The sequence below is a fragment of the Cupressus sempervirens genome, chromosome 4 (genome assembly GCF_028749045.1).
Source record: "Cupressus sempervirens isolate cs-2001-9-10 chromosome 4, ASM2874904v1, whole genome shotgun sequence".
Lineage (NCBI taxonomy): Eukaryota > Viridiplantae > Streptophyta > Pinopsida > Cupressales > Cupressaceae > Cupressus > Cupressus sempervirens.
The window spans coordinates 836,600,629-837,177,344 of NC_143121.1; the positions used below are offsets into that span (position 1 = coordinate 836,600,629).

At 34.9% G+C, this 576,716-nt stretch overlaps 1 long non-coding RNA gene across 1 annotated transcript; it reads right to left on the minus strand.

The window, feature by feature from the left end:
* Positions 1-270,453: 270,453 nt before the first annotated feature.
* LOC149563993 (uncharacterized) lies at positions 270,454-272,344 on the minus strand. Its single transcript, XR_016363584.1, has 2 exons — positions 271,036-272,344; positions 270,454-270,684 (listed from the first exon to the last, which is right to left on the minus strand). It is a non-coding gene; the product is annotated as an uncharacterized LOC149563993 (long non-coding RNA).
* Positions 272,345-576,716: the final 304,372 nt, after the last annotated feature.

Below are 576,716 nucleotides of genomic sequence, written 5' to 3' on the forward strand. Positions count from 1 at the left end.
AACTTGTTCATTGTGTTGTCACTCAGTAAATATTACATTTATAATTACATTAATATTGTCTTTCTTCAATAGCATTGTGTTTTTCTTCCTTTGCTAATCATTAGGGTAATGCTATAGTCACTCAGTGAATACAATGTCCCTTTATTAACCTTGTGATTCAATTAACCTTGTAATCTCTAATTCATTGCAATAATACATGATTGTAAAATAATTAAACTAATATTACATAATCATTGTCCAACTCATTCAAGTACCCATTGAATACTTTGCATATCAACTTTTTCTTCATCAAACATTCTTCAAATCCTCTTCATCAATCTAATGATATGGTACTTTCCTGAGTTAGCATAGTGTTTAGCCAACATAGGGCTTTGAAATCAATGACAATATAACAATTGATATTAATCTTTTACATAAATTCATATTATGATTACCTAACAATATCCCACTATCAATTACAATATCAGTTGGGCCTAATAACCTCTCCTTTGTAATTTATGGCAACACATAACATAATATAATAAAATGAATTCTTTGTCAATAATATAACTATTCAATTATGGTTCTTCAAACCATTACTCAATTTGTATCTTCAGCAATAGAAAAATAATTTAATATCTTCTACATTACTCCTCCTTTGTTTATGATCTCTTATTTCCATTTCAGTCTTATGTCATCTTCATCTATAGCTTCATCTTTACAACACTCCCCCTTAAGGTAGACTCTCTTCTTTAACATAATTATCTTACATAATACAATACTCTCCCCATTTAGTCACACTTCTTCCCCTTTAACAACAATGCCAAAGGTCATTATAAATTCCAACATGAAACTTATAAAACCTTGTAGTTATCCTTGTATCTTGCATGTACAAATTATATCAAATTTATCTTCACAACTTTATAAGTGATCCTAAAGTGTGAACACTTTTGCTTCAAATCCATAAATATATTACAATTCATTCAGGAATCAATGCATAATGTATCTTCACCTAGTAAATTTTGGATAGGGGTAGGACCCCTAGTTTACCTCTTAGATACTCAAAAGTATCCTTAGTCAATGACTTGGTAAACACATCATCAATTTTCTCTGTGGACTTCACATACTCAAGCCTAACTTGCTACTCTTGAACTTGATCCTTCAAGTAATGATACTTAATTAATATGTTTTTTGTATTTTCATGCATCACCATTTTTTGATATATTTATAGAAATTTTTTTATCATATTAAATAGTAATAGGATTAATTACGTCTTCTTGAATTCTTTCCAATAGTTGTTTCATCCATACAATATTTGAACAATTGATTGTAGTAGAAATGTATTCAACTTTAGCAATAGATTATGAAATACAACTTTGTTTCTTACTTATCCATGTGATCAACCTTTCTCCTAAAAATAAAAATTCTCCACTTTTTCTATTTATTTCATCAAAATTTCCATACAAATTAGCATCAGTTTAGACTTTAAGATTAAAGTCATTCTCTTATTTATACCATAAGCCATAATCTTCAGTTCCCTTTAGACATTTGAATATCTTTTTTCACAACATTCATATGTGTTTCCCTTGGATCATATGAAAACCTTGCAACAATTCCAATAGCTAGGGAAATATATGATCTACTATGTACAACATATTTTAGCTTCCCAATCATCTATCTATATTTTGTTTGATCAACTTCACCTATAGTGTCTTCCTTTGGAAATTTCACTCCAGTTATCATAGGTGTATTGATTGGTTTAGACTCATCCATCCCAAAAAAATCAAGATTTCCTTCACATACTTGGATTACCTTTCTATGCTTGATAGAATTCCAAACCAATAAAAAAATTAATCTCTCCAAACATTGACAATTCAAATTTAGTACTCATTTGATCAAAAATTTGCTTATGCAACATATCATTTCCTCCAAATATTATGTCATCAATAAATATTTCAGCAATAAACACCATATCTTGTGATTAATTCTTCAAATACAAATTATTGTTCTCACTTGTTCTAGAAAACCCAATCTTAATCAAATAATAGTAAATTATTTCATACCATGCTCTTAGGGCTTGCTTCAGCTCATATAGTGTTTTTCAACTTGTAGACCATGTCCTTCTTTCCCCGTTCAACAAATCTTTCAGGTTGTTCAATGTAGACTTCCTCTTCTAGTATTCCATTCTTGAAAAAGTAGATTTAAGATCCATTTGATATAACTTGAATTTCTTGTATGTATTGTAAGCCAATAGTGTTCTTATACCTTGAAAACTTGCCATGGGTGCAAAAGTTTCACCATAGTCAATATCGTCTTTTTGTGCATAACCTTTGAAAACCAATATATCCTTGTTTCTTACCACTTCTCCATTCTCATTCAATTTTTTTTCTAAAAATTCACTTTGTTACAATCACATCATTGTTAGCAGGTCTTGGTACAAGTGTCCAAGTATTTTTCTTCTTAATTTGATCAATCTCCTCATTCATAGCATTAAGACAAAACATGTCATCCAAAACAATTTTTACTATTCTAGGTTCAAAATTAGTTATTAAACATGTACCTTCTCTTATTTCTCTTATTATTTTTACTCCAATACTTTTACCTCCAATTATTTGTTCGAGTGAATGCTTTTTCGTCACATATTTGGCCAATACAGGTTTTGTTCTCTGATTCTTAGTGTTTCCTCCACATAATAGAAGTTTAGCTACCTATTTACAAGAGCACTGGGTGTAAGAGCAATCTTGCATCACCCAAAAATATTTTCTTTTTTAGTCTTTTCCATTTTAATAAGGACTAGTGGACAGGGTGGTTACTATTTATGAAAACTTGCTATTTTTAGTAAGTTTTTCATATGCGCTTAGAATGTTCTTGTTTTCCACAAGAAGGTTCATTTTAGAGTTATATGCCTACCATAAAAATCTCATTGCTCCAACTTAATTATCAAAGAATTTATTGCAGATTTTTGGTGGAAAAATTTGTAGAAAAATCTTCAAGCTCACTATTGGAGGCCTTAGAGTGCCTGGATGAGGTTCAAAAACTCAACAGAAAGGCACTTACATCATTCTAAGCCTGTAGATCAAGAGGTGGTGTTTCCAAAAAGTGGTTATAATAGCCAATTGGAGCAACGATTTGAGAGTTATGGCCTTCCAAAATTGGGCTACCTAAAATATCTAAAATAATAGTCAAAGATGTATCTAGATAACTCTATATGTTTTGTTAGGGTCTATCAGCCCTAGGTATTAAGTTTTGATGTCTAGAACCTTTCCAATGGCATAAAATTGCCTATTTAAGAAGGCACCTATGTGGGTTAACATATTGTATTTGTGAATTATGTAATTCTACATTTGTGACTTATGAGTTATATTGTTTGGTGCTTAGGTGTAACTATATGTGACTCGACTATGGTATTCTCTAACTTAATTGCAAGTTTCTAGTGCTTTGTGGCTCTATGTTCTAACTTGGGTAGTCAGGTGCCTCATCATATACATAAAAAAAACTTGTTGTAGTCTCTAGGTTCCTTTTTTCTTTCCAAATCATTTCCCTTTGAAAACTCATCAAATCTTACATTTTCACTTTCAACCATCTTGTTAGTAGCCTTGTTCAAACATTTATAAACTTTTCTCTTAGGTGAATATCCTAGGAAAATTCCTTCATCTCCTTTACCATTAAGTTTACCATTCCTAACATATTTTTGAATACAACACCTACTTATAAAGATTTTGAAATAACTTACATTTGGTGTATGACCATATCATAGCTCATAGGGTGTCTTATTTGTTCCTTTCTTCAATTGAACTTGGTTGAGAGTGTATATAGTAGTATTGTTTGCTTCTCTCTAGAATATCTAAGAAACCTTCTTCTCAATCATTAGCCTTGCAGAATCCATGATAGATCTATTTCTCCTTTTATAAATTTCATTCTCTTGTGGTATCTTTAGTATAGATAATTGTCTTTGGATATCATTCTCAGTACAAAAATTAGTGAGGTCACCAAACACAAATTCACAACCTCTATTAGATCTCAAACATTTAAATGATTTACCAGTTTCTTTTTCAACTCTTTCTTACCATTTGAACATATCAAAATCATGTGACTTCACTTTCATGAATATTACAATAATCATCCACAAACAATATGAATCTATCACCATAGTAACTATCAATTCCAATTGGACCATATAAGTCAATATGCACTAATTCTAGAATATCATTTGAAGTGTGTGCCTTACAAGAAAAACTTGACTTTGTCATCTTACTAAGTTGACATTCTCTAAACATAGCATTTTTAGGTTTTTAAAGATTCGCTAAACCTCTTACTCTTTTATTTCTACTAACTTTCATCGTATTTTCAAAGTTTACATGACACAAGCTTTTATGCAGTAACCACACATCTTCAACCATAGAAAATAAACATATCTCAAATTTAGGATCTTGACCTTCCTTCAAACCTATTATTTTGCAAACCTATTCCTATTAGATTTCCTTCATCATCAAAGATATTGACCTTCCTTTCTCAAATTCCATCTTGTAACCTTACTTATTCAACTAAGCAACACTCAGAAGATTATATTTAAGTCCTTCAACCCAATATGCACCATTACATATGATCTTATCATTTAGAATTAAGGATCCTTTACGTTATTAAATATGGAACTAATAGTTTCACCATCATCAATTTCTTCAAATTTGTCAAACTCACTTAGATCACTAGTCATGTGATGTGAAAAATAACTATCAATTATTCATGAGTCCCTTTTAGTAACATGTGAGATAAGGGAAGTTTCAATCTCATATCTTTCAACATTTGTATCTTTCTTTATTGTAACATAGACCATCTCAACTACTTCCTTTTCATCATTGGAACTTGTTTCGGTTGTCTCTTCTTAAGTATTGTAACATAACTTCTTGAATTTGTCTTTATAATCTTTTTTCTTCTTTTATTTGTAATATTTCTTGTCATTTCTATTGTTTCTATAATACTTTCTTTTGTTAGGAAATTTAGAAACAAAGTGAACAATCTCATTACATTTGAAATAGATCAAGGTAAATTTACCTTTGTATTTACCCTTACCTCTTGCTAACCTTATTGCAAACAATGCTTTAATCTCATCTAGATCATATTCAATTTCATACACACTTTCTTCTTTTGCCAAATTAAAACTCTTTTCTGCCAGCAATCATTTTTCTTTTGCAGAAAAATGTGGAGGAGTTTTTCCAGTATTTAGATAGTTGGCAATCTCAGCATACCAAGGGTTTTGTGCGAGCAAAAGGAAGAGATGTTCATTGGGAAAGCTATCTTCTATGGTTGTAGGATCATCAGGTGTTTGAAGATGAGACAAGAAATCAGCTACAACATTTGCTTTACCGGGCTTGTTAATAATGGTAATGTCAAATTCTTGCATTAGTAACAACCATCAAGCCAATCATCTAGAGATTTTTGGCTTGTTCATCAGATATTTGATAGCAGAGTGATCTGTATGTACAAATATTTGGTATCTTGTAATGTAATGTCTGAATTTATTCAAAGCATAAATTATAGCAAGTAGTTCTTTCTTTGTCACAGTGTAGTTATACTTGGCTCCTTGAAGATTTTTGTTGATATAGTAAATTGCATGTTCTACTGAATCTATCTTTTGGCCAAGTATCGCTCCAATGGCATGATCTGAAGCATCTGTGTGTATGTGAAAAGGTAACTCCCAATTTGGTCCTTAGAGCACTAGTGCTATTGAGAGGACTACCTTAAGTTGTAGGAAAGCTTTTGTACACTCTAAATCCCATACAAATTTTGCATTTTTTCGAAGTAATTTATATAAAGGTGTTGCAATTTGACTGAAATCTTTCATAAAATGCTCATAATATCCTGCATGTCCTAGAAAACTCATGACTTCTTTCAATTTGGCTGGTACAACCAATGTATGTATGACTTCTATTTTTGCTAGATCTGCTTCAATTCCTTTAGGGGAAATAAAGTTTCCCCACACCACTCCTTCTTACATCATCATAAAGCACTTTTCACTGTTTAAAGACAAATTTTAGTCTTTGCATCTTTGTAAAACCTTGTCCAAGTTTTCCTTGGCTTCTTCAAATGTCTATCCATATGTGGTGAAGTCATCCATATACACTTCCAAACAATCTGCAAATATGTTAGAAAAAATGCTAATAATAGCTCTTTGGAAAGTTGTAGGTGCATTGCATAAACCAAATGGTAGGACAACATAAGAAAATTTTCCCCATGGACACATGAATTTGGTCTTTTCCTGATCCTCTGGTGCTATCTGGATTTGATTGTAGCCACTAAAGCCATCCAAGAATGGAAAGTAATTTTTTCCTATAAGATTGTCAAGAACTTGATCGACAAAAGGCAATGGAAAATGATCCTTTTTAGTAGCCAAGTTAAGTTCTCTTTAATCTATGTAGAAACACCATTTTCCCCCCTTTTGGGAACAATAACCAATGGTGACATGCAATTTCTATCTAAAATATGATATATGAAGCCGACATTGAGTAGCTTTTGCAATTCATTTTTGACAATATCCCTTAATGTTGGGTTTGTCTCGTAGGTTTACAATCTAGACAGATATAAATTCTATGGGTATAGAGTACAGGATCCAAACCTTTCATATCTATATATTTCCAAGAAAAAGCATCCTGGTGCTTTTGTAGCAGCTGCAGGGTATTATGATATTGTGCTTGAGATAAGGACTTGCTTATATTTAATTCTCTTCCTAGAATGATTGCTATTTTGACTACTTCTTCAGCCATTGAAATTTGCACAATTGGTTGTGAATCTATCTCATGTGGTAGGAGTGAATGCATAGGCTGTGTAGACTCAGAATAATGAAGTTCAATAGATAAAGGCAGAATGCTTTCTAAGACACACTTTTGTTTAGAAGATGTCTTAGGTTGTGTTCCATATTCATTTAGTATGATAGAAGAAATACTATCATCTTCTTATTTAATGTTTATAAATGAGTCCCATGAGATTATCATCAATTGTTAAATAGAATTTATGTCCATATCAGAGTCATCCATATTTGGCCAGACAACTTGATCATCTGACAGCAAAGGCTGAGTAGGTGAATATAAGGTTAAATTTTTAGTGTTCATTCTATCTAAAATAGTCATTTTCCCTAATCAGCATGCAATATAAGCATCTGATGTGGCTAACCATGGTTGTCCTAAAATGATAGGGTATCCCCCAATACTTGTTTTTGGAGAGAGTATGACAAAATCAACTAGATACTCCCATGAATGTAATGTGATAGTGACATCTTCTAGCATACCATCAAGAAGGATGGTAGAACTATCTGGTAGTTACAAGATTGTTTGTGTTTTCTTGAGACCAATGATGCTTAATTTGGACACTACTTCCTTGGTCATTACATTGATGGATGCTCTTAGGTCTATTAATACATTATACACTTGCACTCCTTAAATGGTGAGGGTCACTACTGGGCTTCCAGGGTTTGCATACTTAGGCATTTTGTAGTTATCAAGCATAAGATCATAAAGTTGCCCAAGGACATGGATAGTCTTTGGGTATTTCTTTTTCCTTCCTATCTTTTTAACACAGGCTTCTCTGATGGCTTTTGAATATATAGGTACTTCCTTTATTGCATCAAGCAAGGGAATTTTTACCGTCATTTTCTTGAGTTGCTCAAGTAAGTCTAGTGTAACTTGATTTTTGCTTGGCAGGATTTGCTCTATTAGCCTACTAGGAAATGGTGGTGTCTTGGCTGTAGGAGAAATAATGGTAGCAGGTTCTTGAACTGACTCAGCATTTGCATCATCTATTTCTATTATAATGGGCTGCTAAGGTGAGGCAAGCATTGTTCCAGATCGTAGATGGATAGCATTTAGGGTGATGGAATAACTTTGTTGCTGGGTTGAAGGTTTTGCACTATTAGGATTAGGTGCAAGTTGTGCAGGTAACTATGGCTATTTTGGAGGGGTTGTATTGGCTATAGGAGGCATTAAGGCTTGTTGTTGAGGAGGTTGAGTCAAGGCTAGTTGATGCTGGTGCTACTGCCAGTTTTGGGTTTGCTACCAACCCTACTAAGGTTGTTGCCAATTCTAGGTTTTTTGCCAACCCTATAGAAGTTGTTGTCAACCCTACTAAGGTTGGTGCCAACCTTGGTTAGGTTGCTGCCACCCTTGGTTGGGCTACTGCCAACCTTGGTTTGGTTGCTGCCAACCTTGGTTGGTTTGTTGCCAATTATTATAATTACCATGTTGTTGTTGCCATTGACTATTACCACCATTATTATGGAGTGGTTCTTAAGGAATACCTGATCTTGGAGCCCACGACCTTCTTTGAGCAACATAGAGGACTTCCCCATCTTCATCAATTTCCTTGAACTCAGTAGGCACATGCTGTGATTCCAAGCTAGCAATAGGTTTACATTGGCAGTTGCGTTTGTTTTCTCTGCAATGGGGCCAATATTTCGCCAACAGACTATCATCATCCTCCTTCTTCCTTCATGCTTGCATGGTATCCAATTGTGTAGCAACATCATTAATGATGTCTTTCTTGAAATTTGACAAGAGGTTTGACAGTTCTATCTTAGATACTCTCGCCCCAAGAGTTTTTTGGAGTAAGTCCCTCAAACCTCATCCTTTTTTTGCTATTTCTCTAGAATAGTTCAAACAAATACTCCAAATTTCAGCCCATGTCACCTCCAGCCATTAAGTCTAAAGCTTCCATACTCCTTTCATGCACTCCTTTTAGAAAGAGATGCTTTTGGGACTCCTTGTTCAACTGATGTTGTGTGTTGCACTGTAGGTTAAACATGAACTAGGCAACATAGTCCTCCAAAGTCTCATCCTCCTTTTGTGACATTTTAAAATGTCATCTCCTTTCAAATCATGGCCTCTGCAATATTCCTTATATTTATTAAGGAATAGGTTACTCGTAGTTAGCCAATTTTTCATAGCATTGGCACCTAGACTCATGAACCATCTCAAAGAGACTTCTTTGAGAGTTGATGGAAACAATTTTAGGTTATGGGAATCAGTTGTGTAGTTATAACTTTGACGAAGGATGTCAAATTTTAAGAGGAAAGTTTCTAGATCTTCAGTAATAATGCCATAGAATTTAGGTAGGGCAGCTTAAGGTATATTTTTCAGATTTTAATTACCCTATTGAGGAGGAATTGGAAAGGGAAAGGTAGGCTGAGCTGCTTCCATTTGTGGATGTCCTAGTGGTGGCTGATAAATAACTAGAGCTAATAGATTATCTTGATATTCTAGCTCAGCAAAAAGATTATTCAAATGGAAGGATTCTTCATATGTGGTCAGTGATTTTACTTGTTCTCAAGACTTCTCAAGACTTTACTTACAATTTCATAATCATGCACTACTACATTTGGACCTGAATTGCAACGACATGTTGTTGCAAATGTGATGGCCAATTTTTGCCTAAGTGACACAACCAAGAATTGGCTCCCATTAGCTGAGCATTAAAATTTTGACATAACACATTATGATAGAAAGATCTTCCATCGCAATTTAGCAAACAATAATTCCAATAGGTCATCACCACATTGTCATAATTGTGATAGGTAGGCATCTCAATTATGACACCTGATAGTTCCATTATGTCGTCACCATAGAAACACTCGTGGTGTATGGTTGATAATCATCTATCAACTTATATGTCACAAGTGCAATAGTGTGTGATAGTAGTGTCATGGATGTGACATAAATCCATTGGATTTATCCATCACTAGTGAGATAGACATGTGATGACACTATTGTTGGTTTATTGGCATTCCATTGTGCTCATATTAAAAATATATATTCCTCATGCTATAAATGCATTCCTTTAACAAGGTATATTACACAAGTATTTCTTATTGGTTTTGGTTTTTTTCATCTGCCCATTAGAAAATTAATATCCAATCTTGACGAGATCAAAAGAGTCTATGAATTTATAGATGAGAATATTGATGGGGTTGTGACTATTGGTGAAATCAGTGGCTTCTTATCCAAACTTGAACTATTTGAATAATTTGTTCAATTATATCAGTCAATCTTCATTAATGAAGATGAAGAGACAAAAATGAGTCAAAGGATATGAGGGAAGCATTCAGAGCATTTGATAGGAATGAAGATGGATACATATCTTTGAATGAGTTGCAACAGGTGTTGTCTTCACTTGGTTTGATCACGCAGGGTCAACAGTGTGAGAATATGATTTGCAAATTTAATTTAGATTCCAAATGGTCCAATAAGTGTGTGTTATTGATAGTCAATCATATGTAAACTTTTCTTCTTTTGGTGGCTTTACACCACATGATATCGAGAATGGTTTTCCATTGTAAGACTGCATGCTGGCAAAAAATCCAAAGATGTCATAAATGAATGATTAAAGTGGAATTTCGGGTCAGAGTGATGATTTTAACTTAGAATGTTGGATTTGAGGCTTGAAATATCTTTACATTATTAATAAAAAAATATGTGGCTTGTAATTCAAATGAATTTTGTAGATATAGCAAAAAAGAACACATATATAAGATAATTCTAATAAAAATATTTGAAAACCTCATTAATCCGAATATAAATAATGAATGACTATTATGTACAAACTAGTTTCTAAACACTTTTCACAATAATGAAAACACATATTCAAGAAATTTTTGATAAAATTATTTCAAAATCTCATTAATCAGAATAGAAATAATTAAGGACCTAATTTAGAATAGTATTCACAATATATATCATGCCCCATTTATGATAAAACCAATAAGTAACCTTTTCAAGAATCACCCCATGAATTTAGAAATGACTACAATTCTCTACAAGAATATTTTTGAGAATGTTGTGCCTTTACGAGAATGCCATGAATGAATTTAGACCAAAAGAATGGTTGGTGTCTAATCAATATAACACCTTTTTAGTTGCAGGATTGGACATCCCTTACTACCAAAGTACTTTGTTGATTTTCATTAAATGTGAATCCGAGAGCATGAACTGGAGATGATGTCTACAAAGTATATGCTCTAGTTTTTGCTAAAAGTCACTACTACCTTGAATGCAATAACCATTAAGGAAATGTAGTTTATCCAAAGGAAAGACAACTATAAATACTTGGAAGGAAATTCTATTTATTTAACCATACATCTATGCACCTACTACTACAGGAACAATGACTGGTTATATTTCCAGTGGCTGCAGGAATAGTAGTTCTAATCTTAACTTAGAAAACTGAGTCTAACTCCTACTTACTAAAGTGAACTCCACCTTTCGTGTGGGCCCCCACAGAAGAATGAATTGAATACAAGCTCTGATAAAAGTGTAGAAACTCAGCAAAGGCACGTATTCATTCAAATATGCAGTTCTACAATAACTCAGGGAGAACAACAAGATGTCTCTCAACTCTATCTATCTACTCACTACTTAACCTCATAGATATAGATGAGGTCTTATTTAAAAGGAAGGAAGAACAAAAAACTCCTAAAACTACAACTTCCTCATGAAGGAAAGTTAGTTACAACTTAAGACTGCAAACATGCAATTTGTAAAGACATTAATTATCCCTTAAATTCCCCACAAATATAGATCATAGCAAATACTAGATCTACTCTTTTATATGTCTTTAAATAGCTTCCAAGAATCTAGGTATCGTACGTTGCATGTTTAACTGATCGCTTTGATGCTTTCTTCTTTGCTCAACTACTTTATCAGGTCCCACTTTGTTATTCATTAAAACAAGTTCCTTCTGACTTTGTTGCCAGGTCTTCTAGCTACAACGATGTCATAATGCTTCTCTTTAATACCATCAATGCCTTAGTGCTATTCCCTTGTATTTTGTTTTTTATTAACTCCCACTTAGCTTGTATCCTTGCGATCAACATTTAATACACACAAGACTTCCCGCAAACATTTATTTTCATTTATTAATTTATAAAGAAAAGGTATTAATTATTCAACTAACAATTTTTGCAATCTCTTCAGCTATAGGAAGACCTACCCATATCAAACATTCATGGAAAAATATTTTTACCACAAAATGAACCCCTTTTTAGATATAATTCCTATTATCATTTTATGCCCTATGTCCATACTTTATACATCAAAAGTTCAAAAACATTTATACTAAAAGATGATAACGTTCAGTATGTTATAGACAAATGTTCACAAAAAGGGCTAATAAGACTTCCATTTCTTCATCAATTTTTATCTAAAACATGTAGAAAATTTCTTTGTCATGTAAAGAAACATTTTATAGAATTGAGGAATCGGAAAAGAATCCTAATTCGGCAATAAATAATATCAATTTAGTGATAAAGAATCATGAGAAGCTCCTATTTTCTAGCATGTGGAGCCTCAATGAGTTGATCACTATAAAAAGCCTAATCAGAGAGATGATAATCACACAAGGAATATTTGGGATATGGCCAAGGAATATACACCCTCAAGAAACATGTCCTCTGGAATGCCATCATAGTGTACCACATCACCAAGAAGAGAGTCTCTAAAGGGAATCACATATTGGATGAAGGTTTGTGTGAGATCAAAGACACAATTTTTTTTTACAATGGCAACAACAAAAGGAGTTGTTTCTTGTTCTTGTAAACATATTACTCCACAAAATACAAATCCTTTTTCTAACAAGTGATTCCACCCTATGCCAAAAGGATGCATTCGAGATGAGAACAAATAGACAATTGGGTAGAAACAAAGAAAAATGATGTGAAAACACTCGAAGAAAATTGGAAAATATAATGTTGAACAATCAATAGAAAACTAAAAATAAGTCCCAATGAGAATGTAAATATAAGATGAAGAATCCAATGATCTATTTATATCATAAGTTAATGGAAGTTGGACCATATTATAAGTATATTAGTAAAAATTATTTGATAACACTTTTCCTTATGTCATACAACATAATATAAAGGTTTTGACCAACAATGAAAACATATAAAAATCATACCATCAAGGGTATAGGATTTTGTCCTTAGTAACAGAGATGTCCAGTGAATATTTTCAATAGTAACTTATAGAGCGAGTTGGTCCTAAATCTGCAAATTAGGCCTAATCTTGGTCAATCTAGGTGAAGGGAGTTAGAGGGAAAAAAATTTCCCATTCTTTGATACTATTTCATAGCCGAAAATAGTTTCTAAATATGCAATTAAATTTGGGGGACATTTAGGATTTGTAGGAGAAAAAATCCAAATACCTCATTAGGAGGGCTAATTTTATCATGTCTCTTTTAGCCCTTACTACAACAAATTGGTTTGTGGGTTTTTTTGTGGAAAAGAACCAAAGTATCTATGGTTATATGCTAATTCTAAGTAACCTATAAACACATTCATTCTATATGAGAAATTATAATTTGATTATATCCTAATTAGTAAAGTGCTTGTGAAAAAGTAGTCCTTGTGAATGAATATGATTCAAGGATTATTTGGTTGGAGAGTTTGTATCTCTACCAAGAATTGTTGGATTGTCTTGTTAGATACCTTAGGAAGGCCACTAATGAGTAGACTATTGGATGGTCATTAAGACCTTTTTAAGAAAAAAATATGTTTGGTTAGTTAAACCACAATCCCCTCTGCATCATATTGGCATCAAATCCATTATTTTTGTGATCGGTTTGGTATATGTTAGTCATGAAAGAATCATTATTTCTAGAAATATTAGAGGGTAGCACAATGACTAAATATTAGAATGAAGTACTCTTATTTCAATTTTAATAGATTTGTGTTTTGTTATATAATTATTTGTGTATTTTGTGTTTAAGATTCTTTCCTATTCTAATAGAGCTTCAACCACATTTATTTTTCAGACAAGTCCCATAAATGAAGTTTGGGAGGGGATCAAAATATTACTAATTTTTATCATTTATTTGTAACAGATCAAGTAATGATCTGATATTCATACATAGAATCATTCAAGAAAGGATCAAATACAATAATGTTGATACATGAAAGGGATTGGGTATATTATCCATTCTTCTTCTATGCATATCAACAACCTGAGATTATAATAATATTAGTTAAAGTTAAATAATTTGATATGGACCATTGTTATGATTTGATTAGTTAATAGTGAAGCCATGCCATGAATGGACATGGCTCCACATCATGGAGATATCTTCTTTCATGATATGTATCCTTCATAACATACATATACCAATTTCTCAAAGCTAAGAGAGATATCTAAATCTATTAATATTCTCTCATTTGGTGTTTGGTGATTTCAAACTTGATGAATAATTATAATTCTGATCTTAAATGGGATCTTAAACATGGGATCAGTGCCTAGTTAAGAGAAATATCATATTCATTCAAAGAGATACCTCTTCTATGGTGGTAGATTCTATGGAGTTTTAAATCATGTTTATTTATGTTTGTCGATACAAGCTTAGCTATCTCAAGAGTTTTCTACTCTTTCTTGAGACAATGACTATACTCTAAAATTAGACAACATTACACAAGATCACAAAGTAACCTAGGCACATGATGGATAACTGTGAGGTTGGGATATATACAAATAAACCCTTCTATGAAGCGTGTATGAATTAATTAATATAAGGAATGTTAAAATGTCTAGTTCTTTCTTCACAAATAAGGTAATCAATGAGTCTATTATATGATGAAGGAAGAATCAAACTCAACCTTATTCATAAAGTTACATTCATGTTGTTGAGTAACCATCACTAGATAAGATGCCATTCTTGCGTAGAAGCATGTCAATTATCGAGTTCCAAAGAAATATGGTAATGTTCGTCTTCCAATGTACTAAATAATAATAGGTCATTACATAAGCACTAACAAGTAAATATTTATGAGTCTCTAAAGCATTCTAATATTATTCTTGGCTAAGAACCAATCCAATGAGGACTTTGCCACAATCCCTACAAATATCTGAGAATTTGAGGTTTCAAAATTGGCCAAATTTTCTAAAAACATTCATTAGTGTTACAAAAATCTTGTGATCAAGATGTTTAATGAGCATGGACAATAGTAAATGACTAGTATGGCTTGCAAATTGAAATATTGACATATAAATTATAATTTAACCAAAGTATTTTGAAAGTGAAATTGAAAATTCAAATAAGTAGATATCATATATAAACCTAGCTAGAGATGTAACCAATGAAGTTTGACTTTTGCATATTGTAATTTGCAATAAGGAGTATAAATTGTCAAATTATAAATGTTATGTGCTTTCTCTATTAAGCATTGCATTTTCATATAGAACACATAGTCTGAGTCAATTCTCAAGGGACTAGTGTTTCCCACTATCAAGAAAATGAAACATAGGTTCAAGTAAAATTTGCATTGTGGTCACCTCCTTTGTTAATTTGGCCATGTTTTGAAGACAAATCTTTTATCTAACTTAATAATTCTCTACTTCCTCCCTATAATATTATTTAGCATATCACCACTCTCAAAGGAAATAATGAGAATAGTTCATGAATCATTCTATACCTTAGAGAGGAATAATTTGAGGCAATCTCATAGTAAGCCATTCTTTAAAATACTTCATACAATACAACTAAATTCCATAAATAAATAAATTTGACTATGGCATCCTTCTACATTGCCTAAAACCAAGAGATTCACGTAGTTAGTTGTCATGCAATCATAGGTTAATGTTGAGCTTCACTTGGTTTCAAGAATAGTTAAATATTCTCTACTAATCACAGCCAATCATGTGAAGGTGGAAGCTCATTTCCCCCCCCACCCCCCCCCAAAACATCTAAATTCCCCATTAACATCTAAAATTCATTGATTTATTTAATAAAATTTAATTTTCATGAATTATCACAAGATAACATTCAATAGAACATAAATAAAACTATTGGAATTAAAAATGGGGAACATATACTTCTGAGAGGGGGGTGAATCAAAAGTAAAAACTTCAACAATTAAAACTTTCAACATCCATTAGAAACATTCAATATATAAACTGAAATAGTATGTAAATAAAATACATGTAAAACATGTAATCACACACACAAACTTAACACCTGATATGATTACCCATAAACCCTCCAAATGAGAAGGTAAACTTGGGGTGGGGATGACATCCACAATTCTTTACTCCTAAAGCAATAAAGTCTAGCCAATTAAAGTTACAATAGGTTGACCATGAAACATGATCTTCCTTATGAAAGGCCTGCCCTATTAAAGGCTTACAAAGACTGTTAAATTTCACCTTATTAAAGGATTTTAACACCCTGTTAGAAGTGTGCCTTGTTAAAGAAATTTAGAACATTCACTTGGAATGTCACCATATTAAAAGATTTGGCTCAACCTGTTAGGGCTACTTTGCCTAGGAGATTTTACTAAAATCACCTATTATAATGTCTCAGCATAGATCTTATGAATAATACTATATTGTCTAATCAAAGATGAAATCCATATAGTGTCCTTCTTGATCCTCTATGATTTGATATAACAATGTTGTGTCCTCTATCCTCTATTCTTCACTTAACTAATTTTGTAATTATTTCACACTACTAAGTCACCTTGAATGCTCTCTGAACAATTTGGTCATTCACCACTTCATATCTTCCTATTATTACTGCTCTCTTGATACAAAATGTTTGGGGCTTCATCTTCATTATAAAGACTGTAGTGGCTTAGGGTTAGGTATGAATCTATGGCTGAGATTTGTCCATTTTGTCACTTAACTCTTCCTATTTTCTAATTGGTTGCATGTAGTTGCATAGGGAACTCAAATAGATTCATCCTTATCTTTAAAATATTGAGATCTATCCAATCTTTGTTACTTAGCACTTGAGGTTACTAATGCTTGGCACATACTATAATTCTGCTTTTGGCTCAACACCTGAACTACTCAGTATCAACTATTTTACTCAGCATTTGAATCACTCAGTATGGTCTATCTACTCGGCACTTGAGTGACTTGGCACATGAGTGATATGCAACTCATTTCAACTCGACATCGTCTAAATACACATGTTGTACTCAGCATGTATTACTAGTTCAACATGAACTGAGTAAATGATTTAAGTGTGTTGACACTTGATTGTCAAAACCAATCTAAGATTGACAATCTTCCCCTTTTGACATGAGTGTCAAAAACACTTAACTATACATAATCATACTAATCTTCTCAAGTATAACATATCTAAGACTTGGCTTATATACAAAACTGCAAAATTCCAAAATTTTGTAATAACCTATATACCTCAAAATTTTTGACTCCCCCTGAGTTAATGTGTCTATCCTATATCCAAAATTTGTTCTCCATTCTGAGTAAATTTGCCTCTATTGATATTCTTTGGCTTCAATGTGCTTATATTCTTTCATCTGATATGCTATTTTTGATGTTCTTAGGTATCTCCCCCTTTATTTTATATATCTTTATCTCCCCCTTTCCTTTATTTCTCCCTTTTGACACTTATGTCAAATGGGCTTTACATTGATTGTGTATTTATCCAAAAATCTTTTGTGGACTTCCATTATTATTTTTAGATCTACATCCCAATTGTCACATGTGACTTCCAATGATTTGAGTTAAATTTCTAGCTTGGCTACTAGGTGAACTAGTCCATTTAATGTAGAAATATTAGGATTTTTATTCAACAAAGTTTTTGCATATCCTAGTTCTTTATGGAGTATTTCTATATGGCGGGTAAGGGGGGCTTGAATATTAGTCAAATTGGCTCTTATATTAGCCTTTTTTGTTGTTAACATAGCTAGTTGACTCTATGATTGAAGCAATGTATACAAATGTGTCTCACTCTGAGCTAGGTTCTATGGTAGTTGCTTACCTAACACATTGAGATTTCTCTCTAGACTCAAAATTGTATGTCTTGTGTCTTGAGTGAAGAGTGTGGGATCATATAGTTTAGTGTATAATGAGAATATGTTCTCAAGTACCTTCTTCACTTCCTCAACCTTAGTTGTCAGTGCAACTTGTGTAAGTGCTATCTCACTAGATATCTTCTCATTGACTTTATCTTGAAATTTTCTTTCAGAACATTCTAACAGTTTAGCAGTTGTATCTAGGTCTTTACTATTTACCTTTTCAATTATATCTATCAACTATTCCAATAGTGGCTTTGTTTCTTCTAGTGTTTGCAAGCTGAAAGCATCTAAGAAGATGTATTTAATTTCTTTCAATGTCTTCCTTTGTCTATACTCCTTCCTAAGTATTTCCTAATTTTTCTTCTTCTCTAAGGCTTGTTACATAATGCATATCCATTCTAATGTTATGGTTGCATAATCATACTTAGGTATCACTATCTCTTCATATAAAGTGACATCTCCATAGTGAACTACCTTAGCAACCTTATAAGAACTTAAGCCTAGTGTTGAAATCTTCAGGGTACAACTTCAGTGCTTAGCTTTTGAAGGATCTTTGTAGGACTGCATGATGTTGGTAATGTTACCAATGCTTGAATGGCTTCTTTATCCTTTTCCTTTGGTGTATCCTTGATCTCTTTAGATATTCTCTTATCAATCACAATTATTTGAGTTGCACCTTGTTCATGTGCTTTAGGTATAAATGCATCTATCTATCCTATTTGTTCTTTTATTGTCTTCTCTTCTTCTATTTGCCTTTGTTCAACTATATTAACTCTAACAGCTGCATCAACCTTTGTAGATTTTTCTACTAATGTTTGAATTAAAGGTTGAACACTAGTAGCCACAAGGATGGTAGAAGGTTATTCTTTTCTATTCACCTTATCCCTTGTGATCTTAGCTATTTCCTTCTAAAGTTCATCTACATTGACCAATACTAAATTTTCACACAATCTAGCTTGTAGTCTGGATTGGTCAAGAATCTTCTTCAAATTTTCTATAGTCAAAGGACTAACATTCTAAGTAGAACTATCTAAAACATCCTTAATAGTTATGGTCTTTTTAGTTTCATTAGTGTCACGTGGAGGGCTCATACTTGGCATTTGTGTGTCTTGCACACTCTATTCTTCCTATTGCTCTTTAGTTGTATACATGTCATCTATTTTATTTTGTATCTCCTCCATAGTAGTATTTTCCTTTTATTTTTCTACCTCCTTGTCTTCATCTACATCTCCTTAATTTTTTCCTTTAAATGGATCTTCCTCTCCTTCTTTGATAGTTGTTAATCCATAGATCAATTTCCACATTAGGGTGTATTTCTTGACAACATCTTCAATTTTATTTAGAATAATGTTGAATTCCCTATATTTTGGTGAAAATCTTCCGCCATATTTCATGTTGGCTTCAATAATCTTCCCTTTTGTTAATTCTAGCATTACCTAAACTAATGTAGATTCTCTTTTTTTTTTTCCCAAGTTCAAGCAATAATGCCATTTCTATTCAATGATGTCATATAAGCTTTTGGGTATGGTGTTATCTAATTCAAGTGCAGTGTTCTTGAATTTTGACATCATTATGTATACTAACTCTTGAACTAGATTCTTTTCCTCTCTACTAAGTTTATCAAAATCAATATTTTTAAGACCAGATAGATCTGCATTATTCTTGACATTTTCACAAAAAAATTCAAGATCAAATTGTGGTGTATTACTTACCACTCTAAATTGAATTGTGTCTTTTGATTCTATCCTTTCATCATCTGTGTCTGGTTGTGCAATGTATTTCCTTCATTATTTCTTCTGCATTGGGCCTTTTTGTCCTATAGCCTTAGCTTTTTATTTGGCTAGCTCCTTGGCCTTTTGTGTAGTGACTTGTGTGCTTCCCTTGGTGGTTGGTGCTATTGGTTTTTCTAGTTTTGGCTTGAAAACCTTCTTTTCCCTTATCTTTGCCACAAGTTGTGCCTTCACCTTTCTCTTCTTTGGTTCTACTTGTACTAATGCTTCCTCGACTTCTTCTTCCTTGACATCTTCTACCTCTTCTTCATCTCTATCTTCTCACATACCTTGGGTTAATGCAAGAGGTTCTTGGGCTTGTTCCTATTCTTCCTCTTCATCCTCTTCATCATCATCATCTTCTTCTTCTCCAACACCTTCACCAAATTTGGTGTTGAGCTTTTTCAGTAGCTTATTCTTCTTATTCAATGTGGAAGTAGTCTATAGTTCCATCTCAACTTTGGATTTCATTACTTCATAATAGCCAAATATTTTAGTAGTTTTATCAACTTCTTTAGCCAAAAGTGTTGTTATTTCCATAGATGCTTCATCAACGTTGATTTGATAGCCTATAGGTCTTAACCATCTCACCCTACATGTAGCAGCATGTATGTATGTATAATCAATATCTACAAGAAAGAATATGTCATTATAATGTTTCTCAACCAATGAGATAGGTATCCTCATTCTTTGTTTCATAGACTTCCTGAAGTCTTCAAATAGCTGGTAATGATAGTTTCAAAGTTATCTCCCATTTTCTCAATATATCCATTGATCTATACAGCTATTGATCTATTTTTCTTCCAACTTATCTTGCCAAAAGATGGGAATGTGTTGTGAACATAGAAAAATATACAAATAAGTATTGATCCAAACTTACCCTATGCACTCTTGATTTTTTTGATTGCTCCAAGATTTTCCATCAACTATTGTAATTGAAGCTCGAAAAGATCATAGGTATAATCTTTCTTTACAATTTTATAGCCCACATCAACTGCAATGTTGGGTGCACTGTTTAACCTAATAGGTTGATAAAATTTATGAGGAATTAACCTAATAGAAAAATCAAGTGGTGGTTCTATGATGGTGTCTTTAGTCATTCCTCTTTTGTTCCACTTGGCTCAAGTGTTCTTCTCTATAACCTCTTTAGAGTCACTTCACAGAGTCTTTGGTTGATCTAGGGTTGGGTATCTAGTTACCCTATGAAATATTATTTTTGAAATCTTGATTGGTCCTCCTTCTAACCATAAAGATCCATCATGATTTTTTCTTAAAACTATTCTTATCCACTTTGTTTTGAACACCTTGGGAAATTTGAGGGCACTGGTTAAACCCTTTCTTTCAACAATCTTAAATCCTCCCTTCAAAATGTCATTCTCGCATAGTCTATCATAGGATTTCCTTACTTTCATATTTCCTATACCTCCTATCTTGTAGTTATATCACTTTTTGACATCTTGGACCATTATGACATTTGGGAGAATAATGGAGAGTGCACTTGATGGGTCTTGTTTGTATGCTATATCTAAGATAGCTTTGAAATATGGTTGCTTGACCTTCTTACTAACTAATTGAACATTTAAAACTTCTCTTCCCTTTATGTTTCTTGAACTAGATGACATTTTACAAGCTAGGGTTTAACAAATTTCAAACTGTGTAACTCAGTTTATGAAGAATACCTTAGAAATTCAAAGAAATAGAGTGTAATCATTGCTATGATCTTTGTGAATAATTTGAGTAGGTTTCTAAATCACTTTGTTGCTCTGCTTTCTCTTGCTTGATTTTTTTATGATGAAAAATGAGTGAAAATTGACCTTATAGCCTTCAAAATTCTGCATTTAATGTTTAATGCTTTTATAGTTGTAAACTCAATAGTTGTTGATATTACCCTTACTTGGCAAATACTATGAACTTAGAAACAACTAACTTTGACTAGAAACCCAACACTAACTAGCATTTCACTCAACATCTATAGAAGACTTTCCATACTCAATAATAACATGAAAATTTGAAGATTTAACCTTGAACTTTTTTCATCATCTTGCATCTTTATTCATGCTAATTTATTATATTCAGTGCTATGTCCTTTTGGAACTGATTTATGATATAATACTTAAATATCAGTCCCTCATTATTTTCTTAGTTTGATGAGGTGTAACCACTTGACCTATTAAGTGAAGTGATCCCTCCATTTTATGTGTTGCTTCCATCTCTCTTTTTCCATGTCTTTTTCATCTCTCCTTTGATGTGCTTAGCATTTACATTAGTTTTTCTTTTGTCAAACTCAGAATTGGGGCCTTTGACCTTGTTGGATAATGTTTACTGATGTGGCTAGTCTTTAAATAGCTAAAGCATGTAGTTTGACTTAACCATCTATTATAGTTACCACTAAAGTGTGTCCTAATGTAGTTCTTAGGGATATGTCCATATTCTTGACAATAGTGATAACTTTGTCTTGTGTTGTAATCACAATTGTAAAAGTGTCCATGGGTTCTTTCTTTGGCTGACTTATTTGGTGACCACATGGATTTGGATCCACATTCAAAGGCTCTATGTCCATATTTATGACAATTGTAGTAGTAACCTTCAAATCTTGGTGCATGCATGGTTTTGGTTTTGCATTCATGTCCATGATGACCTTTCTTATTCCATTGATGATAGTGAGTCATGTTCTTAGGTTTGACATGTTGATTTGCATTCTTACTCCTGTACACATTAGCAATATGTGATTTCTTACCATAAGAATGATAAGTGGGTTTGGAGTTCTTACATATATTATTCCTTTCTTCAACAACTTTGGATGATTCTCCTTCTTCAGTGCTTGTGTAGCCTAGTTCTAATGTATCATTTTTAGATCTAGGGGAGTTCAGTAATTGCTCAAAGTAACTGATGGCTTCATTTGGCTTGTTGAAACTTTCAACAATCTCTCTTTTTCTTATTAGGTCATTTTTTAATTGTTCATTCTACAACTTCAATGTAGTTATCTCAATGTCTTTGACATTCAACTCATGGTGAGCATTCATCATCTGGCTTGGGGTATCCAGTTGCATGTTGGAGATTCTAATAAGCTCTATTGACTTCTCTTCTAGTCTTTTTTTCAAGATCCTTTTGTCTTCTTCAATCATGGTCTTGTCTTCTATGGCTCTCTTCATTTTTTTTAGTTACTTTGCATAGCATCATGGCTTGAGATTCTTGTTATATCTTGAGATTTTTGATCTCATCTACTTGTACTCTATTCTTTTCCATCAAATCTACAATTACTGCATCAAATTCATTAGAGTCTCCATTTGCAAATAGATTGGTGGCATCAATCTCCTTGTATTGCATGTCATTCTCTGTAATGGTTATCTCTTTCCTTCTCTTTAAGGATTTCCTTAACTCCTCTATGGCCTCCTCCAGCGAATGTAGAATGAGTTGTATCTCGATTCCTTGGTTCTCAATAATTTTTCCCAATTTGTAGACTTCTATTTCAAGATATTTTCTCTAAGATGCAAAGCTTCTCCTTCTAGGAACTCAGCTCTGATACCAATTGTTGGAATTAAAAATTTGAAACATATACTTCTAAAAGGGGGGGGATGAATTAGAAGTACAAACTTCAGCAATTAAACTTTTCAACATTCATTAGATGCATTCAATATATAAACTAAAATAGTATGTAAATAAAATACATCTAAAACATGCAATCACACACACACACACACACACACACACTTAACACCTAATATGATTACCCAGACACCCTCCAAATGAGAAGGTAAAATTGGGGTGGGGATGAAACCCACAAATATTTACTCCTATAGTAATAAAGTGTATCCAATTAAGGTTACAATAGGTTGACCATGAAACATGATCTTCCCTATGAAAGGCCTTCCTTGCTAAAGGCTTACAAAGACTATTAAATCTCACCTTATTAAAGGATTTTAAAACCTTGTTAGAAGTGTGTCTGGTTAAAAAAATTTAGAACATTTACTTGGAATTTCACCCTATTAAAGGATTTGGCTTAGCCTATTAGGACTACTCCACCTAGGAGATTTTACTGAAATCACCTATTAAAATGTCTCAGTATAGATCTTATGAATGGCACTGGATTGCCTGATCAAAGATCAAATCTGTATAGTTTCCTTCTTGATCCTCTCTAATGTAATCCAACAATGGTGTGTCCTCTATCCTATGTTTTTCACTTAACTAATTTTACAATTCTTTCACAGTACTAAGTCACCTTGGATGCTCTCTAAACAATTTGGTCATTCGCCCCTTGATATCTTCTTACTATTACTACTCTCTTGATATAAAATGTTTGGGGCTTCATTTTCCTTATAAAGACTATGGTGTCTTATGGTTAGGTATGACTCTACAGCTAAGATTCATCCATTTTGTTTCTTAACTCTTCATATTTTCTGATTGATTGCATGTAGTTGCATAGGGAACTCAAATAGATTCATCGTTATCTTTAAAAGATCAAGATCTATCCATAAGTTAGTATAAAAATGGTTTGCATATTTGTTTGTGCCATCACAAACAAATATGTCCAATCTATGTTATTTAGCACTTGAGGTTATTGATGCTCGACACACTATAATTCTACTTTCGGCTCGATGCTTGAACTACTCAACATCAACTATTTTACTCAGCACTTGAATCACTCAACATGGTCTATTTTCTCAACACTTGAGTGACTCATAACATGAGTGGCTCAGCTCTAATTACAACTTAGGATGTATTACTAGTTCAGGATTGACACAGGAAAAGGGTGAATAACTAGGGCCAAAGGCTCACCTAGCTATCCAAACCATCCTACAAGAGTTAACACAATGGAAATGAACACAAAGAATAAAAGCCAAAGGAGCAAGAAGAGTGAATTACTTTTATTGATTCATCAAAATATCTTCATACATGCCTAGCTATAAGGCCTTTTTGGTTATGGCCAATTACAAATACATTCACATTCAAAGATCCAACTGCAAATTCACACTTTTAGTTCTGCTCTCTAATCTTCTTCCCAAAAGGTTACCTAACTCTAAGCCTAAATAATCTATTTATACTTGCCAAATGGCTTACAGATTATTTTAGAACATTACATAAGAGGAAGGTTGACCGAAAAATGGTCTAGATGCATCCCAAGAAAATATCTTAACATAAATGTTGCAAAACAAAATAAATCGCACACGTCGGCTCACAAAAATCATGTTCAAACGCTGATGCTCAACATACACTTGATGGGGACACAACCCAAGAATAGAATGGACACAATAGAAAAGGGGAAAATGATATTGAATGAGAAAATAAGCTAGTACAAATAGTATAGAGAAAATAATCTTCAAAACATGCCCGAAGGGCTTACAGTAGCATAGATCTGGAGATAATTTCTCCTTTCAGTATCTCCTCTCAAACTCCACTTCGAACTGCCTTTTACAATGCCAGAAATCTCCTTAAATAGACCCTGGAGGGTTAAGAACTAGGAGTACATTCTAGAAAGTGCTAGTAGGCATCCACCAACCAAATAGAAGGCTCCAAAAGTGCATTGGAAGTCGGTGCAAATCTAGAAGAATCCAAAAATGGTAATCAAACTTCTGGGAGGCATAACTGTTGAACCGTAGCTCTGATTGACAAACTGTTTACATTTTTGAAAAGCTCTTGAAGTTCTCTATAGCCCTATGGACAAGCTTTGCTTGTCCCCCATTTTTTGACCCTTTTCAAGGTCATTTAATTCCCCTAACTTGACTTTGAAGCATTCTTAGGAGGTCTCCAAAACTCAAAAAATTACAATAACTTTCAAATCGTGGGGCCTTTTGACTTGATTCTTTTTCTAGAATGCTCTAAATCAAAATTACATTCATCTAGCCAATTCACACCTTCTAGGTCACCAAAATGATGGCCAAATTGCATGTTCCTATTTTTTTGAGATTTTCTAACACACTGATAGTGGAACTATGAGAGTTGGAACCTTTATTTGGCCCAAAAGGGTATCCAAAAATGAAAATACATTAAACGAAAACTAAGTCTAAGTACATTTTTTTGGGTGACATAGGATTGCCTTTATACCTCTGGATGCTCCTGCATTAGACACCCAAGGTAGATTGAAAAGTGACCCTATCACTTTATGAATGGTAGAGGAAATCCCAAATGGGAAACCTCAGCTGCTGAAATCCAAGTTGAGTCCTCGATCAGCTGTCCTTTCCACTTCACCAAATACTCTTCATATTGCCTATTTTTGGTACTCCTACCCACACGATGATCTAGAATGTCTTCTATCTCCTCCTTCTTAGAAGTAGGAATCGGACATGGCTCTAACACCTCATCTGCACCATCATCATGATACTCTATTAAATCTGCAATGTTGAAAATGGGAAAAATGTGAATACCATCTGGCAGCTCCACCTCATATGCATTTCCTGACTCATGTTTCTTCAAAATTTTGCATGGGCCAAATTTTTCCATTTTCAACTTGTTGTAAGTACCGGCTGGAAATCTTTCTTTTCGTAAGTGCGCCATGACTAGATCCCCTACTTGGAATTCCTTATGTCTTCTCCTTTGATAAGCCCTAGCTTTATACTCTTGATTCATCTTGGTAATGTGTGCCTGAACCTCCTCATGTAGACACTTGATATGTTCAACAAATTCTTCCGCTTCAGCACTTGTCCTCTCCCCTTGCTCTATCTTCCTCAATTCTGGTGCAGTCCTTGGGCTATTCCCATATACAATTTGGAATGGTGATTTTCCAGTACTCCTATTTATAGAGTTATTGTAAGCAAACTTTGCTTGTGGTAGAATCAAATCCCACCCCTTGGGCTTATCCCCAACTAAACATCTCAGCAAATTGCCTAGACTTCTATTTACCACTTTTGTTTGGCCATCAGTTTGTGGGTGATGTGTGGAACTGAATTTTAAGTTTGTTCTCAACTTTTTCCACAATGTCCTCTAGAAATACCCCACAAATTTAGTATCTCTATCAGAAACTATGCTCCTTGGAAGACTATGTAGTCTTACCACCTCTTTGAAAAACAAGTCTGCAATATGGACAACATCATGAGTTTTGTGGCATGGAATGAAATGTTCCATTTTGGAGAACCTATCAATCACCACGAATACTTAGTCATTACCCCTTGGTTTCCTTGGCAATCCAAGAACAAAATCCATACTTATGTCCTCCCATGGCCTTGATGGAACAGACAATGGCTGATATAGGCCAGTATTGTGACTAAACCCCTTGGCAACTTGACAAACCTAGCAACTCTGTACAAACTTCTTCACATCCTATGAAATTTGAGGCGAAAAATAATGCTCTCTAAGAATGGCAATGGTCTTATCTCAACCAAAATGTCCTACCATCCCTCCACTATGTTTCTCCTTAATAAGATTTTCCCTCATGGAACTTCTTGGAATGTACAATTGACTACCCTTGAACAACATGCCATCCTGAATCAAATAGTCTAACCACTTGGTTCTATCTACAACAACAGGTTCTTTACAAGCTTTCCATGCTTCAGCAAAATCAGGATCCTCAGGGTACAAATTCTTGAGTTCATCAAACCCAACTACTTCAACTTGCATTACTGTAAGCAACAACTATCTCCTACTTAGTGCATCTACAACCCTGTTAGATTTTCCACTTCTATGCTTCAACACAAATGTATAACTCTGCAAGAACTCTACCCACTTCATATGCCTCTGATTCAATTTACCTTGGCTATTTAGGTACTGTAATGCCTAATGATCAGTATACAAAACAAATTCCTTCGAAAATAAATAATGCCTCCATTTCTTTAAGGCCTGAACTATTGCATAGAACTCTTGATCATAAATAGAATACTTCTTCTTTGCATCATTAAATTTTTCACTAAAATATGCAATAGGCTTACCTTCTTGGCTTAATACAGCCCCAATAGCACTACCACTAGCACCACAATCCACTTGGAAAACCTTTCTAAAATCTAGAAGTGCCAACACAGGCTATTCTGTCACCTTCTTCTTCAACAATTCAAAACTTCTCGCAGCTGCTGCAGTCCATTTGAATTCTTTTCTATCCCCTCTTATTGTATCAGTTAGGGGTGCACATATGCCACTGAAATTCTTAATAAACTTCTTGTAAAAACTATCTAGACCATGAAATGATATTACCTCAGTAGAAGACCTTGGAGTAGGCCATTTGAAGATGGCTTTTACCTTCTCTAGATCCATTTTGAGACCTTTAGGTGATATAACAAACCCCAAATAGACTAGCGTCTTTAGATTAATTAACAGTTTCTCTTCCCTTAGCCTTTCAAGGACACTACGAATATGTAGTAAATGTTCTTCCAAAATCTTGCTGAAAATTAAAATATCATCCAAATAGACAATAAAAAATTTTCCCAAGAACTTCTTAAGTACCTCATTCATGAGCCGCATGAAGGTTCTTGGGGCATTCATCAATCCAAAGGGCATGACTAACCACTCATAAAGACCCTTCTTGGTCTTGAAGGTTGTTTTCCACTCATCTCCTTCTTGAATCCATATCTGATGATAACCACTCTTCAGATCTATCTTTGTGAAGTACTGAGCTCCACTCAAGTAGTCCATGAGGTCATCCATCCTTGGCAAAGGAAATTGGTACTTGATGGTTATCCTATTTATAGCTCGAGAATCTGTACACATCCTCCACTCTCCATCCTTCTTTGGTGCAAGTACTACAGGTACTGCACATGGACTTAGGCTCTCTCGAATCAAGCCCTTCCTCAATGGCTCCTGAACCTATCTATTTAGCTCCTCTATTTTAGTAGGAGTCATCCTATGAGCAGCCTTGTTAGGCAAACTAGCTCCTAGAATCAGATCTATCTGATGACTGATTTTCCTTATTGGTGGCAATCCATCTGGAACATTATCAGAGATAATATCTCCAAACTCCCCTAGTAAATTTAAAACTTCAAGTGGTATTTCACTACTATCTTCTTTATCTTTCCTAGGAATCAAAGCATAGCACATATGCTGATGTTTCATGCCATCTAAAAACTTCCTTCCATCAAAAAGACAAATCCTAGCACTGCTACATGCCTTTTCACCTTCCTTTTTCATGGGCTTCAATTTGTGGCAAACTCCATCCTTTGTTAGAGAGTATGTGTTTGCATGTCCATCATGCACTGCATGTCTATCAAACTGTCATGGTCTACCCAACAATAGATGGCAAACATCCATCGAAATAACATCACAGAGAACTTCATCATGGTAACTTCCAATTTTGAATTTTACTAAACATTGTTCACTTACCAGGACCTTATGATCATCTTTTACCCAAGCAATCTGATAGGGTTGGGGATGTTTCTCCCTCTTGAGCTTCATCTTAGAGATCATCTCTTCTGATACCAAGTTATCAGTGCTACCACTATCAATGATCACGTCACAACATTTATCCTCACACTTGCATCTAGTACAGAATAAACTCCTCCATTGTCCTGGTTCAATCTCACCACTTAGTAGGACTCTTTCATTTACCAAGGTCTCTCCTCTTTCTGCATCCTCTGAATGTGATGATTATACATCCTCATCCACATGAGCAACCCTAACTTGGCCCTCAGCTCTCCTATCTATCCTTCCTTGTCGTTGAGGGCATTCAAAGGCATAATGACCTTCTTCATTGCAATGGAAACAGGTACCATAGAAACCTCCTCTTCCTTGTCCACATCCTCTACCTCTTCCTCTCTGATTTCCAAAGTCTTGGTCACGGGAGCAGTTGTAACCCTCATTCCTCTGGTTCCTGCTAGTACCCTCATCTTCATTTTTCTTTTGGGTTTCATTGTGACCTCTAGATGACCTACCTCTTTGCCTTCCTCCTTGACCACACCCTCTTTGTCTTCCTTCAAACCTTTTATTTAGCTTCTCTTCAATTCGTAGGGCAAACTGGTATGCCTCTACCACACTGGTCATTCTTACTAGACTTAATTCCTCCTAGATGCTAGGTCGCAACCCACTGATATAACGAGCAACCTTCTTCTTATTTTCTTCTGCATGCCTTGCTCTAATCAAGAGTTGGTAAAATTCCTCTATATATTCTTGGACTGATCTTCCTGCTTTCTTTAACCCATGCATCTTCTTAAACAAACCAAGCTCGTAATCCACAAGAATGAACTACTTCAATTTGTCCACCATGTGATCCCATCTTGTGATCTTCTCCTTTCCTCTTTTGTTTCTTTCCAATTAAACCTCTTGCCACCAGATTTTGGCATGGCCTTTTAGTTTGGCCTTTGCAAACTTAACCCTATCTAGGTCCCTAATATCCTCATACTCAAAGTATTCTTCCAATTCATTGATCGAATCGATCAACTCATCTGGTTTCAGATTTCCTGAAAATACACCCACTTCAATTGTAGGTCTTTTCCCAAACTTAGTAATGGCCCTAAAAAGCCTTTCCTCTACATGATTCAGAACTTCCCTGTCAAATTCCCCTTCTAGTTCCATTACTTCTTCTTCATTGTCATCTTCACTGTTGTCACCTGCGACAACATTTTCTCCTCTACAAAGCTCCTCTTGCAATGCCTGCACCTGCCTTTGGAGGGCTCTAACCTCCTTAGGATTAATAGCTTTGGCCCTTCCACCACACTCTCTTCATGGAGGCATCTTCTTAACTCAAACCCACAACCACATAGTCCTTGTGCAAACTGCCTCATAGTCGACATTCTATCTACACACTCAGGAGAACCAGCTCTGATACCACTTGATGAGGACACAATCCAAGAATAGAATGGACACAACAGAATAGGGGAAAATTATATTGATTGAGAAAATAAGCTAGTACAAAAAATACAAAGAAAATAATCTTCAAAACATGCCCTAAGGGCTTACAATGGCATAAATCTAGAGATAATTTCTCCTTTCAATACCTCCTCTCAAACTCCACTCTGAAGTGCCTTTTACAATGCCAAAAATCTCCTTAAATAGACCCCAGAGGGTTAAGGACTAGGAGTACATTCTAGAAAGTGCTAGTAGGCATCCACTGACCAAATAGAAGGTACCAGAAGCTACATTGGAAGTTGGTGCAAATCTAGAAGAATCTAGAAATGGTAACCAAACTTTCGGGAGGCATAACTTTTGAACTGTAGCTCTGATTGACGAATCATTTACATTTTCAGAAAGCTCTTGAAGCGTTCTATAGCCCTACAGACAAGATTTACTTGTCCCTCATTTTTTTTTCCCTTTTTGAGGTCATTTAATGCCCCTAACTTGACTTTGAAGCATTCTTAGGAGGTCTCCAAAACCTGAAAAATTGCAATAACTTTCAAACCGTGGGGCCTTTTGACCTGATTCTTTTTTTGAAATGCTCTAAATCACAATTACATTCATTTGGCCAATTCACACCTTCTAGGTCACCAAAATGATGGCCAAATTGCATGTTCCTATTTTTTTGAGATTTTCTAACACACTGATAGTGGAACTGTGAGAGTTGGAACCTTTCTTGGGCCCAAAAGGGTATCCAAAAATGAAAACACATGAAACAGAAACTAATTCTACGTACATTTTTTTGGGTGACATAGGATTGCCTTTATACCTCTGGATGCTCTTGCATCAACACTGGGTAACTCGGTGAATGAAGAGTTGCTTGGCGTACACCAAGTAACTCAATTGATGAAGAGTCACTTGGCATACACTAGCTAACTTGGTGAATGAAGAATCACTTGGCGTACACTGGGTAACTCGGTTAATGAAGAGTTACTTGGAAAACACTGGGTAACTAGGTTAATGAAGAGTCACTTGGAATACACTGGGTAACTTCTTTAATGAAGAGTCACTTGGCATACATTGGGTAACTTGATTAATGAAGAGTCACTTGGCATACATTGGTTAACTCAATTAACGAAGAGTCACTTGGCAAACACTAGGTAACTTGATTAATGAAGAGTCACTTGGTGAACACTAGGTAACTAGGTTAATGAAGAGTTACTTGGTGAACACTGGGTAACTAGTTTAATGAAGAGTCACTTGGTGAACATTGGGTAACTATGTTAATGAAGAGTCACTTGGAAAACACTGAGTAACTAGGTTAATGAAGAGTCACTTGGCAAACACTGGGTAACTCAGTTAATGAAGAGTCACTTGTTGAACACTAGGTAACTAGGTTAATGAAGAGTCATTTGGTGAACACTAGGTAACTAGGTTAATGAAGAGTCACTTGGCAAACACTAGGTAACTAGGTTAATGAAGAGTCACTTAACTAGGTACCAACATGCAAAAAGAACAAAATGAGTAGGATAACAAGGCAACCCAGGATGCTCCTACATCAAACAACTGGAGTTGAAAGGAATGATTCTCCTAAATCATTGAGATGTCACAATCTGAGTGAAATCCAACTCAGATTGTGAAATCCATGAAGCATCTTCAATAGGCCTGTTCTTCCACTTTACCAAATATTCATAGTAATATTTTCCTCCTATGCTCCTACCAACTCTCTAATCCAATATATGTTCAACTTCTTCAATATTTTTCTTAGGATAATCTACTAATACAAAAACTTCGTCACCTAACTCATGATACTTATACAAATCAGCAATATTGAATATAGGAGATATATCCATGTCATCAGGTAACTCAACTTCATAAGCATTACCACTATCAAACTTCTTCAAGATCTTACAAGGTCCAAATTTCTTCATCTTCAGCTTACTATATGTTTCGACTGGGAATCTTACTTTATTTAGATGAACCATCACCTTATTACCAACTTGAAAATCATGGTGACTTATAGACTGATTAGCATTCTCCTTATACTTTTGATAGCTTTGTTCCAACCTCAACTTCACTTCCTTATGCAAGGACTCCATAAAATCAGCAAATTCTTCTCTTGCAGTGCTTTTCTTTTCTTCACCAGCAACATCTCTCAAATCTGATATGCTTCTAGGATGCATTTTGGTAGAAATCCCAAAAGGTGTCTTCCCTATACTCTTATTCACAGAATTATTATATGCAAATTCAGCTTACACTAATACCATCTCCCAATTACTTGGCTTATTCCCAACTAAACATCTCAACAAATTTCCCAAGCTTCTATTCACAACCTCTATCTATCCATCTGTTTGTGGGTGGAATGTAGAACTGAACTTCAGCTTAGTACCCATCTTCTTCCAAAAAGCCTTCCAAAAATAACTAATAAATTTACTATCTCTATCTGAAATAATACTTCTTGGTAATCCATGCAATCTCACAATCTCTTTAAGGAAAAGTTCAACAACATGCTCAACATCTGATGTCTTCTTACATGGTATGAAATGAGCCATCTTAGAAAATCTGTCCACTACAACAAATGTAGAATCATACCCCTTCACTGTTTTAGGCAATCCAAGAATAAAATCCATACTAATTTCAGTCCAAGGATTCTTAGGAACAGTAATAGGTGTATACAAACTAGTATTTTGACTCACTCCCTTTGCAACTTGACAAACTCCACAACTCTTTACAAATTTCTGAACATCCTTATGCATTTGTGGCCAATAATACTTCTCTTTCAGCAAACTCAATGTCTTATCAATTCCAAAATGTCCAGCTAATCCACCACTATTCTTTTCCTTAATCAAATTCAACTCATACCTTCTTGAATGAAATATTCATTGTACTTACTTATGTGGTCTATCAAATTTGGTGCTCTGCACTCTCTCCACACCTCAGAAAAATCAGGATCAGCATTATACAATTTTTTTCATTTCATCAAAACCAAGGACTTCAACCTTCATTTTAGTCAACAAAGAACATCTACTACTCAATGCATCAGAAACTCTATTAGGAACTCCACTCTTATGCGTGATCATGAATGTAAAACTCTGCAAGTACTCAACCCACTTCATATGGCTTTGATTCAATTTATGTTGACTTCCCAAGTATTATAAAGCTTTATGATCAGTATATAACCCAAACTCCTTAGGAATCAAATAATGTCTCCATTTCTTCAATGCTTGAACAATGGCATAAAATTCTTGATCATACATAGAATACTTCCTTTTAGCATCATTCAGCTTTTCACTAAAGAAAGCAACAGGCTTACCTTCTTGACTTAATACAGCTCCTATTGCATTACTATTTGAATCACATTCAACTTGAAATACTTTGTTGAAATTAGGTAAAGCCAATACAGGTAATTCAGCAACCTTTTATTTCAAAGTTTCAAAACTCTTATCAACTGCATGTGTCCACTTGAAGTCCTTTTTATCTCCCCTCATTGTTTCAGTCATAGCATTACAAATAGTACTGAAATTCTTTATAAACTTTATATAAAAACTAGGCAAGCCATGAAATGATCTTACCTCGCCCACATTCTTAGGTGTAGGCAATTCCAAATTACTTTAACCTTCTTGGGATCTATCCTCAATCCATCAGCTGAAATTGCAAATCCCAAATACACGATCTCCTCTTGCATAAAAGAACACTTTTTTAGATTAATCAGCAACTTTTCCTCTTTCAACCTATACAATACTTGTCTGATATGCTCAAGATGATCTTCCTTATTCTTGTTGAATATTAGAATATCATCCAAATAAACAATCATAAACTTACCTAAGAATCTTTTTAGAACTTCATTCATCAACCTCATGAAAGTAATAGGTGCATTAGTCAAACCAAAAGGCATAACCAACCAATAATACAAACCATCTTTTGTCTTGAAAGTAGTCTTCTATTCATCACCTTCTCTGATTTTGATCTGATGATAGCCACTCTTCAAATCAATCTTGGTAAAATACTTTGCTCCACTCAAACAATCCAATATGTCATCCATACTTGACATAGGAAACCTATATTTCATTGTTATCTTTTTAATGGCTCTAGAATCAATACACTTTCTCCATTCTCCATTATTTTTAGGTGCTAATACAATAGTGACAGCACATGGACTCAAGCTTTCTTTGATCAAACTTTTCTGCAACAACTCATGCACTTGTCTATTAAGTTCTTCATTCTCTACAGGTGTCAATCTATACGGTGCTTTGTTTGGAAAACTAGCTCCAAGGATCATATCCATACAATAACTTATACTTCTTACTGGAGGCAAACCATTAGGAATGTCATCAGCAATAATTTCTTTATACTCATTCAACAACTCTGCAATTTCTTTTGGCACTCAATCAATACTACCATCTATCATTCGATCACCACTGACTAGCACACGGTTAACACTATTTTCTTGCACTCGGTCTCCATTTACAAAACTCAGTTCTCTTGGAATTATAGAAAAATAGACTTGATTCTTTTTCATTTCCTTTTCAAATTGTTTTCCATTAACCATGCAAACTTTTACAATAGTACAATTAACCTCATCTAGACTTTCGATCAAAGGCAACAATGTTTATTTCTTCCCATTTACCCAAAGAGTATATTGATTCAATCTTTCGTCATGTATAGAATATCTATCATATTTCCAAGGTCTACCCAACAAAATATGACAACAATCCATGGGCATAATATCACACAAAACTTCATTAGAGTAATGTCCAATTTTGAACTTCACAAGGCATTGCTCACTTACCAATATCTTATGCTCATCTTTGATCCATGAAACATGATAAGGTTTGGGATGTTTCAGCCTCTGCAACTGCAACTTTGTAACCAACTCTTCTGATGCCAGATTTGTAGAACCTCCATTGTCAATTATCACTTTATAGCATTTTCTAGCAATCTTACATCTTGTCTTGAAAAGGCTTCTCCTTAAAATAGGTTCCTCATCACCTCCCTTATTACATAAGGTTCTTCTCACCATCAAATTTTCTCAAACCTTGGGTCCACTTGGTCAACCCTAATCATCTTCTTGAATCACAACAATTATGTTACCTTGCCTACTTTCAGATGATCTACATTCAAAATATCTATGTCCCTCTTTACCACATCTAAAACAATTACCATGAAATCCACCTCTAGAATAGGAATTAACTCTTCCTTGATAAGAACTAGTGCCTCCTCAGTAAGAATTACCACTTTTCCATTCGGTCTTTCCTTTTTCATCATTTTTCCATTCAGATTTTCCTTTATCCTACACAAAAATTTTAGATCAGCCACCTTAACCATAATCTCTACATCTACCTCTCTAGAATCAACCACCTCTACCTCTTTGTCTTTGTTCATGCTTCTTTGTCAAGATATCCTTAGCCTTCAAGGAATACTGGTATATTTCTTCCACACTTTCCAACTTCACAAAACTTATCTCATCTTGTATTCTAGATCTCAATCCATTAATGTACCTTGCAATTTTTTCAACATCATCATCTACATGTCCAAATCTGATGTCCACTCTATAGAATTCCTCAGTATAGTCTTTAATAGTCATGTCTTTTTATTCAAATTTTGCATATTTCTCAATAAGCTAACTTGGTGAATTTGTTCTTTACCTTTTTCACCATCTTTGGCCAAGTTCTAATCTTCTCCTTTCCTCTCCTTTGTCTATTAGTTTGCAAGTGCTCCCACCATACTGATGCATGACCTTTCAACCTAGTGACTGCAATCTTCACCTTTCTATTATCAGGAGTGTTTTCATACTCAAAGAACTTCTCCATATTAGAGATCCAATCCAACACAACATTGGTATCCAATTTTCCATCATAAGAAACAACTTCTACAACAAGCTTTGAATTTTCCCTAGACAATATTTGCAACAATCTTTCCTCATCTTGATCTTCTTCAAGTTTTGGATTATGGTTTGGTGTTGTTGCTTCGTAATCACTTACATCATCAAGATGTGCTCCTCTCCTCTGGGCTATCTCCACAGCATCTAATTTGGCTGCAATTTGTCTCGACTAATCTAATATAGCATTATCAACATTATCTCCTCTACCACGAACCATCTTTACAAATCAGGTTCCTGCAAGATCGTAACCCTCTACAAGTTATAGGTCAAATCCACAGATTTGCCACCCTACAACCAAATCCAAATCAAGGTTCTACATGATCCAGTCTCCAAAAGGATGAACCTCAAGCTCTGATACCAACTAACATAGGAAAAGAGTGAATAACTAGGGCGAAAGGCTCACCCAACTATCCAAACCATCCTGCAAGAGTTAACACAATGGAAATGAACACAAAGAATAGCATCCAAAGGAGGAAGAAGAGTGAATTAATTTTATTGATTCATCAAAATATCTTCATACATGCCCAGCTATAGGCCTTCTAGGTTACGACCAATTACAAATACATTCACATTAAAAGATCCAACTGCAAATTCGCACTTTCAGTTCTGCTCTCTAATCTTCTTCCCAAAAGCTTGCCTAACTCTAATCCTAAACACTCTATATATACTTGCCAAAATGGCTTACAGATTATTCTATAACATTACATAAGAGGAAGGCCAACCCAACAATAGTTTGGATGCATTCCAAGAAAATATCTTAACATAAATGTCATGAACAAAATAAATCCTGCAAGTCAGCTCGCAAAAATCATGTTCAAATTCTGACACTTGACATACATTGGGTAACTCAATGAATGAAGAGTCACTTGGTGTACACTGGGTAACTTAGTTGATGAAGAGTCACTTGGCATACACTAGGTAACTCTGAGAATGAAGAATCACTTGGCATACACTAGGTAACTCAATTGATGAAGAGTCACTTGGCATACACTAGGTAACTTAGAGAATGAAGAATCACTTGGCGTACACTAGGTAACTCAGTTAATGAAGAGTCACTTGGTGAACACTGGGTAACTAGGTTAATGAAGAGTCACTTGGCATACACTGGGTAACTCAATTAATGAAGAGTTACTTGGCATACACTAGGTAACTCGATTAATGAAGAGTCACTTGGAAAACATTGGGTAACTCGATTAATGAAGAGTCACTTGACAAACACAGGGCAACTCGGTTAATGAAGAGTCACTTGGCAAACACTGGGTAACTCAGTTAATGAAGAGTCACTTGGCGAACACTCAGTAACTAGGTTAATGAAGAGTCACTTGGCAAACACTAGGTAACTTGATTAATGAAGAGTCACTTGGTGAACACTAAGTGACTAGGTTAATGAAGAGTCACTTGGCGAACACTGGGTAACTCAGTTAATGAAGAGTCACTTGGCAAACACTGGGTAACTAGGTTAATGAAGAGTCACTAGGTGAACACTGGGTAACTAGGTTAATGAAGAGTCACTTGGAAAACACTGGATAACTAGGTTAATGAAGAGTCACTTGGCATACACTGAGTAACTAGGTAAAAACATTTAGAATGAACAAAATGAGCAAGATAACAAGGCAACCTAGGATGCTCCTACATTAGGGATGAACTAAGTAAATTATTTCAGTGTGTTGACACTTGATTGTCAAACCAATCTGAGATCAAAAAAAACATCTATACATAAACATCAATAATTATGAAATAACTTACGTAAATAAGTTGCATAAGTTACATGAATCATTTCTTTTCTTTTCTTTTTGTTTTTTATCCTTCCCTATATTGTTACAAAGGCATATCCATGTCATCATCAATATTTCTTCTCACCTATGAATGTGCACTCACTGTCCTTTCAAAGGAAATTCCTCTTAAATAACAAATAAAAGGGTTAAATTTTATTTAAAAATGAGACTTAAAAGATTTAAAAGAACATTGTAGCACTCTTTACCTTGTCCAACTACATCTTATTGTTCATTGGCTTGGACCTCATCATGCTCCCCTACAATTGTAATACAATATTTTTTTTAATCCCAACACATATTATAGTTAAATTTATATACTATGCCAAATTTGATTTAAAATTTTTACTTGTATTAATAATTGAGAAACCAAAAATTGAATAGAAAATATACCTTGACGACTAGGATCCACATTCGAATCATTGCATCCATAGTGCTCGGCTAATGTATCAAGATTTGCAAGCTACAATCCAATGTAAATAATTATTGCATTTATATCAATTGACTAATGTATTCAATTTGAAATAAAAATCAATTGAATTATTTACCTCATTAACTGATCTAGTAGAAGAACTTTGTGCACTCATTGCTCAGAGTCGTTTAGCCATAGTATAGCCTTTTGTGTAGCTTAATTTCTTGTCATCTTCAGAGATTATTTTTTAAAACTCCATGGTCTACATTTTTGCTTGGTATTGTGAATTTCTTTTGTAATCAATTTTATCAAAGATTAAATTGTTTATAATTTATAAATATTTGCATATGATTCTTCATTTACTTTTACTTATAGCTAGTGTGGCAAGTTTTGAATATCCACCTGAGTCGAGCTTGTACTACCCATGCTTCTATTTTCTTGCTCGATTGTCTTTGATGTGTTAAGAAACCTATGCTAATTTTGAAACATGTTAGATCACATAATTGGAAAGATTAATTATTACATAATTTCATTCTTAATAATATGACATACCTTCTTTCCTTGGGTGGTACTAGTTGTCCATCTTCTCTTGCTTTTATCTCAATGGCATCCTTTATAAGATTGTCTCACTCAATAATCGAAATATAAGGGGGTTGCTGATGAAAAATGGTTTTTTCTTTTCATTTGGGTCCTATAGTTGAACCTAATATACTGAAGGTTACTCACCTTCTCAAACTCCAATGAGAATTGAGGAAGAGCAGCTCACCAATGAGCAATTTGAACAAATGGGGTCACAAAGAGAAATTTTTGTTACACAAGCAGAAATTGATGAAGGGAACCCCCAGGAACCTCCTATGCCAAGTTTTGAATTAATTGTAGCAGATTTCAGAGGAAGGGAATTGGAACCTATTTTGGAACAAGCCAGTCAGCAATTTTTGTCTGATAACAGTTTTGTAAGATCTAGGGCTTTCCATCAGTTTGCATGGAAGGTAAACATGCACATTTTTGAGCAAAGGTGTAAGAATATGAAAACAGAGCATCCAGAAATGGATGAGGCCTCCATTCAAAATCAAATAATGGAACAAATGATGCAAGAGTTCCAGATTATAACCCTTGATGAGGGTAGACAGATGGTAAAAATTGCAAATATTTTATTATTGCCCAATTGGGATATTGCTGATGCATTAATTTTTAATTCTATATCAAATAATTTAGGACTAAAGGATCCAAATAAAGAGGAATTCTTGGGTACAACATTCAGCAATGATCAAGCTACCCTTGTTATGTGGTCCCTGAGAAGAGGATCCAGGACTACTTCATCATAGCCTGATGATTTAGGACTAACAGGGAGTATCATTGTAAGGAGAGTTGCTGATACTTCAAATGTACAGGCAGCCCACATGAATGTGGATTATTCTAAATTTGCCTTGGCCACTGTAGAAAGAGAAGAGAAGGAAATGATTGATATGCACAGTAAATATGAAATAGTGGTGGATGCTTATAATCAAGAGGTAAAAAGGAGAATTGAGCTCGAAAACAGGGTATCTCAATTGGAGAAGATACTTGGAAAAAGGAAGGTGGGAGAATCTAGTACACTGAGAATTGCATATCCTCCACAGTCATCTGTTGGATTAAACCCTATCATTGAAATACCTAACACCCCTGAAAGACCCCAATTCTATACTGCAGAGGAATTTGAAACAGAAAAAACCAAATTACATGAGTGGCAGATAGAATTTAGAAATCAGAAGGAAGAAAAATGGAAGCAGGGTGTGACATATTTGAGGCATAAAATACAATGGTCAACTTTTTATGATCAGTTGACAAGGATTGTAACCCTCATGGATGAGTTGAATAAAGAAAAGGATGGACTAAATTCTCTTGCATAGAAATGGAGACAGAGAAATAATGATATTACAATTATATGTATATCTGCAGTCCAAATGCCTTATCATCAAATTGAAAAGATTTTTTATTTATTGAATAAGTTAGAAAATTTTGAAAATGAAAGAGATTCTTTACAAAGAAGATTGATACTCTGTTTTTCAAAATATATTGCTGAAAAATTCACCCTATTTCCTTGTGCTTTAGAATCTGTTGATACAGTAAAGGAAAAAGAAAAATGGAAAAAGGAAATGGATGAATTATTCGATAATAGAATAATAAACATCATCAGTGAGACTGGCCATTGGTTTTGGGCAAAGACAAACGAGGAGCTGGTAAAAGTGCAATTGTATTATACTGCTATGAGAAAAGAATCTGATGATTTAGAGGAAAATACAAATTCTTTAATGAAGATACAAAGAGAAACTCTAAGTTTTGATTGGCCAGATGATGATACTTTTAATAAGTGGAAAAATCAGTTTAGTGAACAGATGTCAGGAGAAAATGAGGAAGAAGATGCAAAAGTAATAGTTACCCTTGTAATCAGCAATGATGACATGGAAAATCCCCAGGTTAAAGTGAGTTTGCAGGTAATAGAAGATGATACATCACTTACAGACCTCATGGGTATGTACTCCGAAAGTGAAGAATGACTGCAAGGTCAAATCGTGCTCTTGTCTCAACAATTCAGAAGCATAACAGAAAGGGACCCGCCAAGAAATGTTGTTAATCTTTTTGTTATTTTATTTTTGTTTTTGTCTTTCTTTTGAAAGGACACCTGTCACCTTCTTTAGCCTGAAGCTTGTTGCATCTCACACTATTTAAGTGAGATCCCAAGGCTAAAGAATGGTCCAAATTTTGTTTTTACTAAGTATTGTGCTTAGTCCTGTTTTTGGTCCAAACATTTGGAAAGCAAGTTTGTAGTATACTTTTCTATCAAAAATTCTGAGAATACATGAATGTAGAAAGAACTGTGCTTCTTTTCTAAAGGTATTTCTAGGTCTATTGTAAAGGATATACCATTTTCAAAAGAAATGAATACAAATTATGAACTATCCCCATATCAGTTCTTTCTGAATTTTGTCTCCTTTTAAATACTTAGCTACCTTGATGTTGTGTGAGTAAAAGCTTATGCAATTGATTGCAATCTAGTAGGGTTGTACATCCATTTGTAATTGCTGTTAATTCAATGGATTAAATAAGGGCTCTGATGAATGTGATGAGATTTCTTAGGTATTGAAAAGGATTTTTGAATGATAAATTCTGATAAGAATTGCTGATAAGAATTTGTTGCAAAGCAACAAATTAGATCTAAGAATTTACTATAGACTCTGAACCCCAATGGATTAGGCACTGATCGAAAGTATTTCACCCAAAAGAGAAGTATATTATGACTGGTTTTTTCAAATACATCATAAAATCAAATTTTACTTTTATTTCCTGTAAGATATTCAAAGTTGGCCAGCACTTTCCTGCATGGAATGTTTTAGCTTCATTTAGCCATTGCTGTTGAAAACATCTGCAGATCTATAGAAGATTTCTTGGCCATATCTGTTCAAGGGATGTGTTTACCAATTTGGTAAGAGTTATGTATATGTTTGAGGATTTAGAAATGAGAATCAAAATGAAACTAAGAATAATTCTCATACAATTGTTCCATTTTTGAACCATCCCTAGGTACACCCACCCTGGTTTTTACAGAGCCAAAAGAGTAGAAAACCGTCTGAGGTTTTGTTGAAGTTGGGTCCTAGTACTTTGCATATGCAAGTGACAATGAGAATTGGCTATTCTTTAGGTTGTGTATGTACTGATATCTAGGTATTAAGCCTTTTGTCACTTAGTAGTTTTAGCACTGTTTTAACATCTAAAAAAAAACACCAACAAAATTGCGACTCCGCTGGGGATTGTCTAACACATCTGTAAAAAGTACTGTAGTTGTCTTTAGTCCTACTGTGTACGTGTGTGTCGTGTGATCTTTATTTTTCCCGTGGCTATAAGGGAATCTTTAGTATCAAATATTTAGGATTTAAAGAAGATATAACCCAAATACCATTGCTACACACTGACACATCCAGCTTATCCAAGTGTCTTATCTAACAAGCAAGAGTTGCAGTCTTACAACATCAGTGATTGGTCTGTCTGTGCCGTATTTTTTTCCTACTTGTGTATTGTTTTCTTTCTGTCAGTAAAAGTGTTATTATTTTTAATTCCCGAAAGAGGGTGGCAACTCAGTCAAGGTTTTGAAGCTAGTGCTTATTGTAACAAAAGAAGAATATGGCTGACAAGAGAAAAAACACAAGGGCTTACATGAGAGCCAATCCTGATATATCAATGTATACTGATCTACCCCAAGGTGGTAGGAAGAACCAAAATAAGAAAAGAGCAGATCCAAATCCTACTTGGAAGCCTAGAGGTAATGCCTCTGTAAATTCCCATTATCAACCAATAATAGGAAGAGAGTCATCTTCGCTTAGCTCTGAATCTAAAACTACAAGACTCTTAGGAGGTATTTTCAGTACCCCATTACTTGATGAGAGATTTTTTCTAGACAAGGATGTATCTACTATGGGAATTGCTTCATTAAGACCAGAGCCTATAGCAGATATAAATTGTAGGCTAGGATTTAGGAGTTCATCTGATAATCCTTTTAATCCTAGAGTAGCCCCTTATATGGAACCAAACCTTATAGATCTGGATGACCCTGCTAATTCTGAGGCAACCTCTATAGACTCTAAAGAAGTGTAATCTGAAATAGGATTTTTGAAGAAATGGATTGTTGAGGAAGAAGCTAAATGCATTCGTCTTGAAAAGGAGAGGGAGCGAGCCACTTTGGATGCAATAATAGAAAGAGATACTCTACTAAGAAGGATGGCTGCTTTGAAAGAGCAAAATAAAAAATTAGAAGAGAATACTATCTCTCCATAAGGATGTCTTTGGAGATGTTGATAATCTAAGAGCTAAAGTTCAACAATAGGAGAAATGTCTAAATCAAAGGCAAGAACCAATTATTGCTCAAGTTCAAGCTTATAAACCCATTCAAGTTGATCCGGTAGTGCCCACTAGAATAGTTCTAGATAAAGGGAAAGGCAAGGCTATAGGAATCCAAATAAATGAGCCTCAAGCTATACCAAGAAAACCTATACAACCCTCCATATCTAAATTAGATCTAGATCTAGAGAAGGCTCAAAAAGAGATGGAATACCTTGCAAAAGAACTTGAGAAGGTTGAGAATGAAGCTCAGGTTGTAGAAACCAGAAGGAAAATCCAAGTCATAAAGTCTAATTCTGCATTGAATTCATGGCCTAGTTTGTCTATCCCACCTACAAATCCTGCACCAGTTAGTGGTCCCATAATCCTGACTTAGAAAGTACCCCAATTTGCTCCTACCTCATCTTCCAATATTGGCACTCAAGTCCCATTTGTCCTACCACAGTTGTCCCAAGCTGCTCCCCTGAGTCAAGTTAATACAGCTAGTACTTCTAATGTTCTTGGTTTCCAGAAAAAACCTATATACCTCAAAAAATATAGACAAATATCATTTGCCGATATTCTTGGTGCTCCCCATCCCATATCTTTTGATTTAAGGGATAAAGTGGTTAAGTTTTCTAGAAATAATGTTGTTACTGGTGAAGAACATTTGAGGATTTTCATTGACATGCTGAATGATTATGAAGTTCAACATGAGGACATGGTGATGAAATTATTTGAGCATTCACTAACAGAGGATGCAAGGGATTGGTTCAGGAGGTTGCCTGATGATAGTATTACTTCATGGAGTGATTTGGAGAAATTGTTCAAAGAGAAATATGGGGACAATACTAATGTAGGATTCATGTTGAATGAGTTCAACAATATCAAGAAGAATCCAAATGAATCCACATTTGATTTCAATGTGAGATTTCAAAAGGGGATGTACAAACTTTTTCAGTTTATGAGGTTAAATGAAGACGTCTGTCTCACAACCTATTTCAATGCTTTTGATAGAAAAATGGCCTATCAACTGAGAGATAAGGATCCTAAAACTTTAAGAGATGCCTATAGAGTTGCAGTGAATATAGAAAATAATAGAAAGGCGTCTGGCAAACTAGGGAGGAGGGATGATCCTAAGCTTTTTAATCCTAAGAATAATAATAAAAGGGAGGGTGACAAAACTCCCATAGGAAAAAAGCCTGAAGAACCTACTATAGGCCAAGTTTTAGAAATGCTCAAGAAGATGAATCCCACTAGTTTCAATAAGCCAAATGTTGCTGAAAGAACCCCTGTGAATAACAACAATTTCAATAGACAGCCTAGGATGTAGAATTACCCTTACACCACTCAGTGGAAAGATGGTAAACTAGTTCCCAACCAGACCCAAAATATGAAAGATAAGGGTACTCCAGACCCCCTGCAAAGGAACACTATAAATATGAATGATGATGTACCATGGTGCATTATATGCCAATCACCTCATTCTACTAATTATTGTGTTGTTGCCCAGTCGTTCGCCCAAGCTCAAGGAGTGCAAGCAGAAGAAGAAACTAAAGAGAAAAACCATGATGATATAAGCTGCAATATGGTGAACACATGTGATGATTTGATAGATTCTGATTCAGAAGAACCTGAGAATGATGTTACTAGCTAGAGAATTGCTTACCAGTTACATCATCAGTAAATATTTTTAGATGATGAAGAGAATGATACAGATAAGGTATGCAATACATTTTCTGACATAGGTCTCACAAATTTAAGAATCCCCTCCAAGGAGGAAATTGATAGAATTACAGCCGAAATGATTTCACAAGTCCATAGTAATTATAATTTGAGAAATAGAGCAATAAGTAATGATGCAAGAAGGCCATCTAGTGTGTTCATCAAAGACACCACTCATAAGATGAATGATCAACACAAGAAAGTCAGTATAGATGTGCCTAAGATCAAGGAGAACAAGGGTCAGAAATGGGAACCAAAGAAGAAGGTTCAATTTCAAATAGGTGAAGCAACAAAAATAGTACTGCAACCAGAGAAATCAGAACCAAATGTTGTCAAGAAAAAAGTGGTGCTTACTACTCAAAAGATTTCAATTCCAAGTAGTATTGTAAAACCTACTATGGTTGAACCTATTGATATGATTTCCATGTTATCTCAAATTACTGTAAAAGTGCCCTTGTCTGAGCTTTTTAGAATTGAAGAGCATAAGAATAAGGCTTTGTCATGGTCGGGTGGAATAGAAAACAACAATATTATTGATGATCAAGCTGTAGCCCAACAGACCCCATTAATAATAGAGGACAGTGGTATTATATCCCAGATTCCTCAGATGTTTTTAGATGATTCATCAATTGCATTCATAGAAGATATTGATCCTTTTTTCCTTAGTCTAATCATAAAAGGGAAAACCTTAAAAAATTGTATGATAGACTCTGGAGCTTCCAACACTATAATGCCTTTCAAAGTAATGGAAGCCCTAGGATTGAAGGTGGATACTAAGCAAGGCAGATGCCGAGGGATGGATGTTAGAGAGGTTCCAGTAATAGGTACTATAAATGCCTTACCATTCAAACTGGCTGCATTTCCTGAGGTAGAATTAACCATGTCTATCCTTGTGGTAGATATACCTCCACACTACGGGATGCTACTCTCCAGAAAATGGAGTGCTGCCATGGGGGGGAACCTACAATGTGACCTTACTTATGCCACCTTCCATATAGGGGACAAAGTTGTCAGGGTAAATAGGGAACCAAGGGTTAACCACATCTTAGGTGAAGAAATTGACAAAGATACCACTTGTTTCCTAGACACTGGGATTAATGCTTTCAGGGCTAAATTAATTATTCAGGAAGTGGAAAACTTGCCTGCTATCATTGAAAATGAGGTTGAATGTTGCATGAATTCACCAAAATTATGGACAATGTTATTTGATGGGGCTAGTCCTAAAGAGGGTGTAGGGGCAGGTGTAGTCTTTGTGTCCCCTGAAAATAACACCTTCAGGTATTCATTCACCTTGAAGTTTTCCTGCACTAATAACATCGCTGAATATGAAGCATTGCTGCTAGGACTCAAAGTGGCCACACACCACAAAATTAAGAAATTGTGTGTCATAGGGGATTCTAAACTAATCATCTCTCAGATCAAAGGAACCTACTCCTCAAAAAATAGGAGATTAAAACAATATAGAAATGCAGTCTGGGATCAAATAGAATTCTTTGATACATTTGGGATCTCATGGAGAGATAGGACCCAAAATAAGATGGCTGATCTTTTGGCAAATGTAGCCATCAAACCAAAAGAAATATCATTTGCAAGAATCTCCCAGATTGAGGTCCAAAACAGACCTTCTATACCTGACAACATTAAAAATTGGCAGGTGTTTGAAGATGACAAAGATATTACAAATTTTTTGCTAAATGAAGACAAGTACCATGGTCAGGAGATGGACTGCAATGGATTGATTGAAACTATAAATGGGAAAGAAACCATTTTTGGTCAAGAAATAATGCAATTAAAAACAAATAAGATGCCGAAGGGGTTGGTAGTCTTGGAAAATATTTTTGATAGCCAAGATAGAATAAAATCGGGAGTAAATGACCCCAAACCCCAGGAGCTAGAAGAAATAAATTTGGGTACGGATGAAGTTCCTAAAAGGGTTTACATTGGCCAAGATCTGCCTGTTGAAATTAGAAAAGCATTGATTGACCTACTTAGAAAGTATAGGCATGTTTTTGCTTGGTCATATGATGACCTTAAGGTTTATAGGGAGGATCTTTTCCAGCATGTCATACCGTTGAAGGAAAATGTAAGACCTTTTAGGAAAAAAAAGAGGCCAATCAATCCTACCCTTGCCCCAAAAATGCAGGAAGAACTGACAAAACTGAGAGATGGTGGAATAATCAAACCAATTAGGCATTCCACTTAGGTTTCAAACCTAGTTCCTGTGAGAAAAAAGAATGGAGATATTAGGCTTTGTGTTGATTTTAGAAATCTAAACATTGCATCTCTAAAAGATAATTATGGCTTACCTAATATGGAAGCCATGTTACAACAAGTGACCAGCTCTGAATTGATGTCAATGATGGATGGCTTTTTTGGATATAATCAAGTTCTAGTATAAGAAAGTGAACAGTTCAAAATAGCCTTCACAACCCCTTGGGGAACATATGTGTATGTGAGGATGTCTTTTGGCTTGATTAATGCAGGAGCTACTTTCCAAAGAGCCATGGATGTAGCATTTCATGAGTATATTGAAAAATTTATGGTTGTGTACCAGGATGATCTTACAGTGTATTCTAACAAGGCTGAAGATCACTGCAAACACTTGGAATTTTTTTTTATAAAAGCCCTGGAATATGGGGTATCTTTAAACCCAAAGAAATGCTCATTTGGGGTCACAGAAGGAAAGTTATTAGGACACATAGTGTCTAAGGATGGGTTAAAAATAGACCCAGAAAGGGTAATAGCTATTGATAAAATCCCCAAACCTAAAAATGTGAAAGGTATACAGTCCTTTTTTGGCCAGGTTAATTTTCTGAGGAGGTTTGTTACCAATTTCACTGAAATAGTAGACCCATTTCAAAAATGCTCAAGAAAGGAGATGTCATAGATTGGAATGGTGAACCTTCACAGGCATTCCAGGATATAAAAACTGCAATAAAGAATGCTCTAGTGTTGACGACCCCAGATTATGCAAAACCCATGCATATTTTTTCTTTTGCATCATTCCTTACTGTAGCTGCAGTTTTATTATAGAAAAATCAAGAAGGATATGAGAAGCCTATTGCCTTTTTCAAAAAATCCCTACAACCTGCTGAGCTGAAGTATGAAATAAATGAAAAGCAAGCATATGCTTTGGTAAAGGCTGTAAAAGCATTCATAATTTATTTGGTAGGTGCTACTATTATTGCATTTGTACCTAGCACTGCAGTTAAGGATATATTCTCTCAGTAGGAAGTGTTAGGAAGGAGATGTAGATGGATCAATAGAATCCAAGAATTTAACATTGATATGCAGATAACTAAGTTAGTAAGAGGTCAAGGTTTGGCCAAACTCATGGCCAAAACTAACCTAGAAGCTAATCAGATAAACCTAGTAAATGATGATCTCAGAGCTGACTTCTACGACATGGACCAGTGTGACTGGTACACCAATGTTATACATTACTTGCAACATATGGAAGTTCCTCCCCATCTGCCTGACAATGAAAAAAGGAATACTAAATTGCAAGCCATCAGGTATGTAATTGTTCAAAATAACTTATGGTGGAGAAACTTTGAGGGAGTTCTGTTGAAATGTTTTGACAAAGAAAGGGCAAAAGAGATTTTGAAAGAAATGCATGCTAGAGTATGTGGAGGACATTACATGGCCAAAACTACTATGCATAAGATAATGAGGGCTGGATTCTAGTGGCCTTCTTTGTTCAAGGATGCTCAAGTTATGGTTAAGAAATGTGATCCTTGTCAGAGGTTTGATGGAAAGCTGATTTTCTCAGGAAATACTCCACTGAAGCCAGTTGAAACTCAAGCACCTTTTCAACAATGGGGTCTAGACTTCATAGGAGAAATTTTCCCCAAGTCTAGCACTGGCTATTCTTGGATTTTAGTTGCTACTGACTACTTTACAAAATGGGTAGAGGCTATCCCTACTAGAAATGCAACAAGTAAAGTGGTAAATAATTTCCTATTGAATAATATTATTTCTAGATTTGGATGTCCACAAAGAATTGTCACAGATAATGCTATGTGTTTTAGGTCTGAGGAGTTCATCAAGTTTTGTGATAAATATGGAATGACAAGATCATCATCTGCTCCATATCATCCACAAGGGAATGGACAAGCTGAGTCCACAAATAAAAGCCTGTTGAAAATCATTAAGAGAACCTTGGATGATAATAAAAGGGCATGGGATTCCAAGTTACAGTTGGAAATATGGGCTGATAGAGTAACTGTAAAGAAGGCAATTGGGGTAGCTCCATTTGATTTAGTGTATGGAATTCAAGCTAGAATGCCCCAGAACAACTTGATGGGACTATACAATTACATTAAGTCATATGATGAAGATATTACTGATGAAATGAAAGAAAGAATGGATGAATTGGTAGGATTGACCGAAGCCAGAAGAGAAGCATCTCTGAGGAACCAAAAGTTGCAGTTGCAAGTCAAAACACTCTATGATAAAAGAACTGTAAACAAAAAATTTGAAAATGGAGACCTAGTCTTAATGAGGAATGCCAGAATTGAAGATAAAGGAAAACATGGCAAATTTGATCCCATTTGGTTAGGCCCATATCTCATTGAGAATGCTTGGGGTGAAGATTCTTACATAATCAAAGATATATTTGATAATATTCTTGAATTGCCAGTTCATGGACAGTTCTTGAAGAGGAATTTTTCTTGAAAAAATACTTATTTTCTTCCATGAATAGTAGCTTTAGGGTTTCCTGTCGCCTTGTTTTCTATAAATCCTTGTACAATCTGGATCTTTGTTTTTGTGTGTTGCCTTGTGCTCTCTGAAAAAGTTGTCACCTTACCGGATGTGTGGTGTGCTCTCCCATAGATTCTAAATTCTTGCATAGACTCAAGTAGTCTATCATCTCCAGACAAAGCCACTATTGGTCTGACTTTTTGTTTAGTAGAAGTTTTCTGTTAAATCATAGAAAAGTCAAATATTCTATTCCTAAGTGAAGCATAGGGTTTTGGATAATCCATCCATAAGAAATAATCATCATGTAAACCCTATATCATCTCTATTCATAAATTTTCAGGCGCGAAATTTTGAATTTTCAAAAGAGATGAATATGCTGTCATATTCCTTTTCCTTTCTCCCGGGTTACCTTTCTTCCTATTTGTCCCAACCGTCAGATCCGACTAGATCTACCGTTGTCATTACCTCGCTATGACAAGTTGCATGCTTATTAAGTATGATGAGGTAATGAGTGTTGAGTATTTTAAGAGGTGGGACCGTAAAGTGAAGATACGGTGATCAAAGATTTGCTTATTAAATGATTTATTGTGCAGGTACACTTTGCAACTTACCGTCCAAAAAGGATAGGGACCCACTAGAATATCTGACATCAGAGTCGGAATGATGGTTTTTCTGGATGTTCTGCCACCTCGCTATCGGAAAAATTAGGCACTTCACCATTAGCAAAGTAGCGAGGCCACGTGAAAATCTGAAGATGATGACATTGCATCTTGCTTGTATCATAATTACACCAGGTGGCATGACCAGTCATAAATACCATTGTCAGAATCAATTTTAATTGACAGAAGTGATTACTGGGTAACCCTTGCATTTTCTGACACAAAATCCTTTTAAGTGCCGGAGCTCACTACCTCGCTATTAGAAAATTTAGGTGCTTCACCATTAGCGAGTTAGTGAGGCCCCATAAAATGGTAAAAGATCGGCAAGATCTTTGGTGACGTGGAATGATAAATGACTATGGTAAATTTTGACATGTGCCAACTATGCAGAGATTCGATTCTCATTAATGCCTATCTGATTGAATGTACAAAAAATCTTGAACGTTAGCTTGAAGTGGATCAAAGGAGCTCGCTACCTCACTATGACAAGTTGCATGCTTGTTAAGCCATGCGACATAGCAAATATAAATCAGGAGATCCTGTGCTTTTTCCTCACCTTTGATTTGGTAAGTAATCAATGGCTTTCATCTCCTCGCTGTGAAGAGTTGCAAGGGAGATAATTATAGAGACATAGTGAGTTGGGCCCACCACCTTCCTTCTTAAGAAGCCTTGTAGCATATCTTTTGATCATTTTTGGATCAGATCAACGATTGTCGCCGCTTTGCTATGGCAAGGTGCTCGTTCTTTATGCATAATGAAGTAGCGACATGCTGACACGTGTTCTCAGTTGTCAGTGGGTCCAAATATAAGCGCCATCAAAGAAAGAATTTTGTATGTGGCAAGTTCTCATTGGGTAAAATAACTGACATGGAAAATACAACTCCTAGTTGTTCTCTCTGCACCACATGATCATAGGATCTTTGAAGATCGACGACGCAGTTTTAAATGAAAAATGTAGTGCCACTCTCTGTATTAATTAGACAAGAAAGCTTAGTCTGTGAGGAAAAATAGAGTATAATACAGAGAGATTTCATTAGTTTCATCTCACGTGAGCAAAGATTTGGATCCATTCTTGTGCAGAAGCCATTACTAAAAGAAAAGCGTGCCAAGGTTTGATAAAAATTGTCAAGTTGTCTGTTCGCGGAAAATTTGCAGGAATATAGAGGAAAATAGAGACAGAATTCAAGTAAGTAATACTACCATAATCTTTGTAAGCTTTTAAGTTCTAAAAAGATAGCCCAAGATGCCTCCGAAGAAGGGATTTTCACGTGCAATAAACTACTTGGATAGAAATGTCCATGATGATTTGCTTGAGTTGCTTCCTGAGTCTACTGTAGAAATAGTGCAAGTTAAGAGGTTAACCTCACTGAACCCTAGGCTAAGGATAGCTGATGGATTGTATGATAAGGGTAATTGGGTTCAGGATGCTCCAACTTCTCAAACTGGTTTGAGTTTATTCAAAAAATGGTTTGCAGAAAGGAAGTTATATGCCCCTCATGCCAATATATGGAATTTTGATCTTGGAAAGCTTGTTGTCCCTAGTGTGTTTATGGATTTTGACCTACTTGAAGCTATAGCAAAAAATTATGACCAAGCCACTAAGGTAGTGAGAAGAATGGATGGTGAGGCTTTAGTTACCATCAGTCTCAAGGAGATTAGGAAGGTTTTCAGTCTGGGACCTTTCACTATGTATCATGTGCCCATTAATTTGATAGAGTTAGAAAAAGAATATATGTCCAGAAGGGATGTAGTTAGACAAGGTGCACTGAAATCCCACATAGGCCAGATTGGAGGCCTCCCAACCATAACATCGTCTTCTAAAGAACCATTCAAGAAATCATGCTTTAATGCCAGGGAAATAGAGAGGGCGAAGAAGATTTTATTCTGGTGAGCTTCATGTATATGATCACCCAAATCTCCTTTTTTGGTGTGGAAATAATTTTTGATTTTGCATCTTACTTGGCTAATGAGATTCACCAAGGATTGGTGGGATTGCAAAGGGCAAGGTGGAAAAGGTTTGGGGTCAGTACTCCCTATTGATGCATATGTTTATTTTTAAAGGGGCCACTTATTTTGGTAAAGAAATGGTTTTAAATAGGGAACAAGAGGGGGACGCACTGCCAGTCCAATTATGGAGTGCAGACATGACTTGGGAAGCAGAAAATGCTAGCTTTGTTAGATTTGATAGGCACTTTGCCTCCAAACTAAGATACCTCATATTGAGTGATAATCCCAGAATTCCTAAGGCACTAATGCATCTTGTTAGGCCTATGGACAAACCCCATAGTCTAAAAGTTTCACATAATTGGGGAGATATTATCCCATATTCAGTCTCAACTGTCATTAGGGTCTATGGATTCAAAGGAACACCCCATGTACTACCCTATCAGGTACCTTTAAAGGTAGGGATAGCTGAATTTTTGTGGCAGTTGGGAGGAGTGGAGGAGGCCTTTTTGCACAAAAGGGGAACAGGATCATTTTTTCCTATTTGCACTATAGCCCACCAATTTGTGATAACTAAAGAAGGGTGGATCTTTCTCCACAAAATTTTGGATCAATATAAGATGGCAGTGTCTCATGCTCATTTTTGTGATACAGAAGGTTTCTTTAACTCTGCTCTTAGACTTACAATCAAGCTTCGTCCAGTTCAGCATCAATTCTATTTTCTTGAAGATATAATAAGAAATGAATATTCTCTCCATGAGCAAGAAATAAAGAAAGAAAAATGGAGAGTCTATTCAAAAATTTTGGAGTTTATTAATTGTTTTGACAAAGATTACAGTCCTCTTAGTAATGCTACAACCAATGCAGATAAGATAAATAAGCTCATGAGTACTTTCTCTGAGATAATGGAAGTAATGAATGAGAAGAAACAACATTTTATTGATTCTTTTCTAGATAAAGCCAGAGAGGTTATGAGAAAATTGGGTTTCACCCCCAACATTGGAATGGGTCCACTGGTGGTACGAAAGAAGACAGGATATACTATTGTTCGGTAGCAGATGCCCATTGTACACAAAGAAAAATAGGTAGTTGAATCTACCAGTACTGTCCTAGAGGAAAGACCCCCTGAACCTTCTCCCAAAAGAAGAAAAATAATAAGGGAAGAAGAATCCCCTGATGAAGGTTATTCACCTTCTCAAAATCCAATGAGAATTGAGGAAGAGCAGCTCACTAATGAGCAATTTGAACAAATGGGGTCACAAGGAGAAATTTTTGTTACACAAGCAGAAATTGGTGAAGGGAACCCCCAGGAACCTCCTGTGCAAAGTTTTGAATTAAGTGTAGCAGATTTCAGAGGAAGGGAATTGGACCCTGTTTTGGAACAAGCCAGTCAGCAATTTTTGTCTGATAACAGTTTTGTAAGATCTAGGGCTTTCCATCAGTTTGCATGGAGGGTAAACATGCACATTTTTGAGCAAAGATGTAAGAATATGAAAACAGAGCATCCAGAAATGGATGAGGCCTCCATTCAAAATCAAATAAAGGACCAAATGAAGAGGAATTCTTGGGTACAAAATTCAGTAATGATCAAGCTGCCCTTGTTATGTGGTCCCTGAGAAGAGGATCCAGGACTACTTCATCACAGCCTAATGATTTAGGACTAACAGGGAGTATCATTGTAAGGAGAGTTGCTGATACTTCAAATGTACAGGCAGCCCACATGAATGTGGATTATTCTAAATTTTCCTTGGCCACTATAGAAAGAGAAGAGAAGGAAATGATTGATATGCACAGTAAATATGAAATAGTGGTGGATGCTTATAATCAAGAGGTAAAAAGGAGAATTGAGCTCGAAAACAGGGTATCTCAATTGGAGAAGATACTTGGAAAAAGGAAGGTGGGAGAATCTAGTACACTGAGAATTGAATATCCTCCACAGTCATCTATTGGATTAACCCCTATCATTGAAATACCTAACACCCCTGAAAGACCCCAATTCTATACTGCAGAGGAATTTGAAGTAGAAAAAACCAAATTACATGAGTGGCAGATAGAATTTAGAAATCAGCAGGAAGAAAAATGGAAGCAGGGTGTGACATATTTGAGGGATAAAATACAATGGTCAACTTTTTATGATCAGTTGACAAGGATTGTAACCCTCATGGATGAGTTGAATAAAGAAAAGGATGAACTAAATTCTCTTGCACAGAAATGGAGATAGAGAAATAATGATATTACAATTATATGTATATCTGTAGTCCAAATGCCTTATCATCAAATTGAAAAGATTTTTAATTTATTGAATAAGTTAGAAAATTTTGAGAATGAAAGAGATTCTTTACAGAGAAGATTGATACTCTGTTTTTCAAAATATCTTGCTGAAAAATTCACCCTATTTCCTTGTGCTTTAGAATCTGTTGATACAGTAAAGGAAAAAGAAAAATGGAAAAAGGAAATGGATGAATTATTCGATAACAGAATAATAAACATCATCAGTGAGATTGGCCATTGGTTTTGGGCAAAGACAAACGAGGAGCTGGTAAAAGTACAATTGTATTATACTGCTATGAGAAAAGAATTTGATGATTTAGAGGAAAATACAAATTCTTTAATAAAGATACAAAGAGAAACTCTAAGTTTTGATTGGCCAGATGATGATACTTTTAATAAGTGGAAAAATCAGTTTAGTGAACAGATGTTAGGAGACAATGAGGAAGAAGATGCAAAAGTAATAGTTACCCTTGTAATCAGAAATGATGACATGGAAAATCCCCGGGTTAAAGTGAGTTTGCAAGTAACAGAAGATGATACATCACTTACAGATCTCATGGGTATGTACTCTGAAAGTGAAGAATGACTACAAGGTCAGATCATGCTCTTGTCTCAACAATTCAGAAGCATAACAGAAAGGGACCTGCCAAGAAATGTTGTTAATCTTTCTGTTATTTTGGTTTTGTCTTTCTTTTGAAAGGACACCTGTCACCTTCTTTAGCCTAAAGCTTGTTGCATCTCACACTATTTAAGTGAGATCCCAAGGCTAAAGAATGGTCCAAATTCTATTTTTACTAAGTATTGTGCTTAGTCCTATTTTTGGTCCAAACATTTGGAAAGCAAGTTTTTAGTATACTTTTCTGTCAAAATTTCTGAGAATACATGAATGTAGAAAGAATTGTGCTTCTTTTCTGAAGGTCTTTCTAGGTCTATTGTAAAGGATATACCATTTTCAAAAGAAATGAATACAAATTATGAACTGTCCCCATATTAGTTCTTTCTTAATTTTGTCTCCTTTTAAATACTTAGATACCTTGATGTTGTGTGAGTAAAAGCTTATGCAATTGATTGCAATCTAGTAGGGTTGTACATCCATTTGTAATTGTTGTTAATTCAATGGATTAAATAAGGGCTCTGATGAATGTGATGAGATTGCTTAGGTATTGAAAAGGATTTTTGAATGATAAATTCTGATAAGAATTTGTTGCAAAGCAACAAATTAGATCTAAGAATTTACTATAGACTTTGAACCCCAATGGATTAGGCACTGATCGAAAGTATTTCAGCCAAAAGAGAAGTATATTATGACTGGTTTTTTCAAATATATCGTAAAATCAAATTTTACTTTTATTTCCTGTAAGATATTCAAAGTTGGCCAGCACTTTCCTACATGGAATGTTTTAGCTTCATTTAGCCATTGCTGTTGAAAACATCTGCAGATCTATAGAAGATTTCTTGGTCATATCTGTTCAAGGGATGTGTTTACCAATTTGGTAAGAGTTATGTATATGTTTGAGGATTTAGAAATGAGAATCAAAATGAAACTAAGAATAATTCTCATACAATTGTTCCATTTTTGAAACATCCCTGGGTAGACCCATCCTGGTTTTTACAGAGCCAAAAAAGTAGAAAACTGTCTGAGGTTTTATTGAAGTTGGGTCCTAGTACTTTGCATATGCAAGTGACAATGAGAATTGGCTATTCTTTAGGTTGTGTATGTACTGATATCTAGGTATTAAGCCTTTTGTCGCTTAGTAGTTTTAGCACTGTTTTAACATCTAAAAAAAAACACCAATAGGTACCACAAAATTCATGCTTATCTAAAAAATAGTATAATATCTCCTCATCTCACATGGACCCAACACCAAAAACTCATTTGTAAAGCATTCCACTACACTATCATAGCCAACACCCTATATGTTGAGGTTATCATGATACTCTGTCTCTCTCTAACATACACAATGTCTAGACCAAAATGATGCCACAATGACTCTCAAATAAGTACATGCCAGACTTTGTGGTGCTCACATGAGCGGTATAGTTCTAGCTAGAGAAATACTCAAAGCTAGATAATATTGGCCTACTATTAAACATGATGCTTGGCAATTTGTCCAAAGGTTTCTACCTTTTTAGCAACACACAAATTTAATATGAGCTCTAACTCAAGATCTTCAACCCATTACACTACCATGGTTGTTTGCATGCTAGGGGTTTGACCTTATTGGTGTTATTTCACCTCTATCTTTACAAGGTCACAAATAGATAATCATTGCAACATATTATTTCACCAAATGGCTAGAAGCGATCCCACTTTTCATTGCCATAGGAGTTCAAGTATCTAAATTCATCCTTTATCACATCATATGCCACTTCAGTACCCCTACTACAATTTTCATAGACCATGGAGGTAACTTTGAAAACCTCAATATGGAAGAGTTGTGCACCTCCCTCCACATTCATCACCATTTTCCAGCCCATACTTTCCAAAAGATAATGGTTAGGTTGAGGCAATTGTTGACCATTCCCTCCCTTATTTTCTCCAAATTTTCCACCTTCATAGGGCTCAAGATGATAGCCATGTCTATATTCATTAGATTAATCATGTATTGTCATGCAAGTGTATTAGGGATATGTAAAACTTTGACTCTTTCTTTATATCCCTAAGTCTTTTCCCCCCTTCACATTGAATGTGAGATTTTAGGTTGCAACAATGTGATTCTTCCTTCATCTCTCTATTACTCCATTTCATGAATTAACTACCATAGAGGCTGCAAAGGTGTGATATGGTCAATTCCATAGTCAGCATGACCTCACAACTGTTAGAATAGCATTCAAATTCAAGTTGCAAAGATGGAACTAGCTATGGATCACATGATTGTGGGGAGCTTTAGGCTGAAGTGGATTTAAGTTGTGATGACATGAATTTAACCACAATAATCCATTTATATGCTTTTGCATCATTGCAAGTGGTCAAAGATTATCCAGAGTCAAGGTGATGAGGTTGGAAAATACATTGCATTTGCACTATCACGGGAGGTTTAGAGTAAACTAGGGTTAAGGTTGTGAAGCAACCCAGGTCATTTATTGCACCATTGTGGGTTAAAACTAAGGTTATAAAATTAAGTTGTGATGGTGCAATGGTTGTCAGTTTGAAGGCTAGTCATCAATTTACAATGATTAGTTGAAAGGAGCAACAAATAGTCATGATGGAGCAATCAATAGTAATTAAAGGGTTGTTTTTGCAGCCTTGCAGGGTCTAATTTGTGATTAAGATAAATGGTTGCAAAGTTTCAAGGGGTATCAAATAGTTATATTTATGTGGCTTTGCATTATCATAGGTGTCTGAGCTATATTCAAGTTTTAAGTTGTGATAATGCCAATGGTAATGCTAACAATTGAGTTCATGGCAATCACAATATCACACACATTTTATGTCAACTTGGGAGTAAAGTCATGAAGAAGTGACACAAGTAATATGGATGGATTCACATCATTGTGCAGTTAAAGGGTTGTTAAGTCCGAACCTTGATGAGGGTGCAAAAAGGCCAATTCTATGATGTTCACAAGATTACAATGATCAGAGATCTAAGGTGATAAAGAACTATGAAGAAATGATAAAACATAAAATGATGAGGTCAAAGTTTTGCAAGACTAAATAGTTGATGTAGATAATAAGTTGTGAAGCCATGAATAAAGGTGGGCGTAGGTCAACAGGATGGTTAGAATGTTGAGTGAGGTAGCAGAGTATTTCAAGGGTACAAGGCCATGTGGAAGATGAAATGGTTGAATTTAGTTGACTTGCTGATGTAGATGATCTAGCATGACATAAATATAATCCATGTAGTAATTGGAAAGATTAAGGAGAAATGATTTGTTTATCTGCAACCATTTTTGGGTGTCCTCAACTCCATCTCACTCCATGCTTCTTAAATGCATATCATGATTGATTTTTCTTTGATTTGATCTCTTACGGCTGAGTGCACTCTTTTCTTTATTCTTTCTATCATTTCTTATGGGATTTTCTTTTGATTCTTAGTTATTTCTCTCATTTGTAATCTATTCCCATGGTCATGTAAGTTTAAACTCAAGGTTGAATTTGGGTTATGCCTACACCCTACGAAGCCAAGTTTTGTTGTTGTTCAAAGGATCTCTCTCTTTTATGGTCTTCTACAAATTTTCTTGCATTTTATTCAATAGAAATCTTAGCTATCATCTCCATTCTCAACCAGTTGAATTATTTTATCTTGATTATACCTCATCTCTCTGAATGTATTTTGGCAATCATAATACTATATGATTATGTTCATTTTGTTAACTAATCTATTAAGTGAATTTGTTGCATTCCTTTTATGGTTATGTTATCTTCTTGACTTCTCCATGGTATTAAGATTGAAAGAATATAGACAATGGTATGTTTTACAAAGTTTATTGGGTTATAGTACAGTTATTAGGAATAGGTAGATCAACATACTATTTGGTGTATCACCCCTCTAGGTTAGGATAGGTATTTAATTTTCATGCATCTTCTTCTCCCTTTTCCTCTTAAGAAGTAGTTAGGTGTATCCTGATAGTAAGGAAACTAGACTTCTCTGGAGACTCGTTCTCACTATTCAAGTCCCATAGTGTGGAGATTGTTTCCATGTTACATGAGGCCACTTAAGGGTCATACCTTAAGCAAGGGTGTATACTTATGTGTCAATAGTTTTTGACATGCTCGGTGGGATAACATTGAAGCATTTATTAAGTCTATTCATTCACTCGTGTCAAAGGAAAAAAACTTCAAACTTATGCTGAGAAGATAGTGCTACTCTTAGCATTTTAGCCTTTAGGAGGTTCCCATTCAAGCACTTGGTGACTTTATCTCCACATCTTAGTTTCTAGACCATAATTGTTGTAATTCATGCACAAGGCTCAAACAAGGGCATCTTCTAGAGGTACTTTTCAATATATTGAACTTTCATTTTCAAATCCTAGAAGAAAGAGAAGCAGACTCTCTCTATCACCAATTAGGAGTTTAGAAGTAGCACATAAACCTTCTAGATCTCTTTCTACTCCTCTAGTTGATAGGTTATAGCCTAGGGTACCATCTCTTCATTTGAATAGATCACTATTTGACATTGCTCTCCATAGAAATTAGGTTTTTTCAACCTTCAATGGTGGGAGTCCTCTTATTTTAGCCCAAAGACACGATATCCTAGTAGTTGCTCTAAAAATTCTACCATATTTTACCAGTGAAACTTCAATCTCCCCAATAGAACACATTTAGGAGATTTCAAACATCTACAATATACATGGTATTAAAGAAGATGATATTGCTATTAGACTTTTAGCTTTATCTCTAAAAGGAAAAGCCTTACAATGGTATAAAGGATTGCTACATAACTCTATCAATAACTAGGATGAGCTAGGAGAAAGATTATACAAACACTTCAAAGATAAGAGTGATCATCTATCACTTTTGAAATAGCTAACTATAGTCAAAAGGGAACCTCATGAGTCTATGATAGATTTCAATTATAGATTCCAAAAAACTTGGGATAGAATCCCTACTGCAATGAAGCCTACTTCTAGTAATTCTTTCTTACATTATCTTAGAGCTTTTAATAGTGATATTGCTACCACACTCCAAACCATGGGAGGGGACACCTTGCTAGCTTCTTATGAAATTTATATAAAGGTAGAGAACACTATGATTCAAGGAGGAAATCTAGCTCCAAGGTCTCCAATGCTACTATTTCCTTAACATGCCTACACACCATCCTACAGTGGCTCACATCTCAACTGCAACTACATGTCAACCTCTTGTTACTACCCCTTCAAATTCTACATCTTTGAATGGGATAGATGAAGTTAAGACTATGATGAAAAATATGGATAAATTCAAAGATCATAACTCTGATATATATAAAAGATTCCATGATGCAAATTTAGTGATGCAAAAAATGAACAATGAATTGGTGACTCTAAAGAGACAACAAGCTCAAGGTAGCAGGCCTTTTCGGACCAACTATCAGAATCCTCCATTCAATAGGTAGCCAAATTATGGTCAAGGCCCATTTAATGAAAATAGACTTATGGGTAATGTTTCCCTTGCAAATGCAAGTGCAAATGCAATAAGGACTGTAGTTGCTCAAAATAACTTGGCTCAAGAATAAGAGTGTTGTTTAGATTGTAATTCTTTATATGAGCAATGCATCTATCATAGAATTGAACCTTCTCAAACCTTGACTATACAAGAACAAACAACAGGGCACCAATATGATGCTAATCAACCCACTATTGGTTTTCAATCCCAACAATAAGGGGGCTACACTTTCATGAATTATCAACCTAAGGATTACTGCCATGTAAATCATGGTGGTAATGATGGAATAACTCATAACAATAGAAGAAAAAGGAGAGCTATAGAGGAAGCTCCATCCTCTCCATCAAGTCAAGCTACAACTTCAAGGATTATTCGACAAGCCACAAGTGTAAATGTACAAAAGAGTGTTGTTGCTTCATTGCAAAATTAGAACAACAAAAGGACCAAAGAGCCACATGTTTCTCCCATTCATATATTAGACCATGTGGTCACCAAGGTTCCAGCCAAGTCAAAATACACTCCTCTCAACATTGTAGATCAAATGAAGAGGACTAATATCAGTGTACCTATGTGGGATGTTCTTGAAATTCCATCTCAATTAGAATTGTTGCAACAAGAATTAAAAATATCAAGGTACAGGATAGACCAACCACCATGGAAGGAGCAAAAATATGTGTGCAACCTATAAGGGAGGAAGAAAAAAGAAAGAAGAATAAGCCTTCTCTTTTTTTATCTCTCCTTGATTATAGGAGATAAGTTACTTCACAATTGCATGATATACCAAAGTGTGTGGCTGATGAACTTGGTATTCAATATGAACCAATGGCTAAAGGGGTCCTTTAGTTTGATGTTAATTATATCACAATAGTAGGAGTTTTTAAAAATATGGATATGGAATTACACACATGTCTTGGTTGTACTATCACACAAGACATATTAGTTGTTGAGCTCCCTCCACATTTTGCTATTTCCTATCTAGGAACTTTACCACACAAATTAGTGGCTATATTGCATCTAATTGGTCCTACATGTTCTTTAGGAAAAGATATGGAACAACGGTTTCTATAAAGTCTGAGCCATTGGCCCTCAATCATATAGAAGCTTATACTCTCAACCCCTTGAATATAAATTGCACAATCTGAGAAGAAGATGAGGAATGCGTAACTCCTAAACATGATACACTATTAATGGGGGTTTGACTATCTTTTAGATGAATGGTGTAATGATTTCTAACTTTCCCAATACAAGAAGCTAAGGAGATAGGTCTTGGGACTTATTGTATATTTTAGGAGGGCACTCCTATTCCAAATCTCATGAAAGTAAAATAAGATACCAATGGAGTGTGAAATATGTTCTTTGATGGCCCAAGGATGGTTCAGGTGTTGGTCTAATGCTTGTTTCACCTAACTTGGAGAAATATTACTTTTAATATAGACTCCAATTCAGCTACACTAATAATGTGGCAGAATATGAAGCCCTGATCTAAGGTTTCCAACTTGCACAAAGGTGAGGCATTAAGCTCTTGAAAGTATTTGGGGACAATGCAATGGTTATAAATCAAATCAAAAATCAAAAAGTCATGTAGAACAACCTTCTCAAGTCATACAAGCAAAGAATTTAGGATCTTCTTGAAGGCTTCCAAGAATTCAAAATTCAAAGTATTCCTAGGAATAAAAAGAAGCAAGCTGATAGGCTTGCAATAATTGGCACCCATTACTACATACCAGAGCATGTGGCTGATGTAAAGGAACAACAAATTAGACTTGCTATAAGGCACGTTGTCCCAGAAAATTGCTCAAATTGGCAAGCATTTGATTCTAATTTGCAAATTGTTAATTTCTTGCAAAATGAGATAAATTTCCTTGCTAAAACTCAATCCAAGCTGCAAAGTCAACCTGGAGATCAAATTATGAATCTTAACTCAAATAAATTGCCTAAAGGTATAGTCACTTTAGAGGGCATATTCAAGTCTGATGATCAACCAAGAAGCAAGGGTTTGAACTTGACTACAAAGAGGGATGACTACATGCCTACCACCATTGCTGATGGAAGGAATCTTAACTTGGGAAAGGTATGCACTGAGACTAAAGAAGAAGTTTTCATTAATTTATATCAACAAAATTTAGTGATGTTATTGCTTAGACATATGAAGACTTAGAGGGTTTGACCCAAGTTTATTTCAACATATTATAGATTTAAACCATGATGCAAAGCCTATCAGATAAAAAAAAGGCCAATCAACCCTAAGATTGAACCATTAATGAGAGAGGATTTGTCTATACTTATAGAGGCTAATATCATTTTTCCTATTAATCACTCTTCTTGGGTAGCCAATCTTGTTCTAATTAGAAAGAAGAATGGAGAAATTAGGTTATGTGTAGATTTTAGGGACCTTAATAAGGCTTCTCTTAAAGATCACCATCCCCTTCCTTCTATGGAACAAATTTTGTCCAAGTTTAGTAGTTCATGAGGTTTTCCTTCTTAGATGTTTTTTTAGGTTATAATTAAGTTTTAGTCCAAGAGTCAGACTGATACAAGACAAAATTCACTACTAAATGAGGCACCTATGCTTATTGTAAAATGTCATTTCAACTAATCAATGTAGGTGCTACATTTCAAAAGGAAATGGAGATGGCCTTCAAAGGAATATTGGAGAATTTTGTGCTAGTTAATCTTGATGATATAACTATCCTTTCAAAACATGCAACACATCACTTTGATCACTTGAGGCCCATGTTCATTAGATGCAGAGAGTATGGTGTGTCCCTAAATCCAAAAAAGTATCTTTTCCACTGATCAAGGAAAGCTCCTAGGACACATTGTATCAAAAAATGGAATAGCAATAGATTTAGATAGTGTAGAAGATATTCTCTCTCTCTCCCACTTCCCAACCATAAGAAAGGATTGCAAAGTTTTCTTGGTAGGATCAACTTCATGAGAAGGTTCATCCATGAACTTACTTCCATGACAGGGTCATGGCCTCATTGAAGAAAAATATGACGTTCACTTGGACTAAAGAAGGGAAGGCTAGTTTTGAGGAGATCAAGAAATTAGTTGTGTCAGCTCCACTCTTGTCAATCCTACATTTGTTAGAGATTCCATCCTTTACTCTCTTAGAGGAGATTCAAGTATATCAGTTGTTCTAACACAACTAAATAAAGATAATTTGGAATATCCCATTTCCCTTTTTAATGGACTTAAAGATTATGAGGGCATATATAGCTATGTAGAAAAGTGAGTTCTTGCTGTTGTAAGGGCTCTCAAAAGTTTAGAAATCTCTTATCTCACAACAAGGTCTAGCTCTTGGTTCCACATGCAAGTGTAAAGGAGTTCCTTTTGAACAAGGATATTAATGAAAAGAGAGCTAGGTCGATCACCAAGGTTATGAAGTATGACATAGATATCAAGATCACCAATCTTGTAAGAGGCAAGGGATTGTGTGAGAAAATGGCCTCATCTTTTGAGACAATTGAAGAAATTGCCCTCTTAAAACAAGGTGAGCAACTGGTAGGTAATGACAATTAGAATGATTGGTTGCATGATATGACTACCTTCTTAGTAGAGGGAAGATACCCTCAAGGTCTAGATAGAGCCAAGAGGAGACAATTTAGGCTACAATCTATTCCTTATGTCTTGGTGGATGGAATATTGTTTAGGAAGGATTTCAGTGGAGTCCTATTGAGGTGTATTAGAACTAATTAGATCAACATGTTGTTAAAGTAGTTCCATGATGGCCCTGCTAGTGGTAATTTCTTAGCTAAGATTACAACAATGAAGATAATTAGGGCTGGTTATAATTAGTCGACCTTGTTCAATGATTCTCATATTTGGGTGAGAAAATGTGAATTCTTCTCAGGGAAAAAAAGGTCGATCACCCTTCTCTTCATCCTATTCAAGTAGATCAATCCTTGGCTCAGTGGGGTTTGGATTTCATTGGTCCAATAAATCCACCTTCTAGCTTTGGTCACAAGTGGATATTGGTAGCCATAGATTACTTCACAAGATGGACAAAAGTAGTAGCTCTAAGAGATGCAATAAAGGCTTCAGTGGTAGAATTCCTTGATGGAATTGTTGCCAAGTTTGGTGTTCCTTCAACTATCATATAAGATAATGCCATGTCTTTTTTTGGAACTCATATATGCGCTTAGGCTCTTGAATATGGAATATATTTGAGCACTTCCTCAAATTATTATCCCTAAGGGAATGGTTTGGTCAAATCCTGCAACAAGAACCCCATCATAATAATGAAGAGAACAATTGAAAATAATCAAAGGTATTGGCATGCTAAATTGAAGACTTCCCTTTGGGCTAATAGAATTACACCCAAAAGAGAAACTGGTAACTCACCTTTTGTATTAGTATATGGACTAGAATCAAGGCTTTCTATTTTGCTTGAATTCCCCTCTCTTGAGTTGGCTCATCAATTGGAGCTAGCTGAGAGTGGTACAATGATAGTCAGGTTGGAAAAATTGAAAGAAAAAAGACATGCTGTTCATACACTAGAAGCATGTTAGCAATAGGTCAAAAGAAGTTTTAACAAGAAAGCTATAGCCAAAATTTTCAAAGAAGGAGACCTTATTCTCAAGTGGGATGTAGACAGGGCTAAACCAGGTAGACACTCCAAATTTGATACTAGGTGGAGTGGCCCATATGTTATCACCAACTATAAAGTGGCCAATAATTTTTATTTATCTAGGCCTAATGGTGATATTATACCAATTATAGTTATTGGAATTTACCTTAAGCCTTGCTTCTAGAGAAGGTTAAGGTAATATGTACATAATAGCATAGTTTTTTTATTTTCAGGAAGTGCACAAGAAAAGGCTATTTCTAGTGTGATAGTGATGTTTTTGAAGTTTTTTATTGAAAAGATAGATTTTGTGAGGTTATAGGTGGAATGACAGGACCCAATTTTGTGATTCCAACCCAATGGATTGCTCAAGGCCCCTTGTCCATGCTTAGCAAGAAATCATTCTCTCTGAGTCACCAAGAATGTTGACCATTTCCCTCCCTTATTTACTCCAATGTTTTCACCTTAATAGGGCCCAAAATGATAGCCATGTCTACATTCATTAGATTATTCATTTATTTTCATGCAAGCATTTTAGGGATATGTAAAACTTTGACTCTTCATTTAATTTCCTATGTATTTTTTCTCGTTCACATCGAATGAGAGAGTTTAGGTTATGATGATGCAATTCTTCCTTCATAACTCTATCACTCCATTTTGTGACTTAACTATCATAGGGGTTGCGAAGGTGTGATATGGTTAATTTCATAGTCAGTGTAGCCTCACACCTATTAGACTAGCATTCAGATTCAAGTCGTGAAGATGTGACTAGCTATGGATGGCATGATCATGGGGAGCTTTAGGCTTAAGTGGATTTAAGTTGTAATGGTGTGAAGTTAACCACAAAAATCCATTCATATGTTTTCACATCATTGAAAGTGGTCAAATATTATCCAAAGTCAAGGTTGTGAGGTTTTGAAATACACTGTATTTTCACTATCACATGAGGTTTAGAGTAAACTAGAGTTAAGGCTGCAAAGCTATGCAAGTCATTGATCACACCATTGTGCGTTAAAATTGAGGCTATAAAATTAAGTTAAAATGGTGCGATGCCAATCAATTCGAAGGCTAGTCATCATTTTGCAATGGTTAGTTGAAAGGAGCAATGCATAGTTGTAATGGAGAGATCAATAGTAAAGGGTTATTTTTGTAGCCTGATAGGGTTTGATCTGCACTTAAGATAAATGGTTGTGAAGTTGCAAGGGGTTCAAATAGTCAGATTTATGTGGCTTCACACTATCATAGGTGTTTGAGTTCTAGTCAAGTTTTAAGTTGCGATGGTGTGAATGGCAATGCTGAGAGTTAAGTTTATGGAAATCAAAGTATCACACACATTTTATGTCAACTTCATAGTGAAGTCATGAAGAGGTGACATGAGTAATATGGATGGCTTCACATCATCATGCGATTAGAGGGTTATTAAGTCCAAACCCTGACAAGGATGGGAGAAGGCAAATTATATGATGTTTGGAAGATTGTAGTGATCAAAGAGTTAAGGTATAAAGAGTTGCAAAGAAACAATAAAACATAAAATGGGGAGGTCGCAGTTTCACAAGACTAAATAGTTGATGAAGATAATAATTGCAAAGCCACAAACAAAGGTGGGTGTAGGTCAATAGGATGGTTAGAATGTTGAGTGAGGTGGCAAATTATTTCAAGGGTATGAGGCCATGTGGCAAATGAAATGGTTGAATTCAGTGACTTGTTGATGTATTTGATTTGGCACGACATAAATATAATCCATGCAAAAATTAGAAAGAATAAGGAGAAATGATATGTTCATCTGCAACCATTTTTGGGTGTCCTCAATGCCATCAAACTCCATGCTTCTTAAATGCATATCATGATCAATTCTACCTACACCCTATAAAGGAAAGTTTTGTTTTTGTTCAAAGGATCTCTCTCTCTCTCTCTCTCTCTCTCTCTCTCTCTCTCTTTTGGTCTTTTCAAAATATTCTCTCTAAATTTTCTTTCCTTTTATTCAATAGAAATCACATCTATCATCCCCATTCTCAGCCAATTGAATTTTTTTAGCCTCATTATACCTCATCTTTCTAGATGTATTTTGGAAATCATAATACTATATGATTATGTTCAATCCAGTTAACTAATATGTTAAGTGAATCTGTTGCATTCCTTGTATGGTTATGTTATCTTCTTGACTTCTGTCTGGTATTAAGATTGAAAGAATATAAATAGTGGTATGTTTTGTGAAGTCTATTGGATTATAGTGTAGTTATCAAGAAGAAGTAGATCAACATACTATTTGGTGTATCACCCCCTCTAGGTTAGGATAGGTAGTTGATTTTCGTGCATCTTCTTCCCCCTTTTCCTCTCTAGAAGTAGTTAGGTGCATCCTAATAGTAAGGAAACCAACCTTCTCTGGAGACTCAATCTCATAGTTCAAGTCCCATAGCTTGGAGATTATTTCCATGTTAAATGAGGTCACTTAAGGGTCATATCTTAAGAAAGGGTGCAGACTTACGTGTCAACAAAAACTAACAAAACCTTACTCAAAATCCTCAATAAAGTTATCAATGATTCTAGTTGTGATTGGCATCTGCAAATCAACCTAGCCTTATGGGCTTACTACACCTCATTCTATACATACACATGCACAACTCCATACTACATGTCCTATGGTGTTGAGGCAGTCCTACCTAATAAGGTTGAATTCCCATCCTTGTGCATCTCTTTACAAGGACAAATATTAAATGATGATTACATAGTCACCAAACTCACATAACTAGATCTACTTTATGAAAATGACAACAAGTCGATTGATGAGACAAATTAATGTCTCAAATTTGATATAGTTTTTATATAGTCTGAACTTACTCTTTGAGCCATGTGAAAAAAACATTTCCAAATACTTTTTAAAAATGTCTTATGCTAAATATAGCTAGAACCTATTAAACCTATGGATAGTAGATATGCCATACCTTGCTTAATATTATATATAAAGTGCAGTATTTCATATAAATTTTTTAAGCTATGTTTTTAATATTTGAATGAGAGTAGAAATGTTGTTGTATATGTTTTAATGTTTCTAATTTGTAGGAAATTAGGAAGTGGCACAAAGAGTGGAAAACATTGCATTAAAGAAGGAGTAATGAAGATTGGTCATGGCATAAGAAGTGCAGATCAGTTCTAGGTGATAAGCCACGTCTACAAAAGGAGTTATTTTAGATAGCTAACTTGTTACATTATCTGCAGGCCATTATTATATTACTCAATCAATGTTCTAAATTCAAGGTTGACATACCGCCCTTTTTCTACTGATGATGTTTGCTTATGAGTTTTATGTTATGTTTTTGTAATAAGTTCCGAACTTCTATGTATATGGAAAGTTATAGTTAGTGAGGGGATTTGAAGATTCTGAACTTCTTTTCTCTATTCCTTACAAATTGTTTAGTCGTGTAACAAAAATAGAATTCTAATGAGAAAGTGATTTTGGATTACCTATTGTGTTCTTAGTTAGTTGAAGCCAACCAAGGGGGCCCACTTGGGAGGTGGAATAGATTTAGGTAGAGTAGATTTGTTTCTTCTAATTTCTTGTTTAAGATAGATTTACTGTATTAGTCCTGCAACATAGTTATCATGAAAGTTCATGCAACACTTGTGGAAAACTGTCATAGTGAATATTTGAACTATTAACTAGTTTAGAATTCCCTTTTCTGTAGTTTCTAAAATTCTCTATTGATAATCCAAGTATGCTTACTATTTTGTATTAGTAGTATAGGTTCCTTTCATGCATTTTACTTTCCTACAACATAGGTATTAAGACTCTTTAAGGAACTTGGTGCACATATTGTGCTAATCCATTTCAAGCTCTACATCCCTGGGTTGAAAATTCAAATGTATTTTCATAGTAGAATAGATAGTTATCAAGATGGATAGAGTACCCCTTGTTAGAGGAATTGTAGTGTGATTATCTTGACCTATTATGAACCTTGCATTTTTGGCATCATTTTTAGGGATGATGTCAAACTAGGTACCTTCATAAGTCCTCTATTTCTAGATTAGTATGTTAGTTAGAAACCATAAGATTGAGTGCTTGATCCACAAGTAACCAGTTCAATTGCATGCATTGAAGAGGAAGACCACGAGATGAATATCAAAGATTTCTTCTACAGGAGCTTGTTAATTTGAATGAAGACATTGAAGAAGAAGTTGAGTTGCCTTTTTCAGATGCAAGCCCTATTTTCCCTATCAAATCATCCTCAAGGGCAGAACCTCTGGATACAAGTGGCCTTCAACCTTTTGCTGAAATTTTGGTCAGTTTTCTTGATAGTACTGCTCCAAATCCACTAGTTGTTAACAATCTAGTGCCCAATATCCCTTTTCAACAACAACTCATAATCAAATACCTCTAGTAATGGCACAGCCTACTTTTCCATTTCCTCTCCCAAGCCATGTAACCAATTCTAATCTCAAAAATATACCTCCAAATGCTTTTCCAAAGTTTTATGGCCTCACAACTAAAGATCTTGATACTTTCTTGTTTGAGTTTGACATACTTTGTCATAGCTTTGACTACAAAATTGATGTCCACAAGCTCAAATTATTTCCAGCAATAGTAAAAGAGTCAGCTTTATGATGGTTCATGGGTTTAGGAGCCAATGCTACGAGTACTTGGGATGAAATACAAACTCTATTTCTAGACAAGTACAAAGAGTATTGCAAAGGAAATGATTCAAGAGGAGATGACATTTTTAGAATATCACAAAAGGAGGAAGAAACATTAAAAGACTATGTTTCATGTTTCTTGTATACATTATAGAAGAACCCTCAACATGTGTTGTCTAAGGATTCATGAAAGCTAGTCTTTTTGAGAGGTGTGAATGATAGTTGTCCAGAAGCATTAGACTTGATGGCTAGAGGAGATGTGTATCAATCTTCTTGGGATGACCTCAAGAAAATTTGTCTTAATTACTCAAGATCAACCATGAAGAAAGGAAAAGGACACTGGACTACAACTATTAAAGGAATTAGTCAAGATATTTCAAAGCCCAATATATCTAATCTACTCTCATATTTTAAGCAGGACATTATAAATGATGTTGCCACACATCTCAACACAATGACTGCAAAGAAGAAACATGTAGAAGCTAAAGTACAACTAGCTAAGTACTACCCCAATTACTAGAAGCAAAAAAAATATTGCCAATGTAAACTAGTCATTGACATGGAAAACCAACATTTTCCAATTGAGTATATCAAGATAGATGGAGATGATGAGCAATTATTCTTTATTTCTCAATGTCGGCCATGGGCCCAATGTCAAGGTATTCCTTAGGACCCTTTGCAAAATTCAAATCTTTATTGTAATCAATGAAAAAACTATAATACCCAAGGTCCTCCACAATATAGTCAACCTAATTGAAATAATGCTTGGAAAAATAATCCACAATAGCCCTAATGGCCTCAGAATTCCCAACCTTCTTGGCCAAACCAATAGAATAATCAATGGCAGAACTAGTAGAACCAATGGCAACCACCCCAAGGGAATTGGCAACCTACAAATCAATGGAGAGGACCTCAACAATGGTCTAACCAAAATACTAGTACTCCACAATGACCACCTCAAGTCCAACAACCTGCACTAATGCCACCACCTAGGACTCCTGGACTTCAAGAGAAAACTCAGTTACCTGCAAACCTTAGCCAAATTTGAATAATCAATAGTCACAAAAACCCATGTACTCTACTGATGCTTAGTAATATCCAACTTATGCTTTGAATGTTGCAAATATACATTTGAGATCTGGTACAACCAAACCAATGCCTAAATTGCCTCTTATAACTGAAATACCAGATACTCCTGCAACATCAAAACCCCTACTTGATGTAGAGCCACACCTTGGAAAGCTCAGGAGGAATCCTCACTCAACTGAGTTACTTCAAGGGACACGACATCAATCAGCCGAGATCGAACTCAAACCAAACTCAATATTGGATTAATTAGAATATATAAATCTCCATAGTTTATCTTCACCCACACACCAAGATCTTTAACTCAAAATGTCCTCAAAGAAAATATATTTGCACTTTGACAAGAGAGACCAAGATCAAATTGCTGCCAAACTCCATAGTCAATTATCTATATCCTTTCTAAGGCAAAAACTAAAACTTTCTCTATTACCAAAATTTGAATGCCTCTCTTCCATAGCCAACCAACTTATTTAAAACTGACTCTCCTTTTCTAATAAAAGGATGAGAAACATTTTTTTCGTCTTCTATCCAAGAAAAGGATAAGAATTCGAAACTGCCTACTACCTATTATTGTAATCTGACAATCATGCAGTAGGCCACATTTTAAATATCCACATTTTTTTCGTCTTCTATCCAAGAAAAGGATAAGAATCCGAAACTGCCTACTACCTATTATTGGAATCTGACAATCATTATCTATGAATTAAAACTATTGTAATTTAAAAAACCTATACCTGGTCCTAGGTGGCTATATCTGGAGAGCTCATCGAACTGCTACTCTAGGTATGCCACCACATGTAGGATGTTTGTTGAAAACATTAAATTTAAATATTGAAAACATAAAACATTTCTTATTTTATTTCCCGCTCTACTACTGCAGCATACTCCCCTGTAGAAAGAATCTCAAGTCTGCTTGAGATGAGATCGTGAACTGATGAACCATGTTTGCTAATTTGTTGCTCATCCATCCAAATAGCCTCTGTCACTGGTTTGTTCTTCCATTCGACTAGATACAGAGTGTATTGTCATCTGCGAGTTTTCTTTATTTTTGTATCTAGGATTTTCTCCAACTGAGGTGGTGCTGGTTTAGGTAGTTGTTGCAGATCTTCTGTTACTGAATCTTCATGTATGACTTGTGTTTCAAAACCTCTATATTGTGTGAGATCACAAACATTGAATATGGGTGAAATACCAATGTCTATGGGTAACTGAATTTTGTAAGCATTATGTCCATATTTTTCCAGAATTTGACAAGGACCAACCTTCTTAGGTAGTAACTTTGTATTCTTCCTTTGAGGTAACCTCTCTTTCTTCAAATACACCCATACTAAATCACCAACTTTGAATTGTACTTCTCTTCTTTTTTGATCAACAACTTCCTTGTACTTTTGATTTGAATTCTGTAGCTGCAACTTGACTTGATGTGGGACCTCTTTAATAGCTTCAGCATGTGAACTACTTGGAAAAGTATTTGGAAGTTCCCTCAGCTCGAGAATTCCTCTTGGATGTGTACCATACACAATCTAAAATGGAGATTTCCCTGTACTTCTATTCACTATATCATTGTATGAGAATTCAGCTTGAGCAAGTATAGAATCCCACTTTTCTCCATGTTGTTTTGTAAGGCATCTTAATAGATTTCCCAAAGATCTGTTGACAACTTCTATTTGACCATCGGTCTGTGGATGATATGCAGATGAAAATGATAAATTTGTGCCTAGTTTCTTCCAAAGAGTCCTCCAAAAATGACCCATAAATCTGCCATCTCTATCTAAAGCAATATTTAGTGGTGGTCCATGAATTCGCACTATCTCCTTGAAAAATAAATCTGCAATGTATGATGCATCTTTGGTGGATTTACATGGTAAGAAATGTGACATTTTACTAAATCTATCCACAACAACAAAAATGCTATCATACCCCTTCTGAGTTCTTGGTAATCCCATTACAAAATCCATACTAATACTTTCCCATGGTCATGAAGGAATAGGTAAGGGCTGATACAATCCTGCATTGGTACTTTTACCTTTACCTTTCTGACAAATGGTGCATTCTTCCACAAAGTTCTGCACATCCTTTTGTAACTTTGGCCAAAAATAGTGTCTACAAACCAGCTCTAAAGTCTTATCCAGTCCAAAATGACCAGATAATGCCCCACTATGTTTCTCCTGTATGATATTATCTATCATTGAACACTTTGAGATGCAAAGTTGTCCTCCTTTGAACAATAATCCTTCTTGAACCAAAAAATCAGAATATTCCCTATTGTACCTTTCATCTAGATTAATACATGCTTGATAAATGTCTTTGAAATCAGCATCATCAACATACATACCTTTCAGATTTGAAATGCCTGTAGTTTCCAACTGAATTTGTGACGTAGTCAAAGTTCTTCTGCTTAATGCATTAGGAACCTTATTTGTTACTCCCTTCTTGTGCTTGATAGAAAATGTGAATGCTTGCAATGTCTCCACCCATTTTGTGTGCCTATGATTCAATTTCTCTTGACTATTTATGAAACTAAGTGCCTGGTTATCTGTGTATACAATGAATTCCCTGGGTAGCAAATAATGTCTCTATTTCTTCAAGGATTGAACATGTGCATACATTTCCAAATCGTATGATGAATATCTCTATTTGGCTTCATTGAGCTTCTCGCTGAAAAAGGCTACTGGTATGTCCTCTTGACTAAGAACACCTCCTATGGCTATGTTGCTTGAATCACATTCTATCTGAAAGACTTTATTGAAATCAGGAAATGCCAGGACTGGTTGTCGGGCCACTTTTTGCTTAAGAAGTTCAAAGGCTTTATTGGCTTCTTCTGTCCAAACAAATTTACACTTTTGGCCTCCTTTTATGGTGTTCAAAATAGGTGCACAAATCAAGCCAAAATTTTTGATAAACTTTCTGTAGAAAGTGGCTAAACCATGAAAACTTCTAACTGCTACAATAGTTCTAGGAGTTGGCCAAGAAAGAATTGCACTTACCTTATCTTGATCCATCTTGAGTGTTCCCTTTGAGATCACAAAGCCAAGGTATGTCAATTCCTCTCGCATAAAACTACACTTCTCAATATTGATCATTAGCTTTTCCTCTTGTAACCTTCTCAACACCAAATCTATGTGTTTTAGATGCTCCTCTTTTGTTTTGCTGAAAACCAAAATGTCATCTAGACATACTATCACAAACTTCCTTGTAAAATCCTTCAAAACCTCATTCATAAGCCTCATAAACATACTAGGAGCGTTAGACAATCCAAATGGCATTACCTTCCATTCATACAATCCCTCATTTGTCTTAAATGTCATTTTCCATTTATCTCCTGGCCTAATTCTTATCTGATGATACCTGCTTTTCAAATCAATCTTTGAAAAATATCTTGCTTTCCCTAAACACACCATTAAATCTTCTATTCTAGGCATTGGAAATCTGTACCTTATAGTGATCTTGTTTAGTGCTCTTGAATCTGTGCATAATCTCCATGTTCCTTCTTTCTTTGGTGCTAGGACTACAGGTATGGCGCATGGGCTTAGACTTTTACCAATCAAACCAACCTCTAGCAACTCTCCAATTTGTCTTGCCATTTCTTCATTTTGTTATGGTGTTAGTTTATATGCCGCCTTGTTGGGTAATGTTGATCTTGGTATGAGATCAATGCAATGACTGATTTCTCACACTGGTGGGAGACTTTTTGGTATTCCATCAGCTATAATTTCTGTGTACTTGTCGAGAATTGGTTCCACTTCATCAGGTACCTTTTCCTTGTTCTTTTCTATCACTTCTAGCTTCAAGTTTGAAGACTCCATCTCTGAATTTTCTTCCTCAGTCTAATTTTCAGCATCATTCTACAATTTTTCCTTGAGTACAGGAATCAGTGCAAAGAGTGGGCTCTTCTTTTCTTTCACTTCTTTCAGTAATTCTTTCTTACCCATCACCATAACTTTGGCTTCTGCGGCTTTTGCTTCTTCTTGACTTGGCTCAACTAAAGGTATCAGTTCAATGATCTTTCCATTCTTTGTAATGGTATATGTATTCTTCACTCCATCATGATGTGCCTTGAGATCATATTGCCAGGGTCTATCGAAATGTAAATGGCATGCATCCATGTTAACAATATCAAACAATAATCTGTCCTTATAGGCTCCAATCTGAAATTCCACCCAAGCTTGTTCTTCCACTATATTATGCTACCCTTTATTCAACCAAGATATTTTGTAAGGGTATGGGTGTTGTATTCTTGGTAGCTTTAACTTTTCCACCATTTCAAGAGACACAAAATTTTCTATAGAACCCGAGTCTACTAGTACCTTACAAACTTTTCCTCCAGATTTATAGGTAGTTCTGAAAATGGACTTCCTTTGTGGTGGTTCTTCTCTGATAGGCCTTTTCAACAGTGTTCTTCTCATCATAAGTGCTTCCCCTTTTTCTAGATAACCATGGTTGTTTGAATCTTCTTGTAAATCTGCTTCTTGTGCCAGATGTATTCTTCTTTTGCCATGAGTACTAGAGCTTGCTTTTGCTAGACATTTGTGTGCCATATGACCTTCTTGATTACAGTTGTAACATCTTATTGGTCCATTCATCCTTCCTGGTGATCTTCCTCTAAAATTTGGCCTTCTACCTCTAAAACTTCCTCTAAAATTATCAAACTTATTAACTTCATTATGCATCTCCATTTGTGGCTGAAAATTTGGACTCCTTCCTGCAAATGTACCTCTTCCTCTGAATGGTTGTCTTCCTTTGCCTCTGTTATTATTTTCTTCTCTCCTTTTGATTTTCTCTTCCACCTTCAAAGCCAGCTGATAGCATTTAGCTATCGTGTTAGGACTTAGCAACTGTAACTCTTCTTGTATGTTCATCCTCAAACCATTTAGGTATCTTGCTACCTTGATACTCTTAGGTTTTGCAAATTTTGACCTTAGACTTAACTTCTAAAACTCTTCTGTATAAGTACAGACATCCATATCCCTTTGTCTAAGATTCTGCCTCTTCTGATGCAACTGTACCTCATAGTCTTCAGGGAGATACATCTCTCTTATCATTGACACCATCTTCTTCCACAAATAGATCTTCCTCTTATCTTCCTTTACCCTTTCTTCTTGCACGAAATTCCACCATTTAAGGGCTGCTCCCTTCATTCTAGATTTGGCCAATTTAACTTGCTGTGATTTTGAAACTTTCTCACATTCAAAATGATTCTCTAAGGCTTCAATCCATTCCAACACTAATTCAGCGTCCATCTTTCCTATGAACATAGGTAAATCAACGGGTTTTCCTCCCAAAGCCTTTAAAGCTTTAAAAAATGGCCTCTCATTCTCAGCTATTCTATCTTCTTCACTGTCAGGTACATCTTCCTCTTCTTCCATTTCTTCTTTCATTTCTTTCTTCTCAACTACACTATGCATATATTCCAACTTACTGGCTAGTTCTACCACTATCCCCTTCAACTCTCTATTCTGGTTCTGGAGAAGTTCTTCTTGCTTCTCAACCTTCTTCACTAACTCTGTATTGGTCACCATCTTGCTTGACCCTACTGAAGAATCTTGATCAGGGGTGTTCAACATATAACTTCACAACCTGCAACTCTCAAGCTCTGATACCAAAAATGATGCAAAGCCACACCTTGGAAAGCTTAGGAGGAATACTCACTCAACTGAGTTACTTCAAGGGACACGACATCAATCAGTTGGGATCAAACTCGAACCAAACTCAAGATTGGATTAATCAGAATATATAAATCTCCATAGTTTATCTTCACCCGCACACCAAGATCTTTAACCCTAAATGTCCTCAAAGAAAATATATTTTCACTTTGACAAGAGAGACCAAGATTGAATTTCTGCCAAACTCCATAGTCGATTATCTATATCCTTTCTAAGGCAAAAACTGAAACTTTCTCTATTACCCAAATTTGAATGCCTCTCTTCCATAGCCAACCGGCTTATTTAAAACTCACTCTCCTTTTCTAATAAAAGGATGAGAAACATTTTTTTCATCTTCTATCCAAGAAAAGGATAAGAATCTGAAACTGCCTACTACGTATTATTGGAATCTGACAATAACGCAGTAGGCCACATTTTAAATATCCACTTTTTTTTTGTCTTCTATCCAAGAAAGGGATAAGAATCCAAAACTGCCTACTACCTATTATTAGAATCTGACAATCATTATCTACAAATTAAAACTATTCTAATTAAAAAAACCTATACCTGGTCCTAGGTGGCTATATCTAGAGAGCTCATCAAACTACTACTCTAGGTATGCCACCACATGTAGGAAGTTTATTGAAAACATTAAATTTAAATATTGAAAACATAAAACATTTCTTATTTTATTTCCCACTTTGCTACTGGAGCACCACTTTCTAAAGAGGTTGACCCAAATAATGTCACTATTTTAGCTCAAGCCCAAATAGTGGTTGAACCTCCTTTTCTAGAAAAGCTCATACAAAGTAAACCTGTCTAAACAAAGGAATAGTCTTGTGATATTGTTGATCAATTAAGGAACATGCATGTCCAAATACTCATATTCCAAGCTATTAAAGATGTTCCCATCTATGGAAAAGCTATTAGAGAAGCCTACTTGAAGAAGCCTGGGAGGAAGAAAAAGGACCGAACTAGAGTCCATGTGCTAGGACAATCAGATGACATTATGTTAGGAAAATTGATCACTCCTAAATATTTTGATCCAGGTAGTCCAGTAGTGAATGTGGTTATAAATAGTCAGTCTACTAAAAATGCTTTAATTGATCTTGGTGCCACTAGAAACATCATGACCAAGGATACTATGAAGAAGTTGAAAATAGAAGGATTAAGGGCTACTCTAATAATTCTGCAACTTATAGATAGTTCTACTATCACTCCTGATGGGGTGATAGATAATATAGTTGTAACCCTAGACTCTTTAGAGTACCCTATAAATTTCATTACTTTGTCTCCCAAAGTCAATTTATCTAGTTACCCTATCATTCTAGGATGACCATGGTTAGCTATAGCTAATGCAAATATAAGTTGTAGGTGAGGGAATATGACCATATCTAATGGTCAAGCAACAAAGAAATTTGATTTATATCCTGCAGCCCAACCACAACTAGATTTAAGCACATATGTTTGGCTAGATTTAGGGGATGAAGAAGAAGAGTTAAACTCTATAGAACACTTATGATGTTAGATAGACAATCTTTCCTAAAGCTATAGGAAGAGGATTTAGTAATTTAGAGTATCCTTACTAATAATTGTGTGGTAGAAAAAGATGTATCTAATAGTTTCGTGTTAGAGTTAACCACATATGAAGAATGTAATGAGAATTGTATTCTACTCAAAGAACTAGTCATTATTCATAAACTCTTACCATGTGAATTAGCTACAAGTCCAATCTCTGAGGCTGCTATAATTGAGTCTACCACTACTATTGAGCTATCAAAAGGTCATAATCTTCATGTCAATCCTAAATTATCTTCCACATATAAGAACCAATTAACATAGTTGCTTCAAAAACATGAAAAGGCTTTTGTATGGGACTATGGAGATATGAAGGGGTTGAGTCCTACATTATGTACCATAGAATATACATTAATGAAGGGTGCCTACCACTTTGTCAACCCTAGAGAAGGATTAATCCATCCCTTAGAGAAATAGTTAAAACTAAATTGCAAAAATTACTTGATGTTGGTTTTATCTATCCTATATCTGATAGTAGATGGGTGTCACCCCTAGTCATAGTACATAAAAAGGGAGGTAAATGGAAGGTTTTTGTAGATTACAGAGAATTGAATAAAGCAATAAAAAAGGATCACTTTCCTTTACCATTCATAGATCAAGTTCTGAACACTATGACTAGAAAGACGTATTTCTCTTTTCTAGATAGGTATAGTAGTTATAATCAAATAAGTATTGCTCCTGAAGACCAATACAAAACCACATTTACATGGCCATGGGGTACTTTTGCATATTTTGTTTTTCCATTTGGCCTATTTAATGCTTTTGCAACATTCCAACGAGCTATCATCAACATTTATGCTAATACATCACATGATTGTATGGAAATATATATGGATGATTTCACAACATTTGGAGTGACCTTTGAAGAAGCCATGATGAATCTTAAAAAGGTTCTTATCTAATGTAAAGAGCTTAATCTGGCACTTAATAGTGAAAAATGTTCCATGCTTATGTAGGAAGGAGTGGTACTTGGTCATTTCATATTAGCTATGGGAATACAAGTGGACCCAGCTAAGATAGAGGTAATTCTAACATTGCCAATACCTACAAAACTAAAAGATGTAAGGTCTTTTTTAGACCATGCTAGATATTATAGATGTTTCATAAAATATTTCAGCAAAATAGCTAGCCTCTTGTACACATTATTGACTAAGGAAGCTGAATTTATTTGGACCCCCAAATGCAATGAAGCCTTCCTGCAACTTAAGAAACTTCTTACCATAGCATTAGTTTTACAAGGACTAGATTGGTCAATTCTATTTCATATTCATACTGATGCATCAGACTATGTTGTAGGAGCTTTATTAGGACAAAAGCCTGTTAATCTTGAGAATTCCATCTACTATATTAGTAAAAGCCTTTATGGACATGATTTGAATTACACAATTAAAAAAAAAAAAAATTTAGCTGTAGTTTATGCATTGAACAAATTCAGACACTATGTGACTAGATATCCTATTTTTGTTCATACTGATTAGTCAACAATAAGGTATTTAATGAACAACCAACAGTCATTGGTAGATTGGCAAGATGGCTATTTTTGTTACAAGAATTTGATATTACCATTATTGATAAGCCAGGAAAATCCAACATAATTTCAAATTATTTTTCTAGATTGACCATTTTTTATGAGGATCCAACTCTAATTCAAGACACTTGTTCCATATAAAAACTTGTACACCATGATATGCAGAAATTTCAAATTATCTTGCTACAAATAGACTACCCCCACACTTCTCTTATAAAGAAAAGAGAAAGTTAGTAGGGAAAAGTTTTCAATACTCTTGAATAGATAACAATCTCTTCTATGTAGGGTTAGATCAAGTCATGAAGAGGTGTGTTAGGGAAGATGAAACATATGATATATTAAATGCTTTTCATGATGAACCATGTGGAGGCCATTTTGTAGGAAAAAGAATAGTACTGAAGATACTTACAATAGGGTACTATTGGCCAACCCTACATAAGGATGTAATACATATACAACTAATTGTGACAAATGCCAAAGGATGGGCTAATCAACCAAAACTGATAAGATGCCACTCACTCCACAATTTTTCATCACCCATTTTGACAAATGGGGCATGGACTTCATAGGTCCAATTGACCTACCATCAAGTGGAAATTCCTAAATCTTAGTATGTACATATTATTTAACTAAATGGGTGGAAGCTAGAACAATGAAAGATGCCAGAGATGAGAAAGTTTCTAAGTTTCTGTATGATGAAATATTCACCCATTATGGAGTACCAAGAGAAATTATCATAGATCAAAGGCCTCAGTTTATATCAAATTTGATCATTGAAGTTATGAAGGAGTACAACATAAGGCACTATAAATCTAGTCCTTATCACCCTCAAGAAAATGGGTAAGCAAAGGTTACCAATAGAGAACTTGGAGCCATTCTAACCAACATAGTACACATACATAAGAAGGATTGGACAAGTAGATTAACTAAAGTTGTTTGGGCATACTAGACAACATGAAAGACAACCACTATATTTACTCCATTTGAGCTTGTCTATGGTAAAGTAGAAATTTTTCCCATTGAATTTGAACACAAGACATTGTGCACTGCATTAGAATTGAACATAAATCTTCCTACAACACAACAAGAGAGACTCCTCCATTTAAATTCATTAGATGAAATACAAAAAAGAGCTCTAGAAAGAATGAAAATTATTCAACACCAGAAAAAGAAATGGCATGATGCACATATTAGGAATAAAATATTTCAAGTAGGAGATTGGGCCTTCCTTTATGATTCTTGTTTCAAAGAGCATCTAGGGAAATTGCAGACTCGATGGTTAGGGCCTTATGAAATTCAGCATGTATTTCATAATGGCATAGTACAACTCACAACCATTGATCTTGTTCAAATTAAGTTACTTGTGAATGGATATGGGCTGTGTCTCTATCATAAGCCATAGACTAAAGCATATTTCCTACAAAAATTTCAACTAACCAATACACCACCTCTTTTAAACACGGTTCTTGCAACAGAAGATGAAAATCTTCTTCCTATAACCATGCAATGATAGAATTCTAGGAACCTTCATAATAAAACCTCATTTAAATACGAGGCTCCATTCTTCCATTCACTTCTCTCTTTCTTCATAATTAACCCATCTCATTTCTTTATCTACCATCCACCCACATTCTACCTTCCACGTTACCAACACTCTATTTCTTTTGTTTTCAATAAACAAGACCATCAACACTTTTTGCAATCATCAACCTTTGCCACCTCATCAACTTGCATGCAAATGTACAATCATAAATTTGTAGGTACAAAAATTTATTTTCCTCTTTATTCATTTTTAAAATATAGGTTTCAATATTTATATCTAATATTGTATCATATATATATCGTATAAGACTTAAGCCAATTTCTCCTTCCCATACCAAAATTTTTTAAGTGAGGACACTTGTCAAATTTTAGTGGGGGGTTGGGAAAATGTAGTAATTTCTAAATGTTGCCTCCATGTTATCCTAGTCATGTCTACATCAAAAAATGCACTTTGGTAGTTGTCTGATAGTTTTCATTTCATTAATTTTTTAAAAAAAATTGTATCTACCATACCTTTTATTGTGATTTTTGGGAAAAAATCTCTTGTACTTGGCATGATTGAAAGGACTAAGAGCTATTATGGGAAAATTTTTAGTTAAAGCCTCAATTTGTTCCATCATTAATGCATCATTATTCTACATGTTGGAAACAAAGGGGTCTTGGTTATGAGAAGTGGTAACAACATATGACATTTTTAAAATAAGTTTTGAAGCTCATAGAAAAAGAAAATTTGCAAAGATGAGAGGGACAAAAAAAAACTTGTTATAGTAGCAAGAGTGGAAGCCAAAAATTTTGAAGATGTCAGGATAGCTAAAGAGGTATGAGCCTATCATGCATAATATTTTATTCACAGATATTAAAGCAGTGTAGCGATTCCATGCTTGTGGATGACTTGGTTATTTCTTAAAATTAACAGAATTTAGTGAAGAAGTGGCAATGGAGTTCATGACAATATTTGATGAAGGAGAAGCCTCAATTTGGGGATTAAGAGTGGTTGCTACTAAGGAAAGAATAGAAAAAGTCACTGGGTTACCAAAAATTGGGGAACATTATCCAAATGAGCATGATGCTATATCTTCAAGGGCACAATTCACTCAGCAAGGTGACCCTCAATTGGACATCACAAAATAAGGATGTAAGAGACTTTCTCTTCCACCTCCATATCCAGAGCTAGAAACCCACATTATTAGATATTTAACCTATGAAGGTAGGTTTTCAAACTTACATGCTCATCATTTTATATTGCTTAGTTGTGTAAGACATAACATGCAAGTTAATCTTCCCAACTTTCTTTACAACATGTTATGTATTAGTGCTGAGGAAACCCAAAAATGAAAGCCAAATTTTGTTTCTTGGCATGCCCTCATTAAGCTTCTAGTTGAATGATCTCTTAGGGATTCTTCCCCTATTTCATGGGTAGAATTTGTTGAAACCAAAACCTTACAACCACAAGTTAACCCTATTCCTCCAAACTTAGAAAATGAGGAAGAAGCCACAAAGCCAATTCAAAATCCAGCTAAGAAGGAAAAAGAACCCTCTCTTGATAAATTTTCTAAGCCTATTTAGAGGAAGATGTGATAAGATCTTCTAGGGGTAAAGCCAAGAGTAAGGTTAGCCCTAACCTTGAAAAGGAAGTGCAAAATTTCTCTGTTAACATAACAAAAAGAAAGAGGTATGTTCTTGTAGTAACTAATCTTGTAGCATCTACTCCAATCACACCTAGACCTAAATAAATTCATAAAGTGGTTGAAGTTGAAGAAGGTCCTATATGTAGAAGCCCTTGCATGTGAGGTTGAGTATCTCTAGATTATATTGAAAAACCAAATGCCCTAGTTTCAAAATCTCAAATAGATTCAGTAGTTGAAAATGTTCCAGATGATTCTCCTGTGCAAGTAGAGCTCAAAAACATAAAAACACATGAAGCTGAGTTTGTCAAGGAGACACCATAAGAGAATCTAGAAATGTGCAATCCAATTCCTACTATTGTTCCAAAAGAAGCACCTAGCAATGAGAAACTTGTTGTGCCATCAGTTTTTGAATATTCCAATGTCTCCCTTATACCTTATAAATTTCTTGGTACACCTAGTATTTCCAAAAAGTTTCCAGAAAACAAAAGATGACATCTAAAACTTGAGAATGCTCATCATCAACAATTTAGTCAATATTTCTTGGTCTATATAATCATTTTATTTTTTAGAAAGTCTTGTACAAGCAAGAGACCAGATGCAAAAGGCTATATTTGATAGAGACAAAGAAATAGAATCATTAAAAGAGCAACTAGGAAAGTGGAAGCAACAAATAAATAAGGCTTTGAAGCTAGTTGATTTGGCTATAGCCTACAGACCACCCCCAAGGGTGTATGCTATGTTTTTGAAAGAATAGTTTCTATTGCTCGAGTTGATGATGATAATAAGAAATATTGACTGTGAGTTTAAAAATGCTTGTGATTTTTATAAGGTGTTGTAGACACTTAAAATTGTCCTAAACACTATATTTATTCATTTAATATTTCCTTTGACATTATAGTTAATTATTTACTAAGTAATTATATTTTTCATATTCTTCTACTTATTTAATTAAATAGGTTCACTTTCCTAATTTATTTTAATTTAATTTAAATACTTCCCCCCTAATGTATTAAATTTATTTAATGCATAGTGCTCCATGAATCCCCTTTTAAATAAATCTTATTTATTTAATTCCCTCCATTCCATTAAATTCTCTAAACCTATGATTAAATTAAATCCTATTTAATTTAGTCTTATGCCTATCTTAAAACCTAGTCTACACCCATCACTTTCTTCCTTCTAAGCCTACTCATTACTTAAACCTACTTATTTATCTTAAACACCTTGCTAAACCCCCTCTAGTTCCTAAGTGTGTGCTCACACATACATGAGGAACCTTCACACTTATCACACCTCTCACACCTTTCACACCTCTTACACCTTTGTCCTCCACTCCTTCCTTCAAGTTTGCTCACACATGTGTGACCAAACTTTGAATGTTGACCTTTATATGACTTGTCTCCATGTCTCCCTTGTGGCACCTATGTGGATGCCACATAGATGCCACATCCCCAAGGCCTCTCTCAACCCTATAAATAGAGCCCTTGTCTCAAGCATTTGACACTTCCCTCATTTGCATTGTTATCATGCTAGTGTGATTCTAGAGCTTTTTAGAGATTTGTATGCTTAGAGCTAACCCTTGGTAGTTGTTTGCATTACTTAGATTTCTAGCTTGCATTTAGCTTTCATGGTAGTATGATGTTGTAGGTTTCTTTCTTGCATTTCATTTCCATCTCACTTCTAAAATCCTTTGAGGATTGGCTCATTCATAGCTATTTCCTCAAGGTATTCTCTACACATTTAGTCTTAGGATCATATCATTTTGCATATCATTTTATCATTCAAGGGATTCAATAGTTGTGTTTTGGGAGAGCACATCTACATCCGTCACACTTGAGCACACCAATAAGGCCTCTTGTAGGTGCCCTTGTTGAGCTGCTTTGAGGTTATGTGAGGACTTCATTTGTTGGTTGCATAGTTATTTTAAAACTTAGGTAGACTCAATGGTTTTATTAATCTTATTTGAATCTTGAATGCATATGTTACTAACGTATACTTGTTTACACCTACTCTTAATAAGTTAGGTTTTCCCATATACATGTGTATCAAACTTTTCCCTCATGGAAAAAGAGCTTGTTGTGTTAGCTCTATTTACATAATTTTATAATTCCACAAGAAATAGAGTGGAATCCCTTTCTCTACATAGGGGATGTTCATTTAAGAGGTCTAATGTCATGGATACATAGTGAAACCAATTATGATAGATAGTTGGATGCTTATAGAGACCTCAAAAATTTGAGCCACTGCCACTTCGAGCTGAATCCCATAAGCCTTATGACCTCCTAAGGGATTGGTTCAAATTAACTTGTGGAAGGAAAAAAATGGAAATTAGAGGGAAAGTGTTTGAAGAAAGGGAAAAAGTTTATAGAGAGTATTAGACACTTCTTAACTACACAAGGAATCTTTCAGGAAGGTTGAACCACACATCCCTATTAATTTTGAGGCAATAGTGAATAGAGTGCCTAGATACATGCAATTGGGAAGGAAAATAAGGAAAGAGTTATGGATGCCACTAACCTTCCAACCTCATACCCTTCTTTGGCCCCTGTATGAAAGCAATGCCACTAGGTTAGGTCCATTAGTTGAAGAACATATGGGTGAGCATTGGAGACAATCAAGAGGATACTTCTACACCTTCAAAAGTTTGAAACATGGGAAGACAATAGTGGGAGATTTCAAAACAAAGGCAAACAAGTACAATGCTTGAGGAAAATCATTGGCATAGTGGGAGGTAGACGATGAGACAAATTAATGTCTCAAATTTGATATAGTTTTTATATAGTTTGAACTTACTCTTTGAGCCATGTGAAAAAAACATTTCCAAATACTTGTTTTAAATGTCTTATGCTACATGTAGCCAAAACCTATTAAACCTATGGATAGTGGATATGACGTACCTTGCTCAATATTATATATAAAGTACAGTATTTTATATAAAAATTTTAAGCTATGTTTTAATATTTCAATGAGAGTAGAAATGTTTTTATATATGTTTGAATGTTTCTAATTTTCAAGAAATGAGGAAGTGGCACAAAGAGTGGCAAATACTACATTAAAGAAGGAGTAATGAAGATTGGTCATGTCATAAGAAGTGTGGATTAGTTCAGGGTGATAAGTTGTGTCTATGAAAGGAGTTATTTCAAAGAGTTGACTTGTTAAATTATCTATAGATCATTATTCTATTACTCAATCAATGTTCTAAAGTCATGGTTAACATACTGCCCTTTTTCTATCGATAATGTTCGCTTATGAGTTTTATGTTATATTTTTGTAATAAGTTCTAATCCTCTATATATATGGAAAGTTAGAGTTAGTGAGGGGATTCAAAGATTCTGAAATTGTTTTTTCTATTCCTTATGAATTGTTTAGTCATTTAACAAAAGAAAAATTCTAATAAGAAAGTGATTTTGGATTACCTATTGTATTCTTAGTTAGTTGAAGCTAACCAAGGGGGCCCACTTGGGAGGTGGAATAGATTTAGGTAGAGAAGATTTGTTTCTTGTAATTTCCTATTTAAGATAGATTTACTGTATTAGTCCTATAGCATAGTTACTTTAAAAGTTCCTACAACACTTGTGGAAAACTGTCATACTAAATATTTGAACTGTTAACTAGTTTAGAATTCCCTTTTCTATATCTTATACAGTTCTCTATTGATAATCCAAGTATGCTTACTTTTCTATATCAATAGTATAGATTCCTTTCATGTGTTTTACTTTTTTGTAGCATAGGTGTTAAGACTCTTTAAGGAATTTGGTGTACATACTATGCTGACCCATTTCAAGTCCTACATCCCTGGGTTGACAATTCAAATTTATTTTCATAGTAGAATAGATAGTTCTCAAGATGGATAGAGTACCCCTTGTTAGAGAAATAATAGTGTGATTATTTGACCTATTATGGAAAATTGCACCAATGACCATCTGACAGTCTACCAGAATCGCCTCAAGAACAACATCAACAAGAAGGTTCACCTATGACAATTCCAAGTAGGTGACACGATTCTCAAAGAAAACATGAAAGTACAGGTACTAAGAAAAGAAGGGAAAGTATCAGCCCACATGGCTTGGTCCCTATGTTGTGACAACATCTTTAAGCTCAAGAGCTTATTAGCTATCAACACTTGAAGGTGAAGTACTAAATGACCCCACCAACATCATTCACCTCAAGAAGTTCTATACCTAAGCCCCTTAGTGTATCCTGCTAATCCCACAAAAAGTAAAAATAATAATTATATATATATATATATCGAAAACAAAAATCAAAATCAAAATGTCAAAAAAAATAAAAAGTAAAAATGAAAATAAAAATCCAGAAAAGAAAGAAAAAATAGTGAAGAAAAATAAGTGTCCAATGGTGAAAACTTGCCAATTCAAGCACCTTGGATAAGTACCTTGGTGAAAACCTAGCAATAGGTGCCATGTGTACTTGGCCTTCCCATTATCTATCAATGATCTACATCCTCCCACCATCTCCCCCACATCTAGTCATTCATCTTCCCATTTTCACAAGGTGTTCCAAAGATCCCATCACCACACTATCGCTATCGCCATCCTAGTCCCTAAACTTGGCAATCTACTTCAATGCACCATATTATACTATCATCATATCTCATGTGTATCATATCAGTGTATCCTATCACATGTTTTCATATCCACTGTATCCTATTCTCTTATATCATATTCTGTGTATTATATCTATCTATCATACCCCCACTATTATAAAACAATGTACCATATCCTATTTCCCTTATCTCCTCATCCTGAGTTTTTGTTGTTGTAAATAAAACCGCTAACCTATTATACTAAATGTTCTATCACATCGATCCTTTGTATAGTAATCCTTGTACATATCTTGGTAAATTTTTTGTATATACTAGGTTTAATCCAGTCTTGTTTAGTCTCCTTGTACATACCCCTCTTCTCTCTTTCTAGTAGTTTGTAGTTGGTCACAAACCACATTTTTCTTAAACATGTCCCTTTTCGACCACTCCAGTGAGATTCCTTGTCATGAAAGATTTTTCCTAAACAAGTTATAGTTTCCAAATTTTTCATCATCCAAATTACTACGAATAGGTCCTTTCAAGATACACCCTTCCTCATGTCTGATCTTGGTTCGTCATTATCCAGTCCTATAGATCTCTTGGAAAAAAGCTATGTTTGTATGGATTTACTCCTTCTTTTAATATTGGATTTTAATTTTGGTTCTTGATTATATTTTCCAAGCTATTTTATTGTTCCCTCTTCACGGTCACCAAGATATTTTATATCATGGTGTGTTGTGAATGGGACAATTCAAGATTGAGGTTTTGATCAATTTTCTTCTTCTTCTTCTTCTTTTCGCAATTAGTGAGTCTGTTGGATGTAACCCTTGCATGTTCCAAACATATGATCACCTCTAATCACATGGTACACATGGGAAATATTATTTTCTTATGGATTATCCAGTGTCATTTCTATTCTAATTCCTTGGGGATTCATGTGTAATGCTGGAGCAATCCTTGCATGTTTGTTTCAAGTCAATCCTTTTTAATATTGGTAAAAAGGCCTTGATGTTCTTTGTAAGATTGGCATGTCTTCACTATTCCTATATCAAAATAAGTGCTCAACTACATGGTGGTAGTCCCCTTTGTAACACCCCCATGCTCAAGCTTCAATGGATTCCTTCACCCTTCCCTTCCACAAAGTCACATCCATTTTAGTTAATCTACTTCACTAGGTTCTCCTCATAGTGCATATTTTTGGTACTCCAGTCCACACGACTATTTAGAATTTTTTCAATCTCCTCCTTCTCAGAAGTAAGAACGGAACATGGTTCTAGGATCAACTCTTCATTTGTACCATCTTCATGATACTATGCTAAGTTTTCAATATTGAAAATGGGGGAAATTTGGATCCCATTTGGAAACTCTACTTTCATGTAGATTCTTGACATGTTCAAAAAAGTATACTCTAATACCAGTGATGAAGGTATGCTCTGATACCACTTGATGAAGGGTCAAACCACCCTTACCAACTCACAACCAATAAAAAAAACAATATGGAGACAAAGAGAATAAAAAATATTTCACAAAGCATGTTTTTATTATACTTGAAAATTCTTACAATATTCTCCAAATGAGAGAACTCCAGCTTCTTACAATATAATAGATATTCCACACTAAAGAGCTTCACAAACTAATAAATTCCACAAGAAGAGTCTTCAAACCAAAGATCTTCAACAATGAGAACTTCCCAACTAAGATCTAATACACTTAGATTTGTCACCTCCAAAGCTTGCTTACAAGAGATTACACTGTGACTATTGGAATTCTTTTAGAATAAATAAGAGGGGGGAGAGGGTGAATTAGTTATCCAAGGTCTAGATGTATAGATAAAACTTTTCTTAGCATAGTGAACACATAAAACATTCATATTCATGCATGCATCCAAATGAATATCTAAAAATTAAACTTGCAGGTTACTGTCTAATCAATTTGTAGATATGTAAAGTATGAAACACAACACATTCATTAGCACACTTGACACAATGATTTAACATGGAAACCCAATTTTGGAAAAACCACCAGTAACATGCTACTTCTTTTCACTCTTTTGAAGTGATGCCCTATGAAAGGCCAACCTTGTTAAAGGTTACAATACACACTATTAAATGTGACCCGGTTAAGGGATTTCAATCACCTTGTTAAAAGTGAGTCTTGTTAGAGGACTTTAGGCCATTCACCTAGAATGCCACCCTGTTAAAGGATTTACTAATGACTTTTAGGTTAACCTTAATCTAAAGGATTTACCCTAGACTGATACAATTATTAGAGAGCAACAATAGAGCTTTGATCTAACACAACTTACAACTTCACTTATAGATTACAGATCTCTAATCAGTCCTCCATTCTACTTGGCTTTCATACTTTGTAGCTCTGACAACTTTTTCACCCTTTAAGCATTCATCTCCTTAAGCCTTCTTTCTTGGAATGCCATTACAGACTCTTCTTTTGGGTTACTTGATGAAGCAAAACCCTTGATTCCTTCTCCTCCTTAGGTTCTCACACATGACACCAACCTCTGTAACCTCTTTGCTTCATGATCAAACATTCCTATAAATAGGATATTAATATAAATTGTCATTTTTCATCATCCACTTTAGGGGTTAGATGGATTAGGTAGGATACAACATATCTACCCCATATCTTGTATCTCTTCTCAAAACTTCTTCCTAGAATCCATTTGAATTCACCTCAAAAATGGTTTACATCAAATTCTATGCCACCAACTCATCAACCTTATCTTCCTCTTGGTTCATAAGTTTCAATAAAATAAACTTGTTGGCTTATTTGGTGAATCTACAATCTTTGTCATAATGTAGCAACTTGGTATTATCAATCTTCTAATGGTTGACACATATTGCATTGCTCGACATCAACTATGAAATCACTCGGCATCAACTAAAGTTTACTAATGCTTGACATCAACTACACTTTACTTGGCATCAACATTCTCACTCAACATCCACTAGAATTTCCTTTTACTTAGCTCCAACTAACTTTCTGCTCGACTTGTACTAACTTTGCTCGACACTTACTATCCACTAAGTCAAGCTTGGCAAAAAAACTTTGTTTATCTTGTTCTTCTAAAATTTCTAAGTGTAGCCAACTATTTTGTAAGCTTAAGTAGATCATCAATACATCATGAACATCAATATCTTAATTGATCCTTGTACTTCATTACATAATCATAACTCAACCTTTCCTCTAGGTGCTTTTGTTACATTTTATTGATCAAAACCTCCTCATCAATCAACTAAGTGATAGTAATTGAATCTTATAAGCAATTGTCTTACTAGAAAATAGTAGGTTTGACATTAGTGACAAAAAAATGATTGAAAAACATAATGATCTCCCTCATTAAAATCTTTCTAGTTAATAATCTTTTCAATTAGATTTCAACAATCTCCCTCTTTGGCATTGATTGCAAACCAAACTGATCAACCAGGGAAATCAAATGATTAACATCTTGTTCAACAAAACTAACTAGGTTAAAATAGTAAGACAATACCAAAAAGAAGACTTGTATTGAAATTTCTCCCTCTATCAGCAACTTCCATCTTCTGATTAGGTTACAAAAAGTCTTTCTTATAACTCCCTCTTTGTTTTGACTCTTTCTTATTTCTTCCTCTGAGTTCCTTCTTATATATTTCTTATATCTCCCTCTTTTTTCCTGACTCTCTCTGATATGCTTTCTCCTTCTCTAATCACTTTCTCCCTCTCTGATCAATAGATCAGTTTAGGACTTTCTCTCTCTTATCTCTTGCACTTGATCAGTTTAATGTACTTTCTCCCTCTTTGAAGAAAATGCCAATGACCTATACCAAAAAAAAACTTTTCATCCTTAAAATATGTGGATATAAGCTTTGAAAATTCTTCATATTCTCCCTCTTTCACCTTGCTTGTGACTGATTTAAGTTTCAGCTTTGTGATTACTTTAGGTAGTTCCTAAAGTAAGATCCACTGCATCAATTTGTATTATATGAACATCAACTTATTTGATGCAGGGCACTCCCTCTATTTCTTATATAGCCTTTGATAGGGGTATAATCCCTAGTTTACCTCTTAGATACTCATAAGCATCCTTAGGTAATGCTTTTGTGAACATATCGGCAATTTGCTCCTTTGTGTTAACATATTCCATCTTTATGTCTTTATCTTGAACCAACTCTCTTACATAATGATACTTGATTGCAATGTTCTTAGTCTTTGTATACATCATTGGATTCTTTGATATATTGATAGTACTTGTATTATCACAATAGAGTATCACTGGTTCCTTGGTCTCTTCCTTCATTCCCTTAAGTAACTATTTGATCCATACAATGTTTGTGCTATTTATAGCAGCAGCAACATATTCTGCTTCAGTAGTAGATTGGGAAGTACAACTTTATTTCTTGCTTGTCCATGTAACTAGTCTTTTGCCTAAGAAGAATTCTCCTCCACTGGTGCTCTTTCTGTCATCAATGTTTCTAGCCCAATCAGCATCAGTGTAGGCTCTCAGGTTAAATATTTCATTCTTTTTGTAGTATAGACTAAACTCTTCTATTCCTTTCAAATATCTCATTATCCTTTTCACAACCATTAAGTGATTCTCCCTAGGATTAGTAGAGAATCTTGCAACTATCCCTATAGCTAATGCAATATTAGGTCTGCTATGCACTACATATTGCAATTCGCCAATCATAGACCTATATAATGTTTGGTTCACATCAATTGAATCATCATTCTTTGAAAACTTATGTCCTATCACCATAGGTGTAATTACTATTTTGGAATCCTCTAGTCCAAATTTCTTCAATATCTCTTTGAAATACTTTGACTGAGTGATTTATATACCATACTTCATCTGATATACTTGCATTCCCACATAAAAAATGATTTTTCCAAACATAGACATTTCAAATTCTTGCTTCATTTGGTTTGCAAAATCTTTACATAAAGCATCGTGTCCTCCAAATATGATATCATGTCTCTCATACCATACTCTTGGTGCTTTTTTTAATCCATACAGGGCTTTGTGTAGTCTACATACCATGTTCTTATTGTTATCATCAAAAAATTCTTTTGGCTATTCTATGTATACTTCCTCTTGTAGTATGCCATTCAGAAATGTAGATTTAACATCCATCTAATAAACTCTGAAACCTTTTTATGCAACATAAGCAAGTAGAGTTCTTACTCCTTCCATTCTTGCAATAGGGGCAAATGTATCACCATAGTCAATTCCTTCTTCTTGTGCATATCCTTTGCAAACTAATCTTTCTTTGTTTCTTGTCACTTCACCATTCTCATCTAGCTTTTTTTTGAATACCCACTTGGTGCCAATCGCATTCTTGTCTTCGTGTCTAGGAACTAGACTCCATGTCTTGTTCCTCTCTATTTTCTAATCTTTTCTTTCATGGCCTTGTACTAGTGATCATCTTCTAATGAATCTTTTACTATTTTGGGTTTCTTCATGCTTAACAAACATGATTCACTTCTTAATCTATTTCTTTTCATTGGCCTAGCATCTTTGTTTCCAATGATTTGATTAATAGGATGATGCCTTTTGAAATAATTAGTCAATCTTGGCTCAAATCTTGTTTCTACATTTTGTCTTTCAGCTTCAGAGTCACTATGTACATCTTTGTTAGGTATCTCATCATCTCTTTCACATGTACTAATCTTAGAATTAGAATGTGCATTTTCTTCATTCTACAACTCAACATCTAAATGTAGCTCAGTTCCTGAATGTGACCTAGTTCCTGAATGCAACTCAACATTCATAGGGTATGACTCGGTAGTCACTAAGACTTTCTATTGATTTCTTGATTTGTAGCATCTTATTTAGTAGGCATTCCTTCATAGAAGTATACAAAATGATTTGTATTCTTTTGGTTCTTTCATAGGTTTAGCCTCATGTACTTCTATAAATTCATCAGAATTCACATTTGCACTTTCCACAATTTTATTAGTGTTAGTATTTAAACACTTACAAGATTTGCTTCTTGTGGAGTATCCAAGGAATATACCTTCTTCACTTTTTGCATCAAACTTTCCATTCCTAACATCATTAAGAATATAACACTTACTTCCAAATACCTTAAAGTATTTTACGTTGGATGGATACCCATACCATAGTTCAAAAGGTGTTGAATGAGTACCTTTCTTGATTTGTACACATTTTAAGGTATATAAAATAGTACTTGCAGCTTCTCTCTAATATTTTAGAGCAACATTCTTTTCAATCATGAGTGTTTTGGCACAGTTCATTATAGATCTATTTCTCCTTTCAACAATTCCATTTTGTGGAAGGGCCCTGGAGAAAATGTTTGTCTTTTGATTCCTTTTTCATTACAAAACATCTCGAACTCATTTGAAGTGAATTCTCCTCTATTTAATCTCAAGCATTTCAGACTCTTACATGTTTCTTTCTAAACTCTTGCCAAGTACTACTTAAACATTTGAAAAGCATCAGTTTTCTATTTTAGAAACATGACTTTCATCATCCCATAGTAATCATCAAAAAATATCATAATGTACTTATCTCCTTTGTAGCTTTGCACTTCAATTGGTTCACACAACTCAGTATGAACAATATCTAGTATTTAGTTAGAGGTATAAGCTTTACTCTTAAAGCTTGACTTTAACATTTTGCCTAGCTGTCATTGTTTGTACACTATATTATCAGGTTTTTTCAACTTAGGAAAACCTCTAACTTTCTTCATGTTACTGATATTAATCCAGTTATCAAAATTAACATGACATAACTATTGAGCATTCATTTTGCACAAGGTCAACTACAAGAATCCATTGCATAATTCTTCTCTTGAAAAGAAAATCTCTTTAAGGATCCATTCCAAGGTTTAGTATTTGTCTTGCGACATACCAAAATTTGCTCAGTAGAAGATAAATGTGATTTTTTACAAGGAGGCCTTTGCTAGTTCTAAAACTTTAATATATCTCAGGATCAAAGTAAATTTGTTCGTTGCCTCAAAATACCACACCAAAAGAGAACAATATTTTTGTATTTTCTATTTTTCAATGAATGCAACTCTAACAATGCAGCTAATATGAGGTCCTATTTTAACAAGGGGTTAGAAAAGAAAATAATGAAACTAAAATAAAATAACATGAAATCAAATGACTTGAAATTGAAATTCCTAAATGGACATAAGCTACATAACACAACACGTTTCAAGTTAAACCTTTGAAGAAATCGGTAAGAAACCAATGAAAATATGAGCAATGCTTCCTAGAATCCACTGATGTAATCGTCGATGAGAATCTTTAACAAATCAAATGATATTTCACTCTTCATTAGATCACAAGGCCATGAAAAGTGTGCTCATGTCAGACAAAAAGCTATGTAGACACAATTAGGTGATCTCTTCTTAAGCTCGTTACGTCAACAAAATTCATATCTCTGTAGAAAACACCAAAACTAAAAGATCGCACAACCACAAATAACACAATAAACCTTTGACTCAATTACAATCTCATGAATAGAATTCAAAAAAATATGACACATTCAGGAAAGAAATGCTACACTCCAAATGCTAGCACCAAAAGCATAATTTTATTGAATAATAATGGTGGCCCTTGTTACATTTCACAATGGGGTATTTATAAGAAATCATCTCCTTAATTTGGGTTGAGAGTGAGAGATATCTTCAGGCAATAAAATAATTTTAAAACATTAAAATAAACTAAATATATAAAAACTAACAATCTAACCAGTGCTTACAGGGACTCCATCCATATTTTATTCATTAATTGGATGCATGAGCCCTTTACATGTAAAAAATAATGAAAGCATGAGAGAGAAAGTAGGAGGAAGCAATAAATCAAAGTGGAAGTACATAGAGACACCAAAACTAGAAGTTTTCCCTTCACTAGGCATGTGTCAAAGTTAACTTGCCATCAAAATGCACTCTTGATGCATGGAAAGTGCTATTTTTGGAACTAGCAATCAATTGTCAGTGCACCTCTGAATTGCAGAGCTATGGACTTGTAGAGCTAGGGATATATGGACGTATAGAGCTGAATGAAAATATGAAGTTGAAACCTACAAAGCTAGATAAAAATGCAAACTTGCGGACTTGCGTAGTTGTGGACCTTGATAGGTCAAAATCTCAAAATTTGACTAAGTGTCAAAATTGAAATTCTGGCATTTGGGTTTTGTTCATCTTCACCCCAAAGCTATGTTTGGATGTTTGCCCTTGAATTTCTCTATCATCTTAGTAATATTAGCCACATCTAGAAGATCCAAAGCCTCATGCTTGTCCTTGACCTTTTACCTATAGTTTTCCACCTCAATTTGAGTCTCTGAAAAATCTCTGAGTTTGGTGTCCAACTCTAATAATGCTTCCTCTATCTTGAAGGCCTGTCTGATGTCTTCATCACTAGATTCTTCCTATAAAGTCTTCTTGAAATTCTCCATGACTACCTCAACTAGAAATAGCTTCTTTTGTTCTTCATCTTCAAAAATGTCCAAGCATGCATCATTGCACAACTTTTATACTTCCAAAATTCACTCTCAAGCTAGGTCCTTGAGCTTATGTATCTCATCATGCAATGTTTCCATCACTTTATTCCCATCTACTATTTTCTCTATCCAATCATCTATCATGTCTAGCTATTATCTGGTATATACATCAATCAGAATTTGGTACCTCTGCCCTTTTATGGCTTGTAGAGTTTGCAAATCTTTGCTCCATGCTCGCACCTCATCCATGATACTGAAATCCTCTCTCAAAATTGCCACAATCTTATGCACATTATCTTGCATAACATGTAGCAACCTCAAACTTCCTATGATTATAGTGACACCTTTATCCTCAAGGTTGTCTCGCCAATCCTAACAAGCTTTCAAAAATGGATTGATCCATACACCTTCCCCTTCTCCAAGAATGGTATTCAAAGTCTCCTTAGGGTGTTCAAGATCAAGAGGACCAATAACTTCAGCTAGATATCCCTTTAGAATCTAAACTTGCCTTTGAAGTGTTTTGATTTAAATCTCATCCTATTCCATATGGTTGAGAACCTCTTTGACTCCCATAGTCATCATCTATCGAGATGTATCCTATGTAGGCTTTCCCAACATAATATCTTTCACTTCATAGTCCTCAAGACTAACAACTTCTACATTTGTACCTTTAGGAGGGTGAGCCACTTGTCCAAATAATTCTTGATTCTATGCAGTAGTGACAAATGCAAATGGCATTGCATCATGTAATGGAGACTCAAGCTTGTTCAAGATCTTTGCAATATCAAAAATGTCATCTTCTGAAGTATGGAATCGATGCTTGGCACTTCTCATTATTTCTTTGCAAAACCATCTTTGGATATGTCTCTCCACAACCTTGGATCTAGATGATGAAGGGATGTGTTCGATTACCTCCTTCCTTTTATCACTCTTGCTCAAAGTCTCCTACTATTAGGATTTTTCTTTTGTAGTCTTCATCTCTGTAGATCTTGTAGTTTGATCCTCAACTTCCTGAGGAGGTTGTTGTGTATATTCTACTACCTGTCCCTCTTTTGATGCTTCTTCAGTAGCCCTTGGCTCAAGTTGTTCTTGTGATGTTGGTTCCTTTTGAACATGTTCCTCTTCTGAACTCAGAGGTGGAGGAGTAACTGAACTCTTACCTATCATCGTAATCTGTGGTGGAGATGGAGGAGCTTGATCAAGACCTTGTGTCTCTGGTATCATCTACATCTAGTCTTCCTATTGGGGTTCACTTGTAGTGGTGTCTCTAATATTATCCCAAACTAACTTCATACCTATAGGCATGAAATCAAAATCTAGGATGGAGAGAATATCTTCACCTTGCTCCCTTTTCTCATTCACCCATCCCTGCACTTCATCTTCTAAAGAAGAGAGTTCTACTAGTTCTATTTGGGTGGGTGGCAAGGTACTTATGGCACTCTTTCTTTTCTCCAACTCTGTGGCTTTCACCAATAGAGTTCTCCTTTGTAAAGGCACTTGTTCCTCCTCCTCATCCGATCTAATTTCTTCCTCATATGTTTCTTCCTTCAGAATAGTTTTGGGAATAGATGGATTAGGCACTAATATTTTATGAACTCTTTGCCCCTTATTCATCCTAACCTTAATTCTCTTTTGTCTCTTCAGAAGTATAGGAGAAGCAGGCTCTTTGTGCACTATAGGAATAGAGGTCTCTAGAATTTCTCCCTCTTTTGGTTGGCTTGGCAAAATGGGAGGCAACTGAACTTCAACCTAGATTTGGGTAGCTCCACCATCTTGGGGCTCTTGTAGAATTGGCTCCCATTGTTGAGAAGAGACCTCTGAAAGGGTGATAATATCCCATTGGGCAATCAAGATAGTAGATTATTTTAGGCTTGATAGGAGACTTGAGCACAAAGGTTGGAATACTAATTTTCCTCCCTTTACCCCTCTCTGGGAAAGCATGTCCGTGGAAGATTACTATATCTAGAAGTAGATTGAGTGGAAAAGGCTTCTTGATCCAATTCTTTGTCATTTGAATGACATGTCTTGCTAAATGATTGATATCATCTCCTTTCTCTCTATCAATCTCTACATTTAGAATGGGTCTCTCACCAACTTTATCTACATTGAATAAGGGATCTAGTAGCTCCTATGAGTCCTGTAGTGTTATCTCATTAGGGATAGCCAAGTGGAGAGTGTTCTCTACCAAATACAAAGTCATCCTACAATAGTCCCTGATGTAGACATCGTAGTCTTCTGTGGCATTCATCTAATGATCTTAAATGACATCCTCATGATAGAAGTCCTTCCCTACCAGGTTTACTACTTTACCAACATTGTCAAAATATGGCCAAGGAGAATTATATTCTTCAAGAGGATAGTTCTCCCATTCCCACTCAAAGGTTGGGATATCCTATTTTCTCTTCACCTGATATGCTCCTATGACCAATGACCAATCCCAACAAGGCCTTTGTTGTCTTTTGATCCTCTCATAGGATGATTCAATCTACTTGGATATTTCCATTATGACCAACTTATCACTAGGGTACCTTGGGAGCTTCTTTAGATTGATAGATGCACCACCTACCTGAATGTATGTGAATGTCTAGAACTAGATATAATATGCTCCATGAGCTATGATATGTGCCTTGGCTTCATCAGGAAATCTCTTTCGATAAATCAAATGATGGCAAAGATGAAGGCATCATTTACAATTTTGTATTCCTTTCTCTGTGGTGAAAGCTTCTTCTTTACCAACTAAGGATAGACTATATATGGCCTTGCATTGGGGTCCTACATACTACCCTTCTTGTACAACCCAAGATAGTTGGTTGCCCTTGCTATAAGTAAGTACACCATGTAAGAAGTCATATAGAACTTCTTCTTATCCTTCACCATCCTCAACTGATCACACAAGTTCTTTCTAAGTGTGGTGGCCCAATCTAGTGGTATCTTTACATGTTTGATGGTCTCAATAAAGTTGACCATGAATGGAGCAAGATGACTCACTACAGGTAAGCCCATGACTTTTCTTAGGAGAATGATTGAGTATCTGATGTCATCCTTCATGTATCCTCGAGTCATATCCACTTTTCTTATTGTCTTTCCCTAAGGTGGCTTCTCAATGAAGTACAAGGAGTGTATGACATCGATGGCTTCTTGGTGATGATCTTTATACCATCTTTTAGCTGTTTCATAGGAAAGTCTAATTAATTGATTGGCTCTAGGTAGATCAAAAACTCTCTCGATGTTGTCAAGTCACAAATCTAAGATCACTTCTTTGGTGACACTCTTAACTACCCTCTCATCAGGAAAAAAATGCCGAGATGGGGTCATTATCAACTCAGCTGACTATACCAACATAGGATGTGACACTACATTCACTAATCTAAATTGGATCAATGTAGACACCAAGGTTGACCTATGTGTCAGATTGTTGCATACTCTTAAAAATTCTCCTAAGTTTGTGTGTCCTAGGTTAGTATCTTTGATCTCAGCATACTCATCATGTAATCTTGATTTTGGGGTCATGCCTTGAAATTTGTAAGCAACTGGTTTCACTGCTAACCTAGATGTGGATGCCATATGATTGTGTTAACTGCACATCACAAGAAAAAGAAAATATAATTAGTTACTAGATAGCAAAAAACAACGTAAGAAAAAAAAAAACGTCCCCCTTGGGGACTTATTCATTAATTTTTAAAAATATTATATATATTTTTTAAATTTAAAATAAAAAACATTTTAACCATAAACAAAATACAAAATAATAAAAATAAATTTTAAAAGGGGGAAATGCATGCACATTGAAGTGCATACGATGCTTTTCATATGGCACCGACGAAGGGAATGTGTGTGCTATGCCCATCATATGAGTAGCACAAAGGCTTTTTGTTCTTATGGGAGGTTCTCGCTATGTGAGTGGCACCAAAATGTAGTCACACGTGATGCCCACCTCTTATGAGCTACATCAAAAAAAGTTATGCTATGCATGTGCCCGCTCATGTGAGTAGTAGCCAAAAAATGTTACACTGCACGTAGCGCCCACTCATGTGAGTAGTGCCCAAAAATGTTACACTATGTGTAGCACCTACTCATGTGAGTGACACCCAAAAATTTTACACTGTGTGTGCACTTAGGGTTTTACCTCTATTCAATGACCACGATGAGCAAGAAAAAGAAATGGGAATGAGTTTTGAAAGAAGGGTGAGGGGTTTTTATAACCCCTACCACATGTGGTCGGGTATGTGATGTGCCTTAGTGCATGCACCGATACACATCGCACACTCAGCCTGAGTGCGCTTGTGCATGTGTTTTAGACTTGATTTGATTTTTTATTTTTTTTGAATTTTTGACTTTAAGAAAAAATTTCAAATAAAATTTTCCCTCTCCTAACTCTTGAATCATGAGTCGAAGAATTACAAAAAAATTAGGGGGTCCCCATTCCTAGCAATGAATGGGGCATGTGTTGTGAATACCACAACAATAACCTCTTGTGCCATAGCCTTACATCATCAAATCTTACAACAAGACAAGTAGCATCCTCTATATATCTAGATAGAATATCAACTTTCCATCAATATCATATATCTTAGCAATCTTATGTTCAAACTCAACCTTGCATCCCAAATTGTTCAATTGTGACACACTTAACAAGTTATAATTCAATCCTTCAACATAGTAAGCATTGTCATATGAAATCTTATTCGTGAGTTTGAGAGATCCTTTTCCTTTTTTCAAGCATGGTGCATCATTACCAATTATTACATTATTTCCATCATAACAAGTTAAGGTGATGAACTTACTTTTCTCTCCAATCATGTGATGTGAGCATCCACTGTCAATGATCCATCTATCATTCTTGTTCACACAAGTCACATGTGCAGTTGCCTCATCTTCATTAGATTTTTCCTTCATTACAACATATACCACTTTGTCATCATGTTCATCATAATTATCTGTACTTCCTTCTTTGACAATTTAGTATGACTTCTTACCTTTGTCTTTGTAATCTCTGTTGTCATCTTCTCATTTGTTTTTGTGCTTTTTTCCATCTCTATAGTTCTTCTTCTATGTACATCTTGTAGCAATATGACCAACTTCATTGCAATTGAAAAAAATGAAGGGTAACTTACCTTTGAACTTTCCTTTACCTCTATGAAATCTTCTTTCCAGTAGTGCTTCCAATTATTCAACATCTTCTTCATTTGTATCACTGTCACTAGATGAATACTTTATCTTTCTTTTCTTCTTCTTCTACTTCACCTCGTCAGAATCCTTCAATAATGAATTAGCTTTGAAAATAGATTCAAGACTCTCTAGTTTGTAATTATCAAAGTTAGATAGCTCAAAAGGAGTGAGTCTACCTACCAAACCTTCAATGGTTAGATTATTTCTTGGAATACATCTCAATTCTTGAATTGTAGAAACTCTAATAGTATAAATAGGCAATAGTGTTCTCAAGACTTTACTTAACATAGTATCATCATCTATATGAATAGTAGCACCTTTTATTTCACTAACAACTTGTTTTATCCTAGCAACATAGTGAGCAATATTCTCACTTTCTTCCATTCTCACATCATTAAACTTACCTCTAAGACTCTCAAACTTGGCTCTTTGAACATTTTTGTCACCTCCATAGATTTTATATAGGGTATCCCACATTTTATTTATAGTTTCAAATCCTTTGATAACATCAAATTCAACATAGCTTAGCGAAAAGGCAATCTCCAACATCACCTAATTATGTCTTTCTTCTTCTTCATATCTTCAATAGTTAGGGCTCCTACTGGATCAACATGTTCCACTATAATGGTAGATTGTGCATGATCTCCAAGTCCTCCAAGATCTAACTTCATCAAACTTTTCCATGTAGGAAAGTTGTCTCTATTAAGCTTGGGTAAATCTCTTTTTGACATCTTGATCTTTGTGCTTCTAGCACCTTCAAACTAGTCCTCTTAAGTAGATCACTCTGATACCAATTATTGAAATTCTTTTAGAATAATTGAGAGGAGGGTGAATCTATTATCCAAGGTCCATATGTACACATAAAACTTTTCTCAGCTTAGTAAACCCATAAAACATTCATCTTCATGCATGCATCCAAATGAATATGTGAATACTTAAAACTTGCAAGTTACTGTCTAATAAATTTGCAGATATGTAAAGTATGAAACACAACACATTCATCAACACACTTGACACAATGATTTAATATGGAAACCCAATTTGGGAAAAACCACTAGTAACACACTACTCTTTTTCACTCTTCTGAAGTGATGCCCTATGGAAGGCCAACCCTGATAAAGGTTACAATACACATTGTTAAATGTGACCTGGTTAAGAAATTTCAATCACCTTGTTAAAAGTGAGCCTCATTAGAGGACTTTAGGCCATTCACTTGGAATACCACCCTATTAAAGGATTTACTAATGACTATTAGGTCAACCTTAATCAAAAGGATTTACCCTAGACTGATACAATTGTTAGAGAGTAACAATAGAGCTTTGATCTAACACAATTTACAACTTCTCTTACAGATTATAGATCTCTTTTATGTCCTCCATTCTACCTAGCTTTCATACTTGGAAACTCTAATAGCTTGTTCACCCTTTGAGCATTCATCTCCTTAAGCGTTCTTTCTTTGCATGCCATTGCAAACTCTTTGCTTTGGTCACTTAATGAAGCAAAACCCTTGATTCCTTCTCCTCCCTAGGTTCTTGCACATGACACCAACCTCTCTAACCTCTTTTCTTCATGACCAAACATTCCTATAAATAGGAAATTAAGATACTTTTCCATTTTCCTTTGTCTACTTTAGGGTTTGGATGGATTAGGTAGGATACAATGTATCTATCCAATATCTTGTATCTCTTTTAGAAACTTCTTCCTAGAATCCATTTGAATTCACCTAAAAAATGGTTTAGATCAAATTCTATGCCACAAACTCATCAACCTTATCTTCTTCCTAGTTCACAAGTTTCAAGAAAACAAAATTGTTAGCTTATATTTTGCAAATCTATGATCTTTGTCATAATTCAAGAGCTCAGCATTATCAATCTTCTGATGCTCAACACATACTATTGTGCTCAGCATCAACTATGAAATCACTTGACATCAACTAAAGTTTACTGATGCTTGACATCAAGTAAACTTTACTTGGCATCAACTATCTCACTTGGCATAATTTTCTTGTACTCAACTCCAACTAAATTTTCACTCAACATGTACTAACTTTTCTCAGCACCTACTATCCACTTGGTCAAGCTTGGTAGACAAACTTTGTTTATCTTATTCTTCTAAAAAATTTAAGTGTAGCTAGCCAATTTGTAACTTTAAGTAGATCATGAATACATCATGTCATTAATGTCTTAATTGATCCTTGTACTTCATTACATAATCATAACTCAACCTTTCCTCTAGGTGCTTTTGTTACATCTTATTGATCAAAACCTCCTCATCAATCAACTAAGTGATAGTACTTGAATCTTATAAGCAATTTTCATACTAGCAAATAGTAGGTTTGACATCAGTGAAAAAATAATGATTCAAACACATAACAAGCTCCCTCATAACAATATTTCTAGTCAATGATCTTTTCAATCAGATTTTAATAGTGAGAGCTTGATTACAAATGCTTATAAGCCTATCTTGTATAAGCACTTACGACCCAAGATATTACAAACACAATGTGGGATAAAAGATAAATGTAACTACCTTACAAAAAAATTCTAATTCCCACCCAAGTACATTTAAGGACAACCACATGGTCCAATTAGAATATTACATTACCTTTGTGAATCACAACAAATATTAAATGCACAATTTAAAGAATTTTCCACAAACTTCTAAGATGCCAACCACACACCTTGATAAATGAAATAACAACTATTCTTCTTATTTTTATTTTATTGCCACCCATGCACCTTAGTAAATGAAATACCTTTCCCCCATCTTTTATCCTTTTTTATTTTATTATTATTTTCCCTCTTATTTTTGTCACTTTCTCTCTCCTCCACATTTTTCTTCTTTTTTGTCATACCCCCTTTTTTTTTTTTGATGCAAGATGCTCTTGCATCACAATGTCTTGAGGGGAAAAAAAAAACTACCAATATTGCCTTGAGAAGTCATTATCCATGATGTATGATATGAGGACATCAAGAAATCATAAGTAGCATAACTAGTCTAGCCAGTAACCCTGAACTAAAAATAACACAAAAAAACTCCAAGAGACTAGTGAGATCATAATAGTGGCATACAAGAAAAATGATGAATAGAGCATTAAATATCAAAACTTTCTATTGAAATTAAATGAAGGAAGACTTAACATATCAAAAAGATAAATAAGAAAAGAAATATAAACTACTTGTAATGACCATTCAATTTACAATATAAACTCATCCAAATGATAGAAAATGCAGATACATGATTAAGAAGACATAAGTCAACTTGAATCAAAAAATGAAGTCACTGAAAGGGATTTATGGGAGTTCCATTATGTATTCAAATATGTTCTCCAAAATGAGATCACACACATAAACATCAAAGAGAAAAAGGAAAATAAAATGAATAAAATGAGGGCACAAAAATATCCATAAGATATTCCAAATCATCATCTACAAAGGCCATCAACAGAGTGGGGGGTACATTCAAGTAGGATTCTCACTCAGAGTCCAATACAAAAATGAGATGAAAGAAAGTCTTATGCAACAAGGAATGCTCCACAAATTATAGGATGACACCAACTATCTTAATAGATAAATACCCCAAAGCATCCTCAAACTCATACTTATGAATAAAATTCAACAAGATCCCTAAATTCCTCACTTCACATGACAAATTAGTGTGTTTGATAATCATGAAGAAGAAACCAATATAAATGAAGTAGAGATATCCTGTTGATTGGCCATGCCATCAAAATGCCCAAGGAAAAAAGATATTTTGTTGCAACACTCTAACTCATAAATGTAATATGTGGTAGATTAATGATACATCAAGTTGGAAAGATTTAATGGGAAACAAGATACTGAGAGCTGGTAGGGGGTGGGGTGAATTAGGATCTTAAACTTTTTCTACTAAAACCAAATTACTAAATTCACACCTAATTCATCTCATATCTTAGATGTAACATCAAAAATGTAATGTTGAATTGTAAATTAATACATCACATCCATGAAAAGATTCAACACATAACACAAATGACTTGGTTATCCAATAACACTTTAATATGAGGTAAAATTGGGTTGGGGATGAAACCCACAAATCTTTACTATTTCAACAATATAGTTAACCTATTAGGATTACAATGTTTGGTCATAATATATGATCTATCCTATTAGGGATTTGCCCTGTTAAAAGATTCAAGATTGTTAAGTCCTACCTTGTTAAAAGATTTTATACTTACACTTAAGTAAGGACTCTATTTTACATAGATCTGTTAGGATCACTCAGTTAAGAGATTTGTCTTGATTCAATCTTGTAAAAAATTTATTAGCACCTAACCCTCGGTGTGCTCGGTAAGATGATCTTGGGTCTCCTCTATACAATGTCTTGATTTGATCTCTTAATCTAATATCTTCATTTAGTCCTTTACTACTTGGATTGCCCTTGTCTGATCTCCTTTCAGACTTAGCATTTCTTCATATGTTCTATTTGTGTTTGCTTCTCTTCTTGTGCATTCACATACTTGTTCACACATGCATTCACTTCACTCTATTACATTCCAATATTATGGTTAGAACCCTCTTTAAATAGATAATCTTTGGAAGTTCTGGATCATAGTCAATGATTCATAGTTCGTCTTCTTTTTTCCATTTCTTTCTAATTTTTTGATTGATGGATTAGCTTCCCTCGAGATCATTACCTTTTGTAATGATGTGTAATCTCCCTCTTAATTATCTCAATAAATAAATATTGTATAGAAGTTGGCCAAAAATGGTTTACATAGGTGTTTTTGAGATTATAGACTCCTATGACAAAATTGGTCTTCTCAGCATTTGAATGTTTTGATGCTTGGTCGTAAATAAAATTCATACTAGAACTCAACTTTTATATGCTTGCTTCTTACTATTTGCTCAACAAAAATAATCTTTTCAATTTACTTAGTCTCCATTATGTTAGCTTGAGTTATATATGTGCTCGGTCTAAACTAGGGCACTTGGCAATCTCTGACTTACATGACATCTAATGTAAAATAAACAAGTCCTCATGTGCTCAACCTTTACTAGATGAATCGGTCACAATGATGATTACTCATCCTTTCCTAGTAAATGACTAAGTGTTTGGACATTAATAGGCAACATAGGCATAGAGATCAAATCTCCCCCTTTGACATTAGTGGAAAAAATACTTTGTCATGAATAATAATTTCTTTAAAAAATACCCCCCTTGAGACAATACTCTATATTTGCAATCTAAATATACTAATGTTATTCCATCTGATGTCTTTGACTCTAATTTCATTTCCCCTTTGATTTAACTATTTTTCCCTTGTTACAATTCTTCTTTCATTTCCCCCTTATTTTTGTCACTGATGGCTTGGGGCTACTGGGGTTAGCTCATGCTTATAAAAAAACTATTAGTGGTTTGCCAAAATGTTTGCATAGCCTTTATTCCATTGGTCTTTGACTTCCTCCAAAACTTGAAATTAAATTTCTTGCTCGTTATCTAGATTAACTAGACCTTCAATATGTAAAAAAATGTGTCTCTTTCTTCAAAATATTATGTTCTATAGACACTTCATTCTGAATTATCTGCAAATGAGTTAACAATTGAAATTGAATTAATATCAATTTATTATGTCTTTTACTATCTCTAGTCACGAGTTTGGCTAACCTCTGCTGACCAAATGTCAACTTATTGTATGAGAGTGAGCTTGAACTTGTGTCCTTGCCCAATGAAATAACACTTTCCCTCATATCAACATGTAATAAATCAATGGAACATTGATTTTCCAATATAAAAGACTCAACATCACATAGCTTCATCTATAGTGAGTGAATAGTCTTCAAAATTGTTTCTAATTGTGTGACTAAATTGGAAAGCTCTTCTTGTCTATTTACAAGTTCACAAGAGACTTTTTTCAATACTCTATGCTCAAATCTTCTTTTTGACCACTACATCAATTTATCTTTGGTCACTATATCTTCTACAGTAACTGATCCAAAATTTGATGCTGATTATCTAAGTTAGTTACATCGAATGCATCCACAAAATATCCCTAATAGTGTGTAATACATATTTCTTTTTGTACTCTCTTCATAGTTGTTCTTGTTTTTCCTTACAACTCAATGAAGATTGTAATTCTTACATTTAGTCTAGTGTCAAATTGTTCAATTCTACATGGGTAAAGTAATTACCTCATCTAGACTTATTGATGCATCTACCATCTCCTCCGATTGTGTCATGATATGATATATTGGGGTAGTATCACTGGGTAGTGATATTTGCAATTGTTTTCCCTTCTCAATCAATCATGATAGCTACTACTGATTCTTTGGAGTATGTGATAGCTATTTCTTAGGTGTTCCAATCATGTTTCTATTGGCTTTACACTTGATAGTTGTACAAGAGCTTGGGAAGCTTCTTGCCCTTTTGGTGTCATCTCCTCTTTTTCCATTTTTGCATTATTGACCTTTTCTATCTTCACCTTTGTCTAAAGAATAGGCATACAAGTAAATTGTGAAAACACAATTATAGCCTTTCCCTATTGCTTGATACTCATATCCTTCATAACTAATGTAACCTCAAAATTATCAATCTTTGTGCTCTCAATCTTTTGATAATATATGATTCGTAAAAAAACTAGATTTATACAAGGTAGAGTTGCATTTCACACTAAAATTTTCATATCTTCCTTAGTTAGTACATTTTGATTATGTGGAAGTGTGTCAGGTACATCTTTAATGGTGACAACCTCTTATTGTTCACACTAGCCCATTAGTTGCTAGATTTATTTTGTCAGTTTGAAAACTTCTTCCTTGTAGGTATCTTCACATTCTATTTCATCTTTTCCATCTCTAACTTCTATTGTTTGAGTAAGAAATCCAAATGCTTCTTTCCATATGTGAATAATGTCTTTCTCAACTTTATCAGCTTTAACTTTCAAAAAAATTTATGCCCTATCCCTTGGCATGAATTTGTTTACAAAATCTTTGAGGGCTATAGACATACACATCTTCCCTAAATCTGGCATAACTTGTGCCAATATAGTTTCTCTTATTTTTTCTTTTCTACAAACAACACCCACTTCCATTTAGCGTCAATTTGTTTATACAAATCTATTGGGAATCCATATCCCAGTTCTATGTGTGTGCATCTAAATGTGATTATCAAATCAATCATAGCTCCTTCAATCTTATCTTGATCACCATTATTCAAGAATCATAAGTAATATCCTTGAATCCTGCAAAATTTGCTGACTCTCTAATCTTTTCACATTCTTGATCTATAGTCATTGGAGGGAATCTTTTTCATGATTATTAGTTTTCTTGGTTCATTAGACTCAATTTTTTCATCATCTTCTTCCTCCTCTTGTGCCATGATCATTTTTCTCCTCAACCTCTCTTGTATATTCTGCTTTGATGAGCTAGCTAATTTCTTTTTGGATAGAATTCCTTTAGTTTTCATAGCCATGGGATGAGGTTTCTTTAATATTGTTATGATTTTTCATTTTGTGGTGCAGAGGCACTGCCACCTTCGTATTTTATATTATTTTTGGTTTATCCATTAAAGTCATTTTAAAAGTTAGTGGCATGGTAATGTATTTGATAAAAGGATATTATGACATTTGTAATGAAATGACCAAATGAGAATACAAAGGGACATGGGGAAATTAAATGATTTGAGAAATTATAAAAAGGCCCAATGTAATGAGAAGAGAATATGTATAGTTTAGAGTGGAATAGGAAGAGGTCAAATTGGCTCTTTGGTGGTTGGTAGCCAGAGAGCCCACAATGTAATCGTATTTTGTATTATTGAAGTATGACAATTCTGTTATGGTAATCATTTTTTTTGGATTCATTGTAACCAAAAATTATTTGTATGGGAGTCATCCTTTGTATTATGTTATACTTGGTTATTGCTAGGTTTTATAATTGTTGTTGTCCCATTTGTATTTGCTTAGGTTCTTGGTTTATTATTAGATTATATTATCAGTTTATGTATTATAGACTTTTAACTTGATTTTTGTGGGAAATAAATGTTTATTGGGTAGTTGATCAAGAATGTTATGGTATTAATGGAAGTCAATTTAAAGGTTGGAGAAAGCTTAAAGAACCATCCTATGAGTGTGCATCCTTGAATGTATTGGAAATGATTTTTCAAGAATCATTACATAAACTAAACTTGGTATCGAATCAAGCCATTGGTATTGGGAAGTTGGTGAAAATATACATGAATGAGCATGCCCATATTGACATCAAGGCTCAAGGTGATTAGAATGGGTAATGGAGAGGGCTCAATTTGAAGAGTAATTTGATTGTGTTCAAAGCAAAGGTGCCAATCATGACTCAATATTTGAAATCTGATATGTAACACAAAGGGATTGGGTCATGAGAGGGGGAGGGATCTAAGTTTTTGTGGGTAACTTGAGTATGGTAAGGAGGAGCTCGAGTCCCAAAAGGGAAAAGTTGCTGTCACCAAGTGCTTGTAGTTGGTGGATTTGATATCAAAATCAGTATTGGTATGATTAGGTAGTGAGTATGTCTCTGAGTTATAGAAAAGGTGGTGAATATCTATTCGAATGTTAGCAAGATGAAACTAGATTAAGATGTGCATTATAATGTTTGATGTTACAATGTTAAGGTGTTCATTATTCTTATTGGAGTATTGGGAAATCTTGAACCTCTAATCTATGTTAGAAAGAATATTATCATAGATGTGCAAATTTGTGGAATGTCCTTAATGTCATTGCATCATAAGTGGTATTGGAGCTCAAAATATTCTAAGCATGTAGATGGAAGGAAATCTACACCAGGTAATGTTGGGTTTATTTTGGAGTCTTATTTTGAATTTTATGGTTATGAATTTGGTGCCAGTTCATTCAACTATGAGTGGGTGGATAGGAAGGTCTACCAAAGGCCATGGGATGGTCTTGTGTGTCACCAATAGACTAGGGAGAGAGGCATGATGGATTACTAGGTGAGGGATAATGGTTGTGATATAATGCAAAGGAGTGGACTGTGGAAAGGGAAAGCACCATTGGAAGTAGCATCATAACTCTAGTGATTGGAGTCATAGTTGAAGGAAAGAATGGAAGAAATAGAGGCATTAATCAACCAAAGACGCAAAGGTAGAAGATTATTGAAGAAATCTCATGACAAGATTTCCATTGGACATTGAAATTTTAAAGTTTAGGAATATGGTGTAGAGACACCACCACCTTCATATTTCATATTATTTTTGGTTTATCCATTAAAGTCATTTAAAGAGTTAGTGGCATGGTAATGTATTTGATAAAAAGATATTATGACATTTGTAATGAAACAACCGAATGAGAATACAAAGAGACATAGGGAAATTGAATGGTTTGAGAAATTATAAAGGGCCCAATGTAATGGCAAGAAAAATATAGTTCAAATATATACCATTTAGAGTGGAATAGGAAGAGGTTGAATTGGCTCTCTTGTAGTTGGCAACTAGAGAACCCACAATGTAATTGTATTTTGGATTATTGAAGCATCACAATTATGTTATGGTAATCAATTTTTTGGATTCCTTGTAACCAAAAATTATTTTTATGGGATTCATCCTTTGTATTAGGTTATACTTGGTTATAGATAGGTTTTATAACTATTGTTGTCCTATTTGAATTCACTCAAGTTCTTAGTTTATTATCAGACTATATTATCAGTTTATGTATTATTGACTTTCAACTTGATTTTTGTGGGAAATAATTATTTTTTGGGTAGTTAATTGAGAATTTTATGGGATTAATGGAAATCAATTTAAAGGTTGGAGAAAGCTTAAAGAACCATCCTGTGAGTGAGCATCCTTGAATGTATTGGAACTAGGTTTTCAAGAACCATTACATAAAATGAACTTGGTATCAAATCAAGCCATTGCTACTGGGAAGGTAGTGAAAGTATACTCAAACGTGCATGCCTGTATTGACATCAAGGCTTGAGGTGATTAGAATGGGTAATGGAGAGGGCTTAGTTTGAAGAGGAATTCAATTGTGTTCAAAGAAAAGGTGGCAATCATGACTCGATATTCAAAACTTGATATACAACACAAAGGGATCAAGTTATGAGAGGGAAGAGGGATCGACTTCTATGGTTCTCAATTTTTGTGGGTAAGTAATCCAAGTATGGTAAGGAGAAGCTTGAGTCCTGAAAGGGAGAAGTTATTGTCACCAAGTGCTTGTAGTTGATGGATTTGATATCAAAATTGGTATTGGTATAATTGGGTCATGAGTATGTCTTTGAGCTATAGAAAAGGTGGTGAACATATATTTGAATGTTAGCAAGATGAAACAAGATTAAGATGTGCAATATAATGGTTGATGTTTATAATGTTAAGGTGTTTTTTATTCTTATTGGAGTAGTGGGAAAACATGAACCTCTAATCTATGTTAGAAATAATAGTATCATAGATATGTAGATTGTAGATTGTCATCAATGCTTCTACTTTCATAATTTTGGCTTCTGAGGTGTAATAACCTTCTATAAACCTTTACTAAGATCATCTATGACTTCAATAATTACAATTTTATTCTATTTTGTTACCTTGGGCTTGACTACAACCAATCATTTTCCTTTTCCTTCATCGGCCTTAGTAGGTTGTCCTAATCCTTCACCTTCTTTTCTATTCTTTCCCTTAGGACTTTATCTCTTCATTTATTTTTTAGTTTTGGGTGTACTAACCTCTATAGTTAGTTCAACCATTATTGTCTCATCTATGCCAAATTGCTCAGAATTTGCATCTTTATCTTTAATTAATAGAGCATTCACTATTGTTGTAACCTCATCAACATTGACCTTATAAGGCATAGGTCTCAACCATGCAATCCTTGGTAATACTTCTTGTGCATGTACGTAATCTATATCTACTACAAAACATATCTCATCATAATATTTGTCTATGATTGATTTGGAGATCCTCATTTAGTTTCTCATTTTGATTCTGAATTCTTCAAAATAATTGTCCATTATGGCTTCAAAAATTTCTCCCAACCTATTAATTAAGTCATTTATCTACTCCATATCAAGCCAAATTCTATCCCATGCTATCATCCCAACCATAGGGAATTAATTCTATACATAAAAATATATACACACTAGCAAAGATCCAAACTTACATGATGTGTTCTTTCCTTTACTTAATGCTTTCAAGTCTTTTGTCAGTTATTTTAGTTGAATATTGACAAGGTCATAAGTATGATCCTTCTTGACAATCTTTTTGCCTAGGTCTACTACTATGAAAGACACACTATTCATTCTACTATATTGGTAAAATTTGTGTGCTATCACACAAACTAAAAACTCAAATATTAGAGGGTCTTCAATTCCATCAATTGACATCTCATGACCATTCCATTTTGCTTTGGTGAAAATCTCAATTTCATTTTGGGTTGCACTCCTTATACTCTTTGGTCGATCAAAGGTAGGGTATCTAGTGACTTAATGTATTATAGTTTTGTTGATTTTGTTTGGTCCTCCTTCTAACCATATCTTCATATCATGGATGTGATTGAGCATGAATTTTATGCACTTGGCTTTGAAAACTTTTGGAAAACCTAGGGCATGGGTAAGCCTTTTCTCAACAATGATTTTGTGTTCATCCTTCAATACTCCATTGTTTCATATCTTCTCATAAGTTTCCCTTATCTCAAAATCTTCAATATCTCCTACTTTGCACAAATAGATGGACCTTACAACCTAAATTGTTAAAACTCTAGATGTAGTTGACAATAGGGCACCAATATCATCTTTAGTGTTTTCAACATTTACACTGCTCCTAAAATTTGGTGGAGGACATTGGTCATTCCTCACAATTTGAGGATGCTATCTTTGAACATTCCACTTGTTGATGCCATTTCAGTCTAGGCTTTTGAAAAAAAATCTTCTAAGATGTCTTCAAAAGATAATTAACTTGGTACCAAAAATAACACTTATTGATTTTATCAAGTTTCCAATGCTTTACTATGATTTTCTTGTTTCATCACTAAATTTGCCTTAATTTCCTTTAAATCATTTGTGAGCTCTGAAATTGCTTGGTAAATCAGAATGTATGGTTAAATTAAATAAATACCTTCAAATTTCCATTCTAGGTTTATAATAAATGTCTTTGAACTGGGTAGGTGTATGATAGTTGGCTCGATCTTCATGCTTATTCATAAGCACTTGATTATTGTTACCTTACTTGACCAACACTAATTCATTCGGTCAACAAATCAACTCAGTTGATCACTTAGTCTATACTAAAATACTCAGTCAATATAGATTAGATCATTGATGCTCGATACCCTATGTACTAAATGATTCTCTTTTACTTTCTTCTTTATAGATCTGTTCTTGATGCATTTTTACTTATGAAAATATGAACTTTCTAGCACATTTATGTTAGGAACTAATGTAAAATATATTTTTGAATATACAGTTCCCACATACCTTCAATTCATTTAGTTAGTTATGGTGTAATCACCTGATTCATTGGATTGGGTGATCTCAACTTTTCTTGTTTCGCTCCTTACAACTTTTACTATTTCTTTACATGTTTTCTTTACCTTTATCATTTCCATTGTTTGGTGTTGGTGCTCTAGTTTTGTAGTTTCTACTAATATGTCCAACTTTGAGACAACTAAAGCATACTAGTTCTCCATTCAAACACTTCTTATAATTTCCTCTAAAATGTGTCTAAATGAAATTCTTTGGAATGTGTCCATACTCTCCACAATAGTGATAAGTATATTGTTGTTGTAATCATAGTTATAGGAATTGCCTTTTCATGGTGCATGTGTTTGCTTCTCAAATGTCCAATTGTATTTTTCCTTGTATTTGCGCTCATGATCTCTATGCCCATATTTTTGAAAATTATAACAATATCTTTTAAATTTAGAAGGTGAATCATGTTTCTTTGATCTACATTCATGTGCTTGATGTTCTACCTTCTTGTAATTCAAGCAATTATTGATAGACTTAGGTTTACAAGTTTGCATACCATTCTTACTTCTGCAGATGTTGGTTGTGTGTCCAAATTTTCCACAATAATAAAATGTAGGCTTGCCTTTCAATTTTTTATTTCTTTGTTCTCCACTCTTTGGTTATTCACCTTCTTTAGTAGATGAAAATTCCTTTTTGTATCCCAATATAGAAGTATCTTTTGTTGATTTGGGTCATCTCATTTGTTCTTCAAAGTATTTGATAGACTCACTTGGTTTGTTGAAATGTCCCTTTACTGTTTTTTTATGAAATTTCCAACCTCTAATCAGATTTTTAAGATCAAAAAACTAATGTCACAAAGATCCACCAAATTTCTCAAGAAACCCCAAATCGGGTATGCCAGAAATTGTGCCAAAAGCTTCACAGCTTCATCTATTCTTAATAAATCTGAAAGTAGAAATTTTTATAGAAATTTCAGCAGCATAACAGCTTAAAAAATGAAATTTCTAGATCTATATATCCTTTACACAATAGTTCTCAAATGTAGGACAAAAACTATGCTCATCGGGCTCCCAAAATTAACACAAAAATGCCCGAAAACACCACAAAAACACTAATAATCTATCTCAAAAGTTTAATCACATCCCAATACATATATTCAGCTCTATTTTAACACCTTAAAGTCTGAAATACAGAAAAAACTCAAACTGATATGAAATACTCAACTAAAAAACACCAAACTCATACCAAAAAACACACCCGAAAACCCACAAATCTGCACTGTTCAGCACAAAGGCAAACTCTGTATGAGCATGCACATGGAATGGCTTCAAACTCCCATCCTAGCCTTCCTAGAAACCTGCAAACTCCCATTCTTGGGTCTCCCTGGAAACCTGCAAACTCCCGTTCTTGGGTCTCCTTCTCCACAGGTTTGGCAGCCTTTGAAGAATAACAAAGAAATGCGCAAAAATCAAATTTTGGAATCCGGCCAAAATGCCTCCAAACCCCTTAAAAGAGGGCATAACTGTAACTCACATCCAAGAGAGGTTAATGAAACATATTTTAATAATAATTTTCATTTATTAGTCCAACGGTTTCCAAAGATTAACCCCCTTTTTTCGAAACTTCACTTTCTTGGGCCTGCTTGCCTTAGCAAAGATTATTATTTTTTAATTATTTGAAAAGGGGACATGAAAAGTCCTCCCCTCCCAAACATTGCTTGTCCTCAAGCAATGTCTGAACAATAAACCAATCAATCCACCTGGATCCCAAATGTAGTCATGAACTATACTACTACCAATTAACACAGGCTCCTGCAATATCCTCTGCAATATGACCAAGAGGAATTCATAATCAAACTGACAATTATAGCTCAACCAAACTCCAAAATCACAACTTCCATAGTCAGAAACCCATGAGACACAAACTCTTAGAACATCAAAACCCAAGTAAAGTGGACTAGCAACACAATAAATACCATCAATGCATTCCATTGGCCTATACGGAATGCACAATCCAACTCTGCAACAATAGTGAATGCTCTCAAATGAAACTATACCAAGTATGGAGAATCCACACACTGTACAACTCCTGTAGTCAACACAACTCTGTAGATCATTGGCCATTGTCTCATAACCATAACTCCCATGCACCCCTGATGGTGAAAAGTCATCACAAGATAAACAACAAGAAATGGAACCCAAACCAAATTTTCCTGCCATCAACTCCTCAACACAAGGATCAATTGCTAACTGATGTACATACCCTGCAACATAATGTTGATTAAAAAAACTAACCTCAGTCAACAACTCACCATGAACAAGTGATATAACCCACTGTGACTGATCACTAGCTAAGTTAGGAGATGTCATAGCCAAAGGAGTAGAATCAATAACAACACCTACTAAAGCATCACTCCAAAACTCCTGCTCTAAGTCATGTATTATCAAGCTATCAACTTTAGAACCTATTGCCATGTCATGCCCATCACAACTCTCATCCCGAGGCATCAAACTATTCCATAACTGATGATAAGCACTAGGAACAAAGTACATCTCTGTATCATAATCTCATCAATATGTTCATCAAAGGTAAATTGATGAGTGTACCTCACAGTGTAATGCCGATAGAATGTGCCAATCTTAGTCAGTGGCTCAGACTGTAATCCAGATGAAACTAACTACAATTGATCATTAACCATGTTGGAACTGACTACTACCTCCAAAGATATCACCAAGGGAGTAGTATTACTAGCAGGAACCATGCCAACTGTCGACTCACCAACATCACACACGATCTTTGATACATCTCTAGTCTCTGTGCCATCAGTACTAGAGGCCACCACCATGTCAGGCATACAAAAATCTGCTACAATACCCAACTCAATTGAACCTGACTCTAGTGGGAATGAACTTGATATGCCAATGTTAGTATCAAGGATGGATGCATCCCCATCTCCACTGTCTCTGACAATCTCGGCCATGGATATCCTCGGATCACCAAACACCACAGCTTGTGACTGTATAGAATCAGGTAAAGACTGTAGCTGCTCTAACTCCATGGTCACCTTAGCCAAATGAAATTGTGACTCCTTGAAGGCCAACTGTGTACTCTCAAGAATCTCAGAAGTCACCTCAAGCTACTCAGTAAGCTCACTCACCTCATCTTCCTTGGCCAACAATGCATCATATGCTGTACTTCCCCACTCCATAAGATAATCTTTGTCAACTACCAACTGCATATAATTCTATCTCAAAATTCGAATAGCCTCCCATAAAGAGTGGATCTCTGTCAAGGAAAGATAACTGCCTTCCTGCTCATCACTAGTAGGAGAACCCCATCCATAAACTACTAACAACTGACGAGCAACATCAAAATGCTGGCAAGTGATAGCAATGTCTCGATCACTAACTCTTAACTGATTAGACACGTGATGACATTGGCTTGACTGTCTCCTACAAACCTCCTCTAATGCACTGTCCAAAGGAGTATCCTCAAAGTCACTAGTCTCTAGAGTATTACAATCCATACCATGTGAATCAAATCTAAAGCCCATATCAACATACAGAGTATCAAAAACATTAGCACTATTGTCCAACTCCTCTGTACCCAAGGAAACTAAGTCTTCAAAACTGCCCACTGCATCCTCATGGATGTCATCAATGCCATTATGATCCTAGGACTCATCTATACACACTGCCAAATATGAAATATCATCAACACATTCTAGCAAGTATGGTCGACTGGAAATATGAACAAAGCCCAACATCGGTGTATAAAAACTAATACCAACATCGGACAAGATACTGGCACAAGAAAAGACAACACCATGTAATCTGCTAATCAAATCCATGATAGCACCCAAATAAATATTGGTACCAAAAAGTGTTAAAGATCTCCAGTCAACTGAATCCCAAATGCCAATATAACAATCTCGAGTCCATATCCGTAAACTAGAATCAACTAGTAACTCAAGAAAACTCCTCAAATGAGTAATATGACCAATACCAGTTAACTCCACATACTTTTCATGATGAGATAATTAAGTCACATTACTATCTTTTTTCACCTTCAGCTGGCTAGAAAAATCATGTGAAGTATTACCAGCCTCAACCTCATGTGATGAACCATCTAACTGTGCCTGGTAGTCTTTCTCAGCAAAGTCATGAATGCTCAATGTTTGCTCATCTCTACCAGGTATCTCACCATCCTGCACAACAACATCCTCATAATCATCATCTGAACCCACTACACTGTAGTCACTGCCTGTTGTAACTATACCATCCTGAATACCTGTGGCATCACCCTTTGACGACCTGTAAAGAATTGTCTCAATTTGAGTATCAAGTTGACTGTTACTATCAATCTATGTAATATCCTTTCCCACCACCTCCTGTGGCAGAGTAGAATCTGAGACCTCTACCTGGCTATCAGCTAGTTTCTCAAACTCCTCATGCAAGTTCTTGGGAATTGTGTCATCTGTCCTGAGAGAAAATCTGCCAAATAGAATTCCAGTCAACTTATCCACCTTAGATGGGTCAGACAACATGTCATTCATTATACAGTGGTGCTCAACCAACTATTTAGACATGTCATGGCTTATTTTCATAAGTTTATCTCGAATGTCTAAATAACTATCCTTTTTACTATTTTGACTCTGGATATCAATTGTCCAAGATTGTGTCCTCTGAGACTCTGTACTATACCTGTCCATTCTGGATAAAGTAGAGTGTAACCCCAATAGGATATAACTTCTTCAAACACCAAGAACTAACATGCAAATGATTAGAAGTAGCATGCAACCATAGATTTTGACGTGCAACTAATTAGAAGCAACATGCAACCACCAAATTCACCAAGAACTAACATGCAAATGATTAGAAGTAGCATGCAACCATAAATTTTTTCATGCAGCTGATTAGAAGCAACATGCAATCATCAATTATGACATGCAAGATCTGGGTAGTTGTCAAAAATGCAAGATCTGGGTAGTTGTCAAAACTGACATGCAAGATCTGGGTAGTTGTCAAAACTGACATGCAAGATCTGGGTAGTTGTCAAAACTGACATGCAAACTTCTACAACCACCAAATTCACCAAGAACTAACATGAAAATGATTAGAAGTAGCATGCAACCATAAATTTTGACATGCATCTGATTAGAAGCAACATGCAACCATAAATTATGACATGCAAGATTTGGGTAGTTCTAAAAACTGAAATGCAAGATCTGAGTAGTTGTCAAAACTGACATGCAACTTCTACAAACCCTTAGGCTGGCAAGATCATGGCTCTAATACCACTAAAATGTCCCTTTACTGGTTTTTTATGAAATTTCCAACCTCTAATCAGATCTTTAAGATCAAACAACTAATGTCACAAAGATCCACCAAATTTCTCAAGAAACCCCAAATCGAGTATGCCAGAAATTGTGCCAAATGCTTCATAGCTTCACCTATTCTTAATAAATATGAAAGTGGAAAATTTTACAGAAATTTCATCAGCATAACAGCTTACAAAATGAAATTTCTAGATCTGTATAGCCTTTACACAATATTTCTCAAATGTAGGACAAAAACTATGCTCATCAGGCTCCCGAAATTAACACAAAAATGCCCAAAAACACCACAAAAACACTAATAATCTATCTCAAAAGTTTAATCACATCCCAATACATATATTCAGATCTATTTTAACACCTTAAAGTCTGAAATACAGCAAAAACTCAAACTGATATGAAATACTCAACTAAAAAACACCAAACTCATACCAAAAAACACACCCGAAAACCCACAAATCTGCACTGTTCAGCACAAAGGCAAACTCTGTATGAGCATGCACATGGAATGGCTTCAAACTCCCATCCTAGCCTTCCTAGAAACCTGCAAACTCCCATTCTTGGGTCTCCCTGGAAACCTGCAAACTCCCGTTCTTGGGTCTCCTTCTCCACAGGTTTGGCAGCCTCTGAAGAATAACAAAGAAATGCGCAAAAATCAAATTCTGGAATCTGGCCAAAATGCCCCCAAACCCCTTAAAAGAGGGGATAACTGTAACTCACATCCAAGAGAGGTTAATCAAACATATTTTAATAATAATTTTCATTTATTAGTCCAACGGTTTCCAAAGATTAACCCCCTTTTTTCGAAACTTCACTTTCTTGGGCCTGCTTGCCTTAGCAAAGATTATTATTTTTTAATTATTTGAAAAGGGGACATGACATTTGTTCATTCTTTCAAGAAGTTCTTTTTCATTCCTCAACCCATTTTTTAGTTGCTCATTTTGTGACCTCAAGTTTTTAATCTCCATGTCCATTTTGTTTGCTTCATGAGTTACAATTATCAGTTGATTTTGATTTTGATTTTTTGCAATTATCCCAACATCATCATAATACCAATGTTAGTGTCATAATTGTGACACTTGTGTGAGTATAAACAAAAAAGAATGACATAAATCATTCCCCATTTGTTTTGATTATGGAAAGCTACATGCAAAAGAAGGTGGAGAGCTCTAAACAAGGGTGGAGAGCTTTGAACATTGTCATGCCCTTGTGATTGGTGTATTTTGTTGCTATGATTTCTACATTTCATTGTTATGCCTTTTCTCTATGATTTGGTTTCCATTCCCTTATGATCTTTGCAATTTGGTTGTCATGCCCTTGCTCTACAATTTTTTTGTAATGCCCTTGCTCTATGATTTTTTTGTTGTGTCCTAGCTTTGCAATTTTATCCAAGTGATATGTATATGTTCATTTATTTTCCTTCTAAATAGGTATCTCTTTATATTTCCTTCTAAACATGTATATTTAGAGATCTTTTGCAAGGTGCTTATTACATCTTAGCACAACAAAAACATTGATCTAGCTACATACATATTCCAGAATCCAAATAATAAAACAATAAAAGTTACTCAACCTATGCTAAGTGACTTACCTCAAGATCCTTAAAAAAAAAATGCAAACTAGGAAAAATGGGCACAATTCGCAAGAAATTTTACAAAAGCTTATAATTTTAATATGAAGTTTTTCCCCTCTTTTTTAGGGCAATTTTGTCCAATTACTTATAATTTTAACCTTCATAGCTGATTATCATTTTATATTATTGTAGTATTGTGTAAGGGGTACTTTTCCTTAAAAAATTATAATCTTTGACAAACAACTTAAATTAATGATATTGCTAAAACTGGAGTAAAATTCTCCTTCACAATTGGTGTCCAATTCTTGCCATGACTTAGAACACTAGATATTCCTAAAATCACAATGCCTTTGAAAGACAATAACATTAGTCTGAGCTAAGAAAAATTAATAAAACAATGAAAATTTAGTTGATTTTTAGAGATACCACAACCAAAGGAAAGTGAAAAGTCTTTGCATTCAATTCATATTCATTTCTTTCTCTTTTTATTCTCGAAACTCTAAATTGCTTTCTTGTATTTTTTGAAACAAGGTGTTTGGGCTTTTATGCATTGAAACCCTAAGCCCAAACCCTTATATTTGGAGCATTTTTATATTCATTTTATTTTTGATGTGCACTAGCTTGTGATGGAGGACATTCCAGAAGAATTTCTAGTAAGCAACAACCAAAGGTGAAGTGTTGCTACTATCTTGAGGATTTACATGGAGAATTTCATATGCCACAACAACATGCACATAGAGTTCAGCGAATGGTTTAATTTTATTACTGGCTAGAACAAGAGTGATTGAATTGTTAATGCCCTTTTTTTCAAAGATTATAATGCCTTGCAGTTTATTAATATTGTTTTATGTAGTTTATGAATTGTTGTGGTTGGCTTGTTTTGCTTAATCATTTTTAATGTATTGTTACACTATATCAAGTAGAAAAAGTGTGGTTCTAACAACATTATGCATTACTTTTAGAATCAAGGCAACAAGTACTTAGAGGGAAACTTCTTTGAAGGTTTTTATCAAGAATGGGTGTAGGTAACTTTGGTTATGTAGTAGTTGTTCCTTTTAAAGCTTTAGTTGAATTCAATATGAGAGCAAAAAATTGAGCTATCTAGAAGTATTTAGAAAATGCCTTACTATTGAAACCTTAGATTTTAAAGTTGTATTAAAAAATGCTTTTAAGATTGTGCCACCTTTATGTTTGTGAGTTTGGGAATGAAAACTCAGTTTGAATTTTTTTTTGTTATTATAACACAATCTGTCACAAAATAACAACTTTAAAAGTTAATAGAAAATTCAAATAAATAAATCAACACAAGAATAGAAAAGAATAAAATAACTTGTAAATGAACAAGCATAGAAGTGGTAATCTATTTTGTATTTTCTATCAAACTAACTTATTAAATGATGTTGTTGATAGTTATTAGATTTTTTAAGACAACAATCAACAACTTCTTCTCTTTGTTTTTTTTTATTGGTAATATATTTTTTTATTAATATTAAATCATAATTTCAAAATTACATTTCTTTTGCCACCATTTCTCTTGGCATATTCTTCTTTCCATTACACCAATCTCCAAAATTTATCTCCTATATGCAATATAGTAAACATTACAATCTGCCTTGTAGGCTACCATACTTTTCTATCTACTCTGGGGAACCATTGCAAGTACATTTCAAAGACCACACTTCTACCAAAATTGGGCAACATCTAAATTTAAAAATATTAACCACTAAAAAAAATACACATTTGATGACACTTGGATGCTAATTATCCTGGCCATTTCTTCTGCATCTCCTCCCTACTCTCATTTGGAATGAAAATTCCTCCTGTGGTATCAATTCACTTTTTCTTGTTCTTCCTAGCCTATTTTTCTCCATTCTCATCACCTTCCACACTTTGATCTCTTACCTTTAATTTCTTCTTTGCTTTCTTTATCATCCTTTGCCCTACTTCAGCCTAGAAATTTTTTGATTATGGAGAGTTGCATGGGAAGAGGGTTGACAACTCCAAATGAGGGTGGAGAGATGTGAACATTGTCATGCCCTTATGATTGGTACATTTCATTTCCATGCCGTTTCTCTTTGATTTTGTTGTTGTGATCTTTATAGTTCGTTGCCATGCCCTTGCTCTGTGATTTGGTTACTGTGCCCTTATGATCTTTGCATTTTATTTTTGTGCCCTTTCTCTATGATTTGATTTTCGTGCCCTTGCAATCTCTAGATTTTGTTTTTGTGCCCTTGCAATCTCTACATTTCATTATTGTGCCCTTGGTCTATTATGTTGTTTCCATGTCATGCCCTTGTGTTCTTCGTGCCCTTGCTCTATGATTTTGTTGTCATATCATGCCCTTGCTCTAAAATTTTGTTGCCTTTCCCTAGCTCTATGATTTTCTTCCAGGGCTATGTAAATGTTCATTTATTTTCCTTCTAAACAAGTATCTCTTTATATTTCCTTCTAAACATGTATATTTAGAGATCTTTTCTAAGGTGCTTATTACATCTTAACACAATAGAAAAATTGATCAATCTGCATACATATTCCAAAATCCAAATAATCAAACAATAAAACTTACTCAATCCATGCTAAGTGACTTACCTCAAGATCCTCCAAAAAATAATGTAGACTAGAAAAAAAGGGTAGACTTCAGAAGAAATTTTACAAAAACATATCATAGCAGATATTTTTAGAGAGAAGCTAACCATAATCCAAAAAATTGGCTCTAGTTGCTAATTAGCTAGGCTGATTACAAATTTCTATAGAACTATGATCAAATTAGGTACAATAAAATGAACAATCAGTTGTTCTCATCTAGCAAGATTAAATATAGTTTTTGATGTTGATAAAATTGCATTTGCAGATGCATCACTTCAATGCCAGACATGAAGAACATTCCCCAATTTATAACAACTGGTTGGATATAAGGCCTTCATATGCTAGCCCAAAAAATGGAATCCAAGGATGTAACCATGCATGTATTGGCACACTCTCCCTATAAGGATCCCAAGTATCTACTGCTACTATTAATTTGGGCATCACTAAATAATCTAGAATGTTATAAAGTACTAGATCTAGTAGTAACTTCTCCCATGTCTACAAAAAAATTAGCAGGTTCGGGGTCCCTTGGCTCCCAAGAATTTGCAGCAACTATTCTCACTACTAGAAGAATAACTTTAGTGAAGAGTTGAGTGTGAGTAATTGGAGAAGAAAGTTATGCTTCTGTGTGAATACCATGATCACAAGGCTCATTCTCTTGCACAAGCCTCTACCACAATGACATTACCTCTAAACCATGCAAAGGATGTTGAAGTGGTTCCTAGCCTTGAAACACTCTTATAAGCATTTGATACTTGGGATCATTGCATGGAGACTGTGCCGATACTTGAAACACTCTTATAATCATTTGATATTTGGACTCTAAATTCTCAAAGACACTTTCAAGTTATGATAACAATGTCATAGTACCTACCTTAACTCTTTTTTGGATTCTATCTAGTGGCTCCCATAATATCCTCAATGTTGTATAAATTTTGTTTATGCCATGCAATCTCTTTCTAAAGCCACTCTTTCTCCTTCACTCTTGTGCCTTAAATTTTGACTATCAAAATTATAAATATCTACCTCTACGTTATCTAAAATCAAATTCAAATTGTGTTGTAACTTTGGCATAGGTGTTTGATCATTAATAGCTTTCATTTCAGCTCTCAAGTTTTTAAGATTGGTCAGCACACTCACTTACTGAATTGTCATGTCAAGCACTTTTTGTACTATTTCAACACCATGTACTTGCACACCCCATTTCGATTAGGAATAGGGACCCCATACTTTTTTTTAAAGATTTGGGCCAATTTTGAGGCCCTAAGTCTGCTTCCTGATGTCGAAGGTTGTGTCTTTTGAAAAATTAAAAAAAACCCAAAAAATCAAAAGAAAAATTTAATTAAGTGCGCACCTGTGCACTTGACATGGTGCATTGGAGTACATCCCACCCTTTGGTGATGCACAAGTGTGTACCTACAAGGATGTGTAGGATTGCAACTATGTACCTTATTTCTTTTAATCTTTTCTCTTAAAGAAATAAAAGGATAACATGGTGTTTAGATGCATTTAGTTTTAAGATTTAGTATTATTGTTGCCTTATTATTATTAATGTTGAACTAATAAACCTCTTTCTTTAATGATGTAGATATAATAGCATCTTCATTTGGCAAGAAAATGGCACCCAAGCCTATGGTTTTCAAGTTCCAAGGGTCTCGTCCAAGTCAAGATTCCAAGACAACTACGTAGAGATAAAAGACATTGATTTGGGACACACAAACTTGGGAGAATTTTGAAGATCTGCAACAAGCTTACAAAGAGATCAACTCTAGTATCTACTTTGATTTGATTAGGGTTGGTAAGTATAGCCTTGCACCCAAAATTAGTATGGTCATCTGAGCTCATCATGGCACTGGCACAACTCTTTGTTTCGAAGGAAAGAGTGGTTAAGAACATAATAGGAGAAGTTGTAATAGACCTCCAACCTGACAACATTGAAAGGGTCTTCTATCTCCCTAGGGTAGATAAATTCATTAGACTCTCTTATGAAGTAGCTGAAAGGTGGTATAAGGAACACATAAAAGAGGTTAATGATATCATCCAATCTTCCTATCTCATTGAGAAGACTCCTCTAGGGAGGATAACAAGAAAGGTGGACATGATAAGGGGATACATGAAGGAAGATATTGGATACTTCATAATTCTTCTGAGTAGGGTCATGGGTCTACTAGTAGTTGGGAACCTCAATGTTTTCATGATGAATTTTATTGAGACAATCAAGATAGCAAGGATGCCACTTGATTGGACCACCGCATTAAGTGAGAACTTATGTGAACAATTATAGGCATTCAAGGACAAGAATAAATTTTATATGACCTCATACATGGTATATCTACTAGCAACAAGGAAAAAAAACTATCTCAAATTGTAAAAAAGAGGAAATATGTAGGATCCCAATGCTTAGCCTTACATTGTCTACCCTCAATTAGTGAGGAAGAAGCTCTCGACACAAAGCAAGGAATACAAGATCATGAATGATGTGTTCATATTCATGATCATCCAATTCATAGAGGGAGACTATGCGAAGAGGTTATTTGATGATGCAATCGCATAGATAACATCTCTCAGGGCCCACTACATCTAGTTTAAAACATTCATGCATCTATGAGTAGCTAGTGCCACTGTCAACCTGAAGAAGCTCCCTAGATATCCAAGTGATAAAATGGTGTTATTGGAGATTACATGGCAGATTGAATCTATGTATGATAGGGTTAGGACACAACAAAGACCATGTTGGACATAGCCCTTGCTCATAGGACCATATTAGGTGAAGAGGAAACGAGATTTTTTTTTTTGATTGGTAGTGTGAACATTATCCCCTTTAGGAGTACAATTCTCCTAGGCTCTATTTTGATAATATTGGGAAAGTGGAGAGTCTAGCCAATAGAGAATTCCACCATTAGAAGGCCATTGAAGACCACTAGATGAGCCCACTTTCTATGGCCTTGCAACTTGATGAAGGATGAAACATCATATGATCACCAAGTTTCTCACCGATGATTGCATCAATGGAATCAAGGAAGCTCCACTCCTTCTTTCATTGGTTATCTATCAATTTCTTTGAAAGCTTAATTCATAGATGTGTCATTTTCCATAGCTTATTTCCATTAGGAATTTCAATTTCATGGTATTTTCTTTAAAGTTTTGTTATTTTCTTTGCTAACCCCTTTTGTTAGAATAGGACTTTGTACTAGTTGCATTGTTAGATTGCATTCATAAAAAAATATAAAAAACACAAAAAAAAATAGTTCTTTTTTTGTGTGTGTTATTTGAAGCAGTGTCTAGATGCTTCATCTTATCTAAAGTCAAAACAAACTAGCAAAGACCCCCTTGTGAACAATCACATTTATCTTCAACTAAATGGATTCTAGTAGGTTACAAGATCAACCCAAAACCTTGGAGTTGATTAAAAAAACCAACTTTTCAAGAGAGGAGTTCACGAGAATTCTTACCATTTAGCATCATGCATAACAATATCTCAACAAAACTGGCACTAGGAGGGCTACATTTTTAGTTCTTGGAAAAAAGTAGAAAATTTTCCAAAGTTTCAAAATTCTACAAGTTTAGGAAATTTTCTAAGTTTTTTAGAAATTCAGGTGCGCAAGTCCACAAATTTGCAGGTGTGCAAAACTCTATGGTGTGCCTAATTTGTGAAAAAGTGTACTTCTAAAAAGGTGCACTTTTTCTAGAGTTGGTGCAAAACAGAGGGTTTTGATCTAGAATCCCCATTTTAGCGAGCATTAAGATCTTCACCAAGGGAACACAAGTTCCTTGAGCTTACCCACTTCTACAAACCACATAATGATAAAGGAGTACCCCGAATCTAACCATTTTCTTTTGGATTTTCATCATCTTTTTCAACTTCACCTCCACTCCAACCACTTGGTGGACCACCACATACTCCAATAGTTCCACCTCAACAACCACCCTTAGGTCCACCAAATCCTTTGATGGACTTTTTTGAAAATGTTGTAGATTCAGAAATAAACTTGAGAGGTGCACTCCATGGCCTCCCTAAGAGTCCCAAATTTTTTCCCCAAGGTTCATCTATGGAGAAACATGAACTACTAAAGACTACATTAGAATATTCAAAGAAATTTTCAACTAATAGGAGATTGACAATGAAGATGTGGTCCTTCATTTATTCCCCTACTCTTTGGGGGAAGTAGCTTACAATTGGTATGTCAATTTGCCACTTGGATGTATTGGAGATTGGAAAACCTTTGAAAAATTATTCCTAGAACAATTTAATACTTTTGTCAACCCAACAATGATACATCAACAATTCATATCGAATAAAAGGGATCTAGCTAAGAAAGTTTCATGCTTCAATTATCACTTTCATATGGCATATCATAGGTTAGAAACACCATACACTATACTAATTGAAGTAGCTATTTAGATTTATTTGAATGCTATGGACCTACTTATCACTATCTTTCTAAGAAGGCTTCCTTCAGCAGATGTCGATACATTAGAAAAGGTCTTCACAAAAGCAATAACTTTTACTAAGAAAGCCAATCCTAATAGAGGAGGATTAATGCTCCCAACACAAGCTATCACAGCAACACCCACATACCTAGGCAAAGCATCCCCAGTGCCTAGTCAATTTGTACCCATGAACCTAATTCCACTATAATATGCACCCACTCCATAGAACCCCGTGCTAACATATCTGGGGTATGAACCTCCAAAGACTACTTTCTTTGAAAAAAGGCTATAGTTCCTATAGAAGCAGACAATATCTTCATTTTAGAATTTGATCAAATGAAAAAGACTATGTCACAAATGAACAATGAATTGACTCATCTTAGGTTGTCAAAAGGATAGAAAAGCAACTTCCAAAGAAATAATCCTGGTCCTTACAACAATAATGATGGCCAAAGTTACAACATAAACTTCAAGAAAGCCAACAACAATGCAAGAAACAATAATGGAGGAAACAACTTCAATCCTCCTGATCAAAATAATGGCTTCTAGGGATAGAACTGATAGTGGAACAAATCTCCAAATAATGGAATCATTCCTACTAACAACAACATAAACAACAACATTTAGTATGCCGATATCAATCAGTATGACAATAGTCACAATGCATCTAACAACGATGGTTCATATTGTAATGGAAATAAAGAAATGAATCAAGGCTCACAAGTAAATGATAATACTCCTCTTGTGAAATTTAATGTTATGCTATTACAATCCTATGACCCTAGCAAAAGTCATAGGTAGAACAATCAATCAATGAAGAATTCTCATTTCTATTCAGCTAAGAACCTGACCTTTAGCAAGAAGAGATGTTTTCCTTTCACAGTGACAATTGGAATATGTACAACTTGAGAAGTAGAAAGGAACCTTTGATAGATGGAATTCCCACTATGCTACAACCAACTCCCCCCAATCCAAGGGTGAGCAACAATCTGGCACCGATTAAACTATCATCTAAAGGACAATAAAATTAGAACCAAGTGAATGTACCAACAATATTGAAAAATCTTGCTTTTTCTACCAAAAGATATAGTGTAGTAGAGGACTTGTAACAAACAAAGGCCAATATGTCCATGTTTTACATGTTGCAAAACTATCCACAACAATGAGAGGTTCTCATGAGGACCCTAGACCATACAAAGACTTCCCACAATGTGAATACTACCCCTCAAAAACTGGTGTCACACAAAGTTAATGCTACAGAGGCATTGCCCACCATGTTTAAAGACAAGGTAAAGGTGCTCCCATTTTTTCTCAATATCAAAATATATAGGAAGAATCTTCAAAATTGCCTTATTGATTCAAGAGTTTCATGCAATGTCATGTCGTTATCCATAGCATACAAGTTAGGGGTCACCTCTCAACCTACCAACTAGATAGTGATACAGTTGGATAAAATAGAGGTGAAAATCATAGGTGTATTGAAGGATGTACGGATATAGTTGACAGTTGACCCTTGAATTCAAGACATCATTGATATACATCTGATTGATATCCTAGATATGTATGGATTACTCCTTAGTAGAGAATGGACAAAGTGTCTAAAGGGATGGTTTTCCACAGATTTCACTTAGCTTTGGTTGCCATGGAAAGGTCTGAACAATCAAATCAAAATAGATGCAGAGCCAAAGTTAAATAAGATGATTACTTATTACAATGACACTAATGAGGTAGCCTTCTTAAAAATGGATTTAGGCTCCTATAAGATGATGGTTTTTGATACAATAGCAACCGAAAAACTAGATGATCAAGATATGGACTCCATGATTTCAGCCCCAAAAGATGAGGTCATTACACAATTCATAGACCACATGATGGCTAATCTGTAATGTCTAGGAGAAGAAGCTAATCCCAATATTCTCCTCCTCCCAAGATTTTTTCAATTGCATAAAGTTAGATATTCAGAGTTCCAATGTTCATCATGTTAAGAAGTAGTTGCTAAGGTATTGACACAAATTATCAAAGTAAAGAAAGTTGATGATCCACAAAACAAACTTATAGAAAAGCAAAGTGCTAGAAACACATATAATGTTGTTGAAGAAATTGAAACAGAAACTAAAGATGTGAATACATCATATAGTGATACCTCTTTAGATAGTGGAGGTTTGTCTTCTCTTCCACCTGAAATGATCAAAGTACAAAGAAGAAGAAAATGCATAAAAGGCTAGGGATGGACTTCAGTGGTCATTCATCCTCAGCCTAAAGTGGAAGAAATTAAAGAAATGATAGGGGAAATTCAAGATAAACAAGAAAAACACACACCTCCTCTATCAGGTATTCACAACAAAGAAACATCAAGTCTACCTCCTAGAAAATTACAATGGGTTCCTAAGAAACAATCCTTTAAAGCTAAGATAAAAGAGAAGTTGAGGAAAAACAAGCATAAGGTTAGAAAACCCAAGGAAAGCCCAATTTGGATGCTTCATTTTGATGATTCCAAATGCAAATTAGGAGCTGGTGTAGGTATTGAGCTAGTTGGTCCAAAGGGTAAATCTTTTTGTGAAACATATCGATTGCAATTCAAATGCACTAACAATGTTGTAAAATATAAAGAATTGATTTGAGGACTTCTCTTTGCACTTAAGAAAGGAGTTACAACTCTCATTGTTAAAGGAGATTCTTAGTTGGTTATTTGACAAGTAAAATCATTGTATTCTTGTAACAATAAGATATTGCTTGCTTATAGGAAAAGAGCATGGGATCTATTAGATGATTTCAAAGCATTAAACATGATGCAGGAGCATCCAGAGGTATAAGGGAAATCCTATGTCACCCAAAAAAATGTACTTAGACTTAGTTTCTATTTCATGTGTTTTCATTTTTGGACACCCATTTGGGTCAAATAAAGGTTCCAACTCTCACAGTTCCACTATCAGTATCCCAAAAAAATAGGAGTATTTAATTGGACCATCATTTTGGTAAACCAGAACATGTGAATTGGCTAGATGAATGTAATTGTGATTTAGAGCATTCCAGAAAAGAATTAGGTCAAAAGGCCCCATAGTTTGAAAGTTATTGCAATTTTTCGGGTTGTGGAGACCTCCTAAGAATGCTTCAAAGTTAGGTTAGGGGCATTAAATGACCTTAAAAAGGGCCAAAATGGGGGATGAGTGAAGCTATCCATAGGGCTATAGAGAACTTTGAGAGCTTTTCAAAAATGTAATGGTTTCATCAATTAGAGCTACGGTTCAAAAATTATGCCTCTTGGAAGTTCGGTTATCATTTCTGGATTCTTCTAGATTTGCATCGACTTCTAACGCAACTTCTAGAACCTTATATTTGGTCGGTGGATGCCTACTAGCACTTTTTAGAATGTACTCCTAGTCCTTAACCATCTGGGGTCTATTTAAGGAGATTTTTGGCATTGTAAAAGGCAGTTCGGAGTGGAGTTTGAGAGGATGTACTGAAAGGAGAAATTATCTCCAGATTTATGCTATTGTAAGCCCTTAGGGCATGTTTTGAAGTTTATTTTCTTTGTACTATTTGTACTAGCTTATTTTCTCAGTTAATATAATTTCCCCTTTTCTATTGTGTCCATTCTATTCTTGGGTTGTGACCCCATCAAGTGGTATTAGAGCTGGTTTTCCTAAGTGTGTAGATAGAGTGCTGACTGTGAGGCAGTTTGCACCAGGACTGTGTGGTTGTGGGTTTGAGTTAGAAGATGCCTCCATGAAGAGAGCATGGTGGAAGGGCCAAAGTTATTAATCTTGAGGAGGTTAGAGCCCTCCAAAGGTAGGTACAATCATTGCAAGAGGAGCTCTGTAGAGGAGAAAATGTTGCCGCAAGTGACGACAGTGAGGATGACAATGAAGAAGAAGAAATGGGGCCAGAAGGGGAATTTGACGAGGAAGTTCTAAATCATGCAGAGGAAAAGCTTTTTAGGGCCATTAATAAGTTTGGGAAAAGACCTACAATTGAAGTGGGTTTATTTTCAGAAAATATGAAACCAGATGAGTTGATTGATTGGATCAATGAACTAGAAGAATACTTTGAGTATGAGGATATTAGGGACCGAGATAGGGTTAAGTTTACAAAGGCCAAACTAAAAGGCCATGCCAAAATCTAGTGGCAAGAGGTCCAATTGGAAAGAAATAGAAGAGGAAAGGAGAAGATCACAAGGTGGGATCGCATGGTGGACAAATTGAAGAAGTAGTTCATTCATGTGGACTACGAGCTTGATTTGTTTAAGAAGATGCATGGGTTAAAGAAAGTAGGAAGATTAGTCCAAGAATATACAAAGGATTTTTACTGACTTTTGATTAGAGTGGGGCATGCAAAAGAAAATAAGGAGAAGGTTGCTCGTTATATCAATGGGTTGCGACCTAGCATCCAAGAGGAATTAAGTCTGGTAAGAATGACTAGCATTGAAGAGGCATACTAGTTTTCCCTACGAGTTGAAGAGAAGTTGAATAAAAGGTTTGAAAGAAGACAAAGAGGGCATGGTCAAGGAGGAAGGGGAAGCAGTAGGTCATCTGGAGGTCGCAATGAAACCCAAAAGAAAAATTAAGATGAGGGTACTAGCAGGAACCAGAGGAATGAGGGTTTCAACCACTCCCGTGATCAAGACTTTGGAAATCATAGAGGAAGAGGTAGAGGATGTGGACAAGGAAGAGTAGGATTCCATGGTACCTATTTCCATTGCAATGAAGAAGGTCATCATGCCTTTGAATGCCCTCAATGACAAGGGGGACAGATAGGAGAGCTGAGGGCCAAACTAGGGTTGCTCATGTAGATGAGGATGCACAATCATCACATTCAGAGGATGCAAAAAGAGGAGAGACCTTGGTAAATGAAAGAGTCCTACTAAGTGGTGAGATTAAACTAGGATAATAGAGAAGTTTTTTCTGTACCAGATGCAAGTGTGAGGATAAATGTTGTGACATGATCATTGATGGTGGTAGCACTAATAACTTGGTATCAGAAGAGATGGTCTCTAAGATTAATCTCAAGAGGGATAAACATCCCTAGCCCTATCAGATTGCTTGGGTAAAATATGATCATAAGGTCATAGTAAGTGAACAATGTTTAGTAAAATTCAAAATTGGGAGTTTCCATGATGAAGTTCTCTGTGATGTTATTCTGATGGATGTTTGCCATCTATTGTTGGGTAGACCATGGCAGTTTGATAGACATGCAGTACATGATGGGCATGCAAACACATACTCTCTGACAAAGGATGGAGTTCACCACAAATTGAAGCCCATGAAAAAGGAAGGTGAAAAGGTATGTAGCAATGCTAGGATTTGTCTTGTTGATGGAAGGAAGTTTTTAGATGGCATGAAACATCAGCATATGTGCTATGCTTTGATTCCTAGGAAAGATAAAGAAGGTAGTAGTGAAATACCACTTGAAGTTTCAAATTTACTAGGGGAGTTTGGAGATATTATCTTTGATAATGTTCTAGATGGATTGCCACTAGTAAGGCAAATCAGTCATCAGATAAATCTGATTCCAGGAGCTAGTTTTCCTAACAAGGCTGCTCACATGATGACTCCTACTGAAACAGAGGAGCTAAATAGACAGGTTTAGGAGCTGTTGAGGAAGGGATTGATTCGAGAGAGCCTAAGTCCATGTGTAGTGCCTGTAGTACTTGCACCAACGAAGGATGGAGAATGGAGGATGTGTACAGATTCTCGAGCTATAAATAGGATAACCATCAAGTACCGATTTCCTTTGCCAAGGATGGATGATCTTATGGACTACTTCAGTGGAGCTCAGTACTTCACAAAGATAGATCTCAAGAGTGTCTATCATTAGATACGGATTTGAGAAGGAGATGAGTGGAAAATAGCCTTCAAGACCAAGGAGGGTCTTTATGAGTGGTTAGTCATGCCCTTTGGATTGACGAATGCCCCAAGCACCTTCATGCGGCTCATGAATGAGGTACTTAAGAAGTTCTTGGGAAAATTTGTTATTTTTTATTTGGATGATATTTTAATTTTAAGCAAGACTTTGGAAGAACATTTATTGCATATTCGTAGTGTCCTTGAAAGGCTAAGGGAAGAGAAACTATTAATTAATCTGAAGAAGTGTATCTTTGCAAAAAGGGAGTTAGTCTATTTGGGGTTTGTTATATCACCTGAAGGTCTCAAAATGGATATAGAGAAGGTAAAATCCATCTTGGAATGAGCTACTCCAAGGTCTGCTACTGAGGTAAGATCATTTCATGGTCTAGTTAATTTTTACAGGAAGTTTATTAAGAATTTCAGTGGCATATGTGCACCCCTAACTGATACAATAAGAGGGGATAGAAAAGAGTTCAAATGGACTGCAGAAGTTGCGAGAAGTTTTGAATTGCTGAAGATGAAGGTGATAGAATAGCCTGTGTTGGCACTTCTAGATTTTAGAAAAGTGTTCCAAATTGATTGTGATGCTAGTGGAAATGCTATTGGGGCTGTATTAAGCCAAGAAGGTAAGCCTATTGCATATTTTAGTGAAAATTTGAATGATGCAAAGAAGAAGTATTTTGTTTATGATCAAGAGTTCTATGCAATAGTTCAAGCCTTAAAGAAATGGAGGAATTATTTATTGCCAAAGGAATTTGTTTTGTATACTGATCATCAGGCATTACAGTACCTAAATAGCCAAGGTAAATTGAATCAGAGGCATATGAAGTGGGTAGAGTTCTTGCAGAGTTATACATTTGTGTTGAAGCATAGAAGTGGAAAAGTTGTAGATGCACTAAGTAGGAGATAGTTGTTGCTTATAGTAATGCAGGTTGAAGTAGTTGGGTTTGATGAACTCAAGAATTTGTATGCTTAGGATCCTGATTTTTCTGAAGCATGGAAAGCTTGTAAAGAGCCTTTTGTTGTAGATAGAACCAAGTGGTTAGACTATTTGATTCAAGATGGCATGTTATTTAAGGGTAGTCACTTGTGCATTCCAAGGAGTTCCATGAGGGAAAATTTGATTAAGGAGAAACATAGTGGAGGGATGGTAGGACATTTTGGTCAAGATAAGACCATTACCATTCTTAGAGAACATTAATTTTGGCCTCAAATTTCACAGGATGTGAAGAAGTTTGTACAGAGTTGCCAGGTTTGTCAAGTTGCCAAGGGGTTTACTCACAATACTGGCCTATATCAGCCATTGCCTATTCCATCAAGGCCATGGGAGGACATAAGTATGGATTTTGTTCTTGGATTGCTAAGGACAAAAAGGGGTAATGACTCAATATTCATGGTGGTTGATAGGTTCTCCAAAATGGCACATTTCATTCCATGCCACAAAACTCATGATGCTGTCCATATTGCATACTTGTTTTTCAAAGAGGTGGTAAGACTACATGGTCTTCCAAGGAGTATAGTTTCTGAAAGAGATACTAAATTTGTGGGGTATTTTTGGAGGAAATTTTGGAAAAATTTTAGAACAGAGTTGAAATTCAGTTCCATGCATCACCCACAAACTGACGGCCAAACAGAAGTGGTTAACAAAAGTCTGGGCAATTTGCTAAGATGTTTAGTTGGGGATAAGCCCAAGGGATGGGATTTGATTCTACCACAAGTAGAGTTTTCTCACAATAACTCTATAAATAGGAGTACTAGAAAATCACCATTCCAAATTGTATATGGGAATAGCCCAAGGACTGCACCAGAATTGAAGAAGATAGAGCAAGGGGAGAGGACAAGTGTTGAAGCGAAAGAATTTGTTGAACATATTAAGCATCTACATGAGGAGGTTCAGGCACACATTACCAAGATGAATCAAGAGTATAAAGCTAGGGATGATCAAAGGAGAAGACATAAGGAATTCCGAGTAGGGGATCTAGTCATGGTGCACTTATGAAAAGAAAGAAATCCAGTCGATACTTACAACAAACTGAAAATGAGGAAATTTGGCCACTGTAAAATTTTGAAGAAACATGACTCGGGAAATGCATATGAGGTGGAGCTGCGAGATGGTATTCACATTTCTCCCATTTTCAACATTGTATATTTAACAGAGTATCATGATGATGGTGTAGATGAGGAGCTGATGTTAGAGCCATGTCTGATTCCTGCTTCTAAGAAGGAGGAGATAGAAGACATTCTAGATCATCGTGTGGGTAGGAGTACCAAAAATAGGTAGTATGAAGAGTATTTGGTCAAATGGAAAGGATGATCGATCGAGGACTCAACTTAGATTTCAACAGCTGAGGTTTCCCATTTGGGATTTCCTCTACCATTTATAAAGTGACAGGGTCACTTTTCAATCTACCCTAGGTGTCTGATGCAGGAGCATCCAGAGGTATAAGGGCAATCCTGTGTCATCCAAAAAAATGTACTTATACTTAGTTTCTATTTCATGTGTTTTCATTTTTGGACACCCATTTGGGTCAAATAAAGGTTCCAACTCTCACAGGTCCACTATCAGTATCTCAAAAAAATAGGAGTATGTAATTGGGCCATCATTTTGGTAAACTAGAAGGTGTGAATTGGCTAGATGAATGTAATTGTGATTTAGAGAATTCTAGAAAAAGAATCAGGTCAAAAGTCCCCACAGTTTGAAAGTTATTGCAATTTTTTAGGTTGTGGAGACCTCCTAAGAATGCTTCAAAGTTAGGTTAGGGGCATTAAATGACCTCAAAAATGGCCAAAAAATGGGGGATGAGTGAAGATATCCATAGGGCTATAGAGCACTTTGAGAGCTTTTTGGAAATGTAAATAGTTCATCAATCAGAGCTACGGTTCAAAAGGTATGCCTCCCAGAAGTTCGATTACCATTTTTGGATTCTTCTAGATTTGCATCGACTTCTAACATAGCTTCTGGAACCTTCTATTTGGTCAGTGGATGCCTACTAGCACTTTCTATAATGTACTCCTAGTCCTTAACCCTCCGAGGTCTATTTAAGGAGATTTATGGCATTGTAAAAGGCAGTTTAGAGTAGAGTTTGAGAGGAGGTACTGAAAGGAGAAATTATCTCCAGATTTATGCTATTGTAAGCCCTTAGGGCATGCTTTGAAGTTTATTTTCTCTATACTATTTGTACTAGCTTATTTTCTCAGTTAATATAATTTCCCCTTTTCTGTTGTGTCCATTCTATTCTTGGGTTGTGACCCCATCAAAACATAAAGTCTATTCCAAGGAGGAAAAAAATGGTAGCAGATGCCCTTGCTATTTCAGCAAGCATGTTGTAGCCAATTGAAGGAATGAAGTTGAAATGATTTTCAGTTGAGTTCATTGCTACTCCATCTATTCCTAACAATATCACAAACTTCCAAGTTTTTCACGATGATCAACATATTCTAGAATTTATTATGTGCAGCAGCCACTTTAAGGGACAAGAAATAGATGACACCCCAGATGACGAACCTGAGAATACCACAACTCAAGATGAAGATCGAATCTTGAACCTAAAAAGCAATACTATTCCAAAGGGAATGGTTGAATTAGAATGTATCTTTGATCATGATGAATTGACACTTAATAAAAGAATTGTCGAAAAAAAGGGGACTGATGAATGTGATTCATATAATTTAGGAATAGAAGATGATCCTAAGATGGTAAGGATTGGGAAGGCATGTAGTTTACAAGAAAGGGAAGACATGCTCAAATTTCTCAAAAGATGTAAGGATGTTATCACCTGGAGCTATTAAGATATGAAGAATTATGACCCTTGGATCATTATGCATGGTATTCCACACAAACCTGATGCCAAACCTTTTTGAAAAAGGAAAAGACCTATCAATCCCATCCTCAAGCCTTTGATAATGAAGTCAAGAAATTTCTTGATGTGGACATTATTTTCCCTATGCATCACTCTACATGGGTGGCTAATTTAGTTCCTATACAAAAGAAGACTAGAGAGATTCGGTTTGCATCAATTTTCACAATTTGAACTTGGCATCTCAGAAGGACAATTACCTATTGCTCTCACTAGATGAACTCTTCAATACTTTGAACGGTTCAAAAATGATGTCTTTCTTGGATGGATATTCTAGTTATAATCAGGTAATGGCAGAAGAGGAAGATAGACTAAAGATTACCGTTATGACCAAATGGGGAACCTTTTCCTAGATGAGGATGCCATTTGGATTGATTAATGTGGGGGCTACATTTCAGTGAGCCATGGATGAAGAATTTAAGGGATTGATTAATAGATGTATAGTTATCTATATGCAAGACTTGATTTTCTTTTCAAATTATCAAACTACTCACATTGCTGGCCTAAGATACAATAAGTGTCATAAATATGGCATATCTCTCAATACCAAGAAATGTTCAATTAGGGTCACTAAGAGGAAACTTCTTGGTCATGTTATTTTCATAGCCGGAATCTCCATAGATCCTGATAAAGTTGAAGCCATTTTGAAGTTATCACCCCCAAATAGTTAGAAGGAGCTCAAATCCTTCTTTGGAAAGATAAATTTTGTTCAAAAATTCATAAGTGGATTTGTCGAGATTGTGCATCCTTTCAATAATTTTCTCAAGAAGGGAGCTAAAATGGAATGGGTTCTAAAGGTAAAGAAATCATTTAGGGATATTAAGCTAGCCATTTCCATGGCCCCTATATTGGTAAGCCCCAATAATAACTTTCCCTTTAAGATATATTCCTTCACTTCAGAGCATTCATACGTGGGGGTCTTGACCTGGAAGAAAGAGAAGGAAGATGAAAGACCTATTGCTTTTATGAGTTGCCCACTGAGAAATGTTGAGTTGAATTATTCTAACCTTGACAAATAGTCTTTTTCTTTGGTGAAAGTGGTAAATAAATTCTTCCATTAATTTTTAAGGAGTAAGGTGTATGCTATCATACTATAAAGACATTGTTGATGCAAAATGAACTTGGTGAAAGTTGAAGTAAATGGATGGTGATACTTCAAGAATTTGACCTAGAGATCCAACCTATGAAATTAGTTAGAGGTCAAAGATTGTCAAGGATGATAGTTGATAACCAGATTGGTGACAAAAAGAAATTTGAGTTAGAGAAAGAAATAAATAATGAAGATTAGAAAGAAGATGATAGTATCTCAAGTTGACATTGGCAAAGGTGTGGTAACCGATGTATGGTACCAGGATATTGTGTACTACCTCATGTAGAATCGATGCCCTAGGACTTAAAATGAAGTGTGAGTCCTATATGCTACAAGATAACAAGCTATACAAAAAGAACTATGAAGGGATCTACTAGAAATGTTTAGGATGTGAGGAAGCAAAAGAAGTCCTAGATCAATTTCACAAAAAGTATGGTACAAGTCATGGTTCGACGAAAGCTATGACTCATATGATTTTGAGATTGGGTTACTTTTGGCCCACATTATTCAAAGACACTTTTGAGCATGTGTGCTCTTGTCATGTCTTTCAAAAAAGTGCTAATAAAGAAAGACACCCAAAAATGCTACTACAACCTATATATGATGTACGCCCTTTCACAAAATGGGTGCTAGATTTCATTGGTCTAGATAACCCACCATCATCAACTAGATAGACCTACATTCTAACAGCTACCAACTATTGTACAAGATGGATAGAAGTGGAAACTTATAGAAAGTGCACTACCAAGGTGGTGATGGACTTCTTAGAGGAACACATTGTTACTAGATTTAGAATGCCATTTTCTCTAGTGTGTGATAATGGATCAACTTTTGCATCAGTATTTTTGACTCAATGGGCATTTGAGAATAAAGTTATTATCAAGTTGAATTAAAATTACCACCCACAAGGAAATAGGGTAGCAGAATCTACGAACAAGAACTTGATTATAGTAATAAGGTGATTGTTGAAGGAGAACCCTAGAGACTGCATACTATTGGCTCCCAATTTAATAGTTTTGAAAATGACCAAGAAACTAGATGAATGCATCTAAGGCTAGAAAATTCCTATGATAGATACAACTGACTGTAGTCTTAGACAACCTATAAGGCATAACTCCTTCTTCACTTTAGGCTCTACAAAACCTAGGTGGGTGAACCTTAGATCCAATTAATATGGTACTAGTACAAAACATATTCCTAAATCTATTCAAAGTAGATAAAAGCCCTTATTTCTCCTAATAACCTATGTAGTAACAAAAAAGTGCAGTAGCAAATTACAACTCTATGAAATGCACAAGCTGAGTGAGGGCATCACATTTAGGTTCTTCAACATAAAATGTAAGGATGATTTAAATTTTATTTTGATTTTATGTGGGTGGGGAAAGTGGATGAAAACAAAGTATATACAACAAACTAATGATCTTGTAGCTGATCAGTGCCTCATCCATTGGGTAATTCATGAATCTCCTTCATGCACTTTGGATATCTAGAACACATACTTATGCCAAGACTCAAGATCTATCCATTTACCTTGTGAATTGGATATTGATGTTCGATCTAAATCTCATTCTTACCTGATATCCTCCACAATAAACCTACAACCCTGTTGAATCTCTGAAGCATTTACATAATTCCTTGAATCACAAGCAACAATGAAGCAACATATAGCCTTAAGGGACTGCACTTATGATCTAGGCTCTTTGTTCAAAGACCATAAAACATCACAACTCAATTGAGAAAGGAGACAAGATTTAAACTAAAACTAAATACTTGCTATTCCTTGTATTGATTTCCTAAAAAGAATACATCAAAATGCATGAAATTAACTCATAAGGAACCTAATAAACTAGACTATACAATGAGAAAATGCTATCATACAAGAAAGAAAATGGTAGGAATGAGAAGCTAATGGGATGGGAAGGGGGTGTCATAGCCAAAGAAAAAGCTTCATGGTTTGGAAATAGCATATCCAAAATCTTCCATTTAGAGTTCATCAATTCTAGGGCGAGTTCTACTAAATTCCTTCATTCTAGAGAAACTTTCCAATATTTTCCAACTCACCTGACAATTGCCATGGAAGACAAGCTATTATTATCTCCTAAGAAAAGTGGGCCCATGATGTCACACAGTGCCACACATCATGAAGGGGCTTTCCCGCATCGCTTAAAATTTGTGCATTTTCATATTGCGGGCAAGTGCCAGGCCTTGATGCTTGCTAAATCAAAATCAAAAAAATTGAACTACAAAGTATTAATATCATTAAAAGACCAACCAATGACATTTTAGGAAATTAAAAAGTGCATAGGGAACGTTGACAACTTTTTAAAAGGTCTGATTACTTCTGACAACTTAAGAACTTTTGCAGCATACTGAGTTTTGAACATCAGTAGGGGCTACGTGTCGAAAAGGTGCTTGCCCACATTATTTAAAAGTTGAGCAGTTCCATATTATGGGTAAGCCCTAACCCTTGATCTTGAAAGGATCTATGGTGCTCTAAAGATATTGCAACTTGGAATTTTTTCAAATAAAATAATGTGATTAAGGAAAACTATATAAGGTTTATTAAAAAGATGAATAAAGGTATCTTTGCATGGATAAACCTTAGCATAAGAGTGTCCTGCCAAAATGTATTTGAAATATTACTTTATAAGGTTTTTAAAGGCTAGGGAAAAACAAGACATGGCATAAGAGTTTCTATGGTAAATTCCTTGCCTAGGGTTTCAACCTAATTCCCAAAATTTTAGGGCACACATTTAGGGTTTTTCACTACTAAATATAACAAAACAAGGGTAGTGAAAAACCAGGTGAACAGTGGCTCTATTTGGGGACAATGAATAAGAAAGATTCATATGAGGGCTCAAAATCCCTAGGAGAAGTAGACCACAAGCTTGACCTTAAAAATTATGACAACTTAGAGAGAGAAAAAACAAAGAATATGAGAATATATAGGGACTGTATAGAAGACACAAAGATTATACAGAATGTACAAGGAAACCTAGACTACTATTCATGGAGAAGATAAGTATTTATCAAGAAAAATACCTCTTCAAGAACTATCCATGAATTGGCAATTCAGGAATGTTGCCTGATAAATCTTTGATAATATAAGAATCTTCTCCCTGTGTGTTTTCTATCAAAAAGGGACCTAACCATATGGGATCAAACTTTTAATGGTTTCCTTTGTCCTCTATCCTAGCATTCCACATAAGGACTAAATCTCCATCTTCGAATTTCTTACTCACTGTCCTTTTATCATAGACCACTTTAACCTGTAGTTGCAACTTTTGGTTTATGATTGATGCTTCTTTTCTAGTCTCAGTTAGCCCAACTAGTTCATCCAATCTTTCTTGCATATCATCAATGATATCCTCATCATACATTTGAATGTAGTTACAAATACCTGCTAGGTTGTTCTGAGGCATTCTTTCTTGAATTCCATATACCAAATCAAATGGTGCCACACCAATAGCTTTCTTCATAGTTACCCTGTTAACCCATATTGCTAACTGTAACTTGGAATCCCAGGCTTTCTTATTATAACCCAGTGTCCTTTTTATTATTTTCAACAAACTCTTATTTGTAGACTTAGCTTGTCCATTTCCTTGTGGACAATATAGGGAAGATGTTGATCTAGTGATTCCATATTTGTCATAAAATTTCTTGAATTCTTTTGACGTAAAGCACATTGCATTATCTATTACAATCTTTTGAGGACAACCAAATCTAGAAATAATGTTATTGAGCAAAAAATTATTAACAACTTTACTGGTGGCATTTCTTGTAGGGATTGTTTCTACCCGCTTTGTGAAATAGTCAGTAGCAACAAAAATCCAGGAGTAGCCAATGCTAGATTTGGGAGATATTTCACCTATGAAATCCATACCCCATTGTTGAAAAGGTGCTTGGACTTCAACTGGCTTTAATGGAGTATTACCTGAGAATTTCAATTTTCTAGCAAATCCTTGGCATGCATCACATTTTCTAATCATGACTTGAGCATCCTTGAAAAGAGAGGGCCACCAAAATCCTACTCTCATCATGTTATGTGTAGTATTCTTAAACATATAGTATCCTCCACAAAATCTATCATGCATTTCATTTAAAACTTCTTTTGCCTTTTCTTGATCAATGCATCTCAATAACACCCCCTCAAAATTTCTCCACCACAAACTGCCTTTAAAAATTATGTATCTGATGGCTTGTAATTTAGTACTCCTCTTTTCATGTTTAGTCAAATGGGAAGGAGCTTCCATATGTTGAAGATAATAGATAACATTAGCATACCAATCATAATGATCCATGCCACACAAGTCAGATTTGAAGTCATAAATTACCACATTTATATGATTGGCATCCAAATTAGATTTAGCCATGAATTTAGCCAAACTTTGACCTCTTACCAACTTAGTTATTTTTATTTCAATATTAAATTCTTGGATCCTGTTGATCCATCTACATCTTCTCCCTGACACTTCTTGCTGAGAAAATATGTCTCTGACAACAACACTAAGCACAAATGCAATGACAATAGAACCTATCACGTAGCATCTAAAAGCCTTAACAAACTTTACTAAAGCATATGCTTCTTTTTTCATTTATCTCATATTTCAATTCAATAGGTTGCAGTGATTTATTGAAAAAAGAAATGGGTTGTTCATATCCTTCTTCATTCTTCTGCAACAAGACTGTGGCTATAGTGTGAAAGGATGCAAAAGAAAAAATGTACATAGGCTTTGTATAGTTTGGGAATCTGAGGACTAAGGCATTTTTTATGGTAGTCTTAATATCTTTAAATGACTATGAAGGTTCTCCATTCTAGTCAATAGTAGCTCCTTTTTTGAGCATTTTAGAAATAGGTTTACTAATTTCAACAAAGTTTGTAACAAATCTTCTCACAAAATTAACTTGCCCAAAGAAAGACTATATTCCTTTCACATTTTTGGGCTTAGGAACCTTATCAATGGCTACCACTCTTTCAGGGTCTAACTTCACACCATCTTTAGACACTATATGTCCTAATAATCTACCTTCTATCACCCCAAATGTATATTTCTTTAGGTTCAATGATACTCCATATTCCAAGACTTTGATAAAAAAATTCTCCAAATGACTACAGTGATCCTCAGCCTTCTTAGAATAGGCTGTAAGATCATCTTGGTACACAACCATAAGTTTTTTGATATAATCATGAAATTCCACATCCATAGCTCTTTGGAAAGTAGCTCCTGCATTAATCAAGCCAAATGACATCCTTACATATACATAGATTCCCCATGGGGCTGTAAAGGCTATCTTGAATTGTTCATTTTCCTTTACTAGAACTTGATTGTACCCAGAGAAAGCATCCATCATGGAGATTAGCTTAGAACCACTTACTTGTTGCAACATGGCTTCCATATTTGGTAATCCATAATTATCCTTCAAGGATGTAATGTTCAAATTCCTGAAATCCACACATAATCTTATGTCTCCATTTTTTCTTTCTAACAGGTACCAAATTTGAAATGCAGGTGGAATGTCTAATTGGTTTGATTATCCCCCCATCCCTTAATTTCATCAATTCTTCTTGCATTTTGGGAGCTAGGGTAGGGTTTACTTGTCTTTGTTTCTTTCTAAAAGGTTTAACATTATCCTTTAGTGGTATGACATGTTGGAACAAATCTTCCCTATAAGCTTTAAGGTCATCATATGACCATGCAAAAACATGTCTATACTTCCTAAGCAAGTCAATCAATGGTTTTCTGATTTCAGTAGGCAGATTTTAGCCAATATAAACTTTCTTGGGAGCTTCATCAGTACCAAGGTTTATCTCTTCTAATTCTTGAGGCTTAGGGTCCTTAAACTCCTAGTTTGACTCTATACTGATTATCAAAATACTTTCCAAAACCACTAACCCCTTTGGCACCTTGTTGGTTTTCAACTGCATAATCTCCTAGCCAAAAATGGTTTCCTTACTACCTATAGTTTCAACTAAATCACTGCAATCCATTTCTTGACCATGGTATTTGTCTTCATTTAACAAAAATATTACAATGTCTTTGTCATCTTCAAAAACTTGCCAATTTTCAATATTATCAGGTATTGAAGGTCTACTTTGTACCTCAATTTGAGAGATTCCTACAAATGATATCTCCTTAGGTTTGATTGCTACATTTGCTAATAAATCTGCCATCTTATTTTGACTTTAGTCTCTCCATGAGTTACCAAATACATCAAAAAACTCTATCTGATCCCAAACTACATTTCTATATTGTTTCAACCTTTTGTTTTTAGAGGCATAAGTTTCCCTTATCTATGAAATGACTAGTTTAGAATCATCTATAACATGCAGTTTCTTGATTCCGTGATGGGTAGAAACTTTCAATCCTAACAACAAGGCCTCATACTCTACTATGTTATTTGTGCAAGAAAAATTTAAAGTGAATGAGTATCTAAAAGTATTTTTCTCAGGAGAAACAAAAACTACCCCTTCCCTTGAACCTTCTTTCTAACTGGCCCCTTCAAAAAACATTGTCCATAATATTGGTGATTCCATACAACACTCAACTTCATGCTCAATTATAGTAGGCAATTTTTCAACTTCTTGAATAATCAATTCTACTTTGAATGCATTGACACCAGTGTCCAAGAGACAAGTTGAGTCTTTGTCAATTTCCTCCCCTAAATGGTGACTGACCCTTGGCTCTCTATCCACTTTGATAGCCTTATCTCCTATATGAAAAGTTACATAAGTCAAATCATGCTGAAAGCTTCCTCCCATAGCAGCACTCCATTTTCTAGAGAGCAACGTTCCATAATGTGGAGGAATATCAACTACAAGGACTGATATAGTCAGTTCAACCTTAGGGTATGCAGCTAATCTAAATGGTAAGGCAGTGATAGTCCCTATGGTTGGAACTTCCTTAGCATCCATACATCTACATCTACCTTTCTTAGTGTCTACTTTCAGACCTAATGCTTCCATTATCTTGAAGGCCATGCTGGTATTAGAGGCTCCTAAATCTATCATGCAATTTTTTAGGGTCTTTCCATTTATGATTAGATTGAGGAAAAATGGGTCAATATCTTCTATATATTCCATTGAGGAATCATCTAATTTTTTTTGGCTAATCTAAGATATGATACCATTATCCTCTACTACTAATGGGGTTTGTTGGATAACACTCTGTTCTACAAAAATATTTTTGTTTCCTATCCCTCCCAACCACAATAAAGCTTTTCTTTCATGTTCTTCAATTCTAAGAAGTTCAGACAAAGGTGCTTTTATAATTATCTGAGACAACATGGATATCATATCAACATGTTCAAATATAGTGGGTTTTACAAGAATACCTAGAGTTGAAGTCTTTTGAACAGAAAGCAGCACTGTTTGCTTGATAGTATCAGGTCCTAATTTCTTTGCTTGTGCAACTACTTTTTTTGTTTCATTTGTTTGAAATTGAACCTTCTTTTTTGGTTCCCACTTCTTAGTCTTGTTATCTTTGATCTTAGGCACATCTATATAGACCTTCTTATCTTCATCATTCATCTTATGGGTAATATCTTTGATGAATACACTGGATGGATTTCCTACATCATTATTTACTATTCTATTTCTCAAATTGTAGTTACTATGAGCTTGGGAAATCATTTCTACTATGATTCTGTCAATCTCCTCTTTGGAGGGCATTCTTAAGCTTATGTGACCTACATAAAAAGATGCAACACATACCTTATCTTCATCATAACCTTCATCATCTTAAAGCACTTGTTGATGATGTAAATGATAAGAAATTCTTTGATTGGTAATATCATTTTTAGATTTTTTAGAATCAAAATCTATAAAATCATCACACATGCTTACCATATTGCAACTTATATCATCATGGCTTTTCTCTTCATTTTCTTCTTCAAGTTGCACACCTTGATCCAGGGCAAATGATTGAGAAACAACACAATAATTAGAAGAATGAGGTGATTTACATACAATGCACCATGGTACATCATCATTCATATTTACAGTGTTCCTTTACAAGGGGTCTGGGGTACCTTTATCCTTCACATTTTGTGTTTGGTTAAGAACTAGCTTACCATCTTTCCATTGGGTAGTGTAAGGGTAATTTTGCATTCTAGGTTGCCTATTGAAACTATTGTTATTTACAAGGGCCTTTTCTCCAACATTATGCTTATGTGCATTGAAATTAGTTGGGTTCATCTTTTTTAACAACTCTAACACTTGACCTATTGTAGGTTCATTAGGTTTCTTTCCTGTAGGAGTTTTATCACCGTCTTTTCTATTATTATTTTTTGGATAAAATAGTTTTGGATCATCCCTTCTCCAAAGCTTGCTTGATGCCTTCCTATTATTCTCAATATTTACTACAACCTTGTAGGCATCCCTCAAGGTTTTAGGATCTTTATCTCTCAATTGATAACCTATTTTGCTATCAAATGCATTGAAATATGTTGTAAGAAAAACATCCTCATTCAATCTCATGACTTGAAATAGTTTGTACATATCTTTCTGGAATCATGCATTGAAATCAAATGTAGATTCATTAGGGTTTTTCTTAACATTATTGAACTCATTCAACATGAACCCTGCATTGGTATAATCTCCATACTACTCTTTAAATAATTTTTCCAAGTCACTCCATGAGATGATACTATCATTAGGCAACCTTCAGAACCAATCCCTTGCATCCTTAATTATTGAATGCACAAACAATTTCATTACCACATCTTCATGTTCAACTTCATAATCATTCAACACATCTATGAAAATTCTCAAATGTTCTTCACCAGTAACAACATTATTCCCAGAAAACTTAACCACTTTGTCTCTTAAATCAAATGATATGGGATGTGGAGCACTAGGAATACTAGCAAATGATATTTGTCTATACTTTTCTAGGTATACAGGTTTCTTCTGGAAACCAAGAACATTTGAGGTTCTCTCTATGTTAGCTTGTTTTAGAGGAGAAACTTGGTATTATTGAGGTTTGACAATAGGGATTTGGGTGTTAATGGTGGATGATGAGGTAGGAGTAGAATGAGATATTCCTTACATTGAAACTATTGGTCTAGAGGGAGGTATAGAAGCTGAAGCTAGAAGGGATAAATTTGGCAATGAGGTTAATGCAAAATTAATCTTAATAAACTAAATTTTTCTCTTATATTTTGCTACTTGAGCTTCATTCTCCACCTTCTCAAGCTCTTTCGCAAGATCTTCTTTCTCTTTTCTAGCCTTTTCGAGGTCTAGATCTAATTTTGACATGGGAGGGTTTATAGATTTTCTTGGTAGAGTTTGAGGTTAATTTATTTGGATTCTTATGGTTTTATCTTTCCCTTTATCTATAGCTTTTACTGTGGGTTCTATAGGTTCTACCTGAATAGGTTTATAGGTTTGGACTTGGGTAATAACAGGTTCTTGTCTTTGGCTTAAGAGCTTTTCTTGTTCTTGAACCTTAGATCTCAAAGTATCTACATCTCCAAATACATTAGCATGAAGGACTGTAGTCCTCTCGTCTAATTTCTTATTTTTTTCTTTTAAAGCAACCATCCTTCTGAGCAGAGTATCTCTTTCTACTATAGCATTCAAGGTGGCTTGCTCCCATTCTTTTTCCAAATGAATATGCTTAGCTTCTTCCTCAACAACCCATTTCTTCAGAACTCCTATCTAAGATTGCACTTCTTTAGGGTTTGTAGAAGTAGCCTCTGAATCACCAGGATCATCTAGATCTATAAGATTAGGCTCCATGTACGGGGCTACTCTAGGATTAAAAGGATCATCAAGTGAACTCCTAAATCCTAGCCTATGGTTCATATCTACTATGAGATCTAGCCTTGGTGAAGCATTTCCTACTAGAGACATATCTTTGTCCTAAAAAACTCTCTCATCTAGTAATGGGGTACTAAAAACTCCTCCTAAGAGTCTTGTAGTTTCTGATTTAGAGCTAAGTGAAGAAGATTCTCTCCCTACCACTAGTTGGTATTGGGAATTGATTGATGCATTACTCCTCAATTTCTAGGTAGGGTTTGGGTTTGTCCTTTTCTTATTTAGGTTCTTCCAACCACCTTGGGGTAAATTAGTATGCATTGGTACATTAGGATTGGCTCTCATGTAAGCTCTTGTGTTCTTTCTCTTGTCAGCCATATTCACCTTTTGTTAAAACAAGCATTAGCTTCAAAACCTTAATTGAGTCACCACCCTATTCTTGGGAAAATACACAATGAAAATTATTCCTGACTCCAAGGAAAAAACACACAAATAGAAATGGAAATATCTGACATAGATAGACCAATCACTGAGATCATAAGACTGCAACTCTTTGCTTGTTAGATAAGACACTTGAATAGGTTGGATATGTTAGTGCATCTCTGTGGCATTTGGGTTTTTCTTCCTTCTTTTTTAAATTCTCAAAGTTTGTCACTAAGGTGCCCTCTTAAAACCCACAAGTATTACTAAATAGTCTAACACACACATACACAATAGGACCAAAGAAAACTACAGTTCTTTTCATACAAATGTTGGACAACTCCCTAGTAGAGTCACCATTTTGTTGGCTCTTGATTTAACAATTTTGAAAATGACCAAGAAACCAGACGAATGCATCTAAGGCTAGCATATTCCTATGATGGATACACTTTACTATAGTCTTGGGCCAACTATAAGGTATAACTCCTTCTTCACTTTAGGCTCTGCAAAACCTAGGTGGGTGAACCTCAGATCCAATTAATATGGTACCAGTGCAAAAACATATTCCTAAATCTATTCAAAGCAAATAAAAGCCCTTATTTCTCCTAATAACCTATGTAGTAACAAAGAAGTGTAGTAGCAAATTACAACTCTATGAAATGCACAAGCTAACTGAGGGCATCACATTTAGGTTCTTCAACATCAAATGGAAGGATGATTTAAATTTTGTTTTAATTTTATGTGGGTGGGGAAAGCGGATGAAAAACAAGTATAGACAACAAACTAATGATCTTGTAACTGATCAGTGCCTCATCCATTGGGCAATTCACGAATCTCCTTCATGCACTTTGGATATCTAGAACACCTACTTATGCCAAGACTCCAGATCTATCCATTTACCTTGTAAATTGGATATTGATGTTCGATCTAAATCTCATTCTTACTTGATATCCTTCTCAATAAACCTGCAACCCTGTTGAATCTGTAAAGCATTTACATAATTCCTTGAATTACAAGCAACAATGAAGCAACATATAGCCTTAAGCAACTGCACTTATGATCTAGGCTCTTTATTCAAAGACCATAAAACATCATAGATCAACTGAGAAATGAGACAAAATTTAAACTAAAACTAAACACTTGTTGTTCCTTGTATTGATTTCCTTGAAACAATACATAAAAATGCATAAAATTAACTCACAAAGAACCTAATAAACTGGACTATACAATGAGAAAATGTTGTCATACAAGAAAGAAAATGGTGGGAATAAGAAGTTGATGGGATGGGAAGGGGGTATCACAACCAAAGCAAAAGCTTCATGGTCTAGAACTAGCACATCCTAGATCTTCCATTCAAAGTTCATTGATTCCAGGGCCAGTTCTACTAAATTCCTTCATTCCAGAGAAAATTTTTAATATTTTCCAACTCACCTAAAAACTACCATGAAAGACAAGCTTTTATTATCTCCTGAGAAAGGTGGGCCCATGATGTCACACTTTACCATGTGTCATGAAGGGGCTTGCCTACATTGCTTAAAATTCATACATTTTCATATTGTAGGCAAGCGCAAGCCCTTGATGCTTGCTAAATCAACGATCACAAAATTTGAAATGCAAAGTATTAATATCATTAAAAGACCAACCAATGACATCACAGGAAATTCAAAACGTGCTCAAGGAACACTGACAACTCTGCAAAAGGTCTGACTGCTTCTGAAAAATTAATAACTTTTGCGACACACTGAGGTTTGAATGCCAATAGGGGCTATATATCAAAAAAACACTTGCCTGCATTATTTAAAAGTTGACCAGTTCCATATTGCGGGCAAGCCCTAACCCTTGATCTTGAAAGGATCTATGCTGCTCCAAAGATATCGCAACTTGGACTTTTTTCAAATAAAATAATGCAATTAAGGACAATGTTATAAGTTCTATTAAAACGATGAATAAAGGTATCTTTTCATAGATAAACCTTAGCATAAAAGTGTCCCACCAAAATGTATTTGAAATATTACTTTATAAGGTTTTCAAAGGATAGGGAAAAATAGGACAAGGCATAAGGGTTTCTATGGTGAATTTCTTGCCTAGGGTTTCAACCTAATTCCCAAAATTTTAGGGCACACATTTAGGGTTTTTCACTGCTAAATATAACAAAATAAGGGTAGTGAAGAACTAGGCAACCACATACACAACTAAAATTTTCCTTATGGATAGATCGAGTGAGGGTCAAAAATGCTTTGGGGAGTTCTTTGTATTTTCTTGTCTATGGACAAGAACCAATATTTTCGCTGAACCTTAGAATCCCTATTTTGAAGTTCATGAGTGAATATGTTGAAGATGCCAACAAAGTACAAATCAGATTGATGAATCTCTTAGAGATGGATGAAAAATAGATAGCTACATTGGACTAAGCATTAAGCTATTATGAACAGGTGGTTTGACAAGAGAGCCACAATTAAACCCTTTAGGATTTTAGACCTTGTTCTACTTTGGGATAAGGTAAAAGAAAAATTGGGCAGCCATACCATGTTTTAGCACTTGTGGATTGGTCCTTATCAGATCACAGAAATCCTTGGAGAAAATACTTTTAGGCTCAGTTCCTTATAGGGGGGATTTCTTCCCTTACTAGTAAATGGGCAATTTCTGAAACATTATTTTGAGGCCTAAAAGAACATAAAAAAAAAGTTAGGTTTTATTTCTACACTTAGTTAGATTCTATTTTTGCAATTAGTTAGGTCTTATTTTTGCAAGTTTTTTTATTTTCTGCAAGTGTGTTTGCTTTCAGTTGTGTGTTTGTTTTTAGTTGCATGCTTACTTTCAAAGTTGTCTTAGTCTAGGGGGTAAGGTGCACTTGAGATTTTATCTTGAGATATTTTACTAAGAACTCTTTTGGTCCCAAATTTAGGATGAGGTATTTCTTTGTCAAAGCATTAGGATGATTGTGTGTCTCATACCAACTAAGCAACATACATTGCTTGCAAAAATAGGGAGACTTTCAGTCTTAAAATCAGGGTTCTAAACCAAAAAGTTCTCGAGACTTTGAAAATTTTAAAAATCAATTGTTTTAGGTGTTGTCAAATTAAGGCTAAAGATAGCAAGGGACAATTCAAACTCCAATTGGTTCAAATAGGAGAGGTCTTCTTGAAGATTTTCTAAGATCATTGTTTGGTGTGAGAGTTTCTAAAAGTTCTGAAAGAGGAATGCAAGGGATGTTCACAAAGGATCAAATCTAAGAAATGACACCAATGTCCTAGCTACACAACCTAAGCATAGTCAAGATATAGAATAAAAAAAGGAAAAGAAAGAAAAGAAAAAAGAAAAAGATGGTGTTAAGACTGAAGGATTGAAAAGCTCTAAAATTGCAAAAGTTACGTTTTCAAAACAAGGTATCTTGTACCAAAACATTGCTTCATCAAGTAGTGACTACGTGGAGAAATTATTCAAAATTTTCTAGAAAGTTAAAAAAGTGACACCCCACTAAGAGCCCTCGAACTAATTCTCTCATCTGGTCAAGCAAGCAATTGATAAATAACCTTCATGAAGATTCTTAATGAATGAGTTGAGAGGGGTGGAAGATTGCTTTCGAGTTGTCAAAAAACTTAAATGGACTGCATCCTAAGATGTCAAAGGGAATGAATACATGAATCATACACTAAGCTTGAAGGTCTTGGATCTTTAAGTTTTGATTGAAAAGTCATTCAAAATATGCTTGAGGTGTTTGAAGTTTAGTTGGTGTTTCACACGCGTTGAAAGAATATTTGCTAATGAAGAAATACCTTTGTCATTTCTTGCTTTTTTTAGGCTATTTGTTGTGGTTCCACAACACACATCCCATTTCAATTAGGAAATAGGGAACCCCTACTTTTTTTTTCCAGATTCGAGCCAATTTTGAGGCCCTAAGTTTGCATCCCAATGTCAAAGGTTGTGTCTTTTGAAAAATAAAAAATAAAAAAAAAATTTAAAAAATAAAAAATAATAATTAAGTGCACACCTGCACACCCGACATGGTTTGTGGGAGTACATCCCACCCTTTGGTGATGCACAAGTGTGCACCTATGCAGATGCATAGGGTTGCAACTATGCTCCACCAAAGGGGGGTAAGGTTATATAAACCCCCACCCTCTCTGAACTCCCCACCTTGCTCTTTTTTCTTTCTCTGATCTTGCATTCTTGCACACAAATTCACATTTGTTTTCAAAATTTGCATTCACTTTTTGACTCTGCACCTCTTCCCATGGCTCTGCATAATCAAGGTTCACAAACAAAAAACAAGGACTAGTGTGTACTAGTGTACCTAACCAACTGTGTAAGTGTGCAATGAATCCCTGTACCCCCCTCTACAAACACTTTGAAAGACTTAAAAACAAAAGTGCATACTCGCTACTATGCACCCCACCACTGCACACCATGCTACTACACACCATGTCATTGTGTACATGTTGTTGCACACCCATGCATAAATCAAAACCCCCCTAAAACACATCATGAAAACACCAAAAAATGAAGTGTGCACCTATGCACCTAATTTGGTGTGTAAGTGTGCACTTTATTTCATTTAATCTTTTCTCTTAAAGAAATAAATGGATAGAAGGGTTTTTTTATGCATTTAGTTTTAAGATTCAGTATTATTGTTTCCTTGTTATTATTAACATTAAAATAATAGGCCTCTTTCTTTAATCATGTAGATATAATGACATCTTCATCTAGTGAGAAAATGGCACCCAAGCCTATGGTTTTCAAGTTCCAAGGGGTCTCGTCCAATTCAAGATTCCAAGACAACTACATAGAGATAAAAGAAACTCATTTGGGACACACAAACTTGGGAGAATTTCTAAGAATCTATAACAAGTCTATAGAAAGATCAGCTTTGGTATTTTCTTTTATTCGATGAGGGTTGGTAATCACAATTTTGCACCCAACATTAGTATATTCATCTGAGCTAATCATGGCACTGGCACAACACTTTGTTTCAAAGGAAAGAGTGGTTAAGAGCATAAAAAGAGAAGTTGTACTAGACTTCTAACCTAACAATATTGAAAGGGTCTTCCATCTCCCTAGGGTAGATCAATTTATCATACTCTCTGATGAGACAGCTGAAAGGTGGTATAGGGAACACATAAAGGAGGTGATTGATATCATCCAATCTTCCTATCTCATTGAGAAGACTCCTCAGGAAAGGTGGACATGAAAAGGGGATACATGAAGGAGGATATTGGATACTCCATCATTCTTCTGAGTGGGGTCATGGGTCTACCAACAGCTGAGCATCTCGACATTTTCATGGTGAATTTTATTGAGACAATCAATATAGCAAGGATGCCACTTGATTGGGAAACCACATTAAGTGAGAACTTATGTGAAAAATTATGGGTAGTCAAGGACAAGAATAAATTTTATATGACCTTATACATTGTATATTTGCTAGTAGCAAGGGAAACAAACTACCTTGGATTGTACAAAAGAGGCAATATGCAAGATCCCAATGCCTGGCCTTACATTGTCTACCCTCAACTGGTGAGGAAGAAGCTCTTAGCACAAAGCAAGGAATATAGCATCATGAATGACACGTTTATATTTGTGATCATCCAATTCATAGAGGGAGACTATGCAAAGAGGTTATCTAATGATATAATAGCACATATAACATCTCTTGAGGCCTACTACATCAAATTTAAAACATTCATGTATCTATGGGTAGCTGGTGCTACTATCAACCCAAAGAAGCTCCCTAGATATGCAAGTGATAAATTGGTGTTATTGGAGATTACACAATAGATTGAATCTACATATGACAGGGTTAGGAGGTAATGAAGACCAAATTAGACATGGCCCTTGGTCATAGGACCATGTCAGGTGAAGAGGAAACAAGATATTTCATCTTTTGAGTGGGAGTGGGAACAACTAGATGAATGCAACAAATGAATACAATGTTCATATTAAGTACTATTGTAGGATGACTTTGTATTTGGTAGAGAAGGTTCTCAAAATAATAATTCTAGAGGAAATAATATAGCAAGATTCTGGGGAGCTGCTAGACCCCTTATTCAACTCAAACAAAATTGGAGAGAGACCCATAATGAACGCTAAGGTTGACATGAAGGAGGGTGATAACATAAATCATTAGGTGAGGCATATCATTAGGATGACAAAGGATTGGATCAAGAAACAATTTTAACTTGATCTAATACCTGACACCATTATTTTTCATGTGCAAGCCCACCCAAAGAAAGGTAGAGGAAAGAAAGTTATAATTCTTACCTTTATGGCTTGGTCTCCCATCAATCTAGAAACAATATACCAACTTGACCACCCAGTTGGATACTATCACCCTCCAAAGAGGAAATGAAAGGGGAAAAGAAAGAGGACCTCTCCTCAAAGGGCTAAAATAGAAGAAGGTGAAGCGCAAGCATCTCCTCACTAGTAGGAAATTGATGTGCAAGTGTCTCTAACACAAGGACTTCTCAAGACTAGCCCAACCCTCAATTGTCTCTATTTGTGCTCGACTAGTCTGAAGAGGAAGAAATCCAACAAGTCTCTATCCCTCCTTCACAAGTAGAGCTAGCATCCCCTTCTACCTCTATGAAATAGGAAAGGATTAAGATCCGTATGAAGAAGAGGCAAAGGGTGACTAAAAGAATGGTGCCTTGCCCATCTGTCCTTGAAACTATTCCCAAGGGAGAAGAAGAAGAAGAAGAGGACACTAAGGAGGAACATGTGCCTTTACAGGAAAGAACCCAACTAGATATAGCCATAGAGAAACAAAAGAGAAGTTCCACAATAACACTACCATCCACCCCAAAGGAACCTTTGGAAGTCTCTTCTTTAGAAGATGAGGTACAACAATTGGTGGATGAGAAAAGTGAAGTGGGCAATGCCATATTAAAAATATCTAATTTTGATTTTATGCCTATAAGAATAGAATTGGTTAGGGACAAGCTTAGAGATACCCCTACAGGTGAACCCCAACAAGAAGATTGGACGTAGATGCCACCAAAGTCATAGGGTCCTGATCTTACTCCTCCATCTCCACCACAAATTATGATGGTAGATAAAGGTTCACCTTAAATTTTAGAAGAAGAACAAGTTTAGAAGGAATATTCACAAGAGGAGGAGCCAGAGCAAATGGAAACTGATGAAGTGTTGAAGGAGGGACAAATGGTAGAATATTCTTGACCAGCTTCCCAAGAAATTGATGTTCAAACTACAACGGCTATAGAGACAGAGGCCACAAAAGGAGAACCCTCACAAAGGAAAAGTACTCCAAGGAGGAGTGATAAGGGAAAGGATGTAGTTGAGCATACCCCTTCATCATCTTGAGGCAAGACTTCGGTTGAATGGATCCCAAGGTGGCTTAGGAAAGAAATAATGAGGAGGACGAAACCTCAATTTCATGTAGACAAAGGAAGATATTTTTGAGTTAGTTCAGATCTTGAACAAGCATGAACCCCCATTACATGAGGCAAGATTATTGGTATTCATCAATAATACTTGAGATCAAGATCTATTTGCTCAAGTGGCCATCTCTCATGATGATACAGATACAAAGAGCCTTAATCCTCAAGATTATCAAATCAAAGAGGTCATGCTTGGGAGGCCCACATGGGATGCAACCAGATTAATGGTAACCATGGGGGTTAAGGAAGTTTTTAGGAGCATGGAGTAGGAAGATGTTAAAGTCTGAACACTCTGATGGAAAAAAAATATCCTAAGGGGATATTTAGCCGAAGTGGTTGGTCCTCTAAATCCTGAGCATCCCAAGGAGACCTTGAACCCTATACTCAGAGAAGGGGGAGTGCATGTAGATCCATTTTTGAAAGCTTGTCAATAGTAGCAGGAAAGTTTTGAAGAGAAGGGAATTTTGATCATCCAGGGTAACCTAAAGTTATTGTATGCTATATAGGAGAATGTGAATAAAATAGTAGCACTTTTGAAGCACAACTTTAGCATTATGGATGAGGTAAGGGCCTGGAGTAAGGACTTACAAGTTTTGCAAGAAATAAAGGGGAAAAGGTACAAAATTTTGGTAGATGTATATATAGCAGAGGAATTAGATTTGATTGATGATTGGATAGAGAAAATTTCTGATAGTAATAAATTAATGGAAACATTACACGCGGAGATCCATTGGCTCAAGGATTAAGCCCAAGAGCAAATTTTGGAAGTAGGGAGGCATAATAGTGATACATTCTTAGGGATTTTTTAAGATGAGGAATGCAAGAAGTTTTTGCCTATAGAGGTATTAGTGGAGAGTTTTAAGAATATTTTTGAGGAAGCTCCCAATGATGAAGACATTCGGCAAGCTTTTAGAATAGAAGAAGCCTTATTAGAATTGGATACCAAACTCAGGGATTTTGTTGAGACTTGAATTGAGGTAGAAAATTATAGAAAGAAGGTCAAAGATAAGTATGAGGCTCTATATTTACCAAATTTGGCCAAAATTATTGATATTATAGAGAAATTCAAGGGCAATCATCTAGACATAGTCTTGGGATGAAGGGGAACAAAACCCAAATGCCAAAATTTCAATTTTTTCACTTAGTAAAATTTTGAGATTTTGGACCATTTTGAGGTGTGCAGGTGTGTAGCTCTATAGGTCTAGAGGTGTGCCATAAATTAATTGCTAGTTCTAAAAATAGAGTTTTCCATGCATTTGGATGATAGTTTAACTCTAACAAACACCTAGTGAAGGATCAACTTCCATTTTTGGCACTTCTAGACACTTCCAGTTTGACTCAAAGCTTTCTCATTCTTTCTTCTATCATAAATTCTTTGATTCTAACATGTAAAGGCTCATGCATCCAATTAATGAATAAAAAATGGATGGAGTCCTACTTAGCACCAATTAGATTGTTAGTTTGTATATAATTAGTTTATTTTTATTAATTCAAAGCATTTTATTGCATTAAGTAATATCTCTCACTCTCAACACAAATTGAGGAATCAATTTCTTATAAATACTCTATTATATGTAATTTGGACTGCCATTATTTTTCAATAAAATTATGCTTTTGGTGCTCGCATTTGGAGTGTAGTAATTCTTGCCTAAATTTGTCATATTTTTGTGTATGTATGTTCATGGGATTATGATTGAGCCAAAAGTTTATTGCTTTGTTTTTAGTTGTGTGATTCATTAGTTATGGTGTTTGTTATGGTTTTGACAAATTATGTTAATGTAACTAGCTTGAGAAGAAATCATTGAATTGTGCTTGCATAACTTTTCATCTCACATGAGCACACTTCCTATGGCCTTGTCATTTGATGAAGGATGAAACATCATATGATCACCAAGTTTCTCACCAACGATTACATCAATGGAATTGCCTTCTTTTATTGGTTATCTACTGATTTCTTTGAAAGCTTGATTCATAGACATGTCATTTTCCATAGCTTATGTCCATTAGGAATTTCAATTTCATGCTATTTTCTTTAAAGTTTTATTATTTACTTTGCTAACCCCCTTTGTTAGAATAGGACTTCATACTAGTTGCATTGTTAGATTGAATCCATAAAAATCATAAAAAACACAAAAAACATAGTTCTTTTTTTTGTGGTTTTTATTTTGAAGTAGTGTGCAAATTCTTCATCTTATCCAAATTCAAAATGAACCATCAAAGGCCCCCTTGTGAACAATCACATTTATCTTCAATTGAATAGATTCTAGTAGGTTGCAAGATAAACTCGGAACCTTGGAGTTGATTCATAAAATCATCTTTTCAAGAGAGGAGTTCATGAGAATTCCTACCATTTAGCATTGTACATAATGATAGCTCAATAGTTCTTTCTTCTGAGCTAACATTTCTTTAGGTGCCTTTTCTTGTAAAATATTAATTTTGTTAAACAATTGCAAACTCTGAGAGTGTGCATTTTTTATTTCATGTATGTATGCATATATAATAATGAAGTAATAAACCTAGTTAATCAGCAACTAGACCAATTTAACTGGTGTTTCCAATGTCATAGTACCTATCACAACACTTTCCTAGATTCCATAATATCCTCTATGTTGTCTAGTTGTTGTTTCTATTGTGTAGTCTCTTTCTAAAGCTGCTCCTTCTCCTTCTCTTTATAAGGTTGTTCCTTCTCCTTCACTCTCATGCCTTAAATTTTGATTATCAAACTTTTGAATATCTGCCTCTACCTTATAAAAATCAACTTCATAGTGTGTTGTAACTCTAGCATAGGTGTTTGATCATTGATAGCTTTCATTTCAACATTCAAGTTTTCAAGATTGGTCAACACCTGACTTGTGGACCTCTCATGTCAATAAATTTCTATGTGTATATGTATGCATGTATGTATGTATGTATATATGTATGTATATATGCATATATGTACATATATGTATGTATATGTATATACATATGTATATGTATATACATATGTATATGTATATACATATGTATATGTATATACATATGTATATGTATACATATATATATATACATACATATATACACACACATATTTGTGTGTCTATGTATGTATGTATAGATATATACATAGAGATCTTGTGGATTGTGGATTATGGATTATCAAAATAAAATAAAATAAAACACAAAATTAATCATTCCCCATTTGTTTTGATTGATTTTGGAGAGTTGTGCACAAAAGAGGCTGGAGAGCTCTAAATGAGGGTGGATAGCTCTAAACATTGGTGGAGATTAGTGGAGATCTAGGATTTTGTTGTCATTCCCTTGTGATCACTACATTTCATTATAGTATTGTTCCCCATTGATCTCCATGCTCTTGTTCCTATATAATGTATGTATATATGTATGTATGTATATAGGTATGTATGTATATAACCAGAGAGATCTTGACACAATAGAAAAAAACACACTCAACAGGTAGCATGGCCATCGATGCAATGGAAACACCTATTGGTAAGTAGATTCCTCTTTTTCTCTCTCATTTTTAATGTGTTTATTTCACTTGAACTATTATTTCTTAGGGGGCATTTTGTAATATTAGATTCATTTTATCAAGGAGGTGATGAGGAAATTCTTGGATGTACTTGTGTGATGAATTGCTCATGAGAAATGAAGATAGACTTCCTCTAAGAGTAGCAAGAGGCAATGAGCACATTCTAGGTAACTTACCATGCTTATACATGTATGGATGTCCAGGTAATCAACCATACATTTAATAAAAGGAATATGTGCTTTTAAAGAAACTTTTTTCACATTGATTATTGTCACAAGCTTTTAAAAATAACTATATAAGGAGTGAGTTAGGACATATATATGTTAATTTTACATTAATTGTAAATTACAACACAAAGGTTGCACCAGGGTATTACAATATTGTAATTATATAAAATTGCATGATTCACTCGAGTGGGTGTATGATGGTGAAGAGCTATATTAGGTGAGTAAAGCTCACCAATGGTTATAGGAGTACAACTACATCAAACTAATTAGAAACCAAAACTAAATCTTTGTTTGAGTGAGTAGTTCAAGGGTATTGATCCCATGGATATGGGTATGTAGGAAACTTGGTAGGTGAAGTATGCCTCCAGTGTGTAGATGCCTTGGACATAGTTAGGCAGCACTATGTCAGAGGCATCTACACATTGGAGGCACTATGTCCTTACAGAAGCCTTTGCCATAATGACATTGCCTCTAAACCATGCAAAGAATGTATGTATATGTATATGTATACACTAGTACATTTGGGCTCATTTTTTGACCTTTATTGGTCAAAATTTAGACCCATTTTTTGACCAATCTTTGACCAAATTTGACCAATGAATTGGAAGATAATTTTTTGGTCAAAATTTTGATGAACCTACTGGATGGTCAAAATTTTGACCAATACATTGGTCAAAAAATGTTCAGGTTGTTGAGTCATTTTCTGTCATTCATTGGTCAAACTTTTGACCAATGGTTGGTAGAAATCTGTGGGACATTGGTCAAAATTTTGACCAATGCATGGTAGAAAACTAGATGGCATTGGTTGAATTTTTTTGGTCAAAAATTTGACCATCCAATAGGTTGGTGGAAACTTCAATGAATATAGTGGTCAAAAAATGTTGGCATTGTCAGCACATTTTCTGCCATTCATTGGTCAAACTTTTGACCAATGATTGGTAGAAATTTGCAGGGCCCATATCATGGACAGCAATATCATGGACCCACTTCCCGTGTACTAGGTACAAAAATTTTTGATCATGAGATTGAGCCAAGATCAAAGGGTGGCATTGACTCGCTATGAAGAAGTGCTCAAAAGTTAAGTATAGCAAGTTAGCGAGTGTGGCCCACCATTGTTGAAGTAAAATTAATGTCCATAAGATCAAGTCTGGATTGACGATGCTCATTCACTCGCTATAAAGAGATGTGTGAAAATTAGGTATAGCGAGTTAATGAGCAATGAACCCACCATTGTGTTCTTAAAGGTTGTTTCAATTGTCTACTACACGATTAAAGTAAGATCAGTGATCATTGCTAGCTCCTTGTGGAAAGGTGCTCGAGAATTATGTATAAAGAGTTAGCAAGTTGATAACACATGTGCATAGTCATGCATGGGCCTAATTTGAAGCACCAACATTGAAGGAAAGGTAGAGGTGGAGGTGTTTTATTGTCTTGACTACCAATGTGTTAAGAAGAAAGCTGAGTCAGCTTAGTTGTCATTCCCAGATCGTAGGATTTTTCAAGGATCAATAGCACAAGTTTAAAAAAGAGAGTGTGATGCCACTCCATTTTTTTGTTCGGTGCATTTATGATAAGTGAAAGCTTTGCATGTGGAAGAAATAGACTATAAAATAGATATTTTCATTAATTCCAGTCCCATGTGAACAGAGATTGCAAATTTTTTGAGCACAAGAGCTTGATTGATTGTGTTGTGTTACGCCTGGTAAAGACATGAAACTATTCTTCTGTCGTTTGAGAGAAATTTTAGAAGTTCATAGAAGAACAAGTTCAGCAAGTCAAGTAAGTACTCATATTATAACCTCTATGGCATTCCAATTCTCTCAATACTGTCAAAAAGCCTCCTAAGAAACCATTCTCTGAGCAAATTAATTATATGGATAGGAATGTCCACGATGATATATTAGATTACTCCTAGAATCTACTGTACAACCTGCACAAGTTAAAAAGTTAATTTCCTTAAACCCTAGGCTTAAATTTAGTGATAGCCTATATGAAAAGGGGAACTGGGTTAGGGATGCAACAACTACTCAAACTGGCCTTATCTTGGTTAAAAAGTGGTTTTCAGAAAGAAAGTTGTTTGCCCCGCATGCTAATGTTTGGAATTTTGATTTGGGAAAGTTAGTAGTCCCAAGTGTTTTCATGGATTATGATTTTCTTGAAGCCATTGCTAAGAATTATGACCAAGACATTAGGGTTGTAAGAAGAAAGGATGGTGTGCCTCTAGTCTTGATTACTCCTAAAGAAATTAGAGAGGTTTTTCACCTCGAACCATTATCAGACAACCATGTGCAAATCAATCTGCTAGAATTAGAGAATGAATATAAAGCAAAGAAGGATGTAATTAGGGGAGGTGCACTAAGGGCACATATTGTTACAATAGGAACTTTAAAAGTAATTACTGCAGCCTCTAGAGAGCCTTTTAAGAAGAGTCTTTTCACTTCCCGGGCTGTAGAGATATACAGGACCTTATGCCGAGTTTTTGGTAAAGATGAGCAAGAATTTATGCCCATTGGTTTCATGTACATGATGGTTCGATTTGCTTCCTTTGGTGTAGATGTTATTTTTGATTTTGCTTCCTTTTTGGCTGAAGAAATTCACATTGGTTTAGTTGGGATTGCAAAGGGAAAGGTGGAAAAAACTTTTGGTCACTACTCTCTATTAATGCATATGTTTTTGTTCGAAGGAGTGACATATTTTGGCAATGAGATGGAACTAAAAAGAGAGGAGAATGGGGAAATACTACCAGTCCAATTGTGGAGTGTAGATATGACCTGGGATGCAAGTAATGCTAGTTTTGTCAGATTTGATAGATATTTTGCTGGTAAATTGAGATGCCTCATATTGAGTGACAATCCCAGAATCCCTAGGGTACTAATGAGTCTCATCAGGCCTATGGATAACCCCCATGACTTGAAAGTTTCACATAATTGGGGAGATATCATCCCCTACCCTATTTTTACTATTTTTAGAATCTATGGTTTCAAGGGGAACCCTCATGTTTTTCCTTACCAAGTTCCTTTGAAGGTAGGAATGGCTGAAGTTTTATGGCAATTAGGGGGAGTGGAAGAAATTTTTTTGTTGAAAAGGCAATTAGGGTCAATTTTCCCTACCTACATAGTAGCTCATCAGTTTATGATTACAAAAGGGGGATGGATCTTTTTGCATAAAATTTTGGAGTAGTATATGATGGCTGTCTCTCATCCCCATTTTTGTGATTCTGAGGGATTTTTCAATTAGATGTTGAGGCATAGAATAGTGTTGCGATTGGTCAAGCACGATTCTTATTATCTAGAGGATATTATAAGGAATGAATTCACATTGTAGGAGAAAGAAACTAAAAAGGAAAAATGGAGAGTTTATTCCCGGGTCTTAGAATTCATTCATTGTTTTGATAATAAATATGATCCTTTGGATAATGCTATTATAAAGGCTGACAAAATAAGTAAGCTCATGAATACCTTCCCTAAAATAATGGAGGTCATGAATGAAAAGAAATATTTTTTTACTGATTAATATCTTGATAAGGCCAAAGAGGTCATGAGGAGGTTGGCTTTCACTCCAAATGTGAGAACTGATAAAATAATTGTACAAAAGAGGCTCGGATATACTATAATTCAGAATAAAAGGGTTCCTATAGACAAGAGAAAACAAATAATAGGATCTACCAGTATAGCCCAAGAGGAGAGACCTAAAGAGCCTAGTCCTAAGAGGCAAAAGGTAATGACAAAAGAAAGGCCTCAAGATGAGGAATATTCACCCACCTAGTCCCCTTTGAGGATTGGAGAAGAGCAGCTCACTGGTGAATAGGTTGAACAAATGGGATCACAGGGAGATATTTTTATTACTCAAGCAGAATTAGATGAGGGTAACCCTCTAGAACTTCCTCTCCCAGGTTTGGATCTAACAATAGCTGATTATAGAGGCAGGGATTTGGACCCTGTATTAGAGCAGGCAAGTCATCAATTTTTGACTGATGACAGTTTTGTGAAATCAAGGGCCTTTTAGCAATTTGCATGGAGGACAATCATGAATTTTTTTGAGGAGAAATGTAAAAATATGAAAACAAAGCATCCAAAAATGGATGAAACTTCCATGCAAAACCAAATTAAAGAAGAAATGATGAAGGAATTGCAGAATATAAGTCCTGAGGAGGGGAGGAAAATGATAAAGGCATCTAACATTTTATTATTGCCCAGTTGGGATATTGTAGATGCATTAATTTTCAATTATGTTTCAAGTAGATTGGAGTTGCAAGACCCAAATAGAAGAGACTTCCAAGGCACTTCATTCATTAAAGATCAAGCTGCATTGGTCAGTTGGTCATTGAGAAAGGGATCTAGAGCCACACCATCACAATCAGATGAGTCTGGGTTGATGGGAAATATACTTGTAAGAAGGGTTGCTGACACTTCACATGTATAGGCAACATATTTGAATTTGGATTCTTCTAAGTTTGTGTTGGCCACTGCTAAGAAGGACCATGTTATGTCTAAGTTATAGAATAAATATGAAACACTTCTTGAGGCCTATAATAGGGAGGTAAAAAGGAGAATTGAACTTGAAAACAAGGCAATGGGGAAATCCAAAAGGCCAAGAATAACATACCCATGTCCTCCAATGGAACCTTTTAAATCCACCCCCCTTGTAGAGATACCAGACACACCTCAAAGGCCTGAATATTATACAGCTGAGGAATTTGAAGAAGAGAAGAGAAAACTATGGGCCTTACATGTAGAGTTAAATACATAGTATAAGGATAAGCTTAGAAAGGCTCTAATGTATTTAGTAGACAAAATTGAGTGGCCCTTATTCTTTGATCAGTTGGTAAAAGTAATAGCTATATGGGAGGAATTGAAAACTCATGATGATACCCTGAAGCCTATTTTTAATAAATGGGGAAGAAGGGAAAAGGAAATCACCCTTCTATGTTATTCAGTTATAAAGTCTTCCAATGACCATGTTGAAAAATTGTATGATATTGCTAATGACTTGTCAGATTTTGATAACAGAAGAGTTGCACTACAACTGAAAATTGTTTCTTATTTGAATAAGTACAAGAATAAAAAATTTGATCTATTTCCTTATGCCTTAGATATAAAGAAGAAATTGAAAAATAAGGAAGAGTGGAGTAAAGAATTGGATGACCTTTTCTACACAAGGATAAATAAAGTTATTAATGAAAAGGGGCATGCCTGGTGGGCCACCACGACAGAGGAATTGGTTAAAGTCTAATTATTTTTTGATTCTTTGAAGCAAGAATTTTCTGGTTTTGAAAAGGAGGTTGGTTATATTTTTAAAAAGAAAAATGATATCCTATAGTTCAGCTGGCCGGATGATATACAATTTGATACTTGGATGGAAGATCTTCTATTGGACAAGCAGTTAGAGGAGGACAGTTCAGATGATGATGAGAAACTAGAAGGCGAGGTGCAGGTTATTGACACCTCTGCACCAGAACTAAAAAAAGAAGAAGGGGAAAAAGTTAATAATGCCTGCTCAGGGTGAAAGCAGTTAGAACCCATAGGAGAAAATTGATGTGGAGGTATCACAAGGTCATCCTTCTTTGGCCAGCTTGGTAGCCACGTATTCTGAGGAGTCAGAATAATGAGAGACAAATCATAAGTTGATGATTCACAAAAAAAATTGGAACGGGCCTACCTAAAGGAATATTTGATATACCTAGCATTCTATTGTGATTTTTTTTGTCTTTTGTATGATTCTTTGTTCCTTGGACACTTGTCAGATCACAATTGCCCTTTGCTTGTTGCAACTCATGCTATATAAATGAGTTTTCAAGGCATTGTGATGGTCTGAGACTTATGCAATTTTTTGTTTCTTTCAAGAAGAGTACATATTCATTCGGTCCAATAGTATGCAAAGGTTTTGAGTTTTCTTCCATTGTACTTTCTAATAAGCAAATTGAAATGATAGAAATGGCAATCTATTCTGGGCATTCAATTGGTTTTCTATTGGTTATTGTATTAGTCATATGAAAAGGATAATACAAAGGGATATTTACACTATATCTATGGATCATCAATTTTTGTCTCCATTTTAAGGGTTCGTTTACTTTGAAGTCATTTAAATAAGGTTTATTTGGTTGAATGCAGTCTGGATGGGTTGTATGCTGGTTTTATTGTTGCTTTTAATTCAAGCAATTATATAAATGCTTTAGTAAATCAGTAGGGTTTATGAGTTCATAAAAGGGATATTGCATAAGAATGGAGATGGGTGATTACAGTTGATTAATTCTTATACAAGTTATTTGAATTAGATCTCCCGCCAACAGTCAATTTCTTGCCCAATGGATAAGGCACTGGTCCTATAAATTATAAGTAAACAAGGATGAATTCTACTGCTGCTGATCCGATTAGGATCTAGGACTATTACAGAGGAATGCTAACTAATTACATAAAGTTAATTTAAACCTTTAATAAATCAAATTAACATAATTGAAATAAGAGAACAACAAGATTAAGCTGATAAAAGAGAAATTGAGAGAAAGAAGATGCAAACAATTTGATCTTGGAGTTCAACCGTATGGACTACATCTCTGGGTCCTGCTCCAATAGGGGGACCGATCCGATTAACTCCAATATCAGGTACAATTGTTTACAAAATCATTCCTTTCAAGTATAACAGCATAACGCTATTCCAAAGTATAGGACTGATCACATCTCCCTTATGCTCAGCACTTGGACGTTCTCTCCACTTTCTAAATGCCCTCTAAGAGTCTCCTAACCCCCTTTTATACAAAAAAATTAGCCAAAATAAGGCTATAACAAAATTTACAATAATAGGTCCTTCAATTAATTTCCCCCTCGGAATAACCCTTTAGCCATTTTTAAAAGATTTGGCTTTTGCCAATTTTGGGGTTAAAAATAACAAAAAAACCTTATTTTACTAAGGTTGGCAGGATTGAGATAAGAAATAAATAAAACAATGCACATTTTTATCTCCAAGTGCTAAAATAGCATAGTGGTGGGTAACCATTTTGAATGGTAGGTGGTGGGCGGTTCAAACCCCACCACTGGCAGCCTTTGTTATCTGAAATTAGCGGCTAAACAAACTCAAAAACAATATCGTTAATGGCTAAGCTTTGGAGACTAGTGGTCAAGGTTTCGAATCCCATAAAGTTTTTGCCACCCGCTGACTTGGCTGAAGAACGAGGTCATGCTGACATCATCCCCATTTATACTTCTTTGTTAATTTCAAACTGCCATATCTTTTACATACGGGCTCCAAATTTGATGAAACGAACGCTGCTAGAAATCTCTTGATGAGATCTTCAATTTGAAATCCATTGTTGTGAACTTTGTAGATGATTATTTTTTTACCTTTTTTATGACCTCCATACTCGATTTGACTAACCTTTGACTAATTGTAACTTTTGCATATGGACTCCATTTCTGTCCATTCAAATTGCATTGGATTTAGAATTTTGAGAATTTTAACTTGATGCTGATTATTGGAGTTTTGGAGATACTTCAATTTTGACAAAAGTATCCCCCGGATCAAGCCTCCCCACTGAGAATCTTTTAGACCACCGAAAGTTTGGATTACTCAGAAAGAAGGTGAGGGTATAGTTCCCTCACTTTACCAATCTCCATCCATATTGCTTTTCTTGGATGCATCCCCTTCAATCCCACTCGGAGGTATTCAACTGGTCCTCTTTGTGAAGTTCTGACATTCCTGTCTAGGATAACATCTTCTGGCAATTCTAACATATACTCTGGTGAAAGATCATCAACTGATGGAACCTGAACACTGATGTCTTCATCCAAGATCATTGGAGGCTCATACAACTTCAGATTCTCAACATTGACAACTGAGTAAATTTTCATGTATGGAGGAAGATTAAGGCGAAAAGCATTAGTACTGATCTTTTCCAAGATCTCAAAAGGACCATACCTGATAGCTTTGAGCTTCCTTCCTTCACCTTGCATTCTTTCCTTGCTGATATGTAACCAAACTCTATCACCAACTTGGAAATGGTGATCAAGGTGATGCTTATCATTGCGAGCCTTATATTTTGTTTGGCTCTGCTCTAATTGTGCTTCTACTACCTGATGGATTTCATGGACCTTCTAGATGAACTTTAAAGCCTTTTCTACATCATGGCGCCCATCGATAATGTCGTCCTTCCCAAAAGCAAAATCCATTGGTGTTTTAGGCAAGTAACCGAAGCAAGTCTCAAAAGGAGACCTCTTTGTAGAAGAGTGTGCTACATGGTTGTAAGCATGTTGCACATAATGAAGACTTTCATCCCACAACTTAGGATGTTTGCTGTAGTAGCCTCTAAGTAGATGCACAATTGTCCTATTCACTACCTCTGTCTATCCGTCGGTCTGCGGATGGAAGGCTGTACTCTTCTTCAGCTTGGTGTCCATGAGTCCCCACAAACATGACCAAAATTCCCCCAAGAATCGAGAATCTCGATCTGATAAAATAGAAGTAGGTAACCCAAAATGAACCCATACATTTTGAAAGTACAAATGAGCAGTCAGTTCACCAGTAACTTGCTTTTTACAAGGCATTAAAATACACATTTTGCTGAACCGATCAACTACTACATACAAATAATCACTACCCTTCCTAGACATAGGTAAACCTCCCACAAAGTCCATAGATACACTTTCCCATGGACGAGATGGTACAGGTAGTGGTGTGTACAAACCCAATTTCCTATTACTCGGTTTGCTAGTTGCACACATTACACATCCTTTTATATACTTGGTGACAGTTTCCTGCATATGAGGCCAGTAACAATATTTCTGCAATTGAGCTAATGTCTTACTTACCCCAAAATGTCCTGCAATCAAAGAGGTGTGTGCTTCACAAATTACATGTGCCTACTCATCTTTAGGAATGCATAGTTTTCCCAAGTGGTACAACAAATTATCCTGCACATAGTAATCTTTCTCTTCTACATGTTTACCCTGGATTAAAGCTGCATAGATATCCTTAAAGTTCGCATCATTAGTATATTGTTCCTAAAAACTTTCATGAGTCATTGAACTATTTTGAAGGATTATCAAAGCAGTCTGAACAGGAGGTCTAGACAACATATCTGCTACTTTTTTATGGGAACCCTTCTTATACTTAATTACCAAATGAAACTGTTGTAGAAAACCCATCCACCTAAAGTGCCTACTTTGTTGCAACTTATATTGTGAGTGCAAATATTGTAGTGGCTGGTGATCGGTGTGGATTACAGTTTCTTTTCCCAGTAAGTAATGTTTCCATTTTTTAACACTCTGAACTAAAGCATAAAGTTCTTTATCATTCGTAGGATAGTTACTTTCTGCTCCTAAAAAAGTTTCAGAGTGGCAATAGACTGGTTTACCTCCTTGCATGAGTACAGCTCCCATGGCAAACCCACTCGCATCTGTCTCAATCTCAAATGGTTAATGTAGATCAGGTAGAGATAACACTGGTGCAGTGCTCAACTTTTCCTTTAAAGTGTCAAAAGCCTTTTGTTGTGGACCTCCCCACTGAAAAGTTTCCTTGGTACTAGTCAATGCGTGCAACAATGATGCAATAAAAGAGAAGTTTTCAATGAACTTCCTCCAGTACTGAACTGCACCTAAGAAAATCTTGATTTCTGTAACTGTACTTGGCTTAGGCCATTTTACAATACATTTGACCTTCACAGGGTCTACTTTTAGTTGACCATTCCCTACGACATAGCCTAAGTACACTAAGGATGTCTTTGCAAATTCGCATTTTGACATCTTTACATATAGTTTTTCTTTTCTCAGTATTTCAAATACTTTCTTTACATGAATTACATGATCATCCCAAGACTTACTAAATATAAGAATATCATCTAAATAGATTATGACAAAATCATCAATAAACAGACGAAAGACATCATTCATGACTCTCATGAATGTAGCTGGTGAATTACAAAGCCCAAATGGCATAACCAACCACTCATTAAGTCCCTATTTTGTCTTAAAAGCAGTTTTCCAAATATCACTTTCTGCAATTCTTATTTGATGATATCCACTACGTAAGCCTAGCTTAGTGAAATGAATTGCATGTTTCAACTGATCAAGTAAATCATCAATTTTAGGAAGAGGGTACCTATTCTTTACCATTATCTTGTTCAGAGCCCTATAGTCAATACACATTCTCCATGTCCCATCTCTCTTTGGAACCAACACAATAGGAGAACCACAAGGAGAAGTACTAGGATGGATAACTCCTTTCACAACCAGCTCTTGAACTTGCTTCTTGATTTCTTCATTCTGAAACACTGATAAGCGGTACATGCCAATATTAGGAAGTGGTGCATCTTGCTGCAACTGAATCTCATGTTGTATCTCTCTCTTAGGAGGCAATCCTTTCGGTTCCTGAAATAAGTCATCATAAGCGGAGACAACTTTGACCATTTCAGCCTTATGTTTTGGATCACATCCCTTAAATGCCTCAGATGTTTCATCTTCTTTGGCTTTTACAAGCATTAACACAAAATTCTTACTAGAGTTGACTAACCTTTTCATTTGACCAGCATTGACTAATGCCAGATTAGTCTTAACCTTATGTTCTTGTACAATGTATTCAATCTTGTCTTTAAACAAATGATATGTATTTTCCCCCCTATAAAATATAGCTTGACGATCAAACAAATAGGGACTCCCAAGTACAAGACCACATATATCTAAAGGGACTACATCAGCTTCTACCTCATCTACAAAGTTTGCAATGGTAGTAAATCTTAACTTGCATTGTTTAGTTACCTGTAACTGTGCATCATTGTAAACCCATCCAAGAGGGTATGGTTTTGGATGAGGTGTTGTAGTCAAGTTAAGCTTTTTAACAACTTCCTCAGATATCAATTTAACTTGGGAACCCGTATCAACCTTATTATGCTTGATAACAACTCGAATGTGAAATAATTCATTCCTTTGCTTATCATTCTTAGGAGAAGATTCTTTACTTGTACTTGCACTTATGCTAGAAGAACTTGGAGCTGATGAAAGAGATATACCTTTTCCTTTACCTTGAATCCTGGTAGCAACAATCTTTGTCTCATCTCTGGAGTCAAATCCAAGATCTTGTTGAGTTATAACAGCAGTCTTTTGTTTGCCTTTGTTTCCACCATATCGCTTTGGCCTCTTTTTAAGATGCAGCTTCCAGCACTTAGAATCATCATGCCCTTCTTTCTTGCAATGTGAGCATGTGGGTTTCTCCCCCTCTTTCTTTACTGTTGCTATCTTTTTACCCTTTCCTTTTCCTTTGGACTTTTCCTAAGACTTAGATGGCTTTTTATCAGACTTATCAATGAAAGTACCCTTACCCCTTGATTCTAAATGTGTTGCTTGGACACATACTTCATCCGAATTACAAGGATTCAGGATGAGAATAGAATGCCTTAGGTAAGAATGAAGACCACCTATATGCTTGAGTAAGGTGTCCTGGGTATACAATGGGACATTTAATGAAATAGCCTTTTTGCAAAATTCATGGGTGTAATCCTAGACAAACTGACCTTTCCCTTGCCTAAAATGTTGCTAGTTCATCATTAACTGTTGCATATGGCCTAGGGGGTAGAATTTCTTTTTTAAAGCAGTAACAAATTCTGACCAAGACAAACTAAACTTACCATGTTGTGAAGTTTCATCCCGAGACCTACTCTCCCACCAAGTTAGGGCTACACCACCTAAACAAAGAGTGGCTAACTGAATTCTATCAACATCATCTACAAGGTTTTGAACTCTACAGTAGACTTCTACTTGCTGAATCCAGTCATCTAGTTTCTCGGCATTTAACTCCCCACAATATTTTGGTAAGTCAAACTTTACATCCAACTTAATTCGAGGCTTATGTCCTCCTTTGAAAATATTAGAAGACTCAGAATGGGTAGAAGAAGGAGAAGAGGGGGAAGAAGGAGAAGAGGGAGAAGAAGGAGAAGATGGAGGTGTCTTTGGTGGATCACAATCAGCTCCTTTCTTTTTCCCTTTGTCCTTTCGAGCTGCACATCTTTGCATCTTCTCTTCTCTTTCTTGTACCAAAACCTCTACCATTGTCTACAAATTTTGAAGAGTCTTTTGAATACTCTTATCTTGAAAAGCTTGTCCACCTTCGTCTACCATTTGTGATGATGGTTTAGTCCTTCGTTTTCCAATCTCAGGATTGTATTCCTCAAGCTTTCCTTCGCCTTTCTCAATCCTGGATCTTGTTAACATTCAAATCTGCAATACTAATCCAACAAAGGCTCTGATACCAAATTTGATCTGATTAGGATCTAGGACTATTACAGAGGAATGCTAACTAATTACATAAAGTTAATTTAAACCTTTAATGAATCAAATTAACATAATTGAAATAAGCAAACAACAAGATTAAGCTGATAAAAGAGAAATTGAGAGAAAGAAGATGCAAACAATTTGATCTCGGAGTTCATCCGTATGGACTACATCTCCGAGTCCTACTCCAATAGGGGGACCGATCTGATTAACTCCAATATCAGGTACAATTGTTTACAAAATCACTCCTTTCAAGTACAATAGCATAACGCTATTCCAAAGTGTAGGACTGATCACATCTCCCTTACTCTCAGCACTTGGACATTCTCTCCACTTTTTGAATGCCCTCTAAGAGTCTCCTAACCCCCTTTTATACAAAAAAATTAGCCAAAATAAGGCTATAAAAAAATTTACAATAATAGGTCCTTCAATTAATTTGCTCCTCGGAATAACCCTTTAGCCATTTTTAAAAGATTTGGCTTTTACCAATTTTGGGGTTAAAAATAACAAAAAACTCTTATTTTACTAAGGTTGGCGGGATTGAGATAAGAAATAAATAAAACAATGTGCATTTTTACCTTCAAGCGCTAAAATAGCACAGTGGCGGGTAACCATTTTGAATGGTCGGTGGTGGGCAGTTCAAACCCCACCACTGGCGGCCTTTGTTATCCAAAATTAGTGGCTAAACAGACTCAAATACAATATCGTGCATTAATATCATTGAATGTGGCTTGTGTTCAGTTGGTTATTGGCTAAGCTTTGGAGACTAGTGGTCAAGGTTTTGAATCCCATAAAGTTTTTGCCACCCGCCGACTTGGCTGAAGAACGAGGTCATGCTGACATCATCCCCATTTATACTTCTTTGTTAATTTCAAACTGCCATATCTTTTACATATGGGCTCCAAATTTGATGAAACGAACACTGCTAGAAATCTCTTGACGAGATCTTCAATTTGAAATCCATTGTTGTGCACTTTGTAGATGATTATTTTTTTACCTTTTTTATGACCTTCGTACTCGATTTGACCAACCTTTGACTAACTATAACTTTTGCATATGGACTCCATTTCTGTCCATTCAAATTGCATTGGATTTAGAATTTTGAGAATTTTAACTTGATCCTGATTATTGGAGTTTTGGAGATACTTCAATTTTGACGAAAGTATCCCTCGGATCAGCTGCGTATCAAATCATCTTACAAAATCAAAATTATTTTTAATCTTTTTCAAGAATTATAAATGCTGGTCTCAACTCATTTATATCTAATTCCCGAGTATTAGGTAGCTTCTATTTCTAGGAATATTTGTAAATTTTAGGAGAATTATGACCAGATCTACTAATAAGAGATGTGTATAAGTTTGAGAGCATTGAAGAATTGAAGTGAGTTGTGTATGTATGTGAGAGTAACATAGGAGAATCAGAATGAAACTAAGATAATTTCATTTTTGAATTCTACTGCACCGTGCACTTGTATAGATCCTTTCTTGTTCCTCTTTGTGCCCACCACTTAGCCCACATTATTGAGTGTCCTATACAAGAAATTCTTATAGCAATCAATTTACCCAAGATTCTTGGAGTTGTTCCACTATAAGATATGATGAAATCATGAACTAATTGCCTATTATTTAAGAAAATGAGAAACACCATAAGACGCTTTGTAGTGCTACAATAATAGCCAAATCACCAAAGTAGGCATGCTTTTTGGATCATATTCTCTCTCAGACACAGATGTAACATGCATGTTGGTTGCAGGTGATTTCTAGGAGGTTGGGATTCACTATCAATTCCAACACTTTCGACTAAAAATTTTAAACAAGTCAAAATTTTTTCCACTATAATGATTACTAATAAAATTTATCATTGTTCAAGTCAAAATTTTATCATAAGCAAAAATGGTAGATAATTTTGTTCATGGTCTCAAGGAAAACAAAGACTGCTTGACAATAGCAAGAAACAACACAAATGACTTAGAAATAGTCTATCATAATGAAAGACATATTTTGCCCATCATAACACTAGTAGTGCTCTACTATCTCATTTTTGATAACAGAGACACCCCCCAAACATGAAGGATTCACCCCCCAAACATCTTCAAACATGAAATGATCCTCTATCTATTAGACCGGTGTCTAATCCAGGCTAAACCTCCATCAGCAATTACCATCCAACACTACACTTGCACCAAGTTTTCCCACTCTCCTACATTTTGTTAATAAAGTACAAATAAATTATCACAACCTCATTGTCTCCCACCAATAATAGTGACTACAGGTGGTACAAGAGAATCTACATTGGAAACTTCAGAAAAAGTATAGTTGACTGTGCCTTACTAGTCACTGGTTTAAATGCACCAGTCTATTATTCCTTACTCAACCTGCAATGAAAATTTAAAAAATTTGTGGACAAGATAACAAAAATAATAAAATATTCTCACATTAAATATTAGTCAAAATGCATTTGATACATCATAGGAACTCACTATTCCATGGGACAGAGACTGAATTGCAGAGAACAAGATTATTTTATTGATTATAATTTTTTTACAATGCCTTGTCTCACCACCCCAACTCTACAATGTGTGTTTGAAGACTTAACAAATTTGAGCTTCACTTGATTTCAAGAATACTATAATATTCTCTACTTAACAAGGCCAACCATGTGAAGGTGGAAGCTCATCTAGCCTCACCCCCCTCCCCCTAAAGTCAATCTAAAGTACCCATTATCATCTAATTACATACTTCATTCATTCATTCATCCATTTATGAACTATAACATTCAATCAATACAATCACATAACATTCATTAATATGATGTAAAAATCATTAATACACAATACTAATCAAAAATTCATTAACACATAACAATATTCATTAACATAAAATAAAAATCTATATTAATACGCATCATTCATACATAATTACTTAAAACAAAGTTATTTCATTATCCAATAAGGTTTATCAAAGAAGATTTTTAAAACGTCATTTCTTTTTTTTGTTTTTCTGAGCTCTCTTAAGAAAAGTGCTCATAGGGACATCCATATCTGCTTCATTCTCCTCCTCTTCTGGCACATGCAATGTCAAATTATGATGGCCCCTTCTCTTTGAAGGAGCAGGAGGTTGCTGCACTAAAGGGGGCTCTGTTGCAAGAACAAGTGAATGTGATAAATTGGCATACTCTTTTTCTTTTTCTAACTGTTACAAGTTTTTGATTAAGTATGAGTACAACATAAAATTCCTTTTTCTTACTTGAAAATGCCACATCATGTACATTAACATTTTGATCTGCCATCACATCAACATGTTGAACACTTGGAACATGGTCCAGTCCTTCAACATGATGTTCAACGTGCTCTGAAATATTCAAAAAAAGGATACACATCAAATTCCAATTGAAGATGTTAAATTTTATTCATAAGTGCATAATTAATTTCCAATAGCAAATTAATACCTCCACCACTATAATGCACATCATGGCCTTCGTCAGGAGCAGGTTCTGTGGTAGGATATGAAGGCTACAGTAAAATGTTATGCAAATTGTTATGTAGTCATATTACGTTTAAAACTAATACCAAAAAGGAATCTTCTCAACTATTTAATTTTATTTACTTTTCATCTGACCAATTTACCTTTGAGATATCATTTGGTGCATTGGATTCTTTGGCAAGGCTTACACATTATTCACGTAGGTGTGCAACCACAACTTTATAGCCTTCCTTCAAGGCAATTTTTCTATCTTCATCTATGACCTCCACATTGAAATCTATGCCCTGTGGTTTTTTCTTAATAACGTCAATTTTCCATGTATGGTTTCATTAAACAAAATTGTTTGCAACATTATATTAAAAAAAACAAAATGCATTGCTCTACTTACAAGTCGAGACTGCAGATTCATATAACCACTAGAGCCAAGTTTGTGTTGGCCAACCTTTTCTATTCTCGCTTTTGTAGCCACAGATGTGTCCTGCAATCTATGATAAATTTCAAACATCTTAGATTATATATTTACAAATATCAATAATTAGTGCATGATTACAATTTACTTAATACTATAATGACATACCTCTTTTTCCTTGTGTTGCTTCATTATCTCTATCTTCACATATCCTTTTCTCCTTTGCATCTTCTATTATTTCATTCCACTCCATTGGTGGAATCATAGGAGGACAATCATACTTTGGGTTATCCTTAATACCCCTTCTATATTGATCCCTCACAGAATTTATATGCTTTGCTGCTCTTTTCAAAAGTAGGCCAGTGTCAAGAATATTTTTCCCAAATTTCTCCTCAAGGGATGCAATCAGCTAATTTTTTAATTCCCCAGCTTGTAAATTCCACCTTTTTAAAAACAAATAGATTTTTACATCAATAACTTTAATATATTACAATAAATAGAAGAAAATAAAAATTATGTAGCAATGATATGAAACTATGTACCTTTTACATATGGTGGGTCCAAACAGTCTCAATGTCATATGAAAAAGATGTTCAAAGAAAGCATTATTACCTACAAAAACATAAAGGATTTATCAGTCCAAAATGAGTAATGTAAAAGTAAACTAAATTTACACTTTAAAAAATATCAATTTTAAACCACTTGGAAGCTTTCATTCTCTTAATGGAAACATAGTTTTCTTATTTAGCAACAATGTCCCTTCATACGAAACAGTACTAATCACACAAACTACTCCAAGAAATGGATCAGCTTCATTAGTATTGCTCTCTATTTCTCTATCAACTAAAACATCATAACAATTAAATGACAATTTTAGTACTGCTATCTATTGGTCTACCTCCCTGCCTATGTCCATGTCTCTCTATGTGTGGCTATATATATATGTATGTGTGTATGTATGTATGTATGTATGTATGTATGTATGTATGCGTGGTGTGTGTATGCATGTGTTTGTGTGTATGCAAGCTTCTGTAGACATCATTTAAGCACTAATGTGCTACTTCATTGTTCATCAACTTGTAGAAAGAAATTACAAAATATAGCACATTACAAAATATAGAAAAACAAGGTTTTACCAGTTCTATTGGGCATAGACAATGAAGTTTGCATGGTCCTTGTTGCCAAAAATGTAGAAGACAATAGTGGACTGCCAACTGAAGGAGGAGTCCACACTTCATCATGAGCTGAAGAATAAAATATTGTTAGCAAATAAATTTGCAATGGATAAAGATAAAATGGGATACTAGCGAGAAACATCGACAAAAAAAAAGGTAAGTGTTATAATGTTGATCAAAACAAAAAAAGTGTTACTTACACGAAGGTACTGTGAAACAACCCTGACCATGTTCAGCATGCGATGTCGCAACTAGAACATATGTCTATCTAAGAACACATAAAATCAAAGATCATGATCCATAAGGTATTATAAAATATTAATATCTATTGAACTTCTATTAATGCTTTAGTCGAATTACTGCTTACTTTCAAAGATTGGATTCTATGGTCCAATTCTATTCTTAGTGCCTCTTTCTTCTCACTTCTGTCACCCTTGATGATAATTTGAACAAGCTCATCAGTGTATATTTTTGTAATTTGTTGGGTGATGAATATAGGGTCAGTAATAAGGCCAATGTCATGTAGATATGACACTCATATTTCAGATTGCATTTGATCAGAGACCATTGTAGCTTTTTCCTATCATTTGTGACATCAAATATTCATATACTTTCATCAAAATAACTCCAAAGCCATAAAGAAAAGAACATAATAATAGTACATTTGTTTCTATATTAACATTAAAATTTACAATAATTAATGTTTACCTCTACTAAAGGTGTCTGACATGGTGCATCCATATTGCCCTGTGAAAAAAATTAGTAAGTCTTAGGAATCAGCAGCAAAATTAAAGTAATAGACTTACCAAAAAAAATATTAATAATAAAGTAGATTGTATATGTAAATCATTTGTCTAATGTTAAAAATTTAGCATAACTAATATTTATATCTTAAAAAATATTTGGCATGTTCTACTTACTGTTTATATGTGCACATATGGTTTGGAAAGAAATATTTGGTCATACAAGACCCCATCATAGTTGACATTGATCGTACCTGAAGATTTCATTGATCATCATGATTGTCATCCTTGTCATCATCATCATCATCATCACCATCATCATACTTGTCACTTTGATCATCATCATCACCAACACCATCTTCATCACCATCATCATCCTCTTGATCACTATCATCATCATGACCATCATTGCTATGATCATCACCATCTTCGTCACCATGATCATGATCGTCATCAGCATCATCATCATCATTATCACCATTATCATTAGCATGACCAAAATCATCACCATCTTCTTCTTCTTCATCACTAGGTAATTGTCATTCCTGATAATCATTTACTTCCTCTTGTGCTTCTTCAATATCTTCTTCTTTGATCACATTATACTTTACTGACCTTCCTCTTGGGTCATGTCTAAAAAAAAATGACCAACCTGGTTTGTCTGGAACACCAAAGTAAAAAACTTGCTCGCATTGACTTGGAAGAACATACTTCTCATCTTCGACTGGCTCAAATGACCTTGTATTAATCATAGTAAATCCACTATCGTGTTCAATAACAATCCTATCGGGATCATTTTGATTCAGTCATAACCTAAACCATTTGATGACAAATAGAACTATTTTGAATGAATTAAAGTTTCACTCAATTATATCATCCAAAATACCATAGTATCAATTTTTAGATTGTTGAGGATGTATGTCAGTTCTAGATGAAATATTAGTGACCGCAAAGACAACACTTATCCTAGAATCACACATTTTCTTCGTTTCATCTAACTTTTTTGTGCAAAATTTATAGCCATAGTAGTAGATAGCTTTGTGCTATTTGACCTAAAATTATTCAAACATGTCAAGAATCTTCTCATTGATCTATGAGTTGATATTAAACTTATGTCTCATGGTTAGTAATCTTATGCATACCTTTGTATCTCTTAAGCCATATATTAGATCAAGTACCATTGGCGTAACATTGGAATCTCCATTAAGATGAGATCCTTTAACCAATGATGCAACACCATCCCATGTTAATGAGTGACCATTTTCTTGAGACTGTTCAATCCACACTCTCATCCAATCAAGATTGTTTGCAATATACAAGTGTAGTGCATCCCACTCATGACCAACTATAAAGAAGACAATTACACTAGTTAGAAACAACTTATATATATTGATGATGGATAAGAATTGTTAAATTACAAAAAAAAACTTATAATTACCTCTCACCCTCCTCAATCTACCTTTCTGTGTTAGGTACTCTCCTTTGAATTTGTCATTACAGTTGGGATCCCAAATACAATCTAGATGGATACTTGCTGCAAACTTTGGAAGATATTCACTAATATACACCATGATCTGGTATATCATATATCCCTCTATCATAGAACCCTTAGGACGTACTCTTTGTCGAACCAAGCCCTTCATAAATTTCAAATGCTTCTCAACCATCCACATTGATCTAGCTTGTATAGGTCCACACAATTCAATCTCCTCAACTTGATGTATGAGGTAGTGTTCTTGAGCGTTGAAAAACATCGGAGGTAAAAACTTTTGAATTTCACACATAAGCTATGGAATTTTTCTCTTCCAATATTTTATATCTTTTTTATCAATTTCTTTAGATGATAACCACCTAAATGAGATTCAACACGCAAAAACACAAAGAGGAGATTTCAAATATAATTATACAATAGATTTCAGATAAAAAGTTACAAATCTAAGAAAAAACACTCTTCTAGCCTCATGTATTTTCCAAGATCATATATAACTTGTTTAATACTATTATCAAACTGTTGTGGAAGGTATAGAGGTTGGATGAACTGTAATCATTAAAAAATGATCATTTCAATATATTATTAAATAATACAACTGGTACTACATTCAATCTTATAAATATACTATAAATAGAAAACATGACTTACCTTGAGGGAGGTATGCCAATCATGTATCTTCAACCCTGGCCCAAAATCGCCTTTCTTTGATAGAAGAGTGCTTATATTTGCAAAAAATCTTGTTGGAAATTTTATTTTCTTTTATCGCTTCTTTTAATGCATCACTTTGTTGCTCCGTTAACAACTAAGGAAGGGCACTTGTATTTATGTGATCTCCATTCCTATTTGATTCAATGAAAACTTTTAGTTCATGATTAGATTCACGAATGTTAGTACAAATTTTAGCAATTTATTCTCTATCATGCCTTCCATCCAACATTTTTCATAGTGTCTCTGTTACATTCTTTCCAATATGCATAGCATCAAACAAATGCATGATTGGGAGATCCTTGTAGTATGGTAACCTACTAAATTGAGTAGGATAACTTTTTATTCCTCTAGGCAGTTGGTCATTGATGCCTCGATGACCTTCACGAGCATCAATTACAGTATTAGTAAATATAAGTCAATATCAAAATACAAATTGTAAACTTCAAACGAAAAATTGGACATTACCTCGACAATTTAGTAAATCGTATTCCAACTTCCATAAATGAGGTGTCATTCTTCGTGGCCTTGATGATGTCTCTTCTTTCCCATTGAAAAGATGTTTTTTGGAAATTTGACACCTACGATTATTGTGGAGAAAGTGTCTAAACTCATCAAACACCTGCTTTCCTAAACTTCTCGAATGACAACATTTCATCTTTGGACCACAAACTGGACATGCAAATTTTCCCTTTTTTTGAAGACCTAAAAGATCATGTATAATTGGATCATGTACAATTATCATGCACAACTTAAGAATTTGATAGTAATATGTAAGCACTATAATAGACCAAAAATATGTGATCTTAACAATCTAACATACCACAAAAATGAGTTAGCCCAGGGGCATCATGTATTGTCCATACAAGCATTGAATGGAATTGAAATTGTTGATGTCCTATCGGTCTAGAGATGTCATACATAGTGATGCCATTCCATAACTTCAACAACTCATCAATTAGGGTCTCAATATACACGTTCATATCTTTAACTTGGTATTTACCTAGCAATTGAATGAACATAAACATTACATAATTATTATAACCATTTTCAAGCACTATTTAAAAATTAATTTAGATAACTATTTTAAAAAAAATACCTGGCACAATCATTGACAACATTATGTGCTCCCTCTTTATGGACATACAAGGAGGAATGTTATTCTTAATAACAAGAATAGGCCATACTAAGTAAATAGATCTCATATCTCCATATGGATTGACACCATCCACTGCCAATGGAAATTTTAGATTATGAGGTTCTTCTTTAAAGTGTGACCATGTTTCTTCTATCTCTTTAAATGCAGAACCATTGGCAGGCATTCACATAATGTCATCCTAACTTCTATTCCATGGATGGTAATCCATAAGTTGTGCCAAGCTAGTGCACCTGAATAACCATTCTAGATGTGGAATAATGGGAATATACCAAAGAACCTTGTGAGGCACTTTTTTTGTTATTTGATCTGACCAATATCTACTAACATGACAATTAGGACATTCTATTGCAAATTTATGTTGTTTATGATATAGAATGTGATCATTGGGACATGCATGTATTGTCTGATACTTCATTCCAATCTGATCCATAATGTTAGATAATTCTCGGTACAAACGAGGCAAAATATTTGATGGTGGTAACAAAAACTCACTAATCAACCTACAACAACAAATATGCATTGTTAATATAATGAATAGTAATTGTATGCTAACATTTAAGATGACAAAAATGACATACCTTAGCATACGTGACATTGCTACATTGGATATGCTATTCATAACCTTTAACTTCACCAACAACACTATAGATGACAGTAGAGTTGTTTGGGAGCCTGGGTATAAGGGCTCGTGTGCCTTCTCAAGTAAAGGTATATCAAGACCATCTTCATCATTATTATCAAATTTGCTAGTACCATCATTGTGAGCCTCTTCATCACTTGCCCCAATACCATCTTCCTCAATCATGTCCTCTGGCACATTATCATCTTCTTCCATGGGAGTGTTATCCTCAGCTTGGATATTCAAACCTCCATGTTCCTCTAGTAGGAAATCCACATTTAGTAATGGATGAAAATCGTGGCACCCTTCAACATGACCATATTGCATACAATGACTCTGGGCTGTTGTGATTAGAATTCTTCGATTCTTTAAACCCTTACACTTTTTGCAAGGACAATAACATTTATCAGGTTTTCTTTGGAATTGAGCCCACAATGAACCCATTGTCTCATTATTTTCTTATAGATTCATATTGTCAGGTGTGGTCTTTCTTCATAGGAAAATATACCTACAAATAAATTGGACATGTTGTGATTAATTTTTATATCTGCACATATGGTTTTTATTAATTAATGTTTTCAAATGTAACTAAAATGATTGCAAACATATCAAAAAGGACCTTCATAGGGTCTTATTACATCAACTATTCTAACATGGTCATGTTGGTTATCGTGAGACCTTAATGTCTTCTCATGCCTTCAACTTTGACCTTGATGCTCCTGCATATTTCTCCCAAGGATCAAGGAAAATTGGATCATCATGGAATTGAGTAGGTAGATCTTCTAGGAAGTTGCAATACTTCAACCTTGTAAGTGTCACGTCAATCCAATGGGTACTAAACAAACAATTTAAGTTGATGAGAAATGGTTGTTATGAATTCAAATTGTAAGTGTCACCTCAATGCATTGGGTATTAAACAAACAATTCAAGCTGATGAGTATGGGTTTTTATGAACCACAACTCATGAAATATGGATTAAGTCCATACCTGTTGTTTACAATGAGTATGGGTTTTTTTTCTAAGAACATACCTGTTGTTTACAGTCAGTAAGTTTTTATATCCTCTAACAAATTTGAAGCAATGAGCCAAAGTCACATAGTTGAAGATGATCATTGTCCCCTTAAAGTGCCATCATTTGATAAATTGTTGCATTGAAATATGATCTAGAAAGGGCCTTTCCACATAGTATGTTGGCACTATTTGGAAATCATCGATCATGTGGTTATTGCAAAGAGGCTAAGGACCAAACATGGAATCATGGAGATAGTGCATAGATATACAAGGAAAATTTGTTGCTCTTTAGCTACTAATATTGCTTTGTGCTTGTCAATTAAAACATTATTTTAAAATTTGATCTTAATACTTTTTATAATCAATGGCTTTCTTTCCAATGTCTATCTCTCGACACATTTTTTCATTTTTCTTTCCTTCTTGCTTCATCATAAATACTTGGTTCACAAGCACTTATGGTGTTCTTCTTGCTAAGATTATGAAGTGGACAATGACTTTCAATCTAGATAATCAAATGTTTGGCTCAAATTTTTTGGGTAAGTGTGATGATATGTAGTGCACTATAAATTTTATCTTCAATGAAAGGATTAGCACCTCTAATTTTCAAATGGTGATCAACTAGAACTAGCTAACAATCTAACCTAAAAAATACATTTTATGCCAAATTCGAATCACAGTTAAAGACATTTAGCTATTGGAAAATGGCAAGATTATGTCTTATTTCAGATATGCAATAAAATGGGCAAGAAATGTTGAAGAACGTTAAGTTTTTATCCACCAAAACATGAGTAAAATTGTATAAACTGAATGTATTTTTAAAAATAATGTCAATCCCCTTCAAAAGAAATATTTTTCATGCAACTTACTTGCTGAAGATATTTCAAGTTCAGCAACTCTTTAATCATAGGATCCACAATAGTTGGGAGCTTTGACCTATCTATCAATTGTGGCTTGGCCTGCAACAACAAAAAATCCTTAGTATATGCATCTCAACATTTAAAAAATACATCAAGGAAATCAGGTCAGTTACAGTCTGTAAATTAACTGGCATTTATTTCTTCTTTAACATATTCGACAATCAAGTACAATTAATAGGAATACAAGAGCAAAACTTGGAATTCTACTAATGTCATCAATGTTAATCTTGGGTACTGGTACAAAGCCAGTAAGAGATTTGCAATTGTACCAACCAAGATATTTACAAGACTTGATCACAAAATGTTCATTTAGCACAAAACAACTTCAAAAATATTGTATATATACAAGGGAACAATTAGTTTAATGATGTTTTATGTAAGAATTGCTAGAGAAAATGATAAGCATGAAATATATTCAAGTTTTGACACTAAGGAATTGAAACATCCACACTCAGGAATTGCTTGGAGTATTTAAATTCATTTGACTTATGCCTTATAGCTTCTTTGAAAAACAATGATTTAGATATTCAGTGGTATCTTAAGTACTATATACTAGTGCTTCCACCAAGCATAGGTGCAAGAGTATAGTCGATAGTGGCATGCGGTTAGTCATTTTAGAAATGTGGCAGCTAGTAGCATTGTTTTATAGAAAAGCCCTATACTATTATTTGGTAGGAAGATAATTAGAACCAAAGTAAACATGGTGTGCACAACTAGTGTCATTTGATTGTTTTCTATTTTGAGGTTTAGAATATTTGGTGGATCTTAATTTTGTTAGATTGTGGTGACTGATCAGGAAAGTACTGTACATACTTCATAAATAGTGGGAAAAAAAAAAATTTGGGCAGTAGCCAACATGGTAGCTGACATATTATGGCCGACATATGGCTGACATGTTATAACACTAAAGCGGTTTAATACTTCTATAAAAGGGCTTAGGGTTGGGTATTTTTATAATGTTGTGATGCGAAATTGGTTCTTACAGCAGTATTAAGTTGTAAGGGATTATGGATTGTAATCAGGTTGTAATCACTGGATTGTAATAAGATCAAACTTGCTATTTGGTGGACGTAGCCTAGGGATTGGGTGAACCACGTTAAATCTTGGTGCCTTGTGTTCATTTCTGTGTGTTCTATTATTTTCTATTATTGGTTATATTTGCATGTAGTTTTTTATTTCTGTCTGTGGTTTATCCTAACAAGTGGTATCAAATCAAGGTTGTCTTTCAGTTATCCTTTGCAGGAAAGTCTCACGGTTAAGTGGGAGTCTCACAGTTGAGTGGGAGCGATGGCAGATGAGGGTAAGCTAAGGGTTGACAGGTTTAATGGACAAAACTTCCAGTTAAGGAAGATGCAAATGGAAGACTATTTATATTAGAAGGATTTATGGAAGCCATTGGAAGGAAAAGCCAAGAATCAGGGAACTATGTCAGAGGCTTAATGGGATCTTTTGGATAGAAAGGCACTCGAAAGCATTCGGTTATGCTTGGCACCATTGGTGGCATTTAATATTACAAAAGCAAAGATGATAGAAGATTTGATGAAAAACCTAGCGACACTGTATGAAAATCCCTCCTCTTCAAATAAGGTATTTCTCATGAAGCGTTTATTTAATATGAAAATGGCAGAAGGTGGATCTATTGCAGATCATTTAAATGAGTTTAATACTATTACTAGTCAATTATCTTCTATGGGTATCAATTTTGATGAAGAAATTAAGGCTCTCTTGATTTTGTGTTCTTTGCTTGAAAGCTGGAATGGCTTGGTAATGGCAGTGAGTAATTCTGTTCTTGGATCTAGTACCCTAAAATATGATTATGTGATCGGTGTTATTTTAAGTGAGGAAACTCATAGAAAATCCTCAGGTGGATCTACATCAGAAAGTGCTTTAAATACACAAAGCAGGGGTAGAATGACTGAAAGAGGAAGTAACTCTAGAAATCGTGGGAAATCAAGAGGAAAGTCAAAGGGGAGGAGGTCTCAATTGAGAGGACCAAATGATTGCTGGTACTGTGGGAAACCAGGGCACAAAAAGAAAGATTGCTGGAATCGAAAGAAAAATGAAGGAGATAAATCAGATGGAGACAAGGAGGCAAATGTGGTAAGTAACAAATCCGAAGAGGATGCTTTGCTTCTATCTTTAGAGAGTGTTGACGATTCATGGGTTTTAGATTCTGGTGCTTCATTTCATGTTACAACTCATAAAGGTTATTTCATTGATTATGTCCAAGGGGATTTTGGGCTTGTTTATTTGGGGGATAATGAACCCTATCAGATTGTTGGAAAGGGAAAAATTAAGATTAAGTTGTAGAATGGGAATCATTGGCTACTACATGAGGTAAGACATGTTCCACAACTAAGTAGGAATTTAATTTTAGTAGGGCAACTTGGTGATGAGGGTTGTGTAGTTACTTTTAATGATAAAAATTGGAAGGTTTCAAAAGGTTCCCTTGTAGTAGCAAAAGGTGTGAAAGTAGGCACCTTATATCTTTGTACAGGTCATATTGTTCCTTCTACTTTGATTGTTTCAGAGAAAAATGAATATTCAGGAACAATTACTGTAGTTGAGCAGGGAGAACAAATAGCTGCTGTAGATTTTGATACAGCATTGTGGCACAATAGACTTGGGCACATGAGTGAGAAAGGTATGAAAGTACTTCATTCAAGGAAAGTTTTACTAGGTCTAAAATGTGTGAATATGGATTTCTGTGAAAGTTGTGTATGGAAAACAAAAGAGAGTGAGTTTTGTAAAGATAGGGAAGGAAAACAAAAAGGAGAAATTAGAGCTTGTGCATACAGATGTATGGGGACTAGCTTAGGTATCTTCCCTTGGTGGCTCTCATTATTATGTTACATTTATTGATGATGCAACTAGAAAAGTATGGGTTTATTTCCTTAGACAGAAATCTGATGTATTTCAAACTTTTAAGAAATGGAAATGCTTGGTTGAAAATGAGACTGGTAAGAAATTAAAATGTCTCAGATCTGATAATGGTGGTGAGTATTGCAGTCATGAATTTGAAGATTATTGCTCCATTAATGGTATTCATAGATAGAAAACTATTCCAAGGACTCCATAGGAAAATGGAGTGGCTAAACGCATGAACAAGACTATAATGGAGCGCGCAAGGAGCATGAGATTGCATGTTGGGTTGCCCTTACACATGTGGGTGGAGGCTGTCAATACTGTAGCATATTTGATTAATAGAGGTCCCTCTACTCCTTTGGGTTGTGGTATTCCAGAGGAAGCATGGACTGGGAAGAAGGTGAGTTATTCTTTTCTCAAGACCTTTGGTTGTGAAACTTTTGCTCATATAGACTCTGAAAATAGAACCAAGCTCGAAGCTAAATCAAAGAAATGTGTCTTTGTTGGATATGGCATTAATTAATTTGGTTATAGGCTTTGGGATTTTGAAAATCATAAAATTATAAGAAGTCAGGATGTCATATTCAATGAAAAAGTGTTGTACAAAGATCTGTTGCAGCAACATGAGAAGAAAGAAGATGATTATATAGTGCTGGATGATACTCCAAAAGATGATGTTCCAGCCATTCCTCATGATGTGCAACAATCACAACAACAAATACCACACACACCATTGAATGTAACACAGTCAACAAGGCAAATTAGACCTCCACAAAGGTTTTCTCCCTCTTTGTATTCTATTTTACTTACTGATGCTGGTGAGCCTAAAATTTATGATGAAGCTGTGCAGGTGGATACTAAGATTCAGTGGGAGTCTGCAATGAAAGATGAAATGGACTCTTTGCTGAAAAATAAGACATGGGATTTGTGCAAGATGCCTGTAGGTAAAAAGGCTTTACAGAATAAATGGGTTTACAGGTTGAAAGAAGAGGAAGGAGGTAAGAAAAGATTTAAGGCCAGGTTAGTTGTAAAAGGATTTGCATAGAAAAAGGGAATTGATTTTGATGAGATATTTTCTCCTATTGTTAAAATGACTTCTATTCATATTGTTTTAAGTCTTGTGGCTACTGAAGATTTTCATTTAGAGTAGATGGATGTTAAAACAACCTTTCTTCATGGTTATTTGGATGAAGAAATATATATGGCTCAGCCATAGGGTTTTGAGGTCAAAGGTAAGGAGAACTTAGTGTGCAAATTGAAGAAAAGTTTATATGGCTTGAAGCAAGCACCTTGGCAATGGTATCTGAAATTTACCAGTTTTATGCATGAGCATGGATATAACAGGTGTCATTCAGATTATTGTGTTTATTTTTAGAGGTTGGATGATGATAGCTACATTATTTTATGTCTATATGTTGATGATATGCTTATAGCTGGGTCTAACATGGATCATATTAAGGGGCTAAAATGCCAATTAGTACATGAATTTGCTATGAAGGATTTGGGGGCAGAAAAACAAATCCTTGGTATGAAGATTTGTAGAGATAGGAAGAACAAAACATTGATGTTATCTCAAGCTAATTATGTTGAGAAGGTGTTGCAATGTTTCTCTATGGAGAATGCTAAAGTTGTCAGCACACCTTTACCTGGTCATTTGAAATTGACTAAGGAGATGTGTCCCAAGACACAGGAATAGGAGGATAAGATGTCCAAGGTACCCTATGCTTCAGCTATAGGAAGTTTGATGTATGCTATGGTATGCACTAGGCTAGATATTGCACATGCAATAGGAGTCGTTAGCAGGTATATGAGTCATCCAGGATTTGAGCATTGGAATGCTGTCAAGTGGATTCTTAGATATTTGAGCAGAACATCCAATAAGTGTTTACACTTTGGGGGCTCTACTACTAATTTACAGGGCTATGTTGACTCAGATTTGGCTGGGGATATTGATACCAGGTGGAGTACTACAGGTTATGTCTTTACTGTTGGTGGGGCAGCCGTGAGCTAGGTTTCTAGGTTACAGAAGATTAATGCTCTCTCCACTATAGAGGCAGAGTATGTTGCTGCTACAGAGGTAACCAAGGAGATGATATGGCTTCAGTTCTTCTTGGAAGAATTGGGGCATCCTTAGAAGGATAATTATTTGTTCACAGATAGTCAGAGTGCCATTCATCTTGCTAAGAATTCAGCTCTGCATTCTAAGACCAAACACATACAATTGTGGTACCATTTCATTCAGTCAGTTTTGGAGGATGGATAGTTAAAGCTGGAGAAGATACATACCAATGACAATCCAGCAGATATGTTGACAAAGGTTGTAACAAGGGAGAAGCTAAACTCCTCTTCAGCTTCGGTTGGTCTTTTAGACTAAACATGAATAAAAGAATAGTAGAGTCCACGATGGTTTGATCCAGTGGGAGCCCCATGTGGTAGTGGTATTGCTACAGGATCAGTCTCCAAGTGGGAGATTGTTGTTTAGTGTGGAGCCTGATCAGTCCCCAAGTGGGAGATTGTTAGATTGTGGTGACTGATCAGGAAAGTATTGTACATGGTAGCTGACATATTATGGCTGACATATGGCCGACATGTTATAACCCTAAAGCGGTTTAATACTTGTATAAAAGGGCTTAGGGTTGGGTATTTTTATAATGTTGTGATATGAAATTGGTTCTTGCAGCAGTATTGAGCTGTAAGGGATTACGGATTGTAATCAGGTTGTAATCACTAGATTGTAATAAGATCAGACTTGTTGTTTGGTGCACGTAGCCCAGGGATTGGGTGAACCACGTTAAATCTTGGTGCCTTGTGTTCATTTCTATGTGTTCTATTATTTTTTGTTATTGGTTATATTTGCATGTAGTTTTTTATTTCTGTCTATGGTTTATCCTAACAAATTTTTGTGGAAACTATTTTGGGCAAGGATATGCTAAAACTGAGTTCTTCTTCTACAACCATAAAAACATTATCAGATTCACCTTCCAAACTATTGAGTTTCAACCAAATATCAATATGTAGTTTACGAATAGTTGGCCTAAATGGTTGTTGTTATAATTGAGAATAACACCAAGCTTGATTTGATGAGTTTTTTTAATTGACTCGTAAAGTTTCTAATAATTCAATAGATTAACACATTGATAAAAAAACATGGAAACTCATTAGCTATTATTGTGGATTTAGATATCAACATTGGCTCTAGTATTTCTTTAGTTGGCAATCATGCATTGGTTACATCTGGATTATCACCAGCTATTGCAAATGATGGAAGTTATACTATGTATGAAGCTTCTAATATAGGAACTCCATGAGAAGCTAGAGATCATTTAATGGAGATTTGGTGATGAAAAATGGGATCTCTAAAGATGAATAGAGCTCATTGAAGTTAAGAGGGCTCATCAAAGTGTTTGTTGAAGTGTCCTATGTGTTTTTTGACAAGTAGAATTTTTTATAAAGTGTAATGTTCTCATTTTAGCTTGCCATGGTTTATGTTTGGATTGACCTATTATTGGCCCTCGTAGGTTAAGGCTGATGGCTAGAGGGACTCATCTGGCAAAACAAGAGGGTCTTTCCCTTCTATAGTACAGAAGTGTTTATGATTGCTCCTCATTTGTTTTAGATAGGTACACTTACAATTTATAGTAAGTTATGTATCCAACATTTCTACATTTGGCAAGGCACCTAGATCGATCTCAATGCAATGACGACCCTTGGCACTACTAATTTTATCAAATATTCAGGGAATTACTAGTTATAGTAGGTTAGGAGTTAATAGAGAATCATTAATATTTTTAGTAAGGAAGTTGGTTGTGTGATGGAAGCAATGGTTGACCAACTAGTTCAGATGAGATAGAGAGATGATGAGTAATCAATGAGATATTAAAATTATAGTACTAGTAACAAAGCTATTTATAATGGTTATATTGTAAATTTATTACTTATCTTCATAAAGTATTATTGAGGAGCCATTATATTTAATGGGAAAGTATGCCTTTAATAATGACATAACTTAATTCAAACACAAAAAATAGTTATATAAGTCATTAAAGTGACATAGTGGTAAAGCCTTATGAGTCAAACTTTATTGAGGAATTATAAAAGCCCTAGAAATGAGATTGATTGATTTTTTGTTTATGAGTTTTGACTTTTATATTGGGTGTTCCAGGGAAGAGTGCAATGTGACCTAGGGTTTTATATTGGATGTTCCAGGGAAGAGTGCAATGTTGAGTTACAAAACATTATATGACTACTCTTAGTCTTTATTGCATTCAAAGCATAAAATTTAGTACTGGTCCTAAGTTTTCATAGCAATCAAACCATGGATTTTGTATTGATTGATTCTAAGACTTTATATTATTCAAACCATGGATTCTAATGTTAATTCTAGGTTTTTATGGCATTCAAAACATGAATTATAGAAGAATTTATATGGTCTGAAGGGATGATGTCCCACACTTCTCGTCACCACCCTTGTAGTCAAATGTTGTTCTTAGACTCCTGGGATATTATTATTGGGTAAAGCTTAAATGGTCTTGAATTTTTTTGTTTTCTTTTGCTATTTGGGGTTCTTTGGAAAGGGAGGAGATCCTAGCAGTGGAAAGCCCAAACTTTAGATTGTTATTCCTTCTACAGCTTTTGGTGGAGCATTAATAAGTTTTGTTCATTCTATTAGAAGAAATGCACATAAGAAAATAAATTCATTCAAAAAACCTGTGACAACTTATCATGATAGAAAAAATGGAGATGATACATTCTATTTGAAAAATAAGTAAATATCTCCAAGGAAATACCAAATTCAAACTCATGCTCAAGTTGCATGTGTCAACATTCCCCATCGACCTTAGTCGCAAGGCTAACTAACTTATCAAGAGTGTGTATCCCACAAATGAAATTGGTATAAATGTTATAGCCACCAAATTTGGAGGGCATGGAAATTTAGTCAGTAATATCCTATGTAGTACACTTAATTTCATATGTTGGAATCATTTTGTGACTTGTACACATGATAGTCCAATAGTTTTTAATGACATCTTCATCACAATTTTTCTATGATAGTCTAATAGTTGTTGGTGGCATCTTCATCACAATTTTTCCATGATAGCTTTGTTGGTCTGAATTTTTGCATAATCAAATTCCTTTGTCCAAGGTATAGAATAATTTAGATTGGGATCCACCTATGGTGAATAGGGTTTCTAGCCAAGTCATATTTTGTAGGTCTTTGAAGCAAATTTTTGTCGAAACTCTAGGTCTTGTTTTCTTTTAAATTTTTTGGGCACAAAACTAAAAATATGCAAAGATTCCCATCCTTTTCAAACTTTTTGCATCCTGAGTCACATCTTTTCTTTTGTGTTTCTAACCACTCGATTCCTAAAAGATCTACAGCAATCACTATCTCGCTATGAAAAAATACAAGTATTTTACCCTTAGTGACATAGTGACCACTGCTAAGTTGAAAAGAGGTACCGTCAAGTGGAAATACGATGATCAAAGACTATATTATTTCAGAGATATTTCATCACATTTACAACAGACATGTTAGAACCTAAAAAGGAATTACAACATTGAGGTACAAAAGGCATCAACAAAAATCTTAGCTTTTTCGATTAGTCGCTTTGTCGCTATCGGAGAAATTGGGCACTTCGCCGTTAGCGGCATGACTCCTTCACCAAAAATAATGGCCAGCAGTCACTTTTAAATTTTTTGATGATCGTAAGTGTTTTCAGGTTGTGTGGTGCACGTGCTATTTTATTAGGTGTCAGATGCATTAATGAGGGTAGTTATGACTTCACTTGCCTTTATCTTTTCGACCCTAAATTTTGATGAGTCACCAAAAATCACTATGTCACTATTAGAGAATTGGTGTCTCTCACCATTAGTGACATAGAACCTAGACAGAAAGTAGTACTGCAGAAACTTTTCAGAGTAAGTGGGTCCTAGAAAGTACTCCATCAGATATCAATTATAAAGCTTTGGAACACACTAGCATCTAATGGGCTACATGTATACACTGGCAAAAGAAAAGACACCAGGATTTGCTATGTCACTATTGAGAACTTGTTCTTCTTGTCATTAGCGACATAGTGCCCAGCCGAGAAATAAACAAATATGGGCCCCAAGCAGTAGGTAATATAGCCAGGATTTCATCACATTATCAATGATTGGACACACGCCCTATTTGCAAAATATATGAAAGACTCTAATCGTCAAATCTATCTCAAATCCATGATCGTCGCTATCTCGCTATGGAAATTTGCACGAAGGTTACGAATAGCGACATGGTGACAAGGGGCCCACCATATTTCTTTTGAGCAATGCATCAAATGTCATCCACATGATCAAATTAGGATCAATGATAGGCATTATCTTGCTATGGCAAGGTACTCACTCTTTATGTATAGCGAGATAGCACCTATGTGGCATGTGTCCTCAGAGTTCTATGGGTCTAGTTTAGGGGTGCCAACAATGAAGGAAAGGTACACATGGAAAATTTTCATTGGGTTGATTTCTAGCTTGTCAAGAGGAACATGAGTCGTCTTTGCTTGCATCTCTGGATCATAGGATTTATCATAAACCCATAGTGTAAATTTGAATATAGAAGGTGATGCCACCCTGTGCATTAATGAGAGATGAAAGCTTCATGTGTGAAGAAAAATAGAGTATAAAATAGAAGATTTTCTTAATTCCACCGTAATCAAACAAAGATTTAGAGCATTTTTAAGAAAAATAGTTGTTGAGAAGATCGTGTTGGATTCGGTAAGATTGTGAAGGAGTTTGTTTGCAGAAAGATTGCAATAACACTGAGAAGAACTAGAGCAAAATTCAAAGTAAGTACTTGCATTATAATCCTTCTGCTATTTCAATTCCTTTGAGAGTTAATTAAAATGGCTCCAAAATAGAAAGTGTTTTCTGGTCAAGAGAACTATTTGGATAGGAATGTCCATGATGATTTGCTTGAACTGCTCCCTTCTTCCACTATTGAAATTGTAGAAGTTAAGAGGCTAACTTCATTAAACCCTAGGCTGAAAATAGCAGATGGGTTGTATGACAAAGGAAACTGGGTTAGGGATGCAACAACTTCACAGACTGGTCTTGTTTTATTCAAAAAATGGTTTTTAGAGAGGAACATTTTTGCCCCACATGCCAACATCTAGAATTTTGGTCTAGGGAAAATGGTGGTTCCTAGTGTTTTCATGGATTATGATCTTTTGGAAGCTATAGCTAAGAATTATGACCAAGCCCTTAGGGTAGTGGGGAGAACTGATGGTGAAATCTTGATTACATTCAGCATAGAGGAGATTAGGGAATTTTTTAGTTTAGGGCCTGTCACTGATTATCATGTGCCCATTGATTTGAAAGGGTTAGAAAATGAGTATATGTCTAAGAGAGAAGCAGTTAGGCAAGGAGTTTTGAGCACACACATAGGTAGAATTGGAACACTGCTAGCAATAACAGCATCCTCTAGGGAGCCTTTCAAAAGGGCATACTTCAATTCTAGGGCTATAGAAATATATAGGTCCTTGTGTAAAGTTTTTGGGAGAGATGAAGAATATTTCATGCCTATGGATTTTATGTATATGATTACTCAGATTTCCTCTTTTGGTGTGGATATAATTTTTTATTTTGCTTCTTACTTAGCTAAGGAGATTCACATTGGACTGATTGGAATTGCTAAGGGTAAGGTGGAAAAAACTTTTGGTCATTATTCTCTGTTAATGCATATGTTCTTATTCAAGGGAGTAACATATTTTAGTAAAGAAATGGAATTAGACAGAGAAGAGAGTGGGGAAGCATTACCAATTCAATTGTGGAGTGCAGATATGACTTGGGATGCAGAGAATGCTAGTTTTGTCAGGTTTCATAGGTATTTCACTTCAAAGCTGAGATGCCTCCTATTAAGGGACAATCCCAGAATCCCCAAAGCATTAATGAATCTCATTAGGCATATGGACAACCCAAGTGGTTTGAAAGTTTCACATAATTGGGGAGATGTCATTCCATATTCTATTTCTATTTTATTTAGAATATATGGTTTCAAAGGAATCCCTCACGTACTACCCTACCAAGTGCCTCTGAAGGTAGGAGTTGCTGAGATATTGTGGTAGTTGGGAGGAGTAGAGGAAGCCCTTCTATTGAAAAGACAAAAGGGGTCAATTTTTTCTACTTGTATAGTGGCTCATCATTTTATAATTACAAAAGGAGGTTGGCTTTCTCTGCACAAGATTTTGAATCCTTATAAGATAGCCACTTCCCATCCTCATTTTTGTGATTCTAAAGGATTTTATCATTTGGCTTTGAGGCAGAGAATTAAGCTTGGTAAAATTGAGCATGAATTTATTTTCCTAAAGACTTAATAAGGAGTGAGTACTCCTTATAGGAGCAAGAGACTAGGAAAGAAAAGTGGAAAGTCTTTTCTAAAATTTTGGCATTCATTCATTATTTTGATCAAGATTATAGTCCTTTGGATGATGCAGTTACAAATGTCGATAAGATGAGAAAACTTATGAATAATTTTCTTGAAATAATACAGGCAATGAATGAAAAGAAGCAATTCTATATTAGGTTCTACCTGGATAAGGCCAGGGAAGTAATGGGAAGATTGGGTTTTACTCCCAACATAAGGGCATGTCAATTAACTATCCAAAAAAGGTCGAGATATATTATTGTTCAAAATAAAAAGAATATAGTGGACAAAGGCAAACAAATAATTGAGTCCAATAGTAGGGTTTTGGAAGAGAGGCCTACTGAGCCCTCTCCTAAGAGGAAGAAAATAATAAGAGAGGAGGATTCTCATGTTGAGGAGTATTCACCTTCACAGACCCATTTGAGAACCAAGGAGGAGCAGCTTACTATTGAGCAAATTGAACAAATTGGATCACAAGGGGGAGTTTTTGTCACTCAAGTAGAGATCGATGAAGGGAACCCCTAAGAACTTCCTGTGCCAAGCCTTAAGCTGACTGTAGCTGATTTTAAGGGAAGGGAATTGGACCCTATTTTGGAACAAGCTAGCCAACAATTTTTGTCAGATGACAGTTTTGTAAGGTCTAGGGCTTTCCATCAATTTTCTTGGAGGGCAAACATCCACAATTTTGAGGAAAGATGTAAGAACATGAAAATAGAGCATCTAGAAATGGATGAAGCCTCCATCCAAAACCAAATAAAGGAGAAAATGATGCAAGAATTCTAGAACATTACCCCTGAGGAGGGAAGGAAAATGGTAAAAACTTCTAACATACTATTGTTGCCTAATTGGGATATTGCAGATGCATTGATTTTCAACTCTATTTTTAATAGACTGGAGTTACAAGACCCAAATAAAAAGGAATTTGTAGGGACTGCATTTAGTGATGATCAAGCTACTCTTGTTATGTGCTCATTAAGAAGAGGATCCAAGATTGTATCAGCACAGCCTGATGGTTTAGGACTGATAGGGAATATTATTTTGAGGAGAGTTACTAATACCTCACACATACAAGTAGCCCACATGAATGTGGATTATTCTCAATTTGCATTGGCTACTGCTAAAAGGGAGGAAAAGGAAATGTTTGAATTACAAAGTAAATATGAGGCAATTATGGATGCCTACAATAAAGAGGTAAAAAGGAGAGTTGAGCTTGAGAACAAGCTACTGGGAAAATCCACTAGGCCTAAAATAACATACCCTCACCCCCCTATTGAACCTTTCAAATCTACCCCCCTCATTGAAATACCAGACACATTCCAAGGGCCACAATATTACACTGCTGAGGATTTTGAAGAAGAAAAGAGTATACTATGGGCCTTACATGTAGAGCTAGAATCTAAATATGAAGATAAACTAAGAATAGCTCTTACATATCTAGGAGACAAGGTTGAATGACCACTAATCCATGATCAATTAGCTAGGGTGATTAACATCTGGGAGGAGTTAAAAGTAGATGATTAGGCTCTAAAGCCTATTGTGAACAAATGGGTGAGAAGGGAGAAAGCAATAACCTTATTGTGTCTATTTGTTATAAATAATTCTCGTGATCAGATTGATAAAACCTTTGACATTGTTTCTAATCTTGCTAATTTTGATAGGAAAAGGATACATTTACAGAAGATAATAATAGGCTACTTAGACAAATATAAGAGCCAAAAATTTAATTTATTTCGTCATGCCCTAGATAAGAAAAATAGTTTGAAAAGCAAAGAGGAATGAATGGGTAAAGGAACTTGATGATTTATTTAGTTTAAGAATGAATCAAGTCATAAATGAAACAAGGCATGCATGGTGGGCCACCACAACAGAAGAAATCATGAAAGCCAAAATATTCTTTGATTCTTTAAAACAAGAATTTGTTGATATTGATAATGAGGCTGATTATATAATAAAGAAATAGAAGGATATTTTGCAATTCAATTGGCCAGATGTCACATTATTTGACAAGTGGATGGGAAAAATGGCTTCTAGTGAACAGTATGATGTAGATGAAACTGACGGTGATGAGGTGCATAGTGAGGAAGTCCAAATCATTGATACCATCACTACTCAAACCCAATCAGAAGAAGAAGACAAGAAAAACCTATCACTTTCAATTGCAGAACCAGGACCACAAGATGCTAATACAATTAAATAAAAGGAAAAGGTAGAAGTTTTCCTTATCATGTAGGGTGAAGGTGGTGGAAGCCTACAAGTGGAGGTTAATGTGCCCTCATCAGAACAAGCTTGATCGTTGGCTAATTTAGCAGTTACATATGAAGATAAATCATATCAATAGCCAACTTAGCAACATTGGAACATGTAATAGAAGCTAACCCACCAAAAGGAATGATATGATTTTGATATCTCTGTTACCCATAGTTTTGTCATTTTGTGATAGGTGTATGTAGATATTCCTTGTAAAAGACACCTGTCAGTTTCTCTTAGCCTGAAGCTTGTTACATTTCACACTATATAAGTGAAATTCCAGGGCAAGAGAAAAGGTCTGAATTCTATTTGGTAAGTGATACACTTAGTTTGTTTTTGGTCCACCATTTTTGAGCAAAAAATTGTGATGTATTTTCTTTGTTAGATCTTGAGAATACATGAATATAGAATGATCTGTGTTTCTTTCTGAAGGTCATTCTGGGTCTATTGTAAATTGTATACAATTTTCAAGGAAAATGAATACAAATTATGAACTATCCCCATATCAGTTCTTTCTGAACTTTGTCTCCTTTTGATTACTTGGTTATCTTGATGTTGTATAAGTAAAGGCTTGTGCAATTGAATGTAGTTCAATTAGGTTGTATATCTATTTATCATAGCTATTAATTTAGTGGATTAAGTAAAAGCTTTGATGAATTTGATAAGGTTGTTGTAGTAGTGGAAAGGATTTTGAATGATGATTTCTGATAAGAATTGCTGATAAAAAAATTTGTAAGGCAACAAATTAGATCTAGAGATTTGTAGTAGACTTTGAACCCCAATGGATTAGGCACTGATCAAATTTAATCCAACTTAAAGAGAAATGTGTCACACATGATTGTCAAAATGCAGAATTATAATCAACTTTACTTTTATTTCCTGCAGATCTTCAAAATTGTCCTCTACTTGTTTGCATGGAATGTTTTAGCTTTAGTTAGCCATTATTGTTGAGAAAATCTGCAGACCTATAGAAGATTTTTGGCCATATTTTTTATATGGGATGTGTTTATTAAAGTATCAAGAATTGTACATGTATTGGAGAATTTGATATGAGAATTAGAATGAAACTAAGATAATTCTCATACAGTTTTCCTAGTCTTGTCTCATCCCTGAGTATACCCACCCTAGTTTTGCAGAGCCAAAAGAGTAGAAAACCACGCTTGGTTTTGTAGAAGTTTCGCCCAAATGGTGTGCACATACAATTGATAATAATAATTGGCTAGTCTTTAGATTGTGTGAGTATTGTCATCTTGGTATTAAGCATTTTGTTGCTTAGTAGTTTTAAAACACCAACAAGTTTGTTATTCATCCAAAAGGAAACCCTTGTAGGAAGACCTAATTGCATTGTAACAATTAAATGTAATGTTGAAATATAGGAGAGAGATTCTTTTGGTTGAACTAGAAGATAAATCATCTTCTAAAAAAATGATAGAGACTTTCGGTGAAGGATCCAAAGTACATCAATTCAATTATAGTCTAGTAAATTTAGGTGTCATCTTCATCATAAGTTTTTGAAGATAGTCCAGTATTTGTAGTTGTCATCTTCATCAAAAAATTTCCATGATAGTCTATTAGTTTGAGGAGTCATCTCCATCACAAGTTTTCCATGGCATACTTGTAGTTAGAGGTGCATTGAAGATCTTTTATCACTACATGAGCTAGTAGTAGATGGTGATTATTGATTATCATCATCATCATCTAACATAGAATCACATGAATATCATGTTTTATAGCCCACATGGCCTAGGTATTGAGGGTACAACTCCAAGCACTAAACACATCAGATTTCAAATTATTATCTTTATGTGTTGATGTTTAAGTTGAATGTTCTAGAGTTGAAGAGAGAAACACACAATTTTTTTTTCTTTTTGTTCCTTTTTTAAATATGAAACTATTGTCTAAATGATACAATATAATTATGTATTATTAAAACAAAAATACAAGAAAAATATGATACCAACACAACTATATTTATAAAACAAAAAATTTGTCATTATTATTTCTTCTAAGCTTTTACAACTACAGCTTCTGCATATACATTTCCTTTCTTTTCTTTCATTATTATAAAAAAAAGTATAATAGTTGTTACAATAGACCAACATTCCAAATGATAAATCTGCATCTACACACTTTCAATAAAATGAAACAACAAGTACATTACATTCTTTTTGCAACTAGACTCTTTTTAACACTTATCATCAAAACATCACTAAGAAAAAACACTTGAGTGGAGACTCTCCTATTTATATTACACAACAATGGCTGAACTTTAGCATAAACAATAATAATGATAGTAATAGTATTCACTTCCATCTTCAATATAATCATAAAAACCTACAACAAAAATACACATGTACGTATGGAAATATGCTCGAAGAGAAATCCCTCTCCTCAACCACCAGAGATGCAGGTGTGATTGGAGGTCGTGAATGGAATAGCTTTTGAAGTTGAGCACATCAAGAAGAATGAAAGAAAGACAATATCGAGAGTTTCAAACTACTATTCTTCCCCCCCTATATTGATGCAAATGCAGGGCCCTCTTTCATATTATTCTCAGGGCTAGCAAGCGTCATTAATCAAGTGGGTGGAGAAAACCTGAAATGAAACTAGGCTCAGAGGAAACCATGTGAAAATGCAGAGATAACCATGTGAAAATGCTCCAAAAATGTCAAATGAAATCGGGTGTGAAAAATGTAATTGGGCAAATGTTTTCTGAACTTTGCAGATGTATAAGCCCTATGTTGGTGAAATTTCGACCAACACGGGTCTTATATGTAAAAAAATGAAATTTTTGCCTTTACATTTCGACCACCCTAAATTTATTTAGTTGATGGTCAAAATTTTTGGTCGAAAAATGATGTTAAATGTAGTAGTGATATGTGTGTGTGTATATATATATATATATATATATATATATATATATATATATATATATATATATATATATATATATATATATATATGTATATATGTATCTGTATATATGTATATATGTATATGTATATATGTATATATGTATATGTATATATATATGTGTATATATATATGTGTATATATATATATATGTATATATATATACACATATACATATGTATATATATATGTGTATATATATATATATATGTATATATATATACACATATACATATATATATACATATATACATATATGTATGTATACATATATGTATGTATATATACATATATGTATATATACATACATATATGTATACATACATATATGTATATATGTATATATATGTATATGTGTATATATATATACATATATATATATATATATGTATACATATATGTATGTATATATATATATATGTATATATATATGTATATATATATGTATATATATATGTATCTATATGTATGTATATATATACATATATATATATACATATACATACATAAATATATATATATATATTTATTTATTTATGTATCTATATGTATATATATACATACATATATATATGTATGTGTATATATACATACATATATATGTATATGTATATATACACATACATATATATGTATGTATATATATACATACATATATATGTATGTATATATATATATACATATATATATATGAGTGTATGTATAACAAAGGTCAAACTCACTTGTTGGCTTTGCATACTTGGAATACAAATATAGCCTGAGATTCCAAAAAATGGAGCATCTCCTATTTGATATAATACCCTCAACTAGGTTATGCCTGGAAAAGTTATGCATATACATCACAAACAAGATTAGGTAAATGGATCTTGAATTTTAATTCAACATCAATTTTCCTAAAGTGCTTTTTATTTCACCAAGACTATTGTTGACTTTTTTTAGTATGAGTTTGGTTTTATGAAGACTTTAGTAACAACATTATTACAAGAGTGAGAACATTATTACAAGAGTGAGAACTAAATTGTACAAAATAATATCTCAAGGATCTTGCAGGCTTGTGCAAACATTCTTTGACTTCAGTAACATATTTTATGCCCTTGTTATTGTAATTCATTTGTCTAGTTTCTGATTAGCTAGGTTGATTAAAAATTCTTGTAGAACTGTGATTAGATTAGGTACAATAAAATGAGCAATCAGTTATTCCCAACCAGTAGGATCAAATATAGTTTTCCAAGGTGATAAAATTGCATATGTAGATGCATCACTTGAATACCAGGCATGAAGCACATTCCTCAATTCATAATGAATGGTTCAATATAAAGGCTCCATACCCTGGCCCAATAATGGAGGCCAAGGATGTATTGGCACACTCTCCCTTCAAGTATCTCAAGTATCTACTACTATTGTTAATTTGGGGATCACTATATGATCTAGAATGTTATGAAAACTCCTCCCATGTCTCTAGAAAATGTAGCAGAGGCTTAGGGTCCCTTGGCTCCCAAAAATTTGTAGCAACTATTCTCACTACTAGAAGAATAACTTCAATGAAGAGTTGAGCATAAGGAGTTGAAGAAGCAAGTTTTGTTTCTATATATATGTATTTATGTGTGTATATACATATATATATATATATATATAGACTAGGAAAAATCTAGTAACTTTAATTTTTACAATCATAAGAGAAAAAAATATGGAATGTGTGAAATTGGAGTGAGTGCTTTCCTAACAAATCTATTTCTAAAATTTAATTTTGGTTATGAATATTATCAAGAGAATGCAACATTCTTATCCCTATAACTATTTTTCTTGTTATTTTTATCTTTTGGGAGAGACCAAATGATTCTTGTGACTGTCAAATTATGCCCATTGTTGGGAGGGTCAAAGACTAATTGAAAAAAGTTGTCTATTTCAAGCTTGAACGTACAAAATACTTTTTCCATTAGTCTTCACTACTCCCCATAATGGGTAGAATTTGATAGTCACAAGAATAATCTAGTCTCTCCCAAAATATAAAAATAATAGGAAAACTAGTTTTAGGGGTAAGAGCATTGCAATCTCCTAATAGTGTTCATAACCAAAGTTGAATTTTAAAAATAGATTTGTTAGGAAAACACTCTCTCCAATGTCACACATTCCATATTGTTTTTCTATTACGATGTTGTCACAATTTTGACGGATAGTGTTAGACCCACAACATTATTGTCACATAAATGTCATATGTACAATGACAACTCTGACAGATAGCTATCACAATTGTGATGGTGTATGACCCCATCTCACTTCAATTCATGACAAATTTTGGCATTGCAATAGTGACATAAGCCCTTTTTGTTGCAATTTGTGAGAGAAAAAGTTTGATGCCCATCCAATGAGAGCCAATTCCTATTAGTGTCACTTGGGTGACAAGTGGCCATTGCAATTACGATAGCCTACCATCACAATTCAAACCCAAATGTAGTAGTGATTCCATTTTTCTTTGGTCAAATTCTCAATTTTATTTTGAGTTGCACTCCTTATACTCCTTGGTCAATCAAAGATAGGGTATCTAGTGACTCAATGTATTATGGATTTTTTTCTTTTGATTGGTCCTCCTTCTAACCATATCTTCATGTCATGGATGTGACTGAGCATGACTTTTATGCACTCAGATTTGAAAACTTTTGGAAAACCTAGGGCATGGGTAAGCCCTTTCTCAGCAACAATTTTATTTTCATTCTTCAATACTCCATCATTTCAAATCTTCTCATAAGTTTCCCTTATCTCAAAATCTTGAAACCTCCAATCTCTCCTACTTTGCATAGATAGAAGGATCTTACATCCTAAATTGTTAAAACTTTGGATGGAATTGACAACAAGGTGCCAATATCATCTTTAGTCTTTTCAATATTTACACTATTCTTGAAATTGGTCATTCCTCACAATTTTAGCTTTTCTATCTTTCAACATTTGGCTTGATAATGCCATTTTTGTCTAGGGTTTTGAAAAAAAACTCTTCTAAGATATCTTCAAAAAATAATTAACTTGGAACCAAAAACAACACTTATTGATGTTATCAAGTTTTTCAATGCTCCACTATGATTTTCTTTTTTCATCACCAAATTTTCCTTAATCAACTTTAAATAATTTGTGAGCTCTAAAATTGGTTGGTAAATAGAAATTTATGCTTAAATTCGAGAAATACTTTCAAATTTCCATTCTAGGTTTACAATAAATGTCTTGGTGCTTGGTAGGTGTATGGCAGTTGGCTATATCTTCATGCGTGTTCATAAACACTTGGTTGTTATTACCTTACTTGGCCAACACTAATTCATTTGGTCAACACATCAACTCAATTGATCACTCAGTCCATACTGAAATACTCAATCAATACAAACTGGATCAATGATGCTTGGTGCCCTATGTAGTAAATGATTCTCTTTTACTTTCTTCTTTATAGATATGTTCTTGTTGCATCTTTATTTATAAAAATATGAACTCTATAGCACATTTATGTTAGGAATTGATGTAAAATATATTATTGAATATACAACTCCTCCATACCTTCAAGTTATTTAGTTAGTTGTGGTGTGATCACCTAATTCATTGGATTGGGTGATCTCAACTTTTCTTGCTCCACTCCTTCCAGCTTTCACTATTTCCTTACATGTTTTCTTTATCTCAACCTTTTCTTTACCATTATCATTTCCATTGTTTGGTGATGGTGCTTTGGTTGTGTAGTTTCTATTGATATGTCCAACTTTGAGACAATTGAAGCATACTAATTCTCCATTCAACCATTTCTTGTAATTTCTTCTAAAATGTGTCTAAATGAAATTCTTTGGAATGTGTCCATACTTTGCACAATAGTGACAAGTATACTATGTGTTGTAATCCCAATTATAAGAATTTATTTTCCTTGGTGCATGTGTTTGTTTCTTAGATATCCAATTAGGTTTTTCCTTGTTTTTACACTCATGATCTCTATGTCCATATTTCTAACATTTATAGCAATATCTTTTAAATGTTGGGGGTAAATCACTTTTCTTTAATCTACATTATTGTGCTTGATGTCTCACCTTCTTGCAATTAAAGAAATTATTGATAGACTTATGTTTAGAAGTTTGCATACCATTCTTGCATCTACAGATGTTAGTCATGTGTCCAAATTTGCCACAATAATGACATGTAGGCTTTCCTTTAGATTTTTCATTTCTTTGTTCTCCACTCTTTGATGATTCACCTTCTTTAGTAGATGAAAAGTGCTTGTTGTATCTGAGTCTAGAAGTATCTTTTTTTGATCTAGGTGATCTCATCTATTCTTCAAAGTATTTGATAGACTCCCTTGGTTTGTTAATTCTTTCAAGAAGTTATTTTTCATTCCTCAACTCATTTTTTAGTTGCTCATTTTGTGACCTTAAGTTTGTAATCTCCATGTCCTTTTTGTTTTCTTATTGAGTTGCAATCATTAGTTGATTCATCATATCCAATTGGATATTTGCAAGCTTATGTACTTCAAATGATCTCTCTTCTAGTCTAATTTATATCTATCTTTTACCTTCTTCAACCATGAATTTGTCTTCTTCATCTTTCTTCTTTTTCTCTTTTACTTCACATAGTCTTACTGATTGGATTTCTTGTTCTCTCTTGATTTCTTTTGCCTCTTTTCTTAGAACATTGTTCTTCTCCAATAGTTCTTCTATTCCTTCATCATTGTTTCCACCTTTTCTTCTATCAAGTGGTCCTTCTATATCTATTTCCTTATATAGTGTGTCATTTTTTTGAATTTCTATGTCTTTCCTTAACTCTTCTCTTGCTCCTTAAAGTTGTTATAATATGATCTAGATTTCAATCATTTGGTTCTTAATGATTTTTCCCATCTTGTATTCCTTTGTCTCCAAGATCTGATCTTCTCAAGTTATTAGACTTCTTCCAAGAGAACTGGGCTTTGATACCAATTGTTGGAAGGATTTAATGAGAAACAATATACTAAGTTGGGGGTGGGGGGGTGAATTAAGATCTTAATCTTTTTCTACTAAAACCAAATAACTTAATTCACACCTAATTCATATCATATTTTAGATCTAACATCAAAAATGTAATGTTAAATTGTAAATGAATACATCATATCCATGAAAAGATTCAACACATAGAAAAAATGATTTGGTTACTGAAAAACTTTAATATGAAGGTAAAAATGGGGTGAGTATGAAACCCATAGATCTTCACTATTGCAACAATAAAGTTTACCTATTAGGGTTATAATGTTTGATCATAATATATGATCTACCCTGTAAGGGGCCTACCCTATTAAAAGCTTCAAGACTGTTAAGTTCAACCCTATTAAAGGATTCTACACTTACAATTAAGCAAGGGCTATGTTAGGAGATTAACATAGATCTTTTAGGATCACTCAGTTAAGAGATTTTCCCTGATTCAATCTTGTTAAAAATTGATTTAGTACCCAACCCTCAGTATGCTTTGTAAGATTATTTTGGGTCTCCTCTGTACAATATCTTGATCAGATCTCTTAATATGATATCATTGTTTAGTCCTTCACTATTTGGACTACCTTTGTCTAATCTACTTTTAGACTTATCCTTTGTTACTTTGTTCTATCCTTTTTCACTTCTTTTCTTGCACATTCACACATTTGCTCCACTCTATTCCATTATGATCCTAGGGTTAGAATCCTCTTTAAATAGACAATCTTCAAAAGTTTTGGATTATAATCAAGGTTCATAGTTCACCTTATTTTTCCATTTCTTTCTAATTGGTGGACTAGCTTCCCTCAAGATCATTACCTTCTATAATGATGTGTAATCTCCATCTTAACTATCTCTAAAACCATTAAATATTGTATAGAAGTCGACCAAAAATGGTTTACATAGATGTTTTTGAGATTACATACTCATATGACCAAACTAGTCTACTTGGCATCTAAATATTTTGATGCTTGGTTGTAAATAACATTCATACTGACACTTAGCTTCTATATGCTTGCTTCTTATTGTTTGCTTGACAATAACTATCTTTCAATTTACTTAGTCTCTATTGTGTTAGTTCATCTTATATATGTGTTTGATCTCAACTGGGGTACTCAAAAATCTCTGACTTGCTCAACATATAATGCAAAATAAACAAGTCCTCATGTGTTCAACCTTTATTAGATGACTTAGTCCTAGTGATGACCATTCATCCTTGCCTAGTAAATGACTAAGTGTTTGGACACTAATAGGCAACATAGCCATACTGATCAACAATCATAACTTAGAACACTACCATATAAGCTTGATATTAATGAAATATCAAAGAACATGAAATCAAATAAGCCTCTTACAAGAACCCAAGACAAAAAAGTGCACAAGGGAAATAAACTAATTTTCCTAGCAAAGCTTAAATTAATTACATAAATGATAGTTGTTTTTTAATGAAAATAAAATATTGAAAAACTATTTATTTAATTGTTCATTTAAAAAGTAATCATAAATTTAGTATAAAGTTTTTAAAATATTATTATAATTATTTTTTAAATGTAAATATATTATTATTTCATTTAGATTTTTTATTTTATTCATTCAAAGATATAATTTTAATTTGAATGATATATTTTTAATAATTATAATATTTATAATTTTAATACTTTATTTGATTAATACATATTTTTATCCAAAAAATATAAGTTTTAAATTTTATACAATTAATTTTATAAATTATTTTATACAAAATTATTCTTTATTTTAATTTTCAAAACGATTAATACAAAAGATAAAGTTACTAACAACAACATACCTTTTAATGAAATGTTTATTAGAATTTTTTAATTAATTGAATACACTATATTTATTTTTTATGATAATGAAAATATTGACAAAATATTTTTTTAAATTCTCGTGAAAAAATCTCTTAACTTTAGTATGCCAACTTTATTTAAGTTAATTAAATAGATTATAGGTATTTTTCATAGAATTAAAATTTTGATAAAGTATTTATTTAATTCTTAATATAAAAAGTAGTCTTAAATTTACTATTTAAAGTTTTGAGATATTATTGAAATCTATTTTTTTAAAGTTTTATAATTGCAATTATATAAATTTTATTTTATTCACTCAAGAATATTATTGTTTTTAATTTAAAAAAGGAAAATTTGTAATAATTATTTTAATTAATTATTTTTTTCTTTTATTGCTAAAATAATAATAAGTTTAAAGAAGAAATAAACTTGTTATTTCTTCTTTATAATGGATTTTTTTCAAATTGATTAATAAAAAAGATAATTAGCAATAATTATTTTACTCATTAAAATTTTGATAAGAAAAGTTTTTTCAAATAAAATTAAAACTATATAATATTGGATATCATTTTCTTAATTTGAATAGATTTTTTGTCCACCGCAAAATGGTTTTACAGGTTTTTAAAAGTTGTTTTGTGGCTTTTAAAGTAGTTTCATGGCTTGAGACAAATTTTCCAAGAAAAATGTACAAGGACAATCCCACATTAAAAGCATATCAGCTAGTTAGTTAGAAATTTAAATCTTGTTTTATTTTAGTGGAAGAACTAGTGTAATAATGAAAAATAAGATGAGAAAAAGTAGGTTTAAATATGACTTATTATTGATACAAAGTAGTACAAAATTACACATGACTTTAAGAATTGATTTCTTTTTTTTTGTTGGTATTTTTTCTCTCTAAACTTTAATTTTAAAGTTTATTATCAATAATTTCATTTAAACATAGTTAAGACCCTATAATACAATGGTAAATTGTGAGCCTCTCATGCGTGAGGTCTTCAGTTCAAATCTACTCAAGCTTAACACATAATAATAACTAGCACTTTCACCAAAAAGAGGTACAAGGGGTACGCTGATAGGTTTCTAAAACTGTGTGCTCTTGCTAATTAAACGATTTTAAGCCCTTCTCAAAAAATATATTTTCTGGGAACTCTTGCAATCATTGCATTCCATGATCTATCAGAGGCGTCAAATCAAATGATTGGGTTTCTATTTTGGCACATGCTAGGAAAACACTAGAAGAGAACCCATCTTTACATAGACAATTACATTTTTCATATGTCCTTGAAGCTTTTTATCTTTCTATCTTTTGAGAATCTTACTGTACATGGTATATTTGCATATTCATGAAACTTTAATGAAGAGTGTAGAAAAAATAACAACGAACTAGACTAAACCCAAGAAATCATTCTCAAAATACAAACTCTACAAATGTCCCATGTTTCCCTAACTACAGATGCTAAGAATGCTCTTAGACCAACATCTCAGTGACAGTTCTAGAATAAGAAGTATACTTAAAATATAGATCTACCAGCATGTATGCAAGATCTAAGATGAAAATGCAGATTACATGTGAGTAACAAGTCTTAGAATACTATCAAAATGGACATGCAATGAGCTAAACATGTGCTAAACGATACTAAATAATATGAAAAAAAAACTAAAATGCTATCAAAATGACATAAACTTGCTAGAATAAAAATGCTAATATGCTCAATATGACAACTCTGAATATGCCTATAATGTAGATGCCTAAAACTTGGGTCCTTTTGCTCTTGAATTCTCCTTCTATTTATAGGATTTTGGAAAGGGTTGGGGTAAGAATTTGGATTTTACCTTTAACTGGTGGATAGAGATGAAATTAAAAATGTCTCATAAGAGACAAGAGGAGGAGTCCAAAAAATCTTGATTTTGAGGATAAACGTGGATTTTTTTCAACTAAAATGTCTCATAAGAGACAAGAGGAGTCATCCAAAAGTCTTGATTTTGAGGATAAATGTAGATTTTTTCAACTAAAATGTCTCATAAGAGAGAAGATGAGGAGTCCAAAAGTCTTGATTTTGAGGATAAATGTGGATTTCTTTAAATTCTTTATAATATAAAAGGAGGATTTTCATTTTGTAAGGATAAATGAATTTGCTGATTTAATAAAAGTTTCATTTATTTTTAAAAGTTTGTATTTTTCCCTCTCCCATTTGAATTTCATTTTATGATTTTGAATTGTTTTTCTCCTCTTTTGAAGTTGGTTTAGGTCTTATTAATTTGATAGATGATTTAATTGATTAATGACCTGATGTAATCCTTAATTTGGAAGTTTTTTGTTTTCCTATAATTTTCTCCTTAGTTTGCATTGATTGGTTGAAGTTGCGATGTTTTAAGTCTTTGCGAATTTTTGGGTGTCTACAAATGCCCCTCTTTGAGCTGATATGGGAAGCATACCAGTTTAAAGATTGTTTGATTTTCTAATTTTAGGTCCAATTCTAATAACTGGATGTCTGGTCAATGATATTTTGACATTTTGTAGGTTGATATGATGTCTGGCTATCATCGATGGCTTGTTATCTGAATGTTGTTGATTTGATTCATCTTGCGAATTTTTTTTATTTTTTTTGCTTGGATGCTCTAGTTTTTATTTAATGTTTGAAATTTTGGATGAGGTAGAACATTTTTTATTTTTTAGAAAATTTGATGGCCCAATTTGATATGGATATACTGCCCCCTCAAAAATGAAATTGGAAAAAAATTGATGTGGATGTACTTGTTGACCTGTGGATGTTCATGTGGATATAAATCATGATCTTTCGATCATTTGGATGTTCTTATTGATGCAATCTATCTTATATTCATGTTGATTTCATCCTTGTGATATAGCATGCGATCTTTTTCTTTATGAGATATATGAGCTTATTGATGTACAAATGTGTATGCTTTTTATATCATGGACTCATGTATGCATGTGATGGTTTGATTTGATAGATACAATAGTGGTAGATAATGATGTAGAAGGGAATGATTAATGTAGAATGAAATGCAAATAATGATTGAAATAATTAAATGGCAATAATGATGTAATGAATGAAAATGTGATTGGATGGTATGAATGTAATGAAATGAAATAAAATGCGGTAAAATGAAATGTGGTATTAGATGTAATGGAATACAATGAATTGGGAAATGTGATGTATTAAAATGTGGTGAAATAAACATGAATAAAATGTAAATGTGGTAAGATGAAATTTGATGTAATAATATGAAATATAATGAAATGAAAGGTGTAAATATATTGAAATGTTAAGTAACGAGATGCATGAATGAAATAAAATGCAAGGAATGAAAATATGGTAAATATGTGGGTGTAATGAAATCAATGTCAAATGAAATTTGATGTAATAATATGAAATATAATGAAATGAAATTTAATGTAATGAACTATGATGAAATGAGTTGTAATGTGATTAAATGAAACAAAAGGTGGTATGTAAGGAAATGAGATTGGGCGTAATGAAATGTGATGTAATGAATTGTGATAAATGAAATGAAATGTGTAAATGAACAAAAATGTGACAAGGTTATAGAATGCACAATGGAAAGAAATGACATGAACTGGAAATGTGGTAAAATGAAATGGAAGAAAATATGATAAAATGGAAATAACTGATAGGCAAAAAAAATGTGATAAAAAGAAATGAAATTGGAATATGATAGAATGAAATATGATGAAATGGTAATGATATGAAAATGTAATAAAGTGTAATGACATGATATGATAATGTAAGGAAAATGAAATAAAATGAAAAGAAATGAAATGTGATAAGATGAAAGGGAATGAAATGAAAATGGAAATGAAATGAGACGAGAATGTGATAGAATGAAATATGAAGAAATGGGGGAAATGAAATATAACGAAATGAAATGCACTATGGGATGCAATGAAATCAAATTGGATGTAATGAATTGTGTCAAACGAAAGAAGAGGGGAGGAAATGAAATGTGGTGAAATGAAATTGTTTGAGATTTGAAAGCCACATAATGTGGTAGATAATGTGGTGTAATGAGGAATAAAATTTGATAAAAGGAAACAATGAGTAGAATTATTTGAGATTCAAAAACCACATAATGTAATAGGTGGAATAGGTGATAGGCAAGAATGGAGTGTAATGCAAGGTGGTAGTGTTGTGATGAGACCAAGTCCACAATAGTAGAGTGTTAACCATGCACTAGTATGTTGGGTGGTGACTTGTTGTTGAATAACCTTACTCATTGTTTGTAGCCTTGTAGTTAAGCACTGTTGATGAGATTCATGTGTGTTATCCTGATTTATGTGTCAACCGTGTGTTTGCAAGAGACCTAAGATGAAAATGAAAACTAAATGAATGCAACTAATTGTCACTTTTATTGTAAAGAGATGAAAATTTACTATCATCATAGAGTGTTTAGTAAAAAGTGATGAAGCACAACCACCACTAGCTTAGCTATGGTGATATGAATACTGTGTCACACCGAGAAGTACCACCAATCACAGATAATTTACATGAAAAGTATGAAAATTTATTGAAAAACAAATGTTATAGTCATAGTAAATAAAAACAGGCATGCAAACAACCAAATGTCAGATGAAGTCCTCACCTAAGGTATTGTACAAAATTGGTCGAGGTACAAATGGCTTTCCAAATGAGAGGAGGTACTTACAAGTGGACACCAATAATGTATGAAATTAGAGGATCAATAGAATTGAACAGTGAAAAATCAAAGGAAAATAGAGTATCATGACTTCATCTTGGAACCTCTAGTCAAGTACATCATCAAGGTAATAGAAGTGCATAACAATAGAAAAACCAATAAATGTGGACTAGTAGTGCTGATAGTTGTGTGCAGTAGTGTAAAATTTATTTAAACCATTGATAAAGTGGTTGTAATGGTTGGGCAAAAAATCATGAGATGTGCTAGTTGAAATTAGTAGCGGTATCCATGGAGTGTGTGTTGGCAGAGAAGGTCGGTATAGATTTTTTTAGTGGTAATTATGGTGCAAGAATAGTAAAAGTGTACTCAGTATGGGTGTTGTAGGAAGTGGATGTGTGTTTTAGGTTGATAAAGAATGAGTCTAGGTGAGTTATGGCCATAAATAGGTGGATGGCATGGGAATAGAATGAAGCAAGGTGAAGAGTAAAATGTGGTCATCATATTAATTGAGAAGTCTGAGGCAGTGTGTAAGTGAAAGCATGTCAGACTCACCAGATCAGTTGTAGTAGGAGGGTGATGCTAGCCAAGGAAGGTGGATTAGGCAAGGATGAAGAGAAAAGTGTAATTGGTGAACCTCTAAGGAGCGAGTGTATTAGCCCAAACTACAAGGTGAATCAATTCAGGTGGGACGAGGATTGGCACAACCTAAAGATGCAAGGATTGGGGCAAAAGAAATACCCTTGTCAGCATTAATGATGTTTTTGGGCATTGTAAGTGTTATTAGATGACAATGAATTGACAATACAGGCAAAGAATAGTCTGCTAGAGATGACAAAGAGTATGTTTAGAGTGGAGGAGGAAGTGGGGGAGATAAAATCCCCTAAAAAGTCCACTAAAAAAGCTTTGAGGGACGTAGGAGATGTTAGTGTGGGTGAGGGGATGAGTGAAACATGTTAGTTGATTCACCTCAAAATTCTAGGACAAGGATCAGTGGAAGGGGAAGTGAGTGGTGTAAGTGTGGAGTTGTTGTGGCTAGAGGCGGGGGATGGAGATCAACCATCAAGAAACATGGAAGAATAATGAAGAATCTTGGATGTAGAGAGAGTCCAATAAGAGAATGCTAAATAGGAATTCAAGCTTCTATTGGGATTGATAGAGAAGGCACAGGGAGATGGAGCACAAATAGAGGCAAGATGGCTCCAAGTGGTGGTGAATAAGGAATAGGCATGGGTGCAATCACTAGAAGCAAAACTACATGTAGAGTAATTACATTCGAAAGGGAATGACACAGGGATGTGGGTGGAGTAGTCATGAGCTTAGAGATTGTAGAAATCCCTAAAGATGGAATGAATTGGGTTGGAAAGTGTGTAAAATGAATTGGTATTGCTATAGTCATAGTTCAACTCATTTAGGGAGGTAATTGCAAAATCAAACTCCCTATCATTGAAATTGTAGGACCAGTTAGCATTGAGTGAGTTAAAGCTAAGATAGTTGCAGTAGTGATTGGGAAGACAAAAGTTGACATGGAGTGTTGGGAAAGGGTGACTGATCAAATGTAGTAGGAGTGGGATGTGGCCTAACAAGTGATCACTATACTAGGAATAAACAAACTGATGGAGAATGTGTTCATAGATATGTAATGGATTACGAAGATACATTAGGAAGCTACCTATTATATGGGACTTTATCATCAGGCATTATCAAATGAGAACCAATAGGATATGTAATTTATGTATACAAAATTTGTACAACTGTTAAATGCATAGTTGTGCAGTGGTAGGTTTCCAATTCCCATGGATGCAATGTGGATATGTAGAGGATTGACTCTAGGGGCTTCTTCTTTAGGAGTTGGTTATGAAGAAGTGCCAATGATTGGACACCCTATCTTGCCAACTCCCCCAAGGAGGCCAGAATAAATGATCCACTAGAGGATATTTGAATGTAATGTTGTCATTGGTATTGTAATAGAATAAAATTTGTGTTTGTTCTTGATATTTTTGGAATGTATTTGGATGTTTTTAGCATTTTTAGGAATTTGTGGATGTTTTTGGAATTTTTAGGAATATTGAAATGCTTTTGAAATTTTTGGGAATATTCAAATGTTTTTGGAATTTTTGGGAATATTCAAATGTTTTTGGAATTTTTTGGAATATTCAAATGTTTTTGGAATTTTTAGAAAAAGTGTCAATCTTTGTAAAAGTGGAGACAATACGATTTGTAAAGGAAGAAAAACCTTCACTTTTATGTGGGGAACCAAATGTCTGTGTGGGCTTCCAATGAAAGATGAGTAAAAAATTCTATAACGGTTGGAGAACCATGGCATTTAGTGGTGGAAAAAGTAGGAAGTGCTAAACCACAAATTGTGAGACATAAGATTGTATATATTGATAGCCTTTATAGACATGCATAAGGCCAAAGTTAGGATTTTTGCTAGGTGTGCATTGAAACAAATGCTCACGAGGCTTGTGAAAAGGTGTTGGGACCTGCAAGAGGCTTTGATGGTCAAAAGAAGCTAAGAAGAGCCTTGAAAAAGGTGCTCGAGTGTCTGCAAAGGACGTGTGGGCTCTGAAAAAGGCATCTAGGGCCTAAAAAGGCACTTGAGGGCCTAAGAAGTTGCTTTGGGGGCTTGAAAAGGCCAAAATAGGGTCTCAAAAAAGGCTTTAGGGTTTAAAGGGGCACTTTGGTGGCCTAAAGAAGGTGTTTGGGCCTAAAAAGGTGTCTTGTGGGGCCTAAAAAAGCTAAAACAGGGCCTTGAAAAAGGTGTTTGGGCCTAAAAAAGGCACTTCAAGGGCCTAAAAAGGTGTTTAGGCCTGAAAAGGTGTCTCAGGGGCCTGAAAAGGGTAAAATAGGGCCTTGAAAAAGGTGTATGGGCCTAAAAAGGCACTTCAGGGACCTAAAAAAGGCGTTTAGGACTAAAAAGGTGTCTCAAGGGCCTAAAAAGGCCAAAACAGGGCCTTGAAAAAGGCGTTTGGGCCTAAAAAGGCAAGGAGACCCCTACAATCTCTAAAACTTATGCTTACTTATTTCATACCTCTTGTTAGGAGATGATGAAAGAATCCAACAAATATCTGTATTTGTTGGAGGGGTCTAGATCAATCGTGGCCACTGCAACATAAATAAGATTAATAATCCATTGGGTATTGTTGTTCTTAGTTAGAGGAAAGATAAGGGACTCTGTTGGATCCTCTTTGCTATTTGCATTGTACCAGATTTTCCAAAGGCTATTGAGATGTTTCATGACATAACTACATTGCTTCTTAATGTTGTTGAGGAACTTTTTCTTTTTTTGGTTTTTCTAGAGGTAATAGAGCTATAAAATATTTATATACTTTTCAATATATTGGGCCTCACCATTGATTTCTTATAAAACTGGTTGAGGTATGCATATCTATCCCAAAGGAGCAACAATTATAGATAGACACTAGTTTGACATGAAATCAACGGATCATTGGGTTCAAAAGTACATTAATAGTTTATGTATAGTTGAATAGCTTATTTGAGTTGAAATGAGCCATGTTTGATTGGAATTTTTGGAGTGTTGTTAATTTTTTGGATTCTTTAGCTCATTTTGACAATTATTACCCCCTTTGAAATGTTTTTGATAATTTTTGACAATTTTTGAGTTCTTTTGATATTTTTTGATGATTTTTTATTTTTTAAAATATTTTTAAACAATTTTTTATTTTTTTTGATAATTTTTTATGATTTTTTGAATTTTTTTGATAATTTTTGACAATTTTTGGATTTTTCATTTTATAATTTTTGACAATTTTTTATTTATTTTTGATAATTTTGACAATTTTCCAATTGGTGGGGGTAAAACAAGAATGTGAGTGAGATCTTTTGGACTGTGGAGATAACCAGGACCGTGTGGAGGCACCTAAAGAATCAAGAAGACAAAAGTGGGCCGAAAGGGCTAAGAGTGGGCTTAGAGAGCTATATTGGAGATGATCAAGGCAAAAAGAATCTTTGAAACAACAAAAGGATCAAATAAAAAGCTAAAATGGATATCGAGAATTATTGGCTATGGAAAATAGCTAAGAGATGCATCTATTTTCTTGCAATTCATGTCTATGGTATCTCAATACATAATCTGACTCCATGTTTCTCCTGATTTGTTGTGCTTCCCTTTGGTGTTGATATATTGACTATCTCTACTACTATGAGCTCTGTCTAATACCAAGAAACCACTGAATTGGAACCCACAAGTGTTTCTCCATTGGGTATGTGTGAAATTAACTCAATTGTGCTAGGTAAGCCACAAACAAGCAAAATTTGTCTCTATGAAATTTTCTTGGGTTCTATCTTGAGTGTCCTTCAACATTGAAGGACTTATGTTATTTAGGGAAGTCCAAAGGTGCTATCTCTCACTCCTTTTGAAACCAAACATGGCATTTCTCACTAGTTGTTTTTTTTTTTGGTATTTTCTACTATTTTTTTATTTTTTTGGGATTTTTGGTGATGATATGTTTTCTCAAAGTCTTAGACATAGAACTTTTTGAGATGGATGTTTTTGATGGGTTTTGCTAAGTCTACACAATTACAATCTACAAGTCTATAAGTACCAATCCCAAAATACTATGTGATAATGTAAGGACCAATCCAATTGGCCTCCCATTTTCCTTTCTTTTTCCTAGTAGCTTGGCTTTTAGGGTTTTCTTGGAGCACTAGATCACCAACCTAAAAGACATGGGGTTTGACCTTTTTGTTGTAATGTCTTGATAATCTATTCTGATACACTTTGAGGTGTTCATGTGTTGTACACTGATGTTCTTCTAATAACTCTAGCTACTCTAGACAAGCCACTCTATAGTCTTCATCTCATAGGATATCACAAAGAGTAACTCTCAAAGATGGAATCTCAACCTCTAAGGGAAGAATGGATTCAAAACCATAAACCAAAGAGAAGGGTGTTGTTCCTATAGGTGTCCTAACACTCATCCTATAGGCCCAGAGGGAAGGATTTAGCTATAAATACCAATCTCCACCACTATCATTGATGATTCTCTTGAGAATGTGGATAATAGTCTTGTTGGTGGCCTCTGCTTGGTCATTGCCTCAGGGGTAATAGATTGAAGAGGAGCGGTGTATAATATGAAATTTCTCACATAATTCATCAATTATTTGATTCTTAAAGTACAAGACATTTTCATTGAGAATGGCATGAGGTATTCCAAACTGATAGATGAATCGATAGATGATATGGTTTAGGATAAAGGAAGAGATTTTTTTTCCCATAGATTCATCAAGTGATGCCACTTCAACCCACTTTGTGAAGTATTATGTGGTAGTAATAATCTATTTATGTCCACTAGAGGAAGGTGGGTGGATGGCTCCAATTAAATCAAAATCCCACTAATAAAAAGGCCATTGTGTGGCCAAAGGGTTGAGTTCTTGGGTTGGTGCATGAACAAGGTTACCATGGATTTGACATTTTTTGCAAGTCTTAACATAGTGGATAGAATCCTCTTCCATGGTTGGCCAAAAATAACTCATCCTGAGAATCTTCTTTGCTAATGTAAAACTACTAGAGTGTGACCCACAAATCCCTGCATGGACTTTAGGCAAAAAAAATCTTGACTCATCCTTCTCAAGATATCTAAAAAAAGTACCATCAAGATCCTTCCCATATAGTGTATCAACCACTAAAGTGTAGTGTCAGGTTTGTTGAATGAAATTATATCTTTGGTTACATGAAAGGTCAGAGGGGATGGTGTTATTTTTGAGGTAAGTAATGATGGTGTTATACTAGAGGGAATCAGGAGCATCTAAATGACAAATGATATGGAAATTAGGTTGAGTAGACACGAGTTAAACCACCTCTTCTACTAAGAACTCATACCACTCATTTTGCTCTGGTAATTGAAGCAAGGAGGCCAAGGTGCCCATGGAATCTACTACTTTGTTCTTGTTTTTCAGAATTTGTTCACACGTAATATGAACAAAACATGCCTTAATTGTATCAACCATATGTTTGTAAGGTAGCAAATTTTCATCCTTTGTCTGATATGTGTCTGTGACTTTATTGATGATCAATTGGGAATCTCTATAAACATTTCCATTATAAAGCTAGCTTAAGGCCTAAGACTAAGGCTTCATATTCTACCATGTTGTTGATGCAAGGGAAAAGTAGTTTATAGGATTTGGGGATGTTAACACCCAGTGGCGTGATGAACAAAATATTGAAGCATAAACCATGGTGTGTGTAAGGACCATCAAAATAGAACTTCCAAGTTACCAGCTCTGTTTGATGAATGTGCATATTTGGAAAATTAGCTAAGATAGGATTTGAGCTCTCTATAGGTGCATATTCCAATTGGTCAATGATGGCTTGTCCTTTTATTGCTTTCCTATTGACATACTCAATATCAAATTTTCTTAGGATCATCACCCACTTGGTGAATCTTCTTGTTAATGTTGTTTTGATGAGAAGATATTTGAGGGGATCAATCTTGGAAATGAGCTTGACCTTATGTGTCAAAAGATAATGGTCTAGCTTTTGGGAAGAAAAAACTATGACTAAACATTAATTTTCAATAAAGGATTAATTTAGCTCATATTGAGTAGGGTGAGATTGATGTAATAAATAGCTCATTCCTTTCCTAGGTCATTTTCTTATGCTAAGAGGGCTCCAATGGATTTGTTAGTTAGAAAGATATACAATAGTAATGGTTTTTTTGACACTGAAGGCACCAACATAGGTGAATTCATCAAGTAGGTTTTGAGTAGATCAAAAGCTTTCTAACACTAATCATCCCATTTGAAAATTATGTCTTTGTGTAATAAGCGAGTGAAAGGCACACACTTATCTGCTAACTAGGAAATGAAATGACAGACTGATTGGAGTCTTCCTTGGAGAAAACATAGCTAACTCGGGTTCTTTGGTAGTTGCATGGTAACTATAGCCTATACCTTTTCAGGACCAACTCCCATCCCTTTGGTTGAGACAATGTTTCCTAGAAGCTTGCTAGATTTGATGCCAAAAGCACATTTCTTTGGATTTAGCCTAAATTTGAATGCTTCTAGGTAGGAAAATATCTTGTCCAAGATGGGGAGATGTTCTTCTTGAGTATGGGATTTGGTAAGGATATCATCTACATAGTCTTCCATAAAGATGTGCATCATGTCATGAAAGATAGTGGTCATGGCTCATTGATAGGTGGCCCTTGTGTTCTTCAGCCCAAAGGGCATCACATTCCAAAAAAATGTACCCCATGCACAAGTAAAGGCTATTTTCTCTTGGTCCTCTAGAGCTATTCTAATTTGATTATACCCTAAAAATATATCCATAAGTGAAAACATGGAATGGCCCACTATCAAATCTATGATGGTGTCAATGTTGGGAAGGGGGAAATCATCTTTAGGACATGCTTTGTTTATATCTCAAAAATAATGCAGATGTGTATGCTACCATCCCTCTTTGATATAGGAATAATATTTGATACCCATGAAGTATATGCTAGGGTCTAGATGAAGCTAGTACTGATAAATTTTTCCAATTCTACTTTGACTACTCAAGATATGTGGGGATGCATTTTCCTAAGTTTTTGTTTAACTAGCTTGACTTTTGGAGAAATGCTAAGGTGATGGAGGATTGAGGTTGGGTCTAATCCTAGCATGTCTGCATAAGACCATGCAAAGTTTATTTGCCTCTCTTCAAGAAGTGAATGAATGCAATTCTTTCCTTTATGCTTAAAAACTATGCCAAATAGATAATCCTTTCTATATCGATGTTGAATTTTTTAATTGGTTCAATTAAAATGGATGATCTTTCCTTAGAGTGCATAGGTAAGGTATTAATCATCTCATCTATGGGTGCCACAGTTGGGTTTTCACCATTGGATGCATCACTTCTATTTTTTTCTATTTTTTTTTTCTCAAGATCAGCTACAACTTGGCCTATAATAGTATGAATGAGATGATTGATATTAGACCTGGCTATGTACATTTCTTTAGTTCTTCATGAACGAGATGGTTCAACCATGTTAAGGTAGAAAAGGACATCATAATCAGTGTCAAAATGGGGAATATGGTGAGGCTTAGTTGTATCCTATCTAATGAGTTCAAGATGGAATAGGGAGAGTTATTCATAATATGGAAAGGGTTTCACATGGTTCAAATAAATGATCTCATTAGATGGCTCATACACTATATTAGTTAGGTTTATGACATGTGCTTCCTCTAAAGTGTTTGGAAAAGTAGAGCTTGCGAGTGGCTCATAGTACTCATATTTGACTTCTAGTAGAAAAAATTCATGAAGTAGGGTTTGAAATTGGAATCCTTCAATATGTTCATCATACTCATATGATGTAGTGTGACATGTCTATTCTATAGTAGCCCCTACATTGTTCTATTGTACTCTAACCCTTGGTTGAGTAAGACCTAGACAAGAGGTTGATTCTTGTATAGTAAAATCATTGGATAGGAATATGAACAACATCACATTCTTTGTCATATATGGACTCTTTAGATAATGATTCAAACTCCCACTTAGTGGAGTCATCATTATCTTCATTATTAGAGGTTTCCATGAGTAGTTCTCTTGTGTGTGTGAACTAGGGAGAGATAGATTTACATTTATTATATTGGTCTCTTCTTGAAATTTCTTTCGATACCCATGCCAAAGTGGAAGGGGCAGAATCATTGTGATAGGGAAGAGACCTGAGGGTGCTCTGTGCTTTGCCTTGTTCAATATACCCTACCCTTGTTTTGGATTTTTTGTACTAGAACTATGCTACAAGAGGTTTGAAAATGCCTTTCCCTTTCCCTAAGGTACCTTCTCCCATATATCCCATATTTTTCATTAGATCAAAACCTTTTTCGTGTAGATGGGGGGAGATGTCAAAATTTTGTTTACTGATTTCATCTACTATGCTTGGGGGTACTCCACTTGCCTAATGTGTGTGATATGGTCTAGTGGTGGATGATGGTTTGCTATGAGATCTTGGAGAAAGTGGGGGATCAAATAAGGAAATTGAGTAAGTTTACATTTCCTATCAAACTCCTTCATCAACCTATCCATTTTTTCATAATGTGTCTATTTAGGGTCATTTGATGATGATGGTGAAGGAAGGGAAGAACTTGAACAACCAACTTTCTCTTTACCCTTAGTTGATGTAGATGAGTGGTTATTATATTTGGTTGGTAGAACATGAAGTGTCTGTCAATGTAGACCAATTGATGCCATCTGTCAGGGTGCCAGTGTCTTCCCTGTTATAAGGAACAAGGGAGTTAAAATATTGTGAAAAGTTTTGGTCCCCAAGTATGGTCACATCTTTACCCATGTAGGGAAATTTAAGACATTGATGATAAGTGGAGGGAAAAACTTGCATATCATGAATCCATAATCTTCCTAATAGGATGTTATAAGTTAATTGCAAGTCTAAAACTTGAGAAATGGTTTCTATCACAACTAGTCCTACATTGATCGATAGAATAACCATGCCTTTGAAGGATCTCTCTTCATCATCATAAGCTTTGATGGTGATTTTCTTCCTTGGATCAACATCATCTTCCATATATCCTAAGGCTTTCACTAAATTTAGTGTGCAAATGTTGAGACTTACCCCACCATCAACCAATGCTTTCTTAACTTTGTTTCTGTGGATAAAGACTTAAATATTTAGAGAAAAATTTTGTGGTTGGATGATGGACATGTCATCTTGGGCTAAGAAGGAGACACAATGATGAGCCACAAGATTTTTGACCATGTTTTGAAACCTACTCACATCCAGGTCATTTGACACTAAGGCTATGGTGAGGATTTCTTTATGCTTTGGCAAGATTTGCAACAACTCAAAAATGGAGATATGATCAAGAGTCTTAAGTAATTGGTTGACCAGGCTGTATTTAGGCAAGGAGGAATTTGTAGTTGCATGATCAGAATTTGTCACAGGTCCTGGTAAAATGACTTTAAAGGCTTGGCCTTGGGTAACAACATTTGATGATTGTTTCTTGTTTTTATCCTTAATTATGATGACATTTATATTATCATCAAATTTGGAGATCATACTTATGGTGTTATCATAGTGATGTGTGTAATAAACCTTATCGTGAGGAGGTGCCTTCTAATTAGCTCTAGAGGATTCATCCTTTCATGACTCATGAAAGGGTTTTTGAAGGTTTTTTGGTCTTCATTGTTGCTACGGTTATTCACTTTGATAGTTTCATCATTGATTAATTTTTGTATGGACCCCTTAAGGGAGAAATAATTATTTGTTAAGTGCCCCTTGTTTCAGTGATAGGCACAAATGTTCTTGTCATTTCACCACTTCAATTTGACTTGGGGTTTACAGGGTTTGCCCTTAGGTAGTAGAATGAGTTTATCAGCCAAGAGGGTTTGGAAAGAACTCTCATAGGACACCCCAATAGGTGTATACTCCTTGGGTATATTGGAAAATTGATATCTTTGTAGGGGAGGAGCTTTATTATAAGCAACTTGTTGATTAGATTTAGAGGGAGTTATCATATTACATTGGTAAAATAGACAAGTGTTATCTTGTTGAGTTGTGTTTAGATTGGTGTTGTTGATGATAGGACCTGGTTGATTTAGAGGAGGTTGAGTTTGAGGTTTGACATGGTTGGCTTCAACCACCCCATCATTGGTGATATTTTTGTTATTTTTTCTCTACCACAATTTTTGTTTGTTAGTGGAGTGATCAGAGGAATTATGATTCTATGTGGAATTTTTGGAGAAACCCTTACCATCTTTAGATAATTCAATAATGTCATTGCTTATCAAGGTTTCTTCTACCTTAGTAGCATTTTCTAGGGTAGTCTTCAAATATTTAGGCCCTTGGAGTTGCAACTAGTAATTCATGGGTTTTGGTAGACTATTGATGAAGATGTTTATCTTCTCTTTGTTTGGTATATCTCTATGATACTTGGAAAACATGTGTCTCCACTATTGTAGGACGACCTTGAATGATTTTCTAGGAAGTTGTTTTGTGTTATGCAAATTGATCATTGTAACTTCCCTTTAGATGTTATAGGAATATTGGGTGATAAAAATGGAAGCCAATTGGTCAAAGGTTTTAATGTTGGAGGGTAGCTTGGAGAACCACTCCATGGTGTGCCCCTTGAGGCTCTTGGGAAAAAAACACATTAGGTAAGTTGTGTCATGGAAAAACTCCATACTTAGCACATAGAATTTTCTAAGGTGATCTTGTGGATCTAATGTAACAAAATATTTATCATATTTTTATCTGTACATTTTGAGGGAAAAGTGTGAAGATAATGTTTTTATCAAATGGTAGAGGACACACCTTTTCAAGCCTAAATTTTGTGAGTTGTATTTTCCCTCACTTCATCCTTTCCATTTCCAATTGTAAGTCTTGTAATTTTTTTGTGACAATATCTAAGGGTGACTCTTCTTTTTCTCATTTTAGATTGGTCACATCAAAGTCAGATGGAAATTTTGTACCTTGTTGTGCTAATGCTAGTATGTAGAATTCTTTGCATTTCTCAAGTATCTTGTCCATGATATCAACAAGTTTAGGATTTTTTTGAAAGTCTTCAATTTTATTTTCAATGATCTTTTCATTCCATATTTTAGATGAATCCATTTTGGCAAAGAAATTTGGACTTTGGTTGAACAGTGGTTACTTGTGAGTAACTGTATTTCGTGAATGATCTATTGGGGTAATGGGTTCAATGAAATCCAAAGGTTTTGTGCATTTGATGGTTCTGCTAGCTATTTTGGTACTCACCCATAGAGGTGATCATTTTTTCTTTTCAATTACACTAGTTTTGCATAGTGACATGAGAAGTGAATAGGATTCCTCTAACTCTTATGCATTTTTACAATACAAGGGTTTCTATTGACTATGATTTGTTTGGAGTAACAAGCTAGGTTGGACAAGGTGATTGGAGATATTGATAGGATAAGTTTACCCTTGTGAAGTCAAGTAGGGAACAAATGTGTTTCTCCAAATGTTTCTAGCTTGATATGTGAAGTGAAGCAATGAAGACTATTGGATTAATAATATCGTTCATAGCTTTGCTTGTTTCCAAAAATGGTTTCAGTCAAGTTTAGGATCTCTCGGTCTAGAAAATGTTAATGGGAAAAAGGGTATCCAAATCCATCATTCATTTGCAAATGTCTTGTACATAGATAGCCTCTATTTTAGGTTCTTTCTCAGATGCATCATAGGATTGATTAAATGTGCTATTTTATTGATCATATGCACTATTTATGTTCAAATGTGCTATTTAAATTAAAATGCTCCATTTTATCTATTAAATGCATTTTTTTGTAGGTAAAATGTGCTATTTAAGGATTTAGATGTGATATTTTGTAGTTATAAGCATTATAAAAAAGTTCAAAAGCATGACATAATTATCTAGATGCATTTTTTGGAGTAGTATATGTGTTTTTTCAAAGTCTTTCAATGATGTTCTAGTTTTGAACTTGGTTTCTTGTTATCAATTCATAGTCATGTCTTTTAGAAGGATAGTGATTCAAACTGGAGTTTTTTATTAAATTTTAAAACACATCCAATCATAATAGTAGAAGCTACAATAAAATAGAAAACTGCACACACTTAGAAAAATGGAAGAAAAGGACTTCCTAACAAGGTTATCTAGAGTTGGTGACTCGTGGGTTTTAGTTTATAACCATCAATGTTCAAATTTACCTCTTCTAAACTAGAGAGCTTCCCACCAATGCTAATGAGGTTTGGTGCAATCCCTTATGGAACTATTAGAGGAAGGCTATGTTCCAAACATAGGTGGCTTGTATTCAATTAGGAATGTAAGATTGAGAGGTATTCCCTCTCACTGGCCCTGCTAATGCAACTCGGGAGGTAGCCTTTCTATGGCTAAGTAATCCTACCTAGTAGAAAGCAGGCAAATGGAAATCATAAATAGGTCCAAGAATTTGATCACTCTAGGAGAGTGAGAGCACATTCCTACTCTTCTAACCTCCCAAACACAACAAACAATTTATTTTCAATTCCAAGCCCTTAACTATAGTAGATAAAGGGGCTCCTAGTTAAACTATGTGTTTGTTCTTTCCCTGTTTGACTATTACTAACCCTCATAGAAGGTTTGGTATTCTAATAAACTATCATGAGTTGAGAGCATAGGCCTACTTCTGATTAGATTGGTGAGGTCAAATGTACTACTTAGATTAGGTTATAGATTTAAAAAAAATGCCACAATCTAATTCGTGAGGGTTCTGATCTACTTACCTAATTTGGAGCTAGCAAAGGCTAGATGCATTTTTGAGGGTCTTCATTCTTGTCACACATTTTGAGTAGCCTGAGATTTCTTGTTAGTTTAGATGAGGTTTGCATTTAATCAAAAATCAGATTTGAACATTAGATGTGAAGATTAATAGCTCGGATTAGATGTATAAAAACAAACAACATATGCATCACATAAAGTGGTATGTGTGCTATAAGAATCTTCAAATGCACTATAAAAATGAGAAAAAACACTATAAAAATAAGTAGATACACTATATAAATGATCTAAAGCATTATAATAATGATCAAATGCACTATAAGAATGAGCGAATGCATTAAAAAAATGCTTCAAATGCGTTAAAAGATTGGGCAAAAGAATTTTAAAAATGTGTAAAAGCACTACTACATTAGAAGAGTGGCAAATATGATCTTCATGAGCTTGGAAACATCTTTGAAAGTTTTCTGATGTCATTATGAAGCTTCTTACACACTGTAAAACTTGCAGAAGGTTAGATCTACACCAAAAACTAGAGAAAACGAAGATCTAAAAGAAAAAGAATAATAGATCTAAAAGAAAAATAAAAAATTAGCAAAAAAACTTGAAGAACAGAGAGGATTTAATACAAATCCCCACAATGGGCACCATTTTGTACATAGTATATTTGTGTATTCATGAAACTTTAATGTAGAGTGCAGATAAAATGATAATGAACTAGACTAAACCCAATAAATCAATGTCAAAATGAAAATTCTACAAAGGTCTCATGTTTCCCTAACTACAACTACAAAGAATACTCTTAGACTAGCATCTCAACAATAGTTCTAGAATGAGAAGTATGCTTAAAATGTAGATCTACCAATATGTATGCAAGATCTAAGATGAAAATGCATATTACATGCGAGTAATAACTCTTAGAATACTATCAAAATGGACATGCAATGAGCTAAAAATGTGCTAAAAAGATACTAAATAATACGAAAACAAAGCTAAAATGGTACCAAAATGACATAAACTTTCTAGAATAGCAATGCTAATATGCTTAATATGAAAACTCTAAAGATGCCTATAATGCAGATGCCTAAAACTTGGGTCCTTTTGCTTTTGAATTCTCCTTCTATTTATAGGAGTTTAGAAGGGATTGGGGTAAGAATCTGGGTTTTACCTTTAACTAGTGGATAAAGGTGAAATTGAAAATGTCTCATAAGAGACAAGAGGAGGAGTCGAAAAGTCTTGATTTTGAGGATAAATGTGGATTTCTTTCAATTCATTATAATATAAAAGGAGAATTTTCATTTTATGAGAATAAACGGATTTATTGATTTAATAAAAGTTCTATTCATTTTCAAAAGTTTTTTTTTTCCCTCTCCCTTTTGAATTTCATTTTATGATTTTGAATTGTTTTTTCCTCTTTTGAAGTTGGTTTAGGTCTTATTAATTTGATAGATGATTTAATCGATTAATGACCTGATGTAATCCTAAATTTGAAAGTTTGTTTTTTTCCTCTTTTTTTCTCCTTAATTTGTGTTGATTGGTCAAAGTTGCAGTGTTTTAAGTCTTTGCCAATTTTTGGGTGTCTACACTTACAATCATTGCATTCCATAAGATGACATCTTTGTGAGGAATTCTTTCAAACAATCTAGGTGCCTATCATATGATCCCAACTTTTTGGGTAACCTAACTAGGCAAGGAAGATGCATGAAATGGTACTACATCTTTGAAATGAAGTTATATGTTGCGTTGATGATGTTATAGACCATTTGTGGGGTTTTCACATTGGTGCAGTTATAATATTTAGGGCATCTTTAGAATGAAGTGATATAGGGTAGAATGTTGATATAAAAGTGTTTCTTGTTCTAAAATGGTGAAAAAGAGTGTTGAATATGAGTAGCCCATTTACAATATATTTTCTTCACTTCAGTTGTATCAAGCACAATTAACAATTTGAGCCATATTATTAAAAAAATTAAGCTAGTTCTATTTAGAATTTTTTTTTCCTAAATATAACAATTATTTTTCTATGACTGTCTTTAAAATGGGAATTTTTAGAGAAAAATAATATATTGTTGAAATTATTTGCCTTGGTCTATCATTTCAACATCCTATTACAATTTCCCTAACAAGTTCAGTTTTACATCTATGATTAAGTGAACAAAGAAAGTAAAAGTTAGTTCTAAAAAAAACTCACCAAATATGGTAACTTTTAGACTTATCCTTTCAGGTTCCCTAGCAAGGCATGACAAATAATACCCATGTTAATAATTTAAAGATATTAAAAATTTATTTCAAGACTGTCAGTGAATCTCATTACTAAAAGGATTGATTGAGAACTAGCATAAATGAATCTCACCATAATGACATTATAAGCATCAATTAGAACAACCACATAATAGAAGATAGATTTACTTGACAAAGATTTACTAGAACAATCATGATATGCAAGACCTAAAAATTAGTTGTCTTGTAATTTAGAATAATTTCTAGTCGTACCCAAGATTAGAATAAATTTAAGAAAAATAAATACATCTTTGCTCTGCTAACTTATCAATAGAAAAAAGAGGCCAAAAAAGGCTTCAACGTATGTCATTAACTCGTCTTCTATATAGTAATCTTCCAAATTCTTACTATCCAATTAATAATTAATCAATATGAAAATAGTTATGTAATAACAATAAGACTTACTAGAAAAAACCCTAATTTCTATTTACCAACCATCTATGGAACTATTTACCAAATATATAAATAAAGCTATAAGTAAATAGGTTAATTAGCCGATAAGCTTTCCCTGTGAGGTTGTTTGCAACTAAAATTTGACTTATGCTAAAAAATCATCTTGTAAACCATTTTTAATCACCTGTAAACCACTTTTAATCGCTAGTTTGGCAGTCAAGTTTTGTGGTAGATTAATGGTTTTCAACTACTTGTTATCATGCATCCCCTCATCTCTAAAAAAATTGTAATATAAGAAATCCTAATTAGATCTTGTCCCATTATTATCTACATCAACATTAAATTTTCTTAGGAAATGAAAATTGTGTGAATCACAGGTCTTTAATGTCTTCTCTTAGGTAGCTTTATTTTTCTTCTATTGCAATTTTTGGATTTGAACCCACTTATTTTTCTGTTTATTTCTTCATAGGTTGATTAAAGCCTTGGAGACAACTGAAGAAAAATAAGCTATGGCAGCAACTACCATATCCAAGTTCTCCATAGAGCTTCAAAGGATTGATCTTCTTTTCTCATTTGTTCTATATTATGTGGGGCAATTTTTTTTTTCTTGTCTAGCTCTTTAAACAGATTTTCAAATTTCTTCTTCTATTTTTTTTATCTTCTTTCCTTTTCACTATAGCATGAACAATTGAACCAAATCTTTTGGTGGCCTTAGAGGAAACCTTGTTTGGTATCTTTGCAAGTATTCTCTTCTATTCCTCATACAAAGCATAAATGGATGGAAATTCTCCTTGTTGTCTTTCTACTCCATTGTCAAGTTGAAGGAGACTAAGCCATACCCATCCAAGAAGTCCACAAATATATTCTCTTTGACTCTTAATCAAGCTATAAAAGTTGTTGTGCCAATGTGTAACTTATGTTTCTAATTTATGTGTTTCTTGTTGGTGATTGTCCCTTGTGGGATCTATACTTTCTATTATCTAGAGGTTCTTAACTTGTTGCATAATCAAGCTCTGATATTGATGGAATTCAATCTTGGATCTCCACATATCAATTAACCTACAAGTAAAAGGACGTTAAAGAGAATGTAGAAGCCAAATCATTATCTTTTATTGTCAATATCAATGAGTAAGTTCCTAATGAGTATGAAATTTGAATACTCGATGAACATCCTATATTTCCTATGATTTATCTCTTGAATTTCATTAACATCAATTTCTCTAAAGCATCTAAGAAAGCATCACTATTCAGAGGAAGAAATAAGTATGGTGAGAAGATAAGTTTCATTGCTCTATATTTTCATTGGATCTCTATTTAGATGTCTTACTCTTGCTATATTTATTAGATGGAAAGTAAATGAATGATTCTTATATGAAGAACTAAGGTTATTCATGTCACTGATGTAATATTTATGAGATAATACCTAATATGGTAAATATTTTAGATAAATATTAAAAAAACTATGGTAAATAATTAGATATACTTTGATTACCAAAAATACATTATTCCAACTTTTATAAGATTACAAATATCATTCAGTAATTGGGAGGCAAAGCTTTTGGTTCACATGGAGATTGTTACCTGTCCCAATCAAATAGTTTTACCTAGCTAATAATTATATAGCTTATGTTGCACTCCAAATAGTTTCCTTATTTTATAAGTGTCAATGGCCAATTGCACATTTACTATGACTAAGCTCCCTCTCTTTGCAAACCTCTAGTCCCTTCTTAGAAACTGATAATTCATACCCCATGTAGATACACATAAATCCAACTCGATCATTCCTATTATCTCCATTAAAAAATGAAACATTGGCCATGCAATAATAAATAATAATGCTTACTTAATACATCTTAAAACTACTTTTGTGTGGCATACCACTGGTCTAATAAGAATTATATTTCTCTCAATTGATGACATTAGATAGCAACCCATGTTAGAATTCAATTTTAATTAATACTTCTTAAAACCTTTGTGAGGCATACCACTAGTTTGATAAGCATTACCTTTCTCTCATCTAATGACATTAGATAGCAACCCATGTCACAATTCAATTTCACTTTTTATTAACAAAAATTCCCATAACAGATCAATGTATGCCCTTTTGAAAAACAAATCAAAAAATGTATTCTACCTATTAGATTCACTTGAGAGTCCAATGTGTAGCTTTTGGTAAGGGGTTTAGGTAGTGTTAAAACATTAGTAGTGTAGAGAGTTGTGTATTATGTAATAATTTAAGACTAGAAAATCAAATAAACCTTTTGTCATTGCATATTCATGTGTTGTAAATTTTGGTAAATGCTTGTCAAAAAGCTTTCTCATTGATTAAGGGTATTACCTTTTTGTAATTGAATCCATACACCTATATATTTTCCAATCAACAAAGTCATATGAATGGACAACTAAAATGGGTAATAGTAGACTAATTCTAGACCAACCAAACATAAGATCTATGGCTCTTTGGGTGGTTTCTCTATGACAAATGATTTAAATATTTTCTCTCTAAATGTAAAATCTTAGCCTTCTCTGCCTGGTGTTGTTCTCAAAAAATTTAATATGTCTATGAGAAGGAAAAAAAAATAGTCCTTGTTGTTATTACTATAGAAATGCAAGTTTCTTCTAAATATGAAACCCTCATCTATGTTTCTTTTCTCTTGAGATGAGACCTCTAAATATGAAACCATAATCTTTGTTTCTTTTCTCTTGAGATGAGACTAACACTAAAATAAAATTACCTTAGAATACAGATATGGGTTTTTTCTCAAATAAAATTTCCTAGGTTTACAAACGATGGTCAATCAACATAGCATGCAAGTGTTGTAATTTACATTACTGACAACAATGTATTGTATATTCCATAAGTAAATTATTAAACAAATAACCCACATTTCACCAAAACAAATTCTTTAATAAATATGTCTACTATCCCCACAAAGATAGATATAAAAGATCATGAAATCATATCATATTTTGATTTATTTTTACATAAAGAAATCTAAAGAAACCATTAGCATACCTACAAACATTTTGTAAGCCTAATATTCTATAACACTTTGGAAGCTATTAGAATATGTAAAATGCATATGCTCAACAATATTAGACTATTTCATAACTTAGGAACATTATATTAGTCACAATTAGATTGATAACTTGATAAAGCTCATAAAACTTGGCATAAACCCAAAATATTGGAAGCATAGATAAGGTGTGTGGATTATCCCATCCAATGCCTTGTTTAAATCTAGCTACTTCCCCATGACATGGCTAGAAAGGGGCAAACTCTGTCTACTTCCCCACGACATGGCTAGAAAAGGGAAAACTCCATCTACTTCCCCATGACATGGCTAGAAAGGGGAGAACTCCATTTACTTCTCAACAACATGGCTAGAAAGGGGTGAACTCCATCTACTTCCCCATGTAACCTACATCTGTTAAAGCATAAAGATCCCCATCTACTTCCCCGCATAGCTTACACCTAGAAAGGACCAAAGTCTAGTGCATTGGTAGATAAATCATAAAGTTTCTAATTTTTATTTCATAGCACATTTAATAGAAGAAGAAAAATTCCATTCCAACGAAGAAGTTGAAATCATTGAGTTCAATGTGTAGCTATTTGTAATGGGTGTCAAAAACTTATATTTTATTTTTTTATTCTCATCTTTAATGTTATGTGCATGTATGGTTGGTATCTTATGTTTATTTTGGAATAATAATACTAGGTAGATAGAGTCATTTTATTGGGCATTACTATCTCAATACTCATAATAGTCATTGCATCAAGAATTATAAATAAGAAAAATCATGTCAATTAATAGTTTATATATTTGTAAATTGTTTTATTTACTTGGTTTACAAAAAATAATGTAAGTTCAAGTATATAATGCTATTTTTTCCTAGTCGTAAAATGAATAATTGTAATAATGTAAATAAAGTTAATTAATTATCTTGTATTTCAGATGTCAAGTTTTAAAACTAGCACTTGCACCCAAAAGAGGTGCAACAAGTATGCACATAGGTTTTTAAAATAGTGTGCTCTTGATGTTTAAACATTTACAAGCCCTTCTCAGAAAATTCACTATTTGGGAATTCTTGCAATCATTATATTCCATGATCTTTTTGTAAGCTAAGTAAATAAACTAATTATATATACTAGCCACATATTGGTCAAATGATATCCTTGTAACAGGCAGTTGAAAGGATAGACCAAGGCAAATAATTTTAAGAATATAGTATTTTAATCTAAAAATTCCCATTTAAAAGATAGTCATAGAAAAATAATTGTTATATTTAGGAAAAAAATCATTCTAAATAGAACTAGCTTTATCTTTTTAATAATACAGCTCAAATTGTTAATTGTGATTGATACAAATAAAGTGAAGAAAATAAATTGTAAATGGGCTACTCATATTCAACACTCTTTTTCATCATTTTAGAACAAGAAACACTTTTATATGAACATTCTACCCTACATCACTCAATTCTAAAGATGCCCTAAATATTATAACTCCACCAACGTGAAACCCCCACAAAAGGTCTATAACATCATCAACACAACATATAACTTCATTTCAAAGATGTAGCACCATTTCATGCATCTTCCTTGCCTAGTTAGGTTACCCAAAAAGTTGGGATCTTAGAATAGGCACCTAGATTGTTTGAAAGAATTCCTCAAAAAGACATCGTCTCATGGTGATTGTAAGTGTAGACACCCAAAAAATTAGTAAAGACTTAAAATACTGCAACTTTGACCAATCAACACAAATTAAGGAGAAAATCAAAAGAAAACAAAAAAATTTCAAATTAAGGATTACATCTGGTCATTAATCAATTAAATCATCTATCAAATTAATAAGACCTAAACCAACTTCAAAAGAGGAAAAAACAATTCAAAATCATAAAATGAAATTCAAAAGGGAAAGGAAAAAAGAAAAACTTTTGAAAATAAATAGAAATTTTATTAAATCAATAAATCCATTTATCCTCACAAAATGAAAATCCTCCTTTTATATTATAAATAATTGAAAAAAATCCACATTTATTCTCAAAATCAAGACTTTTGGACTCCTCCTCTTCTCTCTCATGAGATATTTTCAATTTCACCTTTATCCACTAGTTAAAGGTAACACCTAGATTCTTACCCCAACCCCTTCTAAAATCACATAAATAGAAGGAGAATTCAAGAGCAAAAGGACCCAAGTTTTAGGCATCTACATTATAGGCATATTTAGAGTTGTCATATTAAGCATATTAGCATTGTTATTCTAGCAAGTTTATGTCATTTTGATACCATTTTAGCTTTGTTTTCATATTAATTAATATCATTTAAGAATATGTTTAGCTCATTACATGTCCATTTTGATAGTATTCTAAGAGTTTTTACTTGCATGTAATCTACATTTTCACTAAACGCAATTACTCACAAGTCACCCCTATTCAACCAAAGCTCAGAGTCCTTTTCCAAAATGGATTCATCTAAAATATGGAATGAAAAGAGCATCGGAACTAAAATTGAAGACTTTCAGAAAAATCCCAAACTTGTTGATATCATGCACAAGATACTTGAGAAACACAAAGAATGCTACATACTAGCGTTAGCACAAAAAGGTGCGAAATTGCCATCCGACTTTGATGTGACCAATTTGAAATGAGTCAAAGAAGAGTCACCCTTAGATATTGTCACACAAAAATTACAAGACTTACAATTGGAAATAAAAAGGATGAAGTGAGGTAAAATACAACCCGCAAAGTTTAGCCTTGATAACAACACTTGTCTCAAGAACAAAATGATTTAGGTGTCCAATGTTCTCCTCGCATGAATTATTCACCCTTGATAAAGGGTTAGTTACATCATGAATATCATCATCATTATCAACAAAATGTGCAAAATAATACAAGCATGATGTATGATCAACAACTCCCATAGCTATGATATCTCTAGTCTCCATGTCCTTAATATATACATAATTAGGAGTGAACTCAACAATTTTACCTTGTGCCCCATGAGTAATTTGGTAAATGGAAAGGATATTAGTGGTCAAGAATGGTACACAAATAACATAATTAAATTTACCCTCTCCCATAGGAATAGAACCTTTCTCACAAACTTTCATGTATGTATTATTACCCATCAATATAGTTGGAGAAGTACAAGGCTCAATAGAAGAAAACATATCCATAGAAGATGTCATGTGATGTGATACACCTAAATCAAGAAGTCATTTACCTTTCTCAAGATGTATAGAAGTAATGAGTTCTTATCCTTTGCCTCTAGATGATGATGTAGATGTAGCAGTTGCCTGATATTGAAAATAAGGAGAAGACACTAATGAGGACAACTAGATATTGTTCTTTTGAAGAATGTGAGTAAGCTAATAAATATTCTTATGGAAACATTTATCCTCATCGTGTCCTAAATTTTTGCAATAAGAAATTTTCTCTCTTTTTTTTCTAGATGATTTCTCTCTTGAAGAGGACTTGGATTCAATATCATGTTGTGAAGGAGATTCATCACCTTTTTCATGTTGCTTAGGATCCTTGTTTTGTTTGTTTCCCTTTCCTTTGGGAGCCTTTGGAGAGTAGTCATTTGTAACCAATGCTTGATACTTGGAAGGCTTCAATTGACCCATGTGTGCTAACTTTTCTTGTTCCCTTGTGATTTGAGTTGCAAATTCATCAAGAGAAGGCATTTTATATGCACTACCAAGATCATCCATAGTAGCATAGAATGTGGAAACAAAGATTGAATATTCAAGACCTAGCTTGGAAAGAATAGATAATATCAATTGCTCAACATCTTTAGTAATACCACAATTAGAAATCTCCAATCTAGTGGAATTGAACTTAGAGAAAAAGTCTTTAATATTGTCAAAATCACATGGACTTAGACCTATAAGTTCATTCTCTAATTTGAATTTCCTTATTCTATCAAATTTACCAAAGATTCCTTCCAATGTTGTCTAGGCATCATGAGGATATGTGAAGGATGCAATATGATATAGAAAATCATTAGAGATGGTAGATCTAAGAGAGCCAAGTGTTTTATCCCTTCTATCAAACCATTCCCTTCTTTTTGCAACACCTATAGCTAGTTCTAGATCCTATCTAAGAATCATTCTAAGCAATCCAATATTCATCAACTACTTAGAAACTACTTGTTTCCATTCATGATAGTTATATGGAGTGAGAAATATAACTTCTAAAAAATCCATAATGAAATCAAATGATGACTAAAATCAATTGATAACTCCTTCAAATTATTAACTCAATTAAGAAAATTGAAATCCAAGTATTCACCAAGGGCAAATATGGCCAAAAAAGACCTATTTATGAAAGTGATATGCCCACTCCAAATCACTAAAATTTGATTATAGATTTAGAAAGTAGAGGAAAAATCATGCACTTAAAAAAAAATTGCCCTTGAAAATGTTACCAAATGTGCCCAAATAGAACCTTTGAAAGTTGCAAAAATGAGATTTGCAATTTTCAAAAAAATTTAGACACAAAGATCCAAAATCACCTACACCACTATGTAGATTGTGAAATTCTACTCGAAAACAAAAAAATTTGCTCAAAAAAGGAGTCCGTATGAGGGAGATATCACTATTTGAAAATCATCTTTGAATTTATTTTTTTCGAATCACTACTGCCGCACCTTCAAAAATCAAATAGCTCTAGATTTGGCCTTAGATGTCCAATTTGGATGAAACAACATTTGACTGAGGGGTTTTTGGACCTTCTCTATATGATGCCAATCTTTGATTTGCATCAACAAGCTAAAATTTTCACTTGCAATAGAAGGTCACAAAATAGGACTCCGAATATCTCCTCCAAATTGTGATGTCCAAATTGCCAAATGCTACACCAACAATGAGTCAAGCCAAGATTGCACTTCTTGAGAAGAGGTCTTCACATCATGAGAGCTCTGATACCATGTTAGAGTTTTAGGTGACTCTACAACACCTCTAGGATCAAATGAAAGATCAAGATAACTTCCACAAGAGATTGGCAAGACAATTGCATAAAGGTGCAAGAATGCTATTATTGATAATGGACTTGACCTAAATTCAATGCATTGATTTGAAATCTACATAATAGGCCTCCTTATATAGGGGAGGCAATAAAAGAAAATGATAAGGAGAACATACGTTATCACCCACACAAGGTGGAATCACATGTCCACGAAAGGTGGATCATCCTCCATTATGCAATGAAGTATGTGCAATAATAAGGATGATAATGTGATATGTGCACTAAAGGTGGAATGAGATAACAACTATAACCACCTAGAGTGAAATTCTCATACACCACATGTTTAATTGAGGTGAAAACTCCTAACTATCTCAATCACAAACTACTATGAAATGCATTATCCTAAGTAAGCTTAAGTAAGTCTAATTAGTGAGTATTTAATTACACCAAAAAATGCAGTCCCAAGTGTGTCTATACGAAATATCTTTCTCTTCACTAGGGTTAGTGTTTTTGTGGATGACAATAAAGGATTCTTTGAGGCTTGTGAGATGAGCTTTAAAGATTCTTAGCCTTTCTTTTCCTCTATAGTCTTCTTTTTTGCTTCATCAAGCTTAGTAGACTCACTCTCACTGCTTCCTCCATATCCAAGATCCACTACTTGCACTTGGGGTTTGTATGAAGGAGTAGTGCAACACTTATAGATGGGATTAGACTACTATGGGGTGAGAGAGCAAAAGTGATTGCACCATATTTTAATTCCTTTGCCTTCTTCTTCTTAGCTTCTGTTGGAGTTTCGATTATAGGCAGAGAACCATCTTGACAAGTTTTGGCTAGGGAATGCTCTCGTCAATAGGTTAATCACCTCCATCTAATGGTCATGTTATCCCTTGGGTAATAGATAAGGTTGCACTTGATGTACCACCTTGGGAAGATGAAGCCACTACAACTTTTTGGAAGGCTTGAGAGGATGTGCCTTTGCTCTGACTCCTTCTAGTTGTGGTCCATTTGACCCAATTTCTAACCATCTTGTAGATTCAAGCCATCATTATAGCTAGCTCTTCTCCAATATCTTCATAAGGTTCTAAGCTTATTTGAGTGCCGCTGAGATTTTTCAGATAAGTATTGCTATACATGTTCTGGCCATCATCCTCTACTCCTTCTACATCGATGTTGACCTTATACATTTTCACTTGATCAACTATTAATTTGGTGAAGGCTCAATCATGGCTCTCATACTCATTATTGCAATTGGCCCAATAGTCCTCAGTGGTATTAATAGGCTTAATTACACTTCCAATTTGCAAAACATCTCTTACATACCCATTTGGATCGAACATGGGTCTCAAGACTTCAAACATGTCCAACTTATACTTCATCTCAAAAACCTTCAACATATTCTTGGCATCAAAGCAGGTGTCACAATTGAAAGCCCCACCTTCATGGGGAATTCATACCCCTTCTTCAAGCTCCCCCTCAACATATTCACTTGAATGGCCTGTCGCATGATCTTGAAAAGCACGAACATGTCACTGGGATATCTTGGTAGCTTCAAGGGGAAACCATCAAAATCTACAAGAAAAACAAGAAAAGGATGAGAATTGGATGAAATAACTCCAAAATTAGCTAATGGTTGCCATGGCTTTGGGATTGAATCTCTTTTTGGGCATCCCTATAGCTCCCTGCAAATCCATGTTAGAAACAATAGTCCACCAAGATAACTGAGAGGGGGGTGAATCAATTATCCAACAATTAAAACATTTATCTTTAAACAAAATTAACCACTCAACCAAAGTAAACAATAACCATAGTAAAATTCTCATAGGCAATTAGACCATATATGTTGACTAGGGAAACCCTTGATCAAAGAGAAAACCCCAGTTGGAATGATACCCACAAGATGTTGTACTAATATAAATATTCCTTGTTAGAGGATGGAACCTATTAGGAGTCTATTACAAAATTTAGTACATAGAGTCCCTATTAGGAGGCTTTGAATCCCTATTAGGAGATTCTAACCCTATTAGGAGTTGTGGTACAATGTATGCAAGAAGATCCCACTGCCCAAACATGCAATTTTAACTACAAGAAGAGCTCACTACTTAAACAAGTAATTTATTGTTATCTTCCTCTTTCCTTTTCTCTTTCCTCTATCCTATCAACTAGAACAATCACTATTAGACCTTGCAGAATAGGTCACAAAACTCAAATCCAAGTACCACACCTTAGATCACTCAAAAAAACATTGGCACTAAAGTTTCCTTCACTTTTGTACTGCTCTGCTCAACTTTGCATTCCACACTCTCCACTGCTTCTCAAAAATTCACATTCACATTGTCACATCTATCATGATAAAGGAAAATTTCCTTCCTTTATATTGAGTCCATAAAAAAATTCTTTGATTTGGCTATTAGACCTTCTCAATAAATTATTATCGATCCACATTAAGAACATGTTACACTTAGCAATAACATTAATCTTCTTCCTTGAAACTTGAATCACTTTATGTACATGCAATATTCTGACACGCAAGATTAGCCACATCATCCTTAACATGTCTTGTTGATGTCTTCAACCTCAATCCTCAAGATAGTTAACTACATATACTAGATACTCATAAGTATCTCCCATAACCTTAGGTGGTTATAATTCTCAACTAACCATCCATACCAACTTTATCTTTCTATTGTTCTTCTGTTAGATACTATAGAAGACTGCTATGTTGACATCAATGACAAACTCAGTCATGAATGTAACATATCACCAATAGTAGTACTCCCCCATAGGAATATCATTAGTATTCATGCTTCCAATAATATCACCCTTTGGCATTGATGGCAACATAGATGAAAAACATCTAGTTCCAAGAATACCAACAAAAGACTATTCATCTTCAAATCCTCTTCATCAATCATACTCCCTAATTGATATACCTCAATGTGCTCTTTACCGAATTTTTATTCTGCATACTGTGCTTATGCCAAAAAATTTCCTCAACATAATGTTTGTCATGCCAAACTTCTCCCTAATTGACATCAATGTCAAAGGTTTTTGCAACCAACATCTTTGCATCAAACTCTACAATAATTGATACTTACTAGCTCAAGTGTCAAAAGACACTATTAAAAACAATATCAACAAGAGTCCTAGATGACTCTATCCATCACAGATACTCCCTAATTTAGGAAGCATCAAAATTTAGTCTAGACAAACAATGGTGCTCTATTACCCTATACCGATGCACTCTTGCATCTTCTACTCTAATGTAGAAAGGGTCACAACCCCAAGAATACATCACAAATACTCAAAAGTCTCTTTGGAAAGAGGCTCAATGAATATATTTGCAATCTGTTCTTTAGTGCTAATATACTCCAATTTGATTTCCTTTTTTGCAACTTTTTCTTTCAACACTTAATAGAAATGTGCTTAGTCCTCAAATGCAACACTTGATTCTTAGACATATTTACCATGCTTGTGTTGTCACAATGTATAACAACAGGTTAACTAATTTCTATCCTTATATCCTTCAACATATGCTTCATCCAAATGACTTGATTGCAATTATTTGTTGCTACAACATACTCTACTTTTGCTGTACTTTGAGATGTACAATATTGTTTCTTTATTAACCAAGAAACCAATCTTTCTCCAAGAAAGAAAGCTCCTCTATTGGTGCTCTTTCTATCATCCATACTACCTTCCCAATTTGCATCAGCATAAGCACTTAGAGTAAAATCATTAGATCTGTCATACCATAATCCAAATTCTAAAGTTCCTTTTAGATATTTAAATATCCTTTTGACTGAATTGCATAATGTGCTTCTTTGGGATTAGGCTAGAATCTTATAACAATTCCTACTGCATTTGCTATGTCTAGCCTTGTGTGAGTTAGATATTGCAATCCTTTGATCATAGATCTATACTTATTCTAGTCAATAGTAGGTGTCTCATCATTTGTAGATAACTTGTGTCTAGTTACCATAGGTGTTCCAACAGGTTTTCATATTTCCAAATGAAACCTTTTCAATAAATCCTTCAAGTACATAGTCTAAAAAATAAAGATTCCTTCTTTATTCTACACAATCTGCAATTCCAAGAAATATTTCATCTCTCCTATCATACTCATTTCAAATTCTTTCTTCATCTCTTTTATAAACTTCTTACTTTCTTCATCATTTCCTCCAAATATGATGTCATCAAAAAATATTACCAAAATCATCAAACCATCATCAATTTCTTTCCAATATAGACTATTGTCTACCATACTTTTGCTATATCCAAGTTTGTTAAATGTTTGTCCAATCTTGCATACTAGGTTATGGGTGCTTTCTTCAATCCATAGAATGCTTTCCTTGGTCTGCATACTATGTCCTTGTCATTTTTCAAATGACATCCTTCAGGTTGCTCAATGTATACCTCTTCTTCAAGTTCTCCATTCAGAAATGTTAACTTGACATCCATCTAATATACTTTGAATTTCTTCTATGCTACATAGGCTAGGAACAATATTACTGCTTCTATTCTAGCCATGGGAGCATACATCTCCTCATAATCTATTCCTTCTTGCTATGAGTAACCTTTACATACCAATCTTGCCTGTTTCTTACAACTTCTCCTTGCTCATTCATCTTGTTCTTGAATACCATTTAGTTACTATCACATTCTCGTCTGCTAGTCTAAGGACCAATTCCCATGTCTCATTCTTTTCTATCTGATCCAATTCCTCTTTAATAGCTTGTTTTCAATAATCATCTTTACATGCTTCATCTTTATTCTTAGGCTCAACTTGAGATATCAAGCATAGTTCTTTATTTACTTTACTTCTTGTCATCACACCTTTGTCTTTGCTTCTGATGATCTATTTGAATGGGTGATTCTTTATCATATTCTTTCTTGAAGTAGGAGTTGCTATCTCAGCTCTTGGCTCTACTAAAGGTTCCAAGTTTTGTTCCTGCCTTGGCTCTTCTTCATTCTGCAAATCATTGTTAGTCTCAAGAAACACCTCATCATTCCTTGGCTTAGTAACAACATCACCATCTAAATTATAATCAACTATTCTCTCCTATATTTTGAATTTCTCATCAATTCTTACATTTTCAATTTCCATAATAGTCTCAGTTCTCTAATTATAACATCTATAAGCCTTGCTTTTCAATGAATAACCAAGAAACATACCTTCATCACTTCTAGCATCAAACTTACCAATATCATCATCTCTCTTTATGTAACACTTACTTTCAAATTTTTAGAAATACTTAACTATAGGTGAGTAACCAAACCATAGTTCATAACGTGTCTTGTTTGTGTCCTTCCTAACTTGTACTCTATTCATAGTGTAGACTATGGTATTGACAACTTCTCTCCAAAATGTCTTGGATACATCATTCTCAACTAACATAGCTCTTGTAGCTTTTGTAACTAACTTGTTCCTTCTCTCTACAATGCCATTCTGTTTAGGGGTTCTTGAAGCTAATAGTGGTCTTTTAATTCCATTTTATTCCCAAAATATGTTAAACTCATTTGAAGTAAATTCTCCTCCTCTATTTGATCTTAAACATTTAATCTTCATACCAGATTCATTGAAAACTCTATTCTTAAATATTTTGAACTTGTCAAATGCCTCAGATTTATCTTTAAGAAATGCTACACACATCATTCTAGAAAAATCATCAACTAGAATCATAAAATACCTTTCATCATATAATCCTTTAGTCTTTGTAGTGCTGTTGAGATCTGTGTGTACAATATCCAACTTCATTGTAGTGGTAAACTTCTCATTGGAAAAAGAAGTTATTTTATGCTTTGCCAAAATAAACTCCTTGTAAATTATGTTAGCAGGCTTTACAATCTTTGGAAAATCTTTAACTACAAACACTCTACTACTCATCAAAATATTGTGAAAGTTTATATGAAAAAATCTCTTATGCCATAACCAAATGTCATCTACCTTTGCAACCAAACATGTCATTTTAGTAGGATTCACTAAAATGCATTACCTCTAGATCTGGTTCCTATTCCAATTACCTTTCCATCTTTATCTTTGATCATGCATGCCTTTTCTATGAACTTCAACTAATAACCTTTGTCTACTAGTTGTCCAACACTGAAAATATTGTGCTTTAGACCATAAAAAAAGTATACATTCTAAGTGTTAGTTTTACCATCAAGATTTATAGATCCAATACCTTTAATTTGGTATGTTGCATTGTTTCTAACTCTAACAATTCATCCATCTTGACTTTTGAAGTCAAAAAACTTGTTCATGTCACCAATCATATGATGTGAACAACCATAGTCAATTATCCAATTAGATTTCTTCTCAACCTATGATACCAAAGCTACCTTCTCTAGACTTTCTTATTTAATTGCCACAAATTCAATTTCATCATCATTAGCACTTAATGCTTGTTCATCAGAATCATTATCTTCATTTGAATACAAACACTCTCTATCTTTTCTAGGCTTATGATTTCCCTTATACTTTTTCTCCCTTTTAGGAAACTTAGATGCATAATGACCATATTCATCAGAAGTCCAACACTTAAATATTTTCTTACCTCCTTTTTCTCTTCTTACCAGAAGGCCTATTCTTTCTTCAATCTTTCTATCTTCCTCAGATCTACTACTACTAGCAAAATCTCCTCTAGCACATGTTCTTGATAAATTAGGTCAAATATTCAGTGCATTGAAAGCTCTCTGTTCTGATCGATTCCCTAGACTATCTAAGTTCATTCTCAACTGCTTCAAGTCTTCCAAGCAATGTCTCCTTTAGTACAAGATATCAACAACTATATCATTTGAAATATTGACTTAAATGATGGAGTTAGATTCTTCAATATCTTCCATATAACCTCATCATCTTCTTTGGTTCCTCCTTGAGCTTTAATACCTACAATAATTTATGTTATCCTGCTTATATATGTTCTTAAAAATTCACGTTCCATCATTTTAGCATCTTGAAACACACAAATCCAACTTTGTACCCTCAACTTCTTAGAATGTGCATCACCTTTAAAACTATTTTCCAAATCTTTCCAAATAAAATGCGAAGTATCAAGTGATCTTACCTGATTGTACTCAATTTCAGGAAGTATAGTCAATAGGGCTTCTCTAGCTCTCATGTCACACATGAAAAGATCTCTTTCTACCTCAGTGAAAATTTCCAAATCCTTTTTAGCAATGATTGTCTTCACTAATTTTGTTAAGATCCAATATCTCAGACCCATACATAAAAAATATGTCTTCATCTTTTCCTTCCAGCTGTCATAGTTTGTTCTATCAAACTTTAGACTATCTTTCTTGAACATGTTTGCTATGGATCTGCCAAAGTTGTTAAACTTTATCTTCAGGGACCTGATGCTCTAATACCAATTGTTAGAAACAATAGTCCACCAAGATAACTGAGAGTGAGGGGGTGAGTCAGTTATCCAATAATTAAAAAATTTATCTTCTTTAAACAAACTTAATCATTCAACCAAAGTAAACGTCAACCATTATAAAATGCTCATAGTAAATTACATGAGATATATTGACTAGGGAAACTTTGATCAGAGGCAAAAGCCCAGTGGGAATGATGCCCACAAGATGATGTACTAATATAAATATTCCTTGTTATAGGATGGACCCTGTTAGGAGTCTATTACAACATTTCATACATAGAGTCCCTGCTAGGAGACTTTGAATCCTTGTTAGGAGATTCTAGCTCTATTAGGAGTTGTGGTATAATGTATGTACGAATAGCCCACTATCCAAACATGCAATTTCAACTACAAGAAGAGCTCACTACTCAAATAAGTAATTTAACGTTATCTTCCTCTTTACTTTTCTCTTTCCTCTATCCTTTAAATCAGACCAATCACTCTTAGACCTTGTAGACTAGGTCACAAAACCTTAGATCTAGATATCAAACCTTGGATCACTCACCAAAACCTCAGTAATGAAGTTTCCTTCACTTCTGGATTGCTCTGCTCAACTTCACATTCCACACTGTCAACTGCTTCTCCAACATTCACATTCATAGCATCACATCTATCATGAGAAAAGAAAATTTCCTTCCTTATATTAAGTCCATAAAATAATTCTTTGAGTTGGCTATTAGACATTATCAATTAATTATTATAGGACCACATTAAGAACATGTTACACTTAGTGATAACATTAATATTCCACTTGAAACTTGAATAACTTTTTGTACAGGAAATATTATGATGAGAAATCTTAGCCACATCATCTTCAACATGTCTTCTTGATGTCCTCAACCTCAATTCTCAAGATATCAGCTCTACTAAGAGATATAATAAATTTACTAGAACATGCTTCTGTAAACTCTATCTCAGAACATACATCACCAAAACTTACGTAACTTCTTCTAGACTTATCCTTTCTTTTTCTAACATTAACTACATATATCAAATACTCTAAAGTATCTCCCACAACCTCACATGGTTATAATGCTCAACTAGCCATCCATAACAACTTGATCTTTCCACCATTCTTCTATCAAATACTACAGAAGACTGTTATGTTGACATCAATGACAAACTCAGTCATGAATGTAACATATCATCATATTAGTACTCCTCCATAGGAATATCATTATTATTCATGCTTCCAATCAATCTTCCAACAATCCTCATAGTGAATGCATCATTAACTTTCACATACTGTACATAGCTATTTTCCAACTATAAGCATGGATAAAACTCATAAGACTTCACATCATCAAGAAAATTCTCCACTCTTGGGAGGCTTGTCCATAGTTGCAATGAGGCTAACATATAGATGAGGAAAGATGACATATAGAGTGTATTTTAAAAAAATTTAGCACGAAGAGCGTTGGATGGAATTTCATTTACCTCATGGGCCCAATCAATATATTGGGTGTCAGAGGAAATGACTTGAACTAAAAAGAAATACTACTCATTGAAACTCAAAGCTTCTACCTCACCTTTCAACCTATGTAGGAGGACTAGGATATCAATAATCTTTGGTTTAAGGTTGGTCCCAAACAAGGTCTTAGGAACTGTACTCTTAGCACTTCGTGGTTTCTAGAACCATGTCTACATTATTTCTTTCATCCAAGTCATCTTCTTTGTGGAGAACTCAGAAATGACTCCTCTAAAGGTCAAGTCTAATAATTCCTCCCATTCTAATACTCAAACAAAATTCAGTACAATTTTTCTATCAATCAAAATCAACAATATATTATCAAGTAGCACAATTTGCCTTGTTTTTGGGTTGTAATGATTTATACATTCGTAGATTAACTTTGGGGCCTAGACTGCGATTGAAAAACTAGTTGACTCAACCAACTCACATCCTTAGAGCTTCTCAGTGATGGGGTGAATCTACTTAGACTTCACTCTCTTTTGAAAATCCTCCATATTATAGAAAAGAAGAGAGGTATTTGTAAAATTCTGTAATTAGGATTTGATTCTGTTCAACCTGTTAAAACCTAGAAACCTAGTTGCCATGACTTTGAGAGTGAGATTTGAAGTAAGAAAGTGAAAGGAATTTCTAATACAACAATTACTATATTTTTCAAAAACTTGTGCAAATTAATAGAATATCCATTCAAAGAAAGAGCGGTAGTTTGTTTAACTGTTTATGTTTCCATAAATATGGAAGCCTTGATTCATCCGTTGCTCTTCAAAATTTAAGCCACATGAATGAATTGAAGGAGTTTCCCATTGATATAGTAAATGCAAGGTTTTAATGGCCATCTCGGGGAATTTTCTTTCTTCCGTTGGGTTCAATGGTAACTTTCTATATTTTCGTAACTTACTTTGTCATTTTCTTTTAAGTTTTGGGAAGTTACCATTAAAGTACTCCATAGGAGAATGCTCGTTAAGTCAAATTCTAATCATCATCTCTTTTTAGAAAAGTTTAGGTTCTCTTCATTATCATTTTGAGATGTCTTAAACACAAATTATGAATCTAACTTGATCATTAGCTTGATTTTCTTTAGAATTTGGGAAACTATTTTCATGGGTTGAAAACCCACTGATGAAAAGACAATTTTCACTTCTCCACCAATGTTTCCTTTCTTAGTTGAAATTTAGATCATTGACCCCTCTTGGAATTGGAAATGTCTAAGTGAGGTGCTAAAACATTTTTGAAGACCACTAATCATTCTTTTTCAGCCTCAACTTCCTTTTCAAAAAACCAACTTCATGGGTTGAAAACCTACCGAGGAGAAATTTTTTCTAAGTTTTCCATTGGGGAAGATTATGAGAGGCATGATGAATCAGAAAAATTTCATAAAGTCATAATCAAAAAGTGAGCATTGATTCAATGAGGGATGCCTTATTATTTTTATGTTTTGATTTGTGTGCATCATTTAGTGCCTTTCATGGGAAATCATCCTCATGGGTAGAAAACCTGCCAAGGAGAAGACAACCTCCAAATTTATGCAAGCTTCTATTTTTTGAAATAGTGGTGGGTTACAAGTGGATATAACTTGTAAATGATCATTGAAAGAGTAACATGAATCTCTATCAAACTAGGCACTAACCTACCCATAAGATCACCTAACAAAATAAAGAACCACCTAGCTATGAACCTATCCAATGGAGACCTATCCAACCTAAGAGAGCTTAGACCTAGACTTAATCACAACTAAGAATTCACTCCTCTCATAGAAACACTAGTATTCACTTTTTCTAATTGGTAGAGAATGAAAAGTGGGGCAATAGATCCCTGATGAGAGATTTGCATTAATATTTGACTCACACTAGACCATATATAGAAAATGTAGTTGGGATTGCAACTAGATTTCAAGATGATCCTAAGGAGTATCATTACGCAATAGTAAATATGATATTCATATATTTGAAGGGAACATTTGATTATGGGATATAGTATGATAGATGAAGTGATTTCATTCTATGTGCTTATACTGATGTGGATTGGGCAAGTAGGGTGGTATGATAGAAAAAGAACTAGTGGTAGAGCACTCTTTCTTGGAAGAAGATTGGTTTCTTGGCTATAAAGAAACAATATTATATTTTGTAGAGTATGGCTAAGGAAAAGTATGTAGCAAAAAATAAATGTAATCAAGTTATATGGATAAAGTAGATGTTGAAGGATATTGGGATATAATTTTTAGAACCTATTATCATATATTATGATAACACAAATACAATAAGTATGTCTAAGAATCCTATATTTCATTCTAAGACTAAGCATATATCTATTAAGTATCATGCTTTGAGAGAGAAGGTAGTTGATAAAGAGATGAAATTGTAGTATGTTAGTACTAAAGATTAGAAGAGTATCTATGATGAGAAGAGTCAATAAGGACTCTTGGTTATCGGTCTTAAAGAGTGTCTTTGGGCACTTGAGTTGGTTGAAGACTTGAAGCAGTTGATTGACATAATGAGGTCTTTGTCATTGATTTCAATGGAGAAGATATCTACATGAAAACCATTCTCTAGGTTAATGGGGGAGAGACAAATGAATGTGAAGAGATAAGCACATACTTATTCCTTATTAGGGAGATTTAAAAAGATTCATGTACATTAGAAGAAAAAATATCTCTATGGAGGAGATATGTAGCATGAAGAGTTATAATGCATAGGGGAGAAGTTGAGAGTTGTTTAGCATGTGAACAACTTATGCCAACCCCAAGAAGAAGTAAAAAATAATAGTGTTCTAGAGGATTTTAGGTTTGATTGATGAAGAGGATTTGAAAAGATGAGAACAACAACAAAAATAGAGTATTGTTTGGTGTTCTTGGAACCTAGATGTTTTTCATCTATCTTTCCATCAATGCCAAAGGGGGAGATTTTTAGCATGAATACTAATGATATTCCTATGTTAGGAATAAGGTGTCTCAACCTTGGATAATTCCTATTCTTATTATTTGTTTTGTAAATCTATTTTTTGCAAATAATGTAATCTAGTGTGAGTGTACATGTCTAGTTGGCATGTTGATGTGTCACTCCACTTGTATGCGTCAACATCTTGAATTGTGTGTAAGGAGATTATGGCTGAAATAGTTATGATGGATTCATATGATGTGTAAGAGCTATCTCTAGAAGATTTAATGGTTAATGAAGATGTGAAAGCATGTGGCAATTGATCATTGAACTCTATACACTTGAGTTTCCAACTCATTTTGGTTCTTATTTTTTTGAGAATAGTAAAACCCTAATATGTTTATTCTTTGGAAGTTTTCCTAAAAGGGAAAACACATGATATGAGTTTTTTTAGGGTTTCATATTGGAGTGTGAGAAAATGTATTGTTAGTGTGGTATGTTGCTTCTAGATTGGTCTTCTTTGTCATTGTTATCCTAAAAGAACTTGCATTGCAAGTGTGTTGTAACCTTCTATGTTGAAGATAATACATTGTGCAGGTTTTGGAGGGGTGGGGTTGTTTTACTGAAAGGTTTTTCCCCACTGGCATATCTTTTTGTTTATGTGTTTTCTTTCTCTATCTATTTTTTGTATCCATGGTTGACAACAATATTGTTTACATAATATCGAATTTGAAATTGTAAGGATTTGATAGGAATTTGCACAATGCTTTCCTTAAGGGATTAGTGTAGGAAGTTGTTTCTGCACCTGAGTTTCCTTAGATGAATATGTCTTTCTCTTGAAACTTGACTTTGTCATTTTTCCAATTGACATTTTTTACACAATGCTATTAGATTTCTTCAGTTTTGGAAAACCTCTTACTCTTTTCATTTTAATAATGCTAATCAAATTGTCAAAATTTACATGACATAACCTCTTTTGTCATAACCAAATATCCTCATATCGTGTGAACAAAAATGTCTCATCAAATAAATATAGGTAGAGCAAGTTACCTTGTGTTTGGTCATCCCTTCCAATCAGTTTACCATCAACATCAAATAACTTGTCATTTCTGTAATGAAATTCAACTCTATTTCTTGATTTGTTCAGTTGTGAAACACACAATAGATTATAGTTAAGTCCTTCAACCCAATAAACATTGTCACACTTGATCTTATTAGTCAGTTGTATTGAACTGTTAGCTTTCACAAGACATGGTACATCATTACCAAATGTAACACATCTACCTTTGTATGGTCTAGTGTTCTCAAATTTACTTTCATCACCAGTCATGTGATTTGAACAACCACTATCAATTATCCATCTATCACTTTTATTTGCATAAGAGATTAATGCAACTTTCTCATCTTCTTTCATAGCAACATAGATAACTTCTTCATCATTACTTTTAGATTCAGTATTGGTTTCTTCTTCAACAATGTAAAAATATTTCTTACCTTTATCTTTATAGTCCTTGTTTCTCTCATTGCCTTTGTCATTCTCATCTTTCTTTTTACTTTCTTTCCTTTCTTTCATCCTTGTCTTCTTTGTTAGGACATCTTACAAAAATATGACCAATTTTGTTATATGAAAAATAGATTATAGGAAGTTTACCTTTGTATTTTCTTTTGCCTATTGAAAGTCTTCTAGACATTAGTGCTTCAAGTTCATCGAGTTCATCACCAAAAGTGTCACTGTCACTTTTCACATGTTTCCCTTTTCCTTTATTTCTAAGAACCAATTCTAATTTAAAAGAAGATTCAATAGTAGTAGGAGTGTAATTATCAAAATTAGACATCTCAAAAGAAGTAAGTCTATCAATCACACCTTCTAGGGTTAGGGCATTACTTGGAGCACATATTAGTTCTTGTATTGCAAAAACCCTAATAGCATAAATAGGAAGTAGAGTTCTCAATACCTTTCTTATTATTATTTCATCCCCAATCTTTCCATTAGCAGCTCTAATAGAATTGACAACCTCTTCGATTCTTTCACATTACTAGACTATATTCTCACCTTTTGTCATTCTCATTTCATCAAATTTTCTTCTCAAGATTTTTGATTTGACTCTCATGATATTACCATCTCCTCCATATATGGTCTTATCTCACATTTCCTTTACATTCTTACAATACTTTATCTCATCAAAATTAACATAGCTTAGGGCTAATGCAATCTCCAACATTTCTTGATTATTGTCTTGCTTCTCTTTTAGTTGGTGAGTGGTCAAAGGGACTATTATTATCTCCACATATGCATTATCCATGAACTCTAGTGCAACATCACGAATTCTAGCTATGTGTAAACTCATCAATCTTTGTCATGCATAAAAATTCTCTTTGTTCAATATGGGCACCTCCTTTTTGTCCAGCTTGATCTATAGCCTTTAAGCACCTTTAAACTTTTCACTACAAGCACCTATTTCTCTAATACCAATTGTTATAATGTTTATAATAAATGTCCAGTGGGGGGGGGGGGGGGGGGGGGTGTATGGGTGGTGGTGAATCAATTATCCAAGGTATAGATGTACCAATTGAACAACCAAAGACTTAAACTAGTTCAAGTCATAACATTCCATAGCTCAATCTCTATAGTCAACTTTCAATAACATCAACTAGCAGTCCACTGTCCTAAATATAATAGAATTGCAGAATGAAAACATTAACAATAAATCACCACAAATAATATCCACACAAGTAATGTCGAAACCCAATTTGGGTAAAACCATGAGTAACATGTCACCAATATTTTTGACTCTTCTAAAGTGATTTTTATTAGGAGCCACCCCTATTAAAGGTTTACAAAACACACTATTAAATGTGATCTTGTTAAAGGATTTAATCACCTTATTAAAAGGGGCCTTGTTAGGGGACTTTATAACATTCCATCAGAATGTCACCTTGATTAAAGGATTTACATATGACTGTTAGACCGAACCTTGATTTAAGGATTTTAAATACTGGTACAATGGTTAGAAAGTAATAGCACCTTTTGATCTACAAGTATAACCCACTTTGCAAATATAGATCTCTATTTGGCTCACAAGTTGATTCACTATCTAGCCTTCATTGTCATCTTAGTCTTTGATTCACTTGGAAACCCTTTGAGAAATCACTCTTCACAAGACATATATTAGACAAGAAGAAATATTTTATATTAATTTGTAAGGAGGAATAAGGTGCTTATAATATTTCTTCAGTTTTGGCAACATTATCAGATATAACCAAATCAAAGATATTTCAAAATAATGGATAACCAAATATCATCATAAAATGTACTGTCATCTCAAAATGGAATCATCATGCAAATATGATTAACTAAATAGTATATTAATCTAAAATCTATGATACTGAAATCAAAGTATAACATTTGACCCTCAAGTCATCTCAAATGTAAAAATAACATGAGTAATAAGTATCTCTGAAATCAAAATATAACAAGGTACAAACTGCAAACATGAGTGACACTACATACTATCATCTATCATTCCTCAATTGTGCATGAGCTAACTCAAAGTTTTTCATCCATACATACCATATATGTCTCTATACTACTGCAAACTGTTTAACACTTAAACAATTTTCTAACTTCGATTACATCATGAAATACCAAAATGGATATGTTTCCATAAATGACAACACTCATATATCTACCTAGCCATATTTTCAACAAATATATGGTGAAAAATCCTCAATTCAAAACTAAACATTTGAATATCATCCATATATACAATCTTCAAACTTCAAAATTCTTATACATATACCTTTCTTGAGTATCTCTTATACACTCCTACATATACCTTCCTTGATGATAGTTTTCTCATTGATTATCTTGTTGGAAATATAGAAGAAGTAACTAAGAGGGGGGGGTGAATCAGTTACCACTAAAATAAATCTTAGATCCCTTAGATGTCAACAATAAATTTTACACTAAGAAAACTAATTGCTACTGTTACTCAGTAAACTCCACAGAAAATGCTATAACTCGGTAAGTGTAGAGTCTGAATTACTTTAGCAGATCTAACATTAATAGTAATTAATTTGCAAACATAAGAGAAATAACATGAACACATGAGACACCAAGATTTAAAGTGAAAACCCAATATGAGAAAAACTACCAATGTAACTAATTATTTTTCACTCTTCTGAAGTGAGCCCTGTTGGGAGCCAACCCTATTAAAGGTTAAAAAACACACTATTAGGTGTGACCCTATTAGAGGATTTAATCACCCTGTTAGGAGTGGCCATGCAAGAGGTCTTAGAACAATTCAATGGAATTTTCACCTTGTTAGAGGATTTACAACTTATTTTTAAACCAATTCGGTTAAGAGAGTTTAGATCACTGCTACAATGGTTAGAGAGTAACAATGAAATGACCTAATTGTGATGCAACTGAATTGTTGATTATAGATCTCTATTTTGCTTCATACTTGCTTCTTCCTGATCAAATAACACTTTTCTACTCCATAAGGATACCTTCTTATCCTTCAAGTTCGCTCTCACTCTTTCCTTCTTAATTCAATTAACACATTTGCACACACACTTGAAAATCACAATTTGTCCTTACATTTATACCTTCCAAATTGTCAATTCGGCTCAAAACAAATTATAATGACCACTAATCATTACCATAGTTGACTAGAACTAATACTTAAATAATTAAGCTTCTCGTGCCAAAACAAAAAAATCCTTTATTAGCTGACCTTACTTGGTAAACACTGATTTTGAGACAATTTCCTATGTTAACCAACAGAAGCTTGGTTAACACTATGAACTTGCAAAAACCCTTTGGTAATTGAGTGAACTCGATTAGCACTAACTCTGTCCAACTTTCCCTCATTAACCATGATAACTCGGTTAACACTATTTTCTACCATAATTTTCTTCGACACCCAAGTGAGCTTGATAGACATTGTCTTTGCAAAGTAAACTTCAAGAATGCTCAGTAGACAAGGAAAATTGTCTTGCTAACCAAGTGAGCTTGGTAAGCACTAACTAACAATTGGTATGATATTTGTGTAACATCAAAGAAAACACACAATTAGACAATTATATCCAACATATCTTCCCCTTTGACATCAATGGAAAAAGGAGCCAATATGCCAAATATAAAAATCCTTTATCCAATATCATTAAAATGTTCTCCCCCTTTGATGATAATCTCATCAAATTACTTGTACAAATTTTTAAAAATATGCAATTATTTATCTAATAATACAATAATTACAAAATACAAAAACCTAGCATATACTTGCATAAATAACTATAAAATCAAACAACAACAAAAAAACATGCAATATACAATTGAAGAAGAATAAAGAATAGTATAATTTGGTGCACCTTATATAGTCGCGTTGATGTTTTGGGTGATGTAGTGTGATAGATATCCTTGTTAGCTAAAACATTTCTAAGTGGATTCACTTGAAATAATTGTGGATCCCATAGAAATAGTAGAAAATGACCTTTTAACTATTTTCTTAGGCTTATTAACCATTAGTTAAGAATTATATTCATAAGATTTTTGATAGAAACCCATCTTCAATTAAAACTATTAAATTGCTAATAAAATATAGGTTTTGATCAAACATGTGGCATCATTTATGATTGATCAAAACCATTTACTTTATAGATTTTAATTAAAATCCTAGACCATGTTTGATTGAAACTTTGAATTCAATCGAACATGCTTCCCAATCACTTTCACCATGTGTACATTTTTCCTTTATGGGTGAAAGTGTAACCCACTATTTTGGGATCCTTGATAAATTTATTAAGGGATAGATACATAAGTCTTGGTTTTATATTGGCCTTTTATGTCTTATAGTGTAGTCCTCTAAGGGCTTATTACATCTCTTACCACTCTTGTTCAAAAAACATAAAATATATGGCATTTAGCTGAACATATTTAGAATTGAATTTCTAAAATGCATTATGTTTGTGGAGGCATTTTCAATATTATTAGTTAAAAGTAATTAGGTGGTGCCATGGTTTGGTGTGAGGTTATAAATTTCATATTTTTATATGAAATTTAGTAGCTAGGGGAGATCTATTGTGATTTTTATATATACATCTTATATTGTGGATGGTATGATTGTTGGATGTCTTAGTTGGAAACAAAGATACTGGGGGGGGGGGTGGGGTGGTATGGTGAATCAAGATCTATAACAGTTTTAATCTTTTTAAAATACAATAATGCATTCACCACATTTACCATCTCATATCCAATTACTTATGTATATATAACTTATATAATCAAACTATAATAACAATAGATCTAATCTATCATCCACATGCATGAAAAGTAATCACATGACACAAAGATTTTGGTTACTCAGAAATCCTCCAAGGTGAAGGTAAAGCTAGGGTGGGGATGACACCCATAAATCTTCACTCCTGTAGTAATAAAGTTAACCTACTAGGGTTATAATGTTTGACAATATCTAATGATCTACCCTGTGAGGGGTCTTCCTTGTTAAAATATTTTAAGACTATTAAATCTCACCTTGTTAGAGGATTTTGCACTTACAACAATGTAAGAACTCTATTTGGAGATTTACAAAGATCTGTTAAGACCACACGAGTAAGAAGTTTACCCTAACTTAATCTATTAAAACTGATTCAATACATGATGCTTGGTCTTCTTTGATAAGTTGATGTTGGATCTCTTCTTTCCAATTTGATCTAATCTCTAATCTAATAAAGCTTTTGTGTCCTTCACTACTCTGATTAGGTCACTTTTTTTGTTCTAGAATAACATAACTCTTTGCCTCTTTTACAATGTTTTTACATTCATACTTGAATTCCATGAATAGCTTGTTCACTTCTTTGTACCACCATACACTTCACACTCTTCTCTATATGGAAAATAGGTCTAGATCTTCCCTATTTAAATATTTCATAAATATTTTTCTAGATTCTTCCTTGTTTCGCCTCTCCATCTAATTCGTTCATCACAAAATATAGGGATCTATGATCCATATCATAAAATGCATAAAACTCTCTATAACAAACTCTACAAATATCAAATATCTTGCCCATGTTGGCCTAAAATGGTTTACCTCAAAGTTTGTATCATTCTTGACTTGAATGTAAATTATGCATTGCTTGAGACTTATTGTTTTTGATACTTGACATATTGTATATGTTGTTGACAATTGGTCTTTACTATGTTTGGCACCTTTTGTGTAACTTAGCTTCAATGTGCTCAAATTTCTCAATTAACATTAGACTTGGCTTACATTAAGGATACTTGGGGACCATATACTTTCTCAGCTCCTATAGGTCTCGATATATACATATTTATAAGTCTATCTCATGACTCAACCTATAGAGAGTAGCTTGGTCATAGTGATGATTGACTGACTCTACCTACTAGATGACTAAGTGTTTGACACTAATAGACAACAATAGTTAGAGATATCAACAATCTCCCCCTTTGAAATTAATGGAAAAAACACTTTGTCATGATTACATCATTACAAATATGAGTAACTCCCCTAAGCCTATGACTCAACTCATGTAGAACTACAAAACTTTGACTTATGTCGAATAAAAAATGAAGAATGAGAATATATCAAAATATATATGTACACATGACTCTAAGTAGTCTGATTATTTAAGTGTCATACCATGTTTGCCTTCTATATTCAAAATTTTGATCTCTAAATTATTTGACATTTTCTTTTGATTATTACATCCCCCCTTATTTTCATCACTTATGTTTGTTGTTGGGGTTGAATGGGTAGAATCAAACATATTTGTCAATAATAGGTTTGTGAACGTGGCTGATCATAGAAAGTGCATGATCCCAAGTGGTTCTTGTTGATTCCAAAATGTGATTTTGCAACTATAAACTAGTTGTCAAATCAATCAAACTATCAACCACCAAAAGATTATGATCTTCATTAATAAGATCTTGTGTTGATTTGATTTCTCTCTGCATAACCCCCAAATGAGGTATCAACTGTGATTGAATGGAGATCAACTTTGATCTCATGTTTCTATTAGTTGTCTAAGGCTTGACCAATTTTCCTTGAACATTCAATAACTTATTATAATGATGGGAGCTTGATTTGGCTAATTGTAAAATAATGTTACTTGTTGTCTTCATATCAGCTTGAATTTGATAGATGTTTTCCTAAAGATCACTCGTGAATCTTGGGACATAACATAAAATGTTGTACTTTCTGTATAAGTTCTATTATGTTCTATACATGTTCTTGCAATAGAACTTTTTGCTTGGAAATTGTCATAGAAACTTTGTCCACAGTCGTATTCTTGATTTTTCTTGCTTACCAATTCACCAATTTTTCATTTGATTCAATCTCTCCAACATTTATTTTCTCAACAATATTTACAAGATGGGAAATGATTGGGTATTCCCCATCAAAATTGTTTATATCAAATGTCTCAACAAAAATGTCTTTAACATCATGCAATACCTGCTTCTATTGATGTGCTCTCCTTAATTCTTACTACTTCTACTTGGCCAAAATTTCTTGTAGAAAATTTGCTTTATCAAGAGTGATATTTGCCAAATCCAATTGTGGCATCTCAATAACTTCATCTAGACTAAGTTCAAAATTTGGAGAGAAGTCTTTTATCTCTTTCTTTGTGTGAGGTATAGAAGTTTTCTTTCTCAACACTTCTTTTGGAAATGGTGAGGGGGTATCACCACTCGATCATGTTTGTACATCAGTGCTAGAGACAACAATAGGTGCACTCAAAACTATTTTATTTTCCTCAATGTGAGGTCCTAACACATTTGGTCCTTCTTGACCTTTGGTAGAGTTATCTACACTTATGTCTTTAAAAGTTTCTTTTTCCTCTTTCTCCTCCTTATCTACATCTAAATATTTCTCTTGCTCGTTAACTAGAGCATTAGGGGTATTAGAATGAATTGGTGACATGTTGCATTGTATACTTGTCACATCTAGACTCATTTCATCACTTTCATCATCTTTAACTATAATTGTCTCAATATCCTTTTCTTTAGTTGTGAGACAAAAAATACTTTTCCAGAGTAACTCATTTTGTTGAATTACAACATCAATCTTATTTTGCAATATCATAAAGATTCTAAACTTAGGAATAAATTAGTTCCTATACTTCTCCAAAAATGTTTCTTTTTATTCCTATGACAGATCAGGCATAACTTTGGCTAATATGCTACATATAATGTTTTTCTCTTCTTCTGTTGCCTGTTACCACCTCCTGTCAAGTCTACTATACATATCCATTGGGATTTTGTTCACTAATTCTAAAGTAGCCAACCTATGACTTGCCATCATATCTTCCATGGCTTCTCGAATCTTGGACTTTTCTTCATCATTTAATGTATCATATTTTACATATCTAAAACTAGATAAACCAACAAAGCTTCATATGTTAGCACATATTTCATCTATAGCTCTTAATCTCCTTTTGGTTGATCTCTTAACCAATCTTCTTCTCTTTGGTTAGCCATATGTTAGCCATGCTTTCCTTGGCTTAACTTCCTGCACAAATTTCTTATCTATGTCTACTAGAAAACATACATCATCATAATGTTTCATTACCAATTCTTCTGGTATTCTCATCCTCATCTTCATTCTTCACTTGAATTCTTCAAATTATGTATCCATGACATTTTCAAAATTCTCTCATAATTGAGTTATGTACTCATTTATTTTCCTTGTCATTAGTTAACCTTGTTCCCAAACAATATTACCGATACTAGGAAAATACTTCCATACATAGAAGAAAATACACATGATAAGTAATCTGAACTTACATGTTGAGTTCTTTTCCTTCCTAGTGGCTATCAAGTTTTTTTCCATTTGAAGCTTTTGTAACTTGGCAAGGTCATATTCATGATCTTTCATGACTATCTTCCACACTTGATCTACTATCATACATGGCACACTATTAAATCTACTAGATTGATAGAATTTGTGAGAAATAACTCTCACTGCAAATTGGATCAATGGATTAGAGATGTTTTTGATGGACAACCCTCATCCATTCCACTTGGCTCTAGTATTGGCTTCAATTTCCTCATGATTCAGACTCTTATTATATTCTTCTTATCCAATGTAGGATAAATAGTAACCTTGTCAATCATTTTCTTGGTTATCATGACTGGTCCATTGCGTAGCCAAAACTTCATATCGTGGATCCTACTTAGAACAACCTTAATTCATTTGATCTTGCAATTTCTTGGGAACTTTATGGAATGAGTTAACCCTTTTATTTTGACAATTTTGAATTTCTTCTTCAAAACTCCTTCTTAACACAATTTCTCACGTGCTTTTTGAATCTCATAATCTCCTACTTCTTCAATCTAGCACATGTAGCAACCTTGGACATCATATATCATGATCACATTAGGTGGTATCGAAGATAAAGCACCCATTGAGTCACCTTTAATTGAATTTTTAGGAATAGCACAAAATTTAGGAGGAAAAGTGCCACTCCTTACCAATTGAATCTCACTAACCTTTACTCCTTAACTCTTTCCTATGGATGATGAAGCTTATATGTTTCTCTATTAGGGTTTCAAAACTTTTCTCTCTAGATAACTCAACACTTCTCAGATGTTCACTTGGTCAATGCTTTGTCTTAGATTTTATCTCTAAATTGCTTTAGGATCTCCTTTCACTCAAATCACTTACTTCTCTCGAATTATGTATGCAAGGTATGAAATAATGTATTCACATTTCAATAAATTTCCTTTTGCTTGATTTATGGTATGTACTCAAGTAGGTGGAAGCCAGTTGTCTCAGTCAACATTGTGCCTTCGAACTAAGTCTTTACTATACAACTCAGTTGCTTCCATCTAACTTGTCCTATGCATCATTTTTTCTTCATAAATACTTAGTCCATATTGCAATGCTCGATCAATATAGACAATTTTACTAATGTTCGACACTATTTGTATAAATTATTATCTTTGTATTGGTCCTTTCATAGATATGTTCTTATGCATTTTTACTTATGCAAATATTAAATTTAGCACATTTTATGTTAGGAACTGATGTATGATATATCATGTAAATATATAGTTCCATATATACCTTTCTTGATTAGTTTGAGATGATGTGATCACCTTCTTCATTGGATTGGGTGATCTCAACTCCATTTGTTTCACTGCTTCCATCTTCTTTTCTCTTCCATTTTTGATTCATATCCTTCCTTGTTTGATCAATGTCCACTTTGTCTTCACCCTTGGTTTTGTTGTGATTTTTTGTTGATGCTTGAGTTCTATGGTATTTTCTTGGATGTCCAAACTTGTGACAATTGGAACATACATTTTTAGGTGCATAGTTCTTCCTTTGATTAGTCCAATAGGGTATTGTCTATGATCTACATTCATATGCTTTATGTCCATACTTTTGACAATTGTAACAACAACCACCAAATCTAGGTGTAGTGGATGCATTTTTCATTCTTTTTTGACACTCATGTATTTGATGCCCTTACTTCTTGTAGTAAAAACAATAACCAATAACCTTAGGTTTAGGATTTTGCATACCATTTTTTCTTCTATGGACATTTGCAGTATGGCCAAATTTTCCACAATGATAATGTGTTGGTTTTCCCTTCAATTTTACATTTCTTAGTTCTCCACTCTTGGATGATTCTCTTTTCTTGGTAGATGAATGCCTAAACCAGTAGTGCTACCAGATGACTTCATAAGTTCTTCAAAGTATTTAATTGCTTCATTAGGCTTGTTGAATCTTTCCACAAGTTATTTTTAAGATTTAAGTTCATTATTTAGTAATTCATTCTATGATATCATATTTTCTATTTCCACATCCTTTCTATTCAACACTTGATTCTGCAAGCATCAGTTGATTCATCATATCTAGTTGAGTGTTTGTGAGGTTTTGTACATTGGATATCCTTTCTTCAAGTCTAGTTACCATTTTCCTTTTGTCTTCCTCAACAATAACCTTGTCTTCCTCACTTTTCTTCTTTTGCTTAATCACTTCATATAGCCTTATTGATTCAATCATATGTTCCATTTTAGTCCTCTAATTTCTTCATTTAGGAGTCTATTCTTTTCCAATATATCTTCATATGTTGTGTCATTTGAATTTACTGTTTCAAACAACCCTTCAATTTCAACTTCTTCACAATGAAACTCTTTTATTTGAATAGCCAACTCCTTTCTCCTTTTCATGGATTTCCTCAAATATTGTCTTATGGTCTCAATTTGTTTTAGTATGAGCTAGATATCAGTCACTTGTTTGAGAATAAATTTGTCCAATTTATAAGCCTCCATCTCCAAGATCTTAACTCCAAGTCATTAAAATTTACAATCTCAAATTCAATTTCTTATGTATTCATAACTTATATAATCAAACTATAATAACATATAGATCTAATCTATCATCCACATGCATGAACAATAATCACATGACACAAAGATTTTGGTTACCCAGAAACCCTCCAAGGTGAAGGTAAAATTGGGGCGAGGATGACACCCACAAATCTTCACTACTGTAGTAATAAAGTTAACTTGCTAGGGTTACAATGTTTGACCATAAACAATGATCTACCATGTGAGGGGTCTTCCTTATTAGATGCATTTGAGATTGTTAGATCTCACCTTATTGGACAATTTCACACTTACAACAAAGTAAGGACTCTATTAGGAGATTTACAAAGATCTGTCAAGACCACTCTGTTAAGAGATTTACCCTAACTCAATTTGTTAAAATTGACTCAGTACCTGATCCTTAGTCTTCTCTAATAAGATGATGTTGGATCTCCTCCTTCTAATTTGATTTGATCTCTATTCTGATAAAGCTTTTTTGTCCTTCACTCCTCTGACTAGGTCACTTGTTCTATTATGGAATTACAAAACTCTTTGCCTCTTCTGCAATGTTCACACATTCACACTTGAATCACATGAATATCTTGTTCACTTCTTCATACCACCATACATTTCACACTCTTCTCTATATGGAAAATAGGTCTAGATCTTCTCTATTTAAAGATTTCATAAAGAGTTTTCTAGACGCTTCCTTGTTTCGCCTCTCCATTTGATTTGTTCATCACAGAACATAGGGATCTGTGATCCATGTCATAAAATGCATAAAACTCTTTGTAAATATAAAATATAAAATATCTTTACCATGTCATCCTGAAATAGTTTACCTCAAAGTTTGTATCATTTCTTACTTGAATGTAAATTATGTGTTACTCGACACTTACTATTTCCAATACTTGGCACTCATTATATATGCTACTGACGCCCGGTCTTCATTATGCTCAACACCTTCTATGTAACTCATCTTCAATGTGCTCGAATTGCTTGGTTAACATTAGACTCAAGTTACATTAAGAATAATTAATGACCATAGACTTGCTCAGCTCCTATAGAACTCAATATATACATATTTATATATAAGTCTATCTCATGAGTCAACCTATATAGAGTAGTTTAGTTGTAGTTATGAATGTCTGACTTTGCCTAGTAGATGACTAACTATTTGACACTAATAGACAGAAATAGTTAGAGATACCAGCAATGATTGGGTTTATGTTTACACATGAATAGTGATAATTGTTAGGATATAGGAACATTGGGATGAGGGGAGAGGGGGGGTTGGTCAATGTTCTAAACTTTTTAACCTTCTTAAATTGACTGCGCAACCATAAACCAATTATAACTCAAAGAAAACAAAAAAAGCATAAACAAAACATCCACAACATTATGACGCCATGATTCTTGTGTAGAATCCCTGTTAGGGGTTTGAAACCATAGTGGGGGATAACACCCACAAATGACCACTGTATAGAAGTATTAACCTTGCCAAAGTTTTTGAGTGCAAAAAAAGAAAGAACTTACATTCAAGTACATTGCCTAAAGATCACTTCTCATATTAAAACATATTAAAGCTTACTACCATACAAAATTAATGGACTACAATCCAAAATAGTGAACTAGGAAATAGCATCAATTATTCCTATATAGTTCTATGTAGATACAATACAAAACCATCAACCTAGCTTTTATAATCATGTTTTTTCACTCATAAAACATGTAAACATGCCATTTTTGTACTTCACTCTACTTTTCTATGTCAAATAAACTCAAATACTTGATCTTATATACACCATTACAAAAACTCAATTAGTCTACCTCAAGAACATAAAGTGCAACATTTAGAATGTCAACCAAATCCATTCACAAATCTTCATGCTAACCTTAACCAAATACATATATATCATTAATTATGTTGGCACCACCAATTACAACTCTCAAACTTATTGGATCATCTATTTGTTAGGATCACCAATTCATCAAATAGATAGCAAATATTTTTCTTCATATTTCATTGCTTAATCAACAGTTAGAACTTCATAACTGAGAAAATGATTACATCAATAGGTGCGAACATAAGATAACATATTATATACCTTGTAGGATCATATCCTAACTGTGTGACTTGAAAATTTAACTCTTCTTACACTATGCCTATTCTTCCTTACTTAGCTAATTTATCAATCTAACCTCCAATAGAACTAAAATATGTTGAGTGATCAAAAGAAACATTTATGGTTGCCATTGATGACAACATACAAGATAAGATATCAGTGTCTCTTGCCAACAAGAATAAGATGATAGTAGCTATTATGAATTCATTTCATGTTGTGTATATGTAGTTGGATAACTAGCTAATGCATTACAAAGAAATGATCCTATTATCTTCTGACAAAAAAGCTCAAGCATAAAACATTCACAAACTCTTTGCACTAAAAAATGGACTGCAACCAATAATAAAATTTATTTCTCGTTAATTCAAAAATACATCAATTACATTCATAACTCATTTACAATACAATCATACTCAACTTTACAAAATCATCTTCTTCACACCAAAATTTTCTCACATTGTCTCCTTTGGCCATTATTGCATTGCTTACCTTCTCCATGCAGACCCACACCCTATCTCCCCTTTTTTTGCACGGTTCCTTTTAAATCTCTATGCATCTTCCTTTGAAAGCCTTTTGCCCTTATCTAATATTCCACTAACTACCTTCTACTTGCCCCTTTTCTTTCCTTTGTAGTCTTATATTCATGTGTATTAAGGCTCTTCCACTTCACCTCCCACTTTCTTCCTCTCTACAGATGCACTCATTTCCCACCATACCACTACGCATGCCTTTCTTCCCTCCTTAATTGATTTTATACTTGATTTGAAACCAAAGCACTTTATTCTTCTTACATTTCACAATAGCTATATATAAAATTATCAATAAAATCTATGAAAATAGTCAATATTAGGGAATGAAAATGGTGTTAAATTGAGGAAAAAAAGGTGTCACAATCTTTATTAAAAAATAATTAACCATGAGTAGATGCTCCTATATCACTTGTTTGGGGTAAATAATTTTCAAATGATAGGACACATGTCACTTCTAGTAGAATAAATTGAACATGTCTTCTTTGGAGATGATAGACTCAGTATAGTAGTGAAGGTCAATGCTAGTGAATAGGTCACAAGTTCAAATCTAACAAACAATGAAATACCTACTAATTTGTAATACAATTATACTTGCCATAAAGGATGTAGTGTTTAAAAGAATGTCTGAAAGTAATAACATAAAAATTATGGAACAAAAGTCACTAGGAGAAACAACCTAGTAGCCGCCCAAGTAACTTCGTGCACCTAGAGTTCCTAATCTGTATGTTGAAATTTGACGATTTTTTCAATGAACCTTCATAGGTGAGTGAAGAGCTTAAAGCTAACCTTTTGGCTTCCCTTTACGGAGCTCGCAGTAAAACTCGTAAAATGCAAGGTGGTCTAAAAGTGTCATTTTAAAGCATTAGCATGAAACCTATAATGTTCACCCCAATAGCCACTCACCATAAAAATCGTACATATGCTATCATTTTTCAGACCTTCTAAGCCATCAAGTTTTGATGCAATACCCCCTTTATGTCCTCATAATTTAATCTATTTTCCCTCTTCCTAGTTTGCCATGACAGGGATAGGCATTCATAGATAATGGTTCCTTCACTGCAATCATTTTTACCTTCCCCGAATATATTGATGCCTGACACTGTTCACAGATGAAATGCATCGAAATTGAAGTTTAAAAAGGGTAGATATTAATGTGGGAAAATGGATATCGTCGACGATTTTACTTCATTGATTCCCACACACAGTGTTCAAAAAATGAATACGAAGATTTGGTATGCCGAATCCGCCATGGAACGGGCTAATTGTGTTTGCCAGAGAATCGTCTATTTTCATTGATTCCCGCACACAGTGTTCAAAAAATGAATACGAAGATTTGGTATGCCAAATCCGCCATGGAACGGGCCGATTGTGTTTGCCAGAGAATCGTCTATTTTCTATTCCTAATTTTGCAATTGCAGTTTGCTAATTCTGTTCCTAATTTTGCTTATTTAGTAGACGACAGGTATTCACAGATAAATAGTGTCATCAATCCCCCGCACTGTTCGTCAAACGAATATCAATCTTTGGGATGCTGAATCTGCCATGGAACGGGCCGAGAAACCATTTTCAAGTCTTCAAACCTAGAATTCAAAGATTTGGATGATAAAGAACTTGAATTCGCCATGTAACGGGCCGATTGTGTTTGCCAGAGAATAATCTACAGTCTACAGAGCTTGAATTCAAATCTTTGGATGATACAGAGCACAAATTCACTACGTAACGGTTCGATTGCATTTGCTAGAGAATCCTCATTTCTAGCTGCAGATTGATGCCCCAAATAGCTATCCCTTGCAACGGCTAAGTATAAATTGCTTCCAGGGGAGGCCAATATAACAACCATTTTACTGCACATAATCAATCAATTTGTTTACTGACTACTTGGAAGTCAATCCCCGTAACCAGAAGTTCATTTTGAAGAAGATAGAACACTACCATGGCAATTGGTTCCACTCCTGCAGCAACCAAAACTAAGGCAAATGTGTCCCCTGCGTCCAAAGGCATGAAGCATTTCATGTCCACTACATTTTCAGCAGCTTCCAAGGTCACCTCTTCCAAAAACAGGGACCAAAATGTTTGCCCATGTCCCCCTAAATCCGCATCAGTAAAATCCCCTGCTCCCAAAGGAATGAAGAAATTAACAGTTTCTGCATCTGGCAAGTCTGCCTTTGGGAAACAGAAGGTATCTGAGCCAAAAAACGTCCGCCCATTGAGTCTGAAATATGCACCTGCCAAAAATCCTCCACCAAAAGGCCCAAAGAATTTCATGTCCTCGACAATCTCTGTAGCTTCCAAAGCTGTGGTTCGAGTTGAGAGATCTGAGCCAAAAAGTGGGATTAGTAAAACTATGGAGATTGAATCTCTAGGAGAGAGAATGGATGAGGAAAATGTCTGCCCATTGCTTCCAAAATGTGCATCTGCCAAAAATTCTCCACCAAAAAATGCCCCTCCAAAAATCCTCCAGCAAAAATCCTGCATAAAGCATTTCATGTCCCCGAAAATCTCTGCAGCTTCCAATGTTGTGGCTCAAGTAGAGAATTCTGAGCCAAAAAGTGGGATTAGTGAAACTGAGGAGATTGAATCTCCGGGTGAGAGATTGGATGTTGTCAATGGTAAATCTTCTCAAGAAGAGTGTACCGTTGTCCTTCCTCCTTACAATTCCACAAAGAACTATCTTTTTGTGGGTCGTAATAGTAGCTTGGACATTGAAGGCATGCAAGCTGATGGGGAGTTCAGCAATCCTGAATTCTCCGAATTTGGAATTTCTTTTGATGCTACAGAAGAAACTATTCCTATTCTTCCTGCTTATGACCCCATCAAGAATTATCTTTCTCCGAGGCCTGATTTCCTTAGGTATCGACCCAACCAGGGCCTCGATGTGATCGAAGAGGAGGGATTTGAGAAGCACCAATTTCTCAAATCAGAAGAAGATGAAGCTTTATCAGCTGTGAAAAACAAGTCCAAGGAAAAGGACAGCAATGACATCAAAGAGAAGATCAATGCCAACGTTCTTCCCAAGGAAGCTCCTCCTAAAAAGGGTAATGAGTTCCTCAACTCCACTCCAGCCAATGACTGTACAGGTAAAGACTATGCAAAACCGATGAACTTCAACTTTTTAAAATAAAATTTCAACAGGAACTCAAAAAAAAAATGATTGTTTGTTAACATGTGCTTTTACTTTGCAGATTACCTTCAAAGGGCCTCCCCATTCAAAGATTTGAACACCCCTGCATCCAAAGGAGATAGAATGAAGCATTTCATGTCTCCAATGCTTTCTGCAGCTTCCAAGTTGTCTCCTTCAGAAAGAGGATCCCAGTTAGAAAGTGCCTTCAATTGTATTTGTAGTATTCAATGAGAATTTTTTTATGTGGGAGTTTGATTCTATCTAAGGAGATGGGTTTAATTTTTTTGCTTCACGTAATCAAAGTATACTAGATGCCAAACTTATTTATAAAACATTAAGCTGATAAAGATCATCTACATACAAACAGTGGTTGGCAAGGACAACTGTGTGAAATGTTACTATTATTGCCTGTAAAATAATCTAATATGAATATTTTAATGGAGATCATCTATGAAATTGTTTTAGTTATCTGATATAGGAGTATGAGCTTTATGGCTGAATATCCATTCTGCCAAATTCACTCAAGCACAATCCCAATTTCGATAGATAGCCCACATATTGAACATATTGAATACTGAATTTTGCTTTCATTTTATTTTGAGATGCAACCAGTTTTTTATTTTGGATGTTATTCCTACAAGTGATCAATCTAAATATTTGGTCAGAAAAGAAACTAATTTAAAATCTGGTAATCTGAACAATTGATGATTATGTAAGAAGCTCTTTGTGCATTTTAACTCCTGAAAGAGGAGATCCCTTTACCAAAACAAAAAGTCTCATTTCTCATAATCATTGTTCATTTGAAAATGTGGTTCCTTGTGGTATTATACAAAGAAAGTGTAATTACTAATTTATGATCATGCATATTTACAATGCTTGCAACTTAGCAGATGCACATATAATAACTAAATTCATCTACAGCAAGCAAGTTCACATACTATTTGCATTATTCATTGACAAACTTAAAGCATATGAGCTGAAAATCATTGCTCCTTGTGACAGTCAAAACACTGAAGGAATTCACATACAACAAACTAAGAATGTGATGATTCAAAATATTAGTCATGGGCAGGTAAGCCTTTTAAGAAAATACAGAATACTAATGCAATGCTAACAACAGTATTTTCAGTCTCCTAGGCAGAGACTACTGGTTTTTTGTCACTAATATCCAAGGTTTTTTCATTTCAAATTAGAATTTATCTTTTGACTCATCCGCTACACAATTTTGCCTCATGAACTCTACAACTTAAGCTGTGTGTTGTAAGAAAATATATGATAGCAATAATCTTTCCCTGTGCATAATTAAATATCTTCGTTAAGTCATGATACTGAAGCATTTAACAGATGAGACTGCAAATGGTAGGGTCATTTGTGATTTTTTATTTCCATTTGCTCTTTTGAGCAGATATAAACTGCATTATCTTTTTCTCCAGATTCTGTTAATGGAAGAAGCAAGGCCAGTTTTAGCAACGTTCATGAATCCAGATTTCTAATTAAGATGGCCAAACATTAAATATTCATTATGCCTAAGAAAATATGTGCCATGGGCCAATTTTTATCTTTAGTGAACATTATAATATTTAAGACTCTAAATCTAATCCCAAAGTAGCTGTCAAAGAAAAAATTATTTATAGATAAGATTTTAAAACACATTTAAGAAAGAAATATTTGTATGATAATTTGCAACTCCCGAGTCAAAAGTATAATGTAAGATCTCATCCATCTGCATTGCTTTTGCTGTCCGGAATATCTCCTCCATTTTTTTCTCCGTACGAAGCTTGTTTCCTTCACGGCCTTTTCATTTCCAGAACAATAATCTTATTGTTCTGGGCGTCAACTGACAAAAAGAAAATGCACAAAAATTAGTATTATAAGGCATATAGATCAGAAATCGATGGTTGTTCTCAACTGCTTGGAATTCAATGGAATTTGTTGGAATAGGTTGATTCTTTAACCCCTGAAGTTTTGATGCAATACCCCCTTTATGTCCTCATAATTTAATCTATTTTCCCTCTTCCTAGTTTGCCATGACAGGGATTGGCATTCATAGATAATGGTTCCTTCACTGCAATCATTTTTACCTTCCCCGAATATATTGATGCCTGACACTGTTCACAGATGAAATGCACCGAAATTGAAGTTGATTTTACTTCATTGATTCCCGCACACAGTGTTCAAAAAATGAATACGAAGATTTGGTATGCCGAATCCGCCATGGAACGGGCCAATTGTGTTTGCCAGAGAATCGTCTATTTTCATTGATTCCCGCACACAGTGTTCAAAAAATGAATACGAAGATTTGGTATGCCGAATCCGCCATGGAACGGGCCGATTGTGTTTGCCAGAGAATCGTCTATTTTCTATTCCTAATTTTGCAATTGCAGTTCGCTGATTCTGTTCCTAATTTTGCTTATTTAGTAGACGACAGGTAATCACAGATTAATAGTGTCATCAATCCCCCGCACTGTTCGCCGAATGAATATTAATCTTTGGGATGCCGAATCCGCCATGGAACGGGCCGATTGTGTTTGCCAGAGAATAATCTGCAGTCTACAGAGCTTGAATTCAAATCTTTGGATGATACAGAGCACAAATTCACTACGTAACGGTTCGATTGCATTTGCCAGAGAATCCTCATTTCTAGCTGCAGATTGATGCCCCAAATGGCTATCCCCTGCAACGGCTAAGTATAAATTGCTTCCAGGGGAGGCCAATATAACAACCATTTTACCAGAAGTTCATTTTGAAGAAGATAGAACACTACCATGGCAATTGGTTCCACTCCTGCAGCAACCAAAACTAAGGCAAATGTGTCCCCTGCGTCCAAAGGCATGAAGCATTTCATGTCCACTACATTTTCAGCAGCTTCCAAGGTCACCTCTTCCAAAAAAAGGGACCAAAATGTTTGCCCATGTCCCCCTAAATCCGCACCAGTAAAATCCCCTGCTCCCAAAGGAATGAAGAAATTAACAGTTTTTGCATCTGGAAAGTCTACCTCTAGGAAACAAAAGGTATCTGAGCCAAAAGACGTCTGCCCATTGAGTCCGAAATATGCACCTGCCAAAAATCCTCCACCAAAAGGCCCAAAGAATTTCATGTCCCTAACAGTTTCTGCAGCTTCCAAAGTTGTGGTTCGAGTTGAGAGATCTGAGCCAAAAAGTGGGATTAGTAAAACTATGGAAATTGAATTTCCGGGAGAGAGGATGGATGAGGAAAATGTCCGCCCATTGCTTCCAAAATGTGCATCTGCCAAAAATTCTCCACCAAAAAATGCCCCTCCAAAAATCCTCCAGCAAAAATCCTGCATAAAGCATTTCATGTCCCCGACAATCTCTGCAGCTTCCAATGCTGTGGCTCAAGTAGAGAATTCTGAGCCAAAAAGTGGGATTAGTGAAACTGAGGAGATTGAATCTCCGGGTGAGAGATTGGATGTTGTCAATGGTAAATCTTCTCAAGAAGAGTGTACCGTTGTCCTTCCTCCTTACAATTCCACAAAGAACTATCTTTTTGTGGGTCGTAACAGTAGCTTGGACATTGAAGGCATGCAAGCTGATGGGGAGTTCAGCAACTCTGAATTCTCTGAATTTGGAATTTCTTCTGATGCTACAGAAGAAACTATTCCTATTCTTCCTGCTTATGACCCCATCAAGAATTATCTTTCTCCGAGGCCTGATTTCCTTAGGTATCAACCCAACAGGGGCCTCGATGTGATCGAAGAGGAGGGATTTGAGAAGCACCAATTTCTCAAATCAGAAGAAGATGAAGCTTTATCAGCTGTGACAAACAAGTCCAAGGAAAAGGACAGCAATGGCATCAAAGAGAAGATCAATGACAATGTTCTTCCCAAGGAAGCTCCTCCTAAAAAGTGTAACGAGTTCCTCAACTCCACTCCAGCCAATGACCGTACAGGTAAAGACTATGCAAAACCGATGAACTTCAACTTTTTAAAATAAAATTTCAACAGGAACTCAAAAAAAAAAATGATTGTTTGTTAACATGTGTTTTTACTCTACAGATTACCTTCAAAGGGCCTCCGCATTCAAAGATTTGAACACCCCTGCATCCAAAGGAGATAGAATGAAGCACTTCATGTCTCCAATGCTTTCTGCAGCTTCCAAGCTCTCTCCTTCAGAAAGAGGATCCCAGTTAGAAGGTGCCTTCAATTGTATTTGTAGTATTCAATGAGAATTTTTTATGTGGGAGTTTGATGCTATCTAAGGAGATGGGTTTAATTTTTTTGCTCCACGTAATCAAAGTATACTAGATGCCAAACTTATTTATAAAACATTAAGCTGATAAAGATCATCTACATACAAACAGTGGTTGGCAAGGACAACTGTGTGAAATGTTACTATTATTGCCTGTAAAATAATCTAATATGTATATTTTAATGGAGATCATCTATGAAATTGTTTTAGTTATCTGATACAGGAGTATGAGCTTTATGGCTGAATATCCATTCTGCCAAATTCACTCAAGCACAATCCCAATTTCGATAGATAGCCCACATATTGAACATATTGAATACTGAATTTTGCTTTCATTTTATTTTGAGATGCAACCAGTTTGTTATTTTGGATGTTATTCCTACAAGTGATCAATCTAAATATTTGGTCAGAAAAGAAACTAATTTAAAATCTGGTAATCTGAACAATTGATGATTATGTAAGAAGCTCTTTGTGTATTTTAACTCCTGAAAGAGGAGATCCCTTTACCAAAACAGAAAGTCTCATTTCTCATAATCATTGTTCATTTGAAAATGTGGTTTCTTGTGGTATTATACAAAGAAAGTGTAATTACTAATTTATGATCATGCATATTTACAGTGCTTGCAACTTAGCAGATGCACATATAATAACTAAATTCACCTACAGCAAGCAAGTTCACATACTATTTGCATTATTCATTGACAAACTTAAAGCATATGAGCTGAAAATCATTGCTCCTTGTGACAGTCAAAACACTGAAGGAATTCACATACAACAAACTAAGAATGTGATGATTCAAAATATTAGTCATGGGCAGGTAAGCCTTTTAAGAAAATACAGAATACTAATGCAATGCTAACAACAGTATTTTCAGTCTCCTAGGCAGAGACTACTGGTTTTTTGTCACTAATATCCAAGGTTTTTTCATTTCAAATTAGAATTTATCTTTTGACTCATCTGCTACACAATTTTGCCTCATGAACTCTACAACTTAAGCTGTGTGTTGTAAGAAAATATATGATAGCAATAATCTTTCCCTGTGCATAATTAAATATCTTCGTTAAGTCATGATACTGAAGCATTTAACAGATGAGACTGCAAATGGTAGGGTCATTTGTGATTTTTTATTTCCATTTGCTCTTTTGAGCAGATATAAACTGCATTATCTTTTTCTCCAGATTCTGTTAATGGAAGAAGCAAGGCCAGTTTTAGCAACGTTCATGAATCCAGATTTCTAATTAAGATGGCCAAACATTAAATATTCATTATGCCTAGGAAAATATGTGCCATGGGCCAATTTTTATCTTTAGTGAACATTATAATATTTAAGACTCTAAATCTAATCCCAAAGTAGCTGTCAAAGAAAAAATTATTTATAGATAAGATTTTAAAACACATTTAAGAAAGAAATATTTGTATGATAATTTGCAACTCCCGAGTCAAAAGTATAATGTAAGATCTCATCCATCTGCATTGCTTTTGCTGTCCGGAATATCTCCTCCATTCTTTTCTCCGTACGAAGCTTGTTTCCTTCACGGCCTTTTCATTTCCAGAACAATAATCTTATTGTTCTGGGCGTCAACTGACAAAAAGCAAACGCACAAAAATTAGTATTATGAGACATATAGATCAGAAATCGATGGTTGTTCTCAACTGCTTGGAATTCAATGGAATTTGTTGGAATAGGTTGATTCTTTAACCCCTGACGTTTTCCTTAAAACTACCCAGGTGTATGGTGTTCTTGAACAACAATCCCTAAAAATACCCTAACATTTAGTGATCCTCATTTTCATAATTAAGGATTTGAAAGATGCTAAAATCAAAAGAATTTCAGAGTATTCCAAAGTGTATCTAGCGGAGTCATTTTATGCATTGTGGTTGTGATCGATAGGTCATACCATGGTCCAGGGTTTGAATCTCTCTCCGAGCTTACCTTCAGTGCAATCGCTGGGCAGAGTGACTGATAATCCCACTATTAATTGACACAACACCTAATCAACTGCTCCATTAGACATAATTCAACACCTGGGTTTTACACAGGTCTGCCAATTCCTCATAACCGTCACCATGAAATCATGTATTCACAGGTTAGGTTATCCATTTAACCGATTCAATCACAGAACCTTCAGTCATTTGGGGTGAATTTGGCCATTCTCTGTATTCACTGCAACATTAGAGAAAGACTACTGTACCTTTCGGCTTCAAAACTAGAAAGCTTCCACATCGAGAACCATACTTAGCCGAGGTTGACTCGAATTATATTCTTTGGGTATCATTCAATATTCAACCGCTTTCCATTATTGGGGCATTCGTGGATTCATCGTCCTTGGGCTTGATCATATTCAATTTCATGTTTAATTTCTCTTAAGAAATTATGGAGTTCAATGTCTTATGCTGAACCATACTGCAAAATGCCAAATTACCCCTCTGCTCAACATTGATCTTAGGATTTCATCGGACACTCCTGCCATCATTGACGAGCCTAATGTGGAGTTGGAATTCACAGGCCATTTGGAGGTTATTGACATTTTGTCGAACATATGGCGCACCTCCTTCATACCCCTTGGAATTCCTAGCTTGATGATTTTATCGATAAAGTGCATATGCCAGGATTGGGAAAATCTGATCATATGGAAGTGATTGGCATTGTAGCATCCTGTATTCATTATGTGTTTTCGAGGAGTTATATTACAAGGCTCGGTAACTTCATTCAAACATCCACATTGAGCTTGGCATACCTTCATCACAAACATCACAGTCACTTCTTACAGTGATGTTCATACCTTCAATGTCAGATAGATTCTTCAATCAAGATCTGGATGGGTTCTTGGGACTTTCTGCATTTGTCTGGGTTATTATCATCTTCAGAAATGTCCAAATTTTACTTTCTGCATTTGTTTCTGTACTGCATGGTTGCCTCAATAGGGTTCAAATTTTGAGGCCTTTACAATATTTGAAACATCTTTCATTGACATCGGGTGGCTTCCCCTGTATACACCGTGGGTTCATCTTGCCATGAAGACATCTGCCACTTCCTACCTTGAGGCTCAGTTTTCCAAGTTCATCCTGTGTAAGAATTGATTTTGGATCAGTTGTGTGGGGTTTTTGAGGCCTAACGGACGAATTTGGCGTTACTGGAGTTTCTTCAGAAGGTGAGTTCAGATTTTGAGATTGATTGATAGCCCTCATGTTCTGTTTAAGTGTTTGGTTTTCTGTTTTTTGCAGTGTGATTGTGCATTATCTTCTATCTAGCTTTATCACACTCTAGCCCTTTTGTCAATTTAGTAGTAGGATTTTAATTCTTATAATCTGGTCAAATTGTTGACTCGTGCATAATTGAAAAAACATAATAAAATTATTTTACATTTTTTATTTGTTAATAAAATTATTTTTCAATTTTGTGTCTGATAATAAAATTATTTTTTCAATTTTACGTTTAATAATAAAGTTATTATTTTAAATAGAATCTTATTTGAATAAATTAAATTATAAACGATTGCTAATTTAAATAAAAAATATTTTAAACATATTAAGAAATATTATCCACACGTGCCCTATTCAGTTTAGAGTCAACTACTAAGGGGCATCGCCACTAAATTCGTCTAGGGATGATCCCCACCTCTTTCCTTATGATGTCGGAGCCTTCCACTTAAACAAGACTTAATACTTGGTGGGCTCTTTGTGAGCCATCCAACTTCGCTAATAGACCAAAGGCTTGTTGACTATTTGTTTATATTCAATCCTATATGAATAAGGTAATCATTTAAATATAACCTTATATGAATAAATTAAATAATAAATAAATTTCAATTTAAATATAAATGTATTTAAATAAATGAAAAAAATTATTTATTTATATTCAATTTATCATATATAAGTAAAATAGTCATTTAGAAAAATCTCCACCAAAAAATTCTATCATGAAAAATTAATAGGTGAAAATTAAAAATTAAAATAAAAATAGCAACTCCTCCCACAAATATCCTATGAATAATATTTAAAAAATCTTTTAAACAGATTAAGAAATATTATTGATTGATATTCAATTTTTTTAATATTTTTTATAAATAAATGACAAAACCTATTTTAATTAATAAATTTAAAATTTACATTGGTTTATCTCGAAGAAAACCCTCGAGCAAGTTGGACGATAACGCCATGTATAGTAAGTTGATACATTTGCCTCCATTTTAGGGGTCTTTAGATGGGCAATCCCTCCTATACAACACCATTCTTAGTTTTTCATCTTAAGAAGGGCATTCCCTTCTCTACATAACTTCCTTGTAATTACAAATCTGAGATGTGAAAAGTACAAATACCTCACAATTTGGGGGTCTTAGGAGGGCATTCCCTCCTTTATATTAATAAAAACCAAAGTGATGTTGTCATTTTCTGGTGATTGAAATTCTATTAGTGTCCAAGATGCTTGGTCTCCAACAAGATACTTTGACTAAGTTCCAATGATAACATTGCTAGTGTATATGCTTATAATCCAAATGTCAATTTTCTCGCAATAGGTTTTAAACTTACCCCTTAATAGGACACCGACAGTCTTGCACCATTGTTAGTTTGCAAAGAAGAAACTAGAGTCTTGCTAACTCTATGATCAAATATTCATATTTGTATAGAACATTTTCGAGTGAAGGCAATCCAAAGAAATAAAGAAACAAGCTTACAATCCTTGTAATCCAATTGCCTCTACCCCTATCTTTTAACATATCAATACTAATACATAATGATCCAAACCACTTTAACTCTATCATGTTGTATTGAGCTATAAACCCCAATTCTCATGTTAAGATTTTGAAGGTAACCCTCAATGTATCATCATAGCAATAACCATATATGTCATTCCATTTATTATGATGACCATATTATGCTAAAAGGAAGAGATCACTTTAAAATTCTACCTAGAGTCCGATTAAGAACCCCCTATAATAAAATACATCCTGGTAGTGTGTCTTGGAAGAAACCATTTCCCAGTTAATAGTTTGAACTAAATAAATATAATTATAATTAAAACTGAAACAACAAGCTTCTAAAGTTAGAATATCCAATCGAGGACATTAATAATATTAGAAAGGCTAGAAGATGTGTTGAGCATACCATTGGCATTAACAAATTAGAAAGACAAGAGATCTAACTTTCATAGTCGATTGAGAAATGAAGATTTATATGACACGAAGCCTATAGAGAAAAAAAACCTCAAAGCCTCATATAGTATGCAATGATATTAAATAATATACTATAGGAGAAATGAAATTACAGAACAGATGACCATGTTTAAAAAAAAAAAACTTGAAAGGAAGAGCAAGAGTAGTAGGAAACCCAAAACAACAACAAGAAAGAAAAAGTAGTAGAAACCCACCATTAATTCCAACAAAAAATATAGACCCTAGTAGAATGGGTGTTGCCCTAAATAGGGAAACATTGAACTAAATGTCATCATCTTGAAAACTCAATACTGAGATACAAGATCTACCAAGGCAACTATTACCTCTGGTTTTGCCGCCAAAAGGTTCAAATTCAAATCCGCGACCTGTTCAACGGTTAGCCAAAAAATTGCTATTTTAATGCCCCGACTCGCCAAGGTTCTGTGACCGTCAGATTTTAGATAGATCAACGGTCGGCGCGATCTCGTCATCAAAAGTTGCACAGGAGGTAGTGTTGGCGACATTGCACCCGAACGACACGTGTTGGTGGGCCCGGTGGGAGGCTACAACGGAGGGCGGGTCGGGAAAGTTTTTCGGCACCGCAGGCGCTATGGGGCTATCACAAGCCAACCGAAAAATCTCCATGGCGACATAGTGCTCGGCGGAGATACTCATGACGGTGGGCAGGACACGTGGCCGAAAATGTTGCGACAATCGGATAAATTTTGGCGGGCCGGAGAAAATAAACGGCGAGAACTTCGGACAAATATTGGGCCCCATTGCGTACCTTATCTGCCCAGTTGGCGGAGCCCGTGTCACGGAAGCGAATCAAAAGAAGCATGCACAAATAGGGACACGTCATCGGTTGGGCGCTATGGCGCTATGGAAATTTAACCTCGATTTTCCCATAGCGACATGGCGCCCGATCGACACGTGGTCACCCTGTGAGGCCAAGTCGCAAGATTGCCTAGGTGTCCCAATGGGCCAGTGAGGAACCGCCGCGTGTAACCAGGCTGGAGTCTCTATCAGTACAGTTAGCATAGTCAAGGTTTGCGATCTCCATCGTCAGTTTTGGTTGCATCAACGGATGGCGCCATCTCGCTATGGCGGAGATGCGCAGATATTATCTTGGCGACATAGTGCCCATCCGCCGCGTGGCCATCCTATGGATCAAGTCTCGGGTTCACCAACCGGATGATGCCGTGTGTATATGTCAGGACACGGCAACCAGCAGGCCCAGTAGTTCAGGAGGGACGGCGAGTGAAGTACATCACTCTGACCGTCAGATTTAAGGAGATCTACGGCTGGCACTATCTCGCCATCAGGAGCTGCCCGGACTTTAGCATCAGCGACATGGCGCCCGTGCGCCACGTGTCCTGGCGGGGCTGCGTTTCATGCCGTCAGAAGCAGATAGGGTGGGGTGACTGACGAACCAACAGGGGGATGCCACGTGTTGGCGGGCCCAACAAATCAATAGGAATGGAGGGTTACGGAAGGTCAGGTTCTCCACCGTCAGATTTGAAGAGATCAACGATAGGCGCCATGTCGCCTTAGTGAAGCTACGAGATTTTTACCATGGCGACATTGCGCTCGACTGACACGTATCGGTGGGGTCAGGTCTCACCGGATGCATCATTGAGGTGGCGCCGATTCGGATGGGGCCCAGTCACAGGAAAGAGATTTCGTGGCAAATCAGAAACAACCAAGTGTGCCGAGTCAGAACATAGATGCATCGTGGGGCCGAGTTTCTTAATGCGATCAGCGCATTGAGGGGTCGATTCTCCACCATCAGATCTGCGGGAATCTAGGGTCGGCGCTATCTTGCCATGGAGGAATTGCTCGAATTTTACAATAGCGAGTTAGCGCTCGGAAGACACGTGTCCTCGCATTTCGGTTTTCAACGTGGCAATTAGCTGACGGCCAGCGGTTAGGTGATAAGGTGGCGCAATTAGTTCGATGAAGGCGGTCAATCGCGGAAGGACTCTCTAGGTGGCAAGACAAAGGATTACAATTGGCCAGCGTGGCCTAGTCGGCTTATAGGGAGTCGTGTCGAATGATAGGCTTGGATGATTCATGAACCAAAATGCAGAGGCGATCGACGTATCTTGCAATCTGATCTTCGCGATCATTTCCGACTTACCAGGAATGAATGCAGGACATAAGGACACTCCACCCATCCGGTGGATCCATCTACCATGTCAGGGAATGTTGTGGCGCCGTTTCTATCTTCTCCAGGCTCTTCTCAGAAGAAATGAGATTTCTCGGTACGCAGGCCAGGATTTCAATCCAGATCCTCGATTGGATTCTCATGATAGGAAGTTAATGCCAGTAGGTAAGAAGTGAATGTAATGCGGAAATCTTCAGTTGTGCCTGATCTATAAAGGCAGTTTCGTGATCTGTTCTGAGGGTCGATTCTTCCTGATTCCTCTGCTACTACTTGCAAACTTGTAGTGTAAGACCCCTTTATCTCTGAGCCATGTAATAACCTGTATCATCTCTTTCAGCCATCAGTGTGAATGTGCATCACTTTGCCTCCCATTGGTGTATTGTTGAGATCAATGATCTGCATACTGTATCTATATTTGGCCTATCGAATAATACATAAGTGAAATCTCCTTTTCCTAGTGTCATTCGGTTGGTTTCTCCTGATCTGTATGTGATTACTGATCGATATAAGTCTGGATGTGTATGACTTTTGTATGTTATTCTGGTTTTGTAGCATATACATGGGCAGGAATGAGTCTGAACACTTTGTTTTGGTGCATCACCGCCTTAGATTAGACTAGGTAGATTTGCTTTGATGCTCTCTTTCTCCCTTTCCCTTCTGAGAATAGATAGGTGCGCCCTGACAGTAAGAGGAAGCCGGACTTCTCCGGAGACTCAACCTCGTAGTCCAAGTCCCACAGCTTGGAGGTTGTTTCCATGTTTCACTAGGTTGTCCTTGTGCATAGGCCTTGGACAAGGGTGCAAACCTAAGTGACAACAATTTTTGGCACGCCCGGTGGGACTTATATCAGAAGATTTCATGTCTACTGGTGTCAAAAGAAGAAAGAGTTTCTGAGATTAATGCTGAAGAAGTAGTGCTAGCTTCAGTATTCAAGCCTTCAAGAGGTTGATTCATCAAGTACTTGGCGACTCTGAGCATCAACAAATCTGGTTTCAAGCTAAAGTTGCAGAAATTCATGCCTAGAGCTGAAACAAGGGCGTCTTCTAGAGGTAATTTTCAATATCAAGAACTCTCACTTTCAAGTCCTAGAAGAAGGAGGGCTAGAGCTTCATTATCACCAGTTAGAGGTGGAGTAACAATCAACATACCTGTGAGATCTGTCTCTACTCCTCCTTCTGTCCGAACTCAGCCTAGATTGCCATCAGCACTCATCAATAAAACACTTGTTTATATGGCACAACCAAGAGTTCATCCTTTTGCCACCTTTAATGGTGGAAGTCCTCTGTTGTTAGCCCAAAGACATGATATACCAGTAGCTGCACTAAAAAGCATACCTGATTTTACTGGTGAAACTTCTATTTCCCCCTTAGAGCATATCCAAGAGGTAGCGAATGTCTACAATATTCATGGTATTACGGAAGATGATGTTGCTGTCAGAGTTCTAGCCTCATCTCTAAAAGGAAAAGCATTACAGTGGTATAGAGGCTTAGCTCATGGTTCCATAACTGATTGGGATGGACTAGGAGCAGGATTATGCAAACATTTTGAGGATAAAAGTGACCATTTGTCACTATTAGAGCAGCTGACTATAATAAAAAGAGCCCCCCGTGAATGTATGATTGATTTTAATTATAGATTCCAAAATACATGGGATAGAATACCTACTATAGTGAAACCTACCCCTGGTAATGCTTTCTTGCATTACCTTAGAGCTTTTAATAGTGATATTGCCACTACAATCCAAACTATGGGAGGAGATACATTACCTAATGCTTATGAGACAGCCATAAAAGCTGAGAACATTCTAATACAAGGAGGAAAGTTGGCCCCAAGGCCTCCTATGCCTTTCTTTCCTGATGTTCCCAACCACCAACCAACAATAGCCCCTCTCCCTACAATCTCTACATCGCAAGCCCTTACTCCAGTTCCCCAAGCTTCCACATCCTCAAACGGAATAGATGAACTCAAGGAAATGCTCCAAGGTCTAGTATTGAACGCAGATAAAAGAGAAAAGACCCTGGATAAAAAATTACAAGAGCAGGGGAGGGAGTTGAAGGACCAAGGGAAGAGACTAGAGGATAGTTATTCTCTAATACAAAAGATGAGTAACAAGGTGGTGGCCTTCGAAAGACAACAGGCCCATGGTGCCAAGCCTCCCCAATTGCAAAATCAGGCTCCAAGTGGTGGTAGGCCTCCTAGTCAGTGGAATAGCTCTTTTGATCAGAATAGGCAGAGTAGTCATGCTTCTGCTTCAAGCTCAAATCAGAATAGAGCTATAGTCCCTCAAAATAACTTGGCCCAAGACCAAGATTTTTGTCCCTCATGCAACTATTCTTATACCTACTGCTTGTGTCAGAAAGCAGAATCTTATTTGGCCCTAACTGTCCAGGAGTCCATAGCAAAGCAATCACACAAAGAAGATCATCCCAAGGAAGCCTCATATGTTCAGAGGCAGGGTGATTGCTCTTTTATGAATCACCGAATGGAGGAACATTGTAACGTAAACCAGGGCTCCGTTGCTCATAACACAAGAAGCAAGAAGAGAGCTATGGAACATGTTGCTCCTCCTTCTCCTAAACAGGCCTCAACTTCAAGTGTTATACCTAACACACAGACAGCAAATGAGCAGACAGACACCTCACAACAGCGAAAGCAAGGTCGAAGAAATGAGGACGCAAGTGATCCTTTTGTTGTCCCACCTCAACCTCTTATATGTGCAGCCCCCAAAGTTTCTACCAAAATCCCTAGTGCACCATTGAGTGTGGTAGAGAAAATGAAGAAGACCAATGTAAACATTTCCATGTGGGATGCTGTTGCTACCATAGCAATACAGAAGAAGATGCTGCAGCAAGAATTGGAAAGAATTGAGCCCAAGGATCAGTCATCTACCGTGGAGAGTGCCACTAGTTTAGTACAACCAGCAGAAGATGTGGAGGAAAATAAAAAGGTTAGACCTCCTCCATTTTATGTTTCTCTGATTATAGGGGGAAAATTAGTCCATAATTGCATGATAGATTTAGGGGCTAGCAGCTCAGTAATGCCTAGGTGTGTTGCTGATGCTTTAGGGATGAAATATGAGCCCATTGTGAGGGATGTGTTACAACTAGATGGGAGTACTGTCAAAACCGTAGGCATCCTTAGAAGTGTGGAAATGGCCCTACATGCATGCCCTGGTTGTACTGTGATTCAAGACATATCTGTGGCTGAGGTTAAGCCCTATTTTGCCATCTGTCTTTCGAGAGACTTCACTGCTCAAATTGGTGGATTCATATCTGTTGATTGGTCTTACATGTCCCAACTTCATCAATATGAATTGCCCTATCCTGGAAGTGAACGAAAATAACATAGTAAATGAGCCTGTCACTTCCATAGCAGAGATTCCTGATTTCTTCTTGGATGAGTGGGAAAATGCATGTCAGTTTGAATCTATGTTGGAAACCCTTGAGACAGGCCTTAGTACATATTGCATAATAGAGAAGGAGGTTCAAGTTCCTAACCTTGTTAGGACTAATGACGACTTAAATGGAGTATGGAGAATGTACTTTGATGGCTCAAGGAATAAAAATGGATCAGGGGCTGGTGTTATGTTGATCTCTCCTACACAAATAAGATACTACTTCTCCTTTAGGTTCCAATTCAGTTGTACCAATAATGTGGCCGAGTATGAATCCTTGATCCAAGGTCTCCTACTTGCCCAAAAAAGGGGAATTCAAGCCTTGAAAGTATATGGGGACAGTGAGTTGGTAGTGAACCAAGTGAGAAATCAGAATATCACCAAAAATGGCCTGCTCAAGTCTTATAAACATAGAGTCTGGGATTTGCTCGAAGGTTTCAATGCATTTAACATTCAGAGCATTCCTAGGAAAGAAAATAAACATGCTGACAGACTTGCAGCGTTGGGTGCATCTTATGATGTGCCAGGGAATCTTGAGGAAGAAAAGAAACAAAAAATAAGGGTAGTGGTGAGGCCTGCTGTTCCTGATAATAATACTCATTGGCAAGTGTTCGAGTCTGATGAGAAAATTGTGAGCTTCTTGCAGAATGAAGCAGAATTTTTAGAGAGAAGTCAGCTAAGACTACAAGATCAATATGGTGATCAGATCATTCATCTCAGTTCCAACAAGCTACCCAAGGGTCTCATTACCTTGGAGGGCGTCTTTAATCCTGATGATCAAACAATGGGCAAAGGGATGAATCTAGTTGCAGAAAAGGATGACCATGCCCCAGTTACTATTGCTGATGGAAAATCTCTTAACATGGGGAAGGTATGTTCTAAAGCTGAGCAAGAAGATTTCATTCATCTATGTCAAGAATTTAGTGATGTATTTGCTTGGACATATGATGATTTAAAAGGGTTTGACCCTAGTTTGTTTCAGCATACCATAGATTTAGTTGATAGGGTGAAACCAGTAAGGCAAAAGCAGAGGCTAGTGAATCCCAAGATTGAACCTTTAATGAGGAAAGAACTATCCAAACTGATTGAGGCTAACATAATTTTTCCTATCAAACACTCATCATGGGTAGCTAACCTTGCCCCTGTGAGGAAGAAAAATGGAGAAATCAGATTAGGTGTGGACTTTAGGGATCTCAATCAGGCTTCCCTTAAAGATCACCATCCTCTCCCTTCTATGGAGCAAATTCTGTCCAAGGTCAGTGGGTCAAGGAGATTCTCTTTTCTTGATGGGTTTTCTGGTTGTAACCAAGTGCTGGTTAAAGAGTCTGATAGATACAAGACATCATTTACTACTAAATGGGGCACCTATGCTTATTGCAAAATGCCATTTGGGTTAACAAATGCAGGTGCCACATTTCAAAAGGCAATGGAGGTAGCTTTCAGAAGATTAATTGACAAGTTTGTCTTGGTATACCTTGATGATATAACTGTGTATTCCAGGAATGTGGAAGATCATCTTGATCATTTGAGACAGGTATTTCTAAGATGTAGAAAGTTTGGGGTATCTCTCAACCCAGCCAAATGTGTCTTTGCTACAGACCAAGGAAAACTATTGGGACACATTGTATCTAAGGATGGATTGACCGTTGATCCAGAAAGGACAAAAGCAATACTTTCCCTTCCTCTACCTAAACACAAGAAAGGGCTACAAAGTTTCCTTGGTAGGATAAATTTTGTAAGAAGGTTTATTCCTAATCTTGCCACCATGGTGAAACCCCTTACAACCATGCTCAAGAAAGATATGGTCTTCTCATGGACCAAGGAGGGGAAGGAGAGTTTTGAAAAGATCAAGGAAGCCATAGCATCGGCCCCTACCCTCATGAATCCAAAATTTGAGAAATATTTCATCCTCTACACTTTAGGTGGTGAGTCAAGTATCTCTACTGTTTTGACCCAAACAAATGACAGGAATGAGGAGCAACCCATAGCCTTCTTTAGTGAAGGGCTTAAGGAATATGAAGATAAGTATAGCTTTTTTGAGAAGCAGGCCCTTGCAGTCATTAGAGCCTTGAAGAAGTTCAGACACCTCTTATCCCATTATAGGATCCATTTTTTGGTGCCCCATGCAAGTGTAAAAGACTTCCTGTTAAACAAAGATGTCAGTGAGAAGAGAGCTGGATGGATCACTAGGGTAATGGAATATGATGTTGACATTTAGATTACCAAATTGGTAAGAGGAAGAGGATTATGTAAAGAAATGTTATCAGATCAGAACTCAGATGAAGAAGTTTCCATGGTGATAGCAGAGCAGCAGGAGGAAAGGTATGCTGATGGTCCAAGGAGCTGGATAAATGACATGAAGAATTTCTTATTAGGGAATGGATACCTCAGGGATTGGACAGAACTAAAAGAAGACAATATAGACTACAATCCATCCCCTATGTTGTGATTGACAATATCCTATTCAGGAGGGATTTTAATGGGACCCTATTGAGGTGTGTTGAAGTGAATCAGGCTGAAGGGGTGATTAGATAACTCCACGATGGCCCTGATGGCGGCCACTTCTCTGCAAGAACAACCGCTATGAAAATCATGAGGGTTGGATATTATTGGCCATCTCTATTCCATGATTTTTATAGGTATGTGAGGAAATGTGAGAAATGTTCTTTTTTCTCAGGCAAACAGAGACTTGCAGCTCTTCCTCTTCATCCTATTTAGGTGGATCAGCCCTTCACTCAGTGGGGGTTGGATTTTATAGGCCCCATTAATCCTGCATCTAGTGCAGGTCATAAATGGATCTTGGCTGCTACTGATTATTTCACTAGGTGGACAGAGGCAGTTGCCTTGAAGGATGCCACAGAGCCATCTGTTGTTGAATTCCTTGATGGAATTGTATCTAGATTTGGTGCTCCTTCTACTATCATCTCAGATAATGCCAAGTCTTTTATTGGAACCCAAATTTGTGCATGGGCTATGAATCACAATATCTACCTGAGCACATCATCGAACTACTATCCTCAGGGTAATGGTTTGGCTAAATCTTCCAACAAGAATCTGATCAGAATTATGAAGAGGACAATAGAAGACAATCAGAGGACCTGGCACAAGAAATTAAGGACTGCTCTGTGGGCTGATAGGATAACACCCAAGAGATCTATTGGGAATTCACCTTTTGTGCTAGTATATGGTAGGGAAGATAGACTCCCAATCTCATTGGAGTTCCCATCCTTGGAGTTGGCTCATCAGCTGGAACTGTTTGAAAATGATGCCATGTTAGTAAGAATGGCAGAACTAATTGAGTTGGAAGAAAAGAGAAACAAAGCCATGAAAACTCTAGGGATTCACCAGCAACAGATGAAGAGGAATTTTGACAAGAAGGCAAGGGCCAGAATCTTCAGAGAGGGAGATTTAGTTCTCAAGTGGGACTCAGACAGAGCAAAACCAAGAAGGCACTCCAAATTTGATCCATTATGGAGTGGCCCTTATTTGATTTCCAGTTGCAAATAGGCCAACGCATTCCAACTAAGCAGGCCAAGTGGTGAAGTTCTACCCATTCCAGTCAATGGGATCTATCTGAAGCCCTGTTTCTGAAGGGTTGTGAATCTATGTACATAGTTAATCTAGTTGCTTCCTACTTGTTTCTATTTTTCAATAAGTGCACGAGCACATGGCCCTCTTCATGAGTCATCTTTGACATGTCTCATGCTGCTGAGGAGGTCCCGTTTTTTGTTTTTTGTTTCCAATCATAGAAGCAGAGTTAGAACCTTAAGGGCTTTTAATGTTTTGATTTCCTCTTTAAGGATTAGGGTTCTTGCAGCTCTCAGCTTGTGCCTCCTGGTCCTCTTTCAACTCCATAGCCCAATGGATCATTCTCAGGCACTGGTCATGCATTGAGCAGGCTCATGCCCCCTGCGAGTCACCAGAAGTGTTACCTCTGGTTTTGTGGCCAAAAGGTTCAAATTCAAATCCGCGACCTGTTCAACGGTTAGCCAAAAAATTGCTATTTTAATGCCCCGACTCGCCAAGGTCCTGTGACCGTCAGATTTTAGATAGATCGACGGTCGGCGCGATCTCGTCATCGAAAGTTGCAAGGGAGGTAGTGTTGGCGACATCGCGCCCGAATGACACGTGTTGGTGGGCCTGGCGGGAGGCTACAACAGAGGGCGGGTCGAGAAAGTTTTTCAGTGCCGTAGGCGCTATGGCGCTATCACACGCCAACCGAAAAATCTCCATGGCGACATAGCGCCCGGTGGAGATACTCACGACGGTGGGCGGGACACGTGGCCAAAAATGTTGCGACGATCGGATAAAGTTTGGCACGCCGGAGAAAATAAACGACGAGAACTTCAGAAAAATATTGGGCCCCATTGCGTACCTTATCTGCCAAGTTGGCGGAGCCCGTGTCACGGTAGCGAATCAAAAGAAGCATGCACAAATAGGGACACGTCATCGGTTGGGCACTATGGTGCTATGGAAATTTAACCTCGATTTTCCCATAGCGACATGCCGCCTAGTCGACACGTGGGCACCCTGTGAGGTGCAGTAGCAAGATTGCCTAGTGGTGTCCCAATGGGCCAGTGAGGAACCGCCGCGTGTAACCAGGCTAGAGTCTCTATCAGTACGGTTGGCACAGTCAAGGTTTGCGATCTCCACCGTCAGTTTTGGTTGCATCAACGGATGGCGCCATCTCGCTATGGCGGAGATGCGCAGATATTATCTTGGCGACATAGCGCCCATCCATCGCGTGGCCATCCTACAGATCAAGTCTCGGGTTCACCAACCGGATGATGCCGTGTGTATATGTCAGGACACGGCAACCAGCGGGCCCAGTAGTTCAGGAGGGATGACGAGTGAAGTACGTCGCTCTGACCGTCAGATTTGAGGAGATCTACGGCTGGCGCTATCTCACCATTAGGAGCTGCCCGAAATTTAGCATCAGCGACATGGTGCCTATGTGCCACGTGTCCTGGTGGGGTTGCGTTTCATGCCGTCAGAAGCAGATAGGATGGGGTGACTGACGAACCAATAGGGGGATGCCACGTGTTGGCAGGCCCAGCGAATCAATAGGAACGGAGGGTTACGAAATGTCAGGTTCTCCACCGTCAGATTTGAAGAGATCAACGATAGGCGCCATGTCGCCTTAGTGAAGCTGCAGGATTTTTACCATGGTGACATCGTGCCTGACTGACACGTATCGGTGGGGTCAGGTCTCACCAGATGCATCATTGAGGTGGCGCCAATTCGGATGGGGCCTAGTCACAGGAAAGAGATTTCGCGGTGAATCAGAAACAACCAAGTGTGCTGAGTCAGAACAGAGATGCGTCATGGGGCCGAGTTTCTTAATGCGATCAGTGCATTGAGGGGTCGATTCTCCACCATCAGATCTGCGGGAATCTAGGGTCGACGCTATCTCACCATGGAGGAATTGCGCGGATTTTACAATAGCGACTTGCGCTCGGAAGACATGTGTCCTCGCATTTCAGTTTTCAACGTGGCAATTAGCTGACGGCCAGCGGTTAGGTGATAAGGTGGCGCGGTTAGTTCGATGAAGGCGGTCAACCGCGAAAGGACTCTCCAGGTGGCAAGACAAAGGATTACAATTGGCCTGCGTGGCCTAGTCGGCTTATAGGGAGTCGTGTCGACTGATAGGCTTGGATGATTCATGAACCAAAATGCAGAGGCGATCGACGTATCTTGCGATCTGATCTTCGTGATCATTTTTGACCTACCAGGAATGAATGCAGGACATAAGGACACTCCACCCATCCGGTCGATCCATCTACCATGTCAGGGAATGTTGTGGCACCGTTTCTATCTTCTCCAAGCTCTTCTCAGAAGAAATGAGATTTCTCAGTACGCAGGCTAGGATTTCAATCCAGATCCCCGATTGGATTCTCATGATAGGAAGTTAATGCCAGTAGGTAAGAAGTGAATGTAACGCGGAAATCTTCAGTTGTGCCTGATCTATAAAGGGAGTTTTGTGATCTGTTTTGAGGGTCGATTCTTCCTGATTCCTCTGCTACTACTTGCAGACTTGTAGTGTAAGACCCCTTTATCTCTGAGCCATGTAATAACCTGTATCATCTCTTTCAACCATCAGTGTGAATATGCATCACTTTGCCTCCCATTGGTGTATTGTTGAGATCAACGATCTGCATACTGTATCTATCTTTGGCCTATCAAATAATACATAAGTGAAATCTCCTTTTCCTAGTGTCATTCGGTTGGTTTCTCTTGATCTGTATGTGATTACTGATCGATATAAGTCTGGATGTGTATGACTTTTGTATGTTATTCTGGTTTTGTCGCATATACATGGGCAGGAATGAGTCTGAACACTCTATTTTGGTGCATCACCGCCTTAGATTAGACTAGGTAGATTTGCTTTGATGCTCTCTTTCTCCCTTTCCCTTCTGAGAATAGATAGGTGCGCCCTGATAGTAAGAGGAAGCCGGCCTTCTCTGGAGACTCAACCTCGTAGTCCAAGTCCCACAGCTTGGAGGTTGTTTCCATGTTTCACTAGGTTGTCCTCGCGCATAGGCCTTGGACAAGTGTGCAAACCTAAGTGACAACAGTTTTTGGCACGCTCGGTGGGACTTATATCAAAAGATTTCATGTCTACTGGTGTCAAAAGAAGAAAGAGTTTTTGAGATTAATGCTGAAGAAGTAGTGCTGGCTTCAGTATTCAAGCCTTCAAGAGGCTGATTCATCAAGTACTTGGCGACTCTGAGCATCAACAAATCTGGTTTCAGGCTAAAGTTGTAGAAATTCATGCCCAGAGCTGAAACAAGGGCATCTTCTAGAGGTAATTTTCAATATCAAGAACTCTCACTTTCAAGTCCTAGAAGAAGGAGGGCTAGAGCTTCATTATCACCAGTTAGAGGTGGAGTAACAATCAACATACCTGTGAGATCTATCTCTACTCCTCCTTCTGTCCGAACTCAGCCTAGATTGCCATCAGCACTCATCAATAAAACACTTGTTTATATGGCACAACCAAGAGTTCATCCTTTTGCCACCTTTAATGGTGGAAGTCCTCTGTTGTTAGCCCAAAGACATGATATACCAGTAGCTGCACTAAAAAGCATACCTAATTTTATTGGTGAAACTTCTATTTCCCCCTTAGAGCATATCCAAGAGGTAGCGAATGTCTGCAATATTCATGGTATTATGGAAGATGATGTTGTTGTCAGACTTCTAGCCTCATCTCTAAAAGGAAAAGCATTACAGTGGTATAGAGGCTTAGCTCATGGTTCCATAACTGATTGGGATGGACTAGGAGCAGGATTATGCAAACATTTTGAGGATAAAAGTGACCATTTGTCACTATTAGAGCAGCTGACTACAATAAAAAGAGCCCCCCATGAATGTATGACTGATTTTAATTACAGATTCCAAAATACATGGGATAGAATACCTACTATAGTGAAACCTAACCCTGGTAATACTTTCTTGCATTACCTTAGAGCTTTTAACAGTGATATTGCCACTACAATCCAAACTATGGGAGGAGATACATTACCTAATGCTTATGAGACAGCCATAAAAGCTGAGAACATTCTAATACGAGGAGGAAAGTTGGCCCCAAGGCCTCCTATGCCTTTCTTTCCTGATGTTCCCAACCACCAACCAGCAATAGCCCCTCTCCCTACAATCTCTACATCGCAAGCCCTTACTTCAGTTCCCCCACCTTCCACATCCTCAAACGGAATAGATGAACTCAAGGAAATGCTCCAAGGTCTAGTATTGAACGCAGATAAAAGAGAAAAGACCCTGGATAAAAAATTACAAGAGCAGGGGAGGGAGTTGAAGGACCAAGGGAAGAGACTAGAGGATAGTTATTCTCTAATACAAAAGATGAGTAACAAGGTGGTGGCCTTAGAAAGACAGTAGGCCCAGGGTGGCAAGCCTCCCCAATTGCAATATCAGGCTCCAAGTGGTGGTAGGCCTCCTAATCAGTGGAATAGCTCTTTTGATCAGAATAGGCAGAGTAGTCATGCTTCTGCTTCAAGCTCAAATTAGAATAGAGCTATAGTCCCTCAAAATAACTTGGCCCAAGACCAAGATTTTTGTCCCTCATGTAACTATTCTTATACCTACTGCTTGTGTCAGAAAGTAGAATCTTATTTGGCCCTAACTGTCCAGGAGTCCATAGTAAAGCAATCACACAAAGAAGATCATCCCAAGGAAGCCTCATATGTTCAGAGGCAGGGTGATTGCTCTTTTATGAATCACGGAATGGAAGAACATTGTAATGTAAACCAGGACTCTGTTGCTCATAACAAAAGAAGCAAGAAGAGAGCTATGGAACATGTTGCTCCTCCTTCTCCTAAACAGGCCTCAACTTCAAGTGTTATACCTAACACACAGACAACAAATGAGCAGACATACACCTCACAATAGCAAAAGCAAGGTCCAAGAAATGAGGATGCAAGTGATCCTTTTGTTGTCCCACCTCAACCTCTTATATGTGCAGCCCCATAAAGTTTCTACCAAAATCCCTAGTGCACCATTGAGTGTGGTAGAGCAAATGAAGAAGACCAATGTAAAAATTTCCATGTGGGATGCTGTTGCTACCATTCCAATACAGAAGAAGATGCTGCAGCAAGAATTGGAAAGGATTGAGCCCAAGGATCAGTCATCTACCGTGGAGAGTGCCACTAGTTTAGTACAACCAGCAGAAGATGTGGAGGCAAATAAAAAGGTTAGACCTCCTCCATTTTATGTTTCTCTGATTATAGGGGGCAAATTAGTCCATAATTGCATGATAGATTTAGGGGCTAGCAGCTTAGTAATGCCTAGGTGTGTTGCTGATGCTTTAGGGATGAAATATGAGCCCATTGTTAGGGATGTGTTACAACTAGATGGGAGTACTGTCAAAACCGTAGGCATCCTTAGAAGTGTGGAAATGGCCCTACATGCATACCTTGGTTGTACTGTGATTCAAGACATATCTGTGGCTGAGGTTAAGCCCTATTTTGCCATCTGTCTTTCGAGAGACTTCACTGCTCAAATTGGTGGATTCATATCTGCTGATTGGTCTTACATGTCATTTAAGACCAGATATGGGGCCAATGCTTCAATAAGAGCAGAACCTCAAGCCCTTCACCACACTGAACCCTACACTCCCAACTTCATCAATATGAATTGCCCTATCCTGGAAGTGAACAAAAATAACATAGTAAACGAGCCTGTCACTTCCATAGCAGAGATTCCTGATTTCTTCTTGGATGAGTGGGAAAATGCATGTCAGTTTGAATCTATGTCGGAAACCCTTGAGACAGGCCTTAGTACATATTGCATAATAGAGAAGGAGGTTCAAGTTCTTGACCTTGTTAGGACTAATGACAACTTAAATGGAGTATGGAGAATGTACTTTGATGGCTCAAGGAATAAAAATGGATCAGGGGCTGGTGTTATGTTGATCTTTCCTACACAAATAAAATACTACTTCTCCTTTAGGTTCCAATTCAGTTGTACCAATAATGTGGCCGAGTATGAATCCTTGATCCAAGGTCTCCTACTTGCCCAAAAAAGGGGAATTCAAGCCTTGAAAGTATATGGGGATAGTGAGTTGGTAGTGAACCAAGTGAGAAATCAGAATACCACCAAAAATGGCCTGCTCAAGTCTTATAAACATAGAGACTGGGATTTGCTCAAAGGTTTCAATGCATTTAACATTCAAAGCATTCCTAGGAAAGAAAATAAACATGCTGACAGACTTGCAGCAGTGGGTGCATCTTATGATGTGCCAGGGAATCTTGAGGAAGAAAAGAAACAACAAATAAGGGTAGTGGTGAGGCCTGCTGTTCCTGATAATAATACTCATTGGCAAGTGTTCGAGTCTTATGAGCAAATTGTGAGCTTCTTGCAGAATGAAGCAGAATTTTCAGAGAGAAGTCAACTAAGGCTACAAGATCAATACGGTGATCAGATCATTCATCTCAGTTCCAACAAGCTACCTAAGGGTCTCATTACCTTGGAGGGCGTCTTTAATCCTGATGATCAAACAAGGGGCAAAGGGATGAATCTAGTTGTAGAAAAGGATGACCATGCCCCAGTTACTATTGCTGATGGAAAATCTCTTAACATGGGGAAGGTATGTTCTAAAGCTGAGCAAGAAGATTTCATTCATCTATGTCAATAATTTAGTGATGTATTTGCTTGGACATATGATGATTTAAAAGGGTTTGACCCTAGTTTGTTTCAGCATACCATAGATTTAGTTGATAGGGTGAAACCAGTAAGGCAAAAGCAGAGGCCAGTGAATCCCAAGATTGAACCTTTAATGAGGAAAGAACTATCCAAACTGATTGAGGCTAACATATTTTTTCCTATCAAACACTCATCATGGGTAGCTAACCTTGTCCCTGTGAGGAAGAACAATGGAGAAATCAGATTATGTGTGGACTTTAGGGATCTCAATCAGGCTTCCCTTAAAGATCACCATCCTCTCCCTTCTATGGAGCAAATTCTGTCCAAGGTCAGTGGGTCAAGGAGATTCTCTTTTCTTGATGGGTTTTCTGGTTATAACCAAGTGCTGGTTAAAGAGTCTGATAGATACAAGACATCATTTACTACTAAATGGGGCACCTATGCTTATTGCAAAATGCCATTTGGGTTAACAAATGTAGGTGCCACATTTCAAAAGGCAATGGAGGTAGCTTTCAGAAGATTAATTGACAAGTTTGTCTTGGTATACCTTGATGATATAACTATGTATTCCAGGAATGTGGAAGATCATCTTGATCATTTGAGACAGGTATTTCTAAGATGTAGAAAGTTTGGGGTATCTCTCAACCCAGCCAAATGTGTCTTTGCTACAGACCAAGGAAAACTATTGGGACACATTATATCTAAGGATGGATTGATCGTTGATCCAGAAAGGACCAAAGCAATACTTGCCCTTCCTCTACCTAAACACAAGAAAGGGCTACAAAGTTTCCTTGGTAGGATAAATTTTGTAAGAAGGTTTATTCCTAATCTTGCCACCATGGTGAAACCCCTTACAACCATGCTCAAGAAAGATATGGTCTTCTCATGGACCAAGGAGGGGAAGGAGAGTTTTGAAAAGACCAAGGCAGCCATAGCATTGGCCCCTACCCTCATGAATCCAAAATTTGAGAAAGATTTCATCCTCTACACTTTAGGTGGTGAGTCAAGTATCTCTGCTGTTTTGACCCAAACAAATGACAGGAATGAGGAGCAGCCCATAGCCTTCTTTAGTGAAGGGCTTAAGGAATATGAAGATAAGTATAGCTTTGTTGAGAAGCAGGCCCTTGCAGTCATTAGAGCCTTGAAGAAGTTCAGACACCTCTTATCCCATTATAGGATCCATTTGTTGGTGCCCCATGCAAGTGTAAAAGACTTCCTATTAAACAAAGATGTCAGTGAGAAGAGAGCTGGATGGATCACTAGGGTAATGGAATATGATGTTGACATTCAGATTACCAAATTGGTAAGAGGAAGAGGATTATGTAAAGAAATTTTATCAAATCAGAACTCAGATGAAGAAGTTGCCATTGTGATAGCAGAGCAACAGGAGGAAAGGTATGCTGATGGTCCAAGGAGCTGGATAAATGAAATAAAGAATTTCTTATTAGGGAATGGATACCCTCAGGGATTGGACAAAACTAAAAGAAGAAAATATCGACTACAATCCATCCCCTATGTTGTGATTGACAATATCCTATTCAGGAGGGATTTTAATGGGACCCTATTGAGGTGTGTTGAAGTGAATCAGGCTGAAAGTGTGATTAGAGAACTCCATGATGGCCCTGATGGCGGCCACTTCTCTGCAAGAACAACCGCTATGAAAATCATGAGGGCTGGATATTATTGGCCATCTCTATTCCATGATTGTTACAGGTATGTGAGGAAATGTGAGAAATGTGCTTTTTTCTCAGGCAAACAAAGACTTGCAGCTCTTCCTCTTCATCCTATTCAGGTGGATCAACCCTTCACTCAGTGGGGGTTGGATTTGATAGGCCCCATTAATCCTCCATCTAGTGCAGGTCATAAATGGATCTTGGCTGCTACTGATTATTTCACTAGGTGGACAGAGGCAGTTGCCTTGAAGGATGCCACAGAGCCATCTGTTGTTGAATTCCTTGATGGAATTGTATCTAGATTTGGTGCTCCTTCTACTATCATCTCAGATAATGCCAAGTCTTTTATTGGAACCCAAATTTGTGCATGGGCTATGAATCACAATATCTACCTGAGCACATCATCGAACTACTATCCTCAGGGTAATGGTTTGGCTAAATCTTCCAACAAGAATCTGATCAGAATTATGAAGAGGACAATAGAAGACAATCAGAGGACCTGGCACAAGAAATTAAGGACTACTCTATGGGCTGATAGGATAACACCCAAGAGATCTATTGGGAATTCACCTTTTGTGCTAGTATATGGTAGGGAAGCTAGACTCCCAATCTTATTGGAGTTCCCATCCTTGGAGTTGGCTCATCAGTTGGATAAAGTTTGGCGGGCCGGAGAAAATAAACGGCGAGAACTTCAGACAAATATTGGGCCCCATTGCGTAACTTATTTGTCTAGTTGGCAGAGCCCGTATCACAGCAGCAAATCAAAATAAGCATGCAAAAATAGGGACACATCATTGGTTGGGTGCTATGGCGCTATGGAAATTTAACCTCAATTTTCCCATAGCGACATGGCGCCCGGTCGACATGTGGTCACCCTGTGAGGCCAAGTCGCAAGATTGCCTAGTGGTGTCCCAATGGGCCAGTGAGGAACCACCGCGTGTAACCAGGCTAGAGTCTGTATCAGTATGGTTGGCATAGTCAAGGTTTGCGATCTCCACCGTCAGTTTTGGTTACATCAACAGATGGCGCCATCTCGCTATGGCGGAGATGCGCAAATATTATCTTGGCGACATAGCGCCCATCCGCCGTGTGGCCATCTTACGGATCAAGTCTCGGGTTCACCAACCGGATGATGTCGTGTGTATATGTCAGGACACGGCAACCAGCACTCCCAGTAGTTCAGGAGGGATGGCAAGTGAAGTACATCGCTCTGACTGTCAGATTTGAGGAGATCTACGGCTGGCGCTACCTCGCCATCAGGAGCTGCCCGAACTTTAGCATTAGCGACATGGCGCCTATGCGCCACGTGTCCTGGCGGGGCTGCATTTCATGCCGTCAGAAGCAGATATGGTGGAGTGACTGACAAACCAACAGGGGGATGCCACGTGTTGGAGGGCCCAACGAATCAATAGTAACGGAGGGTTACGGAAGGTCAGGTTCTCCACCGTCAGATTTGAAGAGATCAACGGTAGTCACCATGTCGCCTTAGTGAAGCTGCAGGATTTTTACCATGGTGACATTGCGCCCGACTGACACGTATCTGTGGGGTCAGTTCTCATCGGATGCATCATTGAGGTGGCACCGATTCGGATGGGGCCTAGTCACAGGAAAGAGATTTTGCGGCGAATCAGAAACAACCAAGTGTGCCGAGTCAGAACACAAATGCGTCGTGGGGCCAAGTTTCTTAATGTGATCAGCGCATTGAGGGGTCGATTCTACACTATCAGATCTACAGGAATCTAGGGTCGACGCTATCTTGCCATGGAGGAATTGCGCGGATTTTACAATAGCGAGTTAGCGCTCGGAAGACACGTGTCCTCGCATTTCAGTTTTCAATGTGGCAATTAGCTGACGGCTAGCGGTTAGGTGATAAGGTGGCGCAGTTAGTTCGATGAAGGCGGTCAACCGTGGAAGGACTCTCCAGGTGGCAAGACAAAGGATTACAATTGGCCCGCGTGGCCTAGTCGGCTTATAGGGAGTCGTGTCGACTGATAGGCTTGGATGATTCATGAACCAAAATGCAGAGGTGATCGACGTATCTTGTGATCTGATCTTTGCGATCATTTCTGACCTACCAGGAATGAATGTAGGACATAAGGACACTCCACCCATCCGGTCGATCCATCTACCATGTCAGGGAATGTTGTGGCACCATTTCTATCTTCTCCAGGCTCTTCTTAGAAGAAATGAGATTTCTCGGTACGCAGGCCAGGATTTCAATCCAGATCCTCGATTGGATTCTCATGATAGGAAGTTAATGCCAGTAGGTAAGAAGTGAATGTAACGTGGAAATCTTCAGTTGTGCCTGATCTATAAAGGCAGTTTTGTGATCTGTTCTGAGGGTCGATTCTTCCTGATTCCTCTGCTACTGCTTGCAGACTTGTAGTGTAAGACCCCTTTATCTCTGAGCCATGTAATAACCTGTATCATCTCTTTCAGCCATCAGTGTGAATGTGCATCACTTTGCCTCCCATTGGTGTATTGTTGAGATCAACGATCTGCATACTGTATCTATCTTTGGCCTATCAAATAATACATAAGTGAAATCTCCTTTTCCTAGTGTCATTCGGTTGGTTTCTCCTGATCTGTATGTGATTACTGATCGATATAAGTCTGGATGTGTATGACTTTTGTATGTTATTCTGGTTTTGTAGCATATACATGGGCAGGAATGAGTCTGAACACTCTGTTTTGGTGCATCACCGCCTTAGATTAGACTAGGTAGATTTGCTTTGATGCTCTCTTTCTCCCTTTCCCTTCTTAGAATAGATAGGTGCGCCCTGACAGTAAGAGGAAGCCGGCCTTCTCCGAAGACTCAACCTCGTAGTCCAAGTCCCACAGCTTGGAGGTTGTTTCCATGTTTCACTAGGTTGTCCTTGCGCATAGGCCTTGGACAAGGGTGCAAACCTAAGTGACAACAACAACCAAACAAACAAGAAACAACCCATTCTACCACCATGAGGGGAAAAGCGAGAGAGTTGCTACAAAAGGAATTAAAAATAGGAGTAGAGATAAAATAATGAGAATATATATATATATATATATATATATATGGGTGTAGATAAACCAATCTAACTAAACTAAAAAGAGATCTAAGATAGGGTCAGAGAAGAGAAACCCAAAAAAACATCAAGGTAGATGCCATCTAGAGCACCAAAGCTAAATAAGTCTATATGGATTAGTTAAAATAGTCTAATACTATAAATAAGGTCAAAAGCCCTAAACTATGCAAGATAATAAGTGCCACAAACTTATGATAAAACATTACAAGAACTAGAAAACCCAGTCTATACTTGTAAGGATCTAAAAGATCTATTAACTAAAAAGAGAACTACAGGGAGAACTTTAAGAAATCCCTCCCGAAAAAAAAGCCTAAAATGCTGGCAAATCCAACATTTTGTGGGTAGGAAAATTTTAATGTCAAGGGGGATTTTTTTGTTCCATATAGGGAAATAAAATATTATATGTTAGCGATTTTTGTTTTGCCCTAACAAAAATCATTTTAAATGTGTCGAATTAATATGTTTTTTTTGGCCGATGGATAAATAAATAATGGCTATTTTTTTCTTTGCCAAAAATGAATTAATAATGTCATAGGAAAATTACTTGTTTTGTAGGAAAATGAATAATAATGGTCTTGGCTAATCTTCAATGGTAAATTGAAAAATTGTTTAATCTAAAAGTGAAATTTGCACATGTATTGGCTTGTGACTGTACTGACTACTAAGTAGTCACTTCAAGTATCAACTTGTGTACTATCTTAGGTGTGTTATTAATAATGTCGTAACATCATTACGTCAATGTCACTATTACCAAGTTGGCTACCATCACTTTCGTATTGTTAATAGTAAATACAATAGTTTTATTAACAATTGATTACTTGGAGATCAACGATAGAAGATGCATCTCAGGGCCACTCACTTGAAAAGACATGTAGTCTCATGTAATTATCCAAAATGGAGACACGTGGAAAGGTTTGCATCCAAATCATTACTCAATGTTAGGAACTATCAACTGTTTGACATTAATGCTAGTACATTTCGGTGTTTCACACACTTAAAATTAATAAGAATATGAAAAATAAAAATATGAAAGATCACGAACACTAAAGAATTAAATGCAACTGCCATAATGGAACAAGAAGTGCCATTAAATAGCCTCTTCGATTCCTCTTTCATTATCATTTCTCATATTCTTTAGACTTCAATCTGAATTCGGTTTGTAGTTGTAGTTTGTAGAGTTTCTTGAATCTTAGTCATGGATACACCAATTCACCTCAAATGCACTACAATGGCTCTGCAAAAGCCCTTTCTAGGCAGGATTCTTGACAATGTCCTTGCCATGGTTTGCAAGGTAGATGCCCAGAGTCATTTTACCTATCATGCTATATTCATGGTACTTGGCCATGAATTCTTGAAAAATGATAAGAGCTACCATGTGTCCAGAGATATTACCTCTCACTTCCTCATGTCTCTTCTCGACCTTGGAGCTAGTCAAATAGACATGCTGATGCTTTTGCATAACATTTTTAGAAGATGATGTCAAAATTATTATATTGGTCGAGCAGATACTAGGGCTGGGCATTGGCATCCCTTTTGTACATGTAGCAAACAAGTGTTGGGAGGAAGGCATAGGGTGCATTATACATAAGCATCCTTTCTTACTCGGCATAAACTAATGGCAATTGACTCACCATCAAAAGTGGGCGCAGCTCAAAAGGGATTTCCTATGAAAATGGTTGTTGTTGGATGACATCAACGAGACCAACTTCACATGGTTGGATGAGTTCAATGACATCATCTTCTCTAACAGATTCCTCACGGATAGACTTGAAGATCTTTCTGATTAAAGGCTTCAAACTCTCGGCCCCTCAGCCCGCTCATACTTTTAGCCTCTCTAGTTCCCTATTCCCTCAGCCCTGTTTTCGAACATTGTAACTTGTTTCCTTACCCGTTGCCCTTAGGGGAAAAAATGTTTTAAAGATATCTGTATTTTTACTTTTTTCTTTGGATTGGGTCTTGCCCTTTTTCATAAATTACAAAATAGTAAAACTAGGCTGATTTAATCAGCTATTTTGAATATCTATGCAATGAAATATGAATTAGTACTATGTACATTGTATAGTCTAAAATATTATCAATTAAAACAATATTTTTTGGCTTCTCAAATCGTTGTTCTTGTTAGTCTATGACTTTGACACTTTGTAAGTTTGTTTTTGGCACCTTGATTCTCAATGCACTATTGAAATGTTAATGTTAGTCTGTGACTTTGTTAAAAATAGTTAATTGTTAATAATTAACTATTTTTTTTAATATGATTGGTTAAAACAAATGGAGCTTCAAGGAAAAGTAAAGATTAATAGATTATGACCTTAACAAAGTTAAATCTAATTTTGATAATTTATGTGTCAAATTTTTATTTCATACCTATCTTGTCACCTATTCCTAACTTTTTTTTTTCCATTATGAAATTTTTTAAATGATGAAGAATAGTTTATAAACAATTATCGCAATTTTCAATATATGTTAGATTTTAATAATTTATAGATATTTTAACTATATTATATTTTAATTTTGAAACTAAATAATAAATATGAATAAAAATATAGCATTTGCAATTATATTTTTAAATTGTAATTATTTTATTTACATTATTATTATTTCATGATATCTTGCACCAATTTTATTTTATAAAATTTAATATATCTTCATTGAATTTTTCATATCATCTTTACAATAAAAAGCTTATAGTTATGATAGAAAAGAAAATCAATTATTTAATAGAAAAAAAATCCTTTATTTATATATTAAAACTATAATAATAATAATTTTTGATTGATAATAGGTTTTGCCCGAAATCTCGACCTTTGCATAAAAGAAGGATCAACGACCTAAGATGAATTTCGAGCTGATTTGGGGAATGCTTTCCCATGTGCCTACATTCATCTGAAATCGTGACATGTGTCCGATCATTACCAATCAGAAGACTCGGTTAATATTTTTATTTTTTTAATGTAAGTGCATTGGTTTATATTTTATATTGTACTAATGTATTTTTTTATAAATTATAATATATTTTTTTGTCTTTCAATTAAAAATAATATTACTTATATTATATAATCATTTACGATTTATTATTATTATAAAAATATTATTATTTTTTATTTATAATTATTTATTATATAATAAAACATATTATATAATTATTTATATAATATAATTATAACCATATGATATATATGTACTATTATAAAATATTTATGAATAAAATTTAAATTTAAATTAACATCATTACAAAAAAAATAATTATATTACATTTTTATCAATTGAAATATTTTAATCAATAATTAAATTAACCTAAAATCGGGACATGTGTACTACAAGATTCTACCCAAAAATTGAAATCCTGACCGTTGACTAAAAGAAAGATTAATGGCCCGAGATGAATTTTGGGCCAATGTGGGGAATGCTTTCCCATGTGCCTAGATTCATTCGAAATCCTGACACGTGTCCAATCATTGCCAATCGAAAGACTTGGTTAATATTATTATTAATAATTATGTTTATAAACAATTATCACAATTATCAATATATGTTAATAATTTATAGATAATTAAAGTATATTACATTTTTATTTTGAAACTAAATATTAAATATGAATAAAAATATAACATTTGCAATTTTTTTAAAATTAAATTTATTTTATTTATATTAAACTATTGTCATTATAATTTATTAATAATTATTGGTATTTGTTGGTAGGCTGGTAGCTACTAGGCTTAGAGCTAAGAGCTAAATATTTCATTTTCAATGTGATTCATCAACGTTAATATTTTTATTTTTTTAATGTAAGTGCATTGGTTTAATATTTTATATTGTAATAATGTATTTTTTTATAAATTATAATATTTTTTTTGTCATTCAATTAAAAATAATATTACTTATATTATATAATCATTTAAGATTTATTTTTGAAAAAAGAGGGGTAAAAATTTATTCAATCAAATCCAAGATACAAAGCAAAGGCCAAAGGCCCAAAACAACAGTACACACTCATGTCCTCCAATAACATCTAATCAATGATCTCACAATACTCAAAAGGTAACTCATCCCTACCATTAATATCCCATCTACCCACATTCTCTAAAGCCCACTTCACCAAACAATCTACCACTCTGTTCCATTCACAAGGGATATGATGAAAGGAGATAGAGTCCAAGGAACTATAGAGACTAAGGATTTTCCTAGCCAAAGAGGCAAGTTTCCAACTAACATCTTCCAACCTCTGGTTATTCAGCATATCCACAACAATCTAAGAGTCAGATTCACAGATGATCTTCCTCCACCCTAACGAGTAGCCACACTCAATCACAATCTTAATAGCCAGGGCCTCCATCAGATTATTTGAATGTTGACCCTTATAAACAAAGAGGAGGAAAACCACACCTCAATCATCACTTCTACCAATAGCCCCAATACCAGTAGGACTAGGGTTCCCCCGAGAAGACCCATCTTTATTGATCTTCAAGAACCCAGTCGAGGGAGGAGACCACCTCCCATCTCTACAAACCTGTTGCTTACTATGGCTCAATCTTTTTCTGGGAATACATCCTTGACAGTTATCTCCTAGGTTCATATTCCTCATAATAACTTGATGTCTAGGATCTATATTAATAGACATATCACACTTTGCATAAATTGTTTCCTAGAGCCTATTAAGAATCAAATTCCACAATTGGGAGCTTCCAATTTTGGAGTTACAAAAAATTTTGCGATCCCTTTCCAGCGAAAGGTTCCAAAGAATGAAGATCGGACCAACCAACTAGGCAACCTATAATAAAGAAGTCTTCAGTGGAGGTCTTCCCAAGCTTTTCCAAAAATCAATAAGAGAAGTAGCATGAATACAACTATGGCACCAAGCCTCCCACCATCTATGCCATATCTCTCTCAAAAAGGGGCAAAGAAAAAACAAGTGGGAGACACACTCCTCATTGTGCAAACAAAGAGCGCAAACTGATGGTCCCTAGAAACCTTATTCATGAAGATTCTCCCAAGTGAGACATTTCTTCTGAACCAACAACCATAAGAAAAAGTTACACTTGGGCCACACAAAGCTACTCCAAACCTTCTTCCACCAGTGCACCTCATCCTGATCGTGAAGGTTCCTATCAAGAATAGCATAGCCTTGAGTCATTATAAATTTACCTTTTGGACTTGGACTCCAAGCCAAGTTGTCCCTCCCACTAAGAGAGCTGCAAAACCTATCCTCCAAAACTCTAGAGAGAAGGGCCCGGTCCTCATTAGATCCACCCATTGGCCACTCCTAAGGATCCTTCCAACAAGTCATCTCAACCTACCCTAGATGCTTGGCAGTCTTAAAATGCTCCACCTTAATCCACCCTACATTAGTAAAAGATTGGGAGAGGGGGAGAAGCTAGAGAAAACTAGAAAGAATAGGAGGATGACCATCCCACGTGTCTTGCCAAAATAGAGTATCTGAGCCTCTATTACAAATCCAAAAGAGCCCCTCCTTAACTAATTGGGCTCCCTTCTTAAGAGTATCCCAAATACAGGAGCCTTTACCCACTAAAGGAAGATGTGGCACCTCAGAGAAATCCACACCAAGAAAGTACTTATGGGTAAGAATCTTGGCCCAGTCTTGATCTTGACTGTTACACCATCACTAGTATAGTTTGGTAGCCAAAGCAGTGACAACAATAGCCATCAAGAAAAGCCCAAGGCCACCCACATGTTTTGGCCTACACACATACTCCCACTTGACTAGGCTCCACTTCGAGGATAGGAGACTACTAGACCAAAGGAATTGCCAAGATAAAGCATCAAAGCCCCTTACAAATTAGAAGGGGGAACCTGAACGCAACACTTGTAAATGGGTAGAGATTGCACCAAAATCTTAAGAAGAACCAATCTCCAAGTAGAAGATAACCATATACAAGTCTAGTGACTAACTTTACTCCTGAATTTATCCAAAATCCCCTACTAGTAATCCTTCCACTAGGCACCCAAGGACAAAGGGACCCCAAGATACATTAGAGGAAGGAAGCCAATTTGGAATCGAAGAATTCTAGCAATCCTATTTTGAATAAGTCGAGGAGTATTAAAGAAATAAATAGAAGACTTATCATCATTAATTTTTCGACCGGAGGCTTTCAAATAGATATCCAGAGCTTTCATGATATTCACTGTCTCATTGATTCTAGCCATGCCCATCAATCTTGTATCATCCACAAAATGAAGATGAGAATATGAAGGAAGGTTATTATTCCAACTCCAACCTTGGAAAAACCCTTGCTACACTTGAGCTTTTAAAAATCTACCAAGCCCCTCTGCCATGATAATGAATAAATAGGGAGATAAAGGATCTCCTTGCTGAAGTCCCCAAGAGGAATCAAACAACTCAGAAGGTTCTCCATTAATAAGAATTAAGAAGGAAGACAAGGTCACACAGCTAAGAACCCATTAGACCCATTCCATAGCAAATACAAAAGTTAGATGAATTTTCTATAAGAACTCCTAACTTACCCTATCATACACCTTGGCCATGTCAAGTTTAATAAACATAGCTTTCTCCTTAGAAGTGGCCATAGAGTGGACAGCCTCTGTTGCTATCGCAACTCCATCCAAAATTTGTCTTCTGTCAACAAAGTCACCCTGTTCCATAGAGATCAAAGAATCGAGGAATGGCTTAAGTCTCTTAATAATAAATTTGGTGATGATCTTGTAGACAACATTACATAAAGCTATAGGCTTGAATTGATCCAACCAATTAGCTGCTTCCTTCTTAGGTATGACGGCCAAGAAGGTAGAATTCAAAGATTTTAGCATCTATTTATTCCTATATGATTCTTGGACAACATCTAGGAGATCATACTTTATTATCTCCCATAATTCTTGGAAGAACTCAATTGGAAACCCGTCTGGACCAAGGGCTTTACCTTTCTTCATATTAAACACAATTTTTTCCAATTTTAGAAGCAAGATAGGGCATAAGAGGGCGTTGTTCATTTTTGCAGAGACTAGGCAAGGGATACAATTCAAGATATCACGCTCCTTAGGCCTAGCACTAGGATCCTCCCTAGAAAAGAGGATAGAAAAGTAATGGACTGCTTCCCTAGAGATATCTTCACAAGAAAAGATATGAGTACCATCCGTTAAGACAAGAGAGGAGAGAGAGTTCCCATGCCTTTGTGCCTTAACAAAGTTGTGGAAAAAAGAAGTGTTCCTATCCCCCTCCTAAAGCCAATCAATACAAGATTTTTGCTTCCAAAAAATCTCCTCCTGAAGCTCCCATTCTTCTAGCTCCTTAAGAGCTAGGGGCTTAGCTTCACTCATCTCAAAGTTCAACCCATGGTCTCAAATTTGGTGAGTAATGTTATCCAACTTGGTTTGAGAAGCGGTCTTCTAAACATGTAGATAATTGAAATGTTATTTATTCCATCTCTTAAGCCTTTACTTCACATGTTGAAGTTGTTTACTAAAAGTATACATGGCCATATCGTGATCAGGCATCCCCTCATACCACCAATCCACCATAAGATCAGGTAAATATAAGTCTCTTAACCACATCAAATGGAATTTGAAAGAGGGATTCTTGGTGATCTTGTGTGAATTGATGGAAAGCTTAATAGGCCAGTGATCCGATCCCCTCTAGTCAAGAATTTCAAAACTGGTGATCCACCTGTTGTCCATCCAATAGCATGAAACCAAAAATCTATCAAGCCTCTTTGAGATAGCCTCACCACCACATCTCTAATTATTCCATATAAAAACACCATTAGATGGCTTCACATCAATGAGAAACAATGATCCAATCATATCCTTGAGCAGATTTGAGGACTGGTCCAGCCTAGCTAGCCCCCCTCTTTTTTCCTCCAAGCTAATGACTGCATTAAAATCTCCAGCCAAAATCCATGGGAGATAAGGTTCGAGGGATCAGATGAATTGAATATGGGTCCATAACTAGGATTTACCTACAAAGTCCGTAGGAGCATAAATGTTAGAAAAGAAGCACCTTTCTCTGTTCTCAAAACTAGTGGCAATCAAAGAAATGGATGACTGACTAGAGATCCACCATAATGGGGAGAATTTTTGCTGGTCCTAGAAGCAAGCCACGCCTCATAAAATATTCAAGGCACTCACCCCTTGCTAAGAGGCCTAGGGCTATATATACTCAGCACAATTAGCCAATCCATCCAATGAAAGCTTAGTTTCCTAAATAAAGACCATATCAAGAGAGTGAGACTCAATTAATCTGCGAACATCCTTTTGTCTGGGGATGTTGTTCAACCCCCTTACATTCCATGATAGCACAATAATTTATGGGGGTGAGAGAAGTGAGAATCAATGGGTCTCATACACCTAGACTTGACCAAATTTTCACCCATTATCTTCGCTTTCTCCTAATTAGTCTTCCTACCACTTTTTAATGATTTATCTAAAGGCCCCTTTTTGAAGGATTTTTGCTAAATACCTAAAACAAGAGGAGCCTTATTACTCTTAATAGAATTTGATGTGCCCATAGACCTAAGGGGGTCAGTGGCCACCAAGGCAGGGCCCTGTGAACCTTACGCTCCATGAGGATCCCTGATATCTTGAACAGGAGTGGGCTCATCAATTTCCAACTACTCAACCTGTAGGTCCCCTGTAAGTAGAATCTGATCCTCTCTCTACATATCCCCGACATGAGTCTCCTGTTTACTTTTGGCCTTAGAAGAGAGCTTGACTGGGATACCTTCCTCTTAGACCATATCTCCAAGAGCATCAAACCTATTAAAGGTGTCATCAGTCCACCTAGTCATCCAGGTTCTCTTCTTGCCTTTGTCCTTGTTACGAGATTTAACTTGAGTGAACCCCTCACTATCAATAGGTCCATTAGATACTGTAGCCTTTCCCTTTTCCTCCCTAAGGGGACCTAAAGCATCCAAGGAAAGATTCTTGTACCTGGGGCATCTGCTCAGTAGATGCCCACATTCATGGCAAATTCTGCATCTAAAAGGTAGGGTCTTGTAATCCAACTACTGGATCTTGGAAACTGAGCCCATAGAAATCTCCATAGAATCTAGTAATGGGTTATTCAAATCAACATCTATGAAAATACAAGAAAAATAATATACTTTATGATCTTGAGTCTGTGTAGCCAATCCCACAAGCTTTCCCAAAAGCATAGAGATTGAGTGAAGAATATCTTCCCTCTAGAATTCCAAAGGAAGTCTCAGTAAGTGAACCCACACCAGAACCTGAGAGAGGATTTCCTCAATAGAATTAAAGCTTGATGAATAGTCCCACTTGGTTAAAGAAATAAGACCCCCTTCAAAAGCCTTATTCCTATCCAACATGCATGAGAAAATAACCATAAAGTAATTATTAGCTACTAATAGGATCTCCATATCTGCTTCTAGGTTCCACACCCGATGGGCCCAGGAATCCAATGCCAACAATGCCAGGATCTCCATAGCTACTTAATACTTTCTTTTTAAATATTAACCCTACCCTGTATGTTCATTGTTTTTTAGAGTCCAATACATCAGTAGGGTTTTCAAATTTCCAATTTTCTCAGATTGGCAGAATTCCATTTTGTGTTCTAAAGACTTAAGGTGTGAAACTTGAGTATTAGATGACAACACCAATTATCCAATCTTGATTTCGGGTATTTAATTTTTTTAAAACTTTTTTCATTACAATTTGCAGCAATAGAAATCTTGATTTTAACTGCTTAGGTTTACACTTTACAATTATTTTAAATAGGGCATGAAGAAGAATTTTGTGTAATAACTAGTAGTAGGCATGGGCAAAACAAAGTCAAAAACCTCCTGTACAAGTGCAAACATAAAGGAAAAGAAACACATTATAAAACTTAGGCAAGTGCTACAAACCCCAAGTTTCACCGATGAATGTCATGATATTTTTTTATCCTGTTATCCATGGAGATTTAGGAATCATGGGAATTAGACATTCATTGTTTAATAAGTGAAAAGATCTACAGAAAGGGAGAATTTATTACAAATATAACAACAAAATTGGTGCATATAGAAATAAACTAGCTGCTCTGGTTACTAGATTAGCAAACTTCATTGTACCTGAAGTATTCCCTTGCCCTGAAATTGTAATGCTATGCACTCATAATTATAATAAAAATAGAAAGACAATTGTAAACCAAAACACTTAGGAGGAAATTTTATCCATAACTGAGAGTGAATTTTTCACTCTGTTAGACCTAGGGCTAGGGTTTAAACCAGAAAGCTCTAATGAGCACATTGACTTGGATAAACTAGCATGGGCCTATGAAAAACTAGAAAGATTTTTTCAAAATTCATTTATTAAGGGTTTAATAAAATCAGAGTCCTCTAGCTCTACTAGTGTTACACTGGGCATAGACCATAAGCCTCCTTATCAGTATCATATTTTTGTGCCATGGGTTCAGAATACTATTTCTTTGTTATCATTTTGTTTGGGATTGGACAGTAATAATGAAGTAGGGGCCAATGTTCTTGAAATGATTTATAACATCCACTGTCGAGGTCAGTTAGTTGAGCAAGTAGATGTAAGATATAATTTTTTTTAGCACATTATTGAATCTATGCAACAACAATTACTGATGATTAAAAAAATTACAACTATAGGCAAGACCAAGAAATTTAGGTTCACAAGTTACTTGTGCTACCTTCTTTTAGCAAAGCATCGCCCAATATTTGAGATAGAGAACAAGCAGCTTGATATTGAGGTCTATAAGTTTGATGAGAGAACCTAGAAGAAATTAGAGACTCCAAGTCTAGTATATGAGTGGACACATAAGATGAGGATGATTGCTGCAAATAAAAACTATAACCATTTTGTAGACTTCTTTTTGGCACCTATTTATCAAAAAATCATAGGTACTTCGATGCCTAGATTGCCTATGTCTTGTAAAGATTGCATTCAACTAGAAAGTCAGATTCAATTGGCTGACTGGTTCTTCATGGAAGAGTACACTGTCTTAAGGTTTTACGGTTCAGTACTTGAACCTTGGAAACTTCCAATGCATATTACAGAAAGGGTTTTTGCACTAAAATATGTATGGCAGATCGAGAGCAAAGATGAAATTTTTAGTGGACAACAAAAGAAAACAATATTTCCTTCCATGCTTTTCGCAATTAGAGGCCTCACATTTGAGAGAAAGGCTTTCAAACTAAGAAATGAATTGGTAACTTTTTTTGGCTTTGATTTTGTCAGTCACTAGAATTATGATCCACTAAACATAATACAAATGAGACTTATTGCCAATGGGAACTCTACAAGAAAATATCAACATTAGGAGATGCCATTGATAGAAAAGTTTAAAAACAAGGATTCATGGGATGAGGTTAAGAAAGAGATGGAAAAACATACAATAGAGAATAATATTTCAATGCAAGAATTGTCATCCCAAATTACAACATTGCACAAATCAGAGCCTTTGACATACTTAAATTTCTACAAGAAAGAATCTCAACCTTTTAAGAGGTCTATGCCTAAATAAATTAAAGAGACATGTATAGTTGAAATGTGGTGTCAAACCAAGATGACTGATTTATGGAAAATGAGGCAAAATTGGGTGAACCAAAGACATCAACTGGTTTTGATGAAATTGAGGAGGATAAAATTTTCAATAATTATTGGAATAAAGAGCATCCAATTGCACTGTATGATTTTTGCAGTGATAGTAATAATGAAAGGCAGAAGGACCTCCAATCTAATGCTAACATTCAAGGTATTCAGGATTCTGGGTCAACCAGGGGCAGAGATATTGTTACACTTGAAATGAATGATTATGTTACACAAATGTATAGTAGAGGGGTAACTATGATACAAAAAATGGGTTATGCAGATATAGGTCCCATTGGTGCAAGTGTTGAAGGGATTTGAAATCCAGTTCCAGTACCAAACCCACCCAAAAGAGGATGTAAACCAATCATTGGGCTCTTTGAGAATGAAGATGATTAATCTAGAAAGGGCAAAAAACATTATGCCTCTACTTCTAAAGGTCATCCCAAAACATTATTTGTTAAATCTTTGAATCCAGTTGTAGTTGATTCCACTGGCACTGGCACTGGCACTAGCATGGATGAACCTTGTGCAAAAAGGAAAAAAGTTATGACAATTACACTGCCAATAATGTCAGCGGTTACTTCACCAATTTATGCACTAGTAGCTTTTGTACAAAACTCAAAAAACAGTCCTAAAATGCTAGGATTTGGAATGGGCCATATTCAGTCTATTGGAAATCCTCAAAATAAAATTTTAGGTAGAGTAAGTTTAACTGGAGTTGGAGGAGTGCACAAGGATACAACTAATAATTCACCTTTCAAACACTCAATTGTGTCAGCAAACCAAAATTTTAGTTTGAACAAGTTTGCATCAAAATTTGAATAGACAAGTGAAAGAAATAGGCAAATTATGAAGAATTTAAAAAGTGATGCAGTTGTTGAATGTTAGGGATCTACTAATAGAATATTTCCAACATATGATCCAAACAATGAAATGATGAACTTCATGGCTATTATGCACCTGGATAGAGATAATAATCCACCACAAAATGTAATAAATCCTAATGATATACAAGTTACTAGTCTTCAAATGGATTTGTCAAAAGTGAAAAATATTGACAAAATCAATATATCAAAAGAGAGCAACAAAATGGTCTACTCTACACTTCTGAAAGTGGAGAGGGAAAACAAAAGGCTTACAAAGAAAATAGAAAAGTTACATACAGACCTTGATAATGTGAAGGTGAAGGAGAAAACAACAGACAATAGGTTCAAAGAATTACAAAATAGGATAAAGAAATCTTCTCCTACAAAGGCAATTGTCCAACAAGAAAAGATGAATGAAAAAGTGCAAAAATTGACCAAAGAATTGGATGAGTGCCAAAAAAGACTTCAACATGAACAAGCCTCTACTGCATAGTTGTTCAAGTCTGTAGAGAGTAGTGCAGAAGTCAAAAATAAATTGAAAATGGACCTGGACTATGATTTCAAGGAAAATAATATTTTGAAGACTGAATAGGAGAATGAAAAGAAACATTTAGTGTTTAGGGAAAATACGGTTTTTAAATTGCAAAAAGGAATTGGGGAATGAGAAGAAAAAAGAGGAGTCTAGTGCAAAAATTATTGACAATTTGAATAAGCAATTGGAGAATATGAAACAAAAAGAGGAGTCAACTGCAAAAACTATCAGTAATTTGGAGAAGGAATTGGATAATGTGAAGAAAACAGAGTCTAGTGCTACTACAAGCACTAACACAATCCACCACATAAGGAGGGAATTGAAGAATGCAAATAAAAAAGAGGAGTCAGCAGTAAAGAAAGTCTTTGATTTGAGAAAGGAATTAGAGAATGCAAGAATTGGAATCGGATTAGAATCAGCAAGCTCGAATCGAATCATGAGTCGAATCGTCGAATCATGTGAATCACTGTGATTCTTAGAACTATGTTGTATACACATAATATATTATGTAGTAATAATCTGATTATATATACAATTAGAAACCAACCTACAAATATTTTTGCTCCCTTGTATCTACAAAAGGGAATTCAAGGTCATTTCAATTTGACATTGAGTCATTTGCAAAGGTTTGTAATTGTTTGTAATTGACAATTGTTAAATGTATTATGTTGCAGGCTGATTTATAATTATAAATTATAATACAATTTTTTAAAATAGAGCTTATTCTATTAAATGCATTAGGTTACAATTTCTTAAAGAAACTAGAATCAATGAAAATCTCAACATGTTAAAAAAATACAATCAATAAAAATCTCAACACGTAAGTTTGTAACATTAACATGTTCAAAAATTAATAATTTAAGCATCTATAAAGGGACAATATATGAAGGACATAAATTAACTTCTACAAACATGTTACATAATTAATTAGTAGGTAGAGTCTTAGATCAGAGCTACTAACCTACCACTTGACTCACACAAAAGTTAGAACTTGAGGTTGAGACACTGTTATAGTTTCCATTCCACTTGGATTAACTCAACATCACTATCATCAAAATCCTCCTCATTTATTGCATACAATATTTCATTGTCCATTGTGTTTTGTTCAGATTCACTATCAGCGTCAGATTCACTATGCATGCCAAAGTCAACATCATCTTCATTACTTCCAATATTAGGATATGAACCACTGCCACTGCCACTACCACTACCATTGCCACCACCACTACCAGTGCCACTACCACTTTGGTTTGAAATGTTGACAATCCCTCATCTTTGACATTGGTTTCTCCAAATGCTAATAGCCCTATCATAAGGGAAATTTTCTACCTCATACCTAGAATTATAGAACCTCAGACAATTGTCCAAATTTTTGTCTAATTTGTTTCTAACCTTTGACTTCAGGAAGCCCAAAGTACTGAAAAATCTCTCATCTTCCACTGAACACAATATCATTGTCAAAAATAAATTAGTAAGCTTGAAATATTCTAGTATTGTCTCTCTCAATTGATTGCTCTCACCAAGGTTTTTCCAAAGCTTTGTTATCACTCCCTCTTCATTTGAGTTCTCCATAAGAGCATATTGCTCCCTCATTATGTTTGCAAAAAACATGATTGATCTCTCAGTCAAGATTCATCTAAAATTTCATTTATAGTGACTCCATCAATTACTTTAGGTTTGCAAAAATGCTAAACCAAAGTCATCATCCTTCTTCAAAAATTAGTTGGATAGTTTAGAGACCACTATTGTGGAAAAAAAATTGGCATTGCTTTGAGCAGTTCCTCTAGAGGGAATTTGAATCTGATTTCTAACGAAAGATTATAGAAAACTCGCTTGACAGAGTCAAGCATAGAGTCTTTGATCTTTTTGAAGTCTTCACTTGTAACATGTGAAAGTACCTTCTCTGGTACTGATTCAACTTCACTTCTTGCTTCATTGGGGTTGGAGTTAGGGTTGACATGGACATAGTATTGCGTTGGTATGTCAACTCCACATACCATGACATATACCTCATTGTTTGCACCAATATGTAAAAATTTCCCAAGATTGTTCAAATCTAAGATTTCTAACCACTTTAAAAACTTTGTTTCATCTAATGGTATTAATTAGTACAGAGTATCAAGGCTACTACATGTCATTTTATGCAGCTTATTATATTCTGCAATGTACATAGCTCTTTGTTGAACCTTTTTTTATAATATTTCTCATGTCCTGTAGCATGGGGAGAATAGTTGCTAAAGTTAAGAGTACCTTAACATTAGTTAGGCTTGAATATAGCCAAGGGAATCTTTCTCACATAGAGTGGATTAGTCTAAGCAATGATAGGTATTCAGACATTACTCGATGTGCTGGTCCATCCAAAGAGATCCATCTAGTATCATTGTCTTTAAGAAGCTTCTTCCCATCAGTAAATCCTTCAGAAAAGTGTTGAAATTCTAGGACTCGTTTTGGAATTTGAGTGAAGTATTGGTAAATCTCTTTGATTAGAGATTACACTTTACTTACACAACCAAAATTGCTGAAAATTCCAAAAGATAGATTCATTTGATGGGCCATGCAATGAATGGGAATAACGTAGGGTGCCAAATTATTCGTGCTCTTTTTGCAAAGACCACCTTTATGACCTCGCATAACTGAAACTCCATCTGTTCTAATACACACCAAATTTTTGGAAATCTCCATGCTATCCAAACCTATAGATTTAATTATATTAGTCTTTAATAATTCATATAAATTTTTAGTTGTTGTACTATGATTCAATATAGCAACAAATAGTAGAAATGGTTGATGGCAAAGATTGTTTATGGTATAAACATGCATGCACACCCAAGAAGTACTATCAATTTTTGTAACTTCATCTAAAGAAAATGCAATGAAATTAGGGTCTTTAATTTTGTCCTTCGTATCTTCTTTTTCAACCTGTGCAAGACATCTAGCCCATTCCCACTCACTATTTACTGACCAGTGACTGTTCAGATAGTTTCGAGTTTTCAAAAAGCATAATAAGGTAGGAATTGGAGGGTAGTCTATCATAGGACGTCCTCTTTTCAATATATAAAACACTACACTTAATTGAACTACTTTTCCTATATTTTGCACTTCCATTGCTTTCCCAATGAAATCTTTAATGGAACCTTTTACTATAGAATGCTTCTCCAGTAATTGCTGGTGTAACTTGTATATTTTGGCATTCCTAATATGCAGATAGTTCTCCTTTTTTTTCCAAGTTAGCACAAATTTTTCAACTCAATCTAGAGTTTCCTTCTTGTAAACTTTACCAACATGCTTTTCTATGGTATCAATTTTAAGCTGCAACCTCTTCTCCTTCTTTGTTATCTCTATGAAAATCTTACATCTACATTCTGCAAGAGGCTCACCATCAATTGGATTGGGCACAGATTCAATGAACTAGTACTATTCCATCCATTCTAACTGAAAATTTCTTTTGGATAGATCCCAGTGAGATCAATCTTTCATTGATTCCAATTTTCTTTTCCCCTTTTATGCATGAACGCAATTTATGGAATCATTTTTGGTTTTCTCATGCAATTGGTTTGAGACCGACTTTAACTTTATAATCTCAGTTTGTGTCTCCCTACTCAAGGTAAGTGCCTCCAAATCTTGTTCAAGTTCATCCTCAACTGAGATATCAGGTTTACCAACTTGAACTTCAATAGAGTCTGAGGGTCCAACTTGTGATGAATCTCCTTTTTCAATAACTATTGGAGATCTAACTTGCGAATCGTATAGGTCACCAACATTTCCACCACCAAAATATGCCACTATGGTTCTACATTTTGGTAATGGTGGCCTCTCTTGGCTTTCAAGGATCCTACTGGAACCCCTATTGCCGCTCTTGTTTAACATGGCAAACTAATAAAGGCTGCAAAAAAATATCAATTTAGTTGTTGAAAAAAAGACTCAACTACTTAGACTACATATAATAACAATAATATGATTCACTCTCAAAAAAGGGTACTACTGCTATGGTACTACAGTCTATGGTACTAACCAATATAATTCACAAACCTATAGGCTATCTTAGCATGTGAGATGTCTAGTCACCAGTGGACACTAGACAGTAAAACTAAAAAAATAACTAGTACCACTGTACCAATGGTCTAGTACTACTATTGAAATAAAAAATAAATTAAAAATCACTTTCCTTTTACAAAAACCAGGGTCCACAAGTTAATGGCCAATGCACTTAACACTCTAAAAGTTTGGTAGTAATAAGAAATGCTAGTCTCCAAACCAAAAAATAGCGAATTGTGTAGAATAATAATATCTTATAGTCCAATCTAGGTTGGAAAATTAGGTAGGATTAACAAGCAGAAATGTCAAATGCATGCAAAATGCACCTCCCTATGCAAGCCCATAGTAGGAAACAATTGGCTAAATGGGGCTGGTGATCAACACATGTTGGTAAAATGGTTAGTGACACCCAACCCAAGGGAAAATTATTTGGTTGTAGTAATGTTGAAAGAATGTGGGCCAATAAGAAATAACATGCAAAGACTAATGATATGTTTAAAATAAATGTATCCAAAATGTATATTGCATTGGCAATTGGACTGATATTTTTGACCAATCATGTGATAATTAATGGGTGACTACCCTAGGCGTTGGACCCAAATCTAATAAATATTTGGTGACATGGTTGACCTACGTTGCATGTGATATTCGCCAAATGACAATTGAATCATCAGATGGGATCGCCAAAAGGTGAAGATTTTCCACTAAAGTAATCCCTAGAGAACTAACTTCTTAATCCTGACAACAAAGGATAATGAGGTCATCCTCTACCTCTATCATTGTGGAATATGTTGAACTTGTTGGAAATGAATTTACCACCTCTATCAAATCTCAAGCATTTCAAACTCTTTCCTATCTTGTTTTCAACTCTAGATAAATACCACTTAAACAACTTAAAAGCATCATATTTTTCTCTAAGTAACATCACAATCATCATTCTAGAGTACTCATTAATAAATAGAATGAAATATTTTTCTCCACAATATCTTTGAACACCACTAGGTCCACATAAGTCTATATTAACCAATTCCAATTTATTATCAGATTGTTAGGAATAAGGTGTCTCAACCCTGGATATTTCCTATACTTTTTATTTGTTTTGTAAATGTATTTTTTTGCAAATAATGTAATTAAGTATGAGTGTACATGTCTAGTTGGCATGTTGATGTGTCACTCCACTTATATGTGTTGGCATCTTGAATTGTGTGTAAGGAGATCATGGTTGAAACAATTATGACAGATTACTCTGACACATACTATCTTTGGAAGATTCAATGGAGGGTAAAGATGTGAAGACATGTGGCAATTGATCATTGAGTATTGTAAACTTGAGTCTCCAACTCATTTGGGTTCCTATTTTTTTGAAGAATGGTAAAACCCTAATACAGTTGTTCTTTGGAAGTTTCCCTAAAAGGGAAAGAATATGATATAAGCATTTTTAAGGTTACAAATTGGAGATTAAGAAAGTGTTTTTTTGGTATGGTATGTTGTGACTAGATTGGTCTTCTATATCATTGTTCTTCTAAAAGAACTTGCATTGCAAGTGTGTTGTAACCTTTTGTGTTGAAGATAATACATTGTGTAGGTTTTGAAGGGGTGGGGTTTTTTTACTAAAAGGTTTTTCACCACCAGCATATCTTTGTGTTTATGTGTTTTCTTTCTCTATTTGTTTTTTGTATCCATGGTTAACTGCAGTATTAATTTTTACATAATATCAAATCTAAGATTTTAAGGATTTAATAGAAATTTGCACAATACATTCCTTAAGGGATTAGTTTAGGAAGATATTTCTACACTTGAGTTTCCTTACATCCTAAGCATTGGTGAGCATGTGGTAGTATTGACATGTTGCATTCATGACTATGTTTGTCATTGATGTCAACATAGCAGTAATTCTATAAAGACTCATAGAGTAACATACAAAGGTCATAGTTGCATGGACATAGTTTTAATGATCAAGTGATGCAAAGTTAAGGACATGTTCCACATGGTGTCTTGATGATGAGGTCAAGTGCATGTAACATAAGTCAAAGAGATATAGAAGATATATATGATTTATAAAAAGTACTGTAGAAATAGAGTACCTAAAAAGAGGTTTCTAATGATTGGATTTTATCTCTTAACAAAGATATAATTAGGATACACATTTATATAGTGATATAGGAAAGTCTGATACATCAGCGTGTGTCCAAGTCTTGAAGTTGTACGTGTGATAAGTTGTGTAGACTATGAGTCAACAATGCTATTGTAACTAATTATCTTATTGTGGTCCTATTATAATTAATTGGGAAAGCCTCAAGGTTGACTCAAGGAATTTTTTTGAGGACTTGGTATAAAGGAAAGTATTTTTATTGATTCTAAAGTGTAATGGGAATGCAAATATTTCAAGGAAGTATGAATGAGAGAAGAGTGTTTGGTAAATGTGAGTAAGCTATCCAAAGGATTATTAGATGTGAAGTTTGTGATCTGACATCAAGGTTTGGATAGAGGAAGAGGAAGGAGAGGTATAGTTCAATTCTATTATTCTACAAGGAATAATACATAGATCATTTGGATAGTGGGTTCATTGGTCTTTCCCTTGATGCTATTTGGACAAAGGGTCCATCTACCTTCTACAACTCCTAATAGGGTTGGCACAACTCCTAACAAGGTTAGAATCTCCTAATAGGGATTCAAAGTCTCCTAACAAGGACTAATATGTATTGAATCATTTTATAGACTTCTAATAGGGTCCATTCTCTAACAAGGAATATTTATATAAGTACATCATCATATGGGTACCATCCCCATCGATGTTTTCCATTTGATCAAGGGTTTCCCTTGTTAAAAAAATGGTGTTATGAGTTCTCTTTGTGTATGGTTTTATTTTCTATTCAACAATATTGGTTTTACTTTCATATGCATGTTGCAAAGTAATTAATAATACCCATTTGTGGGAAAATGTTTTTAGAATACAAATTGACCCCCCTCTTAGTATTATCTATTTCTAACAATCTCCTTCCACACAGGTAGTACTGAACTCTTGGATGAACTTATTCCCTTCTTCTATGATAGCTCCTATCTAGGTGTTCATTTCTTCCAAGAACAGTTATCCCCTTTGCATTTTCTTTAATATTTTCTTGCTATTAGAGTAGTTAGGATCAAATTACTGGCGTTCCTGGATTAGGGTAAACAACCCAACATTCATTAGAGAATCAATGTACTCAACCATAGTGATAACTAACCATTTCAATTCCCTCTTTTTTTGGCTATCCTTTTTAGATTGGTTCAATATGTGATCGACTAAGAACTTAAATAGATGGTTACTAGTATCCCTACTCACAATTCCCAATTCCATTTTTGTAACCTCAAAATCTTTAGCCTCCACCTCATGCATTCCTTCTTTATTCTTATAAGTGGCTATCTTCACAATCACCGTCCCCGTAATAGGGTCTTTGGTCAAGAAGGAATTACTCTTTACCTTTCTAAGTTTAGGAGTGTGAGTGGATGGTTTAAGTGAGGTTGCCACCATTTTATTATTGGCTAAGGAAATGACACCTGCATCATTCAACAAAAGGGGAATGTTAGAAGGTGAGGATTATAATAAAGACAAATCCTTTTTAACTCTTTAAATATGCATTTAACTAGCCAATTTCTACCTTTTCCCTTACAACCAATTGTAAGTGCATCTTAGTATGAACCTAGACCTAAGATTTATATCATCCTCTTCATCTCGACTCTAATCAATTTTTGGGAGGGTTTTTTCACTAGTTTCTTCATATCTTGGTTCAATAACATCTAAACCTTCTTTGATGATTCATTCTACATTGAGCTTCAACTGTAGTGCCTTGATTGATCCCTCTACATGATCTCTTGTTCATTATTGTAACCTTCCCACAAATCTTAAATGTGAGGGAGTGATTGTATTTGGTCTCCTAGGCCAAGCACTAGTTTTTCAAAGTTCTTATTATCAAAATTCCTCCTTTCATGATAGAGCCCTAAGATGAGATACAAAAAATCACTCCCAATGATTGAGGCATTGATCATAGTATTACAAGCAAGGGAACCTAGTTTAATGGAAAATACAACTTTCTATTTTTCTTTAGGGAGCTTGTCCTTGATCACAAAAACCATTTGTCTACAAAATTTAGCAAGAATAAAATAGTCTAGTGCATACCTCGATAACCTGAGTTGTTCCTTCTCAAACCCCTCTACCCTTATGTAACTGAACTTAGGGTACTATATGTAGAATTTTATGTAGTTTTGGACTAAATTTTGGTCTTCTAGAGACATCCTTTGCATTGGGGTTCCAATGAGGTTGAGGCAAATTTTTTCTAAGATACCATCATGTATTTGAAAATCCTCCAACCCTCTATTTGTTCTTAGTAGAGGAAAATTTTGGTACACTACGATGTCTTCTCTACATGGTTCATGAGGAATTTTGGTGAGGTTACATGCACATGCAAGAAAATGAGTTAAATAGGAGGACATGTAGAATTCTTTCCTAGTAGTCATCAATTTAGCCCAATGAAGTAATTACTTACTATTCAAAATAATATCTATGTAGTGGGACATCCAATCTTCAAAAATAAGGACATCAGCTGAAAATTTAACTATGTGCAACAAAACTACTAGGTCATGTATGTGAGGTTTGATATTATCTTTAGTTGACAACTTTGGGAGCCTTGAACCTCCTTTGTAGAAGGTTTCAGTCCACTTTTTGGCTATCCAATTATGATGCTTTTGAGGGTCCTCTCAAAATTGAACCAAGGATTGAGTAGGACCAAAACTAGCAAATGATGACTCATGTAATTTGAGGACTAACATGATAGTCTCCCTAGAAATTGATAGAAGGGTATCACCATTATTCTTTACTATGCTCTTGGAGTTGACACTACTACAATTTGTCTCCAATTGTGATGATAGGATATCATAATTGAGATGACCACCCATCACTTAAGTGATAGGAACAAGAATTGGTCCCTATTGGACGAGCATCAAACTTTTTATATTGCAAATTTTGACAACATTTTCTTCCATCACAATTGTGATGGAAAAATTCATCACAATGTGAAAGAAAACAAGGTTAAGCATTGCTCTTCACATCGCCAGATGTTTGATGGTATACTATCATGACTATAACAACCTATTATTTTAGCCAGTCATCATAGGTCCAATGACATTGCTACAAGCCCAATAGGCATCTAGTCAAAAGGATGTCAGAATGGTGATGAAAAAATTGTTGGAGTGATGACCATCCATCAGTGGTTGTCATTGTAGTCCTGATGACATGCAACGCTAATGTTGTCAGAGTGATAAATGCCTGTTGGACAAGTCATCAAAATTATGATAGATTTCTACATTATCAAAATAAAACTAAAAAAATTGAAAAGCTTTGCATGGATTACATAATCACACTCTAGATGGATGGCTTCCATACCATCTTTTGTACAAATTTTATGAAGATATTCTCCATTGAAGTCTTGATAAAAGTTGAAATAATCTCAACTATACAGTAACTAATCAAACAAAAATTACCAACTTCATATACTACAACTAAATTTCATAAATAAACGAGTTTGAATATGACATCCTTTTGAATCGCTTGAAACCAAGAGATTCACATAGTTAGTTGTCATGCAATCATAGGTTAATATTGAGCTTTACTTGGTTTTGATAATAGTTTAATATTCTCTATCAATTAGGGCCAACCACATGAAGGTGTAAGCTAATTTGGCCCCACCCAATCTTTAAAGTGCAAAAAGGTTCCAAACTTGCAAAAGTGACATCATTTTCCCTTCTACTGGTGTATGTCATTTTTTTGTCACATCCAAAATAAGATTCTTCCACTCTAAATTGAGAATGTACATACAACTGCATTCTATATGCATGGACAATACATGGAGTTGAAAAAAACAAGCACATTTACATTTATTTAATAGATCTATGCAAACCTCTAGCAAAAATACAAAATTGTTGGGTTTTTTCAGCTTCGCCTAATGTCATATGCATATGAATTGAGATTATATATTGAACTATGACATTATTTTGCATTGCTTAAAACCAATAGATTCACACAATTAGTTATCATACAATCATAGGTTGATGTTGAGATTCACTTGGTTTTGAGAATAGTTTAATATTCTTTACTAAGTAGGGCTAGCCATGTGAAGGTGGAAGCTCATTCCCCCCCACCCCCCAACATCTAAAATCTTTAAGAAATGATCAATTAAAGTAAAAAAAAGGTTCTAGACTTGCAAAAGTGACATCATTTTCCCATCTTCTAGTGCATGTCAATTTTCCATCGAATTCAAAATAAGAATCTACCACTCTGAATCAAGAATGCACATGCAACTGCATTCTATATGAATGGACAATAGGTGTAGTTGAAAAAATGTAGCATAGTCACATTTATTTAATAGGTCTATTAGGTTTTTAAAATTATATACCATCATGAATATTAGAACTCTAGTTGCTATGACCAAGAGAATGTTTGTGATGGTCTATAAATTAAAATACCTAATTAAATACCTCTAAGAAAAAATGCAAACCTGTTGCATTTTTTAGCTATACTTGATGTCATATACATATTAATTGAGATTGCATATTGAATTATTGCCTCCTTTTGCATTTTTTGAAACCAAGAGATTCACATAGTTAGTTGTCATGTAATCATATAAGATCAATGTTGAGCTTCACTTGGTTTCAAGAATAGTTTAATATTCTCTACTAAGAAGGGCCAACCACACAAAGGTGGAATCTCATTCCCCCCCACCCCAAACATCTAAATTCCCCATCAAGATCTAAAATATTTAAGAAAGGATCAATCTTTAAGGTACCTAGAATGTCCTCATCACCTCCTACTACTCTCAGGAGAAGACAATCTTCATTGCTCACAAGTAATTCACAACAAATCTTTACTAATTCTTATACATCTAACATGAGTACATATAGGAATGTCCTCATTGCCTCTTACATAAATGAATAAATATTACAAAGTACCCCCTAAGAAATAATAGTTCAAGTGAGATAAGCACATGAAAAATGAGAGAGAAAAAGAGGAATATACTTACCAATAGCATGCTACATGTTGAGTGAGTTTTATTGTTTTTCTATTGTGCCAATATCTCTTTGTTTATATACATACACACACACACACACACACACACACACACACACACACACACACATACAGACATATACAAAGATCATAAGGGAATGAAAACAAGATGCAGAGATCACAAGGGCATGGAAATGAAATGCAGCAATCACAAGGCCACATACATACATACATACATACATACATATACATACATACATACATACATATACATACATACATACATACATACATACATACATACATACATACATACATATGTACACAAATACATGTATATATGTATGTATGTATGTATGTATATAGAGAGATCTTTTTTAAGGTGCTAAGTCACTTAACTCAAGATTCTCCATAAAAATAATGCAAACTAGGAAACTGTATAGAGTTCATAAGAAATTTTACAAAAACATATCGTAGCAGATATTTTTAGAAAGAAACAAGCCATAACCCAGTTAAATGGGTCTAGTTACTAATTAGTTGGGTTGATTACGAATTCCTATAGAACTATCATCATATTAGGTACAATAAAACAAATGAGATGTAGAGATTAGAAGGGCATGGTAATGAGATGTAGAGATCAGAAGGGCATGGCAACAAAATGTAGCAATCACAAGGGCATGACAATGAAATCCTAGATATCCACTGATACATATATACATACATACATACATATATACATACATATAAATACATATACATACATACATACATATACATGTATGCATGTATGTATATAAAGAGATTTTTTTTAAGGTGCTTACTACATCTTAGCACAATAGAAAAATTGGTTTAGTCGCATACATATTCCAAAATCCAAATAATAATAAAAAAGTTCACTCAACCTATGCTAAGTGACCTATCTCAAAATATTGCATAGAAATAAAGCAGAGTTAATGGGAAATATGTGTATATATAATGTATGTATGTAGGGGAAATATAATACCTATTAACAATGACATTAACTCTACCCATTTTCCCTAGTCTACATACATACATACATACATACATATATACATACATACATACATATACACATACATATATACATACATACATAGATCTACATCCTTTGCATGGTTTAGAGACAATGTCATTGTAGCAAAGGCTTTTGCAATAGAATGAGCCTCACAATTATGGCATTTACATAAACCAAATAGGGAATTATTAATGTCATGTTTTCTTTTCTTTTCTTTTTAAATATTTTACATAGTCCTCCATATGGCCTATAGTAATATAGGTATTGCATCTATATTTTCTTTGTTATTGTAGCAGCAATAGTAGATACTTGGGATCCTCACATGGAGATTGTGCCAATACATTCATGGTTACATCCTTGGCTTCCATGCTTGGACCAATGTATGGAACCTTTATATCAAAACATTCATTATAAATTGGGGAGTGTGCTTATTGCCTGGCATTCAAGTGATGCATCTACACATACAATTTAATCACCTTGGAAAACTATATTTGACCTTGCTATTTGGGAACAACTGATTGTTCATTTTATTGTAGCTAATATGATAACAGTTCTACAAGAATTTGTAATCAACCCAGCTAATTTGTAAGTAAACCCATTTAAATAGGCTACCTCTTTTATATACACATATACATACATACATACATACACACACACATACGCACATAAATAATAGTAATATATGTATTGCCTCTACATTTTCTTTTCCATTTCTTATAAGATCATTTCAAACTCAGAAACCACTTCAACATCCTTTGCATGGTTTAGAGGTAATTTCATTATGGTAGAGGCTTCTGCAAGGGAATGAGCCTTTTGATTATGCCATTTACATAGAAGAAAAACTTTCTTCTCCAACTCCTTACACTCAACTCTTCATTGAAGTTATTCTTCTAGCAGTGAGAAGAGCCGCTACAAATTCTTGGGAGCCAAGGGACCCTAAACCTATGCCACATTTTCTAGAGACATGGGAGAAGTTACTACTGACTTCATTACTTTATAACATTCTAGGTCATATAGTGATGCCCAAATTAACAACAACAATAGATACTTGGGATCTTCATAGGGAGAGCATGTCGATACATGCATGGTTACATCCTTGGCTTATGTTGTTGGGCCAACATATGGAGCCTTTATATCCAACCATTCATTAGAAGTTGGGGGATGTGCTTAATGCATGGCATTCAAGTGATGCATCTACATATGCAATTTTATCACTTTGGACAATTGTATTTGATCCTACTAGTTGGGAACAACTAATTGTTTATTTTATTGTACCTAATTTGATGAAAATTCAATAGTAATTTGTAATCAACCTAGCTAATAAAAAACTAGACCAATTTAACTAGGTTATGGCTTGGACATCTTTTATTCCCATTTATCATATGGTTTCAATGTTGGAGAAATTTTTTTTTCCTGAAGTGGCAACATGTTTTGTATCATTTTATTTGTTCAATTTTTGATTTTAATGAAGTAACACAATGGTTTTTAGGGTGGAAAGAACTATTTTCCCCTAAGCTTCTTGGTAATGAGAGGATAATAAGTTAGCTAAATGTATCCCTTGAAATGATGAATCAAACTGTAGAGGGTATGCCCGTGGAACAACCTGGGGATAGAGAGAATGTAAGCTATCTTAGGGTGACAAAGTAACACCAATTTGCAGCACTTTAGTAGAAAAAAGTAGCAGCAACATATGCTCAATAGAAAGCCTCAAATTCCATGGGTAGTGGGAGTCACTTGAATAATTTAATGGGCACACCACATACGAGTTTGAAGGAAGTGATTGAAATATATGCATAAGAAAAAGACACCTATTGTTTCCCTAAAGTGGGATCCACGCTGTGGGTGATGACTAGTATTAATTAAGGTTATTACTAGAGGTATTCCACAAAAAAAAAACCAAAAGATCTATATTTAAGTCTACAGACAATTTCTAGTAGCAATCCAACAGATATGAAAGTCAAACCCATAATGAGACCACAAAAACAAAATCTACAAGATAATTTACAACATACACATCAAATCATAAAAATGAAATCTCTGTCTACTTCACCATACCAAAAGATTTATAATTCACATATGAACAATTTCAACTTGTATGAAACTCATCTCCATTGTTAGATCATCAGGAACTTCTAATCCTTTCATAACCCACACACATATGTACCAATGAAAGTTGCGATTAAGAAACTCATCTCGATTAGTAGATCATAAACATGAAATCCCATTACAACCTACACTACCAAAAGCTCTATTGAATATACAAATAAATACAACATACCCACTAATTCAAAATCAATTCCATAGCTAGACAATAAAGTGATTTCCATTTATAACCCATAACACCAAATGATAATCCTTGTGAGTCCATAGGAAACTCATAGAAAACCCTAATTGAGTTAAATGTGGGACATGTTTTAGTGTAAGCATACTATGATTTTATAAATATATAACCGTACCCATAGGTTTCATCACCTAATACAAAATGTGATGGATTCTTATAACAAAATTAATAAAGAAATGAATGATAACAAGAAAAAATGTATATGAAAATTTAATAATGAAAGTCATCTTGAGGAACTTGTGTATGCTCTTGGAAAAAATATCATCAAAAATGTTAATGACATTTTTTGCTTCTACATGTTTTTGCATGGAGTATTTACACACCTAGTGCTCACAAATGTCTACTTAAGAATGTTTTATTATTTGGATTTTGGAATATGTATGTAGCTGGATCAATTTTTCTATTGTGCCAAGATCTCTCTATTTACACACACACACACACACACACACACAAACACATGCATAAATAATAGTAACATATGTATTGATTTGCATTTTCTTTGCCATTTCTTATAAGAGTGTTTCAAGGTTGGGAAACACTTCAACATCATTTGCATGGTTTAGAGGTAATGTCATTGTGGCAAAGGCTTATGGAATGGAATGAGCCTCGTTAGTAACATATAATGTTTTAAAATAGTTAAGTTCTACCTAACTATGTCCAAGGAATTTGTACACCACCTACTAGGCTGCCTACATACCTATATCTACAGGATCAAGAACCTTGAACTACTCACTCTAATGAATATATAGTTCTAGTTTCTAATTGTTTTGATATAACTATATTCTTATAACCACTAGTGAGATTTACTCACATAATACAACTCTACACCATCATACACCCACTCAGACGAATCTGATAGTTTTCTATAATTACAATACTATAATACCCTGATGTAACCTTTTTGTTGTAGTTTATAATTAATGTAAGGTCAACCTATATATTTCCTAACCCACTCCTTATATAGTTATGTTTAAAAGATAGTTTTGAAGCACATATTCCTTTTATTAAATATAAGGTTGATTAATTGAACATCCATATGCATAAGCCTACTAAGTTACTTAGAATGTAATAATATCAATCTTTAAAGTACCTAGAATGTCATCATTGCCTCCTAATAATCTTAGGGGAAGTCCATCTTCACTGTTATGTGTGTGTCTATGTATGTATGTATATATACATCTAAATAGATCTCTCTATTTATATACATACAAATGCATATTGAAATCTACATTGAATCCATGACTTCCTACATGGAAAAATAATCATGAAATTGGGCTTCTTGTCTATAGTAATATAAAAAGGAAATGGAAATGCAACACTATTTGTGAAACACTTGAGTAGTAGTATCAATCAAACAACTTAGAAGAATGTCAAACACAATTTCCATGAAAGGGGCCAAAGAGGAAACTAAATGACCTGTTCTAAACAACGTATGCATGTGATCAACATAGTAAAATATATTTTTAATAAAGAAATTTTATTTTTTTTAAAACATGTTCTTCAGATGTTTTCCTTGTGGCATCATTCGATGTTTGTTATATCTCATGTCTTGACACATGATGAGATATTGTGTTGTATTTGTATATGAGAAAATGTTAGTATGCTAATAGAAACCAAATTTAAATAAAGCTTCTACAAACTAAACAAAATTCATAAACTTCAAGATAGACTAAGATGAGCTCTCAATTGAGAATATGAGCCATTAATGGACTCTCTCAATAAGAAGCTCTCTTGTTGAGTAGCTTTGTCTAAATGGATAGGATGTATGCTCAATATGCTTCCAAAGGCTTCAATGGATGATTGTGGATTTTTGGTGTGGATAGATGGCTTTAGTATGGATTTGGCTCTCAAAATAGCATTATAACTTTACTTCATGGATTGTGTTATTTTGTAAAGGGGAAGGATCCAATTTATAGGCAAGAGGCTTGAGGGATTGAGGGCTAAGATGCAAGGATGGGAAAAAGCTCATGGAGGGCTTAGATTGCATGAGAGGAGAGCACATGGATTGTGCTTTCTTACAACCAATCAAGGAGTGACACATGTCACATGGTGAGAGGATGGAGGAAAGGGCAAGGATGAGTCAACAAAGGAGGCTCAAGAGATAAAATCTTCATAAAGACTCTCATAATGACTTGTAAGAGCAATAAAAGAGCTTGTAAGAGTCATTTATGACCTAGTGGACTTCATAAAGTTTTATGGTTGAGATATTTTGAGGGTGATGAGAGAAAATTTGACTTGGACTTGATTAGAAATGTTTTAAGCTTGTTTAGGCTTGTGCAAATGATTAGAGGATGGATTAGGATGTTTAGGATTAGCTTAAGGATAGGCAAGTGGATGGCATTTAATGAGGGTGGGTGAAGGAAGAGATATTTGTTAACTTTGGCTTGGGTTAGTAAGTTTTAACCCATGTTTAGGGAATGTGACAAGGTTAGGAGGGGATTAGGATTAGGTTTAAAGACATCTTCTAGAAGAGTCTAGATTTTGGATGAGGATAAAGACTTTCTAGAATAGTCTAGAATTTCCTAGGATGAGGATGAAGACTTTCTAGAAGAGTCTAGAACTTCTTAGGATGAGGATAAATTAGATTTTTAGGAAATAAATACATTTTTATTTATTTCAAGGGTTTGGGTTGAGGAGATATTTATTAAAACTTTTTTAATAAACATGACGATTAATATTTAATCTTAATTAAATATTTTGAGTTGGGGTTAGGGGTAGGAAATGATGAGATTAGCCTTTAATCGAAATTAAAGAAGGATTAGAAGATTTTGGAAGAGGTTATTGGTCATAAGGAAATTGGCCAATTTTTGGGCAAAAAATAAATTTTTTATTTATTTTAGGATTTTTGGTCAATTTATTAATTAAATAATTAATAAATAAGGAAATAATGTTTAAATAAGATTTAAACATTTTTGGGAGGGATTCCTTAATTAAATATTTTTAATTAAGATAAATGGATTTAATGGCATAAAAATTAATTAATTAATTAAATAATTAATTAATTAATAAATGATGATGTCATCAGGACTTTTTCAGAAAATAAAAATACTTTATTTTCTAAAGGTTTTTAGGTGTCTACAGTATTTAATTATCTACACTTCTCCCAAGGGATTTACCATGCCTTTTTATTTCTTAATATTTCTTTTATAAGGTCCTTTCAATGTGGTACAACTTCATTCATGTAGCAAAAATTTCCTCCTTCTGAAGCACACTCCATTTTCTCTCCTACAGGTCTACTTGTTGTGGTATTCACAACACACGCCCCATTCCTCACTAGGAATGGGGACCCCCTACTTTCTTCTAACTCTCAGACTCATAGTTCAGGAATCGAAAGAAGGATAAAGTCTCGATTAAATCAGTTAGAGTAAAAAATCAAAAAATTGAAAATCACAAAAAAAAATCAAAAAATTGAAAGCCTAATAAGAAGAGAAATAATAATATTAATAATAAATCGTTAAAAAAAAAACTCATGTGCGCGCATACTAAGGCATGTGTGCATTTAAAGAAAAGAGGGGAGGGAAGTTATAAAATGTGCGCTCCCCCCTTCTTTTTTTTAATTTTTTGATGTTGAAGAGGTGGAGCTGAGGAGGGAAAGGTATGGAAACCTTCCCCCCTCCACCTTGCATGCAGACTTAGAGCTCGTGTGCACGGGACTAGAAGAGGAAGCATGTGGCCTGGTGCTGCATGTGCACCACGACACCGCAGCGCCCTTCTAGGTTGCACGTGTGTCGTGACACCATTCTAGGTCGTGTGGTGGCTGATGGCAATGCGCCCATTTTTGGATGCATGGTGGCAATGCCACTGCGCACCTTTTGGGCCAAGCAGTCGTCGCATCCTTTTGGGTGCACAGTGGCGCACCCTGCGTGAACCTTCAAGGTCGTATGCGGTCGTTGCAACTGGCGCACCTTGCTGTCGTGCCCCACGATCGTGCGCGCCTTAAGGGCCGCGCATAGTTGTCTCGGTGCATGTCTTCTAGGAAGCACACGGCTACCATCACGGCGCCTTCTGGGATGCATGCACGGGGCCATTGCCATGCCCCTCTTGGCGCACGCACCGTCACGTTTTCAAACCCCAAACTTCATTTTAAAAAAAAAATAAAAATTTGTTTTATTTGTTATTAAATTTTTATTTATGATCTCAAAAAACACAAAAAAAGAAAAAAAAAGATTTAAAAAAAAAATTTAAAAATTAAAAAATCAAAAAAAAATCAGAAGAAGCAAAATAAATTTTAGAATATCATTTTTTTGTTTTTTTTAATGTTTTATATGTATCCAGTGATTAATCGTTCTTTTTCTTTGTGATGTATAGGTAATATAATAAAATGGCATCCACATTCAGACCAATAGCAAAGCCAGTTGTGTACAAGTTCCAAGGCATAACCCCGAAGTCATGATTGCACAATGAACACTCTGAGATCAAAGAAACAGAACTTGGACACACAAACTTGAGAGATTTTTTTAGGGTTTGTAACAACCCAATTGAAAGATCTTCTTTGAGATTAGCCTTAATGCGGTTTGGATTAATAAATGCAGCATCACATCCTGGGACCATTCAGTTAGCTGAATTGATTTTGACCTTATCTCAACATTTTGTTCTCGAGGAAAGGGTGGTAAAGAGCATCACTGGGAAAGTGGTCCTAGATCTATGACCTAATAATATCGAGAGAGTTTTTCACTTACCTAGAGTTGATTAGTTTATCAAACTTTCATATGAAGCAGCTAAGAGGTGGCATAAGGATCATCACCAGGAGGCCATGGACATCATATATTTCTCATACTTCATTGAGAAGCCATCTCGAGGAAAGACAATCAACAAAGTAGATATGGCGTGAGGATACATGAAGGATGATATTGGATATTCAATCATTATTCTGAGTAGAGTTATGGGATTGTCTGCAGCAAGTCATCTCACTCCATTCATGGTTAACTTCATTGAAACCATTAGACATGAAAAAATGTCACTAGATTGGGCCACCACACTTAGTGAGAACATGTGTGATCAGTTGCGGATAGTAAAGGACAAGAAGAAGTTTTATATGAATTCTTATGTGGTATATCTACTTGCAACAAGAGCCACTGACTATCCCAGATTATAGAAAAAGGGCAGTATGTAGGACCCTAATGCATGGCCGTATATAGTTTATCCTCAGCTAGTTAAGAAGAAGCTCTCGCCACAAAGCAAAGAGTACAGGATTGTGAATGATTCCTTTATCTTCGCCATCATTCAATTCATCGAAGGTGATTATGGAAAGAGGTTGTCTGATGAGGCCAAGGCATAGATCATAGCTCTTGGTGCATATTTTATCTAGTTCTGAACATTCACATACATTCAGGTTGGTGGTGCATCTATCCATCCAAAGAAGCTCCCAAGGTACCCAAGTGACAAGTTGGTTCTAATGGAAATTTCTTGGCAGATTGAGTCAGCTTATGAGAGGATCAAGAAACAATGAAGACCTTGTTGGGATTGGCCATTTGTAATAGGAACATACCAGGTAAAGAGGAAGCAAGATATCTTGACTTTTGAGTGGGAATGGGAAAACTATCCCCTCAAAGAATATAACTCTCCCCAACCATTCTTCGACAATATTGGTAAAGTGGAAAATCTGGCAGGAAAAGAGTTCTACCATGAGGATGCCATTGAAGATCATTGGATGAATACTAGAAATGACTATCATGTCCGTATCAGGGACTATTGTAGAATGAATTTATATTTAGCAGAGAAGGCTCTCTATTTGACCATCCCAGATGAGATAAGGCTACAAGATTTGCAAGAGCTACTGGATCCCTTATTCAATACATATAAGGTTGGCAAGGGGCCCATTCTGAATGCAAAAGTTGATAGGGAGGAAGGAGATGATATTAATCATCAAGCAAGACATGTAATCAAAATGAAAAAGAGTTGGATCAAGAAACCCTTTCCACTTGATCCAATTCTAGACACAGTGATATTCCATGCACATGCTCACCCAGAAAGGGTAAAGGAGAGGAAGGTCACAGTTCCTATCTTTGTGCTCCAGTCTCCTATCAGGCTAGAAATAGTCTACCAGCTTGATCATCTAGTTGGATACTACCATCCTTTAGAGAAGAAGAAAGAGAAGAGGAAGAGAGCCTCTCCTCAGAGGATCTAGATAGAGCATGTTGAAGAATAGGCCCCTGTGTAGCAACATGAATCTACTTACCAAGACCCTCGAGACCCTGCAATTTCTCATATCCAGGTTGATTTTCCATTACCTCCTATTTTGTCAAGCCAACAAGAAGGAGGAGAGATTCCAAAGACATCCATTCATCCAATGCTTGAAGAACCCGCTTCTCCTATGGTTCCACAGAAGCAAAGGAGGGTTAAGGTTAGAATGAACAAGAGGCAGAGAGTTTGTAAAAGATTAGTGCCTAATCCCTCTATTCCTCAAACCATTTCTAAGGATAAATTAGATGACAATGAAATAGAGTCAGATGGGGAGGAAGAACAAGTGCCTTTACAAGGGAGAACTCGATTTGTCAAAGCCACAGAATTGGAAAGAAAGAAGAATGTACAAATACCCAACCACTCACCCAAGCTAAAACGTAGAGCTCTCTTCTTCAGAAGACAAAGCACAACGATGGGTAAATGAGCAAAGAGAGCTAGGTGATGATATTCTCTCCATTCCAAATTTTGATTTCATGCCAGTGGGTAAAGAATTGGTTGGAGATAAGATTAGAGATACTCCTACAGGTGAATCTCAAAAGCAAGATTGGATGTAGATGCCACCTGAGACACAGGGTCCTCATCCAAGGCCCCCATCTTCACCTCAAGCTATGATGGTAGAAAAGGTTTTAGTGACACCTCCACCTCCGAGTTTAGAGGAACATGTTTAGAAAGGGTCATCATTACAAGGAGAACCAGAACCAAGGACTACTAATGAGCCACCAAAAGAGGCAAAGGTAATGGAATGTATACAACAGCCTTCTCAGGAAGTTGAGGATCAAACTATAGGATCTACAAAAATTGAGACTATAGAAGAAGAACACTCACAATAGGAAACTGCAAGAAAAAGTGATAGAGGGAAGGAGGTAGCTAAACACATCCCTTCATCATCTAGAGCCAAGGTTAAAGAAAGACATATCTCGAGATAGTTCTAGAAGGAAATAATGAGAAGTTTTAAGCATCAATTCCTTGCTTCAGAGGATGATATTTGTGACATTGCAGAGATTTTGAACAAGCCCGACTCTCCATTACATGATGCAACACCATTTTCATTCATTACCACTACTCAGAATCAAGACTTATTTGCACAAGTGGCTCATCCCCCGAAAGGTACAGATGAAGAAGCTGTTAGACTTCAAGACTATGAAGTAAAGTATATCATGTTAGGGAAAGCTACACGGGATACTTCTCGATAGATGATGACTATGGGAGTCAAAGAGGTTCTTAACCATATGGAACATGATGAGATTGAAATCAGAGCACTTTGAAGGGAAGTTGAGATCTTAAAATGATATCTAGCTGAAGTTATTGGTCCTCTTGATTCTGAACGCCCTGAGGAGACTTTGACTACCATTCTTAAAGAAGGGGAAGGTGCACGACTCAATCCATTTTTTAGAGCTTGTCAGGATTAGTGAGACAACCTTGAGGATAGGGGTATCACTATAATTACAGGAAGTCTAAAATTATTGCATGCTACATAAGACAATGTTGATAAGATTGTGGCTATTTTGAGGTAGGACTTGAGCATTATGGATGAGGTACGGGTTTGGAGCAAGGGTTTTCAAATTCTACATGCCATAAAAGGACAAAGGTACCACATTCTGATTGATGTATATACTGGAAAAGAGCTAGACATGATAGATGATTGGATAGAAAAGATTGCAGAGGGAAATAAAGTGATGGAAACATTGCATGATGAGATACATAGGCTCAAGGACCAAGTCCAACAGCGAATTTTGGAAGCAAAAAAATTATATAGTGATGCATGCTTGGATATTTTTGAAGATGAATAATGAGAGAAGCTTTTACTAGTTGAGGTAGTTGTAGAAAACTTCAAAAAGACTTTAGAGGAAGCATCTAATGATGAAGACATTAGAAAAGCCTTTAGGATAGAAGAAGCATTGTTAGAGTTGGATACCAAACTTGGGGATTTTGCAAAAACTCGAATTGAGGTGGACAACTACAGACATAAGGTCAAAGATAAGTATGAGGCTTTGGATCTTCCTAATGCTACTAAGATTCTTGAGATTATAGAGAAATTCAAGGGAAAATATCCAAATATATCGTTAGGATGAAGATGAACAAAACCCAGATGCCAGAATTTCAATTTTAACACTTAGAAATTTTTTGAGATTTTTGACTCAGTTGAGGTCCGCAGCTCCATAGATTTGTAGTTCCATAGGTCCGTAGCTCCACAAGTCTACAGCTCTATAGTTCAAAGGTGCACCGACAGTTGACTGCCAATTTCAAAAATAGCACTTTCCATGGATTGAAAACACATTTTGATTGCAAGTTAACTCTGACACACATCAAGTGAAGGGCCAGCTTCTATTTTAGGTGTCTCCATGCACTTCTACTTTGACTGATGGCTTCCTCCTACTTTCTCTCTCATGCTTTCATTTTTTTTGACATGTAAAGGGCTCATGCATCCAATTAATGAATAAAATATGGATGGAGTCCCTCTAAGCACCAGTTAGATTACCAGTTTGTATATATTTAGTTTGTTTTAATGTTTTAAAAGCATTTTATTGCATTGATATATCTCTCACTCTCAACACAAATTGAGGAGACAATTTCTTATAAATACTCCATTGTAAAATGTAACAAGGGCCGCCATTATTATGCAATAAAATTATGATTTTGGTGCTAGCATTTGGAGTGTAGTTATTCTTCCCTGAATGTGCCATTGTTTTTTGGATTTATTCATGAGATTTTGATTGAGCCAAATGTTTATTGACTTGTTTTTGGTTGTGTAATCTTTTAGTTCTAGTGTTTGCTATAGATATATGAATTTCATTGACGTAACAAGCTTAAGAAGAGATCACCTGATTGTGTCTACATAGCTTTTTGTCTCGCATGACTGCACTTTCTGTGGCCTTGCAATTTGATGAAGAGTGAAATAGCATTCGATTTGTTAAAGATTCTCACTGATGATTGCATCAGTGGATTCTAAGAAGCACTGCTCTTGTTTTCATTGGTTTCCTACCGATTTCTTTGAAGGTTTAATTTGTAGCATGTTGTGTTCTATAGCTTATGTTCGTTTAGGAATTTCAATTTAAATTTATTTGTTTTCATGTTATTTTCTTTTAGTTTTGTTATTTTCTTTGCTAACCCCTTGTTAGAATAGGACCTCATAGTAGCTGCATTGTTAGAGTTGCATTCATTGAAAAATAGAAAATACAAAACTATTGTTCTTTTGGTGTGATATTTTGAGACAGTGAACAGATTTTACTTGATTCCAAGGTAAGAGAGTTTTTGGAACCAGCAAAGGCCTCCTCGTAAACATTCACATTTATCTTCTACTAAGAAAATTTTGGTACATTGTAAGACAAACATTGAACCTTGGAGTGGATCCTTTAACATATTTTCTTTTTAAGAGAGGAATTACACTATGGATTCCCGCTATTGACCTCATGCAAAATGAATGCCCAACAGAAGTGGTGCTAGAAGGAGGGCCATACAAAGAACATACTATTGGAAACAGGAAAGATTTGATCAAATTTTAAAAATTTTGCACCCTTGCAATAATCTACACTATGTAAAAAGTTCAGAAATCACTTTTGAAATTTTCATAAATTTAGGTCCGCAGGTCTGCAGCTCTGCAGGTCCACAGGTCCGTAGGTCTGCAGATCTACAGGTCTGCAGGTCTACAGAACTCTATAGTCTACAAAATTTAGAAGAAGTGAGGAAGTGTACTTTTGCAGAGGTGCACTTTTCCTAGAATTGATACAAGCTGGAAGATATTGATCCTAGATCCCCATTCCAGTGAGCATTAAGATCTTCACCAAGTGCCCAAGAATTTCTAGACCTTACTCATTTTCGTAAGCCACGTAGTGACAAAGAAATACCTTGAATTTAGCTACTTCCATTCGACATTTCATCATCTTCTCCTACTCTACCACCCATTCAACCACCAGGTGGACCTCCACATATTCCAACACTCCCATCACCATTCCACCTGCCTTTAGGTCCACAAAATCCTTCGATGGCCTTTTTTGCAAATGCAGTTGATTCACCCCTTAGCTTGAGAGGTGCCCTCCATGACCTCCCTAAGAATCCCAAGAAATTTTTTCCAAGGTTTATTTACAGAGAAACAAGAGCCACCAAAGATCATGTCAAGATTTTTAAGGAAATTTGAAATCGGAAGAAAATTGCCAATGAAGATGTGGTTCTTCGTTTATTCCCCTACTCTTTGGGGGAAATTGCCTTCAATTGGTATGTGAACCTACCACCAGGATGTATTGGAGACTAGGACACTTTCAAAAAATCATTTTTGGAACAATTCAAAACATTCATCAATCCAGCAGTGATACATCAATAATTCATATCAATAAAAAGGGACCTAGCTGAAATAGTTTCATGCTTCAATCATCATTTTCATATGGCCTACCACAAGTTGGAAATACCGTACACAATTCTAGTTGAAGCTACCATCCAAGTTTATTTCTATGCCATGGATCCTCTTATTGCAATTTTTCTAAGAAGACTTGCTGCAGCAAATATTGACACATTGGACAAAGTCTTTGTAGAAGCAATCATGTTCACAAAGCAAGCTAATCCTAATAGAGGGGGAATGATGCTTCCTACACAAATAGTTCCTACCATGCCAACAGTTCCTATAAGAGCACCTGTTGTACCTAGTTAGTTCATACCTATGAACCTAGTTCCATTACAATAGGTATCCACTCCACAAACTCAAGTGATAACATATATAGGGTATGAGCCCTCAAAAATAGCCTTCTTTGAACAAAAGGTGACGGTTCCTGTGGAAGTAGATAAAAATCTCCTTTCAGAAGTTGATCAGATGAAAAAAACCATGTCGTAAATGAAAAAAAAATTGACTCATCTTAGATTGTCTCAAGGACAAAATAACAACTTCCAGAGAAACAATCCCGACCCCTACAACAACAATTTTGGTCAGAATTACAATAGGAACTTCAACAATAATGGTAACAAAAATGTAGGAAACAATGGGAGAGGAAACAACTTCAATCCTCCTGATCACAACAATGGCTTCCAAAGACAAAATTGACAATGGAACACTAGACCAAATAATGGAAGCATTCCTGCCAATAACAACAACATTTAGTATGCCGACATTAATCAGTATGATGGTAGCCAAAATATGCCTAGCAATGATGGTGCATACTACAATGGTAATCAAGATGTAAATCAAAACCCACCAATGAATGATAATCTACCTCATGTTCAATTCAATGCAATGCTATTAGAATCTTATGATTCTACATAGAATGTACAAGTGGAACAACAAGCAAATGAAGAATTCTCATTCCCTTTTAGTCAAGAACCCGATCTTCAACACGATTAGATGTTTTCCTTTCGAAATGATAATCAAAACACATATAATCTCAAAAACAAAAAGGATCCCTTGACTGATGGAATTCCTCCTAGTTTGCAACCAACCCCACCTGATCCTAGAGCAAGCAACAATCCACCACTAGTAAAGCCAGCCGAAGGAGGACCACAATATCAAAATCAAGCAAACATACCAACAATACTGAAGAACCCTGCTTGGTCTACTAAAAAATATAATGTGGTTGAAGACCTGTAGAAAACAAAAGCCAATATGTCCATGTTTGACATGTTGCAAAATTGTCCACAACAAAGAGAAGCACTCATGAAGACATTGGATAATACAAAGGTTTCCCATAATATGAATAATGTCCCCCAAAAGATGGTGCCGCAACAAGTAAATGCTACAGAAGTGATGCCTACTATGTTCAAGGACAAAGTTGAGGTACCCCCATTTTTGCTGAGCATAAGGATATATGGAAAGAATCTTCACAATTGTCTTATTGATTCAGGAGCTTCCTGTAATGTGATTCCATTATCAATAGCTCAAAGGCTAGGAGTTAATCCTAAACCCTCTAACCGAGTGGTAATACAGTTGGATAAAACAAAGGTAAAAGTCATTGGAGTATTGAAAGATGTGTGGATACAGCTAACAGTTGATCCTTGGATCCAAGATATTGTTGACATACATGTGGTTGACATCCTAGAAACATACATATTACTCCTGAGAAGAGAATGGAAAAAATGTCTTAGAGGATAGTTCTCTACAGATTTCACTCAATTATGGTTACCATGGAAAGGTTTGATCGATCAAATCAAGATAGATGCCAAGCCCAAATTGGAAACAATGATCACAGATTACAATGCCCCGAATGAGGTAGCATTCTTACAATCTGATTTGGATTCATACAAAGTAATGGCATTGAACATGGTTCCAAACAAGACATCTCAAGACCATAATGAAGAACCTAAGGTGATGATACCTAAAAGTGAGACCGTGACAAAATTCATAGAAAATATGGTGACTAATCTACAGTGTTTAGGAGAGGAAGCTAACCCCAGTATCCTCCTCCTTCTAGGATTTTTCCAGTTGCACAAAGTTAGTCATTCAAAGTTTGAATGTTCAGCATGCCAAGAAGCAGTAGCAAAAATTTTGACACAAATAATGGGAAACAAAAGTACGAAGACCTCAAGTGATGAAATTATCCAAAGTCAAAATTTAGTAAATTCATTCAACCTTCTTAAGCAAGCTAAAGAGGAAAGTGAAGATTTAAATGTATCATATAGTGATACCTCTTTAGATGGTGGAGGTTTATCTTCTCCTCCTCTTGGGATGATTAAAGTTTAGAGAAGAAGACGATATGTTAAAGGTAAAGGATGGACCTCAATAGTCATTCATCTTGAACCTAAAGTTGAACAAATCACTAAGCTAATAGGGGAAATTTAGGAAGAACAAGAAAAACACACTCTTCCTCTATCCATGGGGTATGAAGGAGGTTCATCAAGCCCTACATCAGAAAAGTTACAATGGGTGCCCAAGAAACAGTCATTTAAGGCTCAAGTAAAAGAAAAGTTAAGGACGAATAAACATAAAGTCAGAAAACCCAAGGAAAATGTAGTTTGGACACTCTGCTTCGATGGTTCTAGATGCAAATTAGGAGCCAGTGTAGGTATTGAACTAATCAACCCAAAAGGTAGGTCTTTCTATGCCACATATCAATTTCAATTTAGATGTACCAATAATGGCACAAAATATGAAGCCTTAATTCGAGGACTTCTCCTTGCATTGGAAAAGGGAGTTACTGCTCTTATAATTGAAGGGGATTCTCAACTAGTGATAAGACAAGTAAAATCCATATACTCATGCAATGAAAAAAGATTAATCACTTACAGAAAAAGGGTATGGGATATAATGGATGACTTTGAAGCTCTGAACATCAAATCCATTCCAAGAAGAAAGAATGTGGTAGCAAATGCCCTTGCTATTTCAGCCAGTGCTTTACAACTAGTAGAAAGAACAAAGTTGAAAAGATTCTTAGTTGAATTAGTTGCCATTCTTGCCATTCCCAACAATATCACAAACTTTCAGGTCTTCCAAGATGATCAACATATACTTGAGTTTATTATGTGCAGTCACCATTTCCAAGGACAAGAGATTGATGATACACCTGAAGACAAGCTTGAAGATGATGAGCTTGAGGATGATGATGGAATCCTTAATTTGAAAACCAATAGCATTCTGAAAGGGATGGTTGAACTTGAACGCATCTTCGATCGTGACGAATCGACACTCAATAGAAGAGAAACTCAAGAGAAAGGAATCAAAGAATGTGACTCGTACAATTTAGGTACTGATGAAGAACCAAAAATGGTGCAAATAGGAAAAGCATGCAATCAAAAGGAATGGGATGACATGCTCAAGTTGCTCATTGAGTATAAAGATGTCATTTCTTGGAGCTATGAAGAATTCAAGACTTATGATCCTGAGATTATCACACACGACATCCCATTGAAACCAGATGCTAAACCTTTTTGGCAAAGACAACGACCGAAAAATCTGATAATCTAACCATTGATTATGAAAGAAGTAAAAAAACTACTGGATGCTAAGATCATATTACCTATTCATCATTCCACCTGGGTAGCAAATTTGGTCCCTATACGGAAAAAGACCAGAGAGATTTGCCTTTGTGTTGACTTTTGTAACTTGAACTTGGCATCTCAGAAGGATAACTATCCTCTACCCTCATTAGATGAAGTGTTTCAAATCGTTAATGGTTCAAAGATGATGTCATTTTTGGATGGTTACTCAGGATATAACCAAGTGATGGTCAATGAAGAAGATAGGCTAAAGATTGCTTTCACGACCAAGTGGGGAACATTTGCCTACAGAAGGATGCCTTTCGAGTTGATTAATGCGAGAACTACATTTCAACAAGAAATAGATGAAGCTTTCAAAGGATTGATAAATAGGGGTATAGTAATCTACATGGATGACTTGACTTTCTTTTCGAAGGATCAAAGTACTCATATTGCTGATCTAAGGCAGGTATTCAATAGATGTCGCAGGTATGACATATTGTTCAATCCCAAAAAATGTTCATTTGGTGTTACTAAAGGAAAGCTCTTGGGACATGTCATTTTTGAAGTTGGAATTTCCATTGATCCAGATAGAGTTGAGTCTATTTTGAGGTTAGCACCTCCTCATAGCAGGAAGAAATTGAAATCTTTCTTTGGAAAGATAAACTTTGTATGCAAATTCATAAGTGGTTTCGCAGAGATAGTTTGTCCCCTCAATGATTTACTCAAAAAAGGGGCTAAAATAGAATGGATACCAGAGATAAAGAAATCCTTCCAAGATATCAAGGTTTCCATTTCTATAGCCCTAATTTTGGTAAGTCCAAATTATGGGTTACCCTTCAAGATCTATTCCTTTGCTTTCGAATATTCTTGCATAGGGATCTTGATGCAAAAAAGAGAGAAGGAGGATGAATGACCCATTGCTTTCATGAGTTGTCCTCTAAAGAATGTTGAGTTAAAATATTCAAATCTTGATAAACAGTACTTTGCATTAATCAAGGTAGTAAAGAAGTTCTGTCACTACATACTTAGAAGTAAGGTGTATGCAATTTTACCTGACCTAGTAGTAAAGACGCTTTTGATGCAAAATGAACTTGGTGAAAGAAGAGGAAAGTGGATGGCAATACTTCAAGAATTCAATCTAGAGATTCAACCTATGTGATTAGTCAGAGGCCAAGGATTATCCAAAATGATCGCTAACAACCAAGAAGGAAATCAAAAGGAATTCAAATTTGATGATGAAATTAATGAAGATGATCAAAAGAAGATGGTTGTATCACAAGTTGATATCAATCAAGGTGTGGTGATAGATGTGTTGTACCAAGATATTGTCTATTTTCTCCTACAAGATCAATGCCCCAAGTGGATGAATAGTTCACAACGTAGGGGACTTAAGATGAAATGTGAGTCTTACAAGTTACTTGGTAACAAGTTGTATAAAAGAAACTACGAAGGGATTTATTTAAAATGCTCAGGACGTGAAGAAGCTAAGGATGTCCTAGAACATTTTCATGATAAGTATGGTATAGGACACGATTTAGTAGAAGCAACAACTCACATGATTTTAAGATCGGGTTATTTTTGGCCCTCAATATTCAAGGATATTTTTCAACATGTACATTCCTATCATACATGCCAAACTAGTGCTAACAAAGAGAGGCACCCAGCAATGCCACTGCAACCAGTATACGAGGTGCACCCTTTCACAAAGTGGGGACTAGATTTCATTGGTCTAGTAAACCCACCATTATCAACTGGACATAAATTCATCCTTATAGCTACAGATTACTGCACACGATGGATGGAGGCTGACACTTTCAGAAATTGCACTACTAAGGTGGTGACAGACTTTTTGGAAGAACATATTGTTACCAAATTTGGAATGCTTTTTGCTCTTGTATGCGACAATGGATTTGCATTTGCATCTGCATTTTTGACACAATGGGAATTTGAAAACAAAGTCATCATCAGATTCTCTTCAAATTACTACCTACAAGGAAATGAGGTAGCGGAGTCTACAAACAAAAATTTGATCACTATAATAAAACAACTACTAAAGGAGAACCCTAGAGATTGGCATACACAATCGAAATATGCCTTGTGGATAGATTGGGTCAAAGTGAAAAAGGCCTTGGGTACTTCTCCCTATTTACTTGTTTATGGGCAAGAACTGATATTCCTGCTCAACCTCAAGATTCCTATTTCAAAATTCATGAGTGGGTATGCTGATGCCACTGATAGAGTACAAATTTGATTGATGAATCTTCTAGAAATGGATAAGAAATGAACAACTGCATTAGAACACATGGCTAAACATCAAGCCATTTTCAAGAGATGGTTCAAAAAGAGGGCCACAATAAAATCCTTTAGGATTTTTGACCTAGTCCTACTTTGGGATAAGGCAAAAGAAAAGCCAGGAAGCCATACCAAGTTTCAACGCTTGTGGATAGGCCCATATCAGATTGTGGAAATTCTTGGAGAAAACACATTTAGGCTAAGTTCCTTATAGGGGAGTTTCTACCTTTGCCCGTAAATGGGAAATTTTTGAAACATTATTTTGAAGCCTAAGAAAAAAAAAAAAAAACATTAGTTAGGTTTCATTTCCGCACGTAGATTAAATTTTCATTTTCTCAATGGTATGTTTCCTTTTTTCTAAGTTGTGTGTTTGCTTTTAGTCGTGTGTTTTCTTTTAAAGTTAGATCAGTCTTAGGGGATAAGGTGTACTTGGGAATTTTCTCAAGATTTCACTAACCACTCTTTGGTCCCAATTTTAGGAGGAGGTATTTCTTTGTCAAAACATTTGGATGATTGTGTGTTTTATACCAACCAAGCAACATACATCTCTCATGGAATTAAAGGGACTTTTAGTCTGGAAATTAGAAGCCTAGACTAACAAGCTCTGAACACTTTGCAAATTTAAAGGTTTGATGGTGTTAGGTGTTGTTCAATTTCAAGTCAAAGATGATGAGAAATGATCCAAATTTTGACTGGTTCAAATAGGAGGGGTCTCCTCAGAGGGTTGCTAAAATCATTGTTTGGCATAAGTGTTTCTTAAAAAAAAAAAAGTTCTAAAAGAGGAATGCAAGGGATGTTCATAAGAGATCAAATCCAAGAAATCACATCGATTTTTTGGCTACACAATCTAAGTGTAGTCAGGATACATAAACTAAAAAAAAGGAGAGAGACGATGTTAAGTCAGAAGGATTCTACCGATCTAAAATGGCTAGAGGTGCATTACAAAACAAAGCACCTGGCAATCAAAAGTATTGTTTCATCAAAAGTAACATTTTAAATGAAATGGAGCAATTATGCAAAAGGCCTGAAATAAAAGAACATGACATCCCACCAAGAGCCCTCGAACTGATTCTCTTATCTGGTCAAGCAATTGATTAACAATGAGCCTTCATGAAAATTTTGAATGAATGAACTGGGAGGGGTGGAAGATTGTTTTGAGTTGATAGAGAACTTTGATTGATGACATCCTAATACGTCAAAGAGAATGAATACACAATGCACACATTGAGTTTGAAGGTTTAGACTTCAGAAATTTGGATTGCAAGGTCATCTGAGATACACTCGAGGTGTTTGAAATTTGGTTGGTGTTTGACACACAGTGGAAGAATGTTTTCTGATGAAGAAATGCCTTGGTCATTTCTTCCTTTTTTTGGGGTTGTTTGTTGTGGTATCCACAACACATGCCCCATTCCTCACTACGAATGGGGACCCCCTAATTTCTTCTTACTCTTGGACTCATAGTTCAAGAATTAGAAGAAGGAGAAAGTATCGATTAAATCAGTTAGAGTAAAAAATAAAAAAATTGAAAATCACAAAAAAAATCAAAAAATTGAAAGCCTAAGAAAAAGATTAAAAAAAAAAAAACTCCACGTGCACATACTGAGGCATGCGCACAGGCAAAGAAAAGAGGGGAGGGAAGTTATAAAATGCCCCCTCCCCCCTCTTTTTAAATTTTTTTTTTTTGATGTTGAAGAGGTAGAGCCGAGGAGGGAAAGGTATGGAAACCTTCCCCCCTCTACCTTGCAGGCAGACTTAGTGCTCGTGTGCGCAACTAGAAGAGGAAGTGTGTGGCACGCCACTACCGTCGCACGCTTTTTTGGATGCACAACCACTATGCCCTTTTGGGCATGCAGTGGCACGTCGCGCCGCACACGACCGTCGCAGCGTGTGCCTTCTAGGCAGCGTGTGGCTATCATCACGGTGCGCTTTGGGACGCACGTGTGCGACCACTGCCGCCCCCGTCTTGGCATGCATGCCACCACATTTTCAAACCCCAAACTTCTTTTTTTTAAAAAAATAATTTTTTTTTTATTTTTTTAATTTTTATTTATGATCTCAAAAAACCCAAAAAAAGAAAAAAAGATTAAAAAAAATAAATAAATAAAAATAAAAATAAAAAATCACAAGAAGTAAAATAAATTTTAGAATATCATTTTATTGATTTTTTTTAATGTTTTATATGTATCCAGTGATTAATCGTTCTTTTTCTTTGTGATGTACAGGTAATATAATCAAATGGCATCCACATCTGGATCAATAACAAAGCCAATTGTGTACAAGTTCCAAGGCATAACTCCAAAGTCACAATTGCACAATGAACACTTAGAGATCAAAGACACAAAACTTGGACACACGGACTTGGGAGAATTTTTTAGGGTTTGTAACAACCCAACTGAAAGATCTTCTTTGAGATCTGCCTTAATCTAGTCTGGATTGGTAAATGCAACATCACATCCTAGGACCATTCAGTTACCTGAATTGATTTTGACCTTATCTCGACATTTTGTTCTCGAGGAAAGGGTGGTAAAGAGCATCACTAGGGAAGTGGTCTTAGATCTATGACCTGATAATATCGAGAGAGTTTTTCACTTACCTAGAGCTGATCAGTTTATTAGACTTTCATATGAAGTAGCTTAGAGGTGGCATAAGGATCATCACTAGGAGGCCATGGACATCATATATTTCTCATACTTCATTGAGAAGCCATCTAAGGTAAAGACAATCAGCAAAGTACATATGGCACGAGGATATATGAAGGATGACATTTCATATTCAATCATTCTTCTGAGCAGAGTTATGGGATTGCCTGCAGTAGGTCATCTCGCTCCATTCATGGTTAACTTCATTGAAACCATCAAACACGCAAAAATGCCACTAGATTGGGCCACCACACATAGTGAGAACATGTGTGATCAGTTGCAGATAGTAAAGGAAAAGAAGAATTTTTATATGACTTCTTATGTGGTATATCTACTTGTAGCAAGAGCCACTGACTATCCCTGATTGTACAAAAAGGGCAGTATGTAGGACCCTAACACATGGTCGTATAAAGTTTATCCTCAGCTAGTTAAGAAGAAGCTCTCGCCATAAAGAAAAGAGTATAGGATTGTGAATGATGCCTTTATCTTTGCCATCATTCGATTCATTGAAGGTAATTATGGAAAGATGTTGTCTGATGAGGCCAAGGCATAGATGATAGCTCTTAGTGCATATTTTATCTAGTTCCAAAAATTCACATACATTTGGGTTGGTGGTGCATCTATCCAACCAAAGAAGCTCCCAAGGTACCCAAGTGACAAGTTGGTTCTAATGAAAACTTCTTGGTAGATTGAGTCAGCTTATGAGAGGATCAAGAAATAACAAAGACCTTGTTGGGATTGGCCATTTGTAATAGGAGCATACCAGGTAAAGAGGAAGTAGGATATCCTGACTTTTGAGTGGGAATGGGAGAACTATCCCCTCGAAGAATATAACTCTCCCCGACCATTCTTCGACAATGTTGGTAAAGTGGAAAATTAGGTAGGAAAAGAGTTCTACCATGAGGATGCCATTAAAGATCATCGTATGAATGCCACAAATGACTATGATGTCCCATATCAGGGACTATTGTAGAATGACTTTATATTTAGCAGAGAAGGCTCTCCATTTGACCATCCCGGATGAGATAAGGCTGGAAGATTTGCAAGAGCTACTGGATCCCTTATTCAATACAGATAAGGTTGGTGAGAGGCCCATTCTGAATGCAAAAGTTGATAGGAAGGAAGGAGATGATATTAATCATCAAGCAAGACATGTCATTAGAATGAAAAAGAGTTGAATCAAGAAACCCTTTCCACTTGATCCAATTTTGGACACAGTGATATTCCATGCACATGCTCACCCAGAAAGGGTAAAGGGGAGGAAGGTCACACTTCCTATCTTTGCACTCCAGTCTCCTATCAGGCCAGTAATATTCTACTAGCTTGATCATCTAGTGGGATACTACCATCCTTCAGAGAAGAAGAAAGAGAAGAGGAAGAGAGCCTCTCCTCAGAGGATCCAGATAGAGCATGTTGAAGAATAGGCCCCTATGTAGCAACATGAATCTACTTACCAAGACCCCTGAGACCCTACAATTTCTCATATCCAGGTTGATTTTCCATTACCTCCTATTTTTTCAAGCCAACAAGAAGGAGGAGAGATTCCAGAGACATCCATTCATCCGATGCATGAAGAACCCGCTTCTCCTATGGTTCCACAGAAGCAAAGGAGGGTTAAGGTTAGAATGAACAAGAGGCAGAGAGTTCTTAAAAGATTAGTGCCTAATCCATCTATTCCTGAAACCATTCTCAAGGAAGAATCAAATGAGGATGAAATAGAGTCAGATGGGGAGGAAGAACAAGTGCCTTTACAAGGGAGAACTCAGTTTTCCAAAGTCACAGAATTGGAAAGAAAGAAGAATGTCACAAATACCCCACCACCCACCCAAGCTGAAATAGTAGATCTCTCTTCTTTGGAAGACAAAGTACAATGATGGGTGAATGAGAAAAAAGAGCTAGGTGATTATATTCTCTCCATTCTAGATTTTGATTTCATGCTAGTGGGTACAGAATTGGTTGGAGATAAGATTAGAGATACTCCTACAGGTGAATCTCAAATGCAAGATTAGATGCAGATGCCACTTGAGACACAAGGTCCTCATCCAACGTCCCCATCTTCACCTCAAGCTATGATGGTAGATAAGGTTTCAGTGACACCTCCACCTCTGAGTTCAAAGGAACATGTTCAGAAAGGATCATCATTACAAGGAAAACCAGAACCAAGGACTACTAATGAGCCACCAAAAGAGGCACAGGTAATGGAATGTATACAATAGCCTTCCCACGAAGTTGAGGATCAAACTATGGGATCTATAGAAACTAAGACTACAGAAGAAGAAACCTCACAACAAGAAACTCCAAGGAAAAGCAATAGAGTGAAGGAGGTAGCTGAACACATCCCTTCATCATCTAGAGAAAAGGTTAAAGAAAGACATATCCTGAGATGGTTTTGGAAGGAAATAATGAGAAGTGCTAAGCATCAATTCCTTGCTTCAGAGGATGATATATATGACATTGTAGAGATTTTGAACAAGCCTGACTCTCTATTACAGGATGCAACACCATTTGCATTCATTACCACTACTCAGAATTAGGACTTATTTGCACAAGTGGCTCATCCCCCGAAAGGTACAAATGAAGAAGTTGTCATCCTTTAGGACTATGAAGTAAAGGATATCATGTTAGGGAAACCTACATAGGATACTTCTCGAAAGATGATGACTATGGGAGTCAAAGAGCTTCTTAACCATATGGAATGTGATGAGATTGAAATCAGAGCACTTTGAAGGCAAGTTGAGATCTTGAAAGGATATCTAGCTGAAATTATTGGTCCTCTTGATTCTAAACACACTGAGGAGACTTTGACTACCATTCTTAAAGAAGGGGAAGGTGTAGGCTCAATCCATTTCTGAGAGCTTGTCAGGATTGGCGAGACAACCTTAAGGATAGGGGTATCACTATAAAGAAGAATTTTTTTTAAAAAAACATGTTCTTCAGATGTTTTCCTTGTGGCATCATTCAATGTTTGTTATATCTAATGTCTTGACACATGATGAGATATTGTGTTGTATTTACTTATCTACACTTCTCCCAAGGGATTTACCATGCCTTTTTATTTCGTAATATTTCTTTTATAAGGTCCTTTCAATGTGGTACAAATTCATTCATGTAGCAAAAATTTCCTCCTTCTGAAGCACACTCCATTTTCTCTCCTACAGGTCTACTTGTTGTGGTATCCACAACACATGCCCCATTCCTCACTAAGAATGGGGACCCCCTACTTTCTTCTGACTCTCGGACTCATAGTTCAGGAATCTGAAGAAGGAGAAAGTCTCGATTAGATTAGTTAGAGTAAAAAATTGAAAAATTAAAAATCACAAAAAAAATAAAAAATTGAAAGCCTAATAAGAAGAGAAATAATAATAATAATAATAAATCGTAAAAAAAAAAACACTCATGCGCGCGCATACTAAGGCACGTGTGCATTTAAAGAAAAGAGGGGAGGGAAGTTATAAAATGCCCCCTCCCCCCTTCTTTTTAAATTTTTTTTGATGTTGAAGAGGTGGAGCTAAGGAGGGAAAGGTATGGAAACCTTCCCCCCTCCACCTTGCATGCAGACTTAGAGCTCGTGTGCAGGCGACTAGAAAAGGAAGCATGTGGCCTGGTGCTGCATGTGCACCACGCCACCGCAGCGCCCTTCTGGGTCGCGCGTGCACCGTGACACCATTTTGGGTCGTGCGGCGGTCGATGCTGATGTGCCCATTTTTGGACACATGGTGGCGCGCCACTGTGCAACTTTTGGGCCAAGTGGCCATCGTGCCCTTTTGGGTGCGCGGTGGCATGCCCTGCATGAACCTTCAAGGTCGTGCGTGGTCGTTGCGGCTACCGCACCTTACTGTCGTGCCCATGACCGCACACGCGCCTCATGACCATGTACGCGCCTTAAGGGCCGCGCATAGCTATCGTGGCACGTGTCTTCTAGGTAGCATGTGGCTGCCATCGCGACGTCCTCTGGGATGCATGCACGTGGCCATTGCCGTGCCCCTCTTGGCGCATGTGCCGTCACATTTTCAAACCCCAAAGTTCATTTTTTTTTTAAAATAAAAATTTGTTTTATTTGTTTTTTAATTTTTATTTATGATCTCAAAAAACACAAAAAAAGAAAAAAAAAGATTTTAAAAAAAAATTAAAAAATTAAAATTTTTTAAAAAAATCACAAGAAGTAAAATAAATTTTAGAATATCATTTTTTTATTTTTTTTAATGTTTTATATGTATCCAATGATTTATCGTTCTTTTTCTTTGTGATGTATAGGTAATATAATCAAATGGCATCCACATTCGAACCAATAGCAAAGCCAGTTGTGTACAAGTTCCAAGGCGTAACCCCAAAGTCATGATTGCACAATGAACACTCTGAGATCAAAGACACAAAACTTGGACACATGAACTTGGGAGATTTTTTTAGGGTTTGTAACAACCCAATCGAAAGATCTTCTTTGAGATCAGCCTTAATCCGGTTTGGATTAATAAATACAGCATCACATCTTGGGACCGTTCAGTTAGCTGAATTGATTTTGACCTTATCTCAACAATTTGTTCCCGAGGAAAGGGTGGTAAAGAGCGTCACTGGGAAAGTGGTCTTAGATCTATGACCTAATAATATCGAGAGAGTTTTTCACTTACCTAGAGTTGATCAGTTTATCAAACTTTCATATGAAGCAGCTAAGAGGTGGCATAAGGATCATCACTAGGAGGCCATGGACATCATATGTTCCTCATACTTCATTGAGAAGCCATCTCGAGGAAAGACAATCAACAAAGTAGATATGGCACAAGGATACATAAAGGATGATATTGGATATTCAATCATTCTTCTGAGTAGAGTTATGGGATTGCATGGAGCAAGTCATCTCGCTCCATTCATGGTTAACTTCATTGAAACCATCAAACACGCCAAAATGCCACTAGATTGGGCCACCACACTTAGTGAGAACATGTGTGATCAGTTGCAGATAGTAAAGGACAAGAAGAAGTTTTATACGACTTCTTATGTGGTATATCTACTTGCAAAAAGAGCCACTGACTATCCTAGATTATAGAAAAAGGGCAGTATGTAGGACCCTAATGCATTGCCGTATATAGTTTATCCTTAGCTAGTTAAGAAGAAGCTCTCGCCACAAAGCAAAGAGTACAGGATTGTGAATGATGCCTTTATCTTTGCCATCATTCAATTCATCGAAGGTGATTATAGAAAGAGGTTGTCTGATGAGGACAAGGCACAGATCATAGCTCTTAGTGCATATTTTATCTAGTTCTGAACATTCACATACATTCAGGTTGGTGGTGCATCTATCCATCCAAAGAAGCTCCCAAGGTACCCAAGTGACAAGTTGGTTCTAATGGAAATTTCTTGATAGATTGAGTTAGCTTATGAGAGGATCAAGAAATAACAAAGACCTTGTTGGGATTGGCCATTTGTAATAGGAGCATACCAGGTAAAGAGGAAGTAGGATATCCCGACTTTCAAGTGGGAATGGGAGAACTATCGCCTGGAAGAATATAACTCTCCCCGACCATTCTTCGACAATGTTGGTAAAGTGGAAAATCTGGTAGGAAAAGAGTTCTACCATGAGGATGCCATTAAAGATCATCGTATGAATGCCACAAATGACTATGATGTCCCGTATTAGGGACTATTGTAGAATGACTTTATATTTAGCAGAGAAGGCTCTCCATTTGACCATCCCAGATGAGATAAGGCTGCAAGATTTTCAAGAGCTACTGGATCCCTTATTCAATACAGATAAGGTTGGTGAGAGGCCCATTCTGAATGCAAAAGTTGATAGGAAGGAAGGAGATGATATTAATCATCAAGCAAGACATGTCATCAGAATGAAAAAGAGTTGAATCAAGAAACCCTTTCAACTTGATCCGATTTTGGACACAGTGATATTCCATGCACATGCTCACGCAGAAAGGGTAAAGGGGAGGAAGGTCACAATTCCTATCTTTGCACTCTAGTCTCCTATCAGGCCAGTAATAGTCTACTAGCTTGATCATCTAGTCGGATACTACCATCCTTCAGAGAAGAAGAAAGAGAAGAGGAAGAGAGCCTCTCCTCAGAGGATCCAGATAGAGCATGTTGAAGAATAGGCCCCTGTGTAGCAACATGAATCTACTTACCAAGACCCCTGAGACCCTACAATTTATCATATCCAGGTTGATTTTCCATTATCTCCTATTTTTTCAAGCCAACAAGAAGGAGGAGAGATTCTAGAGACATCCATTCATCTGATGCATGAAGAACCTGCTTCTCTTATGGTTCCACAAAAGCAAAGGAGGGTTAAGGTTAGAATGAACAAGAGGCAAAGAGTTCATAAAAGATTAGTGCCTAATCCATCTATTCCTGAAACCATTCTCAAGGAAGAATTAGATGAGGATGAAATAGAGTCAGATGGGGAGGAAGAACAAGTGCCTTTACAAGGGAGAACTTGATTTGCCAAAGCCACAGAATTGGAAAGAAAGAAGAATGTCACAAATACCCCACCGCCCACCCAAGCTGAAATGGTAGAGCTCTCTTCTTCGAAAGACAAAGTACAATGATGGGTGAATGAGAAAAAAGAGCTAGGTGATTATATTCTCTCCATTCTAGATTTTGATTTTATGCCAGTGGGTACAGAATTGGTTGGAGATAAGATTAGAGATACTCCTACAGGTGAATCTCAAATGCAAGATTGGATGCAGATGCCACTTGAGACACAAGGTCCTCATCCAACGTCCCCATCTTCACCTCAAGCTATGATGGTAGATAAGGTTTCAGTGACACCTCCACCTCTGAGTTCAAAGGAACATGTTCAGAAAGGATCATCATTACAAGGAAAACCAGAACCAAGGACTACTAATGAGCCACCAAAAGAGGCACAGGTAATGGAATGTATACAATAGCCTTCCCACGAAGTTGAGGATCAAACTATGGGATCTATAGAAACTGAGACTACAGAAGAAGAAACCTCACAACAAGAAACTCCAAGGAAAAGCAATAGAGTGAAGGATGTAGCTGAACACATCCCTTCATCATCTAGAGCCAAGGTTAAAGAAAGACATATCCTGAGATGGTTTTGGAAGGAAATAATGAGAAGTGCTAAGCATCAATTCCTTGCTTCAGAGGATGATATTTGTGACATTGTAGAGATTTTGAACAAGCCTGACTCTCTATTATAGGATGCAACACCATTTGCATTCATTACCACTACTCAGAATTAGGACTTATTTGCACAAGTGGCTCATCCCCCAAAAGGTACAAATGAAGTAGTTTTCATGCTTTAGGACTATGAAATAAAGGATATCATGTTAGGGAAACCTACATAGGATAATTCTCGAAAGATGATGAATATGGGAGTTAAAGAGGTTCTTAACCATATGGAATGTGGTGAGATTGAAATCAGAGCACTTTGAAGGCAAGTTGAGATCTTGAAAGGATATCTAGCTGAAATGATTGGTCCTCTTGATTCTGAACACCCTAAGGAGACTTTGACTACCATTCTTAAAGAAGGGGAAGGTGTATGGCTCAATCCATTTCTGAGAGCTTGTCAGGATTGGTGAGACAACCTTGAGAATAGGGGTATCACTATAATTACAGGAAGTCTAAAATTATTGCATGCTACAGAAGACAATGTTGATAAGATCATGGCAATTTTGAGTTAGGACTTCAGCATTATGAATGAGGTATGGGTTTGGAGCAAGGATTTGCAAATTCTACATGCCATAAAAGGATAAAGGTACTGTATTCTGATTGATGTATATACTGACGAAGAGATAGACATGATAGATGATTAGATATAAAAGATTGCAAAGGGAAATAAAGTGATGGAAACATTGCATGATGAGATACATAGGCTCAAAGACCAAGCTCGAGAGCGAATTTTGGAAGCAGAAAAGTTATATAGTGATGCATGCTTGGATATTTTTGAAGATCAAGAATGAAAGAATCTTTTACCATTTGAGGTAGTTGTAGAAAAATTTAGAAAGACTTTAGAGGAAGCATCCAGTGATTAAGACATCAGACAAGCCTTTAGGACAGAAGAAGCATTGTTAGAGTCGGATACCAAACATGAGGATTTTTCAAAAACTCAAATTGAGGTGAACAACTATAGACAGAAGGTCAAAGATAAGTATGAGGCTTTGGATCTTCGTGATGCTACTAAGATTACTAAGATTGTAGAGAAATTCAAGGGCAAATATCCAAACATATCTTTAGGATGAAGATGAACAAAACCCAGATGGCAAAATTTCAATTTTGACACTTGGAAAATTTTTGAGATTTTTGACTCAGTTGAGGTCCGCAGCTCTGCAGGTCCACAGTAGGTCTGCAGCTTTGAAATTCAAAGGTGCACTGACAGTTGACTGCCAGTTTCAAAAATAGCACTTTCAATGCATTGGAAACACATTTTGATGGCAAGTTAACTCCGACACACATCGAGTGAAGGGCCAGCTTCTATTTTAGGTGTCTCCATGCACTTCTACTTCGACTGATGGCTTCCTCCTACTTTCTCTCTCACGCTTTCATTTTTTTTGACATGCAAAGGGCTCATGCATCCAATTAATGAATAAAATATGGATGGAGTCCTTCTAAGAACCAGTTAGATTACTAGTTTGTATATATTTATATTGTTTTAATGTTTTAAAAGCATTTTATTTCATTGAGATATCTCTCACTCTCAACACAAATTGAGGAGATGATTTCTTATAAATATCCCATTATAAAATGTAACAAGGGCCACCGTTGTTATGCAATAAAGTTATGTTTTTGGTGCTAGCATTCGTAGTGCAGTTATTCTTGCCTAAATGTGTCATTGTTTTGTGGATTTATTCATGAGATTTTGATTGAATCAAAGATTTATTGCGTTGTTTTTGGTTGTGTGATCTTTTAGTTCTAGTGTTTGCTACAAATATATGCATTCTGTTGACGTAATGAGCTTGAGAAGAGATCACCCGATTGTGTCTACATAGCTTTTTGTCTCGCATGAGCGCACTTTCCGTGGCCTTGCGATTTGATGAAGAGTGAAACATCATTCAATTTGTTAAAGATTCTCACTAACGATTGCATCAGTGGATTCTAGGAAGTGTTGCTCCTATTTTCATTGGTTTCCTACCGATTTCTTCGAAGGTTTAACTCGCAACGTGTTATGTTCTATAGCTTATGTCCATTTAGGAATTTCAATTTGAAGTTATTTGATTTCATGTTATTTTCTTTTAGTTTCATTATTTGCTTTGCTAACCCCCTGTTAGAATAGGACCTCATAGTAGCTGCATTGTTAGAGTTGCATTCATTGAAAAATAGAAAATACAAAAATATTGTTGTTTTGGTGTGATATTTTGAGACAGCGAACAGATTTTACTTGATTCCAAGGTAAAAGAGTTTTTGGAACCAGCTAAGGCCTCTTCATAAACATTCACATTTATCTTCTACTGAGTAGATTTTGGTACGTCACAAGACAAACACTGAACCTTGGAGTGGATCCTTTAAAAGATTTGCTTTTCAAGAGAGGAATTACACTATGGATTCCTGCCATTGACCTCATGCAAAATGAATGCCCAACACTACCTAAAATTGCAAACATCCTTAATTGTACAAGGTCAAATTTAACTATTTTTTTCTAAATCTATTTATCTTTTATTATATTTTTATAATACCCAATTTCAATAGAAAATATTTAATACATAGCGTTATATAAGTATCCTCTAAAATCAATGAGCAATAAATGTGATTTTGTGGAGCTTTTGCCAAGAATCACTTGCCTCTAAATAATGTATACTAACATATTGGAGTATGATCTTAAAATCATGCTTAATAACTCACAACATTATGGAGATTGTTTGATTCAATAACCCATTGTGATGGTTCCAGTTGCTTCCCTCATAGTTCAAGTTCCTCTTGTTGATGTTGATGGTTTCACCTGAGCTCCTTTCCTTAGTCCTTGTAATGTCATGTCCGCTCTACTCATTGGTGTTTCAATGGGGGATGTGTGTCGTCCTTGCTTGTCTCTTTCTTTGAGGTTCCTCTTTCTCATATGGTTTTGGTTACAAATTCTATTAGTGTGGCTATCGCTATGGTTGCTAAGATTTGAACTCTACAAACATGTATATTCCATCTTTGAATTAGTATGTTGTGACAAGGTTCATTGAACATAACATAGATCAAAATAATATTCAACAGAGGTTAATTGAAATTAGATCACGAAAATTAATGAGAATGCACTTTTCTTATTTTAGTACTTAGCCAATGGAGAAAGTGTTATACCAAGGACTAAAATTATCTAAATTATCATATGGAAAGGGCACAAGTAAAATTTTATGCATCTCTTCTTTAAGCTTATACATATATGTTGTAATGAAATTAAATATCTACTAGATATTTTTGTTGTTGATTTTTTCATTGTTAGTTGTAACAAACTAATATAGACATCCACATAGTTAAGAAGATTACTTAGAACTCCACAAAAAATGTTTAAAAAGGAATGACTATTAAAGAACCTTCCTCCATCTATGAAAAAGCAGCTAATCCTAAATTGTTAGAAAAGGAATCACTATCAATGCTCTAATCCTAAATTTCTTAGACATTGTTGTTACGTGAATTCTACACACTTTACCACCTTTTTTCTATTTTCCACACCATTCTATGTATTGTTGTTATCTGAATTCTACACACTTTACCACCTTTTTATCTATTTTCCACAACATTCTATGTATTTTCTAACTAAAATTATTTCAGTGGACAATGAGATAGATTTCATAGTATACACAACTCGGTCTAAGTTCTATTCTTTTATTTTCTATATGAAGTCATGACATGAGAAGAACCCTAGAAAATCCTAGAAAACTTGAACAATGTATTTCAAAACTACAACAACATTGGGTCTATTGAAGATGGTTCTATAGTAGTAGAAACAAATGCAATGCTTCAGAGTTTTCAAATCTGGACATGCCATGCTATCTAAGAATAGAGCTTCAACCACATTTATTTTTTAGACAAGTCCCATAAATGTAGTTTGTGAGGGGATCAAAAAATTATTAGTTACTATCCTTTATTTGTAATTGTATGTTCAAGGATAAATGATCAATTATTGCAATTGTACTTTCATTTCTATTATGACTAACATTTATTTCCATTTTCATGTTTGGGCAAGCTTGCAATATCTTTATGTTGAATAGTCATGTTTTAGTGATCAATAGTATTTAGTGTGTGTTTAGCTTTGTTATGGAAGTTTGATATATAGTAGAATTATTCTAAATATATAAGAACACCAAAATATGCTATGATAATAAGAAGTTCAATTCCATTAAGAAATTTTGAAGATTCCACAATCAAGAAGAAAACTCTAGGTCCCACGAGGCATTTGTAGTTTTGAAGGTTTAGTGGTATGCTCAATTTTGAGAGGCGCACATACTACTTTGAATTTTCCATTGATGTTAGTTTTTTCCTCTATTTGGGTCATATATTGTGTTTTTATTTTATGCATTTTTTTTCTTATATATTGTGACCAAATTACATGTATTTTGGTTATGGTGAGTTAATGGGAAGCTTTCTCCAATTGCTATATGTAGCTGGCAAAATTTGAATGCCACAACTAGAGCATTCTCATTCAAGGCTATGTGGTCATCATATTTTTAGCACAATTAGTGACCATGCCTCTTAGAAATGTGATTGATCTATCTCTAGTGTAAATTTTTAGGAAAGTATGACTTTAAAACTCTTTTGTTTTAAATTCTCTTCATTGTATTTTCTTCTAGTAGAGATAATTATTGCATTTATCTCTTTGTTGTGGCTACTATGTACATGATTATAATATTGTTACACAATTTTTAGTAGGGAAAATCTATAAATAATAGTAAATATTATTTAATTTTATATTTTTGAAGTGTAAGATTTTGCTACTCTCTTGAATACAGGTAATGATAATCCTTTGTTTGAAAATTTTCTTCCTTCTCTTATTCTTTGAAGGATAATCACTTATTTATTTTGTGGACAATTTTTCTATACAAGGCTAGATAAGTATTCTCCAGACATGCTTAAAATGATGTTCTACTCATATAGACTATATTTGATCCTTGTAGTTGTCATTTTTTTCCTAGTTATTTAATATAAACACCATTTATATCTTTTTATTGACAACAAAATCTGCATTCCTTCATGAAGGTTTCAAGATACAAAAGAGATTGTGATCTTGGCAAGAGCATGGGTTTTGAATAAGGAAGTACACACAAGATTAATATTAAGAAATATTCTCACCTTTCTCCATTCTCATATCATCAAGCTTAGCTCTAAGACTTTTAGCTTTGGCTCTAAGAAAATTTGCGTCTCCTCCATAAATAATGGTTAGTGCATCCCACATTTTCTTGGCACTAGTAAGACCTTTCTCCAACATTGCCTAGTTGTGTTCTTTCTTCTTCCTCATATCTTTATTAGTTAGGGCACCAACAGAATCAACATGCTCCACAGAAATGGTAGATTGTGCATGATCTCCAAGTCCTCCAAGGTTTACCTTCATCAAGATTTTTTGTGTATGAAAGTTATCTCTATTGAGCTTTTGTACTTCTCTTTTAGATATCTTTCTCTTTGTGCTTCTAGCACCTTTAAGCATCAGAGTGAGAGTCGTTATGAGCCACAATGCACCCAGTAAGGGGGTTGTTGCCCATAGAATAGTAGGCATCTTTTCGTGTACGCCAAGACTACCCTAAGAAAAAGAGAGATGCTTTGGGACCATCTGCACGCACCTCCATTGATCAAAAGTCTGGGTCATATGACTGCAAAAGTGACCCGGCAGCAGGGTGAATGCCTACTATTCCGCCCCCGTGATTATGAATGTTACGTAGAGAATCTGGGAAGCAAGATAGGGCATAGAAACTATAGGTCTACCCCTCTTAAGCATATGGCTCTAATGCCAAATGTTGGAATACTTTAGAATAACTAGAGGGGGGGGGGGGGGGGTGAATTAGTTATCCATGGTTCAGATGTATAAATAAAACTTCTCATAGCTTAGTGAATCCATAAAACATTTATGCTTGTGCATGCATCCATAAGATTATGCAATCACTAAAAACTTGTAGGTTACTGTCAAATCAACTTGCATAAATGTAAAGCATGGAACATAATAGATTCATCAACACACTTGGTACACTAATTCATGTGGAGACCCAACTTGGGAAATACCACTAATAACATGCTACTCTTTTCACTCTTCTAAAGTGATGCCCTATGAAAGGCCAACCCTATTAAAGGTTACAATACACACTGTTAAATGCGACACTGTTAAAGGATTTCAATTGCCATGTTAGGAGTGAGCCTTGTTAGAGGACTCTAGACCATTCACTTGGAATGTCACCCAGTTACAAATGACTATTAGGTCAACCTTAATCCAAATGATTTACCCTAGATTGATACAATTGTTAGAGAGTAACAGTAAGGCTTTGATCTGATACAACTTACAACTTCACTTGCAGATTATAGATCTTATTTTAGTTCTTAGTTCTACTTAGCCTTCATACTTTGTAGCTTTGATAACTTGTTCACCCTTCAAGCATTCATCTTCTTAATCCTTCTTGCTTAACACTCTATTACATAATTTTCTCTTAGGTTTCTTGATGAAGCGAAACCCTTGACTCCTTATCTCCCTTAGGTTCTCACACATGACAACCTTGCTTTATGACCAACCATTCCTATAAATAGGAAATTAAGATATTTTTCCACTCATTCTCCATCATCCAATTTAGGGTTTAGATGGATTAGGTAGGATACAATGTATCTACCCCATATCTCATATCTCTTCTAGAAGCTTCTCTTAGAATCCACTTTAAATTTTCCTAAAAAATGGTTTACCTTGAATTTTGTGCCACCAACTCATCAACCTTTTCTTCCACCTAATTTACAAAATCCAAGAAAATAAACTTGTTAGCTCAGATTCATCGAATCCGTGATCTTTTAAATAATGTAGTAGCTCAACGTTATTAAGCTTTTGATGCTTGACACTTATTGTGTTGCTCAACATCTACTATGAAATCACTCGGCACCTACTAAAGTCTACTAGTGCTCTACATCAACTAAAATTTACTTGGCATCCACTAATCTACTTGACACGCACTAGAATATACTTTTACTCAGCTCCAACTAATTTTATATTTGGCTTGCTCTATCTTTTCTTGGCACCTACTATCCACTAGGGCTAAAACTTGGTAGACAAACTTTGCGTAACTTGTTCACCTAATCTTTCTAAGTATAACCAGCCTTTGTAACCTTAAGTAGACCATAAATATGTCATGTCATCATTGTCTTAATTGATTCTTGTACTTCATTACATAAGCATAACTCAACCTTTCCTGTAGGTGCTATTGTTACATATTTTGATCATATCCTCTTCATCAATCAAATAAGTGATAGTATTTGAATCTTATAAGCAGTTGTCTTACCAACAAATAGTAGGTTTGACATTAGTGACAAAATGATGATTGAAACACATAGTCTTCTTCAACAATCTCCCTCTTTCAATCTAGTTCAACAATCTCTCTCAACAATGATCTTTTCAATCTATTTTCAACAATCTCTATCTTTGGCATTGATGGAAAACTAGACTAATCAACCAAATCAACCAAATGGTAAACACCTTTGTTCAACCAAAAAAACTAGGTTAAAATAGTAAGACAATACTAAAAAGAAAACTTTTATTGAAATCTCTCCCTCTATCAGTAACTTCTGTCTTCTGATTAGGTTACAAATTTTTTTCTTACAACTCCATCTTACTATATCTTCCTCTGAATAAGTAGATTAGGATTCCTCCCTATTGATTAGTAATCATATTATTGATCAGAAATATAATCTCCCTCTATGATTATACATACTGGATTAATTAGAAAAAAATCTTCCTCTTTGGCAACAATGCCAAAGACATATGCCAAAAACTCATCATCTTAAACATGTAGATATAAGCTTTTCAGTTTCTTTGTAATGCCCCACCAAAGGATCCAAAAGAATTAACCTAAATTTTTACTAAGTTTGCTAAAAAAATTTTGTTTAAAGAAATAATAACATATACATCAATCATAAATTAGTGAAAGCAATAACATATAATCATACATAAGGAGACATAATAGATTACAATCCCTAAGAATCCGAAGATGTTGAGTCACATTTAAGTTTAATTAATACTAAGTCTAACAAATACTGCATCCACATGAAAGAATAATTATAAGTTCAAGTCCATTTAAATAATATACATTTTTTCTAAATGCCACTTGGCAATAAAATTCAAAATGCACAATCATCCACTATACATGTCACAGGGTATGAAAGGCTAAAAGAATATACATTTAAGATGGGTTACATCATCCTTTTTAGATCCATGAAAACAAAGTAAAATATAACAAATAAAGATCATCCATCATAAATATATAACCATCCATCATAATACACAAAGATAGAACGAAAGGAAAAGCAGACAAGAACCTCCAGCCATGGCAACAATGGATGAATCTCAATGGTAAGAGTAAAAAGCACTACCACCTGACTGTGTTGTAACCCAAAAAGGCCCACTCCCACTACACTAAGGAGATAGTATCAAGTCCCAAATAGGATATCAATCCAAAAATCAAAAGTAATATCTCAGTATAGGAAACCCTAAAAGTAATCTAACTCAAAGGTTCTAAGATAAATCAACATCTAGACCTAGAGGCAAACACATACACGTAAGAAACATACTATATAAGTGGGAAAGTTTCATCACACAAATGAATTCTAGAGTTAGCTTGGTAGTCTAACTTCTATGTGGCACTAGTATCCTCTTGTATTGACAAGACATACTAATGATGCATGGTCACAAATAAGCATTTTCTCTACTCTCATCCTAGTTTGTACTAGCACTCGAGGCATGGGCAAGAATATACAAAGACCCTTATTAAGTTTATTTTACTCTTATTTAGTGTAGTGTTTTCACTTATTAAACAACTTACAATGGGTTACCCTAACAACCACATAGGGCCTTGGCATCCATTGCAAGCCACTTCCCAACATTACATATAGATAACCTACCCTAGGCTCATAAAACCACAAATCAAATAATCATAATATTTCACCTCAATCTTATACAAGTGACTAGAAAGCATCCAAAATATAAATCACATTAACCCATCAATTTTCTACAAGAAATTGGAAAGTATCCTAAAAATACTTATTAAAAACTCAAAATGGTTAAGTCAAGTATGTCATAACATTCATCCTATTATCCCACAATAACACTGAAAAAATGACTAACAATACAATCAAAATCATCATAGAGCATACCAACATTACCATGGTTGAATTTAAAAGATCAAGATCAAGTTAGCATAATACCACAATCACAAAAATCCCAAGCCTCTAGTAGATGTCTTAAGACTGGTCAAAGCTAGGTCAAACCCAAACCCAAAACACAAACAACATATAGATAACAGAGTAGTTTCATAGTTTGGTTTGATTTTGAGAGCACATATTTGAGTCACAATAAGGTTTGAATACTTGTTTCAATATAAGTTTGCAAGTACCTACGATTTACAATATAATCCTTACAATTTATCCCATTTTTATATTTGAATAAAATGTACAATTACCCTAATTCAATTTTAAGTTCATTGTTCCAAATGACTTAAGCATAATTATTTATTTAAAATATTAAAATCATACTCATTGATTTTAAATAAAATAGTTTACAATTTCATTAAAATTTGAATTATTAATAATAATTAAATAAATTTACAACTCCATTAATTAACTTCTATTATTAAATAAACTTAATTAAATAAAATTTTATTAAATTAATTAATAATTATATATTAAAAACTATAGTAATATCATTTAATTATTTATTAAATTAATAAATATTATTATTAAAATTAATAATATATAATATATTAAATTTAATATAATTAAAATTTAATTAAAATAATTTAAAAAATGAATAAAAAAAATATCGCACATGACATATTATTAGAAAGCCCACCAACTTTTAAAAAGCTTGTGGTTGTTGTAGAGGCATGCAGTTGTGGCAGTACTTTGTACTGTCCTTGTCACAGTACCCTGCGATCAGTGGTAGGTGAGCCGCTAGAAAGAAGTGGGGAGGTGGGGTAAAACCCCTTCCCTCATTTAATATTATATATATTTTTAATTTAAAAAAAAATAAATTTTGTTATTTAAAAAAAACTAGACATATCCCCCTAAATCATTTAAAATATATTTTTTTAATAAAAAGTTACAACACTAGTCTGATAGGGAGAGTATGACCAACCAATCAAATTTTCAATCTTAAATTTCCTTTTTAATTCCAAAACCATTTTTGATTTAAATTCTAATTTTTAATCTATTGGACAAGGGTTCTACTGATAATTTAATCCTCACATATACAGAAGATAACTACATGCATATTAGTAATTTACAATATTGAAATATTCAAGGATTCATTGCAGAGAAATTCATATTTACAATCCATAGTCATGAAGAAAATAGGAATAATGAAATAACGTAATTAATTGTGCAAATCAAAATACAAGAATCTACCTAGGTTCTAATGCTAAAATTGCACACACCAAAAAGATTTGTGAGAGAAGTTTTCTTCTCTCAAAACCTTCTCTCTCCAAAAATTCCTTCTCCAAAATTTGTGGTCCCTAAAAAATGAACCCTCAATTTGTGATAAGGAGTTCTCTCCTAAATTTGGGGCACTAATTGTGTGATCACCCAAGATAACTCCTTGCTCACAACTCTTTAACTCTCTATTATCTTTCTTTTTATATTTTCATGCACCTTTATTGCAATATAAAATATCTTTAATTAAATTCACTTGACTTCTCTTTTTAATTAATTTATTAAATTTTATTCTCATGCATACTTTATGCAATCTTAAAATTCTTCAATAAATTAATATCATTTCCATGCTTTAAGTTATTTTTGAAACATCAATTGATAAAATATTTATTAACTTAAGTAATAATGATGTTTAACATTTATTTTAAAATGGACTCCTAAATATATTATTATTAAATTAAATAAATATTATCACTTTCTAAAATCAAACTTATAATTTTATCTTTAAATTTAATTCTTTTTATTTAATTAATTTGAAAATTAATTAAATATAATTAAATATTAAAAATATCATAATAATTTTCTATTAAATTAAATTATTAAATTTAATCATTTAATTTGACTTAATTAATTGAAAAAATCACCAAAGGCTATAGGACAAAATAGGGAAACCCACCATAGAAAAACACATACAAGATCAAACTAAATGGTTATAATCATGAATTTACATCACATGACACATTTGGAAGGTAAACATCTTAGATACTTGTCCAAATTTTTGAGGACAAATGGGTTTAAGGGTTAGGATTTGGGCTCAAGATTTTATCTCCCCTCTCTTACCATTGAGATAATGCATAAGAGTATGCTCATCCTGGCAATTCAGGAAAGTTGATATCTGGTACCTGCAATCTACATAAAATCTAAACATGTACAAACAAATATATACTAAGCTAAATAGGAAAAATTAGGAAGTGGTGCATCATGTAGATCCTGACTAGTAAGTGACTACGACTCCCTTCCTTAACCACATTAGAAATATCATACATAAAAAAAAAAATACATGCACACCATACACATGTAGTATGGGGTAAGTATCCACATATGATAATCCATCTAACTAATTGTCATCAATAACTAAAATTACTATAATAATCATTATGCATACATAAACTATAGAGTACCAAGTAATCTCATCATAAAATCAACTGAATATGAAATAATATATGATAATCTAAAAGATAATGCTACTAATCATCAAGTATAAAATTGGCCTAAAAGAGATTGGCAATAATAACAAGATGTAAACTAGGGGCAAGCACTACATTCTTCAACTTCTCCCTCTGTCATCTTTCTTGTGATTAATTTGAAGTTTTAGTTCTTTGATTACTTTAGGTAGCTCCTAAAGTAAGATCCTTTGCATCAATGCGTAACATATAAACATTAGCTTGTTTGATGCAGGGCACTCCTTGTGTTACTTAGATAGCCTTTGATAGGGGTATCACCCCTAGTTTACCTCTTAGATACTCATGAGCATCCTTAGGTAATAATTTTGTGAAGATATCAAAAATTTGTTCCTTTGTGTTAACATATTCCATTTTCACTTCTTTATCTTGAACTAACTCTCTCAAGTAATGATACTTGATTGCAATCTACTTGGTTTTTGTGTGCATCACTGAATTTTTTGATAAATTGATATCACTTGTATTATCACAATAAAGTATCACTAGTTATGTGATTTCTTTCTTCATTCCTTTGAGTAGCTGTTGGATCTATACAATGTTTGTGCAATTTACAATAGCAGCAACATATTCAGCTTCAACAATAAATTGTGAAGTACAATTTTATTTCTTGCTAGTCCATGTAACTAGTCTCTTTCCTAAGAAAAATGCTCCTCCATTGATTTTTTTTCTGTCATCAATGTTTCAGCCCAATTAGCATTAGTGTAGGCTCTCAATTCAATTTTTTCATTCTTCTTGTAGTATTTACAAAACTCTTCTATTCCTTTTAAATATCTCATTATTTTCTTTACAACCATTAAATGGTTCTCCCTAGGATTAGCAAAGAATCTTGTAGCTATCCCTATAGATAATGCAATATCAGGTCTACTATGTACTACATATTACAAAATTTCAATCATAGACCTATACACTATTTGATTCACCTCAACCAAATCATCATTCTTTGACAACTTGTGTCCTGTCACCATAAGTGTACTTACTAGTTTGGAATCCTCTAATCCAAAAGTTTTCAATATTTCCTTGACATACATTGACTAAGTTATGTATATACCATTTTCATTTGATATACTTACAAACTCACAAAAACTTTGATCTGTCCAAACATAGACATTTCAAATTCTTGCTTCATTTTATTTGCAAACTCCTTACATAAAGCATCTTGACCTCCAAATATGATATCATCAACAAAAATTTTAGATAACAAAATACCTTTTCCTTTCTCTGTCTTTATGTATAGATTGTTGTTATCATTAGTCCTTTCAAATCCAATCTTCACAAGATAATTATGAAGTCTCTCATACCATGCTCTTGGTGCTTGTTTCAAACCATATAGAGCTTTGTATAGTTTACATACCATGTTCTTATTGTTAACATCAACAAAACCTTCTCTCTATTCTATGTAAACTTATTCCTCTAATATGCCATTCAAAAATGTAGATTTAACATCCATCTGATAAAATTTGAAACCTTTGTATGAAGAATAAGAAAGTAGATTTCTTTCTGCTTCTAATCTAGCAATAGGGGAAAATGTCTCTCCATATTCAATTTCTTCTTCTTGTGCATATCCCTTGTAAACTAATCTTTTTATTTTCTCTTATGACTTCACCATTTTAATCTAACTTGTTTCTAAATGCTCACTTGGTACCAATCACATTTTTGTCTTCTAGTCTAAGAACTAGACTCTATGTTTTGTTCTTTTCTATTTGTTTAATCTCTTCTTCCATGCTTTGTAATAGCCAACATCTTCTAATGCAACTCTTACTGATTTGGGTTCCTTCATGCTTAGAAAACATGTTTCAATTCTCAATTTATTTCTTTTCATTGGTCTAGCATATTTATTTCCAATGATTTGACCAATAGGATGATGTCTTTTGACATACTTGGACAATCTTGGTTCAACTCTAGTTTCTTCATTTTGTCTTTTAACTTCAGAATCACTGTGCATATCTATGTTAGGTAGTTCAACATATCTTTCATGTATACTAATCTCAAAATCATAATGCACTCCCACTTCATTCTATAACTCGACATCTAAATGTAACTTAATTTCTAAATGCAACTCCGTATTCATAGGGTGTGACTTGGTAGTCACTAAAACTTGTTGTTGATTTGTAACTTGATTTGCAACATCTTTTTCAGTAGGTATACCTTCATAAAAGTATACAAATGATTTGTATTCTTATGGTTCTTTCATAGGTTTAGCCTTATGCAATTCTATATATTCATCAAAATTCACATTTGCAGTTTTCCAAATTTTTTTAGTATTGGAATTCAAACACTTATAAGCTTTACTTCTTGTGGAGTATTCTAGGAATATACCTTCTTCACTTCTTGCATCAAGTTTACCATTCCTAACATCTTTACAAATATAACACTTACCTCCAAATACCTTAAAGTATTTTACATTGGGTGAGTATCCATACCATATTTCAAAAGGTGTTGAATGAGTACCTTTCTTGATTTGTATATAGTTCAAACTATAGATAGCTATACTTACAACTTCTCTCCAGTATTTCAAAGTAACATCCTTCTCCATCACGAGTGTTCTAGCACAATCCATTAAGAATCTATTCCTCCTTTCAAATATTCTATTTTTTGGAGGGGTTCTAGGGGAAAATGTCTATCTTTTGATTCCTCTATCATTAAAAAACATCTCAAACTCATTTTATGTGAATTCTCCTCCTCTATCAGATTTCAATCACGTTAGAAATTTACCTGTTTCCTTTTCAACTCTTGCTAATTAGCACTTAAACATTTGGAATGCCTTAGATTTTTATTTCAGAAACATAACTATCATCATCTTAGAATAGTCATCAACAAATAGTATAATGTACTTATCTCCCTTGTAGCTTTTCACATCAATTGGTCCACACAACTCAGTATGAACAATCTTTATTATTCCTTTAGGGGTATAAGTTTTACTCTTAAAACTTGACTTTTTCATTTTACCTAACTGACATTATTTTCACATTACATTATCAAGCTTCTTCAACTTAGGCAAACCTCTAACTTTCTTCATGTTACTAATACTAACCAAGTTATCAAAATTAACATGACATGACCTCTTATGCCATAGCCATACATCATCACATTTTACAACAAGATAAGTAGCATCCTTTATGTCAAGATAGAATAGATTACTTCTAGTTTGATCACTCTTTTCCAATCAGTTTCCCATTTGTGTGATATATCTTAGCAATCTTGTTTTCAAATTCAACCTTCCATCTCAAATTATTTAGTTGTGACACACTCAAAAAATTATAGTTAACTCCTTCAATATAGTAAGCATTGTCACATATAATCTTGTTTGTGAGTTTGATAGAACTTTTTCCTTTTATCAAACATGGTGCCTTATTACTAGATCTTACACTATTTCCATCATAATAGTTTAGGGTAATGAACTTACTTTTTTCTCTAGTCATGTGATGTGAACATCCACTATCAATGATCCATCTATCATTTTTTTTGACACAAGTCACAAGCATAGTAGCCTCATCTTCATCAGATTTGTCCTTCATTGCAACATACACCACCTCATCATCATGTTCATCAGAATCATTTTTTGTTTCCTCTTCAACAATGTAGTAAGACTTCTTGCCTTTGTTTTTGTAATCTTTGTTGTCTTCATCTCTTCTACTATTGTACTTGTCACCACCTATGTAGTTCTTCTTCTTTAGACATCTAGTATCAATATGACCAACCTCATTGCAATTAAAGGAAATGATGGGCAACTTACCTTTGAACTTGCCTTTGCCTTTATAAAATCTTCTTGCTAGTAGTACTTCAAGCTATTCAATATCCTCTTCATTTGTATTATTGTTACTAGATACATACTTCTTCTTTTTCTTCTTCTCCTTCTCATCAGGTTCCTTTAATGATACCTTAGCTTTGAAAGAAAATTCAATCTTTTTAGGCGTGTAATTATCAAAGTTAGATAGCTCAAAATAAGTGAGTTTACATACCAAACCTTCAAGTAATATCTTATTCCCTATAATAAATCTTAGTTCTTGAATTGCAGAAACACTAATAGCATAAATAAGCAATAATGTCCTTAAAACTTTTCTTAGTATAGTATCATCATCTATATTACAAGTAACTTCTCTTATTGCATTAACAATTTTTTTTATCCTTTCAACATATTGAGCAATATTCTCACCTTTCTCCATTCCCATATCATCAAACTTACCTTTGGTACTTTTAGCTTTGGCTCAAAGAAAATTTGCATCTCCTTCATAAATAGTTGTTAGGGAATTCCACATTTTTTTGGCACCATTAAGACCTTTGATTGTTGGATATGATTGAAAGGATCATGAATGAAGAATAATAGAATGGGTAAAGAATGATTTCAATCATTATTTTTTCATTGATGTCCAACTTTCTACTTACAAGAATGAAAATTTCTTAAGTGATCCAAGTACTATCAATTGGTTGTGTCACAAGGAGGAGGCAATCAATAAGATGTAACTAGAGCACCTAGAGAAAGGTTGAAGTATGATGTTGTAAAGAAGTATAAGGATCAGCTAAGCTATTGATGAAATAGTGTATTGATGACATACTCTAAGACATAGAGAATGGGTACACTAAGAAACATAAAATATGTAAGGTTTAACTAAGTTCATTTGAGAGAGCCGAGCAAGCTAGTTAGAGCTGAGCGAATTTGTAGTTGAAGCCAAGAAAGTTCAACTTCAGTGTGAACCGAGTGATTATTTAGGTGTTGAGTAACACATAATCCTTGAGGTTTTGAGTATAAGAAAAAGGTAATGGATGTCGAGAAAGTTTCTTCAGGTGTTGAGCATCAGTAAATATAGTAAGAGCTAAGTAAAACAGAAGGTGCCGAGCATCAGTAAACCAACGATGCTGAGTTGCTGCATTATTTGTTAAGTCAAAAATTCACTAGATCAGTAATGATAAGTTTGTTACATTGAAATTTTTGAATTAGTTGGATGATAAGGATGATGAGTAGATGTCATAGAATTTCATGTGAACCATACAAACCAATTCAAGGCCAATGCTAATGGATTTATCATGAAGTTTTTAGAAGAAGAAATTTGGAGGGAAAACAATATCATTTTCTCAGATCAAATTATATTTTGAGTGGGAAATAAAGAATATAACTTCTTTATAAGGAGTTATAGGTCATAGATCAAGAGAGTACAAGAGGGAGTTGGTCATAAGTGTGGTCATGCGAAGAAGCCAAGAGAAGGCTAGTGTGAAGTGTCAAGAAGAGGACACACTGAGGAGTAAGTAAAGAGCATCAAGACTCTGAGTTGATCAAGTGACCATAGAGTGCATTGGCATAGTGAGTAGAAGAACTCAAAGAGATAGATCTTGAAGGGTGAACAAGTTGTCAGCATTGCAAGGGAGAAAAGACAAGAAAAGAAAATAACTGAAGAGTGATCTAAAATTTGCAAGGTTAGGGTTGCAATCTTTATTAGGTCAAAACCTTTCTAATACTTTCTTACCATTGTATTAGACATTGAAATCCTACATTGCTAGGTTAGCTTAACAACTAGGTGGATAAGCCTTAGGAAAATGATAGAAGATCCCCAAGAGAAGGATAGCAGATCCTCAGGAGAAGGATAAGAGATCCTTAGGAGAAGGATAGGAGATCCTTAGAGAGGGATAAAAGATTCTTTTGAGAAGGTGACTGTAAATCCCATGGACTTGGGTGAGCCTAATAGCTCTATGTAAATCCCTTAATAGGGTGGAATTCTAAGTTGAATGTTCTTAAAGTCCTCTAACAGGGCACACTCCTAACAAGGTCACATTTAACAGTGTGTTGTAGCCTTTAACAAGGCATGCCTTTAATAGGTCTGACCATCAGAAGTGGTTGAAATAAATTATGCAATTATTTTTTGGGTATCATCCCCACCCTAGTTTTACCTTCTTATTCTTAGAGGGTTTTTGGGTCATCAAAATCCATTGTGTTATGGTGTGATGCATGTTTACTTTTCATGTTTAATTATATGCATGCTAAGAAAGTAAAAAGGATAGTACTTCTGATTCACCTCTATTTTATTAGAAAGTTTGATTGGACATTATTGGACCTTGAATAATTGATTCACCCCCTCTCTTAGTTATTCTAAAGAATTCTTACAATTGGTATCAAAGCAAACTACTAATTTGTTTCAAGGTACTAGCAGTAGGAAGATCAAGATGTTCAAGAGAGAAGTTCCCAAGCTAAACAAAGAAAACTTTGTTGCATGGAAAAGTTTGATGAAGCTACACCTCAGATCAATAGGTGACTATGCATAGACCTCAATCATAGTTGATCATGTAGACCCTACAGGACCTCTCACTATAGATGACATGAGCAAGAAGAAGGAGCACAATCAAGTGATGTTAGATATTTGTTCAGCATTAAGTTATGCCGAGTATGATGACATTAAAGAATGTGGTACTACACATCAGATGTGGGAAATATTATTAAGAACCTATGGAGGAGACTATAATGTCAAGAGAGCCAAAAGAGAGAGCCTAAGAGGAAAGTTCGATGGAATTTAAATGGAAGAAGGAGAGAATGCTACTGAATACAGTGCAAGGATGAAAGAAGTTGTAAGTGCCATAAGAAGCCTATGAGGATAGTTAGTAGAAGAAATAGTATGTAGCAAATACTTGAGAAATTTGCTTCCTATCTATGCTATAAGAGTATCAGCCATCCAAGAGTTAAGGTGTGTACCAAGCAATGCATTGTCATTTTAAGGAATAATTGGAAGACTCACTACCTTTGAGCTATCCAACTTTGATAACTACAAGCTAGAAAACTTTGAATCTACATTCAAACCCAAGATGACAATAAAATGAAAATGAGGAGGTGCAAACAAAGAAAAAGAGTGGAAAAGGTAAGTATGTATCTAGTGATAACAACACTGATGAAGATGATGTAGACCAATTGGAGGCATTACTAGCAAGAAGATTTCACAAAGGAAGAGAAAAATTCAAAGGTAAGTTTGCCAATTATTTGTTTCAATTGTAATGGAGTTGGTCACATTGTAGCCAGATGCACACAAAAGAAAAATTACAAGGATGGAGGCAACTTCAAGAACAAAAAGGAGGACAAAAAGGACTACAAAGGTAAGGGAAAAAGATCCTACATTGTTGAAGAAGACTCTGACAAGAATGATGATGAAGTAGTCTATGTGGTTATGAAAGATGAATAAGATGAAGATGAAGTAACTGCCCTAGTAACCTAAATGAACAAGAATGATAAATGGATCATAGATAGTGGATGCTTTCATCACATGACTGGAGATAAAGGTAAGTTCATTTCCTTTTCTCAATATGAAAGAAATGGTGTTAGATTTGGTAACAATGCACCATGTTAGATCAAAGGGAAAGGTAGTATCAAGCTTACTAGAAAGATATCATGTGATAATGCATACTATGTTGAAGGTCTAAATTATAAGTTGCCAAGTGTCTCACAATTAGGCAACATAGGATGCAAGGTTGAATTTTAAAAAGGAGTTGATAAGATTTATGATTCTCAAGGAAGTCTAATAGGAAAAGGTGATTATACTAGGAGTAATTTGTTTTACCTAGACATGGAAGATGCTTCTTGTCTCAATTTTCAAACTGATGATGTATGGTTATGGCACAAGAGGCTATGTCATGTACATTTTGACAATCTGATAAGCATCAACAAAATGAAGAAATTCAGAGGTCTACCAAAGTTGAAGAAGCCTGATAACAACATGTGCAAACAATGCCAACTAGGGAAGATGACCAAGTCAACTTTCAAAAGCAAGGCTTAGTCTTCTAATGAAGTATTAGAGCTAGTTCATACTAACTTGTGTGGTCCTATTGAAGTAAAAAGCTACAAAGGTGATAGATACATAATGCTATTCGTAGATGACTATTCAAAGATGATGACAACCATGTTCCTAAAACAAAAATCAGATGCATTCCAAATGTTCAAATGGTACTTGGAAAGAGTTGAGAAAGAGACTAGGAATAGTCTAAAATGTCTCAGATTTGATAGAGGAGGTGAATTCACATCAAGAGAATTTTAAGAATTTTGCAATGAAAGAGGAATCAAAAGGCAGACATTAGCACCTAAGACTCCACCTCAGAATGGTATAGTAGAAAGAAGGAATAGATGAGTCATTGACTATGCCAGGACCTTAATGATGGAGAAAAATGTTGCACTCAAGTACTAGAGAGAAGCTATAAGTACTGCAGTCTACACACTCAATGGATTTCAAGTCAAGAAAGGTACAAATGCCACACCTTTTGAATTATGGTATGGGCATTCTCCTAATGTAAAACATTTCAAAATATTTGGATGCAAATGCTATATATATATTTTAAAGTTTGATGCAAAGAGTGAGGAAGGCACATTTCTTGGTTATTCTACTAGAAGCAAATCTTATAAGTGCTTGAATGTTAATACTAACAAAGTAGTAGAAAGCACAAATGTGAAATTTGATGAGCTTGCAGAAGTTCAAAGTGTTGAGAACACCAAGAAAGAAGAAGAATACAAGACCTTTGTATACTTTTATGAAGGTATATCTAATAATGGTGAAGTTGCAACTCAAAATGATAATCAACAATAAAATCCAGCATCTACCGAGTCATAGACAGTAAATGATGAGCAACAGACACATTTAGAATCCAAGTTGTAGAATAAAAAGAATGTTCATTTAGATTCTAAGAATAGCCAACATGAAGGAAATGAACAAATACCTGATGAAAATATGCATGAGGATTCAGATTCTGAAAGAGACAACATGCAAACAAGGAAAGAAACAGTATTGGCAAAGTATGTAAGAAGAAATCATTGGAAACAAAGAGGCAGGACCAATAAAAAGGAATAGACTCAGAAGTGAGACATGTCTGCTCAGAAAAATGGAACCAAAAATAGTAAGTGAAGCTATAAAATATGATGATTGGTACAATGCCATGAAAGAAGAAATAGAAAAAATTGAAAAGAACAAGACATGGACCTTAGTCTCAAGATCAGCTGACAAGAATGTAATTGGAACCAAGTGGGTGTTTAGAAACAAGTTAGATGAGAATGGTGAAATCACAAGGAACAAGGAAAGACTAGTCTATAAAGGGTATGCACAAGAAGAAGGACTAGACTATGGAGAAACTTTTGCTCCAGTTGCCAGAATGGAAGGAGTAAGGATGTTACTGGCATATGCAGCCTTCAAAGGATTTAAAGTCTATCAAATGAATGTAAAGTTTGAATTTCTGAATGGTATACTTGAAGAGGAAGTCTACATAGAGAAACCAAAAAATTTTGTTGATGAAAAGAACAAAAAGAAGGTATGCAAATTACACAAGGCTCTATATGGATTAAAGAAAGCCACTAGAGCTTGGTATGAGAGACTTCGCAAGTATCTAGTGTAAATAGGATTTGAAAGAACTAATGATAATAGCAACATGTACATCAAATCAAAAAAAGGTAAGAATATCCTTGTATCTAAAATCTTTGTGGATGACATAGTTTTTGGAGGAAAGGAAGAACTTTTCAAAAGTTTTGCTGACAAAATGAAACATGAGTTTGAGATGTCTATGTCTGGAGAAATCAAGTTCTTTGTTGGATTGCAAGTACATCAACTAAAACATGGTATATTCATGACACAATCAAAGTACATCAAAGAGATACTCAGGACATTTGGATTGGAAGACTCCAAACTAGTCAGCACACCAATGGCAACATGACATAAGCTATCCAAAAATGATGAATCAACTAAAGTCAATCAAACAATGTATAGATCCATGATTGAAAAACTACAATATGTTGTACATAGAAGACTAGACATAGCATTAGTAGTTGGAATAGTGGCTATATTATCTGCTAATCCTAAGGAAAATCATCTCATGGTAGTAAAAAGGATACTGAGGTATCTGAAAGGAACTGATGATTTTGGCCTATATTACAAAAAGAATGAGAAGTTTGATCTCAATGCATACACAAACACAGATTGGGGAGGCAACATTGATGATAAGAAAAGAACAAGTGGAGGAGCATTATTCTTAGGTAAAAGGCTAGTTACTTGGACTAGCAAGAAATAGACATGCACATCTCAATCCACTGTAGAAGCAGAATATGTGGTAGTAGCAATCACTTGCACAAACATTGTATGGCTTAAACATCTATTGAAATAAATGAATGAAGAGGTAACCAAACCTGTGATACTATATTGTGATAATACAAGTGCTATAAACATATCCAAGAATCCAGTAATGCATGCAAAAACCAAGCATATTGCAATCAAGTATCACTATGTAAGAGAATTGATGGAAGACAAACAAGTAAAGATGGAGTACATTCACAGAAAGGAAAAAATTGCAGATATCTTCACCAAACCATTGCCCAAGGATACTTATGAATATCTTAGAGGAAAATTGGGGGTAATGCCCCTAACTCAAGCAGTCTAAAGCAACAAAGAAGCTGCCCTACATCAACAAGAGTAGATCATTGAAATATCAAAAGAATGATGTAGAGGATGACAATAGGAATAGAAATTCTAGATTAGTCACAAGCATGGTGATAGAGGTAGAAAACATGAAGATGCAAAGCTTATATTTAGCATGTTGAAGATACTACATCTTTTTTATTTATGTCAAAGAGGGAGACTTATGAGAAAATGATCAATGGAAGGTAAAGAGATGGAGATATATGAGATCAGTAGTAAGGATTTAACAGTCAAGAGGGAGAAGCGGAACAAAGGAATTAGTTTGTATCAAAAAAAGAGGGAGACATGATACAAAGAGGAAGATATGTAATGACAACAAGTTTTCTATTTGGTATATAATTTTTGTGGTAACTAAGTTGATCAACTCAATCAATTGATTAGTTTGGTTTGCCGTCAATGCCAAAGAGGGAGATTGTTGGAAATGATTGAAAGGATCATGAATGAAGACTAATAGAATGGGTAAAGAATGTTTTCAATCATTATTTTTTCATTGATGTCAAACTTTCTACTTGTAGGAATGACAATTTCTTAAGTGATCCAAGTACTATCAATTGGTTGATTGACAAGGAGGAGGCAATCAATAAGATGTAACTAGAGCACCTAGAGAAAGGTTGAAGTTATGATGTTGTAAAGAAGTATAAGGATCAAATAAGCTATTGATGAAATAGTGTATTGATGAAATACTCTAAGACACAAAGAATGGACACACTAAGACACATCAAAGATGTAAGGTTTAACTAAGTCATTTGTAAAGCGTAACTAAGTTCATTTGAGAGAGCCAAGCAAGCTAGTTAGAGCCGAGGGAATTTGTAGTTGAAGCCAAGAAAGTTCAACTTCAGTGTGAGCCGAGTGATTATTCAGGTGCCGAGTAACACAAAATCCTTCAAGTGCTGAGTATCAAAAAAAGGTAATGTATGTCGAACAAGTTTTTTTAGGTGCCGAGCATCAATAAATATAGTAGGATCCGAGTAACACAAAAGGTGCCGAGCATCAGTAAACCAATGATGTTGAGTTGTTGCATTATTTGTTAAGTTAAAGATTTGCTAGATCAGTAATGATAAGTTTGTTACATTAAAATTTGTGAATTAGTTGGATGATAAGGATGATGAGTAGATGTCACAAAATTTCATGTGAACCATGCAAACCAATTCAAGGCAAATGCTAATGGATTTATCATGAAGTTTCTAGAAGAAGCAATTTGGAGGGAAAAAAAAATATCATTTTCTTAGATCAAATTAAGATTTGAGTGGGAAATGAAGAACAAAACTTCTCTATAAGGAGTTATAGGTTAGAGATCAAGAGAGTGTGAGATGGAGTTGGTCATAAGTGTGGTCATGTGAAGAAGCTAAGAGAAGGCTAGTGTGAAGTGTCAAGAAGAGGACACAGTGAGGAGTAAGTAAAAAGCATCAAGACTTTGAGTTGATCAAGTGACCATAGAGTGCATTGGCATAATGAGTAAAAGAACTCAAGGAGATAGATCTTGAAGGGTGAACAAGCTGTCAGCACTGCAAGGGAGAAAAGCCAAGCAAAGAAAGGAATTGAAGAGTGATTTGAAATCTACAAGGTTAGGGTTGCAATATTTATTAGGTTAAAATCTTTCTAATACTTTCTTATCATTGTATTAGACATTGAAATCCTACATTGCTTGGTTAGCTTAATAGCTAGGTGGATGAGCCTTAGGAAAAGGATAGAAGATCCCCAAGAGAAGGATAGGAGATCCTTAGGAGAAGGATAAGAGATCCTTAGGAGAAGGATAGGAGATCCTTAGAGAGGGATAAAAGATTCTTTTGAGAAGGTGACTGTAAATCCCATGGACTTGGGTGAGCCTAATAGCTCTATGTAAATCCCTTAATAGGGTGGCATTCTAAGTTGAATATTCTTAAAGTCCTCTAATAGGGCACACTCCTAATAGGGTGCACAAATCCTTTAACAGGGTAATATTTAACAGTGTGTTGTAGCCTTTAACAGGGTAGACCATTAGAAGTGGTTGAAATCAATTGCGCATTTATTTTGTGGGTATCATCCCCACCCTAGTTTTACCTTATTATTCCTAGAGGGTTTATGGGTCATCAAAATTCTTTGTGTTATGGTGTGATGCATGTTTACTTTTTATGTTTAATTATATGCATGTTAAGAATGTAAAAAGGATAGTACTTCTGATTCACCCCTATTTTATTAGAAAGTTTAATTGGACATTATTGGACCTTCAATAACTTATTCACCCCCCCTCTTAGTTATTCTAAATAATTATAAGATTGATACCATCAAATTTGGAATTACTTAGGGTAGAGGCAATCTCCAACATTTCCTAGTTGTGTTCTTTCTTCTTCTTCTTCATATCTTCAGTAGTTGGGGCACCAATAGTATCAACATGCTCCATAGAAATGGTAGATTGTACATGATATCCAAATCCTCTGAAATGTAGCTTCATAAAAATTTTCCACGTAGTAAATTTATCTCTATTGAGCTTGGGTACTTCTCTTTTAGACATCCTATTATTTATGCTTCTCATACCTTTGAACTACTCCTCTTAAGTAGATGGCTCTGATACAAATTGTTAGAATAATTTAGAATAACTAAGAAAGGTGGAGGGGGGGGGGGGGTGTGGTTGAATTAGTTATCCAAAGTCTAGATGTCCAAATAAAACTTCTTATAGCTTAGTGAATCTATAAAACATTTATACTTATGCATGCATCCATAAGATTATGTAATCACTAAAAACTTGTAGGTTACTATCAAATCAACTTGCAAAAATGCAAAGCATGAAACATAATAGATTCATCAACACACTTGACACAATGATTTACATGGAAAGCCAATTTGGAAAATCCACCAGTAACATGCTACTCTTTTCACTTTTCTGAAGTGATGCCCTAAGAAAGGCCAACCCTGTTAAAGGTTACAATACACACTATTAAATGTGACCTTGTTAAAGGATTTCAATCACCCTATTAGGAGCGAGTCTTATTAAAGGACTTTAGACCATTCACTTGGAATGTCACCCAATTAAATGATTTTAAAATGAATATTAGATCAACATTAGTCCAAATGATTTACCCTAGATTGATACAATTGTTAGAGAGTAATAGTAAGGCTTTGATCTGATACAACTTACAACTTCACTTGTAGATTATAGATCTCTATTTAGTCCTCAATTATGCTTGGCCTTCATATTTTTTAGCTCTTATAGCTTATTCATCCTTTAAACATTCATCTCCTTAAGCCTTCTTACTTAACACACCATTAGAGACTCTTCTCTTAGGTCACTTGATGAAGCAAAACCCTTGACTCCTTATCTCCCTTAGGTTCTCGCACATGGCAAGCTTACTTTATGACCAACCATTCCTATTAATAGAAAATTAAGATATTTTTCTTCTCATTCTCCATCATCCAATTTAGGGTTTGGATGAATTAGGTAGAATATAATGTATCTACCCCATATCTCATATCTCTTCTAAAAACTTCTCCTAAAATCCACTTTGAATTTGTCAAAAATGGTTTACCTTAAGTTTTGTGCCACTAGCTCATCAACCTTATCTTCCACCTAATTTAAAAAATCTAAGAAAACAATTTTTTTGGCTCAGATTCACTAAATCTATGATCTTTTAAATAATGTAGCATCTCAACATTATCAAGCTTTTGATGTTTGGCACATATTGTGGTTCTCAGCATCTACTATGAAATCACTTGGCACATACTAAAGTTGACTGGTGCTTAGAATCAATTAAAATTTACTTGGTATCCACTGTTCTATTTGACATACACTAGAATATACTTTTACTCAGCTCTAACTAATTTTCTATTCAGCTTGCTCTGCCTTTGCTGAACACCTACTATCCACTCCATCAAGCTTGGCAGATAAGCTTTGTGTAACTTGTTCTTCTAATATTTCTAAGTGTAACCAACCTTTGCAACCTTAAGTAGATCATGAATACACCACGCCATCATTGTATTAACTGATCCTTGTACTTCATTACATAAGGATAACTCAACCTTTTCTCTAGGTGTTATTGTTACATCTTTTGATCAAATCCTTTTCATCAATAAAATAAGTGATAGTACTTGAATCTTATAAGGAATTGTCTTACCAAAAAATAGTAGGTTTGACATTAATGACAAAAAAATGATTGAAAAACATAGTCTTCTTCAACAATAATTTGCAACAAGGATTATAAAATTGTGAAATTATAAATGTTACCTGCTTTCTTCATTAAGCATTGCATGTCATATAGACTTTACAATCCTTTGCTTCCTCCCTATAATATTATTCAACAGATCACCATACTCAAAAGAAACAATGATAATAGTTCATAAATCAATGTATACTTTAGAATGATCTAATATCATTTATTTCCACTATTCAAATTCTTCTTCATGTCTCCCAATTTACAATAAAAGTTATCAAATGCAATCAAACATGATTGCAGATAAATAGAAAAAATAGCATACCTTAGAGAGGAATAATTTGAGTCAATAACATAGAAATCCATTCTTTCAAATACTTCATACACTGTAACTAAATTTCATAAATAAATGAGTTTGACTATGGCGTCCTTCTATATAGCTCAAAACTAAGAGGTTCACACAGTTAGTTGTCATGTAATCATAGGTTAATGTTGAGCTTCACTTGGTTTCACGAATAGTTAAATATTGTTTACAAATCAAGGCCAACCACATGAAGGTGGAAGCTCATTCCCCCCTCTCCCCCAACATCTACATTCCCCATTACATCTAAAATTTATTCATTCTATTAATAAAATGTAGCATTCATGAATTATCACATGATAACATTCATTAACACATTAGTTTCATTAGAACATTCACATCAACATTGAAATATGAGTTTCATTAGAACATTCACATGAATATCCAATAGAACATAAATAAAACATCTATACATAAACATTAATCATTATGAAATAAGTTACATGAGTTTACATGAGTCATTTCTTTTTTCTTTCTTCTTTTTTGTCCTTCCCTATATTGTTGTAGAGGGATATCCATATGGTCATTGATGTTTCTTCTCACCCATGGATGTACACTCCCTGTCCTTTGTAAAGGTTGGTCCTCTAAAATAGCAAATAAAAGGGTTAATTTTTTTTTAAATTGAGACTTTGAAGATTTTAAAGAACATTGTAGCATTCTTTACCTTGTCCAACCACATCATCTTATCTGTTGGCTTGAACCTCAACATGCTCATCATCTGCATCCCATACAACTCCAATACAAGATGTTTTCTTAATCCCAATACATATTATAGTTAAATTTTTATTACTACACCAAATTCAATTTAAAATTTGAACTTGTATTAATAATTCAAAAATGAAAGATCAAATAGAAAATGTTTACTTGTATATACATTGATATTTTTCTTCATCCATCTCATCATTAAGATCATTGTCATCGTTAATATTATTACCAACACTATCCTAGTCATCATCATCACCATTGTCCTCGTCCTCCTCATCATCATCCTAATAAGTGGAAGAATTATCATTTTGATCAATAGCAACATCATTTGTTTCAAGAGCATCATTGACCAACTCTCGATCATGATCCACTTCTTCCTCTTCCTTGGTATCTTCTTCTTCCATCACATTATACTTTATCAGCCTTCCCCTTGGATCATGTTTAAAAAAAAAAATGAGCAACCTAGTTTATGTGGAACCTTTGAGTATAATACCTTCTCATATTGGCTTGAAAGAACATAGGGCTCATCCCCAGCTAGCTCAAACAATTAATCATTGGAAATCCATTCTCATGCTCAACAAAGTTATTCTATTAGAATCATTTTTAATGGGTCATAGTTTGTACCATTTGGTGATGAAGAGAACTAATTTGAAGGAATTAAAGTCACAGTAAAGTATATCAACCAAAATGCCATAGTATTCATTTTGAGATTGTTGAGGATATAAGTTGTTTCTAGTTGAAATATTGGTCACCTAGAAGAATGCACTTATCCTAGAATCACAAGTTCTCTTCATGTCATCTAAATATTTGATGCAAAATTTATATCCATTTTATAACATAGTCTTGTGGTGTTTCACCTAAAATGATGTCAAACATGTATAAATTATTCCATCATGAGTTCAAAAACATATGGTTGATTAAAAAACTTATAAGTACCTAGAGAACTCTTAAACCATATGCTAAATCTATTTCCTTTTGTATAACATTGGGATCTCCATTAAAATAAGCTTTTTTAACCAATGAAGACACAAATTCCCATTTTAATCCATGACCAAAATGTTGACATCATTCAATCCATACTATCATCCAATCTTTGATTGTTTGTAATAAACAAATATATTACATCCCACTCTTTAGCAGTTGTACAAAACTAAATAGATGACTTAGAAAAAAATTAATTTAAAGATTATGAATTAATTAAATATAATAACATCTCATAATTTATTACCTTTTAGTTTCTTAAATCTACCTTTCCCCACCAAGTACTCCCCTTCAATTTTTTTAATGGAGTCAAGATCTCAAGTACAATCTATATTAGTCTTTGCTACAAGATTAGGAAGATATTGAGTAACGTACACCATCATATGGTATGCCATATATCCCTTATTAATATAACTCTTAGGATGCACTCTTTGTCAAACCAAACCCTTCAAATGTTTTAAGTGTCTCTCAACCATCCATAATGACCTAGGCTATATAGGCTCGCACAATTCAATCTCCTCAACTTGGTTTATGAGGTAGTATTCTTGCGCATTGAAAAAAGTTGAAGGTAAACACTTTTTCATTTCACACATTAGTAGAGGAATTATTTTCTTCTAATATTTTATATCTTCTTTATAAATACAAAATACTATGACTTACCTTGATGAAGGTATCCCAATCATGCATTTTTAGCCCTAAGCCAAATTCACTTTTCTTTGATATGAGATTGCTTTAATTTGCAATAAATATTGTAGGAAATATAATTTTTTCCATGAATTCTTTTATGACATTACTTTTTTTCTCCATTAATAATCAAGGAAGGGCACTTGCATTAATCTTGTCTCCATTGCTATTTGATTCAATGATATTTTTCATTGCATCATTGGAATCATGAATTTCACTACAAATTTTGGCAAGTTTTTCTTTGTCGCTCCTTTCATCCAATATTTTCCACAGTGTCTCTATTACATTCTTTCCAATATGTATGGTATCAAACAAATGTACAACTTGTAGCTACTCATAGTAGGGCAACCTACTAAATTCTCTAGGATAAAATTATAGTCCATTTGGAAGGTGGTCAGTACCGATGCCTTGACAACATCGAATTATATTATATTCTAACTTCCCTAGGTGAGGTGTCATTCTTTGTGGCTTTCATGTAGTCTCTGCTTTCCCATTGAAAAAATGTTTTTTAACACTTTGATACTTATGTTTTTTGTAGAGGAAGTGCATATTCTCATCAAACACCTACATTCTTAAACTTTTGGAATAACAAGATTTCATCTTTGGACCATAAATTGGACATGCAAATTTTTCCTTTGTTTGAAGATATACAAGATAATGATACATTTGGATTAAATATGTTCAATTTTGGAATTAGTATTATCACGTACCACCAGATTTCAGCATAACATACCATAGAAATGTGTGAACCTTGGGGCATCATGAGTTTTCCACACAAGAATTGCATGGAATTGAAATTATTTTTGTCCAATTGGTCTAGAGATATCATACATAGCGAAACCATTCCACAACACCAACAACTTGTCGATAAGAGGCACAATATATACATTCATAGCTTCCACTTGGTACTTACCTAGTTGAATGAACAACATCAAATAATGATTGTGGTCATTTCATTCTGAGACTTATAATTACATGTAGGTAATAATAAAATAATTAAATACCTAGGAAAATTATTGCCAACATATTGTGCTCCCTCTTTATTAACATCCATGGAGGAAGGTTATTGTTGATAACAAAAATAGGCCACACTGAGTAAATAGATCTCATTCCTCCATATGGATTGACACTGTCAATTGCTAGAGAAAGCCTAAGATTTTGAGATTCTCCTTTAAAGTGTGGAAATGTTTCCTCTATGTCCTTAAATATTGGAACATCCATATTATTTCAAATAATATCATCTTGACTTCTATTGCGTGTATGGTAATCCATAAATTGTACCAAGCCATTGCACCTGAATAATCATTTAAGATGCAAAATAATGGGGATGTAACAAAGAACCTTACGAGGCACCTTTTTGGTCACTTGATCATCTTGATATCTTCTTGTATGGAATTTGGGGCATTCTATTGCATTGTTTTGTTCTTTATGATAAATTACATGATATTGAGGACAAGCATCTATTGATTGATACTCCATTCCAATATGTTTCATAGTAGCACATAGTTCTTGGTATGAGTGAGGAGAACATTTTATGGTGGTAAAAAATAGTCACCTATAAATCTACAAAAAAATAAAATTAGTCATTAGTCTAAACAATCTTAATGGCACATATTTTACACTCTATAGACTATAATGATGTATATCACAAACCTTAGAATACTTGACATTGTTATGTTGGATAAATCATTCATAACCTTCAAATTAACCAACAAAAATACAATAGAGAGAATATTTTATTGGGATCCTTCATAAAGGGTCATGTTTGTCTTCTCAAGTAGAGGTATATCATAGAGGATCTCAATGTCATCCTCCTCCTCATCATTATCATCATCATCATCATCATCAGTAACAACAACAACACTAGTACCAAATGTGTCATGGATCAATGCATTCATAACATCATCTTCAAATGTATTTTTTGAGCATGATCATTATCTTCCATGGGATCATGATCTTCTCCTTCAATACTCACACCTCCATTTTCCTCAATATTTACACCTCCATATTACTCCAAGATGTGTTGGTCCATATCACATCCTACCTTGGAGAGATTGACTTATATAAGAATGATGATAATCAAACCCCTATCCTATGGTTCATATATATATTAATTGTGAAAATAATATAACAAACAACTTACCAATGGATGATAATAAAACCCCCCTTCAATGTGATCATTCTCCCAACAATGTCTCTTAGCTATTTCTATTTTTATTCTTCTTATCTTTAAGCCATTACAATGCTTGCAAGAACAATAACATTTTTCATCGCCTACTCTTTGAAAGTTAGACAAAAATCTAGCAACTGTCTCCCTATTTTGATCAAATTCCCTTGTATTATCTGACGGGATCCTTCTTCATGAGAATAACTTATTAATGTAATCTTATTGAGTTGTTTGTACTTAATATTTATATCTACACATATGATTTTGAAAGAAACATTTGGTGTAATCAATGTGTATATTTGCAAAAATATTGGACATGTTGTACTTAATGTTTATATTTTGACATATGGGTTTGAAAGAATTTTTTTGTGTAATGAATGTGAATATATGAAAAAATATTGGACATGTTGTAGTTGATGTTTATATATGCACATATGGTTTTGAAAGAAATGTTTGGTGTAATTAATGTGTATATTTGCAAAAATATTGGACATGTTGTACTTCATGTTTATATCTACGCATATGGTTTTGAAAGAAACATTTGGCATAATTAATGTGTATATCTACAAAATAATTGGACATGGTGTGCTTAATGTTTATATCCACACATATGCTTTTGAAATAAAAATTTGGTCTATTTATGCCTCTTCATTTTGATTTTGTTTAAGAGAAGCCCGTCAATGGTGATAGAAAACAAGAATGCATTTTCTAAGAATTTACAAATTTTCAACAAAATTAATGTTTTACAAGAAAATACACCTAAAGAACTGTTAGCTCAAAAGAAAGACATGGTGCTGATATTAGATCTACCTTGCTAACTCCTAATTGGTTGGGCTATTATTATTTTCCCCCATCACATTCACTTTGATAGCCATGTTAAGGAGGTGATCTCATCCAGTTCATCCTCATGACTTTGAAGTCCTTAATCATGATCTTGGGTTTCATGTTAGACATGGTTATCGTAATGATGAGGACCTATACTTGATCATCCTCCTAAGAGAACAAGCCTTGATTGTTTTTATTTGTTGAGTTATGAACCATTCTTTGTGGTCTTTGATCATATAGACTATTGCAATGAATATTGATGCAATTTCAAAGGGAACTCTATTGGAAATCTGATTAAAAAGCTCATTGTTGAGGATCAAAGAGGGAGATTGTTGCAAAGAAGGAAGTTTGTTATTTTCAATCATTGTTTTGTCATTGATGTCAAACCTGCTATTTGTAGGAATGACATTTTCTTATAAGATCCAAGCACTACCACTTAGTTGATTGATGGAGAGGATTTGATCAACAAGATGTAACAAGAGAACCTAAGAGAAAGGTGGAGTTATGATGTTGTAATGAAGTGCAAGGATCAATTAAGACAATGGTCAAATGATGTATTGATAACATACTCAAAGATACAGAGGTTGGTCACACTTAGAAACATTAGAGTAATAAGTTGTAACAAGGTTGATTGCAAAGCTTAAACTAAGATCATTAGTTGGTGCTGAGCAAGTTAGTTAAAGCCGAGCAAATTCTCAGTTGGAGCCAAGTAATAGGAAATTCTAGTATGTGTCGAGTGATCTTCAGGTGCTGAGTGAAGTTAAACTACTAAGAATTAGAAAATCTTAGTTGGTGCTGAGTAATCTTCAGGTGCTAAGCATTAGGAAAAACACAGTTGATGTCGAGTAACACAATATGTGCTGAGCACCAATATTTCAATAGTGCCAAGTTGTTGCATTATTTCAAATGACAAGGATTCACCAAATCTAAGCTGACAAAGTGATTACCTTGAATTTTTTGAATCAGTTGGACGATAAGGATGATGAGTTGGTGGCACAAAATTCTATGTAAACCATTTTTGAGCGAATTTAAGAGGATTATTCAAGAAGTTTCTAGAGGAAAAAAATATGGGTTAGATGTAATGAATCCTACCTAATCCATATGAATTGAAATTAAAGAATGGAAGGATTGAGTGGGAAAAGAACTCCAAGACTTCTATTTAAGGAGTCATAGACCAAGAAGCAAATGCTACTAATATTGTTGCTGCTAAAGTGCCAAAACTAAGAATTGGTTAGAAGGGTGTCAAGGAGAAGAAATCTAGGAGAAGGAAGTGCATAGAGTATCTACTTCTACAAGTGGTTATGAAGAGATGATTTCACTAGTACATTGAGCATGGAGACTCAAGGAGACTAAGCTTGAAAAGAGGTCAAGCTATCAAAGTTGCAGAGATTGAAGGCTAGGCAATGGTATGAGTTGAGAAGTGATCTAAGATCTACAAGATAAGTTGTATGTTGTAGTCAAGTCAAAGATTTTCTAATACTCTCTAGCAATTCTATTAGATATGAAAATCCTATGGACTTAGGTTGGTTTAATAGCCATTTGCAAATCCTTTAATAGGGTGTCATTCCAAGTGAATATTCTAAAGTCCTTTAACCAGACCCACTTCTAACAGGGTGGTTAATCCTCTAACTAGGTCACATTTAACAGTGTGTTGTAAGCCTTTAATAGGGTAGGCCTTTCACAAGGCATCACTTTAGAAGAGTGAGAATTGAGTAGCATGTTGCTGATGGTTTTTTCCAAATTGGGTTTTCATGTAAATCACTGTGTTATGTGTTGATTTCTTATGGGTTATGCTTGCATGCTGATTTACAATAACTTGCTAGTTAGAAATGTTAAAGCTTGGATGAATGAATGGTTGAATGAGCTCACTATAGTTAGTGAAAAGTTTGAATAGGAAATTTGGACCTTGAATAACTGATTCACCCCCCCTCTTAGTTATTCTAGAGCATTTCTAACAAACTCTTTATCTGTCAAGATAAAAAATGAATTCATCTCCTAGTTTTTGATAAACTACTCTAATGACCCAAAAATGCATAGACAACGACATTCCTTGATTATGATTTCTACTATATGCTCATTAAATAATATTTCATACATAGGTCCATGAGGCTTAAATATGATTTCCATACTTGGACCTAATATAAATTAATCCTATATTATATTGATATATTGATTGTATGTTATACATATATCTATGCAAAATTGAAAAAAATGTGAAACAAAACCCAAAGAATTGAAAGGTTGAAAGTGACTAAGGATTAATTTAATTAAAGTATATAAGATAATTTGAACTAACTTTTAAATAAAGTAAAATCATTTTCTAGAAATATGGATGTTTATCCAAGAATCTTAATACACACAATACCTTCATATCTAATCTAGGGCATAAAGATAAATAATCTCTATGAGAGAAGTATATTGAAGGAAAAGAAGCATTTCCTTTCTAGTGTATACCAAGGGTTTTCACCCTTACAATAGAACAAAAAAGAGGAAGGTTTCCAATTTAGGATGCAAAAATCCCCATGTATTATCCAAATTGATCTATTATGAATATTGATCTTTTTATCATTCAGTCAATATGGTCCATGATGAAGAAAGGGAAAAAGTTAAAGAATAGATTCTATATGATTAAAATAATAATAGAAAACCATCATTTAAGTCTATAGAAAATTAGACATAAAAGAAACTAAACCTAAAATCTATACCAAAAGATAAGCTAGAAACATAGAAAAAATGGCTCTCAATGAGAGAGAATACATTGAGATATAATGAGAAATATCCAAGGAAAATCATTTCTAGGGAGATATTTATGTTTGGGAGTACTAGTCTCAAACATACTACATCACTAAAAACAATTACCACTGACTATAATGCACAAGATTATGTTGTTTCTTCTAAATGAAGGAAAGATAATGCTTATCTTAGAAACTAAAGTCATGCAATTTAAATCATATATAGTGAATATGCCATAAATAGAAAATTAATCATATTACTATCCAAATCCTTTATCTTAGAAAATAATATTATATATAGAAAAATATGCAGATGTAAGGAGAGGTATCCAAAGAAAATCAAGAGTTTCTATAGGAACAAGTCATGAAGATAAGATTCCTAATCTAATATGAAGTTTTATTTGTGAATAATATTAATCCTTTGAATTGAGAGTTTCAATTTATAAATAATTATTTTCCAGCCTAAATTAGAATAGAACCTATCAAAAACTAGATTATGTGTTAAAAGGATGTAAAACACATGATCTGAATTATGCCCTTTATTGTTTATTTTATTGTACCTCATCTAATGATGGTTCTACATGAATTTTTAATCAACCCAACTAATCAACAACTAGACCAATTTAACTGGGTTATGGCTTGTTTCTTTCTAAAAATATCTACTATGACATATTTTTGTAAAATTTCTTGTAAACTCTACCCATTTTTCATGGTCTGCATTATTTTTGTGTAGGATCTTGAGGTAAGTCATTTAACATGCATTGAGTGAGTTTTATTGTTTTACTATTTAGATTCTAGAATATGTATGTAGCTGGATCATTTTTGATAAAGTTGATTGTTCATATTATTGTACCTAATCTAATGATAGTTCTAGAGGAATTTGTAACCAACCCAACTAATCAGCAACTATACCAATTTAACTAGGTTATGGCTTGTTTCTTTCTAAAAATATCTTCTACAATATTTTTTTATAAAATTTCTTGTGAACTCTACACATTTTTTGTGGTTTGCTTTATTTTTATGTAGGATCTTGAGGTAAGTCACTGAGCACAAGTTGAGTTAGTTTTATTTTTTTATTATTTGGATTCTAGAATATGTATGCAACTGAAAACTTTTTTATATATCTAATTGTTCATTTTATTGTACCTAATCTAATGACAGTCCTGTAAGAATTTGTAATCAACCTAGCTAATCAACAACTAGACCAATTTAACTATGTTAAGACTACTGGAAATATGATAGGGAAAGTAAACTCAGAGAGCGGGGGGGGGGGGGGGGGGGGGTGAATCGATACTTCAAAACTATATCCATTAAAACATTCACCACTCATCCATCTCACAATTTTCATGTAAACTGAAATACCAAACTAAGCATATTCATCTATAACATGAAATTTAATTAACATTCCACACATATGATACAAGATATTTAGTTAACCAAAAACCCTCCAATGAGAAGGTAAAACTAGGGTGGGGATGACACCCACAAATATTCACTACTGTAGTTGTAAAGTGTATCTAATGAAGGTTACAATGTTTGATCATAAACTATGATCTACCTTGTGAAAGGTCTGCCCTATTTTAGGCTTACAAATATTGTTAGATCTTACCCTATTTAAGGATTTCAATACCTTGTTACAAGTGTGTGCAGTTAAAGGAGTTCAACTTACAATAAAGTAAGCAACTTGTAAAATGATTTAAAAAACCTTCTAGGACTACTCAGTTAAGATATTTTATTAATTCACCTATTAGAATTTCTTAGCCTTGATTGTTTAGTTGGAACCTCTCTACTAGGTAATAGATCTTCTCTTTATTGGTATATATTTTATCCTGTCTGATCAAATATATCACTTATGTCCTCTTCATACTTTCCTTTATTCTCTCTAACTAATTATGCAATTAATATTGAAATTACAACTCCTTAGTCACCATGAATTCTCTATCTATGCATGCAAACTTCTCTCTTCACTCCTTGAACTCTTTAGATTTTTCCTTCCTTAAGAAGACCTAGGTGACCAAAGGTTAGGTACAAATCAATAATTGTGATGCATCCATTTTCCCACTTAGAACATCCCTTAATGTGATTGGTTACATGTACTACATAGGGATCCTCAATATAGATTCACTCTTATCATTTGAATTGCAAAAATATCGTTAAATTAACCCAAAAATGGTTTATATAGGAGCTTGTGCCATTAGAAACAATTATGTTCAAAACTATTTACTTAGCACTTGAAGCCTTTGATGCTCAAAATCCACTATATCTTTAATGCTATAAAAAAAATTTTGAATGACTATGCATCCACTATTCACTCAACATCTAAATCACTTTACATCTATAAACTTTCTCATCACTAGGGTGACTCAGCACTATCTATCTTCTCAGTACATACTAGTGCTTGGCACATACTATATACCTTTCTTGGCATGCATTATTTGACAACTTATGCTCAACATACACTACTTGGCATGCACTAATAACTGTTAAGTAATGACTAAGTATATTGTCACTCATATGTCAAAATAAAAATGAGATCAATAATCTCCCCCTTTGACATGAGTGGAAAAAACACTTTTTCATGTATATATAACCTTAACTTTAGCATAACTATGTGTTAGAATATATAGTCCACTAGTATAAGTGAGAGAGGAGGGAGGGGTGGGGGTGGATTAGTTATCCAACTATCATCACAAAAATTAACCTTAAACTAACCTAACCATGTGAGTAATATAAACTAAAACCATAAGATACTCAAACATAATTAACACTAGATATGTTAACCAAGGAAACCCTTGATCAGAGGAAAAAAATTGATGGGGATGGTATCCACAAGATGATCTACTAATATAAATGTTCCTTGTTATAGACCCTGTTAGGAGTCTATTATAATATTCAGTACATATGAGTCCTTGTTAGGAGATTTTGAATCCTTGTTAGAAGATTCAAACCATATTAGGAGCTACGCCAACCCTATTAGGAGTTGTGCCAATCCTATTAGGATTTGTGGAAGACACTTGGACCCACTAGCCAAATACCTTCAAGGTTAAGATTAAAGAAACTACTATCTAAATGATCTCTATATTATTCCTTGTAGAATAGTAGAACTGAAATGTACTTCTTCCTCTATCTCTATCCTATCAACCAGACTTCCACTCCTTCAGATCTTGTAACTAGATCTTATTCTATGCATCTAATGATCCCTTGGATCACCTGCATGCATTCAACAAGCATTCAGCTCCTTCTTGTATTATGCACTGATACTTCACATTCTGCTTAATCTTCTCCATCAAGATACATTACAAATAAGGAAAATAACTTTTTTTTATATTGTATCTTCATAATAATTCCTTGAGTAAGTCTTGAGGCTTTCCTAATTAATTAAAATAAGATAATTAATTAATTCACAATTGTAACAACATTTTTGGCTCATGGTCTATACAAAACTTCACATGAGTGAAACCATGTCTTGTGCACATGTGAAAATCACCATATGACTATCCTCTATCATTGTGTGGCTACATATCTCTTCATTACATCTTAGATGAAAGATAGTGATAGATTATCGAAACTCTATTTTCCAATGCTTTGTTTCTACTATGCTTCTAGTAAAACAAGTGTAATTTCTGCACAACATTGAATTAGACATAGTGCTTTAAACCATGTTATCATGACAACCTTAGGAACATGTCCTCCACCTTACATCATCTAAAACTTCTCCAGCTTATAGGCATCTTAAGATTAGTGACTATTATTCTTCCAATCCTAACATAATTACTACTATGTTGACATCAATGAAAAATGCAATCATGAATGCAACATATCAATGCTCTCCAATTCTCAGGATGCTTCTCCAATGTAGTATCATTAGAATTTATGCTAACAATATCCCCCTTTGGTATTTATGGCAATATAGATGAAAAACATCTAAGTTTCAAGAATACCAAATAATACTCTACTATTGTCATCTTCTAAAATACTCTTCATTGATCAAATCTAAAATCTTCTAGAACACTACTTTGTTCTTCTTCTTCTTTTAGGATTGATAAAAATTATTCATAGTAAATGACTTCTAATACTTTTTTGCTTTATTTGCACACTTATACTTTCTCCTATGTAATTACATTAATTTGTACACTTACATATCCTTCTGTGCACTTACATAACATCTTCCTAAAGAGATAACTATCCCCTATTTCTATCTCAATAGGTGCCTCTCTTCCATTTCTTATGTGCATTTTTCAATATGTTTTTCATGTATATTCTCTCCCCTATTAACATCAATGTCAAATATGTCAATCATAATACCAATTGCTAATCAACTACTCAAATCATCAACCAACTTGAGTGTCCAAAGACACTATTCAATACCAATTACCAATTACCAAGAGTCCTTCATGAATTAGTATATATTAGATACTCCCTCATATATAAAGAATCAACATTCAGTTCAATCTGGCCATAGTGCTTTGTACCACTAGAATAATGCACTCTTTGCATCATCTAATCTAAAGTAGGTAGGGGTATAACCCTTAGCATATGTCTTAGCTACTCAAAATTATCTTTAGGAAAAGATTTCATAAAGATAGCTACAATATGATCTTTAGTGCTTGTATACTCCAACCTTATTTCTTTCTCTATTGCCTTCTCTCTTAAAACATGATACTTTATGGACATGTGCTTTGTCTTAAAATGCAATACTAGATTCTTAGACATACTTACTATACCTGTGTTATCATAGTCCATTATAATAGGTTCTAAAAGCTCAATTCCAATATCTTTCAACATTTGTTTCATCCACATAATTTTATTATAGTTATTTGTTTTTGCAACATACTCTACCTCAATTGTACTTTGAGATATAGAATCCTATTTCTTGCTCAACCAAGAAATGAATCTTCACCCAAGAAAGAATTCTCCACCACTAGTGCTCTTTCTATCATCCATACTACCTATCCAATTTGCATCAGTATATGAGCACAAGGTGAAATCATTTGATGTATCATACTAAATTCCATAATCAGATGTACCCTTCAAATATCTGAATATTCTCTTTACTGCTACATAGTGATACTCTTTTGGATCAACTTGAAATCTTTTTACAATCCCAATTGCATTTGCTATATCTAGTTTGGCGTGAGTCAGATATTTCAATCCTCCAATCATAGATCTATACTTTTTCTACTCAATCATAGGTGTCTCATCTTTGCTGGATAACTTTTGACTAATTATCATGGGTGTACCAATAGGTTTGCAACTTTCCAAATCAAATCTTTTCAACAAATATTTTATATATTTAGTTTGTGAAATAAATATCCTATCTTTGTTCTATGCAGTTTGCAATCCTAGGAAAAACTTTGTTTCTCCTATCATGCTCATTTCAAATCCATTTTTCATCTCTTTAGAAAACTTGTCACTTTCTTCATCATTCTTCCAAATATTATATCATCCACATGTATTACAATGATAAATAAACCATCATCAATTTTTGTCAAGTAAAAATTACCATCTATTGTACCTTTGATAAATCCAAGCTTTCATAAGTACCTATCCAACCTTGCATACCAAGTTCTAAGTTCTTGCTTCAGACCATATAGTGCTTTATTTAGTCTACATACAAAATCTTTATCTTCTATTAGGGGGAATCCATTAGGTTGCTCAATGTAGAATTCTTCTTCAAGTTCTCCATTTGGAAAATCTGACTTGACATCTATCTGATAAACTGTGAAAGTATTTCTTATTGCATCAGCCAAGTACATACTTGCTACTTCCATTCTTATCACGGGTGCATAGGTTTCTTCATAATCTATTCCTTCTTGCTATGAATACCCTTTGCAAACAAGTCTAACCTTGTTTCTCACAACTTCTCCTTTCTCATTCATCTTATTCCTAAATACCCATTTGGTTCCTATCACATTCTTATCTTTAGGTCTAGGAACTAATTCCCATATCTCATTCTTAACAATTTTATCTAGTTCTTCTTTCAATACTTACATCCAATGATCATCCTTACATGCCTCATCTATGCTCTTAGGTTCTACTTGAGAAATTAGACACAATTCCTCATTCACTTTGTTCCTTGTCATCACACCTTTATCCTTGATCCCAATTATCTTCTCTAGAGGATGATTCCTTGTCATGTTTCTACTAGAAGTAGGAGTTGACATCTCAACTCTTATCTCTTCTCTAGGTTTAGATATGTATTCTTCTCTATGCTCAATAGATACATCATTCTACAAATCATCGTTAGTCTCAAAAATAACTTCAACATTATGTCTAACAAATCTAAAATTATCCTCTTCTTCATCAAAATTATAATCTACCATCTTCTCTTTAGTACCAAACTTTTCATCAATCCTTACATTTATGCACTCAACTATTTTCTTAGTTCTATAGTTAAAACATCTACATTAATTTCATTTCAATGAGTAACCAAGAGACATACCTTCATCACTCTAGGATCAAACTTACCAATATCATCATCTCTCTTTATGTAATAGTTACTTCTAAGTATTATGAAATATTTCACTGATGGCGAAGGACCAAACTATAACTCATATGGTGTCTTGCTCATACCTTTTCTAATATGTATTCTATTTAGAGTGTACACTTTAGTGTTAACTTCTTCTCTCCAAAATGTCTTTGACACATCATTCTCAAATAACATTGCTCTTTCTTCCTCTACTACTAACTTGTTCCTTCTTTCAACAATCCCATTCTATTCAAGTGTTTTAGGTGAAGATAACTATCTTTTGATTCCATTCTCTTCACATAACATGTTGAACTCTCTAGAGGTGAACTCTCCTCCTCTATCTAATCTTAAATATTTAATCTTGACACCAGATTCATTTTCAACTCTATTGTTAAACATCTTGAATTTCTCGAAAGCTTTAGACTTCTCTTTAAGAAATGCTACCAACATCATCCTAGTGAAATCATCAACAAAAACCATAAAGTACCTTTCACCACAGAATCCTCTATTTCTTGTAGGACCACTTAGATCCATGTGAAAAATCTCTAATTTCTTTGTAGTACAAAAATTCTAGCTAGGAAAAGACATTTTTTCCTATACTTAGCCAAAATACATTCCTTATAGATAACATTAGTAGGCTTAATAATCTTAGGTAGATCACTTACTACAAATGTATTGCTAACTTTCACAATATTATCAAAGTTTATATGACATAACCTTCTATGCCATAACTAACTATTATCAACCTTTGCAACTAAACATGTTATTTTAGTAGGATTCAAAATACATTACCTCTAGATCTGAGTACCAATCAACATTCCATATTTGTCTTTTATAATGCAAGTTTTCTCTATGAACTACAAAAAACATCCCTTATCTACCAACTATCCAACACTTAGCAGATTATGTTTCAAACCATCAATAAAGTAAACATCACCAGTGTTAGTTTTACCATTAGTAGTAATAGATACAATCACTGTGATATGATAGGCTACATTGTTACCAACTCTAATAATACCTCCATCATGTTTTATGAACTTAAAAAATTTGTTCATATCACCAGTCATGTGATGTGAACATCCACTATCAATTATCCAATCTAATTTCTTCTCAACCTGGGTAACTAGAGCTCTCTCTTCTCTAATTTCTCTATCAAGATCATCTTCCATGATAGCCATAAATCCTAATTCATCATCACTTTGACTATGATCTTTTTCATCAGATTCTTCATCCTCATTAGCATATAAATAATTTCTATCTTTATCTCTTCTAGGATTAAATTTTCATCTAATTTTTTTCTCTCTTTTAGGACATTTAGATGCATAATGACCATATTAATTACAAGTCCAACATTTAAATATTTTCTTGCCATCATTCTCTCTTCTTACTAGAAGGACTATTCCTTCTTCAATCTTCTTATCTTCTTCAGATTAGCTACTACTAGAAAAATCTCCTCTTGCACTAGCACTTTTTGATAGATTAGGTTGAATATTCATAGCACTAAAAGTTTTCTCAACTCTGGCTAATTCTCTGATGTAGGAGCATCTTGTATAAGAAAATTATTTAAAGGAAAAAAAAAGAGAGAAAAAAAAAATTTTGGAGGAGAGAGAAAGTGACGAAAATAGAAGGAAAACTAATAAAAAATTTGAAAAATAAGAAAAAAGGAGAAAAGAGGAATTTCTATTTTAAAGGTGCATAGGTGAGGTAAATAGAAAAAAAAAGAAAAAAAGTTGTCATTCCATTAATCGAGGTGTGTAGGTGGAATTCTAGAAGGTTGTGGATAAAAATGTATTTAATATTTGTTGGGTGCTTAGTTGTATTTGGGTGGGAGTTTAATATTTATTTAAAGGTGGTTGTATTTACCTTTTATTCCACATTGGTTGTGTTTGTAATGTCTTGGGTTAGAAGTGCCTATTTAAGCACAGCTTATTATCATTTGTAATCAAGTTCAAGAAATAGAAGCTCTTCTAATGGAAGCTCTTTGAATGTAATTTCTTGTAGAATCTCCTCAAATGTAATCTCTTGTAAGGAAGCTCTCAAGGTGTAGCAAACAAGCTCTTTGTTGTAAGCTCTTTTAGTTGGAAGCCCTTAGTGAGGAATCTCTCTTGTATTATAAGAGTTTGGAGTTTTTTTCATTTGGAGAATATTGTAATAAATTTCAAGTATTAATGAACGCTTTGAAGAATTTTGTCATCTCTTTGTCTCCATCTTGATTGTGAGTTTGTAAGGGTGTTGTAGCCCTTCATCAGTGGTATCAGAGTGTACCTTTGTTAGTGGTAGTAGAGCATACCATCATTAGTGGTATCAGAGAGGGAGTTCCTAAGCATGGCTCTGACACCACTGATGTAGGGCCAACACCACCCGTACCAACTCACAACCAAAATTCACAACAAGATGGAGACAAAGAGATGACAAAAATGCTTCAAAGCATTCATTAATACTTGAAATTCATTACAATATTCTCCAAATGAAAAAAACTCCAAACTCTTATAATACAAGAGAGATTCCTCACTAAGGGCTTCCAACTAGAAGAGCTTACAACAAAGAGCTTGTTCGCTACACCTTGAGAGCTTCCTTACAAGAGATTACATTCGAAGAGCTTCTACAAGAAATTACATTCAAAGAGCTTCCATTAGAAGAGCTTCTATTTCTTGAACTTGATTACAAATGATAATAAGCCTTGCTTAAATAGGCACTTCTAACCCAAGACATGATAAACATTAACAATGTGGGATAAAAGGTAAATACAACTACCTTTAAATAAATATTAAATTCCCACCCAAATACAACTAAGCACCCAACAAATACTAAATACACCTACAAATATTAAATAAATTTTTATCCACAACCTTTTAGAATTCCACCTACACACCTCGATTAATGGAATGGCAACTTTTTTTTTTTCCTATTTACGCCACCTATGCACCTTGAAAATAGAAATTCCTCTTTTCTCCTTTTTTCCTATTTTTTAATTTTTTAATTATTTCTCCTTCTATTTTCATCACTTTCTCTCTCCTCCACATTTTTTTTTTCTCTCTCTTTTTTTTTTCTTTAAATAATTTTCTCATGCAAGATGCTCTTGCATCAAACTCCCTAGGTAGATATAAAAGTGTGTCCCAGACTTTGATGCCAAAAGAAAGATATACAACCATCTTCATCTTCACCACAAGCTTCCACCTCAATAGGGACAAGAAAATGAACATGCAAATCTTCCACATTTTTTTTTTGCTAATGCATGATGCTCCTGCATCTGACTACCATGGTAGGAAAAATTTTGTGAATATGAATTCACAAAATGAAGTAGCCACTGTTGACATATTTTTTTTTCTCTTCCTCCAACACATAGCTGGAACAAGTATTTGGTGCTAATATATTTCCTTCTTTCTTCTTTTCCAACACCTGGTTGGAACAAATGTTTGCCGTTGAAATCTCTTTTCTGCAATTAACTCTATCCAAGTATAAATATCATCCTCATCCAATCTTGTTGAATTAATCACACCTGTAATAAACCTATCAACACCATACCAATCTTCCTTTGCATGCCACACATTACTAGCAAGATCCTCATGTAAGCCATCATCAATATATTTTAAACTCGTATCAAAGACAACATCCCATGATTCATAGAAATTTACCTCTTTCACATCTTCATCTTTGATTTCTTCTTTCGTGTCTTCAAAAATGCATGTAATAACCTCACTTGCTTGATTTGTAACTAAGGCACTATACTCTTCCTCCATTGCTTTAGTCTTCAAATCATCTTGATCTATTTCAGATTTGTAAATCTTTTCATCTTCATGCTCTTCCTCTTCTCTTTCATCTTCTTCAACTTTAGGTTTGCAAATAATTTCTTGTTCATCCTCTTGCTCTTCCATTGGATCATCTTTCTTTTTCACATCCAAGGAATTATCAACATCCCTTTTTTGGTAATGTGCTCTTCATTTCTACAACTCAACTTCTAATTTATTCACTTGCTTCTGTAAATCAATTAGCAATGCCCCTTGATTTCTTGCTCTAATTTTCTCAAGTCAAGGAATCCTCAAAATCCATCCAATCACAAAAGTCATCTTCTTCTTTCTCTTCTCGATGATCAAGTCTTTAGAAGGAAAATCTAGTGCAATATAAGAATCTTGTGCAAACTGCCTCACAGTTGGCAATCTATGTACACAATCAAGAAATTCTTGACAAACTTCACCCAACTCAAGGTCCTAGTGCAAACTGCCTCACATTCGGCGATCTGTCTGCATGCTTAGGAATTCCCTTTCTGATACCACTGATGATGGTATGCTCTGATACCACCGACAAAGGTATGCTCTAATACCACTGATGAAGGGAAAAACCACCCATACTAACTCACAACCAAGATCACAACAAGATGGAGACAAAGAGATGAAAAAATGCTTTATAAAACTTCCATTCATATTTGAAATTCATTACAATATTCTCTAAATGAAAAAAAATCCAAACTCATATAATACAAGAGAGATTCCTCACTAAGGGATACCAACTAGAAGAGCTTACAACAAAGAGCTTGTTCACTACACCTTGATAGCTTCCTTACAAGAGATTACATTCGAAGAGCTTCTTCAAGAAATTACATTTGAAGAGCTTCCATTAGAAGAGCTTCTATTTCTCAAACTTGATTACAAATGATAATAAGCCTTGCTTAAATAGGCACTTCTAACCCAAGACATTACAAACACAACCAATGTGGGATAAAAGGTAAATACAACTACCTTTAAATAAATATTAAATTCCCACCCAAATACAACTAAGCACCCAACAAATATTAAATACACCTTCAAATATTAAATACATTTTTATCCACAACCTTCTAGAATTCCACCTACACACCTCGATCAGTGGAATGACAACTTTTTTTTTTTTTTTTTTTCTATTTACGCCACCTATGCACCTTGAAAATAGAAATTTCTCTTTTCTCCTTTTTCCCTATTTTTCAATTTTATTATTATTTTTCTTTCTATTTTCATCACTTTCTCTCTCCTCCACAAATTTTTTTTTCTCTTTTTTTTTTCTTTAAATAATTTTCTTGTGCAAGCTATCTCATTTCTACTTCTATAGATTCTAATCTCCCAAGCAATGTTTCCTTTGTGAAGTCTTTGGTGTGGGCCATAACTAGTTGGATTATCTAAGTTATTTTCTTCAATGGTGATGTTAAACTTTTCAAGATCTTCCATATAACCTCATCATCTTCTTTAGTTCCACCAAGAGATTGGATTCTTGCAATAATTTCTGATATTCTACCAATATAACTTCTTATAGATTTGTCTTCCATCATCTTAGCATCTTGAAATGAGCAAATCTAATTTTTCAATCTCATTCTTTTTGCATGAGCATCACCTTCAAAAGTAACTTCTAATTCTTTCCAAATTTCATGGAAAGTTTGAAATGTCTTTAACTAATTTTATTCATTGTCAGAAAGAGTTGATAGACTGATAGTAGGGCTTCTCTAGATCTCATGTTACACATGAATAGATCTCTCTTTGCTTCATTGAATTCTTCAATATTTCCTTCTTCTACTATTGTCTTCTTAGTCTTTGTCAAGATTCAATAACCCAGACCCATGCACAATAGATTAGTCTTCATCTTTTCCTTCCAACTATCATAGTTGGCACAATCAAATCTTGGACTATCTTTCCTATATATATTTTCCATTGATCTCCCAAAGATGTTAATCCTTATCTTTAAGGACTTGATGCTCTAATACTAATTTTTAGAATATATAGTCCACTAATATAACTAAGAGGAGGGGGTGGGGGGGGTGAATTAGTTATCCAACTATCATCAAAAACATTTACCTTAAACAAACTTAACTATGTGAGTATTATAAACTGAAACCACAAAAAGATGCTCATACATAATTAACACTAGATATGTTAACTAGGGAAACCCTTGATCAAAGGGAAAACCTTGGTGGGGATGGTACCCACAAGATGATGTAATAATATAAATGTTTCTTGTTAGAGGATAGACCCTATACTGAGTCTGTTACAACATTCATTACATATGTGTCCCTATTATGAGAATTTTAATCCTTGTTGGGAGATTCCAACCCTATTAGGAGTTGTACCAACCTTGTTAGGAGTTGTGAAAGATAGTTGGACCTACTACCCAAACAACTTCAAGGTTAAGATCAAAGAACCCACTATCCAAATGATCTCTGTATTATTCCTTGTAGAATAATAGAATTAAAATGTACTTCTTCCTCTATATTTTTCCTATCAGCAAGACTTCTACTCCTTTAGATCTTGTAACCATATCTCATTTTGCACATCCAATGATCCCTTGGATTGATTACACACATTCAGCAAGCATCCTTCTCTTTCTTGTATTGCACACTAATACTTCACATTCCACTTGACTTCTCCATCAAGATACATTAAAAATAAGGAAAAAAACTTTCCTTTATATAAACGATATCTTCATAATAATTTCTTGAGCCAGCCTTGAGGTTTTCCCAATTAATTAAAATAAGATAATTAATTAATTCACAATTGTAACAACATTGTCGGCTCATAGTCTATACAAAACTTCACATGAGTGAAACCATATCTTGTGCATGTTCTAACATCACCATACAACTATCCTATGTCACTGTATGACTATGCATCTCTTTATTACATCTTAGATGAAAGATATCAATAAATTACTAGAACTTTGTTTTCCAATGCTCTGATTCTACACCGCTTCTAGTAAAAGAAGTGTAATTTCCATACAAAATTGAATCAAACTTTGTCCTTTAAATCACATCATTAGGACAATCTTAGGAACATGTCCTCCATTCCATATCATCTATAAATTCCCCAAATTTTGTGCATCTTAAGATTACTAAATATTATTTTTCTAGTCCTAAGAGAATTACTATTATGTTGACATCAATGACAAATGTAGTAATGAATGCAATATATCAATGCTCTCCAATGCTTAAGATACTCTCCCAATATAGTATCATCAAAATTCATGCTATAACTCAGATAATCTATATTTTTTACTTGTCTCACATTACAAAATTTCAAAATATCAAAATTTTGCAAACTAATGACTTATCAGTCATACCTCAAAACTTCATAACTCACCCTAAGTTGATTATTCTATGCTGAATCTAAATTTGATATTCTCTAATTGAGTAAATTTTCTTCAACTATTGGCTTACTATGTTTCTACTTTTACTCCCCCTTTTTGTAATCTCTCATGTTCTTCAATATCTCCCTTTTATCCAATATCCCCCTTTTCTTACACTTATGTCATGAGTGGTACATAATAGTGTATTTTTCCAAAAACAAATAATGGACCTCTAGTATAATCTTGAGTGTTGCATCCAAATTTTTTTATGCTACCTGTAGAGATTGGATTTGAACATCTAGATCATTAGCAAGGTCTACTAGGTCCTCATGAGTGGAAACATGAGAATCTTTCTTCATCAGTGTTTTAGCAAAGGATAGTTCCTTGTGCAACACCTGCATGTGTGGTGTCAACATGGCTTGAATAATTATCAAGGTAGCCCTAGTATTTGCATATTGTGCTTGTACTATAGCTAGCTAACCTTGAGTAAATTATAATCATTGAAAATGAGTCTAACTATGACAAGGAGATAACTTAAGAATATTACCTATTGTCTTTAAATCTCCTACACCTAGTCAATAGTCCTCTGTGCTTTTTGTGTAAACAAATTAACATCACAAAGCTTTATGTATACAGAAAATATATTCTCTAACACCTTTTTCAAATATTCCATCTTGGTTGCTTAGTTAACCTATCTTAGTGCAATAACACTAGAAATATTTTCATCAACCATTGTTTCAAATCTCTTCTTAGAGCATTCTAAAAGTTTAGTTTTTGTATCCAAGTCTACATCACTAATCTTGTCAACCATATTCACTACTCTCTCAATAATAGGTTTATCCTCATTAAGTGCTGGGAGGCTAAATGCATCAAGAAATATTTCTTTGATGTCATATAGCACTTGTCTTTTCTTGTGATCCTTTGAGAGTAACTCTTGATTATTGTTTCTTTTTAGAGCTTTATGCAATATGCTCATTTATTCTATGGTAATTGTTGCTAGATCAAAATTTAGAAGTTCAATCACCTCATCTAAGTTGACATCTTCATAATATGTGCCTTCTTCAACCTTAGATGCATCAGGACTAGGCCTAGATGATTGCAATAGTATAGCATCTACACTTGGTCTATGAAGATTTTGACTAGGAATAGGAGATGTAGAGATTGGTAGAGTAACCAATGTCTCAATTTCTATCTATTCCTCTAGTTTCATAATCAAAACTGACACTTTAGTTCTATCCTTCTCCTTCTCTCTTTGGTCTTCTTCACCTTGTATCTATGAGTTAGGTGTAGGACTACCTTCCTACTCTATATGGAATTGTGTCCCATCCTACTCAACTATTTACTACTTGCACTAAAGCATTTTGAACCAATGTATTGACATTTGATGTCACTATTTCCTTTCTTCAATATACCACAATGGGCATTGAAACATTAGTGTCAGTGGTGACACCATGTTATGATTTTGGACCTCTTATCTTTGTAGATGTAAGAGGTACACTAGATGTTTGAATTTTTTGTGTCTCCCCTACTAAAGCTTTGGAAATTTCATCTATACTAATTTGTACATAATTAGTGCATAGTTTAGTACCTAAATTAGAATCCTATTGTATCCTTTTCAAATCATCCCCTATCAAAGGATTGATGTTCAACACTGTGTTATCAAAAACATCCTTTATCTTTATTGTTGACTTGCTAGTTTCACATGAGGGGGACTAGCACTTGGCATATGCACCTCACATACATTCTAATCTTATTTTTTCTCTTCTTCAGTTATAGCCTCTACATTTGCTTCCTTTTTGATATCTCCCCCATGTCCATCCACCCTTGGTAATATATACTACTTCTTGTTTATCTTTGTCCTCACCTACCTCCTCAGGTGCTTGCTCAATTTCCTTCTCTATTTGCAACCCATAGATAACTTTCCATATTTGGGTGCTTTGTTTGACGACTTCCTCAATATTATTCTACAAAATGTTGAAACCTTTGTATTTGGGTACAAAAATACCCTTTTATTTGTTAATGGACTTAGTCATATATGACTTATCCAATTATGGTATTACTCTTGGTAGAGTAGTCTCCCTTATATTCCTTTTAGTAGTTAAATTGTGTTGCCATCTTTTTTCAACTCTATCATATGGACTTTTGGGTAGAAAGTTGGCAAGCTCAATAGGAGTATTCTTGAATATGGCCATCATCTTGTATATAGATTCCTCAACCTTTTTCATTTTTACCTTTCCAAGTTTTTCAAACTCAACATGTATCAACCCTGACAAATTTGCATTGTTCTTAATATTATCACACAAGTTGTCTAAATTAGAAGAGGGATTGTGGCTTACAACTTGGAACTAACTATTGTAATTTGATTTAGTCCTCTCCCCATCTAATTCATTTGGATCTATATATTTCCTCCTCTTTGGTTAATCTTGTTGACTCTGCTTTGTAGTAGTAGTAATTCTTTTTCCTTTTGGTTTGTTAGATTTCTATGTCTTGTTTGCAGTTGCCCTTGTGCTATCCCTGGTAATAGGTATTGTTGTCTTTTATTGTGTAGACTTCACAACCTTCTTTGGTTTCCTCACTACAGGCTCCTTGGTTTTTCTTTTCTTCTTTTTTGTAGATTTATGTGCTTCATTGGCTTCTTCTTCCTCAACACCTTCATCATGTTCCACTTCTTCTCCTTCTTGGTCCTCTCCTTGACCATGTGTTAGTACAAGAGGAGCTTGAGATGGCTTCTCATCTTCATCATCATCATCATCATCATCTTCATCTTCCCTTTCCCCCCTTTCACCAAATCTTTCCTTTAGCTTCTTCACAATTTTGTTGTTCTTTCTCACCATAGAAGTTGTCTTCAAATCTATGGTAATTCTTGATTTCACTTCCTCATAATTTCCAAATGAGGTTTCCCTCTTGTCTACTTCCTTTGCAAGTAAAGCTATGATGGCTATTGATGCCTCATCCACATTGATTTCATAGGGCAATGGCTTGAGCCATGTAACCCTAAGAACAAATTCTTATACATATGCATAATTAACATCCACTAGAAAAAAAACATCATCATTATATTTCTCTACTAGTGACACTCGTATCCTTACTCTTTTCTTCATAGACTTCTTAAAGTCTTTAATATAGCTTATCATGATTGACTCAAAGTTGTCCCCAAGTTTCTCTATGAAATCTCCAATTTGAACTAAAATTGACTTGTTGGTCTTCTAAGCAACTTTTCCAAATGAAGGAAATGTGTTCTTTACATATAAAAAAAGTAAACTAGTAATGAACCAAATTTGCATTGTGCACTCTTTGTCTTTCTTATGGCTCCCAATTTTTCTGATAACTATTGGAGTTCTAACCCAACAAAGTCATAAGAGTGATCCTTCTTCACTATCTTGTAGTCTAAATGCACATCCATAAAAGAAACATTGTTCAATCTACTAGATTGAAATAACTTGTGAGCAATTATTCTCACTACAAATGCAATTAGGGGATCTAAAATTGTGTCTATTGTCATCCCTCTTTTGTTCCATACAACCCTTGTGTTCTTCTCAATTACCTCCTTAGCATCACTTCACATGGTCTTAGTTATATCAAGGGTAGGATACCTTGTTACTCATTCAATGATCCTTTTTGTGATCTTGGTAGGACCATTTTCCAACTATAAAGAGTGTTCATGTATTCTTCTTAGTACTATCCTAATCAATTCTATTTTGAATACATTTGGAAAATCTAGTGCACGGGTTAACTCTTTTCTCTCAATAATTTTTTTCCTCCTTCAACACTCCATCAAAACATAGTTTTGCATACAAATATTTTATTTCCGTGTCTCCAATACTTCCAAACTTACAAGTATAACAACATCTTATATCATCAAAACTTGTGGTGGTATCATCGATAACACACCAGTTTGATCTCCCTTGTATAAAATCTTGGAAATAACTTGGAAGGGTGGTTCTTTAATCTCATTGCTTATTAATTAAACATTCAAAACCTCTTTTCCTTCCTTCCTAATAGTAGTAGAAGAACTAGACCCCATTTCAATTAACTAGGGTTTGCGATAATTCAAACAACATAACTTGGCACATGATAAATACCTTATGAATATGATGATTGGTGATGAATAGTAGATGAATCTAGTTCAAAAATTCTTGAATCCTTCACCTCAAATCACCTTATTCTCTTTATGCTTTCTTTAATCTTGAATTAATGCAAATGAGTCAAAAATTGACCATATAACCCTTAAAACTTGGTAATAAATGCTATGTTCTTATACAACTATATGCTTGACTATCATAGCAATTTCAACTCACTTAGCTTATACATGATTTCTTTTATGCTCAGAAACTATAGCGAGTTCAACCAATAATATCACCTTTAATATCTTAGCATCAACTGCAATTTCATTTTCACTTGACAACAACTACAAAACTTTTCATGCATGACAACAAAATGAAAACTAAAAAAGCTTATAGATTTCTTCCAGGTTCTAACCAATAAATTGCATCTTATTTCATGAATATATAATCTTTTCAAAACTTAAATTTTTGGACCCATTGAAAAATATATCATTGAAATATTAGTCCCACATACCTTTTGATTGCCTAGTTGGGGGTGATGTGATCACCTGATCCATTGGATGAAGTGACCTCATCTAAACTTGATGTGCTGCAATCTTCCTTTTTCTTCCATGTTTTTTTCATTTGCACTTCAACTTTCTCAACATCAATCTTCTCTTTGCCTTTGTTGAATTCACTGCTTGGTGCTTTTCACCTTGTTGGACAATTCCTACTAATGTGACCAATCTTCAAACAACTAAAACATGTCGTTTGACTCAACCATCTTATGTAGTGACTACTAAAATGTGTTCTAATACAATTCTTAGCAACATGTCCATACTCTTGACAATAGTGATAACTATACTTTGTACTATAATCCCAATTGCAAAATTTCCATTGTATTGCACCTTTGTCTACTTGTTTGATGTCCATTTGGCATTGGATCTACATTCATTTTCTTTATGTCCATACTTCTGACACTTATGGAAATATCCATCAAATATTTGCATGCTTGTAGTCTTGGTCCTACATTCATGTGCCTAATTTCCTTTCTTGTTGCACTTATTAAAGTAACCCATAAATTTCTTCTTAGGGTTCTGATTTGCATTGTTGGTCTTGCAAGAATTCGTTGTATGACCTAACTTTCCACAATTATATGACAAGTGGGTTGGTAGTTCTTACCTTTGTTGCTTCTTTTTTCACCATTTTTAGATGATTCTCCTTCCTTAGTACTAATGCAACCCAATCTAGTAGTATCATTGTTAGATCTAGGAGATCTCATTATTTTCTTAAAGTACTTGATGGCTTCACTTGGTCTATTGAAACTTTCAACAAATTCTTTTTCTCTTCTTAGATCATTTCTTATTTCTTCATTCTCTAACTTCAGGGTTGTGATCTCAATATCCTTACCATTCAATTCATGATTGAAAATCATCACTTGATTCATTGTTTCTAGTTGCATGCTAGCAATCCTATGTAGCTTTGATGCCTTTTCTTCTAGCCTATTAGTCAATATCCTTTTATCATCTTCAATCATGATTTCATCTTCCTTGACTTCCTTTTTCTTCTTGGTCATCTCACATAGGAATACTGATTGGACTTCTTGTTCTATCTTAATATTTTTGACCTCTTCAATTATGACACCATTCTTTTCCATCAAATCTATAACTGCTACATCAAATTCACTTGAGTTTTCATCTACAAGAAATTAAATAGTGTCTTCCTCTTGATAATGTGTTTCATTCTCCTCAATAGATATCTCTTTCACTCTCTTTAATGAGCACTTCAACTCATCTCTTGCTTAATTCAGTTGATATAGGGTAACATGGATTTCAATATTTTGGTTTTCAATGACTTCTCCTAACTTGTAGACTTCCGTCTTCAAGATCTTTCCTCAAATTTGGAAATATTTTCTTTCCAAAGAACAAGGCTCTAATACCAATTTTTTGAAATAAAATATGGAAAGTAAACTCTAAGAGGGGGAGGGGGAAGTGAATCGGTGCTTCAAAAAATTTATCCATTAAAACATTCACCATGCATCCATCTCACAATTTGTATGTAAATTGAAATACCAAACTAAGCATATGCATCCATAGCATATAAAAAAAAATTTTCACACATATGAACACAAGATATTTGGTTACCCAAAAACCCTCCAATGAGAAGGTAAAATTGGGGTAGGGACGACACCCACAAATCTTCACTACTATAGTTGTAAAGTGTATCCAATGAAGGTTACAATGTTTGATCATACACTATGATCTACCTTGTGAAAGGTCTAACCTATTAAAGGCTTACAAAGATTGTTAGATCTTACCCTGTTAAAGGATTTTAACACCCTATTAGAATTGTGCTTGGTTAAAGAACTTCAACTTACAATAAAGTAAGCACATTGTTAAAGGATCTACAAAAGTCTATTAGGACTACTCAATTAAGAAATTTTACCGATTCACCTTTTAGAATGTTTTAGCCTTGATCCTTCATTTAGCACCTCTCTGTTAGATAACACATCTTCTCTTTATTGTTGTATACTTGATCCTCTCTGATTAGATATATCACTTCTATCCTCTCTCTACTTTCCTCTATTCTCTCTAACTAATTCTACAATTCATATCTCAATCACAACTCCTTAGTCACCATGATTTCTTTTTCTACACATGCAAACGTCTCTCTTTGCTCCTTGAATTCTCTAGGGTTTTCCTTCCTTAAGAAGACCTGGGTGACCTAAGGTTAGGTAGAAATCAACAATTGTGATTCACCCATTTTTCTACTTAGAACATCCCTCAATCTAATTGGTTGCATGTACTGCATAGGGATCCTCAATATAGATTCATGCTTATCATCTAGAATCACAAAATAATCCTTAAGTTGGCCCAAAACTATTGTACATTGGAGTTTGTGTCATTACAAAAATCTATGTCCAAAACTATTTATTTGGCACTTGAAGTCTCTGATGCTCGACATCCACTATATCTTCAATATTGTAAAACAACCTTTGAATGACTTGGCATCCACTATTCCCTCAGCATATAAATCACTCGACATATATTAACTTGCTCATCACTAGAGTGACTCAACACTAACTATCTTCTTGGCACATAGCAATGCTCAACACATACTATATATCTTGCTTGACATACATTATCTAACAACTTATTCTTAGCATACACTACTTACTCAACATGCACTATGAACTATTAAGTAATGACTTTAAGTATATTGTCACTCATATGTCAAAACCAAAATGAGATAAATAATGGCTTGTTTCTTTCTAAAAATATATGCTATGATATGTTTTTGTAAAATTTCTTATGAAGTCTAGCCACTTTTCATGGTCTGTATTATTTTTTTGTGGGATCTTGTGGTAAGTCACTTAGCATGGGTTGAGTGAGTTTTATTGTTTTATTATTTAGATTCTAGAATATTCATGTAGCTAGATCATTTTTGATAAAGCTGACTTTTCATTTTATTGTACCTAAACTGATGAAAATTCTACAAGGATTTGTAATCAACCTAGATAATCAGCAACTAGACAAATTTAATTGGGGTTATGGCTTGTTTCTTTCTAAAAATATCTACAATGATATGTTTTTGTAAAATTTCTTGTGATCTTTGCCCATTTTTTATGGTTTTCATTATTTTTGTGTAATATCTTGAAGTAAATCACTTAGGTCAAGTAATTTTTATTGTTTTATTATTTGGATTTTTGGAATATGTATGCAACTAGATCATTTTTGCTAAAGTTGATTATTTGTTTTATTTTACCTAATTTGATGATAGTTCTATAGGAATTTTTAATCAACTCCATTAATCAACAAATAGACCAATTTAACTAGGTTATGACTTGTTTATTTCTAAAAATATCTGCTATGATACATTTTTTGGAAAATTTCTTACAAACTCTACCCATTTTTTTGTGGTCTGCATTTTTATTATAAAGTATCTTGAGTTAAGTCACTTAGCAGAGGTTGAGTTAGTTTTATTGTTTTATTATTTGGATACTAGAATATGTATGCAGCTAGATCATATATATAATATGCACCTTGAAAGAGATCTCTCTAAATATATAAAGAGATGATTTTTAGAAGGAAATATAAAGACATACATGTTTACAAGGAAAATTAAAAAAACATTTACATACATTTCTCTTCTCTCCGTTGAATAAAATCAAAGAGAAAGGGCACATAGATCACAAGGGCATGATAAAACAATGAAATTGTAGAGCAAGGGTATGACATGAAAATGAAATCGTAGAGAAAGGGCATGACATGAAAATGAAATTGCAAAGAAAAGGTACAAAAATGAAATGTAGAGATCACAAGGGCACAAAAACTAAATGCACCGATGACAATGGCCATGAAAACGTTCACATCTCTCCACCCTCATTCAAATCTCTCCTCATCTTTCCCATGCAACTCTTAAAAATAAATAAAAAATGGAAAATGATTATCATGTTTCAATGCTATTTATTTTATGCTCGCAAGGGCATCACAATTATGATGTTAACATCAATATTTTGATGGCATTAGGGATAGTTGCAAAAAAAAAGAAAATGACCATAAATTACACTGTCATCAAAAATTACCATTGCAATTTGACCCTAAATGTTGTAGTGACACATACGCACATACATACATACATACATATATAGATACATATATATATATATGCATAAATATATATATACATTCATATACATGCATACATACATACATACATGCATACATACATACATACATACATACATACATACATACATACTTACATACATACATATATATACATACATATATGAAAATAGCAATGCACTTTTTAAGAGTTTATGATTGTTAAACAAAATTATTTTTTTAGAAGATAATACACTTGATGAAATATTTTCTCAGAAGCAAGAACATGGTGTTAAAACAATATAGGAAGTGCTTGACATGAGAGGTTTGCAAGTGAGGGTGTTGACCAATCTTGAAAACTTGAATGCTGAAATGAAAGCTATCAATGACCAAAACACCTATGCTAGAGTTACAACACACTCTGAAGTTGATTTTAGATAAGGTAGAGGTAGATATTTAGAAGTTTGATATCAAAATTTTAGGCACACAAGAAAAGGAGAGGAAGCGGCTTTAGAAAGAGTAGGAGAAAGAGTGGCTTTAGAAAGAGACTGCATAGCAGAAACGAGAGCTGGAAAACATAGAGAATATTATGGGAGTCACTTGATAGAATCCAAGAAAGTGTTGTAGTAGGTACTATGACATTGGAAACACTAGTTAAATTGGTCTAGTTGCTGATTAGTTGGGTTGATTACTTCATTACTATATGATCCAATGATAATGTTAGTTAATATTTTGACATACATGAAAACATTATTATTATTCATTGTTATATACACATACATATATGAAAAAAAAATGCACGTTCTAAAAGTTTACAATTGTTCAACAAAATTAATGGTTTACAAGAAAATGCACCTAAAGAATTTTTAGCTCAGAAGAAAGAACATGGTCTTGAAATAGTGTAGAAAGTGCTTGACATGAGAGGTCTGTAAGTGAGGGTGTTGACCAATCTTTAAAAATTGAATGATGAAGTGAAATCTATCAATGCTCAAACACTTATGCCAAAGTTAGAACACAATCTAAAGTTGATTTTAGATAAGGTGGAGGTAGATATTTAGAAGTTTGATAATCAAAACTTAAGGCACAAGAGCGAATGAGAAGAGTAGCTTTAGAAAGAGAAGGGTAAGGTGCGGCTTCAAAACAAGACTACATGAAAAAAAAAATATCTAGACAACATAGAGGATATTATGGGAGCCACTGGATAAACTCCAAGAAAGTTTTATAGTAGGTACTATGACATTGGAATCACAAGCAAGTTTCTTTGAGAATTTATAGTCCAAATATCAAATGCTTATAAGGGCGTTTCAAGTATTGGCATAGTCTCCCTACAATGATCCCAAGTATCAAATGCTTATAAGAGTATTTCAAGGTTGGGAACCACTTCAACATCCTATGCATGGTTTAGAGGTAATGTCATTATGGCAAAGGCTTCTACAAGAGAATGAATCTTGTGATTATGACATTTACATAGAAGCATAACTTGCCTCTTCAACTCCTTACACTCAAATCTTCATTGAAGAAATTCTTCAATTCCTTGTGTATGCACTTTTATCACCTAGGAAAACTATATTTGATCCTTCTAGCTAGGAATGGCTAATTGTTCATCTTATTGTACCTAATCTAACGACATTTCTATAGGAATTTGTAATCAACCTAGCTAATTAGAAACTAGACCCATTTAACTAGGTTATGGCTAGCTTCTTTCTAAAAATATCTTCTATGATATGTTTTTGTAAAATTTCTTGTGAACTCTACCCATTTTTCTTGGCCTGCATTATTTTTGTAGAAGATCTTAAGGTAAGTCACTTAGCATGGGTTGAGTGAGTCTTATTGTTTAATTATTTGGATTCTAGAACATTTATGCAAGTGGATCATTTTTTCTATTGTGCTAAGATGTAATAAGAACCTTTAAAAATATCTCTAAATATACATGTTTAGAAGGGAATACAAAGAGATACCTGTTTAGAAAGAAAAGACATGAACATTTACATATCTCCCTTGAAGAAAATCTTAGAGCTAGGGTATGAGAATGAAATAATAGAGCAAAGGTATGACACGACAATGAAATCATAGAGCAAGGGCATGAAGATCACAAGGGCATGACATGGCAACAAAATCATAGAGAAAGGGCATGATAATGAAATTGTACAGCAAGGGAAAAACAACAAAATGAAGAGATTACAAGGGAATGACAACCAAATCATAGAGAAAGGGAATGACAATGAGATGAAGAGATATACGATAGCTAAATCATAGAGCAAGGGCACAACAATGAAATACATAGATCATAGCAAAAAAATGCACCAATGACAAGGGCACAACAATGTTCAGAGCTCTCACCCCTCTTTCATGTGTTAGTGTAATTTTTTATTTTTCCTATTTTGATAGGTTTTTCCTACACTTTTAATAATCTCGCTTAGGTTAATAAAGCATGTCTTATTAGGTGAATGGTTGTGAGGTGTCACCTTCCTACATGTGAGCATCAATTAGCTATCTTGGGAAGATACTTTGCTATCTTTAGTCCGATAGATGGTTGCTCCTTATTGGTTGGTGTTGCCACCTCCTCCCTCTTCCTAGCCTATATAAGCATGCTACCTAGCTTGTATTTGTATCTCTTGTTTTTGCATCCTCTTAATGCTATTTTGCTTCCAGCATTTGCATTACTCTCTTGGAGACTAACTCTATGATGCTATTTTGATTTTGTATCATTTTCATTCATAGTTTAGATATTTACTCTTTGCACTAGTTTTTCTGGGTTATTAATCTTATCAGATTCTAACATGGTATCAGAGCTTTTCTATGTGCAAGAGTAGATTTTAGTTTCCTTATTTGAGAGATTCGGGGGGGGGGGGGGGGGGGGAAATAAATTTTATTGTAATTTTTTGAAAAATGAAGTATGCTCTTCTCTTGCATCTTTGGATGATCCTAAGAATCAAAAAAGTTTTGACAAAAACGGTTTTCCTCTGGGGTTTCAATCTCAAATTTGACAACCAACTTGCATATTTGGAGTTTTCAATCAGTTTTACAGGTTCCAGCATGCCATTAATGGACTTAGGAAGCTGATCCAGCATTTGCATGTCATATTCTGGTTGCTAGAGTCATTTTTTAATTTTTGGAGCCATTTTTTACTGTTAAAGGCATCTGATTTACACTACAGAAACATCTTTTGTACATCAGCAAGAAAAATGCTTTCTGGGTTTTGTTTGCAGCCTCGAAAAACCATCTGGGTATCTTTTAGATTTTGCATGCAAGCTATATATTTTGCAATATCGAGCATGCAAAGCTACAGCCATACCCCTCTCCATTGGCAATCGCAGATTTGAACACAGTTTTCAAATGTCTCATTCTTGCTCATATAGACTCCGATTTTGATGATTCTTGTTATGAACTTGGCTATTTTTTTGTGCTCTATCCACTAGTGGAGTTGTTTTTTGATTTTCATGCATGAATTCTTTAGAAATTGAAGATTCTTAGCTGTGACTGTGCACAGTTCTCATTTTGGAAACTTCGGAGGATCATAACTTTCTCATACAACCTCGTATCAAGGTGATTCTTTTTTTTGAAAGTGCATGATTTTTTGAGTAGATCGCAGTGGTGCTATTTGTTTCAATGATTATTGTGCCCAAGATTCACTTCGAGCATATGCTCTTCATGAGGGTTTGTAATGCATTAAAGTCAAGACCACTAAGTATTTCTTTCTAATGGTAGTTGTAAACACACTAGAATAAAGTGCCAAATCATATTTCTTTGGAGGGGGGTTCTTTGATTGAGTAAAAAGGGGGGGGGGGGGCATTGTCATGACTGGGTTCTCTTCTTTCTAGCATTTCTTCTCTGCATTTCTTCATCATGGATCAAATAAATATGCCCATCCTAACTCCATACAAATACTTTCAGTGGAAATCATGCATGACAATTCACTTAAGGAAAGCTGGATTAAATAGGATAACTATGGGACTTGAAACTAAACCTGCTAAAGATGAAGATAAGCCTAAGTGGTTAAAAAAATGTGATGAGGCATTTGGAACATTGTGTTTGTCTGTTTCTCCTTACTTTCTATTTCGTATTGAGTCTTTGGATACACCAAATGAAGTATGGACAAAGCTAGAAACACTATTTGGCACACAAGATTCAATGAGGGGTCATATGTTGGAAAATGAATTAATAAGTTTGAGTCTAGGCGATTTCAACACAATCCAAGATTTCTTCACCAAATTGAAATCACTAAGGGTGCAGTTAAAACAATGTGGAATTGAAAAGAAAGATGAACAACTGATTCTCAGTATTCTCTCTAAGCTAAGTTTAGAATATTCTGTGTTTGTCTCTACCTTCTATGCTACTAAGGGTGCACTTGGTACTCAATTCACCATGCCATCTCTAGATGATTTTTCTATCAATCTCACTCGAGAACAAGACAAGCTAATCTGGATGGGCATTCTTAAGTCCTCTAAGTCACATGCCTTGGCTGCCAACCAAGGCACAAAAGAACAACAAGGACAAAGTAGTAACAACAATAGTAAGGACAAGAAACAAAAGAATAGTGAGGAGAAGAAAAATCAGATGCTAGTTTCTTCAAAAGCAACTATTGATACACCATCTTCCAAGGGTGATAAGCCTAAGAAAGAAAAGGTCAAATGTGCCTATTGTAAAAGACCTAGTCATGATGAACATAAATGTTTTCAGAAACAACTTGATCACTTAACATACATTCTTGAGAAGAATAACATCAATGTTCCTAAGTCTATCAAACAAAGTTCTAATGAAGGGTCCAACAAAGAAAAAGAAAATAGCAAGGGGAAAGAAAAGGGCAAGGCCATTTTTGCAGTTGCTTCCTCACCATCCACTTGGGTTCTTGATTCGGGTGCTTCACACCACATGGCTTCATCTAAGGAAGAACTTGCATCCTTGGAGCCATGTACTATGCCTTCTATTTTGATGGGTGATAACACTCTTGTTGAGGTGTGTGGGAGAGGGTCTGTTGATGTGGCGGATTGCACATTCCATGATGTTCCTTATGTACCCTCATTGTCAACTAATCTCCTATTGGTACACCATATCACTCACATAGGTTTAGGCAAGTGAGTTGAGTTCACTCCCAATTCAGTGGAGATACGTGAGTTGCACAATGATTCTACAGTTGCAGTTGGGAGAGCAAATCATCAGTCATGACTCTATATGTTTTCTCACTTTGTTCCTGATCCTCCTTTGATTATTTTTCTCACTCACTTTAATGATGTGAGTAGATTATGGCACGAGCGGTTTGGCCATCTTAACTTTCATCAGCTTAACCAACAAAGCATGGTCATAGAGTTGCCTTCTACTTTGACATTGGTGTCACTTGGAATACATGATAGATCTTTTGATGGGTCAGATTCAATTGAGCAGTCTTCTACCTCCACTTTTGATGTAGAGAGTGATTCAAAGGACTCACCTCCTTCCTCTCCTAATCATCATTCATAGGTTGATGATTCTCTTCTAGATTCTCCATCTTCTGGTCCACTTTGGGCTAGATAGACCTTGCAGTTTGTAGGTGATTGGGTTGGGGATCCAGCAGACACCAAGCAGACTCATTTACAATTCCAAGATGCTCTACATATCTTCATTGCTATTGCCTCAAATCCATAGTCCTTTTATGAGGCTTTTGGTATTTTTGAGTGGGATATAGCTATGCAGGAAGAGTATAGTTCCTTGATGAGGAACCACACTAGGGATCTTGTCCCTTTTCCTAAGGGAAGAAAACTTGTTCGATGTAAGTGGATCAACCGGACAAAATTTGCAAGCTTTGCTGGAGGTGCAGGATGCTTCATCTTTTGGGGGGCCTCTTCCTCTCACTTGGAGTCCTAATTTTCTTTGGGGAGTCTCTTTTCTCTCTCTTTTGGAGGAATTTTATGTACATGTGTACCTCATCAGGCTTGACTTGCCAGGACCCATTTCTACATCCACCTAAGCTTCGCTTATGGGGGGGTGTTAGTGTAGTTTTTTATTTTTCCTATTTTGATAGGTTTTTCCTACACTTTTAATAATCTCGCTTAGGTTAATAAAGCATGTCTTATTAGGTGAATGGTTGTGAGGTGTCACCTTCCTACATGTGAGCATCAATTAGCTATCTTGGGAAGATACTTTTCTATCTTTAATCCAATAGATGGTTGCTCCTTATTGGTTGGTGTTGCCACCTCCTCCCTCTTCCTAGCCTATATAAGCATGCTACCTGGCTTGTATTTGTATCTCTTGTTTTTGCATCCTCTTAATGCTATTTTGCTTCTAGCATTTGCATTACTCTCTTGGAGACTAACTCTATGATGCTATTTTGATTTTGTATCATTTGCATTCATAGTTTAGATATTTACTCTTTGCACTAGTTTTCTGGGTTATTAATCTTATCAGATTCTAACATCATGCACGACTTTCCACCACAATAAAAAAATGGGGAATGATTTATGTCATTTTTAAATTTTTTAAATTTTGTTTATACTCACTTGGGCATTGTAATTATGATGCTAATGTTGGTATTGTAATAACATTAGGGACAATTGCAAAAGAAATAAAAATATGAAAATCACCACAAATTACACTATCGTGACAAATTGTCATCACAATTTGATCCAAAAAGTTGTAGTGTGATAACGTAATGGCTAAGACAATAATGGAGTAAGTCTAGGTTTGAAAAGGTGTGAGAAAAGGTAGTAGCTTCAAGTAGCCCACTTATCAAGGTTTCAAGACATCCCTTAATCTCTACTTGTTCCAAAAACTTATCTTGCAATCCATTTCGACCCCCGTTACATTTTTATTAGAAATTATAGGTCATTGACATTCTAGACTAGAAGTATTCCCAAAAAATGAATAACAGACTACATACTTACAACAATGACAATACTCCCCAAGTTCTTTCTTCTTGACTAAAACTTACATAAAAAGAACATAAAGAAAAGCTTTCAATCCTTACCTAGAAGTAGTTGAAAACCAGAAATACTTCCTTTTCTTTGTCCATCACTTTACCTTCAATTTTAAAGACTAGAATAAAAATAAGCTCAAAATGGGTTTTAAAATGGTTTGCATACCTAAAAAGTACTACTAAATACTTAGGCCATAATGGCAAGATAATCCTAGCATAGAATACATGTTTTAATAAATTATAATGTCCTTTCATTATATGATCATGGAGAATATTGTCCCAAGCATAATTAATATCCCTCTTTCAATTTTGATTTAGCTTTCTTTAGAATATTTGGCCTTTTCACTTGTGTTTCCAACTCATCATCCATACTCAGTGGTACTGATTCAGAGATGATTTTTTCATCACTATTAGGATGTAACTTTTCATATTTTAAATGTAGCTATCCCATTAATCATTGATCTTACTTCTCTACACTATTTTTCAATATTGGAACTTATTTGAATTTCTTCAAACCTTGGAGCAAAGTGGTTTGAATTGGTTTAGATACAACTCATAACTCATTTGGTATGTCCTACCTACAAAATTGGCGTTAGTCCAAAAACCATCAACGAAACTAGTTTGAACTCTTTTGAACTTTGGTACAAAGTGGTTTGAATTTGTTCAAAAGACTTGATCATAAATATTTTTGAATGAATTTATTCCCATACACCTAGAATAACAAAAATACCTCTAAATGAATCAATATAACTCATGAAGGGAACACTCAATGGGGTGAGACAAAAGGGATGATAAGGGTTCGAGAACTCTAACTCTAATAAGAGAAATGAAAGTAAACTAAAAATAGCATGAAAAGCAACTAGCAACACAACAACATTTAGATATTTGACATGAATATTTTTAATTTGGAAACCCTTTAATGGGAAAAACCACCTACAACTAACAACCCAAAATGTTCACTCTTTTGAAGTGAGCTTTGCTAGGAGCCAATCTTGTTAAAGGTTTACATACACATTGTTAATGTGACCTTGTTAGAAAATTTAAGATTCATGACATTTAAGGATCCAACATTCCCATTTGAGATTTGTGACATGGCTCAACCACCTCATCTTCAATACATCTAGTGGTTGCATTGAGCATTAAGAAGTCAATATTTTGGTGCTATGACAACCCTAGATTATAACTAGTGGTGTCAAAGCTTGGTCACCAATTTGAATCTCCTCAAGTAACATCAAGGAGGGGATTGTTAGACAAAATTCTAATGTTCCTCTTTAAGATTCATGTCATTAATTAACTTCCTTATATATTCTATAAGTCTAGTGGTTGTATCAGGAATTGATAGGTTAACCTTTTGGTGTAATGACAACCCTATCTTGTAACAAAGATCATCTAGACCTTACCATTCCTTGATCTCATCTAAAGAGTGACTTTCTCTAAAGAGCTTATAAAGACTACTAAATGATGTTACCATGTATGATTTCATAGACTTGTTAGGTCCACTCAGTTAAGATATTTTTATACTACAATGACAAGAAAGTAATAATAAAAATGATCTATTAGCTATAGCACTACCTTGCTTAGTTTGATATCCTTTTTGCCTAGTCTCCTTCTGATCTCTTTTCTCTAGTCTCTTGACTAGTTGATTCATTCCTCTCTATTTCCTTCCTTTTAACCTCATTTAATTCACCTCTACTTTTAACTTTAAAAACTTTGCACTTTTACATTATCCTTAGCATTTAAACAACTTCCAACCAACAATACAATCAACGACTCAATTAGCACCCTACAAACTCATTCAACTCTTCCTTAAATAGTCATCTTTATACTTCTAGATACTTCCAATTATTCATGCCTAAATGATAATTGATCACAAATTAATACCTCATGTAATGAATCCATACACTCAAAAAATAGAACTTGATGAGACCCAATTATGTCCTATTTTGTACCACCTTTTATATCCTTTCATACACCTTCCTAACCATTTCTACATTCCGTTTCCTTTACATTTCTATATTATTTCAGCATTTTTATGTTGCATATGATTCAATATATAAGACATATTTAATTTATTTTTAAGATTAAAATATGGAACATAATTATTGATTGTCTTTATTAGTAAGCATTATTATTTTATGCCTTGGAGAATATAATTTGCAACAAGTATATCTATCTATCAATTGTTATTGCTATGTCACATTGAAGTTGAAAGAGCTAATTAAGGAGAGACTATAATGTATGTGCCAATTGTTTGGAAGAAATCAAAATCAGTTTGAGCCATTTTTCATATGCATCCACTTTACAACAATCAATTTTGTGTTTCAATTTGTGAGAAAATGAGGACGAATCTAGAAAATCCAAGACATGGATTTTGTCCAAAATGGGCCCAATTAAGTTTGCACGCGGAAAAATCTTCAAAAACTAAAGGAAGGGAAAGATACAAGTGGTTTTATCAAGCCAACATTTTCTGGTTTATTGTTGTGGCCAAGATTACATGTACACCAATATTTTGTTTGCCATAGGCCAAAATAAGTTTTTTTTTTTTTACACTATTTTACATATTAGTTTTAGATATTAGTTATAGCCATGGTTTATAAATAACTTTGTAATATTAGCCTAGGAGGAGAAGGAGAGCAAATTTATAGTAGATTTTTATATCAGAAAAATGCTTTTGCATATAGATCTTCTTCTAGCAGAATTCTATGTGAGTTCAATATTATTTATGGTTGAATAAAATGTCACTATTCTAATCAAGGAAGAGTAAAATGTTGTTCATATTTCATCACCAGGAATACTAAGGAGGCAGGATCCAGTTCTTAGGATGACTGGTGATTTAGTTTAGGTTGTTTGTGTGTTTTTATTTTTGATGTATTATTATTTTGATTTTATTTCATACATAGAATTATCTTTGGTTTGTGTTAGAATTATATTTAGTTTATGTTTGTTTGAGATTTAGATGCAAATTCATATCTGTGTGCTTCTTTATTTAATTATTGTAGTATTAATTTGTAGATTAAAATTCTATTCTTTCTATTTAGTTTAAAATAGTTTTTCTTTAACAAATTTTGACTAGCTCCTATCGCCAGGAAGTGACAGTTCTTGTCGCCAGTTTTGTTTGGTTTATTATAGGTTTCCTTCCACATGTTCTGGTTACATGCATCCCCACTTGATTTTCTATCTTCATCCCTTGAGTATATGGCCACTATACCTTTCACAAGTTTATGACCCTGGATTAATATTTAAATGTGAGATGAATTAGCTCTTAATCTTATCATTTATCATTAATATTTGTACCATAGTTTCACCCAACATTTTGGTGCCATTGCCAGGGAAAGGTATTAAAGGTGTGAAATCATAGTAAGTCAAGTTAGGAACAATGCACCTTTGGGAGTGTTTGATCAAGTGTTTACCTTAGCCAGTTTGATAACTTAGGTTTGTATTGTAGTAAATCATTTAGTTGCATTATTTTAGAGTTTGAAAGTTGGTCATAGAATTTAGATCAATTATTTATGCTATCATTTTTTATTTTGAATAATTGGTAAAGAAAGAGAAATTTCAAGAAAATGTTTAAAATGATGCATTTTGAGGTAGTCCAACATCAAATTTAAAAACAAGAATTTGTGGAGGAATTGCATCAACCAAAGGTGATGTTTTAACACACTCTCTACCTAATGAATGCAACTTAAATGATCTTGATCTTTCATTGTCATAGGCATGTCCAATTGTTATTTCTATGTCTGAACAAAAGGATATAATTGGTGAATTTTTAGAACAATGTGATTTTGAGAAGGACATATTAACCATTTGTTGTTCTATTTGTTACAGGCAAGGCGATAAATGTATATGCACAAACAATAAAGAACGCATGGTGAATGAAGTACTAGATCATTGTGAGCCTCACCATGCTAAGGATGTAAGTGAAAATTTCTTCCTTGTAAGTGGTGAGCAATTTCAAACACCAAATCAAAGAGATCAAGGTATGGATTGCTCTATTGCATCAGAAAGACAACATGTTTCTTCAAAACATAATTTTCCACTTGGTGTGCAGAATGAATATAATCATGCATTCTCACAACAACCTATATATCCATCTTATATTCTACCATCTCCATTATTCCCATCCTACTCATACCCACCTACTCTATATCCAATACAACCTTTTCCATTATCCTTATTCTATTCATTTCACCCACCATCCACCCCAACATATCCACCAATGGAAACTATAACTCCTCATGAAAAATTACATAATAAGGTGGATCAAATAACATATGCTGATGACATTTCAATTATCCTTTTAAATTCTCTTCATGTGCATGAAAATGATGATGTGACTAAAAGATGTGATTTTTGTATAGAAGAATTAAAAGAACATATTGATCAATTATAAAACTATCAATTTAGTTCTTCTTATCTTCTTCTTGAATCAGAACTTTTTGAGATATTTTACACACATAAAGAAATTGTACATTTTGATTTTATCATTGAAAAGATATGTATGTGTGTTGGAATTAATCATGCACTACAAGTTGATTTAATAATCATTCCAAAGTTGTGTGTGATAAAAAATGATAACTTACAAGATCTATTCTCTAAAAATGTTTTAATATACAAATATATAGATCTTGGGAGGCCTATGATAAAAATGCATATTCCTCACACACTTATTGATTTGGGTCTAGCTGATTGAACAAAACTTGAAGGATTTGAATGCATTAATGACCAAATAACATGTGTTGCAAATGGATGTTCATTATTCTTCATTGTTGATTCTTTACATTATCTCGAGATGACTAAATACACTATGGATGATTCATTAATTTAACAAGAACCAAGGTATTAATATCTGTATATTTGTCATTCTTGGTTGTTGTATCTTAAGATGATCATTCATAAATATTAGGCATTGAATCACTTTCTTGATTCTTTGGATGGTTTGAATGATCATGAGACATCAAGAAGGAATCCATAGAAATGCTAAAACTCAAAGATATTCTTAAATTTGCCTACTTAAAATTTTCTTGATGCTCTTATGACCTTGTAGAATGAAGTTAAGTTGGGGGGAAATCCCTCCAATTCTGTGGGTATTGGATAATTTCAAATAAAGCTTCATTAATTATTCCATTGGTGCTTTTGGTAAACCTCCACATGTGGGATCTCAACCAATTCAAGGTATGTGTTCTTGTGTTTATTTTCTTTGATACTATATATACACAAGCATTTTTCATTATTTATCCATTTAAGTATCTCTTCATATAAATAACTCTACCTATCATTTGTAAAAATAAATTGCATACTTAATGGTAGAGTTATTGAATGAATGATTTATTTTTACTATACTTGATGTGCTTGGTCTGGAGAATGTGGTTACAGGTCTCTTATTGTGGAGAGATGATATCAATTGGTAATATTTCTTTGTGTGAGTGTCAAGTAACACTCTATCTTGGCTTTTCTTGGCTATATGGAGCATGGTGGTCTCTAATTTGGTCTATGAGATTCCAGAATCTTTTAGTACTCTTCTATAGAGCTATACATCTAGAGAAAACTTGAAGACATACATAAGCATCTTGGGAGTATTAAAATCATCACATGACTTCCTCAAGAGGTGTCTCTATCTACCTCAAATTTTATGGACACATTGGTGGCTATAATTATTTTTTTACTCTACCACTTGGACTTTGGTAATGAAGTTGTGTTATTTCATGCAATGGATACTTCATATTCTTATCAATATAAGATAACATAGCTTCATGTGGTGTCATCATAGAGAAATATATCTTGTGAGAATTGTCCTCATTATCAGTAATTCTTTTAGCCAAGTGTGCCAATGCATGTTCTAAAGTTTGACAAGAAGATTCCATAATCAATGACCTTAGATACATGGATCAAGATTGGTTTTGTGGGAAAATGGTTCTCCCACTCAGGTTATTCTTGGTCATCATTTTGAGTTCACTATATAATCTAGTTTCAATGGTGCCTTTTGTCAGGAGATGGAAATAAATCAGGTTTTTGATGATATCACTCTTTTCATCCATAGAAGGAATTATTTTTTCCTTTGGTCATTCTATGCACTTATTCAAAAATGAAAAAGAAATAGAAATAGAAAAAGAAAAAAAGCAATAAAAGATCCAAAATTGAAAACCTTCACGCGTTGTTGGCTAGTTAATATCTAAAAACTAGATTCTGGTGGATATTAACTAAAAATAAACTCTTAGTGGTGAAAACTATTTTTACAGTGCCATTAAGTGGTAAGTGATTGAAAACTAGCTTGCCAGTGGTCACATATCATTATCAAATTATTATTTTTTTTATTAAAAAAGAGAGAAAAAAAAAAGAAAAAAAGGGAAGAAGAAGAAGAAGAAACGAAATAATGAAAAATGCATTGATTCGGTTGAGCTAACCATTTTTTTTTCAAGGATACCTAGTTACTTCTTTGGTTGTTTCTTTCTTAGTGTTTCTTGCATCTCTTTTTGCACATTGTGTTGTTGTACTTTAGTTTCTGGTGATCACCATGATTTTGATCACATATTCTAAGTACTACACATTAAGTTGAGATGCTATAGAAAATGGATCAAGCTCCCTTCAGTGTGATCTATATTGCTTCTATCAGCTGGTGACCTTTTCTCCAACATTCATTCCGATTTGCATTTGTGGTTCTTTCTTAGTTTGAGCTTCATAGTTGTAGTGATATTTTGGCTTCTAGACCTTGGCATCCATAGACGTGGATGTTGGTAAAATAATCAATTTTATTTTTAATTTTTTTATCTCCAAACTTTATTAATATTTCTTATTATATTGATCATATGTGCAACATACCTACCTTTCCTCTTCTTATTTCCCTCTGATGGTCAACCATTCCAGTTGGGGAGAGGTATACCATGTTTATTCCATATATTTTCACTCATTATGCTATATCCTTGTTTATCCCATCTTGAAATACATCATTTCCTACTTCATATTTTTCATTCCATCATGTATGACCCTTATTATTTTCCTTTTCTAATCATTTGCATTGGCTACCATTTAACCAATTCTAACCAAGCTCAAGTGTATTAAGAAAAATTTCAAAAGGCCTCCTATACATCTAGCATTTGAGAAATATAATGCTATAAAAATTGAAAATACAATGTTGCAGATATGAATGTTAAAATCAAAGATGCAAAATGGAAAGTGCAATGAAATAAACATGAGCTATAAAATTTAAAAGTGAAGAAGGCAAATTCTATAAATTCAAGGTTCCCTCTAAAAATTACAAGATTACACGGGACATGCAATATCTTAAGTTGGGGGGAATGATGAGACCCAATTATGTCCTATTCTATACCACCTTTTATACCCTTTCATACACCTTCCTAACCATTTCTACATTCCATTTCCTTTCTATTTCCATATTATTTCATTATTTTTACATTGCATATGATTCAATATATGAGACATATTTAATTTAGTTTTTTAAGATTAAAATATGGAAAATAATTATTGATTGTCTTTATTAGTAAGCATTATTATTTTATGCCTTGGAGAATATAATTTGCAACAAGTATAACTATCGATCAATTGTTATTGCTATGTCACATTGAAGTTGAAAGAGCTAATTAAGGAGAGCCTATAATGTAGTGCCAGTTGTTTGGAAAAAATCAAAATTAGTTTGAGCCAATTTTCATATGTGTCCACTTTACAACAATCAGTTTTGCGTTTCAATTTGTGAGCAAATGAGGATGAATCTAGAAAATCCAAGACATGGGTTTTGTCTAGAATAGGCCCAAGTAAGTTTCCATGCGGCAAAATCTTCAAAAAATGAAGGAAGGGAAAGATACAAGTGGTTTTCTCAAGGAAGCATTTTCTGGTTTATTGTTGCGGCCAAGATTGCATGTACACCAGTATTTTGTTGGCCATAGGCCAAAATAAGTTTTTTTTCTTTTTCACTATTCTACATATTAGTTTTGGATATTAGTTATAGCCATGGTTTATAAATAAGTTTGTAATATTAGCCCAGAAGGAGGAGGAGAGCAGATTTTTATATCAAAAAAATACTTCTGCATACAGATCTTCCTATAGCAAAATTCTGTATGAGTTCAATATTATTTATGGTTGAATAAAATGTCACTATTCGGATCAAGGAAGAGTAGAAAGTTCTTCATATTTCATCACCAAGAACACTTAGGAGGCAGGATCCACTTCTTGGGTAGACTGATGATTTAGTTTAGATTGTTTTTGTGATTTTATTTTTGGTGTGTTATTATTTTAATTTTATTTATAGAATTATCTTTGGTTTGTTTTTGTTTGAGATTTAAATGAAAATTCAGATTTGCCTGCTTCTTTATTTAATTATTGTAATATTAATTTTTAGATTAAAGCTTTATTCTTTCTATTTAGTTTAAAATAGTTTTTCTTTAACAAATTTCAACTAGCTCTTATCGCCAGGAAGTGATAGTTCATGTTGCTATTTTTGTTTGTTTTATTGTAGGTTTCCTTCCACATGTTCTAGTTGCATGCATCCCCACTTGATTTTCTATCTTCATCCCTTGAGCATATAGCCACTATACCTTTCAGAAGTTTATGACCCCAGATTGATATTTAAATGTGAGATGAACTAGCTCTTAATCTTATCATTTATCCTTAATCTCGATCATCAGATCTTCCTTTCATTTTCTTAGTCCCTAATCTTGTAACAAACTATGACTCGTACCTTTGAACTTCTTAAACATTCTTGAATTCCACCAAAAGTTGGCCTCATATTTCATCTTTACAAACTTTTTCTTCTTACTATTACTTGGTGAACATAACATTTTTCTTAGGTAATACATCACTCGGTCAATACTAAACTTTCTTAGGCAATACTAAACTTCCACTTTACTTAGCCAAAAAGTCAACAAACAATATAGGCACTCGGTGAATACTATATACCTTCTTTAATCTTGTCACTTGGTATAGCTTATATAGCTCAATACACTATAATAGAACTCATTATTGTAAAATAACCAAACCATAATTGCATTATCACTATCCAACTCACTCAAGTTCCCATTGAATAACATACTTAACTACTCTATCTTCAACATCCTTTCTTTAGATCCTCTTCATCAATAAACTTGAAAGTACTCTACCGAGTTAGCATAATTTCTATCCAACTAAGAATTTGACATCAATGACAACACAATAACTGATATGACTCTTTTATATACATTCATAACATCAACCATTGAATTATCAATTGGGGCTAACAATCTCCCCTTTTGGCATTGATGGCAACACATAATATATGATTTTACATTACCAAACATTACATAAGATAATAAAATATATTTATTGAAAATAATGCAACTTTTTATCTCTTTGATTTCATCAAAAGGTTCTTTGTAACTTGGTCTATATCATTAACAACAACAATCTTTAGCTAAGGTCACCATATCAAGCTATCTCACTAAATCACTAGTGAGGCCTAAAAAAGTGTATCAACATGAGTTAGAGCTTGATTATTTTGATGCTAACAAGGGTAAAGGTAAGAGAAAAAGGCTATCCCCAATGACAAGGAAATAAGTGGCTAAGGGCCAAATAGCACAAACCCATCAAGCTGAGCTAGAACAAGAGCAAGGCAAAGCTGAGCCAAGGCTAGCTAACCAACCTCAACTAGAGTAAGCTTAGCTAGAGAAACAAGAGGAGGAAGTGTTAGAGGAACAAGGAGTCCCACAGCAAAAAGTTTTAGAGGAAGAGGCCTCCCTATCTGTGCCAAAGAGAGCCAGAATGGAAACAACTATGGTAGGTGTCAAAAGTAGATTAAAGAAGAAAAGTACTCCCTCCCCATAGGTTCTAGAGACCATCCTTAAAGAAGAGGATGAAGAATAAAGGGAAAAAATATGATTTTCCCCCTTAAAAGTTAGAGAACCCACTCAGCAAAGGTAATAGAGGAAGGGAGAAGGAGAAGCTCTACTCAAACACTTCCATCTACTCTAAGTGAGCCTATCTAGGTTGACACTTTAGAAGATGAAGAAAAAAATTAGATAGCTTATATGGAGGGTGAATTGGTAGATGTTTTGACCTCTCAAACTTTGACTTTATTCCAATGGGAACTAAGATGGTAGGTGAGAAGATAAGGGATACCTGACAAATGAGTCATTAGGCAAGGATTGGAATCAATTGCCTCTTCTACCTTAGGGACCACTTGGCATTCCACCACCACCACCATAGGATATGGATACCATATTGGATAAAGGGTTAGTAGCTCCACCTCTTCAATAAACACAAGAAGAACTAGAAAGTTAGAATACTGAGGAAGGATAATACCAATAACTTCATGCTGATGAATGATCTAAAGAGGGAAAAATAGAAAAAGAAACTAAAAAAAATCCCCTAGATACAAAGGCTAGATCCTTAACCCAAGAAAACATATAATCTCCTTCTAAATATCTTCCTTGAAATGAGAAGACTCTAGAGAGGAGTAATAAGAGAAAGGATCTTTCTTCAAAATGAACTTCTTCAACCAAGTACATGTCACCAATGGGGACCACACCATCATGACTGAAGAAGGAGGTTATGTTCTAACAAAAGAAGTAGATGGAGCTAAAAGAAGAGGAAGGCATGAAGGGATTAATAAAAGTAATAAAGAAGTATAAGCCACCTAAGGGTGGTGCTAGAATATTTTCCTTCATTATGAAGAATCAAAATTAGGACCTTCTATCTCCTAAGGATTACCAAATGAAGGAGATCATATTGAGAAAGCCCACAATGGACATGACTAAAGTACTGATCATGACAAGCCTCAAAGAAGTATTTAGGCACTTGGATAAAGATGAGTCAGATTTGAGAACATTGCAAAAGTAGAATGAGTTATTAAGGGGCTACCTGAATGAAGTAGTTGGACCCATTGACCTAGAAAATCTAGAGATCACTCATCAAGATGCAATTGGAAGGAAATGGGAAGGGTTACAAATGGATTCATGTTTGGATGCATGTTAGCAATGACATCAAATTTTTGAACAAAGAGGAGTACAAATAACATAGGTTAATTTGAACCTATTGTGTCTAGACTAATGCTAACAAGTTAGTTTCCATTTTAAACCACGATGTTGGGCTAATGATTTGTAAGCACTCAGATCAATAAAGGGCCAAAGATACTGAATGTTAATGGAAGTATACTCAACATAGGAGCTAGATAAAATTGATGACTGGATAGAGAAGATATCCTTAGGAAATAAAGTAATGGAGGGATTACATGAGGGAATCTAGTAGATAAAGGACAAAGCTCAAGAGAAAATTTTGGAAGTGAAAACATATTATAATGGTGCCAATCCTGATATTTTTGAGGATGAGTTAAAGAGAAAACTTTTTTTAGTGCAATTGGTGGTTCAACAATTCAAAGCTACATTCAAAAATGCTTAATTAGAAGATAATGTAAGAAAACCATTTAGAACTAAAGAGGCATTGTTAGAACTAGACACCAATCTTGAGGTTTTTTTAGAGATGAGGATAGAAGTTAGTAACTACCAAAATTTAGTAAAGAATATATATGATGCATTAGATTTATCAAAAGCTAGAGAATTTGTAAACATAATAGAGAAATTCAAGAATAAACATCCATTAATTATTTTGGTATAAAGTGGAAGAAAAACAAGATGCTCGAAATTCATTTTGACACTTAGAAGATTTTTAGGATTTTTAGATCTTGTCACAAAGGTGCACATGTGTGCTTTTCATAAAGGTGTGCTAAATTTTTTGAAGAAGTAGTGGATTGATAGTTAACTATCAATTGATATTTTAGAGAATTCCATGCTCTAAAAATAAATTTTGACAATCATTTAACTCTGTGAGATGTCTAAAGAAGGTCAAGCTTCCATTTTTAAAGCTTACAGAGACTACTAAATCATCTCACAACTTCTTTCTTCTTATCTTCTCATTCTTTTATTCTTTTGTGTCATGTAAAGGACTATGCACCCATTAATAGATATAAATAAGGGTGGAGACCTGCTTAGTACCATTTTGAGAGTCTGTGTGTGTGTGTGTGTGTGTGTGTGTGTGTGTGTGTGTGTTGGTGTGTGTGTGTGTGTGTGTGTGTGTGTGTGTGTGTGTGTGTGTGTGTGTGTGTGTGTGTGTGTGTGTGTGTGTGTGTGTGTGTGTGTGTGTTTAATTAGTTTTTAGCATAATTTTGCATTTAAAGAGCTCTTACTCCTAACACAAAAGGAGGGGAGGGTTTCTTTTAAATACATGGATGTATTTTGTACTCCAAGCCATTATTTTGATGCAATAATATATTCTATTAATTCTCTCATTCTAAGTGTAGTTATTCTTAATAGAGTGTGTTATTTTTTGTGAATGCATGTTCATGAATAATAATGGAGCCAATGGTTTTATTGTGTTGTTATGATTGTGTGATCTTTTAGTTCTAGTGTTTTCCTTGTGTTATTGAATTTTATTGTAGTGATGAATTGGAGAAAGGATCATCTTTGTTCTTGCATAGTATTTTATCTTGTGTGAGTGCACTTTTTGTGGCCTCATAATTTGATGAAATATAAAAAATCTTTAAGTTATTATTAAATTTTTCATCAATGATTACATTAGTGGAGTTAAGGAAGCGTTACTCCTAATTTCATTGGTTTCCTACCAGATCCTTTTGATAATTTAATTCACAAACATGTTGTTACGTTGGCTTATATTTGTTAAGAATTTCTCTTTCAAGATTTTTTTGTAATCTCTTTCTACTCTATCTTTGTCATTTTATTTCAAATACTTGGTTAAAATAGGAATTCATATAGTTGAATTGATAAAACTACATTCATCATAAAATAGAAAAATATATCTCTTTTTTTGTTACATTTCAGCAACAAGTTGTGTAGATTGGTTAGAACCAAAGAAGGCCTCCACATGAACATACACATTTATCTTTAATTGAGTTACTTAGAAGATTGAGAAATACCCACTCAAAACCTTGGAGTTGTTCCTTGATCAACTTTTCTGGAGAGAAACTTGAAAGGATCTCCATCATTTAGCATCATGCAAAATGATAGCTCATCTAATAATTTAGTCTATACTCCACTACTAATTATGGATCTCCTCTGTTCAATTCTGATATGATCTTCAATCTGATATATCTATTTTTTTTCTTTCACTTCTTCATACAGTCTCTATCTCCATTCTTCACAACTTCTCTCTTATATGCAATATCAAAACCTAACTCTTTTTCCTTCTTCACAATGTTTGTACTTTCACCCTTTGGTATGTTTTATGATTGCAAACATATCTTTCTCTCTCTAATCTATGTTTCTTTCTCTTCTCTATCTTATGAAAGTGGAGTTTAGATATATCTACTTAAATATTTCTAAAGAGTTTTCTAGCATCTTCCCTTTTCCTCTAATTGGTTGTTCACCACTCATAGGGATATGTGATCTACATGATAAACATCTAAAATATCTAAAGAACCTCTATAAATATTAATGTCATATCTATGTTAGCTTGAAATGGTTTACCTCAAAGTTTGTATCATTTCTGACTTGAATGTCAATTATGTGTTGCTTTAGTAGTTACTCTCTCTGATGCTCGATCATCATTGTTCTTTTTTTGGTAGCTCAATCTTAACTATACTTAGCACCTTATGTGTTAGGCTTCTTGATGGCTCTTACTAGCTCATCCACTCCCTCCTCAATAATTACATTAAGCTACCTCTTATGTCAAATCATTACCTCCCTATTTATCCAGGTGGGTGTAGTGCCCATTGTAGAAATATATTTTTCTAAAGAAGGAGTTTGCACTATAGGTCCCTTTCCCTTATCAGTCCTATCTAGAGTCCTTTCTCATTAAGTGAGATTACTAGTTTGAGTCTCTATTTCTGATTGGGCTAAGATCCCAATCTTGGTATCATGAGGAGTTTATTTAGGCTCCTCATGTATTTCCCCCTCCTCTAATACTTCATTGGCTTGCATTTATGCGTGCTCTTCATCTTCCCTTGGTGCTTGTTCTTCTACTTTAGTAGACGGAGGAAGTGGTGTTACAGATCCTTTGTCCATAAATGAAAAATATTGAGATGGTAGTGGGGGTAGGTCAAGAGGTCCTTGAGTCAAAGGTGGTAATTGGTTCTAGTCCTCTCTTAGGGATTAACTTGTTGGAGTATCTCATATATTCTCTCCTAGCATCTCAGTGCCTACTAGCATGAAATCAAAATTTGATAGATCAAATACATCAATCAGATGACCTTTCATATCCTTGATCCATTGTTGATGCTCATCCTCAAAAGTTGTAACTTGAATTAGTTCTTTTGAATTGGATGTTGGCATTAGAGTGGAACTCCTTCTTCTTTCCTCTTTAAAGGCCTTGGTTGATTGAGTCCTATGACTCAACGGAACATTATCAAGTTTTTCCTCCTCTTCTTCTTTAGCTTCAAGAATAGTTTCCAACACCTATGAAGGAGTATCCTTTTTCTTTAGTTTTCTCCTACATGACCCTACCATAGTAGACTCAATCCTAGCCTTCTTAGATGTTGAAGGGGAGGCTTATTCCTCTTGACCTATTAGTGGCACCCTCTATTCTTCCTCTTGTTCTAGCTCCTACTCCAATCTTGATAGGGAACTTTCTCAATCTCTTAGACTTGTGCTTCCTTTTCATCTTGAGCCTCTACTTGTTCAAGATGTTATTGTTATTGTTGAGATGGTTTGGCCTAATTTATTTTTTCACTACCCCTTGTTACTCTCTGTCTTCCTTCCTTCCCTTTATCTTCCCTAAAGTACACAATCTCCCTCTCATGTTGATATACTATTTCCAGCCTCACTAGGAATTAAGTAGGGAAGGTTGGTAATGTGACTTTTGCACCTTTACCCCTAGTTGGGTGTGTTGTAGCTTGAAGATGAATGGCCTAGGGAATAGGATGGTTTCTTGATCCATTCCCTTGTTAGTTGGATGATATGTTGTGCATTATTATTGATATTTTCATTCTAATTTGAGCTAATTTTTTCATTCATTATGGGTTAGTTATATATCTTATCCCTATTGTGTAATGGATATAAGACATCTTCTATGTCTTTCTCAATAACCTTGAGAGGGATCTTCATCATCTTAAGAACCTTTTTCTGCTAAGTATAGAGTCATCATACAATAGTCCCTAATTTGGACATCATAGTCATCTATGGAATTCAACTAGTTATCCTCTAGTGTGTCTTCATGCATGAACTACTTCCCTACCAAATTTTGTACCATCCCAATATTATCAAAATATGGGCAAGGGCAGTTGTACTCTTCCAAGGGATAATGATTCCATTCTAAATCAAACATCATTATATCCTATTTTTTCTTGACCTAAAATGCACCTATGGTTATTGGGAAAACCTATGTCTTCTTGTGTTGTTTCCTCACTCTATCATATGTATATGTGAGTTGATTGGCAATCTCTAGCAAAATGATTATATCTGACAGATACCTTAGGAGATTCTTTGGGTTCACCTATGTTCCTACTATCATTAGGTATGTGAATGTTTTCAATTAGATGTAGTAGGCACCAAATTTTGGATCCTTTCTACTACCTCTACTGATATCCTTTTAGCATAATCACCCTCTATAAATTAGATAATCACAAATATGAAACTGTCATTTACTATCTTGTATTATTTTCTTTGATCTTAAAGCTTCTTCTTTACTAGTTGAGGATACACCACATAGGGCCAATCATTCAAATCTTGCATTCTTTCCCTTTTCTACATTCTTGGGTAGTCAATTGTCTTGGTTACCAATAAGTACACCAAATATAATGTCATATAGAAGTTGGGGTCTATCTTTACTCAAACCAACTGCTCATTTAGGTTATCACTAAGCATTGTGGCCCAATAAATAGGTATCTTGGTTATCTTGATGGTTTCAATGAAATGAACCATCCATATATTAAGATGTCTAGCTACTAGTAAGCCCATGACTCTTTTCAAAAGCACTATAGAACATCCAATTTCATCCTTCATATAACCCCAAGTCATATCTACCTTTTTGACTTTGTAGCCCACCCATGTTCTATCAATCAAAAAGGATTATTGGATTATCTCTCTAGCCTCCTTCTCATTCTCTTGATACCATCTTTCTACTCCCTCATAGGATATTTGTAAATATTGATCAGCTTTAGGGAGATAAAACACCTTCTCTATATTTTGAGGTCAAAAGTCCAAGACTATTTCACCTATGAAACTCTTGACAACCCTCTAGTAACATAGTTGTCTGCTAATGCCATGACCAGTTCAAAAGATTGCAAGGATGTAGGATGTGATGCCACATTAACTAACCCTGATCTAATAAGTGCTAACACCATTGCAAATTGTTAGATTATGGTGACTAATCAGGAAAGTACTGTACATACTCCATAATTAGTGGGGTTTCAATTTTTTTTTTTGGTACTATTCGTAGATTCGCCATTCATAGATTTTCCACTAAAGTTATGGCTAATTTATGGTTGACATGTTATAACCCTAAAGCAGTTTAATACTTGTATAAAAGGGTTTAGGGTTGGGTATTTTCATGATGTTGTGATGCAAAATTGGTTCTTGTGGTAGTATTCAACTATAAGAGATTACGGATTGTAATCAGGTTGTAATCACTAGATTGTAATAAGATTGGACTTGATGTTTGGTGGACATAGCCTAGGGATTGGGTGAACCATGTTAAATCTTGGTGTCTTATGTTCATTTCTGTGTGATCTATTATTTTTTGTTATTGGTTATATTTGCATGTAGTTTTTATTTCTGTCTATGGTTTTATCTTAACATAGATCTCTCTTTGGGCTATTTGCAAATAGTAAGGAAAGTGTTCCAGTCGATATGTCCTAGCTCAGTGTCTCTAATCTTAGAGTGTTCATTATGAAAGTGCAATTTCTTAGGTGTACCTTAATATTTGAACACTATAGGTTTGGGAGCCATCTTTTCTACAAGCAAGGATGATGAAGCTATCATTTTTATCTACACACAAGAAATGCATTGGTCTAGAGAACTAAAATTTATTAGCCCAAAATAAACCCTAATTGTCAAAAAGCCTAGCCCAAAACACAAAAAAAGTGAAAAACTAGCTCAAGCCCCCCCATAGTCCTATTATGAAAAATAGCTCACCTAGTACACCTTTACGGGTGTGATAGGTATGCATAATCACCCCTAGTTGATCAACTTATGCATAGTTGTGCACATGCATAAATTGATGGATTGTGCACATGCACATGTGTGCAACTACCCACATGTAGTTAGTAAGTGGATAAATGGAGGGACTTAGCTTGGCTTCTATAATAAGAGTGTGTACATGTGTACCTTTATGGGGTACACATGTGTGCACACTTATGTAGTTTCTTAAGTTACTTTGAATGTTCAAAATCGTGTGCGTCTGTGCACCTTGAAAAGGTGTGAATCTGCACATCATTAGCTTAGGTGTTTTTCTTTTCTTTATTATAAAAATGTGCACATGTGCACAGCTTGGGAAGGTGTGCACACACACATACCTTTCTTTGGTGTTTTTTTTCTTTTCTTAGCTTTTTTTTGAGGTTTTATATGGTGAAAAAAGGTGTGCACATGCACACCTTGAAGATGTGTGTATGTGAGTACCTTTGGTGTCTTAACATTGTGTTTTTGTGTTGTGCAATTTTGGCACACACCTTGAAGATTGGGAAGGTGTGATATTGATCAAGCGCAGAAGAGGGGGTAGGGGTACTCAAGCTTATATAGGCTTGGGTAAGTGCATGCCCTTTAAAGGTGCACACCTATGCATGTGTGCAGGTGTGTATCTCCAAATGGAGATAAGTGCACACTTGTGCATTTAGCACACCTACACATCCAAAATGGGTGCACATTTGTTTTAGGTGTGCTAGTGCACCCTTTTGCACAAAAGACCCTTAATATCTCAAAGTCTTCAGTTTTGAGACTCCAAACTTCTTAGCTAGAGATAGAGACTAGACACAACCTCCCTAAGCCCTAGACTAGGGGTCTGGGAGACAAACAATTCTACTAGGGGGTCCCCATTTCTAGGAGAAATGGGCCATGCATTGTGAAAACACAAAAAATAGCCCCAATAAAAAGGAAGAAATGAAAGGAATTACTTCACCAACAAGCATTTATCTGGCATGTGTCTAATAATAATTAAATCTTAAACACTGTAAACAGCTTTCAAATTCCTTAATAGTCAAAACTTTAGAATCTCAAATCTTCAAGCTTAATGTGTGCATAATGTATTTATTTCCTTTGACATTTCAAGATTCAATCTATCATGAGTCTGTGGAAACTTGGAAACAATCCTCCTCTCCACCAATCCATTCATCAGAAATCCTCATAGATCATGTGTATCAATCATTGTCTAACTAGATAAGAGAATCCATTTAGAGGGCTCTTAATGGGTCATCATATTTGTATTTTGGGTCCTGAGTAATATTTTGAATCTTTCTTCATGGAGCTCACATGTTTCCATTTGATTCTTCCATGAAGAAATTTGTACAAGTACTAGATAGCCATTTTAGTGGGCATATCCCTATTGTCAGATTATCTTTCTTAGACCTTTGGAATCTTGCATTCTTAACACCATCATTCCTTTCTTTCTACACTTAGACTATATGGCCAAGGCATTGGTATCATTTTTCAAATTCACATGCACTTAGTAAGTAGATAAGTGGAAGGACTTAGCTTAGCTTCTATAATAAGAGTGTGTACATGTGCACCTTTATAGGGTATACATGTGTGCACACTTATGTAGTTTCTTAAGTTACTTTTGAAGTTCAAAATGGTGCATGTCTATGTACCTTGAAAAGGTGTGAATATACACACCATTAGCTTAGGTGTTTTTCTTTTCTTTATTGTAAAAAGGTGTAGATGTGCACACCTTGGGGAGATGTGCACCTACGCACCTTTCTTTGATGTTTTTTCTTTTCTTGGATTTTTTTTTTAAAAACTTTTCTATGGTAAAGAAAGGTGTGCACATGTGCACTTTGAAGAGGTGTGCATGTGAGCACCTTTGGTGTCTTAACATTGTATTTTTGTGTTGTGTAGATTTGGTGCACACCTTGAAGATTGTGAAGGTGTGGGATTGATCAAGCATAGAGAGAAAGTGTGGAGAGGGGAGGGGTACTTAGGCTTATATAGGCCTAGGTAAGTGCACACCCTTTAGAGGTGCACACCTATGCATGTGCACAAGTGCACATCTCTAAAGGGAGATAAGAGCACACTTGCACATTTATCACACCTACACACCCAAAATGGGTGTGCATGTGTGATAGGTGCGCTAGTGCACCTTTTGCAAAAAAAACCCTTTATATCTCAAAGTATTCAGTTCTGAGACTCAAAAATTCTTAGTTAGAGATAGAGACTAGACCCATACTCCTAAGGGGGTCCCAAAATGACCCGAGCCCTAGACTAGGGGTCTGGGAGAAAAAACATTCTACTAGGGGGTCCCCATTTCTAGGAGAAATGGGGTGTACATTGTGAAACCACAAAAAATAGCCCCAATAAAAGGGAAGAAATGAAAGACATTTCTTCACTAGTAAGTATTCATCTGGCATGTGTCCAATAATAATTAAATCCTAAACACTGCAAACAACTTTCAAATTTCTTAATAGTCAAAACTTCAGAATCTCAAATCTTCAAGCTCAATGTGTGCATAATGTATTTATTTCCTTTGAAATTTCAAGATTCAATCCATCATGAGTTTGTGGAAACTTGGAAACAATCCTCCTCTCCACTAGTCCATTCATCAAAAATCCTCATAGATCATGTGTATCAATCATTATCTAGCTAGATGAGAGAATCCATTTAGAGGGCTCTTGATGGGTCATCATATTTGTATTTTGGGTCCTAAGTAATCTTTTGAATCTTTCTTCAAGGAGCTCGCATTTTTCCATTTGATTCTTCCATGAAGCAATTTGTATAAGTACTAGATAGCCATTTTGGAGGGCATATCCCTATTTTAAGATTATCTTTCTTAGACCTTTTTGAATCTTTCATTCTTAACACCATCATTCCTATTTTTTTAATTTTTGTACCTTGACTACACTAAGACTATATGGCCAAGGCATTGGTGTCATTTATCAAATTATTTCCTTAGTTTGATAACCTCTACATTCCTCTTTTAAGAACTTTTAGAAACTCTCATGCCAAACAATGACCTTAGCAATTCCTTGAAAAGACTTCTTTTCTGAACTAACAAGTTTTGGACTATCCCTTGTTGCTGTCAACCTTGATTTGAAAACACCAAGGTAGACAATCTTCAAATTTGCCAAGTGTTGAGAACTATTGATCTACAATTCTGATTTCAAGACTTTAAGTCCTTTATGACTGAGAGTAATATCTATTCTCCAGTTGGTATAAGAAACAAAATCATTTGAAAATTTTGACAAAGAAATACCTCTTCCTAAAAGTCAAACCACAAGAAGTGATTTATGAAATGCATCAAGAATGAGTCTTCCATTCACCTAACCCTCATACTGACATGACTTTGAAAGAAAATACACAACTGAAATTAAATACATAACTAAAAGAAAACACACTTGCTCAAAATAAATGCACTTGCATAAAGGGAATTTTTAATTTAATTTTTTAATTTAAAAAAAAAAAATTAGAAATGTTTTCTACTTTTAGGCCTTGAAGTAATGTTTTAGGAATTGGTCATTGATGGGAAATGGGACCAATTCCCCTTGTAATGAACTCAAAATAAAAGTATTTTCTCCCAAAATCTCTACAATTTGATAAGGGATGATCCCCAAGCATTGAAATTTAGTGTGATTTCTTGACTTTTCTTTCACCTTATCCCATAGGAGAAAAAGGTTGAATATTCTAAAATATTTTGTTGTGGCCCACTTTTCAAACCACTATTTGATGACAACCTAATGTTTCACCATATGCTTGAATTCCATTGTTCTTTTCTCATCCAATTCCAAGAGATTCATTAATCTAATTTAAATTCTATCTATATCTTCAGCATATCCCTTTATAAATTTCAATAGTTAGAATCTTGAGATTAATTGGGAACACTGGCTCTTGTCCATAGACAAGTAAATAAGGGGATTTCCACAAAGTATTTTTTATCCTTACCCTATCCATCCATAATGCATACTTTAATTGGGTGTGCCAATCTTTTGGATTTTCCTATAGCAGTTTCTTTATCACTGTGATCAAGTTCTTATTGGTGGACTTAGCCACATTGTTCCCTTGGGGATAGTAATTTGAAGAGAACTTTATTATAACCTAATTGTCTAGTGCCCATTGAGTAAGGAAGATCAATGTAAATGATGATTCATTTTCTCATCCTAGGAAGTGATATACCAAATCTTGTGACAATGTGTTCTTCCAAGAAATTTGTAACCACCTTTATTTTGCAATTTCTAAAATTTTCAGCTTCTATCCAACATGTGCAATAGTGTGTAGTTGTGAGGAGGAAGATATGTCCTATATATGATGGTGGGTTTACTAGACCAATAAAGTATAATCCCCACTTAGCAAAAGAGCATACCTCAAACACTAGTTGTAGTCACATAGCTGGATGCCTTTCTCTATTTTCACTTTTCTGATAAATATGGAAAGAATGTACATGTTCAAATGTATCTTTAAAGATGGTAGGCCAAAAATAACCTCATATCAAAATCATATGCACTATATGTTCTTCTAATCTATTTCCTATACCATATCCATCATTAAAATTTTCCAAAACTTCTTTCACTTCTTCGCATCCCAAGCATTTCAAATAAATTCCCTCATTGTTCCTTTTGTAAAGTTTTCTATCTTGTAGCATGTAGAATTCACATTTCATCTTGAGTCCTCTACACTAGGAACTATTCATCCCAGTGGGGTATTGGTTTTACAAAATATAGTAAATAATATCTTGATACCAAACATTAGTCATTATTCCTTGATCAATATCCACTTAAGACACCATGATCTTTTGTTGATTACTAGTGTTGATTTCATCATCAAATTTGATTTCGTTATCATTATCAATCTCATTGTTAGCTATCATCTTGGTTAATCCTTGTCCTCTTGCCAACTTCATTAGTTAAATCTCCAAATCAAACTCTTGTAATATAGCTATTCATTTTCCTTGTCTCTCACCTAGTTCATTTTACATCAATAATTTCTTAACCATAGGATCAAGAAAAATTATATATATACATATATACACACACACACACACACACACACACACACACACACACACACACACTTATGAGTATATAATGGTAGAACTTCTTAACTTCTTTTATCAATGTGAAAGACTATTTGTCAATGTTATAATAGTTCAACTCAACATTCTTGAGTAGGTAATTCATGAATACAATAGGCCTCTCATCCTATTTGTCTTTCTTTTGAGTAAGAATCCCAATGCATGAATGTTCTAAAGAAAATGAGTAGATTTTGAATGGTAAATCATAATATGGACTTACAAGCACTAGGGTAGTAGAGATTTCTTTATTTTAGGAACCCATTCAACCTTTGCTACTTTCTTGAGTGGATCATTAATAGGATGTACTATCTTAGAAAATTCACTAATGAACTTATGTACAAAATTGATTTGTCCAAAGAAAGATTTCAGATCTTCACAAATAAGAGGAGGTGATAGATTAAAAATGATCCCTATCCTTTTAGGATCAATAGATATCCCAACTTTAGAAATGATATGACCAAGAAGCTTTCCTTTGGTGACCCCAAATGAATTCTTTTTTGGATTTAATGATATACCATACCTTTGACATCAATTGAACACTTGCTTCAAGTCAGTAATATGAGTACCCATTTCATTTGAAAATATAGTAAAGTCATCCATGTAAATGATGATGCACTTGTTTATCATCCCTTTGAATGCTTCATCCATCTCTCTTTGGAAGGTGGCTCCCACATTGATCAACCCAAAAGGCATCTTTTCATATGTAAAAGTTCCCAATTTTGTTGTAAATATAGTCTTGAACCTACCTTCTTCATCTATCATCACTTGATTGTATTTTAAATATCTATCTATAAAAGACATTATTTTAGACCCATTCACAATTTTTAACACTTCATTGATCAAGGGCAATGGGTAATTATCCTTTTGGGAAGCCAAGTTCAAATTTTGAAAATCCATGCAAAGGAAAATTTCTCCAATCTTTTTCCTCACTGGGAACAAGTTAGCAACCCATGTAGAATGTTAGATTGGGAAGATAATTTTAGCACCAAGTAACTTATGTACTTATTTCATTATCAAAGGCTCAATTATGGGATTCATTGGTCTTTGTCTTTGATGAAAAGGTTTGGCATCTGGCTTCAACAAAATATTGTGAGTGATGATCTCAAGATCGTAGGTCTTGAGTTCTTCATAACTCTATGCAATGAAATCTTTGTACTCTATACAAAATTATGGCATACTCTCTCATTCTTGAGAGTTACAAGTTTTTATGATTCTAACCATCTTTCAATCTTCTTTTGTGCCTAAATTATATGAATCACATTCTTCAATCCATTTTTCTTCAACATTTCTTCTACTAGATGTTGATTCATCTCAATCAAACATGTGTTCTAACTCTACATCCCCTTTGGAATAATATTAGTCTTTAAATTTATAATTACATCTTCACCCTCTAGCTCATCTTCTTTAGGCTTTTCATTAGGAGTATCATCAATATCTTGTCACTTGAAAAAGGCCATTACACATGATAAACTGGAGAATATGTTGATCATCTTGGAAGACTTGGAAGGTTGTAATATTATCTACACTAGATGAGATGACAACCAATTCAATTGAAAATCTCTTTATCGTTGTCCTTTCAAAGGGTTGCAACACACTTGCTGAAATATTAAAAGCATTGGATACCATGTTGTTTTTCCTTGGAATGGACCTTATGTTCAAGGCCCCAAAATCCTCAAACAAGTCCCAAACTCTTTTATGGTATGAAAGTAGTCACCTATCATTGCATGAGTAGATTGATTTCACATGTCTAATGAATAATTAAGAGTCTCCTTCAATTATGAGAGCTTTGACATCCTTTCCCAATGCGAACAGGAGTTCACAAATCAAGGCTTTATACTCTGCAACATTGTTAGTACATATAAATTATAAATGATATGGTGCATAAAATACTTACCTTTGGGATTAATTAGCTCAATACTTATACTAGCTCCTAATTTTCATTTAGAGTTGTCAAACTTGAGTGTCTAGATTAGCTATTCTTTAGGCTTTTTGATCTTGTGCTTGTTTGTACATTGCTTTTCCTTGATTCCTTGATGTGAGTTTTAAAATATTATTTCTTTGGGACCCATTGCAATCTTTCATGTGGTGGACTTGGTGAATTTCCATAGTTTATCCTAGATATATGGGCCATTTTTTTTTTGTTGACTTTGAATATCCCCAATCAATTTAGTGATCTTATCAATCTAAGGTTTTGGATGAATGACCGCTGAGGTCCAACCTTGACCTTTTACAAAAAAGTCTCCTCCTTTGTACTTTGATCATTTTAGGTGGAGGATTGAATAAGCCCACATCGTCTAAAGAAGTGTTACTATATGACACATTGGAATCTTCCTTTTCATCTTATTAAATCTCAACCAATTCAAATATTATTGTAGAACTTGAGGTTTCCTTTTGTACCTCATTTGGTATTTGGTCATTTTTCAATTGCATTATCTAAGTGAATACCTTAGCAACTGCTTCCTAACAATGTGAGCATTCAAATTTTGAATGACTAACCTTGTATAACCTACATAATCCTAGAAGAAGAAAAATACTTGGGTCTTCTTCCTCTCCTAAGAAATGTAAGTTTAGAACCATATTCTCCACAAACTAAGCAACGAGTTCTTCTTTTGGAGTAACTATGTTTATATCAAGAGACATCATTTTATAGGAGCCTAGCTTAGCTTGAAAAAATTCTACCTCATTTGGTGCATTGTATTTCATGATCATTGTATTTAGCTTTGGCTCAACATCAATCTTGATCTCATTATTCAATCACTTCCAAGGTAGTCATAAATGAGTAAAATTAGTTGAAAACCATCCTCTCAAGCACCTTGTCTATCCTCTACTTAATAATAATATGTAATTATTAGGGATTTCAACCACATGTATGTCTATAATGTCTTGAATTTGGGGTTCTATAGTTAACTATATTCTAACATCTTTCAATACCCCAATAACTTTTACTTCTATCTTGTCAAGTTATATCACCATTTGATTCGAGGGTTGAGGAGTGACTCCCACCCTTTGAGCTATTGGAAGTGGCATGACATTGCAAGAAGCTCCTAAATATATAAGAAAATTGTGTGGGTTCTTTCCAAAATTCTTAGACTAAGTAAGAAAGGAGGCATTTCAACCTTGTCTTTATACATAGTAAGTATTGCCTTAGAGGTATTGAATTGTTGTGATGCTATCTTTTGAGGGATTGGATTCACATTTGGCATTTCCTTTGCATGACCTAGAGTCCTCATCACTACTTCCCATAGGTTAGTAAAATTTTGTAGCATGTCAAACATGGACATATTAGCCTTGGTTCTCTTTATATATTCCACTGCATTACACTTTTCAGTCACCCACATAGGATTCTTCAAGATCATAGGTACTTTCCGTTGATTTTGATTTTGTTGCCCAACATAGGGTGCTCTAGTATGTATTGTATTTTTATTAGCTCTTGGATCAAGAGGTGTTGGATGCAAGGTAGGAGTAATCCATTGGTCATGGGTTCCCCTTTTGTTATGAAAATTGTAAGTATTTTGATTACCATTTTGAAAAGCTAACAAATCTTCTGATTAGGGATCCAATTCTTGACTAAATGGAAAAGTGAATTCTTCACTAGTTGGCTACTCCATTTTAGGATTTTGTGGAGAATCATGAGATTCTAACACCACAAAATTGTACTATATAGGAGACTCACCATTATTGCCTTGTGAATTTTGGTTCATCTCTTGATTTCCATTGAAATATAAGCCGCCATCATTAGGTATATTCTAGTTATTGTCATACTAGTTGAGGTTGACATACTAAACATTGTTGTTATTATTAGCAAGGATACTTTCATTGTTAGGATGAGTATTCCATTGTTGATTCTACATTCAGGAGCCATTATTTTGATCTGGAGTATTATAATTATTCACTTTGTTTTTATTTCCCACATTGTTATTTTTGTTAAAATTCTTGTTGTAATTCTAACTATAGTTGTTGTAAGGAGCTACATTTTTTTTTTAAAGTTGTTTTTTTTCCCTTGCAATAAACTCAAGTGGGTTAATTTGTTGGTAATCTAAGACATTGTTTTCTTCATTTGACCAATCTTAGAGTTGACATTATATTCTAGCTCAACAAAAATTATTGCCTTTTTCTAAAAGAAAGAAGCTTTTGGAGGTTCATATCCTAGGTAGATTATGGCTAGAACTAGTACTGCTAGCTTGCCTATTGTAGTGGGTCTAGATTCATTGGAATGAATTGACTAGGCACCACTAGTGTTCCAACAAGAATTGTTGGTATCATTGTAGTCACTTGAGCTAGAACCATCAATCCTCCTCCATTAGGATTGGCTTTCTTTGTAAAGGTAATTTCTTTGTTGAAGACCCTTTCTAATGAGTCAATGTTTGTAGTAGGGAGTCTTCGTAGAAAGATAGCAATCGAATGGTCTATAACATTAAGATAAATCTAAATTACCACTTCTACTAGTATAGTGTAGGGTGTTTCCAACTTGTGGTAGGCCATATGAAAGTGATAGTTAAATGTGAAATAGTCTCCACTAGATCCCTTTTGATTGATATGAGTTGATGATGTATCACTATAGGGTTGACGAATGTTTTGAATTGTTTGAGGAACAAATTTTTGAAGGTGGCCCAATTATGGATACATCCTGTGGAAAATTCACATACCAATTAAATTCAACTTCTCCCAATGAGTATTTGAACAAATAGAGGACCCCATTCTCTTGTTGAATTTTCTTTTGATTGCCTATTTTTTTTAAAACTTTGACATGGTCCTCAGTTGTTCATTTTTCTCCGTAGATGAACCTAGGAAAGAATTTCTTAGGATTCTTAGGAAGGTCATTAAGTGCACCTTGCAAGTTAATTGGTGAATCTACCACATTTTCAAAGAAGGCCATCAGTGGAAGATTTGGTGGAACAATGGGTGGAGGTTGGTTCAAAGGTGGAACTGAAGATGATGAAATCTAGAATGGAATTGGTAGAATTTTGGGAAATCCTTTCTCACTGCAAGGCTTTAAAAAATGATTTTGTTTTAGGAACTTTGGCTCACTATCTAAAGATCTTAAAGCTCATTGAAATGGAGATGTTGGATCAAGATCTTCCAGCTTGTGTTAATTCTAGAAAAAATGCACCTCCACAAATGCACACTTCGTCAAAAAATAATGCACCTTGTGTACCTGCACACCTTCTGACAGTTTTAGATAGAAAATTTTTTGAACTTCCAAAAACTTCTAAATTTAAAAATAGCAATTTTTTTTTTTTCTAAATTGTATGACTCCATCCTTCTAATGTCACTTCTATTAAGATGTCATTTGCATGATGCTTAATGATAGGAATCCTTTTGAACTCCTCTCTTGAAAAGCTAATCTAGGATCAACTCCAAGGTTCCAAGTGATCTTGTGACCTACTAGAATCCTCTAAATTGAAGAGAAATGTATTTGTTCACAAGGAGGCCTTTTCTAGTTCCAACCAGTTTTGGATAAGACATTTGATCTACTATTTTGAAAAGTAACAAAAAAGAGATATATTTTTGGTATTTTCTATTTTATGATGAATGCAATTTATAAATTCAACTACATGAATTCCTAATTTAACCAAGTGTTAAAAAAGAAATAAGTTGAAAGTGAAATTCCTAATGGACATAAACCATGGTAACAAAATGTTTGCAAGTTGAATTATGAAAAAGATTGGGTAGCAAACCAATGAAAATAGGAGCAGTGCTTCCTTAAATCCACTAATGTGATTGTTGATGGGAACTTAGTAATAACCAAAAGATGTTTCACTTCTCATCAAATTGCAAGGCCATGGAAAGTTTGCTCATGTGAGAGAAGAAGCTATGTAGGAACAATTGGGTGATCCCTTCTCCAACTTGGTACATCAATAAAATTTTTCATCACGTGACAAACACCAGAACAAAAAGATCACACAATCAAATGAACACAACAAAACCATTGGCTCCATTATTATTCATGAACAAGAATTCACAAAAATGACACACTCTAACTGTATATGAGCAATGTTAGTATGCTAATAGAAACCAAATTTAAATAAAGCTTCTACAAACTAAACAAAATTCATAAACTTCAAGATAGACTAAGATGAACTCTCAATTGAGAATATGAGCCATTAATGGGCTCTCTCAATGAGCAGCTCTCTTGTTGAGTGGCTTTGTCTAAATAGATAGGATGTATGCTCAAGCTTATGCATTAAAAAGGGCTTCAAATGGAGTTGCAATTTGGGTGTGAGTGTATGGTTTTAATGTAAAATGGCTTCTTAAAATGGAATTATGATTTTACTTCATGGATTTTGTTGTTTTGCAAAAGGGAAGGATCCAATTTATAGGCAAGAGGCTTGAGGGATTGAGGGCTAAGATGAAAGGATGGGAAAAAGATCATGGAGGGCTCGGATTGCATGAAAGGAGAGCACATGGATTGTGCTTCCTTATAGCCAATCAAGGAGTGACACATGTTATAGGGTGAGAGGATGGAGGAAAGGGGAAGGATGAGTCAACAAAGGAGGCTCAAGGGATAAAATCTTCATAAAGACCCTCATAATGGCTTGTAAGAGCAATAAAAGGGCTTGGAAGAGTCATTTATGGCCTAGTGGGCTTCATAAAGTTTTATGGTTGGGATATTTTAAGGGAGATGAGAGGAATTTCGACTTGGGCTTGATAAGGAAGGTTTTAAGCTTGCTTAGGATTGTGAAAGAGATTAGAGGATGGATTAGTATGGTTTAGGATTAGCTTAGGGATAGGCAAGTGGATGGCATTTAATGAAGGTGGGTGAAGGAGGAGATATTTGTTAACTTTGGCTTGGGTTAGTAAGTCTTAACCCATGTTTAGAGAATGTGACAAGGTTAGGAGAGGATTAGGATTAGGTTTAAAGACATCTTCTAGAAGAGCCTGGACTTTGGATGAGGATAAAGACTTTCTAGAATAGTCTAGAACTTCCTAGGATGAGGATGAAGACTTTCTAGAAGAGTCTAGAACTTCTTAGGATGGGGATAAATTAGATTTGTAGGAAATAAATAAAGCTTTATTTATTTCAAGGGTTTGGGTTGAGGAGATATTTATTAAAACTTTTTTAATAAACATGAGGATTAATATTTAATCTTAATTAAATATTTTGAGTTGGGATTAGGGGTAGGAAATGATGGGATTAGCCTTTAATCAAAATTAAAGAAGGATTAGAAGATTTTGGAAGAGGTTAGTGGTCTTAAGGAAATTGGCCAAGTTTTGGGCAAAAAATAATTTTTTAATTTATTTTGGGTTTTTTGGTCAATTTATTAATTAAATAATTAATAAATAAGGAAATAATGTTTAAATAAGATTTAAAAATTTTTGGGAGGGATTCCTTAATTAAATATTTTTAATTAAGATAAAGGGATTTAATGACATAAAAATGAATTAATTAATTAACAAATGATGATGTCATCAGGGACTTTTCAGAAAATAAAAATAATTTATTTTCTAAATTTTTTTAGGTGTCTACACTAACAAGAATAATTACACTCAGAATGAAAGTACCAATAACTTATGTTATTGCATCAAAATAATGGCTTGGAATACATATTAAATTCCTAAATGAATAAGAAATTGTCTCTTGAATTTGTGTTGAGAGTGAGATATATCTTCATGCAAATATATGCTTTAAACTAATAAAACAAATCTAATTATATACAAACTAACTCTCTAAATGTTGCTAAGTAGGTCTTCGCACTTGTTTATATCAATTAATGGGTGCATGAGCCTTTACATGACTTAAAATAAAGAAAGAATAAGTAGATAAGAAGGAAGCTGAAAGAGGATCTTGAGTCACTAGAAGTAATAAAAATGGAACATTGACCTTCTGTAGGCATTTCTAGGAGTTAAACTATCATCAAGATGCATTTCTAGTGTATGGAAAGCTATAAATTAGCAACTAGCAATTAACTATCAATGCACTATTATTTCTTCAAAATTGTTAGTGCACCTCTATGAATAGTGCACCTATGCACAATGCACACCTTGCTAATAGGTTCCAAAAATCCAAAAATCTCCCAAGTGTCAAAAATGAATTTCTAGCTTCTGGGATTTGTACCCCTTTATACCAAAGTAATGTCGAGATGTTTTCTCTTGAATCTCCATACTTGGAAATATTTTAGAAAATCTACTACTTTATACTTATCTTTAACTATTTTCTAGTAGTTTCTGACCTCCATATAGGTATCCACAAAATCCTCTATTCTAGTGTCTAGTTCCAACAATTCCTCTTGAATCTTCAATGCTTTCCTAATATCTTCATTAGACAAAGAATCCTCAAAATTTTTTCAAAATTGTTGGATAACTGATTGCATTAACTTGAGCTTTATTTTTGACTCATCTTAGAAAATCTCAAGGGTAGTAGTGTCATAGTACTTCTCTACTTCCAAAACCTACTCTTGAGTTTGGTCTCTTAACCTTTAAATATCTTCATGAAGTCCTCTCATGACCTTATTACCAACAACTATCTTCTCAATCTAATCTTCAAGATTATCAAGCTCTTCTAAAGTATACACTTCCATGAGTGTATGATACCTTAGACCTTTTATTAATGTTAAAATATGTAGGTCTTTTGCCTAGGTATGTACCTCATCCATTAGCCCAAAATCTTGGTTCACTATAGACACCAGTTTATCCACACTTGACTAAATATAATGAAATAGGTTCAAATCAACCTATATTATTTGTACACCCTTCTATTCAAAATTTCCATGCCATTTCTAACATGCTCTAAAAAATGGATCCATCTGAATTATAACCTTTTCCTTCCTCTCTAATGTTGCACCAAGAGTAATTTCTGGATGATTTGGATCTATTGGGCCCACTATTTTTTGTAGATAGCATCTCATAACGTCATTTTATTTCCTCAACATTAGCAGCTCTAACTCATTTCTATCCATATTCTTGAAAACCTCTTTTAGGCACATCGTGATCAAAACTTTGGCATTATCTACCATGGGCTTCCCTAACAAGACCTCCATTATTTGGTAATTACTAGTAATTAAATCTTTTGTATTAGCACATGGAGGAGGGATGGATATTTATGAAATAAAGTCATGATCTTCATTCTTCATGATGAAGTCCAATGGTCATGCATCACCCATATGTGGCTCATGCTTCTTTATGGCTCTTACTAGCTCAACCATTCCCTCCTTAGCAGTTACATTCAACTGTCTCTTCTGTCAAACCATTACCTCCCTCTTAAGCCAAGTAGGTGTAGTTCCCATTGAAGACATATATTTTACTAAAGAGGGGGATTGCAATGCAGGTCCCTTTCCCTTATTAGTCCTCTCTAGAGTCATTTCTTGTTGAGAAAGATTGCCAATTTGAGTCTCTATTTCTACTTGGGCTAAGGTCCTAGCCTCAGTATCATGAGGAGTTTGTTGAGGTTCCTCATGTATTTTCCCCTCCTATGATACATCATTAGCTTGCATTTTTTTGGGTTGTTCATATTACTTTTTTGCTTGTTCTTCTACTTTAGTTGATAAAGGAAGTGGTGTCATGAATCCTTTGTCCATAAATGATAGATCTTGAGATGGTAGTGGGGGTAGGCCTAGAGGTCCTTAAGGTAGAGGTGGTAATTGGTTCCAATCCTCTCCTAGGGATTGACTCATTGGAGTATCCTATATCTTCTCTCTTACCATCTTGATGCCTACTGGCATTAAATCAAAATCTGATACATCAAAGACATTAGTCTGATGACCCTCCATATTTGGGATACACTATTGTTGCTCATCCTCAAAAGTTGTAACCTAAATCAGTTCTTTTGGATTAGATGGTTACATTAGAGTGGAACTCCTTCTTCTTTCCTCTTCCAAGATCTTGGCTGATCAAGTCCTATGACTCAAGGGAACATTATTAAGTTGCTCCTCATCTTCTTCTTTAGCTTCAAGAATGGTTGTAGGTACCTATGGAGGAGTATCCTTTGTCTTCAATTTTCTCCTACATGACCCTACCACAATAGACTCAATCTTAGACTTCTTAGATGCTCAGGGGGAGGCTTCTTTCTCTTAAGCTATCAATGGCCCCTTTTGTTCTTACTCTTGTTCTAGCTCATACTCCTATCCTAATGGAGCTACTTGCTTAGTCTCTTGGACTTGGGCTATCTACTCATCTTGAGGCTCTACTTGTTTAGGACCTTGTTGGGGCTGTTGAGATGGTTGGGCTCGATCTATTTCTTCACTACCCTTTTTTAATATCTTCCTTTTTTTCTTCCCTTTATCTACCCTAAAGTAGTCAACCTCCCTCTCATGTTGATATATTGTTTCTAGCCTCACTAAGGATTGAGTAGGGAAGGTTGGTACTGTGATGTTTGCACCTTTATCCCTAGTAGGGTGTGTTGTGACTTGAAGAGGAATAGCCTGGGGAACTAGATCAAGTTTGAATGGTTTTTTGATCCATTCTCTTATCAACTGGATGCTATGTCAATCTCTGTTGTTGATATCTGCATTCTCATCCTTGCCAATTTCTACATTCATTATGCACCTGTCATATATCTTATCCCTATTGTATAATTGGTCTAAGACATATTCTATGTCTTTCTTGATAGCCTTGAGAGGGATCACCATGTTAAGCACCATTTCTACTAAGTATAGAGTCATCTTACAATAGTCCCTAATTCAAACATCATACTCATCTATGGCATTCATCCAGTGATCCTCTAATGTGTCTTCATGCATGATCTACTTCCCCACCAAATTTTGTACCATCCTAATATTATCAAAATATGGGTGAGGGGAGTTGTACTCTTTCAAGTGATACTAATCCTATTCTGATTTGAAGGTCATTATATCTTATTTTATCTTGACCAAAAATGCACCTATGGTTATTGGCTACACTAATGTCTTCTTGTGATCTTTCCTCACTCTATCATATATAGATGTGAGCTGCCTAACAATCTCCAACAAAATGAGTCTATCTGACAGATATCTTAGGAGCTTCTTTGGGTTCACCTATGTGCCTGCTACCCTTAGGTATGTGAATATTTTGATTTTGAATGTAGTAGGCACCAATTCCTATGATACTTGTTTTTGTTTCTACTTACATCCTTTTACAATAATCACCCTCTACAAATTGGATGATTAAAAATATGAAATCATCATAGATTATCTTATATTCTTTTCTCTAATCTAAAAGCTTCTTCTTTACTAGTTGTGGATATACCACATGGGGCCAAACGTTCACATCTTAGATACTTCCCCTTTTATATAGTCCTAGGTAGTCAATTGTCCTTACCACCAATAAGTACACCAAGTATGATGTCATATAGAACTTGGGGTCAGTCTTGAATCAAACCAACTACTCATCCAAGTTATCACTAAGAATTGTTTCCCAATCAATAGGTATCTTGGTTTACCTAATTGTTTAAATGAAATGGACCATCCAAATATTAAGATTTCTAGTCACTAATAAGCCCACAACTCTACTCAAAAGAACTATAACATATCCAATGTCATCCTTCATATAACCTTGAGTCATGTCTACCTTTTTAACTCTATAGCCCACCAGTGTTACATCAATCAAAAATGATGATTGGATTATCTCTCTAGCCTCCTTCTCATTCTCTCGGTACCATGTTTCTCCTCCATAGGATATATATAAATATTGATCAGCTTTAGGGAGATGAAATACCTTCTCTATATTTTGAGGTCAAAGGTCTAGGATTATTTCACTTGTGACACTCTTGCAACCTTTTCTCTAGTAACATAGTTTTCTTCCAATGTCATGATGAGTTCATAAAATTACAAGGATGTAGGATTTGATTCCACATTAACTAACCCTATTTGATAAGTGCTAAGACTATTATAGATCTCTCTTTGGGCTTCTTGTAAATAGTAAGGAAAGTGTTCTAGTCAATATGTCCTAGCTTAGTCTCTAATCGCAAATTGTCCATTATGAAAGCATGATTTCTTAGGTGTCCCTTGATATATGAGATACATAGGTTTCAAAGCCAACTTTCCTACAAGCAAGGATGATGAAGATGTCATTTTTATTTGCACACAAGAAAGACATTAGTCTAGAGAACTAAAAATATCACCCAAAAAAAACCCTATTTGTCAAAAATCCTAGCCCAAAACACAAAAATAATGAAAAACACCCTCAAGCACCCCCATAGTCCTATTATGCAAAATAGTGCACCTAGTGCACCTTCACAGGTGTGTTCGGTGCACTTAATGGCCTCTAGTTGGTCAATTTATGCATAGTTTCACACATGCACACATGCTCACCTTGATGGGGTCCATACATGTGCATGTGTGCAACTATAAACATACACTTGGAAAATGTATAAAAGGGGGGACTTATCTTAGCTTCTACAATAAGAGTGCACACATGCACACCTTTATGAGGTGCACATGTGCACACCATTATGTATTTTTTTAAGTTACTATTACATATTGTCCCCCCCCCCTGACCAAATGTTTGAATTTTAAATACTGCCTGCCCAATGGTCACTTCCCAGTTTAATATTATTTTAAACATCCCTAAATATCAAAAAAATTAAATGATAACCCTATAATATTCTTCCCTGTGCATTTTAATGTCACTTGGCGAGCCTGCAAGTCCCCATCGTTGGATCAAGATTGATCAAAAGTTGGTGCTATGTCACTATTGAAAGTTGCACAATGTTTTTCCATAGCGACATAGCACCTTGCTGCATGGCTAGTGGGTTCTCCTATTCTTTTTTGTTTTGTTGGCACTAGTATTTGATAGATCCACAATGGGTGCTATGGTGCTATCAAAAAATCTGTACTCCTCATCGATAGTGACATAGTGCCTAGACAGAAAGTGATACTATGGTAACATCAAGAAGGGCGATGGGTCCTAGGCATGCCCCATCAAAGATTAGTGCGAAATAAGTCAGACACATTAGTAGTTCGTCATCTTTTCATTGGACAAAGTACAACATGTGAAGCATGGGTCCTGTTTCACTTAGCAGGTTGCTAACGATGACTTATCAGACAGGTTGACATGTGGCCAGTTCTCATTGGTTGATATATTGGTAGGACAGAATGTCATTTATCATCGTTGATCTTGAGCAAATCAACGGTGGGTGCTATCTCGCTATGGGAATTTTCTTGGAGAATACCCATAGCAATATAGCGCCTCGGTAACACATGTCCCAATGGGTCTGGTGGAGGTAGTAAATGGTTAGAGATGCCAACAGTTAATGTAACTATCATAGTTGGACATTGAGAATTGGTATTGTTAGTAATGAATGTGGTGGTCAACTCGAGAAGACCTTGAGAGGTGGAAAAAAGGAGAAAAATTATTGGCCCACGTGGCTTGTCCTACTTGCAAATTTAGTTTGACTCATTAACTTACTGATTCACTAGCCAAAAAATAGGGGAATACCGAGGTTTTACACACATCGTATCTTATAATCAATCCCAACCTACCCAGAATGAATACGAGACAAGGAAGAGCACTCCACCGCCCCAAGTTGATCCATCTACCTGGTCAAAGCATAGTTATGTTCCCATCCTCTCAAGGTATTATTTGACACAAAAGATCAGATATCATTGCATCTAGATCTGTATCCACAATCAAATTTTCCCCATGATTGTTCTCTGTGGGACTTCAATGTCGTAGTTGTGGAATAATTGTAGGAAGCTCGGACATCCCAATTATGCCTGAGCTATAAAGGCAATTTTTATGAAATTTGTAAAGGTCAGACCCTCTCTATTTCTCTATTACTGCTCTGCAGATTCTTAGTGTAAATTCCCATGTGCCTCTGAACTACAGGATTTTTTGTCTTATCTCCTTCAGCCATTGGTATGAAAGTGCAACAAATTCTTTGCCTATTGCTGATATTTTGTAGATATCTATGATCTGCATGACTATATCCCCTTGGCCTATGAATGATAATATAAGTGAATCTCTCTTTCCTTGTGTCATTTATCTTGGTCTTCTGATTTGCATGTGATTATTAGAGTAAAGCAAGTTTGGATGTGTATATCCTTAGTTTCATTCTAGTTCAATAGTGCATATATGGATAGAGTTTGGTTCAAACACTCTATTTTGGTGCATCACCTCTTTAGATTATATTAGGTAGATTTTCTTTCATGCTCTCCTTCTCCCTTTTCCTCTCCAAGAGTAGTTAGGTGCATCCTGATAGTAAGAGGAAGCTGACCTTCTCTGGAGACAACCTACAATTCAAGTCCCATAGATTGGAGGTTTTTTCCATGTTTCACTAGGTTGTCCTCATCCATAGGCTTTGGACAAGGGTGCAAACCTATGTGACAATAGTTTTTGGCATGCTTGGTGGGACAAGGTTTGCAAAAAATTTCAAGCCTACTGGTGTCACGAGGGAAGATTTCAAGATCAATACCAAGGAGATAGTATTGGCTTCAGTGTTTAAGCCTTCAAGAGCCTTATTCTTTAAAAGTACTTGGCAACTCTGAGCTTCAAATACATATCTGGTTTCAGACCAAAGTTGCAATGATTCATGCCCAGAGTTGGAACAAGGGCATCTTCTAGAGGTAAGTTTCATTATCAAGAGCTTTCACTTTCGAACTCTAGAAGAAGGAAGACTAGAATATCTTTATCACTAGTTAGGAGTGTAATAGTAACAAATATACCTACAAGATCTATCTCTACTCCTCCTACTATTAGATCTCTACCTAGACTGCCATCAATACATATCAATAGATCACTTGTCTATAGCATTTCCTAGAGCTCATAATTTTTCGACCTTTAATGGTAAGAGCCTTCTCTTATTAGCCCAAAGAGATGACATACTAGTAGCTACCCTTAAAAGTATACCAGATTTTACTGGTGAAACCTCTATCTCCCCCTTAGAACATATTCAAGAAGTTGCAAATGTTTGCAATATCCATGGTATTATAGAGGATGATGTTGTAGTTAGGCTCCTAGCCTCATCCTTGAAAGGAAAAGCACTACAATGGTATAGAGGTTTAGCTCATGGTTCTATAACAGATTGGGATGGATAAGGAGCAGGATTGTGCAAACATTTTGAGGATAAAAGTGACTATTTGTCACTTTTAGAGCAGTTGACTACTATAAAGAGAGCCCCCCATGAATGTATGAATGATTTTAATTATATATTTCAAAAGACATGGGATAGAATACCTACTTCAGTGAAGCCTACCCCTGGTAATGCCTTCTTGCATTACCTTAGAGCTTTTAACAATGATATTGCCACTACAATCCAAACTATGGGAGGAGATACCTTGCCTAATGCTTATGATATAGCGATAAGGGCAAAAAATATATCTATACAAGGAGGTAAACTAGCTCCAAGGCCTCCTGTGCTGTTCTTTCCTGATGTTCCAAATCATCAACTAGTAATGGCTCCCCTTCCCACAACTTCTACATCACAATCCCTTACTCCAGTCCCTCAAACTTCCACATCCTAAAATGGGATAGATGAAATCAAAGAAATGATGCAATCTCTAATGCAGAACATTGATAAAAGAGAAAAGAACCTAGAGAAAAGATTGCAAGATCATGGGAAGAGGCTAGAGGATAACTCCTCTATGATGCAGAAAGTAAGCAACAAGGTGGTGACCTTAGAAATATAGCAAGCTCAAGGTATTAAGCCTCATTAATTGCAATATCAAACTCCAAACAGTGGTAGGCTTCCAAATCCTAATCATTGAAACAATTCTTTTGATCAGAGTAGGCAGGGTGGCCATGCTTCAACCTCAAATGTAAACCAAAGTAGGGCCATAGTCCCTCAAAATAATATGGCTCAATATCAAGATTTGTGTCCCTCCTATAACTACTCCTATGCCTATTGTATGTGTCAGAAGGCTGAATCCTTTATGGCTTTGATAGTCCATGAACCTGCAGAAAAATAATCATACAAGGGGGACCAATTTAAAGATGCCTCAGATATGCAAAGACAAGGTGATTACTCTTTTATGAATCATCAGATGGAGGAGCATTGTAATGTAAACCAAGATTCTATAACTCATAACACTAGAAGAAAGAGAAGAGCTATGGAAGATGTTGTCTCCCCTCCTCCCAATCAGGCCTCAACTTTAAATGCAATATCTCATGAGCAAGCAACAAATAATCAACCAAGTACCTTTCAATAGAAAAGGCAAAATCATGGTAGAAAAGATACAAGTGATCCTCAGGTTATTCCATCTCAACCTCATACAATTGCAGCTCCCAAAGTTCCTACCAAAATAATCGCTAATCCATTTAGTGTGGTAGAGAAAATGAAGAAGAAAAATGTGAATATCTCTATGTGGAATGTTGTTGCTACTATACCCTTGCAAAAGAGGTTGTTGTAGCAAGAATTGGAAAAGATTGAACCATAGGATCAGACACTCAGCATGGAAAGTGCCACAAGCCTAGTACAACCACCAAGGGAGATAGAAACAAGTAAAAAGGTTAGACCTCCTCCATTATATGTTTCTCTAATTATAGGGGGAAAACTAGTCCATAATTGTATGATTGATTTAGGGGCTAGCAGTTTAGTGATGCCTAGTTGTGTTGCTGATGCTTTTGGAATGAAATATGAACCCATTGTTAGGGATGTATTATAGTTGTATGGTAGTACTATCAAGACTATATGGATCCTTAGGAATGTGGAGATAGCCTTACATGCATGCCCTGGTTGTACTTTAACCCAAGATATCTCGGTTGCTGAGGTCAAGCCATATTTTACCATCTGTCTGTCTAGAGACTTTACAACCCAAATAGGTGGTTATATATCTTATGATTGGTCATATATGTCTTTTAAAATGAGATATCAAACCAATGCTTCAATTAGAGTAGACCCTCATTCTCTCCATCATATTGAATCTTACATCCCCAACCCCATCAACATGAATTGCCCTATCCTAGAGATGAATGAGAGTGACATAGTGAATGAGCCCACCACTTCCCTAGTAGAGATACCTGATTGTTTCTTGGATGAGTGGGCTAACGCATATCAATTTGACCCTATGTCAAAAATCCTTGACATAGGCCTCAGTACATATTGTATATTGGAGAAGAATGCTCTAGTTCCCAATCTGGTGGGTACTACAGAAAATATGAGCAAGATATGGAGTATGTACTTTGATGGATCAAGGAATAAAAATGGATAAGGGGCTGGTGTAATGTTGATTTATCTTGCACAAGTAAGGTACTACTTCTCCTTTAGGCTCCAATTCAATTGCACTAATAATGTGGTTGAGTATGAATCCTTGATTCAAGGTCTATTGCTTGCTCAAAAAGGAGGAATTCAAGCCTTAAGGGTGTATGGGGATAGTGATTTGGTGGTTAATCAAGTGAGAAATTAGAATACCACCAAGAATGGTTTGTTCAAGTCTTATAAAAATAGGGTATGTGATTTTCTTGAAGGTTTAAATGCATTTAATATTCAAAGCATGCCTAGAAAAGAAAATAGACATGCTAATAGACTTGCTGCAATAGGTGCATCTTATGATGTGCCAGGGAATCTTGAGGAGGAGAAGAAGCAATGAATTAGAGTGGTAATAAGGCCTGCCATCCCTAATAACAACATTCATTGGCAAGTGTTTGAGTCTAATGAGAAAATTGTGAGCTTCTTGCAAAATGAAGCAAAATTTTCAGAGAGAAACCAGTCAAGACTGCAAGATCAGTATGGTGATCAGATCATTCATCTTAGTTCTAAAAAATTGCCTAAGGGTCTCATTACCTTAGAGAGTGTTTTCAATTCTGATGACCAAGTAAGAGAAAGAGCCATGAACCTAGCTGCTAATGAAGATGATCATATTCCAATAATGGTTGCTGATGGAAAATCCTTGAATGTGGGTAAGGTATGTTCTGAAATTGAGCAGGAGAGTTTTATTCATCTATGTCAAGAATTTAATGATATATTTGCCTAGACATATAATGATTTAAAGGGTTTTAAACCAAGGTTATTTCAGCATACCATAGATTTAATTAATGATGTAAAACTAGTAAGACAAAAATAGAGACCAGTGAATCCTAAAATTGAACCCTTAATGAGAAAGGATCTATCCAAATTGATTGAGGCCCACATAATTTTCCCTATCAAGCACTCATTAGGGGTAGCAAACCTTGTTCCTATTAGGAAGAAGAATAGAGAAATTAGATTGTGTGCAAACTTTAGGAACCTTAACCAAGCTTCCCTTAGAGATCACCATCCTCTCCTTTCTATGGAGTAGATTTTGTCCAAAGTTAGTGGTTCAAAGAGATTTTCATTTCTTGATGGATTTTTTGGCTACAATAAAGTGCTGGTTAAAGAGTCTAATAGGTACAAGACTACATTTACCACTAAATGGGGTACCTATGCTTATTGTAAAATGCCATTTGGGTTAACCAATGCAAGTGCTACATTTCAGAAGGCGATGGAGATGGCCTTCAAAAGATTGATTGACAAGTTTGTCTTAGTTTACCTTGATGATATTACATTTTATTCTAAGAATGTAGAAGATCATTTTGATCATCTAAGATAGGTATTCTTAAGATGTAGAGAATTTGGAGTTTCCCTTAATCCAAACAAGTGTGTCTTTGCTACTAACCAAGGAAAATTATTAGGACATATTGTATCTAAGGATGGCTTAACCATTGATCCAAAGAGAACAAAAGAAATACTTGCCCTTCCTCTTCCTAAACACAAGAAAGGGCTACAAAGTTTCTTAGGTAGGATAAATTTGGTGAGAAGATTTATCCCCAATCTTGCTACCATGGTGAAACCTCTTACATCTATGCTCAAGAATGGTATGGTCTTTGCATGGACCAAGGAAGGGAAGGAAAGCTTTGAAGAGATCAAGATAGTCATAGCCTCAGCCCCTACTCTCATGAATCCAAATTTTGAGAAATATTTCATCCTTTATACCCTAGGTGATGAGTCAAGCATTTTTGTTGTCCTCACTCAAGAAAATGATAAAGATGACGAGCAGCCCATAGCTTTCTTTAGTGAAGGGTTTAAAGAGTATGAAGATCAATACATCTATGTAGAGAAGCAAGCCCTTATAGTCATCAAAGCTTTAAAGAAATTTAGACACCTCTTGTCTCATAAGAAGATTCATTTGTTAGTACCCCATGCCAGTGTGAAGGATTTCCTTTTGAGCAAAGATATTAGTGAGAAAAGAGCTAGCTAGATTACTAAAGTGATGGAATATGATATTGACATTCAAATTACTAAGTTGGTAAGAGGGAGGGGGTTATGTAAACAGATGTTATCATCTCAAGAACCTGATGAGGAGGCTGCTATGATACTGATAGAGCAACAAGAGGTAAGAAATAGCGACCCAAGGAGTTGGATGGATGATATGATGAATTTCTTATTAGGCAATGGATACCCTCAAGGATTAGATAGAACAAAAAAGAGATAGTATAGATTACAATCAATTCCTCATGTCATAGTTGACAGTGTCCTCTTTAGAAAAGATTTTAATGGAGCCCTATTAAGATGCCTTGATACAGACCAGGCTGAAAGAATGATCAAAGAACTTCATGATGGTCTTGATGGTGGTCACTTCTCAACTAGAACAACTACAATGAAGGTCATGAGGGCTGGTTATTATTGGCCATCCTTGTTCCATGATTGTCATAGGTATGTAAGGAAGTGTGAAAAATGTACTTTCTTCTCTGGAAAACAATGACTTGCAACTCTTCCCCTTCATCCTACCTAGGTGGATCAACCTTTTGCTCAGTGGGGATTGGATTTCATAGGACCTATCAATCCTCCTTCTAATTCAGGTCACAAATGGATTTTAGTTGCTACAAGTTACTTCAACAAATGGACAAAGGAAGTTGCATTAAAGGATTCCACTAAATCTTCAAATATGGAATTCCTTGATGGAATTATGACCAGGTTTGGTGCCCCTTCAACCATTATTTTAGATAATGCAAAGTCTTTTGTTGGAGCTCAGATTTGTGCATGGGCAGTGGATCATAATATCTATTTGAGCACATCCTCAAATTACTATCATTAGGGTAATGGTTTGGCTGAGTCCTCTAATAAGAACCTGATCAAGATCATGAAAAGGACAATAGAAGATAACCAGAGATGTTGGCATAAAAAATTGAAGACTGCACTGTGGGCTGACAGAATAATGCCTAAAAGGTCAATAGGAAATTCACCATTTGTGTTAGTTTATGGTAGAGAAGCAAGGCTTCCAATTTCATTCGAGTTCCCATCCTTAGAGCTAGCCTATCAGCTAGAGTTGATTGAAGATGATGCCATGATAGTAAGAATGGCAGAGATGATGGAGCTGGAAGAGAAATAAAGCCATGCAGACCCTAGAGACACACTAGCAATAGGTAAAAAAGAGTTTTGACAAGAAGGCTAAGGTCAGAATCTTTAGAGAGGGAGATTTGGTTCTAAAATGAGATACAGATAGGGAAAAACTAGGAAGACACTCAAAGTTTGATGCATTGTGGAGTGGCCCCTATCTGATTTTCAGTTGCAAGTAGGCCAATGCTTTCTAGTTAAGAAAGCCTAGTGGTGAAATTTTGTGCATCCCAGTCAATGGGATCTATCTCAAGCCATGATTTTGAGGGTTTGAGTTTCCATGTACATAGTTAACTTAGTTTTGTTTCTTGTTAATTCCCTATTTTTTTCAAGAAGTGCACGAGCACAGGATTGTCTTTGTGAGATAGCAAGTGTTAAAATTTTGAAGGTTGCAGAAGGAGTTTTGGTCTCTAGTTCCAGTTGTAGAGACAGTGGTTTCATGTTTTTCCACTTAGAGGTAGGGTTAGGGTTTCACAGCGTACACAAGATCCACATCTTTTTGACTCTATAGCCTAATGGATGCTTCAGGTCATTGGTCTTATGCATAGCAGGCTAGCATCCCTTGTGAGTCACCAAAAATGTTACATATTGTCCCCCCCACCATATGTTTTAATTTTAAATATTGCCCACCCAACGATCACTTCCCGATTTAATATTATTTTAAACATCCTTGAATATTGAAAAAATTAAATGATAACCCTATGATATTCTTCCCTGTGTATTTTAATGTCACTTGGCGGGCTCACAAGTCTCCATCATTAGATCAAGATCGATCAATGGTTGGCACTATGTCGCTATAGAAAATTGCACAATGTTTTACCATAGCGACATAGCGCCTTTTGGCCACTTGACTAGTGGGTCCTCCTATTCTTTATTGTTTTGTCGACGCCAGGTTTTGGTAGATCCATAGTGGGCACTATAGCACTATGAAAAAATCTGTGCTCCTTGTTGATAGCAACATAGCACCTAGATGGAAAGTGATACTATGGTAACATCAGGAAGGATGGTGGGTCCCAAGCATGCCCTATCAGAGATCAGTGCGAAATAAGTCAAACACATTGGCAGTTGGTCATCTTTTCATTGGCCAAAGTACAACACGTGAAGTGTGGGTCCTATTTCACTTGGTGGGCCACTAATGAGGACTTATTAGATAGGTTGGCACGTGGCTAGTTCTCATTGGTTGATATACTGGTAGGACAGAATGTCATTGATCACCGTTGATCTCATGGAGATCAACAGTGGGTGCTATCTTGATATGGGAAGTTTCCTGGAGAATACCCATAGCAACATAGCATCTCGGTAACACGTGTCCCAATGGGTTCGGTGGAGGTAGTAAACAGTTAGAGATGCCAACAGTTAATGTAACTATCATAGTTGGAGATTGAGAATTGGCATGATTAGTAATGATGGTGGTGGTCAACTCAGGAAGACCTTGCAAGGTGGTGGAAAGGAGAGAAATTATTGGCCCACGTGGCTTGTCCTACTTGCAAATTCAATTTGACTCATTAACTTGCTGATTCACTAGCCAAAAAATAGGGGAATACTAAGGTTTTACACACATCCAATCTTATGATCAATCTCAACCTACCCAAAATGAATGCAAGACAAGGAAGAGCACTCCACCATCCCCAGTTGATCCATCTACCTAGTCAGAGCATAATTATGGTGCTATTCCCATCCTCTCAAGGCATTATTTGACACATAATATTAGATATCATTGCATCTAGATATGTATCCATTATTAGATTTTCCCCATAATTGTTCTTTGTAGGACTTCAATGCAGTAGTTGTGGAGTAATTGCAGGAAGAGGACATCCTAGTTATGCTTGAGCTATAAAGTAAATTTTTGTGAAATTTGTAAAGGTAGAAACCTCTTTGTTTCTCTATTACTGATCTATAGATTCTTAGTGTAAATTCCCCTGTGTCTCTAAACTACAAGATTTTCTGCCTTATCTCCTTAAGCCATTGGTATGAAAGTCCAAGAACTTCTTTGCCTCTTACTGGTGTTTTGTAGAGATCTATGATCTGCATGACTGTATCCCCTTGGCCTATGAATGATAATATAAGTGAATCTCTCTTTCCTTGTGTCATTTATCTTGGTCTTCTGATTTGCATGTGATTATTAGATTAAAGCAAGTCTGGATGTGTATATCCTTAGTTTCATTATGGTTCAATAGTGCATATATGGGAAGAGTTTTTTCCAAACACTCTATTTTGGTGCACCACCTCTTTATATTAGATTAGGTAGATTTTCTTTCATGCTCTCCTTCTCCCTTTTCCTCTCCAAGAGTAGTTAGGTGCATCCTAATAGTAAGAGGAAGCCAACCTTCTTTGGAGACTCAACCTCACAGTTCAAGTCCCACAACTTGGAGGTTATTTCCATGTTTCACTAGGTTGTCCTCATGCATAAGCTTTGGACAAGGGTGCAAACCTAAGTGACAATAGTTACTTTGAAAGATCAAAATGGTTTCTCTTTTCTATATTGTATGTGCAAATGTGAGCACCTTGGGGAGGTGTGCACATGCACACCTTTCTTTGGCATTTTTTCTTGTCTTAGCTTTTATTTAAAGGTTTTCTAGGCTGAAAAAAGGTTCACACATGTTTACCTTAAAGAGGTACACATGTGTGCACCTTTGATGTCTTAACATTTTTTTTTTTGTGTTGTGCAAGTTTGGCATGTACCTTGAAGACTATGGAGGTGCAAGATTGATCAAGTGCAGAGAGAAAGTGAGGAGAGGGGAGGGGTACCCAGGCTTACATAGTCCTAGGTACGTGCATATCCCTTAGAGGTGCACACCTATGCATGTGTGTACGTGCACATTTTAAAAGGAAGATAAGTGTGCACTTGCACATTTAGTGCATCTATGCACCCAAAATGGGTGTGCATGTGCGCTAGGTGTGCTAGTGCAACCTTTTGCACAAAATACCCTTAATCTCTCAAAATCTTCAATTTTGAGATTTTGTACTTCTTGGTTTAAGAAAAAAATAGACCTAGACTCTTGAGGGAGTCCCAAAATGACCCAGGCCCTAGACTAGGTGTTTAGAAGAGAAAACATTCTACTACGGGGTTCCCATTTCTAGGAGAAATGGGGCATGCATTATGAAATCATAAAATTTAGCTTAGGTTTAGTGGAAAGGAGCTACAATGTGAGAAACTATGGAGTTGGAGTGGGTGTGGAGGTATGGTCTCGATGAGGCTAGAAGAAGAAGTGGAGAGATGAAGGAGGTTGAGGCCTATTTATAGACCCTAATGTAAAAGAGAACCTCTAAAGGGTGCATCGGTGTGAACCTCCAAGGGTGTGTAAGTGCATACCTCCAAAGAGTGCACAATTTTGCACCCCTTAAATGTGCACAAGTGCACTTTTCTCTTGAAAATTAACATCCCCCATCCTTGAAACTAAATTTCTAATCTTTCAAACTTGTTCAAAAATGTGTGATTGCAGACTAGATTTTGACCTAGACTTAGGAGACGATCATAAATGATTGAGGCTTCAGACTAGATGCCTCATAAAGGATTTTTGAAACTAGGGGGTCCCTATTTTGTCACTCAAAATGGGGTGTGCATTGTGGGACCAAAACAAGATCAATTACTAAATCATTACTGAGTCAGGGATAACATAGCTTAAAATAGTAGCTTTAACAGACATTTTGTAAATCTCTTAATCTAGTCCTTACTTTATTGTAAGTATAAAATCCTCTCGCAAGGTAAATCCTAACATTCTTAATAGCCTTTAATAGGGAAGACTCCTCATAGGGTAGATCATTAGAAGTGATCAAGATTGTAATCCTAAAAGGTTAAATTTATTACTATAGTAGTGGATATTTATCACTGTCATCCCCACCTTAGATTTACCTTCACCTTGGAGGGTTTTTGGGTAACCAAATTTTTTTTTTAGGTGTTTACTGTTAGCCATTTTCCCCTCTCACCAGAGTCTAAATTTTAAATGACAAACATGTCTAACAGTTAATTGATTATTTCAAATTTGAAATTGCCACATAGGTCCAAATGCATCATTCTTTAACCTTTATTTTCTTATGTCTAACCTTATCCTTTCATGATTATCATGTTATATCTTATGAACTATTTAAGTTATGACTATGTGATTTCTCTTTCATTGCCCTATCACAAGCAGCTAGCACTTAACACTCAAGTGAGCCACAAAGGTGCAAAATAGCTAAATCTATAGTCAACACATCTTCAAAACATTTCATACTAACTCATGGTTCCTAGTTGTGATGGTACAAAGTTAACTCTAGAAAAAATATTTCATGTGGATCACAAGGTCACTCATGGTTAAGCTTAACTCAAGATTAGGGTAGTAATGCTACATTTTCCTTTTCTTCGTACATTTGCAAGGTTAAAATAGTCAACCATGGTTAGATGGGCAAGGTTGCTAATCTCATTATCCATATAGTCATAGAGTTAAGGTATGGACTCTATTTTCAAGTCACAACCATTTGACTACACTTCATCCACTTGGTCATATAGGGTTAATGGAAAATCATGGTTATTGCCATGAAATTATAGAAGCCTTTGGTTTACATTATTATGAGATTAAATGCTAAACCCTAGTTCCAAGTTGTAAGGTGGTGACAAACTAACACATGGACAAGTGGGGCCAACTTGAAACTTAATCTGTATAATAAGGGGTCAAAGTAATCTAATGATGTGATAGTACTAGTGTCAGAAGTACTAACAAAAATGGTAGAGTATGGTTCTCCCTTAGTTGTGCATCTTCCAAAATCAATGCATGTCACTATGTTGCTATGAGAAAATGTATAATCAAAATATATAGTTAGATAGCAACAATGTAATACATGTCTTAGTAGGCCTAGGTGGCAAGTAAGTAGTGGTAGTTAGGTTCATAGTTTTGTATGGTTGTAGGCATCTAATGTTAGCATTAATTGGATACTAGGTTGAAATGATGCAATAAATAAAGGTTCTGACTTTGTAGTGTCACAGGTAAGATAAAAGTCAAATCCCTAATGGTGGTGATCTTGCAAGATGCTAGTTTCATATGGTCTCTGGGTCACAATAGTTAGTGGAAAATGTTGAAGACAAGCTACGAAGTAGAGATACATAGTCAGTCACAATTTCACAAGGAATAACAACTAATGAAGAAAGGTGGTTACAAATCCATGATCATGGGTAGTCAAGGTCAAGCATGAAACATAATTTGAATACTAGAAATGTGGTAGAATGATAAAATGTGACTGGCACATGTGACAGATTCTAAGGATTGACTATAGTTGACCAATTACATGGCTGACTTGGCATGCTAATAACAAAGAAAGGTAGACTTTAATGGAAAATCTAATCTTCTTGATCATCTAAAATCACTTTCATCATTCTCCATGCCCAATAAATGTAAAGGAAATTCCCTTCACTACCTAGTTATCCATCTACTCAATAAAAATGTTAATGGATGCCATTTATGTCTTCTCAAGGCTCTATTTGATAAATGGATATGATTTTCCTACATCTGGGTGTCTGCCATGATTAGATATTTCCCAAATTTTTAGTGATTGTTCTCATACAAACTTAAATACAATTTTTGAGTTTTTCCTTAGGATAGAAGCTATATAAGTTATGCTTGCACTGTAAAAATAGATTGTTTAACTCTTCTCAAGGTTGGATCTTTTCTCTGATTCTATAGCATTGTATGTCTATGCTCTGCTACTATAATTTCCTTTGCCTCCGAGTTAATATACCCCTCTATTGTATCTCTTTCTTCCATTAATATACTATGCAATACCTTCTTGCCTTTGTATTGATGTATTGTCTTCATTTCTCAACTGTATGATTGTATCTATTTGGCTTTTGGAATGATATAAAGTGAAGTCTCTTCCTTATAGCATTTTTTTAGCTTTTGATCTACATATGGTTGTTTGATTAAGAAAGAATTGAATTTTTATACTTTGAGGTCATATTAATGAACTGTTCATTCATGGGTAGAGATAAGGTTGAACATACTATTTGGTGTATCACCTACTCTTAGATTATATTAGTAGTTGCTTTCATGCATTCCTCCTCCCTTCTCCTCTTAAGAAATAGTTAGGTGCATCCTAATAGTAAGGAAGTTGGCCTTCTTTGGAAAATCAATCTCAAGCCACAAAGTCTCACACTTTAGAGATTGTTTCCATGTTACATGAAGCTTCCTTCAGGTAAGACTTTAGGTGACGGTACAAGTTTTAATGTCAATAGTTTTTGGCATGCCCAGTGAGATAGATATTCAAAGCTTCAAGTTAATTTCTAGAACCCCCACTACTCATACTACAATTTTTGGCACACATGGTGGGACTAACATTTGAAGCATTATAAGTTTAGTGGTGTCAAAGTGGAAAAGTTCCAATACATGTTAAGAAGATAGTGTTTCTCTTAGTATTTCCAAGCCTCTAAGAGGCTCATTTGCAAGTACTTAGTGACTCTATTCTCTAATACATCTAGTTTCTATACCAAGTTGCTATGATTCATGCCCAAGGCTCATATAATGACATTTGCTAGAGGTAATTTTCAATACATTGAGCTTTCATTTTCAAACCCTAGGAGAAAGATAAATAGATTATCTCTATCACCAGTTAGGAACAATAGTAACACATACACCTACAAGATCTCTCTCTACTCCTATTGGTAGGCCCTAGCCTATGTTGCCATCTCCTCATTTGAATAGTTCCCTATTTCATATGGCCCAACCTATAGCGTATGAATTTTCCATCTTTAATGGTGGGATTCCTCTCCTATTGGCTCAAAGACATGATATTCCAGTGTCAGCTCTCAAAAGTATACCTCATTTCACTAGTGAAACTTCCATCTCTCCTATAGAACATATTCAAGAGATTTCAAATGTCTACAATATACATGGCATTATAGATGATGACATTTTTGTTAGGCTTCTATCTTCATCCTTAAAAGGAAAGGCATTACAATGGTATAGATGTTTTCCTCACAACTCTATTACTAATTGGGATGGGTTAGGAGTGGGACTTTGCAAGAATTTTGAGGAAAAAAGTGATCAACTATCATTTTAAATGTAGTTGACAATAATAACGAGAACATATAATGAATATATGACTGGTTTTAATTATAGATTTCAAAATATGGATAGAATACCTACTGTAGTAAAGCGTTCTCTTGGTAATGCATTCTTGTATTACCTTAGAGCTTTTAACAGTGATATTTCTACCACTCTACAATTAATTGGAGGGGATACTTTACCTAATTCTTATGAAATGGCTATAAGGGAAAAAAAAATATCTTGATGCAAGGAGGGAAGTTAGCTCCAAGGCATCCAATGCCTTTCTTTCCTAACATTCCCAATCATCTACCTACTATAACCCCTATCCCCACAACATCTATAAGTCAAACCCTTGTTATTGTCCCAATAACTTGCACATCTTCCCATGGAGTTGATAAGATTGAGGCCATGATGCAAAAATTGATGCAAAATATAGACAAGAAGTTGCAGGATCAAGAAAAGAAGATATCAAACAATAGTGTAATGATGCAAAAAAAAGTAATGAGTTGGTGACTATGAAGAGGCAACAAGATCAAAATAATAAGTGCTCCCAACGTCAATATCAAGGTCCCATACATAATATACCCCTAAACTAGAGTCATGTCCCCTACAATCAGAATAGACCTATTGACAATGCCTCTGCTATGAATACAAACCTAAATAGGGCTTTAGTCTTGTAGAACAATCTTGCTCAAGATTAAGACTTTTGGCCTTCTTGTAACTATTCCTATGGATATTTCATGTGTCAGGGAAAGAGCCTTTCTTATCACTAATTACACAAGAGAAAATAATAGGGCAGAAACACAATGCTAATTAGCCTACTAATGCTTCTCATCTACAACAATAAGGTGATTGCTCTTTCATGAACCATCATTTAGAAGAACACTGCCATGCTAATCATGATGCCATAGCTCACAACACTAGAAGTAAGAGGAGAGCTATTGAATATGCCACATCTCCCTCACCTAATCAAGCTTCAACTTTAGATGCTACTCCTCATGTGCCAATGATGAATTCACAATCCAATGTTGCTCCTCAACAGATGCAAGATATGAGCAACAAGAAGTCTACTGAATATTGGACTCCTCAAATTCAACCACCTATCCATGTCATTCATAAAGCTTTGATAAAAGTAGCTAATACTCCTTTCATTGTGGTAGATCGAATAAAAAAGAATAATGGTAGTATATCTATATGGGATGTTTTTGCTACTATACCATCACAAAACAAGCTACTACAGTAAGAGCTAGAGAGCATAAAAGTGAAAGATCAACCACCTAAAGAGGAAAACGTAACAAGCTTAATGTAGACAATAGAAGAAGGAAAAACAAGTGAAAAATTAGCCCTCCTCCTTTATATTTCTCTTTAATCATAGGAGATAAATTATTCCATAATTTCATGATTGATTTAGGGGCTAGTAGCTTTGTAATGCCTAGGCATGTAGCCAACCTCATGGGTATTAAGTATGAACCAATGGTTAGAGATGTGCGCTAACTAGATGGAAGCTCTATAAAGATAGTAGGAATCTTAAAAAATTTAGAGATGGCATTGAATTCTTTCCCTAGTTGTACTATTACACAAGATATATTAGTAGCTAAGATCAAACCATATTTTGCAATCTGTCTTTCTAGAGACTTTAGTACATAAATAGGTGGCTATATTTCATTTGATTAGTCTTATATGTTTTTTAGAACAAGGTATGGGACAAAAGCTTCCATAAGAGCATAGCCATAGCCCTTAACCACATAGAGACTTACACTCCAAACCCCATAAAAAATAGTTGTACAACTAGGGAGGAGAATGATGGGAATACATTCCATGAGCCTACTACTTCTTTGGTAGAGATGCCTAATTATCTTTTGGATGAGTGGGCCACTACTTATCAATTTTACCCAATGCCAAAAGCTCTAGAGAAAGACCTCAACACCTATTATATGTTTGAATAAAATGTCCCTATCCTCAATCTTATAAAGATAAGAGAAAATATAAGTGGGTTATGGAGTTTGTTCTTTGATGGCTCAAGGAATGAAAATGGCTCAGGGGTTAGTGTTGGGCTTATTTCCCTTGAATTGGAGAAATATTATTTCTCTTATAGACTCTAGTTTAGCTCCACTAGTAATGTAGTAGAGTATGAAGCTATGATTTAGGGACTTCAACTAGCCCAAAGGAGAGGAATCAAGTCCTTCAAGGTATATGGGGATAGTGAGTTGGTTGTTTGTCAAGTTAAAAATCAGAATGTTACAAAGAACAACCTTCTCAAATCATACAAGAATAGGGTTTGGGATTTTCATGAGGGCTTCCAAACATTCAAAATCCATAGTGTCCCTAGGAGAGAAAATAAGCATGCCAATAGGATTGTAGAAATTGGTGCTTGTTATGATATACTAAAGCATGTTTCTGAAAAAAAGGAGCAACAAATCAAAAATTTAATAAAGCTTGTTGTTCCTAATAATTACACACATTGGCAGGTTTTTGACTCTAACATATAGATTGTCAATTTCTTGCAAAATGAAGTAGAGTTCTCTACTAAAAATTAGTCTAACCAAAAAAGTCAGTATGGGGACCAAATTTGAACCTAAACTCCAATAGATTACCTAAAGGTCTAACCACCTTGGAGGACATTTTCAACTCAGATGATCAAGAAAAGGTAAGGGTTCAAATCTTATTACACGCAAGGATGACCATATACCTATCACTATTGCTAATGGAAGGACTCTCAACTTGGGAAAGATATGCTAATATTGACAAAGAGGTATTCATTAAATTATGTGAAGAATTCAATGATTTTATTTCTTGGACATATGAAGACTTAAAGATTTTTGAGCCAAAATTATCTTTGCACACCATAGGTTTAGATGATAATTCTAAGCCTTTTAGACAAAAGAAGAGGCTAGTTAACCCCAAGATCAAACCACTAATGAGAAAAGAATTTTCAAGCTCATAGAGGCCAACATTAATTTATCTATCAAGCATTCTTCTTGGGTAGTTGATCTTGTCCCTATTAGGAAGAAGAATGGAGAAATTATATTGTGTGTAGACTTTAGAGACCTTAATAGGGCTTCTCTTAAAGATCACCATCCCCTCCCTCCATGGAACAAACCCTATCCAAGATTAGTGCTTCATAAAGGTTTTCTTTCTTATATGGTTTCAAGTTACAATCAAGTGTTAGTAGAGGAATCTGATAGAAACAAGAAAACCTTTACTACTAAATGGGGCACTTATGCCTATAGCAAGATGCCTTTTGGACTAACCAATGTAGGTACCACATTTCAAAAGGCAACAAAGATGGCCTTCAAGGGTGTGTTGGAAAAATTTGTGCTAGTTTATTTTGATGATATAACTATCTTTTCAAAGCATGCAGTAGATCATTTTGACCTGCTAAGATAAGTATTTGAAAGATGAAGAAAATATGGTGTGTCCCTAAACCCCAAGAAGTGTGTATTTTCTACTAACCAAGGGAAAATCTTAGGACAAATTATGTCAGGAAATGGGTTAACAATAGATCTAGAGAGGGTAGAATAAGTTACTTATCTCCCACTTCCCACCCATAAGAAAGGATTGCAAAGCTTCCTTGGTAGGATTAGCTTCATAAGAAGGTTCATCCCTGATCTTTCTTCTATGGTAAAGTCTCTCATAGCTATGTTAAAGAAGAACCTGGTGTTCACTTAGACCAAAAAAGGAAAGGCTAGTTTTGAAGAAATCAAGTATTCAATTGCATAAGCCCCTACCCTTATCAACCCCAATTTTGATAGAGATTTCATCCTCTACTCCCTCTGAGGAAAGTTAAGCACTTTAGTTGTTCTTACACAATTAAATAATGAAAATTTGGAATAGCCCATTGCTTTCTTCAATGAAGGGATTAATGATTTGAGGAAAGATATAGTTATATAGAGAAACATGTCCTTGCTATTGTGAGGGATCTCAAAAAAATTAGAGATCTATTGTCTCACAATAGAGTCCAACTTTTAGTTCCACATGCAAGTGTAAAGGATTTCCTCTTGAAAAAGGGTATCAATGAGAAGAAAGTTGGATGGATTACCAGAGTCATAGAATATGATATTGATATTAAGATCACCAAGTTGGTAAGAGGTAAGGGACTACATGAATTGATGGCTTCATATTTTGAAGCATGTGAAGAGGCTACCCTCTTGATCCAAAATGAGAAACTAGAGGAGAATGAAGATCAAATTGATTGATTATTGGAGGTGACTTCCTTCTTGATAGAAGGAATATACCCCCAAGGCCTAGACATAGCCAAGAGGAGATAGTTTATATTGCACATTATTTCTTATGTCTTGGTGGATGAAATATTATTCCAAAAGGATTATGAGGGAGTCTTGATAGGATGTATATAATTAAATTAGGTTAGCAAGTTGTTGAAGTAATTTCATGATGGCCCTATTGGTGGTCATTTCTCAACCAGAGTCACTACAATAAAGATAATGAGGGCTAGCTATATTGGCCCACCCTATTTTATGATTGTCATAAGTGGGTAAGGAAGTGTCAGAAATGTGCTTTCTTCTTAGGAAAGGAAAGTTTTGTTGCCCTTCCCCTCCATCCAATTCAAATTGACCAACCTTTTACCCAAAGGGGTTTATGTTTCATTGGTCTAATGAATCCACCCTCTAATGCTGGTCATAACTAGATCTTGGTGGCCACAGGATATTTCACAAGATGGACTGAGGTAGTGACTTTGAAGGATGCAATAAAGGCCTCAGTAGTTGAATTCCTTGATGGAACTATGACAAGATTTGGTGTTCCCTCAACTATCATATCTGATAATGCCAAATCTTTTGTTGGAACTCATATATATTCTTGGGCTCTAGAATATGGGATATATTTGAGCACTTCCTAAAATTATTATCCACAAGAAAATGGCTTGGTTGAATCCTCTAACAAGAATCTCATCAAAATAACAAGGAGGACAATTAAAGATAATCAAAGGAGTTGGCATGCCAAGTTGAGGATAGCCCTTTGGGCTGAAAAAATTACACTCAAGAGTGTAGTTGGGTATTCACCCTTTATGCTAGTTTATGGAAGGGAAGCCAAGATTCCTATTTCATTGGAATTCCCCTCTCTTCGGTTGTCTCATCAATTAGAGCTAGAGGAAAATGATCCCATGATAATTAGGTTAGTAAAAATGATTGGATTAGAAGAGAAAAGGCAACAAGCTAAGCATACACTTGAGGCTCGTCAATAGCAAGTCAAAATAAATTTTGACAGGAAGGCTACAACTAGGATTTTTAGGGAAGGAGATCTTGTTCTCAAGTGGGATGTAGATAGAGCCAAGTTAGGAAGGCATTCTAAGTTTGATGCTATCTAGATTGGACCTTATATTGTCACTAGTTGCAAGCATGCCAATGCTTTCTAGTAATATAGGACTAGTGGTGATGTTCTACCAATTCTAGCTAATGGGCTTTACCTCAAATCCATCTTCAAGAGAGGGTTATATCTATATATATATATAGAAGAGTAGTTTTTCTATTTTTCCAAGAAGTGTTGAGCACAAGTTAGATAACTAGGTTTTGAAGTTTTGTAGTTACAGAGAAGTAAGAAGCTAAGTTATGGTTTTACATATATACATATGTATTAGAGAAGTTTTTCTAGTTTTCCAATAAGTGTTGAGTACAAGTTAGCTAACCATGTTTTGAAGTTTTGTAGTTGCAGGGAAGTAAGAAGCCGAGTTATGGTTTCACAATGCACAAGATCTCAATTTTTTTGACTTTTTAGCCCAATGGATACTTTAGGTCACTAGTCATATACTTGGTAGGCTAGTATCCCCTCTAAGTCACCAAAATTGTTAGCCATTTTTCCCCCTCCTACCAAAGTCTAAATTTTAAATGGTAAACATGTCTAACGGTCAATTGATTATTTCAAATTTGAAATTTCCATGTAGGTCCAAACATGTCATGCTTTAACCCTTATTTTCCTAGGTCTAGCCTTATATTTTCATGATTTTTATGTTATATTTTATGAACTATTGAAGTTATTACTATGCGATTGTTCTTTCATCACCCAATCGTAGGTGGCTAGCACTTAACACTAAAGTGAACTGTGAAGGGACAAAACAACTTAATTTGCAGCCAACACGTCTTTACAACATTTCATGTTAACTCATGGTTCTTGGTTGTGATGGTGAGAAGTTAACTCCTCAATAGACATATTTCATGTGGATTTTAGGGTCATTCATGGTTAAGCTTAACTCAAGATTAGGGCAGTGACGCTACATTTTCCTTTGCTCCACACATTTAAAAGATTAAAATAGTCAACCATGGTTGGATGGGTGAGGTTGTGAATCTAATCATTTGCATAGTCAAGGAGTTAAGGGATGGACTCTAGTTTCAAGTTTCACCCACATGACTACCCTACATCTACTTGGTTGTAGAGATTTAAGGGAAAATCATGGTTATTGCCACAAAACTGTGAAAGCCTTTTGTTCACATCATCATAGGATTAAATGCCAAACCCTAGTTCTAATTTGTGAGCTGGCAATAGACTTACACATGGAAGAGTAGGGCTAGTTTGAAGCTTAAGCTTCACATTAAGGAAGGGGTTAAAGTAATTTGATGATGTGGTAGCATTGGATTGGTTAGAAGTACTAACAAGAATGGTAGACTATGGTTCTCCCTTAGCCATTTGCTCTTCCAAGATCAATTCATGTTGCTATATCACTATGAGAAATTGTATGATGAAAATATATTGTGAGATAGTGATAATACAATACATGTTTTGGTTGGCCCAGGTGACAAGTAAGCAGTGGTGATTAGGTTTACAATTTTGTACAATCATAGGCATATAATGTTTGGTGGATATTAGGTTACAATGATGTAATAAAGCAAGGTTCTAACTTTTTAGTGTCATAGATAAGATAAAAGTAAAAGCCCTAACCATGGCAATGTTGTGAGATGCTAGTTTCATGTGCTCACTAGGTCCCAATAGTTAGTCAAAATTGTTGAAGATAATTTGCAAAGTAACTATAGATAGTTGATCACAATTTCACAAGGAATAACAACTAATGAAGAAAAGTGGTTGCGAAGCCACAATCATGGGTAGATCCTAATGAATAACTCTAGTTGACTAATAACATGGCTGACTTGGCATGTTGATAACAAAGAAAGACAATCTTTAATGGTGAATTAGATCTTCTCAATTGTCTGCAACCACTTTCATCATTCTCCATGCCTGATAAATGAAAAGGGCATTCCCTTCACTACCTAGTTATCCATCTACCCAATTATAATGTTAATAGACACCATTTCTATCTTCTCAAGGTTCTATCTAATAAATAGATATGATTTTCTTGCATCTGGATGTGTGCCATGATCAGATCTTTCCCAAATTTGTAGTGATTATTCTCTACAAACTTAAATATAGTTGTTTAGTTTTGCCTTAGGGTAGAAACTATTTGAGTTATGCTTGCACTACAAAAGAAAATTGCGTAACTCTTCTTAAGGTTGAATCTTTTCTCTAATTCTATAGAATTTTATGTCTATTCTCTACTACTATAATTTCCTTTGCCTCTGAGTTAATATACTCCTCTATTGTATCTCTTTCTTCCATTAATATATTATACAGTACCTTATTTCCTTTCTATTAATGTATTGTCTTCACTTCTCAACTGTATGATCGTATCTACTTGGCTTTTGGAATGATATTAAGTGAAGTCTCTTCCTTATAGTATTTTTTTTGTTTCTGATCTACATATAGTTTTTGGATTAAGAAAGGATTTAATTTGTATACTTTGAGGTTATATTGATGAACTATGCATTCTTGGGAAAAGATTAGGTTGAAAATACTATTTGGTTTATCACCTCCTCTTAGATTAGATTAGGTAGTTTTCTTTCATGCATTCCTTGTCTCTTTTCCTCTCAAGAAATAGTTAGGTGCATCCTAATAGTAAGGAAGCTAGCCTTCTCTAGAGACTCAATATCAAGTCACAAATTCCCACACTTTAGAGATTATTTCCATGTTACACAAGGCTGCCTTTATGTAAGACATTAGGTGAGGGTTCCAGCTTTTCTGTCAACACTTAAATTTTATGCTTGTGATCTATAGTTAAATCTAAATGTTACAAAATTTTATTTTACAAGTTATGTTATGCATAAATTAAATGTGAGATGGAAAATTTGGTGAATACAGTAAAGTTGTTTTAAGTATAAATGTTGTATACATCTTGATTCACCCACCCCACCCCCCCAGTATCTTATTTCCCCATTAAGTCTTCCAATAAGGGTGTTAGAGCTTTGGAAGAGTTTCAAAAAATAAAAATTTATAGTAGAAATTTTGATATTCTAAATTGGATGTCCACGTGGGAAATTCAATTAGACTTATTTGCCAATTGGAGCTCAAAATTAGTTCTAAAATAAAAGGAGAGCTCCAATGAAAATATCTAAGTTTTTATATCATTCATTCTTAATATAACATGGGAAATACTTGAAGTCGACTAGAATTTGTAGTAGCATCAACCTCTTTTCCCCATAAGTGTCTATTTGAAATTTGAATCCTATTTACTGGAGTGGTGGATACTATAAAATGTTCTACTATATTAACAGGTTCTATGAAGACAAGTACTATTATAACTTTGGATATCATGTGGACTTCCCATGGATTCCCTAAGACTTTAAAGTTTTCCAGTGGAAAAGGAAATTATAGCACATTTCCCCCCATTCTTCCTTTCTTGAGCTAGTGGGCATCAATAGGATGATAAATCAAATGAATTCAGTATACTATTTTAAGAAGGACACGTGATGCTGTTTAACCATAAAATCATTGTGAAAGGATGTCCAATCCTTTATTACTAAGGTATTAAACTGACCAGTAATTACCATTGAATATCAATATTATTATTTTTCACCAAATTTCTATTCCATTATAAGCCCTCCAAAAAACCTTTGGATTATGTTTCCCTAGAGAGATTAACTCATTACTATGAGTAGTCACATGACTTTCTTTTTAAAAATTTACCAACCAATTGTATTCCTTTGTATTTCCATGTTTGAATTTGTCCTTTAAAATACTTCTTCTCATCTTTATAGTCTTTGTCATACTAAGATTTATCTAGGAAAGTTTTATGCCTTTCTTTTCCCTATGTCTCTTACACCCATTTAAGGCACTATGAACTAGAGGAACTAACCTATTTCTATTCAAGTACTCAATCTCACTATTGATGTCCTTAGAATTAGTATTGCTCCTTATCATTTGGATTTTTCATTCAATAGAAACACAAAATAGCTATTGATTCTCTTTATTTATAGGAATGTTACTAATTTTATTACCTTTTTTTATTACTCCTTGGTTTTTCCTTCACTTTTTCATCCTTTTACATCTACCCCATATTTGATAAAAAGAGGCACACAAGTAGAATTTAGCTCTATACTTGACAAATTTCAATCATGAAATCAATCAATTTGGGAATGTATGTTTGAGAGCATAGCACATAATCCACTAATGCTTTCCCCATTATATATTTAACAAGTGATATCCTTTGATCATGGCCAACACTTCATTCCATTGCATATAACCATGTCATGAAGGATACAAAGACCCAACAATTTTTCTCAAAAAATGTGAAACACTTCCTTTCTTGTCCTACAAAATTCTTTTAATTAAGTTATCTTAACATATTTTAACCATAGTGGATTAATTTTTAACATTAGTAGAGATTTAATGTGATCATTAAGATGGAATTATTGTTGACATGATGATACAATCATAAGTTTTTTCATTGATACCAACATATGTTCTCTAGTTGCAAGAAATACTTAGATTTTGTATGTTGCAAAGGTATTGATTAGTATAATACACATAATGTATAAAAGTTCAAGTATGAAAGAATGTGTTGGAAATTCAATAGGGAAAGTAAAATTTAAGATAAGGGGGTGAAGGAGTGGGGGTGGGGATGGTGAATCATTCCTTCAAAAATTTAGCCATAAAATCATTCACCACACATCCATCTCACAACTTGCATGTAAATTAAAATAGCTAGCTAAACATATCCATTCATGGTATGAAAGAAAATAACATTCAACACATGTAAAAAACAAGATATTTGGTTATCTAGAAACCCTCCAATGAGAAGGTAAAATTGGGGTGGGGATGACACCCATAAATATTCACTACTGCAGTAATAAAGTGTATCCAATGAAGGCTACAATGTTTGATCATAAACTATGATCTACCCTATGAAAGGTCTGTCCTAATAAAGGATGTCAAAACCTTGTTAGAAATGTTCCTAATTAAAGGAATTAAAACTCTTAATGCAATACGAACCTTGTTAAAGGATTTACAATAGCTTATTAGGAATACTCTATTAATAGATTGTTAGCCATATTTTCCCTCCAAGCCAAAATTTGAGTTTTTCCTATCAAACATGGCCACTGGTCATATATTTTCAAATATTCGAATGGTCCAACATTATAAAATATATATTTAAAACCTTGGCTTATGTTTTATATCCTAATTCTTCAAGTGGTCATGTGTTATAAGGATCTCGGTGGGCCTGCATCTTCTCATCCATCTAATCTTCCAGGATCTACAACCATCACATTGTCACTATCAAAAGTTGCACAACTATTTTTCCATAATGACATAATGACAATGTGACATGAATTTGGGTGGGGCCTCTTTCTATGAGTCATGCATAGTAATCAGTAGAAAACAATGTAGACCATAGATTGAATATGGATCTAAGGTTGTAATTATATCATTATAGGAAAATGTATGATCAAAAGTCATAATTACATAGTGATAACATGCCACATATCCCAGGTGGGCCTTTCTTCTTTGTAGCTGATGGAGTTGTTAGATGAGGTAACTGTTGGCAAATTTTTATTTGTTACTTTCTATAGTGGGCTAGTCACTTGAGATACCCTTTTTCACCATCAATTCAAAGATGATTGAGGGTTCTCTCTTTGTCATTATAAAATGTTGCATCATGAATATGATAGCGAGATAGCAATGGTGTGACATGCAAACATGTGGGAACTATTTCAGCTATCAGTCACAAGTGAATGGATATCAGATGAGTTGGCATAAGGAAGGGTTTTAATTGGTTAAAATAAAAACAAGGATCAATGTATCTTCAGGACCGTATGATCTTCCAAGATGTATGGCTATTGTTATATTACTAACTAAAGATGCGAGGTCATTTTCCATAGCAACAAAGAAACAAACTAACATGTGTCTCAACATGCCTAGGTGGCAAGTAAGTAGGGGTAATTAATTTTATTTTCACAGGGTCACATGCATTTTATGTTACATCAATTTCAAGATGATAAGCAACGATAGTAGTTAGTTTGAGTTTATAGTTTCACAAGGTAGGATGGTTAGTTAAGATAAAAGTTGGAAAAGCTATGACTAGGGTATAGTCAATAGGTCAACATAAAGTTAGAAATCTAGATAGGGTGGCAGAATATTCAAATGGCATTGGGCCACATGGAATGATTAGGAAGTCAAATCCAATTGACTTTTTGTTTTATCTAATTTGGCAGATTGATAATATGGACTAAGAAGCTCCTTTAACAAAATATCAATCATTTGATCACTTGCAACCACTATTTGATGTTCCCCATGCATAGTAAATATAAAGGACACTCCTCTCACCACTTGGTTATCTATCTACCCAATCAAAATGATAATGGCTATCATTTTTGTCTTCTCAAGGTTCTATTGACATGAAATATACATTTTTGTCTTCTGAAGGTTCTATTGACATGAAATATACATTTTTTTGTACATTTGAATGTATACCATGATTAGATCTTTTCTAGATTTGTGGTGATTGTTTTGTGTAACCTTAAGTATAGTTATTGTACTTTGCCTTAGGTTAGAAGCTATATGAGTTATGCTTGAACTAAAAAGAATATTTTGTAACCCTTCTTAGAGTTGGTCATTTCTCTGCTCATTCTATAGCACTAGTATTCTATTATTTTACTATAATTTCCTTTTTTCTATGAGTAAACGTAATCCTCTACTTTACCTTATTCTCCCATAAATATTAGTGCAAAAATTTCTTGCCTTTGCTGGTGTTTTGCCTTCATTATTCATATACATAATAATATCTATTCTTGTCTTTGAATGTTATAGAGTGAAGTTCCTTTCTTGTGGAAATTTATTTGTTTCCTAATTTGTGTGTAACTGTTAGATTAAGACAAAAGTTGAATCAATGTATTTAAGGTTATATTGATGAATAATGCATTGTTAGGCAGAGATATGACTGAAAAACTATTTTGGTGTATCACCCACTTTAGATTAGATTAGGTAGTTTTCTTTCATGCATTCCTTCTCCCTTTTCCTCTCAAAGAGTAATTAGGTGCACCCTAATAGTGAGGAAGCTGACCTTCTTTAGAGAATCAATCTCATAGTTCAAGTTCCACAACTTGGAGATTGTTTCCATGTTTCACAAGGTTTCCTTTAGGTAAAAACTTCAGGCAAGGGTGCAAGCTTTTGTAACAATAGTTTTTGGCATGCCTAATGGGACTCTCATATTGAAATATTTTAAGTTCATGGGTGTCAAGAAGAAAAGAAATTAAAATACATGCTGAGAAGATAGTGCTACTCTTAATATTCTTGGGCCTTTAATAGGCTCATTTTCAAGTACTTGGCAATTCCAATTCTACATTTTTTTTCCTAGAAAAAATTTGTTGTGATTCATGCCCAAGGATCATACAAGGGAATCTTCTAGAGGTAATTTTCAATACACTAAGCTCTCATTTTCAAACTATAGAAGAAAGAGAAGTATATTATCTCTATCACCAATTAGGAGTGCAATAGTGACACATGCACATGCAGGATCTCTCTCCACCACTCTTGGTGATAGATCATAGCCTAGGTTACCATCTTTTCATTTAAATAGGCCATTATTCCATATGGCATAGCCTAGAGCACATGAATTTTCCACCTTTAATGGTGGGATTCCTCTCCTATTGGCTCAAAGACATGATATCCCAGTGTCAGCTCTCAAAAGTATACCTAGTTTTACTAGTGAAACATCCATCTCCCCTATAGAACATATTCAAGAAATTTCAAATGTTTGTAATATACATGGTATTATAGAAGATGATGTGGCTATTATGCTTCTAGCTTCATTCTTAAAGGGAAAAACATTACAATGGTATAGAAGTTTTCCTCATAACTCTATTACTGATTGGGATGGGTTAGGATTAGGACTTTGCAAACACTTTGAGGACAAAAGTAATCACCTATCAATTTTAGAGAAACTAAAAACTATCAAGTGAGAACCCTTGAATACATGACTTATTTTAATTATAGATTTCAAAAAACATGGGATATGATATCTACTATAGTTAATCCTTCCCCTCATAATGCATTCTTACATTACCATAGAGCCTTTAATAGTGACATAGTTACACAGTGCAAACTATGGGAGGGGATACTTTTCCAAATTCTTAGGAAATTGCTATAAGAGAATGAAACATCTTGATACAAGGAGGGAAGTTAGCTCTAAGACCTTGAATGCATTTCTTTCCTAACATGACTAATCATTAGCCCACTTTAGCCCCTATCCCTATCACATCGACAAGTCAGCCCCTTTCTATTGTTCCTTCAACCTCCACATCTTCAAATGGAAAAGATGAAATTAAAGATATGATAAAGTCCATGATGCAAAATATAGACAAGAAGTTGCAAGGTTAGGAGAAGAAGCTAGAGGATAGCTTCTTAGTGATACAAAAGATGAGTAATAAGTTGGTGACCCTTGAGAGACAAGATCAAAACAATAAGCCTCCACTACTTTAGTACTAGGGTTCCATTCATAATAGGCCTTAAAATACAAATTAGGGTCATGTTCCATATAATTAGAATAGATCTATTGGAAATATCCCTGTTGCAAATACAAACAGGGCTTTAGTCCCTCAAAATAATCTTGCTCAAGATCAAAATTTATGCCCTTCTTGTAACTATTCCTATGGATATTGTATGTGCTAGAAGGAAAAATGATACTTAGCATTGATTACACAAGAGGAAGTAGCAAGACAACAATATAATGTTATCCAACCTATTGATGGTTCTCATATAAAAAAATAGGGTGATTGTTCTTTCATGAACCATCATTTAGAGGAGCATTTTCATGCTAATCATGATGCTATATCCCATAAAACTATAAATAAAAGGAGAGCTTTTGAGGATTCCAAATCTCCCTCACCTAACCAAGCTTCAATTTTAGATGTTGATCCTCATGTGCCAGTGATGAATGCACAATCCAATATTGCTCCTCAACAAAGACAAGACATGACCAATAAGAAGTCTACTGAAATTTAGACTTCTCAAATTCATCCTCCTATCCTTGTAGCTCCCAAGGGTTTATTCAAAGTATCCAATACTCCTTTCAATGTAGTAGATGAAATTAAAAGGACTAATGTCAATATCTCCACATGGGATGTTATTGCTACTACACCACCACAAAAGAGGCTACTATAGCAAGAGTTAGACAAGAAGCCTAGTGCAACCAATAAAGGGGGAAGAAACAAGTAATAAATTCAAGCCTCCTCCCTTTTATGTTTCCTTGTTCATAGGAAATAAACTAGTTGATAATTTTATGATAGATTCAGGGGATAGTAGTTCTATAATGCATAGAAGTGTAGCTAATCTCCTTGGCATCAAATATGAACCCATAGTTAGGAATGTGCTCTAGTTGGATGGTAGCTCTATCAAAACCATAAGAGTCATAAAAAATGTAAAGATGGCATCGTATACATGCCCTAGTTTTACTATAATACAAGATATATCAGTAGATGAGGTTAAACCACATTTTGCAATTTATCTTTCCAAGGATTTCACTACAAAAATAGGTAGCTATATTTCATCTGATTAGTCTTAGATGTTGTATAGAAAAAGGTATGGGACTAAGCTTCCTTAAGAGTAGATCCTCTATCCCTCAATCATATAGAGACCTATACTCCAAGTCCCATAAACATGAATTACACTATTTTTGAAGATATTGAAGGAGACATAACACATGAGCCTAGCAGTTCCTTAGCAAAGGTGCCTAATTATCTTGTGGATGAGTCAGTCACTGCTTATTAGTTTGATCTAGTACAAGAGGCCTTGGAAATTAGCCTTGGAACATATTGCATATCTGAAAAGGATGCTCCTATCCCCAATCTTATAAAGACAAGAGAAAATTCAAGTGGATTGTGGACTTTGTTCTTTGATGGATCAAGAAATAAGAATTGTTCAAGGGTCAATGTCATGATCATTTCCCCTAAATTGGAGAAATTATATTTCTCTTATAGGCTCCAATTCAGCTACACCAATAATGTAGTATAGTATGAACCTTTGATCCAAGGTCTTCAACTTGTACAAAAGAGAGGAATCAAATCTCTAAGGGTATTTAGGTATAGTGAACTAGTTTTTAATCAAGAAGCCAAAATGTCACAAGGAATAATCTTCTCAAATTATACAATCATAGAGTGTGGGATCTTCTTGAGGGACACATTCAATATTTAGAGCATCCCTAGGAGAGAAAATAAATGTGCTAATAGGCTTGCAGCAATAGGTGCTCACTATGACATCTAGAGCATGTTGCAAACGAGAAGGCGAAACACATAAGAATGGTGGTAAGACCTAAAATCCTAGAAAGCAATACCATTTGGCAAGTTTTTGACTTTGATGTATATATTGTCCATTTTCTACAAAATGAGGAAGATTTCTTAGAGAGGAACCAATCTAAGCTACAAGGCCAGTATGGTGATCAAATCATGAACCTTAGTTCAAACAAGTTAATGAGAGGCCTAATCACTTTGGAAAGTATCTTCAACCTTGATGATTAGGCAAGTAGAAAAGGCTCAAACTTCATCACAAAAAAAGATGAACATGTACCTATCATTATTGTTGAGAGAAAGACTCTCAATTTGGGAAAGATATACTTTGAAGTTGAACAAGGAAATTTGGCTCATTTATGTCAATAAATCAATGGTGTATTTGCATGGACATATGATTATTTAAAGGGTTTTCACCCAAGCTTATTTTAACATACCATAGATTTAAATAATGATGCCAAACCTATTAGACAAAAACAAAGGCCAGTTAATCCTAGAATTGAGCCCATGATGAGAAAGGAGTTATCCAAGCTATTAGAGGGGAATATAATTTTTCCTATTAAGCATTTTTCTTGGGTAGCTAACATTGGTCCCATTAGGAAGAAGAATGGGGAAATTAGATTGTGTGTATGTTTTAGGGACCTTAGTAGGGCTTCTCTTAAAGATCATGATTCAGTCCCTTCCATGGAACAAATCTTGTCCAAGGTTAGCAGTTTAGAAAGATTTTCTTTCTTGGATGGGTTTTTAGGGTATAATCAAGTGTTAGTCCAAGAGTCTAATAGATCTAACACTTCTTTCACAACTAAATGGGGACCTATGCCTATAGCAAGATTCCCTTTGGACTAACCAATGCAAGTTCTACTTTTCAAAAGGAAATGGAGATGTCCTTTAAGAATATGACTGAGAAATTTGTTCTGGTCTACCTTGATCATATCACACTCTACTCCAAGAAGATGGCAAGTAATTTTGGTCATCTGAGGCAAGTGTTCATCAAATGCAAAGAATATGGTGTGTCACTAAATCCAAGCATGTGTTTTCCACTAATAAAGAGAAATTGCTTGGACATATTGTGTCTAAAGAGGGTTTGACTATTTATCCAAAGAGAATAAAGGAAATTCTTGCTCTATCACTTCCTACTCATAAGAAAGTATAAGGAAATTTATCCCTAATCTTGCTACCATGGTTAAACCTCTTATGGATATGCTAAAAAAGAATATGATGTTCACCTAGACAAACAAAGAGAGAGCTAGTTTGCAAGAGATTAAGGAAATGATAACATCATCTCCTACCCTTATCAATCCTAATTTTAATAAGGATTTAATTCTCTATACCCTTGGAGGTGAGTCAAGCATCTTAGTTGTTCTAACCTAATTAATTGATGCAAATGAAGAACAACATATAGCCTTTTTTAGTAAAGGGCTAAAGGACTATGAAGATAAGTACAATTATGTGGAAAAATAGGTCCTCTCTATCATAAGAGCTCTAATGAAATTTATACATCTCTTTTCTTGCAATGAGATCCAACTCTTGGTTCCACATGGAACTGTGAAGGACATCCTCCTAAATAAGGATGTAAATGAGAAGAGAGCTGGATGGATCACTAAGGTCATGGAATATGACATAGACATCAAGATCACCAAGTTGGTTAGAGGTAAAGGACTATTTGAGCATATTATTTCATCCCAAGAGAAAACTAAGGAGGTTGCTCTAGTTATAGAAAATGCAAAATCAGCAAGGGATGAAAATTTGAACAATTGGATATGAGACATGAAAACCTTCTTATTAGGAGAAGAATATCCACAAGGGTTAAGAAATTTCTAAAAGAAGACAATACAAATTAAAACCTATCCCTTTTGTCCTAGTAGATGAGATTCTTTTCAAGAAATATTTCAATGGATCCCTATTGAGATGCATCAACCCTGATCAGATTGATAGGATGACCAAAGAGTTCCATGATGGTCCTAATGGTGGTCCTTTCTCAGCTAGAACAACAACTATGAAGATACATGAGTTTTTGTTATTATTGGTCAACTATATTCCATGATTGTTATAAATATGTAACAAAATGTGAAAAAGTGTCCTTCTTCTTAGGCAAAAAAAGGTTAGCAACTCTTCCCCTGCATCCTATTCAGGTTGATCAACCATTTGCCCAATGGGGGCTAGATTTCATTGGGCCAATCAATCCACCTTATAGTATTAATCACAAATGGATCCTAGTTGCAACTAATTATTTTACAAGGTGGATAGAGGTAGTAGCTTTGAAACATGCCACAAAGACTTCAATGGTAGAATTCCTTGATGGAATTGTAACCAGATTTGGTATTCCTTCAATAATAATATCTGATAATGCTAAGTCCTTTATTGGGGCCCATATTTATTCTTGGGTAGTTGAACATGGTATCTATTTGAGTACCTCCTCAAATTACTACCCCCAAGGCAATGGCCTAGCCGAGTCCTCTAATAAGAACTTGATCAAAATCATGAATAGGACTATTGATGACAATGAGAGGTGTTGACATTCAAAATTAAAGACTACCCTTTGGGCTGATAGAATTACACCTAAGAGAGTAGTAGGAAATTCATCTTTCATGTTGGTATATGGAAGGGAGGCCAAACTTCCTATTTCCCTTGAGTTCCCCTCTCTTTAATTATCTCATCAATTGATGCTAATGAAAAATGATGCCATGATAGTCAGAATGGCAGAATTAATGGAGTTAGAAGAAAATAGGTGATAGGCTATGCATATACTTAAAATTCATCAACAATAGATCAAAAAGAGCTTTGAAAAGAGAGCTAAAGAAAGGGTTTTTAGAGAGGGATACCTTATTCTCAAGTGTGATGCAGACAAGGCCAAACCAAGTAGGCACTCCAAGTTTTATACTATCTCCAATAGACCTTATGTTATCACTAGTTGCAAGTAGGACAATGCTTTCCAGCTATCTGGCCCAATGGTGATGTCCTACCAATTCCAATAAATGGACTTTACCTCAAACCCTATTTTTAGTGAGGGTTTCTAAAAAGTGTTGAGCACATGGTATCTCTCTATAAGATAGCTAGGTTTTAAAGGTTTTAAGGTGTCAAAGGAGGTAAGGTTTCAAAGTTTTTTATGGTTGAAGAGGTTGCAGTTCTTCAATATTTTTTTTTCCATAGAATAGATCTTATTTTTTATGACTCCATAGCCCAGTGGACGCTTTAGGTCACTAGTCATATACTTAGCAAGCTAGTATCCCCTCTAATTTTTCAAAATTATTAGCCATATTTTCCCTCCCTACCATAATCTGAGTTTTTCCTAACAAACATGGTCAATGATCATATATTTTCAAATATTCAAATGGTCCAATGTTATAAAATATATATTTAAAACCTTGTGTTATGTTTTATATCCTAAGTCTTTAAGTGGTCACATGTTATAAGGATCCTGGCAAGCCTGCATATTCTCATCCATCTAATCTTTCAGTATCTATGACCATCACATTATTGCTACCAAAAGTTGCACGACCATTTTTCATAATGACATAGAGACAAAGTGACATGCATCTAGGTGGGGCCTCTCACTTTGAGTCATGCATAGTAATCAATAGAAAACAATGTGGACCATAGATTGAAGATGGATTTATGACTGTTGTTAGATTGCTATACTAAAATGTAGATCAAAAGTCATAACAACATAGCAAAAAAATGCCACATATCCCAGGTGGGCCTTTCTTCTTTGTGGCTAATGAATTTTTTAGATGAGGTAACAACTAGTAAAGTTTTATTTGTTACTTTCTATAGTGGTCTAATCTCTTGATGTACTCTTTTTCAAGATTGATTCAGAGATGATTGAAGGTTGTCACTTTTTCATTATAAAAAATTTGGATGATGAATATGTATAGTGAGATAGAGATGGTGTGACACATGGACATGTGTGACCTATTTAAGTTGTGGGCCATAAGTGAAGGGATGTCAGATGAGTTGGCATAAGGTAGGGTTTTGATTCATTAAAATACAAATAGGGATCAATGCATCTTTAGAACCATCTGATCTTCCAAGATGTATGGTTGTTTTTATTTTGGTAACCAAAGATGCGAGGTCATTTTCCATAGCGACAAAGTGACATAATGACATGTGTCTCAGCGGGCCTAGGCGGTAAGTAAGAAGTGGCAGTTAAGTTCATTTTTGTAGGTTCGTGGGCATTTTATGTTTCATCAATTTTAAGTTGTAAAGAAATGATAACAATTTGTTTAAGTTTGTAGTTTCACAAGGTAAGATGGTTAGTTAAGATAAAAGGTGGCAAAGTTGTCACTAGGGTAAAGTCAATAAGTCAACATAAAGTTAGAAAGCTAGATAGAGTAGTAGAATATTCAAATGGCATTGGGCCACATGGCGGGATTGGGTAGTCAAAATTAGTTGACTTGTTATTTTATCTAATTTGGAACATCGATAAAATGGAGTAAGAAACTCCTTTAATGGTGGATCAATATTTTAATCACCTATAACCACTCTTTGATGTTCCCCATGCATAGTAAATGTAAAGGACACTCTTCTCACTACCTAGTTATCCATCTACCTAATCAAAATGATAATGGTTGTCATTTCTATATTCTCAAGGTTCTATTAGCATGAAATAGATGATTTTTTCTTTCAACGGGATATGTACCATCATTAGATCTTTCCCAAATTGGCAGTGATTGTTCTCTGCAACCTTAAGTGCAATTTTTGTGCTTTTTCTTAGGGTAGAAGCTATGTTAGTTATGCTTACAATATAAAAGTAAATTTTGTAACCCTTCTTAGATTCGATCATTTCTTCTTTGACTCTATAGTAGTAGTATTCTACTATGTTACTATAATTTCCTTTTGTCTATGCATGAATGTAATCCTCTTCTTTACCTCATTCTCCCATCAATATTAGCGCAAAACTTTCTTTCCTTTGTTGGTGTTTTGTCTTCATTCTTCAATATGCATAATAGTATCTATTCTTACCTTTGAATGTTATAGAGTGAAGTTCCTTCTTTGTGGAAATTCATTTGGTTCCTCATCTATATGTAACTATTAGATTAAGACAAAGGTTGAATCTATGTATCTAAGGTTATATTGATGAATAGTGCATTATTAGGTAGAGATATACCTAAAAAAACTATTTTGGTGTATCACCCCCTTTAAATTAGGTAAGCTAGTTTGATTTCATGCATTCCTTCTCCCTTTTCCTCTCAAAGAGTAATTAGGTGCACCTTGATAGTGAGGAAGACATCCTTCTCCAAAGACTCAATCTCATAGTTCAAGTCCCATAGCTTGGAGATTGTTTCCATGTTTCACAAGGTTACCTTTAGATAAAAACTTTAGGCAAGGGTGAAAGCTTTTGTGACTACAAAGATTTAACTGTGTTAGTGTAAATAATTAATTATTATTACACTTTACTTAAGTTTACTTAGTTTAAATGCATTATTTTATTATTTATTAGTTAGACACCTAGGAGTATGCATTGCATTGCATTGCTTTCATTAAACTTCAATTTTTTTGTATATCTGAGCTACATTGCTAGCTACTAGATTTGAACTCCAAGAGGAGGTTGTAAACAAAAAAATTAGAAGTCCAATTCTATCCATCATGACAAGTGGCCTATTGTAAATGCACTAAGTATAAAGTGCCAAAAATCATTCATTTGGGGGGATTTTTGATTGAGTGAAAAAAGGGGGTGTCTCTTGGTGTTTTTTTCCTCTTTCCTTATTGTTATCTTACTTTCCTTGTATTATGGGTAATCTTAAGATTTTGAATTAACACCACATAAATTTGCCACATGCTCAATTAAAAAATGGTGTGAATTGATGAATGAAGAAGTTTCTCAATGTATATGGCTCTTTTCTTAAACCAATAGGTGATCATATATCTCAAAGTGAAATTTGTGCTTGGGAAATAGTAGATAGGAAAGCCATAGGACTCATTAGGTTAGGGGTTGATGACAAGATCCTCTATCAGATCATCAAATATGATACCTCCAAGGAAATTTGGGATGCTCTTAAAAACCTATATGGGAAAGTGATTGAAGAGGATGTCTACAAGATTGAAGATGAGCTTATGTCCCTAGATCCTAAGAGCTTTGATTCTATAGGATATTTTATCATTAAGATGAATGAGTTTACAAAAAAACATAATTATTTTGGTAGTCCTATTAAAGATTACAAGTTGATTTATCTAATACACAATAAGTTGCCATCTGAATACTCCACATTTGTCTCTTCTTTCAACACCACAAAGACTATTTAGGGGCTTCCTATAAGAAAATCACTTTTTTTGACTATTCTCAGTTGTTAGAGGATGAACAAGCTAAGCTAATAATAATGGGGATTCTCAAGTCTTCAAAGTCTAAGGCATTGGTGGCTAACAATGAAAATTCTAAAAATTCAGCTAGTGAAAGTTCAAACAAAGGAAAGGGAAAAAAAGAAGAAGTGGAAAGATAACAAATAGTAGGATACAAAAAAATCAACAACAACAAGCCAAGTCTTCTCCTAATACCAACAAAAAGGGGGATAGTAATCAGGAAAAGAAGAATTGTGTCTATTGAAAAAGAACTGGTCATGACAAACATCAGTGTTATCATAGGTAGATTGATGAGTTGAAAAACATCATGAAGAAGAAAAAAGTTCCATTTCCTAATACTTATAAGGAAAAGGGGTCTTCATCTTTATATTCTAAGAGAAAAGGGAAAGTTTTCCTCACAAACACTCTTAGTCAGGGAGAATGGATTATTGACTTAGGTGCCACACATCACATGGGTGCTTCAAAGAGAGATTTTTCTTCCATGAAACCTTTGGAGGTACCGCACATCTTTGTAGGAGATGATACTAAAGTGGAAGTTAAAGGAAAGGGTGAAGTTGAGATGGAAAGTGGAGTGTTCAAGGATATTCCCTATGTTCCTAATCTTAACTCCAACATTATTTTAGTTTACCCAATCACTCACTATGGAGGTGGAAATAAGGTTGAGTTTCTTCTAGATTCAGTGGTAGTGAAAAGAATCAAGGATGACTCTATGGTTGCAATAGATAAAGCTAATCATGATTCAAGGCTTTGCACTTTCTCTTCCTTTGTGCCTAAATCTAATGAACAAGCCTTGTTAATGCATTCAAATACAAAAAGAAAACTATGACATGAGAGATTTGGACATCTCAACTACAGGTATCTTCAACAGCTTAGTAGCAAGAACATGGTTCATGGTCTACCTCAAGTCTAGTTTTCAGATGGTGTTTATTTAGGTTGCACACTTGGGAAGCATCCAAAAAAAATTTTTGACAAGGGGAAGTCTTGGAGAGCACAATGTGTTCTCAAACTAGTTCATAGTGATGTGGAAGCCCATTTCTAGTGCCATCATCTAGAAAGTCTCGCTATGCACTCACCTTCATTGATGACTATTCTCGTTATGCTTGGTATTCTTCATGGCTCATAAGAGTGAAGTGTTTGAATGATTTCTTAGCTTCAAGGCTCAAGTAGAAAATTATTCATAGTCCTTTGAATAGATAATGGAGGGGAGTATGTGAACTCAAGAATTTTAGACTTTTGTACTCAAGAGGGAATTGACCTTTAGCATTTAGTACCATACACACCATAGTAGAATGGTGTTGCTAAAATGAAGAATAGAACCCTCAAGGAGATGACCACTTGCATGCTACTAAATAAGTCTCTTGATCAATTCTTTTGGGCTAAAGCAATGAATTGTGCTAACTACATCCAAAATAGAAGTCTTCATAAATCTTTGGATAGTGTAACTCATTTTGAAGCTTGGACTAGTAGGAAACCTTTAGTAAAATACTTTAGAGTTTTTGGTTGTCTAGCATGGCTACAAATACCTCCACAAAAATTCAAGGCATTAGAACCTCAAAGAAAACTTTGCATCTTATTTGGATATGTAGACTCTCATAAAGCCTACAAGTTGATGGATCTAGAGACACATGACATATTCTACGAGAGGAGTGTACACTTTGAAGAATGATGTCCAAGCTTTACTTCTTCAACTGCTCCTTCTTCCTTCTTCATTGAAGAGAGTGAAAATGATGATGGTGACTTGGAAGATGTTCATCCATGACCCAAATAGAGGCATCAAGCAGATGAGGTTGAGGATATCCCTTCTACATCTTCTTCCACTAGACCTAGATGGGCTTAGCAAACATTGGATGTGGTAGAACCATTGGTAGGGAATCCTTTAGATACTAGGAGGACAAGATCACAATATAACTCACTCCCACATACTTATATAGTAGTTGCTTCTGATCCCAAATCATTCAAAGAAGATTTAGGTATTCTAGAATGGGATAAAGCAATGCAGGAAGAATATAATTCTCTTATGATAAATGACACATCGGACTTAGTCTCTCTTACTAAGGAAAGTAAATTGGTTTGTTGTAAGTGGATCTATTAGACCAAGTTTCTAGTGGATGGAAATGTTGATAAACATAATACTAGGCTTGATGCAAAAGGTTTCTCTCAAGTGCTTGGCATTGACTACACTAAGACCTTTGCACTAGCTACAAAAATGAACTCCATTTGTTTGACACTAGTCATAGTAGAAACTCAAAGATGGGTTGTTCATCAAATGGATGTGAAAAGTGCATTCTTGAATGGTGATATTTATGAGGATATTTATATGGAGCAGCAATAGGGGTTCATTTAGGATTCTACCTTGGTTGCAAATTGAAAAAGTCTATCTATGGACTAAAAGAAGCTCCCAGAGCTTGGTATGCCAAGATGGATTCTTTCGTTCTCTTAATAGGGTTCACCAGATATCATTCCGATCCAAATTTCTACATTCTTCAAAGGAATGATTCTCACTTGGTGATTGCAAGGCTGCATCTACTCCATTTCTTTTAGGTGTTAAGTTAGAAGAAAAATGTTCCACTCCACTTATTGATGCTACTTTGTATAGATGGTTGGAAGTCTAATCTACTTGACACATACACGCCCTAACATATCATTTATGGTTTCCATGGTTTCTCACTTCATGCAAGAGCCACATGAACTTCATTGGAAGGTAGCCAAATGCATCCTACACTATATCTAGGGTACACATACACATGGGATATGCTATGTAGCTAGTATTGGACTACAATTAGTGGGTTATATAAACTTAAACTATGTAGGAGATCTTGATTCTCACAAGTCTACTTTAGCATAAATGTTTCATCTTGGTTTTGGCCCTATTTTTTGGCATAGTAAAAAGCATAACACTATTGCTCTTTCATCAATTGAGGTTGAGTATTAAGGAGTTGTTAATGCAGCTTTAGAAGATATATGGTTACAACATATTCTAAAGGAGTTTGTTTTTGACATACCTAGACCCACAATCATAAATTTTGATAATTAGAATGCCATTGACATATCAAAACATCTTGTCCAACATCAGCTAACAAAACACATTGAGGTTCATATGCACTACATTAGAGAGTTGATTCATGAGTAGGTCATTGCATTGTAGTATTGTCCTATAGAGTAGTAGATTGCAAAAATCTTCACTAAGCCCTTCACTGAGGTCAAGTATCTTCATTTGTGAGATCTCTTGGGGTGCAAGATTTTTCATTAGGGGGGTCACATGACTCTTCACTTCTTTATTATACTTATCTCTCTTTTTGGGTAAGGGTTTTTCCCATGAGGCTTTCCCTCTTTCTCCATTTTCAAAGAGATTGCATTGCATTGAATAGCATTGTATGTAGACCATTGTATTTGTACATGTGTATCTATCATGGCCTAGTAGTTAGGACTCATTATGCATTTTCATCATAGCATTTGTGAGCTTAAGTGCATTCTCCTAAGTTGCACTTAAGGGGGGGTGTTAGTTTTAATAATTAATCATTATTAAAATTTACTTAAGTTTACTTAGGTTAAATGCATTATTTTATTATTTATTAGTTAGACACCTAGGAGTATGTGTACTCATATGAGTTGTCTTGTTGACAACATAGGAGTTAGAAACTCATTTTAGCACATGGTGTCTCCAACACAGGAGTTTGTAGTATCAACTGAGTTGTCATGTAGACAACATAATTGTTTGCACTCTAATTAAGCACATGGTGTCTACAACATCTTTTTATGTGATACACCTATGTAAGCTTTTCCTCTCATCATTGTACTAACTTTTATGCTTAGTGGAGGATAATCCACTCTTGTTGGACATGCTTAGTTGTGGGGCTTATCATTTTGCTAACTCCTAGTCATTCTAGAGGCCTTTATATACAAGAACTTCTAGTGTACATGTACATCAATTAATTCACATATTTTTATTATGATCATACGTCATTTGGTCCATATTGTTCTTTTTCCTTGAGCTTCTTGATCTTGGTTTCATTTTCCCTAAGAAAAATTCTTACAAACTAATTCAACTACTATAATATCTCAGCAATGATTCAGTGGTTAGCACTCTATTGCTAGATAACAAATCACCTCTTTCTTGATGTGTACTTGATCCTCTCTAATCAAATGTATCACTTTTATCCTCTAACTCCTTTCCTCTATTCTCCTCTAACTAATTTTTCAATGTATTTAAAGTCACCACTCCTTAGCCAACATGAAAGCTCTATTTGTGCATGCAAACTTCTCTCTTCTCACATTCCACTCTTATACTCTTTGAGGGTTTTTCCTCCTTATGAAGACTTGGATAACTTAGGGTTAGGTATGAATCAATGATTGTGATTCACCCATTTTTCTTCTTAAAACATCCCTTCAACTGATTGGTTGTACGTACTACATAGGGATCCTCAATATAGATTTTTCCTTATCATCTAGAATCACAAAATAAACCTTAAGTTGGCTTTAAAATGGTTTCCAAAACCATTTTCTTGGCGCCTCAAGTGTCTGATGCTCAACATCCATTGTATCTTCAATATTGTAACTTGGCCTTTGAATGACTTGACATCCATTGATCACTTGGCATATAAATGACTTGGCATATACAATCTACTCAGCACTTGAGTGACTCAAAACTTATTAGTTACTCAACACATATTTTATATCTGACAATTTATGCTCATCATATGCTACTTGTTTAGCATGAACTAAGAAAATGAATTAAGTGTATTATCACTCATATGTGAAAACCAATATGAGATTAACAATCTCCCCCTTTGACATGAGTGGCAAAACCACTTGTTCATGCATGAATAACCTTAGCCTTTAAGCATAACTTAGATAATCTCCATTTAGTACTTGTATTGCATAAAAAATTTCAAAACCTCAAAATTTTGCAAAACTTGTGACTTATTAGTCATACCTCAAAATTCTATAACTTCCCTTGAGTTTATTGTTTTATATTTATTTTTTTATTATAAAACTAAATACTCCTACTAAGTAGATCACTATGTTTCTATAGTCTCCCTCTTTGTTTGGTCTCCCCAAAAACTTATGCTCTTCTTTAATTCAATCTCCCCCTTTTTATTCTCATCTCACCCCTTTGACACTTATGTCATGGGTGGTACACAAATTGTGTGTTTGTCCAAGAATTTTTTATGGACCTCCATTATAATTTTTAGTGTTTCATCCTAGTTGTCACATGCTACTTCTAGAGATTTGACCAAAATTTCCAACTAGATAGCAATGGTGACTAGGCTTTCATGAGTAGAAAGATGGGGATCTTTCTTCATCAATGTCTTTGCATAGGTTAGTTCCTTCTATAACACCTCCATGTGAAAGTTTAACATGGATAGGACATTGATCATTGTAGCCCTAACATTTACATCTAGAGCTTATAAAGCTGCTAACTAACATTGTGCTAATACAAAATTTCTAAAATGAGACTGACCTTGACCAGGAGATTGATGTAGAATGTTACCTATTTTCTTCAAGTCTCCCTTTGGATGGTCAATATGTCTATACACTTGTTGTGTGAATAGGGGAACATCAAAAAACATGTTGTAAAGAGAGAAAATGTTTTCCAACATCTCTACATCATCAATTTTGGTTGCTAATTCAACCTGGTGTAGTGCAATATCACTTGAAATCTATTCATTCACTTTTGTTTCAAATTTTTTCTTAAACCATTCTAGTAATTTGACATTAGTATCTAGGTCTTCATCATTGATCTTCTTCACAATATTTTCCAACTACTCAATGATTGTCTTGGCTTCATCAGGTGTAGGGATGCTAAATGCATCAAGAAATATATCCTTAATTTCATGAAGTGTGTTTTTCTACCTATGCTACCTTCTGAGCAGTTCTTAGTGTTTCTTCCTTGCCAGAGCATCCTTCAATATGCTCATTTGATCTACTATGATTTATGTAAGATAAAAATATGGTAACTCAATCACTTCATCTAAGTTTATATCAACATAGGATGTCACCTCATCAACCTTAGATTTGCTAGGACTTGGTCTTGATGCTTGCAATGGTGTTGCTTTTGTACTCAACCTATGAAGTGCCTGACTAAGAGTAGGAGTAGTAGTATTTGGTAAGGTAACCACTATTTCTATTTCTATCACTTTCTCTAGTTTCATAGTTAAGACTAAATTTATAGTCTTATCCTTCTCCTTTAGTGTAGTTTCTACTCCACCTTGTGCCTGTGGTGTAGGTATAGGACTGACATCCTATCCTATTTGGACTGGTGTCCCTTCTTTCTCAATTATTTTAATTGATGGCACTAAAACATTTTGTACCTTGGTCTTGATATGTGAGGACATTGTTTCCTTCCTTTGTTATACTACAATAGACATTATAGGTTTCACCTCTGTAGATTGAAGGGGGGCAATGGATAATGCTTGCGTTTTCTCCCCTACAGATGTGAATTCTACCTTCTCAATCTCATCTACACTCACCAAAATAAGATGACTACATAGTTGTGCCTTGGTGGTGGAATCAATCAATATCTTCTACATATTGTCACTTTTTAGGGGATTGATGTTCTAAAAATTGTTGTCCAAGACATCCTCAATCTTTATTGTATCTGCTTATGGATTGGTACTCAACATTTGTACTTCTGGTATACTCTATTCTTGTTGTCTCTCTTTTTTAGTCATTGCCTTTGTAGTGCCTTCCAAATTTACTCTTTATAGATTCATCATTTGTTACTTTAACTTTCTCTTATTCTATTTTGTTTTCACCTACTTCCATAGGTGCTTACTCAATAGCCTTCTGTGTTGTCATCCCATAGATTTCCTTCCATATTTGTGTGCTTTGTTGAACAATAGCTTCAATTTTGTGCTATAAAATATTAAAGGCTTAGTACTTTGGAGCAAATCTTCCCTTATACTTTTTAATAGCCTTTGTCATCTCATATTTTTCCAAATCTAGCATCACTCTTGCAAGTGTAGTCTCTCTGATATTTCTCTCAGTTGTGAGACTATATTTCCACCTTTTCTCATCTCTATCATATAGGCTATTAGGTAAAGAGTTGGAAATCTTAATTAGATTCATCTTAAAAGTTTCCATCATGGCATATATAGACTCTTCTACTTTATCCATTTCTAACTTCCCAAGTTTATCAAACTCAACATGTGTAAATCCACTTAAACCAACATTATTCTTGATATTTTCACACAAGTTGTCAAATAAAAAGAGGGGCTATGACTTACCACTTTAAATTGGCTAATATCATCTAACTTGGTCCTCTCCTCATTTGATTCAACTAGGGCAATATATTTCCTTCTTTGTTTCTGCTCATCTTATTTTGTAGTTGTGCTAGTTCTTTCTCCTTTAGGCTTCTAAACTTCCCAAGTCCTCTTGGTAGTAGCTCTTGTGCTAGCCCTGGTAATAGGAACTGTAGGCTTTTTGGTAGTAGCTCTTGTGTTAGCCTTGTTAATAGGAACTATAGGCTTTTGTTGTGAATATTTTGCAACCTTTTAAGGTTTTCTTATTGATGATGTATTTTCTTTCCTCTCCTTTTCTTTTGTAGAAATAGGTGCTTCATTAGCTTCTTCTCCCTTAGCACCTTCATCAAATTTTACTTCTTCTTCTCCTTGGTCCTCACCTTGACCTTTTTAAAGAGCTAGTTTTGATTGGGTAGGTATATCTTCATCATCTTCATTTTCTTCTTCTTCTTCATCTCCTTCTACCTCTTCACCAAATTGTTCTTTGAGCTTCTTCACAATCTTATTCTTCTTCCTCAAAATAGAAGTTTTCTTAAAATCCATTGTGATCTTTGACTTTGCTACATCATAATTTCCAAAAGTAGTAGCATCCTAATCTACTTCCTTTTCTAGTAAAGTAGTGATAGTTGTAGATATCACATCAATATTAATCTCATTAGGCAATGGTCTGAGCCATCCCACCCTTGGACCAATATCTTGTACATATGTGAAATCAACATCAACTAGAAAAAAAATGTCATTGAAATACTTATCTACTAGTGATATTGGAATCCTCCATCTTTGTTTCATTGACTTCTTAAATTTTTCAAAATTACTAGTCATTATAGACTCAAAATTATCTCCAAGTTGGTCTATAAATTCACCAATCTACACTGCAATTGGCATGTTAGTCTTCAAGCTACTATCCCAAATCTATGAAAAGTATTCTTCACATAGAAAAATATACAAACAAGAATTAAACCAAATTTTTAGACTTTTTTTCTTTCTTATGGTTCCCAAGTTTGTAGATAACTGTTGTAATTGTAACTCGGCAAGGTCATAAGAATGGTCTTTCTTTACTATCTTGTAACCCAAATCCACTGCTATACATGGTACATTGTTCAACCTACTAGATTGAAAGAATTTATGTACAATAACTCTCACTAAAAATACAAGTAGGGGATCAATAATTGTGTCTATGGTCATCCCTCTCTTATTCTATAGTGCCTTTTTGTTTTTCTCAATTGCCTCTTTTGCATCACTCGTTGTAGTTTCTAGTCTATCTAAGGTCAAAAATATTTTCACACCATGAATAATCCTCATAGTAATTTTGATAGGGCCATCCTCCAACCACGCAAAGTTTTCATGTATTCTACTAAGCACAATTTTAATCCACATTGTCTTAAATACATTCGAAAAATCTAGGGCATAGGTTAAACCTTTTCTCTCTACAACCTTGTATTCCTCCTTCAATAATTTGTTCTCACACAATTTTCCATATAAGTATCTTATTTCCATGTCTTCATTACTTCCAACCTTACAAGTATAGCAACATCTTACATTTTTTATCATTAAAACTTGTGGTGGTATCATAGATAACGCATCAGATGAGTCTCCTTTATATGCAATATCACAAATCACCCAAAAATATGGTTGTTTTTTCTCATTACTAATCAATTAAAAATTTAAAACTTCCTTTTCTTCCTTAACCATATCAACGGAAGAGCTAGACACCATAATAACTAACTAAGATATTTTGTAAATTCAAACAGCGTAGCTTTGCACATGATAAATACCTTAAAAATCTTATGACTGTTGTCAAGTAGCAGTTGAATTCAGTTTGCAAATGCTTGAATCATTTTCTCCAATTTTCCTTCATCTCTTCATGCTCTCTTCAATCTAAAATTATTTCAAATGAGTCAAAATTTGACCATATAGCCCTTGGAACTTTGTAATAATGCTCAGTGTTTACACAATTGTAAGCTTGGCTCTAATAGCAATTTTGACTCACTCAGCTTCCATGTTATTCCTACTACACTTGACAACCACAATGAGCTCAGCCAAAATTATCACCTTTGATAGCTTGACAACCACTAAATTTTCACTTGACAACAATAATGAAACTTTTCATGTTCATCAGTAACATGAGAACTTATATATTTCTTCTAAGTTCTAACCAATACTTTGCATCTTATATTATGCATATATGATCTTTTTATAATTAAATCCTTGGAACTAGTGTATAATTGAACTTTGAAATATCAATCCCACACATACCTCTTGATTTCCTAATGGAGGGTGGTGTGCTCACCTAATCCATTAGATAAAGTGATCCCATCTGAACTTGATGTGTTGCAATCTTGCTTTTTCTTCCATGTCTTGTTCATATGCACTCTAACTTCTTCAACATCAACCTTTCCTTTGAATTCATTGAATTCACTACTATATGCCTTTGACCTTGTAGGACAATTTTTGCTAATGTAACTAGTCTTCAAACATCTAAAAACATGTACTTTGACTCAACTATCTACTGTAATCACTTCTGAAATGTGTTCTAATGCAATATTTAGAACATGTCCACACTCTTGACAATAGTGAAAATTATACCTTGTATTTTAATCCCAATTGTAGGATCTATCAGTATGGTTTACCTTGGCTTGCTTGTTTGATGACCAGTTAAGCTTTGATCTATACTCATATGTTCTATGTCCATACTTCTTATAGTTGTAGTAGTAACCTTCAAATATTTGTGTGCTTGATGTCTTGCTCTTGCATTTATGTGCCTGATGTCCTTGATTGTTGTACTTGTGACAACTACCAATGAATTTCTTCTTAGGGTTATGATTTCCATTGTTGCTCCTACAAACATATTTTATATGACCTATCTTTCCATGATTATGACAAGTGGGTTTTTAATGCTTACCTTTATATTGCTTCTTTGTTCACCACTTTTAGATGATTCTCCTTCTTCAGTGTTGGTGTAACCCAATCCAATAGTATCATAGTTAAATCTAGGAGATCTAATCAATTTCTCAAAATACTTGATAGCTTCACTAGGTTTGTTGAAACTTTTAGCAAATTATTTTTCTCTTTTCAAACCATTCTTAGTTGTTCATTCTATGACTTCACTATTGTGATCTCAATATCCTTTCCATTCAATTCATGATTGGAAATCATCATTTGATTCAATGTTTCTAGTTGTATGTGAGAAATCCTATTCACCTCTAATGTCTTATCTTCCAATCTATTGGTCAATATCCTTTTGTCATCTTCAATCATGACTTTGTCCTCTTCTTTTTTCTTTTTATGATCAATCAGGTCACATAGCATTACTAATTGGACTTCTTCTTCTATCTTAAGAGTTATGACCTCTTTAGTTAGGGCACCATTCTTTTCCATCAAATTTACAACCGTTGCATCAAATTCACTTGAGTTTCTATATGCAAACAATTTAGTAGTGTCAATCTCTTGGTAATGTGTGTCATTCTCTTCAATAGATATCTCTTTCCTTCTCTTCAATGAGTGTTGTTACCACATTTTTTTTGCCCCACCAAGTTTCAAAATTCAAATGTTACTCATCCAATGGCTAGTTCCCATAGTTAGTATTATTTTAATGCCAAGCCTTATGTTATGTTTTGCGGCCTACAAAATTCTTTGCCGTCAGATCAAGGCAGATCAACGAATGGCGCCATCATGCTATGGGGAAGTTGTGCAGATTTACAATGGTGACATAATGCCTTGATGACACATTGCGTTGGTGGGTCCACTTTCAGTGAATATGTCCCAATGTTTAGCGGTCCAAAAAGTTCTACGGTGCCGTAGGTGCTATGTCGCTATCGCACGTTGGCCGGGAAATCTCCATAGCGACATAGCGCCCAGCCGACCGGAAGATGTTTTACGGTGAGTCCCAGTATCAATGGCAAGGTTCGCAGAAACAGAAAAAATCAGCGACAGGAACTTCAGGCAAGCAGTTGGGTCCCATTTGTACTTCACCTATATAGTCAGAATCCTAGCACCATGACAACGAATCAAAAGGAGCCACATGCAAATTAGAGGACATGTCATCAGCTGGGCACTATGGTACTATGGGAATTTGACCTCAATTTTCTCATAGTGACTTGGCGCCTAGCCGACGAGTGGCCCCCTGTGGGGTCGAGTCTTGGAATCTTCCAGGTTGACACTTCAAATGACCAATTAAGAAATGTTGGGTGTATGAATTAGAACAGATTTGCATCATGGGACCAGGTCGTTAGTGTCATTAGTGCCGTTAGAGGTTAGGATCTCCACCGTCAGATCCATGAAGATCAATGGTAGGTGCCATTGTGCTATGAGGAAGCTGTGTGAGGTTTACCATTATGACATGGTGCCCTTTCGCCATGTGTCAGTAGGGCTCGGTTGCAACAGGTTACGTCAGATAGATGTCGCCAGGTGTCATTCAGGTGTAGGGCATTCTGTTGAGGTGGCGCCAGATATGATGGGCCCGAGGTGAAGCAAGTATGACACATGATGAGTCTTCACGATCATCAAATCTATAGAGATCGATGGCAGGTGCCATCGCGCTATGAAAAACTGCACGGTCTTTATGTTGGCGACATAGTGCCCTATTGACGCATGTCTCACTGGCTCGGTCAAGGTTGGTGGTTAGTAGTTGGTGGTTACGATTAATGATAACAGTCTGGAAGGTGGCATGGTTAGTTAAATAAAGGAGGGTCAACCAGGGAGAACTTCCCAGGTGGCAGAATTAAAGGAATGTGATTGGCCTACGTGGCCCAGTCGGCATATGGAACCGTTTAACCTTGACAACCTTCTTGATCCATGAACCAAGAAGCAAAGGTGGTCAATTTTATCTTGCGATCTAATCTTCATGATTGATCTTGACCTACTAGAAATGAATGCGAAACATAGGGAAACACTCCATCCATCCAGTCGACCCATCTACTGTGTCAAGATCATTCATTAGCACCGCTTCTGTCTACTCTAGGCATTTCTCAGAGGAATATTAGATTTTTACTCAAAACCACCAAATCTTTGATTAGATTTTTGAGGGCAAGAAGTTATTACCAGTAGTTGAGCAGTTAATGCAGAGCCAATGTCCTTAGTTATGCCTGAACTATAAAGGCAATTTTGTAATCTTTTCTAAGGGTGGACTCTTTCTGATTTCTCTGATATTGCTCTGCAATTGTCAGTGTAACATTCCCTATGCCTCTGAATTGAATGATTCTCTATTTTATCTCCTTCAGCCATTATTGTGTATGTGCATCCCTTTTGCCTCTCATTGGTGTATTGTTGAGATCTGTAGCCTACATACTGTATCTATTTTTGCCTACTGGGTAATATATGAGTGAGAGTCCTCTTTCCTTATGTTATTCAGTTTGGTTTCTTGATCTGCATGTGGTTATTAGATCAAATAAAGTCTGTATGTGTATATCCTTAGTTTCATTTTGGAGAAATAGTGCATACATGGGCAGAAATGGGTTTGAACACTCTATTTTGGTGCATCACCTCCATAGTTTAGGTAGGATAGAGTTGTTTTTTTGCATCTCCTTCTTCCCCTTTTCCTTTCAAGAGTAGTTAGGTGTGCCCTGATAGTAAGAGGAAGCCGGCCTTCTCCAGAGACTCAACCTCACAGTTCAAGTCTCACAACTTGGAGGTTGTTTCCATGTTTCACTAGGTTGTCCTCGCGCATAGGCCTTGGACAAGGGTGCAAACCTAAGTGACAACAATTTTTGGCACACCTGGTGGGACTACAACAACAAGATCAAACAAAAATTTAAAGTCCACTGGTGTCAAAGAAGAAAGAGTTTCAGAGATTAATGCTGGAGAGGTAGTGCTGGCTTCAGTATTCAAGCCTTCAAGAGGCTAATTCTTCAAGTACTTGGTGACTCTGAACATCAACAAATCTGGTTCCAGGCCAAAGCTATAGTGATTTATGCCCAGAGCTGAAACAAGACTGCCTTCTAGAGGTAAATTCCAATATCAGGAGCTTTCTCTTTCAAATCCTAGAAGAAGGAGGGCTAGAACTTCATTATCACCAGTTAGGGGTGTAATAATAGTTAATATATCTGTAAGGTCTATCTCTACTCCTCCTACTACTCAAACTCAGCCTAGATTGCCATCAACAGTCACCAATAGAACACTTGTCTACATGGCACAACCAAGGGTTCATGCCTTTGCTACCTTTAATGGTGGGAGTCCTCTATTGTTAGCCCAAAGGCATGATATACTAGTATTTGCACTGAAAAGTATACCTGATTTTACTGGTGAAACTTCCATATCCCCTTTAGAGCATATCCAAGAAGTAGCAAATGTCTGTGATATTCATGGTATTATAGAGGATGATGTTGTTGTCAGACTTCTAGCCTCATCTTTAAAAGGAAAAGTATTATAGTGGTATAGAGGCTTAGCTCATGGTTCTATAACTAATTGGGATGAACTAGGAGTAGGATTATGCAAACATTTTGAGGATAGAAGTGACCGTCTGTCACTATTAGAGCAGTTGACTAAAATAAAAAGAGCCCCCCATGAATGTATGACTAATTTTAATTATAGATTCCAAAAGACATGGGGTAGAATACCTACTTCAGTGAAACCTACCCCTGGTAATGCCTTCTTGCATTACCTTAGAGCTTTTAATAGTGATATTGCCACTACAATCAAAACTATGGGAGGAGATACCTTGCCTAATGCTTATGAGATAGCCATAAAAGCCAAGAACATCCTGATACAAGGAGGAAAGTTGTCTTTAAGGCCCCCTATGCCTTTCTTTCCTAATGTTCCCAACCACCAACCAGAAATAGCCCCTCTTCCTACAACTTCTACATCACAAGCCCTTACTCCAATTCCCCAAGCTTCCACAACCTCAAATGGGATAGATGAACTCAAAGAAATGCTCCAAGGTCTAGTGCTGAATACAAATAAAAGAGAGAAGGCCATAGATAAAAATTTGCAAGAGCAGCGGAGGGAGTTAAAGGACCAAGGGAAGAGATTAGAGGATAGTTTTTCTCTAATACAAAAAATGAGTAACAAGGTGGTGGCCTTAGAAAGGCAGCAAGCTTAAGGTGGAAAGCCTCCCCAATTTCAATATCAAGCTCCAAGTGGTGGTAGGCCTCCTAATCAGTGGAGTAGCTCTTTTGATCAGGGTAGGAAAAATAGTCATGCTTCTGCTTCAAGCTCAAATCAAAATAGAGCTATAGTCCCTCAGAATAACTTGGCCCAAGATCAAGATTTATGTCCTTCTTGCAACTATTCTTATAGCTATTGCATGTGCCAGAAGGCAGAATCTTATATGGCCCTAACTGTCCAAGAACCTGCAGCAAAGAAATCATACAAGGGGGATTATCCCAAGGAGACCTCATATATTCAAGGACGTGATGATTTCTCTTTCATGAATCATCAGGTCGGGGAGCATTGTAATGTAAACCAGGATTTTGTTGCTCATAACACAAGAAGCAAGAAGAGAGCTATGGAACATGCTGCCCCTCCTTCTCCTAAGTAGGCCTCAACTTCAAGTGCTACACCTCATGCACATGCAGCAAGTGAACAAATAAGTGCTTCATAGTAGCAAAAACAAGATTCTAGAATGAAAGATGCAAGTGATCCTTTTGTTGCTCCATCTCAACCTCTTATAAGTGTAGCTCCCAAAGTTTCTACCAAAGTTCCTAATATACCATTCAGTGTGGTAGAGCAAATGAAGAAGATCAATGTGAATATTTCTATGTGGGATGCTATTGCTACCATACCAATACAGAAGAAGATGCTGTAGCAATAATTAGAGAAGATTGAACCCAAGGATCAGCCATCTACCATGGAGAGTACCACAAGTCTGGTACAAATAGCTAGGAGATGTGGAGACAAATAAAAAGATTAGACCTCCTCCATTCTATGTTTCTTTGATTATAGGAGGCAAATTAGTCTACAATTGCATGATAGATTCAGGGGCTAGTAGCTCAATAATGCCTAGGTGTGTTGCTGATGCTTTAGGAATGAAATATGAGCCCATTGTTAGGGATGTGTTACAATTAGATGGTAGTACTATCAAAACTATAGGTATCCTTAGGAATGTGGAGATGGCCCTACATGCATGCCCTGGTTGCACTGTGATTCAAGACATATCTATTGTTGAAGTCAAACCCTATTTTTCTATCTGTCTTTCAAGGGATTTCACTACTCAAATTGGTGGATTCATATCTACTGATTGGTCATATATGTCATTTAAGACCAGATATGGAGCCAATGCCTCAATTAGAGCAGAACCTCAAGCCCTTCATCACACTGAATCTTACACCCCCAATTCCATCAACATGAATTGCCCTATTCTAGAGATGGATGAAAATGACATAGTAAATGAGCCTATCACTTCCATAGCAGAGATTCCTGATTTCTTCTTGGATGAGTGGGAAAATGCATATCAATTTGAGCCTATGTCAGAGACTCTTGAGACAGGCCTTAGTACATATTTCATAGTAGAGAAAGATGCTCAAGTTCTTGATCTTGTTGGGACTAATGATGATATAAATAGAACATGGAGTATGCACTTTGATGGCTCAAGGAATAGAAATGGGTTAGGGGCCAATGTTATGTTGGTCTCTCCTACACAAATAAGATACTACTTCTCCTTTAGGCTCCAATTCAGTTGCACCAATAATGTGGCCGAGTATGAATCCTTGATTCAAGGTCTCTTACTTGCCCAAAAGAGAGGAATTCAAGCCTTGAAAGTATATGGAGATAGTAAGTTGGTAGTCAACCAAGTGAGAAACCAGAATATCACCAAAAATGGCTTGCTCAAGTCTTACAAACACAGAGTCTGGGATTTTCTTGAGGGCTTCAATGCATTTAATATTTAGAGCATTCCTAGGAAAGAAAATAAACATGTTGATAGACTTGCAGCAGTGGGTGCATCTTATGATGTACCAAGGAATCTTGAGGAAGAAAGGAAGCAAAAAATTAGGGTGGCAGTGAGGCCTACCATCCCTGATAACAACACTCATTGGTAAGTGTTTGATTTTGATGAGAAAATTGTGAGCTTCTTGCAGAATGAGGTAGAATTCTCAAGTAGAAATTAGTCAAGGCTACAAGATCAGTATGGTGATCAGATCATTCATCTCAGTTTTAACAAGTTGCCCCAGGGTCTCATTACCTTGGAGAGTGTCTTTAATCCTGATGATCAAACAAGAGGTAAAGGAATGAATCTAGCTACAGAAAAGGATGACTATGCCCTACTTACAATCGCTGATGGAAAATCTCTAAATATGGGGAAGGAATGTTCTAAAACTAAGCAAGAAAACTTCATTCATTTATGTCAAGAGTTTAATGATGTATTTGCTTGGACATATGAAGATGCTTGGACATATGATGACTTAAAAGGGTTTGACCCTAGTTTGTTTTAGCATACCATAGATTTAATTGATAAGGCCAAACCAGTAAGGAAAAAATAGAGACCAGTGAATCTTAAGATTGAGCCCCTAATGAGAAAAGAATTATCCAAGTTGATAGAGGCCAATATAATATTTCCTATCAAACACTCATCATGGATAGCTAAACTTGTCCCAGTAAGGAAGAAGAATGGAGGAATCAGATTGTGTGTGGACTTTAGGGATCTTAATTAGGCTTCTCTTAAAGATCACCATCCTCTCCCTTCCATGGAGCAAATTCTATCCAAGGTCAGTGGGTCAAGGAGATTCTCTTTTCTTGATGGATTCTCTAGTTACAACCAAGTGTTGGTTAAAGAATCTGATAGACATAAAACCACATTTACTACTAAATGGGGCACCTATGCTTATTGCAAGATGCCATTTGGACTAACAAATGTAGGTGCCACATATCAGAAGGCAATGGAGATGGCCTTCAAAAAATTAATTGATAAGTTTGTCTTAGTATACTTTGATGATATAACTATATACTCAAAAAATGTAGAAGATCATTTTGATCACTTAAGGCAGGTATTTCTAAGATGTACAGAGTTTGGGGTTTTCCTCAACCCAGCCAAGTGTGTCTTTGCTACAAGCCAAGGAAAGTTATTAGGACACATTGTATCTAAGGATGGGCTGGCCATTGATCCAAAAAGAACAAAGGCAATACTTTCCCTTCCTCTTCCTAAACACAAGAAGGGGCTGCAAAGTTTCCTTGGTAGAATAAACTTTGTGAGAAGGTTTATCCCTAATCTTGCTACCATGGTGAAACCTCTTATAGCTATGCTTAAGAAAGGTATGGTCTTCTCATGGACCAAGGAAGGGAAGGAGAGTTTCAAAGAGATCAAGGCAGCCATAGCCTCAGCCCCTACTCTCATGAACCCAAATTTTGAAAAAGATTTCATCCTCTACACTTTAGGTGGTGAGTCAAGTATCTCTACTGTCTTGACTTAAAAAAATGGCAAGGATGAGGAGCAGCCCATAGCCTTCTTTAGTGAAGGGCTTAAGGAATATGAAGATAAGTATAGCTTTTTTGAGAAGCAAGCTCTTGCATTCATAGAGCCTTGAACAAATTTAGACACCTCTTATCCCACAATAGGATCCATTTGTTGGTGCCCTATGCCAGTGTAAAAGATTTTCTGTTAAGCAAGGATATCAGTGAAAAGAGAGCTGGATGGATCACTAGGGTAATGGAATATTATGTTGATATTCAGATTACCAAGCTGGTAAGAGGGAGAGGATTGTGCAAAGAAATGTTATCAGGTCAGGATTGTGATGAAGAGGGTACTATGGTATTAATAGAGCAACAAGAAGTAAGAAATGTTGATGGTCCAAAGAGTTTGATAAATGATATGAAGAGATTCTTATAAGGAGATGGATACCCTCAAGGATTGGACAGAGCTAAAAGAAGACAATATAGATTGCAGTCCATTCCCTATGTTGTAATTGATGGTATCCTATTCAGGAGGGATTTTAATGGGACCCTGTTGAGATGCATTGAAAAGGATCAGGCTGAAAGGATGATTAAATAACTTCATGATGGCCCTGATGGCGGCCATTTCTCTACAAGAACAACTACCATGAAGATCATGAGGGCTAGTTATTATTGGCCATCTCTATTCCATGATTTTTATAGGTATGTGAGAAAATGTGAGAAATGTGCTTTCTTTTCAGGAAAACAAAGGCTTGTAGCTCTCCCCCTTCAACCTATTCAGTTGGATCAGCCCTTTACCTAGTGGGGGTTGGATTTTATAGGCCCCATTAATCCTCCATCTAGTGTAGGTCATAAATGGATTTTGGCTGCTACAAATTATTTCACTAGATGGACAGAGATAGTTGCCTTGAAGGATGCCACAGAACCATCAGTGGTTGAGTTCCTTGATGGGATTGTATCTAGGTTTGGTGCTTCTTCTACTATTATCTCAGACAATGCTAGGTCTTTTGTTGGGACCCAAATTTGTGCATGGGCAATGAATCACAATATCTACTTGAGCACATCATCAAATTACTATCCCCAGGGTAATGGTTTGGTTGAGTCTTCCAATAAGAATCTAATTAGAATCATGAAGAGGACAATAGAAGACAATCAGAGGGTTTGGCATAAGAAACTAAGAACTGCTTTATGGGCTGATAGGATAACACCTAAGAGATCTGTTGGGAATTCACCTTATGTGCTAGTATATGGTAGAGAGGCCAGACTCCCAATTTCATTGGAATTCCCATCCTTGGAGTTGGCTCATCAGTTGGAATTGATTGAAGATAATGCCATGTCAGTAAGAATGGAAAAGTTGATTGAACTAGAAGAAAAGAGAAACAAGGCCATGCAAACCCTGGAAATGCATCAGTAGCAGATGAAAAGGAGTTTTGATAAGAAGGAAAGGGTTAGAACCTTCAAAGAGGGAGATTTAGTCCTCAAGTGGGATTCAGACAGAGCAAAACCAGGAAGACATTCTAAGTTTGACCCACTATGGAGTGGCCCCTATCTGATTGCTAGTTGCAAACAGGCTAATGCATTCCAACTAAGCAGACCCAGCGGTGAAGTTCTGCCCATCCCAGTCAATGGGATTTATCTTAAAGCTTTCTTCTAATGAATATTGTGAATCCATGTACATAGTTAGTCTAGTTTCTTTTCTATTATTTCTTGCTTTTCAAGAAGTGCGCGTGCATAGGGTTCTCTTTTTGAGTTGCCAGCTTCCGAAGTTTTGATAGTCTCAGGTTGCAGAGGAAGTTATATTTTTATTTGCAGTTGTAGTTGTAGAGCTAGGGTTTTTAATCTCTCATAGGATAGGTTAGGGTTTTACAGTTCTTAGATTCACACTTTTTGACCCTATAGCCTAATGGAGTTTTTGTAGGCACTGGTCTTATGCATCGAGCAGGCTCATGCCCCCTATGAGTTGCCAGAAATGTTACCACATTTTGTTTGCCCTGCCAAGTTTCAAAATTCAAATGTTACTCATCCAACGATTAGTTCCCACAGTTAGTATTATTTTAATGCCAAGCCTTATGTCATGTTTTGCGAGCCACAAAATTCTCTACCATTGGATCGAGGCAGACCAACAAATGGCACCATTGCGCTATGGGGAAGTTGCGTAGGATTTATGATGGCGACATAATGCCTTGACGACACGTTGCATTGGTGGGTCCACTTTCAGCGAATACGTCCCAATGTTCGACGACCAAAAATGTTTTGTAGTGCCGTAGGTGCTATGTCACTATTGCATGTTGGCCGAGAAAACTCCATAGTAACATAGCACCCAGCTGGCCGGAAGATGTTTTACAGTGAGTCCCAGTATCAGTAGCAAGGTTCACGGCGACAGAACAAATTAGCGACAGGAACTTCAAGCAAGCAGTTGGGTCCCATTTGTACTTCACCTGTATAGTCAGACGCCCAGTACCATGATGGCTAATCAGAAGGAGCCACGTGCAAATCAAAGGACATATCATCGGCTGGGCACTATGGCACTATGGGAATTTGACCTCGATTTCCTCATAGCGACATGGCACCTAGCCGACACGTGGCCCCCCGTGGGGTCGAGTCTTGGAATCTGCCAGGTCGGCGCTTCAAATGACCAATCAAGAGATGCCAAGTGTATGAATCAGAGCACAATTGCATCGTGGGACTAGGTCATCAGCGTCATTAGTGCCCTCAGAGGTTAGGATCTCCGTCGTCGAATCCATGAAGATCAACGACAGACACCATCGTGCTATGAGGAAACTGCGTGAGGTTTACCATAGCGAAATGGCACCATTTCGATTACGGGTTGGTGGGGCCCAATTGCAACAGGGTAGGTCGAATAGATGTCGCCAAGTGTCATTCAAGTGTAGGGCATTCTGCTGAGGTGGTGCTAGATACGATGGGCCCAGGGTGAAGCAAGTAGGACACATGACGAGTCTTTGCGATCATCAGATCTGCAGAGATCAATGGTAGGTACCATCATGCTATGAAGAAACTACATGATCTTTATATTGGTGACATAGCACCCTATTGACGCGTGTCTCACTGGCTCGGTCAAGGTTGGCGGTTAGCGATTGGCGGTTACAGTTAATGATAACAGTCTAGAAGGTGGCACAGTTAGTTAAATAAAGGAGGGTCAACCATGGAGAACTTCCTAGGTGGTAGAATTAAAGGAATGTGATTGGCCCATGTGGCCCAGTCGGCATATGGAACTGTTTGACCTCGACGGCCCTGCTGATCCATGAACCAAGAAGCAAATGTGGTCAATTTTATCTTGTGATCTGATTTTCATGGTCGATCCTGACCTACCAAAAATGAATGCGAAACATAGGGAAACACTCCATCCATCTAGTCGACCCATCTACTGTGTCAGGATCATTCATTGGCACCGCTTCTGTCTACTCAAGGCATTTCTCAGAGGAATATTAGATTTTTACTCAAAACCACCAAATCTTTGATTAGATTTTTGAGGGCAAGAAGTTATTACTAGTAGTTGAGCAGTTAATGCAGAGCCAATGTCCTTAGTTATGCCTGAACTATAAAGGCAATTTTTTAATCTTTTCTAAGGGTTGACTCTTTCTGATTTCTCTTATATTGCTCTGCAACTGTCAGTGTAACATTCCCTATGCCTCTGAATTGAATGATTCTCTATTTTATCTCCTTCAGCCATTAATGTGTATGTGCATCCCTTTTGCCTCTCATTGGTGTATTGTTGAGATCTGTAGCCTACATACTGTATCTATTTTTGCCTACTGGGTAATATATGAGTGAGAATCCTCTTTCCTTGTGTTATTTAGTTTGGTTTCCTGATCTGCATGTGGTTATTAGATCAAAAAAAGTCTGTATGTGTATATCCTTAGTTTCATTCTGGAGAAATAGTGCATACATGGGCAGAAATGGGTCTGAACACTCTATTTTGGTGCATCACCTCCATAGTTTAGGTAGGATAGAGTTGTTTTTTTGCATCTCCTTCTTCCCCTTTTCCTTCCAAGAGTAGTTAGGTGTGCCCTGATAGTAAGAGGAAGTCGGCCTTCTCTGGAGACTCAACCTCACAGTTCAAGTCCCACAACTTGGAGGTTGTTTCCATGTTTCACTAGGTTGTCCTCGCACATAGGCCTTGGACAAGGGTGCAAACCTAAGTGACAACAATTGCTTCAACTCTTCTCTTACTTCATTCACCTGATGTAGGGAAAGTTGAATTTCAATCTTTTGATTATCAATAATATTTCCCAACTTGTTGACTTCCATCTTCAAGATCTTTCCTCAAAGTTGCAAAATTTTCCTCTCTAGAGAACCAAAGCTCTAACACCATTTTTTGGAAGTATAATAGGAAAGTAAAATCTAAGAGGAGGGCATTGTGGGGGGGGGGGGGGGGGGTTGTGAATTAGTCCTTCAAAACTTTAAACATAAAATCATTCACCATACATCCATCACACAATTTCCATGTAAACTAGAATAGCTAGCTAAACATATTCATCATGGAAGAAAATAACATTCAACACATGTATGACACAAGATATTTGGTTACCAAAAAGCCCTCCAATGTGAAGGTAAAAATGGGGTGGGGATAACACCTACGCATCTTCAGTACTATAGTAATAAAGTGTATCTAATGAAGGCTACAATATTTGATCATAAACTATGATCTACTCTATGAAAGGTCTACCTTGTTAAAGGCTTACAAGATTGTTAGATCTTACCTTGTTAAAGGATTTTAACACCCTATTAGAAGTGTGCATGATTAAAGGACTTAAAACTTACAATAAGGTAAGCATTTATTAAAGAATTTACAACATCCTGTTAGGACTACTATGTTAAGGGATTTAACTAATTCACCTGCTAGAATGTCTCAACAAGGATCCTATAGTTAGCACTTTGATGCTAAATAACAAATTACCTCTTTCTTGATGTGTAGTTTATCCTCTCTGATCAGATGTATCAATTATGTCCTCTAACTCCTTTCCTATATTCTCCTCTGATTCTAAAATTTATTTTAATTGACAACTCCTTAGCCACCATAAATGCTCTTTTTTTGCATGCAAACTTCTCTCTTCTCACATTCCACTCTTACATTCTTTGAGGGTTTTTCCTCATTATAAAGACTTAGGTGACTTAGAGTTAGGTATGAATCAATGATTTTGATTCACCCATTTTGTTGCTTAAAACATTCGTTCAACTGATTGCTTGCATGTACTACACAGGGATCCTCAATATTGATGTGTCCTTATCATCTAGAATTGCAAACAAATCCTTAAGTTGGCTCAAAAATTACTTACATAGAAGTTTGTGCTATTACAAACAACTATGTACAAAATTGTTTACTCAGTGCCTAAAGTGTTTGATGCTTGACATCCACTATATCTTCAATGTTGTAACTTGGTTTCTAAACGAATCGACATCTATTAGTCAAATGACTTTGCATATACTATCTACTTAGCACTTGAGTGACTTGGCACTTACTAATTACTCAACAAATATTTTATATCTAGCAACTTACACTTAGCATACACTACTTGCTCAGCATGAACAAAGCAAATGACTTAACTATATTGTCACTCATATGTCAAAACCAATCTGAGATTAAAAAAATGGATCTTTTTTGCAGAATAATTTTAGACCATAAGCCTATGATCATAACTTATTCTTTGTTAATTTGAGTTGGCTATAATTGATTTGTTAAAGATTGGTTGTGGGTTAGTGACAAGGAATTACACTAGAGGGAATTGTAACATTTTTGGTATAACATGATTACAAGATAGACTTAAGGTTTGAAATCTAAGAGAATGTTAGAATACTTAGTTGTATGGATATCATTGGATTTTTTGTTCATTTGGTTCATACAAGATTAATTTCTATCTTGTAGCATGTGGAATATCAATCTAGTGGCCAATAAGATGGTGTAGCATGTTGACCTATGTGGTGAGTGTTAACTATGGATCTTGTCATGTATCTTATGTATTTTCATTGTTGTATAAGAAGGTATGTATGCCTCATAATTGATTTATTCATTTAATTGTACAATGGGGAAGTCATAAGACACTGTCCTAATTACTTGTTTATAACTTGTATAAACAAAAGTGATTTCCTTCATATAGAATGTATAGAATGATTTTTTATATGTGTGAGCCTTGATGATTAGATATTGGAGAAAAGATGAAGGATTTAAAATCCTTTAAGAATAGGTATGAGTGGAATCTATTATCATTCGTAGTGGATTTCAAAGGAACTATCAAGACAACTGAGTTGTTGACTAGTCAGCTCAATGAAAGTGGATTTAACCTTTAGTCTATTAGACACTGAGTCTCTCGATGGTGGGTTGGAAAACATTCTCAAGTAGTGAGCTTTTTTCTCATCAATAATTAATATGGTTGTAAACCTTTTAATAGGGGTTCAATCCTTTAATGGGAAAAAATGTAAAAAAATCATTATAATCAACTCTTAAGAGGGTCATATTCTTTAATGAGGATATTTATATATCAATACATGATCTAGAGGGTATCATCCTTAATGAGTTTTTCCCCTTAATAGTAATATCATCAAGAACAATAATCTTTATATTTATGGTGTTGGTTTTCTTGTTGTTATGCATTATTGTAATTTTAATTAGTGATTAGTTTAATAATTTTGAATGTCGTGTGAATTATCGACCATGAATTCAACCCCCCTCTCATTTGTGAGGTGTGGATTCTAGTCATTAACAGTCATTAACAATTAGTATGAGAAGGAAGTTTAGTATCTTGAGGAGATCCAACATGGAATGCATGAAGGAAAGTCCCAAATTTAATGGTGATAACTATTATAGTTGAAAGAACAAGGTGAGAAAATATCTACTACTCAGGGGTATTTCTTTCTGGATGGTTTCAAAGAAGTAGGTAGCTCTAAAATCAAAGAATGATTTTTCTTCATGCAAAGATGAGGAAACGAAGAAATTTTAGTCAAGGTAAGCCTTGATTAGTGATTTATTTGAAGAAAAATTTACAAATGCTAATGAATTGGATTCAAAAAATGTGATTAGGACAAAATTAGAGACATCGTATGGAGGAGACAAGTATACAAAGCAAGAAAATTTGTGAAATTGGAAGGAAAAGCTAGAGAGTGCAAGAACACAAGAAGATGAACCTATCAGAGCTTATGTAAGTATAACAAAGATTATTATAGGGATAAGGAATACTTGTGGAACTATAACACAAGATGAAATTATGAAAAATATTATGAGAACTTTGATACCAACTTATGATACAAATATTGTGGCTACTGAGGAAGTGATATCTTGCATTACATGATTCAATAGGGAAGAATTTATTAGTAAGTTGCAAGATTTTGAAACTTCTATATGAAAGGATTCTTTACCTAAAGTAGAAAATGTTTATAAGTCTATTGTTTATAAAGATTAGAGGTTTCTAAGAAAGAGTGCAAACACAAGTAGAGCTTGTGGAAATTTTGGTGAATATGCTAAGGAATGGACAAATATAGAGGAAGAGGAAAGGAAGCTTGAAAAACTTGAAGCACTACTCACTAAGAGAGAACACATGTATAGGTAAAGGGAAATATAAAGGAAATATATCTTTGATATGTTTTCAATATAATGAGATTGGCTGTTTGACATCTAGGTGTCCTACTAGAGTGCATTAGTCTAAGCCTAATCATACAAGTCTAAATATTCTAAAGAATTCTACTTTCTGGTGAGGGATATGATTGTGATGATGATGAAATTGCTTCCATTGATATAAAAGAAGAAAGTCCTATAAATGAATATAAATATTTAGTATCCCATGTTAAAAAGAAATCCAAATGGATCATAGATAGTATTATTTCAATTTTTTCTTCTTTACCATAAATTACCTAAATAGATTTTAAAAATTTACAACTTACCCATGTAAATCTTCTTACTCATTATTCAAATTTCAACAAGATTTTATGCTGCTTGGTATTTCATCGGTAAAAACCTCACAAAAATTGTGCTTTGAGAGATCTTGTATATTTCCCACATCTCTAAAATCTCTAGAAGAAAGTTAGAAAGATAGAGAAATGAAAGAGATGTGATCAACAACTATTAATTTAATAGTTCAAATTTGTATAAGAAATCCATTATATTGTTTAGGCATGAGAAATATTATTATTGAAGTGTCTATGTTACTTCTTAAAAGAGAAACAATATTACATTGACACATGTATATATTCATTGTGGTGCAAAGTTTTTATTTCTATTTAAACTAGTAGTTATAAGAGCATCACTTTTTTGATTGCTAATTCAACTACCATTCACCAAATATTTCATTTTGACAAGTTTTTGAGCTAAATTTCACATCTAAGGTGTTAGGTTCACCTTAGTTTTAGTTACAATCTCCTATTTTAGAACATCTAGCACGTGAATGTAAAAAATATACGATAATGTTAAAATCATTACTGTTACACTATTATGCACGATGGCACTTAATGGTCATCTTTTAAATTTAGTTGAAAAGTGCATCAAATTATATATTCCAAACATCATTTTTAAAAAGATTTGATATAAAAAATTCTTTGAACCTAACAATACAAAAATATTGTAGATCTTGTCATCAATATGCTCTAGTGTAAAGATTTGAATATGACAAGCTGAACCAATCTACAAACTGTAAGTATTAATAATAAGTTTAGAGGATGAATCCAAAGTATAAACTTACAAATAGAGTGTAAATAAAATTAATTTCATTGTACCTTAAAAAAAAATACATATCATGACTTATGATCAATTATATCCAATAAAATTATTTATCATATCTCATAAAATATCAATCAATATGAAACAACTACACACAATATTATTAAATAGAAGATATATTTAACAACATTGACATAGTAATATGGTTAGATTGTGATGCCATATGGTTCTTACCACTAAAATGTTATAATTGAATAGTTATAATCTCAAATTTATTGCGTTCCTCATTCATAAATACAAAACATAATTATATCTTTTATTCTAATGAATAAAATACTATTTTTTCATAGCCAATCATATCTCTCTTTTATCTTATGGCAAAGAACTGAACCTTGTATACATTTGATTTCAAAGTTCACAATGCCTATATCTCTGCTCCATTCACCATATATCACAGAGTTTATGTGAACGCCAACACACAGAAGAGAGTATGAAAAGTGTTATGAACACCAACACAACTTACATAAATGAAAAACCCAGAACAAACGAACTGAAGTTTTCTTTTCCATTTTAATCTCAGCTAAAACACAAAAATCTGGCCAAAAAATTGGAATGCAAAATGCATTCAACATTTTCGCTCTCTGCTGTCCAAGACAACAAGGGTCATTTATCATTTGGTCATTAAAAGTTTTCAGACCCAAAAAAACTCACAGAAATTACAGCTGATTGATGCATGAAAAAACTTGAGATCTGGTATCGTTCCTTATTCTATAGCAGATGAACAAATAGCAGAAAAATACAAAGGAAAGATAAAATCTCTACAAATGGGAATGCTTTGTACCAAAAACCACCTTACATTTGAAACAAATGCGATGATAGTCTCTTCTTTTCTCCTTGTTATGTTTGAAATCCAAGAGTGTTGCTGAGGGGAATGAAGCCTGGTCCGATGAGACTCATAATTGATAACACTTGAATAAAATCATCAGAAGCACATGAATCCTTTATCATCGTTCCAGGTTGCATTCCTCTAAACACCACTCTTGTATGAAAGTAAACCAATTTTTTTTAGATCAACAAGTATACCAATTCACATATCAGAAGAACCCACAAACAAATCTACATATGACATTTCCTAATCAATAACATATCTGAAATGTGTAAGGAAGCGGTACTAGTGTTAAGTCATTCAATGCTAAGCACAGAAGCAAAATTGCTACTGTCAGGCCATTATTATTTGCCCTGCCTTAATAATAGCCATATTAATGGTTACACTATGAAGAATCTAACTAGTCCCTGCATGTGATCAGAAGGCAAAGTAGTTTGCATTCACATGGTGTGGACAGTCATTTTTTACTTTACAGTAGGCAAAGCTCACAATGGAATTCAATGAGCAGTGGGAAGTCAAGTTTTAACTTTACCCCTTTGTTTTTCTATTTCAGTTGTTCTTGGTAATGGGACACCAGTTAAGTGATTGAAATTAATCATAATCTTTTGTTAGCAATGTTAGATTTCTTACATTGAATATAAATTTATGTATATTGTGGAAGATTTTGATATGATGTCTTCCTTTGGAATTACTCGGTTAGTGTTAATATTCTCTCCTTTCATCCTATTTGGTAAAAGTTTGTATATATGAACACTTCTGTCCATTAAATCTTTCGTAGCTACTTTCTTGTCTCCTTGTCAATTAATAACCAAAATTAGTGCACAATAATAGTATTTTGTTTTATTATAGGTTTTCTTTAAAAGGAAGTATGATTATATACTAAAAAAGGAAAAATGATCTCTGATTTGTAATGAAAGATGGTAGAGTTAGTATGTGTGAAATTTATTTTTATTGCTTTTTAAGTTTACTTTTGATTAGGCTTGGTGATGGAAATAGGGGTTCGCTGAGGTTAGATTGATGTTACAAGATGAAATGGGAAGTTCATTAATGACAACTTTTTTTTAAAAGAAGGGTAATAATAAGGTTAATAAAATTTATTATTAGTTTCATTTAAATTTATTGATAGATAATAAATAATTGATTGTTAAAGAAAAAATATAAATAATTTTATTTATGATTTGAAATATATATATATATATATATATATATATATATATATATATATATATATATATATATATAATGTTTAGAATCAAGAAATTATATTTATTTACAAAATCTTTAAGAATATTGTTTTTACTTACTATTATTGTGGCATTAATGATATGAAGTAATTGTTCATTAGTGCTATGATTAATCAAATGCTTTCTTTAACATTACTCAATACTTAAGCTAATGGCTAGATGGGGTATTGGACCCTCTTTTATTGAAAGAAAAACCAATGTGATGGATTTGGGTTACTTTGGTAATCTTAGCACAATCATTTTGTTAAGATGTGAGAGTTCTTGTTAGAACTCTTATGATGCGTTATAAGCACTTCTTTCCTTTCTATAATCTATCTTGGGTATACCATTCAAAATTATGTAAATATTTGACGATACTTGTGAGTTGTTTTACTTGCGAAGAATTACATTTTCATCCTTAGTGGGTCTTTTACTCATTTGTGTGTGGTGGTGGTTGTTGAGGTAGCACTCTCTAATATTTGGACTCTTCTATATGGATAACATGGACACAAGCACAATTTGAAAAATTATAGATTTTACATATACTATGATAAGGTTTCAGACCATTGACTTGAGAATATTTTATGCTAGATTGATTATTGTTATGATTATTATGGAAAAGAACTATGCTAGTGAGGATGACTCTTGAGAATAGTAAATAGCAATGATTGATGGAATAAACCATGAGGCAAACCATATCCAAAACACATGAAATTCCTAGTACCGATGTATTGGTTTACCTTGGACCAATTGTTTAAGACCTCTATAAGTAGATGTAGTATGCATGGGGAAAATAAGAAAAATGCTTCTTAACCTCAAAAATTTTGTGGTTTATTATCCCACATTACACATGGATACAACTAAGATAACAATGTGTGTTTAACTATATAAATTGCCTTATTAATGTTTACAATAATTTATGAGAATAGGTTAGTGAAAGCAAATCCTTTTAATAGGTTAGCTAACTCTAGCTAACTAAATAATTGATGTTTATATATAATTTATCAGATGTGTTAAGTTAGTGACTTTTTGAAATAAGTTACAAACTAGTGCCCTTCTAGTTGCACAATAGAGACAATCTTTTAACAATCAAGGGGTATCAATCAAATGAATCATAATATTACTTCTTGATGAAGAAAGTATAAAGGACTATGTTTAGAATATTTACTCATAAGCTAAGATCAAATGATAAAATGAAAGAAAAAATGATACTACAGATTTATCACATGCACAAATCCTACATCTCCATCAAAATATATGCATGATTTCTATTTCATTTTGAAAGGATTTCTTATATAAAGATTCTCAAGAAATTTACTCTTAATGCTTGAAAATACATGGCTTGTCATGGAATAATGGAGTAATTAATAATATTAAATATAGTGTATAATAAAAGAGGCAAAAATGACAATTGACAACAACACACAAGTCTAACGTGATTTATCTAATGTGGGTCACACTCTTGGAAAAATTATCATCCACTATATTTTATTTTATATAGAAACAAAATTTACAAATTTAATGAATCCACATTATACAACAACTTCTTTATCAATTCAACAATAATTTGTAAGCACTTCCTATTAATTAATTTAAATAAAAAAAATTTGTAAAATTTAAGCTTAATAATTAGTGGCCACATGTGAACATCCTCCAACCCCAAAAGAATCAAAGTAAACTTCAGATTTTTTGGTAATAGAATGATGCCACCCTCTAGAGATTTTGACAAACAAAGTTGCAAGATTTAATGAAGTAGTGACAAGTGTTCCCTCGTGTCTAAAAATCACTGAAATATTGGTCATAGGTTTTATGTGGTAGGTTCCCTTTCCTTATCAAAAGTTGTATTTTGTTTTGGAAGAGAAACTCCATATACAATATTCATGTTCATTGTTTGAAGGAAAATGAGAGAGATTTCTCCAACTATATCTTGATATTAAGAAAAGAAGTTTATATAATGAGAGAGACTTATAATGTGTTGCAAAGACAAAATAAGCCACCCCTATTATCCTTTACCCTTGAAAAGCTTATAAGCATTCAAATCTTATAGTCTTAAATTTTATGAGAATACTAGTTTTGATTCACAAAAGTAGGAAAAGTGTTTTGAACCAATGTGACAACATTACACTTCAAACTTAACTACTTTGGGCCATTACAACCAAGCAATAAAAAGAGAAACTTAAGCCCAAATTGCTAGAATCTTACCAGATTAAAAAAATAAATTGAAAACCATCCTAAGTTCAAAAAAGGTAATGGTATCAACCTAAATAATATTACTTAAACTCCAATAACTACTAAGGCATACAAAAAATCTTCCATCCACAACAAAAGTGAGGATCATCAAAATACATATAAGTTTTAAGGCTATGACTAAAAATCACAAGCGAGATCAAAAAATACAAGACAAAGAAGGAAAAATACATAAACATGTGTCATGTCCCCTTTTCAAATAATTAAAAAATAATAATCTTTGCTAAGACAGGCAGGCCCAAGAAAGTGAAATTTCGGAAAAAGGGGGTTAATCTTTGGAAACCGTTGGACTAATAAATGAAAATTATTATTAAAATATGTTTCATTAACCTCTCTTGGACGTGAGTTACAGTTATGCCCTCTTTTAAGGGGTTTTGGAGGCATTTTGGGCTCATTCCAGAACTTGATTTTTGGCTCATTCTTTGTTATTCTTCAGAGGCTGCCAAACCTGTGGAGAAGGAGACCCAAGAACGGGAGTTTGCAGGTTTCCAGGGAGACCCAAGAACGGGAGTTTGCAGGTTTCCAGGAAGGCTAAGGATGGGAGTTTGAAGCCATTCCATGTGCATGCTCATACAGAGTTTGCCTTTGTGCTGAACAGTGCAGATTTGTGAGTTTCCGGGTGTATTTTTGTAAGAGTTTGGTGTTTCCGGTTGAGTATTTCATATCAGTTTTGGTTACTGCTGTATTTTATACTTTAAGCTGTTAAAATAGATTTGAATATATATATTGGGATGTGATTAAACTTTTGAGATAGATTATTAGTGTTCTTGTGGTGTTTCCGGGCATATTTTGTGCTATTTCGGGAGCCCGATGAGCATAGTTTTGGTCCTACATTTTCGAGCTGTTGTGTAAAGGCTATACGGATCTGGAAATGTCAATTTGTAGGCTTTTATGCTGCTGAAAGTTCTGTAAAAATTTCCATTTTCAGATTCATTAATAATTTGTGAAGTTGTGAAGCTTTTAGCACTATTTTCAACATACCCGATTTGGGGTTTCTTGAGGAATTTGGTGGATCTTTGGGATATTAGCTGTTTGATTTTAAAGATCTGATTAGAGGTTGGAAATATCATGAAAAATAAGAAAAGGGACATTTCAGTGGTATCAGAGCCATGATCTTGCCAGCCTGAGGGTTTGTAGAAGTTTGCAGGTCAGTTTTGACAACTACCCAGATCTTGCATTTCAGTTTTGAGAACTACCCAAATCTTGCATGTCATAATTTATGATTGCATGTTTCTTCTAATCAATTGCATTTATGGTTGCATGCTACTTCTAATCATTTTCATGTTAGTTCTTGGTGAATTTGGTGGTTGTAGAAGTTTGCATTTCAGTTTTGACAACTACCCAAATCTTGCATGTCATAATTTGGTGGTTGCATGTTGCTTCTAATCAGTTGCATGTCCAAATCTATGGTTGCATGCTACTTCTAATCATTTGCATGTTAGTTCTTGGTGTTTGAAGAAGTTATATCCTATTGGGGTTACACTCTACTTTATCCAGAATGGACAGGTATAGTACAGAGTCTCAGAGGGAACAATCTTGGACAATTGATAGCCAGAGTCAAAATAATAGAAAGGATGGTTATTTAGACATTCGAGATAAACTTATGAAAATAAGCCATGACATGTCTAAATAGTTGGTTGAGCACCACCGTATAAATGACATGTTATCTGACCCAGCTAAGGTGGATAAGTTGACTGGATTTCTATTTGGCAGATTTTCTCACAGGACAGATGACACAATTCCCAAGAACTTGCATGAGGAGTTTGAGAAACTAGCTGATAGCCAGGTAGAGGTCTCAGATTCTACTCTGCCACAGGAGGTGGTGGGAAAGGATATTACACAGATTGATAGTAACGGTCAACTTGATACTCAAATTGAGACAATTGTTTACAGGTTGTCAAAGGGTGATGCCACAGGTATTCAGGATGGTATAGTTACAACAGGCAGTGACTACAGTGTAGTGGGTTCAGATGATGATTATGAGGATGTTGTTGTGCAGGATGGTGAGATACCTGGTAGAGATGAGCAGACATTGAGCATTCATGACTTTGCTGAGAAAGAGTACCAGACACAGTTAGATGCTTCATCACATGAGGTTGAGGCTGGTAGTACTTCACATGATTTGTCCAGCCAACTGAAGGTGAACAAAGATAGTAGTGTGACTTCATTATCTCATCATGATAGGTATGTGGAGTTAGTTGGTATTGGTCATATTACTCAGGTGAGGAGTTTGCTTGAGTTACCAGTTGATTCTAGTTTACGGATATGGACTCGAGATTGTTATATTGGCATTTGGGATTTAGTTGACTGGAGATCTTTAACACTTTTTGGTAGCAGTGTTTGTTTGGGTGCTATCATGGATTTGATTAGCAGATTACACGGTGTTGTCTTTTCTTGTGCCAGTATCTTGTCTGATGTTGGTATTAGTTTTTATACACCAATGTTGGGCTTTGTTCATATATCCAGTCGGCCATACTTGCTGGAATGTGTTGATGATATTTCATATTTGGCAGTGTGTATAGATGAGTCCCAGGATCATATTGGCATTGATGACATCCAGAAGGATGCAGTGGGCAGTTTTGAAGACTTAGTTCCCTTGGGTATAGAGGAGTTCGACAGCAATGCTAATGTTTTTGATACTCTGTATGCTGATATGAGCTTTAGATTTGATTCACAGGATAGGGATGGTAATACTCTAGAGACTAGTAACTTTGAGGACACTCCTTCAGACAGTGCATCAGAGGAGGTTTGTAGGAGACAGTCAAACCAGTGCCATCATGTGTCTAATCAGTTGAGAGTTAGTGACCAAGACATTGCTATCACTTGCCAACATTTCGATGCTGCTCGTCAGTTGTTAGCAGTTTATGGATGGGGTTCTCCTACTAGTGATGAGCAGGGAGGAAGTTATCTTTCCTTGACAGAGATCCACTCTTTATGGGAGGCTATTCGGATTTTGAGACAAAATTATATGCAGTTGGTAGCCGACAGAGATTATCTTATGGAGTGGGGCAGTACAGCATATGATGCATTGTTGGCCAAGGAAGATGAGGTGAGTGAGCTTACTGAGCAGCTTGAGGTGACTTTTGAGACTCTTGAGAGTACACAGTTGGCTCTCAAGGAGTCACAGTTTCATTTGGCTAAGGTGACCATGGAGTTAGAGCAACTACAGTCTTTACCTAATTCTATACAGTCACAAGCTATGGTGTTTGGTGATCCGAGGATGTCCATGGCCGAGATTGTTAGAGACAGTGGAGATGGGGATGCATCCATCCTTGATACTAACATTGGCATATCAAGTTCATTCCCACTAGAGTCAGGTTCAATTGAGTTGGGTGCTGTAGCAGATTTTTGTGGTGTGCCTGACATGGTGGTGACCTCTAGTACTAATGACACGAAGACTAGAGATGTTGTATCAAAGACCATGTGTGACGTTGGTGAGCTGATAGTTGGCATGGTTCCTACTAGTAATACTACTCCCTTCGCAATGTCTTTAGAGGTAGTAGTCAGTTCCAACTTGGTTAATGATCGATTGTAGTTAGTTACATCTAGATTGCAGTCTGAGCCACTGACTGAGATTGGTGCATTCTATCGGCATTACACTATGAGGTATGCTCATCTATCTACTTTTGATGACCATGTTGATGAGATGATGATACAAAGATTTACTTTGGTTCCTAGTGCTTGTCATCAGTTATGGGATAGTTTGACATCTCAGGATGAGAGTTGTGATGGGCATGACATGGTGATAGGTTCTATAGTTGACAGCTTGATAATACATGACTTAGAGCAAGAGTTTCAGAGTGATGCTTCAGCAGGTGTTGTTATTGATTCTACTCCTTTGGCTATGACATCTCCTGACTTAGCTGGTGAACAGTCACAGTGGGTTGTATCACTTGTTCATGGTGAGCTATTGACTGAGGTTGGTTTTTTTTATCAACTTTATATTGCAAGGTATGTACATCAGTTAGCATTTGATCCTTGTGTTGAGGAGTTGATGGCAGAAAAATTTGGTTTGGGTTCCAATTCTTGCTATTTATCTTGTGATGGCTTTTCACCATCAGGGGTGCATGGTAGTTATGGTTATGAGATAGTGGTTGGTGATCTACAAAGTTATGTTGACTATAGGCATTGTATAGTGTGTGGATTCTCCATACTTGGTACAGTTTCATTTGGGAGCATTCACCATTGTTGCAGAGTTGGATTGTACATTCCGTATAGGCCAGTGGAATGCATTGATGGTATTTACTGTGTTGGTAGTCCACTTTACTTGGATTTTGATGTTCTAAGAGAGTGTGTCTCTTGGGTTTCTGATTGTGGAAGTTGTGATTTTGGAGTTTGGTTGAGCTATAATTGTTAGTTTGATTATGGATTCCTCTTGGTCATATTGCAGAGGATATTGCAGGAGCCTATGCTAATTGGTAGTAGTATAGTTTATGACTACATTTGGGATCCAGGTGGATTGATTGGTTTATTGTTCAGCCATTGCTTGAGGACAAGCAATGTTTGGGATGGGAGGACTTGTCATGTCCCCTTTTCAAATAATTAAAAAATAATAATCTTTGCTAAGACAGGCAGGCCCAAGAAAGTGAAATTTCAGAAAAAGGGGGTTAATCTTTGGAAACTGTTGGACTAATAAATGAAAATTATTATTAAAATATGTTTCATTAACCTCTCTTGGACATGAGTTACAGTTATGCCCTCTTTTAAGGGGTTTTAGAGGCATTTTGGGCTCATTCCAGAACTTGATTTTTGGCTCATTCTTTGTTATTCTTCAGAGGCTGCCAAACCTGTGGAGAAGGAGACCCAAGAACGGGAGTTTGCAGGTTTCCAGGGAGACCCAAGAATGGGAGTTTGTAGGTTTCCAGGAAGGCTAAGGACAGTAGTTTGAAGCCATTCCATGTGCATGCTCATACAGAGTTTGCCTTTGTGCTGAACAGTGCAAATTTGTGAGTTTCCGGGTGTATTTTTGTAAGAGTTTGGTGTTTCCGGTTGAGTATTTCATATCAATTTTGGTTGCTGCTGTATTTTATACTTTAAGCTGTTAAAATAGATCTGAATATATATATTGGGATGTGATTAAACTTCTGAGATATATTATTAGTGTTCTTGTGGTGTTTTCGGGCATATTTTGTGCTATTTTGGGAGCCCGATGAGCATAGTTTTGGTCCTACATTTTCGAGCTGTTGTGTAAAGGCTATACGGATCTGGAAATGTCAATTTGTAGGCTTTTATGCTGCTGAAAGTTCTATAAAAATTTCCATTTTCAGATTCATTAACAATTTGTGAAGTTGTGAAGCTTTTAGCACTATTTTCAACATACCCGATTTGGGGTTTCTTGAGGAATTTGGTGGATCTTTGGGATATTAGCTATTTGATTTTAAAGATCTGATTAGAGGTTGGAAATATCATGAAAAATCAGAAAAGGGACATTTCAACATGATAAAGAAAATAAACTAAAGCCAAAATATCAAAGATATAAAGAGCCACTAAACATGCTTAATATTTCCCTAGAGCCTTCAATTGAGAACTTGAGGTCCTCCATCTAATTAGTGACATCCTTAGGTCTCTTCGCCTCTTCATGATTATAATCCATAAGAAAATTGACCTTCTTGAGTTTTCTTTTACCTATAATGGTTCTGAAGATGGTCTTCCTCATCATTTTCTTCTAAACTCTACAAATGGAAAAAATTGCCACATCGAGCTTGATACCTATTATAGCACTCACAAAAATTTTATTGAGTATTTTAACTTTGTCATGAAGCTCCATGATCTTAGCTATGAACCAGTCCTTCACCACATTACCAATCCTATTTTGCATAGAGGATTAGAGAATTTGCCATTTTTTAATTTCCTTCTCTAGTGACATCTTAGGCAACAAGACCTTCTCATGAATCCCTAGGTCAACCTCAATACAAACCTCCTCAGAGTTATTTTCCTCATCTTTTGTCTTCTTAGCATCTTCTATTTCAAAATATTCATCTTCAGTGGTTCTATTCCCCATATTTCCTGGGTTTTCCTCCACTTCAGTTTCATAGATCACATCTTCATTCTAAGTGTCTTGGGTATCCTCTTTGCTTTCCTCTTTATAGTTCTTACCTTTTTTGTTTCTCAGTATTCTAGATATTCTCTCACCCAAACAAGAATTGATTTTATATCCTTGAGACAAATATTTATTTTCTCCATCTTCGGTACTTGAATTACCTTCTAAACCCCACATATCCACTTCAATGACTTCTTCTAAAGTTCTTCTCTTTTTAGGGGTTCCTGAAAGACTGGATTTAGTAAAAGAATTTTTGTTATTAGCATGAGTTTTAAATAACAAGGAATCCTCAAGGGTTTCATTTTTGAACCTCATCTTTTTCTATTTTTTACCTATATTTCTAGAAACCAAAAGGGGAACCTTTTTAGCTCCAATTTCTTTAATGACAATAGAGGACCCAAGAATAGGAGAGGGGCTCTCATTCCCAAGCTAACACCTACCCAAACTAGGATGTGGGAGAAAACATGGAAATACAAGACATAAATAAAGCCTTGGTGAATAGGCAAATTATACCCATTAGCATTGTTATTAACTAGAGAAGAGTACAAAAAAGGGGAATATTAATCTTCTTACCATGCCTTAACATATTAAGGAAAAGAAAATGATACCCATGGTAGGTGCTAAAGAATCCTTCTATGGTAAAATACTTCATAACCTAAAAGAAAATAATAATAGAAAGAATAGGGAGAGAAAGGCACTCATATTCATTGTTCAACTTAAACCTAACTGGCTCTTTAGTATGGACTTGAACAATTTGTTCATGAATTTACTGTAATTGATGGAGCCATTTCTTTCCATTTTCACCCCTTCATAGGAAAGACCAATGGATTCACCAATTAGTTATAGAGTCACCAAAAACTTAATGCTCCCAATAGCCACATTCCCTTTGTGCCAAGAGTTGGAAAATTTTGAAGAAAGCAAAGTATTATGGCCTGTCATCACTTGAATGTAATTACCTAGCCCTACCCTTTTGAAGTAATTCGAAATTTCTTTGTTTTGTATCAATTCCCCACAACTTATTATCTCAACACATTTTGAAGGGCCACCCATAATGTAGGCTTTGTCAAATATCTGGTTCTCCTCCTTAAAGTTAGTATCCATCTTCACAATACTTTTATCAATAATTTTTCTTTGTATGATAAACTTCCCACTTAAATCTGCACAATTAATAAGGCTTATTTGAAGAAGGCATGTAGAGAGCTGAGTAGCAATACCTTTGGATATGAGGTGACATACAATTATTACAGAGACATTTATGAATATATCATCCCCACTAAAACACACCTCCTAAATTCTTGAGGTACACCTATCAAGTAATTTATAACTTTCCATTTTATGATGGGACACTTGCAATCAATAAAAAATAGGTTTATCTTGTACTTCCTTATTTTTAAAGGTACTTCAAAATTTTCATCCATATTTTCCTAAATTTCACATTATCATCCATCTATGTCATGGTCACTGGAATAGGATTCAAATAGGATTCATGTTTGCTAGAATTTTAATAATCACCCCTAAAAAGGTAATCTTTCTATTTTTAGGAATACCTATAAAATCCATGTATAAAAGGTTTAAATATTTTTTGTCCCTAAAATTCCCACTCAAATTAGTCCTTACAAGTAGCCACCCTTTTCTATGATTTTGGTGCATTTATAACAAAATCCTTTTCGGAAACACTTTAAGAATTTTCTCTCTCCACATGTATCTTTTGAGAATACTCTAACCTTTTTTTTCCCACCATATCCCTTGACTTTTTCTTCTATCATTTTTAACAATGACCTTTAGTTCCTACATGTAGTCCATAACAGTAACATGATGTCATTCCTCATAGGCTAAGCTCAAGATAGCCAAATAATAAAAAACACAGTTTCCTCCTCTTGACATGTGTATAATTATGAATTTATTGAATGAGAGGAAGCATCTTCTATAGTTAGCTGAAATATTCTATAGTCTCCACAACCATTTATCTTTATTATGAAATATATCAATAATTAGTTTTGAGTCTCCCTCCGTCACAATATTGTCCACCCTATAGTACTCCAATATTTTGAGGGCATACCATGTAGCTATTCCCTCAGCAAATGTATTAGAGTTAGTACCTAAATTCTTAGTGAATCCTAGAATCAGATTCCCTTTATAATCTTTCATTAGACACTTGATTCCAACAATCCCTAGATTCCCTTTAGAACAACCATCCACATTACATTTTAGTTAAGCCTCTTTTGGAGGTCTTCCACTATAGTGTCTCCTATTCCAAATTCTTTGCTAGTTAATATTGATCAAGCTCTTCTTAGTGTTTCAATTCTATTCGATTCTCAAGTCCAGAAGTCCAAGAAAAGAACTTTAGAAAAAGTTACATTATTAGTATTTCACTAATGATAGTTTTGATAATATAAAATGTAGAAAGTACTTCCTTCTTTTATTCTTTGAATATGTTGTTGTTTATTTCTTTCCAAATACACCTAGCCACCATAGGTAAAACTAGAAACCAAAGGTTCCTTGAAACAAAGTGATGAAAATGTTGATTGCTAAACCCAAGTTTCCTATTAGTGTCTAAAACTTAGTCATTTCCAAGGCAGCGTTGGACATTCATCACTATTGTAGCCAAGCCATCCAAAGAAGGCCCAACTACAAAGGACTTGTCTACATTTAATCAAAAGATGAGCAAGTTAGATGTTCCCTAGCACCCCAATAGAGGCTGATTCAACATACATGCCAAGTAATACATAAAAGATCAAGCATTTGGAAAATCAATTAATATTGAGTGAATCAGTATATGCCAAGTGTATAGCAGTTGAGTGACATCATGGATGTTAGTTATGATAGAACGTTAGAATATTCAAGTGTTGAGTAAACCATTTTTGACATATGAGTTTGTAATTGCACAAACACTTATGTAAATCATTTTAGCTGACTTCTACACAATATTTAAAGATTGTAGAGGTATTTAAGGAGATTATGTATTTTTTCAAAAGGAATTAATCACAAGAAAATAAGATTAATCAATCCAAAAATCAAAAGGGAAAATGGAAAATGGCAAAAATATGGATCATTGATCCTAATCTATAAATTTCTACTATTATCTATTTAAAAAGGGTTGGACCCTATGATCATAATGAGAAATGGTGAAAAGAATGATGAAGTGTGAAGTGTGAAGGAGAAAACATGCTAAGTTCAGAGTGAAGGAAGAGTAAGTTTGAAAGGAGGACAAACAGATAAACCTAGCAATGAAGGATAGAACAAAGATCTTAGATAAGGAGATCATATTAAGATTTTGAAGAAAACTAATTTGTAATTAGCTAGAGATTTGTAATTAGCTACCAGAGAAAACTAAAGGATTAGGTATTGAATCAGTTTTAACATATTGAGCTAGGGAAAATCTCTTAACCGAGTCATTCTAAAAGACCTATTTAAACCTCCTAACAAAGTCCTTACTTTATTGTATATATATATAATCCTTTAACAAGGTAAGACCTAATAGTCTTAATAGATTTTAATAGAGGAGACCCCTCACAAGGTAGATCATTAGATATGATCAAATTATAGCCCTAATAGGAAAACTTTATTGTTGCAATAGTAAATATTTGTGGTTTTCATCCTTGGGCAACCCAATTTTACCTTTAAATTGAAGTGTTTCTAGCTTACCAAAATTATGCGTTATGTGTTGATATTTTTCATAGATGTTATACTTAGATGGATTTCATTTCAGCATTATAATTTTATGTTTATATAATATGAGATCTAAGATATGAGATGGATTGGGTGTGAATACAATTAATTGTTTTATCAGTGAGAAGTTTTAGAAATCCTGATTCACCAACCCTCCCCCCTCACCAGTATCTTCTTTCCCATTAAGATTTCCAATAATTGGTATCAAAGCTCAATTCTCTTGAATAAAGTATAATATCTTAAGAGGACAAGAGCTTAAAATGGAGGAATACAAAATGCAAAAAATTATTGAGAACTAGATGATTGAAATCCATATCATGCTACAACAACTTGAAGGAGCAAAAGATGAGTTAAGGAAATCCTTAAAGAAAAGGAAAGATACAGCCATTCAGTAGAATGGCACACTATACAAGTAAGTTGATGTCAAAGGATTTCTTGACAATGGAAATATTAATGATTGGGATGCATCAATAGAAGATCTACTAGAGAAGAACAACATTCTAAACAAAGAAATCAAAGAACTCAAAAGATAATAGGAAATTCAATCAGTAAGATTATGTGAAGTAACTAAACAAAAGAAGAAAGTTGAAGAAGATAGAATCATGGTTGAAGAAGATAAAAGACAAATTGCTACTAGACTTGAGCATGGTTCATTTCAAGTGCATAATCTTACAAAAACATAGTTGGACATGATGAACCACTTGTTACTTGTGAATTAGGAGTTGAACCAAAAGGACATGGAGATTACAAATTTGGGATCACAAAGTGAAAAACTAAGGAATGAGCTGAGATCTGAGAAAGAACTGCTAAAAATAATGAAAAAACCAAGTGAATCTATTAGATACTTTGAAGAATTGATGAAATCACCAAGGTCATTCAGTGATACTTTTGGTCTAGGACATGTCAAATGTTCTTCATCTATTGAGGAAGGAGAATCATCAAAAAGAAATGCAAAATCCAAAGACAAACCTATTTGTCATCATTGTGGTAAAATTGGACATACTGCTAACATATGCAGAAGAAAAAATGGTATGCAAAACCCTAAATGATAAATGATAAATGAAAAGAAAACAAGAGTTGGGCAAGGAATAGGAGGTACTCTACCCAAAAATGGGACAATCAAACTTCTTCTAGAGAGGATAATATACAGGGAAAGAGTAATTTTAACTTATCTAAATCATCAAATACTAGTAGAAGTTGTGAACTAAAACATAATTTATTTGTTACAGATAAAAGAGATTTTATTCCTTTCAAGTTAGATAGGATTCCAAGAAATATCAAGAGACCCATTGAAAAATAATAGGATAGAAATAGTGATAACATAATAAGGTTTATAAAGATGGTAGTGATATATAGTACCTTAAGAAGATGCCAGAACAATTTATGCAAATTATGTGCATGCACAATGAAGAGGGACAATGAATCATGCCAAGAGATAGTTTGTAAGATTTAAAAGCACAATCAGTATCATGTGGAAGTTTGCAAGGTGAAAAGAAAAATCAATATCATGTGGAAAAGGCAATTTTTATATTGAAATGGTGGTCATATGATAAGATATTCATATTAAAAGGCATAAGATATTCATAAGGATACTAAAATGAGAGTACATGAACATGCTTGAAAGGCGAGGTAGCAAAAAAAAAGAATACTTGGATGTAGTTGAATTAATGTTTATAAAATGATACACATTTCTTATGAAAGATCCCATACCACAATCCAATAAAATGATATGAAAAAATTTCTCAACTTTTTCATTAGGCTTGCAACTTGACAATGATCAGGCTAGTGTATTGCGAGTAGATAGTGGAATAGAATAGGGAAGAGTCGACCTTACATTATATTAAATGATGGGGTCATCAAAGCATAGTGACATGCTATATGTTGGATTGGAAGGATTTAATGAAATGCTTTCTTAAAATAAATATGAATTAGAAGCACCAAAAGAGCAAGTAATAAAGTGATAGTCATGAAAATACACTAGAAATATTCATAAATCTAATAAAGGAAGTTATGGGTATATGATCTAGAGCATCATATCAATGAGCCAATTGTAGTTCAGCTAATGACAAAGTGAAAAGTCCCTAAAAGTGGTAGAAGTCCATATAAGAAATGGTAAAAAGAAATAGTAAAGAGGCAAGGAGCCAAAAGTGACATTAATGGTTAGTTTTTCAATTCTTATTTTCTTGTAGGTGACAATATAGGTATAATGAGTAATTAAGAAGATTAGATAGAGGTCCCATGGAGAGGGCTTGGGCTCTAATTTTCTGGAGAAAGAAGTCCCATGATAAAAAAGAATTAGGGGGGATACAACTTTATTTGGAATCTTTTCCTACAAAATATGAGCTCCAGCTATGTATCCCTCTCTATTTGAGTGGGTGGAAATGGGGTAAGGCTAGAAGTAGCCCCAATGGCTTAGGGGATTTTTTTTTTCACATGTCAATGTTTGCTCATTATTTTTGAAACTAAAAATTAAAATTAAAATATTATAATCAAAACCTTATATTATCGTTAGTTTCAAATTCATGCGACCACCAATGTTCTTAAATTTAGGATCTCAAATTATTAAGTTGAAAAAAATAAAATTCACAAGACTGCTCACCATGAAATGTTCTAAATCAGAACGAAGCCTTGTCCATGAGACACACACATATTGAAATATTTATTGAGGTGTATGAAAGAAAGAAATGGATAAAAAGAGGGACATCTACTAAGCCATCAAATTTTGTATTTAAACTTATTTAATAATTAATTTTAAATATAATAAAAAATATATATTATATTAAATAGGCAAGGAAAAGGCCTTGATATTACACAAAGATTCAAATTAATTTTGTGAGTCTTATTGGGAAAACAAGATATTGAAAGGGGTGGGGGTGGGGGCACAAGAGTGATTAGGATCTTTAAAACTTTTAGCTTCTTAAACAAAATGATAGATTATTGCACCTGCGCCCACTCCTAATCCATCTCATATCTTAGATCTCATACCATATAATCATTAATTGTAATACTGAAAAGAAATATATCTAAGCATAACATCCATAAACATGACAATGTAAACACAGAACACAAATATTTTAATAACCCATAAACCCACCAAGGTGAAGGTAAAACTATGGTGGATATGACACCCACAAATTTTTACTATTGTAACAAAAAAGTTCATTTGTTAGGGCTATAATTTGATCACTTCTAATGATCTACCTTGTGTGGTGTATTCTTGGTTAACATTAATTCAAGAATGTTAAGTCTACCTTGATTAAAGGATTTAAACTTACAATGATGTAAGTACTATATTAAAATATTTAATAAGGTATGTTAAATTCACTTTTTAAAGAGGTTTTCCCTGATACATTGGTTAGAATGTCTCAGTACCTGACCCTTGGTTTTCTCTCACAAAGATGATTATAGATCTTCTCTCTGCAATTTCTAAATTTGATCTCCTTATCTGATTTTCTCTATTCTGCCATTCACTTATAGGTTGCTATGTCTAATCTCCTTATCAAACTTAGCCTTCCTTTCTATGTCCCTAACTTTTTTCACACATTCACACTCTTCTTCACATTCATCATACTTCTTCACACTTCCATAATGATTTAGGGTTAGATCCCTTCTTAAATAGACAATCAAGGAAAGTTTTAGATCATAATCAATGACCCACAATTCATTATTTTACCAATTTACCCTTCTAATTTTTTGATTGGTTAATCTTCCTTTCTTGGGATAAATTCTTGTTGAGAAAATATGTAATTTTCTCCTTAGTTGCCTCTATAATCTATAAAAATTGTATAGAAGTCAGCGAAAATGATTTACATAAGTGTTTGTGATATTACAAACACATATGCCAGAATTGGTTTACTCAGCAATTGAATGTTCTAACACTTAGTCATAACTAAGATGGGCCTAAATTTCAAATTTATCATCATTTCAACAAATAATTGTCAGCTTCCTATCATGTTTAATGGGTATGTGCAGGATCATGGTGTACCAAACTATGGCCTTAAGTGGCAGTGAAGAATCAACAAATCAGGTTTATGTCAACTTGACAGATATTTTTAAAGTGCTTATGGACTTTATATCAAAAAGTTGTAAGAAAATCATTTGTTGAAAATTGAATGTAGTTTCTAAACTACTAGGCCTTATCAGGAGAAAAAAATAATTGATTGGTCAAAAGTCTGAATTTTAATGCAGTACTAAGAAAATTTCAAGGCGAAAATAAAAAGTAGGTGTATGTCTGACCACCTTAATCAAAATCAAATCATAATAATTTTTTAATATAATTATAGAGATGAAAACTATACTCATGCCCAGATGTGACGCATATTTTTTGATATTTTTATTCCAAATAAATAACTAAATATGAATTTTCTACCAAAACTTTTTCGGATTAAAAAAAGTCCCGTGTCTGACCACCCTAACTAATAGAAAATTTGACCAAATTTTAAAAAAATTCTTATACTAGGCGAAGTATAGAATGTGACGCAACTTTTAGATTTAAAAAATGTTATATCGTTTGAAAGTTATAGCTATTTTTCATTCAGTATGTCAATCAGCACTTTACAATAATCGTCATTGATAATTAACTAATAAATACTTATCGAACTCAAAATTTGACAGAAATTATATTGATGGAATCTAGAGAGTGACATTAAAAAACCCATTTCATTTCATTCAATTTCGATCAAAATAACATTGTCAGACGGCTACCTGAAGTCTAAGTATCACTAAAACTCTCTATAAACACGTCTTTGGGGTTGACCGGGTAGGCTTGGTAAATACCAAGCCTGATCGGATATCCAATTCCAAATCGGATATCCGATATGGTTTGATAGTCAAATTTCAAAAAATTTCAAATTTTGGAGAGAAATTCGATTTAAACATTCTAGTTTTTTATTTTTAAATTATTTCACTTATATTAATATGTAAAGGCATATTTTAATATATTATATATATATATAATAACGTAATGTAAATATACAAGATATAATCTAGTAATATTTAATAATATCTTATGTTAATCTTATTACAATCTATAAATATAATTTATATTATTATTATTTTTACTAAATATAATAACGTAATTTATATATATATGTATATCTATAAAATGTATTATATATTATTATATTAATATGTGTAATAATATAATATATATAACAACGTAATATTTTTATTAAATATAATATATATTATAAATATTATTATATTAATATGTATGTTATTAATATATCTATATAATAACGTAATATTTTTATTAAATATAATAATGTAATATATATATATTATTATATTATTATATTACTATGTATATTATTAATATATATGTATATTATTAATATATAAGAGTCAAAGGGGGTCATAGGGTGACCTATGACCCTCTTTGACCCATTAAACGATGATATATGTCTCTAGGGGTCCTAAGAACCCTAGGGACATATTCGAATGCATATTATGAGTCAAAGGGGGTCATATGGTGACCTATGACCCTCTTTGACCTATTAAATAATGCCATATGTCCCTAGGGGTCCTATAACTCCTAGGGACATAGTCGAATCGTTCATATGGGTCAAAGGAGGTCATAGGGTGACCTATGACCACCTTTGACCCATTAAACGATGACATATGTCCATAGAGGTCTTAGGACCCCTAACAACATACTCAAATCATTCATATGGGTCAAAAGGAGTCATAGGGTGACCTATGACCCCCTTTGACCTATTAAATGATGATATATGTCCCTAGTGGTCCTAGGACCCCTAGGGACATAGTCGAATCGTTCAATGGGTCAAAGGGGGTCATAGGGTGACCTATGACCCCCTTTGACCCATTAAATGACAACATATCTCCCTAGGGGTCCTAGGACCCCTAGGGACATATTCGAATGGGTAATATGAGTCAAAGGGGGTCATAGGGTGACCTATGACCCTCTTTGACTCATTAAACGATGACATAACTCCTTAGGGGTCCTAGGACCCTTAGAGACATATTTGAATCGTTCATATGGGTCAAACCTATGACCCCCTTTGACCCATTAAACGACGACATATATCCCTACGACCCTTAGGGATATAGTCGAATTGTTCATATGGATCAAAGGGGGTCATAGGGTGACCTATGACCCTCTTTGACCCATTAAATGATGATATATGTCTCTAAGGGTCCTAGGACCCCTAGGGACATATTTGAATGGGTAATATGGGTCAAGGGGAGTCATAGGGTGACCTATGATCCTCTTTGACCCATTAAACGATGATATATGTCTCTAGGGGTCCTAGGACCCCTAAGGACATATTAGAATGGGTAATATGGGTCAAAGGGGTTCATAGGGTGACCTATGACCCTCTTTAACCCATTAAATGATGACATATGTCCCTAAGGGTCCTCGAATCCCTAGGGACATATTCGAATGGGTAATATGGATCAAAGGGGGTTAAACGATGACATATGTTCCTAGGGGTCCTAGGACCCCTAAGGACATATTCAAATCATTCATATCAGTCAAAGGGGGTCATAGGGTGACCTATGATCCCATTTGACACATTAAAAGATGACATATGCCCCTAGGGGTCCTATGACCCCTAGGGACATATTTGAATCATTCATATGGGTCAAAGGGGGTCATAGGGTGACCTATGAGCCCTTTTGACCCATTAAACGAAGACATATGTCCCTAGGGGTCCTAGGACCCCTAGGGACATATTCGAATGGGTAATATGGGTCAAATGGGGTCATAGGGTAACCTATGACCCTCTTTGACCCATTAAATGATGACATATGTCCCTAGGAGTCCTAGGACCCCTAGGGACATATTCGAATCGTTCATATGGGCCAAAGGTGGTCATAGGATGACCTATTACCCTCTTTGAACCATTAAACGATGATATATGTCTATAAGGGTCCTAGGACCCCTAGGGACATATTCGAATGGGTATTATAGGTCAAAGGGGGTCATAGGGTGATCGATGACCCTCTTTGACCCATTAAACGATGACATATGTCCCTAGGGGTCCTAGGACCCCTAGGAACATAGTTGAATCACTAATATGGGTCAAAGGAGGTCATAGGGTGACCTATGACCCTCTTTGACCCATTAAATGATGATATATGTCTCTAGGGGTCCTAGGACCCCTAGGGACATATTCGAATGGGTAATATGGATCAAAGCGAGTCATAGGGTAACCTATGATCTTGTTTGACCCATTGAACAATGACATATGTCCCTAGAGGTCCTAGGACCCCTAGGGACATATTCGAATCGTTCATATGGGTCAAAGGGGGTCATAGGGTGACCTATGACCTCTTTTTACCCATTAAATGACGATATATGACCTATGACCCCTTTTTACTCATATTACCCATTTGAATATGTCTCTAGGGGTCCTAAGACCCCTAGGGACATATTCAAATGGGTAATATGGGTCAAAGCGTGTCATAGGGTGACCTATGACCCTCTTTGATCCATTAGACGACGATACATATCTCTAGGGGTCCTAAGACCCCTAAGGACATATTCGAATAGGTAATATTGGTCAAAGGGGGTCATAGGGTGACTTATGACACTCTTTGACCCATTGAACGATAACATATGTCCCTAGCAGTCCTCAGACCCTTAGAGACATATTCGAATGGGTAATATGTGTCAAAGGGGATCATAGGATGACCTATGACCCTCTTTGATCCATTAAATGATGACATATGTCTCTAATTGTTCTAAGACCCCTAGGGACATATTCGAATCGTTTAGATGGGTCAAAGGGGGTCATAAGGTGACCTATGACCCCCTTTGATGCATTAAACGATGACATATGTCCCTGAGGGTCCTATGACCCCTAGCGACATATTTGAATCATTCATATGGGTCAAAGAGGGTCATAGGGTGACCTATGACCCCGTTTGATCCATTAAATGATGACATATGTCCTCAGGGGTCCTAGCACTCCTAGGGACATATTCGAATGGGTAATATTTGTCAAATGAGGTCACAAGGTAACCTATGACCCTCTTTGACTCATTAAATGATGACATATGTCCCTAGGGGTCTCAAGACCCTTAGGGACATAGTCGAATCGTTCATATGGGTCAAAGCAGGGCATAAGGTGACCTATGACCCACTTTGACCCATTCAACAATGACTATGTCCCTAGGGGTCCTAGGGTGACCTATGACCCCCTTTGACCCATTCAACGATGACATATGTCCCTAGCGACATCGTCGAATCATTCATATGCGTCAAAGGAGGTCATAGGGTGACCTATGACTCCTTTTGACCCATTAAATGACAATATATGTCCTTAGGGCTCCTAGGACCTCTAGGGACATATTCGAATGGGTAATATGGGTCAAAAGGGGTAATAGGGTGACCTATGACCCCCTTGGATCCATTAAATGATGACATATGTCCCTAGGGGACCTAGGACCCGTAGGGACATATTCGAATCATTCATATGGGTCAAATGGGGTCATAAGTCACCTTATGACCCCCTTTGACCCATTAAACGATGACATATGTCTCTATAGGTCCTATGACCCCTAGGGACATAGTCGAATTGTTCATATGGGTCAAAGGGGGTCATAGGCTGACCTATGACCTTCTTTGACATATTAAATGACGATATATGTCTCTAGGGGTCCTAGGACCCCTAGGGACATATTCGAGTGGGTAATATGGGTCAAAGGGGGTCATAAGTGATCTATGACCCTCTCTGACCCATTAAATGATGATATATGTCACTAGGAGTCCTAGGACCCCTAGGGACATATTCGAATGGGTAATATGGGTCAAATGGGGTCACAGGGTGACCTATGATTCTCTTTGACCAATTTGACAATGATATATGTCTCTAGGGGTCCTAGGACTCCTACGAACATATTCGAATGGGTAATATGGGCTAAAGGAGGTCATAGGCTGACCTATGACCCTCTTTGACCCATTAAATGATGACATATGTCCCTAGGGGTCATAAGACCCCTAGGGACATATTCGAATGGGTAATATGGGTCAAAGGGTGTCATAGGGTGACCTATGACCCACTTTAACCAATTAAACGAGGACCCCTAGTTACATATTCGAATGGATATTATGGGTCAAAGGAGGTCATAGGGTGACCTATGACCCTCTTTGACCCTTTAAATAACGACATATGTCCCTAGGGGTCTTACGACCCCTAAGGACATATTCGAATCATTCATATGTGTCAAAGGGGCTAATAGCATGACCTATGACCCCCTTTGACCCATTAAATGACAACATATGGGAAATATTCGAATCGTTCATATGGGTCAAAGGGGGTCATAAGGTGACCTATGACCCCCTTTGACCCATTAAACAATGACATATGTTCGAATCGTTCATATGGGTAAAAGGGGGTCATAGGGTGACCTATGACCCCCTTTGACCCATTAAATGATGACATATGTCCCTAAGGGTCCTAAGAACCTAGGGACATATTCGAATCTTTCATATGAGTCAAAGGGGGTCATAGGGTGACTTATGACCCACTTTGACCCATTAAACAATAACATATATCCCTAGGGGTCATAAGACCCCTAGGGACATAGTCAAATCATTCATATGGGTCAAAGGGGGTCATAGGGTGACCTATGACCCTCTTTGACCCATTAAACGATGATATGTCTCTAGGGGTAGGACCCCTAGAGACATATTCAAATGGGTAATATGGGTCAAAGGGCTTCATAGGGTGACCTATGACCCTCTTTGACACATTAAATGATGACATATGTCTCTAGGGGTCCTAAGACCCCTTTGGACATATTCAAATTGTTCATATCAGTCAAAGGGTGTCATAGGGTGATCTATGACCCCCTTTGACCCATTAAACAATGACATATGTCCCTAGGGGTCCTAGGACCCCTAGGGACATATTCAAATGGGTAATATGGGTCAAATGGGGTCATAGGGTGACCTATGACCCTCTTTGATCCATTAAACGATGACATATGTCCCTACAGCTCTTAGGACCCCTAGGGACATTCGAATCATTCATATGGGTCAAAGGGGGTCATAGGGTGACCTATGACCCCCTTTGACCCATTAAATGATGACATATGTTCCTAGGGGTCCTAGGACCCCTAGGGACATATTTGAATTGTTCATGTGTCAAAGGGGGTCATAAGGTGACCTATAACCCCCTTTGACCCATTAAATGATGACATATATCCCTAGGGGTCCTAGGACCCCTAAGGACATAGTTGAATCATTCATATGGGTCAAAGGAGGTCATAGGGTGACCTATGACCCCTTTTGACCCATTAAACGATGACATATGTAGGGACATAGTCGAATCGTTCATATGGGTCAAAAGGGGTCATAGGGTGACCTATGACCCTCTTTGACCCATTAAATGATGATATATGTCTCTAGGTGTCCTAGGACCCCTAGAGACATATTTGAATGGGTAATATGGGTCAAAGGGGGTCATAGGGTGACCTATGACCCGCTTTGACCCATTAAACGATGATATATGTCTCTAGGGGTCCTAAGACCCCTAGGGACAAATTTGAATGGGTATTATGGGTCAAAGGGGGTCATAGGTCACCCTATGACCCTCTTTGAGCTATTAAATGATGACATATGTCCCTAGGGGTCCTAGGACCCCTAGGGACATAGTTGAATCGTTCATACGAGTCAAAGGAGGTCATAGGGTGACCTGTGACCCCCTTTGACCCATTAAACGATGACATATGTCCCTAAGGGTACAAGGACCCTTAGGGACATAGTAAAATCATTCATATGGGTCAAAGAGGGTCATAGGGTGACCTATGACCCCCTTTGACCCATTAAATGATGACATATGTCCCTAGGGGTCCTAGGACCCCTAAGGATATAGTCAAATCGTTCATATGGGTCAAAGGAGGTCATAAAGTGACCTATAACCACCTTTGACCCCTTAAACGATGACATATGTCCCTACGGGTCCTAGGACCCCTAAGGACATATTCGAATGGGTACTATGAGTCAAAGGGGGTCATAGGGTGACCTATGACCCTCTTTGACCCATTAAACGATGACATATTCGAATCGTTCATATGGGTCAAAGGGGGTCATAGGGTGACCTATGACCCCCTTTGACCCATTAAACGATGGCATATGTCCCTACGTGTCCTACGACCCCTAGGGACATAGTCGAATCATTCATATGGGTCAAAGGGGGTCATAGGATGACCTATGACCCCCTTTGACCCAATAAACGATGAAATATGTCCCTATATATCCTACGACCCCTAGGGACATAGTCGAATCATTCATATGGGTCAAAGGAGGTCATAGGGTGACCTATGGCCCCCTTTGTCCCATTAAATGATGACATATGTCCCTAGGGGTCCTAGGAGCCCTAGGGACATATTCAAATGGGTAATATGGGTCAAAGGTGGTCATAGGGTGACCTATGACCCTCTTTGACCCATTAAACGATGACATATGTCCCTAGGGGTCCTAGGACCTCTAGGGACATATTTGAATCGTTCATATGGGTCAAAGGGGATCATAGCGTGACCTATGACCCTCTTTGACTCATTAAATGATGATATATGTCTTTAGGGGTCATAGGACCCCTAAGGACATATTCGATTGGGTCTTATGGGTCAAAGGGAGTCATTGGTCTCTTTGACCCATTAAACAATTACATATGTCCCTAGGGGTCCTAGGACCCCTAGGGACATAGTCAAATTGTTCATATGAGTCAAAGGAGGTCATAGGGTGACCTATGACCCCCTTTGACCCATTAAATGACGACATATGTCCCTAGAGGTCCTAGGACCCATAGGGACATAGTCGAATTGTTCATATGGGTCAAATGGTGTCATAGGGTGACCTATGACCCTCTTTGACCCATTAAATGATGACCCTCGTTGTATTATATATTATTATATTAATATGTATAATAATATAATATATATATAACAACTTAATATTTTTATTAAATATAATATATATTATAAATATTATTATATTAATATGTATTTTATTAATATATCTATATAATAATGTAATATTTTAGGTTATACTATTTATACTATTTTAGGATAATAATTATAATATAAACAAACACTAAATATTAATATTATTCTATGTATAGTAATAATAATAATACTATTATAGCTATAATAATAATATATATTAATACTATATATTGTAGCTTAATATAAATAAACACTATATATTTATACTGTTATATCTATATTAATAATATTAATACTATTATAGGTATAATAATAATATTGATACTATAGGTATATTAATACTATTATATATTAATATTATTTATACTTTATACTAATACTAATAACTATTAACTTAGTTATAAATTAAAGTTGTTTGCCTCCAAATATTTTCATAATATTAATATTATTGTGGCAAAGGAGGAAAACCTTAGCATGTTTTCCCCCCAAAAGTCCTTTTCCTATATCGTATATCCGATTTCATATCGGATATCCAATTTTACTAGCATCAATTTCCAATATTTGACTGTCCCTATAGACCCGACAACATTTCTTTTTTACCTCTTTTTTCACAGGATTTGTAAAAAGTCATGTTTTGGGGCCCAACCAATCGAAAAGAATTCAAAAATATAACCTTAGGTGTTTGAATTTGTCATCTGAATGGGGAGCAACAGTCATCGAAAAGATAAACGTAAAAGAAAGATATCCAATGAAGACATTGCAGCATATAGGGAAAGGGACAAAATGAAACATCGAAAAAAAAAAAGACAAGGTATGCTAAATATCAATCAAGTTGATGATGAATTAATAGAAGGTGAAATCACAGAGTTAGATAATGAAAATGTACAGTTGGGGAATGAAAATGTACCTATTGAAAATGGTAATGCGGAAATTCAAAATGTAGAGATTGAAAATTTTGAACAAGAAATGCCACCAAGTCATAATCCAAATTGCATAATTGACCATGTCGAAGATGACAATGCATAGGAACCTAATGCCCAAGAACCTTACATATCTCCTAATTATAATCGACATGAAGGTTCTAAAACACCAAAATGGATAATTGAAATTGATGAAACGATTATGACTAGTTTGGAAGGAAAGAAATCAAAAAAACCCATTCAGTTATGGGCTTCAAGACTATATTAGATTTTTTTTGGAAACAAGATAGTGGTAGAGCAATGTCAGCTTTTCATGCACTTATTAAAGATGCAAAAGATGAGACCTATGCTTTCCAAACTGAAAATTTGTGTCAATAAAAAGTTGGAAAGAAATGCCATTATTGTGAAGAATCTTTTCAGTGCTCTCAATAGCGTTGGGAAAAATAGCAGAGAGAAGGATAATAGAGTTGCTCGAAGGGTTATTACAACCTCTTTGGTAAGTCATCATTTGAGAAAGGGTAGATATATGAGACAAACTTGTATTGATTTGAATCTAAATCGTACTACTTTGAGAAGAGCACTTAGTTGACAAGAGAAAATTAATGATCCTCTTCAAAATGAAACATGGGCATTTGGTGGGAGACTTTCACATTTTTATAAGAAGCTATCCGATGATGTGAAGGAAGAAACTATACAATTTTGGCACTCTAAATCACGAGTATCACCCAATGCTAAAGATGTCTTAAAGTTGAGAATTGGCATTAGAGACTGCACGCCACATCCTAAATACTATTTGGAGGTAAGTCAAACTATGTTGTTCAAACAATTTAGAGAGAGTCATCCAAGTGTTCATATATCACAAAGGGCTTTTGAATCTTTGAAGCCATTTTATTGTGTGCCACTCAAAATTCGAAATACATGTTGTTGCAAATATCATGTTGAGTTTTCTATGCACCATGAACTATTACGCTCCATCCGTTCTACTTTGCATAGTAAAGAAATGTTGCAGGATTGTAGGGCTAGTGGGCTTCCAAAATCATCAAGAGACTTGTTAGATCAAATCTTATGTCATATAGTTGATGGTTGTTCCTTTTATAAAAATGCTTGCTTAAATGAGAAGTGTTTAGAATGTGGTGGCTTATCCAATTTTGACACATGTTTCCATGGTGGGTGTGAACAAGATCTTGGAAAGACAATAGTGAAAAAAAGGGTCTATGAAATGGTGAAATAGAGATTGAAGAGTGGGAGTGAGAGCTCTAGATGTGAATTGGTCGAAAAAGATATCAATGTGGCTAATTTTATTTCAGATTTCAAGGAAAATCTATTTTACAAGTATGCAAGACATAGTCGCAGGTCTCATTGGTTGGATCAACAATTTAGAACGTGTAAGGAGACTTTTCCCATTGGCACTATTATATCAGTTGTTGATTTTGCTGAGAACTACACATTGCAACCTTAAAACGAGACACAATCTCAATATTACAACTCTATTCAAATTGCAATTTTGGTTCACATAACATATAGGCATGCCCCTGATAGTTCGGAAGATAATCAAAAGATTATTAGAGAGTATCATTTTTATATGAGTGATGATAGATCTCACTCTCATGAGTTTGTGCAACATTGTTTTGAGAATTTTTTTAATTTCTTACACGAGCATGCAATTTCTATGGATAGACATATCATTTGGTCAGATAACTGTACAGGTCAATTCAAGAATGCTCGCATGTTTTATTGGTTGTGTAGGATGCACGTAGAGAGAGGGGTGCCTCATATTTGGAGTTTTTTTGAGTTCGGACATGGAAAAGGGGAACATGATGGAGCAAGGGCATGTGTGGAGAGAGCTCTAGTTAATGAGCAACTGAAGATTTCAACAACAGAGCTTCTTGATGCTCGTAGCATTGTTGATTGGTGTAGTTTAGCATTATCACAAGGGGGGACTCTTAATTTAGTGGTACGCAGGTTCTTTTGGTTGGTTGAGGATGGTTCCATAGGTGATAGATCATATTGTGCTACAGTGAGAGACTCATCAAAAATGCATTCATTTTGGAGCTCTAATTCTAGTACATGGACCATTTTGACATGACAACTAGCTTGTTTTTGTCATACTTGTTTTCAGTGTGATTAGGATCACTGTGAGTCAAGTGAGTGGATGGACACACGGGCTCCACATTATCTTACTCCATTGTCTATCATACCATCTATAAAAAATGATGACATGGAAAGTTCACTTGAGCATAACCATCTATTAGATCTACTTCAGCCAGGACATGTCTTTGCATTGGTTGCACCACAGGGAAATGATGAGAAATCTGATTATTGGTTAGCACGTTGTGTAAGAGACAAACAAAAACTTGCACAACCGATCACAGATGGTGATGGATTCACGTATCCTACTAGTTCAGTGGTTGTTGCTGGAACATGGCTGTGGACATACATTCTTAGAAGGAACAGAATTCCTACATTCGAAGACTATCAGAAGCACAAAGTAATTCTCATATATTCACATCTTATTATAGGAACAAATGTAAAGTTATTGAAGCATCAAGGAAGACAAAAAGTAAAAGAACTTTTTACTATTGCTAATGCTGATCATGAAGCCTTGTTGGAGACCCTAAAACAGAGAGAGGACCCTATTGGAATACTCGACTACGTATATATACTTCTTATGTTATTTTCTTCATAATGATTTAATGAATTGATGATTATCTTGTTTAATAGAATAAGTTACTAATTTTTCTATGATATTGGAATGTAGGTACATCATGAAGAGTTGGAGGGGGGTGGTATTGGGGAGAATTTCTAAAATTTATGATGTATTATGATGTAAAATGTGTATTTTTTTGTATATGGTTTTTGTATTTTGGTAGGTTCTTTGTAATAAATTATAAGAAGAAGATATTGAACAAATTCTTCCAAATCATATTTGCATGTGATACAAGGCTATAACGACAATTTTAAGAGCATTTATAACTATATGAAAGATAATTGCATGCAGATATCTTATTACAAATTTGGTTTTTTCCGTATTTGACATAAAGTTGACATTATGATTATTAAAACTATTTTTATCAAACTAATCAAATAAGAAAAATCTAGAAAGTACAGATGAACAATTAGAATACTTGATTTCTTCCATTTTGCAACCAATCATAGCATTTGAAAGCATAAAGAGTCATAATATTGTATAATGTTTTGAAAGACTTTCATATTGAAAAGTTGTATGAAACATATTTGGGATAAGCCATGAAATCCATGAAAGAAGATAGCATGTAGGATAAGAAATTAAAGCCAATAAGCAAGATAGCACATGCATAATGACATGATATGAAGTTGGATATGAAGGCTATGAGTGGATGAGTCATTAGAGGTATCAACAATCCCATCATAAATGAGATCTTGGATTTTATGTTTCAACACTATGGAATCTTTAGTTTTATGAAATTTTCTTCCATGGAGATTAATTTAAGAATGCCCCGTGTGTATGTAAAGGTCTTAAGGGAGATTAATTTAAGAATGCAATATTATCCTCTAACCTTTTCTCAAGTTTAGAATTGATTTCTATCATGTGCTTAGAGAGATGAAGGTAAGAAATATTATTTGTCTCTTCTAGCTCTTTGTATTGAACATATAGAAAGAGAGATGACAAATGAACAAATTTAAGTGTAGTCAATAGATCAAGGAAACCATTTAGTGAAATAAATTCTTAGTATGCATATCATAGACCATGAAGTTAGAAAATACCAATAGCTCTAAGACCAAAGAGCCATTTTAAACATGTTCAAGCACTAGAGACATAGAAAATCAAAGTCAATTTATGAAACTCCCCTTAGCAAAAAATGCAAACAAATATTTGCATTTGACGTTTTGACTTGGTTGAAAAAGTTTGACAATAATTGATAATATTGCAAGCTTGATGTTCAAAAGAAATTTTTTTTCCAAGAAAGATAGTGACACATGGAGTAGTCTTCAAACAATCAAGCAAGGCACAAAGCAACCTTTCATGATACAAGTCAAATGGGTCAACCTTTCTTGACAACTTTTTAAAATCTAACTCATAACGGCTACAATTTAGTGCCATTAGCTCCGAGTGGGTGGGTGAACCATAGTGACACCCTTGTTCCAACCACGTAGACCCTCGATCATTTGTTGCCACCCCGTACCGAGGAGTCTCCAAGGTGCTCTAAGTGCATTTTGAGGTTGATCTTTCAAGGGTCATAACTCAAAGCTCATGAGGGCTATCGATGAAATATCAAATGCTACAAGTCAGTGATACTGAGGCCTAAAATAACCTATCTCATTTTTGAGAGATCAAATTCTATTTGGATTTAGCACAGCGATCTCGCTCGATGCCAAAATTCACAGTGTACCTTAGTTCATAGGTGCACCACAGCGTAACTTTGAAACCACTGATCTTGGCATCAAATCGTCAATTCCATTAGCTTTGGACGGGCAGGTGAACCCTATTCACACCTTTGTTTTGGCCATGAAGACCATCCATCATTTGTGGCCACCCCATACCGAGGAGTCTCCAAGGTGCTCTAAGTGCATTTGGAGGTCGATCTTTCAAGGGTCATAACTTAGAGCTCGTGAGCGCTATTGATGAACTATCAAATGCTACAGGATGGTGATCCTAAGGCCTAAAATAAACTATCTCATTTTCAAGAGATCACATTCCGTTTGGATTCAGCACAACAATCTTGCTCGATGCCAAAACTCGCAGTGTGCCTTAGTTCATAGGTGCACCACAGCGTAACTTTGAAACTGCTGATCTTGGCATCGAATCGTCAGTGCCATTAGCTCTAGATGGGCGAGTGAACCCTAGTCACACCCTTGTTCTAGCCACAAAGACCATCCATCATTTTTGGCCACCCCATACCGAGGAGTCTCTAAGGTGCTCTAAGTGCATTTGGAGGTCGATCTTTTGAGGGTCATAACTCAAAGCTTGTGAGGGCTATCGATGAACTAAAAAATGCTACAAGATGGTGATCCTAAGGCCTAAAATAACCTATCTCATTTTTGAGAGACCACATTTCATTTGGATTTAGCACAGTGATCTCGCTCGATGCCAAAACTCGCAGTGTGCCTCAGTTCATAGGTGCACCACAACATAACTTTGAAACCGATGATCTTGGCATCGAATCATCAGTTCCATTAGCTCCGAATGGGCAGGTGAACCCTAGTCACACCCTTGTTCTGGCCACAAAGACCATCCATCATTTGCGGCCACCCCCTATCGAGGAGTCTCCAAGGTGCTCTAAGTGCATTTGGAGGTAGATCTTTCAAAGGTCATAACTTAGAGCTCGTGAGGGCTATCAATGAACTGTCAAATGCTACAGGATGGTGATCCTGAGGCCTAAAATAACCTATCTCATTTTTGAGAGATCACATTCTGTTTGGATTCAGCACAATGATCTCACTCGATGCCAAAACTCGTAGTGTGCCTCAGTTCATAGGTGCACCACAGCGTAACTTTGAAACTGTTGATCTTGTCATCGAATCGTCAGTGCCATTAGCTCTGGATGGGTGGGTGAACCCTAGTCACACCCTTTTTCTGGCCACGAAGACCATCCATCATTTGCGGCCACCCCCTACCGAGGAGTCTCCAAGATGCTCTAAGTGCATTTGGAGGTCGATCTTTTGAGGGTCATAACTTAGAGCTCGTGAGGGTTATTGATGAACTATCAAATGCTACAGGATGGTGATGCTGAGGCCTAAAATAACCTATCTCATTTTTGAGAAATCACATTCTATTTGGATTCAGCACAGCGATCTCGCTCGATGCCAAAACTCGCAGTGTGCCTCAGTTCATAGGTGCACCACAACGTAACTTTGAAACTGCTGATCTTGGCATCAAATCGTTAGTGCCATTAGCTCCAGATGGGTGGGTGAACCCTAGTCACACCCTTGTTCTGGCCACAAAGACCATCCATCATTTGCGACCACCCTGTACCGAGGAGTCTTCAAGGTGCTCTAAGTGCATTTTGAGGTCGATCCTTCGAGGGTCATAACTCAGAGCTCATGAGGGCTATTGATGAACCGTTAGAGGAGAAAAATTTGTAAGGATTGAGTGGCTTAGTTTTTTTGCTAAAATAAGTTAGTGGGAAGGCTTTATTAGAGGGTCTTGGCCAAACTAGTGGGGTGTTTGCCCACTCTCTAATTTTAGAGACATGTATGTTTTGGAGGGAGATTAGGGGAGCTCTACTAAAACTATCCTTACCCTAGCTTGGACCAAGGTTGGTATCTCAAACTTGCTTCTTTTCCATTTCTTTCTTTTAGCACGGTTAAGCAAATATGCAAGTGTGGAGTTTATCAATGGAGTATGCATTGCATTGCATTCTGGAGTAGCATTCATGTGAGTGCTTGAATGGTGTTCATTCCATGTAGAATAGTGTGACACCATTGGGCATCTTGTTGTATTATGTGGAGTATTGTGAGTATGAGGTTTGGATTTCGTCTATTTCCTTGTAGTATTATGGGTGTTGATATTGTGTTGTGAAAATGTGATGTGCTCTTGAAAATTTCTTGTTTTATTTCTACTTGTTTTTGTTTTCTTGTTTTGTGCTTGAGTATTGTTATGGGCATGGGACTTACACTCACCCTTGTGGGAAGGGAAGAGAAGTCTAGGGTGAAGGGCTTAAGTTGGGTTCGAAAAATGTATTGAGAACCTTGGAGTATGGGCTCCATTGTATGCCATAACATTTCATATCTTGCTAGGGGTGATAAGGAAAGTATGGTGTAGAAAGGAAGTTTGAGGAGTTACAACTGATGGTAGTGGGTTTGGAGGAGGAAATGTGGAGGCCTCGAGAGGGCATTAAATGGTTCATTTATGATAGCCCCAAGAGGGCATGAAATTTGGTGAATTATGATAGCCCCGAGAGGGCATGAAAATTGTTTATTGCAAATATGGTTTGGTATGGCAAGTCTCCATTTTAGAACACGCCTTCACCCTATGTTTATGGTTCCATCTGTGAAGCCATTGTGAAATAGTCTTGGGGGGAAATTGTTCAAGTTTGAAATGTAATGTTTATGCATTGAAAGATTGTATGTGTATCCCAGTTTGAGCCTTGTTCCCTAGTGCGGGGGTGGTCTCTTTGAGGCCTGTGGTTGGGTGTAAAGCACCCATGGTCCTTGTTATTTTGTTTTTTTGCATATGCAGATTTGTGTCCAAGGGAGCAATGGAAATGGCTTGGAATGATCATCTTGCAGATTGATGTTGGATGAGAAAACTTGACATTGTGCCCTCATTTGTGAAAGAGGATTCACCAGCTTGTTCATGTTCTCAACGATCATGTTGGACAATGTTCATGCTAATCATTGTCCATATCTTTCAATGTCCATGTTCCTTATGATTTTGAAAAGTCCCTTATGTTGTCCCATTGAGATGGAAGGAGATTGTATCATTGTTACCTAATGTACCTGTAGAAGAAATAGTTGATAAGGTTGTATATGCATGTTTCATTTGGAGTTTATATTGTTATGAAAGAATTGGTACGAGTCACATATTTGATTTGACATCATTTTTATTGTTATCATTTGAAAATGTGAAAGAAAGTTTTCTCCTTGTGGTATTGTAAATGACTAGTTGATAATAATAATCCATAGATGTTATGTGATACCATTGATTGTATAAATTTAAAAATTAGTAGATTGCTTACAATCTTGTTGTGCATTCAATAATTTGGAAGGAAATTTTTATGTTCATATCACATGCATGGATAAAATTGATTTTAATTACCAAGCTTAATGCAATTCTAAGAAAGAAAATCATCAAATTAATTTTATGATATAACAAAATGAAGTTTGTTGTAAGAGAAGAGATAATAAAATCTATGAGATACATTGTTGTAGGCATGCATTTTCCTCTCTAGAAAATGTATGGTAAAGGCGAATAAATCCCTTCCTTAATACAGAGTAATAAAATATTAAAGAATATTCCCATATTCTAGACTGCTATCCAATAAAAATAAAAATAATAATAGCATATAGAAACTAATGAGTGTCCTAGACTAATATATTTTTCTAAGTGACAGAATGGTACACATTAAAATCTTGTGACCTCTAAGTCACACCCAACACTCAAATAATAAATTAGTAATTAAATAAATAAAGGAATATTAGTGTGCATGTTAGACAATATGAAAAATTTAAATATTTAACTCAAAAATAAAATAAAAGCCAAGATTGATTGGATGTACATATAATAGGGTTTTAATATGAAGTAAGTTGTCGGGATGATGGGATTGGAGAATCAAGGATAAGGATGGATGGTGGATTAAAATAATAACTCAAATCTAGTTTTATCTAGTCAATAAAGCACATTGATACATATATGTCAGAACAACAAGGTATGTTATATACAAACCTTATTTATACGCTTGCACTTAATCCTTGCATAAACAATTCATCTAACAAATTTAAATTGACACACTCAATACAATGGTGTAGTAGGATGTGTTTAAATATAGATCATGAATTATTATTGAGTTAAGTACTTTGAATTGGCCCTTAGACTTACTAAGAGTTCCTCATTTTATGTGCTTACTAATTCGTACTATGAAACTACTTTGAATCTTAACATGCTTTGATAATAATAATATTGATAGTGAGAAAGTGAGCTTATGGTGAATAGTTAGATGTAATTTAATGTAAAAAGTAAATGTAATAGTATAGTAATTATAGTAATTAAAATAGTAAATGTAAAAGCATGGCAATGTAGGTAGATTAGTTAGTAGTTGATGAGCTAGATAGTTAGTAATTGTCTTTTGTTAGAGTGAGATTAATTTATGTATTGAAATAGTAATTTTTGTGTTTAGAAAACTGTAGTGAGTGCTAGTTTGGTGAGGAAGCAATGTTGATAGATAATGAGGATATAGTAATATAGTAATTGTCACATTAATATATATTGTAATGATTAATGAATGTGTGTACATTGGTAATGAGGATAATAAGTAATTCTGATCCCCTTCCCTTACATGCTAGAATCACGACCTAGTCCATATGATACAACCAACAGACCCTAACAGAATATTAGTATCAGAGGCTTGTTAGGATATGAATTACCTCACTAATTTATGAGTGTTGTATCTTGAACTTGCTCATTTGACTCGTGATTGTAACTTGAACTAGACTATCATCCAATCTATTTGAAAACCACCTGTGACTAAAATGTTAACACCTTCACACTATTCACATGAGTCTTGAACTCTTATTCAATGATAACCTTGTTTTACAATATGTAATTTCTTATGCGACTTCATAAGCTACAAAAAAAATAAAAAATTATTGTGTTTTTACTAGTAAAATTTAGGGCATGACACATGATCCACGATAAATTGAACAATACTAGATACTAAATTAATATGTATATCATTGTGCACGTAAATGAAAAAAATATATATCAAAATACATGTATCCATAGAAAAATTTTTACACAAATATATATCAAAGATCATGTATCCATAGACAAAGTACTCAAATATATATATATATCAAAATACATAGATCCATATACAAAATGTGGCTGATCCTGCCATCAGAATGTGTATAATATCAATGTTTCTGTATACAATGTGGCATATGCCATCTCAAAATGTATCATGATGCATCCTATGAAAACTATACTATCATAGGGTGCTGGTGGATGATCAAAATGTAGCCTCTTCGCTGCACTAGGTGGATTGGATGCCTCCTAAATAAACAAAAAAAGAAAACCCAAAGTTAGACTACTAAATTTATATGATTCTACGTATCTAACATTGAATTACTCAAATTCATAATGATCTTTTCCGTATTGGAGATTAATACTATCAAAATTTCATAATAAATGCCTCTCTCGTCGACCTCCTGCGTCAGTCAGGAGTCCTCTCGTATGCCCTCGACAATGCTGGTACCTCTATGATTGTGGGTTGTACATGTTCAAATACCTTTGTTAGATGAATCTACAATTTAAACTATAACATTATAATTCATAGCATGCTAAATTTATAACATATTTAATCATGAATTCAAACTACAAATTACTATTGTAGGCTCCTCCTCAAGAGTGAGTGGCCACATCATCAAATCTACATAACTGTCCCGTCGAACCTCATGTGCACTAGGAGTCTCCTATGAGATACAAAATAGTAGTTGTTAATATCACAAAAATTAGTTTTGAATTTATTTATGAAGATAAGTGATGCAAGAGCATCCCATGCTCATCAAGGGAACATTGAAGATCCAAGGCATTACAGAGGTCATGGAACATCTCTTGAAGTCAATTGGGCAATCCTTGCACCAATTATGGCTCATGGAAGCATACAAAGTTATAATGTTGGACTCATATGTGGAAGAAAGCTGTAATTGGGAATGAGATAGGATTTTAGGATTTCATATGGTAAATGAGTCATTTGATAGGTTCATGTAGGTTGTCATGATCATATCTTGTCATTAGACAAGTCAAAACGTTCTAGAATTGAGTTTTGGGGTTTGAACAATCAAGCCCTAGTTTTTAAGCCATTTTAAGGAGGGTTTTGAAGTTTGGGTGTTTAGGAGTGTGACCAAGACCTATAATCTTGAAAATCCTTAGTGTGCTGGTCCCTTTGTTGAGGCCTTGGTGTGTCTAATTCCTCCTTGTGTGTCCCAGAGTTGAAAGGTATATAAGTGGTGTCCAGAGATTTCTTGGTGAGGAAAGAAAGAGAATCAATGAGTTGGCCCTTGGGAAGGAAGAAAACTTGTTGTGAAAATGCCTCCTAAAAATAAAATGGCTAGAGAACTTGAAGAATTGAGAGAAGAGTTTGCAAAAGAGAAAAGAGAGAGGAGAGAACTTGAAGCATCTAGAGTGAGGGAAGAAAGACAAATGAGAAGAGAGAGGTTGAAGCTTATTGCAAGGATAGAATATTTAGAAAAGGAAAGGCAAGAACCTAGAGGACAAGAGTTTAGAGGAAGAAATCATGGAGAGAACCATGAAGAAGAAGAGGTTGGTAATGCAAGGCAAGAGCATGAGACAACATATGATCTTGAAGAAAGGAGATTTATGAGAATCATTAAGGCAGTACAAGGTAATGGTGGGAAGAACCATATTGATTTTCCAATATACCAGGGTAAAATGGATAGTGAAGAAGTGCTAGGGTGGATAGAGGCCCTTGAGAACTACTTTGATCTTGAAGACATAGAGGTAGATAAGAAGGTAAAATTAGCAAAAACAAGACTGAGAGGAACATCACTCACTTGGTGGACTAGTTTTCAGAATGAGAGAGAGGAAAGGTGGTGTAGGGCACCTAACCTATGTTGTAGGGGGAAATAAGTATCCCTATTGTCGGACATCTTGCCACTCCATGAAAGCGAGGATTCAAGTAGATTAGGAAGTTGGAATAAAGGTTTGGTCCATATTTTACAAGTTGGTCTATGTTTTGTAATAAAGGCACATGTAAGGCCCACAAGCATTTTGGTGTGGTTATAAACCAAGTGACTCCATGGGACCAAAAGGCCTTAGAATAGGGTATTTAGAGTCTAAACAGTATTAGCCAAAAGTGGTTGTTTTTTTATTTTATGGTTGGGAACACCTATATGGTTGTTCCAACGATCATGTAGACCTTTATATATGTCATATGTGATCTCAGTTGAAAGGGGGAGATTAGAGTGTACGGTGGTTTGGAGAAAAAACAATAAAAACTTCAATTTTCTAGAAATTTACTTAGTTGCATTTAATAAATCCATATGACCAATTTTGAGTCAATGGAATAGTTTAGAAAGTTAGGGAATGCATAAAAACTATAGTTTGAAATTTGAAATTCAAATTCAAACGGTCTTATTAGTTTTGGAGGGAAAGTAGTAATTTGGTATTTGTTTGATTAAATAAACCTTTGTAACCAACTTGGTTGGTTGGACAGGTGCATATAAGCCTATTTAAGTTGTAATGAACATATGCAAGACATGAATCATTATTGGTACAAAAAAATCACAGAAATTGTGTAGAACAACAATCATACTTTCCTCTGCATCAATTAAAAAAATAAAAAATAAATGATACTTATACATACAATGGGGCTCTCTGTGCGAATGAAAATCCCTGATGATCTAGGACATCGAATCTGTACAAGCTCATCGCCAATAGCCACACCTTATATACAATAAATAATGTAATTAAATGAGATTACCACAAAAAATTTACAAGAATGCATCAATATTTAATCAATCAGAAAACATCTAATTACCTTTCCTTTGTCAATGCATGCTGGCTCACCCCCCGCACTTTGTCCCCCCAAGGCAGGTGGTATCTACAAGATAAAAGAAAGATTAGCAACCATATATGCTACAATATCAAATAGAAAAAAGAAATGTGAATACAACATAATGTCTCAAGGCCAAATGAAATGGCTGAGAGTGTAGAATCATCTATCTGTCTGAGCTCCTCCTCAGTCATCAACCAAACATGAATGAAGATCACATACATGTAAAAGTCAGTATGGCTTAAAAATTAAAATTACTCTATTACAAAAATTAACTTTAAATCACATATGTTATAACAAAAAAATGTATACACATACCAACACCAAAGGAGTCCATGCCTCTGCATTCCCCTCCTCTCTCGCATCAAGGTCTATAGCCTCTGCACATGCGTCTGGTGTATCCTTCTCTAATATAAAATGATACTCAAAAAATCACCTATGGGACCCAGGCAAATATTCTTGCATGTAATGCAAGTGTGAGGTACACAAATGTGTGATGAGCTAGCCGATGATGAACTGGCACCAACATCATCAACACGAGGAGGCAGGACTAACCTAGCCTGAGATATCATTAGGCTAGTCAGCCTATGAATGGCTTTGATGGTCTGAGAGCTAGCCTCTACCATAATATCTGGATGCTGCACTCGAGGAGGGGGGGAGATATCGGGGGGGGGGGGGGGGGGAAGTGCCAAGTTTCTTCCACTGGGAAGAGGGTCTATCCTGAGGAGCTCCTAGTCCTAAGCCCATGTTGGGCTTCATGCTCCAATAGTTCACTTTAAGTTTCAACACAAATTCTGCATATAATTTTCTAAGGAAATAAAATGGTATGTCTAAATTGCCATGTGGAGGGATATCAAAGACCATCCACAAATGGTCCCAAAAATTTGCACATATGGCATTATTTGTGCACCATTTAATCAATAGTTTTGTTTTTTTTGGGTCAATTGGTATACCCATTTTTGGGTTAGCAAAAAGGCTTTCCAAATCATCTTTGGTTATATTGAGGGCCGTGACCTCATCATAATCCAAACCATCATAAAACATCTGGTGCATTTCATCACGCCAATGAAGAGCAGCATTTTGTTGGTTTGTAAGCGTTTTAATGTTATCCACTATGGTGTTTAACATGGATAACATAGGAGCTAGTGCAGGTACATTATTGTATGCTTTATGCAAACCTCTCAACTCAATGAGATTTTCATTTATCAAATCGTCGATTCGAGGAGGGTTTTGAGGAGGTAAAGGATCATTTGGTGTATGGTTTTGTGGGGATACTGGATCATTTGGTGGTGGGTTGCGAGGAATATTATTCCTTGCCTCAATGTCATCATTTTGATTAGCCATTCTTATTGAATTACAAAATGTAAAATATATTTTTAAAAAAATCTAAATTTTAACCATTTTTGTCAAAAAAACCCTAGATTCAACTAAAACAAACAAAATCATGTTAAAATCTATTAAATTTAGGTTAAAAATGAGTCGGGGGGGGGGAACATACCTGATATCTGATATCCGATCCACACTAGCCCAAATTCGTGTAAAATAAGGGTCGCGGGTCTGTGATTTTTTTTCATCCAATGCACAGGTATCGGATATCTGATATGACATTACAATATATATAATATAACATATAATATATAATATATATTACATTTTATATATTTTTATATTATATTTTATATTTATTATATTAATTTACTATATATTATAATATAAATTATTATTATTATATTATATTATAAGATATTACTTTTTATTATTATATTATATCATATATATATATATATATTATATTACATTACTATATATTATACTATATGAAATATTATATTATATTATTATAATATAATATATTATTATAATATTATTGTTATAGTATAATATTATATGATTATAATATAATAATATTATTATTATTATATTATAGTATAATAATTATTATAATAATATTATTATTATATTATAGTATAATAATAATTATAATAATATTATTAAATAATAATATTATTATTATAATATAATAGTATGATATATTATTTAATAATATTATTATTATTTTATATCAATAACAATAATAATATTAAATAATATATCATACTATTATATGATTTTAATTATTAGTCAGATATTTGATTTAAAATCAGATATCCGATAAGGCTCGGCTTAACCTTCCAGGTTTGGTTCCTGAATAGGTAAAAAAAAGTCAAAGCGGATTTTGAAGCACTTTTAGGCTTCTTCAAACTCTTTTTTTTTCACATCGCCTCTTTTTGGCACACCATGATCCTGCACATGCCCTAATTCTTTAAAGAATATTCTCCACATAAAATTATTTTTTCTTTGACAAGTACACTTTGGAATCTTATCAGACATTGATTACAAAATATTATTATCAATATCAATCAAATATCTTGGCTTCATTGTCTTATATGGTGTTGTGCTGAGTGAACTTGAGGGGTGATCTTGTATCCTATGACCCCTTTCTTGTAGATATATATCTTTAATATTTGATTAATAGAAAAGGAATATTCATTAAAAAGTTAAAATAAAAAAATTGGCTTTCTAAAACAAATTATAGAAGGCATTCTTATCTCTGCAATGGTCACAAAATTTTGAACACTAATATGAAGATTCTTGGGCTAAGAATAATGCATGAGTCAAATGGAAAAAATTATTCTAAATAATCTAATAAGTGCATATGAAAAAGTGGGTTCTAAGTTGCACAAAAAAGGTAGTAATATCACAACACACATACTTATATCAACAATAGTAAGCACTCAAATGAAGAAAGCTCAACTCATTAGAAACACAATAAAAATAATGCAAATAGGTAGAGGTACTCTAATGAGAGCCATAAGAAGGAGAGAAAGAATGCAAGATCCAATAAAAAATGAGTTATGGACATGTAGCGATAGACTACCATGGAAGAATAAAGAAATCGGTGAAGCATTGAAATCGTTGACTGAAGATTTTCAAAAGAATAATACATGCATTTTTCCTAATCAAAGAGATGTGCTAAGAAGGAGGATTGGTAGTAAAAATCGTGGTCTACATGCAAAACATTTTTTAGATTCAACTTAGACACAATTCTTTGCAAAATTTAATGGTATGTATCCCCAAATTAAAATTAGTTGAAGATATTTTGAAATGTGAAAACCTTTTGATGTAAAGATAAGTCATAGATGCACAACTTGTTGTTGTAGGGTTCATATTGAATTTTATAACCATTTTGATGCTTTTACACATAAATGTGTGTTTTTGCATTCTAACTTTGTTATGATTGAGTGTAACATATATGAGCCACCTAAATTTTCAAGAGAATTTATTTCTACCATTCTATGTGAAAGAGGGGATGGTCAATTATTTTACAAGTTTTCATGCTTGAATGGTGCATGCCTCAATTGTGGTGGCTTGCAACGTTTATCAACATGTGAACATATGGATAGTACACATACAATTGGCAATGAAATACTAGATTTTGGAAAATATAAGACTGTGACATACACTCTAAAATATGGGAAAGAGGGTAAAAGATGTGATTTAGTGATTGAAAAGATTCTAGTGTATGAGTTCATGAAGATATTTTGTGAAAAAATCATTTATGAGTTTGCAAGGCATACACATAGGTCACAATGGTTGTATTTTCAATTCATGTTGTGCAAGGACACATTTGCACTAGATACCATTATTCTGGTTATAGAATTTGTAGAAGACTATGCTCTACAACCACAAAATGTGGTGCAAGAAAATTATTATACTTCTCAATAGGTTTCCATATTTATTCATATAGCATTCATCCATTCACCTACAAGTATGGAGGAGGATAGGAAAATATTGAGTGAGTACCATTTCTACATTAGTGATTATTGATCACATTCTAAAGATTTTGTACATGGTTTATGTCAACTATTTTATGAAAATTTAGCTAATAGGGGCATATCATATCATCAACATGTCATTTAGTCGAACAATTGTGCATCTCAATTCAAGAATGCACGAATGTTTTATTGGTTGAGCTGGATGCATAGGTTGACTAGTATCCACCATGTATGGAATTTCACATAGTTTGGTCATAGAAAGGGAGAGCATGATGATGTAGGCTCATGTATCAAAAGACCCTTAGCTCATGAAGAATTAAAGTATAAAGATGGAGCAAAATTGTCAGATGCAAAAAGTATCATTGAATGGTATAACAATACAATGGGTCTAGGTAATTAAGGTGAGTCTACAATTCAAAGGATTTTTTGGTTGATAAATACTAATAATATTTCACCATTTGAGGATTTTTGTACATTTTTAGGATCGACTGAATATATTCTTTTAGAATCTCTAATGCATGTTCATGGAGTATTGACACATGAAAAATGACATACTTTTTTTGATCATCTTCATAGAAATATTAGAATGGATGCAAGTCAACTTAATTGGTGGATGAGCACATCTTATTTCTATCATTGAAGGTCATGTTTTTGTTGTACTTGAACCTAAAAAAAATGAAGAAGGTGCATATTATTATTTGTGTCATTGTGTCTAGGAAAAACATAAATTGGATCACTCTGTTACAGATGGTAAAGGTTTAGAATACCATATAGGTGTAGTGGTGGTAACTAACACATGGCTTAGATTATATGGTATGAAGAACTATTTCTTGCAGTTGTTTTTATGGATTGGAAAATAGAGAGGAAGATTATTCATTATTTGAACCTTATCATTGTGTCAAATATCCACTTGATCAAATATAGATGAAAACCACACAATAAGATTCTTTGTAGGATTCGTGAGTCAGATCATAAGGCAATACTTGAGATGATAAATGGTAGAGAAGATCTAGATGGTTCATTAGATTAGATGTAAGTATAAAATTATGTGATTAAAAAAGTTTATAAATGTCATATATTAATTTGGGTAAGACTAGAGGTTTTCTCTCCTTAGCTCTTTCCTATCAGTGCCTTAAATAGAGCTAAGATATAATAGACATTAATATCATTAATATAAAGATATGAATGTTATTGTAATTTTGTAATCAAGATTCCGTTCTTTAGATTTTTTAATACATTCATTGCATTGATATAAAGACATTTATTTAAATTTCATATGTAAATAACTCCATCATCCAAAGTAGGATAGGTTATTTCATGTGTTCATGTCTTTTCATATCATTAAGAGCAATAGAGGTGTATTATGAGTAGTGGACCATTCCACCCACTTCATTAGGTCTAGTTGGGTGGGTAAATGCAAGGGGGAATCTTATTTCACGCACCGAGCATTAGGAATTCTTTCATGCATTTTGTACCTAAGTGTCCCCATGATGCACTAAGTCAAACCAAATAACAATTTTTGAAGGGAGATATCTTGGACCTCATGATGGTTAGTGAAGTTTTTTGAAGTGTATAAGTAAGGTGTTCCCAAGATTTAAGTGTGTGTATCTCTATGTTTTGATGGTCCTCATGGTTTGGTTTTGGTGAACATGTTTCATTTGACACAAAATATTTATTTTTTACATAGTATAAAGTTGCTAAATGGAGAATATTTAAACCCATTTTTCATGAGACTATTCCTTTAGCTCTATTAGGTTCAATTGACTGGGAAATTTCTAGGGGATATCATGTTTCTCTCACCAAGCATTGGTAATACTTTCATGCATGTCATACGTAGGTGTCCCTAAGATGCACTAAGTAAAACCAAATAGAAATTTTTGAAGGAGAATATCTTAGACCTCATGACAGATACCAAATTTACATGCAGTGCACAAGTAGGATGTTCCCAAGGTGTAAATGCATGTAGCTCTATGTTGTGATGGTCCTCATGGTTTGGTTTTACTGAACATGATTCAATTGACAAAAAATCTTACTTTTTTGTAGTGGAAAGTTGCTAAACGGGGCATATTTAAATCAGTTCATTATGAGACCATTCTTTCTGCTATGTTAGATCTAGTTGGATGATTAAATTCTTGGGGACATCTCATTTCACTCACCAAGAATTGAGAATGCTTTCATGCATGTCATACCTAGGTGTCCCCAAAATGCACTAAGTCAAACCAAACAATATTTTTTGAATGGTGATATCTTAGACCTCATGATGGTTATTGAATTTCTATGAAGTGCACAAGTAAGGTGTTTTCATGGTGTAAGTGTGTGTAGCTCCATGTTTTGATGATCCTCATAGATTGATTTTTATGAACATATTTAGTGGAAACAAAATCTTACATTTTTATGCACTAAAAAGTTACTAAATGGAGCATCTTTAAATTCATTCATTGTGAGACCATTTTGTCAATTTTGTTAGGCTTGATTGGTAGGGTAACTACTATGGGACATCTTGTTTCTCTCACCAAACATTGGGAACACTTTCATGCATGTCATACCTAGGTGTCCCCAAGATGTGCTTAGTCAAACCAAACATAAATTTTTGAAAGATGATATCTTGGACCTTGTGATAGTTGCCAATTTTTTTTGAAGTGCACAAGTAAGGTGTCCCAATGGTGCAAATGTGTGTAGCTCTATATTTTGATGGTCCCCACAATTTGGTTTTGGCGAACACATTTTAGTTGACACAAAATCTTTATTTTTGTGCAATAGAAAGTTTCTAAATGGAGCATCTCTAAATCCATTGATTGTGAGACCATTCCATTAGCTCTTTTAGGTTTTCTTAACAATGTAAATTATAGGGGACATCCCATTTCTCTCATTGAGCATCGGGAATGATTTCATGCATGTTGTACCTAGGTGTCCCCAAGATGCACTAAGTCAAACCAAACATCTATTTTTGAAGGGAAATAAATTGGACCTCGTGATGGTTACCAAAGTTTTGTGACATAAAAAACTAAGGTATTTCCAAGATTTAAGTATGTGTAGCTTTGTGTTTTTACATGATCCTCATGGTTTGGTTTTGGTGAACACATTTTAGTTGACACCAAAAAAAAAAAAATTAGGCAATAGAAAGTTGTTAAATAATCTTTAATTTTTTTTATCATGAGATCATTCCATTAGTTCTGTTACATTTTTTGGCTAGGTAAAGACTAGGGGACATCATTTTTTCTCACAGAGCATTAGGAATGCTTTTGTGCATGTCATACCTAAGTGTGCCCAAGATGCACTAAGTCAAACCAAACAACTTTTTTTGAAGGGTGATATCTTAGACCTTGTGATGGTTACTAAAGTTTTGTGAAGTGAAAAAGTAAGGTGTTCTCATGTAAGTGAGCATAGCTCCATGTTTGGATGGTCCTCACAATTTGGTTTCGGTGAACACATTTCAATTGACACAAAATCTTATTTTTTTGCACAATAGAAAGTTGTTAAATGGAGCATCTTTAAAATTTTTCATCATGAGACCATTCCATCAACTCTTTTAGGTTTGGTTGGTTGGATAAATTCTAGGAACATCCCATTTTATTCACTAGGCATTAGGAATGCTTTCTTTCATGTCGTACCTAGTTATCCCCAACATGCGATAAGTCAAACCAAACAATAATTTTTTAAGGGAGATATATTGGACCTCATGATGGTTATTGAATTTCTATGAAGTGTAAAAGTAAGGTGTTACCAAGGTTTAAGTGTGTGTAGCTCTATGTTTTGATGGTCTTCATGGTTTGGTTTTGGCAAACATGTTTCAATTGACACAAAATCTTACTTTTCTATGTAGTAGAAGGTTACTAAATGGAGAATCTTTAAATTTTTTCATTGTGTGACCATTATGTCATCTCCATTAGGTCTAGTTGGCTAGGTAAACATTAGGGGACATCTTGTTTCTCTCACAAAAAATTGAGAATTGTTTAGTGCATACATACCTAGGTGTCCCCAAGATGCACTAAGTCAAACCAAAAATTTTTTTTTGAAGGGTGATATCTTCGACCTCGTAATGGTTACCAAAGTTATGTGAAGTGCACAAGTAAAGTGTTCCCAAGGAGTAAGTGTGTGTAGCTCCATGTTTTTATGGTCCTCACAATTTGGTTTTGGAAAACATGTTTTAATTAACATACAATCTTTATTTTTTGTGCAGTGGAAAGTTTATAAATGGAGCATCTTCAAATCCGTTCATTATGAGACCATTTTTTTAGCTTCGTTAGGTCTAGTTGACTAGGTAAATGCTAGGGGACATCTTATTTCACTTGTCAAACATTGAGAAGAATTTTGTGCATGTCATACTTTGGTATCCCTAAGATACACTAAGTCAAACCAAACAACAATTTATGAAGGGTTGTATCTTGGACCTCATGATGGTTACCAAAGTTTTGTGTAGTGCACAAGTAAGGTGTTCCCAAGGTGTAAGTATGTATAGCTCTATTTTTTTTATGGTCCTTATGGTTTCATTTTGGCAAACATGTTTTAGTTGATATAAAAAAAAAATTGCACAGTGGAAAGTTGCTAAATGGAGCATCTTTAAGTCTATTCATCGTGAGACTATTCTTTAGCTCCATTAGGTAAACACTAGGTCTCATCTAGAATTGGGAATTATTTCATACATTCCATACCTAGGTGTCCCCAAGATTCACTAATTCAAACCAAATAGTTATTTTTGAAAGGTGATATCTTGGAGCTCATGATGGTTACAAAAGTTTCATGAAGTGCAGAAGTAATGTGTTCGCAAGTTGTAAGTGTATCTATAACTTTATATTTTTATGACACTTCATAGTGGAAAGTTTCTAAATGGAGCATCTTTAAATATGTTTATTGTGAGACCATTCTATCAGCTTTGTTAGGTTTTATTGGTCAGGTTAATGCTAGGAGACATCTCATTTTTCTCACCAAGCATTAGGAATGATTTCATGTATGTCATACCTAAGTGTCCCTGAGATACAATAAGTCAAACCAAATAAAATTTTATGAAGAAATAAAATTTTATGAAGGGAAATATCTTGGACCTCATGATAGTTACCAAACCATGAAGTGCACAAATAAGTTGTTCCCAAGGTGTAAGTGTGTGTGGTGGTTCTCATAGTTTAGTTTTTCCAAACATATTGTAGTTGACACAAAATCTTACCTTTTTTTCATAGAGGGAATTTTCTAAATAGAGCATCTTTCAATTAATTTTTCAAAGGAACCATTTTGTCAACTTTGTTAGGTCTAGTTGGCCGAGTAAACATTAAGGGACATCTTGTTTCCCTCACCGAGCATTGGAAATGCTTTTGTTGATGTTGTACCTATGTGTCCCCAAGAGCTTGTAAGTATTGCACCACGACTATTGATCATGTGGGAATATATAAAGCACATGAACTATTTGAGAAAATACCTTCAAAGAATGTGAACTATATGGGATAAGAGATGAAATGTTGCGAAGTGCTTCACAAATTTCTCCAAGGAAATTAAGGAGCCATAAATGATGCATACAAATTATTTGGTAAAATGTGAGGAGGAATGAATCAGCATTGATGATAGAGTTAAATGTTAAAGAGTGTTTATTTAATCACCTTCAAATATAATAAAATAAATGGAATTGATCTTCCTTACTCATGCATGTGAAAAATATAAAATCATGCATAACATTGGAATTTAAAACAAGATAGGAACATCCACTATACATTAAAACCATTCATGTAGCACTAGACACAAATTTCAACAAAGAACTCAAAAAACATAAAGGTACTAAACTTTGTAAACAATTGATCTCTAAATGCACAAACATTCCCATAAGTCTAACACAATATGCATTATAAAATTTATTGATTTTCCAAAATTTTCATCTTTAAATTCACAATTATCAAATGTTAGAATCCAATCAACTAATCCCATAATACAAGCATCAAATCCAATGTGATAACAAAAACTAAAAGTTGTTTCCATAGGGTCTAATAATGGCAATATCCAATAATCTCATATAATGTCATACATCAATAATCTAAAACATCATAACCATTTTTCTAATAAAGGCATACATGAAATATATGTATAAAATGACATACATAAAAAACAATATACAAAATGTTTTTCCAATGACATCATATAGGCTAAAAATGCACATCCCTAGATATCTACTCTTTCCCACTAGGAGAAGAAAACAAATCCCTAGCTGTTTTTGATGGCCGAGAAGAGGGAGATGTTGCAAATGATGGGGCCCTCCTAACAATCTCACTAGTGCATCAATCTAGAATCTTATGTAACTTGACCCATTACAATCAAAAGTATATGTGTATCAACATTTATTATACATCATAAATAAAATATGCAGACACATAAAATAGAATATTCTCTTACCACTAATTGATAATCCTGATCTGCATCTACCTATGGGGAACATGGATGATTGTCAGTATTAAGACCCTACAACAATCATCAAATTTTTCACTTGATTATACTTATGGATATCATATCTAATTTCAATACTAAATAAATTATAATGGAAACTCTTTCATACCTCAATCAATCACTCCCAACTAGCAATAGCAACAATGGTTCCCTAATTAATATAATGATGAAGATGTGGAGGAGTATCTGATTTCATTAGCTGAAAATGATACAATATGAGAATCAGATACAGTTATCAAGAATACATATTTTCTTATGCCACATTATGAATTAAAATATTTGAGTACCTCTATGAATGTAGCATTGTGTCCTTTATTGTGTAGTGTTGATCTTGAAGTGAAACATTTACCTATTTCAAATATATGTAAATCTATTAGACATCACAAATTAATCACATTTATATGAAAAATAGTGAATATAGACATACAAACTAAAATGTATTAGAATATGTATATAACTCTAGGGGAAATAAAGTCATCCAAAAGTTAGTTAACCACAAATCAACATCAACATGACTTTTGGATGATCATATAATAAGAAAATAAGTAAATTATTCATTTATATATTAAATGGATAGATTTAATTAAATTAAATTAACATGAAAATGAATATACCTCTACATGAGTGGTAGCATGCCCATGCTTAAAGTCCAATGTCAAAGTCGATGGTCCAACACAAAACTAGTACACATGGATAAAAGTTTTGAGTTAACCTTTGATATGATTGCATTATAAATATATGTATTAATTAAATGAATACATGGATACATACCTATGGAGTCATCAACATGGTGTAAAATGAGGTCAGGGGATCAATGTTAGTGCTAGCAACACTCTAGCATTGATTTTTGAACAATGTCAAGAAATAAGAGAAATAAGAAATGGTGCTCGAGTTTTATTTTTATTAAAATTTCCAACAATGTGATTAAGAAATCATGCTACTTAAGTATTTATTTTTAAATAGCTAGATCACACTACCAATCTTATGAGCCTTAGGCTTGTGCTACCCAAACCATAGCATGATCATGCTTTAGCAGGATTACTCTATACCTTAGAGTAGAAAAAAAATGTGGCATCTTTCTGGTCCATAGCTTTGTGCACCTACATAAATCTTATGATTGGTGTACATATTTATACTTAGAAATATTTTTTATTCATTGATTCATATATTTTTCCACATCACTAAATTTCACATGAATGCCCTCTTAATAGTGGACCATTTTCCTAGTTTGTACAGCCTTCCAGTCATACAAATTCATTCCATATTTCCTACTATGTGATGTCCATATAGCCCATTGTAAATTATCCCTAGAATTGTACCTTTCATATTATCCTTCTCCCTCTTCACTATACATGTACCACCTCCACTCATCCACTTGAGTAGACACCATAGTGAAGTCTTTTGTATACCATAGTTTTCATCCCTTTGTATACTATAGGGCTCCACTCCTCCATACACTATAGTTAGGTTCATTCCTTCTACACCACATAAATATTATAGGGCTATTATAGTTGATGACCTTACCATCCTATTAGTAATGTTGGATGCTAAGGAGATCTCAATCTATAGGAAAGATGTGTGAAACCAGAACTAGGATGATGACACAAGTTTAAAAGAGATAACAAGAGGACAAAATTACTTAAGTGGAACTTTGTTGAATGGATTATAGTAACTTAGTGAGACCTTGAAAAAAGGGAAAGATTGAATTTGTAAGAATCTTTGAATTTTTGCATACTAAAGTACAAAAGGAGAACACAATAGGTGTGGTGATAAATTTTTCAAAAAAAAGCTTCAGACAAAGTACTTCCACACATAACTAATGATGCAAAAATTTCTCCAATGGTAATATGTGAGGAACAAAAACCTACCTTTTTTGAGATGAAAGATTAGTATCCAAAAGATTGGTTCAAGGATTATGTATATTTGGTAAGTGCACCAAGTTGTGGTGCCAAAAGGGGAGTATAAGTGGACACCTTTTTTCTAAAATCAGCAATCTCTAAACTTCAACAAGAATTTGAAGATAGTTACACTCAAAATTTTAATATATGAAAAAAGAAAAAGTAGAAGTCCTTTGAATCTAGCTTCTAAACTACTAATTTTGTTTCAAAAAGGTTTAGTTTTATGTTGTCAAAAAAGGAGACCACAGAAAGTGGTACTATTTATTCAAAAAAAAAAAAAAACACGATACAAAGTGTGCTCCCCTAATACTATAACCTTCTTTTAAAATTCTTTAATCACTCTGGTCAAAAGTTACCTAACATTGTGTAGTTTATGCTAGATTTTTTGGGTAATTTTATAATGTGTATTTTCTTTTATGAATTTTTAAATTGGACACATCCCAAAAACATAAAATATCTATGTGCTCCCCCTAGAAATGATTGAAAACTAATCTAAAATCAAAACTTCTTTTTTGAAAGTGTGTAGAATGGAGTCTAGTTTCTAAAAAACCAAGTTGTTGTGAAATTCAATGAATGAGCTAAAATCTATAGCCCAATTAGTACATGTTGTTTTTTGACAAAAAATGGACATACATTCAAAAGAAATTATAGTTGAAAGGCTTTAAATAATTGAAATAAAAAATAAATTATATTGTTAAATAGCTAACACAGAGACCTACAATGTTATGTAACCTAATTTTATCGATGCTCAACCATGAGGAAACTTGAAGGAGAGCACACAAGAAAAAATAATCATTTTTGTATGTTTGCAACAAAATATGTCTCAGACCAGTTTAGAGACTCCAAACCTTTGGGTTGGATCCCCAAGGCAAAACCAAGCCTTAGGCTTGGTAAAATGCAAAGCTTTACATTGTGTGTGTGCACTATAGCGTGTGCATGCTATAGCATGCACACGTTATTTAAAGGTTTTTAAATTTTGATCTTAATAGCACATGTGCGCTTTAGTGCACATGCACTATTAAGACCTAAATTTGGAATGAGAGAGGTAGAGAAAGAGCGAGAGAGAGAGAGAGAGAGAGAGAGAGAGAGAGAGAGAGAGAGAGAGAGAGAGAGAGAGAGAGAGAGAGAGAGAAGGGGATGGGAGAGGGGAGAAAAAGAGTAGGGGATGGGAGAGAGGAAGTGTGAGAGAAAGAGTAGGGGGTGGCAAAGAGATAGTATGGGATGGGGGGGGGGAGAGGAGAGAGAGAGAGAGAGAGAGAGAGAGAGGAGAGAGAGAGAGAGAGAGAGAGAAGGTGATGGGAGAGGAGTGGGAGAGGAGGGGAGAGAGAGAGAGAGAGAGGGAGGGATGGGAGTGACTGTGTGTGTGTGTGTGTGTATGTGTGTGTGTGTGTGTGTGTGTGTGTGTGTGTGTGTGTGTGTGAGAGAGAGAGAGAGAGAGAGAGAGAGAGTATGGGATGGGAGAGTGTGTGAGAGAGTAGGCAGTGGGAGAGGGAGTGGCAGAAGGAGATAGACAAGGGGATGAGAGTGTGTGTAAGAGAGAGAGCAAGGGATGGGAGAGAGTGCAAGAGTGAGAGAGAGAGAATGGGGGTGGCAGAGAGAGTACAAGATGGGAGAGAGATTGAGAGTAGGGGATGAGAGAGAGAGAGAGAGAGAGTAGGGTATGGGAGAGGAGAGAGAGAGAGAAAGAGAGGGAAGATGAGAGTGCATGTGTGTGTATGAAAGAGAGAGAGTAGGGGATGGAGAGGGGAGGAGAGAGAGTATACTAAGAGAGAGGAGGGGATGGAGGAGAGAGAGGAAGCGGCAGGAGAGAGAGTGGGAGAGTGAGAGATACGGGGGATGGGAGTGTGTGTGTAAGAGAGAGTAGGGGATGGGAGATAGTGTGAGAGTGTGAGAGAGAGTAGGGGTGGAAAAGAGAGTAGGGGATGGGGGGAGAGAGAGAGAGAGAGAGAGAGAGAGAGAGAGAGAGAGAGAGAGAGAGAGAGAGAGCAGGGGGGGATGGAGTGTGTGTGAGAGATCTAGAGAGTAGGGGATGGGAAGATGAGAGAAAGAGGGGGATGGGAGTGCCTTTCTATGAAAGAGATAGAGTAGGGGATGGGTGAGGGGAGGGAGAGAGAGTAGCAATAGAGAGAGAGAGAGAGAGAGAGAGAGAGAGAGAGAGAGAGAGAGAGAGAGAGAGAGAGAGAGAGAGTAGGGGATGGGGGAGAGAGAGTAGGTGGTAGGAGAGGGAGTGGGAGAGGGAGAGGGAGGGGGGATGGGTGTGTGTGAGAGATCTAGAGAGTAGGGGATGGGAGAGGAGAGACAGAGGGGGGATGGGAGTGTGTGTCTATGAAAGAGAGAGAGTAGGGGATGGAAGAGGGGAGAGAGAGAGTAGCACAAGAGATAGAGAATAGGAGATGGGAGAGAGAGTGTGTGAGAGAGAGTAGGTGTTGGGAGGAGTGGGAGAGGGGGAGAGAGGGAGGATGGGAGTGTGTGTAAGGGAGAGAGTGTGATACTATTAGAGAGAGAGTAGGGGTGGTAGGGAGAGAGTAGGGGATGGGAGAGAGAGAGTAGGTGGTGGGAGAGGGAGTGGGAGAGGGAAAGAGAGGGGGGATGGGAGTGTGTGTAAGAGAGAGAATAGGGATGGGAGAGAGTGTAAGACTGTGAGAGAGAGAGTAGGGGTGTAGAGAGAGAGTACAAGATGGGAGAGAGAGAGTGAGAGAGAGAGTAGGTAGTGGGAGAGGGAGTGGGAGAAGGAGAGTGAGAGAGAGAGAGGAGGATGAAAGTGTGAGAGTGTGAGAGAGAGTAAGGGTGGGAGAGGAGAGAGAGGGGGGATGGGAGTGTGTGTGTGAAAGAGAGAAAGTAGGGGATGGGAGAGAGAGAGAGAGAGAGAGAGAGAGAGAGAGAGTAGGCAGTGGGAGAGGGAGTGGGAGAGGGAGAGAGAGGGGGGGAGGATGGCATGTGTGTATGAGAGAGAGTAGGGGAAGGGAGAGAGTGTGAGAGTGTGAGAGTGTAGGGGGTGGAAAAGAGAGAGCATAGGATGGGAGAGAGAGAGAGTAGGGGATTGGAGAGAGAAAGTGAGAGAGAGTAGGCAATGGGAAGAGTGGGAGAGAGAGAGCAAGTGAGAGAGAGTAGGAAATGAGAGAGGGAGTGGGATAAGGAGAGAGAGAGAGTAGGGGATGGGAGAGAGAGTGTGAGAGAGAGTAGGTGGTGGGAAGGGAGTGGGAGAGGGAGAGTGAGAGAGAGAGAGAGAGTAGGGTATGGGAGAGAGAGTAGGTGATGGGGGGAGAGAGAGAGAGAGTAGTTGCGGGAGAGGGAGTGGGAGAGAGAGAGTGAGAGAGAGAGAGAGAGGGGGGGGATGGGAGTGTGTGTAAGAGAGAGAGTAGGGGATGGGAGAGAGAGAGAGAGAGTAGGCAGTGGGAGAGGAGAGAGGGGAGAGGGGGGATGGGAGTGTGTGTAAGAGAGAGTATAGAGGATGGGAGAGAGAGAGTTTGAGAGAGAGTAGGGGATGAGAGAGTGAGTGAAAGAGAGAGTAGGAAGTGGGAGAGGGAGTGGGAGAGGGAGAGAGAGAGAGTAGGGGGATGGGAGAGGGAGTGGGATACAAAGAGAGTAGCAGTGGAAGAGGGAGTGTAAGATGGAGAGTGAGAGAGAGAGGGGGGATGGGAGTATGTGTATGAGAGAGAGTAGGGGATGGGAGAGAGACAGAGAGAGAGAGAGTAGGGATGGGAGGGAGAGAGAGTGAGAGAGAGTAAGCGGTGGGAGATGGAGTGGGAGAGGGAGATAGATAGAGAGAGTAGCCCGAGAGAGAGAGAGAGAGAGAGAGAGTATGGGATGGGAGAGGAGAGAGAGCAAGAGAGAGTAGGGGATGGGAGATGAGAGAGAATGAGAGAGAGAGAGTAGGGGGATGGGAGAGGAGAGAGAGTGAGAGAGTAGGAGATGGGAGAGGAGAGAGAGTAGAAAGAGAGTAGGGGATGGGAGAGAGAGAGTAAGCGATGGGAGAGGGAGTGGGAGAGGGAGATAGATAGAGAGAGGGGGGGATGGGAGTGTGTGTAAGAAAGAGAGAGAGAGAGTAGGGGATAGGAGAGAGAGTGAGAAAGAGAGTAGGGGATGGGAGAGAGAGTGTGAGAGAGAGTAGGTGGTGGGAGATGGTGTGGAAGAGGGAGATAGATAGAGAGAGTGGCCTGAGAGAGAGAGTAGGGGATGGGAGAGGAGAGAGAGTGAGAGAGAGTAGGGGATGGGAGAGGAGAAAGTGTGAGAGAGAGAGTAGGGGATGGAGAGAGAGTGAGAGAGGTGGGCAGTGGGAGAGGGAGATAGATAAAGAGAGAGTAGGGGATGGGCGAGGAGAGAGAGTGAGATAAAGCAAGATAGAGTAAGGGCTGGAGAGGAGAGAGAGAGTAGGGGATGGGAGAGGAGAGAGAGAGAGAGAGAGAGAGAGAGAGAGCAAGAGAGAGTAGGGGATGGGAGAGGATTGAGAGTGAGAGAGAGTAGGGAGAGAGAGAGAGAGTAGGGGATGGGGGATGGTGGGATAGGGAGAGATTATTCTTCACATAGTGTGTATGCACTTTATAGGGCATACACACTATATGAGAACACCAACAAATGGTCATAATGCAAGTTTGGGTCCCTGCTTATCCATATACTGCTTTTTGTCTATTGTGCATTCTATAGTTCTAATAGAAAACATGGGTTTCAAGCTATTGGAAGTTAGAAAACACTATTTGAAGGCTTTTTGAATATTCTTTCATTCTATTTGAAGCTAAAAAATACCAAATTCAATCATTGGATACACTATTTGAAGGCTTTTTTAATATTCTTTATATAGAAAAGGTTAGTACAATCCTTTTTAAATATTCTTTGTTGTTTTATAGAGACAAATTTGATTATAATTTGACGTGTTGTTTAATATAGAGTGAATTCATTGAAAATTGTATGTTTGAATGAATTTTTATTTGGAAATGGTTAGAAATTTGACAAGTTGTTTAATATATATTGTATATTCATTGTGTAGTGCCTGCCCCTAGTTCACATTTTTGTTATCATTGTTAAACTCTTTTAGAGCTAGTTTTATGTTGTTGGTTAGCAGCATTCTTTTGAGATTATCAGATATTGTGTTATGGATTAAATTTATTATGTAATGAGATTACTTAGATTTTGCATTTCATGTATGCATAATGATTATTTTTAGTGTTTGCAGTTATTAATGATGATTAGTAAGATGATTTATTATCATATGTGTTTTCTTATGGATACTTACCCCATACTTGCATGTGTATGGTGTGCGTATTTGCTTCGCATGTTTGCTTTTTTATGGCATGTCTGATGTGGTTAAGGAAGGGAGTCGTAGTCACCTGCTAGTCGAGAGCTACACAATGCATCACTTCCTGCCATTGCCTATTTAGTTTAGTATATATTATGTTTGTACATGCATAGTTTTTATGCAGGTTGCTGGTACCGGATATCGACTTCCCTGAATTGTCAAGATGAGTGTACCCTATCACACTATCTCAATGATAAGGGAGGGGAGATAAATTCTCAAGTCCAAATCCCAACCTTTTAAGCCATTTGCTCTAATTGCAAAATTAGGACAAGTATATGAGTTGAGTACCTTTCGAATACGTTGGATAACGCAATTCGTGATATTAACCCTTCGTTTGATTTTGTACGTATTTTGGCTATGATAAATTTTTTTATTTTTACCTTGTGAGTCTTTGGAGTATTTTTTATTAATTAAGCCTAATTAAAAAGATTTAATTAATGATTTAATTAAATAGAAAATTAATATGGTATTTTAATATTTATTTTATTTAATTAATTAGAAAATTAATTAAATAAAATAATTAAATTTGAAAATAAAAGTTAAAAGTTTAAATTTGGAATGTGACAATATTTATTTTAATAATAATATATTTGGAGTTCATTTTTAAATAAATGACTAAATAATAATATTATTAAAGCTAGTAAATATTTTAGCAATTAAGTTTTGGAAAATAAAATTTAAAAGTGAAAAATATATTAAAATTATTAAAAGACTCTAGATTTCATGTGCTTAAAATATAAATATATTAAGATTGAAAAGTGGAATTATTAAAGTTAGTGTATGCGATTTAATAAATAAATAAATTAAATTGGAAAGAGTAAATTAATTATTATACTAATGATTGTGCATTATTTTAATATTTAAGAGTTTGCAAATTCTCGGGAGTTGTCATGTAGACAACACAGAAGTTTGCACTCTAAGAATGCACTAGTTGTCTACACTTAGGAGTTAGCATTTTATTTGAGCGCATGGTGTCTACAACCTTAAGACTCATCTAGAAGGTTGGAGAAGACTCATGTTTGGTTGTCATGCTTATCTTCTAGTTATTTCTAGAGACACTCTAGATGCATCTTAGAGGCCTTTAAATAGAGGCTATCCTAGTGTATTTTGGACAAGCTTAATGGAAGCTGCAAGCCTCAAGCAAAAATGGAAGTTTCAAAGCTTACATGCATTTGAGAAGCTCATATGCTTCTACATGCTCATATGTTTCTACATGCTCTTATGCTTCTTCTAGCACTTCTAATCATGTAGATATTTTGGTTGGCCTGGATCTTGGAAGAATTGTGAATGATGGAGAAGGAAAGGATTTTCTATGGACTTCTGAGGCATAGCAAATTAGCATCAGTATCCAGGTGCACTCATGATATTCGCATATTCTCTTTGCACTATTTCTCTTCATGTCTTCATCATGTCTATTATATGTGTCTGAATCTTCTCTATGATTGAATCTATAATTTGAAATTGGAATCTAGATATTTTATTTGATTGAGAAGAAAATAATAGATAAACCCTAGTTTCAATTTAAGAAAGAAATTAGATCTGAATTGGGTTTGAGTTCGAATTTATATTGTGAAATTAGATAGACAAGATTTGAAATTAAAATAGAAATTCTAAGTTGAAAATTTGAATGGTTAGATGTAATCTTTCTATCAAATTATATTTTCAAATGCGTATGGATAAACCTATTAGATGGATGAATGGGTAAATTTAGAGAACAATTACCTTTTTAGAAGAAATTATTTATTCCTCACAAACTGCCTTGTTGCTGCCCCTTGGATAGACCCGAACTCAGTCATTCATAACTTTTTATTGTGATTGAATTTATTCGATCGTTCTAGTCAGAAGTGGCGCAACTTGACCCTCTCCAACATATTTCAATTTCAGCTTGATCCAACAGTTCATTAGGGAGATATGACCATCGTACTGGGACTATTTTATTCAAGGACATATATTTTTCCATTTCTTATAACCAAGAGTTCTTTATGCTTAAACTTCACAAAAATAATATATCAAGCATGGAATGAATTAAAGATATTATTTCAATCTTCTCTTAGTAGAATATTATTACTATGCATTAATTTTACATGATTTATTAAGTAATTCAATTAAATTTAATTTAATTAAGATTAGTTAATAGTAGAAGAAGTGTAATTAATTATTAGGCAATTAAATTTCAAATAAGTGATATAGTTAGAATTTTATTAGAATGAGTTAAATATTTAAGTCGTCAATTATTTTTGGGGCTTTTGAAATTATAAATCAAAGTTTTGAATTATGCAATCATTGTTTTGATAATATTGGGTTCATTAGAATTGCTATTTGATTATAGAAATTGATAGGGGTCTTTTTCAAACACCGTTTATACAAACATAATATTATTAGAACAATTAAAAAGTTGAGTCTAATGGTTGACTTTTAATATTAATTATTTAATGTATATTAAATATTATTTAATATATATTAAATAATTAAGAGATGGTAATATATATTATGTAAAGATGTTCAATGATGATTATTTAAATTTAGAGAATGTAATGATATGAGATCTAAGGTCTAATTGACAAGGAGTCATTGTTGCATTACAACAACATTGCTACGATTTGAATGTGTTATGTATTATTAAATAAATTATTGATATTCCTTAATGGTGTAAAGAGTTAGTTAAATATTAACAAATGAGTTTATGGAAGGATTCTATAGATCAAGTATTTATAGTTTGATGAGTTTATTATTTATTAAAGTTTTTTGGGTCTAACAGACTATTAATAAATAATGGTATAAATGTTTTAAGTAGTTATTAATTAATTGGATTCTAAACCAACGTACATAGGGGAAAACTATTTTGCGGTTTCTATTATAACTTGTATTAATGGGTACTTTGTTGAAGAATGATGAATTTGGCTATTATTAATAAGATTCCCAATATAGCTTGCTATTAAATAATAACAAGTTATTATTGAACTATTAATATGAATATTAGATATTTGAATTATAGTTGACTTTTAACTTACAAAATTATAGTTAGTTATTAGTCAACTGATATTAATTGGAATGTTGCTATGGTTATGCAATTATTAATTAAATCAATTAATGAGAGTTAATTAGATTTAATTAATAATTAATTTATGTAATAAAAATTTAATTGATATAATTTTTTTAATGGGATTTTAAAAGTATTGATATCAAGTTGATAGGTTTTATTCTTATGACTTGAATAACGAATTTTGATGTTTTAATGGTGAAAACTTAGTAATATATAGTGGAGAATTATTAGAATGATAAAAGGTCAAGGATTGTGAACCAATAGTAATTGATCATTCTAATAAAGTTATAATGTCTTATTCGAAGAATGATAATTGGTCCTCTTATAATATAACAAATAATGATCCTTTGATTTATGTTGGAAGTTGAAGTAATATTAAAAGAAGAGTTAACCAATTAGAATATGGATCATGGTTAAATATAGAGAACAATTTAATTAAAGGTCAATGATGATCAGTTTAGTGAATATTTATCCTTAAGTTATTCTTAGAATGTAATTCTTAATAATGGAAGGATAATGCTATCGCGGAACAAATGGGTTGACTTGTAGGTCAAATGATGAAACTTAAGACACTTGAAAGTACACTAGCAAATAGAAAATTGGAAACCCCTACACTTGATTCAACTATATAATATAACAAAACCAAAATATGTGTTTGCATCGTGTTTTCTATATGCTTCTTGTTTTGGGTTTTTGGGTTGACTAGTGTTGACCAGTCTTAGGTTGTTACCAGAGGCTCAGGGGTTATGAGATGTGTTGGCATGTTGATCTTATTTGGTCTCGATCTTTATAAGCCCAACCATGGTAATGTGATCGTATGCTCTATGAAATATTTGTATTTGTTCATCAGTCTTCATGTGTGAAGCTGAGATATATGTATCTGAGACACTTGAGCTAATCATTTATGAGTCATTGATCAGTTATCCTTGGATTATTTTCTAGTCGCCATGATGGGACTAAAATGTTGGTTTATTTCTTGATGATGTCATGTTGTGACATGTTTGACTCAACCATTTTGGAGTCTTCAATCAGTATGGTTTTGAGATATTCTTGGTTGCTTGTTGAGAACCAATGGATATTTGTGATTATCAGTGATGCCTTCAGTTGTCAATAGAGAACTGTTGTAGTCATGATTTTCTATGGATGCTTTTCTAGATGCTCATGGAGATTTGATGATTCTTATCTTGGAGATTTGATGATTCTTATTGTGGATATTTGATGCTTTTATCATGGATATTTGATGATTCTTTTTATGGATTATCTTTTCGATTTTCTTTACAGTCGCTTGTACAAGACTGTGATGATTTTATGATTCCATGAACTTAGGGTAGGTTATCTACTTGTAGTGTCGGGAAGTGGCTTGCAATGGGGGCCGGGGCCCTAAGTGGCTGCCAGGGTAACTCATTGTAAGTTTGGTTAATAAGTGATAACATTTACACACTAAATGGGGATTAAATGAACCTAAAAAGATAATTATTTTGATGTTCTCACCCATACCTTGAGTGCTTGTATAGGCTAGGATGGGAGTAGTGAGAATGCATGGTTGCGACCTTGCATTCCGTAGTATGCCTCTTTAGTATGAGAGGATACTAGTGGCCACATGAGATCAGTATGGACCTGTGGAGTTTAGCTAACTGCCAGGGTAACTTGTACGTGATAAATGTGATGACACTTTCCCGCTTGTAGAGTAGGTTTCCTACATGTCTTTGTGTGCCTCTGGGAATTAGATGTCAATTTTGTGTGATGAAACCTTTGAATTAGTATACTTTTAGGATTCTTAGACTTATAGAGATTTATTCTATGTGATTTTGATAGCCTATTTGGGACTTGAGATTATCTCCTCAGCACAGTGGGAGTGGACCACTTAAGTTCCACACGGTCAGGTGGTAGTGTTTTTCCACTCTTATCATTTGAGATCTGTCTGAGACCCCGTGGATGGAGCATTCTTGGTTGGTATTTATCTTTATTATGTTCTTGGATCATTGTGATAGATGATATACCCTATGATGGATGTATTTACTAGTATGTTCCTTACATTGATGATTTTCATATGTTAGATGATGTTATCTAATGCTTTACTTTGCATGTTAGTAGGATGTTTAAGGAGTGACATTCCTACTATGATAATACTGATGATCTTTTCGGTGCTTTGGAATGTTACGCACGGAGGGATGGCTAGGATCCACGATGGTCTAATGATGCTATTTACGATTGGGAGGAACCATGCACTTAGTTATTTATGTTTGTGATTAATGGTTATCTTTTATGATAGATGTTATATCTTTTGTGATGATGTATCATTTATGACACATGGTTTCATTATGTTATTGCATCATGGATTAATATTGGATGATGATGTACTTTATTTACATGGATGTTTATTCTTTTAAGCTTTTCATACCTTGTAACATGTATAGTGGATGATTGAGCAATTCTAAAATGTAATTACTAAAAGGACACTTGTATATGGATTATGAATGTTGGATGTATCATTGTTATTTCATAAAGATGTGATGTTAGATGAATAGTTAATTTAGATGTGATTCAACATTAAGGGATCTTTAAAAAATCTAATCTGTTAAGTATGTTATGTTTACTTTCAGTTGGATGTTACTATTGCTTCCGTGAATGTTATGAAAGGTTTACTTTCATGTTTAAAAAAAATTTGTTTGGAAAACTTAGTGAAATTCTTTGGATCCCTTGGCGGGGCATTACACATTGAAATAATTGTAATTTGTATATGTATTTGAATTATTTATAATTTACAAATTGTAAGTAATTTAGATGTTTGAATAATTTAACATATAGAAATCATCATCATGCCAAAGAAAAACCAAGAACTCAAACAACAAAAGAGAGGGAGAGAGATTTGGCAATTAAAAGAGATAAAATGAAACTACTATACCACCATTACAAAGAAACAAATATGAAGAACTGGAAAGACAAAGAGAACAAATGAGACTGTTATGCTTAAGAAAACAATTGAATTGTGAAGCTACACCATCTTCCAATCTTGGAATCATATCATCATCTCATGTTGAAAAGATGTTAATTTGTGGATCCGACAATGTACACACACCATCATATCATGTTGAAGGCACAACATCAACATATCAAGTAAGTGATATTTCATCTTTTGCATCTTATTGCCAAGGCACATCATCTTTGGTTCAAGGTACACAAAGCACTTAACCTCATGTTGATGTTCAAAATGTTGAGAGAATTGAAGAGATTATAAAACCTTCTAGAATTTGTTTTAGAAGACCAAAATATTTGATTGATATTGATACTACCATTTTGAAATCAATGCCTGATTAGCAAGTGTACTTGTCAGAGAAAAGGTAATCATATGTGGAGATTATTCTTTAAAGAATTAAATATTATAGGTCAATACCAATTATTTTTTGAAATGATGAGGAATTTGAAATTTAGGCCTATCATGAAGATTCTTACGCTAAAAAAAATGGATGATTCAAATGAAAAAAGAATTGTAAATAATGTAATGAGTGCTTATGAAAAATTGGATTCTAAATCATGCACCAAAGATAGTGATATAACAAGATGAGTACTTACATCGACAATAGTAATTACCCAAATGAAGAAAGCTCAACTCATGAGAAAGACAAAAAAAACATTGAAAATTTGTAGAGGTACTCTAAGGAGAGTCATGCTAAGGCGTAAGAGATTGGAAGATCCAACAAAAAATGAGTTATGAACATTTAGCAGTAGACTACCACGAAAGGATAAAGAAATTAGTGAATCTTTGAAATCATTGATTGAAGATTTTTGAAAAAATAACACGTGTTTCTCCTAATCAAAGAGATGTTGTAAGAAGGAGGATTGTTAGCCAAAATCATGTCCACATGTGAAACATTTTTTGGACTAACTTCAAACACAATTTTTTACAAAATTTATTGGTATGTATCCTTAAATTTGAATAAGTCATAGATTTTTTGAGATAGGTAAACTTTTTTTATGTGAAGATAAATCACACACACACAACTTGTTATTGTAGGATACATATTGAATTTTCTAACCATTTTGATGTTTTTAGGCATATGTGTATTTTTGCATTCTAAGTTTATTTTGCAAGATTGTGACATGAATGAGTCACCAAGATCTTCAAAGGGATTTATATCCAACATTTTATGTGAAATAGAGGATGCCAACAATTTTACAAGACATCATTATTGGATGGCACATTCTTATTTTGTGGTTCTTTGCAACTTTTATCAACTTGTGAACATATGCATAGTACACATGCAATTGGAAATGAAATAGTAGATTACGAAAAATATAAGATAGTGACATATGCTCTAAAAGATGGGAAACAAGATAAAAGATGTGATTTATTCATTGAAAATATTCCAGTGTATGAGTTCATAAAGATTTTTTGTAAAAAGATTATTTACGAGTATGCAAGGCGTACACATAGAGCTTGATGGTTAGATTTGAAATTCAAGTTGTGCAAGGATATGTTTCCACTAGATACCATTGTTTCAGTTGTATAATTCACAAAAAACTACACAATACAACCACAAAATGAGGTCCAAGAAAAGTATTATACTTCTCAATAGGTTTTCATATTTGTTCACATAACATTCATGCATTCACCTACAAGTACAGAGGATGACAGAAAGATTTTGAGGGAGTACCATTTTTACATCAGCAATAATCGATCACATTCTATGAAGTTTGTACATGGTTTTCTTCAACTATTTTATGGAGATTTGGCTAATAGGGGCATATTATATCGTTAGCACATTATTTGGTTAGACAATTATGCATCTCAATTCAAGAATGCACGGATGTTCTATTCATTGAGCAGGATGCACAAGTTGTTTGGAATTTAATATATATGGAATTTCATAGAGGCTGGTCATGGAAAGGGAGAGCATGATGGTGCAGGTGCATGCATTAAAAGAGTCTTAGCTCATGAAGAACTAAAATACAAAGATGGAGCAATATTGATAGATGCAAAATCCATCATCTAGTGGTGTAATGCTACAATAGGTCTAGGTAAACAAGGTGATTCTATAGTTCATAGATTTTTTTGGTTGATAGATAATAGTAACATTGCACCACATGAGGATTGTTGCACACTAACAAGATCAAGTGAGTTGCACTCTTTTAGAAACTCTGATGCAGGTTCATGGAGTATCCACACACAAAAAATGGCATGCTATTGTCCATCATGTTTAGAGGAAATTTGGGATGGTTGTGAGTCGACTGAATGGGTGGACAAATGGGATATGCGAATTTTAGACCCAATTGACACCTATCATCCCCCACAAGCACTGGAAATGGTAGAGATGGATTCATCCATTGACTTTGACTGATTGTCTAATCTAGTACAACCTGTTAATATATATTTATATATCTTTGTAATTTCAATATGTAACTTTATAACTTATACCTAAGTATTTTATGAATTTATGACCACATTTTGTACATATATCACTGTAGGCAATGTTTTTTTTGTTATTTCACCTAAAGAAAATGAAGAGGGGACAAATTATTAGTTGTGTCATTGTGTCCAATCCACACAAAAATTGGATCACTTAGTTATAGACGGTGAAGGTTTAGAGTACCATATCAGTGTGGTGGTTGTAACCAACACATGGCTTAGACGATATTCTATGAAGAACCCTAAGTTGTGGTTATCCAAGGATTGGAAAATAGAGAGGAAGATTCTTCATTATTTGAACCTTGTTTTCTCATTGAACCTTGTTGTTGCATCAAATGTCCACTTGATAAAATATGGTAAAAAACCACATAATAAGACTCTTTGGAAAAAAAATTAGTTAGACCATGAGGCAATACTTGAGATATTAAAATGTAGAGAAAATCTAGTTGGTTCATTAGATTAAATAGAAAGAGAGGGAGAGAGAGAGTAGTATGGACTGGTATAGATGTTGGGACATGTGCTAGTGACCCCAAGAGTTAGAGGGGTGAGTTACCTTTCATTTTCATTTAGTTTCATGTTTTGATCCTTTTTAGTTTGCAAGTTATTCAAGTTTTGTTGAAGGTGACTAGAAATCAGCATTAAACCAAAGGTTTAACCTAGGGCCTTGTTGTTTTGGCACTTTCTCCATGGGAATTTGATTCCCCTTAGTGGAATGCAAGCCCTATTAGTGTACTTCATGATTTTGTACATTTTATAGATGGCCAAGCAAGGAATGAATTTTTCCACCATACCCTAGGTGTATGGCTCCATACATGCACCATTCAACATTTCACCACACTCACTATAACTTTTTCTCTAGAGTGATCCAAGTTATATAACTATATTTATTCATATTTATTGAAAAAATTATTGGTATTTATTTGAACCCATTTCACATGCCCCTAGATGTTCCAATAATTGTTTTACAGATTGGCACATATCAAAGGGTACCTGTAGTGTAACAGTAACCTAATTAGGCCTATCAACACCTTCCAAATGTTGTTACAGTAGTGGCTTCTAATCTCTTCCAATTTTTGAGGTTTACATATATTTTATATGTCCTAAAAGGGTGTTTGAATCTCACTTTAAGTTGTATCTTCATGTGGGGCTTTTCCATATTCTGTTCAATTTATAGTTTGAAGGGCTACTAGCCTTTTCAATGGCAAACTATTGTAACTGTATATATCAGTGCTATTTAGACACAATAGAATTACTTTATCTAATGTATATAGATCCTAATAGTTCTAAGGTGTGTTTTTATTCCATTCCATTGTCATTTTTCTCTTTTCATTAATGTTTTGGGGTATGTTCCTAGGATTAGTTGTTTTTAGTTGGTTTTAGTTAAGTTGGAACCTTTTCCAAGTCCTAGAAGTGGAATCAAGTGAAAAATGTAAAAATTGCACTTTTTGTGCAAAGTTGCATTGTTGAAAGTTCTAAAAGTTTCTCAAATTTTCAACTTAGTGGGAAAATGGTTATTGTAGACACCTAAAAACCTTTAGAAAATAAAGTATTTTTATTTTCTGAAAAAGTCCTGATGACATCATCATTTATTAATTATTTATTTATTTAATTAATTAATTAATTTTTATGCCATTAAATCCCTTTATCTTAATTAAAAATATTTAATTAAAGAATCCCTCCCAAAAATGTTTAAATCTTATTTAAACATTATTTCCTTATTTATTAATTATTTAATTAATAAATTGACCAAAAAACTCAAAATAAATTTAAAAAAAAAATTTTGCCCAAAACTTGGCCAATTTCCTTAAGACCACTAACCTCTTCCAAAATCTTCTAATCCTTTAATTTTGATTAAAGGCTAATCCCATCATTTCCTACCCCTAATCTCAACTCAAAATATTTAATTAAGATTAAATATTAATCCTCATGTTTATTAAAAAAGTTTTAATAAATATCTCCTCAACCCAAACCCTTGAAATAAATAAAACTTTATTTATTTCCTAAAAATCTAATTTATCCTCATCCTAAGAAGTTCTAGACTCTTCTAGAAAGTCTTCATCCTCATCCTAGGAAATTCTAGACTATTCTAGAAAGTCTTTATCCTCATCCAAAGTCTAGACTCTTTTAGAATATGTCTTTAAACCTAATCCTAATCCCCTCCTAACCTTGTCACATTCTCTAAACATGGGTTAAAAATTACTAACCCAAGCCAAAGTTAACAAATATCTCCTCCTTCACCCACCCTCATTAAATGCCATCCACTTGCCTATCCCTAAGCTAATCCTAAACCATCCTAATCCATCCTCTAATCATTTTAACAAGCCTAAACA